Source organism: Columba livia, chromosome 2, assembly GCF_036013475.1.
Source record: "Columba livia isolate bColLiv1 breed racing homer chromosome 2, bColLiv1.pat.W.v2, whole genome shotgun sequence".
NCBI lineage: Eukaryota > Metazoa > Chordata > Aves > Columbiformes > Columbidae > Columba > Columba livia.
This window is the reverse complement of record NC_088603.1, coordinates 30,673,316-31,217,091: the sequence shown is the minus strand read 5'-3', so window position 1 is coordinate 31,217,091 and position 543,776 is coordinate 30,673,316. Positions and strand designations below refer to the sequence as shown.

Below are 543,776 nucleotides of genomic sequence, written 5' to 3'. Positions count from 1 at the left end.
CTATCAAAGGTCATATCACCTTTGGTTTTATTTTATATATGACTTATTTTCCCTGAAATACAGCTGTAAGAGAGAAGTAATGTATTCATTCCTTCATGGCCCAAAATAAGATATATACCTGAATGATTTTTTTCTTTGCCAGCAATATTCCTATTATTCATGGCAAAATCTAAGAGTGCCTCATGCCTATGGCTAATTATGCCTGGTAATTGGACTCTATTATGTATGTAAATGGCCTTATTAATGAAGAATAGTGAAAAATTATTTGTGCTACATAAGCAGAATTATTGTTCAGAATTTTTTTCCCTGGGACTTCTCCTTGCAAGAAAACCCTGTGGTAGTGTTGGAATTTAGTTAGCATAGTCCTGGGTGTTGCAGGACCATGAAAACTTGTTGTACACCACTAATGGATTCCTCTTTGCACCTCTTTATGGAAGCCTGTAATATTTTCCCTGAGGAATCAGCAAGCTCTTAAGATGTTTCATGAAAATTATCTAATCTCCAAGTGTGACTGAGACATCTGAGCATTGGAAGAGGTGGGAATGGCACCATATCAAGCAACCTAAGCAGGATAAGGCAATCAGTCTCCCTTCCTCAGCGTTTCCAGGTTGGGAAGCAGAGATGGCCTTCCATAGCAAAAGCTGCAGAGTGAGAGGAGCACAGTTTACAGTGGACCCCATTGGGGCAGGAGGAGGGATGCCCTGGTGGGAGGTTGGCACAGAAGTGAATAGCACAAAATCCCTCTAATTCAAAACAGATAAGGCAGTCCACGAACAGTGCCTGTGGCCTATTTGGCGGGTGATGGTGGTAGTTGCTATTCTTTCTTTCGGTTTCTTCTGTCAAGGAACTTCTCCATCACACAACGCCTTGGGCAAGTGCAAAGCACATGGGTCTTCTAATACATAGCAGAGATTTTTCTACCAATACTTTAATCAAAAAGATGAAATAGTATGCTGGTGGGTTTGAGCATTTGACATGTATTCACAATGCGTGTTTTATTGTCTTGTCAAATTCTATTGTGCTTAAAGCAAGATTATGAAAATAGGCAAGATGTAGCTCTGGCCATTGAAGCTGGTATAAATATGTCCACTAAAGTGCATAGTTCAGTACTTCTGTAATTCTCTTGTTTAGTGAGATGGGTATACAGGAATGTATACAATTCTTATGGATCACCAGCACAAACCACTTCTGGCTAGTAGATGCAGAGGTACAGTATTTTAAAAAATGTATTTATTTTGAATTTTCTGAATGAACAAAGGTTCAAATAATATTTCTTCTAGACAGCATTTCACAAACAACATAGTTGTAGGCAATGTAATGCAGAGTAGCAGCGATGAAGTTACGTTTTGTCAGTATATTAAAAAAATTATCAGAGATGTCTTCTTGTCAGATTTCAGTGGGAAATAGAAGTAATGACCAATATTACTGTTAAAAAGAGTTAGAAAATATTGGTCACTGTGTTATTAATATTAGTAAAAGGAACTCAGCATTTCAAGTTCAGTTACACAGTTTGAGCTCAGTCAAATTTGCCAAAAATGTGCACTGGGATGTTTTTGTTTTTTCTGGAAGATTTTCTGGAACTTATGGAAAATGTAGTTATATAGTCTAAATATATTCTGTGGAAAATACTCAACTGTAAAGCCCATTTTCCTGTTAAGGAAGAACTCAGAGCAACAGAGTTAATAGTGCCCAAGTACTTAAGCATGTCTGGTTAGATGATATGCATTTGTTTTCTTAGATGTGGAGATTTATGCCTAATTCTCACAGAATATGACATATAGATATACTTTTGTGTTCTTCAGAAGGTGTAGTCATATTTCTCTAGCCACTGTCTAGTATTTCTGGGTAACTGAATTTATAATCTCTCTGTTTATACTGATTACATATGTAGCAGACGCTAAGGTTTAAAAGGTGCAAAATAATAACACTACATGGCTTTGTACTTACATTTGGTTCCTCTGCGGAATAAAATCTGATTAGGGAGAAGTGGGCTAAAATGTATATAGAAATATATTTTTCCTTCATGCTTTCTGCATCTTGTTTGCTTGTCTGGAGAAATTACATTAATTTTTTCACTATGCATTTGGCAGTCCTACCAACCTTTTTGTTTTCAGCTTTTCATAGTTGTGGTCATTGCTTACTTCACATGTTATTTTCTTTATTCCTATAGCAAATGTGGAATTATAGGCTAAATAAAATCCTGTATTTTAAATGTTTGAGAAAATTTGATTAATACAATCCCATTAATGACTTCACTGTGCTGTGGCAATTGCTTTTGGAGGCTACTGATTTTGACTTCTTCTCACTGTATTCTTTAAAGGTCTTACTGCCTTTCTCACACCTTCTACAGGGAAACTACACAAATGGGGAGAGCCAGCTGGGCTGAGGACCCTGGCTTCAGCTCCTGTGTATCCTAGCATTATCCCCTGTGTATGTATTACCTATACAAGATGAGTGATGCTGTGCTGTTTCAGTCTGCTTTCAGGGTGCCCAGTTTACAAAATCTCTGGATATGACCACCCAAGGAAACTGCTTAGACACCGTGTATGAGGACCTGGGGTCTACTTTTCTCTCATGAGCTGATTCCAAGATGGAGAGAGTCTAGCAGATAAGGTTCCTGCTGTCAGTAGCACATCAGAGAAGATTAGTGAGAAATAAAAGACTAAGCCCTCCTTTAACAAGAAACAGCAGGTAAAAGGCAAACGAAAAAGCCCCTTCACTAAGATCTAATTCTAGATTATATGTGCACATGTGCTGCATTTCTCATGGAAAGAAACACTGTGATCAGTAGTATGTGCTCATAGTGCTCTACAACATGCACTCATGCTTTTACCTTTGGGAGGTTCCCATCAGCCCAAAGCAAAGCTGATCTTGAAAAAAATACTTTTAGGCAGATGAGAAAGAAGTAGGAGCTCAGTTCTGTTCCTACGATGTTTTGTTAAGAGCCTGATCCTTGGCTAACATAAACTGGGTAGCTGTGCTGACCTTTGTGTTTGGTTGTTTGTTCTTTTTGGCTTGTCGAATTGCCTCACATCCTAAGCTCATTAGCCTGTGGCTCAGCCAAATTCCCTTTAAGAAATGGTTTAAAAGGTAAGTGCAGTAGCATATTGTAAATTCTGTAGCTTAGTGCAGAATCTTTTTAGAAAAATATTTGCATTAAAACACAAAGGTTCTCTAGAGTGGGAGCCACAGACTTGTCATTGGCAGAACTATCCAAGTGTTTGGGTCTTTGAATTCATGCACAGGTCCAGGATCCTAGAGAAAGTGAGAAGTCGTCCTACATGAACAGTCAGGGTCCAGGCTGGACAGGTCATTTGCAACAAATTGTTCAGATAACTACTCTTGTCTGGTCTTTTAGCTAGTTGCTTGTAAATAGACTAATAACCTTTTGGACATATTTGTTACTCAGAATAACTCCAAACTGGAACAAGGTTCACAAGCAGATCACAGGAAGCTATGAACATGGGAACTGTTTGCATTGGATACTGACATCTTGTGGCACAATTTAATTTGGGGATGGATCCTGATGCAGTTTTTGCAAAACTTGCACCAATGCAAATGCGTTACTATAATATTTGATCAAAATGACATTCCACATATGGGGTCATAGAGATTTGTAGAAAAAGTCACTAGGTTTCTAAAAGTAGGTGGCCTCCCATCCCAGATACATTCCCAATAATTAGGGGCTAAAAACTTCTTAAAATTATTTTTTAAAGTAACTTCTTTTTTCCAAGGCAGTAGAGCTGGTACAGTCATCTCAACATCATGTAGTAGAGCTGACTCATCAACTACGTAGGGTTTTGCTACTCCATTCCAAGCAGTATAAAAAAAGAGATTCAGAACAATGAATGATTTCACTATTCATGCAGAAAATATACTTTTTTTCCAGAGATCTAGGGGTTAGAAAAAAAGAACAAAATATCTGCTTGGTAAGTAGAAGAGCTGAAAGCTTTCCATAATATGGGCAAATAGTTCTGAAATCATTTTACTCATAAGATTCACTTATCCATTTCAAGCTACACTGTCATGTTTTGACAGGTCATTCGAAAAGGAGTAGTAAAGCTTCATAGCAGACTTACTCCCGACATGATCCAAAACAACAGGAAAAATGAACATTTCCAAAACACAGCACGGTGATGTGCGAAGGGGGATAAAGAAAGAACAGGCCATTTTTTGCAGTTGAATCAGGAAAGCGCAAAAAGATAACAGGAAAGTACTTATTAGTTCAGATAATCAGTAGGTTCAGTCTTACTTTCATATTCAGTGAAACCATTAGATATTTTTGATCTAATAATAAGGACTTAAAGAATGAAAATATGTGCGTGGTTTGGCTGGCAGCTGCTCACTTCAATGTCTAGCTTAATTAATTGTGCTGTCATGCTGGGATTTGAAGCAGTCCAGTGAGTAAGGCTTCCCTGCTGCCTGTCTCTTGGACTACATTACACAATGAGCTCTCTTTTATATTTTGATAGTGACATCTATTGGAGCTTTGAAGAATAATCTTTTGAAAATAAATCCAAATGTATATTAGTAAAAGAAAAAATATTTGACAAATCAAAGTTTCAGTTCAACCAAAACCAGATGCATACCTGTCATGAAAACATAAATAAGAATGAAAATACCAATGTGGGGAAAAAAAAAAAAAAAAAGTAAAAAGGTGTCAAGAGTTCAAATCGTATTCAAGAAAAAATCATGCCTTTCTCTCTTTTGATGATGAGTGAGCTTAGAAACTTACCCAGATGTCTGAAGTTTGTTTAGAATAAACTTATCATCAAAAGTTGCAACCTCAAAGTGAAACAAATACAGGATTTGATTGAATCTTCTGCAGATACATGCACGACTGACAAGTTTTGACAAGATCAAGTCTAACAGAGTGGGTACAGTAGCAGTTAGCCAGTCAGCAAAGGCTTGACCAGCCTTCCTCATAAGCAAGTGAAGTCTATGTGTCAAAGGCACAGAACCATCCAGATTATTTAGAATGAAATCAGGTCTGGTTTTTCTAAGCAACTCATGTTCACACATCTGGATTATATTGTGACTATGGCTTGTGCCTGTTTACACCTTATGGCAAGGGTCCTAGACTTGTCCATAAATGAAAGACGGATACATAATGAAGAAGTGTTTCCAATGGATTTACTTTACAATAAATTAGCCAATGTACTTGTATTTTTTTAAATGTGCATGTACTATGAGAATGCTTTGGCATGCAGTCCCTGGTGTCAGCAGTAGGCAGTACTGAGTAATTCTACCTCACAAAATCTCCAGGGGAAATCAGGAGGTTCAAAATGTTCAAGAAGAAATTGCTGTGTCAAGCACAGTCCCCAGGACAGACCCCTTTCCTCCTGTTCCTCACAGAATCACAGAATCCTCATTGTCCTGAGGACTCTCAGAGTCCCTTTATGCACACCAGGAAAATAGGCCTTATTTTCCTGAACCCATGTCTCTCCGTAACTTCTGGCTCATTATGTTGAGAAGATCCTCATATGAAATTTTGTGTTATTTTCTAGAGGCTGTGACTTTGAAGTTTTTTCCTGGCTTCTTCTTTTCTACAGGGATAAGACAAAGAATTCCCCAATATTTCAAGAGTAAAGAAGCAGGAGAATTCTTTGTTGCCTCAGATTATAAATGTTGGTAAGGTTTTGGTTTGGGTCTCATTTTGGTTTGGTTTGTTTGGGATTTTGTGTTCATTTGATGTTTTTTCTGTCTTTGATTTTAGTTAATTCTGATTTTTAAAGGAAATTTATTTTCTCAACCAACTGCAGGTTTTAATTACATTACATTTCATTACATTTTACTTGCACAAGTCCTAATATCTGGATTTGCTTTTATTGTTCTGGTGTCTCTTCATGAGTAGCAACATGGCTTAGACCCTATTGACTCCATTATGATAATAAAAACAAAACTCAGTCAGGGAACTAGTCAGGCAGGGATCTTTCTATGAAATGAAGAGGTGAAAGATGATCTTACAACAGGAAACATAATTGATAGAAACCATTTGAGTGCAAGAGTACTTGATAAAGCCTCAAATATTTTGACCATTTTCTAAACTGTATGTTTTGCAAATCCCTATGCATAAACCCCTCAATTTTTGGCAGACAATAGTTGATAGTGTCTTCAGTTATTGTTCTCATATAAAGAATGTATCAATTTCTCCTGCTGCTAGGTGAGAAATGTTCAATTTTTACAGCCAGCATTATGCTCTTCGTTCTTATTCAACATTTAGAGAGCCTGAGGGAGAAATAAAATGTTAATGATGTCATAAAGACACTTTTTATCATAAAAATATATCCAAATTCATATCACCTTGCATTTATTTAATAGGAATTCTATCATATTATTTAGTGCTTTAAGAGTGTTTGTAAAAGGATAAAATAGGAAGGAATCAAGAGTTTAGTCAGTGTATTGTGACTTTTCTGTGCCATTATTGCTACGTAAGCATGATTGTGTTTTGATACTGTATCCATTTGGCTTGTATAAGCAGTTTCAGTGACATCAGTTCAAGAAGGCAAACACTGTGGAGTCTCTTTTCTCCATCTAACTGCGCTTTCTAGATCATTGATTGCTCAAATGGATATGAGAGAATAGTAGAAGCAGCAAATGAAAGTTCTTTGTCTAGGCTTGAAGACAGATATTAAGGAAGAGATTTATTTAACTGAAATGACTAAAAGACTCTAAAATCTGTGCTGGGTACCTAGTGAATAAACTCGCTAGAAACAGAGAGTCATGACATTGCAAAGGCCTTTATTAAAAGTATGGTATGGCCAGAAACTTCTAATATGCCTGACCATCCTCAAGCAGCTCTGAAAAGATTTTTAGGCCTCTCTGTACTTCTACCATGCAATTTGATGCATTAAGTTCAGAAAGGCCCATATTTGCACGATGCTGTGCTAATAACCTTCTTGGAACATTGTGTCCTGAGAGCACAGAACAGAGATATCCTGCCTGAGCCTGTCCTGTCTTATTAAAATCCACTTTCACCTCAGCTGTGATGGACCACCGCTCTGTGCAGAGCCACCTGGATGCCTGCTACATGGCTTTCCCCAGTATTCGGACTGCAGGGATAGCATGATGGTACAGGCACATCACCAGCTCCACTCTTATGCAAGGTAGCAGAAAGGCACTGCATTGAAGTAACGCTCCCTCCCAATGACACCTAAAGAGATCATACAACCAGAGCTGCAAAGATGAATTATTTGTGGACTGCAGGAAGAACATAAATATGTAGGAAAAGTTCTAAGCCTAACTAGATGAATAATCCTGTTAAAAATATTCTAAGAGTAAATCTAAAAGGAACGGGAAAAAATACCTCATCAGCAAAGAAAACTTTATCTAGTAAGGATCAGTTGAGAGTTGCAAAACATTAAGCCCAGAAGTTGTAAAAGGAATGTAAAAGTATGTCTACAAATCCAAATGAATGCTTTGTTTCAGTTTCAAATTAAGAGGAAGATACAGAACATGAAAGCAAAATGAGGATGGTCCATGAGTTTGACTATATAAAAAAGGAAATAGCTACTGGAAACAAAACTAAGTAAGCTGAATGAGTTCAATTTTGGGCAACCATTATTTGCTGTTCCAAAATAATGGACTAAGGATGCTTTCATTACTGGAGAACAACAAATGCTACAGTTCTGTTAGACAAAAGGATAAAAGTATTGAAGTAATTTCGTGCTCAGTAGTCTGAAGTCAATAGAATTCAAAAGTGTTTAAATAACAAAAGAAAAAATTTAAGATGTGCAGGTAAATAGGAAACAGAATTAAATGAATCATGCGTTAACCACAGTGAGGTCATGCCAGACTAAATTGCTGCCATTTTTACATGGGGTAACTGATTTTTTTGAAAAGTATAATAAGTTATCTGTTAATCCAAATAATTTTATTAGATGCAACATAGGAAATTACTAGCAAAGCTAAGAGAGGTTTTGATAAATGCAGGAATTATAAGGTATGTAAGGAAACAGACAAAATAGATGACTAAATACACTGGGTCTTTTCAGCCTCAAGAAAAGTCTGCTGAAAGGGAATATGATTGTGGTCTGTAGAATCACAAGTAGAAAGAACATAAGTAGGGGATGATTATTAACTTTCTTTGACACTGGAAAACCTAGGTAACTTCAAATGAAGTTATAGGCTGTTAGGTTCAAAAGACAATGGAGTACTTCTTCACCTGCCAATGGAGTACCTACTTCACCTGCCACATAATTAAGCTGTGACGATTAGTGTTATAAAATGTTGTAATATAAAAATTGTTTATGAAGTTAAAAAATACTTAGATGGATTCATGAAATAAAATAGATCTATTGTGGGCTATGTGTCACAAAAATCATATACTTTCCCTAAGCATCTAGGTAGGAGGGAAATTTTGGTCTCACACTGTTCACATGTTCTAATTTTTCTTAGGAGGATCTGATAAAGAAAACCCGGGGAATTAATTCTAGAATGGTTTAAGACTCAATCTTGGGGATAATATTATTTAACTTTTCTCTAGCTACCTCAGCACAGAATGTTTGAGTGCAGAAATGAAAATTAGCTGATAAAGCTGAAAGACATCAGGACAGACAGATCTGGATATAGTATAATCTTAAGGAAGAGAATAACAGAAATTCAATGAACTTTAATAATATGTACTGCAGTGTCATTCACTGAAGGAATAATGACAAAAACCTGCTGTTAACTCAAAACACAATAGAACAAGAGTAATCAAGAAGGAAGAACTGGGTTTGAGGGGGTCTCCAAAGGGCTGTGGTTGAAAAAAGAGGAGGTCAGTAAGAAATTCCTTATAAAGATAGAAAAGCCCTAATACTGACTTTACAAGATGCTGATGAGATCCTGTCCATAGTAGCATAATATTAGAGTTCTGGTCACCTACATGCAGAAGGCAGCAATGAGGCTATTTAGAGACTTCAAAAAGACTCATCTGTTGAAGAAATAAAACAAAAGCTAAGAAACAGTCTACTTTTCCCAAACTGTCTGGAGATTGCATGGTAGATGGCATTAACAGGGAATTCCTCTTGTCTGGATTGAGAGTACATTGTGGTCAATATCTGTAGTACAGGGTTGGAAGAAGAGTGGAAAGCTTTGTCATGTGCCAGCAGGTAGTCAGAAAACACAGGGGTGCACGCCAGAACCTGGGAGAATGAAAGAGCAGTTTGCATGTAACCTTTAAGTCATCTGGAAATAAGGATAAAAAATCAGGAGTTGGTTAAGTAATGGGCAAAGAAGGCTTAAAATGCAAATGTAATAGTCAATAAATTTAGAACAAAAATTTGGAAGTAGATGTTTTGGAATTGCTTGCTCATATGACTGACTGCCTGTAGTATCAGAGTTCCTTGCCCTTTCTGTCCTAAGCAGGGTAACATGTGCCTTTTTACAAAAAAAAAAAAAGTGACAGAAAGAAATGAAAGAAGTGCTTCATTTCTTACCATCTCTTGAAAACAGAAATGCAGAAGTATTCAACTGAATAAAAGCTCACTCAGACTGGGTGTTATTAAGTGCAGAAACCTTGAAGGACTCATTCCATATTGGAAGCAAACCAAACTGAGAGACAGCAGTGAACTTTTTTTTAGTCCAGTTGTGGTTGTGGGTGGCTGGACGAGGCAACCACCAGTGGAGACACTAAAGCTAAAAGTAGTGGGAAATTAAGAAATCAGATTTTGAGTTTCTTCCAACTTCTATAGTAGTTGCTGTTAAGAAGTAACCATTTGCCTACATTTATTATTGTATCTGAGGAATTACACAGATTTACAAAGGAAATAGTTTTGCTAAATTAGACTTTTAAATGCTGTTGCCTGTATATATTAACAAGCAAGCAAACCTTGATATTTAATAGCAAATGTGATCAAGCTACAGTCTTTTGCAGATGTAATTAGGTGTTTACAGCAATGAGATACTACTGAAGGATAATTCGTATTTACTGAGAGCAATTGATTCTGTCATTCTAACACCTAGCATGCTCTTCATTCACAAGGGTTTTATTCTCTGGTAAGCTTATATTTAAATGAGGTTTTATCTTACACTTACTGTAATGTATTCTTTCTACAAATATGTCAAACTGTGTTTTCTAAACTGAAATTAGAGGACTTGCTTATCAGTATGAATCACTGTTTTTCTTTATTTTTTTTTTCTGCAGTATAGGCTTCATTATATCCTGTAGCTGTTCTATTTTTTTGCTTAAATATTGTAAGATAACATTATTTATAAACATCAGAGTTCTTGTCATTTGTTTAAGAAAGACACTAACAAAACTGTTTAATTAAAGAAGTAACATAAATTTATTTCAAGTCTTATTAAATGAGGTAAAGCTTTAGTAGGATTTTCTTTCCCTCCTCTCTATTTATATTGCTCCAAGATGTATGGGTCCTTTGCAATTCATTCACTATTTCATGCTCTTAGGAAACTGAATACACTATTCTCATTCTTGTCACTGCATTTTGTTTTATTTACTACTTTGATCTCCTTCAAGATGTTGCTTGATGCTGTGTTAATCCATTGGCTTATTGCTATTACAGTATTTCACAGCTCTCCTTTGTTGCTAAGCTCCTAGATAAATGAATCATATGACCTTGGCAGTTTCTGTCTGTTAACACTGCTGCTGTTTTTCCTTGAAAATTTGTTCTTTGAATTGTGACAAAGAGTAGGTCTAGCTAAGGCTCTGCAGCTGGACACTTGTAGTTAATTGGTTAATAGGCTAGGTGAAGAAATTTGGCTAAGACAAGAACATCTGCGGAACATGGTCCTCTCAATGTAAATGGTTGCATTGGTTCAAGGGTGAATTGTGAGAGATTTCTTTTCAGTCTTCCTCAGACTTTCACAGGTACAATGAAAAGAGGCATTCTACTCTGGAGGTAGGTGTTATGACATGCAATTACGGTAATATTAATAGACAACAACTTTGGTTTTTGTAGTCTTTTTGCTATATAAGCATAATTATTTTGGTGTTTCTAATGGGGTTTTGAGGTTGGCTTCTTTTTTTGTGAACTATAACTAAGGACCTTTGCCTTTAGCTTTTTTGTAGATTTGGTTTGTTCTTGATTTGGTTGTTGTTGTTTATTTTTTTCCTTTCTCTGCATTTTACTGGCTTTCTTGATGCTTTATTCTCAAATTTTTTTTTTTCTTATGCAACCTTAGGAGAGGGTTGAAGGCCTGCTTTTAGAGGTTGGATTTTTTGTTTGCTTACTCAGGTGTTTTTTCCTCTTCTTAGAAATCAGCATTTAATTTTGTTGAGTATTGTTTGGTTGGCAAGACAACATTGGTCTTTTCATACATGAGGACTTATGTTCTTAAAAATTATCTGTGTAATTTTGAAGTAGCCTCTATTCAGACATAAATTTGTAGAGAAGAAAATAGTAGAAAGTCACACATGGTGGTGGCCATGGTTCATTCTTCTGAGTTACTGACTGACTGGTCCAGAGGGCTGTAGTTCTCTTTTCTGGAGTGTTCTGGCACACACCTTGTTTTGCTGTGTTAACTGATACTGTGTTATTTCGTCTGTACTAATATGTTATCTCTTTAGGACAGGGACCATGTCTTTTTCCTATCATTTAAAACTATAAATGTGGATGGCAATGCAAGTAAAATTTGTAGCTTTGTCTTTGCATATTAATTAGCTTAGTTTAATTTAGGTTGTAAGTGTCTCAGTATGTGTCCTGGGCATTATTTTTACCGAAGTGTGTCACTTTTCATTACAGTAAATGAATACTCATTTAATTTCCTATCTCACCTCTGAGCCCATTTTGTTAATGTCAGGATTATTCTTACATCCCTCTGAGTCTTAAGTACTCCCCTTATTTTAGTATCATTTGCAAATTTAATGATCTGACTTATTACAGATTTATCTAGACCACTGAATAAAATATGAAAATCTGCTGGTGTTAATCTATAGCTCTGTGGGACTTCACTTCCCAGAGACTGCATTTCTGTTTTCCCTCCAATCCCCTGTTTTTCTGGGTACGGATTGGTACCTCGGTACTGCTGGTCCCTGAAGGCAAGTAACTGCATAAGATCTGGAGTCAATTGAAGTTATTACAGATTTACAGGAAAAGCAAGTGTCCCAAAAAGCCCAAACTAAAGGTGAAGGATGGGAAAGTGTCAGCTTTCGGGATACTGACCTTCAGATATGAATGGTGGGTCACAAGTGTTTACTATTGGAGAAATGTTTAAAGCCCATTTTTAATATTTAGTCCATCCACAACAAAAGTTTCTCAATGATAACAATGATCCATCATTTTGAACTTCCTCTGAACCTTTTTAAAAACCCAGCTATGTCAAGTCTCTTGGTTTATCTAGGCTAATAACATTTTTCTTGTTTTAAAAGTAACCAGATTTCTTTAACATGATTTATTCTTTCCATATCCACAATGACTCATAATGATTAAATTGTGCTTATATAATTATATCCTTTAAAGTTATCTATAAATGTAACATCTCTTTCTTAAAGATCAGCCTCTGAGGCATAAAACTTCCTTGGTTTGTCCCTACAGATAGAAAAATGCTGAAGATGTTCATTACAGGATTAGGCAAGAGACTGATGGCTCTGGAAAACAGGTTTGAAATTTGATACTGGGAGGGATTTTCGTTATTTTTACTGGAGTTGAGGGGAGAATGATACTTGCTGACTTAAGAACAGAAGAGCTGAGGGTGAGCTTGATTTAAGAGTACGCAAATTAACTTGAGAGAAGGAATTCTGTGATGATTAGAGACTTGTGAACATGGGCAAATAAAAAATAAAAGAAAAAAGACACCAGGCCTTGGAGCTGGAGGCTGTGGAGCCTGGACTGGACTCCAGCTTGGTGAGCAGAAAGAGGACAAAGCAGGGGAAGCCTGGATGTTTATGTAAATAAATTCTAGCATTATGTCAAGAAAGAAAAAAGCTGAAAGTTTGAATGCTTTTTGTGAGTAAATTGATTTATTTAGGTGTGGAGATTTTATTGTGGTTTGTTTTTTGTTGTTTGTTTTTGTTTTTTTTTCCTTCCTGAAATATTCAGTAGCTACAGTTGAGGCATATAGCATACTTCCATTTTTGAGATGAAATAATAATAATTGAATATTGTAGAATATGAACACTGTGACTCCAATTTTAAATCTGGCTATTAGGTGTAATAAATCATATTTTTCCCCAAGAGTTAGCAGAGTAATGCACAAAGGATGTGTAATTTCTAAAATTATCATGTGCTCTAGTCTGGATGTGGTGGGGCTTTTGGGAATGTTTTTTTTGTTTGGGGATTTCTTGATATCATCCTTTTGCCTTTGGAATATATGTGTCTGAGTTACAATTTTCTGTTACAAATAGAAAAAATGTAGAGAGCTGAAGTTCTCAACCAAGAGACTGAAGGAAAGAAAAAAACTGAGGGGAGACTTGACAGTAGTAGCACAGGGAGTGTGAGCAGAAAATTGCTGCCTTTCTTCTCTGACATGATCTGCAAGATGTGCTATTAAGACCCTGCAGCTGAATATTTTATAGTGATGGTGTTGGAGATATTGCCAATATTAGATGGTGTTTACTAGCTTAGTCTTCTAACTTCTGCTGCAGTGAGGCTGGTAAGTGGAAACTTTCTAAAGGGGAAAGGAACCTGGACTGCTTATATCAAAAACCATTGCAGCTACTGTCATTGTCTTCCCTGTGGGCCTTTCACAAATACAGCTTGGTAGAACAGACATATTGTGCACCATGAAGATGAAATACAGGTAATGTTGAGGCTGGTGTTAACAGTGGGATTCAGGTGCTTTTCAGACTTGTTAGGGAGGCCATGCCTACAGTATTTACTTAGCAGGTGCCTATGGAACCACTGCCATACCACCCATATACCCCTTCTCTTACATCCCCCATCTTGCCAGATGATGGTGGGTGGGAAAGTGGGTGTTACATCTTTAGGTTTATATCTTTCAGCTTATGAACCTACAGTTCTGTCTGTATTTTCGCCTGTTTGTATTTTTGTGTGTGAACTCTAAGGAGAAGGTGGGGGAGGAAGCAATTTTACAAGGCTGGAAAACTACTGTTCATTAGCTTTTAGTCATCTGCAGGACATTTTGCCAGCTGATACACCTTATTAACAGCACAAGCTAGGCATTTATAGAGCCACCGCACCCAGAGTGTCTTTCATAGACAAGCTGTTCATACTCTGCAGGACCACAGCACTTGGTGAAGGAGGAGGCTGAGCAATCTTTATTGAGACAGCAGTGTCACCTCATATCCCGCTGCTAACGGAGGCATAACAGCAATGGAAGATTAATTTTCTATTTCTTTCCCCAGAGTATGAAAGTGTATCTCTTTTAGTTTCAGCCTCAAATCAAGGAATGAGATGGAAAATTGAGTTCTGCTTTCACTGTTCCCCATTTATTAGGTTCAGAAACAGTTCCTCTGTTAAGTCAGATGATACAGAGTTACATTCAGTCTTACATTTTTATCAATTTACTGATATTTTCAAGTCACAATGGAGAAAAGAAAGTCCAAGAATCCTAAAGAAGAGGAGAAAAATAAGTTCTGAGGCTTCATATCTTTATATATTTGTACTTCGTATTAATACCTCCTGGCTAGAAAATGCACCACACTGTTTTCATAATTCCCTTTTCTAGACTTGGGAAAGATTATCAAGATAAAACTATGAGATCTGGATGAAAGGGCTGTGTAGTACACTTCTTCCACTTATTTTAACCTACACTCTAGTTGATAGACCGGACAATTTCTCTGTATTCCTATAGGCTACTTGTCCTTGCTTCCACTCTCTGTAGATTTCCTTTTTTTTTTTGTTTGTGTTTGACCAGGAGCTCCATCTCCATCCATTAAGACCTCCTGGCATTTTTGCCTGACTTCCTCTTTGCTGGGATACATCGCTCCTGAGCTTGGAGGAGATGATCCTTGAATATTAACCAGATGTATTGGGCCCCTCTCCCCTCCAGGGCTTCATCCCATGGTACCCTACGACACAGATCCTTGAAGAGGCCAAAGTCTGCTCTCCTAAGTCCAGGGCAGTGAGCTTGCTGTAAGGCCTCCTTGCTGCCCTAAGAATCTTGAACTCCACTGTTTCATAGTCACTGTAGCCAAGGCTGCCCTCGAGCTTCACATGCCCCACCAGCCCCTCCTTGTCAGTGAGAATGAAGTCCAGCATAACACCACTCCAAATTCCTCAACTCCTTACTCTAGTTGGAGGCCTCTATCTAGTGGAGTGCCTCAAGGGTCAGTACTGGGGCTGGTATTATTCAATATGTTCATCAATGATTTGGATGAGGGAATAGAGTGCACTATCAGCAAGTTTGCTGATGACACCAAACTGGGAGGAACAGCTGATATACCAGAAGGCTGTGCTGCCATCCAGCGAGACCTGGACAGGCTAGAAAGTTGGGCGAGGAAAAATTTAATGAAATATAACAAGGGAAAGTGTAGAATATTGCATCTGGGTAGGAACAACCCCAGGTTCCAGTATAAATTGGGGAATGACCTATTAGAGAGGAGCGTAGGGGAAAGAGACCTTTATATATACAAATATATAAAGGGTGAGTGTCATGAGGATAGAGCCAGGCTCTTCTCAGTGGCAACCAACGGTAGGACAAGGGGTAATGGGTTCAAACTGGAACACAAGAGGTTCCACTTAAATTTGAGAAGAAACTTCTTCTCAGTAAGGGTAACAGAACACTGGAACAGGCTGCCCAGGGGGATTGTGGAGTCTCCTACTCGGGAGACAATCAAAACCCACCTGGACACATTCCTGTGTAGCTTCATCTAAGTGTTCGTGCTCCAGCAGGGGGACTGGACTAGATCATCTTTTGAGGTCCCTTCTAATCCCTAACATTCTGTTATTCTGTGATTTTTCTGTCGCTTGGAGAAGAAAGTTACCAGGACAGCCCAGGAACCTCCTGGCTTGCTTATCCCCTGGTGTGTTGTCCCTCCAACAGATATCCAGGTGGGTGAAGTCCCCCATGAGGACCAGGGCTTGTGAATATGAGGCTGCTCCTGTCTGTCTATAGAAGGCCACATTCACCTGGTCTTCCTGGTCAGGTGGCCTGTAGCAGTTCCTCACTGTAATGGGAATTGCACCCTTTATTGTCATTGCATCAGCAATGTATGTCATTAAGGTGATGCGTTGTGTGCTGCTGCTGATGAGGTGACTTTGGTTTGGTTGGTGAGAGCATCATCTTTACAAATATTTGTTTCCCTAATGGCTATACTTACCAGTGAGCAATTAACATCAAACCATTGTGTCTAACTTGAAGTTACATCTGTAACATGATTCCTATGATCAACTCTTTATATAGCTGGTGCTAAACCTTGATATTTTGGAAGAATAAGATGTTAAAAAAAAAAAAAAAGTATAACATAGTTAGCTTACTTTATGCCTTTAACACAAAATGTAATTCCAGACCTATTCATGCTGACATTCGCTTTCTCCTATCAAACACAATGGAAGAACAATGCCTGCAAACAGAATATTTCCTTCAATCTGGGCAAACATGTCTCTTCAGAAAACAAAAATTATGACCAGTCTTCAGCTTGAACCAACACATTTTCAAAGAGAATTTTTTTTGTAGTCAGTGTTTATTGGTTAGATCCTTCTTGAAATCCTGGTGACAGGTAGAAAGTAAATTTCAGTGCTGCAGAAATTTGCAAAAAGAATTTCATTTAGTTTGGTTGAGGGTTTTAAGTGCACTAGTTTGTGCAGGCATTGTACTTATTATGCAAGGGGTACTTTAGTTTCACATGCTACAAATAATACTATTGTTATACTACTTTTTGGTTTATTTTCCTTTTCCTGTTTGGTCATCTTAAAGTATGTTGTATTTCCTTTAGTTAGAAAAAGCTACTCAAGTAGTTAGAATGAGTTATTTTAGAAAGGGTAGATTAAAATACTGTAGTTTGAGAAAGAGTTGTCCTAACTGCTGTAATTGTGCAACTGAAGTCATGCTTTAGAGTGAAACTGATAAGAAGCTGGAAAATAGGCCAGCAAGCAGGATGTCTGTACTCCATCAAGGACTAAATGAGATCTATATAAAGCACTAGTGTAATTGTAAAATCAAGACACATAGACTGGAAAAGATCCAAAAATAACATTTGAAGATATGTCATAAACAGACCATGTGGTTCTGATAAAAGACTAGAATGACACCGTGTATTTAGCATATAGGTAAAGCAGATAAACCAGTTCAAAAGTCTTAATAGTTGTCTGGTGATATCCAGAAAAAACGTGAGTCAAGATGTAAGGAACTGGTTCTATGCATATGAAATAAAGCTTTGTCTTTGATACTTCATATTCAAGCTGTAGGAGAGGTAGATCCTTGTAGTGTTTGGACCTGGTGTGCAGGGCTATGCATGTTGTCTGAAGAAGGAACACACCTGATAAAGTCCAGAAGTTAAGGATAGCTAACAGATAACAGATATGGTCCCTGGTGGGTGCAGAAACAGTTTCTCCCCTAATTAAATCACTGGAGGGGCTCAGTAATGCTTGGATCATTGACATGTTGGTTCCAGACATTGGAAGAGGCAGAGCCAAGCAGTAAGTAGTAATCAAAATGGAACACCCTTTCTGGGAAACACTGCAGGTTCCAGGACACTGTAGATTCATCAACAGTTTTCACAGACTAAATAATCTGTACTTAGGTATCAAACTCTGCCCCAGGAAGGATGATTAATCCCTGTTTGAGCTCCAGTGTTTCTGGTTCACAGAATTGTCTGTCTCACTATGCTGAGAGGTATTTCTCCAGACCACAGTAGTTCCTCAGCAGATAGTTGTCTTCTGATGCTTTGAATCTATCATCTCAGTCTTACAATTAGAAGGCTAGAAGGCAATGCTAGGCAGTGCTACAGGCTCCGGGAAGAGTGGCTGGAAAGCTGCCTGGCAGAAAAGCATCTGGGGGTATTGATTGACAGCTGATTGAAAATGAGCCAGCAGTGTGCCCAGGTGGCCAAGGTCAGAAGCATCCTGGCTTGTATCAGGAATATTGTGGCCAGCAGGACTAGAGAAGTGATCGTGCTGCTGTACTCATCACTGGTGAGCCCACAGCTGAACTGTGTTCAGTTGTGGGCCCCTCATCATAAGAAAGACATTTTGATGCCGGAGAGAGTGCAGAGGAGGGTGACGAAACTGGTGAGGGGCCTGAAGCACAAGTCTTATGAGGAGCGGTTGAGGGAACTGGGGCTGTTTAGCCTAGAGAAAAGGAGGCTGTCTACAACTACCTGAAAGGAGGTTGTATCATGGAGGGGTTTGGTCTCTTCTCCCAAGTAACAAGTGATAGGACAAGGGGAAATGGCCTCAAGTTGCACCAGGGGAGGTTTAGATTGGATGTTAGGAAAAAATTCTTCACAGAAAGGGTTGTCAGGCATTGGAACAGGCTGCCCAGGAAAATGGTGGAGTCAGCATCCCTGGAGGTTTATATAAAAGGCATTTAGATGAGGTTCTTAGGGACATGTTTAGTGCTAGAGTTAGGTCATGGTTAGACTCGATGATCCTGAGGGTCTCTTCCAACTGAAATGATTCTATATGTCAGAAATGGAGGAAAAAAAATTAAAAGAAAAAGTAAAAACCAAAACCAACCAAACAAACAAAAACCAGAAACCACAAAACCCAAACTTATACCAGTTTCAAAAGCATGGAGTTGGCCAGTCATCCAGGATGCCTTTTAGACAGTCAGAAAAGAAGTACCTGGAAGCCTTGCAACACCATGTCCTTTGCTCTTGGCAACATGAGTAATGTCTACTCCTCAGAGAAATTGTGGCCATCTAACCATCTCGGCTCCTGTCAGAAGATGCAAAGAGAAGAATAGATTCTGTATGTACTGATCTGTGTTAGCTGAAATCAAGGTAATTACCCATGCAGTTAAAATTTTGTCTTTATAGTAGCTAGCATGGGGTTTTGTTCTGGATTTAGTATGAGAATAATGTGATAATGACCAATCTTCCCATGTTTTTCTTTCGGTAGATAGGCTATGTTTTAGAGTCTGTATGAAAAGAATATAAGAACTCACTAATATTTTGGTTGTTGCCAAGGAGATCAAGGACTTTTTCAACTGTCCAGCTGCAGGTGCAAAATAGCAGCTGGCAGGGAGAATAAGGAGGCAGCACCAAGACTGACATCCAGGCTGGTTAAGGAAATATTTCCTATCATTAACGTCATGCTCTTATATAGCTAGAACTGGCTTTCCAGTCTAGTTAGTTCAGGTTTTCCAATTTGTTGATTAGTTCTGTTCAGGATTTCCTTTTTGAGTTTAGTGTTAGTTTGGCCTTTTGCCATTCTGCCATTTTTTTGCAGTTAGCCTTTGGCCTTTCTGCCTTTGCCTTTTTGCTCCCCTGCTTGGACCAGCTGTTCAGGACCGGAACACTCTCCTTCTCAAGACTGTTTCCTGCTACCAGAGTTCATGAGCAATTGCGTTGAGTATAATTTCTTTTATCTATACATACATTAGTAGTAGTTTATTATTATTATGATTTTGTTGTCTTTTTAAACTGTTCTTATATCAGCTACCGTGGTCCTAGCTGCAGGCTGGGGTTAAACCACAATATGTACAAACAAAACAAACAGAGAAAATAGAATGGGAAATATATAGGTCTAGTTGAGAATTGTGTGCTCCTCAAAGACTTTTGACTGAAGAATTAGTCTGTCCTTCTTTTAGTTAACCTTAGTAGTAACTACTGTTCTGAACTATTTGTTCTTCAATTAAAAAAAAATCTAGCAAATGCTGTGTGAAAGTTACAATCATTTTTGTAATGTGTGGGGAACACAGTTTATGCCTTATGCTAAGCATTCAGACTCTTAAGTAAAGGCAAGACATTTTGAGAGGAGGAAGGAGAACATTTACAGAAGTCTTAATTCAAGCCTCAGTTCTGTCTTTAAACCATGAGAAATAGCTATATCCAGTTCATTAAATACAGCAAATAATTGCAAGATTATAATTCTATCCAGGTATAAGCTTTCTTGGGTTAGCTTCACTGCTTATCTTCTCTCCAAGGAGAGGAGAGGCCTCTTGCATGCTAACTGCCTTGGGAAAGAGATTAAAATTCAGAAGTATCCTTTGAATTACTATTTTTAGGGTGTGTAATCTGTATTATAACTGCTTTAGCAAAGAGAATTTCAGAAAGTCAAGATCTATTCAGGAAGCATCAGGGTATCAGCACTACAGTCCTCATGGGACAAAACACAGCAGTTCTTCCAAAAATAAACCCAGCTACAAGAAAGCACTTTTTTATTTAGAGCTTTTTAAAGACCATCTATTAAATAAAAATCTTACATTCTCTACCTTCCAAAAGTTCTAAAAATTGTAATGGAATGCATATTCTTTTTAACTGGTTATTTATATTTCTTTGCCTTTGTGAAGTCTCTGAATTACAATGACTTACCATTAACTTTAGAATGCGGATATGCAATTTAAATCAAAGGCCAAGTATTGTGTGATCCAGTCTCCCAAAATCCCACTTAGGCACTAAGTAGAACTGTAAGCATGAAATATAAATCCCAGGCAGAATTCCAGATAGTTAACCCTTCATATATAAAGTCATTAGGCACTGTTTGGTATGAAAATTTCCAAGGTATGTAACTTTACTTGTTATTGGGGTGTTTGAATGGTTGATTGTTTGGTTGTTTGGGGTTTTTTTATTGTTGTTGTTGGTTTTAGGGTTTGTTTGTTTGGGGATTTTTGGTTTTTAGTGCCTGCTTAGACATACAGATATGTACAACCTGTTCTGATCCAGATTTAGACAGATACAGTTAAAATGTTTAAATTTCTTGGAAAACATAGACTTTTTTAGAGTTTCAGTCAGTCATTAGGAAAAAGATGGTGATCTTCTTCCTGCTAATCTAATTCATTTTACTCTAATGGGATTGTAAAACTAGATTAAAGGCCATTGCTGGAAGTTGGAAACACTCATCTTTTCTCTATCTCATGTAAATGTTTGAGGCAAGCAATTCCATCTGTTCTACCCCTTCCTTAGACCAACCAAGATGTTGCTGCCTTTTGGGGGAGCCTGAGGAAGTGGTTATTTTGCATTTGAAGTGAGACACATAGATATAGACAAGGTCCAGAGTGATTTACGGCAAACTGCCTTGGAGAGGTTGAATTCTGTGGTTTTCAAGGGAGGAAGGACATGCCTTATGTCAGATACAACTTTCTTTCAAAGGCCTTCAAAGACACTTTACTGTCTCATTGGCTGCATATAAAACATTAGGCATACCAGAGAGGATTGTTTACTTGATCCCAGAAGGAGCTTTTGCATTTATTTTCCCTGGAATGTTCAGTTTCCAGGATTCCTGGGGCTGCTGAGCACTGTGAAAGTGTCACCCATTTGCTTTTGGTAACATAGCAGATGTGGAATATTTTTTTAATATAATAAAAGATTGAATGTCAATGGAGAAGTGTTTATTCCATTTATGTCAAAAGCTGCTTCACTGATAAAGGAGCACTATAGAATTTAGAAGCTTATGCAGTAGTGTCCAAAATGTATAAATGTGTTATTATTTAAATCTAGTATTAAAAATACTTGACGTGCCATAAGTTAAACTTTAGGATCTGTAGTCAGTGTTGCTAAATTGAATGTCATTGGCTTAAGATTGGTCAAATAATACAAAATAAAATAACTTAAACTAATTTCTGCATCCTGTATTAATTGTAATGTAACATGATGGAAAAAATATTTCAAATCTTTTTCAAAACATTGGCAGTCAGTATACTCTGGATGCAGAAAGTTATTAATAGGTGCACACAGGGAGTAGTTCTAGAACCCTTCTTATTTATTCCTCAAGACTTGCTTTTTATGGAAAAAAAAAAAAAAAGCACAAAAATAATCTATAGAAAGCGCTTCCCCCCCCAGTAATTCACAGATGGATAATTCATCAACCAGTTATTAAAATAAGGATAAAGGTTTTCTTCCTTTTAATAATAACATATAATATTTCTCACAGTAGCTCCTATTTAGGACTAATTTAAAACTTGAAAAGGTGCAAGAACAAAACTTCCTTTCTTCTTCCCCTTTCCTCTTGTAATCACAGTGAAAATGTTTTCTGGAGGAGCTTCTGTTAATAGAAACTATTCCAAGACAAGCAATTGCCACAGGAATGTTAGATGTTTGGAGGAGTTTTGAAACGACGTGTGGGTGAACACTCTAAACTTTGCTTTGAGGACAAATGTGACTGACAAATGTGACTGTATCAGAGTCTCCTTATGTAACTTAGTACACGAGCTTGTCATATAAAGCAATTACTCATCAGGCCACCCCAAAAAAAAAGCGTTTTAGAATCTGTGCTATGTTAGAGCTTTTCCAGGCAAAACAGTTGTAGTGAATGACTATTTGGTGATTTCAAGCAGAAACATTTCACAATCCTAGTGGGTCTTAATGTTGAAATATTAATGTCTTATTCCTTTCCACTTTCTCTTATTTCATGATGCTTTTAGAGTTGTATGATATATTTGATATAAATGGCTTTCACATTTGCAAAAGATCCAGTTGACACCTGCCTAAATAAAGACATTATTGAATTTTTTTGTGTGGTTCACTTCTACCAATGTGAGTTAATTCACCTGTGTTTTATTTTAGCTCATCTGTTCTCATTCAACTCTTGACCTAGTCATGTACTCACAACCAACTTTGTATTCAAACATAGGCATTGAGCTGACTTCATAACCCTGCTGAAAGTACAACAGCCAAATGTGCCTACATCAAACATGACAGTGACAGAGTCTTGTAATGGCTTGTGCACAAAACCAACTAGGCCAGGTGAGAAACTGTCCAGTATTTTCCCTAGATTTTGAGGAGGAAGAGGGAGGAAGGAAAGATCAGAGCCATGTGAAACTGGCCCAGCTGCCAGGGCCTGCAGCTGTGTCAACACCACGTCGTAACTGCTAAATATCTGTGACTGTGGAGAGCAGGCCCTATTTCTGCTGGGAATAAAGAGCTATTTTTCACAAAACATTGCCTTCCGTTTAATAGATGAAATACGTTAGGATCTGTTTTAATAGTCTAATGGATTCAGAATTTCTCTTTACAACTAAATTATGATCCTGTTTTGTAGTCTGCTGGGGCCAGTGCAGACATATTGCACATGTAAATGGAATGACACTTTTGAGCAACAAAGCATCTGGAGAAGACACCACTATCACTGCACTCACACTGGATTCGATTTGTCTTATCTATTTATTGTTCCATGCCTTCTCCACATATCTCACAGGTGTACATTTTTAACTAAACAACATGTAGTAAAGAAATTTCTATTAAACCTGTTACCAGATCATGTACTAACTGAATTAATCATAGAATAGCTCGGATTGGAAAGGACCTTGAAAGATCATCTGATCCAACCTTTCATAGGAAAAGGACTCTAAATGAGATCATCCAACACCCTGTCCAATCGCATCTTGAAAACCTCCAGTGACAGGGATACCACCACATAACTGGGGAGTTTGTTTGAGTGATTGATTGTTCTCACTGTAAAAAAATTTCTTTCTTGTATCAAGATGAATCAGGTTGACATCTTCAGCCAAATTCATGGAGCAGTTCTAACCAATAAATCAGAAGGGAATTAGGCTAAGTGCTCACTGTTATTCTTGAGTCAGTAGAATCAAGAATGACCTAGTCATCTAGATCTGTCCCTATAACTTCCACTCCCACAATGCTTAGCAAGGGTTGTCAGATAATTAGGGATACCAGGCAGTGAGAGAATTCAAGCATAATTTCAGAGAAGTCTTTATTGTGATCACTTTATTTTCTCAGAAAGGGTAAAAGCTTTCTTTAAAACAACTTTCACATCAGAAAGAGCCCAAGTATCATGTATATCTGTCTTGAGCTGTCAATTACACTTGTGTTTGGGAGCATTCACATGCCCTGAGTAAAAGATCAGTCTGTTTTGTTGTCAATCCAATATTTAGACAACTGTCTTTTGACAATTGCAAATAGAAAACTTCAACTACTGGTCATTTTTAATGAAATCTAAAGTTGGAGAATACCTCCTATTCCTAATAGTTGATTGCTAACCATCTTTAAGGATAGCAGAACATGTGATATACAGTCTTGGATTAAAGTTTGTGGGTTTGCTGTTTGTTTGTCTTTTAAATGATGACTTTTCTGGCTATAGATATAAAAGAAAAACAATAAATAGCAGCCTCATTTATTTATAAGGCAATGGGAGATTTGTATCTTAAAGTTTAGAGAGACCTGTAATGTAGTCTCTGTTTCTGCACAGATTTGTGGCATTTTATGGACACTCTATAGCCTATACTCATTTGCCAGATAAAGCTAGCGCATATAAATTTTTGTGTTTTCCCACAAAAATTAACAGACAACAATTGAAAGGACTTTTCTTGGATTTAGTGAGAACTTAGTTTGGTTTTTCATTTGAATTAATTCGGTTGTCAGTTTCTCAAAGAGAGATGTGTATAATACTGCAGTGGGATCAATACAAGAAAATTCTATCTTTCCATCTACCATGTGCATGCAAGGAAGGAGGTACGCTCCAGCCCCATGTCCCTTTTTTATTTGGATGCAGTGACTGCTAAAAAAGGAATCCATTTGCTGCCACCCTCCCTTTAGAAAAAAAAAAAAATGACAGGATAGATAGTAGCACTTTGACATAACTTTCATACCCCTGGTATCCAGTGTTGGAGAGCCTCACTATAGACCATATTTCAAGGCTTTTTAGTGAGTTACATTGGCAGCAATGAAAGGAGTCTCATGACAAGCTGCATGTGGAGCACTGGACTTCAGAGTGAGAGGAAAGGGTTTGAGCATTGTTCTGTACCACAAGGGCAGTTCATCTCCTAGTGCCTTAGAAGTTCTCTGTTTTCAAAGAATCACACATTGAGAACCACTGGTGTAGACCATGGAACTGCTTGCATATATTTCGATGTGAAAGCTTTTAAAATAATCTTTTAAGAAAAGTAATACATTGAAGTTTGGTGTTTTGTTTAGTTTTTAAATGGGCATTTGATACCATACCAAAATGGATAGAGTATCTAGATGGGTAGACTACATATTTTTCATTTGATTAAAACTTGTTCTTTGAGTTGGAGGGGAATGGTTTTGGAGGAATGCTAAAAATGGCTGCATCCTAAAGACTGAAATGGAAATAATTTTTAAAGTGATAAATGTGTTTTCAAGGGTAGAACAACTAGATAAATTCAACTAAAGTTCAAGTTTTTCTGTCTTAAGAAAAAACAGCAAAAGAGGTACTGTCTTTCCTGAGCTTCTTATTGCAAGTATACAGCTATTGACACTGAATTTTTTTAAAAAAGGCTCACATTTTAGCTTCAAAACAATGCTTGTTTTAATTTAGAAAGCATGCAGCTATATTGGCTCAAAATACCTAATAACAGGGAATCAGCTTTGCACAAAAATAACTTCAAAAAAACGCCTGGAATGTTATTCATTTAATCTTTCACTTGTAGTATTCTGAAGTCAATTTATAGTAATACATTACTAAATATTAAAACACCTAAATCAGCAAGTCAGAAATTTATCTTTAATGATGGACTAAATTTCCTCTTTTACATCCAGCAAATAATTGGTAATGAAGCTCAGAGTGTTTCACAAATACATACCTCATAGGATTGTATGTCAGTGCATGTGGAGAGATATAAGTGTTCTGGAAGAAGTTCTAAGGAAATAACCTAGTGACTATGGAAATAAAAGCCCTCCTGCCCTATTTTGAGAAGAAAAAATATTAAGTTAGACTAAATGAACATCTTCCTTTTAGTACCAGTTTGGCTAAGACTTATTTGTCCTCCAGAGCTGACGAGGCTTTGAAAGAGATCATGATGAGATATCTCCATAAAACTCTAAATGCTTTTCTTATGACCTGCAGACAGACTTGAAACAATCACCTTACAGCATCATTCACTCACATATGATTGAAATCAAGCTCAATTTCAGAAAAGCTCTTCCTTACATTTGGCTGGAGTTCCAGTTTTTGTGCCAAAATATGGGAATTGGCCGTTTCAGATTTAGTGTGGCTCAGAGTCTGGGCGTTTTAATAATAAATAAATTTCATAAGTCCAATATTGCAGAAGTTTCAACTTTGAGTCAAATGAGAAACATGAGCTTCTATATTTCAGTCCTTAAACAAACCTTTGGATAACATTTTGTTATAGTAAACAGAACCTACTTGTAGTTACGTAAAGGCGACGATGTCAGAAAATGTTACAAAAGGACTGGAGTCATGCAGGGTGAAAATTATATAAGAATTTTGGTCCATCTAATATTCTTCAATCATTTTACCACTGTGATATGCAAAAGTGTAGAGGTAGAAGTTACATAGTACCTTATCTATCCCGTGCAACTCTGAAACATATTTTTTTTTTCTTTGTTAAATAAAAAATATGGAGTTTAGCTTTCCTTTTGTCTCACTTATTCTAGACTAATCCCTGTTCTTCTATTAGTCTATTTTTCTTTTGTTCTGAAAAAGTGTGTGTGTGGGGGTGGAACCTTGTCCACTTTTGCTTGAGCTACACCAATGTCAGGGTTTAGTAACTGGGAAACAGTACTTGTCCAATTTTTGAATTTTGTTAATTGTCTGAAGGCAGTTCTTGAAATGCATCTGTTCTGCATGGCTTCTGTCATTTCCTCAAAGTCTTATTTGCCCAGCCGTGAATCTTTTTCCTTCAACTTAGCCTTTCATTATTTTGTGTTTTCATTGTTATCTCATGAAGTTATATATAATATTATAATATTCAAGTCGATTCCAACGTCATATTATAATCAATAAGGTGGCTTACTTTTGCATCTACAGAATGCAAACGATTTGAATTACTGAGTAGTACTTTTACTCTATTAATACTTTTACGTAAAAAGTATACTGGACTTAATGTGAATTGGAGAATACTTCTGTAGACTCATTTATGCTGTATTTTAAAAGGACAATAACTGTTTTTTTTTTTAAAGCTTGAACAATTTACTCCAAATATTTATCATTTTCTTGCCACATTAATGAGCCACCAGGTATTAAAATAAGTGCTCTACAGGTAAAATTTCACATGCAAGTTTTAGAGAGATTTTTGCCTTTCCGCCGTCACTTCAGGATTCTTACAAGGTCCATGAAGCCTTAAAGCTTTATAAGGATTAGAATGACTGCAGAAAGTGATGTTACCCATTCCAATGGCTTTAACTCTAAGGCAGTTTAGAACACGGTTTTATGAGAGAGGTCTAAAGCCACACATTTTTTTTTTTTTTATTCTGCATTATGAGTTTATAACAGACCAGCTGTAGTCTTGCTCAGAATGAATGGAGTTTACTGTAGGAAATATATAACAGGGGGATTTACTTAATCAGAAAGGCTTTTGATTTAGCTAATAATAACAATAATAATAATAATGCCTTGCCAGGAGAAGTACCTTGAAGTGCTTGTCTCAGATTTCAGGAAATAACTAATGAGACTTGGTTACCAACATCTTCTCAGTGTGTAAAGGCTAGAACTTAAGATAATAATGAATTGGTTAAAATAGTTAGAGTGCTATGCTCAAAAGTGGAATCAAAGGTATTATTGTAGTCTGTTTTCTTCGTATGTAGTTAATCATGTGAATGCTTAGCCTGTGCCCACAAAATGAAGAAGAAAAAAAAGACAACAAACCAGTCACACACAAATGCACACACACAAATATAAACAAACAAAAAACCCCCACAAAACCAAAACCAAACAAATGACCAAACACCACCACCACCACAACAACAATATCCTTTTCTGGTCTTATTCTCTGTACTTAGCTTTCCCTATCTGAAATGAGAATTATTATGATTACCAGCATTCTGCGGAAGAATTGGCAACTGATAACTCAGCGAACATAATGAGTATCTTTTTTCCAATTTGGGTCTGTGGCCCTAGGCAGAGATAAAGCTCTAAGATCATCCTATTCTGCTTTTCTACTACATAATTATTTCTGCTACAGCAGCACCTTGGAGCCATAAGCAAACCTGAGATTCCTTGATGCCACAAAGCATACAATTACAGAACAAAAAGAGGTCTCTGCCTCACTGCACTGATGCACAGAGTAGTAAAAGGAGAGACATGAGATGGGTAGACCCTGATGCAGGAACACAATGAAAAGAGAAGTAATATTAGCTGACTTGTGACAATCAGAGGTCTCTCTGCCTACATGACTGGGTTTTTGCACTTCAGGGGTTAAGTTTTGCAGTCTGACTCGCAGAAGAAGGAAGAAGTAACTTTGCAGACCTTAATGGCGAGCTTCTCTCCAGTGGCTGCAGGTGCTGAGGCTGTGATTGCACTCGCTGCTCTCTGGCAGAGCAAAGCACTTGTAGCTGTTCTAAAATCCTCAGCCATGCTGCTTTGATGGTTGGTCTCCTTAGCAAAGCATGCTTGAAAAATTGAGCTATTTGTAGTGTATTTCCTGCATTGCAAGGCCTGAATAAAGAAATCTCTCCATTTACAATTTTCTTCACATTTCAAAAGTGAATCTACTACACTTTTAAACTGTCCTTAAGCAGTTTAGTATCGTAACACAAACAGGGTGCTGACTGTTACAAACAAGATGGTATCTAAAAACACAAGCAATGTATTTCAAACTCACTCAAAACTAATTACCAATGTCAAATTCTGCTTTCTCACCTATACTTTTCTTGTGAGTATATGTCATGGTTTAACCCCATCCAGCAGATAAGCCCCACACAGCCGCTTGCTCGCTCCCAGTGGTGGAATGGGGAAGAAAATCAGAAAAGTGAGAAAACTTGTGGGTTGAGATAAAGGCAGTTTAATAACTAGATCAAAAGCCACACATGCAAGCAAAGCAAAACAGGGGATTCATTGACTACTTGCCATTGGCAGGCAGGTGTTCAGCCATATCCAGGAAAGCTGGACTCCATCACACATAACAGGTACTTGGAACGACAAACACCATTGCACCAGAAGTTCTCCCTTCCTTCTTCTTCCACCAGCTTTATATATTGAGCATGATGTTATACAGTGTGGAATATCCCTTTGGTTGGTTGAGGTCAACTGTTGCAGCTGTGTCCCCTTCCAACTTCTTATGCACCCCCAGCCTACTTACTGATGGAGTGGTGTTAGAAGCAGAAAATGCCTTTAGTCTGTGGAAGCACTGGTCAGCAAGAACAAAAAGATCTCCATATTATCAACACTGTTTTCAGTACAAATCCAAAACATAGTCCCATACTAGCTACTATGAAGAAAATTAACTCTATCCCAGTCAAAACCAGGACAGTTTCTCTCTGCATTCATAAACCTCGAGAGCTTGTGAATATTATAGTGTTTATAATTATTCTTCTTTGCAATTTCCTAATTACAGTAGATGAACTTCTTAAAACTTAATTAAATTTTTAAATTGGCAAAAGAGTCCCTCTGACAAAGACATATCCTTTGAATATGTAACAGGATCACAGTACATCTTGTTAAGTTTTAAAGGCAAGTAGACTGAGAAGGATAAGGAGTGTTTGATATTGCTACCATGCTTTCAGAAAACCTACTGGGTGTCTCAATCCATACTGTGCCATGAATCTCTAGTTTGAGTAATCTCAGTTATCCAAGAGCAATGCACTGGGACAGGCAGTGAACCAGTCTTCAATATTAAAACAGAGGACAAAAATAATCCATTCTTTCTCCAGCACTATTTCACCCCCTTTACTTCAGCTGACTGCTTCTATTTTCACTTACAGCGTTAGTGTCAGCAGTGTTATTTCTATGTGAAGGACTAGCCATGGAAAACTAGACTCGATCTTTCAGGTGCTTTTTTTTTTCCTCCTGATCTAATAGATTTATTCTATTATATTATTATTATTATATTATTATATTCTTCTGAGTAAGCCTTAGTACATAAAAATTCTACTTACACTACCTGGTGACCTAGCTGTAAGTTTGAGTGCTTTTCTGCACCATGTTCTGTCACTAATGTATTTTCTTTCTGTTCTTCTGGAATCTATTATGATGATAATATCTGGATGTTAATGAGGTTATGTTTCTACCCCCTTTCAAATCAGTATCAAGTTAGAAAAAGATCTTATGGTCTTTCAACTTTGCCAACTAGCGATGTGCACTATGCTGTTTCAAATTATGCTGATTTTTATATCCCAATGAGGGTGTTAATACTGATTATGAAGTTAAACATACACAGCAAGATGTCATCATAATGAAGAAGTTATATCACGCTGCTTCTTTTGTAAGCCCTCTTGCTGTCTAGGAGGTTTCCAAGTAAGTTGGGGAATCAAATACTCTAAAGTGTGTGCAAAGCTGACATGCTAACTGTACTAAGACAGCTGGAATAAATTGCCAGCTGTTCCACTGGAAGGATGTGTTCATTAAAGGTTTTCATTGATCTTCTCTGATTGTTGTACTGTTCTGTATCTCAGCATGACCCAATAGAATAAATAGTATGTTCACTCAACTGTCCAGTGGTTGCAAGAGAAGAGTGGTTACCGCTCTTCTGGAATATGGGCTTGTATTTCAAAGTATCTTAGTAAACTGGAGAAATTACTGTTATTATTCTTTATTATTGTTATTGAAATTTCTGGTTTGGTTTGGTTTTGTTGTTGTTGTTGTGGGGTTTTTTGTTTATTAGTTTGTTTTTAATATGTGGAAAGTTTTGTCCTTGTTAGAAATCATCAAAGGAGGAAAGACGTGTTAGGGATTTCCTGAGAAAAGGATCTTGTTTACTGTGAATTGCAAACTGAATGTGAACCAAAAATATGAGACTTCTATTAAAACAAAATTTTAGAAACTAGATAAAAGAATGTCATTTGTCATGCATTCAGTATAGAATCTTTATTTTACCTGGTACTACTAGTATTAGTAGCCGCTGGAGTATTTTATCCCCTTTTGAATATCACCATAAAGAAATGGCCCTGGGAATTGTACAGAAGAGAGCAGTGAAACGTATTGCAAACTTTGAAAACTTGACCTGTGAGGAAAAGCTAAAAGAAGTGGTTGTTCAGTTTAGAGAATAAAAAACTACGAGGTGGCAGAAGGTTTCCAACATCTCACTGTCATTTACAAATACATAAGGAGCACAATGTTTTCTCTCCATTGTGGTTATGATGAGGAATAAATAGTAGGCAGAACAATACTACACTAAAGCAGAATTAAATAATTTATTTAAGCATCAAGTATAACAGTAAAGAGAGTGAAGAATGGGAACAAACCAATAGTTTAATCAATGGTTTAAACCAATTGGATAAATGTACTGGGGATGATTTAGAAAAAAATAATTCTGCCGTGGAACAGGAGGCTGGACTAGATAAGCTTATAGGGTCTTTTGTCCTTAATTTTTGTATGCTATTAAAAATTAATTTGACTCTAGTATAATTTCTGAAGTTACTTAGGTAAGACTAGCCAAAAGAGAGTAAAAGGTAAAGTTAGGAGAAAGTAACCCTCTCTTCTCCCCCCCCTTTTAAACAGCAAGTGTAGTTTGAGGAAAATCTGTTTAATTGAATGATAATTAGGAAAACTGATATAATTGAGAAATTCCATTGTCACAGAACAAATAAATATATATCTCCAACTGTTGTAGTGCAGATAGCATGTGTTTGCGCTGTGTGAAAAAGCTAATTGTAATTTTTGCCTTTGGCAAAGATACAAAGTGATTTTTTTTTTTCAGTTTGATATTTCTAATCACTTCATAATTGCAACTAAATCAAACATATTGTATCACCACCTGCCAAAGTCTCATGTTTGCTGTAACACACTTTGTAGCAGTTCTGTTCCAGTCTATTTCAGCTCAAACACGTAACCTCTAAAGCAATTGGAATATGTGGTACATACACAAGAAATAAAACTGAAGATTTTAAGAAATTGAGTTAACTGACAATAGTATTCTACAAAAAGTTAAGGAATGGGGAATATACAGTAGTAACTTTGGAACTCGGTACAGAATAGCTGCTGCATATTAAATGTAGGATATCTTTCTCCACTTTTAAAATGTATTGGGAATATCTCTGTGCTATATAGGTATAATGCAAAGCTTGGTCTAAAAAACATTTCTGCACAATCCTTTCAGTATAAAGACAAGAAAAAAAGCTTAAAATTGGCAACTAACTAGCAGAAGGGAGAAGAACTCAGAATTGTATCAATTATGCCAGTTAAAAAATAATAGAAAATGTTTTGAAAATAATTATATTGCAATGTGTGTCCTAAAAATTTATGGTATTAATGCGCTGAAAAAAAACAGGCTGTGCATACTTAGAACCAGAAGTAAAATCTGTTCTCAGATGCACGGCTTGCTCATAAGTTGCCATCTTTCATCTGTTTTTACTGATGATATAGAGGTGTGTCAGTGAGCTAATGATGTTTTGTTAAAGGAGGGAGAAGTTTTTCTCTTTTAATGAAATAATATATATGAAACATATTCAATTGCAAAGAATGTGCCAACTTGAAAATTATTACAAAATCAAATAAAAGCCATAAACAAATTATTGTCTTCAGTTATTCTTTTGACCACACTGTAAAATATTTGTACAAAGTGAGCAATTGTTCTCCAAAGCCCAGATGGAGATAGGCAAGCCTGTATGCACGTGGGCAGAACCCATCCTTGTAAATCCTCCAGCTGGGGTTTGTGAACATTAGGGAGGAAACCATACATCACTTCAGCAATACTCAGAGTGAGGAAAAAAGGGAGAAAATAGACTAGCTTTAAACGAATTTATACAAATGATCCTCTGGTTTCTCTGGAGGCCCAAAATTAGAGAGGGCCTTTTTCAATTTATTTCTTGACAGTAGCTTGCCACCAACCCATTGCAAGCTCGCTCCTTCTATAGAAACTTCACACAAGTGTCTGCCTCAGATGGTGGCTTTGGAAAAGGGGGGTAAGAAGGGAAGAAAAATAAATTCTTGTGGCATAGTGGGCTGCTGTCCAATTTTGTTTCTAAATAGGGTCCTACTGTTTTTTTTTTAATGCCTTTCTAGTTCCTTTACTGTAGGAATAGATAAAATGTCTTGACACAGGTTTGCTGATGCTCAACTAAGTAAAATTAGAAGTCTTAAGGTTTTGTTGGTTTTCTTGTTTGTTTGTTTTAATTTTGCGTGACATATTTTATTTCCTAAAGAGTTGCAGATGAAAACTAGCAGTTCCATTGGTTGTCCCAAGCAGGGAAAAAAAGAAAAGCAAACCAAAATATTTCTAGTAAGATCAGTGAGTCAGACAATTTTACTCTAATGGAACAAATTGTACTCAAATAAGATACACCTGTGCTCTTAAAGAAGGGGGTGTGTTTTGTGTTTTGAAGTGCTGAGTAAAACATATGCAGGCAATATACAGATAAGGGGAAAAGGTTAACAGGGAAAGGGATTTTGACTTTTATTTTCTTCAAAACCTGCCTAGTATCAGATTTTCTTGGACAGGTGGATTTGATTTCAGGATAACATAGGCAATCCTGGAGGGTGAAAAAATTCTACTCAAATACTTCTTCTCCATAAAGGGACTTGGTACCAATCTCATCTCTAATTCAGGAAATCAGGTCCACATGTTTTTAGCTGAATCTGCTCCCTTTCTTTAGTAAGGTTGCCAAAGCAATGTCTGTCCAAAATACTACATCTTCACATTCATGACCAAAGGAATTGGAAGGCAAGTCATTAGTTGTGGTGATGTTTCAGGAATGGCAACATCACTTTATCAGGAAGACCAGAGTAGAATCAAAAAATGAGGGGATTATAGCACGTTAGATATGACTTCCTTGTTTGTTCTTGTCATTAATCCAAAAGAAGAAACTGCATATCTTGGTTTTTAGATTTAAAAATTTGATTGAGTTTAGAAATGTACTTATTACAATTACAAGTTGATAAGATATCCAATGAGAGAAAATACAGGAATGTTTCAAAGAAAGAATTGTGATTACCTGATCTGTTCTTCATTATGAAACACAAGAAAAATTAAATAGAAAAAGAAGAACCAACCAAACAAAAACCTGTATTTTCAACCATTTATGTGAAAGCACTTTTAACTGCTTAATTTCAATGTATCCTCAATATTCAATAATAGATCTATTTTTTCCCCCTTGCTTGTGCTTGAGAACCTATTTACGTAAATGTTCCTAGGCTTCTGGAATATTATGCAAATATATAAAGCTAAGCACACAAGCATGTTGACTTTGTGATAGCTGGACTCTGTGTAGAACACAAAGATTTTCAGAGAGCATATTGGTGGCAGTTGGACACTTAATCATGAATTATCCGATTTGTGCACTTCAAAAACTATTTAATTGTAAGAATTAAAAACAATGCTATGAACTATTATTTTCAGATACAGTACAGCTGAACGTTGTCAGGCAAAACTTGACATGACAAACAAATTATCTCTAATTTGTTTTGCTTTGCTGATTTCTGTTTCAATTTTCAATTAATTAAAACATGACCACTAGTCATAAAATGGTATGGCAATAAGGCACTAGAGAAATGACTCATAAAAAATTAAGGTAAATTAAGCAATGAAAACCACTACAATGGTTTAGGGCTCAGAGAGAAGGAACCAGAATAGGATGGAATTGCATTAATAATTACATTATTAATTGCTTTTGTATAATATGTGAAATTAGTATAAAACAAGTAATACCACCACAGTAGTAAGGTATGTGTTGTAAGTCTCTTACTTGCTAGAAACAAAGGATCTTTTCTCCTGTGTGGGCATTTATACTCTTATTAAGCTAGAATGGTAGCACAAAAGTAGAGACAGAAATTCCAGAGCTGTCTAAAATGATGCCAAGAAGTGCAATAATAAACCCCTGAAAGCCATGCTCTCCTGCTCAGAGTTGTGTGTACCAGGCACAGCAGTGCATGAAGTCACTGGGAAGGAATCCCTGCCTATGTGCAGTCAAACCTACAGTAGGTGTGAGGCTGCTGCTCAGAACTTTATGGCCATAAGATGGAGTGAGGTTGGTGGCATGAGAAAAAAATCCTTTAGCATAGTGTAGCAATTCTGCCACCCTCTGCAATTGTCTGCTTTGCACCAGGACCCCATCTGTTTTTTTCAGGTCAATATGAAGGAACAGACCAAAGAACACCTATTCTTCTTCTTAGTGACCATGCCTTGGTCAGCTTTCTGGACCACAGGCAATGTTCTCTACAGGGCAATGAATCCTACAATTCAGGGCAATGTATACATTGTCCTGATTATTGCTCTGACTGAGAAAGCCACCAAATCACACCTGTACTACAGTTGTGATATGATGTATAAAAACAATTAACACATGGTTCAAAGGAAATACTGTAATTATTCAGCATGAAATAAAAGTACATTAGAGATAATAAAAGAATCCTGATAATTAACTATGGTTTCTTTAAGTGTTGTTCGCTAACACATAAGTGAACAAACAGAAAACTAGTGCAGAGGAAAGATGAATTCATAGCATTGGCATCATGGTAACGGAATTTCTTTCCATTAAATAAGTATGCTCTATAGGATCAAAGAAGCTGCTGTTTTCCACACATACACACAAGACTGCGTTATAAATCATCTGGAGTGGAATATATCCTCAGTATTTATTCAAAAAATGTCTCAAGAAATCCAGTCTAGTTTCAGCTAAAGTCATATGAGGATGGTGGGGAGGAGAGTTAAGAAGTGAACATAGTGCTGTAACAATATTATTTTTTTTCAGCTTCATTTCCAAAAGAGTTTCATGTTTCAAGCCATATAACTGAGAAATTGTAATATTGGAGTAGGAACTTCTGAGGAAACAGTGATTTGTTTACAGTATCTATTATAGTAGAGATTTGTACCTATGTTTGTAGAATGATTAGTTGATTTATGAGTAGATGTTTTACCAGCAGGCTGAGTAGTTTAACTGTTTCAAGCCCTGCCTACTCTAGAAATGAAAATCAATTATGGAGAACATGGTAATTTCGGACCCTATTCCACTTCAAGGCATGCAAGAACTAGGAAGCCCTAAGGCACTATGCAGTTATTAGTATTTTGAATAACAATCTGAAAACAAACTCTGTCTATGTTTTTGAAATTAAATGGACCCAGTTTAATATTTTCTGAAAGTAAAAGACTGATCCCTTAAATGTACTCTCTGGTTGCTTTCTTGAACAGCAGAAAACATCTGGACTTTGCTTGTCTGGAATATTAGAAGAAGAAATGCTGGATGAAAGAGAAAAATCAGAGAGCAGAAGTTCTAGGCATGTAGCCAATTCTGTATTATAGTTAAAGATTGTGTAGCTGATTCAATGATTGGTGTGCCTCCAGGATATTTTTTTTTAAACAGAGACACTGGGGAAATTGTGAGAAATTAGCTGAAGGTGTGAAGTTAGACTACACTGCATTACATCTGCATGGATATTCTCTTTCAGAAGAGTGGCCTTGAGTTAGTTTAGTCAAGTCAACTTTTGTGTGAAATAACCAGAAGTGCAAGAGTTTGATGATGCAGCTCAGTTCACACCTTCAGTTAGTTTATTTGAACTTCACTAAGTGTTCTTTTGCAGATGGGTCCAAATTCTTGGTCAGTGATATCATAATGTCATACAGAACAGCAAAGAAGAAAAGGCAACAAATCCATTGAAGTGTTCAAGTTTAAGTAAGGAACAACCTGAAGTTTCTGAAGGTGTTGAAGGTTTGACAGTATACGTGGGTTTCCCCACTCTATGAAAAAAAAAAAATCCCACATAATTACTAAGTGTATAAGAATTTATTGGTTCTCAGGGTTTTAGTGTCCTTTGCTAAAGAAACTAAAATACAGTACCGCAAAAAATATCCTAAGACATTGACTGAGGTGTGGCATACTGCTATTGTTTCTTCTCCTGGGATACTGGACTCGCGTCCTCATGTCTCTTAATAACCACTCCCATTTCATATATTTGCAAGTGTCAGATTATGTCATCTATAGCAGTCGGTTCACAGAGCTCGGTTAGTTTAATTCCAAAGAACTGACTACAATCACTCTTTCATTGTACATCAATATATGAGAATGATATAAGATTTTTTTCTATTTCAAGCAAATATATGTTTTATACAGCCTCATGGCCTTCAGCTCTTTTACAAGTCAACACTAAACTGCTTTTTTAAATATAGTTAGTATGATTCTAGTTATTCTAAGCTATCATTTTTAACCAGAAAAGAAAAAGCATTTGCAACAATAGGCTTATTAACAGTGTGTGCTTTTGCCTCTTCAAGAACGTGCTATGCCATACTGAAGAAGCCATAAGACAATTAGGCAATGTCCATCAGGCTTGTTTTCGTCATTTGTTGGCCATTGATTTGCTGTTAGCTAACCTTAACTATTGGGTTAAGATCAGCTTAAACATCCAGGATTTATCATGATTTCAGGTATTAAGTCATTACAGAATTCAAGAACACTGTCAGATGGATGTATGGGAAATGTCTTTAAATGAGAGTGAATGGCTTTGGAATAGCTTCATAAATAGCTTTTTTGTAACTCGTTTTTAAGGCAATGTAAAGCGGCTAAACAGAGGTTTTGCTCTGAAAATGAGACCATTAGAAAAAAAAAAAAAAAAAGCTGTAATCACTCTTGTCTCCAGCAAAAATATACTCAAGACATCTAAAAGTAATTAACTAGCAAAATAAATACATATAAATAACCTGGCATCTTGGTCCTAAGAAACTTTTAAGTTAGCTTTCAGGAGATCCTATTTTAATTTCCTTTTTTTTAACAATGGAGAATAAAATTGTATTAAAAAAAGGAACAAGAAAGAAGGCAAAGTTTCTAAGTAAAATTACAAGACCCATGTTTGTAAAAGCTTATTAATTACTCTCATTTCTCTAAATTTGCACTCTAACTACAGAATACATGATGTTTCTCAAACATCTAACCAGTGCTTTCATACAGACAGGGTCAGTAGCCAAAAGCTAGACAACTGATTGAACATGTGCCACTTCACCAGTTTTGTTGTTCAGGCAGGAGATTAACAGGATCCTTACAAATCCTGCCTCAGTTTATTGAATAGATATTGTTGCTTAGAAATATTATGCTTCAGTTTCTATTTTGGGAGATTGTTCATCCTTTTTCAGGTTTCCTGTTTCTTGCCAGGGACAGAACACCATCAAGGGGGCCACAATCGAGCCTACAGAGACCAGAAAAATAAAGTGAACTTGTTTAAGTCTTCATTTTGAATCTATTTTATTATTCTGTCTCTTCCTTTTTTGTTATCCTTTTCTTAAGGAGCTTAAAATCATATTGTTTATGTATTGATGCATTTTCTTTACTATAAACTTTACACTGTTGTATTTTCTCCTGGAAGAAAGAAAATTTTATTTAGTGACTCACTTGTTATACAGGTAAATAGCAGTCCATGGGATTAATTCAACATTTAAAAAAAAATTAACTTATTTCAAAATAGTTAAATAGAAAATTATTTTCTAAATAGCACTAAGCTATCAGTGCAGTCATTACCATGGAAAACTTATTGTTTGGGACCTCAGGAACGGACTTTAACAACTGTTTCTAAAATCCCTTCCTGTCTCTACTCTATATTCCAGATTTTGTATTTCTAAGTTTCCCTAAATGTATGAATATATTCAAGCTCTTGTAAAGTCACATATACAGGTATTCCAGCAGCTTTTAGTTATTTGCCTGAATATCAGACAATGAGAGGGCACCCTTAATTCCTAATAACCAGACTTCTAGACGTTCTGCATATTGATGGGATTTGTTTATTATTACTATATTTATTTTGCTTGTGGTGTTTGTTCTTTTATTTTATTCTTCCATCATATCTAAAAAGCATTGCAACTTTCCCATTACAAAATCAATTTCCTGCACTTTTTAAGTGTAAGGAGGAAACAGTGAGAGTGAGAAGGATGAGAACAAGACAGTGAACATGCTCTCCATATCTTCATTTGTGCTGTTATAAACTATTCAGGAAAACATCCAGATATTTTTCTTGATATGTGGACAGTCCTTTGGTATTTGGTCATAGAATGTCCTGAGTTGGAAGGAACCCATAAGGATCATTGAGTCCAACTCATGTTCCTGCATGTGACAACCCCACAGTTCACACCATGTGTCTGAGGGCATTGTCTACTCTTTTCTTGAATACTGCCAGGCTTGGGGCTCTGACACCTCCCTAGGGAGCCTGACTCCCTCTGTAGGAAGCTGAAAGTGTCTGTGACCACCACAGGCTTTTCAGTTTGCCTTCCCAGACCAAGCCAAGCTGTGATATAAGAGCTTTGGTCCTCCCTGTCTCCCGTGGAAGGCCAGAAATGGTGTTATCACCATCAACCTCCTGTGGGATATAAAGAAAACTTGTCAGGCAGCAATTGCCTTCTGCTGCATAGGCTTTGAACTGCCCTGTTGAAAAGGCTGAGCAGCAGATTGTGGTACAGAAGAAAAAGCTCCCAGAAGACATGTGAGAGAACTTGACTGACTGTGACCTCACCTATGCAAAAGAGGAAATCAGATGGAAAACAGGTGAAAACAGCAAAGTTGCAACAAAATAGTCCAAACTTAGCTAAGAAATATCCATTAAGTGTGCTTGCACAGAGGATTCACATGAACAAATACTCAAAAGTGAATGGCAACAGAAGACCTCATGGCCAATCCAACAGGTTGTTTAGACTGCAAAATGAATATGTGAGTAGCCTTAAGATTGCATACAAGGAATTAGGAATTGCAGCCAAGCCAAGAGGCGCCTTCATGGCCAGCAATAAAGAGGGGGTTTAGCTTATGTGTACATCTGCTGTTTTCTTTCCTGTACTCACACATGAACTAGAAGAGAAGTGCAAGCAAATCCATTTCAGTAGAAGTTTAGGTCAACACTTAAACAGTCAAAACTCTGACATATCCCACCAGTCACTACCCTGATATTTCAGTTTAGTTTAGATAGTGGGGGCATGATCATTCCACTTCCAGAGAATGGGAACAATCCTTAGAGAAACAGAAAGGAAGACCTATGCAAATAATAGATACTTTGGTTCAGTAGCTGAGCCAGAAATGTTGCAAGTTGAAGAAGGAAAACATTGCAGTTATATTTGAGTTTCTGTTTCAGATTGAGTGGGAATATTTGCTTGTATGGGGAGAATGTTCCAATAACTAACTTCAGGAGTTAAAAGCAGTTTAGAAGCAAGAACATACTTAAGTTGAAATATTGCCTTTTGAAAATGTTAAAGGAAAAAATCTGACTGTTCTGACTGCTCATCCACTTGTCATTCTTCACATTTATTTATTTATTTTAGCAATAAAATTGCTGAAACTATGCCCAAATTCACACAGATATCTCCTTAACTCTTTACTTCTTGGGAAATGTATTAATTCCAACTGTCTTTGCTCAGGTCTACCTAAAATTGCTTCTGGAGTCAGAAGTTAGTTGGGTGAGTCATCCACAGACTGAAAGATCAGAGTGACTCTATTTCCTTCCATTATGTTGTCATAGTAGCTGAATTCAGTGACAGAGCACGTAATGTCACATATTACTGAAATGGGTGTATAGAGATATGTTCCTAAATATTTGTAACATTATCCCATTTTGCAACATGTACTTTTTTCTACATTTGCACTGTAATTCTCTGTAGTCAATAAGTCAAACTATTTTTCTCAAGTTCCCACTGTGATTTTTATAATCTACTGTCTCTTGCAGCCCTGAAATGCCTATGAGTAAGTGCTAAATGTTCAACATTTCAGAAGGAAAATATTTTCATTGAAGCTAATGCTTCTCAGATTCTTTAGGAGCCTAAAACACTGCCTGAAATGTTGCTACTCCCTATAGTGTAAATAAAAGCTTTACAAACCAACCATTTCCTTGAAATGAATATGACCAACAGTATTACTTTCTGTGCAACACAGGAAAATAAAATTACCTTTTATATGAAATGAGTAATCGGTGTTCAGAGGAGATTTATTCCTTCAAATTAAATGTTCTGTTGCAATCATAAAAATGGCTCCAATGTTCATTAGCTTGTTTATGTGAACGCCTGAGTAATTGCTTCCATCACATCAACCTTCCTACTATGGCTTTGATATTTATTTAATGAGTTAAGTTTTTTTTTTATTTCATCAGTGTCTGAGGACATACTAGAATATGAGACCCTATCAGTAATATTTAGAAAATTTCAATAAGATTAAACCCATGAACTAATCATTCACTGCAATGACATTAATTATACGTCACATTCTTGTGACATACAACTGTGATTCATCTCTGCTATGAATACTAGCTGCTTATGAGTGGCAATCCATTAAAACAATGCATCTCTCACACAAAGCTATAATATTTAATTAACTGAAAAATGAGTCTGCGTTTTTGTTTTTTTTTTTACAGAAATAAGCATAAATGACGCAAAACATAACAAAAAAATTATGAAGTAGAGAGCCAAAACACCTTATTGTTTAGAAAGAAAAAGGCTTAGAGTATGAAGGCAATAATGAAATAGGATAATAAGTTTTGTCACTGTTTATGTTGTTAGTCCTACTGACACTGTTGACCACAATATTAGCTAGTGATCCTCTGTCAGACACACTAAATTAATAACCTGTGTCAACCCCTTAAAATGTACTTGTAATAAACATATTAAAACACCAGAAACAGCTCTGTTTTATAAACTGAAATGTTTACTTCAGTGTCATCACTGTAACTCACTTATCAGATTCAGACTCATGTCTTTGTAGACACCTTACTCACCTTACTCAGTTTAAATGAGAAAGCTTTCAGACCCTTATAGGCAACAATCTTGAACTGTGAAGGAAAATGATGTTTGTACCTACTGACACTGCATTGCTGAATGTTATAATTTTGTTACTATATTACAGATCAGCAAATAAGATCCTATGCAGAGGTTTGAGTATAAATTTCTGTTTTACTCTAGGAAACCTGTAGGTGACTTTCTCTTTTTTTCCCCTCTTTTTTTATCTTACTTTTAATTCGTGTTTTCTCAAAGTTACCAGTAAAAGATGCTAAAATCAATTGTAAAAGCAACAGAGGAATTTCCTGCCTGGACTGTTCTAGGGTCAGTATAGATGCACATTAATTGTAAGTTAACAACCCTAGTCCTTAGAAGTCTGGGGCCTGATCCAAAGCTCACTGACGTCAATGGGAACCTTTCCACTGCCTCCATTTTGGCTCAGGTCCTAAATTTCCGTGGCGAAATATAATGCTGTGAACTAAGCTGTCACAGAAAAATGTACTGCCGCTCTTCAAATCTCGAAATAGCAAAGTGTGTATTGTATTGCTGTTGTTCTCAGATGCTAAAGCAGAAAGAATACTGCAGCTTTTGCCTACAAATTAGTGGTCTTCCTCTATAGAATAAGTCTATCTTGGTCATGTAAATTCCATATAGGAAGGACAAATTTGCTTTAAAACTGTGCCATGACAGTGCTTCTCAGGCAATTCTAATGAGATTAAAAACACTGAAAAAGTGGTGAAATAACTCTTGTGCTTCTCAATGGTAAATTAAATACAAGAATTAAAGCCAAATGTTTCTCTTTTCAGTTGCTATAGAGTTATTTCTCAAAAATACAGTGAAATTTTTCCCTCACTGTTTCTGAGTAAAATGATTCATGAGGTCAGAGAATTGAAGGATAGCATGGATTATTAGGAGATTAGCTTTCTCAATACTACACAGTTTTATATAGAAATACCTGATTGATGCTATTTTGTTAATTGGAACTTTTTAATGACTCATCTGAATCTGTGTTCAAAGTAATAAGGCTCAGTGCATTAGCTTGCCACATGAAGTCTAACATGTCTTTGCTGTTGCATAAGTAAGCATTAATTAATAGGAACTGTTCTATATTAAAAGATGAAACAGGAATACACTGAAAAGGTCATTAAAGACAATTACACCTCCGATAATATACATAATGATAACTTGTTAGTATTTTAACATGGAGCTTACAAAAAATGTAACCAACTCATCTGACTCCATGACTATGCGTGTATGTTGTATATATCTGGCTTTCAGGTTAGAATGGTTAGTAAAACTTGGAAATGAAGTGTTGTGGGATCAAAAAAATTTTGGTGAGACATTCTCATCTGACATAATGGTAGTTTCAACAGACCTGTACTAAAACTAGATCTGCCAATGGGTATGAGTTTTGTCACGTTTCTTTCACCTTTGGAATTGCTGCCTTTTAGAGTCAGTGAGTAACTAAAATATGATACCACCATAGTTAATAAACTTGCTATTCTCTGGGCTGGTAAAAAATGATTTCAAGAACTTCAAGCATTGTTTTATTGATGGGAATGTTACCTAATATAATTTAGCAAAATGGGGAAGCTAACACTGAAAATGAACAAAGTTACAGAATGGTTTGGGGAAACAAAAGGCTGTTTTTACTTAAAAAAAAATAAAAAAAAAATCTGGTCTCTCAGAGATTTCTGTGTGATTTTAGGAATCTGACATAAAGTTCAATTTTTCTGCAAGTAGAGACAAGTGGAGTGCAAGGGCAAAACATGACACATTTTAAGCTGACATCATTCTATGCACAGGCTGTGAATCATGAGGTACTATATGAACAAATTTAATTAAAGTTAATTATTGTCCTCTCATCCTACTATGTAAGAAACTGTACTGTTTCAGAGCATGATTCACTCACTTTCTGCAAGAAGATAAACCAAAAACAGAGGGTTTAGTAAAAAGATCGATAGTAACAAATAAGGAGACACAGTGCCCCCAAGAAAAGACAAAATTATTTCTCATCTATTTCTTGTGAATATTCCTTTTTTTTTTTTAATTCTGTTCTATAGAGCCAGGTTTTTTGCAAGACTGCTCATTCACAAGCTGTGCAAGCTATATATAGCAGTGTTTACTGCTACAGTAACACCTCAGCAAGCACTTTTTTCTTTGCACATCTAAGCCTGTCTAGCCCATTTTACACTAGAAATAGCTCTGCTGCAGCTGCTGAACGTGACCAATTCATCTCCCACGCACTCTCTGCTCAGAAGTGCAAGCTCTTTCTGGAGAATTTCCCTGAAATTGCAAGCATCAGTGCATATGAAATAGGACCACAATGTCTCAGAGAGGGATGTCATGGATAAAGCAGAAAGGGGATTTTGGATATGAAATATCTAAATGGTATGAAGCTTTGCTTCTATCAAATACCACAAAACAATAACTAGTGTATCTAGTTGCTAACGGGAACAATGTAAATACAGGATTATGTCTTTCAGACAAGGTCCAGAAACACTTCAGCATCTGTGGTTTTAGTGCAGATTGACAGAAGTCTATTTTCAGAATGAGTATCTTTCAGTGACTGTTTTTCATTTTGTCAGTAAGAGAAATTTTAGGGGTCCGGGGTGTTGTAGTAAAAAGGGAAAAAAAAAAAAAATCCCTACAGTAGTGTTTCTTTACATAAGAAAGTTAAGCCTTATGTAAAGCAAAGAAAATGTCCTCCCCCAAAAAAAAAACTTAGAGGAGTAATCAGTTTACAAGTCAGGCATTTGGTTAAGTTGATTTACTCAAAAGACTACACAATTAACGTTTTTTTTCACTTGTTCTCAATTTATGTGAGAACAGTAAGCTCTAAAACTAAGGATTAAAACTAAGTTTTGAAAAAACTTGAAAAAGTGCTTTCTAAATGATGGGGTAAGGTTACTGGCAAACCCATATAAGCATTAAGGATTCCCTTTTCCCCTGAGAGAAGATGATAAACTCAACCTCACGCTAAGTTCACTCTGTTCCTCACTAGTACAAGTACATTGGCTTCTGTTTGTTTAATCCCGATTTAGGTGAATATCTGCAAGATTATGTTTTTGTTCCTAACAAATAGAACTGCAGGTAAATCTAAAGCTTTAATTTTGAAAAGTAAACACTAAACTGAAAGCATGGATATAACAATTATGGATTCTGTAGATGTGGAATTATGGTCTGTGACTAGATAATCAAATATGACAATCCTCAACTTTTAAATTAAAATGTGCACCATTGAAGATACAGTATATTGATTCACATTTTCAGGGCTCTGTAACTGAAACTACAGGAAAATCATAGCTGATTGTTTGAGGGCATTTTGCTTTCAATCTAGCTGCCAGCACACAAAATCAACTCTTGATTACTCGGCTTGATGTTCCACTTGTTTTTAATCTTTCAATGCACAGCAGTATATATGCAAAGTAATGTGGGAAAAGTGCTTCAGTTATTTATTCTGTGTTCTGAAATGTGAGGTTAAAAACAATTACAGGAAACATTTGCCTATTTTATGGAATGATGGAATAATTTTGAAATATATATTTTTTTTTAGAAGATATCATTATTGTATACATCAGTGTTGCTTTAATTCCCAAAGACCTAAATATAAGAATATTATTTTCCTTATAATGACTTTTATTCTTAATATGAACTCCATCTATAAACACTAATATAAGTACTTGCTGGGCATTCTTGATGGATGAGATTGGCAGTACATTGAAAATTTCTTATGTATGATATGGGATGAACTAATACAAAAAAATTCATTTTATAATGGGGGGTACTAAAATTTCAGGTCTGTAATTTTTTATTTGCAGACTGCCTAGTAGTCTTATTGAATACCAGAGTCAATCCATTGGAAAGGGACTTTTGCATTTGCACCCAAAACTAATAACCCAGATATGATGGTAGTTTAGATATGTGACTGGAATGTCTTGATGTCATTTTGAGCATTACACACAAAATTCTGTCCATGCATTTTAAACAAATTTCGTTCATGTGCTTAACTTTCTTTAAAAACAGATTCTCAAGCCTTGTTTCACAATTGAGTTCTGGTCAAGGTCTGAAAGGATAGTGTTTTAAGAAACCATTTTTTATCTAATTGAAAACTATTAGGGAAGCTCAGGTTTCTGTAAAGCAACGTAATTCTCATGTAGGAATATTTTCTTTGCTTAACAGTGTGATTTTTCCTAATGAAATCTGAGATTGACCAGATGATAGAACCGTAATATGAGCTGAAGATAACTGGATAGATTTTTAAAAAGAAATTCAAGAGTTAGCATGAGAAGGAAAAAAAGTACTAAAATACTGAATCTTTACAAGCAGAAGGTAAACCTGAACCAAGCATAAATTTCAAACACTTCTATGATGCAAGTCAAATGTTTCACACAGCGTTTTAAACATTAGGAGATAGACTATGATAGAAGTGAAAGGCTTGGTATGTCCTGAGTCATCCTGTCTTCTATCAAGAGCTTGAAGTGATGAAACGTGGTAAGATCTGAATCTCGACGCCCGGCAGTGCAGCTTTTCAGGAGCTCGTTTGTTACTGTCCATGGTACTGTTTGACAGCTGCTGAAAATATTATAAGCCAGGAGGCCTGTAATTGTCAGTGTCATGAACAGTCCTTCTTGTTTTCATTAATATATTATGGCATTGATTTTCAAATACATAATATGTTCCCATCACAATATGTCAGTCCCTTGCTCTTAGTATTTTTTTTCATGTCAAGCACAACATTAATTTCTGTATATTAAAAACACTGATTATTTATGAAAATGTCTACAGTATTATTTAATGCAGCGTTTTCAACTTGAATGCTTTTAAGTGGAACTATTAAAACCAAACATATGATTCAAAGTAAATGTTCTGATCTTTAGAAAATAGTACATCACTCCTCAACAATAATCAGATGCCTTTGAAGAAGGCTAGAGGAGAGGCAACATGGGTGTTTGCAAGGGAGTTAAGTAAATGGAGACTGAAAATTAAGATGGAGATAAGCATAGGAGAAAGCATAAGTAAGAGGGGGAAAAGCAACAAAAAATAAAACATGAAGTTGACAACAGAATAATAAAGTGCAAGTATAATAAAACAAAGATAACAAGAAATGGCTCTCCTTGGCCTAAGAACTGACAGATTCTGCTAGTTCTAATTAATTTTTTTCTGTAGCATCAATCTCATTATCTCTTCACCCATATCACCTGCTGATACTACATCTCAGCACCAAGTTTTACTTGATACTTCTGTTTCTCTTAGTTGTCTTCCTAGTCCTTTCTACCAGCTATTTCCCTCTGACAGGTTAGCTCTTCATTAGGACTTCTCACCATGTGACAAACACGGAGACAAATATACTTACGTAAACACTGGACTTTAACTGAATGTGAGAATGTTAGTTGTATACACCAGTCACATTCTCACTCTCTCTCACGATGAGAGCTCATGTTCAGAAACCTCTAAAGTGAAATAGGTATGTTGTACAGAGGGGCTGATATGTAGTCCTTTTGAGAATGCTTTCTTGCTGCCTATCTGCATTGTTGCCAGCATGGAAATTGTAGTAAGTTTCTTCTGAATTCTGTCAAACACTGTCAGTAAGAGAGGAAACCTTACACCTGAAGGACTTTCCCAAACCACGTCAGATAATGAGACTTCAGGACAAACTTGTGCCGATTTGTCCAGCCCACAGGCAGTTTGGTTGTGTTCATGAATGTTGAAGATTACTCATGTATACATTTTTCTTTCTAAAATATGTCATTATTTCACTTTGAACTGGCTTCTTAAAACATATATTGATTTCATGGCTGACAGACAGTTTTACACTCTTTGCGGTCCTCACCTTCTGCCTTATCTTCCTTATTTTACTATATCAGCAACAGCTTATTTCTTTTTCACACTAGCCTAATTTTATGGTTTGTGTCTTGTGGATTCAAATCTTGCTGGCATTATATTTTCTTTTAGTTTCTTACAAGCAAGCAATTCAGAATATGAAACATTTAGAGTCTTAAGGTTAGCTACATGACACATTTGTAAGATCTATTTTTCCTTTGAAACAGCTCAATTTTTATTAGATTTCATGAAGCACTTGAAGCCATTTGTGCCCTACATAATACAGCTGCATAGGACCTATAAAATCAGAAGATAAATGGAACTGGTTCAAAATATTGCAAATTACATTCTGATATAAAATCAATCTCTCTAAAATTCAATTATTCAAATCTTGTAACCTTTCAAATGTCTACAAGGACATGTAGAACAATAAGCTGTTTGAAAGCATTAAATTCTTTAAAAATATATTTCTATCATTCCTTACTAGAAACCAGAGCTAAAGTCATACCTGAAAATAACACTAGTAATAGATTTAGGGTTCTTTTTAAATATTTCTGTGTATGACTGATTTGAACATCTGTAAAATGCAAGGAACATTGACTTTTTTTATCATGTGAGAGCAGAATATTTCAGAATTTTTGGATACTTTATGCTGCATTGGACTATATTGCTTTGTATGCTATCTAACTGTGATATGAATCAAACTGTGAAGTATGGTGTTAATAAAAGTGAGTTACTGTATTGTCCATTTTGTATTCCAGTGTTCAGTCTCAGAGGTCCTCATTACAGAAACTGTGCAAAGGCTCTGCTATTTAGTCTTCCAAAGCTCTTTATTTTACAAAAAGCTGCTAAACAAAAGTGAGAGGGTCCTTGGACTTTATTTTGAGGCTAAGGTAGCCCAGATGGAGAGTTCTGACTTACCATGGCTTCCAAAGTATCAAGGTCAAGGCCAGAAGCACAAAAAGAAAGCTGTTCACTAAGCATCTTACCCACACAGAGGTTATCTTTAACTGTTTACCAAACTTTTACCAGAGGAGGAGATAAGTGCACTACTGTGTGGTGATTCTTTCTCTGACAGTGAGAAGGATGCGTTAAGAGGTGGCAAATAAAACTGCATAGAACAACAGAATGTAAAAGAATAAATTAAAATGCCATTTGAATCTTCACAATCTAGCCCACAGCAAGGTTGAAATAAGCAGATTCTTAGTTACCTTGTCTGATGAAGCTGTCATTGCCAACAGATATAAAGTTGCTTGTGGACTAGCCTGGCATTTCAGGTAAGGCTGGGTACTATCACATAAGACAATAAAAGAAAATGTGGGAAGAAAAGTAAGAGGATAAATTGTTGGAAGAAACAATAATAATAGGGACTAGACATTTGGCTGGGCTATAATTTATGGCTATTCCAGTGGAACATTAGTTTTAATAATAACTGTCAGAAACCTTTAGTCTACCACTATAGTTCAAATCCTAAAATATAACTGAAGTTGAAGTAAAACAATGTGGCTTGAATACATGCTTCAAGAGGAATGTTTTCTCTGGTTATTATTATAGTTAATTACTATCTGATTTGCACCAAGTTAGCTCTAGCTCCTTCATGTGGAACGCACGCGTTATTTTTACTATCAGGCACCTGACAGCACTTCTGTGAAACAGGAAAAAAAGAAGAAAATACATTTTTAAGTCAAACTCCTTCATGCTGAAGTCAGGAGTAGTTTTACATTCAATTCAGTGGGTCCAGTTGTGAATTGATCCCTTTTCCCAGTTTATGCAAAGGAGAGGCAAACACAAGGTTTTTGTGCATGAAAATAAAAATAAAAATAAAAATCAGTAGCACCTGGAACTTACATGAAGAATTCCAGATGCTTTTTTGGTGACAAGGAGATTGAAAATCTTAAGTCTTTAATGTAAAGATTGATAGCGTCATACAGAGCATGCTTGCGTGTGAACTAGTGGTTGCTGACCATCAAAAACTGCTATAATTTTATATTATCTAATCTTTTAACTGACATTTTTTTTGTTTTCTTTCCAATATATTAGCCTGTTCAACATTTTATCCAGAGTGAGGTTGTGCTCTGCAGTGATTTAACATTGGCTCCCATAACAGCGTATGTGCACATACAAGATTTCCATCAGTCCTCCCTTGCATGTCAATCATAATTTAACATAAAGTTCTGCTTTAAATGTGAATTAATAGATGTTCCATACTGAAAGATACTCAAATATCTCAAATACTCAAATATCAAGTATTACAAAAGAATTATAAAAATGTCTAGTGCAGAATGCCCCTGTTTAATGGAAGCATGATCAATGTCCTTTATGATTTATTGATGGTTTTCTGTTGGTTTGAGCTTTTCTGGGAAGCAAGGAGAGTTTCACATGCCTTTTAAGGTCAAAAAGGCATTATAATATCTCACCCAAACTCTAAATGTAGTGTATGTTAACCATATATTTTATTCACCATATTCATATTGCAGGCCCATGTATCTGTGTTTGACAAGAAAAAAGTATTTCTGCTTGACAGTAAAACACTCTATACTAATTTGGATACTTTGTGGTATATTTTTTAACCTTTTGAAACCATGCAGTCTGTTTTCTAGCTGAGCAGATGTCCTGTACATATAGTATGAAACAAACAAGACAAATATACTTTGTCTTGTTTCACTTAATCATTGTTTCTGTTGTGGGGCTTAAGTTTGATTCATGCACAAAACCAAAGATGACATAATCATCCTTCATGTATTTTTCAATACACTACAAAATCATTAGACTTTCAGTTTCTAGTAAAGCAAAGTTTCACAAATATAATTCGAAATAAGTGAACATCTAAAGACCTACAAATGTATTTCAGTCAGGAGTTAATTTCAACCTCCTGCTAATAATGCAATATTGGCAGGGAGGCAGAAAGTTACTTATGAAATAATTACACATGGATATTAAACTCATATTTTTTTATTATCTCTTGCTCCCTTGTTAGGAAGCACAATCCTCTGAGTGTTATCAAACTGAAGATTCCTCGTTGGCAAAACAGAGTAGTAGCAAAAGCTTTAAACACACTCTCTGCCTTATCTCCCCACTGTGAAAGGGCTCAAGAAGTTGGGTAATTTCCAAGAGATACTTAACCAAAATATGCATGAATAAGCAATTACTGAGTAAGCTGCTACTCATGGACTGTGCTATTTTGTGTGGCAGCAGTGCCCTTGTTATGGCAGGAGAGAGAAGAGGGCTGTAACACAGAAGTTCTATAAAATCTCTGTAGCATCGTATTCATGGCAAACTTTACTGTGCGTGGGTAAATGATCAGCCTAATTACATTTATATCCATCACAGAAGTCTCATTATTTCCTTCTGTTCCCCCATCTGTCTCTGCCCATCTGTTTTCTCTTTTTGTTGGTCTGTAAGATCTTTGGGGCAGGGGCTGTTTTTTATTTCTACATACAGTATCTAATTAAAGGGATCTTGGTTTACAACTAGGAATTGTAAGCAGAATAAAACAAATAGTTCATAATGGAACTTGCATATGTAAGAAACTGAGCTATCAGTGAGTTATGAATATTTAAAGACCTCAAGATTTCAGATTTCAAGCAAATTAAGGCTTCCTCTTGAACATAAACATAACATCTGATTTCCGGTTAACTTGTGTATTAATTCCATATGTGTTTTTCCCTATGTCAAAAGTGAACAATTCACCATATATCTGTTCTATCTGTAAGTCTGTCACAGATTGTCACATAATTGTATGCTTATTGGTGTTAAAGCATTGCTCCAGAAAACATGGAATACAAATGCCCCTTTGAGATTTCTCTGCCTAGTCTTCTGGTCTTGTCTATTCACAGCATGCTGGGCAGGATAATTTTCCAAACGGTTTCTGGTGACTCACAGCCTCCTTGTTTTGTGCAGACATATAGATTCTACTCCTTGCTTCAGCAGGACAGGATTCTGGAAGAATTTCTCTCTCACCTGCTTTGACATTATTAAGGTTTAGCCATCCCGCAAAAATGTTAAAACTGTCCAAGAAATAATCTCCTGTTCCCCCTAAACAGTCTTATTTAAAGGAACAGCGATGTGGAATTTTTAGAGTAGTGAAGGTCTTAATTAAATACCTATGGAATAAAAATATGAAAATTGATAAAAATATCAGGTTGCAACTCTGTTGATGAAGACAATAGAAAACAAGCATATTTTTTACACATATATCTATTTTTCATTAAATCAAATTCTTGCTGTAATATGTGTAAACTGAGTAATTAGGAATGAACTATGCTCTCTGCTAGTTCAGCCTCTGTTTATTTTGTGTATATGTGATTTCATAAGGTCAAAAAATTTATCTAGGTGACACACATAATTCTTAATTTTAGGATTTGCATCATCTGTGGCACCTATTTCTTTGTAAATTTGCTAATTGTACACCCTATAGCAAAACTCCATTACTTGTCTAGTTAGAAACTCGCATTTCCCTGTGCATGAGTTTCACATACATTTTCTTTAAAATTTCACTAATCATAAAAGATGCCAGAGGAAAAGTTTAAAGCTAAAAGGTTTCATAATGGAAGGGAGAACAGTTGGAGTTTAGAGTATATGACAGCGGCATGTAGGTATCTTCAAAGCCTGACTAACAGAAAACCAGGTGCTGGGGCAGTAAATAAGAAAGCTTAGTCCATGGCAAAGTAATTTTGATTAGATTACTCTTTAGTGAAAGGTATTTATAACAAGTCAAATTTCCTCACTTTTGCTTTAGGCTGGGTATGTCTATAGGAACATTTACCATGGCTGCTTCAAAAATCAAAACATGTTGCATAACTAAGTCCCTGCTATCTTGGGCTATTGGCATTTAGGTAGTCCTCTGGTTGTAGTGATCTTGCAAGCATTTATATAACTTTGTCAATTATTTCTGTTTATTATTTCTATATTACATAGCAATTTTTACATCTGCTTCTACTTTCAATTTTTGTGAAAACTCAATGTGTTTTATCCAATCTCTGGAAAGTTCTAATATATATTTCTAATCTGGAAAATATAAGAGTTGTTCCTATAAGAAACACAGTAGTAGTTGTGTCTCCACAGCAGAGTGATGCCTTCCATGATGCACGCTGGAGTCCTGATTCCCTGATATTGCAGTGTATAGGACATACCCTCTTGTGTTTTTTCATGCATTCTGGCTTTCCTTCCAATGGAAACCAGCATGCACCCAGTGGTGGTTCACATCCAGCTTTTCTTCAATAAGCAGCCAAGATGAGGCACTGATTCAGACAGCAGGTTTGCAGCTCATATGGATTTATTGGCACTTTGTACAGTGGCATGACCTGCCTTTCCCATTTCTGCTTTGGAAGCCTTAGAGTGCCTTAGGTTTTACAAAACTAAGTAACTTCCCCAATCAAGGAACAATCCTTTACATGTGGAATATCCAAGAGCATCCAAGTAGTGCCCAGAAAAGATGGTGGTAGCTCTTGCAGGAGACAGAAGAAAATATTTTGTGTCTTTTAAGATTACAAGGAAAACAGTATTACAACTTGAATCAAATCACATAGTACAGTTAGAAAAAACAACAACAAAAACCAAAAACCTTTGTCCATCAAAAATAATGATTTCTAGAAAACTTTAATCTGAATATATATCAAGTCATGAAACAGGTTTTTAGGCAGCTCCAGTTCAGTATTCATGAATATGGTAAATCAGTGTAAATAGGGGTACAGCAAAAAGAGACATGTGAAAGCGACATATAATTGTATTGGAGATAACATTATTAATAATAGGAAACAGGTGATATAGATTTACAATTTATGGTGTATATCTTTCACCCCTGTTCACAAGGTCTTATCAGAAAATACGGTTGTTTTATATTTGAAACAAAGGAAGCGGCCTAAAAACCTAAGGGTTTGTTTTTTTTTTTTTTTCCTCAGGTCACACTGTTTCTTCTGTGTATTTATAGTGTATATATATAAGATTCTACTTCCTTTTTAATCCACCTGCTTTTCCATGAGTATGTAGGGAGTAAACTCTAACTGACACAGTTTAGAAATAAATAAATAAATAGAGAAGGTAGAATAGCTGAGTTTTAAAGTTACCAGAAAATACTTTATATTCCATGTAAACACAACACATTCCCTGGTGAGATGTAGTTTCCATAAAGGAAAATACAGCTATTTTTAGACATCTGTGTTTTGTACTCAGATATTTGAAAAAAAAAAACAAACCAAACCAACATGTTAACCCTCCTTTAAGAAAGAGGAAGGCAGAAATAAAAACTATAGTTGCCTACAATATTTTTATATTTTTCATCTATTTCTATTTAACAATGTAAAATGGTTTATAACGTTTGCATATAGCTGAATTCTCAGTTTATAACTAATGAAATGTTAAGAATTAAAGATAAAGTAAACAACTGAAAATTATTCTTTCCACTTTTCACTCTCCAGAGCTTGGTGATTTGTCTAACAGTGCATTCTAGCCATGTTAATCATGATGGCTGCTATCCAGACTGACTCAAATGGAATCAAACCTGGAAGAATTATTTCAAGATACTGAAGCTATAAACTAACAGTGAATAATTCATTTCACTTTAGAGTATGATTTGTTGATGAATAATCATGAACTATCTGGAATTCATTAGCTTATAAATATTCATGAACAACTATTTTCTCTATATGTTTCATGATTCCATGCCTGTTTAGACTCAGAGGAATTAAAAAAGACATGTATGTGCAAAGAGGGAAGCTGAAGAAAGGTGGATCGCAAAGATTTCTAATTACTTCTGGAATGTTATTTCAGAAGTAACAAAAGCTTAGCAGTGTATCAGTTCATTTCTCTGAGGTGATTATGTGAAAAGAAATATAAATATCAGGCCATAGGAAAGCAACCGACTTACAGAAAAACCTGGCTTGGTACTCTGATTGTTCATTTATTCGTACCTTTGCAAATTCACTCTCCGAAAATCAAGAGTGAAAGTTTAAAAGATGTGAAACTGAATTTCTAGAAGCCAGTTTGGTTTTGATGTAAAGTGTGTCTATGTGTCACTTCATGTTCTAGTGTGTTGTCATTGATAATCAGGGCAAGTTTGTTGGTTTTTTGTACTACACAACTTACATCTTTTCATGTTGTGTCCTTGCAAATTATTTTAAATGCATCATTAAAAAAATATTGTGTTTTTCCCCATCAGATATTCTGTTTAACTACATATGAATACCTAAATCCCTTTAGCAGCAGTTAAGAGTGTAAAATCTGTTTACATTTCATATGCTATCTACTATATCTCCTCTAAGAAAATGGAAACAAAGTTTAATCCTTAAGCAATTGCAAGAATTAGTCTGTAGGTTCACAAAATGTTTAGCCAGGAAAATGAAATTAACCAGTACTATTTACTTTCACTTTGGTTAAACATTAAATTACTGGTGAAATAGTGAATTAACTTTTTTTCTTATGCTTAGTAGCACATATGAACACATAAAACATCAAGTTTGATACTGCAAGATTTACAGAGTTTCATATTGTACTCCTAAGCCGTTTGACTCATTCTTTAAGAAGACGGGTAGGATAGCAGCAACCTGTCTGGGGTTAATGAAGAGCTTAATAATCTCCTGCTGTGATGAAGAGCCCCCTGGAAGCAGCTGCTGTAAAATGAAAGGAAGAGTGAGGAATGGTTGTCAGATGTCTTATTCAGATTTAGTCTTCTGTGGAGGAGAAGGTGCCTGGACTTACTCTGTTTACTTTTGAAGGGCAAACAGTGGCAAAGGTGCCAGGAGTTAAGGCATACTAGAGTACTGAATACCCTAATGAGGGTGTTATTTGCAATGTTCTGCCTCTATGGGAAATGAGAGATACTAAATGCAGTATGCTAGCTGTGGCCTAGGGTCTTCTGTGGCTGCTTCAGGTACTGGTATTTCCAGATGCTCCTCAAACCAGGGTACAACTTCTCCTGCTGATGGAATTATGGACATTTACCTGTTATTGCACACATTTGATGCTTCTGGGTGTGATCGCTGGCTGCAGATTTGAAGAAAATAGGTGCTCTCTCTTCTGGAAAGATCAGGTACTATTGCTGTAGTTCAACCATGATAAAAGCAAAGATCTGTGGATACAAGCCAGGTAGTGCAGAAGTGTTGTGGGTGTTGACTGTCTTTTTCTTCCAGCATGCCTGAGCTGGAAGAGCTTGTCCACAGCTCTGCAAGGTATGGGTGCAGGGAGCCCTAAACAGCTGTGGGTGAGTGATGAAGTGCCTCCTGGAAACAAAGAGCTCTCTAAACATGTTGTGCAATTTCTGATGACATTAGTAGCCCCTGTTTGTGCTTGCCCAAAATCATGCTGGTGTAGTCCTTGTGAATGTGAAGGACAGAGAAGCTATGGTATGTTGGCTATGAAATTTCTTTGGGTTTGTGGTTTTTGTTTGTTTTACTTCTTCAGTCACACTGTATAATTATTTTAATGAGTGAATTCACCAAATCCAAGGTAGCAAGTTCATTTAACTCTGTACAGCTACTCAGTTTCACGCATTACTGCCTGGACACATTGCTGTCCCAGCCTCTGGACTAGCTACTTCCACCTAGTAATGTGGAACTTGTTTCAGACTTGTGGAGCTTTTAGACAGAGTCAGAGGCTATGGATGGTAAGGTGAACACAGCAAAGCCCAGTAGCCACAGTCATGGCTGAAAGCCACCTGTGTTATACTGTTTAAACTGTGATGCAGGGGTACTCCCTCAAAGTGGCAGGATACACTGACATTTGGTGGTGATAGCTGGATACAAAGTCGTTGTCAGACTCAAACTAAACTGATGTACCCAAAGGGCAGAAAATTGAACTGGGCCTTTACCTGCAGTTTAGGATATTTGCTATACATTGCATCACATATAGCCTGTGCGGTTTAAGTTATTTAACTAATAAAAGGAACCATTTGGTGTGTTAAAAATGCAAGGTAGTTCATTTGATCTGAACCCTGAATCTGCAGATCAGGTAGGGGGAAAAAAAAAGCCTTTTCTGTTTAAGAAGTATGGTGGCGGTGAAAGTGGAGGGGGCAGGTTGCCATTTGTCCCTGCTTAAATTGTTGAACTGTTGTTGTTTTAAAAAATAAATTCAGAGAAAAATCTATTATGTTATTTATTTATTTACAGTTCTGTAGACTAACCTCCTCCAATGTCTCCCATTATTCTTTTCCACTAAATTAGTTTGTCAAATAGGGCTCTTATCAATGTCTATATTTTTCTTCCTACGGTGAGCAAACAATATTTTTTTCCCTGTGTTTCTCAAAGGACTCTTAACTGTCCTTTCTTGTCTCAAATAACTGTGTGTAAAAGGTGATTCTGGTCTTTGTAATATCTTCAGCACTTTCCCTGTCTTAGGATCAGTTTGTCTCTAATGCTCTGCTACCTGGTCTCTCTGCCAGGTGCCTTTAATACTTAACAATGTAAACTCTGAATGGATGGATTTTTTTTCCCCTCCCCCTCTCTCTAGTACTCATTTTTCTCTTTGTTGTTAGTTGCCATTAATGCTAGGAATGGAAATAAGACTTCAGTAACATATTTAGAACTTTCAGAATGAAGAAGATGAATTCACTTCAAACTTTTCCACCTGAACTTTTTTTTTTTTTTTTTAAGGAGGAAAGAGAATGTGATTATTTCTAGTTAAAGATCAGTTCCTGAATGTTTATAACTATCTTGTTAAGACAAATATCTGTGCCAAAGGATGTTACTGTCAAATATGTGGTTAAAATGATATGTTACTGCTAAAGGACTCTTCACACATGGATGCTTGATGAAATTAATGAGATGTACCTGTAAAGATAAATGAAAACTTTTGTCTTGGATAACAAAAGCTAATTTGTTAGATTTTTATGGGTTTTTAAAATACCTTTCAAATATCCCGAGTGAGTAAACTACTATGCTTAAATTTAAAGATTGTTTGAGCCATGTATACCTTTTTTGAAGCTCTTGCATGCTAGGCCAATAGGGATACTTACAGAATTAGTGTGCAACTATAGATGTACCCTTAAGGATTTCTGTAATTTGATTGCAACAAGAGTTGAAGATAAGATACCCTACTACTTCCTTACTACTTCTAGAGAGCCAGGATAAAAGAAGTTTGAGAGGCAGAGAAGGAGTAAGTGTTGTTATGAGTCTATTTTTAGAAGGGGGAAGATATTTCTGGTGGATCTCAGGAGACCTGCAATTTTTTAAGAAAATTTTGCTTCTTCCTGTTTAACATTAAACACTTTGGTTTTTGCAGTGCATGTATGACACACACACCTTTATGCGATACCTTTCTGAGGAGACAAACCAAAAAACAAACTGCACTTGTGATGAAAAGCAAAAGGAAACGAGAAAAAAAAAACAACAAACCTAAGATTTCTGTACTGGTTTTGACTGGGCTGATGTTAATTTTCTTCGTAGACCCTTGTATGGTGCTATGTTTTGGATTTGTAATCAAAATAGCGTTGCTAATTCAGGGATGTTTTAGCTGTTGTGAAGCAGTACTTACACAGTCAAGGGCTTTTCTGCTTCTCACACTGCCCTACCAGTGAGCAGGCTGGGGCTGCACAGGGAATTGGGAAGAGACACTGTTGGAACAGTTGACACCAACTGATCAATGGGATGCTCCATACTGTATAATGTCATGCTCACCAATAAAAGCTGGCTTATTATGAGTCAGTAGTGTGCCCAGATGGCCAAGAAGGCCAACAGCATCTCAGCTTGTATCAGAAATAGAGTGGCCAGCAGGACTAGGGAAGAGATTGTCCCCTTATACTCAGCACTAGTAAGGCTGTGCCTCAAATATCGTGTTCAGTTTTGAGCTCCTCACTACAAGACATTGAGGTGCTGGAGCGTGTCCAAAGAGAAATGAAACTGGTGAAAGGTCTAGAGAACAAGACTTATGAGGGGGAACTGGGGTTATTTAGTCTGGAGAAAAGGGGACACCTTGTCGCTACTTGAAAAGAGGTTGTAGCAAGGTGGGTGTTAGTATCTTTTTCTCAAGTAATAAATGATAGGATGACAGAAAAATACCTTGAATTGCACCTGATGAGATCTAGATCGGATATTAGGAAAAAATTATCCATGGAAAGGGTTGTCAAGCATTGAAACAGGCTGCCCAGGGAAGTGATTGAGCCACCATCCCTTGAGGTGTCCAAAAGATGTGTAGATGTGGTGCTTAGGGACATGGTTTAGTGATGGATTTGGCAGTGTTATGTTGACAGTTGGATTTTATGGTCTTAAAGGCCTCTTCCAACCTAAATGATTCTATGATTATGTGACATAATTTAAATTAAACTCCTGTTTGTATTTCCCTAATAAATATTTCAGTGGTGTATCCTGAGCATTTTTAAACTTTTTTGCTGATGTCATAAGTTAGTCTTAAAGCTGTCTTCAAGGCAGTTGAAGTTCATAGTATTGACATATATGGCCCACAAATATACTGTTGTAGGGTTGTTTTTCACAGGTGAAAATAATTCTCATCTTACAGGTAGATTTAACAGAGGTAACAAAAAGTCAAGACAAATTTTGAGCTAAGAAAATGAGGACAGTAAAATCTGTGGGTGAATATTTCTGTTGAAAAACCATCCAGTCATTTGACATGCTAAATATCACTTCAGGTAACTTTGTCCAACTCAAGTTTAAGGACCTCTGATCCTGGGCCAGAGTTTAAAGGACTTGGACACTTGAGGCTGCAGTTAGAGGCTTAGCAGCTCTTCAGAACCCTGCTAGGCTCTTGTTTGCAGTTACCTGAAATCTGTTAAAATTCCAGCGGTCAGAATAAACTGTACCAAAGTGTTTGCATTGTTTAGCCAAATGCCTTGAGGAAAACCCCTTTGAAGAGAAAGGAAAGCTTGCAGTAGGACTAAAGAAGGTTTGGGAGGAGAGCTTCAAAGGACTCTTTCTTTTATATTCCACTTTAAATGTACCTTTGAAGTTATTATGTTGTGCACCAGCAGAAAAGCAGACATACGCTGTGAAAATTGCTTATTGCCCTGTGTTTTGCCCACCTTTCTTCTGTCTTTGACACCTTTCTTCTAGCTTAGCTTTGCTGAATGTGTTCACATATCCTGGGGTTGCAAACTCTGTGCCTCAGAACCACCTCTTTGTGGTTGTATCCTCCAAATTTATTATTATTTGAGTCATACTCTAGAGGCCACTGGAGTTTAAACACATTTTAGAGAAAAGCTGTCAGCTTGAGCACACAAAGTTGTTTTGTTCTTTTCCTAAAACTCAACTTTCTAGAAAATTAATTTCAATGTAGTTGTTCATAGGTACAATTTGTGACAGTAGAACTTGTTTGTTTTGTTTTATTTTTTCTTGATTCATAGCTTCTAGGAATTGTGACATGTATAACTGATGGGTCATCTATCATGACTTTCCACTGTGTTTTTTTTGCCAGCTGATAACTTGAAGCTGAGATCCAGTGGATGTATGTCCTGTGTGAGACTGGGACCATTGAGACCCTATTTCCATGCTGTCTCCTGTCTGTATTATAGGCCATAGCACACTCATCATCCCAGTGCTACAAACACTGACATAGAGGGGAAATACCTGAATAAGAAATATTTGGCAAAGACTTTCTTCAGGCTTTCATTGTCCTCAGTCCCTCTTCATAGGAGCAGCCTGTTTGGTTTCTCTCACTGTTTGGCTGGGACTATGAAATAAAGTCAGGATAAAATATATTTGAGATATGTGAAATTCTGAGCATCAGGATGACTTCAGTCATGCCAGCCATAGCAGGAGGTGGGAAAGAGGATTTGGGTATGTCAGAATGTGTGCCTCAATGTCTTCAAGAAGCTAATGTATATACACAATAAGTAATGCACTAAACAGAGTCTTTACTGAGGTACTGTCACAACAGTGTGTTGAGGACATGAGTGCTGTATTGAGCAACGTTTGGCTCAATTATTTCAGACCAGGGGTCTGGGATCTGTGAATGTCACACACACACATGCACACACACACATACAGAGGAAGATCTGGTGTAGGTTTGGATTGTAGAAACTTCCAGGTAGGACTTCAACAAAAGGCTTTTTAATGAGATAAGCATGCAAAATGCAGGAAGAGACATATGAAGAGCATATGTGCGGAGGATAGCAGAAAATTTTTCTTATATGTCATAAATATGGTTCTCACAGAATATCACATCATTCTATCTTGGTATTTTGCCTTTTTAAAGTGTTTAGGACTATCAAGAGGTACCAGTCTGTGTTCCTTGTGCAAGGAATGCACGCTAGTCATTTCCTTATGAGTTGGGACAACCCCCTTATGCCCCCAAGGATCAAAAACACTGTGTCTAGCAGAGCAAGTATGTATTAGCTGGCTGGGACTCACCCTTATCTCGTTTAGATAAATTAATAGCATGCCTCATATTTCTTTCTGTGTCTGCAGAATGCAATTGCAACTTGACACAAACTATCAGAGTTCTGCTTGGTTTCTGCAGGTTGCTTATGTTTCCAGCCTGTAGTAAGAAACAGCCTGCAGTGAGGGGAAGTAAGTGGGAAAGGCACTGTCTTAATTAGAGTAACATTTTATCTCTGTCACCTTGGCTGTCAGCAGCTGAACTTTCTTGTGAAACAGGGAAGTGCATCCTCCTGTTATTTTAAACTGGTACATGTGTCTGCCAGCTTGTTAAAAGGAATTTCATGCTGAGAGTACATAATGCAAATGCTCATAAAATTAACTGGCTTACTGGATAGGGTGAAGATATTAACTTTAACCTACCTGAAATCTTCAGTGCTTTGGAAGTCTAAAATCCTAGCAGAGGTAAATGTGACTTTAAGCAGTGTTAGGAGAACTCATATTTTAAGTTGTCTAGCTTCATTATACATCTGTATAACTTTAACTTAGCAATACTTCCCATGAAAATTGTGGATAGTTCCTCAGGAAAAAACCTAAAGGAGCTTTTAAGCTGCCAGTTATCTTCAACATCATGCATGCAGCTGGTCAGAAAGACATAATGCTCATTTAAAATATTTTTTTTTTTCTTCAATGTATCTGCCTCTGAAATGTCTAATTTTTGTAGCGTTTAGCAGCCTGATTTGTGACTGTCAGGGTGGGAGGTAGGCAGGCTTTGGTGCAAGACTAATGAAATCAAATGTGTCCTTCGAAAATGTACTAAAAGTCAGCAAATTTATAATCTAACAATTTGTGACTCTATTAAAGGCTCATCAAGACTCCTAACCATTTTCTAGAATTCTAAGTGGATGAATATCTGTTTAAATTCTATAGAATGGTTAAAAAGCAAAGCTGTAAACATAGAGGTCACTGTTTTCTTCAGGGATTTCTCAAAGGAGGGTAAAAATCCGATCTATTCTATTCCTTTTTTTACAGGATAGTTGGTTACCTGCTAGTAAATGAAATTTCACCTACTTTGAGCAGCCCGGGAGAAATTATTTATTTTAACTGTGGTCCTGGTTTGGCTTTTATTAAGTTGGCAGGTTTTTTTTTTTGTTTATTTGTTCGTTTGTTTCCATTATTGGCAATTCTTTTCCCTTTAAGTGCTTCAGAAAAATGGCTAAAAGAGAAAAAAGCAAAAGCATAAAGACAAAGGAAAAGATGATGAAACATAGGGCAAAGCAATGAGTATTTTCCAACACTCAAGGACTGTAAACTATGAAATATGTTTTTTGTTTTTTATTTCATGCACCAAGTACTACAAACAGTGGATTTTTAAGTATTTAATAAGGGGTGCTAACAACGTAAAAGAAAATATTCTTATGTTCACTAGGTATATATGATGAAGAAATTGAAAAAAAAAAAAAAAGGTATAAAAGTTTAGCTTATCAGGGAGCATAAAATGTTAAGGAAGTATAAAAGTGAAATTTTACAAAATAGTGATTGCTTACTGTTTTTGTTACAGATCCTCATTATTAACATCTCAGTAATTATGCATGCTCTACAGACACAGAGTTAATAAACACACAAGATATTGTACCAGAGAGGATTCACTGCAGCTATGGAGTTAGTTGCATGGGTCACACTTGCCCAATCAAAAGAGAATTTTGAGGTTTTGTTTGTTCATTTAAATGGATATTTGGATAAAGGGGGAGGGAGGGTAGAGCTTTTCCTCCCTAATGCTTCTCTATGAGAAAACATGTGACACCAACAACAGCAGAATCAGTGATGAACGTGATTGGAAAGGAGTGAGATATGTGGCAATAAAGTCTTAAAGGAAACCTGATGATTGTTTTATTACTTTTTAAATGGGAGTGGCCCCATGGGAATAATGTATTTACTAGCAGGATTGGTTTTCATATATACTGTCTGGAGTCTGGAGATCTTCTTTCCCATATAGTCATTGCCCCTGTAAAAAGCTCCAAGTTAGTATAATTAGGCTGCCAGCAAGAGTTTGTTTATTTATGTTCTTTTTTTTTTCTGTGAAACACCTATATACAGAGGTTCATAAAAGGTAATCCTTTAAAATTACCCAGGTAAAGTACGAATCCTAACAAGCAATTTTTTCATGCCTTCATACCCCTTACTAAAATATGCTTGTTCCTAAAACGATTAAGTTTGTAATTTTTGTTGTTTGGAAAAGCAGTGGTGTCTTTCCCCTCTGCCTATATTTTGAGGTTAATGTCAAGTCAAATTTTAGTTGGAAAGTGGGGTCAACTTATTGTCAAAAGCAAACTGGTTTCTTATTCTTTGCTTCCAAAGTCTTTCATTAGAAATGTTTCTCTGTTTTCTAAAGTTATAGTTGTGCCATGTCTACATACTCCTACTCCCTAGCCCTCACTCCTGGAGTCTGATGACATTAATTTCTGTTAAAATATAAAGTATTGGAAAGTTCAGCAAAATGACAGAAGTCTTGATGATGAAAAATCATGTGGTGTGCACAGACAGTGTTTAGCTTGGTTGAAAATTACGCAATAATCCCCTTGTCCTCTATTTTAAAAGTTGCTGGTTTGATGTCAGTGTAGTGTTTGCTTTCTGGAAAGCAGAAAGCAGAGTTGTTTTTACTAATGTTTGGCTTTACTGAGGTTGCTGTTAGGGGCTATCATTCTGCAGAATGTAAATTGTATGTGTGGCTACAGAATGACAAAATTACTTTCATTCATTAGATTACAAATCTCTCAGAAGAAATAGCTCTATTTTCCAGCAACTACAATTCAAATGATTCTTAGTTTTCACTGGTCCGATAGTACAACTTTAGACTTAGGCTTGATTTCTGCTGGGAGTGGTTCTCTAAGGTGATTGCACTAAATAGGAGAAGTAGGAATTTGTTATCCTTTGATATACATGACCAATAATTCTCCTGAAAGGAGGCATATTGGGGAAAATTCTATTTAGCAGAAATTACAGGGGCAAAAGGTATAAAAAATAAATACCACTTATGTTAAATTTGATTTACTGAAGTACTTGGTGTACAAAACTGTGTAAAACATTCAAAGCATTTTGGGTATCAGGGAGTCCACGAAGATAAACCTTAAAATTCTGGTTCAGCAGACTGCAGGCAAGAACAGCATCTACTTTATTGGATTAACCTGGAAATGTTTATATACTGTTAGATAGGTCATAACCACAGTTAACAAGAGATGAAGCAGACATTGTTTTTATATTCTAGAGATTTCAATGACACTTCTGGTCTAAATATACATTAAATTACCTAAAAGGTGAAGAAGAGGCTGTGTAGTCATCTGTGTTCTATTTTTCTTTTTTTTCTTTTCTCTGCACAGAGCAGCAGAGTTATACCTGTATTTCCATTAATTCCTTGAACTGCATGATACAGCTGGTCTCTTGACTACAGTAGATGTTTAAAATTTCATTAATTCAAAAAAGCAATTAAACAAATTCATAGAAGACAAATTTTGTGTTAACTGTTTTATTAAGGGTTGCTAAAGATGAATGTCTCTACCTCACAGTGTTCCTGAGTGTCAAATAACTGTAGACTGGAAGAGTTATTTAGATATTGTTGCCATATAAGCAATACGCTGATGTAACTTACTATAATAAAGGCCAAATCTCTTACTGCACTGATGCAGAATGTTAAAACAATGCTGAAAACAGTTTACTTCATCCTAGAAAGAAGGTATGAAGCAATTGTGATTCACAAAGTGACAACTCTTGATTCTCTTTTACAAATACAACAGCTCGTAGGTTTCAGACAATTCAGTGTACAGTTATTGCAGAGTTCAAATCAAACTGCAACTGGGTTAAATTCAAGAACAATATATAGAATTCCCCTTCACTGTAAAACTCTGTGGCATAGTGTGAAGATAACTAATTGTCTTTACGTTCATTAACATCCTTGATTATTTTCACAAATTGTTTACATGAAGCTCACCAGAAAAGGTGTCGGTTCATTGAAGGTGAGTCTGGAGAATTTATCAAAAGTAACTTGCTACAGACAAGGTTATTTCGAAAACTCCATGGGATCATAAAAGACCAGAATAAAATTCTGGTGTGATGTGGGTGTAGGAAACTTGGCATTTTTCATTTAATGGACAACAAAGCCATGGGGAATTCTGGGCTGCAGCATGTAGCAGCTAGCTTGGCTTCTGCTCAGACCAAAAGACATGCCTATGACTTTAACCATGGTGTGTGCATGTGTGGGAATGACACCTGCTTTGTACTGTCAAAATAAGAGGATGAACCTTTATAAACAAGCTCCTACCTTCAGTGAAAATATACATGGCAGAATCTGAGAAACAACAAACCATGGAGTTAACATGACAAAGCTATATAAGTTCTCTTTGGATAGTCGTCTATCTCAGGTTTGCTGATCCTTCTTGCCAAGTATGTGAAGACACTATCTAGTGGAAACATACTTGAATTCCATGGACATCTATGATTTGAAATGCCTGTTCAGTAATGAGAGCATGACCATTTGTTGTGTTGCATTGCTACTTACAGATCTACTGCACACTTCTTGTATTTTTGTGCTTAAGTTTGGGGGTTTAAGGCAGAAACATGCATAGTAATTTGTTGTATAAGCTATCCGTAGTTGCTGTGGAATCCTAATGAAGAGAAACATTGTTGATTCTTGTTCTCTTCATCTGCCTGTTTCTTTGTGTAATTCAAGTGCAATTCTTTCCATATCCTGAGATGGAGAGGAATAAGTGACCATTAGAAAATAATTCTCCTTGTGGTGTTACTATCCAGCTTAGTGTGCAGCATGGTAGATAAAATTATGACCTGAAATAGGAAAAAAGAAATGTAAAATAAGTAAAATATTTTTTAGTTTCCCCCCATTATTATCAGTTTCCCCCCTCTTCCTTGACATTAATAGAGGCTAAATATAAGTCTGTCTTCACTATTGATATCGTTATGGATAAAAGAAATGAAAAGCAACTGGCATCCATTTTTGTGAAAAAGGAATGGTATTCACTGGGGAAAAATGTTACTCAAATGTAATGATTTATTGCTTCATCTTTGGGTTTACTAATAGTTCTGCTTATACAGAGTGGAGAATCCAATTATTTGAGCCCTGCGAGATACATAATTTTATAAGCAGCTTTCACTGGGTGTTGTAGGAACTCTGCTTTTTTTACTGCTGTGCTAGTATTTGTGTTAGCCAGCAACAGTGGGTACTACTGCATATATTAAACATTATACTAGGCCACAGCTTTTTTGTGAATTATAACCTTCAAAGGAAGCATTTATTCATATGTGCACATAAGTCGTGTTCTTTAAAATTATTTGGAGTTTTAAAATAATCGTGTCTCATACATCGAAACAATAAAGAATAAAATGACAAGGATGTTTTTCCATGGTATATCTGTAAGGAAGTCTTGGCTTCCATAAAAAAAGCAAACTCTAAGTTTTGTTTTGTTTTGGGGGTTTTTTGTTTGTTTTCTGCTATTCCTTGGCCTGCCAAAGGGTTTGGGCAAATCCTTACTAAAACATCTCTGTCATCAAAATGAGATTCTGTCACTTGACTGGAGATTAATAATGTGAAGTCCGAATGCAAGAGCAGCCAGATAAATACCTTCTCTTTTTGATCTTTGGTATCTTGTAAATCCAACTTACTGTCTTGCTTGTGATGCAACCAAAATAGAACACATTTCATGTATTAAGTTAAAGTTGCTAGAACAGCAGATAAATAGTTCTTTACTCACAAGGAAGGAGGCAAGAATGATATTTTTAGTCTTTAGTCATAAGAGAAAGGAATTGTCTTTGGGTTTTTTTACTTTTAAACTGACTTGCTTTATTGGCAATAAAACTCATTTTTCTTTTAAAGTGGTTATAAGACTGCTCTTCCAAAGGCTTTCATCTCTTAATTCAATTTCCACATTTTCTTAATAGGCTCTAAACCATCAACTAAAACAAATTGTTGCTGCCTGCAGTATTCAGTCTATCTTCACTGTCATTCAATTATACATTTTTCAGCAGTATTACTTTCTAAATATTTATCTAATTCTGTTTCCTTGAGGAGAGACTCATCTGATTACTTTATTTATGCTGCAGGGGATTTGGTCCCATGCACTTGCCATTTATTGTTCTGTTAGTATATAGGTGATGTTTTTTCCAGAGGCAAGAGAACTTTCTCTGTCATAAGAACTTGAATCAAATTCACATTACTCAGTAGTTGTTTTTTAGAAGTGAAGAGCAGGAGTCCAGGTATTAAAAACCTTGACACATTTTGACTTATTTTTCCAGTTTATCAAAAGTTTGGCTTATCTGTTGCCTAATGTTAATAGGTTAACACATTAACAAGTATTTAACTGCTTTCTGAAATATATTTAGTCATTTCTGGCTGTATATTTTGTTCTTCATTGGAACTTCTGTTTAATTTCAGGATCTACCTACCTGTTTATCAGAGATCATTTATTCAGAGCTTAGGTACACAAGATGGAAGTTTACAGATCCATTATTAATAATTAACACATTTATTGCTTCTCATCCCAACTTGCATAAAGAACGTTCTCCCATTTTTTATTTATTTATTTTTTTCCCCTCATTCTTTCCCCCATAGCTCAGGCATGAGTAACATATAGACCAGACTTTTAAATAAAGAATCACTCATCTACTTCTTCATGAATGTTGGCAGAAGTACCACCATAAGTGGGCCTTTGTCTATTTTGGGCTTTAGGAGGGGGATCCAAATGAGAACAAGTACAGATCTTTATTCCTGTTATAAATTCATGCTTTCTTACATTTTATCTGTAGTCTTCACTGATCTCTCAGTCTGCCTGTGTGACGTTCTGCAGCTCTCACGTCTTGCATTGACTGGGACACCTATGGTCTGCAGTACCAGATGCTTCTGGGGATTTCAGCACAAAGATATTAGTGAAGCAAACCCACAGTTTCTCAGCTTTCCAAAGCTTATTAGATGGTTGAGTACAGAATTTTCTCTGAAAATACTGAATATTGTGAAAACATTCAGGCAGCTGCATACTGACTATGCTTTCAAATATAGACAAATAATATTATTTCTAGTTAGGATAGATTTACATTGTGGAATCTGATTTGTGTATTGTTGCTTTAGTAGTTCTTTTTGATTCATAGGCAGCTAATTGTATCGTAGTCTTATGTGGGGCCATTTTCAAGGCACGAGCAAAACGTAAATACTGTCAATTTTTGTTTGGATCCTTAAGTCTGCCCTCTGCACTGCAGTGGTCTGGTTTTCTGATTTGGAGCTACACTTATACAAAAAGTACCTGCCCTAGATAGAGCTGCTTCACCATTTAAAACAAATTTATTCAGGATTTATTCCATAACCTTCACAGAAATGTCATTTTTAAAAGGCAAAATTAATCTTTGCATGGTAAAGCTGTAGCCTTCAACGTTAACTTTTGATTTAATATTGAATTTAAAGGCCAGAGGACTACATTCTGAGAAGAGTTACATGGTTTGTTTTCATTTACTTTAGAGAGAGATCAATGATGCAGGATGACACACTGTGGATTAATCCCAGTTTGTTGAGAACTATGAATATTCAGAGTAAGCCTAATAAGGAGAAAATAAAGCATGTGGCTCAGCACCTCTAATATGTTTTGGCACTGAAGCCTCAAATTAAAATGCGTGAAATGAGAGAAAAATATTCTTTGGCAAATTCTCTATTTTTTTTTGTTACTGTATCTTCAGTAATTGTTTTAGCTATTAATTTTTTAATCTCAACTGACTACTGATGCAATTAAGATCATAAAATAGACACACCCGATAAACACTTATTTTGTACTCTTTAATCAAGGTGAGCAAGCATGCATTTTAAAATACCTCAATGTAGTCCATTGCTTTCCTTCAGGATTCAGATATAGATTGTAATACCGGGCACACAGTTGCAGGTGGGAAGCTGATTGTGTGGGGGGCTGGAACATAAAATTCACAGGGCTTGATTTCTCTGAGTGAAGGAGCTAAGTGAACATCTCTTCAGAATGTGGAGAAAGTAAAATATGGAATAATATGGGAACTAAAATATGTCAATAAACAATCCATTAACAGTAGAAATGAAAGATGCCATCCACACAACTGTGTGGTTACTAACCTGACTTAACGGAAAGAAAATTCGGGTAATAAACTTTGAAAGAAGAATAATCAAATAAATAAATGGAGTTTAGAAGCTTATGGATACATACTTCATTTCAGCCAAAGCAAGGTATGTCCAATGTATCTTATAGGCTTCCCTGATCATTTGGGCAAAAGAAATATTTGCAAATTTAACAGCAAAGATTAAGCTGAATGAATTGCCTAGTAGACTGTGAACCTAAATTAGGAAAATAGATTCATCATGAGGTAAGGGAGAGAGGCTTTCAGATGGCAACAATAGGTTGCCATGTCTTTTTGCTGCTTAAAACAAGCAACAACAACAACGAAAAACAAACAAACAAATAAACAAAACCCCACAGAAACAACCTCTGGAAAATGACTTGATGTGTCCAGAAGGGATGCATACTCAATCTGTCTAGTAGAGAACAGCAGTTATAAAAGGTTGCCTCACTAGATACATCTCAGGGCTTCTCTTTCCAGGATTCTGGTTTAGTCTAAAAACTGAGTTTTCTTCTAAGAATGCAACAGAGGAGGAAACAATTTATGCTTTTTATGCAGTAATCTTAGATTATGTCATTCACAAAGCAAAGGCTCCTGTTTTAGATGTCTCTAACTTCATGGAGTTTGAACCTAGAGATCCTATAGCCGAAGAATTTCCTTAACCAAAAGGCAAGATTAGGTGAAGGTTTTGCTTTGTTCTCATGGAAGTTAGGACACAGTCCAGCAAGCCATCCAAATTTATTTGGCTTATTGGGAAAGCAAGCATTTTCTTCTCTAACCCAGTCCTCCTAACTGCACTACAGTTTCAGGCCAAGGGCTCTTGTGGTTTGTGATATTTGTGTGGGTTTTATTGACCGAATTTTTTTAATTTTTATTTTCTCCCTCCCCCATCCTCACTCTAAAGTAAAATGCAAATACATTTTGCACTGCAGCATGACCAGAAATCAAAACTGCATTGGAAACAAACTTGCTTTGCCTTTCATATTCTTTGTATACAGAGGTTCAGCTTCAACTGGAGGGAAAAAAAAAAAAAAGTTGCTCTCATTCAGAATATTTCAGAGGCTGGACAATAAGAACCTGTGGGATGTGGAAAACATGGGTTTATAATGTGCAAGTACATCTTAAAATTCGAGACTATTTCTTGTGACAATCTTTAACCTCTGTCCCTGTTGTGGTCTAACCCCAGGTGGAAACTAAGCCCCACACAGCTGCTCACTCATCCTCTCCTGCAATTTTTTGCCCATTGGAATGTGGGAGAGAATCAGAAGGCTAAAAGTGAGAAAATTCATGGATTGGGATAAAGGCAGTTTAATAAGTGAAGCAAAAGCCATGTGCTGAAGCAAAACACAAGGAGTTCATTCATTACTTCCTGTGGGCTGGCACATGTTCAGCCATCTCCAGGACAGCAGGACTACATCACATGTAATGGTTAATTGGGAAGACAAACACTGTCACTCTAAATGTCCTCCCCTTCCTTCTTCACTCAGTTTTATATATTGAGTGTGACACCATATGTTATGGAATACCCCTTTGATCGGTTGGGATCAGCTGTCCGAGCTGTTTCTCCTCCTAACTTTTTGTGCACCCCTAGCCTAGTCACTGGTGAGGTGGTGTGAGAACCCAAAAAGACCCTGACTCTGTGTAAGCACTGCTCAGCAGTAACTAAAACATCCTTGAATTATCAACGCTGTTTCCAGCACAGATCCAAAACAGCCCCAAAGTAGCTACTATGAAGAAAATTATCCCAGTCAAAACCAGTGCACCTGTGTTTATTCAAAAATATGTATTGAAACTCTGTTTTATATAGTTTTCATGATGGAGGTCAGGATTTGTTCTCTTACAAATGCCAAGGAAAGGAAAAAGTATATATGTTGCCATCATCAAGCATTTACCACCAAATATATTCTATATCTCAGAGAGTGAGTTGTGTTTGAGTCATCTGAATGAAAAATTAGGGGAATAAGACTGGTTCTCCATTAGTCTCAGTTAGTGATGATGTATAACAGAATTCCATGCCTCAACTTCCTTTATTATTTTCTCTTCCTAACATGACACAAGGCTACTGTTTTTTGTGAATGGACTTGATAGTTAAAGAATAGTTTGTCATTTATGAAATTAATAAGAGGGTTTTAAAATATATTTGGATGTTAAATAATCCTGCTTGTATTGTTTCTAATTGCACTTCATTTTACTTCTGTCCTTCTAATTGCTTGCATATACAAATATTGCATGCCAAATAAGCTGAGAAATTTAACACGAAGATGAAGTCAGACAAGTGGCTTCTCAGGTTCATGTTTATTTTGTCCAAGCTGTATGTGAATGATGCTGGAGAAATAGGTTTCATGGTTCTTTTTGCAGTTGCATATTTAATTAATTACTTAATACATTAAGTCCTGTGCATATTAGTTCATGTTCCCTTTTGGAGTCAGTTGCCATAGTGTTGCAGTGGAACTTACTGGTGGTACGTTCCTGGATGCTGGTACACTGATAGAAAAATGGTAGGGAGAGTATATTTTACCTTTTGCCAGTTGAGATGCCCGTGGCTGTTCCCTCTCTCTGTCAGGCAATGTAAATCATTAAAAGTAATGTGCCTCACTGTCACAGCTTCCACTTCACCCTTACTTTCTGCACAAATAACTTGGCAGTAGCTAGTATACATCAAATACTCATGTCTTAAAATGGCAATAATGGTATTTATGCTCATCCTTTAAGTAGTCTTACTGTCTATATGTGCTTTAGAAGAAAAGTAGATATTGTTTGATTGCTACAATACATAGTTTCTGGGGAAAAAAAAAAAAAACACAATAAAGTATAGATTACAAAAATGTTTTTCTATGGAATTGTGGTGCTGAGTTTTTTACAAAGCAGATGGTCTTAAACCTTTGTTTTCTTAGGTACTACATTCAGTACTTCAGAAATATTTTAAGCACATCACTATCTGATCATACTTTTAATGCTGTGAACGGGTATCTTCTCAAACAAATAATGTTCAACATGTCTTACTAAAGGGAAGATTCTTGGGTAGGTGCCTACTGTGTTGAAAAGTCTACAAGGTTTCAGATTGCTATAGATGACAAACAATTCCCTCTGAAACTTATGCTGTTACCTAAGCATATCACATCTCCCTTGGTGTGTTCCTTTTAACAAAATATTAATTTATCACAGACAGTTTTCCCAAAAAGAAATTTAGCTTTTCATAGGGCATTAGATATTTATTGAAGAGAAAAGATGGAGTGATCTAGGAGATGATTTATATAGAAAATTCCTGTTAGAAAGCCTTCTAACCCTAGTAGGCAAAGGTATTAAAAAAGGCAATTGAACTAAGATGGACTCTCAGTAGTAGTAAGGCTCTTCTGTTTTTTAAACTTCAATGAGTATAATTGTGTATTTAAAATAATTTGCAAGGGATATAATAGACTCTATTACATAAGGCCTTTAAATTGTGATTAAATATGATAAACGGTATTGCAGCTCACAAGTTTTTTCTCATAATACTAGGTAGGCTGAAGAAGTGAAATAGTGGAGTCTGCTATATAAATTGTAAATAAACCGAAAACATCACAGTGTCAGAACTGATGTCTGGAAAGCAGAGAGAAAGCACATTAAAATGCACGTAATCTGAAGAGTTCTGAAAATCAAGCAACTTATCTCCCTTGGTCAGGATTTAAGGTTTTGCATGGCTCTGTATCTTTATAGAGTTTGTTTCATCTACCTTATATCCCTATAACAAGTGAGAATGCTGACGTCACATACAATGTTTTCTATACAGAAAATCCCTTTGCAGCAAGGAATGAGATAGGAATTGAATTCTATAAAGGCAGATAGTGAAAGATGAGTATGGAATTTGGAGGAACTGGAGACCTGTCCTAGGTTGGGCATGACATCAGGTAATCCCATGATCAGTAAATTTGTTTTGCTCTTAAAAGTCAATCATTGTCTTCTTTCTGTGATCCTAGTATTTTTGTTTTTCCTTTTATTTCTTTTCTTTTTTTTGTTCCTCAGAATATGTCCTTTAGTTATCTAAAATTTATGTTCAGTGACTTCTTGCTAGCAGTTATTGTTTTCTATGACAGATTTCCTGTATCGTCACAAAAGTTTCATCTTGCTGTTTTCTAAGCTTTTCCCTTATTTTCCCCCTTTCTCTATAAGGGAGTCCTTAGAAGGAAGAGCAAAGCATACCCTGCTGTAAGCATTTTCCAAGGTGTGCAGTCAAAATGCCTGGTGATTCCTGTACCTGCTTTTTGTAGTAAGATGGTGAAGCTGTGTGTAGCATGCTAGGTGGCTTTGACTTTCCCTGGGTCACTTCAGTCTCTCACTGGTATCATAGAATCACAGAATGGTCAGGGTTGTGTCACGGGGGAGTGATTTTAGGGTTCTGCTTGCTGCAGAACAATGTTTAGATTTCTTAAAGAGAAGAGTGACTTAAAAGAGTTCAGTGGCAGGTTCACTCTATTATTTACTGCATGGGGGAAATATGCCAAGCTGAATGCTGCTTACCTTCTCTCCAGGTGCCTGTACCCATTCACGAAGCAAATTTTCAGGTACCTTCCCTCCCTGATAACCATTCACTCCAGGGGGCTGTGTCTTGGAGATCTGGAGACAAACTTTCAGGCGAGGCCTTATGTGTCGTGGTGCAAACTGTCAAGATTGTTCTTTCCCTGATAACCATTTGCTCCAGAGTCTGTATTATAGAACTCCAGAGGCAAACTTTCAGGTGAGGTTTTATGACCATATGCAAAGCAGACTTGCAGGAAACAGGATTCTCAGAAAATAAAAAAATTAATGGAGTAGAATAGCAGAAGGGCTGGCTCAAGATGGGTACCTGCGCAAAGATCCGCCCAAGCATAGAAAACTACAAACTTTTATATCTTTACAGACCATTCACACCAGGATCCAGTCCAATAGCAAAATTTCACCACCAGGTCCTTTGCTCCCCATTGGACCCCTTTTCTCTGACTCCACGTGGGTCCTTTGTGTTGTTTGGTTGTAGACATTGTTTTTGGTCCACATCCTTGAAGGTGCTGTTTTGTCTGGATAAGTCCATTCTTCTCAGTGGAGTGCAAAATAGACACCACAATGCAGATATTTATAATGTCTCTGTGTTAGCCTTGGATCGTTGTTTTGCCTGCCAGCTCCATTTTTTCCAGCAAAATGCAAGCTAGACTATCTTGCAGGCGTTTAGTGTAGTCTGCTGTTGCTTTGGTAAACACGAGCTTAAAATTTTAGCAGATCTAGTCTACCAAGTAACATGATTCATACAACCTTATATCTCTAAATAATCCATTACATTTGGTGTGCTTCTACTTAAGCTTAAATGGCTAATATTGAACTTGAATTGGGCTCATGCATTGACATCTGAGTAGTAAAACTATTGCCATACAGCTCATTTATTTAGCAGGGAGAGCTCAAAGTGGGCTCATCCAGGCTGTCCTATTTATAGAATGAAGTGGTTGACTCATAGATAAATTGCATACAGTAGGAAAAGTATGCACGAGACTCCCTGCACCCACAAACCACCGGCATTCAGTGTGCCATTCTGGTTCCCTGTGGGTCTCCTGGAAGGAATTCTTGGCCTGGCTAAGTCTCAGACCCTTATCTTCTCTGGAGCCTGGACCAAACTGCTACCGGTTTGTCTGGCGAAGGGTCGAGTGCATCCATCACAGGTTGGAAGGGACCTCTGAAGATCATCTAGTCCAACCCACCTGCTGAAGCAGGTTCACCTAGAGTAGATTACATGGAAATGCGCCCAGGTGGGTCTTGAATGTCACCAGAGAAGGATACTCCAAGACTTCTCTGAGCAGCCTGTTCCAGTGCTCTGTCACCTTCAAAGTAAAGATGTTTTTCCTCATATTCAGATTAAATGTTCTATGCTTCAGCCTGTGCCTCTTGCCCCTCATCCTATTGTTGGGCACCACTGAAAGGAGTCTGGTCCCATCCTCTTGACACCCACCCTTGAAATATTTATAAACATTAATGAGGTCCCCTCCCAGCCTTCTCTTCTCCTGGCTGAACAGACCCAGCTCTCGCAGTCTCTCCTTGTAAGAAAGATGCTCCAGCCCCCTAATCATCTTCATAGCTCACCACTGGACTCTCTCCAGTAATTCCTTGTCCTTCTAGCTCCTTGTATCTCTAGCTCCAGTCTGACATGCTTTTTTTTTTTTTTATTTCGGTCTGCCAAGTGAGGCAACACTTGAGGCCATTCTACCTAGTTCTTCAAATACTGCCTGGACATACCAGGTAGGACTATTAATATGTTTGGTATGCTCTTTCTAGAGATGCATGGTTGTAGGTACTCTGTCTATGGTTGCTCCTCCATTGATACTGGATAAATATTTATATAGGATAAATACAGTTCACAAAGAACAAATGCTATAGAGATTTGTCCATTTGGGGTAAAATAAGAGGAATAGTGTCCACATGCACGTGAAAAACTGAAGCTGAGGTTAACATGGCAAGCACTAGCCTAATATTACTAGTCCATTATATGTCAGTCAACAAATATACACTTCAAATTGATGATGTATTGGTCAACTTCTGCACCCTTTGAAAGTTGTCAGACCAAAACGTACTCAGACAAACTTGTGAATTTCTAAAGTCTTCTTTCAAATGCCAGATACTTTAGGGGTTTGCTAATAAATTTGTTTATGTATGTATAGAATTCACAGAATCAGAATGTCCTGAGCTGGAAGGGATCCACAAGGATCATCAAGTCCAACCCCTGTCCCTGCATATGACAACTCTAAAATTCACATCATGTGTTTGAGGGCATTGCCCAGTCATTGTCCAATCCCAGGCTTGGGGCTGTGACTGCCTCCCTTGGAAGGCTCCACTACCCTCTGGATGAAGAACCTTTCCCTAATGTCCAACCTAAACCTCCTGTGATACATCTTCCTGCCATTCCCTTGGGTTCTATTATTGGTCACCAGAGATAAGAAATCAGTGCCTACCATTCCTCCTCCTCTTGTGAGGAAGCTGTAAGCCACAATGAGGTCTCCCCTTAGTCTCCTCCAGGCTTAACAAACCAAGTGACTTTAGCTGCTCCTCACACGGCTTGCCCTCTAAACCCTTCACCAACTTCATAGCCTTCTTCTGGGTGCTCTCCAGTAGCTTTGTATCCTTTTTATAATGTGGTGCCCAGAGCTTTACACAGTGTTCCAGGTGAGGCCACACCAGTGCAGAGCAGAGCAGGACAATCACCTCCTTCAAGCAGCTGGCAATACTGTGCTTGATGCACCCAGGATACAGTTGGCCCCCTTGGCTGCCAGTGCACCCTGTCGGCTCATGTTCAACTTGCTATTGACCAGAAACCCCAGATCTTTCTCCAAGGAGCTGCTCTTCAGCATTTCATTCCCCAGTCTGTAGGTACAGCCAGGGTTGCTGTGTCCCAAGTGCAAAATCTGGCACTTGCCCTTGTTAAACTTCATGCAGTTGGTGATTTCCCAGTTCTCTGATTTGTCTAGATCCCTCTGCAGGGTCTCTGTGCCCTTGAGAGCGTCAACAGCTCCTCCCAATTTTGTTTGGCGAACTTACCTAATGTTCCATCAGGTCCTGTGTCCAAGTCATTTATTAAGACATTGGAGAGTGCTGGCCCTAAGATGGATCCCTGCGGAACCCCTCTAGTAACTGATCACCAGCCTTACATAACCCCATTTACTAGAACCCTTTGAGCCCGACCCAATTGTTCACCCGCTGCATAATGTGTTTATCCAGCTGTATGCTGGACATCTTGTCTAGGAGGATACTGTGAGAGACAGTAACATAGTCTTTACTGAAATCCAAAAATATCAAATTGTCAGACTTCCCTTGGTCAACTAGGTGGGTAATCTTGTTATAGGAAAAAGTTAAGTTGGTCAAGCAAGACTTTCCCCTCATGAACTTGTGCTGGCTGGGACCAATGACTGTGTTGTCATTCAAGTGTTTTTCAATAACTCCCAGAATGCTACTTATAGTGCACCCATAGATTTATTTTGTATTTCAGCACTGAGTATAAATAAATTATATTAGTTATATAATACCCTAAACAGAAAACTATTAATTTAAAAATTATTCTCTGAAGAACCCAGTACCATATTGTTAAAAGTCTGAAACTTATATTGGGTTTGTGCAGCAATATGTTCAGACATCTGCACAGGCAAATGCTTCATAAACACTAAAGTACTAAACAAAAATATAATACCATGAGTCACACTTAGATAAATAAGAGGCTGATCATGAAAACATGAGGAAAACAAAACATATACAGAAATAGAATTTCAGGGTGAAAGTTACAGTACACATTTGAATCACTTATATAGCAAATTTAATGAGAAAAAAAATTAATCCATATTCAACTTGGACATGGAGCATAGTGATACACATGAAGACTAAGTCAGTTAAAAGAGATGTCTTGAAGAAATCACTAAAGAAATCTTGGTGTTAGAGAATTAGGAATTAGCCTAAATGAAACAGTATTGAGATATTTTCTAGTTCTCTTTTAAATTCCTTTTGAAACAACACTTTTAGGAATTTGGAATCTGACCAAACCATAGTAAAGGTGCATTGAATGTGTCGGAACGCATTAGAGGCAACTAGTCCAGACACAATTTTTTTGATTATTGAAGTAGTTAGAACTACATTCAAATCTTCAAATGAAAACTGTTAGAAAAGTAGAATGCTGCTCTGTGGCTTAACTGAATTTCTGAATATTCCTGTGCTGATCATTGTCTTACATATTTTGGTTTAGATTATAAGGTCAGATTCAACAAGTCTACAAGAAAGAAGAAGAACTCAGCAAGAAATAGCAACACTCAGGCTGGTATGACTGAAAGGAGCACTCCATTAGTAAAACAAAAAAGGGTCACTTAATTTTATTTTCTTTTTAATAGCCCCAAGAGAGTATCAAACTTTTTTCTTCCTCTTAAGTTTTCTAAACTGAAGAAAATAGTAATTCTGAATTGCAGTTTAGTGGCTAGTGGTTTGCTTTGCTTAAATCTTATCTTCCAGTTTCCATTCACCGAAGTTCTTGCATTCAGCTTTCTCTTTCCTCTGGAGTGATTCTTACTCTGAAATTTGATTCCAAAGAGCTGAATAAGAAAGGATGAAGTATTTGCATTGTGAGAGCAATGTTTGTCAGAAAGCCCAAGACACGCTGAAGTGTCGTTCACTGTGACAGAAGCATTTTTTCAGTGCTGGATGACGCAGCACAGAGACATCAACATGAATTCTGTTGGCAGCAAAATGAATAAACATGGTTTCATAAAAACCTGTCTCCTAGTTGAATTCTCTCACACTTAATGTAGTGCAAAAGGTTTCTGTCATTAAAGGTTTCTATGTCTCTTCCTCTCTCTGCCCCACGGTTGGAGTTTTCATACACTTTCTGTTTTCTAATGGGAATTGAGCTCCATGGGAGGCATTACTGAGTTTTTCCTCTAAACAACCATGTATTTCACAAACCTTTTAAATATATAATACTGTTAGAATTTGTAATTATTTCAAAAATTGGTGGAAATCAAACCAAATATTCAGTTGGAGATGAAGGAAAAATCTATGTATATTTATGCATTACAGTACAAACCTCACTTTCTTAGGAAACCAAGCTAAAAAGTGTTTCTGTTAGCATGTTAGGATGCTAAAATTCACACATTATAGAGGTCAGGCAACAATACACTGCTAACAGCAAGCTGTGGACTGATATGTAGGCAAAGGGAATGTAGCGAATGAGGGGAACAGCTTTAATAAAAGATCCTCAGCTACATTATTCTGCCTGCAGGCAGCTATAGCCATTCGTCATCTATTGACAAATTGTCTGACACTTCTAGGACATACACTGATTCTGCTTTGAGGCTAGTGTCATGCTCCTTGGGTCTGGTACGGACTCCAGCCGAGGGATGTTTTCAGTTCTGTAATACCCCTCTCTATTTTATCAGTGCTTTTTTTAGAATTAACTTTCTGAAAATAAAGCTATTTCATTGCTATTGACAGCACTGGGGGGACAGGGAGTGAAAGAAAAGCATTCAGCATGCAAGCAGCATTACACTGATAGAACACAAAAGAAGGCTTCAATCCCCACAGCTTTGTCTCTGTAGCTGCTCACAAGCTTTTAACACTTCAACCAGATTAACAATGCGCAGCCTTGCTGAGCGTATACATAGAAGCTGCTCCTTGACTAAGCTCCTTGGAGGCAGAAAGATGGCAGGAACTCTGCCCTAATTTCTCTTAAGGCTTTGGAGTTGGAGTGTTGCAGTTAAGGAACGACTTCATATCCTTTTCAAATAAAGCAGGAATCACCTTCAACTTCTTACTACCAGACACAGAGTATTGATGATTTTAGATAGGAAGACAAGAAAGTGCCTGGTGAATGTTCTGTGGGTGATCTGGGCTTCAAACACCTGCACTGCCACTGGTTCAGAAGGGCAGGCAAACAAACATAATAAGTATTTTGGACACGTCTTTGATAGGATGTTGAAGCTGGAGAAATCTAGTTACTCCAGTCAGAGAAGGGCAGAGATACTGATGAAAACAAAGTGCACGATGACAGTAGAGAACAGCCACGAAAGGAAAAAGCTGACAGAAAACATTTGTAAATTGTGCTGACGTTGAAGAAAAGAGGATAGGAAAGGGGCCTAAACCAGGCCTGGTTTGTTTCCTGTGTCATTTTAATAAGCTCTCAGATCCTAGATCTTGTGAATAAAAGGGCTGAAAATGAGGTTTGTTATACAAAGGTTTTCAGAATTGCCATACCTGGCTTGAATAATGCAGTTATCTGTTGGGTTGTTTATTATTATTAGTAGTAGTAGTAGTATTGTAGACGAACAACAAAATTTGAACTGAAAGGAATAATTTCTGTAGCATGAGTTTTAATACCTCTGTGCTTCATTTGTTGATGAAAAACCAAGGTGATCTGGTGGTAGAACACAATCCAGTCCGTAAGAAGCAAAAGCTTTGTGTTTTATTGTCTATGGAACTGTAGGTAAGTCATTAACAGGTCCGCAAAGCAACATAGGTGTTTAAAGCCTACAGAAATAATAAATAATTTGGCTCCAAGGGTCTTTATCTAGACTGAGATACTACTGAATTGATTATTCCAATTAAATACCATGTATAACACATATAGGTGCATCACAACTGAAGCAAAAAAAAATCAGTAGTCATTAAAAGCTGCAGATTTTTGTGTACCCAAAGTAGAACTTCATACTCTATGACTTTAAAGTCTTGTTTAGGTGAATTTCTATGAGGGTGTTAAGATTCTACAAATTTTCTTTTAGCTATTTGGGTAGGTACTAGAACTTCGTATTTCAATTTGAAGCTATGAGTAAACCTTCAGTATGTTTAGGTTTTTATGCACTGTTTCTTGCTTTGATTTTTGAGTGATGTATAAAATATTATTACTTAAGTCTTGTGAGCTTTCTTTTTCCATTCACTTGCTTTATATTTCTGCTTTTTACACTTCTAAGACATCTTTATTTTTAACACAATTATACTGCTTTGAATGTAATATTTGTTCAACAGAACGTACAGAAGGTATTGTTTTTAAAAAATCTGGTGTATATTTTTAAACATTCTCAGAATCATGCTAATTTCTTTTAACTTCAGCTTTATATTCCAATATGCCAACAAAAATAAGCAAGGACTCATACCTGTTTTCAGCCTCCAGGTGATTTAGTTCCCATAATGGAAAGATTGAGCTGGCATTGCTTTTTTTTTTTTCCTTTCTTCCCTTACCTGGGAACTCCAGTATAAGAAAACTTAGTAGGAACTCAACTGAATCAAGTGCCTCATCCAGTTAGTGGATCTCAGCTAAAAGTACAGGTAGTAAAACTGGTTATCTAAAATTGGGATTTTTTGGTAGTGTGCTTAAGGTAGCAAATCCCCCATTATATTATCCAGATTAGCTAGTAGCCATTTCTGTTTCCATGCTAATATGCTAAGCATACTATTTCAACAGCACAGAAAATCCCTGAGCTGTGTGTGGGTAAGCTGGAGCTACCTCGATGGCTCCAAGGGGAAAGCAAGGGTAAGTATTTCCTTTTGGGAGTTCACCAGTTCACATGTACTTTATGCTTTTGCTGAAAATATAGATGTTGTTAATTTTAATTAATATATTAGAACAAATTCTTCTTCCAGTTCAGTTTCTCTCAAGGGCTGTGACAGAACACAGCTATTACTAAAACTCCAAGAATGTTTTCTACATTTGTTTTTATGAATTCCTCTAATATTAATAGCTTTGCATTGTTCTTTAAATACAACTATGAGTTTATTATTGTAATTTAAGCTTGTAAGAAGTGGACTCCTTTTAACTGAACATGCCAGCATGTATAATTCCTAGATGGAAAAATGGATTTGCCTAGAGGATCTTGTCAGAAGGAGGGTGGAAACAGCTAACAGTAGCTGAACAAGCCTAGAATGAGTTTCTGGAACAGAAGAATAACAGGATTCAGCCTGTACTGGACATCTACTAGAAACTCATGTGTGATAGAAACAGAGAAGACAACCAAAAGAGTATTTTGCCTTCCAGGGATGAAGATAGACATTTCTGTTTAAATGGAAGACAAAAAAACTGTTACACCACCTTTTTCTAGCTGGTCTTGAAACTAAAGATTTTTATATTTCCATTTCCACTAAGTGTGCAATCCTAGAGTGTTCTACAGTGTTGCAATATCATGATACCAGAAAGACACAGGTCTTTCGTAGACAATGCTCATAGACATGCCATTTGTGTGTCATTTATGTTTTGAATAGGTCAGAAGTAGTCTTAACATCATAGGGATTGTAATTTACATATTTCCTGAGTAGCTTCAAGTTTAAGCTTATAGCTCGGTGTGAGTGGATGGTCCAGAAGTCTTGCAAGAAACGAGAAAATTAAGCTCATCCAATATTATTGTCTCCAAGCTCTGCCACATAGGGATTTGCCACACTAAACTTGCTTATTCTATGAGTTTTGACAAGACCACAGACTACTGCAGTTTGGTTACAAGCTGTGACTTTGCATCACAAGACACACAAAGAAACATGGCAAGAAGCAGCAAATTCAGGTAGTACTGATGTATTACCACTCTTTCAGCAGGCAAAATATAGCAAAGGCATCACCTTTCCAACTGCCGTTGGTAAAGCACATACAGCCTGAGCAACTTCTGCAAGTCATAAATTAAGAAATCCTCAGGGGGGGAAAAATGTCCTTCCCAATCTCTAAGGCAATTGATATTCTGTAGTAGACCAGAGCAATAATTGTCATATAAGCTACTTCATTAGAAAGAGTTTTGGTTAAATGCTTTCTCATTTACAATTAGAGTTGTTAATTCAATGGCTAAAGGTCAAGAATTACTCATTGCTAGAACTGTGTCTCAGAAGCACATTCAGGAAGTGGTCATCAGCACCAATCAGAGGTGTTAATATGCAATTAAAGGTCACAGTAGCTTTTGCAGAGTGAAATTAGCTGTGTCCCAGAACAACTCTTTCTGAGAGGGATGGCTGCTTAGTTGAACTGAATATGCCTTCACAGGAACATCCCAGTTAAGCATCCGTGTTTTAGAGGACTCAAAGCCTGTGGTGAGACACAGTTTTCATACCAGCTTGGCATGTTTTTAAGTGTTTCTCCCACTTCTGGATAAAGAGGAATTGAAAAAGGAGAAAAGTAAGTGAATTCACTTTCATGGTTCTTAATGCTGAATAGTTGAAAGAAGGTAAACTTTATACAGATCAGAATTAAAAGTAAACAAAACAAAGCATGTTTACCTTAATCTGTGGCTTGTATGTCTCCTTCCAGTGCATTTCATACTGACGTTCTGTTAATTAATTTTCTGTTAGTTCAAAACTTCTGTTTGACTTAGTGAATACCACAGCTGTTGAAAATCTGCAGAATTACCTTATCAGTTGTTTTCTATACTGTGTCTGGGCAGAAATGTAAGTGTTCAGAGTTTTCTTAAGCTGATTATGTTATTTCAGACAGCTTCTACAATTTTTTTTACTCTTTTTGAAGTCTGCAGCGGGTCTTAGGCATTTCTTAGCACGGTGTTGTCTGCAAATTCAAGAAAACTAATTTTTCCATTCTGTCAACCAAGCCATTGGGTGATGCTGAAATTCTTGTCACCACTAAATATCGTCAGTAAAAATACTGAGCAGAATGAAAGCTAGGACATTTCAACAAGAAATGTGATTCAATGAAGCTTTCCAGCTTAACAATGAACCTGGTAACTACCAAGATCAGTTTCACAACCAGTTCTGAAGTATTATCTATTAATTTCATCCAGACTAGACTGTGTGTTGCTAAATACATAGATACATCTTCACAACTGATTGCAACCAATTCAAATACACCAATGAGGAGGAAAGGTATCAAGAATCTCAATGACTAAGCATGGCTCAGTAAGTAGCCATGCTGCATGCTTCAAACAAACAAAAACTGAGCTGCAGTAATCTGCTGTGTGTCTGTCACCTTATTCTGTAATACTTTGGGTTTGGTGAAGGCAGGGTAGCACATGTAACCGGTCAGAAATTACATTTCTGAACCTTCAGATCTACTATGAATTTTGTTGAATACTACTAGGTGCAGCTCTATTTAACTTTGCTCTTATCTTCTAATTATCAAAGATGGTTAAAAACCACCTTTAAGTTCACTGACTTTAAAGGTCACCTGTATGACTGAAACCTCTGTGTTACTGTTGCAGCTGCTCACAAACCATACGTTTGACTTGCATACACACTGTGAAGACAACATTTTTACTCCTCATTACTTAGGTGTACTAGCATCACAATCTCTGCATGAAAAAGCGTGTTCTCATCAGAAATACTACTTTGGTACCAAGAACAGTCTTCAGGGCAGAACTCATCTGCATTTTTCCTCCTCAACATACTCTTCCTTCCATGTTATACTTCTGCATCTAAAAGTGTCACAAGTTATTATACATTGTTGCACACTTAACAAAGCATACAAAGATGCTAGAAGTTATTGATTGTTATTAAACTTTCCAAGACCTGAGGGTAGTAACCTCCCAGCAGAACAGTCAGACTGTTCTGGCCATCTGCTGTTCCCCACTAGCACCCCTCAGCACTCACTAGATGGCCGTGTATGCTTGTGTTTCCTTGCATGTGAAGTCTAGCAGACTGGCAGTAGCCTCCGCATCTTTTGAGGATTTTTCTAGGTAGTGTAAATTCCAATATATGGCTTGTTTACCTCTCTATCTAGGTGATCTTTCTTTTACTTTGGCTAAAGTGACCGAAGTTAACCTGGATTTTTCTGCTATGAAAACATGACAGTCTCTCTGCACCAAGCTTTGTGATGCTTCCTCTACCAACCTCAAACATCCTTTATCAACACAATTGAGTGTGATGGTTTCCCAGTAAGAGTATTTTGTTCACACATGCATTGTTTGGTAGAGTAAAATAGATAATTATAGCTTTTGTTCTCTAATATATCTGTTGTGGTTGTTTTATCAGTGCAGTCATGAGGAAGAATACAAAATGAGGCATTCTTCAAACAAAAACTTCTTGAAAGCAAACTGATAATGAGTTCATAAGTTGTGTACCGAAAGAGTCCTTAGGTAACCACATAAGTCTCAATCATGCTGTGGTTGAGTTAGGCAGTGCAACCTAAGGCAGTTTGGAACCATGCTTGTCAACTGAGCAGCTACATTAGCTGAAAGCAGTTAATACTTGATCAGACACAAGATAAATGCATTTCACTATTGACAGTACCAGCTACTTAAAAAGAAACTGCAAGATATCCAAAATAGAAAATTACTTCAAGTAATTAACAGTTGAAACAGGACATTTAATTTTCCTTCTCAATTCTTACTTTAGTTAGTGAAATATGTTTGCTCTTATTGTATATATCAGTCTTTTTTTGTTGTTGTTTTTATTTTTCCTTCTCATAAGGTCATATATTGCAGTATGTATTGAATTTAGGTGGGAGGAATAAGCATTTCTCCTTCTTGTTTCTTTTAAGCACCTACATCTGTTATATGCAACAGTAAGAGACAACTTTCAATCTTTTTATACAATTTATTTTGTCTTTCTTCCATCCTGTTATGTCTTACCTTTCTAAAGCAAACAGTCCAAATATATTTAGTCCACTCCTAATGTAAAAGGATTTTTTTCTACTTCTGTTAATAATTGTAGTCTATCTGAAATAATTTTTTAGAATTATATTTGTTGAAAGTTAAGTCATACAAACATATTATACAGGGTGACTGAGTAGTATAGCTTTGACTAACATCGTATTAATCTCAGTTTTATTTAATATTCCTCATTTTATATCTTAATATCTTAATATTTTAATATCTTAATCTTGGTTTTGTGCTTACAATAGGATATTATGTTGAGTTTTGGGTCTAAATATCTCCATCATTCACAGCTGTGAGGTTGTTTAAGATACTCAGCCTCAGTCCAGCACACCTGACTTTGAATATACTGCCCCAAATACTATCTGCCATCATTGTCTAGTTACCTAGGTAGGCTGAGGCTCTCTACAGATCCTTGATTATTTTTTTTAATTGACTTAGGTGGATTTCCAAATGTTCATATTTTTCTGCAGAAATGCAAGTTTCATTTTAAAATAAAGTTGATATGGGGAATAAAGACTAATTATCTTGTGAAATAAATTGGGAAGAAGAGAAAAATCACAACCTAAATTTCTTTTCATATGCATGTGAAAAAAATCAACACTGAGAATGGAAGCCTCAAAGTTGTAAAAACAATGAAAATCCAAATGTGAGGTTTGAATTTATTGAAAACAAATAAATGAATAAAATTCTACACAAGCAGAAAAGAAAATATGTCCTGGGATAGCTGAAGTCAGAAGGAGTCATCAGAATATTAAAAAGAGGTCCACTTTTTAAATTTAGTTCCACTTGTGTTAGTGCGTGCGTTGCAGTGAGTACAATTAAGGCTGGAATTGGAGGCAAAGCTGTCCTGGGTGACAAGCTGGAGTATAATCGAAAGGATGGAGTGATATGTTAGAAACAGTGCTTACAGCAGGAAAAGCAACCACCAGTGTGATTTGTACATGTGTTAATACTTTAAGTTTTAACAAAACAGCAGGGAAACACTGCAGACTTTCTCGAGCACTCTGCATACAAGTTTTCAGTAGGAAATATATGCTTCACTATCAGTCTGAATGATGGCAAGTCAAACGAAACAAAAGGATCCTGGCTTTCAGTCCTCTGTGTAGAAGATGGTGCTTCAGGATGATGTCTTACGCTGTCTGTCAGTCATGTCTCTTTCCAGTTTCTGAAGTTCCCTCCACACAGCATGTTTTGTCTGCACGAACTGTTGTCAGAATGATCTTTACAGTCTGAGATATATGTCCTGAACTCTCACATTGCCTTATACACAAAGTACTTGGCAGTGTATTCATCAATCCGTGAAGGAAGGCAACCAAGCTGAGAGCATCATCAAGGGTAAAGAACTAGTGCTGGACTCTGAAGCAGTATTAGTTACTCAGATCTTTCATTTGATCTAGAAATGGCAGACATAGTGAGCACTAAAGACAGTATAGCACAAAAAAACAATTCAAAAGTACTAGGACTGCAAGGAATCCAAGTGTTTGTCGATTATATTTTATTGCAACTCAGCAACAAAAACCTGAAAATCTTAGTCTTGTAATGTCCAGATTATCATTCAACATGAATCACAAGTAAAAAAAATGGTAGTTTAGAATAAATTACTCATTTCAGATATAGGCACTGAATTAAAGATAAACACTTGAAAAAATCTGTTAATCCTGTTACTAAGCAGCAACATCAGTAGTGAAAATACTTAAGTAGATACCTAAGACCATTTAGTCATTTTAAGAGACCTTGAATAGTCTGCTTTAAACCTATAGTTACTAGAAGCAGCTGGGGATATCTTGGTGTAGGAATCCCATGGGCTCATCCCCTCCCCTATAAGTTTTTCTATCTACTATTTACATTCTTTATGCTTATAATTCCAGTTAAACATCTGATTAGAGAATTCCCTATTATCTTCTATGAAACCAAATATATCACAGTATCACAATATGTTTGGGATTGGAAGGGACCTCAAAAGATCATCTAGTCCAATCCCCCTGCCAGAGCAGGAACGCCTAGGTGAGGTCGCACAGGAACATGTCCAGGCGGGTTTTGAATGTCTCCAGAGAAGGAGACTCCACAACCTCCCTGGGCAGCCTGTTCCAGGGCTCTGTCACCCTCACTGAGAAGAAGTTTTTTCTCAAATTTAAGTGGAACCTCTTGTGTTCCAGCTTGATCCCATTACCCCTTGTCCTATAATTGTTTGCCACCGAGAAGAGCCTGGCTCCATCCTCGTGGCACTCACCCTTTATATATTTATAAACATTAATGAGGTCACCCCTCAGTCTCCTCTTCTCCAAACTAAAGAGATCCAGCTCCCTCAGCCTTTCTTCATAAGGGAGGTGCTCCACTCCCTTAATCATCTTCGTTTCACCATCCTTCCCAAGACCTTGAAATCGTTCTTCATTCCCCTCAGACTATGGGAAGCAGCTTCCTCCCCATCTGTCTGGAAGACCAGCAGCAGGTAGTAGTCTGTCGGGTGCACCAGTTTGGGGAGCTCTCTAGCAATATCCTTGATCCGAGCTCCAGGTAGACTGCAAACTTCCCTAAGATGAGGGTCAACTCTGCATATTGGGCCCTCTGTTCCTTTCAGAAGGGAATTTCCTATTACAATCACCCTTCTTTCTTTCTTATCAGAGGCAGTCTTAAATTGTGAAGTCAACCGCGTCTTCCTGTGTGATCTTGTAGGCAGGGAGCTTCCAGAAAGGTAGGTTAGGGATTTGAAGACACCTGTGTATCTTTGTGATAACTTTTCATTGAGTTTGAGAAAGCATCAGTGTGTGTGGTGGGGGAAAGACAATTAAAAATAAATTTTAAACTACATGTAAGTCAGACATATTTATCACAGTGTCGTGGGTAGAAATTCACTGCAAGGAACAGTCTAAAACAGCTTATGCACCTAGCATATAAAAGCAGTAGTGCATTAAGAAGCTATATGCACCCTGTAAGTATTGTTTGTTATGGCATGGCATGGCATCTGGAGCAACTGCTGAGAGACGCTGTTCAGCACCCTTTTCAACAGTATCTATGCAGCCTGCCATGTGTGAACTGTTTTACACAGAATCACAGAATTGACTGGGTTGGAAAAGACCTCAGAGATCATCGAGTCCAACCCTTGGTCCAACTCTAGTCCATTTACTAGATCATGGCACTAAGTGCCATGTCCAATCTCAGTTTAAAAACCTCCAGGGACGGTGAGTCCACCACCTCCCTGGGCAGGCCATTCCAATGCCTGACCACTCTCCCTGTAAAGAATTTCTTTCTAATATCCAGCCTAAATTTCCCCTGGCAGAGTTTAAGCCCATGCCCCCTTGTCCTATTGCTGACTGCCTGGGAGAAGAGACCAATCGCCACCTGGCTATAACTTCCCTTCAGGTAGTTATAGAGAGTTATGAGGTCACCTCTAAGCCTCCTCTTCTCTAGACTAAACAATCCCAGCTCCCTCAGCCTCTCCCTATAAGTCTTATGTTCAAGTTCCTTCACCAGTCGTGTTGCTCTTCTCTAGACCCGCTCCAGCACTTCAATATCTTTGCTGAACTGAGGGGCCCAAAACTGAACACAATACTTCCAGGTGTGGCCTCACCAATGCAGAGTACAGGGGAAGGATCACTTCCCTTGTCCTGCTGACCACGCTGTTTTTGATACAGGACAGGATACCGTTGGCCTTCTTGGTCACCTGGGCACACTGTTGGCTCATGTTGAGCTTCCTGTCAATTAGTACCCCCAGGTCCCTTTCTGTCTGACTGCTCTCCAGCCACTCTGCGCCCAGCCTGTAGCGCTGCAGGGGGTTGTTGTGACCAAAGTGCAGCACCCAGCACTTGGCCTTATTGAACTTCCTCCCACTGGAAGCAGCCCATTTTTCCAGTCTATCCAGATCCCTCTGCAGAGCCCTCCTGCCTTCCAGCAGGTCGACACTCCCTCCCAACTTGGTGTCATCAGCAAATTTGCTGATGATGGTCTCAATCCCCTCATCTAAATCGTCAATAAAGATGTTAAACAGGACTGGACCCAACACTGACCCCTGGAGAACACCACTAGTGACGCCAGCTGGATGCAGCCCCATTCACCAGCACTCTCTGGGCCCGGCCCTCCAGCCAGTTCTTAACCCAGCATAGAGTACACTTGTCCAAGCCATGGGCTACCAGCTTTTGCAAGAGTATATTATGGGAGACAGTGTCAAAGGCCTTGCTGAAGTCCAGATAGACCACATCCACGGCTTTTCCCTCATCCGCCAGGTGAGTCACCTGATCATAAAAGGAGATCAGGTTGGTCAGACAGGACCTGCCCCTCCTAAGCCCATGCTGGCTGGGTCTGATCCCTTGTCCATCCTGAAGGTGCTGTGTGATTCCATTTGCCATGGGTTAATAAGGTGTTTCTCTAAAATAAATTTTATCTGGCTGTTCTGTATATGCCCTGACTGTTGAATTAAACCACGGTACAGTAAGCAATTTCTTTCTGTATGGAAATGTTTTGCAGTGGGCAAAAAAAAACAAGAGCATTTTCACCACTTTAAAAATAAAAGACTGACCTCTGATAGCTATTATAAACTCCAAGCAGATAGCTTCTCCAGTACACTATCCCCAGTGCTGCATGTTTGGTTTATAATTGTAGTGCAAAATAATTTAAAAAAAAAAATAAAAGGTGTTATTCAGGATCTATGGATTCAGATTGATGCACAGTATCAGCTTCCAGTATTAGATGGCTATAAATTCACAGAAATTCTTAGGGACCAGTGATGTTCAGTGATACTTTATCAGATTGGTGGGGAAATTTTGATGAAACAGAAATGACTTCTACAGTGGTTTGTTCATTTGTTTTCTTTTTCCACTTCTTTCTGCCCTCTGAGATTTCTTAACTGGAACTGTTTTGGTTAATTTATTTCAGGCCTAACATTTTCAATAATATTAGTTCTTTGTAAGAAGTTTGAATATGAAGTTTTATTATTAATATTGCATAAGACTTACGAGGCCATGAATTGAAGGGTTATTGCCACAGTAAAAGGCCATGGTCATAAAGCTCCATATTCTCTATCTGTTCTTTAATTACAAAGATTGTGAGGATCTAGAAGAGCAGGTACGTCCTCTTACCCTGATCCATGATTCCATATTACAGAAATCTGATGTTTAATTTCAGTTTTATATATATATAAAAAAAACCAAACAAACTTACCAATTTTATTATTTGCAAATATGCAGTCACTTTTATATAACCAAAATACATACTCATTCACAAATCTCAGCTTGCAAAACTGTGAATTTAAACCACAGTTCAATTAACAACACAAAATAAGTATGAATGCACTTTTTAATGTGAAGATCTATTTTGTTTTATTCTTAACTCTAGTAATCTAAAATTACATATATTATCACATATTTATTTGTTGCAAAACTACTCTGAATTAGTGATCCTCGGGGGATTTTTTTTTTTTTTTTTTTCCAGAGATTAAAATTTTGGTGGTTTAGAATTAAAGCTCATAAACCTTGGATAAATATTTTCTACTTTATCAAAAAAAATAATTAGCAGTAATGCCAAACAGGACTAGTAGGAGGACTGCTTTATGATTTGAGAATAAAAGCTCTGTTCCATCATTCTTACTTTTATATTAAAACTTGACCATGATCTTCATTTACCATAGTGATGCCCAAACTAATCATATGGACAGAAAGAGCTGAAATATCCCCTATGATGAAAACCTGGGCATTTGTGGGTTTAGAGCAATGAAAGATACAACATATATTTCTGCAATGATGGATTCTGTTGTTTTAACACCTCTTTAACTAATCTGGATGTTGGGCTGAATTGTAACAATGCTTTATAAAGTGTTTTTTTTCTGCATTGTTCTAGCTAGAAGGCACAGTGACTGCTATTTCTGTCTACTCTTGAAATTAAATTTTCTTGTGCACTCACTAATATGATTTATTCTGAACAAATCCATTTAGATGTGCTTGTTGCATAGAAAGTAAGTGGTTTCAGTGAGGAAGACATGCTAAAGATTTAAATATTAAGGTATCATTGAAAAATCAAGTTTTCTTGTATTTTTTAAGCTTGCTTTTGTTTTGACAATTGTTCATATTACACCATGGTGTTTAAAATAAACTCATCTGACTTTTAAAGCAGTCAATCAGAATTATTTCAGGTCAGTGCTGAACCTCTGTCTTGTATTCTGCGAAGGAACAACATCTTATACAGGGATATCAAGGAAGAATTCAGTGTCAGATGATTAAGCAGAGCAGCTGGTAGATGTTGTCTCTCTGGCCTTTTGGATGAGTAATCCACTAATAAAGATATCAGCTATGAAGAACAACTTTAAAAAATAACTACTAAAATATTCCATTATTTATAATACTGTTTACAATACTTTGCAACTTGGGAATTTTAAACCTGTTAAGTAATTTCTTTTTCCTTTAAGTTTACTTTACAAGGAAATAAATCATGCTTTCTTTGTTTTGAGTTGTTAATGTACTGTAGACTAGAGTACTGATTCCCAATTTGCAAGGTTCAATCAGTAAGGTTGCTGTTCTACTTAGTCTATGCGTACTATGATATAAGTGCACCTGACTTTGTGCCAAGTATCAACTCACAGGACAAATGACTCTCTCATCTGTTGCTCATCCTTTTAAATATAGTTCTGTTCAAACTTTTCAAAGCCTATAATATAATCATTTAGAGATAGTTATAAAATGCCTGAGGCAGTCAGGCTTCCCATTAACTGTTGCTGACAGTGAAAAGTCGAAGTCCTGTTTTTCACATAGTCCAGTAATTGCATTTCAAAATAAAAGGTGGTTGTTCTGGTGAGTATAATCTTAAAATAAAATGTGGCAACCTAAGCACTGCAACTGAAATCGTTCTGTGAATTTTTTATTTAGGGACTTAATGAGAAAGAGGCTGTGATTTTACCACTTAAGAGTAACCATCGATGAACCTCATTCCTTTGTGAACTATCTTATATTCAAAGTTTCAAACCCCCCCCCCCTTTTTTTATTATTATGAAGTGTTTTGTTATAAGTATTTGGCTAATTATGGATAGTAACAGTTTTGTTTGTTTTTTTTTTTTTCCTAAACCTACTACCTGATCATTTCTTTGGATGTAACATATATGAATCCATACTTTTATAGGCCAGGATTCAATAGCCTTTTAAGACACCCAGGCTAAGCAATGAGTCTATTCTGAAATAACTGTACATTACAGTAGACATGAGAAATGTAGACAGTAGTAAATGGGGAGAGAGAAGCACCTTTGGAGGATGAGTGATCCCAGTTAACAATGTTGAAGTGTCTGAGTGAATTGCTTTGGCAGGTTGCGTGCAGCATAGGTGACTAGTTTCAACTGCAGACCTAATGTGGTTAATCTTAAGTGATAAGAAACTTAGCTTATTTCTAAATGTTATCCCATTTATCTGTATTTCTCTTTATTAAACTACACCTTTTATTTCAAATATTTGGGAGTACAAATACAGTGAATGTTCAAGATGGGGGAACATATTGGATTTATTTGTTGGTACAATGATATTTTCTTTTTATTTAGAAACTGTATTTCATTAATTGTCACTTAATGCACTGAATAAACAGGAACAAAGAGGTAGTCTGGTTCAGGATTGAAGCTATTGTCAGTATGTGAGTGTTAACATCAGAAAACATTTTAAGTGATACTGTTTGAAAGAAACATTTGAAATCAACACTGAAGATTGTCACCTGTAGTCTGAAAATTAGTTCTGTTATCAATAGAGAACACCACAACTAGCACTAATTTGTTGCCTTGGCAGATTTCATGTAGCACAAAGATCAGATGGGTAAGAGGGAAACTGCAGCCTTCACCAACTTTTAGGAACAGAGTTCCCAGACAAAAAACAAGGAATATACATTTTCTGTTTCAGGAACTTCATGTGATCGTATGTCAGGTAGAAATCACCAAGTGAAAATGTGAATAGTTTCAGGAAGGTGACAAGTTGTAGGTTGAAGGCAGGTGCTATAACGATGTGAAGAATGACTATGAAACTGTGTGATTTTAACAGACATACAGTATTGCCTAGCAAAATATACCTGAGATTGAGAATATATCACCTACTTCTAGGGCGCCGTTTTCTACTCCTTTTATTGTGTGTATCTGCGTATTCTACTTTATATTGTAAGCAACTCTGCATCCTATTTTAAAAAAGGATTATGAGTGCAGAGTCACAGAATTAGACCTAGGAGGTGTCTTTTGTGCTAACAAATAATCAAGATCTTAATTCATATAAATAAACTTTATAGCCAAACTTTTTTTGCTTCTTATTATTCCAGTTTTGTTTTGGTGTATTTTTGGCTTGGGGTTGTTTTTGTTTAGTTTCGTTTGGCTGCTTACAACCAGAAGAATTAGCACAATCGCATTTGAATTAAGGAACAGTGCAAAAATTACATAATCTGATGAGACTTGAGAAGGAAATCAATACAAAATACACTCAGGAATCAACGTTGATGTTTTCTCCAGATAAATTGCTGGACTGATTGTCATGAAGTATATTGATGTCACTGTCACTATGACAACATTGTGACAAGAACTAGTCACTCTAGGCTACCTTGTAAAAGGATCTGTCATCTATATATTTTTTTTTTTTTGTATAAAAAGTAATAGAAATGAAAGCCTCTCCCCCAGCACAAGGTTTCATTTAAGGTTAGATGATTTGATATAGACATCGGATCAAGGTATTCTTGAACAAATGACAAGCTAGCTTTTCAAGGCAGGTAAGAACAATATATTATCCTATATGCTTTTACTTTTCAAATAGTAAAAACAAGAAGAAAAAAATTCCATTCTCTGAAACACAAGTATTTGTATGCAGAAAACTAATGTTTTGGTATATTTCTTAAAAGTATGGCAAGATTTTGTATCTGAGGAAGTAAGAAATGTTTGGAAGTGGAATGTGTGTAATTTAACTTATAAGAGGATGGGGGGGTTCTGTATGCAATTGTTTCTGCCCTTTTAATTTAAAATAATCTCTCCACCTTTATATATTTCTGGTTCTGTGCTATTTCAGATAAGCCACAAAATTGACGATGTACTGCACTTTTTTTGAGCCATATTTTACCATCCCTAGACCTAGTTAATTTTCTCTTTGTGTATCTACCTGATTTCTACTGTCTCATAGATTTTAATGTTTGTATTTTCCCACAACAGAAACACCGCACTGTTGTTGATAAAACAGCTTGTGAAAACTGTAGTCTCTAGAAATATCATAATGTTAACAAAAGCCATGCTTTCTGTGTTGTGCTTATTTTTTTACATTAGCTGTTTAGCAACACAGAGTACCAACATGATATCAGCATGGAAATACACCTAAATAAAATTTTCCCAGAGGTATTTGTATTCCAAATAAACCTTAACCAGATCTAAAACTCCTATGGGGAATCCTCTGCATGTTTCCTTTGCTACCTTGTAACTATGGAAGTCAAAGTGAGCAGATTTATTAAGCGTCAGCTCTGTTGATATTAATTTCAGTTAAAACAAATTTAACTGGAGTTGATTTCTAAACATGTCCAAACATTTTTTTTTAAAGTGACTATTACTTCAAAAGAGGATTTTAGTAATTTATCAAATACAATATTCAAGCAATAATCAGAGCAATGATGACTTTGTAAGACTTTATAAGTTCTGTTCTTCAATTGTTCACCAAGTGAGACCAATTCAATGGGAAAGCTGGATAATCCAAAAGGTTATCATTCAGTTAATTTTTTTGTTGAGACATAATTAAAAAACCACAATGTTGAGGCAGAATTTTGACATATAGAGTTTAGGACAGGGAGAAGTGTTTAGGAGTTAAAAAGAAATCCTGTCTGAGGGGGAAAAACTTCACGGTAACCGCGGTACTCATTACACCATCAGTACTCAGTATACAGAGATCAAAAAATAAGAGCAAGCTCTTTTTCCTCTAAAGACAAGCTTGAGAACTTCCTCTCATGCTATGGAGCTCAATGTACATTATATTAATAAATATATGAATAAACAAACACAACCAAAACAAAAAAACCCACTTCCTTCCTGCACAGCCATCAAAAAGCTAATAGGATATCTGTTTTTAAAATAAATGTCCTGAGGTCCTGACTGTGTTATAATAGTTGCTTTCCTCCAAGTCAGCTGTATTTAAGTTTTCTCCATCGTAATGTGTTAGAATACTTATTTTAAAAGTATTTTAAGCTTGAATTAAAATTCTCTTTCATATGAATGTTGAAGAACTTTAAATCATCATACTGGAATCTCTCTTAACAGACAGAAATGAAGTCACCTGAACATAAAACCTTTGTATAAAGGGTAGTAGTAGCAACAACCAAGGGAGATGGTATGGGTCTTTGGCTCTCTTTCACTCTGTACCATGTGAGATCATTCTAAGGGTGCCTTGCCTCTGTCTCGATGTGAATTATAAGAAAACTACTCCTTCTCTTCCCAAATGGACTCAATGCTTGTCTTTAGCTGAAAGACCTTACTCTGGTGCACTAATGGCACAAGATGGGCAGTCGCTCTGTGGGTGAATTCTAAGCACAGGTGAGGTAGGAAGACACCAGGACATTAGACTGGAGGAGGTGGCTTTTCCCATGGAGGAAGCTGAGGAAAAACCAAGCTGTGTGGTGGAGGTGAAAAGTAGAGTAGGAAGGGCAGAGAGGCTGCTCCCTCTGGTAGCACAAGTTGCCATTGTTTCCGTGCATTCCTGTTGGCTTCAGAAAGGTGCAAGTCCAGCTCCTCTGGGCTCCAGCCCAGCTCCAGGCTTTTCCTTTCCAGATCTCTTCAGTATCAGGCTTATGTCCTTTAGACAGGAAAATTTAGTTTTGACCACATTATTGAGAAACCCAGAGCTGGTTCTATCACTCCATTGTTTTACTTCTGATAGAGTTTAATTTAACTCTTGCTTTATGGTATAAGGTTTGACAAATCATCTTTGGCAGTGAGGCCTCATTTAGTTTTAAATGCTGTTTTTAAAACTGCTTAGATAGTTGACCACTAAAAAGATAAATCATTAGCTTTGTTGTAATTAGTAAAAATGAGTAAATCATGTATACCTGTGTGCAAGCAAAACTTCTGATTTTGAAATATTTTCGAGAAATAACAACATTAATTAAATGACTATATATTATACAAATGTGCTATCTTGGATTCTTTGCATGTTTTGCCTTCTAATAATGTATGTAAATATGGAACATAAAGTTTATAGCATTTTCATGGGCTTAATACTAGAATTTTCAGTTTCTTATTAAAGCATAAATAATTGCAAATGAGGATATGCAAAGTAAAAAATTATCATTTTCAGATCCAGGTTTAACTAATTAAACTTGCCAATTTAAAGTGGTATAGGCAATATTCTGTTTCAGAATGTAGAAAAACAAGTAGCAGTTAGTGCTCATGCTGATATATTTTTATGGTTCCATTGTATGTTCTATTAATGAAATATATTTCTTAAGTAACAGAAAAAGGATTCATAATCAGACTAATTAATATTAGCTGTTATGTACTTTTACAACGTAGTGCAAATATGTGAAGCTAAATCTCTCATTAGTGTTTCAAATTAAGCTGATTTTGTGTTGTTTAGAATGAACTTTCTGCATTTCCTCAGTTCCTCCAGGGGTATCATTTTGTAGTGTTCTCAAGATATAAAAATACAATTTTTATATTTATTTATTATTTACTTACTTACTTAAAGATATAAACTGAGAGCTGAGGGTTCGCATTTGCTCTAATAAAATATTAGAAAGCTTTAGAAATACTGCCATTTTCATTCCAGTGAAGTCTTGCCGTTTGTCAATTTTTTAAAATTTACCATGGTTCTAATATGGTAATATCTAGTTGGAATAAGAAATCTATGATCGCCTCACTCTCTTCAGAAAGATCCAGACAAATTGAAGTACATAGCAGAGCAAGAAGAATTATACACTTCAAAAGTTTGACTGGTCGTGAAAAACCGAATAAAGTGTTTAACACCCTTCTATGAAAGAAAAATTATTAATTAAACAGGATAGTAATGAAATGTTTCCTACATTATGAGACAAAAGAGTATATTTTACAACAAAGGAAGGTATTAGAGAAAAATTGTTACCTCTAAGAACAAAAAACTGGACACGTGAAATCTCTCATGGGAAACTTTTGCTCAACAAGCAGCTGTTATGGAAGTCAGAGTTTTAAAAATATTTAGAACAGATTGAAGTTTATATTGCATATTTCCTAAATCATGTTAAGAGGTGTTAATCTTTAAAACAGCATAATTCTGAAATAGTTGTCACAGCAGTGCCTTTTTAATAAGCATTTTTACCTGCTGAGTGTATTCTAAGTTCCTCTCAGAACAGATGATTTACTATTTTTAATCATGCAAGTGAACACACATGAGGGAATGGAATTGATTTTGTTCTTTCTTTGACTCTTCAGGAGAACTACTGAAGCCCTGTATATGTGTAAAATCAATAAACAGCAATGTTTTAAGCAAGGGCATCATACAGATTCTGTAGTTCTATTGTGAATGGTGATACACAGGTTATAAAGAAAGAGCCTCAGTTTCCTATAGCTATACATTTAACATAATAATATTTAAAGAAAAATAAAAGGAGGGAGAATCTCAATACATGAACTACAAAGTAAAAGCATTGGTTTCAAAATCATAAAACTGTGATAAGAATGGACATGTTTTAACTTCAGTCATTTTCCTGCATTTCTAATTGTGTGACTATACAGGCAAGCCACATTATTTACATGAATGGGAAGTGAAGCTGCTTTTATTTTTTTGTCACACAGAAATAATCATTTCACCTATGGGGGAAAAAAAAAATAAAAAGGAGGGGGCTGGAATATTTAAAGTTTCATATAATTAAAATTGTCCACAAAATACGTTAAATATTTTTATATGCATTTTTCCTTAAGTGGCTATTTTTATACTTTTTCATGCCTAGAGATTATTTAGAATTACAGTTTTATTTGGAGTTTGCTTTTTAACGGTAGCAACTTCACGTTAAAAATAATTGCATCTTGGCATTAGTTCAAATCAATTCTCGTGTAAGAATAATCCACAAAGGAGAAATTGCAAGTCCCTTTCAAATTGCATTTAATACTCTTCCATGATTGTTTCTTCACAAATTAATGGTAAAGTGATTGTCTATTTTGATTCCCCACTCAACTCAAGAGTAATCTTTTTACATGCTCAATATTTCATATAAATCTGCCTTTAGTTTTTCAGAGAACTAGTTGAGAAATAAATCTGACCACATTTCTTTTACAGATTTCAGATTTTCTCCAGTGTTCTTCCGAAAAATATGAATGACTAAAAAAGAAAGTATTTTATTTCCTTGTTTTAATTAAGTCTTTGACTTGATATTTTTTCCATGATGAGATGGAGGCAAGTAAAAATGACTATTTTTATTATGAATACTAGGTTTCTATAAAACATGCAACATGTAATGGAAAAACTGCAAAAACACAAATAATGGATAAATTATCTGTTATTCTGGTTACCAACGAAGGTCTTTGTGACACAAATGCCCTATACTTTGTGTTGTTGCAGGAATATTGAGTCTGCTGCTGAATGCTGGTAAGTACATACAGTTGGGATTAAACAGAAGATTGCAATGAACTTTACACTTAATACAGAATCTGGATACTTAATACAGAATCTGGATACTTAATACAGAATCTGGATACTTATTATTGTTAAGCAATATTTCCTCATAAGGAAAGAATAATTATTCCAGGTGTTGATGCATTAGTAATTATCAGAAAGTCTGAGAACAAGTGGGTATTAGTAGTAATGAAAAACAGCAATGAACAATGTATTTTATATCAGGCTGTGTTTTGAAAATCTCTGATAACTTCAAATTAATACAGTGCCATGTATGTTTATAGTACTGTATAAGCACTGATTAGTTTTCACTCCTAGTTTGCGGCTAAGCATTACCCCAATGTTAAGACCTGGAAAAGTGGGAGAAGAATTAACAATGTAGTGAAAGGCTTAAAGTAGATGTGTAACATTCTAGATAAGATGTATTCCCAAACTCTTAATTAGTTAGATTACAGTTTTGACTATAGTCTTGCTATAAAGCAAATAAATAGAAACAGGTAAATAATGTTTAGCATTCATGCTAGAAAATGCTGGTTGCAAGGGAACATTTGTAATGTTTTCTATATTGCCTGTGATTTTTATTTTTTTTTGGTAGGTTTCTGTTTGTTTTTGTGATTATTAAACTGCTATAATTTCACTAGTTTCATCAATGGCATCTTTTGATCTTGCATAAAAAATAAGAGATACCAGGATTGCTTTCCAAGTACATACAATGGCCTTTAGATGTTCTAAATGCTATAAATGCGAGTTAATGATTTAATTAATTTTATGAATAAACTTTTAAAGGATCCTATTTAAAGCTAAGCTTGCTAGCAAGGTAGGCTGATAGAACTTGTCCCATGTTCAGTCAACTTTATGCTTATCAATTTCTGGCAACAGTTAAGGAGAATATTTTATAACTTAAGCTACAAGTAGTTTTTTAATCTGTGAAAACCTTCTCACAAGGCTGTTGCAGAAATAAGCCATAATTTAACTGCGGAAAGCCATTTCAGCTATAATTTCCATGTTGTTCTTTTTCTTAATATTTATTTATTTGATTTGTTTTCCTCCAAAGATACAGTTCTTTTGCACTATATTTCAGTCTGGTTATCTAAAAGCAACAACCTGGTAATTACTGAATAGTAAATATCAGGTAAATTATTAAATTATCTAATTGCTAATAGCAGACTCATTATGTATACAGTTTATTTTCCTTCTGCATTAAACAAACTATATCAGGAACTAGAGTTTTCCAAACTGGTCAGTGATGGATGTCCCAATTAGTAATCCAAAGCTTGGAACAGACCCAGCCTTTGGCCCTTTCTTTCCCTCTCACAGGAGCATGTTGCCATGGTCTTTCCCACTCTGTACTGAAGCTGCATAGTGGGAGCTGTTGTCTGCTAGATACTTATTTTCTATACTTCATTATATTTATATATTCATGTGTAAATGATGTTGTAATACAGTCAATTATCTTACGTATTTAAGTATATTAATTTAATATTAGCATAAGTGCCATGCTAAATAAACACCTGAAATCTTAATGAAAGTCTCAGGGAATTCCATGCTCAATGTTTCCAGTTTTTCCTACATTTCATTACAATTGATGTATGAAATTACCGAAAAGAGTTAATATTTTCCATTTTCCTGTAATACTTGCATTATCACAGAATACCAGGTTGGAAGGTACCACGAGGACCACCAGTCCAACCTTTCTGTTGTGGTCCAGTCTCTTTTCATTGTAATAAAGTAGTTTATCTCAGCAACTTGTATGACAAAATGGTGTCATTTTATCCTATATGTAACCTGTAGGTGAAGAAATAATAAAATGTAATGAAATACAGTAAAGTCTGTATTCAAAACAAGTAAATACTGGTAACAACTGGTCTGGTTCTGCATCCCTCCTGCTTGCTACAGGGATTACTGCTGGAGGGTTTCCTGATCCTTTAGGCTGGTACCACACAGAGTAGAGTCTCCTTGGAGAACTGTACTGTGCTAAGGGAATATCCGGTTACTTCAGATTTTAGTTGTGTTGCCCAAGTGTGCTGTCTGGCTGAAAAAATGGGCTGTTGTAGCTCCAACAGCATGCTGCATTGGAGTGGCTTTGTCGTACTTAATGGGAGCACATACAGAGCTTGTTTCAAGCAGACGTCTGCAAAAGCAGGGATCTAGGAAAGATTGTGAGATTGCAATGCTCTCTGTATCTTGATGTCTTTGACAATGCTATTTCATGAAATTTTAGTGAAGACCAAAAATAAATTTGTAGGAAAGCCTGTTTTGAGACGGGAGTTTCGACTGGAGTGTAACTTTTATCTGAACTGTCAGGTGTCTTTCAGAAGGGGGAACTCTGAGCATTCCTCTTCTGCTAGAAAAGTGGAGAGAATATTAGTGGGTTGACTGTGTATCAGTGTGGCATGTAATACATTCTTTGGGACAGAAGAATGTAAATGTTTAGAGATGAAAGTAAAATATCAAAAATTGGGTGAAGGGATGCAGCTGGATTAAGTAAACTGATTAAGAAAAGAGCTTGGGTAGGTAAATAAAATATTTGTCACATATGAAAAAGAAAAATGCACTGCTAAAGCATCAGATAAATAATTTTGACTTTAAAGTGAAAGGTTTTTAAAGTATCTCAAAAATATGGAATGGTCATTAAAAATTTTATGGGGGTTTCAAAGTAGAAATTATTCTTGTATATGCATGAGTAAATATCTTTTCAGTTAGAAAATGGAAAAGTAAACCTTATAAAGATTAGGGCTAGCTCATGACATGGTCAATATATCTTGTCTAAAACTATTATGAGAGCTTTGCACTGACAGACAAAAATCCCAGCAACAAAATGAAAATTCAAGTGGAAGATTTGAGCCACAGCTCATGTAGAAATAAAACTAAGTTTGCCATTGCAGATTACAAGAACCCACAAAGATAAAGTACAGAATGAGATATGGCACACATGATAACTTCAGTATCACTTTCAATTCTGCTTCATAAAAGGAAAAACTAGGACTTACCTGGTACTCTGAGAAAATTTTTTTTAAAAAAAGCTCTGATATTAAATAAATACTTTATGGCATTTCATTATCAAGGCTCAAAAATCAAGGTTAAAGGAAATTGAGACATTAATTTGTGCAAAATTGTGCAAAAATTTCTTGTGCGCAGGTTTCTTCTGCACAAGAATTTGCAAAACTTCAAAACGTGTTTGTAAGAAGAAAAAAAGGTAGTAGTAGTATCAGATAGAAGAACATAAAAATCTCATTTAGAAATATACTTGCTTAGACATTTCAGGATAAGGCAAATCATCAATTGCACCGATTCTGATATAAAAAAAATAATTTTTAGGGGCTGACACTCAAATAACACAAATTCTAAATGCCACTATAAGAATACCAAATTTTAACTGGGTAAGAATGCACCCCAGGTAGTATTGTACATTTTTATTTCTACCTTTTCCTTGAGAATTGTTAAAATCTTAGGAATATCAATATAAACTTTATATTTACGTTCATTTCCTTGAGGGTAATGATCACTGAAGGAACATTCAAGTTATGTTATATTTCTTAGAAGTAATAAATTGCTGTTATTTATGTAATCTTTACTTGTCTATAGATACAATAGTGGAGAAAGACTGTTGGAGTAATCTCTGAAATGTAAGCAAATACAAAAATATAATTTAAATATGGAGTATAAAATTAATGAAAACATAAAACATTCAATTTGAATTCAGACTCTAATGCTTGCACAAAAAATACAAGACCTTGATATAATATATGGGCTCTTCAATAAATACAGGATCTTAAGGGCAATAATAAAACCACCATATTGTCAAAATGTCAACTGTCTCCCAGGGAAAGTAAAATAAATCTGATTGACTTATGTAAGATTATATTTTAGTGATCACTAAAATTTGAGGGGGTTTTGTTTTATAAAATTAATAAAAGTAAGATCATGCTTGCTTTATTTTTATTTAGGAGGTTATATTGATCAAATAGTCACATGAGATGAAAAATAGTATCTCGATGATGATAGATGAAAAACAGATCTCGAAAAAACCCTTCAATTCACAGAGAAAGGAAAGCACGCAACATCCTCCTTCATAGTTAGCTTTGGAATATCTTCAGGTGTTGCTGTCTGTGAACATGAATAGTTAACATCTTGACAGCTTAAATCATGAAGCGTGAAAAAATTAAAGTAAGCAAAACTTGAGTGAACTTGAGAAAACAGTGTTCATCATAGGCACTGCTGTCAGATCCAGTCAGTTGTTTTCCCTCATACATTTTGCATTGCTATTCATTTCATTATGAGAAAATATGTGGATTGATGTAAACAACCTGGATTCTGCAATTAGTAAATTTTGCTGATGCTCTAGGCTTGCTAGCTAGAAGTTCAACCAGTATGCAAAGTAAAGATAATATTACATGTCCAGCAATACAAAAGGTGAAAAAGGAAACCTCAGAAAAACAGTGGTTTTCTCAGCTGATCATTGTAAAGTTTGAAGTAACTTCATCAAGGCCAAATCATGCTCAGTACACCTCTAAGGGACTTAATTACAGTTTTTAGATCCTAAACAGCTTTAGGATATAACCTTCCTAACTTCTTTTAAGTGAAGGTGTAATGGACATGACTGAAATACCAGAAATTCTATTTAAACATAAGAAACTTCTTTATTGTGAGGATGGTCAAACACTCGAAGGACTTGCCCAGGGAGTTTGTGGAGTCTCCATCTTTGCAGGTAGTCAAAACACAATTGGCAACAGCCCTGAGAAACCTGCTGTAACATACACAGATTTGAGCAACATTTTGGACTAGGCCATCTCCAGAGCTGCCTTTCTATCTCAGCCACCTTGTGATTCTGTGTTTTGGGTTTCCTTGGGCTCTTAGAATACGCACAAGTTGCAAATTTAACTGTTTATAAAGGAAAAGTAAGAAACACGTCTAACAAGAACTTTAGATCTGCCATGGTGTCTGTGAAAGGTGGTATTAAGGTGAATCAATCACGTATTTGAGAAATTTTAGTCAATGTATTTGTTCAGAGAAAAATTCTGTAAATCAGAAGAAAAGAAAAAAATGCTACAGGAAGAAAGACAGTAGAACCTTAGTCATATTTAGAGACAAGTTTAAATGTTTTATTCTTCTTCAAAGGCATAGAGTTAATGTTTTCTTATAGGAGGTAGTCCAAAATGATATCTATTGAATTTTCTTCAAGTATTTAAACTAAAAAACTCCAGAAACTTGGACTGAAAAATTATTCTTAAAAACTAGAGGGTTTGCAAGAAGATTATGTTAGAAGTGTATTAATTTCTAGAAATGGTATTGTTGAATATTTAGAAAAAGTTCAACATTTTTATAGCACACAGGGACTCATAGCTAAAGCAGGTAAATGATACAAGACCTCATTCATCAATATTCCCTTAGGTTTTAAGGTTTCTTTACAAACCTGGGGATGGGGGGCTAAGTATGCAATATTATTGGTCCACCACTAGCTTTACAAAGTGAATTGTTTAATTAAGCACAAAGAGCTGTCAAAGACAGCCTGAAATGAGATTCATTAGTAATTGTTGTATAGCACTGTGTCCCACTTTTCTCCAGGTATCAATGAGAGAAAATTTAAGGGCTCTAAATCTAAATACTGTGTATTAGCCACAGTAACTTGCAGCCCTTTCGTCTTGCACTGAGGCTCCAGCTGAGGGATAAACTGGCACAATAAATCAAGAGGCTTTCCTGTCCCAAGTTCTGCTAATGTGAGTTTAAGCTACTGTGAGTCAGCAATTAATAATTTGCTTTGAATGTGCCTGTGAGTTTTTAAACCTATACATTTATCTGTATATATACATACCCCAAATAGATATGACTTCACTAGTTCTGGCATACAATGGAGCCTGGATGTACCCAGCATTAAATAGGAATTGTAAAGGAAAAGGTATTGTTCTTCTTTTAGCTTTAACCATGCTATTGAACAGGAAAATGAAGACCTGAGTACTGTCATGTAAGTACATGGAATTAAAATGTCTGACTTCAGTGTAGTAAAAACAGCTATTCTTTCAGTTGTAAATTTTGGCATGGTGCATAATCTTCTGAATCAAAAGAAGTACTCTCTGGCAAAACATGTGAAGTATTCCTCAAAAGTACCCATTGATACTTACCTAAGTAAATCTTGCAATAGAGAAAATCTGTACGTGAAAATTTTTTGTTGTTGAAACTAAGTTGGTAGTCACAATAATCTGGCTGCTTATAGCAGCTACATGTCACTGTAAGCATGAGCAGAGTCAAACAAAGGGATTTCCTTGAAAGTTCTGAGTCAAAACCCAACATATTTGGCCTGCTTTTTGTGCTGCTCAGATGTTTGAGATCTAGGGGACAGAGCTGCTGCTCCTCAAGACATGGCTGCTTGTTTTGCAAGATTATTGTGTTTCCCCACAAAAGATGACCTCTGTGTACAGGGCTCCATTTCAAAAAAGGACCCGTAACAGACAGCATCTGGTACTGAGAACAGGAAGAAAAAACTTGACTCTTTCAGGGCCTTTGGTAGCAGCGCAGAGAGGAGCTCAGTGAGCACAGGCTGTTTGGTTGCACTCTGTGGTGTCAGAACCACTGGCAGTAGAGAATTAGACTCCTGAACACCTAGTGGAAGAGGGAAAGAGGGAAACACTATTCAAGGGGAACAGAGGAATAAAAGCTTTTTTTTTTTTTTTTATTGTTCTATGCAGGGACAGGAGTTGGACTCAATGATCCTTGTGGGTCCCTTCCAACTCAGGACATTATATGATTCTATGGTTTTATGAAGAGGAAGAAATATTCAAAACTTGCATAGCATTAAGTTTTCTTCAATCTACCTGTTCCCTTCAGCTGGCTTTTGTCTCTGGGTCTCAGAACATATAGGAACTTAAGCTCCCTGTAACATCTTACTTTATACTTAAGAACTTTAATCTTACTGCTGGTGTTTAATATTTTATACTTGATGATAAATTAAGTATTTGAGAAAAAGTCAGGTTTAAATTATGAGGGGCAAAAGAGATTAGGAAGATGGAGAGACAACAGAGAGAAAGACAAAGCAGTGGTGAACACCTCAAAGTCCATGAGGACAACATCATGGCACCTTGGTTTTAATGTCAGCAAGTTCTGTGTCTTAGGCTATGTTCTCCCAGCAAGAAATATTTATCATTTGAGAGGTACATCTTGCTGAAGAAAAAGTTGAATCGTATGTTCTAAACAGCACAAAAAGCAAGGTACATAGTGAGCTCTGTTTAAAATTATCCAGGTATCGAACCATTTCAGTCAAAGTAAGAAAATAAGGCCCTCATATAATAGAAAAGTCAATTTATGATGATTCCTGTCACTGGAGTTTCTTTTCAGGGTTGACAGGTCTGAGAGATATTACATTCTGTCTGAAACCTTGTCAGACAAAACCAATGAAATGAAGGAAAACACTACCAATGGAATACTAATGTTTTCTTTGCTTAAATTAACTTTATGCTTCCTTAAAATTTCTGAAGATGCATGGCAGTTAGTTCTTCAGTTTCCAGAAGCCTTCATACCTTCGGCTAAATATTTCTCTCTTCTTTATCAAACTGATATACTCCTTCAAGAAGGCAGACTTTATTTTTTTTTTAAAGCTATTTAAATTTGTGGTTGATATAGACCACATTAAGTTTGTGGCTGATAGCATCAAAAACATCTCCACAGAAGCTTATGAAAGCTTCCAAGGCTGTTTCTGCTTTTGTATCCCAAAGTTATTTTGAAGAGCATATCTTGGGAGCTGTGTTTTCTTGTTTTATTAAAATTAATTAAATTACTCTGCTAATAATGCTGATGAGAACTCTTTTGATATTACAGAGGGAGTAGTATCTCCTAGTTAAAAACTATTTTGACACTCTCAACTGTCTTTTGTAGACAAAAAAATGGTTGAATGTTACGTAACTGGTTAAAAACCAAACCAATGATTGGTAAGCAAAAGAAACAAAATGTTCTCAATCCTGAAGAACTTTGATTGTGGTACTTAATTGTTTCATCTTTCAAAAGCTGAAATTTTGAGAACTACAAATCCTTGACACATTTATTTATTTACCCTCATTTTTTGAGATTTTTTTTTTTTTCCAGTATTATGCAAGCTATTCTCCCCTGTGCTGTTTAACACTATGCAAAATATTTTTCCCTCAGCACTCTAACTACAGCGTATGTAGTGAAACACAAGAGGAAGGAAGGAAAGAAAGAAAGAAAGAAAGAAATGTGTCAATACTACACTAACTTTAAAACACATTAGAATGAGCTTGGTTGTTGAGTGTAATTATAGATATCCCTTTCTTTCTACATTACTATCTTGATCAGGTTTCTTTCTGTCAAATTATAGAACTTCTAACAGACATTTGACTGAGGGGCTTGTGTAAAATGTGGATGAACTATGTCAAATGAACAGAGGTAAAAGGAATTCTCATTTCCATTTCTAGATTTAAAATGCTTGAGCTAACAAAGAATTGTCATGTTATGTCATTACGTGGTATAGCTCTAATATGTAAATTCTTTTTCAAGTAGAGAACAGTGGAGAAGACTCCAGTGAGTTGTCTTTCATGTAGAAATTTTGGATTAATTGATTTTATGATCTTTATTTTGACAGTTAGTCTTACCCAGCATTACAGCAGTGCTTGCAAAAAAAAATAAATTACTGTGGGTTTTATACTTGCTGGAATATATCTATAATCATTCACTCTCACTAAGTGTATTTTTAGGTTAAACTAAAGGATATATTCATATTCTAATTTGGTTATATTTTTAATTAATGATAATGGATAATAGAAAGGGGTTTGAGCACATTTATTCTCTATGGCATCTCTTAAAATTTCAAAAAGACACATAAGTGCCTTTAAAATAATTGCATAGTATCTGAGTCATCAGATTAATCTTGACACATAGGTATTTGTCACTACTGTAAAGAAATTGCTTGATTACAGGTAGTCGGCTGAAATTCAGAAAAAAATAAGCTGATATCCTTGTTCCTCACGTTACGTTAATAATTACTTAAGGTTCCAAGACACAGACTTAAATAACATCTTCTATCATACCGTATGTCTTGTGTTCAAACCTGAAATGCTTACAAACAGAATAAAAATATTATTTATTTACTGTTTAGAAACAAAGCAATGTGAACTGATTTTGAACATTTTTTTTCTGAAAAAGAGAAACTATTTTTAGACATATTTAGTCATATTTTTCTTGTAATGTTACTTAATTGCAGCATCAGACTTATAGACTAAGCATCAGACTTAAACTCTTTAGTTCCTGACTTCTGTAAGCATTTGCAGGATATAACGTTGTTACAAGATCATACCTCCAGATGAAATCTTGTAATAAATGTTTGTGAAGGGTTCTTTTATGAGCATTTGATACTGTGCCCCACATTTTTACACAGAATCACAGAATGTAAGGGATTGGAAGAGACCTCAAGAGATCATCTAGTCCAATCCCCCTGCTGGAGCAGAAACACTTAGATGAGGCTACACAGGAAGGTGTCCAGGTGGGTCTTGAATGTGTCCAGAGTAGGAGAGTCCACAATGCCCCTGGGCAGCCTGTTCCAGTGTTCTGTTACCCTCACTGAGAAGAAGTTTCTTCTCAAATTTAAGTGGAACCCCTTGTGTTCCGATTTGAACCCATTACCCCTTGTATTTCTTTTCCTTTTTTCTCAAGGTGTAGTCATATTCTCGTGGTCTAATTAGCATGTTGGAAAGATAGGTATTTCAGTACATTGTACATTACTCAAGGAAGATAAAAATACAACCAGTGAGGACAGCTCATACCATCCTGAGAAAGGTCAGATGATTCACTCTCTGTCATTATTCGTAACTTGCCAATAATTGCGAAAGAAGTTCAGCAGACAGCTTTTTAAAATGCTTATCAAAATATAAACTTACACATGGTAGTGTAGTTTGTTTCAGGAGCATTAAACACGATCTCAATGTAAAGAAGTCTAAACGACTGAACAAGCAGGTTAAATAAGCCGTTTGGACTGTGAGGAAAATGACAAGCAAATGGACTTCAGGTCAAGCAGGCAAGCAATGAAAAGAATTTCTAACAGTCAGAATTATATAATACTTTTTTATTTAAACTGGCTGTTTAAATAATGCCTAAAAATGTGATAAACCTGTTGTTGCAAGGTTCTCTCTTAGCAAATCAAAGCTTTTTTAGTTGATTTGCAATAACAGTTTGAATGGTTGTGAAATTGCCAAGGGCTACATTGCACAAAACTTATTTACGCTGAGGAGAATTTTCTTACGTGAGCTGCCTGACTGATGTCAGTGGGATTCCTCATACAAACACGTTTTACCATGTGAAAATCTGTATAGTCCAGCATTTGAGTTCAAATGTAGATTGACTCAGAGAAATGAACTGATTTTATAAATTCTTGACAACTTGGTGATGCCACTATAAATTCCTGAAGATAGTGATTTAGTTTCTTGTAATTACCTGATACCTAGAATATTGTGAAGGTCAGAACTAATATATTTTTCCTTTTACAAAGACCACTTGAAGATTACAAGTTTCTTGAAAGATATTTTGCATTTGTAATGTTGCTGTTTTTCTTAAGAAACCAGGTGTAGAAATCTTGTCAGCTTTCCCATGTAATAACACCTACATTACATGATATTATATCTCATGTATGTTATCATTCCTGCCAGGCAGGCCAGTATTAGAAATCATAATGCTGTCCTGGTAGCAGATTGGGAAGAACTCTCCTCAGAAAACCACTGATTGTCCTCTGTATTTTGTGCTAATATCACTGAATTAAAACAAAGGAAGGCTAAATTGCTAATATATATACACACACACAAATATATGTATAACATATGCACACATTTAGTTCTGAACTGAGAACAGATGCATGTATTCCTTGTCACATCACATCTCAATGAGTCTATTGGAAATACACTTATGCCATAAATTGATAATTTCATACAGCTAACACCTTTCCACCTAAAGTTTAGGGATGGCTGAGATTATCAAAGAGCAATTTGATTCAGTGTATGGGGTTACTCTTGAGCAGTCATTTAAATATACTTATATTCAGCATAAAAGGGCTGTAGCTGTTAGCCCACTGAAAATGGTGACAGTTTCAATAACATGGTGGAATGTAGGAGTGACTGAATTTCAAAACCAGTTCTCAGTGTTTGAAACAGTGGTGAGATATCTGCAATAGCAGATGTGGCAATCTGCACTCAGTTTGGGGATGGGAGGGCAACTTTAGATCTTCCTTTTTTTTTATTTTAGGACAGATATAATGCTAATTTAAAGAACTATGATGAAGATCATGTTGAAGATTAAGAATATAATGGAATTGAAGTATTAAATTTTATTTTTTCACTTAGAGGAGATCATTGTTCTGAAGTACAGGGTACCTCATTCCATACTTTGCCAGAGCAATTTGAAAAACAATCCTGTAGTGTAATTTAGCTTTGTGAAGCCTTGGAAAGAATCCAGAACAAAAATCACTTTACTTCCATCTCAGCTGATGCTGAGACCTATCAATGCTAGGCCCAAGAATGCAAATGTTTTGCAGAGTTTTGTCTGTCCATTGCAATTACCTTACCTAGATAATGTTGCAAAAGCTCTTGCCTTCCAGAGCTTTTTATTCTGCTGTAGAACCTGGTCCTAATTTCTCCCATGTGAAGTTGAGATTTATCATGTTCCTGGACCTATAATTATTTATCTCACACTTCATGTCTTATCTATGAGTTTTTTTCCTAGATAAGATGTAAATTAGCACCTGAATTTAATATTGCACTTGGTTGACTTTGGAATTGCAGAATTTACCTCTTTTCCTTCCTAGTTATTACCCAAAGTGTAGCTTGTTATTAAAAATATATGTTGTTGGTATACTGACAAAAAGATAAAAGATTGCACACAAGGCAAAGGGCTTTGCAGATTTGTGTTGTTTTTTTGAGAGTTTTTTGGTGTTTCGTTTTGTTGGAGTTTTTGTTTTTTTATGAATATTTAAGTATGGTAGTTTTATTCACTGTGACAATGAAATGTTACTCATACTAAGGGTGACTCACTTAGTGTTTTGCTGAGTCTCTGTGATTAACAAAATACAATAATGGTACAAAATTGCTATAATTTGGGGCTTGGATCTATGACACGACTCCGCTTTTCTGTTTGCTTTTCTTTGGGGCTGAAAAGGTTAGATGTCTATAAATAGGACATGATCCAATAATCTGTAGAATTGTCTGTCCTTTGCTGTTGAGAGTCTGTGACATTTTCTGTTGATGATACTGGGTTCAATAGCTTTAGAGAAGTACAATTGTGCTGGAAGGAAATGGTACCAAGACTGATTTCAACTCCATTACCCCTTTTCTGTTAATACTTGCAATTATTTTTATATTATCATTTCCAGGAGCCAGTTTCCAGTTGGCATATAGTTTGCTAGGGAGTAGGGGGAAATATTAAGTCTAATGGCACAATCACAGTCCTCTTCTACATGCAATATATTGTAACACTACCCTAATAATAACTGAAGAACTTTCTTATGGTTCTGAAAATGGGGTTCATAACATTTATCTAATTATCTCAATGAGGGGATTTTTCTTTGATCTATTTTTTTTTTAACCTGGCAACTTCCACTAAAATCAAGACAAAGTTTAAAATGCTGATCATTACGTAGTGTTAATTTTCTTAGCGGCCATCACTTTAACTACAATAACTGATTTTCTACACTGTCTACAGAAGATTAGTTACTTTTAGTGCATTGCTTCTTTTTTTCAGATTGAAGTGTGGTATTTTGTATCTCAAAGTTAAAGGATAACTTATATATTAGACATCTCCATAGTTTGCCCTTGGTTTTATAGTGTTCAGTGTACAACATAGAAAAGTACATATTCCATTGTGAAGACTATCTGTATTGCAAACCATAGGCCTTAAAGATGTCAATAAATGTCTGATACTCTAAAATGTGCTTCCAGCTCCTATGTGTACAAGCATATTGGATATCAATCCATTTTGGCTGAACCGAAGTGCTCACACTTGTCTGTCTACAGGCAAATGTCTAATTTCATGTTTAGGCATAGAAGTTTCAGTGAAATAATTTTGAGTGGTTTTGAGCATTGGCAGGTGCTTTAGGCTTGTGGCGAATCTTTGGTTATTTGCTATTTCCAGAATTATTAATGATGGTAAATGGCAGTGAGTGCACTATATCAATTGTAACTTTTTAAAAGAAAAAAAAATAAAAGAGGAAATATAGGGATTTAATCATAGAATCATTTTGGTTGGAAGATACGTGAAGATCATAGAGTCCAACCATTAACCTAATTCTGGCACTAAAACGTGTCCCTAACAACCTCATCTATTTGCCTTTAAATACATGGTGACTCAACAACTTCCCTGGGCAGCCTGTTCCAATGCTGTTTCAGTCACAACTTGTAACAACTGGAATCTCATTTGTGTATTCTACAAATAACTGTTGCCACGAATAGATCATACTCTTTACCATATTAACATCTGGGCAGAAAGTCAGGAGGTGCATTTACTTCAGTTCATTTACATACAGAAGAATAACTTGCATTGTAGGCACTGTGGTGATTAAGGGATGTTTAAAGCATTGATAGGTTGTCAGCTATCAGAGTATGCTAATCCCTGTATTAGATACATATTGTGTTCCAGGTACTCCACTATCTTATATCTCAGGAAAAAGCAGCTGTAAAAACTTTTAAAATACTGGAATGGTTTGAGGGCAAAACATTACAGAAAAAGAACGAGGCCAAAGTTAAGTTATTTCAAAAAGAGTGTATTTTTTAGGTAGAACTCCCAAGAAAAATGTCAGCTTTTTACCTCTTCACCCCTTTTGACTTGACTTTGTCCATCTTTTATGCAGAAAGACCTCTATAATCAGTGCCATTCAGAAAGTGACAGAAGGAAAGAATGTCTTTTCATCCTACATCTGAGTTCCTTTACAGGAGTTGTATACTTAGGGGTTTGTTTTGTTTTGTTTTGTTTGTTTGTTTTGTGTTTTTTTTTTTTAAAGAAAAAGGTGTCCTTTGTTATGCATATTTTGAATACAATACTCACAAACACATCAAATGCAAATAGAAAATAGTAAATTCTAAAAAAAAAAAAAAAAATCATTAACATCAATTTTTGGTTTTAGAAAGCACGTTCTTCCTCTCTGGTGCGTTACTTCTGAGATATGTGCTGCCTTATGATGACTTCTCTGTATTTAACTACTTCCAGGATAAGTTTGCATTACTCTTATTTGCATCTCATGTATCAATAGCAATTTAAAAATACAAGTGCCTAAAGTCTGATGTGAAGGCAGAAGAGAAATTCCCTACTACCTTTATGAGTAACTGTGTCAAAAAGACCTGGTTGTCTCATGACTTCTCTATTAAGTCTGAATCAGTCTGGATCTCAAGAGAACAGCAGAAATGAAACTGTTTCTCACTAGTTAAACAGAGTCTGGAGACCTTTACTGTCTGTCTTAGAATATGTAAAATTAGTTCTAAGATCACCATGCCTTATTCACTAGCAGGCATCAACAAACCTCATCCTGACAACAAGTTTAGAAGATTAAAGCAGTACTTCATAGAATGTACAACTAAATTTCTCTAATTCATTTGATTAAGTGACCATGAATAATACAATTTGCAACAGTGCCTCACTGTAGCAAGTGATATATGTTTATTTTTATGAAAATGCAAATATACTGAATGGATTATATTTTAACCAGTGTTTTTAAATAAAGTCATTTAAATAATGAAATTATATTTTCCTAATTAAGAAATTACAACAATTTAAGTGTTTTGGCAAGACTTCTATCTCTCACTGCATTTTCTATTAGACAAGCAGCTCTTGTTTCTGAATTACTTTCTCTTTCGGGAAGCATCAGAAAGACATAAGATTTTTAATTTACTATTATTGGTGAAATCAAGAGAAGCTTTTTAAAATTTAAGTCACTTCCTTGACTTTCTTTTTTATTATTATGATTACCATTAAAATTAAATTCAGATGTTTCTATACTGAGTCATGCTTTACTCCTAGACTAATTCTGTTAAAATCACCACATTTGCCTGAAAGAAAACTAGTGCTATTTATCTAGTACTATGTATGTTTTGCTGTTTTCTGTTTCTAATATCACCATAATGACAAGATCGACACCTGTTTATGGCATTCTGACTTAGGTCCACACCTTACAGGTAGCAAGAATTAAGGGATAGACTTCACACCCATATAAGCATAGATGGTGTAATTAATTTGGAATGATGATTATAATGGCTCCAAAATCAGCTGGATTAAATATGTGCCTTCACCCAGTGTCACTACTTATAACTGCTTATCGAAATATGTCTTCCATTACTCACTACAAATGATAATACACTTAATGTTGCAGAGATGAAATACAAGTCATATGAATGATAGCTCACAAAAAATTGAATTCATGCACTATTTCAGGAGACTGCTCTTGATGGCATTAAAATAATCAGTGGTGGTCAAAGGTAAGACAATATCCAGTTTTAAAGTCTACAAAGTAATTATGCGGAGTATAAATCATGAAGGTCTAACTGAAATGGAAACTAAATTCTGTTAAAAAGACTTATAAAGTCAGTCCTATCTGAATTCTGCAAAGATGCACTAGGCATGTGCCATTATGAACTAAAGGAGCAAGCTTGTTTCAGGATAACAGAGTAGTATTAAACCTTCCATTTTTGTTCCTTTAGTTAAAACAATTATAGAATAGTATGCTAATTAAACTGATGGAAAGAACTATATGCTTTCTTACATTCCACAGCACTGCCTGTACATCACAAATCACTGATCAAGAAGCGTGCATTTATTTTGTCTGATTTCATTCCCCAAGCAGGATGAAATGGCGATAAATAAATAAATAAATAAGTAGTTTAGATAGTGAAGGGTAAAGTCTGTTTTAACAAACCTAAAGATAAGGATGCCAGGAGCTTCATTTGTTCTAACATCTCTTTAGATGATGTATAAAAATAACCAAAGTTTTAGTAATTTTCTGAAAATTTGTTAACTTTTTTGTAATAGTCGAATTATTTGTCCTGTGAAGATAATTTCTGATCTGATCAATCAGATCCTTTGTGAACATGTTCCATGTACACATGGAAGTAGGAACAGTAATGGTTGTGAAGAGTGTCGTTGAATATTGCATGGAATAATTACTCCATGTTTCCTACATAAATTCTGCTTATGTATGTTGCAACGTATCACATTTTTCATTAATGAGCTCTTAAGAGGAAAGGCATTACCCTCTCTGAATCTCCGAAGTAGCAGATTGTTCCCCATCTTGTATTTTCCCCATTGAAAAACACATGCTGAACCTATATTATGTGAAGGATAATAGTAAAGGAAGATGATTGCTGCTATGAATCCATAAATATTAACAATGTATGTCAGTAGTGTGAATGATAAGTATAATACACATTAAAAATAAATATCATGGATGCAGAATACAAAAAAACCCAAACCAAAACAACCGCAACAAAAACCCTTCCTAACTAAATCGGAATGTAACTTCCATTATTCGAACACGTCTACTGTTTATAGCTTTTTCAGTACAGAATTCCCCACTGTGGTTCATGCTTAATGAAAAACTGTCACCTTTGTGGTCAACTGTTTTTTCTGTTGTTCAACATTCACAACTGAGTTTGTACCATACTTCTCCTACCTGAAAATATAGCAGTTCCATAAATTTTAAGCCAACAGGGACAGAAAATCGTTGCAGCAGAAAAGGCTGTGGTTTAAAATTCTGCATATTATGAAGCAAATACTAGTTCTCATTTTTAAGCAGTCCAAAATACACCTTTCTTGTTACCCCCATTAAATATTTCTGATGTAGCTAAAATTCATGCAGCACCCTATCTGAAGAGGCTGCTTTGACCATGGCAAGTGTTGAGACTGAACTGCACTAGTATCAAATAAGATTAGTTCACATTTCCTGTATAACATGGTCTTGCATATATAGTATTATAAAATGTTTTTGACTCTTAGTGTCTCTGTGGTGCATTACCCCCTGTAAAACTGAAGCGTAGTCAGTTGTTTCTCCTCTTGTATTTTTCCAGCCAGAGATTATTCCTATGTGTGATACTTTGTACTTTTCTTTATTGAATTTCTTCTCTTTTTTTTTTTTGGATCACTTTTTCAATTTGTCAAGGTTACTTTCAATTCAAATCCTATTCACTAAAGTGCTTGCAGACGCTTTCAGCTTGGTATTGTCTGCAAATTTAATAAGTGTACTCTCTATTCCATCATCCAGGTCATTAATGAAAATATTGAATAATACTGGGTCCAGGACAGGACCTATGAAACCCCACTCGGTATTTCCTTCTAGCTTGACAGCTGGTAACTGCCCTCAGTGTAGCTTCACATTTGTTGTGCATGCCGTTACAATACTGTCATCTGGATTACTTAATTCTTTATTTATGAGAATGGTGCATAAGACTGGCAAATGCTTTGAAACAATATGCACGTGACGTATCTACTGCTTCCACCTATCAGTAGGGCCCATTACTAGTCACAAGGAGAAAGTAGCTGGGATTGGTGGTTTCTCTTGATAAGTGGATGTTTGCCCTAGTTTGTCTACAGTCTTTAACCAGACAGATACTCCAGCATTTTTGTGAGAAATGAAATCAGATGGACTAATTTATTTATTCTCTGAATCCTCCCATTCAATCTTTTCAAGGTTAAGTACAGCTGTTTTCCTCTTTTGATCCTGCTGTCCTCCATATTCTCGGAGGAAAGAGAAATGCTGAGATTATTTCAGTTTCATTCCTGTATTGGATCCAGTAGCCTGTAGCTTGCTAATTGCTCGGTTTAGCCATTCCTTTTGAATAAAAGCTGAACTTAAAATCTCCAGTAATAAGTTGGTAGTTTCCCTTTTCTTTTTTCCTAATCAGATTTTGACACTTTCTTATTATATTCATATGCTTTGTACAAAGAAGTTCTTATTCATGTACACATCTTTATTCTTAAGTGTGTAAAGATTTTATTTTTTTTCTGGTTTGTTCAGTTTTTACAGGTACTTCTGCAATTCCTTGTAATCAGCTTTTCACTTTACAGCCAGGACTAATTTATTAACACCAGCAATTTTGTCATTTTACTGTCAAGCCTTTTCTGCTGGCAAAACCTCTCCCTGCCTTTTTGTCTGAAATAGTGTGCTCCCCACTTTTAGTTATATGAATTAGTTTCCACTCTTTGTAAAATTCCTTCTCGAATTTTTGAACAAGTGTTATTTACCCAACCATACCCCACTTCATAATTTTGGGGTATTTTAGAAATATAGTTCTCGTTGCTCTTTCATATTTTTAAGAAACTAAGTCTCCTGTTCTCTTTTATTAAAATGAAAATTAACGACCTGCCCACAAGTACAGAGTAGGCCAGTAGCTGAGGTACAAATAAAAGACTTCAGGTTGCTAAGATGCATTATTTGTTTAGTTTTAGCTGACTGTGGAGTATTTGAGACATTCCTGCCACAGTCCCAGTAAGGCCATGGAATATGGCTCCATGGCACCCTGTAAAACACAGGGGGAGATTTACAGTAAAAAAATGATCTAAATCTGTTCATGTTCAAGGAGAATGCAATAAGTGCATGAAGTTTAGTGAGAACAAAATTAAATAATTATGACTGCCGAAGTATGTATTAACAAATGCATTTGCAAATTATATTTTATTTTCATCATCCAGAGAACAGCAAATACAATTTAATTTAAGAGCTCTTATCTTCAGCCACTAAATGACAGTTCTTGATTAAAACAACTTGCAATGAATGAGAAAATTCTACTGTCTCTAAAAAATATAGCAAGGAGTTGGAAAAAAAATACTCAAAATCTCAGACTGAGTTTAGCTCGTCAACATACATGGGATCTTCATTTTCTTAAACATTAGATACTGTACTGCAGGCTAAAGAGCAAAACAGTCCAAGAAAATGTCAACAGAAATTTTCTTGATAAACATTCTTAAAAAAATGTATTTCATTGGCATACGATACAGCAACTCCTGATGGAATGAAAAATTCATGTTGAAAGAGTATATGATGTAAATAAGTAGACTCTTAACATCTGATTTCAGTAGGTATAATCAATCACAAAAGTACTTGTCAGACTAAATAATTCCAAAGATGCATGAAAAAAAATCATCTTTGATATTCTCAAAAGAAATTTTGGAAAACATGTTTGCTACCCAAGCTGTTTTCAGCTAAATAATGAATCACCCATGAAAATAAAACTCCGATTCCTTTGGCAGATTCCCCATTAACAAATGCCTTACGCTAATGCCAAAATCTGTTCCACTGCTCTCAAGTTCTATTTTAGTTATGGGAATGATGTAAAATGATACCTACCAAAATTCTGTTAAGCAGAACATACACTCTGAGTAGTAATGCATACACACCATCTAATTATTTTTTAATAAATAATCTAAAGTTACAAAAATTGTACTTCTCTGCATGAAGCTGTCTTAAATAAGGATGGTATTTTGCCATTAATTTCTATGGATTCAAGTTTTTAAAATATTCTTAAGTCTCAAAATTAGTCCAAAAAAGTGCTGTGTAGAACAATGTCACGTAGGCTACCATAAGGGAAAGGCAAATATCTCAGTCTTACCCTTATTCCATGGTAGCAAAATTCTTCTAGCAACGTAAGGGGTTTGTATGTGTATTATGTTTCTTTTTTTTATCTTTCTCTGGGATCTAAAGATTGAACTTAAGGGGTTGATTGAACTTTTCTTTGGCTATGTATTTCCTGTTTACATTTTAAAAGCTTTCTTGGTTATGGTAAGATCAGCTGGGAAAGCCTGGGAAAGAAAGCAAATCTTCACTGGCAAGACCCTCATCTGAAATTTTATTACAGTAAGACTGTGCTAGTGAAACCTTGCTTAACAAGTCTATCAAAACTCATTTCTGATTCTCATTTATATAGGTTATTTCCAGGATAGTATTTGATTATATTAATGAAAAATATGCAAGTACACAGATTCCATCTTTACACAGAAGTAAAATCAAGGTTCTCAGCATATCTCAGAATCTATTTGTAAAAATTTGTGCATCCTACCTATCCATATGTGAATATGACTAGCGCAAAACCACTTCTCTCTTCACTTGGGAATACACCAAATCTCTTCCATAACCCTTGACTCTGATGTTCACACCCCAAAAGTGAGCCAGACAGAGGCTATCTTCTCATACCTCTGGAACTGTTTGCTCTGATTGCCATGCATTCTGCTTTTATAGACTTTGAGCATGAAGCTTTTGTGCATGTGGCTTTGCCTGTCTACAATGGGAAACTGGAAACCCTTGATTTTTTCTTTTGGAGAAAACTCAGTCTTTTACTTTTATTTCAGCACTGTATAGCCATTTGACATTAGCAATGATACTAAATCTATTGCTATACAACATTAATAAATATGTTATTTTTATCAGACCTGCAATGCATTTTTGTTTGCTAAAGAGCAGCTGTCATAGTCATATTAATTCTGGGCCATAAAAAATGAAACATACCTTCTGAAGCCAATATTTATGCATGGAAAACTGGTATTGTTGCCAGTATTGTGGCATTTCTCCTCCAAACAGCAAGCAGATAGCACCGTCAAAAAGCCTACTTACAAACAAGTGTATATTTTAAGTGTTCATTTCTTATTTTATACTTCCAATTTCATTCTCTTTCTGAAGCTGCAAACTACAGTCCCAGAAGGCTTTTAACATCTAGAAGGTCTGTCCTTAAACATGTTATGCTGAGCTTAACTGGATTGCACTAAGGAGGGATTTCTACAGCAACTATGAATCAAGATTGAAAAGACTGATGAGCTAAACATAGCCCCTGCTCCTTTATGCATGTGAAATATTAGTAACTGGATTTTGGATACATTATTCACACTTAATCCAGAAATGAGGTGGTTGTCAATTAGGTACGTGCAGGTTTTTTCAGTTGTGGGTTTATTGTGTTATGTGCGTGTAGACATTCAAACAGACTCTGCAGATACTGACCAAGATCAACAGTACTGTTCTTCCAGTTGAAACACAGGGGAGTTGATTCCTAGGTAAAGAATATCAACAGGCATCATGGGAGAGGATGTGCAGGGAAGATAAGAAATAAATGAACGGGTAGAGGATAAATCCTGAACAGACACTGCTCTTGGATTACCCTGAGGCTCATTTATTCATAGAATCATTTTGATTGGAAGAGGCCCTCAGGATCATTGAGTCCAACCATAACCTAACTCTAGCACTAAACCATGTCCCTAAGAGCCTTGTCTAAACACCTTTTAAACACCTGGTGACTCCACCACTTACCTGGACAGCCTGTTCCAATGCCTGACAACCTTTTCCATAAAGAGTCTTTACCTAATATACAAATTTTTCCTAATGTCCAATTTAAACCTCCCCTAGTGCAACGTGAGACCATTTCCTCTTGTCCTATCACTTTCTACTCTAAAGATTACGTCCTAGAAATATTTTTCAAACTGAATTTCCACAGAAGCTTATTTTGATTAAGTAACAAAAGTAAAGTGCTAACTTTTTTATTGTGTGCCTAAGTCTACTTAGCAAAAATGTTGAAAATTTCTTATTTTTAATTCAAATTTGCCATCAAACTTATTACGTATACTAATTTCATTTAAAAAAAAAAAAAAAAAAAAAGCTCCTTTATACCTCTGTGAAAATAGATAAAACAAGTTATGTTGAATACTGTGTTTAGTTTTGGGCCCCTCATAATAAGAAAGACATTGAGGTGCTGGAGAAAGTGCAGAGGGGTGGTGAAGGGCCTGAAGCACAAGTCTGATGAGGAGCAGCTGAGGGAACTGGGGCTGTTTAGTTTGGAGAAAAGGAGGCTGAGGGGAGACCTTATTGCTGTCTGTAACTATCTGAAAGGAGGTTTTAGCGTGGAGGGTGTTGGTCTCCTCTCCCAAGTGACAAGTGATAAGTTGAGAGGAAATGGCCTGAAGTTGCACCAGGTTTAGATTGGATAGTAGGAAAAAATTCTTCACAGAAAGGGTTGTCAGGCATTAGAACAGGCTGCCCAGGGAAGTGATGGAGTCCCCATCCCTGGAGATGTTTAAAAGGTGTTTAGACGAGGTTCTTAGGGACATGATTTAGTGCTAGAGATAGGTTATGGTTGGACTTGATGATTCTGTGATATTCTGGAAGAACAATGTAGCAGAAAGGGTTTTCAACCATTATGCAAAGCTTAACTTAAAAATAAATCCCTTTCTCATCATGCATACTTATGCTCAAGAAATTTATCCTGCCACCTACTTCACCATATGGAATTTTAATATGTGTCTGTAAGCATCTGTGACAGCACTGAATGTGTGCCTAAGTCAGTGAAGAGGTTGAACCTGTAGCTTCATAGCATAGCTGGTTTGATTGCTACTTTATTTTTGAGTCTATTTGCTCTTTGCACATATTAGATGCTCTCTAACACAGTGTCCTGATGTAATTATTCTTGTGAGGTTCAGACTATCCTTCCTACAGTGCAAGGTTTGATTTTCCTGTTGTTGTTCCAAAACATATTAATGTAACGTTACCATTTTTAAGTATCCTGGAAGAAAACATTTTGTGCATATGTTTGAGATGCTGTTATCTGTCAGCTGATTGATCCTCTAAATTTACACATGGGGGATAAGCATAGTTGTAATGATATAAAGTGATACTATTTCACTCTAGTAAAATCATTCCCGTTTTTCAAAAACTATTTTTTAAAAACCCTGCAAACAACAAAAAAAAGCAATAATTATTTATAACTGCTGTAATTCATGTTTGGAACCTCTAATGACCGACTGCATTATTTTCTGCCCTATAAGTAAATATTCCTCTTTGTTCAAAGTATTAGGAGAAGACAACAAACAAAAAATGACATTCCATGCTACATCAGTTTTCATTCTTTTTATCAAATACAGTTTGATCTTTTACCTGCAGAAAGCATTATTTGTTACTGACCATTTCAACAGCCATTGTCAAAAGTTTATCTGCAGAGTCCTAATTTTAGCTGGGCATGCTGGCTGTAATCTGCTCTTTTGCTATGAAAGACGTGAAATAGTTTGCTAATAAAAAGTTTTTACTTGCACAAGCCTGGATTTTCTCAGTTCCAAAGAATATGGTTATTTTTAGTCAAAATATAAGCTTTTTGCTCTTGCTCTTTTCCCTTTTACTGTCAAGCTGTATTTCTTAGGTACACATCAATAACATAATCCTAAAGATGCTCAAGATGGTACTATTATAATGTCCATGCTGATTTCAACAGTATTTATTTTTATGTCAGTATTTTTCATTTCATGTATGGAAATTCAGTAATTTCCCATTCCACTGATATCCTCAAACATTTAATAGAATAAATAAATCTGTTAAATACTTACTAGTAGCAAGTGAAATGATGAAGCGTTACACATTATTCTTATAGAAGTTAATCAATATTAGTTTCTTCTTTAACAAAACCCTTTCATTTGTGTTCTTAGTCTTTAGTTCAACTGGATACATTTAAAAATCTATCGATGACCAAAGAATTATAAAGTGAAAAGGAATTAATTATATGTGAATCAATAGGACATATGTTTTGATAACATCAGTAAAGTAGATTTATTATTACAGATATATAACCTCTGTCTGATCTTTCTGTGCTTTTTATGCTTCAGTTAGCAATATAAACAAAGGTTTTCACTCTTGCAGCAAGTTCACCTTCATAGAATAAACTTTCTTAATGAAAAGCAAAAATGTGTGCATTTAGTTAAAATGAATTTTCCAGAAGCGTTCGAATGAACAGGGAGATTCTGAGTCAGCTTCTAGCAAAAGGCTTTTCTAATGCCCCATGTGAATGCTCAGTGTATTGTTTTGATTAAAGCCTGAATGGAAAACTGCTGATCTGAGGTAGTACATGTTATCCAAGATGCAGACAAAGCCATTTTCAGCTGTGTAAACTACAAAAGTGTTAGTGGCAGAATAACATAAATTGTGTGCCATTCAGTGGGTGTACAATATGGGTTTGGATTGCTATTCTATGGTCATTAGATATAACACTAAGTACATATAAATAACGTTACTACTAAATTTATTTGCAAATATGTCGTATTTGTGAAGATTGAGTTTAGCAGGAATATCAAGGGATATGTGGGATAAGGAAAATCATTATAAAAAAACCTGTCATCTCTGACTTTTCTGCTGTATCCTCTTTTCACTTTTACACTCTTTCACCATATACCAACTAGTTTAGTTTACTGTGACTTCACAGTGATTGTTTCCTGTAGTTTACACACCTCCGTCTCTTTTATAACCAGCCTAGAGTACTAATTCCAGCAATCTTGGTTATTACAATGCACAGCTGGGTTTTGGGCTTTGTTTTGTTTGGGGTTTTTTTTTGGCTTAGAACATCCCCCCAAAATGCAGACTTAATAAAAAGGAAAAAAAACTTTGTTGAGGAAAGCATGCTGTTTCAGTGATGGAAATACCTTGATTTCAAAGGAACTACATTACAGGTAAAAGTAACTAGTTTTTTTAACAATGGTACAATTGCTCTAACTGTCATATATCGTTATACTCCATATGTAAATGCATCTCAAATATTTTAACTTGCAGATTAAAGGAGACTGAGTCCAGAAACAAAGACAGTTTTTGAAACCATGCACTGCCCAGCTCAAGTCTGTCAGGTAATTAAATTGTTCTGTTCTCCTCCTGATGTTCCACAGTTATAAATAAATGGAAGATATGCAGAGCCATGAGTGATAAGCACATTTGGAATAAACAATAGCCTATGGTAGTTATTCTTGCTGCTGAGTGCTCTTGTTCAAATGGTCATTTTAAATCAGAACACACTAGTAAATCAAGTATTTGATAAAACAACAGAATTGAGTTTCCTTTTTAGCTACCTGGTTTACATTTTTATGGTAATACACTTTCTTCTTCCTTTTTTTTTTTTTTTTTCCAAATAACAAATGTTACATTTAATTACTTTTTTTTTCTAAAAGTGTTTCAAACAATTTATTCCCTAACTGGTGAAACTCCAGGAGTATGCATGCTGTTGTCTCTATACTGCTGTGGAGAAGCAACCACGTGATAAGGCTACAATGGTACATTTTCTGCCTACTGAAAATATTTATCTTCTGAAAAATTCTTTGCAGTATCTCTGAGACACTAGAGTGGGTATTTCTAATGGCTTTATGAAAGTCTCATGGTTCAGATCATGTCACAGAAAATTCACACTCATCACATCTGGCTGTGACACTTCATCTATGCCTGCTGCTCTTGAGGTTCACCAAAGGGCAAAAGCAACCAGAGATGATCTCATAAGGGCCCTGTTGTCTGTGCCAAAGGTGGGTGGCCTCAACAGGCGTTCTGAAGTCAAACCAAACTGCCTGCCTGTAAGAAAAATGTGAATATGAAATACCAAGTCCCTGAGATACCTATGCCTCGGGGCCCTACTGAGATCTCTCAGAGAATTGCAGGTGTATGCATGACATCTGCAAAAAAGGCATATTGTTCACAAAAACTGGACTGGAAAAAGTACTTTTGTACTGGCAGAGGTTTTTAAACTAGAAGTTTTGCAGTATCAGAGATACCACGGCGATAGAACAACCCCATTGATTGCAACTGATTTGCAAAAAAAAGTTAATTACAGGGAGGTCAAGGCTGCATACTCCATTTTAATTAAATACACTCTGAACATTATTTAAAAACGGCAGTCAAATAGTTCTGTAACATACAAAAAAAACCCACAACTCTCTCTTACTTTCCTCTATTTTAAACACAATTTGAAAGAAGTGTTCAGTGACAGCAAGCAGCAAAATTCAGTTTGCAGAGTGAGACACCGGAATTTTTATGCCCATATATAAGCACAAAAAACCTTACCCATTATAGCTGGTAAGGATCTGGTTGATACAGCCAAGGCAGATGTCTAGCTTACTGCAAAGTGGGCACGTAAACTGGGGCTGATGAACATGTCTAGGTTCTGTATCCTGCACTGGTTTTATTTTCACTGACTATAAAGGAAAACCAGTAATCTTAAACTGTAAACTAAATCCCACTTAAAGAATCCTTAAGGTCTATGTTATAAGCTTGTTGTGAGTTTTCAGACCCACTTTCTATGATATTGTGGGGCATGGACAAACCTTTCTTTTCAACTTCAGTGCAAGATCCGGAATTTACTATAAATACGCAAAAATTTTGGATAAATCAGTATTGGAAAAAATGAGATCTGTTTCAATAAATTCTAGTCTAGTGGGCTAATGATGCATTTTCTCTATTTAAATTATCTTTAAAGAGGAGCATATCTATCTCGAGGCAAGTTTCTCAGCAAATTCATTAATAGTTTTAGTTCTGCTTTTGTTCCTGACTTACTTTTTTTTTTCAAAACTTGAGTCTTCTTTCTTTAATTCTATACAGCTATAAACTATTTTGACTGAATAACTTCAATGTTATTGTGTATTCATGAGCTTTCACTTCAACTTGGTGTGCAAACCTCATGTTTTGTATTTTATTTCAATTTTTGGATAAACAGTATGCTTTAAAAAAGAGAAGGACATTTGCTCAGACTTTTAGAGGTAAATAGGTATGTAATTCATAAAATTTTGAACTTAGGGTAGTTCTTGAACAGTGTGCAATTATCTTAATGCCGCTAAGTAATGTAACTTCACAAATTACGGCAGTTTAATTGGGTGCCTTTATATATACATAAAATACAAAATATGTACTGTCAGTCAAGGTCTACTGAAAATATACAGAAGTGGAATGAAACCCATACAAGATATATATACAAATACTAGAAGAATCCTTCAGTAAGAATCTCCCTGTTTAGAAACAAATTTAAAATAAGAAAATATATACTGACTGGTACCCAGAAGGATGTTAACTACTAGCAATGCACGAAGTGTTTCTTTAAGATTAGGCTGTACATGTAGCCAAGTAGGAGAACTTTATATCCGTATCTCATGGGTGCTTGCATGTTTCTGTTCAGACTGTGTGTAGCATTTCTGATGTATGAATTAGCTGGCATAAGAGAGAATTTTGATAATGACATGCACATTTAAAATGGAATGTATGAAATTACTTTTTAGTTAAGGTGGACATTGTTTCTCCTAGTTACAAACAATTTTTATTGTTAGTTCATGAATAATAAAACTAGACATTTACTTTTGTATCAAGGCTGAGGATTCATTTTGCAAGACAAATTATTTTGGTATAGCTATCAACAGATAATGAAGCAGCAGTGAAGCTGATTATGGAACATACTGTGGTATAATCATCTAATATAAAATACATGTTACTTTATGTTCACTTCCTCAAAGCAACTTTATTGCTTGAATACTCAGCAGCCTAGCAGTCTATTGCAAATCTTGCACTAGAAGTCTGTAGTTAAACCTATGTACTGTGTTAAGTATTTTTCTGTGTTGCTTATAGCTAAAACTTCAACACAATGAGGACAACTTAAGAGAGCATTCCATATACTGTCCAAGGAAGAAGAGGGCTATTACTCTATTTAACTGTGCTTCATGTTTTCTCTCTCCTCAGTTATATGTGGCAATTGGCCTAATGCAGAAAATCTACTCATTGCTCATAAGCTATACTGAAATAGATCTGATTTCTAATTATAAGCATTAGGGCAAAATGTAAATATTAAAGGCAGCGTGTGATGAAACAAAATGAAAAAAAAACTACAAAGACAAAAATCTTCTTACTGTATTTCTGAGTAGTTTGCTCAGCCAACTCTTTGTAATGGTTCTGTGGAAGGAAATTTCAGTATAATCCAATAGAAATGTAGTTAATGGGTTTAAGTATGTGGTTTCATACTTGCCATTTTCAGTGTTTCTACTTTTGTAAAGAGAAAACCAGGAAGAACTTAGAGACCATCCTCTCTGGCTTATGTGGCAGCATGCACTTCCAAAAGCTAGATTTTTGGTTATTTAAGTGCTGTTAGCAGGGTGTCTCTCAGTTGTCTCACCAGATTTTTCATAAGCCTACAGTGAATTGTACTGCATGTATGCTAGGTGCTACACAGAAAGAAGCAGTTCCACCTAATTCGCATTTATACCAGACAAATGAGTGGAAAAGCAGAACTCAGGTAACAGAAACAGGAATCTCAGAGTTATCCTGCAAACCAGCATCAGGACCAGGATGTGAAAAGATCTTGTGATTCTCACTGTAATATCCTGGGTTTTAGATCACAAAATCTTTGTGATTCTTAATAAAAATTAATAACTAATTTAATTAAACAAGCACCTTGAAAGCTTCCAATTGTTTTGCAACCCACCTATTTTTTATTTTTAAAGCAGCAGCTGATTCTTCCACAGGAACTAAGTATCTACACCCGTTTGGTCAACATGAGTGTCTGGGAAAAGGCAAAATATTCCATGACTGTGCAGTGTTTTTCATTGTTAATCAGTGTCCAGTGTGCTTTTCCCAGGATACGTTTTCTCAACAGGAATCACTTGAATATTTGCAGTGGAGCCCAGCTTTGCTAGTTGCACAAAAACATAAAGAATCTTTCAGCTGTTGTTACACAGCACCAAATTTGCACATGGAGATAGACCTGTAAAATCTGCTATAAATTCAGGAAACTCTTTGCCCAGACATTATCTCTGTTAGGAACTGTAAATTTCAGGAAGGGCTTACTATTACATGAATAAAAATTTCAACATTTCAATAAGACCATTAAACTTGCTTTCATCTGCTTTTCTCTTAGCTGGCTTAGTAGAATATACTTGCCCTTAGCTATCTGATCTAACTACTGCAAGAGAAAGCTGCTGCTCTTCCTTTTCTTTGTTTTCTTTGCTTTTGAAAATGTATCAATTTAAGGAGAACATAATTATAATTAAACAATGAAATAATTTTCTTTCTGCATTACGATTATTAAATTCTTGGTTCTACTTCTTTTCTGCAACATATTGAGTCCTATTCTTTCGTATATATTATTTTGCCAGGGCCACAGCTTTGGTTCTGATGTTATGGGCCCATTCCAAATATCAGTTGAAGTGATTGAGATGCTACTTTTTCTCCAGTTGGTACTGGATTATATTTTAATAGCCCAGTGGGGAATTAGGAAAGTAATTACTTTTATTAAGAAGCTTAATTCAATGAAAAGACCCCTTCAAAGAACTTAATCTCAATTGACAGCTCATTGTGCCATTAAAGAGCAATACAGGACTAAGGCATCAGCAAACCAAAGTGTTGCTTCCTTGCAAGTGATTTTAGAGTCAGTGCTAGTGAGTTAGTTCTTTTCTGAATTATGCAAGTTTTTTGAATTTTTCATCTATTATATCAGTTCAGCTGGGAAAATTGTAATGCTTCAAACTGCAGCATCACTTGCTACTACAGATCCACAGCCTTGACAATTATTCTGAATGCCTTTTAGCAAGAAGGTGATTTTCAAAGTTGTTTTTCTTAATAACTAACATCAAACACTTCTTATTGAGCTGCATATTTTTTATGCAGATGCAATATCTACAATTTTGTCCCATTACTATAGTTTACAGCTTCTCAGCACTGTTCACCTCAGGATAAGTAACATTTCATTGCCTGCTTCCTAAAGACTGTGTATCTTCACTTCTTCAGTTGTTTTGCTGCACTAGTTTCTAATGTCAACTATTACTATTACTAAAATTGCATAACCTCCTATTGGGCCTTATATATATTAAAAAAAAAATACATACCAAACCCACTGTTTTGTTTGAGTTGTTATTTTTTGTTTGTTAGTTGGTTTTTATTTGTTTTTGATTTTGGTTTTGGGTTTTTTTTTAGCTGAAACATGACTATTAAGAAAAGGGATTGCAGACTGATAGAGCATTCTAACTTGGGGAATTTCTTCACATCCTTATCTTCCTTTCTATTTCACAATTCTCCTTAATTTACAACTCATAAAACAAGCTTTCCATTCCTCTGGTGTCTTCAGGCTATTTTTCTGTTTCCTCTCATTATTTAGTTTCTTAAAAATATGGAAAGTTAATACAAGTCATTTCATTTGGTTGCATCCCTCAGCTTTTCCTCTGACCTCTTTATTAAGGTCATCTTTCATTACTCTTTGCATATAGTTTATTGGATTAATTTTTTTCTAAAAATGAGATTAAAGTACATTTCTATAATACTAGCTAACAATGATCTCTCCATTTTCATATATCTAGGATCTCATCTGTAGCCTCTAATGATGAAAAAAGAACCCCAAAACACACCACCCTTCTTCATGAGTATTCATGAAAATGGATTAATTTCTCCCAATGTATCAGGAATAGTATAATTTAATAACTTCTACTTGATTAGTGACATCTAATTAAAAAGTTTAAAACAGTATAAAGTGAGGGATTTTTAAACTATAACTATTTGCTGTTGTTTTCAGTCTAATCAAAGCTCAGCATTACTTCTAAATATAGGGTGCTTTCTCTTTAAGAAGGGGAGAATCAACTCTTAAGTGCTTTCTCTTCTGATAAAATTTGCAAATTTGGCTATTGTGGGAATAGTTTGGTCCCTCAGGCTGAGAAAGTAGCTCAGTTCTTTAAGTAGCAGCTTTAAGCAATTAATGGTTGTCTTTGCATATTGAAATTGTTTTGCTGTAACATTTCTATTTAAAATGGAAATGTGTCATTGCATGGCCAGCTTTGCTACAAGTCCTTAGTGGTATCATGAAAAAACTGCGAAGATTTGTGAGTCTCTGGAAAGCCTGTGCTGTAACTGTACAATACCATGATAAGCCCTTACAGGAGTGCTTGTACAGCATCAGTCTCACAAATTCTCCTCTCCATTTCCAAATGGTTCATGCCAGGCATTACCTCTCTAGCACTTCCAGTCTCAAACACACCTTGCACTGGGTCTGTGAATATTAGAATCCTTATTCTTATACAGAAAAAACCCAAATTCTCCCTGCTTCCCACTGTGTGCATGTGGGTCAGCTGACAGTCTGAACAGAATAGATAACTGCTTCGCTCATGCTGAAACCTTTTTCCCATTCAATGTGCTAAACTGAGTATCTCTTACTTGCTTGGATATTGACTTTTGTAAAATTTATAAGATTTTATCATCCCTGAGATTTCTGCTCTTCTGTTCTTCCCAACTGTTTATGAAATTTAGTTAAAACTGACCACTGTATTAAAACGTTATTCAAAGACAGATCCAACATGAAGCAGGACCACATAAACACACACCGCCCCCCGCTCCCCGCCCCCTTTTTCTTTTTTTTTTTTTTTTTTGAGAATCCTGAACCTGGCTAAAGACAAGCTGAGCCAAAACCCTCCCTAGTCATGATGGTATTTGATCATATGTTTTGAAGAGTTTTATATACGAGGAACACATTTCTCTAATTGATATTTTTAGAGAAGACTTCCAGCTTCAGTTAGTCCTCTTGGCAATGTATACCACACTACACTACTTAATGCTATACAAAAGTACTGTTGTTCCAGAAGTGCTCTTGAACATATTTAAAAATTGTAATATATCAAGACCATCATAGCCTACTTCCTGGTCTTTCCAAGTGTACTACTTCATTTATTTCCCTGTACCTAACTAAAGTACTTTCCTTGTTATTCCTGCTTTCTAATTTCTATACTTGCTACTTGTATCACTGCTGAATTCTATGTTGTGTGAGAATGTTTTCACTGCAACATATTATGATTCTGGTAACTTAAAATAACTTAATAGCAAGCAGATATGAGTAGTATCTACATTTCCCTGCTAATCCATTCCTGAGGACTACTAGGGTTCTCTGTATGAAGTGCCACTGCTCTCATCGATGTTTAAATTCCTTAGTCTCCAGATCGCCCTTGCTGTGCTGAGCTTGCATCACAGACAGAATCTAGAGGGTACAACAGCAAGACCATACAGCAGGCCTACAAAACTGCATTTTCCATCTGATTTTCCTCCTTTGCCTTTTTTTCTGCATTCTGCACTTCTCATAGGATGAAGTCCCTGGTGAGGAACCCATCTGAGTCTTTTCATCTCTGCCAGTGGCTTCTAGTAGGTGGAACAGGAAGGATAGCATGGAGTGGCCAAATGTTGCCCTTCTTGTGCGCAAAGTTCAGTACTACATTAAGTCCGAAAAAAGTGAGTTCTAAAGAGGAACCATAACAGAGAGACATACACAAATACAAATCAACAACTGTTTCATTGTCATCAAGGAAAATGGTACAAAGGAGCATGGATGCGTTTGTAACAATACTTCGGTTATTTTAAGTTCAGCATTTCCACTAAATCAAATGGGGACTAGTTAATAAGATGCTGTTACACGTCTTAGTCTTTCTAACTTTAAAAACAGCTTTGAGAATAATGAATTTTTCATGAAATATTCTATCACTTTTGTTAAAAGCAAACTGAAAGCTATTTCTAAAAGCACAGTACCATTTGAATAAAACCTGAGTTTACACTCATCTCTTAAAAAGTTGTGTTGTACCTTTAAAATGACCATCACAGAATTACAAAGAAAAAAAAAACAGAAGGAGGAAGTTGGACTTTGGTAATTGCAAGCCGCGTTTACATTTTCTGAAGGTAATGCAGGTGAGGAGCTGGAGGAGTTCCCGTCTATACCTTACCCCAAAGCCACATACATCACAGCAGCTCTGCTGGCTGCAGCACTATATGGAATTGTCAAGCAGGATGACACCTCTCTTTCCTTTCCACCAGGCCTACTTTCCTCAGTATCTATGTCAGGTGAAGCCTCCTACAGAAGGATTAGGGACCAATCAATAGAGGAAAAAAAGTGGTGGATAAGGTCTGAAATTCCTACTCACAAGAGCTAAAACACTGCACCAAGAATAACTGTATGCAGGTGGATGACTATTCATACATATGCAAATGTACAATATCAAGGAGTTAGTTTCCAGATAAAAAGCCGGAATATATAACTGGTAGAAATAAGCAAATTTTTCAGCATCAGGACTGGGTTTTTTGTGTTCTGAGATGGGCTGTGCATGTTTATTCATATTAGCAGACAGGCAGCAATAATTTCATTCAAGACAGAGAAACTAGTCTTGAAAATAAGGGCTCATCAAAGTGTTTGTTATACATTGAAACAGACTCAGCATTGCAAAGATATTAAAACTAAAATATAATAAAAACTGCTAAAGCAATTACAGAAAATGGAGGAAGCATTAAATTAGTTGATATAGTCAAAGTCTGAGTATACAATAATTACCCTAAAGGGTGTAATTACGATTTGCATTCAGGCAGTAGCAAATGCATGTATTGTATTTATTGTTTGGTTACCTGATTTTGGTCTCATTTAGCTTTTAGAAGCAAACATTTCCTTTGCCACATAGCTATAAGGTTGGAATTTATATAAGCTGGATGAATATACACAGTGCCATGGACTCAGTTTATACTAGAGACCAAACCAGATTTGATACTCCACTGTGATGGCTACCATGTTAGTATTCACATCACAGAAACTCTCTGCTACATATAATTTCAGTCTAGAGAAGTAAAACACATATAAGGAGAAAAAAAAAAAGGCTTGCTCTAAAAATAGTACAAATGATGGATTAGATGATGTAGGCAAACATTTAGAATCTAATTCCAAGAATGTGGTTCTTGCATCTTGCTGCTTAATGCTGAATTCAATGCCTCTTGCTCTTTAAAACTTTTTAGAAACATAGAGTTGCACATATTCACATATCCATAATGGTGCTAGTCTTCATACTTGAGAGAGTTCATACAAAAGTTGAACTAGAGCTAAAACCAGATTCATACATAGTCCTTCAAACCTCTTTGATAGACCTTTCAGAGCATATCCAACAGGTATTCACATCTTCAAAAGTGTCACCATTTCTTTTTCAAAATTGTCAAGAGAATGAGAAAGTGACAAAATAAAAATCAGAATAATTTGTTTCAAACCTTTTCTGAAGGGGTTCAAAGCCTCCACCTCCCCCTAAACCAGAATTTTACCATTCAGTCTGGTCTTGATGGCATCTGTTTCTGTCGCTTCTTTTGAGTTAAAGAACAGAAAATTTATTGTATCAAAATTCAGTTCAAAACATGGTTTTAGAGACCCCCTAGGTGGAAAACCATCCTGTGCCTCAGAAGAATAAAGAAAATACAATCAAGTTCTTGGCCCTTCTGGGGGAATAGTGGTACAGTATCATTGCTGGGGGTTTGGTCAAATTAATCTTTTTTTGTTGGTTGGTGTTCACAGGCAGTGAAGGTGATTCATTATCTTCTTGTGAGGTAAGATTTGCAAGTTTGTGTTGCTTTAGGATGAGAAGTCTGAACAGGGGCACTCAGATTGTATACTTGAACTGCCAGGCAACCTTGGGCAACCTGCTCTTAGTGACACTGTTTGAGCCAGGAGGGGTTTTTTTTCAGACTGAATACTTTGGTTTTGTAGTATTAAGGGAGGATTTTAAAATTTGCAGTCTTAAATCACAATGCTAGTTTTATGTGCATAGATCCTAGATGTCAAAGTCAAGTAATGGGGCAACATCAGAACTAAGTATACAACACAAGTATCTGAGCATGCCACTGACTGCTCTGCTCACAGGATCCTGCTCCTCTCAAAAACTGCTCCCTTTATTTTCATACTATTTGTATGGTGTAAATCTAGAATAAACTATGTTGGTAGCTGTGACAGTGCAAGTAGAACAGAACTTAGCTTTTAAATAGCATGTACTCTAAAACAAAATACAGGGACAAAAAATGTATTGATAAATTGCTAAATTTTTCCCTGGAATTTGTATGTGAATCTATTCCCAGAGAAGTGAGTGCAATATGATTTTTGTTACATACTTTCAACTGCCTATTGAAAACATATTAAAAATGTGAGCATAGAAGAAATCATTAAAAAATAAAAAGTTTATTAACTTTTAACCAAACACGTATATAAAAAATTAGTTACTTGAAGTATCTGCAATGTAACACTGATGTGTGTATTTCATATAAGTACTTCTAACAAAGATATCAGTGGGGAAAACAAGCAGTACAAGGTACATTAAAGTAAAAAGTATATTTCTTTAGGGACCTAATCTATTTTAGATATAGCAAAATATCCATTATTACGTTATAATAAAATGTGTTGTGTGACTGATTTAAATAGATCCCCAACCTCTCAACAAAACACAACTTCAGAAAAAGAAAAAAATATTCATAAATTCCACAAAAAATTATAAAAGAATCTGAAATTTAAGGGCCACAAATAGAGCAGGTGCTACCTAGCCACTATTTGCTACTATTGATTTATCTTCTTTCTTTAATTGCCTTGAATATACAAAAAGTTTCTTTTTGAAGATGGCTGGTGGCTTCCTTGTTACTAACTTCAGGAAAAAAAAAATCTTTTTTTTTTTTTTTTATAATTGTTAAGCCCACCTTTTCTGCTTTTCCTACTTATTTTTCACTGATATAAACCATCTTTGGAGACGTTCTTTGACTTCATTCTGTCAGCCCTCTGAAAAACCTTTCTTAAAGTAATTAAATGTAATTAGTTCTTTCTTCTTCTCTGCTATTTATTTTATTTCAATTTCCTTTTACAGATAAGTCGTCTTAACTTTTTCTAATTTATTTCAGCTTTCTAAGTTTGAACCCTCTATCTTGCTTTTAAGTTCTGTTCACTTTCAGTTATAATCATATATGTATTCCTTGAATATGTACCCCAAACCTTAAGTCTTGATGCTGATGGTGTTGCTATTAATTGTTTTCTGCAGTCAGGTATACTGAAGTTAGTACTGATATATGTGCCTGGCATACTAACATAGTATATTTCCTTCTCTGTATTGCTTTTTTAAAAAAATTATCTCTTAAACACATTTAATGAAAATCACACAGGCCTAATTAGTTAGATCTAATTAGTTAAGAGATACAGGTTTTGAATTCTTGTAGTTCACTTGATTGTTTTATGACAAGTTATGCTCAAATATAGTGAGTGACAGGCATATGTGTGGGTTTTAGTTTCAACTATACTTTAAAATAATTTCTTACTGGTTTTGGGTTTTTTTCTGATCCTCTTTTTATGGGGTATTTTTTTTAAGCTGAGGAAAACTAATACCATTAGCTCTCTATGTATTTATTTTCTTCTCTGTTCTTTACCTTGTGCTGCACCAACCAAGAAAATGTTTCTGTTTTATTTTATGTTTCACACAGTGCATATTTTAATGGAAATTCTTAGATTAAATTCACGCCATGAATCCTTCCTCCCTTTTGTTATTTATTATTGACTCCTTTGTTGTGTAGTCAACTGTTGTCTTTCTCTCTCGTCTTTGCAAGCCTGCATCTTTGTTCTCTGTCATAAACCACTTTGTATTATTCCACGTTTAATAAAAATCTGTAAAAGTTCTATACCACTGCTGTAGTAGGTACACATTCTGTTCCAAGCTACCTCTGTCAACTCATAAATCAATGCAAATGTAGCTGTTCCCAGTTCCATTTTGTTTTGTTCCTCTCATCAGAAATAGTGTTGGGAGATGATTCTTACAAATTTCTTCTAAGTATTTACGTTTTAAGACATGACATTTACTGCTGGCCCTTCATTGATCTACCAGCAAGAAGCACATATGCAGGCATGATATTAAATATAAGCAACATAAGCAAAGGAAAATTTAAAGAACATTTACAAAACAGAGGAAGACAACAAAACCAATAATTCCTCAGTATGCCTTTCATTTTAATTGTGGTTTAACCCAGCAAGCAGCTAAGCATCACACCCAGCAGTTCACTAGCCATGTCACTCTCCTCAGTGCAATGGGGGAGAGAACTGGAAAACAGGTAAATCTTCTGGGTTAAGATAAAAACGGTTTAATAGAAAGGAATAATAATAACAATGATAATAATAGTAGTATCAATAATAATATATGAAACAAGTGATGCACAATGCAATTGCTCATCATCTGTCGGCCAGGTAGTTCCTGAGCACCAGTTCCCCTGGCCAGCATCCCCCAAGATAAACACTGAGCACGACATTCTATGGTATGGAATATCCCTTTCACCAGTGTGGGTCAGCTGTCCTGGCTGTGCCTCCTTGCAGCTTCTTGTGCACCTGGCACATCATAAGAAGCTGAAAATTTCCTTGACTACTTAACAACAACTAAAACATCAGTGCGTTATCAACAGTCTTCTCAAACGAAATCCAAAACACAGCACTATACCAGCTATTAGGAAGAAAATTAACTCTATCCCAGACAAAACCAGGGTAATTTTGTATTTTAGTAACAGGAATGATCTTTCCACAAGATGCATCCAATGAACTAAAAGCATCTAAATTTAATACTTTAGGCAATCAGGTTTTTTTCATTATTACCATTCAACAGATAATGTATTACACTTGGATTCCTGTTAAATTAAGTTTAAAAGAAAAAGCCTTCTTATAACAAATTACATTGGTTGTTGAAAAAGTGATTCTGTAATATGTGATAAGATTCAGCAAATGTTTAAGGACATGCCATATCTCTTCACACACTTGAGACAGTTCAGTAAACATACAGATGGTAATTAATGTATTAAAAACATTTTAAAATATAAATCCATATTTGAGATACTTCATATAAATATATCTTTTTTAAACATCTGCTACTCATATGCTTCTTTTTATATGCTGCATATATATATGTAGTGAAATGTAGTGAAAAAATATGCATGTCACTGCTATAATACTACATCAAGAAATATGTAGTAAATGGATTTTGCCTCTAACCTCCTGCCCAGTACAATACTAAAGAATTTGTATATTGCCTAATAGTCTTAGTTTCAGAATGAGTGAAATATCAGACATCTGTTTCTTAGATAATCTTTAAGTAAATAGCATATTTTCAGACCGAACAAACATTTCTCATTTAGTACGACTAAAGGCTCATTCCTGCATCCAGTTGAGATCAATGGTACCTTTCATGTCAATTTTATCAGCTTGCCAACCCATTGACCTCTGATACATCTGAAAATCTTCCCACTGAGTAAGGTAAAGGTGAGAGTAAGTTGTAAAGAAAAGAATATTATAAATTCACTGAAAGATATTTCACTGTAACACATTTGTCTTTGCTTCTTTATACTTGCCATTATTTCCTTTAAAGTACTAGAGATAATAGTATAAAACCAGAGTACAGACAAATCCATTATTAATTCAAGCATTGTTACACTCATACAACAACCTATATAATCACTGGCTCATCTAGGCTTGTCCAGCCTGGCAAAAGGAAAGCTGTGGGGACACCTAACAGTAGCCTCCCAATACCCATGAGGAGTCTGTCAGGAAGGCAGAGACATGCTCTTCATAGTTATGTATGGTGGGAAGATGAGAGGTAACAGAAGTGAGCTGAAATGGATATAGGACAATCTTCTTCCCTATGAGGACAGTACAGCACTGAATCAGGCTGCCCACAGAGGTCATGCTATTCTGTCCTTTGAGGGTTTCAAGATCCAACTGAATAAAGCCCATTGGTCTGATCTCACGTTTGATCCTTGCTAGAGGTGTCCTAGGAGCCTTTTCAGTCATAATTATGCTATGAACAAGTATTCAAGGTATGATCTCTAACATACTGATTGTAGGGAGATAATAACAGCCCTTGAGCTATTTCCTGGCTGTGCTCCTGTTCACATACCCCAGGATGGTGTTGGCTTGCTCTGCTGCCAGGGCTCACTGCAGGCTCATGCTCACCTTGCTGTCTGCCAAAGCCCCCATGGCTTTTTTGACAGAGTTGCTCCCCAGACAGCCAGTACCCATCACCGCAGGTTGGGGTTGTTTTTTTTTTTCCCTGTGCAGGGATTTGCATTTGTTTTTGTCAAAATTCATAACATTCCCATCAGTCCATTCCTCTAGCATGTCTCAGTCTCTCTCGACAGCAGTTCTGTCCTTGAGCATGTAAATTAGTCCTCCCTATTTGTGTGTCTCACCTGCAGACTTGAAGAATGTGTACTCCTTTGTGTCCTCCAGGTCACTGATAAAGATGTGATCTTTTATACGTACAGATGTAAGGATAGATTTCTGGAAAATGCCACTTGCTGTCAGGAACTAGTACAGACCAGTAACCACCACCCTCTGAGCTCAAGTGTCCAACTAGCTACTTACTCATCTAGTTTCCATCCATTCAGTCTGTAACATCCCGACTTGGACAGAAGAATGTTGTGGGAGAAAGTGTAGAAGGCCTAGCAAAAGCCAAAACAATTATCATCCCCTCTTCTCCCCTCATCCATATGTTCAATCAGTTCATCAGAGAGGACAGTCAGACTGATCAGGTTGGATTTACCCTTGGTAAATTCATGCTGAGTGTTCTTACTCACCCTGTTCTCCTTCATGTGCCTCAGAAAGTGTTACAAGAAGACTCACCCTCATCAAGACTCATCAAGAAGATTCTCCCAGGGCCACAAGTGAGACTAAATGATGTGTAGCAGTTAGGGAATCAAGGAAATGTGTATCAGTGCTAATCCAATGATGTAGTGATATCCTTATCACTACAATAATTTATATAAAGTAATGTAAGCATGATTTATGAAAGATATTATTTCTGACAAAAAGTTTGATTCCTGTTTAGATCCTTATTGCCGATTGCCTGTGAATTTGGTATTTCTGTGAGGGAGTAGTACAGTTCCACTGTATATTGAAATTTCCTGACGAAAATACATGAAGTATAGATATACTGTGTGAATGAGGTTTATCACTATATTCCATTTCTTTCACAAAACCCCTCATAAAGTGCAAGAATTGCCTAAGTTCGATGAATTAAGTTTTGAGAGGATTCTTTTTTCTTTAACAAATTTGGTGCACTGTATTTGCTTCTGATATCCATATATTCTGAATCAGAATTTCTTTATATATAGCTTGCTGTTATCTCAGCTGAATTCACATGGACTTAGACTACTTTTCAACAGTTTGTACCTGTGACTTTGTACAGTCATGTAGCCACTGAAGTCAGATTTGGAAGACTGAACCCTGTTTCTCCCAAAAGTACTAATACACAATGACTGCAGATGATTTATATTGTTGCAACTTCTCATTAACAAGTAAAAGCTCAACATGAGCCAACAGTGTGCCCAGGTGGCCAAGAAGGCCAACGGTATCCTGTCCTGTATCAAAAACAGCGTGGTCAGCAGGACAAGGGAAGTGATCCTTCCCCTGTACTCTGCATTGATGAGGCCACACCTGGAGTATTGTGTTCAGTTCTGGGCCCCTCAGTTCAGGAAAGACATTGAAGTGCTGGAGCGGGTCCAGAGAAGAGCAACACGACTGGTGAAGGGACTTGAACATAAGACCTATGGGGAGAGGCTGAGGGAGCTGGGGTTGTTTAGTCTGGAGAAGAGGAGGCTTAGAGGTGACCTCATCACTCTCTATAACTACCTGAAGGGAAGTTATGGCCAGGTGGGGATTGGTCTCTTCTCCCAGGCAGTTAGCAATAGGACAAGGGGGCATGGGCTTAAACTCTACCAGGAGAAATTTAGGCTGGATATTAGAAAGAAATTCTTTACAGAGAGAGTGGTCAGGCATTGGAATGGCCTGCCCAGGGAGGTAGTGGACTCGCCGTCCCTAGAGGTTTTTAAACTGAGATTGGACATGGCACTTAGTGCCATGATCTAGTAAACGGACTAGAGTTGGACCAAGGGTTGGACTCGATGATCTCTGAGGTCTTTTCCAACCCAGTCGATTCTGTGATTCTGTGATTCTGTGAAAAAATCTTGGAGACTGTGAATTGGTTTTGCTGTCAAGGTTCTTGAGTTTGGTGCTTTTTTCCTTCGTAAATTATATAAAAATTTAGGGCCCTGAGTTCATAATAAAGTCTTGTTAAATGAGCAACCTAAAGTTGTGCTTAGCAACACAACTTATTTAAATATCCAAACACAGATCTAAGAATATAGTATAATAAATGTAATATTTAAAATTCTGGCTGTGGATTCTAGACATCTGTTATTTTCTTTGCTGTGAGGGAGTGAGCTGTTAAGAGACAAACTTTCTGCATATTTTAATCTGCTTATAGTAGGAGCTTGATTAAAGAAGGAGAGGACAGGAGTATATTCCGTTTGGGCAGCATCCTGCTTCTAGAACAGGACACAGCTTTGCATTGAAACCAGAACAAAGCTGCTTATGTGAATGTGTGACTCTCAAACACTGTCACCGAGCTCTGTGCTGAGGAAGCAGCTTTTAGCCATCACCCATATTTTATCTATCCCCCACCCTTGACCTATGCTCATGCATGTTCCACATCCATGTTTCTGAGGCTAGACATGTGGATAGTGGTCTACCTAAGTATATTCCAGTGCAAACAAACAAACAAACAAATCTTAATTGTAATGTCCCTTTAGTGTAACATATTTTAAATTGATTTTTCAGAGAGCAGCTGTAGCAAGCTGGCTTTGGCCTGTGTGAGGGTTGCTGCTTTTCCAAAGCAAATCAAATGTTTAATGAAAAGGTTAATGTTCCTACTCATGTCGCAAGACCTCAAATTTAACTTCTGAGTTTTAAAGCTATAAATGTCAGTGGAATTGTCATTCCACAGTGCACATAAACTTGCTAGACCTCTTCCATTTCAGTAGGAACTGAAGTTGGACACTTCAATATTGCACCAGAAAAGAACAATAAAGGCCCAACTTACATGAGTATATGAAAGCTATGTACAATATTAAAAAATATTTTAATTGTGAACATAATTTCACCTAGCGATTTTTACTTTATTATGACCTTGTCTAACTGAGAATGCTTGAAACCAAGTTTTAAGGCAATATGGTCATTTAAAACCAGGTCCCTCTCCCCCGAACCACTAGATCAACCATATTATTGGAAAGCCTATAAAATGTTTGTGTTCTACTGGAATGATTTATCACAACGAAGTAACTACTTACTGTACTTCAGTATTTTGATCCATATTTAGTAACTTGAGGCTCAAATATACTGAGACTGAATTATTTTCCTGGGAGAAAAAGAATCTCCTGAAATCAGTGTTCTAAAGTGAAACAGTGTATTAAACATGGGAGAGTAAAGCCAAGTACTCATCATGTGCTACTATGAAGCAGCCATTTGGAAAAATATGGATAAGGTTGACTACTGGATAGGAATTCAAAGGCTAATATGTTTTATACTACACCTAATAGACCACATTTTTCCAAATATATATATATATATTTATTTATTTTTAAATTTTGGTTTTGTGTGCATATAAAGAGAGATAAACAGATTTTGTTTTTATAGGTAGTGAGGTTATTACAGATAACCAAAGCTATATCACACTGAAATTTTAGTTGTGAATGCCTTTATATCACATAGTGTATGGCATAAATATGTATTTATTGCATTATATAATATAAAAATACATTTTACTTTTACACTTGAAGCTAATCTCTATATCCAAATTGCTTGTTAAAGAAAAAGCTGGAGTGTTAATGAGTTTTGGAAATGTGCTAATTTAAACGGTTACATTTCTTTTACTGTGTTATGTAGAAGCTAATTCATGGACAGTAGGTACTATGTAGTCTGAGGAAGCCACTTACAGTATCCTAAGTGAATTAAGAAATTCTCCTTAAAGAACCCCAAAAAAACTTTATAAACAAAATCCAGCTGGTAAGGCTTTACATAGTTACTCAAATAAAAAAGGATTCAAAAAATTTCTAGCACTTCTGTGATAAACAAACACTTTAAATACAGATTTCAGAAAGGAAAAATGGATGTAGTTACAAAATAAACAAAAAATCTTGGTAACTTTTTTTTTTTTTGTATTTTCATACTTCTATGGTCTTATCATTATTATATAAAAATCTTAGCTGTGTGCTAAATTTCATCTAGGTTGCCTTAAACACTCTTCAAAGCTGAAGTCATTCTAATGTCATACATTAACAAAGTCAATTTAGATAGGAATTAGTAGTCATTATAGTTAACCAAACCAGCAGCATCCCAGCTGATCTTCTGAGGCTGATCTGAGGGTCCTGAAACCCCATGAAAATGGAAGTTTGGCAACGCTTGTACTGCTTAGAAGTCTGACAGTGTTTCGAGGCAATTTCTTTTGGTCAAGACAAATCGCCATCAAACACACTGAGAACCTGTCAGCGAAAGTTTGATCTGCTCCTTTGTTCTGTGTCTTGCTAAGTGGAAGGCACGGGTATAAATACGTTGATTTTCATGCCATTGTTGCTCAGTTTCCTCTTTTTTTCTTTTCCGAGTAAATCTGCAAATTGGTTACGGGCCCTAGCTGTGTTGTTGAGATTCCCAAACACGTGCTGGCGGAAAGCGGGGGAACAGGGCAGCGTTTCGAGCAGCGAGATTCGTGAAGGTCCCTCTGCAGGGACGGCCAAATGGAGGCTCCCGAGCCGGGCACGGCTGGCAGCCGCTGAAGCGGCTCCTGGACGCGGAGCCGGTCACCGGGCCGGCCTCGCCCGGGGACAACGGCTGTCGCGGACCGGCCGGAGTCGCGGCGGTGCGGGAGCAGCCTGCCCCGGCGCCCTTGAGCCGCGGACCCCGGCGGCGCAGTGCCCGCTCAGTGCCCGCGCACCTGCGTGGGAGCCACTCCGCGGCCGCCTCCCCCTCCCGCCGCAGCGCGCTCAGCCGCGGGCGGCAGGTACGCGAGGGCGGGCGTAGCGCAGGTGCGCAGGGCGGGCCGCGCACAGCCTTTCAGCGCCGCGGCGGCTGCGCGGGCGCGGCCGTTGTGTTACAGCCTCGCTGCCTCGTAGCGGGCGGGAGGGCGGCTGGCATCCCTGCGCGGCCACCGTCGGCGGGGAGACTGGGTAAACTTTGGGTAAGTGTTGCGCGGGTGCGGGGACAACGTCTCTCGGCGCTGGGGTGGGGGTAGGGGGTGCGGAGCTGTACGCGCGTCTTGCCGCACCACTGCCCGAGCGGGTGCGGGGCCGCGGGGTCGGCGGGCGGCGCCCGGGGGATGCAGGCGCCGGACAACAGGTATCACAGCTGCGCGGGGGGCGGGAGGGGCTGCGTGCGGGAGTGTGTGTGTATGTGTGTGTATCGCCTGTCCCCTCCCCCCTGCCGCCCGGCCAGAAAGGGGGTGGGAGATGAGCTGGCGAACAGCCGCTTAAAACCGGGCGGCCCGGCGGTGGCTGCCTGTTCGCGGGAGAAGAACGGCTACCGGGCTCCGCGCTGCGCCGCGGACGGCGGCGGGGAGTGGGGCGGAGGGCGGCAGTGGCCCCGCGGGGCCGGGCGCGCTGGGCTGCGGCAGTCGGCGCGGGGGTGGGGGGGACTGGCGGCGGTGCCGCCGTCGCTGGCGGTCGCCCGGCTGGATGGCCGGTTCCCGTGGCTGCCCAGGGCGCCGGGCTCGCTCGCATCCTAGGGCCGTGCGTTTTCTCCGCCTGCATCGCACTGCAGTAAGTTGCGAGTCGCTGGGCGGCTGAACTGATTGCATTCGCGGAGCTGGGGGGGGGGCCGTGTATCTATGTGCGTGTGTGTGTGTGGACGTCGTGGAGAGGCTGGGCAGAAAGTTGTCGCTAACCGCACTGTATCGAATTTGTCACGACTCGTGGCTTTGGTTTCCAGTTAATGCCAATTTGCCTCGTTGACCGACATCACTTTGCTCAACCCCAGTCGGTGTCCTGATGCTGCTCGGATTTTCATTGATAGTCGGGTCCGAATCGGTGAATTGCTGAAGCATGCAGTGGGGGTGAGAACAGCGGCGTGCAGGAAACAAAAGATGCGGCCGCAAACTTACACTTAAAAGGCTGGTCTGCTGAAACTTTGGGTGTCGATGTGACAGACTGACTGTCCAAGGGTCTTTTCAAGGGGGAATTAAAAATCCTGTAGTAATTGACAAAACTTTTGCATGTCTGAAGTCAATTCAGATAGAGCTTATTCTTGTTTTGTGTGGTCCAGTGTTGTTGTGATTCATTTTGTTGGAAAGAGTTTTATTTGCCGGGAGTGCATGTAATTACATTTTTCATTCTGAGTATCCTGTTTTTGAAATGGATGAAAGGCTTTCTCAGAAGATTACTTGATCAGTATTTTTTTTTTCTCTACCTAAAGAAGCAGATTAAATTAATTTTTCTTTCTGTCTGCTTTTCTACAAATTTAGTGAGAACTCTATTAATTTTCAAAATCAGTTTTATCTGGTTGGTGTAACTTTAAAAAGCAGATGATATGAGCTTATAAAATCTATATTATAAAATTAAAAAAAAGGCAAAACAACAGAATGGGGAAAACTAATATTTCTTGCAGGAGAACTAGGCTTTTAAGTTTCTTTTTAAAGCCACTATATGTTTCTTCTACACCCCTTTAGGTCCAATGGCCTAATGTGGCAAGGTAATAGTTTTTATTATTTGCATTTGAATGGTATAATACTTCCAAATATATTAAAAAGCCCTTATACGTCCAAAAAAACCACCCAAATCAAAAACATACCGAGAACCTGTGCTATGCTTTATGAATAAAATGACAGGAAATAAGTTCGTTTCTCCCCTAAGTGATAATCCAGTGTTGCTCAGAGTTAGAAGTGCGTGTCTGGTACAGAATGAAAACAAGTATCAAGAAACATGGTGCATCACGAAGCAGTGCTTTCCTCCTGGGGCTTGTGTCATCCCTTGTTCATTTGTGAAAGCAAAAGTACTTTGTTATTTGTCATGGCAGGGAAGTCCCAAAACAGTTATTCAACAGTCTGAAACGTATGTGAAGTGAGATATTTTATGCCATGGATTAGAAATATTTGGGCTCAAATCTGTTAATCTACTTAAGGTGTCTACAAACTACTGAAGCTGCTGCTCTTAAGCAGGTTTAGGAAAATATACGTTTTTATATTTGTTTAAGAAGAAGAAATATGTACGAACTCTAACTTACAAATGGAAATAATCTTTTGTAAACACCTATAGGTGTCTCAAACATTCAAAGAACAGTGTTTAGTAGCAATGCATAAATGAACAGATAAGATCAAAACAGATAAGAGTTTACAAAGGTTGAAAGTAAAAAGTTAAAATCTGTTTTGAAGAGTACTAGACATAAGTTTTTTATTTTTTCTGCACTGTTTCTGCTCTGGAACTAAGTGTTATTCAGGTGATAGTTTATTGGGACAGGTCTAGGTACCTCTTGCCAATGGAATGAGATCACTGGAACAGGAATGAAGAGAATGGGAAAAGAGTTGTAGGAAACCTGTTAGAGCAACATTGTGATAAAGCACAGTGTAAACAGAGCACATTTGGGAGTAAGGTCAGTACTAGGTCAGCATTAGAAAACTTAGAAGTCAGTTGGCTGGCTAGCTGGACTGGACTTTTGCTTGTATGACAGTAGCACCGAGCTCTTGAGAACAGCACCTATAGAATGAAAGATAATGGATTTAAGTCATGCCTTGTAATTAATCTAACAAATATTAGCACCATATATCATACAATCGTAGAATATCTCAAGTTGGAAGGGACCCATAAGGATAGGGTCCAACTCCCTGCTCCTTGTAAGACTACCTGAAACTAAACCATATGACTGAGAGCATTGTCCAGACTCTTGTGTAATGCTCCTTGAATATAGATAATACATGATGTTTCATTCTCTTTGAATTGTTATGACCTTTATTAGATCATTGATAAGTTTTCCGCACACATATTTAACAAGACCTTTTAAAGTCTTGATTATTTCTGATGTTGCCTTTGTTAAAGTCAGCTTTGCCACAAAGGGCACTTCACAGGATGATATCTCTATTCTTAGTGTCTTTTCTCATCTCTTGTCATGGTGAGGGTTGTGGACTGTTATGAAAAGTGTGTGATGAAATGTCCCCATCTGTATCTAGAATTATTGAAGAGTGACAACAATCAGGAGGGAGAGCGATACCAGAAGATCTTGTTTTGTGGTTTGGTGTGGACAAGCAAAAGAATTTCAGCCAGACTTTTACCTGTGGAAAGGAGAAGGTACTTGGGAAAGATATCTATGTTTATTTTAAAGTTAAGTTGTGAAATCTGGGAGACATGAACAGAGTGCAGTGCTATTGAAGAACAGGATGCTGTCCTCCTGCAAGCATTATTTTGGATTCCAGCTTTCTACTTCTTGTTGCTATGGAGTAAAGTTTGCAACCTGCTTCAGGAGTTGCCAGTTCAGCTTTGCATTATTGTCTCAAGCAAAAAATAAATCAATAAAATGTACCAGGCCTTGTTCTGGATATCATTCACATTTTTTTTTTTCTTATACCAGCACAGAATGAGTTTTAAGCTTTATTCCGTAGGAATTATAGCATTTCACAGCCAGTTTAATCAACAGGAGATGGTATAAAAAGGAAAAAAAAAAATCTGTGACAAGAATTCCACATAAAGAATGTGTTGACCTTCAGTTTTGAGTTTCTTCAGTCAGAGAGCTCTTGTCCATTGTTTCCTGTTGCACTTACAAAATAATTAGTAACAGTAGTAGTAGACTTGGGACAATTACTTGTCCATAACTGTAGTTTTTCATGACAGTATTTTATTAATAATTTTCTCTTTGGGGACTAGCTATAGCTGAACCAGCAATTTATAGTACTGGAGGAAAGCTTAAGAAAAGACATGTAGGGGCTCACTGAAAAGAGTTAAATGTTTGTAGTTATTTTTAATACCTTGTCTACAAGAGTGGAAAAAGTTATACATTTGGGCTTTGAAGCTGGTATCATCAGTTTGTCAACCTGACCTAATTTTCATTCCACTATTGATGCTCTTACTATGGATAGAAATGATACGATGTAGGTATTTAGGCCATTTTAGGAAGTCAAGAAGTAAATTTTTATTTATTTATTGTAATCAAGATGACTAACTGTTCACCAGCAAAACAGCTTTATGCAATGTAGAACACATTTTCCTTTTTTAATTGTTTCTGAACAAAATAGAACTTTTCTCTGAATAATGTTTAGCCCTGAGGGGATATAGTCTTGTTTAGTTAGTTTGCCACAAGTTTAAAAGCTTAACAAATGTAAGTATTTGGAGGCTAGTTATTTCTTGTCCAACCTCTTAATACCAGTTTGGAATGTAAATGTACAACTCTGGCGCTATTGTGTTGCCCTAAAGTATTTAAAAAAAAATAAATAAAGAAAAGCAAACTTGCAGCACATTTGTCAGTTCAGTGTTATCAATTGAAGTTCTAATTGCTGGGACAGATGAACTTTTTATTTTTAGATTATGTATGTTATTTACTATAATAAAGCATGAATAAAATGACCTCTAGATACTTCTTTCCTGTCTGTTAATGATTTTAGTTTTCAGGAATGGACCTTTTATAAATGCTGGTAGAAATATTTAATGCAAATGCTGTTATTTTTTTTAGTTGGTTTTCAGCCACCGTTTGATTATTTGGTTTGAAATTGTTGTGATTTTTTTTTTTCATTGTATGTTCAATGGTGTGTCTAGTGCTCAGTAGTAGTAATTAGTAGTTGACTCTCTAGTCCTTACAGTAGGAGGAATCCCAACAGATACATAATGCATTTTTCACGGAAGTCCATGTTGTGCTTTGTGCATCAAACTCTGCAAGTCTTCTGCTGTGAAATGGTGCTTTGCTTCTCTTTTGGATTGTCATGTGGGATATTACAAAGGATTCTGATGTAGTGGTGCTTTATTCAGGGAGAACTTGCAAGAATAATGGAAACTTGATTATTTTTTCCTTTGTCTTCTAAAACATGTTGCATAAAGGAAAAATGACTAGTCAAATTTATTCTGTTTGGTCTAAGTGTGTCTCCAGGTGGGCACTTCTGATGCTTACACTGGTTCAAGTTTGGAAATTGCCTGAAATCATTCCTGAACACTGTTGAAGTGTTCATGTGGCTTTTTCATGCAGTTACATATTTGCATGTTTGTGTTCCTAGATGTTTGGCAAACTAAACATAAGCAACAGATAGAGTTGGCAAATAGTAAGGGAGCTGTGTCAGCCCAGGAAAGAACTGTGGATGATGTGAAGTCAGCAGACTTTCCTGTCTTGCCTTGTGAAAGGAAAATAAGTGTTGTCTTGTAAATCTGGTGTCTAGAGGGTATGGCCTAGACATAAGCGGTATGAACCACTGCATTCCAAGAATCAAGAGTCTGCTGCTTTTTTCTTCTGGCATCTTTTGCCTCTTTATTTGTGGATTTTCTCATATTTCCTGCATGAATGGTTGCACTTATCAGCTGAATGGGAGACAATATTAGGATAAGGCCAGAAAGATGTTTTTAAGAAGGGAGGTAACACTAAATACCTAAAAAATTGGTGGTGAAGTAGGTAAAAACAGACAAATATATGATTACAGGAAGGAATAAATATACAAAAGAAGATTTAATAGCTACTGATATTATTTTTTTGTTCTTTTTCTAGTTAAGTCCTCAAAAAACTTTTTCTGAATTTTAAAAGAACCAAAGCCTGAGAATTCCATGAAAAGATTTTAGGATTAGAAATGTAAATCTTGGATTAATCCCTTTTATAAAGCCAGGATACTGCTTCCTTCTACTTCTAGAATTTTTTTACTCAAGATTTTTACTTTAGCTATTTCTTCAAATTTTGATAATTTAATCATCATTTAGAGTTAAAAGTTTTGATAAAGTTAAAAATATACATAAATTTGCCTAATCTGAACTATATACGGTATGTAAACACCATCTGGTTACCTTATGTGTCTCTTGTGATTGCTAATGGAAAGACAAAAGCACCTGCTGAGGGAAATTTTAATTTTAAAATGAGCAACCTATATAGGTCAGTTGAAGTACATTCTGGATGTATCCAGGTCGCTCAGTTCATTATAAAGGGTGCTGGGCTGGGATGACTTTTTCACAGTTTAAGGTCTAATTTTAAGGCATCTGTCTTTGGGTGAGATAAATTGTACCCTTGGGTATTTTCTCAACCAGAAGGAAAAGTGTAAGGGAGAACTGAAACCCTAAGAATGTATCAAATCATTGTGCATTACTGAAAGTAAACACAAAGTAGAATAGCCTTAAAAAAAGTAGTTGCTTAGAATGGGCTACATACCAGAAGTTAAATATCCAAGGACCTATTTTTAAATATATCTAAATAAACAAGTACTTTGGAATGTTTCCATTCTTTTTTATGTCCTAAAAAAATGGCCATGATGTGCTTCTATTAAAAAAAGCCTCGGTCTTAATTCATTATTGATAGAAAATATTCCAATAACACTTTTTCATGGAATATTATGGGATTTTCTGAAAATTCTGGGTTTACAATGAAAATGCGAAGCCTTGCTCAAACATTTAGTTTTACTTTGTTCTACATGTCACACACACTGAAAAACTACTGTGTCTATTCCCAGGTTTATCTTCATATGCTGTTGTAAATTTAAAATTTTATAGTAGTACAATGACTTGTGCTAAGGTGGCGCAGTGGGTCATTTTGTCTTTGTTTTTACTTTAAAAGCACTCATGAAAAGGTTTGTGTTTAAACAGCCTTGCAACTTCTGTGTCAAATAATTCAAACCTAAACAATGTAATTTTTTGTATAACACAGAGATAAAACTTTGTACTGCCATTTGTTAGGCTTAGCACTGTTGACACAACGGTTTCTTCATGAAAGTGGAATGGCTGGAGGGATTCTGGGGAAACCTCCCATCTTTGAAGATTGGGTGTTGTTTATTGCAGTAGATTACGCTGATAAAAATATTAATTTTCTTCCTCTTTGAATTTAAAATGCCAAGTGGTTATTTTATGTTCCTTACGTAGTAAAATACCATATTCAGTTACAAAATTTTTTTTGCCTTTGTGAATTCAAAATAATGACTCATAGAAAAGCTTTATATTCTGTCAAAGGCTGTTTTCTATAAATAATTTAGGCATCCAGAAACTGGTGATGTTACTTTTATGAGTGATCCGGGTATTTTTCTACACTGTATTACACAGCCCTTTTTTACATGTCTCTGTTGGTGTTGAGAAGAATAATCTTGCTGGATGCTCTGATACTTATATCTAGTTGTATCTCTAATGAACAAGAGGAAATTCAAGTCTCTATGAAGGATTTCTGAGTGTTCTTATTCAGGAGTGATGAGCTGGAGGTCAGGGTTGTTCATTTGGCAATGACAGAAGAATTTCTAGAATCATACAAATACTTTTTTCCCAATAACAGTGACATATTAAATCGTATTTCAGTGGAGTTTAAGAAACAGATAGCTCTAGAGGAATCTAATAAGAGTATATGAGCTATATAAAAGATCTTACACTTTCAAAGAACACTCCTTTAGGGTTTGGTCCATATTCCCTCTGATCTTTTTTCAGTTTAGGTCACATTCCTGATCAACTCTGGTCACTCATTGAAGCCTTTTCATTTCAGGTCCTGTATTAGTGACACTCAAAATGCTGTCCAGCTGAAGGAAGAGAGGACCCATTATCCTTTCAGTGTCCTCACACCATGATGTGTTGAGACAGTGAATTCTGCATGATTAGTCCAGGACCCAAACTAAAAGGCTAACCAGTGCTGTGGGGTTGGAGTAATGAGTTCATAATCTAGAAACCTTGAAAACTCCTGTAATTCGTCCTTAGTTCATCTACCATCTTAAGGTAAAATTAAATACAAGCATTATTTGCAAAATCCAAAATAAACTACTGTGAAACATGGATTTATAATGACCGTAATTACAGAACTGAAAGATATTCTTGATTTGTTTACTTGTACTAAAATCAAATCTAAATCTTCTGTGTATCCTGGCAAGGTGTACAACTCCTTAGATTTGCTGTGAGGTCAAGGTCTGGTTTGCCTTGCATTATTTATGTTCTTGGCCAGCTTTCACTGGAGAGCATTACAAACAGGAAAAGTTTGCCAATTCTTGTACGTATTTCTTGGCGTGTTCTACAGTTTTCATTCAGATTCAAATGCTTCATCCCTTCCCCTTAGAGATTATTAATCTTTAATTTATTCAGGAAAAGTTTCAGCACTCCTCTCCTTGTCTTGTTTACTGCTCTCCTTCTTTGAAAATGCAAATGTGTGTTAGGCAGAGCAGATGCCGTCTCTTTCAAACGACGAGCAAATTATTAACCCATGAAAGAATAAAATGCCATTTCTTTACAGGGAAGTTGATACAAGTGTCCCAGTATGAAGATCATCTGTATTGCTGAACCTTGTGTTTCCATATCGACATATTCATTGATAACCATGCTTGATACAGACACATGAATATGAATCGTGTGTAGCTCATTATTGCATGTTGATATAAAAACTGATTTTCATCCTGCTTAGGCTGAGTCCCAGCTCTATGTTTGAGGGATGTGTGGACACTTAAAAAGTATATAGAACATCTGTAAATACAACCTGTATGTCTACTTCCTTTATAGAACCTAAGTGTCTCAAACTCTTAAAACCGGTATCTACTACATCAATCTAAATGTTTTAGGAATAATGCAAAAATGGTAATGCTGTTTAAAGAGTGATTCCTTGTGCAAAGCACAGCATTTGGAGAGATTTTAAACTGTTCAAAAAGCAAGCACCTGATGGCAGAATAACTGTGGTGATGATTTTCAACCTGTGGGTGTTCTAAAAGGGAAGATAATACTTAGTCTTACCTTGTCTTCAACAATGTTCCCATTGTTTCTGCAAATTTAGCACAAATCTCACTGAATACTTATTTTTTGGATAACCTAATGGAACAGGGAAGGGAAAGAAAGGCAGTTCATGACAACATATCCTTTCTGTCTTAATATTTTAAATGCCCCATAATACACTTAAATATCTTAAAATGCATGTAAACAGCATGATGTGAAGACCTTATATATTGTTGTTAAGTTTTTCAGGGAAAAAAAAATGGATGTATAGTAGATGGATTCTTCTGAAGAGTTGATAATGCAGATTACATTCCTCAGTGTGGTTGCAGTGGAACTCCATAAATGCCTGCAAGCACAGTTAGAACTTAAAGGGTTAGTTATTATCTAGTTATTAGTTATTATCTAGTTATTTTTGAAAACTATACGTGTTGCCAGTAAAACCTTTTGTTTGTATGCCCCAATGTTTGTGGCAAGTAAGTGCCATTTATGTGGAAAGTGAACATGTGCATTAGAGAGTGTGGTAAATGTTGTAGCATTTACTTTTTTTTTTTTTTTTCCTTCCGGAGAAAAATAATTACTATTAATCAGTTTGTCTGGACTCTTAGTTTTTGTGGAGTCACATTCTAAACATTGTCCTTAAACTTCTCTGTGACTCATTCATATTCATGTCAAGGCAAGGCATTATTGCTGGGGCAGGTGAATGGGATCATTCTTCATCCCTCTCCCTAGAAGCATAAGGCTGGCTTTACTGGATCAGACTACAAGTCTGTCTGGACTAGCATGCTGTCTCCTAACAGTGATTAACAAGGGAAGAATATAAGAGTAGGATAAGCATCTCCAGAGCCTTCCTCCAGGTGCCAACTCTCTATACACATTTATTATTTTACAGATCTCTGCCATAGCCCATTGCATCTTCTTTGAAGCTGGAAGAATTCTAGTTTAGGCCCTTGTTTCTTATGAACAGGTTGCTCGATCTTTTTCTTTTTGTCTTTCCCTTTTTGCAGTTTTGCTCTAATCAGTTTGAAAATCCAAAAGCTCTATGTGTTATTCAAAATGCAGGGATCTATACAATGGAATAAATTGTTTTATTCTCTGTTCCTTTCTGAAGAATTTTTTTTTTTGAACTCTGCTGAGCCCTGATCTGATGTTTTCTGATTATAATTCAAAAATTTCATTTGAGTGATAACTCATCACTGATGAGATCACTGCTCATCGCTTTAAGTGTGCTGCTAGGACTTTTTTTCTATGTGCATTAGTTTATATTCATCAATGCTGAGGCATATGAGACTATTCCAGTGGGAAGTGAAGAGTAACATTAGCAAGAAAGAGAGAGTCGGGCTATTGGGGGAGTTAGTGCCTATATGAAACCTAAATTCTGTTTCAACTCTCTAAATATTTTCCTGTATCTCTCTTTAAAAATATTGTGATATCTACGTTAAATGTTTCATTGGTATGGGTATAATAGCAAGTGGAAGAATGGCTTGATCATTCATTGGAAATGGATTGTTTTTCTTTGTGAATAAAATATATAGTGAACTTTAAACGATTTAAAAGATAATAACAGTCTAATGGATCATACCTCCTGTGTAAACTTACTCATTTAAAGAATTATTAGAAATAAAAATATATTTTTTTTTAATTATTCTGAAATATTTCTTTTGGTTTTCTGTGTTTGCAAGTCTTCTGACTATAACTTAATACAAAATATTCTGCAGCATAATAAATAATTTGTCAGTTTAGAACATGGATGTGTGTGTACAAGTATGCATACATTCTCTATAAATGTATATTGACTACATGACAGCAAATATTTTATGTTATGAACACAATTACATTTATAGCTGTCAGAAGGTGTGTATTACAGTTTAGTTACTTATAGGAACTGAAGTTTTGAGGTAGTATTTAGAGAAGCAGTTCCCAAGCATGTGACTAACCATAACTGGGATCACATTATCTCTGGATTAAGTCCAAAACCTGACAGAAATGTTGTTTTTCTCTAGATCCATAGATACAACAGAAATGGAGTTTGTGAGTAACCAGTGCTATGTGAGTGTATGTATTAGTACGAAATAATTGTATTTTACAATATTATTAATATTAAAAAAATCAGCATCACTATATTAATCCTCTTTTAATTGACTAATGTAACAATGGGAACATGGAGCTGGAATGGATCACAAGCACTGTTGTCTAGTCATTTAAAGCCTCAGGAAAAAATGTCAGAGATGCTTCGTTCAGACGGGTTTCACTGAACATCAGTTTTGTACACCTTCACCACAAGCCACAGAATGTCTCCATTTAAGATTTGTAATACAAGGTAAAGTGATTAAAACAATAATGCTATAAGAAGAGGGCAAAATGTTTAGAATAAAATTTAATACTTTGGTTATGCTTGTGTGCCTCTTGTGCTTATCTGTAAAGATGCAAAGCAGTTACTGTCACAATTTTTTCCAGTCTGCCATTTTAAATTTAAATATTGAAGAGGTGGGGCAATATTGTCTTAATTTTTATATGTGACTGTTCTCACTGGGAGTCTGTTTCCAAGAATTGTACTTCTGTGAAACTGCTGGTCACGCCTAATTGAAAAAAAATACATATCCCATAAATTATTCTGTATGAACTACTCATCATTATAAATAATGCTTGTAAATAATAGTACTTATAAATAATAAAGTATATAGCCTTGCAGTACATAATTTGTTTAATCCTTTTAGTAGGAGTTGCAGTTTTGTGACATGTTATATGAATCTAAGAGAAATATTGTCTGGTATTTCATAGGTAGTCTTAGCTAATGATAGAGACTGGTGTCACTCTGGTAGGTGTACAGTAAAAGAATTTACATTATGAAGAAATCCAAGCAATTTTAGCTCAGTAAGATATGTTTAATAATAACCACTGAAATGTTCTGGGCTAGTAAAACTAGTGAATACTGAACACTGGTAAATGATAGCGTGTTATTCGGTGGATCTGAACTTGCGAAGGTGAATATGATAAAGCAAGGGAATAGTCAATGAGGAAGGCTGATGCTGTCAGACTCTAGTTACTACTCCTTTTAAAGCTGACTTACTCTGAGAATATTGAGGTAGACTGAGCAATGTGTCCTATACTTGGAAGTTTTGAAGAAAAAATGATGTATAGTATTAAATCAATGCATCATAATGCCAACTATTGAGATGTGACCTCTGGTATTGTGGGTATCTTGGCAAAATTTATCGAGTTTATTTTCTGTGTATTTCCCCTGAGCTATATTTGTGTTATGGCTTTCATAGCAGATGCACAGAAAGCACATGCAGGCAGCTTCTAACCTACTGATGCTCTGAAGGAGTTCCTTTAGGATTTAGACCACAATAAATTCATGCCTCTGGAATGGTCCATGTCCTTCCTTCCATGTGTGGAGCGGCTGCTGATGTACATGGGAATTTCACTTTGCAGAGCAGTTGTGGTACGGAGTCCCTGAGAGGCTTCAGTGAACTGGTTTGCGGTCAGTAACGTGGGAGTTGGTAGTGAGCCATGTTTGAAATGCCCTCCTGCAATCATTACTTCACTTGCTTTGGAGAACTGAAACCAGAAGATGTGTTGATCTGATAGTTAAGTAGTTTTATAAACTTCAGATCTTTAGGTGATTTTTTTTTCCTCATAATGGACTTGTGCATTTAAAAGAAAGTGCATGTGGAAATGTGAAAACAATGTGATTAAAAAAAAAAAAATAATAGAAGAAAAATATTATTGAACTATTTTTTCTATTTTTTAGATTATTCTTTTTCTTTTCATCTGGATCTTGCTATATTGGAACAGTGCTTGCAATTCTGCTTTCTAGGAATATGTAAAATATATACATTAATGCTTAAAAATCAATATTTCAGTTATCAGTCTCCAGATATGGCCCTTTGTTCTAGATCACTGTTGTTCATCTACTGTATATTATTTATCAACTATGCTTTATACAATAGGCTTTTCTGTTGCATTGGTGCCATGATGGTAAGAATCTTAGAAATATGGAAACACACAAACATAATCTAGGGAATTCTTTAGAAAGAGTTATGTGTTTTGTGGGCTACATGGAAATATATATTCAGTTATATATAGAAGTAAGTCTTGTAAAAGAAAGATGTTAATCTATGTGTGTAAGCCTCTTCCTGCACCATTACTGTAGCGTCAGTGAAATGTGTGACAGAAGGTGAGCTCACCTAAGAGTTACACCCCTTGTTGCCCACCTTTTTTAAGAGCATTTTGGAAAAAAAAATCCTGTTATATTTCCTAAAACAAACCACAGAACAGCAGCTGAGGAAAATTCCAACTGTGTCTTTCTCATACTGCCTGACTTAAATCCTCTGACTGCTGGTGTAGCGCTGTTTTTAAATCTCTGCTGCTGCCTCCTCACTTCCCATGTCCTTGAGCTGTTCCTGCTTTTTCTTTTCCAGTGGATGTTGATAGGGATATAGGGATTAGGAAACACATGTTGGTTTTCTTTTTTTTTTTTTTTTTTTTTTTTACTCCTCTTTTCCTAAAGAACATGGAGAAAATTTACAAAATTTACAAAATTAAGGGAAAAAAAAGGAGGGAGAATTATAAAATGCATTTCTTTCTTTTCAAATACTTACTTTCTTGAATAGATGGTGAGAGCATCCCTCCACTTCTGAAGTGGAATTCCAGTAAAAATTCAGGATGCCTCCATGTGGCATAAGCTCCAGGCTTGTCTTAAATCTGCATCTTTTCCTTCAGTTTCTGTAAATGTCAGGTTTGGCTCATACAGGCACAGTAGAGTGGAAAGTGATTTGCTAGTGTCCGATTACCGGTGAGCAGGCACTGACAGGGTTGTTATATGCACAGTCACGCTTCGTTTGTGTTTTGTTTCAGAGTGTTTTGGGTGTATTTCCATTTCAAAATATTTACTTTTCTACTTGGGATTATTACAGCAGTTAGTGATATGCAAAGAGTCAATCTGTGCTCCTATTTACCAAGTGCTGGGGCTAAAATTTCAGCATTGTGTAAAAGCAAGCAGGTCTTAGGCCAAGATGCTCAGGTTTGAGTGAGTCTTTGCTTTTTAAATGAAGGAATGGACTCTATTATTTTGTGGAAATTGCACTCTGTGAGGATTGCTTCTTCAGAGAGCCAAAGTGCTACTGTTAAAGATAGTTTACAAAAGCAGACAACAGACTGCATTGCAGAGCAAAGTGACAGGAAAAGTTGGTAGGAACAACCACATGCAATCAAATAAAATCTGTCACTGGCTTCTCTCCTTTGCTTGTCCTCTGCTCTTCTCCTTTTTTTCTTTTCTCTTTTCTTCTTTTTAATTTTGGAGGGAGATGCTAAGAATCATAGTGGGAAATTGTTGTGTGGGTTTGAGAGTCACTGTAGAAATGCTGTCTTGTTTTTTGGAAAAACCTGTTGCTCTGAGTGGAAGCTTTGTGACCGTGTCCTGCACAGGTAGAGCAGGGAAACTGCAGCTGCTGCTGGGTCCTCTTGTGCTGTGGAGGGAGGCAGAAGGATGGGAGAACAGGAGGTGAAAGATTCCAGATGAGCACATTCCTCCTCAAGGGTGAGAGGAGCCAAGACAGCTCTCAGTCTGGAAGTGAGGCGATGTGATGTGGCTTTGGAATGGGTAGAGCAAGGAATTTTTTGTTTGAGGGCATAAACTAAGCCCTCAGTGAATTCCAGAGTGCAAGAGGAGCAAACAAAATGTTGTGGTGAGGCTTTGAGCAGCATCCAATTACAGAGATGTGAAATGGTGCTCAGAAGAAAGTAGCGCACTGGGATCAAGATTAAGTTGGAGGCTGGGATGGCTGGGAGGTATGAAGGGGGAAAGGTTCTTTGACAAGGGAAAGAAAGATGTGTCTTCATAGTGATGTTACAATTGCTGTGATTTCATATCATGTTACTAGAAATTCGTTATGATGTTTTGCCTGTCACATTTTTTTTTTTCTGACTAATATTCCAGTTTGGACCGATTTTGACAGGGGTATCATCTGCATGGCTAAAGTAATTCTGTATATGAAATAAAAATACTGCCTACTTCATTGATATTCAGACAAACCCAAACCAATTCAAACCCAGAACACACATATGAAGTGTGTATTGCAAGCCCAGTTATATCTGTGTGTGATGTGTGGAGGGTGTGGGTTAGATTAAATATTTCTCTTATATGTTTTAGAACTGTTACCTATATTTATAAAATTGAAGCAGCTTGTGGGACTAGTAAAATGAATATCGAAGTTCTGTGATAATGCTTGTATTGTCATCTGGCTATGTTACTGCTGCCTGGACAATTGCATAAAAGGATACAGTATCTTTTGAACAAGACCATTTGACCCAAAAATATTACTAATCTAAGGGCATTGGTTATGCTATGAAAACATTGGAATTCTTAGATAACAGCTGTTTAATGAAGTTAATGGAAGCTTTTGTCCTAATTGTAAGTCAGATGTGAGTTAATACGAAGCTATACTGATGCAGAAGGTTATTGTTCTTTTCAAAGGAGTTTCAGGTGATTTCACCAGGGTATTTCTGTGGATGTTTCCCTGTGTATCTGTTGTAAAATAACAGCTCTGGTGCTATATAAATAAGGATAGTATGCCTCTTAATATAAATTATTTGTTTTGGACTTAAATCAGAACTTTGTGATTACTTCAGTATTTTACAGAGATCTCATTTTCAAAAGCAAGTAAACAAGGGAATTCATGGTGTGTTTGCAGAATTAAAATTTGTAGTTACATTTTGTGTCAGAGAAATAGTCTTGAAAGAGAGTAGACAATAACAAGACATGACGGTATTTTCTTCCTTTCTTGATGTTCTGTAGAGCAGGTGAAGTGCATCTAACGTATTTGGCATAATAAAATTTGTTTACTGTGTTGACGCAGAGTAAAGAGAAGGTTCACCTGGCTCCTCCACCATGGTCCTTTCTGTGGCTGTGGCATCTGCAGTCTTTGGCCTGTATCCTGCGAAAGGATTGAGGTGACACCGGTCAAACATGAGGGTGTCACGTCCTGCCCAGACCTATGACTGGGGGGAGAAGTGACTCAGGTTAGTGGGTCTCCTTGGTTGGAAGACAGTAGACACGGTACTTAAAGTCCATAAACAAAAGGCTTTTATTTTGCAGCTTGGCCAAAATGGTATATGATTTGATGGCAGAAAGATTTACATTGTTGTAGATTCAATTGGTAAACATAGAAAGTTTGTGGTATATGCAGGGCTGTAGATCTTATGTTACTTATGAAAAGGAAAGCAGAAAAGGTAGAAGTATGAGAAAGAAAGGAGAAAGATTTCACCATCCTTATTGCTCCTCTTTATGTGTGATGGAGTTCAGTCTCGGATCCAGTGATGTGCGGCATCCTCCGATGTCTTGTTCATGTGGTCAGACTGGAGAGTGGTCCTCAGGATGGTGGGTGGGCACCACCAGTGCTTGCACAAGGTGGGCCTTTATAGCCCTCTGGGTTGCCTGCTTGCATAACTTCTGGTCTTTCATGGAGGTGTTATTGTGAAAGAGAGAAAAGTCTAGGGGAAAGGGGTGATTGCGAAAGATTGACAAGTCTCCGGCCATGTTGAAGGGTCTTAGCTTTTCCCTTTGTGCCATGCTGTGCGTATCAGAAGGTGGAGCTATGTGCCCTCTGGCATGCCCCCCACCTCCTGTTTGGGCCAGCCGGCCTGGTCTGTGGCTTGTTAGCTTGTCGTTGATATGTAAATCACAATTCACCCTATACTGAATGTATCATCTCCTGTGGCTAGATGAACTGGTTTTGCCACAATATTTCAGCTATTATCCTTATCAGACTCTGACAGAGGATGATGTTAGACTGTCACATCTCCAGCATTTTTACTCATGGCCATCTGGCCTCTCTAGGTCCATGTCCCTATGCCTGCTTATTTTGCTGGTATGGATGATGCCATTGGCTGTTCTGCTGCTGCTGCAGCGTTTGTGGGTACCTGTGGCACAGGATGTTCCTGCTGGAGGTGTGAGTGGAAGGGGAGCCAGCAGGACTCGCCTTCAGGGAGGTCTGGGGCTCCCCATGCAACCCCTGTGTTGTGGGAATCCTCACCTGCCTCTGCAGCTGTGGAACTGCCCCACACATCACCGTCAGTCCACGTACATGTTCACCCATTTGGGAACAGATGAAGATTAAGGGGATAACTTAGTGGTGATGCTACAGCGCTCTGAATTTTTCAGAATCTTTTTCATCAAAAGCATTTAAGCTAGGTAACAACAACAACAACAACAAAGCACTTTGGGACATCTTGTTTCATTTATTTTTGAAGACTGTGCTCCATAGAAATCACTGGAGAGTTCTTAAAACAGATGACACAATGTGGGCCATTGTAATGCAATTTTCTTTGTAAAATGCTGTGTCCCAGGGCAAATTCACCACAAATGGAGAAATCGTGATGTCCCATAAAAGAGAAGACATGTGTTTTTGCAACTTTTGATATATCTAAAAAATATGCGTAACTTTGCTGACTCTGCCAAGCAAGCAAAACTTGCTATTTTCAGTAAAGCATTTTTGGACTTTTGGAGTATTTTGAAGATGCTAGAACAGTAACTACTTTGACCGTTCAGGAAAACCTTGTGCATCCAAAATTTTAAACATCAATAAGTACAGTATTATCTGTAATTATGATTAGCAAGAATGCAAGTTAGGTCTCTCTCCCATTGAACTTTTTGGCAGAAAAATAATGCACATTTATTTGTTAATATTATTTACTGGAACTTTTTCAGTTAATATATACAGGTTTTAAAGCCATGAAAGAATAGTGTATAGGTATCAAAATAGAAATACTTGAGTGTCATAGTTCTGGTTCACAACTAATCAGTGTAAGTATCTAATCTATTATCTGTGCCAACTTGGACTTAGTAATTAATTAAGCAATACTGTTGTGAGCGGTCTGCCACCATTATTGGTGAACCTCTTATTAAAAAGGCTAGATAAATTTCATGATTAAGTAAAACGGGGAGAAATGTGCAAAACAATATGAAAGGTTATTTATTGTCACCAGAATATTCTGATGTACCTATACAGAAGTATATATGTTCATAATTTCACTTTTATCAAAGGTAGGTTTCTAAAATACTAAGAAGATATAATAGCGGTGATGTTCAATATATTTATCCTGAAGAAAAATGAAAGTAGGAAACAAAATTATGTTTCACATATATTTACATCATGATATTTTTACTGTGGATTTTGTAGGTATGCTAAATTTATGTTTTTCATTCTTCTAAGATGCCAAAAGAAATAACTTGCTTATTTTAGTTGTGCCAATTTAGGAAATGTAAGCTAAATCTAGTGATGCAATGGGTGCCTGGGAACTTTGAGAACTGGAAACTACTAGCAAATGTTAGAGAGCTATAATAATCTCTTGAATAATCTTTTGGTTTGTGTATCTGAGAAGTCCAGAGTCTGAAAAAGCCTAATGCACTGAATCCTCACTTCTGAAAGCAGAGTTTTCGGCACTTTACAGTTTTAAATTCCAAGTAGCACCAGCTTTTTCTTTATTCTTCTTTGCTTAAGGTCTCTACCTTTGCCCCCCTCGAGAGGGGCAGTGCAGCAGTTAAGATTGGAGGCTGGGTGATCTTCATTAGGTTTATACCCTAAGGCACCTTGCTCAGAATCTCCACCTTCCTTTTATTTGGGGTGCTTTTACTGGGACAAAGAAGTGGATACATTAGGAGTGGTTTCTGGCCTTTGGAGTGCAGGCCAGGCCCTGCCAGCATCGTTTTGGATGGGGCTTGGGCTGTCCTACCTCTGTGCAAGAGGAGTGGAGCTGCTGGAACTGGATGGGAGCCATGACATTTTCCAACCAGGTCCCCAGTGGGGGTGACTGGAAAACCAGGACCCTGGGGCAAACCACAGCACACGTGCTCAAGTAATTTAAAAACAGCCACAGTTTTCTGAAATGATGACATTACTGGATACATATAGTTAAATCTGTAAGTGATAATGTTACCTCAGCAGTATCTACTTCCTTTGAACTACTTCTTGTTTTAATTAATGGTGTATTAACTAAAGCTAGGGAATTTTAATTAAAATTCTGTGGTTTGGATAATTAGATATCAATGAGAATTTTTATAATATACAGCTTTCTTTAAGTTAAATACTTTTTTAGGCATTTAGACTTAAATTTACCAATTCAAACTTGATAGGATAGACAAAAATAAAGCTGTTAAGAAGGAGGACCATTTTACTGACTTACATAAATTAGCACTGTTCATGTGTTTAAATAAATTCAATTATAGAACTCAATTCAGTTCCTGACTTTTCCACAAACTTCCTGTGTGATAGTGAGCGAATTATTTGAGAACAAATGTTTCGGTGTGTCTAGTGAATTTAAAATACGGTAATTAAAGCCAGCTGAGATCTAGCTGCTTTTTAAAATTGAGCACTAGGTCTGTATTAATTTTTAGGAATTTCAGTTCTTTACTTAGTTTCTGAAAAATGGGATATTCTTCTTTCTTTTATTTTCTAGTCGTTAAAGTAAGCAGATCTGTCCCTTGTGTATGTTGTACTGTCAGTGATGTAGTCAATCATATCCCAATTTCTGCTATTATAGTACAAGCACATAATTATTATGTAATTAGTAGTTACTTGACGTTTTTCATCTGCTCCATGGACCAAACCAGCTTGTAAAGAATGAGCAGAAAAATGAAGTGTACATAGGCGCTGTTGGGCATTAAAGTGCAGATGCTCCTCTTAGGTCAGAAAAGCAACACTGTGCCCAGGCTACGTAGTCCCAGTTGCGCAGTTCAGCTCAGCTCTGTGATTTCTGCCTGTGTAGTCTAACCAGCTAAGTCTAAACAATAGTATCTTGAATTCTGAATTGCAGACTTGTGTGGATGCACGTGACCTGATATGGATGACCTTTCTCTGTGGTGTGTGTTGGCTTTTTCTTCTTATGACTAACTGTCATCGTTTGGTCTTGGGTAAAACAACACACGTTACTTGGCATGCCTCAAATGATAAAACAGAGGTGCTAACTTTTTTGATTAGTGCAAATACGAGCAAAAAGAAATTAATTAATTCTAAAAGTTATTGGAGTACAGCAAAACCACTTTTGTGAATTTCCATTCGAACTTACAAACATGTTACTTTTAAATGCATTTTATGTTTTTGAGGATGGAGGGTTTATGATATCTTATCTGGTCTTTGGTGAATTTTCTCAGAAGATAAGCTTCTGTTTCATTAGAAAGTATAACTTTATAAATAAAAATATAAGATCGGTATAAAGAATTCCTCATGGAACAGTTTTAAGTAACAAATATTTTTTTATCTCTTTTTATTTTAAAATGTCATGAGCTATACCAAAATAGAATGAACTTAGTAAACTGAGTGACTTACAGGTCACATAGCTGTGATATTCTTGTGATATAAAGAGGATGCAAGTGGAGCAAACCTTTTTATGATTATTTCATATGTAGAAGAATTCAGTTGTGCATGTTTTAATACAGAACAGGTGAAAGGAATGACTCATTTAGTAAAGTTAAACACTATTATTTCTATTAACCTAACTGTTTTTAAAATTCACAAGTTCTCTAGTTGATGAAAGTGAGCTTTACATGGGTGTCTTCTGGGTAGAGTGTTACATGTGTAGATCCAATGCCTGTTGGTAAGGGTAGACCACACAAAGGACTTGGGAAAATGTCTTTGCCTGAAACTTTCATGGATCAGTTCAGGATGGAACAATATAGAATAGTTCTTAACCCTGATTTGTTTTTTTTTTTTTTTTTTTTTTTTTTAGTTTGCATTTATATTCCGTCTTGCAAGATTTAAATGGAATCCAAGCCTGTAATATACGTGTTTCATATACAGTCTTCTCATAAAACATTGAGACTTTAGTGATGACTTTGTACAGGTAGATGGAAAAAGAATTACTACAGTGGTTACTAACTACAGACTGAGCTATGTAAAACAATTATGGGATAAAAATATTGAAAAACAATGAAACATGAAATGTGACTTAATAAATTTGTGCCTATTCGTAAGTAATCAGGTTTTCTTCGCAGTTTCTCGTAATGAATAGCTGAGCATAAGCCTTGTAGGTAATTTTGACATTTGCATGATCATGGGGAAGTTCTGTGGGGCCAATTTTTTTAAATTTTTTTTTGGTAATTATCAGTATAAATGAAATTTTAAGCATTTCTGAGACACCTTTGTTTCAGTGAGTAGGCCTTTAGTTGCCTCCAGATAGTTATACATCAAGTTCTAAATGTTAAGTTGTGGGATCATGAAGCGTGAAGTAAAGGAAACAATTTAAGAAGACTTGAGGTCATCACATACAACATGTCACGTGCAGTGTGTGCATCCCAGTGCTTCATCTGAGAAACTAACAAAACCAGCAAAACAGATTGCAGCTTGAAAGCAGAAGGACTTTTGTGGATATGAAATAAAGTAATAGATACAGGTTTGCAGTCATTTGTGGTTAGTGCTGCTGCTATAAAATATATACTCATGGAGGCAGTACATGTGTAATTAGTATTGCCAGCAGTGGTAGCACTCTTATCTGATACCTCTGTTCTGTGTAGGAGTGGAGTTCAGAAGACTGAATTATGTAATTATTCCACTTACAGAAGAATAAATGAAGACTTAAAATATTGTCAGAATGGACTAAGCTTTTTTCTTTCTTTCCTCACTAGATATGTGTGTGTGTGTGTGTAGATACATATATATATACACACACATATACATATTTACTTTTTTTTTAAAGGGAAACAAATGGGAGTGCATCAAACATTGTGTATCTTTTGCCTGGTAAAAATGCATTGCACAGAAGATGTTTGTTTAAGTGACAGTGTTTATGAATTAGAAGTATACATATCGTTAACTTCTAGTTCATGACAAATATAATAATAGCAAAAGCAGGATGACCTACACTAGAAGATGTTCAGTGCTGTGAAAGGTGTTCCAATATGGAGATGGAGATTATTTAATACTAGTTTAGCTCTTGGCTACAGTTTGTGGATAACATTAAAATTTTCTTGGGCAAAATCCTATGGGTCCCCAGTGGAATTGCAGAGGATGAAGAAAAACAAGCATCAACATTCAGCAAAGTCAGGGGAAATAGTTTTGAATTTTAAGCTACAGTCTTGTAAACTGAGTTGATTTTTGTAGGCAACAGTGCATATGCAAGGTAAAATTGCTCACTGTAGTATCATAAGGACTTCACATGCATTTATCATGTTTCTCTTTTCGGGTAATTCAGAGCATGTTTTATTACTGTATCCTAAGCAGGCTGTTCCCAAGTTTGGCAGTAGTATAGGCAAAAAGGTGGTGAAACCAGACATTTGTCTTCACAGGCTGGTGAGGACAGTTGATGCTGTCACCCTCAAGTCAGGAGGTGCACATTGCCACCAGTGGCCCCTCCAGCAGTATATTCAACGGTTTATAGACAAAGCAAGCAAAACCAAATACTGCAGGATGTGTGTATGTGTGGTCTAGACTCACAATAGGAAATCAACTACCCTTTCTCTTAAAATATAAAAAAAGTAAGTTAATCTCAGAGTAATTTATTGTAACCTGTGCTTAGCTTGAAGTTTCTTTCATCTGTTCCCAGACTTGGGGAAAAGCTTGTGTGTCTGAAAGCTTCATGTGTTGGAAAATATTTTACTTCTTTCTACCAGTCCCACACTTCTTCTATCTTTAGATAATTGTACTTGCAATAGCAATAAAGTTTAGTGCCAAGGACTACTGTGTAAAAACATAAGCGGAGTCTGAGGAGAATTAATTGCAACATTTAAAGAGCGAAAATAATTAGGTAGAACTCCAAAGAAAAACATACTAGAAAAACATAACAGAAATGCAAAGCATTTCCTCAGAGGAAAAATATTGTAAAAATGCAAGCATAATATAAGCTAGCTCAGCCAAAAAAATACCCAAGGGAAAGAGGAGACAGGATCAACCATTTTTTCATCTTCCCTTTAAGATGAGAAGAGCACAGGGAAACACAAATTAAGAAAAGTAAGACTTCATATTGAAAACTGAGCACCATGGAAAAAGAACACAAACTTAAGTTGCATGAAAATGCAATTTTGTCAATTAAAAGCTCAACTAAATACTGATTTTTTTGTTGTTTAAAACATCCATGGGAAAAAAATAGCTTTTTTTAGCTACAACGTATTCTGGAGAGAGCTTAACATGTTTAAAATGATGGGGTTTAGGATGAAGTCTTTGGATCAGAGCCTGAACATTTACAACATAACAACTTAGTATGTTATAATCAGTAGGTGGAGGCCAGAAATTTCATTATCATTTTCTCATAATCCTCTGAAAAAATTGGCACAGTTAGCCACGAGGATGAGGTGGTGTCCCATCTGAAAGATGGGTCAGTGTGTTAAAATTGTGTCTTCATGACTGTAAGTCTCTCTGAGGGGGACAGACAGACAAAGGACCTTCAGTCAGAAAATGCACGTCCATCCATGACTAGATATCTTGTGTGATGTTCACAAATGCCAGTTCTCTGTCTCAGTCAATAGCAGTATATATCACATGGGAAAACTGATAAGTATATAACATGAGATGAGAGACTTGGGTATGTTCATGCTGTTGAAAGAGATGAGGCCAAGCTGCCCCTAGTCAGTAGTTGCAGATACTGAGAGCAGTGAAACTGTGGCAGTGTGGACTTCAGCATTGCTTGGACTCGTGCACAGGAGGCTGGGCAGAGGTGCAGTGCTCACCCTGGTGCTCCTGGTACTTGGCCGGCTTGGCCATTCCCTGCCAGCTTTGCTTCAGCAAAACTGCAACGCTCATACTCCACTTGCGCATCCACACCTATGGGGGCAGTGTGGATGTGCCATCAGAGCAAGTGCTAGGAACACACAAGTGGTTATGTTCACAGAGCCTTCACAAACCTACAAGTTATTGTCTTCCTGGAGGTGAATTGGAACAGGTCAGGAATTGCGTGGGTGAACAGGGAATAGTAGTTTGAGATGCAGCTGCCATCACAGTCGCCTTTGGCTGCAGATATGTGTTCCTATAGGCAAGGGTCCAGCCTAATTTACGATATTCCTTTTAGTAGCTCATTGTCACTGAACTCTTATAGTGGCACTAATGAATACACATGAAACTGTTTGTAGTTGTCTAGAGGACTCCACGCTGTCCCAGTGGACAGTGACATAGTGACGTCTGTTTGTATCCTAGGACTCCAATAGTTGCATCAACTTCTGCATGTAGCTCTCTCCCTAGGGCAAGAAGAAAAAAAATTCTACCTAGTAGAAAACAACATAGCATGAACTTCTGCTATGAAATCTTTTAACCTGCCTGCTAACCTGATCTCTGTTCTCCGTACAGATTTCCTATTGAAGATTAAGCTAGGTTCATATTTTCTCAAGTTATTTAAAAGAAACTCCAGTGCCTTGTTCCCACTTGTTTTAAAAGTGCATGAAGCTTTGGAATGAGGACAGCGGTTAACAAATCTTTTCCTCGAGCACAGTGGAACATTTTTGTCACAAGACTAAAGCACATCTCTTCAAAGGCTTATTTCTGAGCATGAAGTAGGCATTTCTGCCCCAGGAAATTAAGGATCATCAGAAATCTTCCCCACTTGTAAATTACAGTGTTCAGCTTTGCCTTCCTCTAATGTAATCACCCCTAGAGCACCTAAATAGGGAGAGATTAATTAAACCCAACTATTAAACAAAAAAAACCAAAACAAAACAAAAAAAATCCCCAAACAAACAAAAACAAACAAACAAACAAAACAACAAAAAAAAACCCAAAAACCAAACCAAATCAAATCCGTGTAGCTTATTACCAACAAAAGTTAATTGTTATGCAGAATTTACAGTTCATCCCATGAGAAGGAATGGAAAGAAAGAGGCAGAACACATAATATTCGATGAGCTTAACAACCTGCTGGTATGTGCTCAGGTATTTCTGGTGCCAGTTGTAGGGAGTTCTGTGTAGAGTTCACACCGAGGGGGGGACTTCTGGAGCTGGCTTTCTTGGGGAAGTGACAGATGCACAGTGTGGAAGGCAGAGGTTGCCCCTAAGATGTTTATTCTGTGTTGGTTCTCGTTTTGGAGGAGTTCTTGGTGAACATATAGAAATTGTAGTGGTCAATGTGGAAGGATTTGTGATTAATCCCCTCTGCAGACTGATTTATCCAGTGGACAGCCAAACATGCTGCATTGCAAAGAACTTATAAGAATCACAGAATCATTTTGGTGGGAAAAGACCTTCAAGATCATAGGGTCCAACTGTTAACCTAGCACTGCCAAGTCCACCTCTAAACCGTGTCCCTAAGCATGACATCTACATGTCTTTCAAATACCTCCAGATATGATGAGTCAACCACTTCCTTGGGCAGCCTGTTCCAATGCCTGACAACCCTTTCCATGAAGAATTTTTTTCTAATATCCAATTTAAACCTTCCCTGGTGCAACTTGAGACCATTTCCCCTTGTCCTATCACTTGTTACTTGAGAGAAAAGACCAACACCCTCCTTGCTACAACCTCCTTTCAGGTAGCTGTAGACAGCTATAAGGTCTCCCCTCAGCCTCCTTTTCTCCAGGCTAAACAGCCCCAGTTCTCTCAGCTGCTCCTCATCAGACTTGTGCTCCAGGCCCCTCACCAGCTTTGTTGCCCTTGTCTGAACTCTCTCCAGCACCTCCATGCCTTGCTTATAGTGAGGGCCCCAAAACTGAACACAGGATTTGAGGTGCAGCTAGTTATCAAATCCTCTGCTTTCTTGTCCAGATTGCTTTGTTTCATTTATTGAAGAACAGCAGTCGTACAACTTAATGATTCAGCCTTCTTTTAGGGCTTTTAATCTTCAAATAATATGTTTTTGATATTCATCAATTTCAAAATACTAACAACCGCATAGAAATGTTTCTGTCTGAACAGTTTATTGTCTATTTTCTGGGTGTGGTGATATTTTTTTTTGACCTTGCTGTTTCAGTATGTTTATAATCAATTACTTATGTATTCAAAATATCATACAGTGTGATCATTTAGTCATAAAAGACACGGTACCAAATTTTAATGGCCCTATTGATGAGTTTGCTAGTTTAGTCATTCATGTAAAATGATAAGAAGGATGACTAACTCCTCCTTTTTAAGCTTTCACTTTTAAAAAGCTGTTTTCCTAAAATTGTTTTTGAAAAGCTTTTAATGTTGGTAGCAGCTCCATGATCTCACTTCGAGAAGATTTTTTTAATTATGTACTGTTTCTCTCATAACTGTAAAATAAAATCCAGTCTTAAAAGTTGTTGGTTTAGTTTATTCAGTTATATTATTTAAAGCAAGAAGAAAGCCTTTATAAGCCCATGATGCATCAGCGCATATATATTCTGGCATTTCCTTGTCCCAGGTTCTCCTTAGGTTTCTTTTATTTTGATATTTATTTTAGTGAAGAAAACACTGAGAAATTTGAATGTAGTTCTTCTGACTTGTTAGGTAATTAGTGTAGCAACTTGGAAATAGCTAGCCCAGGAGCTGGAAAAATTTAAGGTCTCTCTGAAGTTGCTTTTAAAGTAGTCATGTGTTGAAGTTAAGGTACATTTAGAGCAAAGCAAAAAATATAATTAAAAATTTATGCCTACATTTTAAATGTACGTTATTGCATTCAGTGAAGTTGCTGTCTTCCATTCTGATCAGTTTTTATCGGTGCTCTGTTTTTGTTGCTATCATGTCTCACTATCATAAACTGTGGTATTGGTGAGATGTTCTCTCAAAGATTCAATTATTCTGCTTATCCTGTCACAATGGTTTTCGTGCTGCTTGTATTCCCAGCGTTTACTGATATATTCCCTGTAAATAATTTGAGGAAGTGAATTTGAATAATTGCTTCCCTGAGGAATGCAGTGCATAGCTTTGTATTAAAATTTAAATTGATGTTTTTACATGCCCCAGACTAGTACACCTGAGGATAAAGAAGTCATGAAAACATGCATGCTTTTGAGTTGTGTTGAAGTCACTCCTTTAAAGGAGTGACTGATTTTCAGGTTGCTAAGCAAATTTTCACTGATTTCAGTGTATCAGTGTTTAGAGTTTGTATTTTGGAGTTATGTTAATTTATATCAGTAAACATCCTTTGCTAACTTGTACTACTAAAATGACTTCATTTATGCTAAATAATGCAAAAAAAACAAGAGGATGTTGTTATGCAAAATATGGAATTTATGTAGGAAAAAGCTGTTGTTTTGTTATGGGGACTCTTTTTTTTTCCCATCCATGCTGTTAATCCAACAGCAATTCTAAACACAATATTTCTGTATTTGAGAGTAAAGAAGTCGGAATGCCAGAATACCTACACAAATTGTCTTGTATATCTGTAGATAATGCCCACATTTCCAAGAAACCAGAGATTGTTAGCTTTTTGTTTTGTTTTGTTTTTTTGAGGTTCAGATGTTTTGACAATAGCAACCTTAGTGGAGAGAATGTCCTGTGGGTTCAATAGCAAGTGTGGTCCTCCAGTGCCCAGGAAATATTAGGTATTTTGATCCTAACAGCTTAATGAATAGAGAATAAATAGTGCATCATAATACCTTACATATTAATGTTACATAGATTTTAAAATATGATAACAAAATAATATATTTTACACATGAAGGCTGAGTTGGTCTTCTACAAGTGTTGATGAAATGTTCACTTTTTTGTTGTTTGTTAAACCCACAAATGACACAGAGTTTTTCAGAGGAAAGATGCTTTGGTCTTGTCAGTAAAAAGAATGTACTTGCTTTCTGAACTGGTTTCAGTGAAAAAACTCATGTGTATGTATCAGGATGTGGTATTGATGTAAAAATTATCCTTTGGAAAATCCATGTCACCTACACTGAAATCATAGGATCCAGCTAACTGTGGTGAAGGTGTGGCATTCAACTGAAGGAAATACCAAGCACACGCTGTACAGAAAAGCTTCTGAAAAGCATAATTGCTTCAGCCTCCATAGCAATTAAGGTATAAAATATTCTGTGTTATTTATTCCTACTATTCAGGCAAAAATTACTAATCACTCATATTGTGGAGAACTGTAGTTTCCCTGGAAGAAAACTTGTTTCCTTAGGGTTTATAGTCATTCTTTCTCTCCTTTTTTTTTTTTTTTTTTTTTTTTATTAAGCATACTAAACCAGGGAAATGAGAGAAAAGGACTTGAAGGTCTCAGTCTTGTATAGCATGGAAGATGCTTAGTTAAGATCTTTTTGTCACCTGCACCCCATCTTGCCATCGGCCTTACCCTCTGGCATGTTTATTGAGCAAGTGGTAATTAATGGTGAAATTGTGAGATGCATATTATGAAAGGGCTGGTAGAAAGCAGAAAATGGTTGAGTAATTCCAAAAGCTGGTACTGCATCCAGTTCTGGGCTTCCCAGTTTAAGAAGGATAAGGAATTACTGGAGGGAGTCCAGCAGCAGGCTACGAAGGTGATCAGGGGCCTAGAGCACCTTTCTTATGAAGAGAGACTGAGAGAGCTGGGTCTGTTCAGCCTGGAGGAGAGAAAGCTGAGAGGGGATCTCATCAATGTTTATAAATATCTCAAGGATGGGTGTCAAGAGGATGGGACCAGACTCCTTTCAGTGGTGCTGAACAATAGGATGAGGGGCAATGGACACAGACTGAAACACAGGAGGTTCCATCTGAATATGAGGAAAAACTGCTTTGAGGGTGCCAGAGCACTGGAACCTGGAGAGGCTGTGAAGTCTCCTTCTCTAAAGACATTAAAAACCCAGCTAGATGCATTCCTGTGTGATCTACTCTAGGTGAACCTGCTTTAGCATGTGGGTTGGACTAGATGATCTCCAGAAATGCCTTCCAACCCCAACCATTCTGTGATTCTGTGATGAGGTTTCCCTGTTGTGGTGAACAGAAGGTACGTGTTGAGAAGAGCGTCATGCTTTCAGTCGCGACGGTGAGGATGGACCCCAGAAGCAGCCCGCCCTCCTGTCTTTCAGGAGGAAGCAGAGGGAGCTGGCTTGGTTAAGAATCTGGATGTGTTTCCACAGTCCTCCTCTGGAATTGGAGTTTGAAGCTGAACCCAGTATTGTTAGGACGACTGAATGTATTTTAACCCCCCTACTTTCCAAAACCTCCTCTTTTCTTGCAGTGTGGGCTTTATGAGGTGTAATTAGATGATTTGAATGTTGAGGTTGGCCTGTAGAGGATATGCCTTTATATTTGTTTTTTTCCTTCATTGTATATTCCTTTCTCTGCTCCTCAGTCTGGTTTATGCAGAGCAACTGAGGGTTTCAGTGGCATGGGAAATTCCTGGAAATCTAAGTTTGTTAACATTGTTGGCTGAATGCTGAGTAATTTGATTTGCAGAGTTTTTAACAAAGTTTTGCTTCCTAGTTTGGATATGTGGCCTGGTAGGAATCCTGACAGAAAACTTAATAAACTCTCAAATCCAGAAAGAAAATCATATTATAGAGCAGAGACTGGCATTTTAAGGCTTGTTATAGTCAGTGGATAGAGGAGGAAGAATTAAGATATTTCTTTTTTCTAATTATTTTTGTGATAAAAGGGCTTATTATAGTAGTGTTTCCAGTGTCTCTCACTTGTGAAGCCTGCTTTGTGACTCATTGAGAGGGCCATGAATCTTGCCTAAGCAACAAAATGTGTGCACAGATCTGAGTTTCCTGCAATAGGTCAGACTCTTAGAGGCCTGGAGGAAGAGTTCCCTACCTGACATCCTGCGTGTTTTAACTGTATGCTGTAGTGTGTTCTTCAAAGTAACTAACACCTGAATGGAGAGGTAAAATCTTTGTCTGTTTAGTGCTGCTGATCATTATTTTGCTTGCTAGAAAGCACATTTGATTATTGTTTTAGTTCAAGATTGTCTTTTTTTTTTTTTTTTTCCCCTGCATGATAGTATTGCATTGTCCCTGTTACTGCTTTTCTCTTCATGTACTTATGCATAGGTTTCTCACTGCATGACTTTCCTGAAGTATATAGAGAAAGAGCACTAAAATAAATTGCAAATGAATGCATTTGAGCCAGCAGTATGCCCAGGTGCCCAAGAAGGCAAATAATATCCTGGTTTGTAACAGAAATAGTGGGGCCAGCAAGAATAGGCAAGTGGTTGTCCTCCTGCTCTTGAATAGTGTGTTCAGTTTTGGGCCCCTCAGTACAAGAAAGACATTGAGGTGCTGGAGTGTGTCCAAAAAAGAGCAATCAAGCTGGTGAGGGGTCTGGAGCACAAGTCTGATGAGGAGCAGCTGAGAGAACTGGGGCTGTTTGGCCTGAAAAAGAGAAGGCTGAGGGGAGGAGACCTTATCACTGTCTGCAACTACCTGAAAGGAGGTTGTAGCATGGAGGGTGTTGGTCTCTTCTCCCAAGTAACAAGTGATAGAACACAAGGAAATGGTCTCAAGTTGTACCAGGAAAGGTTTAGATTGGATATTAGAAAAAAATTCTCCATGGAAAGGGTTGTCAGGCATTGGAACGGGCTGCCCAGGGAAGTGATAGAGTCATCATTACTGGAGGTGTTTAAAAGATGGGGCACTTAAGGACATGGTTTAGAGGTGGACTTGGCAGTGTTAGGGTAACAGTTGGACTCGATGATCTTGAAGGGCTTTTCCAACCAAAATTATTCTATTATTAAAATTTAAATGCTACTGAAAAAGATAATGTAAATTAATATTTTCTTTTATACAAAGGAAGATATTTTTATAAGATATAGGTAATCTTGAAATGTTTACCTTAACAAACGGCACACATCATATAACACAAATATGCTTTGGTGGCTTTTCTCCTCAGCATCTCTGTAATGTGCTTGATTTTTTGATTTATTTTTTTTTTTTTAAGCCACGTTACTATCCAGATAAAATGGGGAAATACCACTGCTAAAGGTTTAACTATGAAAACTAAAGGATGCAGGGAGCAGTGACCTATTCTTTATTTAGGACTCCGCTGCAGGAGAACTTAATAGGAAACTAGAAAAAGGAATCCCTGTAAGGTCCCTTTTGCCGAGATTTTTGCTGTTTTTTCTGCATATTCCCACATCACACGCACTGAGATGGTGTGCAGGACCTGGCTGCAGTTCAGACACCAGCTGGGCATCGTCAGGGGAGTGCCTGCCTCCCTGTTACTGTGCCTGAATTAAACTTGGCAAACTAGTTCTACTAGAGCCCCACCAGTCTTCGCTTTCAAAGGACGGAATTTGTATTTGGAGAGTTTTCCAAGATAACAACGCAGCCTTAAACTGTGTTGTATCTTTCATGATAACTCTACTGACTTACACACAGACTACATATTCTTTCCTGTGTGCTGTCATGCCCATACTAAACTTTTCCATTGCTGTCATTCAGGTTATGTACTTTTTCTTGCATCCCTGTCTGCAGCCAGCAGAGCCTGGGTGTCTGGTAAAGAGGAAAGGATATCAGAGGTGGTAATTTAGATTTGAAGCTGGAGAATGGCAAATCAATGGGAAAATATCAGTTTTCACTGCCCATGTACTCTGTGTACATCAAATCCTATAGATGGTGGCCAGCTGAAAGTATTGCATGTGAACAGATTGAGTTTAGAGTGCACAGTAGTTATTACCTTGCTAGAGATAGCAATTCTAATGGTAAGATGCTTATCACAAATATTCATATTGAATAATTGAGGTAATCTCTAACTGCACAGCATTCAGCAGTGTTTGCTTTTGCAGCTAATGAAGCTAATATAGTTAAGATTTTAAAAGAAGTTATACTGGGTGAAATGGTGGTAGAAAATTTTGGTTGTATTAAATCAGTTATGTAAATAAAAAAACGTTTTCAATAAAACCTAATCAGCTTTCAAGCATATGAGAAAAAATATATATCGTTGAGGAAATAAAACTGTCTTCAATACAATCTAATCAACTGCCAGAAATGAAACATCTCTAATTTGATTGAAGTGTCCCAACTGACCATAGTTATTTTCTCTTGTCATAAATAAGAGGACTGAGTTCTCAAGACAGAATTATAGCTTTTCTTACTGAATATCACTTCTAGCTTTTGAAGTTAGTGCTCTTTCTGTGACGATGACGTTGATTCACTGATGTTTGAGGGCTGATGTGCCTTGCACTTGGCCAACATTATCCACATTGATCTTGCATTTTCCATCCCAGTCTCCATGTTACCATTTGTTTTTGTTATTTGTTCAGTCAGTGTTATGGATCTTGCCTCTTCCACCTTTTCGCTGTTTTATTCTGACTTGAGAAGATGAAGAGCATAGGAATTTCAGTTCAAATTTTTAAAAAAACAAGGCAGATGCCAAGTAATCTGTTGTTGCATTTAGATAGCCTTACTTGCTCATAATATGGGTACATATGCTTCAGTCATTCACTAAGAAGAGCCTGAGAGCCATTGCTCTGGGACTAATGTATCTTTTTCATATGCTTCTGTTCCTAGCTACTCTATTTCTTTTTATTTTCTTCTGCCTCATGACATCTCAATCCTTTTTCTCTGCTCTCCCTGCTGCCAACATCTTCCTCAATAGCACTCTTTCCATTACTGTGTCAGTCCCTTTTCTCCTGAACTTTTCCTTTGCTCTTTCTGTAATTTGACCCTTGTAAATGATGCATTGCTAGGCATATAAAGAGATTCCACTTGTGGTCTAAAATTAGCTTTCTAGTCTAAACTTGTCATCTAGGCAACCTCTGTAATCACCAGCGAAAGATAAATACCGCAAGAAGGCAATTAATCATATTTTAAGATTACGTTTAAACTGGAGGGATTAATTGTTGTCTAGGCCACCTGTCTCTTTGTGCTGATTAAAGAGAGAGCCCCAGATGACGATCTCGACTGAGCTACCTGACTTTTAGATGGCTAAAATTAGACAAAAAATGCTTTACCTGTTGTGCAAGGAGTGGTGCTGGTAATGCATTGCCTTTTTAAGATCTGTCCTAATGAGGTAAAAACTGCATAAAATTGGAATGAGATGGCACCCACAGTTTTTTCTTTTTTTTTTTTTTCTTTTTTTTTTTTTTTCCCCTGAACTGATTTGCAGTGGTGCCAACAGTTATGTTTGATTTTCAGTAGTGACTTCAGCAATGCTGTGGCATTTTTAAAATCAAACCCCTACTATTTTGTTAGAATAGTTAATATTTATGTAGCTCTTGTGTGAATTTCTCACCAAACTGTATAATCTGTTTTTGTTTTGGCATGGGGAGTTAAAAGCTTAGAGCATTTCTGACAAGGCCACACAGCACTGTGCAATGATGTAACTGGGTACAAACCCAGTTACTCAGATCCCATTTTAAAATCATAGGGAACTAAGTTTACTAATAGATAGTATCAAGTATTGCACTGGTTTTTACTAAAACAGAAAAAATCCCACACAAGGTGTCCAGGTAGAATTTGATTGTAAACAGTTGATATTTTTTTATTATCAGTGCTGCATATGAGCATTTGCAAGGATAAAGTTTGGAAATACATATAAAACTCTTTATGGACAAATATTTTATGGAAAGATTTTGAGCAAAACTGTGTATAAGAAAATATTTAGAAGTTACATTTATTTCAGTAATAAAACTGATAATTATGCTTCCGATGTTTGATCTTCTTTTAACAGGGCTGTAACTCACCACTGAACCAACATCTTGGGAACAGTTCATAGCATCAAAAACATCATCCACGTTGACTGATGCCATCCCTCCAGTCTCCAAGCACTGTGAACTGAAGATAAGAATCCTTAGGGAGACTGTGTCACTTGGGTCAAAGGGAATGTTTTTCTGATATTTAACAAGGACCCTTGCTGCCAGGATGACGAGCCAAGAGAAGTGGGTTAACCTTAGTCCAGGAGAGTTTTCTCAGCTTCAGAAATATGCAGAATGTAAGTAATTTTTTTAAATATGTGATTTTATGGATTATTAAGAATACTTTGAGTGCAGAATATAACATGATTGTTATTGATACTATTCATTGTCAAATAAGAGGTTAAACTATGGTTTATGTTTATTTTTTTTAATCCAAAAGATAAACTCTTTGGAAGGGAAGAAAAATCTGTTAGTTTTTGTAAGTTCTTTTATTTTTATTGTTATCCAGTATAGTACCACATAGTGTGACTGTGGGTATTTGGAGAGTATATTTTTATGGCCTTGCTGCCTTAAATTCACCATAAGAATTTGTAGGCCACTGGAGTGGGGTTTTTAGTTAAAAAGACGACTTCCTCAGTCATGGAGGAAACATGGAGATTCCAGGAGAAACACAGCTCAAGATGTTTCTACTACTGTAAGCAACGTGAAGGAGGAGTTGTCCTGTGAAAGAGCAGGAAACAAAAATCCTGAGCTGAAGATCCTTTTCATTTTAGTTAATTTAATTTAAGTGGCTCAGAGTTATGTGTTTAGAGAACAGATACTGAACATGAGAAGTTAGATTTAAGAGACAGTTTATGAAGCCTGGTAAGAACTGAGCTGGAAAGGATCAAGAACATTTAGGAAGTTTTCCTATGTAATAAGTAAACTAAATTTGTATGTTTTAAAATGGAGAAAATCTCATGATTTATTACTGTTGTTGATTTATTACTAGAGGAAGCATTTGCATATAAGGTAAAATGAAGACTGGTAATTGTGTTTTTTGTGCCTATGACATCACAGCATATACTTAATTGTATTTCAGTGTAGTCATCTAATGGAATAATCATAAAATGATTATTAGAGTTAACTTTAATTGTACATTCCACTGGAATGTGATTGAGATTCTTAATATTTTCATGCTATCACATTAAATAATGAATGATACTTTATATAATGCTATGTCATTGAACCAAAAAAAAATTGTCCAGAAATATTTACATGATGCTTTCTGGAATAGGTCTATTTGTGTCTCACAGTTTTCTACAATTGCTCTATAAAGGATTCTAATTATTAACAAAGTATGTTTCCTCCCCACGCCACTTTCTTGTTTTGAAGGATTAGCTATAGAGATGAAGGAAACTTGCTCTATATACTGCTTTAAATCCTTAATGATTTTACCAAGCAAGGAGCTATTTTGTTTCTCATTTCATAGTGGAATATAAGACATTGGTACCCACCTGGTATTTAATCCTTAAAAGAAGGCATTAAAGATGTGGTAGGAGTCTGAGAAATGAAAGTATCCATGCTTTTTAGTAGTTCTTTTATTCATATGTAACACACAGAAACATTAAATAAAGGGAAACAAGGTGCAGTTACATGGAGCTTAGAAAGAGCATTGCAGACAAAATTTTGTTTTTCATATTTGGTGTGAACAAGCTTGTTTCTTTCGAATTACATCACCAAATGGATAGTAAACATAGTGTAGCAGTTTAAAGAAAATATTTATGTCTGAAAACATTTACTTCTTCCTGGGAAAATATTTTAAAATGATTCTTCATTAATTTTTTCAATACCAGAAATTGAAGACTTCTAATAGAGAGAGAGAGAGAGCAGTTATGTGTGGTTTTTTCTATGCATTCTGTCAATTTAAGCCTTCAGTGCAGCATTTACCAAAATATTTGTCATCTTCATTACGGGAAAAAAAGTAACTTAATATATTCCTTTTCTTTCTACTTCCCTTTACTCTTCCAGCACTTCTTGCATGCACCCTAGTTCAGAGCCATTGCTTTAATAGAACTGTTGGTGTCAGGATAAAGTATTGGGTGAAACTGGTTGTATTGGTTTATGTTTTGTGTGTGTACATAAAATAAAGACATGGTATATTTCAAGCTTACTCTGCTTTACTGGAATAGAAGGATGTTAGTTGTTCAAAAAGGTGAAATGCGATGCATCTTTGTATAAATAGTACAATTTCTGATGCAATTAGAAAAAAAAAAATTGTTAGTGGTATACAGACTTTAACGTGTACTACCAAGGGAATATAACCTAGATATAGGTCTTATTTTGAATTTCTGAGCTACCCAAGCTAATTTTGCTAAATGACTCAATAGCAGTGTCTTTTGATTGTGTGATTTAAGACTTTAAAATGCAATTAAAAAAAAAAAATTACTTGGAGCCAACATTTTTGTATTTGATACATTTTTATCTAACGTGTAGAGATATGAAATGTTGTGACAGTAGCTGCCTTTATCCATTGCTATATAGTAATTAAATTATGTGGAATTTTATGAAGTTTCAGTATATAATTGCTTTGGTATTTCATTGTTTTTATTGAACATGGCAAAGTAGTGAACTGAAAATTCACCAAATTTCCAGTAGAGTTTGGCTGGCTTAGTAGCATTTGATTTATTTAAAAAAAAAAAAGGCATTGCACACTTCTCTCCAGCATGTGACTTGAGGTACTAGTGGGGCTCTTGAAGGAAGGAGTGATGATCTGGGTGTCAGAAGACAACACTGTAAGGAGGTTTGACTTTGTGGCAGTTGCCCACCAACAAGTGCTGGTGATGAGCCCCCAGCCTTGCCTTGTGCTGAGGAGTGGGTTTCACTGAAGGATTCTGGAATACAGTAGGGAGTTCATAGCAAAGTGATTTGGTTTTCACTCACCTGCTCATATGTGGGGCTGTCATTTGCTCTGCCTTTCATTCAGTTTGGTGTATAGACTTCATAAATCTTGATTAATTACAACGTTATTTTGACTATGGAAATTTTTAAGAGATACACTTTCTTAAACATACAAAGTATAGTATTTGTAATACCTATTTTAGTTTGAATCTGGCATAAAATCAGTACTGGAACAAAAAGTATAGTCTCCCAAAAACCTGTCTACCTTGGATGTCAGTGACTTTGGATCATACTCTTAATGGCTGATAGCCACATCTACTTAATGAGCTCACTGGAATCAGAATTACTTTTGTAGAATTATGCTGGCTTGACCTTGGCTGGATGCCAGCTGCCTGTCAAGCTACTCTGTCACTTTTTACTCTCTTCCACTGCTCCAGTGTGGGGTACCACCCACAAGAGACAGTCCTCTATGAACTGCTCCAGTGTGGGTCTTTTCCGCAGGGTGCAGTCCTTCAGGAACAGACTGTTCCAGCCTGGGTCCCCTGTGGGATCACAAGTCCTGCCAGTAGCCTGCTCCAGTGTGGGCTGCCCATGGGGTCACAGTCTTCCTCAGGTGTATCCACCTGCTCCAGCCTGGGGTCCTCCCTGGGCTGCAGGTGAATCTCTGCTCCACCATGGACCTCCATGGCTGCAGGGGAACAGCTCAGCAGGCCTCATCATGGCCTGCACCACAGGCTGCAGGGGAATCTCCTCTCTGGCACCTGGAGCATCTGCTCTCCTTCGCTGACCATGGAGTCTGTAGAGCTGTTTCTCTCACATATTCTTGCTCTCCACTCTTGGCTGTTGCTGCGCAGAAGTTTTTTTCCCCCGCCTCTTCTTAACTGTGTTATCCCAGAGGTATTACCACCATCACTGTTGGGCTCAGCCTTTGTCAGCAGTGGGTCTGTCTTGGAGCTGACTGACATTGGCTCTGTCAGACATGGTGGAAACTTATGGCATCTTCTCACAGAAGCCACCGCTGTAGCGCACTTGCTACCAAAACGTTACGATGCAAACCCAATGCAACAGTAAGCTGAAATGTGAAAATAACTGTTCTTTTAAGCTCATTATGCAAACCTACATTGGTTTATTTTTAATTCTAAATCAATTTATGAAGGTATTTGATAACAAGCTGTGCATAAGCCTGAAAGTAGTAAAGCACTTCAAACAATAAGACCTACGGAAAGAGTGTTTTTCTGATGTATTAGTGTACACAGATTTTGGTGTGCAAATACAAAGTAATTATACAGAATGGTAAAGACTTAATTGAAAGAGAACATAAAGTCTTAAACTTTTAGGGAAGCAGTGTACTTGACTCAGAGTTCACGCTTATATGTCTATATCATATTGCCATGCTCAAATACACAACAAATATGCAACAACAGATACCTTTAGGAGGTGAGCCCAAAGAGGAGGTATGCTGAGTTGCTTTGTGCTACCCAGTAGGAAGCTTTAAGCACAGGATATATTTCAGTTTCTGCTTCTCTTTGGAGCATAAGTAAATTTGGTTAAGAAAGCTTCCTCATTTATTTTCAGGAGAGGAGTTGATGTTCCGCATTTTGTGTGTCTGTCCACCCAGAAAATATTATTTTTAAAATGCGTTTGCTGGTGTTTTGCATATTTGCTTGATGGTCAGGCAAAACCCTCATAGTTTCCTTCTCAGTCTGAATTCCCTCAACTTAAGCTGGCCACAGAGTGAGACAGTGTTTTGCTTGTGACACCCCCAGCCGCTTCCCTCCACACAAGCACACAGCACCTTTCTGCTCTGATAGCCTTAGTTTTGATCCAGTATTGGAAGGGGTGGTAACTCTGACTATTCAGCTGTGTAGCAGACAAGGCATACCTGTAGCAGTTGAAGTATTTCAGTTTGAGTCTTTTGAGGTCGAACCTCAGTTTGAACCCATATTCCTGTCTTTCTGCTAACTAGAAGTCAAGCCTGTCTCACTTCTATTTTATGAAGATGTCTCTTGCTGTCAGACTTTGCTGAAATCAGTCATGTCTGCAACTATATGATAGCAAATGAACTGATCCATCCAGGTTCTAAAAGAGAAATTAAGTGTCTCTTGTTATCTTTAGACTTCAGCAGGACTTAGCAGGAACCTAGATGAGTTGCTATGCTTCTGCATCAACTGACTTTAGTAATGTAAAGGAATTTTCAAACTGTATTGAAAGACAGGCTGCAGAAATAATAAGCTTGAAGTACTTCCAGAGTTAGGTTTTACATGCAGAATTGCATCTTATTGAGTGTGGATGTCATAGAGGCGCCCCAGAAGTCAATTGTAGGCGGACAACAAATTCCAAAACAGGCTTCATTCTAGCTGGAAAAGTGTAGCAAATAAACTGACTAGAAACAGGGTTTATACAATTATTTAGCACTCCAACAACATAGAATATGGATTGGAGATTGTTGGGGTACGACAACATAAGAATGGTGAGGTTCTGCAACATGCACGCATTCACAACTGAAAAACAGAGGCCTCTCACTCAAGGCTACCCAGAAGAAACTCGCCTGGGTTAGGCGAGGGCTCATGCTTGCCTGGGCTAGAACTCAATCAAAGATATATCCAGCAGATAAAAAAACAACCACTCAACAGACGAGGAGGTGAGGCACACTCAATCCTGGGAAGTCTCTTTAGATGGCATCCCCGTCTAAGGGGATGCCATCCAGTTCACAGACCTGCTGCTCTGAGAAAACCACTCAAAGGGGGTCTTCGGTGGGGACCCCATTTTATAGCCTGCTCAGATCTGTCTGTGATTGTTACAATATGGTCCAGAAGCTTCTGAGCTTCTCTGGGCACCTGCTTTGTTGAGGACCCTGTCAAATGACTGAGGGTCCCACCCTCATGCCCCCAGACTAGGGGGGACATGACTGCCAGCATCGTCCTAGGTGTGTACAAGTGGACAGGCACACAAATGGTGCTAAAGAACCATCAACTTCCCTATTGAAAGCTCTGGATCTCATCAGGGAGATGTGCAGCTGCCACAGTGGACATCACAGATCTGGCTGTTCTGTGCTTAGAGGTCTGAATTCAGCCTAAGTCCCCTTTTCAGTCACCATGGTAGGTGTATGAATCTTTCACTATAAAGCCTGTTAAACTCTTCCCACGATTTTTGGTGCTTGGACTGGAACATGTGCTTTCCACTTTCTGACTGAAAAACACTGCTTCGGTTTGGTGTAGTTCCACTTTTAATTTATTATCTACCAGCTTGACGATAGCCTGTCTGCTCTTGCAAGTGTAGTTAAACACGCATGGCCTGCTCCTAGCACTGTGTGCAAGATACTGGCCTGGGTATCCCATTGAGAAGTTGCTACAGAATCTTGTTTGCCGCTCTTCTTCATCGCATATTTATTGTGTGATTCTTAGCTTGATCTGAATGTATTGTGTGGTGAACATAAACCCTGACTGTAAAATATCTTTCCTGAATACACACCAGCTTTTCTCCATTTCCACAAATGTAACTGAACAACAAAGGAGAACAAGTTCTCCACTTGTTCCTAACCATGAAACATTTCCCTCCAAGTGACACTCAGAACTTAACAGTGAGTGAATACCTTGCATTAAATTAATCCAAGGAATACCCATAATTTTGTGTTGCTGAATTGTTTTCAAGGTCAATTCAAGGCAACTTTATACTTACAATTTAAGACCTTTCTTCATCTGCTTGCCATACTTAAATAATTTGGGGCTTCAAATGAATTTTTTGAACACTTTAAATATTACTTTAAAAAGAAGAAAAGTGTATTTCTACAATTCAAAGAGCATATTGCCTAATACTTGGCTTTTTGTAGTTAATGTGCATATGTGTGGTTTTTGGAATAATAATTATTTCCAGAGACAGTTCCTCTGTGTCCTACTTGCTGGTCAAGTTAAAAATCTCCTCTCTCCTCTTGTTCTGAAGAGAGAATAGTAGAAAATATTTTGCATTAGATCTTTGCCTGGTTTTAAACTGCTTCAGAAGAACACATGAAAATAAAGATAAATAAGTGGTGTCCTCATTATATAATAGTATTATTAAAAACAAGAGCAGCAACACTTTTATAACCTATTTCTAGGGAAATGTGCCGAAGAGAAGAAAATTAGTAGGTTTTTTTTTTTCTTTTAGTTTTCAGGATCAATAGTGGCTGCAGGAAAGAAAGACAAAAAGATGCAGGGGGGTTTCTGCATAGAAATGTCACTTCAGTGCATGGAGTAATGTACATACAGGACTTTTCAGGCAGAGACTGTTTCTTCTAAACCGTATAGTAGCAGGTATATTCATAGTTCTGTACTACTCCTAACAGCAGCCTGAATTCTAAGGACATTAGAGAGAAACAATATAAATAAATTAATTGTGATTATTATTGGTATGATAAATTTGATTAGTTTGGACAGGGGTTTTTGTATCCTTTTTACTAGATGAATTGTGTGTGTCCTTTTTATTTGATGAAGTTTTATGGCTGTTATAGTCCAAATGATTCGTTAAGGGAAGTTCAGAGGATCCTTCTCTGAAAGCAAATGTGAAAATACTGAAGGGATTTGAAACAGTTAAAGCAAGACTGTTTCATGATTCAGCTAGGCTTTAAAAGAAAGAGAGGAGGTCTGCCCTTCATTTAGCAGGCAGAGAGAGGTGGAGGCCTCTGAGCTCTGGCAGCTCTGGGGAAACAGATTGGTTTTGTGTTGTCCTTTTGAGTTTGTCAACAAAATGTGCCCTGAGGAAAAAGCCTGAAAAAGACTTTTTGCAAAGCTTTTGGAAGTGATTTTTATTTTTTTTTTTTTCCCAGACTGGTGGAGGAGAACTTGGGCAGACTGTTACAGCCTGAAGATAGAAATAGATGTTGGAGTGATACTGAAACGGCTTTGAGAACAGGGACAGCATCAGCAGCTGTAGCATCTTTTGCTGTAGCATCGATAGCTACTGGAAGAGCTAGACAGAATTATATAGGGGAACAGGAAGGAGGAACTTGTGAAAAAGATCTCTGAAGAGAAACGGGAAGATCAGCACAAGTTTCAGTCCAGAGTTAAATTGCCAGAGACTTTTGGGTGGGTTTGATTCTGTGGCCCTCACACATGGAAAAGAATTTTTCTTTTACAATGGGTATAAATGATAACCTGTGGGGAACTTCATTCAAGTGGCAGCTGGTGACCAGCAGCTATGGGCCATTATGCAATCCCTCATAGGGTCCCAGGCTTCCAGTGCCACATGGAGTTGTGCTAATTCTAAAGAGGGAATGGGCCTCATCAAAGAATAGAGAGTGCTAAAACCAGCTATTTTTGGCTGTTTGGAAGGGGGAGAGAGAAAATTGCTTGTGATTACTGACAACAGTTTTACCCCAAGTATTGGATTTTAGGAACATGCTATCTCTGCTGCTGTTAGTGAAGATGGAGGAAAGTTCTCATAAAGTCTGTCTAGGGTAAAGTGTGTCATATTGACTCACAACTGTGAGTAAGGAGTAACCTCCTTACGGCAGTCAGGTGGGGTACTCAGGTGTATGCAGAACTTGTTGCCTGCTCCCATGCCCACACTGAAGAAGGGTATACCACTTGTTTAAGGTACAATAGGCTGTTTAGGGAAAGGGACAATGCAGAAGGGATCACTGACCTTACTTTGAGTAAAGCACCTATCAAATTATTCAAGCCTTACTTTGTTTCATGACAAAGGCAAATGTTTTTGAGTCCTTTCAGTCCCTCTCAGGCTACTATGTAGTCTAATTTAAAACAATATTTTAGGAACTAATGGCTTTGCTAGAACTTTATTTCAATTGTACACAGTGAATGGCACAAAGTAAAATCACATTGAATGTCTTTTTGAGTATACTAAAAGTGATCTTATTACAGTACTATGTTCATGTCTTAGCTAATTTTAGGGATCCTCCCCTCTCTTCTGACTGCAATAAACTTTGTACACCAGCTGCAGGGACACAAGTTTTAAGAAAGGAAAACAGTGAATTTACATGTGTTTGTGACTATCAGATGGCAAAACTGGGGAATACTCTGCTGTTTATAAGATGCTCTATTCCTCTGAAAAACAGAGGATGCTCCCAGAAATCTGACTTATTCAGGTGTTCTCTGAGCATAGAGAGTCACTGGCCGTGCTTGGTGTTTGATGAATAGGACACTGTCTAATCATCAAGAGCACTTGGTGGCCTCACTGTAAGGTGGTAATTTACTTGCAACCATCTTGTGTATCTGCTTCATCTGGAAGAATGAGGGAGAGAAGGTGATCACAACACTTTGAGAAGATTGTAACAATCCCTCAGTCTCACTGAGCAGTGAAACACAATAGTTCAATACAACACAGATATAGAATTAGTTGTGCTAAGACCAGATAGTGTTTGACCTTTATTTTTAGGGTAATTGTATTGTTTTCTAGATTAGGCTACCAAGTTTCCAGTGTTTTACTGAGGACATACTGTTTAGGTATCTGGGAAAGATTAAGTTAGTCAGAGCTCTAGCACTGTGTTGAGGTTTTGATTGCGGGGTGACAATAAAACTGTGGCATATGTATTGTTAACCCCCTCTCCCCCCTGCTTCCTCCTTCAGCCCCTCCCTCTCCCCTCTTCCCACTAAGGACAGGTGATCGGGAGGGAAAGAGGGACAGAAGAGAGTTGGAAAAATTAAAAATGTTTTACTAATGCTACTAATAGGAATAGAGAAAACAATACAAAATATAAAAAAACAATCTTGAAAGTCCAAGCAACTGCAGAGCGGGCACCCAAAGTCCTGGATTGGACTCTGCAGCCAGCTGGAGCTGGATTCAGTCTGTCACTAGGCCTCAGTTTGCAGGGACGACTAGCAAGATCCTCTCCTAATGTCAGCCATAAGGAAAAGGGACGAGATCCTTGTGATCTCCCACTTTTATATTCACGTGAATGGGATGTTATACTCAGTTGGTCAGTTTCTTGGTCACGTGTTTCTTGTTGCCCCTCTCACCAGAGGTGCATCCATGCTTATCAATAACTTCACATTCCATTGCTATGTTTACCAAAACATGTATCTGGTTTTCCATGAACATGCAGCTAATATGAAGGCTTTAGCTGACAGGCAAATTCACTAAAAGAGAAACTTGTTTTTAACAAAACCAGGACACACTGCCAATAGTATCAAGGCTTGTGTTAACTCTTAGACATGCAGTTAGATCCACAGTTCTTCAATATTAATAATATAGTCAGGCTCCCAAATGGTGGGCCTTTGTTGCAACAGAAAAGAACTATGAGTAAGTCTTTAGGGGAAAAGTCAATGACTATGCATTTCCATTTTCAAGGATATCACTGCAAGAAGCAAATCTGAAGAGTTCCTAAGAAGTCCAAAATAGAAACCATAGCTCCCAAGTTTCTGTAGCTGTAGGATCCGTAGTGTGCAGTGACTGGCAGCAATAACTCCTGTCTTAGAATTCTGAAAGGCAAATGATGTTATCTCATCTTGATTTCTGTTTCCTCTGTCAAAAATAATGATTGCTTTCTAGAAGTGAAGCCGCATTAATATACGCTGCCAGTCATTATATACTCGTGTTGCAGCATCACCTGTTACTGGCATTGAACACATATTGTGGTTATTACAAACCTGATGTACAGTCATAAAATTACTGAATGTGTATTTATACACTGTAAAATGTATAAACATTGATTGTGCCTTTGAAACATTTCCTATGTTTCTATGTATCTTCCATATATTTTGTTTTCCTTTGTTGTTTGGTTGTTTCTATGGACTTTTACATGTAAACAGTGAGAAGCTTTTGTTTCTTAAGAGTTCATCTGTTCCTGTTGCTTATTCCCTATTATAAAGGTTTGGGGGATAATTCAATTGGTTGCCATGGAAATGAGCCTGATGTCACAAACAGAGAATTACAGTTCACCAAGCCTTGAAGAAACAAAATGAAGGGAGAGTGGACTAATTGGGGAGCCACGTGACTGTGGCAGAATCTCAGCTCTCATTAAAAGCATGTATTTTTAGTCCTTATGTTTCTATAGAAGAGCTTGAAAGTGTAATTCAAATGATGACAATCCATGACTCATCAGACAAACTGAAAAAAAATAGCTTTGAGAGACAGGATGATCTCTCTTTGCTTTTATGCGATTTGAACCCAAAGAACCAGTAGCTCACAGTGGGCCCTCTCAGCCCAGCAAAGCTTCATATGCCTGAAGTGAGAAGGGGAAAGCCACTTGTCCAACTCATCCACTGAATAAATATACTTTGCTATTAGAGTTACTTCTTATGCTGTTCTGCCTCTCTTAGATTTCTGAAGAAAGGAGAGCCAAAGCTACATTCTTTGTTGCTATTGAGAATAGGAGATAGGTTGCTCTTGATGGTTGAAATCTAGAATTGAAGGCCTTTGTTTTAAAAAAAAAAGTGGGCTTAGGGCTGCCTGGTGGTGTTAGAAGGCCTCTCTCCCTCTGCCATTTGTCGGGCTTGAAGGACCCTGCATTGCCTTCCTCTCCATTGTTTTCTGTCAATTAGAAGAAGCAAAAAATTTAAATGTGCTTGTAATTATGTATGTTTTCATTGTTTTTTCAAGCACTAAAAATATATTGCTTTTTCTGTGGCTTTGGAAGGTTTTTAGCGGGTGTTATGGAGTGTTACTGCATAGTTTTGTTGGCTGCATTGCAAAATGTAATGGGTTTTTGAGGACACTACTGATTGCTAAATTTTTTTTTAGAACTGTCAGATTTTATGTGGTTTATAATTTTATTAAAACCATTATGAAATACTGAGGAAAGAACCTGTGATTAAATTCCCATATATTATTTTCTTGCATAGTTTCTAAAAATAGAAATTCTTTATTTTAAAAATAAAACCTTATAAATAATTTTCATTATTGTGACACTCAATTACGGCAGTAATTTTAGTTATTGATAATGAATTTGTTATGAATAATGTATTTCCCAGAATTACCTGACCTAGGAATAGATATTTTCATTCCCAAAGGCATACAAAATAGCTTGAAAATGCTGGGTTAACTGTTTGTTTGTTTGTTGCTTGTTTTGGTTTTGTGGGTTTTTTAGTTTGTTCTTGCTTTTGTTGTTGTTGTTGTCGTCATCGTCATTGTTGTTTTTTAATCGAGGGCCCTCCATTTCTACTTTTAATAAGTTATTTATGATTGAAATTCACTACAGAGATGGGACAGAGTCTAGCATCCTTATTCGTAACAGAATAGATTAATTAAAGACTTCGGCAGTCATTATGGACATCATTGCTTTGGAAAAAAGCATAGGCTGCATATTGTATAAGAACCTATGTGTTGTAGAGGTTGAAATGAATAGAAGGAAACAGTGAAACAGTTATGAAATGAGGATGGGAAGATAGTTTATATATTAAGCATGGGTCTGAGTGCTTTATTGAACAGAGACACTTCAGTACTGGGTACGCTCTAAGAGCTTGAGAAATTATTGAAATGATACTAGAGATGATGAAAGCAGATTGAAGAGATGCAACAAAAAAGAGTGAGTGGCAAGATAAGTACATTACTTTTGAACTAAGGTTACAAATAGATGGTAACTGTATTATTTTAGCAGCATGAATATAGGTGATTCAGAGTTCCTGGGATGAAGAGGATGAAAGTTCTGAAGGGGAAAAAATTTATAAAAATAATTCAAAATTCTGCCATGAGAAAAAAAAAACCAACAAATGGCTCCAAATAAAGTTGGAGTCTACCAGCTTTTGGTAGACCAAAATTCATGGATCTGTCCTATTTTTATAACTTATAGGTAGTGTATTGAGTGATTTAAAGAAACCGAGAGAAGAACAGATCTCGGAAAGAGATGATTAGGACAAAGTCAAAGTAGACTTTTAAAGGGTCAGAACAGCAGGCAGGAGCCGAAACAGAGCTCAGTACCTAAAGGTTGATTTTTGGAAATTCTTATTGGATTCTAAAGCTTGACTACTTATTTAGCTAATTTTGGCAGAGGGTAAATCTAAACATGTACTCAAACTGGAATTTGAAATAAGCCAGTTGCATTCCTTTTGGAGGTGCTCTTATTCTAGAATAAATCAGAAATGATTATTCGTTCAGAATTAATTTAGTGGACCAGATGGCAATTAATTAGGAATTAGTTTATAGTTAAAGGAATACTGACCCATTTCATATTCCTTTGTGTTGTTTTAAGTATAGAACCATATTTTTATATTTTGCTTCAGACACAATGAATCTTGTCATGTTGTTCATCATGTGATAGCGCCAAAAAGGACCATGGTATCTCCAAACAGTGTATGACACTATCATGTAATTTTAAATTATCAGTCATTTAAGAGGACACCGGGAGCTTAAGGGAACCACAGAAAGAAAGACAAAATATAATTAAGTTGCCCCAAATGGTACAAAAGCATGTTCTGAAGTATTTCCTGGTGTAACTCTGCATTTCGGTTAAAGCATGCGTTGAAATTTTTCTGGATTAGGTTTCCAGGAGCAAATGTTAGAGTAGTGCTTCCTTCTAATGTTGTTCTAGAGGTTTAATGACTGATCATGTAGAAGGACTACTAAGCTGCTCTTCCAATTGCAAACTCTCCAAGACTGGCTCTACTCTTAAGAAAATACTTTGTAGCTCAGTGTATGCATTGGAACTTAAAGTTATCAAATTTCATATTTTTAAAAATAACCTGAGTAAGTTTACTCTAAATTCTCTGGTTTTCCTACCATTAACAGCCTTCATAAGAAAGAGAGTATCTTATTTTTCCCTTTCTTTTTTCCATTCCCATTTTGTTATCTAGCCATAGAACCTGTGTAGCACCTGTGGTTAACAACACCCTATTCCCTCCCACCCCCTAAACAAAACAAACCAAATATCCCTAAACAAATCCAGTCATTTTTGTGGCTTAGCATCCTGTCCCTGTGAGGCATGCATCTGAAATATTTTGTAAGGGTTCCAGGCACAAGTATGTTAAACTTTATTTGGGGTCTTGACACAAAAAGCAATATCAAATTTGGCATAATTATTCACAACGGGTTATAATCACGTCTCCATTTAATTATTTTAGTGGAAACTGGCAATATGGTCTACAACTACAGAAATTCTTTGGCTTGAAACTGAGTCAGACCTCATTGAGTGTTGTGTCACTGTCAAGGTTTAAGGCAAGGCGGCAATAAACCGTGGCAGATGCTCCCTGTTATCCCTTCATTTCCCGCCACCCCTTTCCTTTAGATCAGAAAGATGACTGGAAAGATAAGGGAAAAGGAAGAGAGACTTAGACTTCAAGTTGGAAAGTTTTAAAGGGGTTTTACTAATGCTACTAATAAATAGAGAATATATACAAAATATACAAAACCAATCTCGAATGCTTGATGTGGAGTTGGCGTCACTCCAGCAGCAGGACCTGGGTGTGCGGAGCTGGCGGCTCCAGCAGGTGCAGTTCAGCCCCCCAGAAGTCATAGGGAGGAAGGACTTCACAGCAAACCGGAACCTGGTTGCAGGGATGCAGGGCCTGAGGCCTGTAGATCACAGGCAGACAGGCAGAGTCCTCTCTAGATGCCGGCCATGGTTGAAGAGAGCTTGACCCTCATGATCACCCTCTTATATAGGGAGTATGGCGATTATGGGATGGAATACTCAGTTGATCTTCAGTTGGTCAGTTCTAGCCACCTGTTCCATCCACCCCTCCTCAAACACGCCCCTCTCACAACAGAAGGTGGGAAAACTTATCAGTCTTTCTTGGCTACCATAGTAATAAATCTAAACATGAGCTTCTTCAGTATTCTGTTGGTCTTCTTATCAGCACCGAGTACAGCATCCTAAGAAAAAAAATATGCAGGCTAAAACTCAGAAAAGTACAGCCACCTAGAAGAACTTATCTAAAGGAAAAATCACTAAAAGAGAACTGGTCTTGTTTTTAACAAAACCAGGACAGTCACTTCTAGTGAATAAAGCTGCATAAACTGCTCTTAATAGTTTAGATTAATGATTCGGGAACATATCATGTTGCTGCATTTTTGTTTATTAAACTTGCTAGTTGATGTGTACTTCAGTGTTTATTCTGAAAGATGTTATTTAATGCAAGGAATTACATACATTTATTGGATAGGAATGCCCAGCTGAGATACTGTATGTACAGAAAGTTGTTCTGTCCCATGTAGAGAGAATTTGTCATGTCCTGTTTGTCCCCTGCAGGACTTGCGTGGTAGCAACCAGGGATACACAAGAGCTCTGGTCCTGTGGGTTCACTGTTCCAGCTGCCAGTGGCACAGAAGTTGTGTTCGCTTGCTGCTGGCTGCTGGACAAATTATAGTGTAGTGTTCTGAGGTGGTGATTAAGGCAAACTCTGTTCGGGTTTTTAATTGTGATTAGTCTTGTTCATAACAGCAGATGAGTTTTTATAAGTGCTTCTCTTATTCAGACTGCTAATGTATCACTATGAGCTCTAATAGATTTCTAGTTGTTTTAGACCAAGCTTCTTACAGACCACATCAAACTAATAGAGAGGTAATAAGAAAAAACATACACCCACAGCTCTCAATTAGTTTTAGCTCAGAAGAGTTGATCATCTGCTTTGTTTTAAAGATTGCGAAGTGTCTCTAAGGATTTGATTTCTGCATTGTTTTACTAGAGGCACGTTTAGCTGCTCAGTCTTTTCTGTAAGTGTTGCTCAGTGACCTATTTTGTTTTAACGAGTGGATTCTACTGCATTTTCTTTCTCCTGCTGTGACATTAAAATGCTTCCCATTTCTCCAACCTGTTTAATTATTACAAACCAATAATTGTTGTTGTGTAAAAATGAAGAAGATGGGAGAAATGGGAAACATTGTTCTCCTTCTCCTTTTGTGAGAGGGATGAAAAAGTCCTTTATAATAGCAGGTTTTTATTATTCTCATTATGCATTTTTTTTCTTAATCAGTTTTTAGTGTTAATATTTATGCAGAATGATCAGTCTTTTCCTAATCTTTTGTGAAAAAACACTTCACTAGGAGATTCCCACTTTTACTGATACTGGCTTTCAGTTTAGTGTAAGTAATAGTCTTCCATATAATTCTGAAAAAAAAAATATTTTCTTTACATACATTTTCTAGAGTGGTTTTCTTGTTTTGTTTTGTTTTGTTTTTGTTTTTATTCTCCCCCACTGCACACATTTAGTCTTAGATAAAAGTCTGGTAGCTTATGTTGCATAACTTCAGTGATCAATGGAGCTTTGTAAAAGTGGGTATTCCCAGCCCTTGCCAAGTGACCCTCAGTAGATAGCTTTGAAGGTTGCTATCAGAGCTGAGATTTTTCAAACTGATATTTTGGTTGCTATGCAGTTGCATTTTGAAATGTTATCCAGTAATGCAGTTGAACTAGTCATTCTAATAAGTCATATTAGGGGAATGTAGAATGTTCTGCTCTGTTCCCATTTGCAGGTCTGGAAATTCAAATAGCGTCTTAAAATTTTGAAGGGTTTTTTAGCAATCTACTTTTGGAGTTTTGAAAAAATTGAGAAAACAAATTAAACTTCAGTAACTGGTCTTTTACAGGGTATGCATCATTTTTCTCTTTCAAATTAACTCCTTATCAGTATTTCTTTTGAAAAGACCATTCAATTTCATTTTATCATGCTTTCTCTATTTTTAATCATTATCAGAGCATCATAGATTTTTGAAATTACATTAATCCTTTGCCTTAAGAAATTTTACAGGTGAAGTACAAACATGGAGTGAACAAGGGGGAAGATAAGCTCTGATTTTCATCAGGTAGTTATTTTGATTAAAAGTAATTGCAAGTATGTAGCCATCAAGGATAAAACATGAATAGTTAAGCACAGTTGAAGAAAGCTGTTGCAATTAAGCTTGGAGAAATTTTGGATTAAATAAAATAAAAATAAAGACAAAGAGAATAGAAAGCTTAATGGGAAGCAAGGTAGTATACGAGAAATGATCAAGGGTTCATGTGAAGCTTGGAATAAAGAGAGAAGCTACACACATGAGAAGAAGCTAAGATGAGAATTAAAATACAACATTCCTCTTGAGGAATTCTTTCATTGTGTTTTCAGAAAAGTAAGAAGTAATACTTTATAAAAATGTATTTGTTTTTCTGTATTTAAATTATCTACTTGATCATATGCAAACTTTTAAACAACTTGAATTGTAGCTGTTCTGTTTAAAATTGGACAGAAGTCAATTCTTGATCTTTGTGAAGTGTTCAATGTCTTCCCAGGACACACAGCAGGCTCAGTAGGAAGCTTTCATTCTGATTTTCCTGCTTTTATGTGGTTGCAATTAACTCCATATGGTCCGGCACCAGCAGCCATGTTGCTTTGTTGAGCTTTTGAGACGCTCCAACTGCCCACGGGCTCTCCTCATCCTCCTCCTCCTCCTTCCTCATACTCTCAGCAGCGGTTAGCAACTGTCCCCATACCCTTCTCAGATGGGTTTCCTCATTTCCACCATTTCCCTGCTGGGATTCACATCCTCTCTGCTTCATCTCTTCTCTGTCCTCTTGCAACAGTGCCGTGCCCAGTGCCCACACAAGCAGCTCTCCATTGCTGCTTCAGTACGTCCTTATGACCCAGTTTGCACAGGAGGGGTTCATGGGTGAAACTTGGAGCCTGTGGGGAACCAAAAGAGGGTCTGCCTGCGTACCTGTGTCATCATAGAATAGTTTGGGTTGAAAGGGACCTTCAAAGGTCATCTAGTCCAACCCTCTGCATTGAGCAGGGACACCTTCAACTAGATCAGGTTGCTCAGAGCCCTGTCCAGTCCCGCCTTGAACGTCTCCAGGGGTGGGGCATCTACCACCTCTCTGGGCAACATTCAGTGTTTTACCACCCTCATTGTAAAAAGTTTCTTAGATCTTACAGGAATAAAAGGCTGTGATGCTTGGGAATTTCTCAAAGAAGCAGCACGTTTGTGCTGTACTTTTCAGTGCAGTGGAAAGATTCCTAAGCTAGAAACGAGCAGTAAACTGGTGCAGCAGCACAGCTGGAGTCTATTTTCAGTTTATTTCAGGAGCTCTAAAATTCCTCCAGTCCCTGATTCAAGCTAATCAGCGTGTCTTTACATAATAGTGCCATTTGTAGGCACACAGAACAACAAATTCTTTTGATGAAACAAAACATTGTGGTGTTCCTTTTGAAACATTTGGATGCTTGCAGAATTAAATATTTCAATATTTTACTTGAAGAGAAAAAAAAGAGTAAAGTGAAAGCTGTCAAAGAATAGGAATATTGATCTTATTGGAATATGTTATCTACTGAAGCATTCGGTTTTCTTTTTAACGAGAAATTTCTACTAAAAATTCTGTCAGGTTGTTTTAGTGGAACAAAAATAAATAGTTTGCTCAGACTTAAGTTAAATGTAACATTTATCTATAAGTAAAATAATTGAAGAGAGATTTCTGTATTGTCTTCGCATGTTGATTTGGGTGATCTGATTTCTGAAGGCAGCTTCAAAAATTTAAATCTTTAATTTTTGTCTAAAATGAGTTATCCTCCTGTCTAGTCATTTTATTTATATTCATATCCATACCTTATATTGGGTGATGGGTTTCTTTCTGGATTTAGAGTTTGGTAGAAGATGCAGAAAAAGGGTGTAAATCATAGATTCTTTATTTTACTGTGACTTATATGAATATATTCTCTGGTTTGCAATCTGTGAGTGACACTAAGCCTGAGATATTCTGACAAGGGTCTGGCATATTTCTTAATGGTGCAGAGGATTGTGCGTCAGTGCTTTCAGGAGACTGGATCTTTATTATATGACTTATCTTGAAGCCATGATCTCATACATATTGAAAGCTAGTAAGTCATTTGTTCACTGTCATTTTTTTTAACGCACAGTCTGGGATAAGCTGTCTTTTACTCAGCACACAGGACGTTAGAAAAAGATTAGAACCAAGCTAAGTCATTGCTCTGTGAGAAACTTGAGTGTAAATGTGGCTACAGTTTTCTTATGTGCCTAATCAGAGGCACATTCATGCTTAAGAAGTTACCTTTGAAGAGTGTTTACCTTGTGAGAGAATGAAAAAGAGCATATGGGGCTGAGGCTGCAAGAGGAGTGGAGCAGCCAGGTTGGATCATTCTAATTGCCAAGTAAAAATGACATATCTTTGTTTTTAATTGTATTTCTTAGGGAAGCAGGTTACCTGCTAAATAGTATTCAGTAAATTCTGCTTTTACGGTTGTTTTATGTTTGTCTATATAGTAGTATTTAGAACATATGACAGGCTGGTACCATTGCTTAAGGAAAACCATGCTGCCCAGTTTATCCCCGTAGACAGTAGAGTTTATCTTTCCTTGAGATGAAATGTCTTAGATCTTTTCGTAAGATACTGTGTACAGTATTTACTTCATGCCTGGCAGGCTGCAGGACTGCCAACGTCTTTTTCAAGAGCAGATTCCTTGTGTTAAAATGTTCTAGAGCAGTGTTTTTATAACAGAAGTATTCAAATGTTTTGCTTTTTCTAATTGTGAAACAGGTTATAACGTAAGAAAGGAAGAGCCCAGCTTGAAAAGGAAGGACTAAGTCTAAAATGTTGCCTTTACCATTATTTGACAAATCTCTGGTCTAGTTTACTTTTTATTTGCAATTTCTAATGTTTTGCAGTGAATAAACCACTTTTCCTCTTCCTCAGCTTTTCCTGAACCAAGGCAGTTTATACCTAGTAAGTCTGATCTCCAATAGCAGTTGACTCAAAAAGTTCACAGATGGTTTGCTTTTCCATTTGCTTGGAATGTAGCTCCATTGAAATTGGAATGTAGCTCCTTCTCAGCTAGTCTGTTCCCCAGGTTAAGTGATTGTGTTTCAAGTCATCCTCTCACCTCTTCTTTGCTTAAAATCAAACTATTTTATTAATGTTTTATTACATTCAAATACTTTTAATAATCGGACTTCTGGAACATTTGGAATATTTGGCTACAAGTTGATGATGAATAGAAAAATTTTGGAAGAGTTGAGGTTCTGTTTATTACTATAATTTCCTATTTCTGAATGCTCTAATAGTAACTTGTAGTATGTGTGTTATGGTGTTTTTTTGTTTGTTATTGTGTTTTGTTTTGTTTTTTCCCTTATGTAAAGTGCATTTGATGGAGAATCTTTGTTCTGAAAAGGAAGTCATCCTTTTAGGTCGTCACAAAATTAAGGTCTCTGTAAACTTGGAAAATTATGGGATCATACTTTTAGATTCTTTAAGGTCTTTGTAAGTGATAAAGCATTTCTGACAGGTTTTTCTCTTTAGAACAATTTAGTTACAACTTGGGAAATAAAAGTACGGAGAAGCAAAAGAAGAGAAGGGTGAAAGAAGGGATGAAGATCACACGAATCAACTCTTCTGTTTTGTCTTGCTGTTTTTGAAGTCTCATCTGCCTCTTCCTATCTTTCCTTCTCCCCATCTTTGTCATCTCATGTTCCTTTTGTCCTTTTTGGTGATTAACTCTTTATCCTTCTTTCCTTTTCATGTCTTTTCTGCTTGCTTTTGCTCTGTCAGGTCAACTTTGCAGAAATTATCCTGATCTTAGAGGCTCTGGTCAGTATCATTGTTAATCTTCCTGACTGAACCATATAAAATTAAATAAACAAACTTGTCCTGTGTGAGCATACTGAGGTAGAAGTGGATGAATTAAGAAGGGATATAAATATGAATCCTGGGACCTGGGGGTGTTTTTAGTTCAATTACTGTTACATTGCCTTTTGTCTGTGGCAATATTAGGTTGATGAATGCTGGTGTCTTGTTACTGGTGCTTTGCCACTATGTTAGGTAACTTAATGTGGTTATAATACCTGTATTTTAGAGCTACATGTGCATAAGACAATTTAATAAGCTTATGTAAATTATTAAGCTTACAGTAAGTAGACGTTTTTCTTTTCCTTCTAATTATATGTTGAGTTTAGCTTAGGGACATATCTTTGTAGTTTGATATGAAGGTGACAGAAGAGATGTTTTAGTTAATTCTTTATTTCCTTCCTAATTTTTTCTCCTAACCTGTAGTATTATGGATTGGCAAGGTCAATGATTCTTCCTGCAAAGGTTATTGATTGTTGACAGGGGTTTTGTCAGGGATGATTTAAGGAAAGGCCAAACCAAAGGTGGGGAACTCATTTGTGATTTGGAAACTGATTTTGGTGAGGAAATTCTTGTTGAACTTGCCAGAAATTGCTAAAATATTTTCTGACCATAACAACAGGTAAATGGCAGAATTACATTGTTAAAATTAATGATTTAGTCAATAGTGTACTTAGAGTAACTGTCCATATTGGGTGCTCACCTGTAATAGACCTTTACATGGAATTAATTAGTGCCATGTATGCTCTTTAAGATCTTTCTATATGCATTGTGCCATTTCATAATAGACCTGTCATAGGGCTGTATGAAACAAAATGCATAAAACAAGTGATGCACAATGCAATTGCTCACAACCTATTGACTGATACCCATACAGTTGCTGAGTGGCAGTTCTCCTGGCCAGCTTCCCCAAAAATATATATGCTGAGCATGACATCATATGGTATGGAATATGCCTTTGGCCAATGTGGTTCAGCTGTCCTGGCTGTGCCCCCTCTCAGCTTCTTGTACACCTGGTGTGGTGTGAAAAGCTGAAAAGTCCTGAGTGCTTAACAACTAAAATATCAATGTGTTACCAACAGTCTTCTCAGCCTAAATCCAAAACACAACACTATACCAGCTACTAGGAAGAAAATTAACTATCCCAGCCACAATGAGGACAGTAATGAAAGAAGATGGTGGTACTGGTGTATTGGGTATCCCTCTAGTAAAGTCTCTAAGGTAACTGTTTCAAGGATGTTTATAGCAATAGTTACTGCTTGAATGGAATCTGCTGTGCCCTGTTGTTAAAGAGAGACATTGCCATGTTTTATTGTAAAGATTCACATCCTACTAGGCCATGGAAAAGGTCCTAAAGTCTTGTGTTCGTCATTATAGCAACTTCCGTAGCTTTGTATTTTCAGTGGATTTTTATAAATGTGAGCATGTTGTGCAATAATATTCAGAACAAAGATAATAGAAATATTTTGAATAAATTATTTTTTATAATGTAATTTGATTCTCTTGAATCAGGGACTAGTTCCTCTCTTGGTCCAAACTGTTGGTTAAATACCAATATAAATTGCATAGATCACTAATTGATGGCTAAAAAGCCCATTGTGAATGTTAGAAATGCATTTAAGATGTTTTACTGTTTTGGAAATATCAAGAATAAACCCCAAGTTAATACAGTTTAACTCTTCACATTTTATACTTATTTTAAAAGATGTTTAACTTATTTAGCATAGTTCTTGCTATTCTTGTAGGTAAGAAGCACTCTTAGTACGTACGTAATCACAGTTTGTAGAACTTTGTTTAGCCCTTCACTCACTTTGTTATATGCATTTTTAGTATAAGGTGCATTTTTCCAGTTTATTTGATGGAGTCTTTGGTTTGTTGGGTGGTAGGTTATTTTATGATGTCATCGTGTATACGTTTTTTCTATACACTCAATGAATAAACTTGTTTAGTAAGTAACAGTCACTTGGCTTCCATCCTTTTCACGTGATGCCTTCATAATTACATCTCCATTCATTCATTCTAGTACATTTATCCAACAGTCCATCATCCGTGTTTTAAGGCAAAAATTGGTCTAGATCTGTAGTACTTCTCATTCCTTTCTCAAGACAATTCCCTTTGAATAACGGTCTGTCTTCCCTATGACTCAGATTTGCTGAAAGCAATCCATTTTGCATTCCCTGTAGTAAAACATGGTGATACTTTGAAAGACAAGGAGTTAAGTTCATAGGGCTGGACAGGCAAGTTTTAAAACACAGATACCTGTGTACTACTATATCCATCACATAAAAACTATTAACTGGTGGTAGCACACAAAAGAGCAAACGTCTATCCTGGGAAACAAGATTGGCAAAAAATGGGAAAATCTGAAGAAAGAACAGATTGATGGGATTAAACCATGGAAAACTGACTATAGGATAATTTTAGGACTAAAGATGTATCTGAGAGACTAGAACAAAGATGGCTGAGAATGTATACATTCTTTTTTACTTGTTTTATTATCTAAAAAGAGAATTCCAGAAAGTGATAACAGAGAAAGAAATAAAGCTTCAGAGAGCAAATGAGTTTTGGCTTCTAAGCCTGTAGAGGGCAACTTACCCAAGTGTATTAAACTCTTTATATTATCTAGCACATATTGTTTAGGATGATTAGAGAGCTCTATAAACTTGCTTGATGGAGCTTCTTATCTGAACAATGTTATTATCTTGCCAGGTAAATTTCGATGAAAATGCTGTATTCCTTGGACTGTCCCTCTCTGAGGACTATGTTTGACGTTAAAATGTCATTGGATAAAGTCACAAATAGTCCTGGTAATGGGGTTTAATCCTGCTTTTATCAGTGGACTATATTACAATGTTTATTCTTGCTTACTGTTTCCTTAGAGCCCTGGAATGAGCAAAGAATTATCCTATTCCAGCTTTGATATTAAACTGAATATTGGATGATTAAATCCCTTTGAACTAAGGCAGAGAATTCAGTTCTAATGCATTTGTAGTGAAATGGAAATGATTTTAGATGCATCAAGCAAGTATCAGTAGAACTTGGCTCTGCAGGAGCATGACCTGATTTTACGGGCTTTCCTTTCCTTGATGTCCATGCGTAGTACCTCTCTCTGTTTCTCAAGTATTGTCTGTTATGGTCAATATTGTCTGTAAAGTCTTTTAAGAAATTAATGAGATAAATAAGTTAATTGATAGGAGAAAGTATTTAATGCTAACAAAATTAAGGACTTGATATACCAATGCTGTAAAAGACCTATGTAACTTGTAATTTGAACACAGAGCTGGCTTAGGTTGGAAACAGAATTTTTTTAAATCTTGAACTCTACAGCTGGAATATTTATGGAAGTAGTACTTGAAACATATTTGTTTCTCAGAGCAGTGAACATAAACAGACTTCCCAGAATAGGTCTGCAATCATTAAGATAAATAAATATATATTAACCTTAGCTAATGTGTGAAGGTATAATATAAATACTGCTTTGTTTTGCAGTAGTAATGGAAATAGGAAAACTCCTATTCTTCCTGATATGCTATTAAGACAAACTTTTAGCCTCTTACCAGTCCTTTATTTAATTAAACTTCCTGGGCATTGGGAGAAAATTATTATCCCAAAAGTTAGATCCTGACCTGGAATTTAGACTTACTGATTTTAACCACTCAGTCTGTAGCTTTTTTACTTTATGTTTTATTTTTTAATTCTATCTATATAGCAGTACACTTTTTCAGCGGCTTTATAAGGTAGCTTAATGTGTAAATACCACAGCGGAAACAGTCTCTGCGTCAGACTGTGCCTTTGTAATTATGCAGTGGTTGGGAGGCTGTGACTTCTAGGCAGATGTGTACTTAGCAGCTCATACGTATGGACAACACAGCTCTTATTTTTTCAGTGACTGTCTCTAAACTTTCTACGGTATTAATATTTCCACGGGCTTGACATCTGTAATACTACAAGTCCTCATATATTATATCCAAAATGGAATTATGGCAAGATTCTCAGCAGAAACAGTGGAAAATTAGAAATGCTGTTGCGGTATCAACACTTTCAGCACACAAACGTAAAAACCCTCTACACAGGAAATACAAATTGGAGAGACTTTATATAAGCAATATGACTGATATATACGTATTTTATCAGGAGTATTGAGTCATGAAATTTCAGGCAATTTCTTATTATGTAACTGTAACATAATTTTAACAAATATGAAATATTGTGTAATGCCTCTAGTGGCCAAATCTGCTTAGGCTGTCTGAAGATCTATAGAATGTAGAGGAGACTTTTTGCTCTTTCTCTTCCTCAGATCATATATGGCAACCTTAAGCTAATTTTTAAGGAGAATTGATAGAGATTAGATCAGGTAATATTATACTGAATGCAAAAGCTGATCCGGATTCACCAAATTGAACATATATGTATATGTGCATGTATACATAAACTAAAATGCAAGTGCTTGGCAACATTCTTGGCAGCATTGTATGTATACAGTGTATATATATCATGTGGAGGCTCCACATCCAGCTCTAGTCAGGCTACAGAATTTTGGGCATGTCAAAATAACAGTATACTATAATAGTAATACACTGCTTGATAGAGTTTTTGATAGTTTTGATTGCCAACAATGTTGAAAAATATTTCATATGGGTTGTGCAGGCTTGTTTCTCTGAGGTCTGGGGAGAACAGGTTGTAGTGAACACTTTTTCAGCTGCTCTTCACTACTATACCAAGCATGTGATCACAAAGAACAAAAATTTAGGGATTGTATTTAGAACAGACAAAGGGTAAAACAGCTTATTAGTAGTACATATCCTCAGCAAGTGCAGGAACCTTCATCATTTGTAGTTCCAGATCCAGAGCAATGTGTACTTGTGTTGATAATTTTTTTCGGTTTATGGTCTATGTAATTATTTGACTTTAAAGCCTTTGCTCCCAAGATAAACTATAATAGAGACTCGTGTTTGCAAGTGCAAATTTCGTTTTTAAATAACATTTCCTTGTAATAGGAAGTACATCCTGAAATGGAAGACAGGTGTATCTTGATGGATCAGAAACCCATAGAACAAATAAAACCAAATTGAGTTGGATTTTTAGTTTTAAAAATAACCCTTGATTCAACGTTTATATACCCTTATTCATAAGAATAAAATTATTCTGTGTTAAGAAAATTGTCTGGTAAAAGCCAAAAGCATTGCCTCCAATGTCAAGAGAGCTAAAATTTCGTCCCTGAAATACAATTTCGATACATAGGTTGTCAAGAACTGTCACTGTATGAACCTTTAAAACTTTCTAAGAGGAAGAGTAAAAAGAATATGATACTTTGGACGAAAGAATTATGATAAAGCAAAATGGAAAAAAAAAAATCTTCCTGCTTCAAGATTACAAAAGCATTTCAATAATTGTCCATAGCACATGGAAGAATGGAAGAACAAGATTTTCAGTTATGTCTTGTAATGAAACAGGGGCTTTAAGATAGCCTGCTCATAGAATAAATGGGGAAAGAGGGAAGACAAAGAAATAGAACAAAACAAACCCCCAACTGCACAGGGCAGCTGATACTACCTGAGGAGCTTCCCCCAAGCTCTTTAAAATAAAGATAGGCAATCAAAAGAAGCCAGGGTATCTTGATAAAATGTGTTGCCAGTTTTGATTCACCCTCATGGTGAACAGGTGAAATGTGTTAGCTTGAACTCCTTCGCAGTTTTCCTTTGCACAGTTATTGTGTTTCATATAATGTGTGATCATTTAAGTGGTTTTGTAAATTGAAATCCACAAGTTTTTAACATTTTTATATGCGTTGGTATTGCATGATCCCTTTGGCAATTTCATATTTGGGATATATGTGGAAATGTGAAAAACTTGGGTACCACTTTTTAGTAAATACATGTTGAAGCAATGCACAGGAGAGCTGAAGTTTGACGACAGGAAAAGATCAGGCATAAGAATAACGTGTTCAGTAGAAATGAAGTATCTTAGGCCTAGCTGTAGTCTTGGGAAGGTGACATTGTAATGCTTTCACAGTTCCACTCCTAGCTTTTTATTTTTGTTGGGTTTTTTTTTTGTGGAATTGTATAAAATAGGTATCTAATTCCATGTTTGAATGTTTCAAAGTATTTCTAATTTCTGATGCAGAGTATGCAAAATATTCAATTGTAGTCATGTGAGCAATTCTGTGCCGTTTTTACTACTTTGAGCTACTTGTTTTTGTAATAACTGCAGAAATTTACTTTTTTATATAGACTTGTGTTTAAGAACATAAATAAGAGTATACTGTATATCTTGTTCAGTAATTTTTGAAGCCACAGTTAAAGTTAAATAGGTAATGAGTTCAAAGTATACGTATTAAAAACTATGAAGAATAATATTGGGGAAAATAGAAACAAGCAACTACTCTATTTTTTTAAATGTAGATTTCAAAACCAGTACCAATATCCTCAGACTTAAAAGCCCTTTCCCTGTTTCCACTTCAAATCAGAAATAATACATCCGTAATTTCAAACCAAACTGATTTGATTCTTTGCATTGGAAAGTTAGTGCTTAATGTTTGAGGTGGAATGTGTTGTCAATAGCATTACTTAATTTAACAGAGAGTGGTTTCATCATCGTTCCAACTGGAAAGATTATGAGCTGGCAGCCTGTATCAGATATTGTGACCCGCTATAAATAAGCAGGAAATGAGAAAAGGGAATGAAGGAGCCACAAAGTTACTTGCTAGAAGTTTGTATTAGTTTTCAGGCTGAAGCTGGCTGATGATCTCTGAGGGCTGGAGAGGTCTTCTGAGGTGTCTCTACCTTCGTGGACTCAGGGCAAGCTGTTTCTGAAGTATTGCCTGCCGGGGACAGCCATGACCTGGCAGCACCTCAGTAGGGCTGGTGTCCAGCTCTCCAGAGTCAGGCCCACCCGTGGGCTGACAGCCTTGGCCTTGCCCCACCCCTGGGGAGGTGCCTGGGGCTGCCCCCAGGGCTCCCTGTGGGGATATGGCAGGTCTGCAGGAACCCTTGCAGCACCCTGAACCTTGCTCTCAGAGATGTGTGCTGAGGATCTTTCAAACTGTTTCAGCCTTGATTTTCTGAAAGTCAGGAGCCAGAAGAGTCCAAAAGAAGCTAAGTTAGCTGTAGTCACTTTAAAATGTAAAAGATGAATATTTTTTTCTTCTCAAAATGTTTTTAAGTACACGCAGGAATTACCTGCAGTTCCTCTCGAGTCCTGGAGTACATTTTTGTCCTTTACTTATTTCTTCCTTTCAAAGCTCATCACACTAGCAGACAAAAATTAAGCTTCTATCTGCTCCTTCACAAATCCCTGTTGTTTGTTGTGCACTTTCAGTTGAACATCTGCTGCAGGGAAGTGGGATTTGGTGAGCATTTTTTATTAATGTGGACTAATGATGTGTTGGCACATGCCATCAATATTGCTTTTTTTTTTTCATAAAAAGTCCTGGATTATCTGTACACATAGCAATGGGTAAATGGGTCAGTCTTTCTCCTGTGGTGATGGGCCCCAGCAGGGAGGACAGGTGGAAGAGGCGTCTCCTGCATGGGCTGTCAGGAGGGAGAAGTTGTCCTGTGCAGCAGGAGTTGCAGAAGCCACTCGTCACCATGTTTGTTTAGGCAGCTTCATCCAATTCTGCTTGTGGTTCTAAGAAGCTTATTCCTAATTAATTGTCACAGAATCACAGAATGTTAGGGATTGGAAGGAACCTCGAAAGATCATCTAGTCCAGTCCCCCTGCCGGAGCAGGAACACCTGGATGAGGTTACACAGGAATGTGTCTGGGCAGGTTTGAATGTCTCCAGAGAAGGAGACTCCACAATCTCCCTGGGCAGCCTGTTCCAGGCTCTGTCATCCGCACTGTGAAGAAGTTTCTTCTCATATTTAGGTGGAATCTCCTGTGTTTCAGTTTGTACCCATTGTCCTATCATTGGTTGTCACAGAGAAGAGCCTGGCTCCATCTTTGTGACACTCACCCTTTACATATTTAGAAGCATTAATGAGGTCACCGCTCAGTCTCCTCCAAGCTAAAGAGCCCCAGCTCCCTCAGCCTTTCCTCATAAGGGAGATGCTGCACTCCCTTAATCATCTTTGTGGCTCTGCGTTGGACTCTCACAAGCAGTTACGTATTCAGTGGGAATGTGATTTGGTGGAGGGTGTAGTCGCTCAAATTCTGCAGTCTATGGAGTGTTACCTAAACCATTGGTAGCAACTAGTTGAGGAGAGGTGTCCTTCAGACCACTGGGAAATAATCGGCTTCCCAGCCTGGCCGCTCTTTTCAAGGCTACAATAGGTTTTAAATTCTAAATGTAAGAGAACCAAAATTGAGTGTTTATCCCACTTAAGGTTTAATATTTTTTTTTTCTTTTGTGAAATTTGCGTCAAAACGCCTCTTATAAGTCACAAATCAAAACCAAGGTGTGACCTTGCCATTGAGACTGCAGCCATAAGTATGGAAAGCATAGGACTTGTAAGCTACTGCCTTCTGCTGGGTCAATGTTAACCATCAGACATCCTTTACCAACACAGATATGCTGCAAGACTCAGCCATGCTGGGTAAACCATATTTTTATTGGAACAACCTGTTTTGTTGGAAGTCGAACAGTTTTTACTCTTTTGTGCTGTGTACAGGTTTGTTGGCAGGCTTGACCTTTTTAACACACAGGTATTGCTAAACCAGTAAAGCTTTAGATTAAGCAGAGCTAGAGTCTGAGCAAAAGCATTTTCCGGTTCTCTGCTTAAAATAAATATGCAAAAGGAAAAAAAGAAAAAAGAAGCTATGTGTATAGATTTATATACATACACACAGTTTTTCGTTTAGTTATATCCACAAAAGAAAAAAGAGTCCATAGAAGAATAAGAAGCCATACAAACATTGTGATGTCAACTGAGTACTGGGTTTTTTCCCCATGCTTCTCATCAAGCAGGGTTTTCAGGTTTGAGCTGGGCTTTGGCGGCATGCAGAAAATCGTGTACTGAAGCTTGCACTTTTTTTTTCTCAATCATAATGAAATGCATAGAAAATCTCCCTGGAACTTCTATATATAAATTCTGACCTTCACCATGGTAGGTCTTGGAATGCCCGTAATATTTCACAAATTGTATAGAGTTTACAAAAGTGAAATTGAGATAGAAAGTAGTTATTGCTATACTTTCTGTGTGGGTGTTAAAGTTAGTTATGGTCTGATAATATGCAGATAATAATGAATTTCTGTTGAAAATGAAAAGCATATCTGGGTTTGTAAGGGAATTACTCATAATCCAGTCATTGTTTTCTAGTGCATATTTTCCCTTTAAATTGTAAGTCAGTTTTGTGTATATAGCATGTGATTTATGCTGAGTTTTAGGTAAGTTGTCTTGTGTGTCTTCTTATTTCTTTCCTTTTTTTGTTCAGAAAAAAATAATTTTCAAAGATTTTTCTGGTACAATGGGGAGAAAATATAGACAAAGTGTGTGATCTGGGCAAGCTTTCCTTCTGTCTTGTGTTTTCTGATTATGGGAGAAATGCTGCACGAAATTCTGGTTTCAATTGAGTGCTCGATCTTCTTGATCTAAAGTTGAGTCATTTTTTAAAAAAAATAATAATTTTTAATGTGGACTTAAGTTGTTTTGAACTTAGTATGTAAATTTGTCTTCAGTGATAAAAAGTATCTTTTTTAGGACTGAAGGACAGTGAAGAAAAAATCAGAAACTTTGACACTTTTACTGTTACATATGCAGGTTTCTTTTTTCTAATGTCATTATTTTAATTGTTTTGCCTTTATTCTGAAAGAGTACAACATTAGCCCAAGTCTCATCTGTATAACTGTTGTTTTGCCCAAGTCTCATCTGTATAACTGTTGTTTTGGAGTCTTCATTTTAAAATAGAATTTCTGCAGCACTGTGGGATCTGGCTGCTCTTCTCCCATGTTTTAGTAAGAGCTTTTCAGTTAGCAGTCTTCCACACCATGCCTAACCTGTTTGTTCTGCCCCAAACTCACTGGGGCATGAGGTGGGAAACCATGTCTCACCTCATCCAAGGAAAGCTCTGGCTCTTGCACCACAGTTTTCCTTTTTCTCCTTCTACCCCCTTGGCTAAATGAACACTGTTGCATTCTATCCAAATTGCAACAGGAGATGGGTTGGATGATAAGAGTTTAAATCCACTCAGGCAGAGGAGAGAATTGAAAGTCTTCCTTGCCCGAAACATTGTGCAAGTGGGTAATGAAAATGATAAAATTGTCAGAACAAAAAAAAGAGAAATGTTTCATGAAACAAGCTTTATATTCAAAGCTGTGTGAAATTCGTACTATGTCAGCTATAGCTTTGCAGATAAGATGGGATTTAATCGCTGAAGTTGACAGGCTCTGGGCCATATCTACACCAGTTTAGAAACTCTCTCTTAAGAAGAGCTTGGAATACAGAGACTTGGACAAGAAGGAATCTGTCCTTGATTTGGAGTGGTGCTTATGAATTTACTGTGTCTGCTCACAAAGGAGTAAGTGGCTTAGTTATGTAGAACATCTGTACTTGTAGGTAACACTGAGAACACAGGTTCTGGTTTGACACTTGTGTTTGCACCACCATGTTCCAGTGGGCATGCAGATTATTTGGATCAGACTAAATAACTGAAATGGAATCCATAGTATTATTGCTATTTCCTAGTTAGGAAACTTAGCAAAAAAGTTACTTCTGTGTATGTCTTCTGGATTTTTTTTTCTATTTCTCACAGAGATCATGTACTTGACTTTTTAAATTAGAATTGAGAACATTTTATTGGAGTTTCTAATTTATTTCTTTTTAATGTGATCCTCAAAAGGAGTGAAACTTGAAAATTATCCTATTTTTTATATCCTTTTAGGTCAACTTATTAAAAAAATGGAACATATGCCTAATAACAGTTTGCCTACTATAGGCTGAGGAAGGAAAATTAATTTTTCTGAGGCACATCAGCACTGTTGAAGAGCACACATGCAGAAGATTGTCACTTGGTGTTTGACTTAAGATATCGATATGTCATTTTGAGCATTTTAAAAGATCTCTATTCATGTTGTTGTGGATACTGTCACATGAACTGATAAAATGATTGAATGACTTTGAATAAAATGGTTTGTGAAAAATGGGTCTGCCTTGGCTGTGAAATGTATGTCATGGTGCTCGTAATAAATACAACTCCTGTCTAGAATGTGGACGTCTCTTGAAGAGTTTTGCTGGGACAACCAGAGCAGAATTTACATCCACAGACCCTTTTGCGTGGCAGTTATTTCAAGCATGAAATTAGCTATGCTTTTTGGATGTCACTGCTTTAAGCTCATGCATGAAAAAGGTGAATAGTTGTATTGTTGCTGGAATAGAGAATGTTTTATTCTTAATTCTACTTGACTAAGAAGAGTATGAACAAAATTAAAAGCAAAGATTTGATTTATTTTTAATAAGTAACATAACACAGGTTTGGGTTTTAATTACAGTTGCATAGGCATAATACTCATTTAAAGATGAATAGGCTTTATCTGGCAAAATATAAATGAAAGAAACATGGTCATTGCTGGGAGAAAACCTCAAGACACTGTTTTAGACTGCTAGAAAATGAGCCATTTCTATTTTATTTATGATTTTTTTTGGCTAGTAAAAGGTGTGTAAGGAGACCTTGCTGTCATTCTGTTTTGATGTGTATTTAACCTCCTTCTTCCAAAGTTCAGAAAAATCCTTTCTTAGGATAAAGTTGAGTCACTTCTGTCATATATTGACTGATCTCATGCTGCTGCTTTCATAGTTATTGACTTCATTATCACAAAATGCAATGATTTTTATATACAACCATATATGACAACTGAAAAACATATTGAAATAATAGAGACAAAGTAAAAAAAGAAATTTTTGTCAGTCATCAATTTGTGTACTTGTGCTGATAAATAAATATCTAATTCATCAGCTTCTAATTGCAGTTAGAAAATCATTTCTTAATGTATCGATCCATTCTTTTTTATAGTTTTTGTCTTTTTTTTTTATACAAAGCTATAATTATTTAGTGTATTTCAAATGACACAGCAAGAAGACTATAGATGACTTTATCAATTAAATATTTGCTGTGACTGCTCATGAGATCAGCTAAACTCCACTGCTTGCAGTTGACAGTAACATAGAAATGCATCCAGTTAATGAAATTAAGCTGCTTTATTGAGGCCACACATTGTTTAGGGTGTTTTCATTAAAAAAAAAAAAAAAAAATGGCAAACATTGGGAAAAGCCATTCTTACTACAATCTAAACTGTGTATGAGGATCTGGGGAAAACAACTTCTTCAGCACCTCTTAAAATGGAGTTTTACTGGTGTGTCTTGTTTATAGCTGTTATGAACTGATACAAAGCTATTTTTCAAATCCTTTACCACTGCATTTTCTCCTTCCTTGTCATATAATTTATTAAATGTATTTTTTAGAGACAGGTTTAAGTGCTGAATTTCTTTAACTTTTAAGAACTACTATGATGCTGTATTTTGTTGGTATAACTAATAAATCCTTAAGACTAGGTCCTAATGTTTGTAATTGTGTCTAACTAAATGCTCATGTGATAGTCCTGTTCTTGATGCACCCTTTGCTTCTCTCCATTCCTTCCAGATTTGTTGTAGAAATAAATGTGCAGTCATTAAGTTTACCTGTTTTCTTCTTTAATACATGTGCTACTCTTCACTGCTTGATGGTTTACTCCAGTGTTGTGGCCATTATACACATTGACCATTATGGACTCAACTACTGCATTTTAAAGAAAAAATTGAGTTACAATTATTTTTACAGTATTGCTAATGTAGTTAAGGTAGAAAAGATAGTTTTATGCGTGATGTATTCTAAGAGAATCTGAGTTTAAAGCTTTTACATAGTGGCCGCTTATTGAAATAACTAGTTTTGTTATTCTGCATGTAGACAAAAAGCAATTTAAAATGTTAAACCTATGTGCTTCTGAACTTCAGGGATTTTCCACATTTCTGTAAGACAAAAGTTGTTCTTAAGTTACTGTAGCTGGCAGTGGTTAGAACATCTGAGGTCTGCAAAAACTGAGGTTTCAATAGCAACATTTGTTTTCTGTGACATGACCACAGGAAAAGATTTTTTTTCTTCAAGTTTCCACTTCATCTTGATATTGTCTGGCTCCTCTGACAGTTCCTCTACTCGCTGGCAGCTGTGCCAGAGGAGATTTAGTAGCGCTGTTGGGAATGACCATGTTCCGTACATGACTCAGGTTTCAAGGACGAGAAAAGTGACTTAAAATAGTCCTTGCAAACAACTCCTTCAGAAATATGCTACTCAACAGTAGTTAAGGGCTGGGTCAAAGAATGTTTGTTTGTGAGCTGATTTTTACAGTACTTGGTAGAGAGGGTATAGTATGTTCTCATTTTCTTTCTGCCCACAGCTCTCATACAGCTACAGAATATTACTAACGTGAATTGAGAAAAGCTATTAGCAGTTTGGTTGTTTTTTCTTTAATTACAGTTTATATTATGTAAATAAGTTTTCTGTATTTTCATTTTCTCTCTCTTTATTCTTCATCCAGATTCCACCAAGAAAATTAAGGATGTCTTAGAAGAATTCCATGGCAGTGGTGTGTTAGCAAAATACAATCCTGAAGGGGTAATTCTTTTTCTTTCTTCAATGGTCAGAAATGATGGGGAGAAATATTTACGAATGTTGTAGCAAATCTAAACATCTGAAATAGAAGATTATTTATAAATCTGCTGTTTGGGGTATTTGAAACTGTTTGGAAAACAAAAATATGAGTATTTTGAAAAGCTAAAAGTTTATAAACATTATATTAGACAGGCCTGCCTAATAGTTTACTTAAAACCAGATTTTCTTTTCTAAGATTTAAACAAACAGACACACAAAAGTAAAGCAAACCACCCTTATGGTAAGGTTAACATGCTTCCCAGTTTTTTTTAAGGATTGGAAATATTAAGTATGATTTCAAAATTTGGAAAAGTAAAATCTGTTCAGGTACGATTTCTCTCTAAGTTCTGTTTCTCTTGTGTTGTTTCTGGTAGTGGGATCCCCATTTTGTTTTAAGACAATTCAGCTGAAAAAAAAGTGTGTGTGTGTGTGCATTGTCACTACAGATTCACTACAAGACAAAATATTCTGTTTTGGCTGGTAGAAAAAGACAGATTATTTTCTTTTGCTACCCTGAACTGCACTTTGTATCTGCTTAGTGTATCCCAATAGCATGATTCAAAAATGTAGCTAAACAAAAATGTGTTTCAGCAATGTTTCTAATAGTAATGTCTTTAACTGTGCCTGCCTTATGTGGAATTCAGGACAGAAAAACGCTCAAACAGTTGTGAATATGACTTGATCTTACATATCAGGATATAAAAAGCAAGAATGATTGTGAATTAAAGTCACTATAACTCATTAAGTATTGAAAAATCATTGGACACTTCGAACTTTGCAAAGCATAATGTTGATCATTTTTGTCAGTTTCTGAAGAAAATATTTAATAATTCAGTAAAATAGTATAAGTTGATCTTGTAAATGATCATCTTAAATTTCTATTATTTTAGTTAATTAGAATCTTAGATTATAAAGGGAAGGATGGGAATGCTATGATCATCTAATTTATTCTCCAGTGTAACATTGGCTGTAGGACCTCCCTTAACTGAGTTTTGTTAGATGTAGACATGTGTGTTATTTATTTATTGTTTTTTTTTTCACTTTTAATTTTTGCAGGGTTGTTTTGTGTTCCTAGTGTATGTGATACAATGGTCTTAATTTATTATCCATAATTTTTCTTGAAATACTTCACTTTCAGTCATCATACAAGATTTCAGTTTTGTGAAATGTAACCTTTTAAAGTAAAAATAATTGTGTGTTTTACGCATATTTAAATAACATACTGCCATGTAGGTAACGCATTATCAAGTTGTCAGTGTTTGTGTGTGACGTTGTGAAATTAGTCTCTTTTAACAAAGTCATTTCTCCAGTTTGGGGGTGTGTAGAGGTTGAGTCATGGCAAAAAGTGATGGGACGACTGCTCTGACTGAAGCCAGGTGAACTGGCAGAATTTGTGCAAAGCTGTAATTAATAAACACAGTTGGTCCTGAGCTGAGTCTGTGATTTTGTATAGCATTTCCCAGACTTCTTAATTGCACAGTTATTTGTTGCAGAATCCTACCAGTGTACTGAAGCATGCAGGGCTTACAGAGCTGCAGAGCTCCCAAGCCAGTGAGCAGGATGGGAGGGGAGGAAGGAATGCAAGTCAGACACACTGTGGTGGCTTCAGTGTCTTCAGCAGGGATAGTTCTTCACTACAACTGGGTCAATGTTGGACCTAGGCTGACTAACCCTGACAGCTTTTGTACTTAGACTTCGGGAAGTGCAACATAAAGAAAACACAGCTAGAAGTGAAGCTACTTTGGATCTAGTAGCTCAAGTTTCATGCCTTACACTGCTGAACTGGAGGCAAAGGCACTGAGTTGGACTTCCGTTGAGTGAATATACCAAGTCAGACAGAACTCCCTTTGCACATGCATGCCTATATTTTTGGCATGCATTCAACCACCTCTGTGGATAAACTCTTTACAGAATGATTTGCAAGTTGATTATATCTGGTCAGATGAGGACTCCTGGAGTTGGATGTACTATTTAAGTAATTAATTGTTGTCTGTAAATAAGATGACAAAAACTGACTGATCCAGCTGAAATCAGTCATAGTGCAGTTTTTTAGTTCCACATATTACAGATGGCTCTTCTATTTTGTTGCTGTATTTTGTAGGGGATACCATCATGTTTCCATTTTAGTTCTGTATTTATTTCCCAGATCATTGTCTCATAAGCCCTCCAGGTATTTTTCAAATCGTGCCAATATTCTACCAAAAGGTGGTGCCAGTTTTTTACTACAAACATGAGGCGTAGAGCTATGGCAGACTTAGCCATGTGATGTATTTATGTACTTAAGAAAAAGCCTAAAGAACTTCCTGTTTCAAGTTTCTCCCTGCTTAAAGGGTTCAGGAATTCATTCTGCTCCATTGCTTCTATATTGCAGTTTTTTCATCACAAGCCAATTTAATGAGACAGAAATAGCAAAAGAAAAGCTATTGGTATTCGAAGCTTGTTACCTGAAGTCATCTGGTTTGTTTTTCCATTATCTTATATCTTGTCTAGTGAGTGGGTTTTGGGCTTAGTGGAAATGATGTATCTGATTATCAGAAGGTCATCCAGTATAGGGAGTTTATTTATGGAGCTTTTACTCTCTGTTTTCAATGTAAGGGAGATGACTAAAACTTATACAAATGCTACTGAACCTCTGCCCTTCCACCTTCTTCTCTAAGTCAGTGTCAAATATGTAATTAAGAAGAGATTTTATACCTGATGTAAGACACACAGGTAGATTAAGGTCAGCCTCCTGGAAAGCTGTGATTTATAAATTTTCTTTTTATCAGTTGAGATTTATTTTAGTTAATTAATTTCAGCCATTTGTCTTTGAGGGGAGCACTGATTAGGCCAGCAAGAGTTAGGAAAGCAGGTAGAGCTAAAGGCTGTATCTAAATGGGTACTAAGTACACATCATTGTCTGCTTGTGGTCCTAGTGTCATCATCACTTTTGAGGGATCTGTTTGAGTGCACCATAATATCTTGTTTACCTGCTTACCTACTTACTGTCTAGAACTCTTAGAGTTTATCAGTGCATGAAGAGTGAGAGTGGAAGGTGCGTGGAGGTGTCTCAGCCAGACAAGCAGTCAGAGTGCAGCTGGGGTCTGCAAGTGGAGCAGGGCAGTGCTCCAGAATTCCACAGTTTGGTTGTGAATAAAAAGAATAAATGTGTATATGCAGAAACACCAGGAAAGTTATGACAATGAGTGCATGACACAAGGCACATTCAATGGTCTCATCTGCCCAGAGGGGTGAAGCCCTAAATTTTGCAGAATATTTGTAGTCAGGTTGCAATCATCTACCTTGTACAAAGGATTTTTGCATTTTTTGAAGTAGTGCTGATACTTCTAAGAAGCTTTCTCTAGGGTCCTTCTGATTTCCAGGGGTCTCCAAGATTTTCTAATTTAACTCTGTCAACGTATCAAAAGATAAGTCTGGTGACTCTAGTTTAGCAAAAGTCCAGCACAATCAGTGTAATTTAAGTAGAGAATACACCTGTATTTGTAATTTAAAGGTAGTACCTCTTACTGGGAAATCATGATAGGAGTTTTGATTAAAGTAGAAAATTAATACGGCACCCACCTTTATTCAAAGGAATAAAAATTATTAGAAACTAAAGCAGCATATAATGATAACTTTTGCAACAGTGCTTGTTAGTGTTTATAGAACCATAGAGTCATTTAGGTTGGAAAAGACCCTTAAGTTCATTAAGTTCAACTGTTAACCTAACAGTGTAAAGTCCACCACTAAACCAAGTCTGTGAGCACCACAGATTTTAAACACCTACAGGGACGGAGACTCAACCACTTCTCTGGGCAGCCTGTTCCAATGCCTGACAATGCTTTCCATGAAGAAGTTTTTCCTAATATCCAGTCTAAACCTTCCCCGGTGCAACTTGAGACCATTTCCTCTTGTCCTATCATTTGTTACGTGGGAGAAGAGACCAACACCCTCCATGCTACAACCTCCTGTCAGGTAGTTTTAGGGAGCCATAAGGTCTCCCATCAGCCTCCTTTTCTCCAGGCTAAACAGCCTCGGTCCTTATCAGACTTGTGCTGCAGACCCTTCACCGGCTTCATTGCTCTTCTTTGGACACACTTCAGCACCTCAATGTCTCTCTTGAAGTGAGGGGCCCAAAACTGAACACAGGATTTGAGGTACAGCCTCAGCATACTCGTGTTGAGTACAGGGGCATGTTCGCTTGCTTAGTCCTGCTGGCCACACTATTTCTGTTACAAGCCAGGATGCTGTTGGTCTTTTTGGCCACCTGAGCACACTGCTAGCTCATGTTCAGCTGGTTGTTGACCAGCACCCCCAGGTCTCTTTCCACCAGGCAGCTTTCCATCCACTTTTCCCCAAGCCTGGGGTTGTTGTGAACCAAGTGCAGGACCTGGCACTTGGCCTTGTTGAACCTCATACAGTTGGCCTCAGCCCATCGATCCAGCTGGTCCAGATCCCTCTGTATGGCCATCTTACCCTCCAGTAGATAAATATATCCACTCAACTTGGTGTTGTCTGCATACTTACTGAGGGTGCACTCAATCCCCTCATCCAGATCATTGATAAAGAGATTAAACAGAACTGGGCCCAGTACTGATCCCTGGAGAACACAACTCATGACCAGCCACCAGCTGAGTTTGACTCCATTCACCACTAATCTTTGGGCCCGGCCATCCAGCCAGTTTATTAACCTGTGAAGACTACACCTGTCCAAGCCATGAGCAGCCAGTTTCTCTGGGAGAATGCTGTGGGAAACAGTGTCAAAGGCTTTACAAAAGTCCAGGTAAACAAAATCCACAGCCTTTCCCTTGTCCACTAAGTGGGTCACCTTGTCATAGAAGGAGATCAGGTTAGTCAAGAACCTCTGCCAGCTCCCTCAGTATCCTTGGGTGGATCCTGTGTGGTCCCATAGACTTATGTGTGTCCAAGTGGTGTAGCAGGTTACCAACCGTTTCCCCTTGAATTATGGGGTTTTCGTTCTGCTCCCCATCCCTGTTTCCAGCTCAGTGGCCTGAGTACCCAGACAACAAATAGTCTTACTATTAAAGGCTGAGGCAAAGAGGCATTAAGTACCTCAGCCTTGTCCTCATTTTTTGTCACTGTGTTTCCACTTGCATCCAGTAAAGGATTGAGATTCTCCTTAGCTCTCCCTTAGTTGTTAATGTATTTGTGGAATTTATCATTGTATTCACTTTTGCTAAGTTGTTTCATTAACAGCTATTCTTGGCAACAAGTAATTAGTTATGTGGGTTTTTTTTGTTTGTTTTTTTGTTTTTTTGGTTTTTTTTTAAGTAAACAGAGATGAAAGGCATTGTATTGACTTTTTTCCTTGGTTATCTGTCATTGCATGGTTAAAAATAAATTGCTTGCGCTTTCTAATCAAGACTAGAATGCTGACTTAGAACCATTTTCTTGTCATATGTGCTAATGGAAGAAAATGGGATATTCTGTCTAATGTCTTAAACCTGTTCATCTACATCACTAACCTTCCATCAAAAATAGTTCTATTATGAAAACAGAGCCTGAGTGTTACGACACTGCACTAATGTACGTGTGTTCTTTCTTTCCTTGCATGCATTACAGAAACAAGATATACTTAATCAAGTAAGTAATCTCAATTTTATTTTTAATTTTTGTTATGCATAGGAATAGTGTCTTTTATAGGCTTCCTTTGAGATGTCACTTCTACTAATAAATGCTGCATGTGTCTATTCTGTCAGATAATAAACAAATATTTAAAGCAGAGAGCAAAGTGCACTCTTTTTCTGCTGGCAGACTTTTTCACTAGGTCAATTTCATTTTTGTCATTCACAGTACGTGGTTTTGCTAACATTAATTCAGAGAAACATGAAAATAATTTAAGAGCAAACATTTAACTGGTTTCATACTTATCACAGAAATTTCAGCTTACTAAGGAGATATAAAATACTGTTTCTATAGTTATATAGCGCCATTTATAGGTAGCAGGCTTAAAAATGCAGATTTAATCATTTGAATAAGGTTTATGGTGTGCTTTAAGTGAGTGCGACTTTACAGCAATTGTGAGAGAAGTGGTTAAAGAGCTGAGCATCAACCCAAGACTTCCTGAGAAGCTTCAGGAGCCTGAAAGCAGGTATAAAAATACAATGATCAAAAAGAAGAAGAAAAAAAAAAAAGAGCTAGGGAAGAAGGACTAATCAAATGAACTAGTTTTTTTAAATGACCTAGTTATTCTTCCTTTGTAGCACAGAGGTATTAAAAAGCCTCTGCTTTGCTGTTCTGGGAAGAGGCAGATGGAACTTGAGAAGAAGGAAAAAGTCAAGAGACTGAAAGGATTATTTTTGTAGGAACCCCTCAGTTTCTGGAGTCAAAGGCCAGTTGAGCTTTTAGAGGTGTGTTACGGAGAGCAGTCCTGCCTGTTTGCAGAAGGGCTCAGTTTTCTTCAGATGACCAACATTACTTTTTTAGTAAGCTAACAGACTGATTGCGATGGGTCCTGAAAGAGAAGGTATTCAGGTTAAAGCAGTGTGTCTAGGACTGGTCTTGAGACTAATCTCAGTATTTTGCTAATAACCTTGTCAAAAATATATGGATACTAATAGAATGAACTTGCTAAACCAAATTCGGGAATTATTGCTAAAATGAAGAAAAATCTGAATATTATGCTGGAAAAGCTTGATGACATTATGGACTATAGTAAATGGAAACAGAACAAAATGCAGTAGTGCAGATTACAGTGTGGTTTACCCTGGGACTAGTGGCATTGTTAGATAAATTGTTGTGTATGGTAGTAGATCACAAGATAATTGCAAAGCATTGTTTTCGTTTGATCATGAAGAGGAGAAATATATTGCTGGGCCATTGTGGTGATATTCCTGTGACCATGGTGGTCTGAGAACAAGACAAGAAAAGGTACTGTCTTAAGCCCATTGGCATAAGTGGAAAACTATTTAAAATTTCAAGCACACATAAGTGTGGGTTGAAAGAAGGGTTCTTGTGCTGTTTCCCTCTGCTACAGTCTTTGGTCTGACAGAAGACAGTAATTTGCTGTAAAGACTTTGCCTTATTATAATATATAAAGTGAAGTATTTCTACTACAGGTAGGAAGATTTAATTTTCTATAAAAAGCTACTGCAGAAACCACATTTTTCTGCTTTCAACCAAATGATGAGACAAAATTAACTGAAATTGTAACTAATTTGCAGAAGGGTTAGTAGGATGTGGAGAATTATAGTGTATTTATTATGAAGGAGAAGCCTGTCCCTCACATGTTGATAACTGATGACCAAGAAAGGATGTTGAATCTTTGTAGCTACATAAGTGAAAAAAATAGCAACTTGTGAGTGTCACCAGCCAAAAACTCTGCCCTTCAGACACTGGGCACTCTGTTTTTCCAGGTCTCCGGGCAGAATTTCTAGGGAAAGAGCTTCCTGGATAGCTGTAGATTTGGGAAGCCTGCCAGGCAGAGATGCTGGCAGTCTGGCTGTGAGCCTGCTTTCTGTGGGAAGTGTTGAGGGCACTGAGACGTAAGATGTTCCAGATAGTCAACTTCTGCTGCAAAACCATTCAGTTTTGAGCATTTTTAATGATCTTTAGTGGTCTCTCTGTCTCCTCGAGTCAGTGCTAACATCTTTCCATCCTTGTTTTCTTCCTTCACTTGTGATACTTCCTCTCTCTGCCTTAAGATCTCATTTTTGTCCTTTTTTTTCCTCTACATTTTTTGCATTGCTCAGGACCTTATGTTTAAGCTCTGTGAGCCTCATACTGCTTTTATTTACCTGTTACCTATTCTTATAATGTGTTAAATGCCTAACTTAAGGACTATTTTCCTGCTCTGATGTACACTGGATACTGTTTCAAAGTATTTTAAAAGGAAAGGAGATTATTTTTTTATTTTGTTAGGGTACCACTATCAGTATTTAGATAGAAGTTTTTAGAGAATTTTAAGCTGTCTTGACATTAAGGCCGGAGGAGTATGCTGCTTAAAGCTACACCATTTATAAAAGAGAAAAATAAAGAGTTGAGGGTCACACTAATGCCTTTTATTGAAGACTAAAAGACTACTCTGACAATATTTCAGCTCCTCTATCAGTATGGAAACAGTGTAAATATGGTACCAATTATGATACTGACTTAGAAAGTATGAAAATACTATATTCATATTTTCATATTAATTTATCAGCTAAGTTGTTCTTTTCTTAAAGTGAAATAAACATAGGAATAAATTCCTTCAGAAAGGGTACCTTTAGTGTATTTCTTGATTTTTATATTGCCATCAATGAATATTTAAAATTGATGCATTTCAGATCAAGTATACATACAAGTATATTATTTATTCTGCTAGTCATTGGTGATAGATTTTTTTAATGTGCAACTACTAAGGTGTGTTCAACATCAACGGAAAAGTATCTGTCCGTAGTTTTAAATAATTGTAATTTTAATTGTATTATGCTGTGCCATCATTTGATCACTATGTGTCTGAACTAATGCTGTGAAAGAAATCACAGGCGAGGGGTATTTGGCTAATGAGCATTTGGAATCTGTGAAACAAAACCAAATGAAGACATTTTCTTAAGAGAACCGCATTCGATGTTGAAATCTTGTTGAATTTCTAACAGTGGGAACTCTGAAGCCATGAAATCAGTGCTGTGTTGATGTTACAGTGTTCTTTGGTTTACATCCTTTTTGTAACAGTTTGGTAATTAAGGACTATGTGGTGCTTGTAAACAGTTCTGCAGGTGTTTATGTTGCCTGGTCAGAGACAGGACAGGGATATTTTATTTACCTACAGGGGATATTATCTAGAAATTGCAGGCAGTGACAAAGCTCTAGAACAGCCTGATTTTTGTTAGTTTTGTTAGTTTCTGGTTTACATTTTTAAACATGTTTAACTTACTGTAGGTTTACTCAGGTTGAATCAGGAAAGACAGGTTAAAGTGCCTCACCCAGAGTATTTAATTATGACTGGATGTGGTTTGGTGGTGGTTTTATATATAGATTTTTTTTTATTATTTTTTTTTTTTTCTGAAGAACAATATATCCTTACACATCTATATAATCATGTAGTAAAGAAAATTTGCCGTTAGTAAATTTTTACTTTTTCTTGCCCAGAAACAAGACTGGGATGAGACTGTGGTGGTTGGTGAATCCATTCCAGATTTATTTTTGTAATTAGCATCAATTTATTACAATAACATGAGAAGATAGTACAAAATTATGCTAAAAAATCTAATTATTGCATAAAAATTGAGTCTTCCCATTTCCATTTTGGATGCTTTGCTGAGTTTACCTCTTTGAAGATACATGCTAGCTGAGGAAAAATTTTGGCAGTTCTATATGTCTGTATTATTGATAATATCCAAATATTATTTGGCCGTATGGAATATTTGGTAGGAGCAGCCTGTGAGAGCATGTGATTTTTATTTTTTTTTCCCCTTGTAAACTTTCATCTCAGTTGATGAGAATTTAGATGCTGCTTTATCTAAGAAATAGTTGTACTTGGTTACTAGAACTTTCAAAATGAATTATGTACAAATTTGATTAAATCAAATTTTAGATCAGAAAATGCTAAAGACTTTCAATTTTAACCAAACTTCACCCTGATATACAATGACAATCTCCATGAGGAATTCAAAATTTAATTTGAATTTTTGCCATATAAATATGAGAAATACATTTTGAAGACCAAAAACCTATGCATTCTCATGTAATTCATGTTTTTCGAGTTAATTAACACTCAGTATGGTCTCTGCTTATTTTTCCACGTATTTTCGAAAAAGTCAGCTTTTGCAACGTTGTCAGAATCAATGAATCTTCAAAACTTGGACTTTTACTGGGGGTGCTTTAACATTGCTTTTCAGAGCTAGTCATGTAATTGTCACTAATGCACTAGCATTGATGTGTGTGATTGTTGTCGTAGCACTATGTGTGAATAAAGGCCCTCTAACATCATTTCCTTCTCAACAGCTCATTTTTCAGATATTCGGTCAATATAAATTGTTTAAAAGAAAATAATCAATTAAGTGGACCTACCCACAAACAAAAATAACCCAGAGCTATTACTGTCAGTAGATTAAAGCTGATTATACTCCCCATTTTTGGCACCATTTGGAGATCAGCAACGTAATTTAAAAAGTGATTAACTGACAATTATATTTCAACATGATTCTCTTTCCATTATCTCTGAACTGTTCTTTTTAATAAGTGAAAACCATATTTCATGGAAGTCTGCTGGAATGAACAATTTATTTTATTTTCCCCTCTCTTATATTATTTTTTTCAGGATGACAAAAACAGTGGCTTCTGTTGAAATACTCTGTACCAATTTAAAAAGAAAAAGACCAAAGAGAATGTGGGATTTTAAAAGAATTTATGGACGGAGATTAATTCCAAACACTGGATCATGTCTTGTTCCCATTTAATGTGACCAATGTGGTGGGGAGGAATAAGAGGAGTTGTTATTCTACCCCTCCCTGCCCTGACCCACCCACAATGACAAATCTTTTGTCAAGAGACTATTAATAAGTTGCTTTTTTGCATCTTGTGAGGAAAAAGAAAGTGGAATGATACAGCTTCTTTTCCTTCCTTCTTCATGTCATCCAGCAGAACTGGTTTTTGCTCTTAAATCAGCTTGGAAAATAGAGGAGGCAGTTAGACCTCTTCTGTAGTTTTTTGTTAGGGTACATGTTGAATCAAAAGCTGTCAATTTTTTTCTGTCTAAATGTTTGTTCTCTTCAAACATCTTAATATGGTAGGAGTTAAAATATTACATAGCATAGTTAAAACCTCTGAATAGTTTTCTTTATAATATAATAAGCATAATTAAAGCTTTTGAACAGTCTTCTTCACAATACAGTAAAGGATGCAGAATTTGCATTACTGATATACATCCTATTTTTAAATGAGAAACTATGTTTTGTGTATTCTCAGTATCAGGATATACTGAGTTGTGATGTCTATACCATGTAGAGTTCTGTGTATGTTGGCACAGAACACACACATAAATGCATACATCCTCACAGTATGCATACTTGGATTTTTCTTGATCTTACATTCCTGTGTGCCGTCAGTGAAGCAGAAGAACAGGTTATAAAATGGCACAGCTTAACTGCAGTAGGAGAAAGGAAGAAGTCAAATACTCACAGTGTGGTATTTCCTTTTTTCAGTCACTTCTTCACCCACCCAATGTGTCAGTTCTGCTCTGTGAGATGGAGGAACAAGGGATGAGTTCCTGCAGCTGGCTTATTTTACCTATAATCACACTCCTAGTCAGGGATACCACAACCTGAAACGCATAATTTAAGGAATATTAATTAACTTCTGCTTAGCACAGAGAGGGGGAAAGCTTAATTGGTTTGGGGAATCCAATAGCTGTATGAATGCTTCATATCTTGCAAGAAGAGTCCAGTGAAAGTTGCCAAGATTGTCTCAAATTGTTGGTTTATAGCTTCTTGTGTGTTCTTTTTTATGATTCCTGTGGGTCTCATGCACATGATTCATCAGCTCTCGCCAATGCAGATTTTCACTACAAAAGAGATAAAGTGTGGGAAATTTTATGACATCACCCATTTGAAGAAAGTAGAAAGCAACATTGTTGTATATGACCAGTCACCTGAGATTGGTCCTATTCAATATGTGGTGGAGGATGAGTAGTACATTTGCTCTGGTTTCTGTTCTCTGCAAAGACATGGGAAATTGTAGAGGTGATCCTGTGCTTTCAGTTAGCCATGACAGATCTTTTAAGGCAGATTTTATAACCTACAAACCTGTTAACACATGTGGAGTTCAGCATCTTTCTCCCTGGCATACAAGGTGTTAGAAGCTTTCTGGACAGAATCAGGTATTTTAAGGCACTTCGATAGCCTGTTGTAGCCTTAATCAGAAGATCAGAGACCTGAGCAGACCCTGTATTTTTAGTTGAGTATTGGTCTATATATAGAATCATTTAAGTTGGAAGAGACCCTCAGGATCATCAAGTCCAACCATAACCTAACTCTAGCACTAAACCAGGTCCATAAGAACCTCATCTAAGTGCCTTTTAAACACCTCCAAGGATGGTGACTCAACCACTTCCCTGGGCAGCCTGTTCCAATGCCTGACAACCCTTTCTGTGAAGAATTTTTTCCTAATATCCAATCTTAGCCTCTGCTGGCGCAACTTGAGGCCATTTCCTCTTGTCCTATTACTTGCTACTTGGGAGAAGAGACCAACACCTTCCATGCTACAACCTCCTTTCAGGTAGCTGTAGACAGCAATAAGGTCTTCCCTCGGCCTTCTTTTCTCCCGGATAAACAGCCCTTGTTCCCTCAGCTGCTGGTACAAAATTAGAAGACACCTGAAGTTGTCGGTTATTTTGCCAAGCATAGTCACAGCTGCTACTTGGAAACCAGTCTTTCAATTCCTGTCTTTTCCGAGGCTGGGAGACTCAGCTTCTATGGACTAGCACTAAATTAGTGTAATGCACTTATTGGTGACTGCCTGAGAAGAAACAGAACTCTTATCATAGCAACTGGAGATTTTTTTCAAGCATATTAAGCATAGACTGACCTCCATTTCTTTTCCTTGGAGTCTTATATATTCTGGGAATCTGAGATTCAAAAGAAACTGGTGAGTGGGAAGTAAGAGCTCTGCTGGTATAGAGGAGAAAGAGAAGTAAGATATATGTATTTTTTAGTGGTATTAGTAGGTTAAAAGCTTCCTGTCATAATTCTATGAGATACTTGGGTAAGTGCAAAAAAATGTGCATACGGTCATGATAGTGGTATCAAAAGTAGTAGTTGCTTTATTGTCAGCTTTGTAGTATTCTGTGCAGTAACAGTAGAATAAAATTCCACACTACTTTGTTAACTGTGAATAAAGTGAGATTTTTTTAATACCTATAAAAATCCCAAGCTACTTTAAATATTTTTATTTCTTCAGAATTGAGAATTCTGTAGTCAGTGTGATAGGTGTCATCCTGGAAACTCTTGAAAAATGTAGCTTATCCTGAAAATTGTAATTTGTTTATCTTTTAAGCTGACAGGACTTCAATCTCTTGGTGACTTTCAACTCTTGTTATTAAGGAATCTTGACTGTCATTTTTTCCTAGTTCAGTGATTGTCATTTGTTTGTATCTTTTTATGTGTGCTTGTCATTTTGTCATAGGATTTCTTGTGGTACATTGAAAATAATACACTAGTGATCAGATTCCTGAGGCAGAGAAGAAAAATAAAAGCCCAGGCTAAAGAATTTTCTGCAGAATTGGCTTTTAAAATGTATTGTTATAAAAAAATAGGAAAGCATATAAGAATGCTTGCTTAAAGCCATTAAGGAGTTTCCCAAGAGCTTTTAGCAGCTGAGGAAGAGGGAAATATAGTGTTCCATGGAGTGACTTTCTTCTAGATCTTAAGTCAGTTCTTTGACTAGAGTGCAGATTATTTCTTAAAAACATTGCCTTCAGATGTGGTTGAAATCTCTCAAGAGTCCAAATCTGGGGTCTGTAGCTCATTTCTAGCCTTCCTCTCCACCCCATACACACTGACCCAGTGATGCCTCATTGGCTGCTTCTGGAATGGAGGAAAAGAATTCCGAACTAGAGATTATGAGTTTGGAAAAAGAATCAGTAGTTGCTGCTGTTTCCCCCTGTGCCTGCCTGGCTCAGTTTTTACCTCCCCACATACTCCCATCTGTGGATAAATGGCATTGTCTCTCTCCCTTCAGATTTTTAGTTTATACAGAAAAGGTGCTATATGGCATTACCTTGTACAGCTGCCACTTTGTATATCCATATAGCTAGTGTTCTTTTGGTTTATATTCTTATATTTTACAATATCTATAAGACATTGTAACTGAGTTCCTTGAGTACCTGGTTTTTATTATTTCAAGAATATTATTATGAGTATAATTCTTGGCCTAATTATTTCTGTTTTATCCTGCTTCTTAAAGGGCTCTTTGAGGGAATTTTCTTCAAAGTAATGGGAGTTGGCAGAGCAAATCATAATTGTTTGTGTTTGTAGCTTTCTTGTAAAGTGAAGGATGCCATAAGCTTCAGAAAAATTTCCACCACAGACAATGGTTGGGTATGGGGTTCTCTAACAAGACAAATTTGGCTGAAACTGAAGATCTGTGCAAATCTGTCTATATTTGCTTAGTCAGACATCACAACAGGAACGTTCTGGTAGTGTCTGGAAATAAGACAGATTAGTCTGTCTTGTTTCACTGTTATAAAAACTGCTTCTGCTATTCTTAAAGATAAGAAAGTAATAGTGAGTTATTTGCAGTGATGAAACTTTTTGTATGTAATATGTTCATGGCATTAACATTAAAAAAGCCTGTCAAGTGTTTTGGATTAATGGATATTTGCCAAAATTTAAGTGTAAAATAAATGGAGCACGTGAGATGACATGCTATAGTCTCAGAAGCACCGAATGACCTCTCTGAACAATTTATAATTGCTGTTTGCTGCTTCATTTAATAAATAACACTGTATATAGTAGGTTGTATACATTAATATTTGTTTATGTATATGCAGTACACAAATTTGACCTGTTTCTTTTAGCATATGCTTAGATCCAAAATGGGTTACTTCCACTCAGAGTGAAGTTAGCACCCAACTGTGGTATGGCAATTTAAAAAAGAAATTAAAAAGCTGCCTTAGCCATTTTCTAGAAGAGTTATCTAAGCACCTTAAATTCTTCGCTGTGTTCAGAAGTACTGCCTTAACAGGTGCAACGTTTTGGTATCCGTTTTGATACATTTCCCTGACTAGCCTGATTTCTTAAAGATGTTCAGATCACCTCTTTCAAAGGACTATTTCAGTAATTTGTTCAGCAACATCTTTACAAGTAAAAATTTGTTTTGTTGGCATAGGCATACAGAAACTTCTTTTTCCCTCAGTGAATCTTCAGCTCTTTTCTGATACTTGGATACTCCCTAGAGAAAAAGATACAGGTTTGAATTTCCTCAGGCAAACAAGGGAATTCAGCCAAGGTGTAACTCCCACTGGGGAGGTGTCTTTACAGGAGATTTTTTTTTCCAAAAGGTGGGAATATCTGTTGCTTTTTCTGTGCCTTTACAAGGCCATGGAGGACTTCATTGCACTTGTTGCACAGTGCCTTTTTTGTTTGTTTGTTTGTTTTTTTCCCGTGAACATGTATAGTGGAATCTGGTTATACAGATTTATTTACCCTAATTGCATTAGATGTGATGAAATCTTCAACCCACTGAAGACTGTAAAATTTTTCTTTATGTTCAGAAACAAGTCTGTGAACACCTTAGGAAGTAAAAGTAAAAAGCATAAAGGGTTTATAAAGTGCTTTATGGATTAATAGCACTTGAGAGAGTCCTTTAAAATCCCAGTATGAATAAGGCCATCAATACAATACCGATGTCCAGCTTTAGGCTGAAATCAAATAACAGGTTTCTTAGTCTGCACAGTGTTGTTAAGTGAAACTCATGCCTTATCACAGGGTATTCAGGAATGGATACACTTAGTAAAGGCGTACAAGACACCTTAGGATGCCTTTTTCTGTAAATCTTTTGTGTTATGTACAGTACTTGGATGCAGTGGGGCAAATCCGGAACCTTCTTTCTGTGCTCAGTTAATCATTTAGAAGTCATAAATTTTGGTGTGCTTCTTTTTCACTTTGTTGTATGGATTTGTTTGGGGTGAGCTTACAGAAAAAAAATAGTTATGGATTAAATTCTTGTTGGCAGTTTTGTACTGGGATTAATTTTGAAATTTGGGGGATGGTTAATTAAATGTTATGGATTTTCCCTGACAAATTGTCACCAAAACAAGGATGCATATTTTTTTTATTTTCCTCTGCATTGTGTCATAGCGAATCCAGTTTCATGTTTATTTTCAGAAAAGCTAAAATATATTTAATGGTTGTCACATTTTATTTGCTAAAAAAAAATTAAAAGCTAAACCTGTACAATTTTGCTTCTTGTTTCTGTCCTTTCTTCTTTGCTTTTCTCCAAGGTGGATATATATATATATATATATATATGCATTTTTTTTGAATTTTAGGTAATCAGAAACTGATACAATCTATAAACGGAAAACGATAAGAACGGCTTCTAAAAATAGTAGTAAAATTAGTGTTACATGGATGTTATGGTTTAAATTAGCTGAAATTCAATGGTGTTTTTGAATGTGCACTTCTCTGGGCTTATATCAAAATGTTTCATTATGAAACAAAGTTTTATTAATAATATAGATGATTTTAAAGATTTATGAAGTTTTATATTGTAAACTTTATATTTGTAAGACATAAGAAAATGAGCCTTAGTAAGCTTGGTGAATCAGTTGTTTGTCATATAAAAAGAGGAATCCAGTGGTATATGATTAATGTAAAAACACCTACCTTTTTGTGACCTACAGGCAAGGCTTTTTGGTACCTTTTTTGTTTGAATCAAAGCTCAAACTGCACAGATTTTTGTTCTTCCCTCCACTCCTCTCTCCTCAGAACATTTAGGCCAAATGATTTGAAATGTCTTTCATGTTCGTCTGAATAACTAGTGGCTGCTACAACTATGTCCCTTTATACCTCCCTGTAATGTTGAAAATTTTCCTGAGGTCCCTAACCTTGTGATCGTAATCTCCCTATGCCCTGGATAGTCTCTTGTGAAAGGGAATGAATTAATTCACGTGTCAGGTTAATTGTAGTCAGTGTGGTACATCCTCTCACGCTCTCATCCCCTCACTTGGGAAACGTCATGGAAAATGCCTTCTGAAATGCTAAATCCTTCTTTCTCAAGTTCATTTTAATTCAACTGGAGCTTCTGGAAACCAGGCAACTGTTGAAAATTAAGCACTTAGTCTGCATGCTGAAGAAAACAACATCAACCATTATAAATTATTCTAATGTTATTGATCTGAACGGTTAAATTAATGCTTGTGAATTCATTAACAGAAATAAATTATTTTCAGACCCTACCAAAAGTTATTGAACTTTTCATCTAGAAATTCTGATATGACAGTGAGATTTAAAGGGTTTACGTAGCAGAGTGAACATGATTCCTGTTAGTCTGTAAAATTAAAGTTCTCTGTCTTCCTCTTGTAGTCTTTTTGGTTACCAAAACATTGTGTGGTTCCTTTAAAAAGTAGCTGGAGCTGAGGGGAAATGCTACTAATAACAGGAAGGGTAGTTACTTACTGACAAATTTTCATATTTTAGAAGGGTAAAGTTCCATAAGGAAAAAATAAAAATACTGCATAATTGCAGAATGGAGAAACGCTCATAATACTGTATTTCTCTCTTCTGTGAAAGATATTTTGAATTAAGCTGAGCAAACGTTTTATGTATCTGAATGTTTTGTTTTAAATGTAACTCAGTACTAAAACCTCTACTTTGTGATAATGCTGTAACACCTATAAGTATTCTACAGTGGTCCTCACAGGATGTCTTTTAAGAAGTCACTCTATTTTTCTACAGTTGTGTAATGGCTTATGTATTTTACAATGAGAGGTGATAGATAAATCACTGAAAGTAAATTAAAGAGAGCTGTTCTTTTAAAACTCAACCCTTTTTCATTGAAAGCTAGACTGATAATCTAAACTGCTCCGAGATCTGCTATAGTCTAGCTCAGTTCTGTTGTTTAGTGTGTATACACTCAGAAGACTGAATTACTGCATTATTTTAGAGGTCAGTTCTAATCTACAGCAAGTATGGTAGGTCCCCTTGAAAATGTTTTTCAGCTATGAAGTATTAGAATCACAGATATTGTGGGGTTTTTCATATAGGCAAGAGCCTCATCACAGGGCTCTATGCATAGATCTCCTTTAGGCAGGACTGTTGCACGTCCTTTGACTACAGCATGTGGTTTTGCATCTGCATTTTGGGCTATTATAAACATTTTTGATGTGTATTCAAGTTACTTATCAGCCGCTAACCAACTTTCAGCATCATTTGAAAGCTTTTGGATGTGCAGCATCTGAACTCTGGTCGTATGAATGTTGCTGCTTTCCCAGGGGAATACAGGTCACGGAGCACGTTAGAGCAGAGGATGAAGCACTTTCAGCTGAAGAAATTCGACTGTAGAACAAGCTTATAGTACAGCCACCCACTTTCTTTTTTCCTTTGCTGAGCACGCTAATCAGTCGCAGTCAGGTTGTCAAATATAATAAATGGACATGGCAGCCAAGTCGTGTTACTTTCATATCTGTTCTCTTTCCTGGACAGAAAATACAAGGCAATTTGGAACAATTGCTTTGGAGGACACTGGGGTAAATTATAATCTGACCAACTTTAGGAAATATGGTAAAGTTCGAGCATCTTTGAGAAAGAGAAGCTTCTGAAAGAAACACATAATTGTGACCTTATTTATTAATCAAAACCTCTGCCCAGGCATAATTCTAAACCCATAAATGGAAAAGATATAGCCTGAAGAGTATAGTTATTGCTGGCAGTTTGGTGGACCAGTCTCACTCAGGCAGCAGTTTAAAAGTTTAAGCTGTAAACTCAAGGAATATTTTTAGCAGTATATACATAAAATCCACAGGCAAGGTAAATTAAAAAAAAAAAAAAAAACACAAATGTTTTATGTAATAGAAGTATTTTACGTGTCTTTACATGTTTCTTTCTTCTGTTTCTCTTTTTCACTTGATAATTCCTCTTTGTGTGTAATTTAGCGAAATAGCTAAAACACTTTTTATGCCCAGCTTGAGCCTTGTGGAGGCAATTTTTTTCAGTCTGCTATTTTTGTGTTCAGTAGGTGAGAGCTTTATTGGTTTCACTGAACTTGTTTCTCAAATGAGGTGTTCTGGATTAGAAGCTCAGCATAGATACCCTCTTGTCAAGTCTGTATTCCAAATAATGACTTGCACAAGATCACCCAAATTTTGCAATCTGTGGTGTTGGTCACTTGTAGGGATAGTGATACACATTTAAAACATCACCCCGGGACACTTAGGTCTCAGCCTTAGTGGGCAACAGCTTATTTCATGTGGACACAAAATTTCTACATCTCATAAATATAAAAGAAAAAAGAAACAATACAGAGAAGGCAGGGGGAGATAAATCCCTGCTCCAAAGTGTTGAAATGATATTAAAGTTGTTGTGAAAATTATTTATACTGTGACTCAAATTCCAAAGTCACTGAGGCACTTTGAAAATCGAATTTCCATTTTCTTTTTTTGGCATGATTTCAAGCTGTTTTCTTGTTAGTCTGTTCCCTCCAAATGCTGCATTCACTGTGCTGAACTAAAGGAGTTGTATTAGAGTTTTCTATGGAGAAACGGAATCTTCCTGAAGCATGGGGTATTTTCTTCAGGTTGATTTTTGTGGTATAATGTGGCTTTATCCCTTAATTATTAATGGTGAAAAGTTGCTGTCCTGTTTCATCTAGAAACAAAGACAACAACAGTGTGTCTTGTACATCAGTGATTGATAATCTGTTTTAAAGTCCGGTACGTAACTGAGTAACATCATTACTAAGTATGCAGTTGTGTCACAGTTATTTCTGAGATAAAAATGAAATTGTCTTAAGCTCTCTTGATATGTTTCAGAACACCTTTCTGTTTAGTGGTTCTATATTAGCAGGATAAAATGGGATCTTAATGTTTTACATTGCTGCGACCTCATGGCAGCCCACACCTTCTGTAAGGGGGCAGCGCAGGGGAAGGTACAGATCTGGTAACCAGCAATAGGACACAAGGCAATGCAAAGAAGTTGGGTGAGGGGAAGTTGAGGAAAAGGTTCTCCACTGAAAGGGGAGTTGGTCATTGGAACAGGCTCCTCAGGGAAGTGGTCACGGCACCAAACCTGTCAGAGTTCAAGGAGCATCTGGACAACGCTCTTAGTCAATATGATTTAGTCCCGCGAGAAGCAAGGACTTGGACTCAATGTGGGTCCCTTCCAACTTGAGATATTCTATGATTCTATGGTCCATTTTATTACTTAAAAGTAGTAATTACTTAAAAGTAATTAAATTACTTCTCTCTTACCAGGAGAAATAATCAATGAAGTTTCATTAATCAGCTCTTGACTTGCTGGCAAAAGCAAAACCAAATTAACCTAAATGACAAGTGTTTCAAATCAACAATGTTTTCTCCCTGTAGGTAATGTTGTGCATCTCAGCCCTCTCATTTGACTATTAGAACCTATTTAAGCCAGGGCGATTTCTTTCTCTTTGACAAATACCAGCAAAACATCTTGCCACCTAGGAAAAGACAAGCAGCCTTCAATTCTATGAATTCCAAAAATCCCCTGCTTGTTGTCTGCCTGATTATGGGAAAACCTAAGATTTGTTAGGTGTGTCCCCGTGAGCTCCATAGGTGCCTTTGGTTGCAGTTTTGTATGTTCTTTTAAGCCATTATCTAATTTATAAACTAGAGAGCATGAAATTTCAGTTTGGGGTCCTGATACGTGTGCTCTGAATGTGCTCTGGGCTATTGTACCAATACTGTGAGTTTTCAAAGTAATACTTAATTCAATAATCAGTCACTTTCAATAATATGTATGCCAGCCTATATCTTCAAAAATCAATATTTTTAAAGACAGTCTGAAGTTTTTGTTAACAGAATATTATCTGATGGATTAGATTTTGTGAAACAAATAATTTCAAATACTTTTCTTTCTTTTTTTTCTTTTTTCTTTGCAGACAATCGATTTAGAAGGGTTCAAGCTGTTCATGAAGACTTTTCTAGAGGCAGAGCTACCAGATGATTTCGTTGAGCATCTTTTTACATCATTTAGCAACAAAATCTCTCACTGCAGCCCATTAATAAAAAACAAACCCCAGCACCTTTCTGGAGGTAAGTATTAAAATCACAGTAATGTAAGTCCTGAAGGTTCCATCCCCCTCCTATTTCAGTTGTAATAGCTGTCACTGTATGGAATTCTAAACTATATGTATTTCTTTTTTGCTCTGATATTTGTGAAACTGGAAAAGCAAATCATGAGCAAGAAATATTGTGAAAAGAAATGGAAATTAAAAGGTTTCCTTTATTTAATTCACAATAATGATGCAGCTGAGACACCAAGTGGACAACCTTTGTCATGTTAATGCTAATCAGATTGCTATGGTTACATGATCTTGCTGCCTACTCTACTGTATAAACACTTAGAAACCTTCAGAGCATCAGGCAGGTGGCTCCTGCTGGTGCTGTACAGTTTCTGTAACCAGTTACTGCTGCTTCTCTTAACTGTCTAGGTGTGATGCTGCTATTAGTAATCCTAAATACTTATCAGCTACTGATATTTTCAATGTCCTGGAAGTGTTAGCAGTATTTCTTTTCTCAGTGTAAGGATCTTCTTTAATGCAGTTTGAAATTTTCATGCTAAACTGAACATTTTGGTTAAAAGTGATTTTGAGTTCAGAGGATGCAACAGGTTAAAATATTCCAATGAAAAATGGTGTTAAAAGCTGTCAACTTACAACATTTTATAAAACTTTTAAAGAAAATTTGGAGAAGAAATTTAAGGTTACCTTCCTAACTTGATATATTTGGTTTGACACATTAGCAATTTGGAAACTCTATAAAACTCCAGTATCTAAAAGCAGATGCCAGACTAATTTAATGAAATAAATTGCATGTTTTGAACAGCTGGGATAATCAAGCACTTAGAGCGAGTTACCAAATGGTTTGATGGGTATTTAGTTGCTTGAATTCTTTATGTGAACATTAAGTGTCTTCAAATCGCAAGTCATCCAGAAATTGTGAATTTGGTACAAGTGCTACTTGCTGAAATGTTAGCTTCTCTTGCACATGCCAAGCACTAGAGTTCCATAGATGCCCCAGTGTACAATACAATACAATACAGGTTTTCGGATATCACTGAGTGTGACCTGTTTTTTGTTTTCAGTGGATGCCATTCTCCACTATGTTAAATAGATGGGTTTCAGTTATCTTTATTTAAGTTTACAATACATATTTTTTTTCTCCTTCTTAGTTTTTTATTTCCTGGCAAAAACCACCAAAGAAACGGAATAACCCAAACCACCACATTATACTATCATCTTCTATTATTTGCAAGGTGTATATACTGTAATGATCATTAAGGGTAGTTAGACTGAACTGAAAAAGCTTTTTTCAGCTTGCAGAGCTTGCTTACCACATTAATTATATGATTTTTTCATATACTTTTTTTTCCATTTGAATTAAATTCTTTAGCTATCACCTTTTATCCTTTCCAATCAGAACTGCCATGGATGCATCTCCTTCTGCACATATCTGCTCTGTAGACAGTACATTTTCAACTTCTTGGACTTTTGTTATTAGTTATCTAGACTAGTTCCACGTGCAGAGCAGTAAGCTTAGTAGACTGTAGTGTAATTGTTGTGTGGAGTATTCAAAACCTTCTGCTGCTAATTGCAGCTCTGATAGTGATTCACTTACAGGTTTGAGCAAGTCATTTAGACCATTCAGTCCCTTGCCCTTAAAGATGCTTGCCATGGAATCTCTAAGGGCATGTCTAAATGTATTCTTCATTGTATGCTGCAGTGTATAATTTGGATGTCATAAATGTTCAGCATTGATTTTTTTTCTGCTGTGAATATAGATTCTGTTGCCTATGAAGTCTTAGCAGCACAATTTCATTTCCACTTTCATTACCTTTAATTTTTCCTTGGTGTTTTCGTCATATTTTCATCAATGAGTAGCACCAGCAATAAACATGCACTGTACCAGCCACCAAAATTTGTAATCTTTTACCTCAGCACTTTTTACCTGAAACTCCAATAGCAGCTGCCATTTAGTCATGCATTTTTATTTATTATACTGTTGTTTTACATATCATATCTGAGTACTATTGGTTTAAAAAATCATATTTTATCATTCTGGTATTTTATTTCTATGGGTCTGACACTTCACATGTAGAAATAACAACTGTTTTTAGGTCATTGTCAGATCTATAGCTAAATTCTGCCCAATATAGTCCATGCTCAGCTTTCTTTGCTTTCACTATAATTCTCTCAGATTTTATTCTAATGTGTGGCAAAATATATTATTATTATTATTATTATTATTATTATTATTATTATTATTATTATTATTATTATTATTAATAATAATAATAATAATAATAATAATAATAATAATAGTTGTTATTTAAACTGTATGCTGAGTTTCTTACTCTAACTCCTACAGCTTTTTCTCCTTCACTCACTTTTCCAAGTTTGTAGTTAATGTTCATCTTTTTCTGTTAGTAAGGACTTCAGAAATAATGTAACGTGAGAGCAGTTTAGTAGTCTTCCATATGTATTTAGCCTAATACCAGAAGGACTGTTTGATAAATTGTTACATGCAAAGTATCTTCAGAGAGGTAATTCAGTTCACTTCATGCAAGGGTTCTTGGTTATTTCTGCCTGAAAATATGCTGTTTATTTTGTGTTTCAATTGCATGAGGTTTAAATAAGATGTAACATCTTTATAATTTGTAGCATTTAAAGGGAAAAAGAGTGCATTGGTAGATTTTAATGTACAAATGAAAATTATGGAAACCTTCACATTAGGATATTTAGTAATTTAAAAATGTTACTAATAGTGAAAAAGCTGACCATACCGGGAAATAAATTTGTCAGAAACATTTAACGTTCTTCTGGAACGTGGAAAGGTACACGAGAGCTAGAGAAAATCACGAGGAAAGTAGCAGGGTTCATAAATCTCTCTGCCATGTGACTGTTTTTTACTTAATGTCTCTTGGTCCACTCATGTCTGTTTATAAATTATATTTTCAGTTAAGGTGTCTGAAGAAAGGTGGAAACAGATGCCAGGTAAGCAGCAGCACTATCAGTCATCTGTAAGTCAGCACATTGCAGTCACCTCTCTCACACCTCTGATTAAGCTGTACTGCTTTAACCTTTAGCTTGTAGCTGGCGATGAGCTATAAGATACCTTAAACTTTATATGCCTTTTCATTTGGATTTCAGTGAAATCCAGGACTATACTTTTTTGAGATATGTTAGCTCAAGTTTTATAATACCTTTCATTATGTGCGTATGATTCACATAAGACTGGAATGTGAACTATTTGTGTCAATTGTATGACTGAAGCTGGCATCTTGATTGATTAACATTTTATACTGTCTTAATTTTAAGGACACTTACTGACACGCAAACTCATTTAGGAGAACATTGCCCTGTTAAATCTTTTTATTCATTTAAATGTTTACTTTCAGTGTTAATTATCTACCTGAAATCATGGGCATGAACCTGATTAAAAGATATGTTTTCTGCACACCAAATTGCTCTATTTACTGATTTTTTTTGTTTGTTTTTAATGTTTGTAACTCAGTAGACCTTTGAAAATGTCTTCGGTTCTAATGAAGTTTTTCAAGATAAAAAATGGCGTGGGGAGGAACCCACCAGAATTGTTTCCATTTGCTGCAGTAATTAACATGTCCAAGACAAATGGATGAGAGAAATTGCGTGCGCAGATTGTGTATGCAATGATGAATCTGTTCTGAATTAATTACAGAAATATTTAAAGATAGTAAATCCTTTTGTAAAGATTTATGTTTGCAGTGGGAACTGTAACAATCTTTTCCCATCTTTACAGTGGGAAATGTAACAAACTTGTAAAGAAGGTTTGAAGGTTTTATTACTGCTTTCTCTCTATATTCCTGTCCTTCCTTTTCTTTTTTTTTTTGTTCCTCTATTTATTTGTTCCTGTAGATTTCAGTAATATCATCAGGACTGCTCATTAATGTTCTCTTGAAACAAACTTTGGCAATGTTGAAACTTCTGTTCCAAGTGGCACACTGGAACTGCTCTTGATCACAATGTTTGAGCAATTATTATGACTATATTTAAATTATTTGTTTATTTGTCTATTTTTTGTTTATATTCTGTGGCTAAGGCTTCAATGTCTTAAATATGTGTCACTATGATACACATCTGGCTGTGTTTATGGGAAGACTAGACATTTGTGTATTATCATTGTTCTTTTACACTGAAACATCTTCAATTGGTGTAGCAAGTGTAAATCTTGAAGTTAGACAAAATTCCTATAAGCACAGAAAAGTGGATGCAGTATTGGGCAGGGATTGTTTAAATACTTAAATTAACATGGAATGCTGTAGAATAAAATTTTTCACCAAATTGTTTGTAATCAAATGACACCGGATCAACACAAGTGAAAAAATATTTGTGCCATTCCCACAACTGATTTCTTTTTACAATCATTTGCTATGTTGGTGTGATATTTTAAAACCTTACCATCCATTTTAGTTCTGCCTTTGCTGCATAAACTCTGAACATAAAATGTTTAAAACTTCTCATTTATATTTAAATTAAAAAGTCATCTGAGATTCAAATAAAACAAAGATGCATGTATCTAGGAGTTCTGCTTTTCATTTTCTGCTTATACCATATATTAAGATTAACAAAAGCTGTGTGTTATTTTCAGGTCTGAGACTTAACAAAAGTACCTCTACATCCCGACCTCCTACTCCCGCCAACTTAAATTCACCAGACATGATCCAGCTGAAAGATATTGTTTGCTATTTGTCACTGCTAGAAAGAGGAAGACCTGAAGACAAGCTAGAATGTATGTTCTTTTTTTTAAGTTCATTTTCTTTATTTTCAGGGAAATAAAAAAAAAAAAGTCATGAAAAATCTGTTTCTTAATTTTCTGAGTTTACAACTCAGATCATAGTAGTTACATTATAATATATGATCCTAGGTGATTGTTATTGCAGGAATGATCTTTTATTCTTTAGAATATATTAATTTGATGAAATTCTAACTGAATTCTTCCTATCTAGCATGTGCTAAGATGAAGAGTAAGTATCGTGCATTCTGCAGTGAAAATAATCCTTTATATACTATTGTCTGTTGACTAAAATAGGACCTGTGAAAAAGAAATTAAATATACCGAGAATGCTTAGAAATATATAGAAGTGGTGAATAATCTGCATATAACCAGCTAATGCAAACAAAAAATAGTTGTTAATATAGGTGTTATATAGTTGTTAATATTAGTGACAAAAAAGCCAAGAATGACCCAAGTCTCCACCACTGTTGGGAATGAATGTTTGATGCTAGAAGTTAGAAATTACTTGATTTTTTTCAGTTAGAGGCCTGATTCATTAAAGTCCAACAACTCTACCTGTTCAAAAAATAACTGAGTTTGATCTGCAAATTGGAGAAAAAAAGAAAGAAATTGTGTGTTTCCCCATTGTGGAATTTTAGAAGCCAGTTTTCCAGATAGATAAATAGTCAATCCAATTGTATAGTCCTTTACTGACACTAAGAGTGCTTCTATACACATAGCTGAGCTGTCTATTAAGTAACTATGGGATCAGGTTCTAATACTTTATGGAAAGTAAATAATACGATAGGAAGTGCAAACAGTAGGCTTCATCTGATGAAATGGAGAATTCATTACAAGGTTGCATGACTGCATGTTACTGAAGTATCTTGATGTTTCATGACCTGTAGTTAGCTTACTAACCAGCATCCTTCTGGACAAGTTGTCCAGCTGTGGGATGAGTGGGTTGATGGTGCACTGGGTGAAGAACTGGCTGAAGGGCAGAACTCAAAGGGTTGTAGTGAATGAGGCTACCTCTGGCTGGCGACTGGTCACCAGCGGTGTTCCTCAGGGCTCATCCTGGGGCCAGTCCTGTTCAGTATAGTTATCAATGATCTGCATGCAGGAGTTAGATGAACCATTAGCAAGTTTACTGATGATACCAAACTGGGAGGTGCTACTTGAGGGAGAAGATGCCTTGCAGAGAGGTCTAGATAGATTGAAGCCTTGGGCAGTGATTAATGGGATAAAGTTTAACAAGTCAAAATGCTGATTTCTGCACCTCGGATGGAGTTTATATCTGCACAGAAGTACACATCGGGAGAGGAGTGGCTGGAGAGCAACCCTGCAGAAAAGGGTCTGGGATTGCTGGGTGGCAGCAGTTCAATATGAGCCAGCAGTGTGTACCCTGGCAGCCAAGAGGGCAAACTGCATCCTGGTGTCTATCAAACACAGCATAAGCAGCTAACCAAAAGAAGTGATTGTCCCACTGTATTCACTGTTGGTGCAGCCTCACCTTGAGCAGTGTGTGCAGTTCTGGACCCCACAATTTAAGAAGGATTTGAAAACTCTTGAATGCATCCAGAGAAGGGCAACAAAGCTGGTGAAAGGTCTGGAAGGAATGTCCTGTGGGGAGTGGCTGAGGACCTTGGACTTGTCTAGTTTGGAGAAAAGGAGGCTGAGGAGCAACCTCATTCTCTATACAGCCTCCTAAGGAGGGGAGGTTGAGAGGGAGATGCTGAGTTCTTCTCCCTAGTATGCAGAGACAGTTAAAATAGTTGAAATAGTTAAATAATTTATCAGCACAATAGTTATATAATTAAAAGCAGCACCAGTGGAAGTTTAGACTGGACATTAGGAAGCATTTCTTTACTGAGTGGGTGGTCAAACACTGGAAGAAGCTTGGTGGTTGGTATCCCAAGCCTGTCAGTGTTTAAGAGGTGTTTGGACAGTCTCCTTAATAATTTGCTCTAACTTTTGATCAACCCTGAAGTGGTCCGGCAGTTGGACTAGATGATTGTTGCAGGTCCATTCCAATCCTATTCTATTCTTAGAATGAAAAAAATTGTGCTGTAAGATCACTGATACCTTTATCTCAGCAAATATTATAAGGATCCATCCCCAAATTTGGTAATACCAGATTGGTATCATATGATTAGAATACAAGGATGTATGGGTGACTGTGCATTCCGAACACAAGCGAATGACAACTAAGATCCTAGGATTGAAATCAACTTACAATATCATAACTATTTCATTGTAGCAAACTATGAAAGCCTCATCAGAGCTCTAAAGCACTCTGTGCACAAAACAGCATGAAATGGGGATCAGTTCCCTCCCCTGGTGCCAGGAATTGGTAACAACGAAAAAGGGGAGAGAAGCAGATGATTTTAGTGCAGGGGATGTTCAATGAACTTCCCGCAACAGGAGCTGCATAGGCTAAACACTGTAAATGATCTGCATGATTTAGGAGCAAGAGCCTAATCTAATAAATGTATGTCACTTACATGTTTTCTATATTAAAGACCATTTGAATTTACTACATGTAATTAAGGCTATGGTTCTTATATAGGTTTATTTTCTACTTTGTCATACAGGGTTGATATTTCCCCATATTGTCACTTTTTAGTGTCTAAATTTTGGACTATACTGTACCGTTAGTAGGCAGAATTCCCTATTGATTTTAGTTGAAACTTCCTTACAAATTCATGATATAATTTAACCCTTTGTCTGAAAGGTGGGTCCTGTGGCTTTAAGGTAAAATACAAATGAGTAGCAGTGGTGTGAAAAAGGAAAAGATGGCTTATTCTGGAGTTGCCAACATTAATGTTAATCTCAAATCATAACACTGTGAATCACACCTGAGTCTTTAGATTCAGGACAAGCAGAATATGGAAGCAGTGCTTTCAAATAAAATCTGATATAAGCTAGATGATTTTTTAGGATAAAATACACCTAAAGGAAATAATATTTAGGTATTTGTTCTATGTGATCTATGAGTTTTCATAGATTTACAAATATTCCAGCAGATTAATGGGTTCTCTAACCTATTAGCAGTGTATTCCTGGAGGTTTTAAACACTATGAATGTCACCTGTTTGACACGCTCAGCCTATCTATTATTCATAAACTATACATGGCCTCAGTAGAAAGAATATCCCAAACTTTCTTAGCAGAGATACATTGGCAGAATGTTAGTTCTCTTTAGTCATATTTCAAATAGTTCAAGGTACATTTATTGTAAGTACCTTCATACTCTGTCTCAACCTGTAGACTTGATCCATAGAAAGCATTTTCTGCTCGTCATTTTGTTTTCACATGTACCAAGCTTTGCTTGCTGCTGTCCACACGAGGATTCTTGAATGTGTAAGAAAGACCCCTTGTCAATGTGCAGGGTACTCCCTAAGAACTGAACAATGATGCTCAACTTTTCCTCTTTTAATGTCCCCAACAGCAGAAATTATTTTAGCTCATATTTACATGAGGCTTTATCAGCAGAGCCCATTCCTCAATGCGTATGTGATTTTTATTAGTATAACCATGGACATCAGGCATGTGTTTCTTTTGAAACTGTTTAGAGAAATGTCAGGTGGCAGTATGGAGGAGACATAAATGGTGTGGAGGAAGCACACACAACCTCCATGGGTACCATAAGTTTGCAAACATACTGTGCTTAAAAGTGCTCAAACTTCTCTCCACTATTATGAACAGAAACTTCAAGAATTATGAGCTGTGGGCTTTTTGCTGGTTTCTCTTATCAAGGTTGTCTCCAGGTTATTCTGTTTCTGTTCTTCCATACCAATAGAAGATTCAAGAATGCCTCAATGTCCTTTTGTATTTTTACAGCCATATGATTAGTTACAGTCTTTATTTTTCCTGTGCTACGCAGTTCTTGGACATTCAGGCTTCCATGGAGCGTGACAAGCCTCACAGTTTTCAGAGTACATGCACTGGTGAAAATAGAAAGTACATTCAGCACTTGTGTGTGTATATGTTTTTGAGAATGAATTCCCTGACTTCTTCTCAAAAGGCCATAATTTTTAACTTTTGGAATTTCTGAGATACCACCTGTTGTCGTATGCAAGATGAGAAGTCCAGAGGTTGCAGGTGAAAGTATAGCAGTGCAGTGACTGATCTCATCTTGGTATTTTTTTTTAATACATTTTTAATTATTTACAAAAGGTAAGCAGTCTGGTAATAAAAATCAAGTAGCCAGTTGGTGCTATCAGGTAGAGAGATGAGAAAATAAATATAAAAGATTGACTTGGGCTCTGTAGTTTGCATCTGAACTTTTGTTCAGATGTTTTTATCATTCTGTTGTTGTTTTTTTTCTCCTAGAGTACGTACATCAGCAACAGCATGAATATTTAGCAGGGTATGAATAGAAAAGAGATTGCATGCCACGCCAGTAATGTTTTTTAGAGTCTAGCCAAGAGCACAGATTGGGTCTTTTCACTACCCAATACATATGTAATTGGAAAGACTTGCTACAGAGGTGAAACAGTTATAATTATGCTAATATCTGTTTTCAAATGACTGATTAGAATTACTAATTCATAATAAAGGAAAAAAAGTTGTAAGCACTACTTCCCTGGAGTGGGTAAGGGTCAAGGAGTTGCTAACCTTGCTTTCGTGATAACTGTAGGACATTGTTTCAACCAGTGCATTACAATCACAGAGGGGGAGGAAGGAGAACCAAATGATTTGAACTTTATCACTGGCTGATTCAGTGATTCGTCCCTATGGAAACTGTGAATGCTTCATAGTATCTTTTCCAGATATTATAACATTAGCTGTCGTGCTCTGAGCAGCTTTGGTAGAAGGCATACTAGCAGGGACAATACCATTCTCTGGTGGCTTTTAGCATTAGCTGTTGTTTTACACTTAAACATTTCTGTTGTATAATTCTGAGGCAAATAAAGGTATTTTTATAGGTTTTTCTTAGCCTGTAACTAATGAGTAATGGACCTTTGTAGCTTTAAACAATGTGCTATAGGAAAGATATTCAGTCTCATATTGCAGCTCTTAAGAGCAGTGCCAATACAGTGGCAAAAATTGCTGAAGTGGTGGAGAGGTATGGTACTTACTTTTTTTTTCTACAGTTAGGTGACCAGAATAAGATAGGGGAGATATAATGAAAGCAAACCAATCCATATTGTTAAATATGTTTTGCTGCAAGCCAAAACCAATCAATTTCTTTCTGAATTTTACTTTCTAATTGCTAAGAATTTCTTCTCACTTCTCATATTGTTTCCTGAAAACTGTGATAAACTTTGCTTGCAGAATTTACTTGACTGTAACAGCATTTGCTGTGGGTCCAATGTGGTTGGATTGCTCACTGTTGACAAGGTCATATGCTGTGTGTCCAAAGACACCTGATAAGACAGTTTGTAAGCAGATTGCTTTGCTTTTGCTGTCACTCAAGACATTACAGTGTCTGGGACCCACCTGTACATGGGCTCTCTTCTTACTCATTCGAAAATAGATCTGAGGGGAAAAAAAAAAAAGCGTTTTTGAAGGGATCATCTTTAGATTTCAGAGCTCTGACAAACTGTCCCGGATCTATTGAGTCGTGATAGCTGCAACCAAGCAGTAGGATAACATTGTAATTTAAGTAGGCTTAGCAATATTTGCCTGACCAACTGTGTGTGATCCTATGTTTGGTGAAATGACAAAAGGGCCTTTTGGTGGTACTCACCATGAATACAGACCATCTCTAGGAGGAACCAGAATTAAGTTCACAGACCAAATTAGCTGTTGGAGTGATTATGTGGAAATGTGCAATTGCACTGTCCTGCTAATATGTCTCATTGGAGGCGCTGTGGGCAGGGTAGTCACTAGAGTGAACCACTCACACAACATGAAGTGTGTGGTGAGCCTACAGTTAGTGTGAAAATGTTCATATTTGTCCTTTCTTTAGAACTCAGGCCTTGCTGTTTTGTGTTTCAGTTTAGGTTTTGTTTTTTTATGAAACAATGTTGTTACTATGGTTTCTAACTGAGTTTTCTTCTCTTTTTGTTTCATTTTTAGTTATGTTTCGCTTATATGATACAGATGGGAATGGATACCTGGATAGTTCGGTAATGTTATTTATGTATTTTAATGCATTGTAAGAGTATGTCATAATGACATACCTATACAAAACTCCGTTAATTCAAATCAAGCTTATATTTATCCTGAATTAATAGAAGCAGTATAAACTACAGTCAATAAAAAGTCACCTATTTTTAGAGTCACTCTTGAGTTTTCTAAAACTGTATACATTTTCAAATGTTGACATTGCTAAAGTGGAGTCCTATTCTATAGTCTTTTGATTTTTAATCATATTACAGTAGGGGACACATTCATATGATTCCTGAAATTGTAGTATGCTGCTGGTAGATGTGTATGAAAGCACCATTTCTGAAGAATTCATTAAAAGGGGAAAATATGAGAGTCACACAGTGGATATAAATGGAGAGATGTCAGAACTCCCAGGTTGTTATTCAGAATGAAGGAACAGTATTAAAGACAAAGTTTTGAAGAGTAGCCCAACCAAACCTTTGAAGCAAAATCAGAGATGTAGCAGTCACTTAAAAATGTAACTATTTTTTCTGTTACCTAACAGAAAGAGGTGTTTTATTGGCAGCTTTCTTTCTCCTTTTTTTTCCCCCTTTTTGTATCTTCCTGAAGTAAGACAGCATAGAAAGGAATGGTAAAGAATAGCAGATTCCCATAAGTTACAGAGGAATAGAGAAGCTAAGTTATATAGAGCTATAAAGTAAATACTGTATAACTGTTTTAGACAATAAAAATATTAATTAGATAACTAGTGCATAATAAATACACATGAGAATTCAGAAGGGTTCCAGATAAGAATTTGATCATGTTTACAAACCAAATTGTATAAAGGAATATGGAGAAGCACTAGTGGTGTGTGATCCAGGGAAGTTACAACACTGTAATGGTAAGAAAATATCTTTGCATTAGTTTATACCATCATCTTTATGCCAAATTGGGAATTGTACAGTGACTGTCAAAAAACAAGTTTGTTAGATTTATGGAATTTAAAGGACCTTACATCATCAGATCACAGGTTGGGCTTCAGAACATGAAACCAATGCTCAAATGATCAACTAGGAAGGAAGAATCTGTTACTACTTTCAAGCCAGAGGCTGTCCTTCAGTTGTGGAGCTGTATTTCACCTCCCTGCATGCTTTGTGGTCTGTGCCTGATGTTTTGCTAGTGAAACGGATTCACGTAGGAGTGGACAGGTTCCAGCGTAAAGGACATTGTATTAGGAACATTGATGAAAAAGTGTCATTGAATGCAATATGGTTGAATTATAAGTTGCTTGCAATAGACTTTGTCATTATAATATTGTATTAAGTATTATAATTCTTCTTCTTTCATCTGTAGGAGCTGGAAAATATAATTGCTCAAATGATGCATGTTGCAGAGTACCTTGAATGGGATGTTACTGAACTGAATCCAGTAAGAACCCATTTTATCACAAGTTTTTCATGTTGCTAGAGATGGTGTTTAATCATTTTGTGGTACTTCATGTCAACATGTGATTCTATATGCTAGTAACATAAAAGTAATAATAGAATGCGCTCCACTATGACACTGTCAATTAGTACTTTTATGAGTCTTATTCTGATTAAATCTGATCTCTGAAACATTCTTACTAGAATGTAAGGTTTTCTTTAGTACACGTAGTAATTAACATTTATAACGCAACTAATTTGTCTCTGAATATTTCCTAAAAGTAACTATGCCTTACTTGTATTGTATATAGTAAGTAAACAAGGGGACACAACTTAGTTTGGGAACTTTAGATGATAATAAAATGTAAATAGGAATATGACACTTTTCTAAACTGTGAGTACTCATTTTACTACAGGTGCCATACAGATAATATTTTCCTTACTTTTTGCATGCAGCTGAGGGAATTTGAAATCTGGACATGTTCTAACTAGAAGCTCTTATATTAGAAGAGAATTTATGAGATTTTTCATTAAACTTTGTAGATCCTTCATGAAATGATGGAAGAAATTGACTACGATCATGATGGCACTGTCTCTCTAGAGGAATGGATCCAAGGAGGTATGACTACAATCCCGCTCTTGGTCCTCCTTGGATTAGAGAATGTAAGTATTAACATATGAACCATACTGAAGGACAGAACAATATAGGTTGGAAGGAACTTCTGGAGATCATCTGGTCCAACCTTTTATTAAAGGCAGGACCACAGATTGAATAACCTAGGGCCCTGTCAAGCCCAATCCTGAATAATTCCAGTGGGGTGGATTCCACCAGTTCTGTAGGCTAGTGTTAATTGTTCTCAAGTGACAGAGCTTTTTTTCTTAGGCACAGATGGAATTCTGTGCAATTACTGCTTGTTGGCTCTTGTCCTGTCATGATGCATCCCTGTGACTGTAGTTTTTCCTGTCTCTGTAACTACCTTAATAAACTACACTAAGTAATAATATCTAAGAGAACACTTACACCAAAGGATAGAGTGTTTTGAAAGAAGAGCTTATGTTCTGTGCATTTACAACTTCACATTAAAGATAAGACAGATGTAATATGATCAGTTTTATACCAGTTTAACACAGCTATTTTAACACTGGCATGTTGCCAGTGCCACCTGCTGTCCTGTATTTGAGCTAATTTTTAGCACAAGTATTTTAGCATATGTTTCAAATGCTTTTCTGTTATTTGAGAGAAAACATTTTTATTCATTTTTTTTTTCTGAAGTCTTTTTCAGATATTGAGGTGAAATAATAAATATTACTTTCCCTGTATACTGCTATGACCTGAATTAAGCCTAGATTGCTGTAGTTGCTTGATGGTATTTTAGTTGCACAAAAAATGGTAAGACTTAGACTTTCCATAGGGAAATATGCAACAAAACGACACATTTAGCAGAAGATACACAATTCATGCCAAATCCTATTAATCAAATCACCAGCTAAATATCTGAATTGAGGATAACTTTCAGTACATTTGGATTACTGGAAGTACAAATTCTAATTCTATATGTGTGACTGAATAACAAAACTGTTGAATTTCTTCCTTGTCATCGAACAACAGATCTTTGTCAGGCTGAATTCCATTATTTCCACAGAATTACTATAAACAAAGGGCAGCAAATGCTGTCAAGCAATCAGTATATAGCGGATAACGTAGTCAATCTCAGTACAGATTTTTCTTTAGTGACAGGTAGTGTAGATGTTCTGGAGCATTTTTCAGTGTCTACACCTCATTCTTTCTAAATTTAGAACTCTATAAATTCCGTTATAAATCAGTGCAGATCCTTCCGTAAAGGTTTATTTTCATATTAAAGCAAAAGCTATTGAAAAGAAGCTCTGTAAATGTGTGTTATCAGACCTTTTATCCTTTTAAGTGTTTTTCCTAGTTACTAGATAATTTATCTTTCTGTGTTTAGCTTTAATATGGAAATAATAAAAACACATCAACAGTGATCAAAATTCTATGGCCTGCAATCAACATGGGTCAGTGTTTTGGTCATCAAGAGTATTCCCTGTACGTTATGTGTTGAAGAGACATAAATGTACAGTTGTGAAAAAATACTATAATGGTATGCAAAATATATTTTTGATCAATAAGCATAGTTTTATTAGTTGAAAATTGGAGTAAAATGGATGGGGTGGCTTTTAATACTTTTTAATATTTTACTTTATTGTGAATGAAGTCCATTATCTACAGAACTGTACAAGCTGAATTGCTAATAATTTGCTAATGATTTACTAGGAAATTATGTCATCCTCTAAAAGGTCTCCCATTTTTCTTTCATATTTGAAACTGCTCTTTATTTCTCAAACTATTTGCATAGAGTGTAGAGGAAAGCCAGATTTTTAAATTTTCCATCAAACCTGCAAAAAACTCACTACATCTGTTTGTACACAGTCCTAAATGATCAAATCTAAATGTACTTTAGGACATTGAAAAGTTAAATCAAGAAAGTTAAAACTGTAATGCTTGTCCATCGTTATTTTGTGTAAACCAATAGCATGGTTTTGTTGGTTTTACAGCATCTAATGTATTGCCAAAGCAGTGCATCATTCCCATTAGTGGAATGTTTTTATTCCTTTTTATGTGCTGCTGTTAGATTTTGCCAACCTAGCTTCCCAGGACTCTGCTTTTTGGCTGGCTTTCTGTCTCCTTTTAGTTATGGTAAAGAAAAGTAACATACCTCTTTTGGACTCAGTAAACCAGTAATAAAGTTCTGATATGTTAAAGTTTTCTACAGGCTGATTGGGCTGTGAAAATAAAGGGCATAACCTACTTATGGCTTAGACCTGTCCAGGTAGTCTTCACATGTTGAAAATAAGCAAAAAACCCTCCAAACCGACCAAACAGTTCTCTCACATTCTTTTAACGTGACCCAACTATGCTTTGGCTCTTATGCTGAACTGAGGCAATGATGACATTTTAAATCCAATACATCAATTTCAGAGCTTATCCAGGATGATAGTGACAGAGTTTATTTAAAAACAAAACCAACAAAAAACCAGTGAGGTCTGTAATTTGTGTTGGGTTGGAATTCATTAACTTACTGTGATATACTTAACTCTTGCATAGAAATTGTACAACCAATACAAGAATCTCAGCTGGTGTAATTTTTATGCTAATATCAGTGAAACTATGATAATTTATAGTATTTGTCATAGTACCTTCAGAATTGAGCTACATTGTTTATAGCGAATCTTTAGTTTCCTTTAAGAGCCATATCAAAAGATCAGATATCATGTAAAAGTTCTATATTACATTTTAAGCCTTTCAATCAGTTTTTATAACATACTATATTAGATGCTTTAGTTACAATAACTGAAAAAAATCAGAGAAGCATTTGAGTGAAATATTTGACTATATTATTCAAAAATAAAAGAATAAACAAGTTACTATTTACAAACAATGAGGTTGAGATAGCCTAATCTCTCACAGATTTGTGGTGTTTGCCCTCCGACCTCATCAGTAATCCCCTTCTGAGTAACAGGAGTATTAGGTTGTTATTACAAATATTAGTCAGCCAGCTGTTGCCAAGTTAAAAGAAGCAACTGGGAAATCTGCCTGACTTGTCTTCTGATCTCTCTCTCCTTCTCTCTCTCTCTCTCCCTCTGCTCCCTCCTCCCCCCCTTTTTCTAGACTTCCATGAAACTTCTAGTGCCCTCTCAAATCTAGTTGAGATTACTAAATTAATTTAAAAATTGCTGGAGCAGTTTAGAGTCATGGAGATAAAGGGACAAAGAGCATAAATAAGTCTAATTTCTCTAGGAAATCAGCCTAAATATCCAGTTTATTTATCTTACTGGGTTTTATGCTGCTTCTTCCTGAAACTTTAGCTTAGAGTTACTGTGAAAGTAGAACTTAGAAATACAGAGAGATTTAGCTCTGCGACTGTTCCAGGATAGAAACAAGATATTCTTAGTTTGGTGCTTTTCAACGCAATTGATGTGATAATTGTAGTACAAGATAAGGAACTTGAATAAGAACTTAATTGGTTCTTATTCTATAGGGGTGCTGTGATACACATACTGTTTGGAAATTTGTCTTGCAAGAAAAGACCTTGTAATTGTATTATGTGTATAAAACATTTGTACTTGCGTGACTACAATTTTCCACTTAGCAGAAGCTGAATGTATACGGCATCTACTGAAACCTTTAAGACCCAGAATTCTTACTCTGAGGTTTAGTTGTGCTAATTTAATGTAAAATGTTCCAAGAAATAATATCTTGAAAAGTGAGAATTTCATGTAGGAAAAAAAAAAAAAAAATCAGGTAACTATAGAGGAATTTTAATTTTGTGGTACAATTTTTAATAATAAGTGTATGAGGTAGAGTTTTTTGCTGAGTGTCACACTTCAGCCTGCAATTTTCACAGTCCTCATCAACTTTCCAAATTTATTTTTACTTCTTAAAGCAATAGTTTGTCTCCAATCCAAACACAGACTGGACAGAGATGTCCCTGCATTACTTCTTCTGGTTGATAGTTACAGTTTTGAGAAGTAGCCTATTGCATACTAGTGACCACTAGACTATTTTACTCCTCCACAGTAGAAACATCATAGTTTCTGAACTTTTTATTTCATTCTGCATTAATTTAAGTAGATCAACATTGTCAGTGTAGTTTGTAATATACCCCATTGAGTCTTGTAGCATTGCTTAAAATGTCTGCTGTAATCTGGGCACGAAATGCCTCTTAATGTTGGTTCACTCCTAAGGTTTGTTGTTGTCCACAAACATAATACTTTGCTCTTCCCTAGGAGTTCCTCACTCGTACAGTATTATTCCACACTGTTCTGATAAAAGTACTTGATTTATCTTCTGTAGTAATTCCATGCTAGATATTTTGGTCTCACATCTCTTGTAATGGGTCATTACTACCACTTCTGTCATAGATTGTGCAAAAAGTAGGTATGAACTGCAAGTTCAGAAGTGCTAGAGTTTAAAAAAAAATCCCTTGGTTTAGGAGTGGAAGGTATTTTATTATTTTTTCAGTGGCCACTAGATGTCAGAGCTGCACCGTGTCTGGTGCTGTATGGTTGCTGAAAAGCTGCCCTAAGGTGAGAGAGAACTTGAAAATGTGTAAATGCTTCATAAAGTCATCAGTAATCCGAAAGCAGGCCACTATGCCTTTCTCTTAAGTCACCAATTTTAACTATCAACCCATTTCACCTTTTAAATCAAGGTAAATCTCAATGGGATAAACACATTTGCGTTGAAGCGTGACTATGCTTCAATTAAATCAGAACCGAATACTCTTACAATTTTATTTTTGAATCTTCAAGCAGCAAATGTATAATAATATAATATATAGAGCTGTTGTGCTATTTGTTATGCTGTTACACTCACTCCTTTTTAACCTTTTTTTATTAAATATGGTGTGGAATACTCAAGTGTGATTCCATACTTGGGAAATACTACTTCTTACATTGTATATTACATTATTGTTGGCTTTTTGAGCTCTGAGTATGTGAAAGTGGAACCAAACTGGGAAACTGCAAACATTTGCAAGTCTGGTGTGGGATCTTTTGCACCATGGGAAGTCCCTCTCGGGCCGAAGTCTGAAATGACTGTTTGATACCTGGGCAGCTTTGTAGAGTTGTATTTCTTTCATTCAGCGAGGAATGAGGGCGATCTGGCCTTTTGTTGTCCCCAGCGATATTTTTATAAGTCCTGTCTGAAGTCTGACAGCTGAGTTTTGTAAAAGACTCAAGTGCCAATGGGTCATATGCTATTTCCATATGTACAGGGGCAAAACCAAGCCCCTGCCAGGGGCAGCAGGGGCTCAACCTCTTTGGGCCAGCTCCTTGCCAGCTGGGAAGCAGATTGACCCGAAGTGGTAACAGGAACTTTTTTACCTGTATCATTTCATGGCATTGCCAGCAGAGGGGGGAATGTTAATGCTTTGTGAGACTTCGTAGAATGAGCCACTGAAAAAGTGCTTTTTTCTTGACAACGCTGTCTGCTTTTATGCTATCCTGGCTCCCACTTCTTTGCAGGGAGTTTATAAATGCCTTTCCTTTCCACAGTCCTTCTCCTGTTGCCTGGAGGTTGGTAAAAGCCCAGCAGATGTCAGGAGTAACCAGAACCTTTTCTGTGTCTAAGGTGTAAAATAAATGCTATTTCATGCAAGTATACAAATTTGTCATTATTTAAAATGGAATTTCTGCAGCATTTCAGTCTCTGTGGATGACAGGTGACTAGCAATTTAGGGACAGGGAAACTTTGGAGTGTGGCTAATATTGAAGCTTGTTTAAACAAATTCGTTTCCCCTCCTGTGCTCACTTTTCTATGCTGTTGTTTTCTCATGTTCACATTAATACTTAAGCATTTCTGGATGATCAGGATTGTACACTGGTGAGTGCATGGATAAAGGCTGGGGAAGGGATTTTTTTTTTTTCACTTTTCTCCAGCACACACACAGACACAAAATATCTTGGAAGGCAGAAGTGAGAAGCCCTCCCTAATGCATGTCTCTTGAATGATGGTTCTCCCCCTCCAGTTGAACCAGAACAGCGTTAGAACCCGCTCTCCCCAAACCAAATGAAACAAAACCTGACATGAATTCTTTGCTGAGAACCACCAAAGGAATATGGAACTTAACTGCATTTGTATTAAAAGGAGGTGCTGCATGGTTTAATGGACACTCTTCTCACCTTCCCACTGACTGAATGTTACACAAAGATTGGTTGTAAAAGTGTCAAGTCATATAAATATTTTTAAAATAAATGAAAATAAAAGTAGGCAGTGAAAGAATGATTTAACAGACTCACTAACATCCTTTTCCGTCAGTTGCTTGTTACTGGCTCTTCTTAGAAAAGACTGAGCATGCTGGTATTTCAGATGCTCTGTAGCTATTCTAAGAGCTGATACTTGCTAGGATGAAAATTTATCAGTGATTTCATTACCCTTTTTAAAGTCTCAGAATAATGAATTTTGTGCTTGAAACCTTCAGATCTCTTTGCTTACTTTTATTTACAAATATGTAAAAAGCTGAACTAAGTTAATATTACACCAGGCTAGGGATGTCTAGCTAAATTCTGTGACTGCGTAAAATTTTTCACCAATTCTGAGGCTGGCTCTTTCATGGTTGACTTGCTTATTAAGGTCAGGTCCTTTTGGCAATCAAAGCTGTGGTACAAGGGTCAGGACCATAAGTTAAGAGAACCGTTGTTGTTAACAAAATAAATGTTACTATTGTCATTATATGCTGAAGTCTGCATATGGCATATAGAGACTTCATTTTCAGTGATATATAATGAAGTGAGGAAGATATTTTTACTGTACCTGCCTTGCTTTGAAATCTTCTTAATGACTCTTTGTTTTTAAACTGTTTTTCAGGATATGGAAGCAAAATGAGTGAATGTCAGTAAAATGCACTGATGTGTCAGAATTGTGGATTTTATTCATACTTAAAGACTTGCATTGAGGGGGCTTTCTTTCATATTATGTCTTTTTTTTTTTCTTGGCAGTGTTTTAAAAAGTTATGTGCATGCATAATCATATGCAGCACTTTATTGCTTATTTTTGGCAGTGCACAAGAGCAAAAATTTAATTTGCTATTTTCCAAAAGTGCATTGTGTTTATGTAATGGATTTGCATCAGTTGCAGCCTGTAACACAGTTAAGTGTTTTAATTGGCAGAACACCCACATCAAGACTTGTTTGTTTTTCTGATAAGGAAAATGCCAGCTAAGTTAGTCCATATGTTCTCTTCAAATAAGAAGGCACATATTCACACGTAATGGCCATTCTTTAAAAATAAATTAAAATGAAAAAGTAACATAGAACTAATGTGGAAGAGGGGCAAGTTTATGAATAATTATGAATTTTTGTTGATTTTCAGAAATAGCAAATATTGTAAGGAAAGCTGGTCAGCATGCATTTTAATTGCTTTTGATTCATGGCTCTGTTGATGACCTGAATAATGTTAAAATTAAAGAGTACGTTGTTTACTGGTTTTTTTTCTCAGATGGGTTTACATGGTCTTTATTGTCTAGTGAATAATTGTCTGCTTTCAGAAGGCTTGAAATTCACACACTATATTGCAGTTTAACAATACTTTTAAAATGTGTGGAATGTGGTAGTAAGATGGAAAGAAAAATAGAAGTTGCAGAGCTCCATTTAATGAAATACATCCTCTTCAGATGCCGGTCATGAAGGAACTTGACAGACTTCTAGTGCTCCACAGCTGCAGAATCTATTTCTGCTTCTTCAGAGAAAATTGGAAAACTTCCACACTTTTTGCCAGGCTGAGAATCCCACATTAGGCATCTGCTCTGCTCTTTCTGCAGCAAGGGGACCCTGACATTGCCCAGCTGTCAGAAATGGCATTTGAACTCCTGCTGATAATATCGGGGGAACTCCACTTAGGCTCTGATCCTGATATCTCAATAGAGGGGGAAAAAAAAATCCAACTGACTTCAGTTCCTTTTGTTTCTAGGTAATTTGTAGGAATTACTCGAAGTTGTCTTCTGGCTAGGGCCTGGCTTTGAACCAAACATTTTTAATTTCTTGAAGTGATGGTTTTCCTTCAGGACTTTTTTCCTCCCCACGAGGATGAAGAAGTCTTCATCTTTGACTTGTTAACAGCTGATTCTTAGAATAGAGCAATACTGATATTTAAGGGCATGAGTTATGCAGTATATGCTAATATAGGACAAAACTGTATTTGTATTCAAATTTATGTTCACTGATTTACATTGTCCTTATAATTGAAAATTGTCATATTATTGAAGATGTAGCCAGGAATATTGTATATATGTGATGACAAGTAGTAGTAGTAGCTTGAAGTGAGAAATCAGAAACTGATTGAGAAATAACTGTTGATGAGAACCAGAGGCTGATGTAGCTTTCCTCTAGCCATGTCACAATTTGTTTTTGGTAAAAATGACCAAGAAGACTATAGTGTTTTAGCAATACACAATGAAGAATCAAACCACTGCAGCCCATTTTCAGCTGAGAGATATTAACTGCCTTTGTTCCTTTGGATGTTATGTTTGGTAAAAAATAAAATATGTTTTAAAAAAATCAAATTATATTATATTACATTAGGTTAATCTATTTTTTTAAAATCAAAACATGTAATGATTGCAAAAAGGAAAAAGTCTGACAGCCAGACTTGCCAAGAAACCTGGAATTTATAGAATTAATTTAACACTGCACCAAGTTCACTTCATTGTAAAAACCTCCTAATAACAGTGAGGTCTCAGAATGATTCTGTTAAGAAGGAGGAAGATAATCCTGCAACTAAAAAGCTTACTTTTGTGAATGCAAATGATTTGATAATATTTTAGTTGTACACGTAAGTTACAGTAGGCCCCTGAGTTGTAAATGCTGATGAGTTAATCAGTCTGTTCACACAACATTTGAGTGAAGTGCTACAGCTACCTGAAATTGGGAGCTTAAATACAAGGAATTCAGTTTTTGGAGAAAAGGTCTAGGATGTAAGTCTCACCCTTAAATACTTGATTTTTGGATAGGCTGTCGGCAGTAGATTAACATAAATTAAAGTTGGCCATAGGTATTATTGGGGTGGGGGGGGTGATTTCCCACTGCACATATGTTGGTACATGGTCCTTATTCTAAGGATCATTAGGAATGTCTCTGTAGTTTTGAAAAAATCCTTTCTGTTGTTTGTTGTGGGTGGTTTTACCTTCTAACCTGCAGCACCTTTATTTTTAGAATTAGCCTAGAATAAATGTTAGTTTTAATACTAGTTGTAATTTTATATCAGCCTAGTTTTATTGCTAGCATTGTGTTGCAGTGGTGACAGCAGCCTAGTGTCTTTTCTGAGTCATTTTTGAAACACATGGATGTCCATGAGCTTCTGAAGAATTTTTTATTTTATCACTGCCTGTGTATTTAGGATGATTATACTGTGATCTGGTGCAGAGTATTAAACGAAGAAACAGCTTGTCTTTTATGTTCTTGAGTCAATCTTCAATTTTTATTGGTACTTATATATTTTATTGTTTATTTTATTAAGTCAAATCTGTTTCTTTTATGTCCTGTGCAGAATGTGAAAGATGATGGGCAGCATGTATGGAGACTCAAACACTTTAACAAGCCTGCCTACTGTAATCTTTGTTTGAACATGCTAATCGGAGTAGGCAAGCAAGGTCTCTGCTGTTCTTGTGAGTATCAGCATTTCAGTGTCCATTTGCATTACATGTCTATTCCTAGAAACGTTGTGCTCACTAAATAACAAAGAACTAGTAGCTTCCCATTACAAAACCTTTGCCAGCACAATGGTGTCTCCCCCTTTGTCTTCTATGCTTGAGTGCTCAAGTTTCCATTTTTAGTTTTTCAGGATATTGGGCTTTCAAAGCTGTTGTTTGAGGGAGTTTTCTGTATTAGAATAGCTCTCAGTGTTAGTTTCCTTTGGAGTCTGCCTTTTTTTTTTTCTTTTTTTCTTATAATGCTTAAGTTTTAACTTTATATTTTTGTTACTCCTCTTTTGTATTTATTCATAATTATTCATATGCTTTGATAGGTACCACAGAATTATTGTTTTGTTAATTGTAAAGGTAAAAATTCTAGCTTCCCAGAAATCAGGTTTCTATAACACTTCTGAAGTTTTGTAGGTTTATTTGGTTTGTAATCATAAATCTCAGTTTTGGCAGCCTTTCACATATAAACTGATTATGATGCGAAGGAACACAGAAAAACGACTGCATTTAATTTGACCTTCATTAGACTATTAGATGCAGTTACTACAGTTCAATTCCTTCAGTTGTATCTATGTATCTCCTAATAATCTGTGTTTGACCAGCTCACAGCCTGTATCTTGAGAAACCAAATCTTCCTGAAAGATACCTCGTCTCTGTTTGAATGTTTGAAGAGATGGATGATCCATATCTTTCTTTTGTGGTGTGTTCCAATGATTAATCATCTTTTTTTAAGACATATTTTCTGATTTCAATATGTCTGGTAGATGGTTCCAATGATTGGTTCGTGTTATGCTGTGCTCCTTTAGATTAATGAGATCTTTAGTACCCACTGTAGTCTTCTCACGATGGTATCAAGTCACCTTTCATTGTTCTTTTTGATAAATTAATCAGTTTCTTAGTGTAACTTACTTTCTCTGTTTTTGGTATGAAAGATAGCCCATCACAGCTGATCAGAACCTTTCTGCGTGCATACTTTTATTGATTTAATTTGAGATTAGTCTGAATAAATGATGGTTTTGGAATCGACCATTTCTCTCTCCTCACTGGGCACAGTTCTCTTGAAAACATAATTCAGATGTAAATCTTCCATGTATGCATTTTCACATAATGTAATTTAATTCACAATACTATGGAGTGAGAGAGATACATTTATTAAAATTCAAACAAATAGAAATCGCATAACTTCAGATTAATAAATGCTAATGACAGTACCTGGTATATATATTTATATATATAAAATGCTGAATTGACTATTAGATCTTGAAATGTTACATTATTTAATATTCTTTTATGTCAGACTGATGTAAACTTTCCTTGTGAGGAAATATAAGAGTCATATATGTTTGAAAGATAAAATTCTACTGAGCCAATAACATAGATCATCATCCTCAGCAGTTATCAGAAATGTGTAGATGAGTTACATAGAGTAAACTGCCCCAGAAAAGCCAACCTTACAAGAGCTGTAATTTTCTCTGCTGCAAGGTACCTCTTCAAAATTTATTTGTTGTTGTCCTTGGCATTTATTTGGTGAGAACAATTGTCCCAGAGTATCTGAAGAACATCCACATGCTCCTTTTAGTTACTTCATGCAGCAAGGGGCATGAGTCTACTTACAAAACTGTTAACACTATTTTCTTATCTCACTAAGCGTCTTCTCCAATATATTTTCAGAGCATTGCTATAGATTTTGTTATTTGCATTTTAGATTGTGTGGGAGGAAAAAAAAGGAAAGAGAAGACTGCAGGGGGCCTCACCATCCCTCCATGGTCCAATCAACAATGTTACTCCCTGCAGTTTGTCTGATTAATGGCTGCGCCTCCCACTGGGTTTGTGTAATAGGTGCAAGCAAGGTGTTTAGAAGTACTTTGTGCTTAATTGCTCTCGAGGTCAAAAGCATGAGACATAGGCCATACAGGGAGAAATTCATTCTCAGTTTTTAATAGTTGACTATTGAATGCAGGTATAAGCTGTAGCATAATTTCCTTGCCTAAGCACAGTTGTGTAGTTGAAGTCAGGAGAGCTTTGCATTGTACCCTGACATTTGTATGCTTTCTAAATGCAGCTAGTGCCATCTCTACAGACCTGATCAGCAACAGTAGTTACCTAAAATTGGTGCGGAAGGGTTTGGTGGAAAAAAAGCTTCTCAGGAGTTAGTATTTGGGAGAGTTAAAGTTGGGATGATTACATGGAATGCATGGAAACAATTGCTATCTGAAAATGGACTAATCAGCCATTTAAGATTTATATGTCAATAGAAGGAACGATATAAATTCATTGGCTTTTATTTTTGTGCTTGCCAGCTGCTCTCATTCCTATAGTTTGTAAAATATAGATTTCTTTCTATAAGCAAATGACACCAAACCCTTTGGCAGTCATCAATTTTTGTTTAATATTTTTGTCATTTGGAAATTATTGTGAAAAAGTTTATTGAGCTATGATTTAATTAAGCATTTCCTGTTATACAATAATAGTGCATTCTTGGATTTCTCACTTGCATAATATTTCCTGTTCTAATTGGCCTTTTATATTCCATGGAAAAAGCAGTCTAGTTTGAGTTTTCATTGACTGATGGGATTGATTATATAGAGATGGCATGCTGGTAACATTATTTGTTTCATAAAAATGTAGTCAGAAACACCATTGCCTCAACATCTATTTATGTGTTTCTTCTTTCAGTTTGCAAGTATACAGTCCATGAACGCTGTGTCGCAAGAGCTCCCGCATCTTGCATCAAAACATATGTGAAGTCCAAAAAGAATACTGATGTAAGTTTGGGGTAGCATTAACTTTGCCATGTATCTGTTAATTTAGTAACTCTATGTATATCCACACTTTTTTTTTTTTGCAGGTAATGCACCATTTCTGGGTAGAAGGAAATTGTCCAACAAAATGTGATAAGTGTCACAAAACTATAAAATGTTACCAAGGCTTGACTGGACTTCACTGTGTTTGGTGTCAGATCACAGTGAGTATACTATTGTAAAACCTTTAGCACAGGTTAGAGAGACGAGAATCTGCATATCTTTTTCATAGCCTCATAATTCATCAAAAGGCCTCGTTCAGTTTTGTCATCAGAAATCGTGTTTGTTTATGAAACAGTATATGTAGAATATTGGCAGGAGTCCTGAATTGTCGCAAGCAGATATGCTTAAAGGTGTACTCTGCTTCTAGACTATATATGAATGAAAAGAATATATGTCACTCTAAAGAGCAGAATTCCAAATCTACGTTACTGAAAGATTATAAGTTTTCAATACTGGTGGAAGTCAAGGTCACTATGACATTAGGGCAAAATCCTAATTTGTGGTGTACTGACAGGCAAATGAAATTGAGGACATCTGGCAGGATACAGTGATTTCAAGTATCTGGGCATAATAGCAGAGACATCTTGATAATATACTAATCTGTGCACCAAGTCTAATATATACAACTTTTGTGTGCTCCTTATTCAGCAGAAACCAATAACTGGAACTAATGACATTCAAGGAACACTGCCTTTATAAGTGAGATCTTCATGCTAGAAGGAGCAATGCCAGTATTTCTGTTCCTAGCCAGAGCAGGATTTAAATCTAAATGGGGAGAGATTCAGCCTTCTAGTAGGGTTTTTGCTTTTTTGCTGATATCGTTATTATTATTGTTATTGCTGTGGAACACCAGTTGTTTGTTCAGTGTTTTAAATAATGAGACTGAGGCATTAGTGAATGTTTGTTTTCAACACACAAGTTTGGATGTTTTATGACATATTTTCTTAACAGAAGAATGCAAAATATGAAACACCATAAAAGAAAATAGATCCAGGATACTTTCACTGATAAGCTGTTATGATTACTTATAAACCAGTATTTTAGAAGAAAACAAATATGTAGTCCAGATTGCTGTCAAAATTTGGATAATTTATGTAGAGAGTGAAACACCCAATCCAAAATTTCACATGCAGATAATTAAATTTAGGCAATGGCTATCTGTGTTTAGACAGATAAACAAGAGTGTTCCACTTTAAATATGAAAGTGTTTACATCTGTATAATATGTGTATATCATTCAAGAAATATATTTTATGTAAGGCTTCTTCCTGAAGTCAAAGAAAGTTGCAAATTCTGTAGCTCCTCAGAAAAAATATTTTCCCAATATTTCATGCAAATCTGGACCAGATTTGTAAAGGCCTTTTATTTCTTGATACATGTAAAGGTTTAGAGGACTTCCAGAAGAACTGGTATTCACTGAGGAAATACTGAGGAATGGTTTGTCTTGGGAATTACTGTGAAAGAACTGGTTACATTTTTTTTGAGATATCCTAGGTGATTGTGTGCGTATTTAAATGCTTAAATACTATAAAAATTCCAATGGAAAAAGGGTCTAATTTTTGTTACAGCCAAAATTGAAAATGTTGGCACTGAGGTTTAGAATTTTGCAATTCTTTTTGCATCAGTAATTTAAAGATTTTTGTTTTCTGTTAAATTAATATCGTATTTTCAAGATATCTTTAGTCATATTTTTATTTAATTTTTATGGCTTCACGTAAGTGAAAAATGGATGTTTTAAAAGTTCTAAAAATACTGCAAATTACTTGTTTTTCCATGTCCTATTCACTTTTCTTGCAATTCCATGTATTCTGTATATCCTATTGCAATAACTTCCTTTGCTAATAGTAGTAACTTTATTACTGAAAAAAGAGTGGCTTACATTTCTAACAGATGCATGGTTTTTGAATGGATATTCTGAAGTCACATAATTGTCATCACATTCGTCATACGTTTTCAATTCCTTGTAAAACACCACATTTAGGGCTTGTTGCTGACATATTTTTATAATATAAGAGGGTGTGTTGTGTAAGAGTTCTCGCACAACTAATTCTGATCCTCTTTTGTGCATTTTAATATGTCTCTTTTTACAACTTAATCGAGTCACTTCTAATGTCAAATAAGTGAATCAAATCCCCAAATTTAGAGGTGTTTTTCACTAAGGAGGCTTGTTACACTGAGTTCTCAGCCAGGCCTGTGACTCCCTCTTCCATATACTCTGTAATTCACTACTACAGTCTTGTAAATGTTTGTTTTGTTTTGTTTTGTTTTTTGTTTTTTTTTTTTTTTTTCTTTTTTTCTCTCCAGTAAATATGGTTTTTCATACTTTACCTCCCTCACAACCAGATGCTTGCAATATTCTAAAGGAGCTAGGTTTGGGGTAAGAGAATTTTGGGGAACTGTATTTAAAATCTGCTAAAATATTTCTTTTGAGAAGAGATGCGTATTAATTTATTTCATTGTGTCAAAGTGTTATTTTCATTAAAGCTATATATCTTCTACCATTTCTCTTGCTTGGTATGCACCATTTCTGTTGTCAAAGATCAGCAGAGACTAATAAGAAGATTAAGCTTTTTTTTTCATAGATAAGTTTGCATGCCACGAAGTAGCAAAGCTGCTAATTACCACCGAATGTGTGAAGATACTTTTATTTGATGTAACATGGCCTGGTGTGCATTAATTATGGTACAAGTAGCTTTACTACTGAGGCAGAGAATTAGCATGACAAATGATTTAGATTACAGGGCTACCAAAATACCCTCACAATACAGCTTTAATACTCAGAGTAAATCGAAACTCGTTAGACTTTTATTTTCTGTTGCTAAGTAACTGCCTGAAAAGGTAACTTTGCAGGATAAATGAATATGGACAAGGCTAATATTAGGTGCCATTCAGTTCAAAATTCAGAAATGTTATGTCAACATTAACTGTACCAGATAACTTTATGAAAACCAAATTGCCAGTAAAACCTGTGTACATCAGCAACTGGTACAATTTTAGTGTAATTTTAATAGAGTTCATACTGACATAGTTAAATCGTCTGAGGGAAAATGAGTCAGTTATTGGAAAAATATGATTTACAGACACAGACATTGAACTACGGATTTTATAACGGCTATTGAACCTGTTGAACTAATGCTGTATGCTACTGATTATATTAGTTAAATCACTTGTTAAATAAGATTTGTACTTCAAAACTTCTGATACTTATTATCTCGATTATTTTTCTTTAATGCAAATATGCGTATCTTCTCAAAAAAATAAAATATTAATCTCAATGGGAAATGCACAGTTGATTGAATCAATGCACATACAAAATCACAGAATCTCTTAGTTCAGAAAAGACCTTTAAGATCATTGAGTCCAAATAATAAACTTTCACCAAATTTCACAATATGAATTTTTATTTTTTTGTGGCTATCTCTAATAACATTGTGAAACATACTAGTTTACTAATTAAATGTGAATTATCCAGACACACAAATTTGCCTTTGTACTGTTTGGCTGGATATATATGTTGAAACATTATATTTAGAGAGATTTGAATTAAATATTAAAATGTCAACAAGAACTCTTGATTATTAACATCAAATATTTCAATAAATATATCATTATTTGTTGACATTTTATGTTGATGTTATACACACATTTTCCCTTCCACCTTTTTAACAATACAGAAGTAAGACAATGCTCTTTCAGTCAGCAGACCTGAGGATATTTTTTCCATGTTTTCAGAGTAGAACTCTTCTCATTGCTTTCAGGAAAACTGCATGAATGCTAAGAATGAAGGAGGAAAAGGAGAATAATTCAGGTTCCTCAGCAGTCAATGGAAGCCTGTACACTGATTCAATCAAGCCCAAAATTTCCCCAGTATAGCTTAAAGCTCTTAGATATTCCTACATTATTCTCTTCTATTTCAGATATATTTTCACAGATATTGCAGCATCACAATTGAATTGGTGTTGACTTTATCAGCTTCAGCTAGGAAGCAGAGCTATAGCAATAATGCCAAAGGCTTCCTTGAATTACCCCAGATTACCAACTAGTAGTCGGACAGAAGTTTCTGGCTCAGTGCAAGAAATGAAGGTTTTGATGACACATAACACTATGCTGGTGTTATTGTACTGCCATGCGGTGTTCTCATTTTGAGTGCTGGACCGACCACATGTGCAATTTCCAAACTAGAAAATATTTTGATCCACTGTTCTTTTCCTCAATAAAAATTAATTGGTTTGGTCAATCCTAAAAGGCTTTCCACTGCAGTGTGTTTCTTTTTTCTTGTAGTAACTCTAGTAACAATTAAATTAATTACTCACCCCATTCTAGGATGTCCTTATTCTTAGGCTGAAGTAGAAAAATGTCTAAGTTGAATTTTCATTTTTTGTCTTTCTGTAGCTGCATAATAAATGTGCTTCACATCTAAAACCTGAATGTGACTGTGGACCTTTGAAGGACCATATTTTACCACCCACATCAATCTGCCCAGTAGTATTGGTGAGTTGTCCATATCTTTATTTCAGCTGTAATCCTCTGTCATAGGTAACGACTAAAACGATGCTGGGCTTGACTGCCAGAGTATTTGTTACATTCGTGGAACTGTGTGAACCTTAAACATGATGGGTAATTCTGGCTGATGAGTTTATAGGCACAAGCGTGTTGCATTTTCCTTCATGTGAGAATGAACTTTCTGCAGGGCATATTGTAGCTGAAGCTGACTCAGGTTTTATCATTTACTCAGACTGTACTTACCAGAAACGGTATAGGCAGAACACTTGTACGTTTTACATCTTTTATAGATCCAGCTTCCCAGAATAATGAAGTTATTCTTATGGACAGTTTTTGCTTGGGATGCATATTGTATATCTGCAATGCTGAGGTCTCTGATCTAAACCGGAGGTTACCTAGAATGATGACACTGGTCTTGCAGTAAGCTATGCATCAACATTATGGTATATTTTATTCTGCAGTCATGAACGGTAAATTTCTCTGTCCACAAAAACAATAACTCAATTCAAGGAAAATAAAAATGCATGCTATGTGTAGGTTATATAGAAAAGAGCTGACCGGCTTATCATGAAAAAAGAGCTTCGAAATTAACTTATGCATTCACATATTAAATTGGATGGTTTATGCTGATGAAAGTCATAGCCTCATCATTTTCATAACAGAGCAGACATGTGGTCCTCTTTAAATATATTTCATAGTAAGAAATGCTTGAACTTGGGAAAGAATGTTTGATTGCAGGGGAAGACAAACAAGAGAAGTATACCTTCTAATCTTAAATCTGTTTCTGATCATTAAAAATAATATTCATGCCTAGTGTAAATTACTTATTTTCTGATTAATCCTTTCGACTGTTTGTTTATAAATCTGCTAAGGGATGGATGTAGACTTTGGCCCTCTATTTGACTAAACTGGGACTATTCCATTGCTGTCAATAAAGGTAAAGCAATGGAAATCTGGCTTTAATAATTATGTAATATTTTTAAAATTTTATTTGAAAAGTCAGTAGTTTTGTAGTTTGTTTGTAATGTTATTTTGATATTATCTGGACAAGTTCTGAATAATAATTGTAAAATATTATTTTAAGTTTGGATGATTACATGCTGCATTGCATTATTTAATTTTTAGGATTTTAGGTCGTACTTTTAAAGTTAACATGGAGAAATTATGATTTTGTTATTGGAGTGCTTTTATTTTATTTTTATTTATTGTTTGCCATTCTTATAAACTGAATAAAGCCTAAGCATGAAATTTCATCTTCAATTATATTTGCATAACTCCATTTTCTTTTCAGAAGAGGAAGAGGGATGGAGGAATTAAGATTTTAATTCCACAGTTGGAGTTTAGTTAAGTTGTTTAGAGGATATATAAAACCACTCTAGAGTCAAATCACCCTTGAATAGGTTTGTTTTATCTGCAAATTTTGAAGGCATAAGCAGAAGTAAATATGTTTTCCTGTATCAGAATCATGTTTCAATAATACATACTAATAATGTAACACTAAACATGTATTTCAACACAATGTATGTTGTTAGGAATGGAAAATATATTTTACTGTGATTTAATGTGAACTTTATAATTTTGTAGTATATTTGTTCATCTAGTAGTTTCTTCCAAAATGCATTAAAATCCTGAGTATACTTACGTTACAGATAATACAGTGGTGACCTAGCTAATACAAATTCCTCATAGAAACTATTGATTACTATTGATTATTAATTAGTTTCTCCTATTTCCTGTTATGGGGAGTCCTCCTTTTGAGAAACATAATGCTTCCATGTATGTGAAATCTGCACTCTCAATAATGACAGTGGAAACAGTGAATATATCCATGTCAGAATTGTCTAAATATAGAATAGTAAGTGTTTGTTAATAAAAATGTTAATAAAAATGTTTCACCTGACAGTGAAAGGGTCTTTCACCTAGGACATGCATTTGGGGGGCTGATGCTGTCCATCTGTCAGAGAAGGGGAAGAGCATCTCTTTGGTCATAGACTTGCCAAGCTGGTGAAGAGGCCTTTAAACTAAAGTTGCCAGGGGTAGAGGAACCTCAATCCATCCCTGTCCTACTGGTTGGATGCCAGTGCCAGCAATAGATGCCCAGGGCCTGGAGAAGGATCACAGGTCAGCAGGAGAGCACCTGAATATGAACACAAAGGAATTCCAGCCACTCCAGCCAGTAAGTCAGCTTCTCGGGGGCCCAGCTGAAATGCCTCTATGCAAACACACATAGCATGGGAACAAGAGGAGCTGCGAAGCCACTATACATCTTATTTGAGAAGTCATAGAATCATAGAACCAAACTGGTCTCTCAGCTGCAATCTGTTGTTCAGGTCCATGTCCTCTCAGTTGCTCTGTTTTCTAGGTATCCGTTGATGCCCCAAATCAGTGCTTCCACTATGAAGAATAAATAAAAAAGTGTCCTTCCTGATTGTAGCATCACAAAGCATGACATTTCTCCCTGCACATAGCCATCTCAGCTCAGGCGACTATTCTAAATTACTTATTAAGGGTTTCTTTCGACTCAAAAGATATTCCTCTAAAATAAAATGATTGACATGATCCTCCCATACTGTCCCTTCTCTTAATGGCTAGAGAAAGAGCATAATTGCCTGGTCATAGGAAAGTTAGATGGCTGGTCTAAGTTAAATAAGAGGACTTCCATCTTCAAAATGGCACAAAATGGAACTTGCCAAATGTTTTTTCCTGGATACGACAAGCTATGTTCTAAGCTGAAAAAGAAATCAATTGATATGGTGTGTGTTATGAAAGAATCACATATCTGACTAGGTTCAATGCTATATGAAGATTTTTTTTATATATGTTTTAGTAAACTGTAGTCTGTCAACTTTAGTCCTTTTTACTTTTCTGTTTGCCACATATAAGGCTTGTTGCATGGGGAAGTTTTTTGTTCAAGTTAAATGAGTTTTGTTATAAACTGTGTGTGCAGATCTCAAGTGATAGTCTTTTAATAGATGTCAGATACACTTTAATGTTACTCTATTTTATTTCAGTAATGTTTTAATTAATTCATACTGATTGAATAAATGTACATTGAGACTTGTTTCCTAATGAGGGCACATTTAGAGGAAAGGTTTTGCATCATTCTGATATCCTGTGGGTAATTATATTCTAATTATATGGTGGGGGGAAAAAGTCTATAACTCAGTGCTGATATTGTTCATTGGACCCAATTAATTACATGCACATAATGAAAGTTCATGATAAGGTTGACTGGCAGTGAGTTTAAAAATCTTTAACTCAATTGCCTTGCCTACCAAGAGTACAGAATTAGATCATAACCAGGTTAAAAACTGGGTATTGGAATGAGATGAGTGAGTAGTGAAGAAAAGAGATTGGTCTCTCCTTATGATACAGCTTCTCTCCCCTACTCCTTTGTAAGACAAAAAGGGAAAAACGCAAACATACATTTTATTATAGCTTCTTCATTTCATGCCTTCCTTTACTTTGCTCCATTTATTGATGAACACATAGGATGTTCTAATTTGTATTTAAGTTTGTAGAAAAGTAATTAGTTTTCTGTTTCCCACCAAAATAGATATAGCCTTGGGTAATGACAAATCAACCAATAGAAGTCTACTATTTAATAAGTATATATGTAGTTCATAATGTGTGATGATTTTGAGTCTCCTGTTGTTTATGTGAGTTTTACAATGAATTATTTTGTACTTAATTATGGTTTTCAAAATAAATGTTAGAAATTAAAACTGTTAATCATGGAATAAAAAGAAAATTATGGAATAAATTGTAAAACATAAGGTACCCTGGTTATGGTGTGAGTGTTACTATATGGCAGTTATCACTCTCTCCATAGTAACCAGTTCATTTGAAAGGGGGAGGGTCTTCTGTAATACTGAAGACAAGAAATGAAAGAAAAAAAACAACTTATACATTTTGTTGTGTTTGATTTTCAGCTTCATTGTTCAGCATTCTGGGACAAATTGGTAATGATAAAAAGTTTGGAACAACTCGCTTTATGTTTCTTTTTTTCTTAGGAATCAATTTGACTTTCATCTAGTGAAGATTCTTCTAAGTTTTTAGGACAAAATCATTTAAGCATAAATTCTGTTCATAAAAATATAGAATATATATATAGAGAGAGAATTTGGTATATGTAAAATATATATAGAATTTTTATACATCATAGAGTAAATTTGTTTATGTACATCTAATATAAAATGCCATCATAAGTCAAATTTGCTTGAACTCTTATTTTAAAATGGTGGAGGAAACAGATGTATCTGATTCAGGCTGGGTTTGGGTTGGTTTGGCATTTTATTGTGCAAGAACATAATTGTTCAAAAATCTTTTATAACGAGTACTAGTTAGCCATGTAAAACAATATGCACAATAGATTATGAATGTTTTAGCTAAGTAATGTGTCCTGTGCAACTAAACAATTTACATTATGATCTGTAACTTCAAACTTCTGTGTAAATATTGCAAGTGCGTTGAGATGTTGACAAAAAGTAATGCAGAATTGGAGTTGGAAATAACGTACAAGAATTTTCTTTGGCTATCAGAATTTTGAGAGACTAGATAAAATAGCTGATGGCTGTGTTATGATTGCAACATAGTTCAATAGATATTTTTCCATGTCTGATAACATGTCTTACTAATACTGTTTTCCTGTGAGGTAGGTAAATGTTACATTGGAAAGCAGATGTAGAGAGAGAAAAAGGGAATTAGCGGATTCTGGTTGAAGAATGATCTTTCTTAATCCCTTTTCCAGTATTTAATCCTAAAATGATTCTTCTGGTTTTATTGTAGTAGAGATCAGTTTTAACTCAGTTGAATCCAAGCTCAACATAGAGTGCAGAAAGTCTGTGCAGTGTTTAAGCATCTTTATGAGCAACTCGATCCTTTGAAGATGAGTATTAGCCTTATTCTGAGTTTCTGAACAAAAATACTAGCTCCCCCTTCCTCCCCCTCCCCTCCATTATATGAATATATATTCTTCTATGGGGAGGGAAGTTTTAAAAAAACAAAACGAAACACTTTTTTCCTTTTCAATTGCATATCGTATTGCAGATTCAGTTCTCTGAGAATCTAAACTGGACTTGAAATATAATGGTGTGCTTATCTACACTAAGAGCTTTTTAATTTCTTTGAAGTCAGAAGGAAATTAATAATTGCCCTGGAGGAAAATGTATCTTCCTAACTAATTATCTGTTCGGCAAACACAGTTCAATGTTAAAATAATAAGATGCTGATAAACTGGAATGGCAGCCATTCAATCATTTTAAGTTATATCTAGTTGCCTGCCCACAACTTATCACTACTGTCTGTCCCTAAGTTTATTCCTTACATCCTCTCCTGTGGGAGTTTAATGTGTTTTGATTTTCAAAATTATTTTCCAACTCTTTTGTCTTTCTTGGACAATGTATATAGTTGCCTGCTAAAGCCCAAGTTCATTTTAGGTTGCAAATGAAAGTCTTGGCACTACAGCTGGTGCATGTTGATAAATATATTGAATGAATGCAAGATGTAAGGCCAACTAGATGAGCTAAGGCTTACATGCTTAATGAGAAATACTTTATTGTGGTTTTGATGTGTAATTCTTTACATCTTTATTAAGACATATTAAACAATCATCATGAAGTATTTTTGCTAGTGAATTGGTCGCTGATCTTGTCAACAGGATGACTTATGGCTTCAACTCATGGATGTAGAGCCTGGGTATTGTGCTACAACTCTATGAACTTTCAAGACAGCATTATATGTACATTAGTATCTACGTTAGTATGTACACAGGGTTATATCTGGAAAGGTGGAAAAAAAATCATGCAGTAAATTTTGAAAATATTTAAGCAAATGTAAATCATAGTTATTTGGATGCCATATCTAGTAGGTATTACAGATACATTGCTCCCCAGGGTTTTGAGGTAGTGGTGGTGGGTTGTTTTTCTTTTTTTTTTCAGTTTTGAGGATTTCTGAATCTTTGATTCTCTTTGTTTGTTGTGTAACTATGGACAGAAATTGCATAGAATGGAATTTTTGTAAGCAAGCTCTTGAATACCACATAGGTTTACAAAATGACAGTCTAAGAGTGCTTATTCTGTTATTTCATTGCGTATTAAAGCACAGTTTTTGCATCCCTTGTAGATTCCTGTGTCATTAAACAAAATAGCTTTAATGAATCATGGAGCAACCTTCCTCCATGATTCTCAAAAAACATAGGTTTGGTATTCAATTCACATATTTAAACTTCCATGGCCTTCATCCTGCAAACATTTGATGATACCTTTACACACTGTTCTGTGCATTCCATCTGATCTTCCATGACCAGGTTCCCCTTATCAGTGTCTTTCAAGTTTCAGAGTTCTACAGTAAGATATTTTTTTAATAAACATTTCAGTTTACGCATATTAATATAGAATTTGGTTCTTGCTTTATGCACTGCCATCCCAAGGTTATGCTTTAGGGTATGTGCCTCATCTGAAGGCATAGAGTATAAAAGAAGTAGTTATCATTCAGAAGGACTCTCAGGTTTTGAGTAGTTACTTGACAAACTGTGTAATGTTATTAACCATTCACTAATGGCTTTACAATCCTATTTAATGTATGAATAAATTCTTGTTTAATGTATAAAATAAACTTTTAAATAATATCTGTGCTGAGAGAAAATCCAGAAAAATATATTAGCATTTACTGATTAAGGACATGGTGAGAAAAAACATTTTGTGCTGCATTGGCACTGGATTCTATGTCAGCAGTTAAAATGTAAAGGGGTAACTAGTTAGTAAGCCATTAGTTACTTCATCTGTTTCCTTATGACAGCTGTGATAGAGTATGATATTTCTAAGTGTCAGTGTTTTGGTAAAATTAAAAGATTGTACTTCTATGTAAAGCAATACTTTTTGAGGATGCATGTTGTATAGCTTGTCAATTGTAGTAGAAGAAAGCTCTTTAAATAAGCTTCCTTGCTTTGGATGAGGATTCAAAGACTTGGAAGAAAAAATAAAAAGAATACTCCCCAGGTACCAAGTAACTCTTATTACTATTCAAAATAATATAGTCCTCAGGTTTTCTAATATTTTTAGCTGGTGATAAAATGATCCCAAACATACTTACTGGAGTATAAATTATATAATATGACAGCCAGAACACTGGGGGAGCACAGTTGTGCAAATGTGTGAAAAAACGCTGTGTATGTTTGTTAAGTACAAGAGCTGCAAGGTAACGTTCCCCGGGAGCGCACTCTGCGCCCCTTCCTGTCCCAGCTGTTGCTGCTGCAGCCTAACGTTCTCTTTTCCCAACAGACGCTCCCCGCTTTAGGAGGTTTGCTCCCCGAGGTGCGTAACAGGAGGCATCCATGTACGCACGAGTACTAATGGATCATGATATCATACGTTCTTCTTGCTATAAAAGTGCATTTTGGGGCTGAACTAAAAATGTAGGCATGGTAATCTGTGTTGTCATTTGAAAGGCCCAGTCTTATTTACCAATTCTTTTTTCTTATTTGGGTGAATAAAAGATAGATACAATTTAATAGTTCTTATCTGATGGCAATGTCTCTGGAGCAATACTACATGGTAGAAGCTCCAGTTAATGGATATTGGCTTCAAAGTGGAGAAAAGGCATCATGGGAAGTTCAAAAATAGGTGGGAAAAATTTTTGTTGTGTTGATTACTATTTTGAAACATATGTGCTCTGTCACATACCAAAAGAACAGAAAAGCTTCATTTTTTTTGAGCCATCAAAATGTACAATAGCTTTTAAAATGCTGTATTTAGTAGCTCTTTTAACCTCATGCATGTCCACTAAACCAGCTGGTTCACAGATATATTTATCATTTTGAATGCTTTGATTAACAAGATATTAAATACAGCACAACTGTTGTAGAAACATTTCTTAGCTTGAAAAATAAGTTTTTGCATTTTGTAAAGTGATTTATTCAGTGCATGTCAAATTTGTCTTAACATTGCTAGAATTTGTAGGTTATTATCCACAGGTGATTTTATTAAACTGTTATTCTCTCATAAAAAATGACACTGTTTAGTTCCTGACACTCTTGGATAGCTTAGTAATGTTGTAGTTCCTGAAAGAAAGTTATTTAAAGGGTCACGTACAACTATAGATTAGAAAGACAGCTTACTATTTCATATATAAAATAAAGTATCTCTTCAGGAATATTTAAAATATTCTTTTAATAAAGTGGTAAATCTTTTTTTGTGTTCCATTGATAGATTTATTCAGTGGAATTAGGATAGACGTTATTATATTATTTCATACAAAGTCATATCCTCACTAGTATGACACATATCTGAAAATTATAGTGTATATATAGCTCTAGAAAATCCAGAATCTCTTGTCAACATCTTCAGAAACTTTTCAGAGAGCACTGTTGGTATATGTCGTGGTATGTATTGTGATATATGCATAGAAGATGGACAATACAAAATAAATTTCTACTTTTTTCAAAAATCATTGCTGAAGGAAGCAGACCTTCAGTAATAATGAAGTCAAGTATTCATATTTAAGTTTTTTAATAACACTCCAGAAAATTCTGTATCATTATTACAGGTTTTCTTTTATATTGTGTGAGGTGTATGGCCTGATCTCGTGTAGTCATTGCTTAGGAGAAACTGTCTTTGTGAGTCCAGCAGTTGTTTTGCTTATGGAACAGGTAATATATATTGGAGCAGGAATGTTGCTGATGCAGCAGTCATAGGGCTGGGGTATTTCCTGCTACCTGCATCATGCTGGAACAAAAATAAACAATATCCAAAACTTTGCTTGAGGTAATTGTTACTGCATTTTGTTTGTGAATGATTGATAACAGCAGGCTTGGGCACTGTGGTAAGCATCCCTTATGTAAAGACAGTTCTCAGCAGTTTATAAATACTTTTCCTCTAAGTAATAGCATGATATACACAAGAAGATTTTTAGTGCCACGCTTTATAAGGAAACCTCTTTTGAACAGGGTTTTTTTTAACCTCTCTTAATGCACATACTCAGTGTGCTAGATCTGTTCCTTTCTGTTACCTTTTCTTCGAAGTATCACGAATATGTTGTTTGGCTTAGCATTTTGCTAGACTTCTTAAAATTTGCTCTCCATCTCTGATTTTTATTGGAAATCAGGGATTTTTTACTGGCTGTGTGTCTGCATTACTGGCGTATGATTTTTTTTAAGAAGTTGCAATATCCAAGATCCAGATTTGGTCGTAACACAAAATCCTGTTTAACATGGTATACTTACTTCATATGAAACGTAGTGGCTTTTAAGGGTAGTTATCCACAAAGTTTTTTAAAACCCCAAAGCTGCTGTAATGAAATATGAAGCTTCCTTGATACTGGTTTCTTACTCTCTGTCCTGGTCACTAACCAGTGCCATTGTGCATTAATGTTTTGTGTTAGTTACTCTGTTTGGATGCCTCATTCTAGTTTCTAAAAAAAATCATCAAATAAATAAGTGCAAAGTCAATAATTTCTTAGGCAATGATATGGACGGTGCTTTTCTGTGTTTTGAAGGTTAGGGCTGAGATTAATAGCTCTAATTGGTTTTACTGTATTCTGTTTGAAGCAATGATATTGTAGTCTAGACTCCTGGACCTCTTTTTGAACTGATCAAGTTACTCTAAGCATCCAGAAGCTCAGTTCACTAACCTCTTAGGAATCTCACTGCATGCGGGAAACAGGCCAGACTGCCCTGTGTTGTTTTTTTTTTTTAATATGGCATAGGTTTGTCAGATCTTTTATAGGAAATGTCACCAGACTGCCAGAGTTCCTGAAAGCACTTGGCTACTCAGAGGAGCCTGGAATGACTTGGACCATGATTTGCACCGGGACAAGACTGAGGCTGTGTCAGTTTGCAAATTTAAGGAAACCAAAGATGGTATAAAAACAGTGATAGTCCACATCTGTGTTACAGTAATACTAGGAAAGCACTGTATTAAACTGGGAGTTAGTCCTTTCCTGCCAGAGAATGTGTCAGTGTTTCTTACCAGTTTAAACTGCTCCAGGCTTTATCAGAGGTACCACAGAGATGGGTTTGGCCTGGTATGGAAAATAAATGGTAGCATTTAATGAATTTCTTCATGAGCGCAGTTGCAGCGGGGGGGTGCACCAATGTCCTTCACGCTCCTTTCTAGTGCAGCAGCTTCGTGCCAGCCAGTTCCTCTGGCCAGCTGAAAGTCTTCTTGAGCTTGTGAAGTGAGGAAAGTGGCTGGGGTGCAGTCAGGATTGGAGACACTGATTCTGTTTGATAAACATCTGCTGCCTGAATTTATGGTGCATTTTTGGACAACATATAAGGACATGCTGGGTGAAGCCTATAAATAGGATAAATGAGATATAAAGAGCAAGGACTTTTCTTCCCCTTCAGAGTTCTCTGAAATGACCTGACAACAGTTGAAAACCTGATTGCAGTAACATACTGTTGAGCTTTCCTCTTTGAAATAATCATCTGATTGTGCTGCATGTCAGCATCAAAAGTTGCCAGCAGCTTAGAATCTGATGTGGATTCTCTTTCTGATATAAAATACATACTTTAGAAAAAGCCACTCAGCCAATTGCTTATGATACATTCAGAACAGGTATATTTTGCCAGAGTGATACAGTCCTCTTGAAGCATCCAACCTTTGCTAGGAGTTAGGATGAAATTTTGATAAATTACTGATCTCTTATCAATGTGCTTATTAAATTATCAAGTATTTTGTACGATTGGCTTTCAAGTTTCAAAATGCTATCCTGGCAATGTCAGATTATCTTTTCGCATCATTGCATTAATTTGTGTTGTGACTGCACACTTTTCATCCATCTATTGCCTCGTCACTATGGAATGTCCAGGCACACAGATAGATGTTATGTGAAGTAGCCAGACATGGTGTAATAGTTTGACTGAGATCTCATTTCCATTAAAGCAGAATCTGACATATCTCTGTAGTCAAAAAAAATCTTTGTGGAGGCACAGTCTCAGTTACAATTGTATAGCATTATGTCTTGTGTTAAAATGTTCCGTTTTCTCCTTTTCTCTTCTTTTTTTCAAGGAAAGACAGGCAACAGTGAAAAAAGAAAAGACTTGTCCCCAGCAAATGAACAAACTGGGAGAACGAAACAAAATGCAAAGAGCAAATTCTGTCACTGTAGATGGACAAGGTCTTCAGGTGTGATTATTGTTATTTTAATTTTAAGGAGATGCGTGTAGATATGAAGGCAATGATAGAATGTGTAATCTTTACAGTGAAATATTTCCTATGCATTCATTTGTCTACATTTCACTTTTACATATTTAAAAACACAATAAGTAATTTTTTCCATCTGTACAGGAATCCTGTGGTGCAAATCTGCTTCTCATGTGTTTGGTAGGATTTCCTAAGACATTAAAGGGGAGGGAAGACTAGCTCTAAAACACTTATATTGTGGCTTGAAGCTGAATTCAATTGTTGTAGTATCTGTTATGCAGCATTGTGTGAATTTATGTCATAAATCTGAGTCTATGTCTTGATAAAAGTTTACTATTCTCATTTGGACCTGTTAATTAATAGCTGGATGGAGTAAGCTTCATGGATGTTATTTGTCCAGGTGTTTCCAAGTAGAGTATTTGGCACATCAAAATGAAAAGTTGAGAGAAGCAAGATGGTTTCAGTAATAGGGATGTTATACTGTGGTATTTTTTTTTCTCTGGTGCATAAATTGGTTTAGAGTAACAGGAATCTATCTTAGCACCGACTATAAAATTTTTGGTCAGTATCAATAATAATAACCTGATCATCGTGAAAGCTGAGTGGATCTCGAAGGATACCATCGTGAAAGTTTAGCGTCAGTGATATAGATAGGTTTTTTTTTTCAATCACATATGGTATAATTTTGGAACTATTTCCACGAAGATGTAAGATTCCATAAATATTGGTATTTAGCCTAAAGATGGTCTGGAGCAAAAAAAAAATAGCAGATCAAAATATACTACTCTAATTCTCCCATATGTGGTCAAAGCATGCTGCTCTGATTTTTATACTCTAATTTTGCTGGCATGGTCTCATTTTCATTTTGACATGAACTTTAGTGAACAAGAAAAGGATTTTTGTGACTTCTTTTTGAACCTTTTTAATTAAAAAAAGATGATTGTTATGTTAATTGCATTTGTTTATAAGTTTCCAAGGTAACATATCAAAGATACACAGCAAATCTTTATACTACTCCTTTTAGAACCCTATTTTCAATGTGGGAGAAGGTACATATAATTGGTCCACCACTTTTTTTTTTTTTTAATTTTATTTTAACTCACTTATCGAATAACCAAGTAGAGATTGCCTTTAATCACACTAGATTAAGGCTTGAAAATATTAACCAATTTAGTCAAAATCTTTATTTGCATCATTTGTTCTATGGAAATCATACGTTATCCAGAAAAGTAATTTGGAAAAGTCGTAAGAAATTAATTGAAAGAGAAGTTATTTTGGAATTGAGTGGAATACAAACTGATTATTAGATTTTTTTGATGGTCCTAAACCTTCTGCTTGTCATAATATGTTTAAGTTTTGAAATAAAAGATTTAAAATAGAAATAAGTTCATCAGATAGCTTTTATTGAGAAAAGCATCAAGACCAAACATTCCTTCCATCAGACAGCCGTGAGCAGATAACTTAGTGGCAGTGGAGATCTGCACGACTTAAAGACTATTAATCATAGTTAAGCACATTCATCTTACTTCTTTCTAGCTAACCAGCTTAATGATCAGGATTATTATTTCTAATTAGAGGAAGTAATAGATCATGTATAACCTTAAGATGAGTCTCATTAATTAACCTGCGTGCTAAGGGATTTCAGTAGGTAGTCCATCTCTGTCACAATGAGTACCATTGGTTTACACTTAGTTCACAGGAACAAACATCATGGGAATTGGCTAAATAACTAAAATTGATTAAAACAGTAGATAAAAATTAAATATATGACAAACTTCGCTATATCCTGCAATTTGATATATGTTTCAACATACAGCATTTTACTGTAACAACGTACTGTGCCAGCATGTGATGCTGGGTTGGTTTTATCTTAGGCTCAATGCAACAAAGTTTGCTGGAGTTTTTCATAATTTGTTGTATATATTGGAATGGATTTGGATCTGTTTGTGGAGTTAGGGCTAGAGCTGACACACTAGTGCTTAACACTTTCTACTGGAAGAAAAGTGCTTTTAGATGCTTAAAGGGTTATATGCCTATGTCTGTAGGATATCTGTAAGACTCTTTAGCTATCATGTTTCTTGGGTTCTGCCTTAAATTAAATTTTATGAAATCTGCAGCTGAAAAGATTTTGTTATTTCGGGTATTATGAATAAGCATTCAGAGCAAGAACTTTCAATGTATCATTTTGAAATGGAGACAGTCTAAGCTTCATCTCTGAAGTTGTTAGTGCATGACTTTGGAGGTCTAGACTTTGAACTCTTCATATGCTTTTAAACATTCTAGAATTGATATTATATGTGCCTAAAAGCGATAATTTGAAATATGAATAGTCTAACTTTTTGGTTTAAAACCAGACATTAGAGAAAAATAATCCGATGTAATTTTTTTTTATGTTGAAATCTTTAGAGCAAAGGCAGTGAGCACTCGCATCTTAAAGTATCTGAAAGTGCAAACTCTATTACTTTGAAAGGTGTTAGTTTGTAAAGCTGAACACTAATGCGAACATGTAAAACTTTCCATGCACAAAAGAATTAAAATATATAGCAGAATTTGTTGTTCCCTTCAGTATATCCTGCTTTCCATTCTTTTCCCCAGGCTTGTCCTTCTTCACATTTACTCCTCTACTTTTTACAGTTTTCCAGCTTTCTAAGGTGTTTAAAGGGACTGATTATTGTTATGTTTGTTGCATTTCAAGAGGTGTGTGATTTCATATCATATCAAATGTTCTAGGTTTCTGTCATTAAAAAACTGACAAATTAAAAATGTCATGTATCTATATTTGACCCTTCTAGTGTAGTGTTATTTCTCACTACAAAAATACAGTTTCTTCATAGATTTTTCCATGAGAAATTGCCATCAGAATTAGTTGTGCATTTCTACCATTTAAAATTTTCTGCTCTATTGATGAATGTAACCTATATATATATATAATTTTTTTCAATGGAATTATAGGTTAAAATGGCATCGCAGCTGTAAGATAGCTAGCATAAAAAAAAAAAGTCACCTTGCAATTTGTAGCAAATTAATGAAGTGAAGATTATTGCAAATTATGGTATTGCTTCCAGCTGGATTACATAGCATAACATAGAGTTTGCATTAAGCTTTTTGTTTTCTGTCTACTATAGGAAAAAAATGAATGCAACACACAGCATTAATGAGTGGCTGTGTTATTCCCTTCTTTTAGATCACTCCAGTTCCAGGCACTCATCCACTTTTAGTTTTTGTCAATCCTAAAAGTGGTGGGAAACAAGGAGAAAGGTAAGGTTTATTTTCCCTGTTTTTTCCTCTCTTTCTCTACTCTGATCTCCATGATATGTTTAAAAATGAACATTGAAAGTTTTTATTTGGAAAGAAACCTAATGTTTTATACTCTTATGCCTCACATTTGAACAACCCATTGCCCCCTTTAGAAGAAGTACACACTAGCATATAGTTAAAAAATCTGTGGTTAAAAACCAGAATGAGTTCTGTATGACAGTTTCATATCACATCAGAAAAAGTAGATATATTCAGTGTTTGGGTTTGTGATTTGCTTGAAGGTGTGAATTGCTGTATTTTGCATTGAAACTTTGAAGTTACAACAGTTTTCTTTTACTCTCTGTAATAATATACAGAGAGGCCAATTTTAATTGGAAACAGTATTCCATTTCTAATGTATGACTTGCCTTTCAAAGATTTAGGGAGTTAGACTCTCCAATCGCTCTGTAAGATTTCCTACAGTGAAGAAACCTTTTGATTTCTGTAGATAGGAAGCATTCTAGCAATCCAGTTAAGTATTAAAGTCCAATCACACAAACTTTAAAGACATACTTAATTTTATATACGTCATTAATTATATTGATTTAAATTCAAAGTGCCTAAGTTTATGTTTAAATGTCAGTTTATCAGAGCCAGGATAAAACAGAGGTAAGGAGCATTCTCTTTCTGATCTGTCCATCAAACTCTGGCAGAAATGCTGAATCAGTTACCTATGAGCAGACTTTTTCAGTATCTGTTTCAGAAATACAAGTGCTAAAAATGTGGCCCTTTTTGATCATCACATAAATCCCCAATTTTTTTGTAGCCTAGCTTACAATGTCAATGCTGTAATTTATGCTTCAAGTCTTGAAAAGAGTTACGGTCTTTTGACCAAGATCAGGCTGAAGATGACACCTGTGGGTACCCAAAAGCACACAAGGAGGGATCCAGTGGGATTCTAAATCTTGGAACCAAGCAAGTAAACTGCAAGTGGGTCAGCTTTCCCTACCTCACCACTGCCTCCGTTAGGTCCCTTCTTTAAAACAGTGTCCCTTAAACTTGACAAAAGGGAGAAATCCTGCAGAGTAGGTGTGAGGGAAATTCTCAGAGCTGAAGAACATTTAACCAAAACTGCGTTTTAAGACCTCTGGGAGAACAGGGTTATCATTTAAGAGCTGATAGTGTAATCCCTGGGCTGGTAGTACGTAGATGTCGGCAATGCCAACAATGCTGCTTTTGTCAGAGGCAGTTAATGATCAAAAAGGTTCATTCTAAGCAGTTTCACGAACATGCCTTTGCAATGACAGCAAAACGGCGTGAGCTGTCCTGAGCATTCATGTTTCACACACAGTAGTGTGAGGTAGCCCTGGTTGTCTGTGCCTCGGGGCATGTAAAACACAATGCACTGGCACTCATCTTGGCTTTTTGTAGTGCTGGAATGAAGTGAGTAGATCAGGGATCCAGTCTGGAATTCTGTAGGCGAGAGGCAGGTTAGAGACCTGCACTTATATAGTTAGTTATAACGCAGAAACAATTTAATGAGATGCTGTTTCACAGCTTTTAGTTCACAGCTGATAATTGGTCTCAAGTGTTACTATCTGAATGGGCTTAATGCATGAGGGATGTCATATAATGTTAGATATTCTCCAGGGTAAAAGCAAGTTTAAAACCTGATCCCTTTCTCAGGCACCTGTTCCCATTCACATATTGCAGTCTGACACTTCCCAGTGTATGTTAACACAACTGTTGCTGAGACCAAGCAGATTGCAGGAATTATTTGGATTTAAAAAATGAAATCCTTACACACACGTCATTCACTAACACCATTACCTACAAATCTCATTACACACTGAAGTGTATAGCATGGGGGCAGCCACCAGCAGCTAAGTATAGTGAAGTATGAGAAGCTCTTAAATGGGCTTTGCTACCACACAAAAGAGAATGTTAAATTGCATGCTAATGATTCAAGGTTGCACTCCATATTTCTGTGTTAGGAGGAGCACGTCAAAAGGTTGACTGCATGTAGACATATCTCAAGTCGTTCACCAGCAGGAGATAATATCTCGTGGTTAGATCTAAAACTAGATCCAAAAAGGTTTAAAAAAGTCGACATATGGACTGTTTGAGAAGGGATTTGCCCTCTGCCTTTTAGATGTTAATGTTTCATGTCAATACCAGTATCATAATAAAATTATAAAATTAGGGTGTTAAGAGTGCATATTAGCTTGAAGATTAAATCTAAGGGATGAAAATATTTTCAAGAAGCAATAATATTCAACTTTCTTACTTTTCCTGGTTTTAATCTGGCTGCTCTACAGTCAGTAACCAGAAAGAGAAGAACCCCGTGTTTCTGTCCACTTCCCAACTTCGTCCAATTTTGTGGCAGTTATATGTTGTGAAAAGTAAAATGACAGGACATTTGAAGATATAAATAGATTTGCAAAATGCACAGTTATGCTTAGGCTTTTTGATTATAATGATGTTATAATCTGGTCAGGTATTGGGAGGTTAGGAGTAGAGAACAGGCTATAACAGAAGTAAGATTTCCACAGCAGGGGAGGGGGTTGGGGGGTAGAACCAAAACCTACTAATTTTTGTAGATGAGAATTTAATTATCTTGACTCATTTAGATTTAGGTTCTCTTCTACTGAAAGCTGTTCTTCAGTCTTTACCTAGGATTTTCTGTACTTGAGAGATCACAATGAGTGAAGTTATTATTTCAAATTGACTTTCATTGAACACGGAAAGGTTATTGCAGATACTGTCAAGACTCCAGTGTTCCCACAGTTCCCCATATGAGATTTTATGCCTTGCCATATGGTGACCCCGCCCATTTCATTGCCCTCAGACTTGGAGAGAGGAGTGTATGCATCTATTTGACAACCAGTTGAATAAATGCACTCCCCCAGTGATACTCTGTTGTTTCCTTTTATATTTTGCATTTTTTTTCAAATCTCTCAAATGCAAAGGAAAAGAACTGAGGATCGCTTTAAGGTAGAAAATGTTACGTACTTTAGTTTTGGTTTTCGAATGTTGGAACAGAGCAGTGGTGGGAAACAAATGGATAATGTAGAAAAAGTGTATTCAGAACACAAAAATACTTTCTCTACAACTATATCCTTGTTGATACATTTTAGAAATTCAATTTTGTTAGAAAGCTCTAGCATTTTATAAAATGTATAGTGGAAAATATGGTCTTCTTGAATAGATTTATTTTTTAAAAAACAGTGCTATGACTTTCAGATATAATTGCAAAATGAAGTATGAAAACAACCCAGTTATATTTTTTTCTCTTTTTTTTTTTTTTTCTTAAGGCGAATGCTTATTGCCCATCACAAGTACATTTACAGCTGTTTGGACTTAAGTGATTTAGTCCAATGGGTAATACATAGGCTTAAAATAAAATAGAACAATATAATTTGATTTTTATTAAGCAGATATTAGCAAATTAGAATTGAAGTTCATGAGTTTAAGCCTTTCACCCACCAAGAAATAGATTTTAATTAAGCATGAGATCAGATAGGAGTTAAGTAAACCCACTCAGGTGAATTCCTTAGGCTGTATCACACTGTAACATGTTTTCAGTGATTATGTATGAATTGAACAGGTATCATTGACTTCATCAGAAAAAAGAATGGCAGTACATTCATTTCATCCTAGAGCTCACAGTTCTGTATATTGGCGTTTAATGTCTTCACTAATCAAGACAACAGCTTTCAGTAATCTCTGAATAGAATATTTAATACATCATTAACAAAATAATTTCTTTAAACATAATATAGAACAAGAATGTAATGCTTCTAAAGACTGTTATTATTAATGGTAATGCTAGTCACATGGGAGTCCTTCTAAATCATGCTGTTGTTTTGTCATACTCATTACTTTGTTTTCTACTTCCCCATTTTCCAATTTATTTGCCTGACCAGCAGGTGAGTTTAAACAATTGTTTCCTTGACAAATGTGCGGTTGGATGCACTGGAGATCAGCTTCCGTACACTGACGTTTCCTGCTGACTCCACGTTCAGTGTCTGTGCAGCACAGGCTGATGATATCTTTGACCTTTGTTGAGTTCAAATAACTTTGGTTCATAGTATCTCTTCCCTCCTACCCTTTTATTAATCTGGTTTTCTAAGCTTTCATTTAGCATTGAGACAAAATGTAGAAGCAATTTCAAATTATCTTTTTCTAATGTTTTATGTCTAGGAGAGAAGCTCACTAGCATTCTTTCACTTTTGGGAAGGAGTCCTTGGCTTCTTTCTTCTCTGCCATTAGGGTTAAATTAAACCTATACTGTTCACATCTTGAGTAGTCACCTCCTAAATGTCTGAAGATGCATCCCCCAGTTAGCACAAGGCACTGGTATGGCCAACTTCTTCCCCAGTGTAGTTAACTTTACTGCTAGTTTTTCTGTCTGTCTTTTCTCTTTCTAAACTAATGCTCTTATGAGTTCAGAAGATAGCTCAGTCTAATTCAGCTGAAGGTGTACTTCAGTATTTTCTTCAGCAGCAGAGCTGTTTAAAGGTGATCGCAGTCCTCTTGGACACTCCTGCTGTGATTTTTCTGCCTCCTCAGTTGTGCTAGTGCAGCAGTTTTGAGATTCATATGAGATCACAGGCATGATTTAAGTGAAGGGAAAAAATGACAATAGAGCAACTTTCTGAGGATTTGTATTTCGAATTGGATCTTCTTAGTTTTCCAGATCACAGAACAACCCTGAAAACAGGTACAGAAGCATGGAGAACTGTTTGTTGAAAAAATGTGTCATGGGATAGGAACCAGGTGGAGGTGGTGCTGACAGTTGGTAGTTTCATGAACTGGCTTTGTTCATAAAATTGCACTCCATCATAAAAAACGTTTTTTTGGGGCATTAATCATAGAATACCAGGTTGGAAGGGACCTCAAGGATCATACGATCCAACCCTTCTTGGTGAAACCATGGTCTAGACAAGATGGCCCAGCACCCTGTCCAGCTGTGCTGCCCCATGGCTTTGTCTGCACAAATTTCTAGTCACAAGGAAACCATGTCCAATTCCTTCCTTATATGCTGAAGCAAGACATTCAGAGGCACATCAGTGTTAGTAAGCTGCTGGTACTGTAGATATAAAACTGGAATACTATACTACTGTCCATTTCCTCCTCTTGCATGTGTCGTGCTCTTAGGTCTAGTTACAGTTCAGAGTGAAGGCAAGCATTTGTAGATAGCATCTTCCTCTTCTTTGGAGAATGTGTGAGTGGAAATGAACCATCAAGTTATGAAGTTTACACAGACTAGCATACATAAATATGTTATAATAACTTAAATCATGATGTGTCATTTGCAGTGAGTCATTACAGTGTGATTATCTGATATTGATGTTCGCCTAGTATCTATGAATGGCATGCACTGAATCAAGTAGGATTCAATGTAATCTCTTCATTATTGCAGGTGGACTTCTGGGTTTTAACTAGAGATACCTAGCTCCCTCTTAATTAAGAAGTCTTTTATAGCATTTCACTTATACCTGACAACAGTATCATGAGTGTAGGTAATGCCTAGGATGTTTTCTAGCACCAAACTTTTAGGCAAATAACTCTTAAGCCTTTGAGACTTTGTAACAATATATGACTTGCTTGTGGTCAGCTACACAAATTGAATTATCTGCACCTTTGACCAGGTTAAATCCTTTATGTTGCTGTGAAGCAACTTACACTTTACTAACTAGAAAATCAAAAATAAGATCCTTTTACCTTGGTAAGATGCTGCAAATCAAATGGAAATATCATGTGTTGTAAATCCACTGTCAAATATCTGATTTAGTCATCATTACAACCACTGACAGGGATGCGTGCATGCTTGCAAAGTGAAACCAATCATTTCACAATGACTTTTACTGTCAGGAATGGCATCATGAAGAGATTGTGTGAGTATGTTTGAACACAATGCTTTATGAGGAACCTGATAGCACTGAATAATGGAGAAGTTAAGAAAATGTTCAAATTTGGCAATTTTAGTGATTTTTTTTTTTTATTATTTTTCTATTCAGTATTCTTACACCTTTGTCTTCCACCTTGCCTGATAAATTATGCATTACAATTAAGGGAAAAAAAAAAAATCTCTCAGTGTGCTTATAAATTGTGTCTAGACATTTTTATTTATCTGAATTTGAAAACGTGGACATCTTAACTTAAAATTTAGCTATTATTGTGCTTCTATTTTATTTAAGGCAGTAAAAAGAAGTGAAGAGTTATGTCAATGGGAAAAAATAAGTGCTTTCTTAAAAACATTAACATATTGATTAGCTTGAGGAAATAAACATTAAAATTAAAAGCAAGAAACAGAGGTTTATAATTCAAACTATTTTCATAGATCTCAGGTGTATATTTATTCATTCTGAACTCCAACATCTTCATGTACTGACTTGTCTCTATATAAAAATGAAGCAGGTACCTCAGTGTAGTCAATGTAGAAAATTACATTTTTATTATTTGTAACGAAAAAAACAAAATGTTTGTCTTACTTTTAGGGGAAGGAAGCTCAAATATATAAAATTGCAGTTTTTGAAATATTCTGCCATTTGCAGAAGTATTTGCTGGGGGTGGGACAGAGAATGAGATCCTTTATGGAATAGCATGATCATTTTCATGCTGCATCAATAAATTGGGTCCTGTTATTCAGACAATTTAACAATATGTGTAATTTAAGTAAAACAATGGTTTTGAATCTTTTCTGGCTTCTTCACATTCAAGTATAATCCAAAGGAGATGTAGTTGACAACAGATTTGCTTTCCCAGAATGTTTTTCAGTCTATGGGGACATTTTTAGTGGGTGGCAAAGCTGATTTGCTGTTGCAATTAATTATACTTGTAATTTTGTATTAGCAATACATTTCAGGAATAAATCTTTGCTTTAACATGGGGTTACTTTAACAGGAACCAATGTGCTCTTCCAGATTATTTTTTTACCTTTTTTTGTGTCATTATTCCTCCTTACCCCACTTTTATATTCTGTTTATATGCAGCATTTGAATTATGTATAGCTTGTAGCACTTCTGTCTCAATTTTAGGCCCACAATGCTCTGTATGTATGAATTGTAAGTGCTGTGTTCAAATATTTGACTTTTCGTATAAATGATAGTATGTGTTAAACTCTTGAATTCTTTCATTGATAGCTTTAAAATAACAAACAAAACAAACAAAAAAAAACCCATGCAAGTAAATATTTTCTCCTTGTCTCTTCTACCCCTTCAGAATTTATAGAAAATTTCAGTACCTTTTAAATCCTCGTCAAGTTTATAGTCTTTCTGGAAATGGACCAATGCCAGGGTAAGTCTACAGTTAATATTATTACCAGGAACTCATTTAATAAAATGCTACATAATCACATGAACAGCCTCAGGCACATAGAGCATATTTTGAATGTATCAACACTACAGATCTCTGACTGGCTGCAGAAATTTACAGGTGTCATTTGTTTACATGTACTAGTACAACAACGTATCATATGTTTTACTTATAACCATGCAGTACTCTAAGAACTGTGTGATAAATTTCTTTCTGTTCACAGCTTTTTCTGCTATATCAGCCACCCAAGTTCATTCAGGGGTTACTTTCGTTACAAATAGCCTCAAAGACTGACCTGCAAGACAAACATTTCTTTTATGTAAACACACATATGTACATGCTTACTTGTCTGTCTAATATATATAGAGCGTACGTATATATTCTTATGCATGTCAGATATAGGGTGTTTCAAATTACAGTGGCTGTGTGCTTGTTATCAATTCTGTTATTGGGGGTGGACGGGTAGTGGGCAGAAAATGACTGGTCAGGCTTGATTATGCTGTCAGTGACTTTTTACGGGGTACTGAAGTGTTCTGTGAACCCGGCTGTGTTGTAGTCACTCCCCTAACATGCTGCTTCCATGCATTTTGTATTCATGTGAAGGCAGGAGAATTGCAGATTTTTCCAAATTCCAAATTTTTCCAACTGAAACTCTCTCCTTTTTAAGTAGTGAGTACTTTTGTAGAAGAAAACAGGCGGTAGGTGTATCATTTTGAATGTAGTGGATGTTATTTAGTTATGTCGCTGATAACATGAAATTTTACATCAGTGAGAAAAGTGGGAGAAAGAAAATAGGGGATATATATTCACTAACAGGAAGTTTACACTGTTGTTGAATACTTTTTTTTTCTTAATCTGGGGAGTTTTTATTAGTTGAGACCATTTTTTCTTATAAATTGGAGGAAAATAAGGTGAAGGTGCAAACATACATGGCTTATGCCTTGCGAAGTTATATTTCAGTTATCAGATATATTACTGGAAAGAGTGTGCTCTGAGAGTTTCTGCCAGTACTGCTGATTTTAAGGGCAAACACACAGGAGACTGCTCTCTATTACAACCATTATACAACTGTCCATTTATTTATTGTGTTACTTAGAGTGTGTATAGCATTGATGAAAGTGAAAAACTGAACGGGCCCAATCCTTCTTGAAGTTTAGATTCTCAGCATATATTGTATGACAGAGTAGCTAACATACCACCTGCAGAATAGTACAAAACCCCCTCAAAAAACTGAAATAATGACATACATGATTTCTTTCATGCCTGTAATTTTATCCTGTACCTGAACGTTAGTCCTGTTTTATTTCCCAAATTATATTTATTGTTTATGTTTTGTTATGCTAATATTGACACGTATGGAAAATTTAAGTAATCTTAGTCCAAAGAGTAAGTAGACTAGAAAAATTGCAGAAACTTAGCTCAGGAATTAATAAAGAAATTTACCTGAGACAAAACTAGTAAGCGATATTGGTTTATATATGTTAAAATAGAAATGCCATGCTGGAGATTGAGATGATGACTTAAAATAACTGAAATGTTTTTGTTCAAATACATTGTGTTTCATTGAACTTAAAACAAACAAAACAAAACAAAAAAAATAAGAAAAAGTAGGACCCCACTTACTGGCTGCATTTCTGTCTGTTACTGACTTCTAGTTTTCATGTATCTCTTCATGTAAAGGAAAATGTATTTTAAGGCAGAAGCACAAGAGGGCAGTGTTAAGTTCAAACTGAGACCCTGCACGGAAGTGATTTAAACTTTAGTCTTTTGAACCAGGACAGTGTTTTTTAGAAAATATTTTCAATTTCTTTTCCTATTAGGAATCAAAATAGTTTTACTTCAGAGTCACTTTGAAGAAATTTCTAATTAATTTTCAAACAGACACTATATTTTATTAAGCTTGTTTTGGAATATTTTTTATTCATTCCACAGAAATGAATAAACCTAAATTTCTAGTTTATCTCCTGCCATCACTTCTTGCCCCTGGGAAAACTGTGTAGACTGCATATAATTTGTCCCTGAAGCGAGCAGTTGAATAAACTATGTATTTCACTTACCAGTCCTTGTTTCCCCTTCTGCAAGGGCTGAATCGCCTCATAAAACCTGCCCATCCATCCGTCTGTCCACTCACTCATCCATCTCTATAATGCTAGTTATACTAGATTGTCAATCAAAGTGTTACATTTATGTAATATTGTCATGTGTGTCATTTGGATTGAAATGGAACAGAGTGGTGGATTGTACAGCACAGATAAAAACGAAAGTACGTTCTTTGTGCAAGTTACTGTTACTGAGTGGAAAGGGATAAAGATAGTGTATATTTCTTTTAAAGCATTTATGATTATTGTAATACATTTTAATTGAGTCTATTTTGTGATATTTTAAAATTTTATTTTGAATACTAATATCCATCATGTTTACTGAACCTATAGAATGTTCGTAGTATTAGGGGAGAATTTGCATATTTTTGGTAGGGCCAGACTGTCTGCTTTAACCCACATGTTAATGTTTTAAATTTATGATGGTATTTTTCTCCTGGGCTGCTGTCATCAAACAAGAAGATAATATTCACAAGTTTTCTATCTCGACATCCAAACATATGGGGCTAACATGAATTAATAGATCCAATTCATTTCTGTCGAAATAAGAGTCTCTTGTTAAGACAACAGGGAGAAAGACAAGAGAACTATGACACCAGTAAAATTTTAGGTCTTGGGAGGACTGTGGAACTTCTGTATAAATGAAGAAGTCAACAGCTCAATCACTTCTTCCTCTTCAGTGGAATAACCATGTTCTTTCACAGAAATGTGTTGGAATAAAGGGCCTGAGTTGGAATAGGGTTAAAATAATCTTTGTTCAGAGGAAGAAGGGCCACTACTCTAGTCTTATATTTTAATTTATTTGAAAACTAGGAATAAGACATTTCATTTTCCCTTTCAGTCCTCTCCTTTAAAAAAAAGAAGAAAAAACAGCAACAACAAAAAAGCACACAAACCTGTGCCCACATTTCCTAATATCAGTAATTATGCATTTTTTTCTAAACATGCTGGCTTGTAGCGGGTCAACAGAAAAATATTTTGAACAAGTTGAATTTTAGTATTGCTATCTATATGTGCAGTTACTCAAGAGGATGTCACCTACTTTCATAATAGATGGGATGGTCCTTGGAGAACTGCAGGGAAAGCAACAAAGACATTTCTTGTAGCTTCTTAGCATGCCTAAGCTAAGGTTTTCAGAGCTGTTTATGTCAAGACTTGTGTACATAATCTATATAAAAATATGTATGTGGTGCAAATAAATTGCATGGCAGTTACTCTTTGGCATTGATTCCATTCCAACAATGGAAAATGACCTGCTGGGAGGCCTGAAAATCAAGGAACTCTCAGCCAAAGGGCAACAGTATACTTGAAACATGGGTATGATAATTAATGGTTTAGACATTCTTTCTTTGGGAGTAGAGAGATACGGGTGAGCTGGAGAAACCGTGTAAGCTCTGCAGCTGAACACAGGCATAAAAGGTACTGTGCAGTTATAGACTGCCAGAGTTAACAAAGTGACGTGAAAATTGCCAGGCTTATACGTTGTGTAATTTGTGCCTAGCACCTGTGTTTTCAGCTTTGAAAAGAGTTTCCCTGTTTGGTTGTTACATCTCTATAGGAGTCTTCTACTTCTGACAACAACTGTTATTGTGGATTTAATGATCCTGAAGAATCTGAAATTCAGTTATTGTTCACTTCACAGAGAGGTAAATAATAGCTGGATGAATAGCAGTCGAGCCACAGACACACATGACTCTGTAGAGAGGTCACTGTTTCACAAAGGCTTTGTCCCTCTAAAAACGGTCTCGTTCTCTTAAGTCTATTATTTAAAATGTCTAATTTATGTTATTTTTATACTCTATAATAGAAATTATATCCACAAAAGTTGTATTTCTTTCTAACTCCCTTAAGCACTTAATTTAGAGACCATGTATTTTTAAAAATTCTATCCGCAAGTTTACATCAACAGGCCTGTAAAATTCTGTCCACTTTAAAGATGTCCAAGACAGCCAAACCGAATCCCTACAGCTTACTCTGTAATCTACAGCACCTGGGCCTTTATAACTTCACAAAGCAATAGGCCTTTTTTGAAAATTACACTATTTTTCCTTATTATTGGAATTGATTGCTAGAGCATTTCTTTACTGTGGGACATTTGGAATATACAGAGTATTCTGGGAAGACATATACACCAAGAATATTTTAGAAGATAATAACTGCATGGTTATTTTCACCTGAACAAAACCTTGAATCTCATCCTTTTTTCTTTAGAAGAATTACATTTTTGCCAAAGAAGGGCAAAGCAAGCCATGGTGAGTTGGTTTTACTCTAATGATTAAAATTACAGTTGTGCACGATAAAGCAGTAGTACTTAGAACACAATAAGTCTTCATATGTGAAACTTAAACCTTGGGTTTAAAGATATATTTTAAACAGCTATTTAACAGTATTTTTACTTGTATGACATCTGTGGTGTTTGCTGCATATGCATCACAATCTTTAAGTATTGTAAATATCAGTAATTTCCACTCTTATCTCAGTCAAGACTTCCAAAGTTGTGCGACAGATACATTCACCTCTCTCTTAATCATTGTAATTGTTCGGTGGAGAGTTTGCCACACACAGCCTTTGCACAGGAATAGGCTGTCCCCATGTACCAGAAGACGAGCCAACAGGGAAGAAGGGTGGCCTGGCTGCATAGAGAACGTCGATTGGATCTTGGGAATAAAAGGAGAATTTATAACCTTTGGAAGAAGGGGAAGGCTACTCAAGAGGACTACAAGGATGCCGTGAAGTTATGCAGGGAGAAAATTAGAAAAGTCAAAGCCCAACTAGATCTGAGCCTGGCTATTGCTGTAAAAGGGAAGAAAAATTGTTTCTATAAATACATCAACAACAAATGGAGGGCTAAGGAGAATCTCTGTCCTCTGATGGGTGTAGGGGGAAACATAATGACAAAAGGTGGAGGAAAGGCTGAGGTACTAAATGCTTCTTTGCCTCCGTCTTTATAAGACCAGTTGTGCTCCAGGTACCCAGCTCCTGAGCTGGTAGGCAGGGACAGGGAGGCAGAATGAAGCCACAATAATCCAAGGGGAAATGGCTGGCAACTTGCTACACAAGACACACTCAAGTCTATGGGACCGGATGGGATCCATCCAAGCGTAGTGATGGAGCTGGCAGAGGTCATCACCGAGCCACTTTCAATTATTTGTCAGCAGTCCTGGCTGACCAGGGAGGTCCCAGTTGACTGGAAGTTGGCAAATGTGACATCTGTCTACAAGAAGGGCCTAAGGAGGACCTGGGGAACTACAGACCTGTCAGTCTGACCTCAGTGCCTGGGAAGGTCATGGAACAGATCATCTTGAGTGCCATCATGTGGCACATATGAGACAACAAAGTGATCAGGCCCAGTCAGCATGGGTTTGTAAAGACAGGTCCTGTTTGACCAACCTGATCATCTTCTACGACAAGGTGACCTGCTTAGTGGGTGATGGAAAGGCTGTGGATATTGTGTACTTAGGTGTCAGTAAAGCTTTGATGCTGTTTCCCACAGCATTCTCCTGGAGAAATTAGCTGCATGTGGCTTGAATGGATGTACTCTTTGCAGGGTAATAAACTGCTGGATGGCCTGGCCCAAAGAGTTGTGGTGATCACAGTCAAATCCAGTTGGCGGCCAGTCATGGGGTCAGTTCTGTTTAATCCCTTTATCAATGATTTGGACAAGGGGACCGAGTGTACCCTCAGTAAGTTTGCAGACGACACCAGGCTGGGTGGGAGTGTTGATCTGCTGGAGGGTAGGAAGGCCATACAGAGGGATCTGGACCAGCTGGATCAATGTGCCAAGGCTGATTGTACGAGGTTTAACAAGGCCAAGTGCTGGGTCCTGCACTTGGGTCACAACAACCCCAGGCAGCGCTACAGGCTTGTGGAAGAGTGGCTGGAAAGCTGCTTGGCAGAAGAGGACTTGGCGGTGTTGGTCAGCCGCTGGCCGAACATGAGCCAGCAGCTTGCTCAAAAAAGCCACAAGCATCCTGGCGTGCTAGAAGAATAGTATGGCCAGCAGGACAAGTGAAGTGATCATCCCGCTGTACTTGACACTGGAGAGGCTGCACCTCAAATACTGTATTAAGTTTTGGGCCCCTCACTACAAGAAAGACATTGGAGTGCTGGAGCGTGTCCAAGGAATGCAAAGAAGCTGGTGGAGGATCTAGAGCACAGGTCTCATGAGGAGCAGCTGAGGAATCTGGAGCTGTTTAGCCTGGAGAAAGGGAAGCTGAGGAGAGACTTTATCACTCTCTACAACTACCTGAAAGGAGTTTGTAGCATGGAGGTTGTTGGTCTCTCTTCCCAAGTAGCAAGTGATAGGACAAGAGGAAATGCCATCAAGTTGCACCAGGGAAGGTTCAGATTGGATATTGGGAGGGTTTTTTTTTCACAGAAAGCGTTGTAAAGCAGAACAGAATGGTTGAGTTGCCATCCCTGGAGGTGTTTAAAAGACGTATAGATGAGGCTCTTAGGGAGATGGTTTAGTGTTAGAGCTCAGTTATGGTTGGATTTTATGATTTTGAGGGTGTCTTCCAACCAGAATGATTCTATGATTTGTCTGAAATCCATTTTAAAAGCCTCTGCCTCATCCTTTAGTTTGCTTACTAGTTTGGTCTTCTTGCATTCTTAAACTGGTTCTCTTTTTCAGTCGCCTCAAGATAAGCTTTTGACTGTCACAGTTAAGTTACTTCTGAATGTATGACATCCAGCATCTTTATCCACTACCCAGCATATACTGATTCACTCTTCCCACAAATGCTTCTGTATTTCTTCTTGTGACTGGCATACATCTCTCTCAAATCTGCAAGGCTGCTATCCATCTTGTGGCAATTATGCAGATAAAGCTAATTTCGTTTTTGTGGGGAACATAGGTTTGATGCTAATCTTTATTGTTTAATACCTGTATCAGAATGATTTGGGGCCATCTACTGACACTAGTGCTATATTGAAAAATAAGTTGGGTCACATCTTAAGCAGTAGTTAAGGAAAACTTAAGTTTTGGTTGGACAGGGCTCCAAGCAATAGGATCTAGTGAAAAATGTCCCTCCTCATGGCAGGTGAGTCAAACTAGATGGTCTTTAAAGGTCTCTTCCAACCTAAACCATTATATGATTCTATGATATTAATGTTATTTTTGAGTGTGAAGCATACCATATGGACCATTGTTTTCAGTGTTGCGTACCTGACAGTTGAATGTCCCCTATGTTCATGGGGTCCCTCAATATCCAATGTGATCACAGACTGAAGGACTGGGGTTTTTGTTTATTAAATGCATTGTCATGGGGTTTTTTTTGCAAGCTTTTGATTTTAAGTTGATAGCTGCCTTTATCTTTAGATAAACAATATTTGCAGCTGCCATATATGCATCTACCAATTAACTTTTTCACGTTAAAATGCTATTCCAGGAGGGGAATATATTGCCTCATGCAATGAGAAACTGAATTTATTGAAACCTTTTTTATTAGAATGATTTACTGAAATTACTGTTATGTTAATAGTGTCATTACACTGTACAGAAAAATGTAACTCAGAGTTTTAATGAGGTTGAATTGTATACATTGTCCAGTTACATGACCAGCTCAGCCTGGCAGTCTAGAAGAGGAAAAACGGTTTTTAGTTTTCATTCATAGGCTCAAGTAAATAACCATTTGTCAAGGAGTATATTTGCTTTGTTTAGTAAAATGGCTACAATGAGGTCATTACAATAAAGGCATAAACATTGCAACAGTGCAGTTGCGTTGTCTTTGAACTTGGTGCTTTCTTCTGGACAGTTAGTTTAAAAAGAATCAGCAGTGAGCTGGACCTCTAAATTAGTGAAATTACTAGATTAAACTCAGCATTGTGAATCCACTAGAGGACAGAGTTTCTAAATGATAGGGTTCACCTGGAAGTGTGAGGTAACTATCAGATCAGTCCTGTGTCAACATAAATCTGTTAATGAAGATTTAACAGGCTCTAATTTGCTTTGAGTTCATAATATTTAGGGTGAACGTTTATCTTTCATTCACTTCTGTTCATACACAGCATAAATTCTCTTCAGATATGCAAATGTCATACTAGTGAACTTGTAATTATCAAACTGATAAGTTACACATGCCATTCAAGAATTTTTTAATAATATGACTGTATTTTATTTCTACATTTTATGAATTAATGATTTTACATATTTTTTTCAGTATTATTGTCCAAATACCTTTAAGGCCAGTGTACTTTATTACTGCAAATATAGAAGTTTTAAAACAAGTAATAAGTAATATAAGTAAACAAGTAAATAAAACAAGTAAATAAGTAATATAAGTAAACAAGTAATAAGTAATAACAAATAACTTTTAATACAGTATCTCTGTAAATCATAATACAGAGCTTCTGAAGTCTTGCAGCTGATTACAATTAAATGCAAGTATAGTGACTGGCAAAGTTCATGTACTGTGTATAATAAATACTGTCTGAGAAGCTATGAGGCAAAAGTACTTGCAAATTTTACTAATCATCTATTTCTAAGTAATTCTCTTTTTCCAAAAAATGAATCCAAATTACTCAGAGGTAACTGTAAATGCCGCCGAGGAAAAACATGGGTTTAAGCCACAAGATCTGAATTAGCTTTAATGCTATGAAGTGTCTTCAAGAGAAAATTTCTCTAATGTAGACAGATACTGTGTTCCCTTTTTTTTTTTTTTTTCACTTTTGTCTTCTCTGCAGTGGAGAAATTTACCAAGTTAAATAGTATTTTTCAATCCACTGGTAATTTGCAATGCATCTCACATTTAGCCGATACCTATCCTGAGATACCAGTATATAGTGGCTTATTTTACGCTTGGGCACTTGACGGTTTTAATTTCTGCTTCCTCTGTAAGTGAAAACAACTGGCTGAACAAGGTCACACAGGGCTGTTGTTATTCCACCTTGTGTGGCTGAGCACCTGAGATCTCAATGTAGTGCACTGGTTCTGGGCATGAGGGAAAAAGTCATGTGCAGGCACCTGAATGGAAAGCATTCCAGCTTCTGTTTTAAAATAGTTTTAATGTAAGTGGGACTGGGTTTCCTAAAACTATACTACAATAGTAAGGGGTGGAGTGGAGTGTGTGTTATCTGTGCATAAATCAATTAAATGGATGATTTGACAACAAACAGTTAAGCCCTGTACTGTTGGTGGTTTTTTTCATAGTTTCCCTGCATTTGTATGGATTTGATGAGATGATTACAAGAAACTGAATTAGAGTAGTATAGGTAATTGAAAGAGTTGCCATGTTTCAAGTAGAAATCACTAATTTATCAGCAGAAACTCAGTAATTGCTTGTGTGTGTGATCCTTGTGTCTGACAAAATAAAATAAAAATAGGTTGGCATCAGACACCTTGAGTGGTTTATTTGTTTTACTTCTAGCAGATAGGAAACCATATTAATTAAGACTAAAACAGGTCAATGTACAAGGGAACTATCGAGATGAAGATCTCTATTGATAGATTTTCCAGCTCAGTCTTATGACTGAGCCCAATAACTGTATTCACAGTTGACCATGGACTAAGAACAATGTGCATGCTTATGAAATTTATTGGAAGTGGAAAGTTGGGAGACATCGTAAAAAAAAAAAAAAAAAAAAAAAAAAAAGGGAAGCTGCATTTTAATGATAGAAGAACTTGATCATCAGGAAAGAATTAGATGATCTTGATCATCAGGAAAGAATTAGATGATCTTGTCAATTTTGATGATAGAAATACAATCAAATCTAATAATCTCTTGTAATCCAAATTTAGGGATTAGTTGTGTTGACCTTTCTCAGTAGAAAGAAAAAATGGTTAACTTTCCAGAATCATCTAACAATTCACCTAGCAAATATCCTGCTCTTTTAAGGTCTTAGTGTGCAACCACGCATTTTTGTTCTCTTCTTGTGGATTATTACAGTTGTACCTTTTCATCTTTTATTCCCAAATGTATCAAGAGTTTTGTTTGTCTTGTGGTGGGAGGTGGTAATAGAAGTTCTGCTGATTTTTCTTGTTGCCTTTTTTGCCAGTGACTGAAGAATAGGTATAACTTGGATTGCAGACTGTACCAGCCTAATGTTCTTATGTACCATTCCAGCTATGGTGACTTCTGTGATGTAGGAAAGCTTTTTACTATAATGTATACAAATATCAAATCTATATAAAAGAATATCTACCTATTCTAATGTCCATAAATAAAAGGGGAATTTTTGTTAGTGGCAATATTTTTCTTAATTGAAAAAAGTCAAAATTATATGTTGTTTAAATGATTCTGTGTGAATTGTAGTACGAATTATTTGATACAAATAAAATACATGCTTTGAATTATCATTTACATGTTTCTCATAACCTATTTGATATCTCTTAAGGTCATTGACATAATTTTTTTAAAGATTATTGATATATTGAACACCTGTTCTTAATGTCATGCTTGTCATAAGATTCATATCTGCATTGTGCTGTGGAAAGATGAATTGTCTAAATGGTTTAATAATAATAGTAATACTTTGTTAAAAAGTAGACGTAAAACCTTAGAGGAATAAACCCATTGTACATACTGGTGTATATTTTTCTGTTATTTGATTATTATTATATATACTTCAAATACTTGTAAAATTTTATAAATCAGTTCAAGAAAATAAGACTGCATCTTCTATTGTGGTCCTTTGCCTTAGTCTGACAGTGCACAAAGCCTTTACAATTGCTTCAATTTTTTAAATTTCCTTTTCAAGCCACTTTCTAGTCCAACACTTTTTTTTCTTTTAAACCATATAAAATGTTCTGTGACTAAGAGGTAACAGGTGCTATTAAAACACTAATTGACTAAAGCTGTCTTCATAGGCAATACTTATGCTTTACCTTCAGTTCTATTAAGAAATCTGTCAAATTCTTTCTTTAGAATTGTAACACTTACTGAGTTTGAATGGAACCTTATACATAGAAAATCATGTTCCCTTACCAACTGCACATTCTAATTCAGTGAATGAGATTTATTTACATATATAATTATATAGCTATATTTAATTTTATAAATTAATTTGATTTTATAAATATTTATATTTGTTATAGTATATTTATATACACTATCTTTATATATGCAAATATACAATGTATGGTACATCATACTCTATTTTTATGCATTTTTGTATGATATATAATCTGTATATAATTTTAATATTTAAATTTTTAAAAAGAGAAAGTCATATGAACTTAATGATGTACTATGAAAATGTTTGGAAAATTCACTGTGTATTAACAGAAAATGCTCCCGGGGAAAGAGAAGACTGAGCGGTGACCTCATTAATGTTTACAGATATATAAAGGGTGAGTGTCACGAGGATGGAGCCAGGCTCTTCTCAGTGACAACCAATGATAGGACAAGGGGTAATGGGTTCAAACTGGAACACAAAATGTTCCACTTAAATTTGAGAAGAAACTTCTTCTCAGTAAGGGTGACAGACACTGGAACAGGCTGCCCAGGGAGGTTGTGGAGTCTCCTACTCTGGAGACATTCCTGTGGACACATTCCTGTGTAACCTCATCTAGGTGTTCCTGCTCTGGCAGGGGGATTGGACCAGATGATCTTTTGAGGTCCCTTCTAATCCCTGACATTCTGTGATTCTGTGAAATGTGAATGAAGCTTATTGAGAATTTTTTTGGCAATATGGTTTTGTCACATTCTTCAATCCCTGACTTTCTTGGAAAGTTACACTTTTTTTTTGGTGAAGATTAAATATACAGTCAAAACAAAATTAATTTTTGATATGGTGAGGATGCTTGCTTATAAAAAGGGAGATGGAGGTTTAGGTCTACGTTCTCGCTATCTGGGTTAATGCTAGCATCAACCCTGGACTTTTGGTGGTGTTTTTTGTTTGTTTGTTTTTTCCAGGCTTTATTTTGACATCCGTTACATGTGGTGGAAATGCTTAAATGTTTATAGAAGTTAGTACCTTGCATCACTTCTGGGCTATAATTTGATTTTAAATTAATCTGAAATACCCTCAGTATTGGAAGCAATATAATTAGATCTGCTTACATTCTACAGTCCCATCACATTGGGTAGAAGTGGGAATGCGAGTGATGGGAGGCACTTGTCTCTTTGCGGAGGGTGGTGAAGTGAGAGAGATGCACACCTGTGGGCCTGGACATATCTCGGTGGTAGGACGTGACTTCCAAGAGAGGGTCTTCCAGCACATGTGCGTATTAGAAGGTGCATTCCCCAAGTGTACCCAGTCAGATTTGCCATATGATGTTTTGGATCACAAGGGGTCCTATAGTGCTGTACTGCAGATGTGGAAAGTAAAAGATAAGAGATGAGAAGGGCAAAGAAGGGTTTAATATAGAATGCATCTTTCAAACATTGTATTTGACACTTGAAATTGTCTAAGAACTCTTCTGAGCAGAGAATATTAGCGGGAGTGGGACAACAATGTGATGGGCTAAATTCTGTGAAGCCTTGCTAACCCTGAAATTCTGGTCTAAAACTAATAAAACAAAAGGTTATCCTGTTGTCTTCTACATCTTAAATAACATTTTTTGACCCCTGTACTTTGCCTTCTTGTACGCTCTTTCTTTAACTCTCTGGTTTTGCATTTGTTCTTGCTTTTATCAAGAAGCCTAAAACAATTTTTAAAACTTTCTATGGACAGGAACACCATTCTCTGTGCAGCATTGAAGTTTCATATGGAAAACAGCTTGAATTAAACACTCGCTAGTTATTGCATATTCAAGAATTTGTGGACCTTTTTACAAGATTGCAAACTGAAAATCAGATCTGGTCACTATCATATAGAATATGCATTCAGATGTCCACAACAGTAATCACTAGAATATATATGATTTTGCATACACACACTGAAATGTTTTTGTCTAGTCACAATATATGTGTAAGGACTAATTTCAGTATGTGTCAAAAGCTATCCTGAAAAAATACTTTTAAGTTGGAACAATTCTAAGTTGAAATATTTTCAATATATCCTCACTTTTCAGCATTATGGAACATTGGTATTGAATGAAGTGGATAATGGTATGATAATACTGTGCAGCACTCAATGGAAATGGTAGCAGAAGTAGCCAGGCAAAGATTACCAAGATGTTTCACATTTAAAATACAGTTTGTAGGATGATGGAATGAGTGAATTCTATCTGACACTTATTCATTTTGTATTAAACCATGGTGCAAAACTGTTTTTATCAACCACAAGATGCTCAGCTTATTACGTATTAGTGTACAGTCAGAAACATGCTTTTTTCATATGCTTTTATAGCCAGCACCTCACAAGGAAATGTTGTGGCTAATACATTTATCCACCTTAGACTTATCTGTCTTGAGCGACTACATACCCATTTGCAACTATGTAAACAGGGAATGTTTTCTGGCAATAGTTTCTAACAGGATTGGGACTGCGACAAAAATTTGGGTTGACAATGAGGTCCAAGTTATTCTAGTATTAGCATACCATAATAACCCTTGAATTAACGATTTCATATTAAATTTTTCAGATAATACAATGTTGGACTGTTTTTGTCTAAAAATGAATGCCTGAGCAGAGCTGATGATTATTTCAAGTGTTTGCATGCCATTTACTATTAAATAAAATGCCTTAAGCCATAAAATATATGTATAACGCACAGTGCATTTATGTTAATTAAATAGATATCTTCATTTGCTGTTTTTAGGTTAAATTTTTTCCGAGATGTTCCTGAGTTCAGAGTACTAGCGTGTGGTGGAGACGGAACAGTAGGCTGGATTTTGGATTGCATAGGTAATCAATAGTGTTTACACAGTTTTTCTTGACTCATGTTTTTCATTTTACTGCTCCTCCCTATTTACCAGCTTATGGATACAGGTGTTTCAAACAAGATGTTGTTTATTTTTTTAAAATGTGTCAGTTTGGGACATGATTATTTTTAAGGTTATTCAAATTACAAGGGATATTCAAAATTTCTAGACAAGTCCAGTGTTCAGAGTCCTCCGGATTCCCAGAAATCAAGACTTTTGAATCAATCTGTTTTGATTTAAATTAAAAGTCTGTTGCCCAAACTGAATCAAATCTAAGTTGTTTCTCTTAAGACCATTTACTCATTTGCTCATTTGCTTTTACAATTTCCAAATTTTTGTTTATGCTCCATTATCTCATAATGGAGATAATGGGATACCAGTCATTTGAAAAGCAGTAGGGTATGTATGTCATTTCAGTTTTGGAGTTCTATTAGTCAGTCGGTTGTAAAGTCCTCTTTACAAATCATTAGAAAGGCCCAGAAGTCAAGATATTACAGACTTAAACTTCTTCAGGCTTATTAGGGAGAATATCTGCCACCCCATGTGATCATTTATTTGGCATAAGAAGGGCTGCAGAGAAAAAAAAAAAAGTGAACATATGAGAATGGAAATTAGGTAGAAGATGAAGAGAAGCTGAAAGAATCAATAGAAAGTTTGGATGAAGAATATTTAAAAGTGTGTGTTTTGTAGGAGTTGTGGACTAGGAAACCTTCTAAAGTTCAGTGAGAAGTAAAAATGGTGTCATGGAGGAATGGGTGACAACAAAGGCATATTTTTAGTCTTGGTTTGAAAGAAGAGAAAACAACAAACTTTTTGCAAACACAAACTATTGATTGTAACTCTCAAACAGCTTTCAAAATCGTAAATCCATGTACAAAATTAATAAGTGTGTTGCCTAAAAGTTTTGCAGCTGTTAATTGTGTCATCACTTTTTTCCTGAAGTTTAAGATGCTATGGAGTTATTTTCAATGGCCTTATTTGAACTAAAGACTGCATTTTGTCTTAATAAAATACTATCTTCTGCAACAAATTTTGTGGTACAGAACTAAGAAATAATCTATGGATCCAGGATCCATTTGTTTCTTAGGTGCAGGAATTAGATTTTTGAATGCTGTCTTTTAGCGAACAAACCATTTAGCACAAGTAGCACATACAAAGTGTAAGAAATCACCTGTTTTGAGAAATAAACACTTTCTAGCTGGTTCTTCCTTTTACTTTTTAAATTTTAATTCTACTAAATGTTATATTCTCTGTTGTAAATTCTAAGTCTTCCTAAAGAATTGACAGGAGAAACTGACAAATAACAAAATGTCCCTGCTACATCCATTGGGTATAAAAACTCCTTCTGAGAGTTGCTGATAATTGTGCTTAATTGTATGAACAAAATAGCTGATTGTTTAACTATTCAAGTGTAACTTTTAAGCTAAACATGCTACTAATTCCAATTAAATGGGGAATTTGACAAATTTTATATTGTAAATATTATAGCTGGGGGATATCTGCCCCACTTCCAGCTTTCAGAAAGGCTGTATTTCTTGACAAAGTTTTTCCCACTGGATTTTGAATAGAGATCCTTTGGCTTGAAATGCTAGAAGAGTACTGGTAAAGAGTCAAAAGTCACTGTAAGTTCATACACTTCAAAATATTACTTATTAAATAAAAAATATTGACTAAGAGGCTTGACCAGATAGACTAAGGCTCATTTTGAATAGCAGGTTTAATTCCTGATGGCCAAACTCCTGGTGTTAGTTCCAGTGACTTCTTGGTAATGGTGCGCCTGTGTAGACATGAATCCAAGTGAGTACACAGTTAGACATAAATTTGGTCAACCAGATGAAAAAGATTCTTCTAATTGTTCATGCCCTTAACTTCTTTGTGTTTGTAGCTGGGAATGGCAGAGCTGAAAGCACCAGAGAGCACAACATGTTCAGTTTTGGAAAGATCTTGAGTATTGTTGTTTATGAATGTTTATCACATCTATGGATTGCAAAAGTCCTTGTGATAACAGTCGAGTAAATTAGGATTAAGAACTGAATGTTGCCTGAGGAAGGGGCTGCATAGTAGAGTGGCTTGGTAAAATGCCCATTGCTGAGCAGACAGCATAATCTCATACGCAAAACATGTACAACTGTCTCGCATGGAAACAAAAACCTAACAGAGTTACTGCATCAGTACCATATTATTAGATCTGTTTGTTTCTTAGTGATGTTTTTCCTTCTTTATTCACAGAGAAAGCAAATTTAATTAAGCATCCTCCAGTTGCTATCCTGCCTCTTGGGACTGGCAACGACTTAGCAAGGTGTCTGAGATGGGGAGGAGGTAAGCACAAATTAAAATACAATGCATTATGTAATTAAAAATAAAAAAAATAAGTTTTGCAACAAAGTTTACTCTCAGTATTTGGATTTCTTTGTTATGATGTATGTAAAGAACTGTTATCACCTTACCTCTTTGTGGAATTAGCTGTTGTAAATGTTATATGAACAATTCTATAAATTTTAAAGGTGGCAATCACACTTCATACCTTATTTGTAGCTTCTGCTAACACCAAAAAGCCTCCAAGATGCAGTGCGTAGCAGCAGTATATAGCTTTTTGGTTGGCTTTACAATCTATATTGCCGTTATTTCGTTGATCAATACCTTATAAAGGGAGTATTTTTAAATGGATTTTAATTGGGGTGTTCTGAAAGGTTTACTGAAAACAGCTAATAATGGGTTTGGAGTGGTTTAATCTTTTTTAATATTCATAAATATTAAATGAAAAATTTGTCTCAGCCTCAGACTAGTTCCTTTGATGCACTTCCCTTCTGCTACAGAGAATTCCAGACAGTAAGTGCTATTTATCAGGAAATGAGGAGACAAAATAATGCTGGAAGGAGAATATATGAAAAGTCAAACTTTAATACCATTTGCATTCTTTCCTGGATGTATGGAGCCTTACTCTCAGCTCCTCCAATAACTGATTGCCATTCAGAATTTGCATTACAGGATAACTTGAAGGAGATGTGAAGCAAGTCTTAGTCAAGACTGTCTCTGGTGAAAGCACTTGAATTTATGGGCTCACAGTTCTAGTTTAGGTTTCAGTTGATCGTTCCAATTGAGATGATGTGTATTTGGACCTTGGTTGTTTATTGGAACTTCTCAGCCTTTGTAGATAGCTCTTCCTTCTGTCTCATCATAGCAAGTTTCCTTTCCAAATGTCTGCCCTTGTGACCAGATAGTCTTTAGCAAATTCTCAATATTTTCCATGCTATAGAACTTTTTGTTAACCATAATGTTCTGTCGGATCCTTTGAGGACCTCCTTTATTTTCTCTGTCGTGACTGGTGATTGTTTATTCACATAGTGTTAGGAAAGAAAATAAGAGAAACCAACCCAAAAGCCAATGAAATCAGCCTTGCTTCACTTTCTGAACAGTTCATGGAATAGAGTCATAGAGTAATTCAGGTTGGAAGAGGTTACATGAAGTCGCTAGTCCAATCTCCTGCTCTAATTAGGGTCGGCTGTGAGAGCATTTGATCACCTTAGTCAGGACCTGTCCTTCCATTCTGTTTATATACCTTCTGTTTAAAATGGTTCCACCTGGACTAAAGTAGAAAAAGACAATATTAAAATATTCTGGCTTGGATCGTTTCTTTGCCTAGTTGCTTTGTGGTAGATAATGCCATAACACAGATTGTCTGGAACTTCCATAGATGGGAGAGGAGACAGGGCTTCCAGAAACTAAGTTGCTGGCAAGTAATCTCAAGGATGCAGACAAATGGAATTGTGCAGGGTGCTGTTACATAACTAACAATAGCTAACAAAAACATACTATACGATCATAAAGAAATACATCAGCAATTACTTGCTAAAAGTGTTAGTGACCCAGGAAGTACATTTTGCTTGAATATGAAAATTAATTTCTAAATTGAAAAAGGAATGAGTCCACAGGTCTCAGTTATCTATTATAAAGTCATTTAGTCTGAATAGTATTCAGAGTTGATAATTTCCCTTAGCTAAATCCCCATACTTTTTATGCATGTACACATGCATACTGTATAGTATTTACACGCTTCTGAGTATACATAAGTTTTCTACTGAGTTTAGTGTACAGTGTAGTGAACTACTACAAGTGAATTACCTAAAGACATTTGGGTAGGAAAGATCTCTCTACAGGGTGAGATGAAGCTTATAAAGACATGGTTGAAAGATGGAAACCTGTTCTTGTAGTTCTTCTGATAAGTTAACAGTTATAGATTTCAAATTTTGGATTGGTTATGATTAACCACATTGAAACAATCAACAAAAAAATAATAGACAACATTTAACCTTGTCTGACTTGAATCAGAAAAATCTACTGTATGTCTTTTTTCCAGAAATTTTGAAATCAAAGGAATTTAAGCATTAAGATTAATTTCATAACAAGAACATTTAGCAAAGTTTAACTGTAGCTTCTTGGATAACTGCCATAATTGTTTGGAAAATTCAAGAGATTGGCAGATATTGAACATCAAATTATTTTCTCCAGTATAAATCTGATGCCCAGTGAAATCTGCAGAGTTAATCTAAGTTTACATTAATTTAGCTGAGCGCAGAAATCACTTTGCATTTGTACTCCTTTTAATGAGAGGTGCTGGAAAATTGTCAATACTTCAAACACAAACCTGGTTTTCAGGTCTTATATGCATATTTTTTTATTTTTCCAGTCATCTAGAAAAAAAAAATGAATGAAACTTTATTATATTTGATTAAATAAACATTTTCATGTTTTGCTAGGCTATGAAGGTGAGAATTTGATGAAGATCTTAAAAGACATTGAGAACAGCTCAGAGATTTTGCTGGACAGGTGGAAATTTGAAGTAATACCCAATGATAAAGATGAGAAAGGAGACCCAGTGCCTTACAACATCATCAATAACTACTTTTCTATTGGCGTGGTAAGACTTATGCTTATCCTTAAGTTATTTTCTTTTTCTGTTTTGAATAAATATTTTCATTGCATGTCTTCAAGTGAAGAATTGTTGGCTACAGACCATTTATAATGTTATTTTGCCAGTGAAATGAATACTTAGATGACTGACAGCAATTTACATAAATTTACTTTCACACATTCAAGCCAGAATTATTTTTCAGGACCTTCTACCTTCCCATCTATAAAGAAGATATTTGTGTTGTTCCTAATGGTTTATGAGCAGCCATAGCACTAAATTTAGGTTGTCATTATGAAGAACCTATAAAAATATAAAGAAAAACTAATCAGTTAGTAAGAACTCTAGGTAACCTTTTCCGTTAGGATTTACATAATCAGAACTGTTTAAAAGAACAGTGGCATTATTTATTTGTTCAGGGCAGTTTTAGATCATAAAATAAAATAATATAAAAATAATCCACAAGTATCTTCTTGGTTCTGTCTTATGGGAATATTTGCAGTTTGAATGAAGCTCTTGTGTCCTTTAAACTGCATCTCTTGTGCTTGTGCTTCACTTTGGTTTCCTGTTGTATCTGCTATCCACACTGCATATACGAGGGGAATTGGGCATGTCCAGTCTGACTCTTCAGCTTTTTGATATGGATGTGCTGTCAGACACAAGCAGAAGGGGGACCATGATGAGGTCTGGATTTCACAGATTTAATAGTTCATAAATAAGATTTTTAACACAGACACAAATGAAGTCTAATTAGCTTGGGAACATGCCCTGCAATAGCTACACTCGTTGTTCTGAAATCAGCTTGTTCCACATGAGTCTGTATATAATTTTTTTATAAAAATCAAAATCCACTTGTAGAGGATATCTAATTCTGCAATTCAGTGTTTCAAAAAGCTACAGAAAAGTGTTTTAGTGGGAAGTAGAACATACAGCATTGTTAAATCGAGGGAAATTAAGGATGTGTTCTTATTTTATTCGGTCACTGTGCTTCAGCATTAACAAGGTTCTGCCCCAGCTTTAAGTGGTTGATGAAATTTTTATGTTTTAATTGCAATTCTTAATTTTGATAATGCCTAGGAGCAACACACAGAGACAGTCTATTCCTTAAAAACTTTCCTTCGTTTCCTGTATTGTGTAGTCCTAAATGCTGGAAAAACAATTCATCAGGTCTCCCCAAGGTTTAAGATATTAAAGTAATAAGAAATTGTGGGTTTTTTTCCTGAATAGTTTGGATTTTAGCCTCTTGTTCAAGGTGAGTGCAGAGAACAACTAGATCCAACATAAATAACAGAAATTAGTATATAAAAGTACATAAATGCAGAATACATGCACCAAAACCAGTGCAAAATTAAATTTATAAATAGGAGAGAAGGTGCAAAGGAAAATCTTTGGTTACTGGAAAAAAATACCATGATAACAGAAAATGCCCAGCACAGGGGGAAATATTAATTGACTTTGTCAAAAGGAATTATTTATGATAAAGCTCACAGATGAAGAAAGAAAATAAATGTGTTATACTAAGAAATCAAACAAGAAGTGAGAGGGAGAAGTGATAAGATTTTACACGTATATATTAATACAGTGCAATTTAAATAGTTTCTAAAATGTAGAGTAATACTATGTGTAAAGACACAGCACAGAAATGGGAAATTGAATGCCAAGTAGATACTGGGACATCTGTGAACATTCTAGGCTTCAAAGAAGCCTTTAGCATTTTTAAAGGGAAGAACACAGAATTGAAAAGTTGAACTGAAATTATACAGTGGAAAGATCATAATACTGTTAAGGATACTATAAATTATTTGTAGAATGCTGCAGGAAAATTACAGGCTTCATGGACAACTGGAAGACTCAGGTTTTAGTTAAAAACGTTAAGTCCATGAATTTAATAACACAAAAATTCTGATTCTTCACATAATAGAAATGTGAGCACCAGAAAATTATACCAGGAATGGACAATGCAATATGTTGCATTGAGAAAAGCTTCTAAAATTGTGAAATCATATTTTTGAATGGGTAAGATCTGCCCAGTTTGTCATACATGGAACTAAATAAAAAGTCTGCCTCTTGATTTTGTTCAATAAGAGAAAGTGAATGGAGAACATCAGAAATTGGATTTTAGACTTGCTAAAATTGTGTAGTTCATATATTAGGTAGCATTCATAATAACTTTTGAAAAGCCAGGGAAAATGTTTATCTGTGTAAACAGGCTAAGTACTCAAACTTGGCTACAAATAAAGTCAATCTAATTCATGAAAGCAGAATTGTTTTCAATACTTGGAGCCTAATGTAAACTTTGGCAAGTACTGAATTGGGAAAGAAGCAATCTACCACCATGTTACACACCAGCCCATAGCTGCTGGTACCCAAGACCTTATCTGGAGTCAAGCCTATAGCAGAAAAATACTAATGCTGCCTACAATGTTATATTAAGAGAAACCAAAAGGATTGATATCATAGTTGATGTTGTTCATAGAACCATAGAAAGTCATTGACTCATTTATCCATTCCTCTCCATAAGGTAGTGTCAGTGGCCCTTGACTAGTTCCTGACAGATGTTTGTCCAGTTTGTTTCTAGAAATTCATAATAAAGCAGATTTACCTGTGATGACCTACTGTATTACTTTTTTGTCTGTACTCTGAAATATCTTTGTCATATTTAACCAGAATAGTCTTGGTGTAGTCTGGGCCCAGGTCTTTTTGTCTTGTACAGAGTGGACAAGGAAAACAAATTATTCCATTCTTCTTTTAAACTACTTATTACCTACGAGAAGGTCTATCAGATCATCCCCTAGTCTTGTGTTCTGTAAGCTTTCTATATCCAATTTCTTCAGCCTCACAGAAAGTGTTTTCTAGACATCTGATCATATGTGTCGCTTTTATCTGTGTTCAAATAAAACAGGAGAATTCAATCCAATTACTCCCTTTGGACCATATCTCTCTGGAACCATAGTGCTCCCAATTAAACACAATGCTGCAGTTGGTGTCTTATCAGCACTGAGTGGAAAAGAGGAATTAATTCATGTCTTGTAGAGGATACCTTTATTAAAAAAAAATAACCTTCTTAATATTAGCATGAATTTTGTTATTCATATTTGACTCGTGATTCATTGTTAATTTCAGATACTGTTCTGAAGAACCACTACTTCAAATCTCACTTGGCTTTTTCATAGGTGATTCTTCCTGCGTACATGCAGAAACTTACACTTAATTGAATTACACCATCTTCTCATTTTTACTGTTTCTCCAAGGCCCTGTGAAAATTAATGGTAACCTACAACGTATTGCACATTGTGTCATAGATTCATGCCAAATAATAAGCACAGCCTCTAATCTGATAAGAATAGAATCTGCTGTATGAATTTTGTAACAGTACAGCAGAAATTGTATTTGACAACAAACAATCCCAATATATATTTAGAAAGGCCAGGGGAGTAAAACTCAGTTAAATGGTTCTTACTGCTTTAGGACCATAATTCAGGTTGGAATGGACCACAGGAAGTCATCAGTCCAGTCTCCTGTTCTAAGCAAGGTCAGCTGTGAGAAAAGGTCACATTGCTCAGGACTTTATCCAGTTGGGTCTTAAAAGCCTCCAAGGATGGAGATGGCATAACCTCTGTAGGCAACCTGTTCTGGTGCTTGACTGTCCTTACGATGATGATTTTCCTCATATCCATTCTGAATTTCTGTTTCAACTTACGTTCTTTGTCTCCCATCCTCTTATTGTGTGCCACTGTGAAGAGCCTGGCTTTGTCATCCTGATAACTTCCTTACAGGTACTTGCAGGCTGCTGTGAGATCTCCCCAAAGCCTTTTATTCTGGCATGTCAGCCAAGTCACCCAGCCAGTCTTTGTGGTTTTTGGGGTTTTTTTTGTGTGTGTGTGTTTGTTTTGTTTTGTTTTGTTTTTTAACTTATTTTCCACCAATCAAGACTGTAATATCCCAACTTGGATACAAGAATGCTGGGTTGGACAGTGTTTGAAACCTTGCTGAAGTCGTGCGTGGCATACACTGTTCTCTCCTTGTCTGCAGTCTACTTTGTTTTATCATAAGCAGCAATCAGAAGGCAATTTATCTATTGGAAGGAGAATGGTGCACTGAGTTGAAAATGAATGTTTTACAGTAGTAAGTGTATGTGAAACTTTGATTAGTATGTTCAAGGCAAAAAAAAGCATATTGGTACAGCAGTCTCAGAGCTCTAATATGTATGTAAGTATATGTATATTTATATATACATATACTTATGTATATATACTATGCATAAGTACAGGGAAAAAAGTAAGAAACAAAGTGAGATATAGTAGCTGAATGAGTATATGCGATGTTCAACCTAATGAAAGCACAAAGCACAGAAGAACCATATAAAGCGTAAGCCAAGCCATGTGTCACTTTCAAAACAGGAGCTAGAAAACCTCTAAGAGCAATGTAGAATAAGATAAAGATTTTTCAAGTGCTCACATCCATCATTCTGTCAGGATGGCAAGATACCAGGAGAGAAGTTCCATCTGCTTCCCAATAATACTGGAGTCACTAAAACAAGCTAAATATCCAAGAAAAATGCTTATTAAAGCAGTCAAGTCATATTTGCTTTAAAGAAAAAATTCCCTCCTCAAGAATATAGTAGGACCAACTGAAGATGGAAGCTTGTCTTGGAAATTCTCAGATTCAGTGAGCTGGACAAACATAACTGGTAATATTAGAGGACAGATAAGCAGGTATACTAGAGACAGAAAACATTAGTCCAGCTGTCAAACAGTAGCAAGTAAAATTACTGATGTATTTTTGAGAAAATAAAAAATTATTTTCCCCATAATCTATACAACCTGCTTTAATAGTCATACTTTCATGCACGACACTGATATTATTGCAGTGATCATCGAAGACAGAGTTCAGTAATGTTAGTATTGGCGTGTTATCCCAGACTGTATTCTAGACAGTGGGCTTGCAGTGCATTTCTGCAAGTGCTGCAGTAATGGAATTTCAGTCATGTCACTTCATTTAGCTAACTTGCTGAGCTTATAAACAATTTACTTAGAGGGAGCGTGTGTGTAGATAGTCAACTTGTGCATAGTATTTGTCATGGTTGTCTTTTCCCTATGGATAAAACAACATAATTTATGCTACTTTCTTCAAGCATTCAGCTGCTCACCAATAGTGGGTCAACATGTATATGTGGATGGTGACTTCAGATAAGTTTATGTACTGTAATAGCACATCTGGTTTATTTTTTTTGTAGCTATTTTCCATATCTATTTCCCAGGGCTATATAAAACAAACAAACAAAAAACCACCACAACAACAAAACAAACAAACCACACTTCACTAATCAATTACATAGCATGCTATACTTAGCATAGAGAAATATGTTCACAAAATTCAGTCATAAGTAATAAATCGTCAGTTCAATGCCTGAACTTAAACAAACAAACCCCACCACCAACAAAAACAACCAACCAAAAATGCCTCCAAACTAAACCCCTATATGCTCATGACTGTATGCCAGCATTACTCTAAGTGGCAAAAATAAGAGAAAATAAGTGGATACAGATGCCCACAAAACTAAACTAGGTTTTCATAAACAGTTGCTCACAAGTCTAATCCCAGATCTTTCCAGGATGAAACCACTTTCACTGAACAGTCATGCAGTCACAGCAAAACATAGATACACATTGTTAATTACAAAATCTACTAGTAGATGGACATACATCCCATGAAATTCACAAAAAGTGCGCTCAATTCAAGTACATGCAAGACACATAAACATTGAAGATTGTGAAATAATCATATGTTGAGACCTGAACAGTAAGCCACGGAAAATGAAGGAGCAACAGTCAGAGAGGCAAACTCTCACATAAAGCCAAAAAACATAAAAAAAACTCGAGGACAGTCTTTGTTACCTTGAGAAGGACTTGCGTCTGCACCATCATCAAACCATGTAACAGCATGGTCAGATATTTTACATAATGCTAAGATGTGAAGAAACAATGCTTTTAAGCTTGGGGAAAAGTAGCTTAGTTTTCAAGCAATTTTACTTAGATAATAATCATCAATTAAATTTGAATGACTGTCGAGGCTACGCATCTTTTATGGGGAAGCTGTTGAAGAATGTTAAATATGGAGGGAAGTTACAATGCTTGTTTTTAGTGTTTTCAAGTGATTGTCTCAAATTGAGACAAAATGCCTATTTTGATAAAAGCTTTCTTGAAGAATGCCTCATTAAATGTTCAGTTGTGATTAAACATTAGAAACCTCAGTGTTCACTAAATGCCTAGTTGAAAAGAGCATGTGGAAGGGGGGAGAAGCTATCTTATATACTTAGGGGTAGGAAAAATGTAAGAGAGAACAAGAAACCTCTGCTACTTGGGCTTGCTGTGCTTCTTCAAGGTGGATACTCTGGAGAAATGAGTCAGTGTTTCTCTCTACTTGGGCTTGCTTCTAATTCCTGGGAGGAGCAGGAGAACCACAGGAGTTCTAGGAACAATCCATAGACATGCAAGATGCACAATGGAGGCAGAGTTGTACAGGCAAAATTACTGTGGAGGTGTTGGGTTTGAATTAGTTGATTAAAAGCTCAGAAGTAATATTGGCTAAGCAAAGTCCAGTCACTGATATGATTATAAAGAATAGGAAACTGCTGTTCTGTGCTAAATTATTTTTGTAAGGCACTTGCACTTGGATTAGTCAATAAAAGTTCCTGGAAAATTGGCCAAAATGTCCTAATTTCCTAAGTCTGGGAGTATTAGCAGTTCTGTAACTGCCACACATTCATTGAAGATAAAACAAAACCAGAAACAAACAAACAAACAAACAACAACAACAACAACAACAAAACAAACACAAAAAGGCCCTCAAAAACCAACCAACCAAACAAAAAAACCCAAACCAAACAAAAAATAAAACAAATAGCAAAACCAAAATAAACAAAAAAAACCCAAACAAACAAAACCACAAAAACCAGCAAAACCCAGAGAAATCAGGCAAAAATTATAATTGAGTCCTTTAAAATGATCTCATTGCTATTTGATATCTCACAATGAACAAGTTGTGCCAAAGGCACAAAAGTAGTCAGCTGAGTACCAAGCATTGTTCTGCAGCAGCCAATGTTGCTAGACCTTGATTTTTTTACATTTATTATTCAAACAACTTGAAAATATAAAAAAAAAAAAAAAAAAGTACCCAGGTAATGACTGACCTCAAAAAGGCTAAAATGGTTTAAACCAAAAACTCTGTCTCCCAGTTACTTCCTGTATGTTTACTTATAGCACTTTGTATTGTTTTTAATTTTGTGGGAAATAATGCTGAAAGAAATTGTGAATAGTAGGTGTGCATTGCTGTTAAGGTGACAGTCCTAAAGTGTGTTTTCCAGAAGGAAGCATAATTTTGAATTTACTGTTCTGCCACTGAATTAGAGTTTAGAATTTATGGAGCTAAAATTAGGTCAGCATTAATCAGTACTGAAAATCTTTTACCATAAACATTTTCTTCCTTTGTTTTCTTTCGTTTTTTTAATTTTGAAATAAATCATAAATTTGTCTGATGTTAATAGGAGATAAACTTAACTATACTGTTTAAGTTTCATTCAAATTTATGTATACTGCATAGGGTATTACAGAGCATATGCTACTAAGCCACTTCCAGCGCATTAGTTAGTGTTGGACCATAAGCAACTTAACTTGCAAACACCTTCCTTGTCTTTTAGTACAAGTTTGTATAGAAAGATATATTGCTGAGGTAGATTTCAAGGCAAATTATACTAGCTGAAGTGTGGCACAGTGCAACCTTCCCTATGTTAAAACAGTAGATACCACTCTGATATGAAAGCCGTTCTCATTGCTGTCAGTGCAGTGTTCAAGGTGCAAGAGTAAATCAAATGCTATAGTAATGATCGGTATTTGCAGAGAGCAGCTGTTAAGATTATACTAGCAACCATTGTATATCCTTGTGTTTATTTAAAAATGTTCTGTAATAATAACTGGTTAAGTAACACTGATTTTCATCTCAATTTTGTTCCTCTTGGGCCAGATTCCATTCAAATTTTGAACTAACTCATATTTTGGCTGAAATTATGTAGCTGTTATGTATATAAAGAACATATATACTATCTCGGTTCATACTTAGGTGGATTGCTTAATGGTCTGGCCAGAAGGACTTCAAGGGATGCTGTCTCTTAGGATAACAGCAGAGTCTCTTAGAGTAGAGATGTCAAACTCATTTTCACCTGGGGCCACATCAGCATCGTGATTGCCTTCAAGGGCCAAATGTAATTTTAGGACTGTAGAAATGGAGAAGTTACATTGAGAAATTTTGAATTGCTTCTCCCTGGTGTAGGCTGATCAGCTGAGCGCATGCTTAGGTTTGAGCCTACTTGGGATCTTTGCTATTGGTGCTCTTCTGCATGTATACTCTAAAGAGTCATTGTCAGCAGAATCAAGCTCCTTAGCAAACTTAAAGCTATAGCTAATATTACTCAAACTATTTCATTTGCACAAGATAATTGAGATGTGGAAAATGTCCTGTTTACTTACCAAGACAGGATTTAAATAAGAATCTTCCAACATCCTTTTAGCTGAAACTTTGAATACATGTGCAAACACATACTCAAGAACATATTGGAGGGAAAAAATTAGTGGAATGCTCTAGGACAATAATTAAGACAGTAACATGGAAAAGAACTGTGATATCCAGATTCCTGTTCCATCTGTTGTTTTTGTCCATTTGATTAACTTGTCCATGGCAGTTCAGAAACTTCCACTACTACAAATGACTGCGTTTCTAACATCAATAGATACAGAATTTTAATGCCAAAACAGAACTTAGGCAAGTAGAACACCTCAGTCTTTCATTCAGTCTTTACAGCATTTGATAATTGACTTCATAGCAGTACGGTGATATTCTCACTTGGATGATCTAAAACAACAATATTTTTTGCAATTGTATTTAGGAAAGGCAATAAGGGTATCTAAATGTGCCTGGAAATGTATATGCTGTTAAAAAAAATCAGTTATGAAGTAGAGGGAAAACTTCTTTAACACCAGTAAGTAATACTACAATCAGGATGTGTTCTCTGCAAAATTATTATTACTAAGTAGTAAAGGTCTATGACAAAGACAAGTGTACTTTTATGACACCTAATATGTTACTATCCAAATGCACTATCAAATAGATATTTGTATGGTCGTGATTTAATATCCTTCAGCCTTAACCAGTCACTAAGAGCCTCTTATTCTGCCAGTGGGGAAAAATATGACTGCTTAATTCTCATAATCATAAATTTGAACTTGTTACAGATCTTCTTCCTCATCACTATATTCTAAGTCATCAACCTCCACTTCCATTACATCTCCTTAATTATTTTTTTTCAAAAATGCAAAAAAAAAAAAAAAAAAAAGGTGTAAGAAAAATCTCACATATCTCACATAGAAACTATATTTTTAGCTTCTCTCATGCAAGAACATTTCATTAGCATCAATAGAAACTTTGTCTATCAGAAATTTTAGTCACAAATATCAGAGTGCAAGTAAGGTTGTTTCTCTAACCGACAGTGTGATCCCATCATCTTTTTTTTTTTAATCTATGTTATTTCAGGATGTATGTATTACTACAAAAAATGAATTTATTACGGTATATAGCATTTAGAAAAGGGAATGAATTTTAGTTTTGCTGTAGCCATGTGTTGTGAAATTTCAAAACCTCACAGCATTTTGCTGTTTGTGGTGGGTAGAGGGATTTTTTTTTCCATAGGACATTTGCTATTTAGACTCTGATTCAATGCAGAATTTAAGCACATTCACATCTTAATACTAATTCAATGTGACATTTGAGTAAGCGTTTAAATTTTGCTGGTCTAGCAAAGCAGTTAAATACTTGGTTAATTTTTTAACCATTTTCTGCAGTTACATTAAAATGACTAAAAAAAATGCACCTCTTGAATCCTGGAGTATATATATGGGTATAAGCACATGCTTAAGTGATTTCTGAATCACAATAATCACTTTGAATGTATTAATGGAATGCTGTGATATATTGGATTATTTCTGGGCCAGCGAGGAAAAGAACATTTCATAATAAACAATATTATTTCTTCGTAATCCACATGACCTTTTTTCTTCAAAAAGGGCTAAGAGAATGAGCAATTCATCTGTATGCGAATGTAAATATAATTATAAAAGAACCATATTGATATTGGCTATATCATAGCCTCAGTCTTGTAGCCAAATCTGTAGAAGTGATTGCTCTATCTGTGGAAAGAATTCTGCTGTCTTTCAGAAGAAGCATGTTCACAACAGCTTCAGTCCAAGATTTAAAATACTGTCTTATTCAGAAGTAATTGGTAGTACAATCTATAGCTAGCTTGTTTATTCTCCAAACACTACTAGTCTTTTACAACTTATTCTTATATGCTTTTGTCATTTGCACATTTGAACCATTTTTACTCTTTTCAGCTTTTGTTGCTATTGGAATTCTGCAGAAATTTTGAACATAATATCTAGCAATTAGAGGTGATGAGGGTTTTTTGATGCAGGTTTTGTTTTTTGTTTTTTTCCATGTGGCAGAAGGCCACAAGCACGTACCACATACCATGGAAACCTGGATCTGTAGAATAAGTCATAGATAAACAGCAATAGGAGCCACTCTGAAGGCTTCTCATTGCTGCTGTGCAGCAATATTTCTCTGGACATGCAGAAGGTGAATTTCATAGCTAAAAACACTAAGCCTTAGAGTTCGTAATATCTGTATTACAACAATACTGTTGTGTTTTCTGCTGGCTAGTTTCCTCCTACCACTGTAGATTAGGTTTACCTTGTAAATCCCTCTTGCCATTATAACCTCCTACCATTCATAAGGTGTATCAGGGTATCCTAATGAGAGATCTGCACTTTACTTCATGCAACGTGTAAGATACGTTCATGCAGAGCACCAGAGATTCAGAGCTTACTGTACTACTTAATGAATCCTACTAAAAATTATAGTTTTTATTATTTTTTATTTATTATAGACAAGAAAGACATTTCTTGTCTTTCATATAAGTATAAAGAAATTCAAATAATTTAGGTTATTCCTACTGTTTGGTTATTTATTTATTTTAATTCTAACACTAAAATGTGAATGTACACCAGTCTGTGCTGGAACTTCCTGAAAATATGTAGGTGTATCACATAGATAGATTGAGAGTTGTGTGTATGATTTCCCTTATAACGCAGCAAAAATACTGGGGAGTGTGCTGAATTCACTGAAGGTTTTTGTCAGGTTCAGTGAAAATACAGTTCTGTGGGCTATATTTACATTAGCAAGTAATTTGGCTCAGTAGGAGTTCAGCAAGTGATGCTGAGTCCCTTCTGTCTACAAAACATGCAGTTTGGGAGTCTTAATTCAAACTGGATATAGTCTGTTCCCCTGCGATGAACTCTTCTGGCACGTGCTTGTCCTAAACTGACCTAAAAAGACTTGGTCATCAGTTTGGCCCTTGTGTTCCCATAATATGGGAGGAGCACATCAGCAGCATGAAACGTGCTTCCATCCAAAAATATCTGGCTGAGGTACACCAGTCTTCACTTCAAACCAAATCACAGGAGGTGGGGATGATTAAGAGATTTGCTTTAAAATTTCATTGCTGCTCCAACAGTTTTTCAATAAACCTGAAAAAGTCATACAGGAGTGTAGTATATCTAAGTTTGACCTTCCTCCTTCCCCTCGTATTTTCCCACATAGATTTTTTTTGTTTTATTTTGGAATTTTAGGTATTTAAGACTCTCTTTAACGTTTCATGATGAGGTTAGAATAGTGCTGAATACCTTCAACAAAGAAAGACTCCCTTGTTTTAGATTTATGAGTAGCTCATGCACTTGGAATCACTTATTACCCATTCTTGTCATGTAAAATTATTCTTCTGATGTGAAACAAAGGCTAGAAAGTGACTTGTTTCCTATTGTTTCCTATAGTCAGTAAAAACTTTAAGAAGAATCGTTGGGAGAGTCTTCAACAGTTACCTAAATTCTTCTCGTTAATTTAAAAGGGATTTGGAAAATAGAACAATTTATAGAATTGAGAAGAAGTTAAATTTCAGTATTGAAAAAGCTAGTTAAATAAAATGCAATGAGGCACTATAGTTTTACTAAACAGATACTATAAAAGATGTTTTGTGAAGTAAAATGAAACATGCAGTCCTCCAATGTTTTGTCTTTGCTTACCTGAGACAGTAGAGCTTTTGAGTCTTGTGGGTTCCGGGCTTTTGCTGGGTGTTTTTGTTTGTTTTGTTGTTTTGGGGGTTCATTCATTTTAATAAAGGATCTACAAAGCAGCCTAGCCAACAGCTTCTACTGCAAGTGACAGTTATACATGAGAGTATATGCTTAAAGACATAATTAATCTGCATTGAGCTCAGAACAGCTCCTTAGCTAAATGCAACTAAATCAGCTACACAGTGTGTAATTAACTTACAACAGTATTAGTCCTAGTACAATATTATTCATTATATATGTAAGTTATTATTTTCTACATGGGAAATTTGTAATATACTAAGTAATGATTAAGAGCTCATTATAGTATTTCATTCATATTATCATAATATAATTGTGATGTATGTTCATCTTGTTAACGCTGTTATTCTTAGTTCTTAAAAGAAATGTCAAGGATATCAGGAAAATACGATGTGGCTTTTTTGCACACAGACTGAGAAGCATCTGTATTCAAATGAAATTGAAATTTTAGTCCTTGTCTTGATTTCTTATTTCTGCTTGTTAATGATTACGGTAATGTATGACAGCAGCCAACAATGCTTTCTATTGAAGTCAGGAGTAAGGTGAATAAACTTGAAGTTTGGTCATAAGACTCATGATGAGCTTGAAGTGAGAAGAAGCTTAGAGGGAGAAAATGACTTGAAGAAAAAAGGCCAGGATTTTGAAAACATATGAGGCTAGCAGTGTACATAAACTGCATCTGGCAAAGGAGTTTTTGAAATACAGGAGCTGTACAGAGCATAAGGTGGGCTGAGTGTACACTGATGCCTTCACCTGACTAAGCTACAAAACATGTGTCTCTGTGTACGCATGGAAACTATCAAAAAAATAGCTCAGATTGAAATTCTAATCATTTTGTTTTCAAGTGAAAGTTAATCCTGATATGTGTAAACCAGTTTATGTAAATGAGCTGCTTTACTAGCTTCTCCCTGACAACATCATTTACGTCTTTCGCATGCCATTAAAGATCCTGTCTCAGAACTTTACTTTCACAGATCTACCAGAGCTCTACTGGGTTTTTACAGGTTGTCGTTTGTAGCTGAGGGTGACCAAAGAAATCATGTTCGTGCTGACTCAGGTACTCACTGAGGACATCCAGTAGTTATTTCTGAGAACATAGTATGAAACCCAGTCTATTACAGGTAACAAAGAGGATGATCCATTTTATATGCATTTTATATCAAATTAAATTTAGAGATATTTAATTATATACATTTAAGAAATAAAATCTTAAATGAATGAATTGGTTAGAATTACTTAGTGGTTAGAAAATGAACAGTGTGATAGCCAATGGAAATTTTTTTCTCTGCCTTGGGCTTAGTTTAGAAGAACAGTCTACTTGCTGACTGCATTCAAAATTACTGTTAAAACTAGAAAATTCATATGAGAAATTGATCCTTTGAGTGCATTATGAGTATGATACTATTTTAGCATGTGTTATGTAGTCATAGCTGTTGTGTTCTTGATGTTATAAGGGAGAAAGACAAATAAAAAAAGAGTAAGAGAGGCATTCTGGCCACAGACACAAGGATGAGTAGGAGAAATAAAGACAGTTAGAATGCTGAGATTTAAAGTGGGCACCTCTGCAGATTTAAAAGAGAAATCTGATGTGTGAATTGGGTGTTAAACAGACACGGGAAATTTTTGTTTTGACATCTGCCATATGTACAGTACATGTCTGTGCTCCATCTTGAGCCCAGATAGCAGGGACATTATTCTTTTAAAAATCCAACAAACACTATTTAGGAAGAAGTTTTTTGTTCTGAGAGATTTGTATATATCTGAAAAGAGTTCACATTACAAAATGTATAAAAATAACAATGGTATATCAGCTATTTAAATTATGTGCATTATTAATTTTATGTTGTATGGTATATGGGGGGGAATATTATTGCGGAAATATCTAAAAATGTCAGCTGCCATTTAGAATTAGTTACTTATCTAGAGATTTGATAGCTTAATAGAGATTCCAGTGGTACAAAACTATTCTTTATATTTCCAGATCTGCATGTTTTCTACATTTTTATGGCAGAGTCCCAAAAGGAACATGATTTAACTAAACTGGAAGTGGGTGGATTTAGCCAAGAAACACTTAGTCTTATGTTACCATCCGAACCAGGTGGAACTAGAGGCAAATTACTGAACATAAGTTATTCCATGTCCTTACTGGAACAATTTGTACTAAAGAGCCTCTACAGACACATAGCCAAGGAACTCTCTATTCACTATTTGTGATTTTACAGTTTCTTCATTCAAACTGGAATTCTGAGAGTAAAACATAACATACTCTTTGTTTCGCTGACAATCCCAAGAGTACTTAGGCTTATAATATGCCAAAGAATGGATCAAAATTTTTGCCTTTATGCTGTCATTTTATATAACTGCTGGTGAGTCACCAAGGCTGAATAGGCTGATATGGCACATCAGAGTAAAAGTCATAGGACCACACATTTCAGTCAGTGCTTTCCAGTGCACCCTGCTCAGCCGTCTCATCGTAAAGGATGCTCCCATCAAGAACTGTGCAAGTACATCAACACATATTACACAGTAGTACTACACATGGTTGGCCATGCACCCGCTTGCACCTGCACCTTAGTTTAGCACCACCAAGTCGCATACACGCTCTTCAATAACTGTGTAGTGTAGACAGGGCACCTGTGGTGCTGCCATGATGGAAGGACTGGTCATGCAGCCATTTTGGTCCCTGTGGTAATGAAGAAGCTCATTATTTGCTGGATCGTCAAGGGTGTTCACATGTGCCTTCCATACTTTTCTGCTCAGGGTTTTCATGGTTTCATTTTCGCTATACTCTGTAACTCATAATGTTACGCTTCATAAATCATAATACCAGTAAATAAGCATCAGAATTGGCACTCGACACTTCAGAACTGATCATGGTATTAGCTTTTTACAGTTGCTGTGTAGAGCTGTTACCCTAAAAATTGTTTGCTACATTTGCCCTACATTTAAAAAGTAATTAATCCATATGTATTGGATGTTACTGCATTACTTTTTTCTTATTTATACCCTTGGTACTCAAACAAATCAGATAATCCAGAATGTTAGAGGAAATAAATAGCAGAAGTCCTGGTGTTGTCTGGAGAAGCAGGTGCAAATTGGGATTGTATGGAATTTTAAGCAACTAATACTCAGGAATAGCAAGATACAACAGATTATATAGATCTAGCCTTGCCAATCCTGGCCAAAGGGAAAAAAAAAAAAATCAGTGAAACACACAGCCTGGGAAGCCCATTCTAACCCCTACAGGGCTTGTCTAGATTGCTGCAGCATTTTGATCCCCTTAGAAACTAGCAGGGAAAAGGTCTGCTGCTTTCATCTATAAAATCCCATAGTTGGTGACTAAGAAAACTCCCTTTCCCATTATTCCATCTCCATGTCAAGGGGATGGTGTTAGATGTTCATTGCCATATTTCCCTGTTTGTAAAGGTTGTCTGTCACCTGACACATCCAACTGATATATCACCTACCTGAAATATCCAACCACATTCACTTCTGCTAGAGTTACAGAGAAGGAAGCATCCCCACTTCACCAACAGCAGTGGCTGAAGAATCTTCAGGGAAGTGAATATACCCAGACATAAGCATTGATGGCTGGGTAGAAGTTGAGTAATGCTAAAAATAATTCATCTTTGGACGATGGGTTTCTGTTTTCCTCTCTTGACTTCAATGAGACTTTCACTATGGTGATCCTATTTCTTTTGTTCTGTCACTTTTACATTGAGTATGAGACTGAGAGGAGGAAAGGCCCTGCTAATGTCTAGAAAAATTCCCGTGTTAAGCCAAAAAGAAACACAGTGACAGGAGGGTTCTTTGGTAATTCCTTAGTTCAGGAAAATAAGTATCACGTCAAATGATGACTATTTTCTGCTTTCATTGCAAAATATCTCTGAGAAAAGTTAAGCATTTTTTAAGGAAAAAACTAAACAATAGGGGTCTAATGAGAAAAAAAGTAATTTTCTATGATCATTTTTGAAGTTATTAGATTAATAAGCACAGCCTTAGTTAAATGACATTTCTCTTCTTAGTAGTGTTATTGACATTTTGATACGAGACAGAGAGACCTTTAATGAGATCTTAATCAAAGATAATGTTTATATAATGATACATGAATTCATAAATGCTAGTCAAATAAAAATGCTGTAGTCCATTTTGGCCTTCACCTTATGGAAATCTGTACAGGTCATAAGATGAAAAAGCTCAGTGAATGACGACTAATACTCTCTCACTTGACTGTTTAATTATGTCTGGCTAATTGTGTGAGTTAATGTTTGAAGCTGGATCTTGCAATGTAACTTAATCCATCACCCAGACAAAACGTGTGGAAAAAGATATTGAAATTTTCTCCTTTGTTAGACATATGATCTCCTTAATGTCTAAGTTTATGGTGATTTCCCTTTTCATGAAAATACAAGAGGTGTTATTCAAAAAAAAAAAAAGGCAAATTTTATGTAAACTGTATGTTAGCTACCAAAGAAATCTTCAGACAAGTGGACAATTCCTTAAAATTCCTGTTTCAGCCCTTTGTTTTTACAAACGTTTTTTCTTAGGAAATGCTTTGTTTTATTAGTTGAAATTAGGGTCTGTTACATTTTGTTGTGACTTCAGACAGCAAAAACATGTTAAAAAAATAAGCACAGTGCATTAATTTCTTCACTACTTGAAAAGGAGGAAAGACACGTGAGCTGCTGTTTCATCTCTGCTTCAACAGAGAATAAAGTTTGACTGTTAGAAACTCTCTCTGTTACTTCAGCTGTTTTCAGGAATAGAGCATAGACACCAAATTAACATCCTCAGTGATCTGAACCCATGACAATATTGAAGCCTGAGTCCAGTTGTAAGCATTGTGGCACCAGTGTGAGAGAGGGAAAACAAGGGGGTCACTTGCCTGTTTGCTTCTAGGTGCTACGGACAGTAGCACTTACTAGTACTTTACGCCCTCTGAGCACTTGCGAAAGAAGCAGGTTTCATTATCTCTGTTTTATTCATACTAAATTGACTTTTAAGAGGCCATTCAGGAAGCCGTGGGTAGAACTGGGAACAGAATCAGATCTGTGCAAATTTTCTCTAAAAGTGAACACTGTCTCCAGAGTACTTTCATCTCAGACTCTTAAGTCCACTCCTCATGTGTGGAATAAAATTATTTTTCTGCCATAACTTTCTTTGCATGGTTTGAATTTTCACTATTAAGTATAGATAAAATAGCAATGTTATTTTTGACCTTCTGATCATCTGCAAATTATCTGTGCTGTGGATTTTCCATTACAATGATAAAGATGTGCATCATGCTGTCTGAACATGAACCCAGAATCAGAGCAGCCCTCTTCATGTGATACTGTTCTATCTGTGCATAGCAGATCAGGTCAGAGATAGTTTAGGGATGCACAGTCATAGCATCATTGGCTTTTTTTCTTCATGACATCTTTTTTCTCTGTGTTTATAGTTTAACTGATATATGGTTTAATTCGGTTCTGTGTTAAGTGATCTGAAGTTCAGATCTTTGAAAAAAAAAGCCTTATAAATTTTGACCTAAAAATTTATTTACTTTGTTGTATAATATATAATCATGTAATCCTTCTATTCTCACAATGGCTTCAAAATCTAAAGAAAATAAATAGCTTAAAATATTTCTTGACAAGGCAACAAAGAATATTGTATTTGGAATTTTTCAGTTTATAGGCTAGACAGCTTCTAGAGATGAAATCAAGAGAGAGTAAATGGGTTGTGGTTGTATTTTTAAAACCCTTTTTTCAGATGATTTGTTACTCAGTCTAGCTTTTTCTGCTTGAATGAGAGGGACTACCTAGGTCTCAAGAGGAAATTTTCCTTTTCAGGACTTCTGAAAAGCTTTGGGCCACTTCGGTCTAGTCAGATTTCTCTGTCTAATTTTAGCATTTAATTCTGATAATTTCATGCTACCACAGCCGAATACTTTTTGTGATGTTCTGGGGTCTTTCCCCTTCCCCAGGATTTCAGAGGTGAAAAAATGTCCATGCTAGAAAATTATATGAACAGCAAATAAGAAGGAGAATCAATATTTCTGGATTGTCAGAGGAGATTTTAATATGAAGCTTACAATGCAAAGCAGCACTTAATCTTGTGTGCACAATATTAGATCTCAGTTTTTCCTATATGGCACCAACATGTGTGTATACAAGGAAAACTTAAAAAAAAAAAATCATGGAGCTAATGAATTTGGGTTCTTGTAACTTGTTGCCACAGTATACCTGCATTTCATAAGCAATTGTCAAAAATTAAAGTAACTGCCTTACCTCATTTGATTTTCTAACCCCAGAAGTACACTTGATGTCACTTGATTCACAACTACATTCATGTTACTGGTTATCCCTTAAAAATGGTTCTCATGAATAATGAAAATAAATCTCCTTTCTACTCCCATAGCAAGAGGTTTTAAGTGCTACCACCTGGCATCTTAGCAAAAGATCATAATAAGCATGTTTTCTTACAATAGTTCATTGAGATAGTACATGGCAAGAATGAACAAATTTCCACTCTTAGAGCCAAATTAGAGGCTCAGTCTCTACTCAGGCAAAAATCAATAGCAGCTTTGCCAGACTGAGGCATAGGTGCTTATTCTTAGAAGCATGATTTATAAAATCATTATTTTGTCTTCTGTTCTTGTTTGTTCTGCAAGAGGTTTAAAGTCAAACCCCTCTTCTTTCTCCACCATGTGTTTGACCTTCTTTTCTATTTTATCCATATATCTTATCTATTCTGTCTTCATTTGTATTCAGCCCTTCACTCTTTTCCCCTCTTCGTGGTTCATTCATTTATCCCATAATGCCCATTTATTATTACCTCATCTTCACCACTCTCTGTTTTTAACTCTGTCACTTTTGTGTGACAGGAATTGTTCCTGCTTAACAAAATCGGTTTCTAATTCCATTTAGCTAAGTAGGTTCAACTGCTTTGTGTGGACATTGAAGCAGTTTAAAAGTGGCTAAAACAGTTTTAGCTTAACCCAATTAAACTAAATCAATTTTGACCACTCTTTACCACTTTAAAAGCAACCACACAAATGACTCCATCAATTTTGTCTAAATTAATTTAGATAAATCAGCACATTTCACAACTGTAAGCCCTTAGAATCCCTTTTCCCATTCTTTCTCATCAGAACACAGTATGCCATACGTTTTGTTTCAGTACTTTAATCTCTGGACCATGCTGATTCTGGAATACCTCTGAAAATTATTTCAGATGAACAGACTGCAAAATACAAAATTTCAGAATAAAAAACATGGTTTCAGATGAACTCTGTCTTGCACAACACTGTGATTAACTCAATATTATGTCACAGAATGCATTCTTGGAGATTAAATTCACTGTCATTAATTAGCGTATACTTCAGCCTGTCAGAAAGGTTTGCAGGTCTTCTCAGATACCTAATATTGGAAATTACCAGGGCAAATCTCAAATAATAAATTAATTGGCAAGTATGTTATCTAGATCAGCCTCTGTTTTTCCCCTCTTCTCATTTCTTGGGTGGTAATAGCTATTCTGAACAGCCAAGATTAAGGGTTTTCTGTTGTAACACTGTCAGATATCTAGAAATGAAGCATGGAAATTACAGTTAGAAGGCTGCATACTCTGAAGGAGAAACTCTGAAGCATTAACTGGCCATGTTCAGTAATCACTTGAATATAAGTTGTTGCTAGAAAGGCAAATACTATCCTTGAATTTCTTCTGAGGGGAACACTGCGTAAACGTAGCATGCACTGGATACAGTCTTGGGAAATTTGTCCAGCTGTAGCATCCATATTTCAAAAAGGATGTTGAAAGATTCAAGGAGGTTCAGAAAAGTGTGACAAGAGCGATGTGGAAGGTTTAAGAGCTTTATTGCAAAAGAGCAGTGAAGAGACAACTTCATCAGTCTAAATGTACCTTAAATGGGAAGAAAATATGTGGTAGTCAGCAGTCTGTTAAGATAGCAAAGATCCTCAAGATATAAGCTGAACCTAGACAAATCAAGGTTGGGCATGAGTCACTGAAACGTAAAAATGAAGCAAATTAATCAGGGAGACAATCTGCTTACTTTCATCACTTCAGCTTTCAAGTCAAGACAGTACTGTTTCTAGAAAAAAAAATTGTATATAGCTCAGGAACAAATGGTATTTATTTATTTAGGAACAGCAGTATTGAATGTTTTTCCTATTTAGGCAGGAAATCGTAATGAACTCTGGTTGAGCAGTGAAGGTCAGTGAGACCTTTCCCACATACTTCAGTGATGCCAGGAATGCCTGTTCCAAAGGAAAGGAGGGGCAGTGGCAACACACAGGTGGGCTGTTGCTGGTCCTTCCCCTTCCAGCCTGCTGGAGCTCCACAGGCTTCTCAGGTCCTCTGCCTGTCTACAGTCATTTGGTGCTCCAGCACACATAGTGCTCTACTGCTGCATATGTACAGCAAAGGACATTTCAAATGGCAGGGTAGATACACAACGCAAAGGAGGCATAATCTTTTGAAAGCAACAGAATTGAAAAATATTGCAGTAAGTATAATAATAAGATTTAAGTGTGTAATAGTATAAAATAAGATATAATATTATGATGATAGGATCACAATGACTACAGTACTTATTAAGCAACCTTTTTTTTTAATACGTAATACTGTGAGCTTCTGTTTTATCTGCCAGTTATCATGAGAAGGAATTTTTTTATGTAAAGGAAAATGTGTGGAAAACCAGTAGGCAAATTTCCCATTTCTTGCAAAGCTAGGATATATAGTGGTTTGACGTTTAACAAGCTAGCTTACTTGATTTGAACCTTATTACACATTTTTTTTCATGGGATGGTTCGTAATGTTCCCATAGTACTGTCAAAGCAAATACTTTAATTAAAAACATTCCATTCTTTGAATGTCTTCCTTGATCACATCATCTCAGTCAATCTCTTCAGCCTTTACTCCCTTTTCTGTTTGAAATCTCAAAAAGTGATTGGAGTTGATACATGCCATTTGGGGCTTCACTGAAGCTATTTAAAGACTACAGTTTTAAAAGGTCCAGTTGATTCATATGACAATTTAGAAGTGGGGTTAATGGCAAGAATAATTTTTTAGTTCAGAGAAAAAGAATAATTGAAAATGCTGCAGGAAAAGAGCATGTATATATGTGAAATTCAGTTGAAATGTGGCATAGAATAATTATAAGTTCATCCTCACCCTTGGCTCATTGCTTAAACTGTGTGGAGCTGTGTCGTTTTGTGTACCATTTCTCTTTAACTATATTTGAAGTTAAACAGCATGTATGGTGTCTTTTTTCTGTCAAGAAGAGTGACAGCTTCTATAATTCCCTTGTTTCACAGAGTATAAATATTCCAATGACTGTTTTGATGGCTACAGTCATTGAGTTTTAACATGTATATTTATTGATTGCCTTGTTCTGATAATTTATGGTCAGCTGCCAAGAACAACTAAGCCTTGCAGTTGAAGATGTTTTTTTCAAGTTAGACTAAAAAAATAAGGGTTCTAAATGTAAAACATGTGTAAAATAACACAGATTGCTTATATTTGGGTGATAGAAGCAGACTGGGCAATTGATAATCCCCAAGAGGTGACTTTCTGGAAGCCCCTGCCTGCCATTAATTTGCATAAAATTTCAAATGCAGTCAGCAAACATTTATGAAAGTGCTGCTAAGGAGTCTGTAGCTCCAGGATGTATTGTATAGCTTGGCCGCTCAGGTCAAGCTGGAAGATTGCATACGGGGCCCTATGTTTTTGAAAATGTGTAGGCATTTACCCCTTGTGGGCAGAATATAAAATCCCTCTGGATGTATGGCTGTAAAATTCTGCGTTTTCTGCTAACTTGGTTACACACATATATACTGAGCAGCTAGCCAGTTAGAAATGCCAGGTAGATTTAGGATTCTTATCTTCGGGAAAGTTTTATTGCACTTCCATTCCTGATCTAGCTCATAGCAGCATAAGCAAAAATTGGTATTGTTAGTTGAAGTACTGTGACAACTACAGGACTCCAAGGTCAGACTGGTAGCTAGTGTCTCAAATGGATGCAAAATGCATGGTGATCACAATAAATAATAATAATAATTAAAAAATAGACTACAGTTTTACCTTTGTAACTCAGTCAGTATATAAAGATGTCTTGTGTCATGGCAAATTTAGTGAAATGGTTAATAGGTCTATAGCCCTTTTTTTTCCCAGTGCTGTGCCCAGAGCAATGCATATCTTAATCTTTCTGGTAGTCAGCAAATTCAATATCACAGAAATTTGAATATAAAATCTTGTGTGTAAAAGCTGGTGATGAAATTGTACATTAGTTTGTCCTGGTTTGAACTGGAATGAAAATTTGTCTTCTTCTAGATAAATACTTACCTTCATTACCACACTTGCCAAGGATAGCATTATTATGCAATATTATTTATGGTCATCTGTAGGCCAAAGAACTGGAGTATCCAGCTTATGGCCCCATCAGATAGAGGAGAGAGTCAAAATGTTCCTCTCCTGATTGCTTTTCGAGCCAGTTGGCTGAAACCTTATGCTCTGCTTTGTCCACTAAGTACCACCCTAGAAAGAGAGTGGCTCAAAAGTTTGATGGAAGGGAGAACCAGGGTTTGTTTTCTCAAGTGTGGGTCAAGCTGCAGCCTCTCTGGAAATAGGTACTTTTATGCCACAAAGGGTGAAATGGCTAATAATTTTGTCATGAAACTTGCTCATGGATTTGCACTGTTGTCTTGGGCTCTGTATAAGCTATTGCTTGCAAACATGTTACTGTGAGGATCATACAGAATTTGTTTGTTTTTTTTAAGGGTTTTCACAACAATTCTTTGTTTGAACCCAATTGTATATGTTTTGTTTGTTAAAAAGTAAAAGAAACCCCCAAAAGATATTAGCACAGTTCTGTTTTCTGTGGTGTGTGCCTATATTTAGCTCTCACAAAGTCAGCCAGATGAAGTCAATGTTCCCTAGAAAAGCCAGGGGAACCTTTTTCCACCCAGACTTTCTAATGAACTAAAGGCTTGTCCCTTTACCAGGCCAAAGTGCTTTTAACTGTGCTTTTAAATTTGCACTGACATAAGATATCTTTATATACTGACTGAATTACAAAGACCCTCACTGCAAGTAAAACTGTAGTCTAGATTTTTTTTTTCATTACCATTAGCAAAGTATCTGCCGATAGTAATTACAGCATTAGTTAATTAGTAGTCACTAACGAGTCATAAGTAGTTAGCCTTCAGTCAATGTTTTTTTCTGGATAAGGGATCTGATTGTGAAGTTTTGAGGCACATGATCGAGGTCTTCCTGGTTTCATAGGTCTGATGAAAACACATGGTCCCATGGAGTCCTTAATGAATCATGTGTTTAAATTCTAGCTACCTTGGTCATCAATCTGACTACTGGTTAAACTACTGAAGGTAATTCTACTGGTTGGTGGTATTTTAATATTAATTGTGAATGATGAATACCACATTACAAAAAAATCTGACATTTACTGTTTTCTTCTTGCACATGATCAAGTTTTAAATAACATCTTTGCAAGCATCTAAGTACAATACCACATTGAACCTGGATGGAGTACATCCAAGTATCAAAGGGTACCAAACAGCACTGCCAGTGTGCCATCTAGACATTAATTTCCCACATAAAGGGTTTACTAGCACTTTGCATGTGAGTTGTATAACTTGTGACCAGCTGCTTCCATGTGCGGTGCGTAACTGATGGGAACATATGGCTTTAATTAAGTAGCCTATTCTAGCTGATTTTTAGGCATCTATCCACATGGCATACAATATTTGTTGAATCCAAATCAAGTTTCACAGCTGTCTCTCGAGATAAACTGATTGACTGACATGAGCTGCTTTTAAACACTGTTAAGTTAGTTCCCACAACCTCAGGAGATTCAAACAATGGGAAAAAATGGCCCAGCCATAAGCATTAAAGCTCATATGACTAGGCCAAATAATATAGATGTATATATGTTTAACATTTCAGGCTAACCTTAATGTATTTCTGTAGCTACTGATGCTGGCAGGCAGCAACACAGAGCCCAAGTGATCAAGAAATCTCCCTATTTTTCTGATTTGACTGTATTATGTACAGTGGCTCGACACCAGTCTGAACTTTAACAGTAAGGACATGCACAGCAATTGCAAAGTGGAAAAGGATATTTATGGAAGTGCAGAACTGATGCTTTGCTGGTTCACATCAGTGCAGAACTGTCTGGTGTTAGCTATGAGGAAAAACAGTCAAAAAGCCACCCACCAGATACAACTTTTGTTGTTTTAAATGAGAGTTTGTTTATTTTTTGAGTGCATTGCACAGCAGCTGAGTGAATCTGCATATGATATACTCTGATTGTGGGATGTACTTGTAAAGGAAAGAGTATGAAAATCAAGGTTATGAAATATGAAGAAATATTTATAGAGCTTATGAAAGTGGAAGTGTATTTTCAGTAGTCTTTGGGAGTCATCCATGCTGAAAGGGGAAGACAGATAATCAGAGCTGATCTCATGTAATACAGTAACCATCAATTTTACTAAAGGTTTCAGGTGTAAAATCAGAAGTTTTGTATTCTGTTGGCATGGCTGGGGAATACCTTACGTATCTGAGAAACCTCTAGGTTTGTTTCAGAAGTTTGTGTTGTATTACACATGTAGAAAGTGAAATACAGGCTAAAAAGGATTATGAAAATTATTTTAGAGGCCATGAAATTCTTCTTGGGTAAATTAAGCACTTGGAAAACTGATTGAATCTTATAATGAATTCTGATTTACTGATTTTCTATAGTATAGTGGTGATGGCAAGAGCCCAAAACTGACAAGTGCTGTGAGGAAAGGGTGAGAGCACTCTAAATGCCAAGTTTGAAGCTCTGTAATTAATAAACTGTGTCTGGTCTCCATGAAGATATGAAGATGATAAACTAAAGACTGGAAATTCAAGAAGATGTAATAGTAGTGATAACTTGTTACAGTTTGTGATTTATACATCTATGCTAGACCTGTGTTCTGTGACTTGTAACACTCCTGAAAATATTGTGGTGACCTGGAATATTATTTAAGCCAGAAGAAATAAGCTTAGTCAAAGGATGAAAGTGGAAGATACCTTTCTTGACACATCTATACTGAATAGTAATATAAGCCAGACTGAGAGGAAAATAGGTATATGACCTTTAAACAAAAGAATAAAGAAAATGGATGTAACCTGTAAACCCCTCAAGGCTAGTCATTTGTGGGGATTAGGGGTGGAGTAGTTTCCTTATCTTTCCTAAACCAGACAACATCATATAGCAGTTAGAAAAGATCTTTAATTCTAAAAATAGTCTTGAAATGTGTTTTATTGTTATTTCTTGCTATATTCCATTCTTGTAATGACTTCTAAAATCAAGAACTTGCTCTTTTTTTTTTTTGCTAAAATAAATTTATTTTCACATTTAAGCTTATTTAGTATTTAGTGTGATCTGTGAAATAAATAAATTTCAAATGCCAGATTTAACCAGAACTATTAAATCCAAAGAAATGATGTTTCAGATAAAGCTTTTAATGGCTCTGAATGAGGACAGTCATGACAAGAACTGACCCTTTCATTATTCTTTGTTTGTATAGCTCTTCTTTGTGCTGGGAATCATTACAATCATTCCTAAATACTGTGTTGATACAAATAATAAATAACTGTGTCCTGGCACAGGGGAATGGGAAGAACTTTCATGGAGGCAGTCACAGTATTTTCAGCCACAGGAGGCAGTATTTTTGTAGGGCAGGTAATACTGCATTCTGTGTTCACACCAACATTTCTAACCAGAGATTAATTCTAAAAGAATAATTCTTTTTATGTAATTAGGTTTAGCAGCCTGGGGACTCAGAGGGTGTGTGTCAAACTGCTTTGCTCAGGGGTTTTCTATTTTAGAGATGTTTGGAATAACATATACCTGCAGACTTTATGTTTCTGTCATTAGAAGCTAAACCCTTGCCATCTGGAAATGGTGGCAGAGAGATGTGATGATGTCAATGAGAAAATGATGACATGTCAGGGTGACACTAATAATGGTTAATAAACCGAAGACAGTAATTTTTTAGAGAATTAACTAATATTGAAACCTCGTATTAGAAGTACTTTTGATCTGTGATCAGGGATTCTGAACTGCTGAATTCGACTTATGTAATTATGTGTAAGTAACTGGGTGCTGCCTATTTTCCAGTAGGAGTGTGTGATAGGAACTTCACAGCAGAAGATCAAATTAAAAAATCAGTATGATGACAGAAGAAAGATTTTTATAGTTCTTTAAAAATTGTTAGTTTTAATCTAAAATTGGGCTGAAAGTATTCTTTAAGCAATGACTTTTAGTGCTGATTTACCCCACAGAGCAAAGAGGAAAGCTGAGTGACAGCAAAAATGTGATTTTAAAACTTGCCTTTCCCTCAAAATCCCTTGTACACTGTGGGTTGCTGGGAAAAATCCCTGTATGGTCATGGACTAGAAATTTTGTTTTGCTGAGGAAAGCTGTATGTCACATGCCAGCATGAAATAGGAAGGTTTATTTGGAGGTTGGCTTTTTGTGTGGGTTGGTTTGTTTGTTGATTGTTTTTTTAGCGTTGTTTGTTTATTTTCTGGATTTTTGTGTGTGTGTGTTTTTTTGTGTGTGTTTGTTTGTTTTAATTGTTGTTTGGGTGTTTTTGTTTTGTTTTATGTTTTGGGGTGGGGGTGACGGGGACTGTTCTTTCCTGTACAGTCCACACTTGGCTGTGAGTTGAGTCCGAGGTACTTTTGCTTGTACTGATTTGGCTCTCAATAGGTGTGTCTGTCAGTAGCCCTGTCAGCGTGAGTGAGGGGTCTGCTTCCCTCCCCGCTGTCCCGTGCTATCTGCTTCACATGCCCCTCACATCAGCTTTGTCTATACCACTCATTGAATTTGCCATGTCTGTGATTCCCCTTGTTGGGTGTATTTATACCTTGCAGACCCCATTTTTGTGGTGGGATGACATCATTATCTGAGAATAAAATTAGGCATGGGCATGAGAGAATAAAATTGTGGGGGCAGCTGCCTGGTTACTGGTGATATTTTTTGTGGACTGGGACTGAACCAGCCTAAGCCAGTTTTGTGTCATGCTTATGGAGGAGGGGTGCAAATTCAAGCCAGGTCCTAGTATGCTTCCTGAATGTCAGTGCTGGTTTTCTTTGCCTTGGACCAGGAGAAGCCAAAGTAAGAACAAACAGACAGGCGGTTCAAGTGGAAAATAATCTGAGATCAAGGTAGCAGAATGATGTAGAAAAGCACTAGGCAACTTTAGGACACTGGTCAGTGTACCAAGTCCCCCTGCGAGACAAGGAGGCTAATACTTAATAAATATTGTCATACACTTTAGCCCTATTAGAGTCAAAGAGAGTGTTTCTGTAGACTTTAATAGAGTCCACAGAGAGACTTTGAGATTTTAGGTAAAAGTATTGGACAAGGAACCCATTAGTGTTGCCATTACCACTGTTATTGTTTTATTAAAGAATAAATGTTAAAAACAACCAGAAACAACAAACAGCACCATTTAGTCAACACATCTGAGGTAGTACTTTGACTGCTTACAGACTCATTTATATTTCTGGTGGTTTCCTCTGACAGTGAATTCCTGACAGAAGGGAAAAAAACAAATAGCAAATAGCCTTAAAGGAGTCACTTAAAAAAGAAACAGTAACTGCAATATTATTAAGAGTATAAGAGATTCTATATCTCTTTTTAGGGGTAATAGATATTTTACACTCCTGATTATTTGCTTATATATACACTCAATAGTGTACAAAATAACTTTTCTGAATTCTTAGAATCATTGAATTGTTTAGGTTGGAAAAGACCTTAAAGATCATCAAGTCCAACCATTAACCTAACACTGCCAAGTCCACCACAAAACCATGTCCCTAAGCAACATATCTACACTTCTTTTAAACACCTCCAGGGATGGTGACTCAACTACTTCCCTGGAGAGCCCATTCCAGTGTCTGGTGACCCTTTCACAGTGAAGAAATTTTTCCCAATATCCAATCTAAACCTCCCCTGGCTCAACTCGAGGCCATTTCCTCTTGTCCTGTCACTTGCTACTTGGGAGAAGAGACCAACACCCTCCACGCTACAACCTCCTTTCAGGTAGTTGTTGAGACCATTAAGGTCTCCCCTCAGCCTCCTTTTCTACAGGCCAAACAGCCCCAGTTCCCTCAGCCCTCTCCTCATCAGACTTGTGCTCCAAACCCTTCACCAGCTTCGTTGCTCTTCTCTGAACTCTCTCCAGCAGCCCCATGTCTGTCCTGTAGTGAGGGGCCCAAAACTGAACACAGTATTTGAAGTGTGGCCTCAGCAATGCCAGGTACAGGGGGCAATCCCTTCCCTAGTCCTCCTGGCCACGCTATTTCTGATACAAGCCAAGATGCTGTTGGCCTGTTGGAAGTAGTGTCAAAAGCTTCACTAAAGTTTAGGTAAACAACATCCACAGCCTTTCCCTCATCCACTAAGCAGATCACTTTGTCATAGAAGGAGATCAGGTTAGTCAAGTAGGACCATTACTACATTAAGTTTGAGCATGTTAATATGTGGCTATATGTTCCATGATGTGTTTGTTTATTCAGTGCATTCTCAGCAGGGAACCTCTGTTTTCTAATGATGGGATGAAAAATACATATTTCATACATGTTTAAGAAACAAGTAAGAATAAGTATCATTATAAGATAAAAAGGGATGTGTTGTATAACTAGTTCATGTCAAAAACAGAATTTCAGTGTGATGAAGAATTATTTTCATTACAATTGTAGCGATAAAATTAGTATTCGCTTGATGTGTAGGGATTTTCAATCATTAATTCCACCAGCATTGAATGTTGTGTATTTAAAAATCCAAATATAGAGAGAAGAGTAGGCTTCAGATGAATCACTCACACTTCAAACACTTGTGTAGTCTAAAAGACACAGAAAAATAATGAGAAAATACTTTTGTTGCTAAGGATTGAATGTGTGAGTTTTGGAGTAAAAGAATTGTTCCAGAAATACAGATGTATTTACATGTATGTAGGTGATGTACAAAAAGATGATTTTCACTACAGTAGCTTCACAATCATTTCATATTTACTGAAGTGTGCAGGTAGTTGTGTTCACAGTACTTTTACCACTATGAAAACTTTTACAGTCTGCTGTTTTGGGTTTTTTTTTCCACAAGTAAAGGCCTCTTCTCTTTGAAGTTGTTAAAATAAACTAAGCTGCTAAGTGTTTATGTCTTTTGTTACAATAATAATCTAGCATAATTGAAAATGGAAACCTGAGTGAAAGGAAATTTGTCTGTAAAGATCAGGAAAATTGATCAAGTCATCAATGGATATGAATATTTTCAGTAACAGTCTTCATTTCATTCTCAAGAGCACTTTCTGCCATATTACTGGTGATAACCTGAAGTAGAAAAGTGATCAGCTCTTCTCCAGGCAGGGTGAGGAAAGCATGGCAGCAAGTTAATTATTGAAAAGAACTTTGCTCTGAATTTGTTACTCAGATATTTTTAGGATGATCTTTAGTCTGAAAAGAATGCCCAAAAAAAGAGTTTTTATTTGTAACAATCAGAAATTTTCCTTTTATCAGTAGCACCAAAGCTATCTGAATCTAAGTGACACAGGTTGAAGTTCCAGCACTGGATGTTTCTTTTTAGGTAAATAAGACAGCCATCTATTTGTTGATAGCACTGAGGCCAAATCTGTAAAAGGCAGAACTAAAATTAATTTTATTCTTATCATTTCTTGTAGTATTTTTTCTGTGACACATAAGATACTTCCTCTATGTGTTGTCTCATTTTCTTCCTTTATAGTTGCTTGAAAGCACTCTACTGATCTAATCAAGGGTTTTTTAACAGTTCTGTATTAGTTATATTTTATAATACATTAGTTAGCAAATAAGAAAACAATTAAAATGCTGTACATGTGGTTGTCCTAAGTTGGATGTTATGAAGTCAGTATTACCCAGTCATTTTTTAGTATACCTGTATTCTCTGATGTATTAATTGGAAAAGAGACTATTACATTGACACATTTGTAACATCTGCTGACATTGGCTTTCGGAAACTCCGCTGAAGAGGCTTTCAGGAAAATACATGAATTCTGCACTCATTAGCACTATTGAGCTTTGGGAACATTCATATATCTGTGGTTTGTCTCTGTGAGCATAGCTGCAAGTAGCGATGGTTTGTCACTATTTATTTATTTTCAGATGTTTCAATGTGGAGTCCTCTTTTATACAACTGAGTATCAAGTGGTGATGGGAGTGAAGGAGGGAAATAAATGCAGAGAAATGCAATTTCCTAGGAACTGAGGTAAATTTTGAAACCTCAGTCTACTATGATTCAGTTGCTGAATTACTAGAGCAGGAAGTCTAAATTAATGTTTCTCTCTTTGCCTTGCTGGCTGGATTTTTTTAGCAGGTTAATCATCCTTTTTCAATCTACATTTTTCTGTTTTACTTGTATTATTTATCCTAGTGCTTTTAAAGATATATATATATTTAAATTGATTAAGAGTCTATATTGGCAGTACTAATCTGGTAGGTTAGAGTGCAAACACATATGCTGAGTGTAGAAAAGCCTTTAGTAGCTTTTAAGATTGATTAGTTAAAATAAATAACTATTCTGTATTCTCCAGTAGCCAGAGAAGGTTTTACTACACAGCATTTTACTGTGGATATCTCATATGATTTAATAAATTGAACTTTTAGTCATGTTTAAAAGAGAAGCAAGAGTAATTTGTATGCGTTGGCTACTGATTGTAAATTATAAATCTGTGGGATTGAGTTCAAATTTCTAATTGGTGGGGAAAAAAATCGGTAATTAACTGGGAGGACAGAAACGATTTTCTATCAAAGCTGTCTTCCACAGAGAATTCTACTAAAGCTGTTCACGATTATAAGGGTTATGATACATGGAAACACTATAATTTGTATATAAATGTCAGCATGGTATAATCTGATTATAGAATGCTTTTGGAAATTTGAATGTTCTGATTGGGTAAAATAGTTGAATGCACAACTATCTGCACAAAAGCAAAGAAAAAAATTTTTGCATTCGCTGTAGTTGTAATCTGAAGGGTGCCTACAGAACCATAAACACCAACCATCACATCACCCACTGTCCTTCTCTGTTCACAAACAACAGGTCCACCTTCCCTAGTTGGCTCACTGACCAGCAGTGTCAGGACTTTGCCTTCCATACACTCCAGGAACCCCCTGGACTGTTTATTCTCCTCTGTAATGTATTTCCAGCAGATGTCTGGTAAGTTGAAGTTCCCCACGAGAACGAAATTTCTCGCAGTTGCTTAAAGAATATTTCATCTGCCTCTTCATCATGGCTAAGTGGTATGTAACAGACTCTCACCAGGATATCTGCCTTATTGGCCTTGATTTTTACCCATAAACACTCAATTCTATTGTCAACATTGTCAAGCTCTATACACTGAAAACACTTCCTAACATACAGAGCTATGCCACCTCTTCTCCTTCCTCGCTGATCCCTTCTGAAGAGTTTATAGCCATCCATTGCAGCATTCCAGTCATGTGAGTCATGCCACCATGTTTCTGTGATGGCAACTGTATCATAGGTTTCCTGCTGCACAGTGGCTTCCAGCTCCTTCTGTTGCCCATGCTGCATGCATTTGTATAGATGCACTTCAGCCGGGCTACTGATCCCACCACCTTTTTGAGGGGAGAAGCTCTCATTCCTTTATGACCATTTTCAGATGCTTCCATGGTTTCTATCACATGTATAATCCTTGTGTCTTTGCTGTCACATGGCTCTTCAGCCCCTACCTCCACTGAGATGGCAGAATGAGGAGCCTTGCTAGCACCCCATGCCTCTCGCAGACTTACATTTAGTGAGCCTTGTTTTAACCTTTTCCCCCTTCAAATCTAGTTTAAAGCTCTTTCATTGAGTCCTGCTAACTCCTGCCCAAGGATCCTTTTCCCCCTTCAAGACAGGTATACCCTGTGTGTCTACAGCAGACCTGGTGTTGTGTAGACCAATTCATGATCAAAAAACCCCAAATTCTGCTGGTGACACCGGGCTTGGAGCCAGGTATTGTTCTGCTGTTCTGCTGGCTCTTCCTTGTTCTTTCCTCGTCATTCCCTGCAACTGGAAGGTTACAGGAGAACACTATAGTGTTGAAAGAAAAGTAATTTGTGCCCCTGGGGCTTATATGGGTCCTGCTTCTGTTTTTTTCATCTTCAGATTTTAAAGTAGGAAGGAAATATTATGGTAAAAACAAAACTTTTCTTCTAACATCAAATTGTTAAGAAAATATAACTACCTAGATTTCTTCTCCTCTTTAAACTGTATATTTCTGTGTTCAGTACCATGAATTTTATAAAAATATCTATACTGATGTGGACACATATAATTACTGAATATGTGGAAGTATTGGTTTGAATGAGGTCAGGGATCAGAATATGGTTGCTCTGGTGGACAAATGAAGAAACAACATTAACAAAATGATGACTTTAACATCTGGTTTCTCTATGAAAACAGTAGTGTAGGAGGATTCCATTTCTTTATAGTCCTGTGTTGTGCTGCATTAAAACTTCAATTGAGAATTAATTGCTAAGGGATCTGGAAAACAATAATCCACATATCTCAAACTATTGCATAAAGGTCTGTAAGAACTTCATTGTGCTTTTCATTGTGCTTGAAAAGTGTAATATATACTCCTGCAGAAACTCCATGAACAAAATCTATTGATATGAATGTAAATTTATTTTTAGAGAAAAGCAATAGTCCTAAGAATTAACAACTTAGTGAAAAAAACAAACAAACAAACAAACAAAAAAAACCAGTGCTAATAGGCAGAGCAAAGGTAGAAGGCAATTTAGAAACCCCCATATTCTTCTCTTGCCCCCTTCGAAAATGCTTTAGAGATGTAGGGATTTGGTCTGGTGTTAAAGTAAAATGCAAGCAGTTGTTGCTTTGAGCTTCCATGTTTATTTAAACAGCAAATGAACAACGGAATGGTTAATATATGTCAGTAGCAATTTCTTTTAGTTTTAGTAGCAGTACTCAGCTGGGCAAGGTGGGTTTCAACACAGATTCATAATCCCTGCTGGGCCACTTGGAGTTGGGCTTGGCACTAGAAACAGACCTACGAATGACAACAGGGTCATAAATGCTGGAAGGCAAACGTATCTTTCCTTACTTCTCTTGCTTTGTTGTTAATTCACTGGGTTTTTTCGCTCCTCTCTCTCTGCATGGTGTTCCTGAAGGCAGAACTGACTATCTTGTCCACCTCATCACTCTCAGGAATCTGGGTGCAGGGGGAGATCTTGAGGAGAGAGCAGGAGCAAGTGCATGGGTGGGAGCAGAGAGTATCATACCTCTTAAAAACAGGTATGAAAGCACAGACATAGCAAGAGACATCTTGCTAAAGCCTCAAGGGTGGCAGGAGGTAAATCACAGATAAATATCAGATGAAAGTTTTATCTGGCAAGAATTTATAGCTTGTTTTTTTCCTTCCCTGGATCTACCTGTGCTGTTATCACCTTCAGCTACATAGGCCAGGGGACTGTACATCAGCTGAATTAGTCCTTGTACCATTTTGAGTATCTTAAACTAATTTATTTCTGCACATTCAATACAGAAGATAAACATATGGGCTTTTATCCTTTGAGCTTCCAAACATTTTTTTGAAGCAGAGTTGCAGTCTAGTGTGGGCAAGTATTCACAGAATAAATGGGATTTACAGTGTAGTTTATTTATAGACTTTTATATGCCTCTCTTTGCAGTAGAAATGGTTGCAAATGAAGATAATTTCACAGTGCGTTTTGATACAAAAAAAAATAGTATTCCCATTTTACAGAACCCTAGGCCTGAGAACAAGAATTTAACTGCATCTAAATTTTCAGAAAATCATGTTCTGTGGTGAATTCATTTAAAGAAACACAGGAAAGATTAGATGATGCTCTAGAAAAACTTTCTTAATTCTAGCTGTTATGTTGTCATTCTGCAGAAGAACTTGCCATGTAAGGTTGTGTATCTAATTTTAATCTCTTTAGAAACTGCTGTGCTACCAGAGAGTTACGGAGATACAGAAAGCTGATGTGCTAGTCTGTGTCAGTCTGAGCTCAAAGAGTGACTTGAAGTATTGCTATTTTTAGCAAGACTATTGTTGTATGAATGTGATAGGTTCATTTTAGTGTGGGAGTTGATCTAAAATCTATTAAGAAAGTATCTTTAACAGCTTTTCTACTGACTATTTTTTTGGGTATGAAATTCTTAGACAAAATATTTACTTTCAGGAGGTTTTTTGTCTGAGTTTTTTTTGTGCTAAGTTTTTTGTTTGTTTTGTTGTTGTTGTTGTTGTTGTTTTAATTAAATGGATAAAATGCATCTGGTGAGGTTTTTCAAATAAGCTGAAAGCAAGGTTTCCAGGACGTAAGATCTTAAAGTCTTTTTAGAAGTCCCACATTCATTGGAAAATATATGAGTGATATGCTCTTAAATCACTTGGGAATTTTGTAAGTCCAGTTCTTTGTCTGAGCACCTCTGCTGGGGAAAAAAAAAAAAAAACAAACCACTTTATTTATATTAAACAATGTTCTGTCTATTGGTATGATATTAGTGTAATTTTCCTGAAACTATTGTACATTTTTGTAGAAAAAAAATCAAAGAAGTCAAAATAAAATTGTATTAATTCTGACTGTAAGCAATCAATTAAACAAAGAAAGTCATTGTAGGAAATCTAGAGTAATCATAAGTAATAACTCTTATACCTGATATGAATGAGAAAAATTAACTTTTGCTTTTAATTAAATATAATGCCAAAAGGTATTCAAGCCATTCTGACATATGTAGAAGATAGAATAATAAAGTACAGAACCAGTCTTAATCACTCTGCATTATTAAACATTAATATACTGTCATTAACAGTACCTGTTATAATCCATGTCATTTTGTGCCTTGCAAGAGCAGCACTCATCTCCTTTTAAATACTAATCACAAAAGCAGATGCTTAAGCTACTTAAATAACCCTTTTATTGCCATGCTTTGCACATGTGGTTCCAAACAGAGTCCAAGAAGTGATAGTGAAGTATATTTTATATATATATAAAAAAAAAAAAAGTTATGCTTTGGCTGTGGTTTGGAGGACTTCTTTAATTATATTGTAGGTTGATTCCAATAGTAGATTCCAATTTGGATCCATCTCAAAAACACAGTTTGTCCTACACTGTTGGTCAAGGTCCCTAGAAATTTGATGACTTGCAGTTCTGAAAGAGATCCGATATTTTTTTAATTGTTTTTTCTAGCTTTCTATTGTTTTTCACTTGAGAATTGAGGTTTCTGTGTACTGCCATATTTTCCATTAGTGAACTGAAGTTGATACACTGCTTTCTTGCTGTGAACGAAACTAGTAGATATTGTAAAATTGCCTAGTTGACTTAAGTAAAGTAAGTTACTATGCAATAGAACTGAGACAGTGTCCTGCTCTTCAAACTACATAAACCTTATTGTTTGTATGTAAGGATTGCAACAGAATAGTACTTTTTTCCCTACCTTTCCCTCTGTGATGTTAAATCATTTAACATTAAGCTTTATACATCTGTAAGTTGACCCCTTGTTGTGAATTGATAAAGTTAGCTTCAGAGTACAAAAAGTGTGCAATTAAATCCAAATCTAGGCTATTTGAAATACAGATATTCATGTGGTCTCAATCATTACACCTCTACTTATATCTCCTACAGTAATTCTTAAGGATTGTGGAAGGTAAGTGGTCTTCAGTTTATTGGATATTTATTCCTTTTACTGTCCTCCATTGCTGTCTTAACACACTCATACCCAAGGACAGAAATTACACATGTAAATACCAAAATACAGGAAAAGACTTCTGAAGTTCATGGTATTAGCAAAATGGAAAATGGAGAATGTTACTTTTCATATACATCTTAATGGTAGTAGATTCATGCATACTAATACCGGACGAATCATAATAACAGGAGCTAAGTCATTTTGAGGCAGAAGTGTAGGAATTTTTGGTTTTAGTTGACAGTTCCTCTGTAAGTGACTTGAGAAAGGACATAAAGACACGCCAGTACTTTCTAACTCCCAGAAGGTGCTAAATGACCATAAAACACCCTGCCCTTCACTGTAAGTGCATCTTGGATTTCAGCATAGAAATTTTATATCTGCTTCTGGTAGAAGCTGCTGCTTTGGTTTTAAGACTTAGTAGGAATGTGGTTTTGCCAAATGTCCAACTGAAACCCAAGGGTTACATAGGTTCCTTATTATGGGAAGACACGTAGTATTTGGATTTTTTTCCTGGGTTATCAGTTCCAATTCCTTATCATTTTTTTCCACATTTAGATTCACCACTGGAAAAGGAATAGTGCTCAACATTATTCTCTACCCTTGGATAAGCTCAAGAGATATTCCTCTGGAATGCAGCTCCATCACTCCATCCCTGTTTTCTGTCCTCAGCCATCTTTTCAGCTTCATTGATTTTAGATGTGTTCTCTAATGAAATAAAACGTACATGACCATATTCTGTATGTGCGTGAGCATCAGGCTGATTCCAGGAAAGTTAAAGATATGTGAAGATCTCAGTAATCTGTGGAAATCAGTAGCTGGTATAAGAGAGAGGCTGCCTTTGAAAGAAAAGCAGATAGAATTCAGCTCTCAATTTAATTCATGGTAGTAGTGCATTAACTACCATACATTTAGTTTTGAAAGAGCTACAATAGGCACACTTTATTGGCCAGCAGCATTGTCCTGAGAGTTAGAGATATGTAAGCATAACAACTGTGTAAACATAACAGACATACATCAGTAAGAAACCAGATTTTGTCAGCTCTGCTGCTTGAAAAACAGTTTCTTGAAGTTCATTCATCTGTACCATAGTTTAATGTGTTTTGTTGAATACATCATTGGCACAATCTCATATAAAGAGTGATTTTGATTTTTATCTTAATGTCTTCAACCTTATAGCTCTTGCCAGCTTTAGTGCAGCAATGGCTATTTAAGTTCCTTCTTGACATCTTCATAGTTGGTATTCTTCAACACTTGGTCTCCTAGTCTGTGTTTTTTTGAGTAGTACCAGCTTTTTTATCTTAAAGTTTTGGTCTCTTCCTCAGATATAATATTCTGTCATTGGAGGTTTCTCATGGGTCCTCATTCTGAATTTTTCTCTTTCTCATTTTAATCAGTGCTTTTGTTTGCAGGTCCTTAGTGAACCTGAAAAGATATGTTTTGTTCATGAATCTCTTTTTTCACTCTCCTCCTACATAGGACAAATCTTCCACTTTCACCTTATAATGTCAAATCCATTATGGCTTCCAGGATAAATAGGGCAATTTTAGGAGAAATGTGCTTTCTTTTGGATTCCTGAACCATATTATACAATCTGCTGTTGTTACAGCTGCCCTAGGCAAACACAAAATTTGAAAGGCTTTTACTTTCACAGCCATTGTAAGTATTATAGTGGACAGATGGATGCCATCACCAAATATTTATCCCTCTGCTCAACACGCAACATCCCTGTCATCTGCATAGACAGGTAATTTGTTCTCTCTTTTGTGCCTGATCATTTTAACAATCCAGGCAATAATCTATGCTTCTGCTGCCACTTCCTAAGCCAAACTTCTTTTTCAAGGTGTAGTTGGAAGAGAAGGTTTACCTGATTGTACACATATGGTTTACTAAAAACTATTTGAAACTTCTAGCTCTGCTTTTTTGCTTTTGTAAGCTTCATCTCTGCTAGCTTATTTTACATGTAATTGTACTGTTAAATCCTTTTAAGAATAGCAAGGTTCTCCCTGTAAGGTTAAAGGTAACCTATAATCACAGTTTTTTCTCCAAAAATATTCCTACAGTTCTTTGTGATTCCATATATATAAAACTTGATAATCTGGAATCTTTAATATGTTTGCAGGTCATTTCTTGACCCTGTTGAAATTATTAGGCTTTCTGTTGTTGTTCTTGTTTCAAGGGCACCAAATTTGTCTTCTTGTTTGCCAGATTCTTTGGCATATGCAAGAGGAATCCATCAAGAAATGTCTTGAGAGACTATAGTTGATGGTCTTTTGTGTATTCTATTGAACATTGGTAGGTACAATGATGAATCAGCCCAAGTTATCTGCACAGGGTCAACTTATTTACACTGATGAGTTTGTAAGGATGGATTGTTTAGTACAACTAAATAAATTGCAGCTGGTAACGTTTTCCCTAAAACGTTATAGTATTACATGTTGTATAGGCAAAAAGATCTTTGGATGGATGCTGATATAGAACACAGTATTGTTGCTTGAAAATAAAGTTTAGTAAGCATCAGGAGATTGGTTTGATAAAATAAGTGAAAGGCTGGTGCTTTTTTTCAGATAGTCAATTCTCTTTACAGAAGAATATCTTTTTTTTGCTATGTGGATTTTTGTCCCAGCGTTCAGAAAGATAAAAATGATAAGTAATAGTAATGTTTTTGTGGCATGGATGAACATTTACTAGCAGGAAACATTTTTAAGAAAAAAAAAAATAAAGTTTTTTGCAATTTTTCATTTGCAACTTTGAATTACAAAAGTTTGTGTCAAAACCTTAATTGTAAGAATTTCTGTTCATGCAAACAGGGCAAAACCATTTTCACTCTAAGTTTTGTGTACAGTCAACAAACCAATTCAGCTCCAACTTCTAAATACACATAATGAAAATCTGTGGAGATTTAAGGATAAGAACTAACCACTGAAGTAACTAATGAGCACAAAGACAACTTTGTCTGTCTTGGGAGAGTTTGTAAGCAGAAAAGAATTCATTCTGTTGAAAAAAATAGCTGGTTAGTAATTATTAGCTGTGCTCGAGTACTGAAGAATTTGAATGAAATTTGCCAAAGCAAAATCATTGCTTTGGACCTTCACATGTAGCTGAGACACGCTGTTTGTAGAGATGCCAGTGAAAGCTGGTATGTAGTTCCATGATTATGGGACAGATAAGGCTTGTAAAGCTCCAGGTACAGCTGATTGTACCCAGCCATGGGTGTGTTCATAGCCCTTTGAATAATTTATATGAAGCTTCAGAGCAGAAGAACATTTTGTTCTTTTATTTCATGGGAACAGTTGAATAATTTGGGAACAAGAAGAAAGAGGAGGATATTCGCACAATGTGCAGTTTTGCAGCACAGGCATTCCTTTACCCAAAGGCTAATTTTCTGCACTTCAAATCAAGCTCTTTGGCTGCAGAGTGTTACCACAGCAGCAGGCAACAAGTAGAATGAGTTTGGGAACCCAGGGCCTCTTTCCATAGCTGTACCTTTTTAAAAAAATATTTTTATTATTGTTATTACTATTATTTTAAATGAAGTAATAAATTAATACAAGAATTCTTTTGAAACTCAACTATCTGCCATTCTCAGCTCCAGGAACTTTTTTTATTTGAAAGATAATTTAGTACAAAGCTGTATTATTGATGACAATTCTCTATAAACATGAGCTTGTAAGATCAGGATGGACAACTGTAGACCTTCATGGCTGGGAATCATGCCATTACTACCCACAGCCGATGCACATACATGGCTATTTGGCTGTGTACCTCATGCCATCTGTTCAGATGGCATTTTGCCTGTTCACAAATTGGCTAAACCTGTGCCAAGAGCAATTGCTCTAGATGGTTACACTGCAAAACACTGCAAGTGGCTCCTATTTTGTACAAAGTCTCTCTTTTGGACACCACTTTAACGCTTTGTTATATCCTGTAGACATACCTGTATGCTGCAGTGATTTGAAACAGAAAAAGATCATGTGCTCATCCTCTCTTTTGCTGCTGAAGCTATTTTTTCTAAACCCGAAGAGAGGAAAACAAAGTAGCTGTAATTTGAGTTTAAACTATTTCTACTATTTTTCATATGAGAAGTACTTGTTCCTTTTAAGTTGGTAAAATCTAATCAAAAGTTCACAGAAGTTACTAGGAATATTTGACTGATAAGAGTTTTTAGCTGGAGTTGTAAATTATAGTAAATTGTGTGCTTAGTTAGTGGACAAAAACAGGTCAACTGACAGTTTCTAAATGTGGCTGATTGATTGTTTTCTGGGATAAGTTTCTGAGAGATCTGATGGGTTACAGAACTTTTCCTTTCTAGATCAGTTATTTAAATTCAGCTGAGGTATACAGTAACCAAAAGTTATCACCAAGTGACATTTATACAACCTATAGAATAATTTTGCTGAGTCTTCTCTATTGAGTAGATATCCATGTCATTCGGTTGGCACATTTGTTGACAGCCTCAACTGTGAACCATGGAAGTGAACTTATTGCTTGCCAGCAGAAGTAGCTCCCGTAGGTAAAAGCCAAAGGATATTGGCAAGGAAACATAAGCTCAGTGGATAAATATAGGATTTTATGTAGAAAATGCTGTCACCTTGCCAGTTTTCATAGCCATTAAAATTATTTCACAATCAAAACTCAAATAATATTTTTGTTACTAGCAAGAGCTACAATGTGGAATTCAGAGTATGTGCAAGTCTAAAGGAATTATTTTCCTGTTTCTCTTTGAGTGTAATTAACTGTAGGAGTATTGTTATTTTCCTTCTCTGAACTTCTCCCAGTGCATGAATGTCACTGCTCAGTTTGAGCATGCTTAGTTGAATCAGGATGATATAATTTATGTGGGTGAGTTTCCATATATTGGTTAGTGGGAGGTATGATATTTTGCTGATTATAATCTGGTGGTGTTGCCAAAGCCCTTCCTCCGAGTTTCACATAAGTAATACTGTCTAGCTTTTGATTCTTAGAGGAAACCCAATGGGAAAGAGCCTTAAAAAGGAGAGTAAAGAGATCAAAAGTCAGAACTTCTTGAGGGGCAAGATGTAGTTTGTTTGTAATTTGAGCAGATAAAGACAAGATGAAGTCCTTATATATAAGGACTATAAGGTCCTTTTAAGTCTGTTATAAATTGTGCATTGTTCAGCTTCTGTGTTGTGAGGTGACTCATAAAGCTGATGACCAAAATCCTGACAAACTGAATATCTGTAAAGAAAATTCTCCTTAATTTAAAAGAGGCTCAGTTGTATTACTGCTGTTGTTTCTCACTGAAATCTTCACTAGTAGAGCAGTTGCTGCTTATTTCCATGATTGAAACCATTTGGTTCCATTACTTGTAACAGCTGAAATTTTGTCTAAGGATTGTATCAGTTCTGAAGAATGTGGAGAATGCTTCATGAGGTCTGTCACTGCACATTCGTACTAGGCTGATACAACCTTTAATCACATTTGAGTATCCCAAGCAAGCACCATTGCATGTTCCATGTTCCAGTAAGATTTGATAATTCAATTTTTGTTCAGTAAAATAAATGTCAAAAACTATAGAGATGAAAAATATACTAGTTATGATTTTGTAAAAATGACACATTTTGTACGTTGCATTTATCTATAGGGAAGACAGTTAATACTGAGATCCGTTGTGTTTACACTGAAGCTTGCATAGTGCTGTTAGGCTAAAAAGGAATATTTTACATTTACTTGTATTTTCATGATAGAAAATTGTCTTCTTGTGGAAGTGGCAAAACCTCACCATTTTATGTGACATAAGCATACTAGCAATTAGATGGGCAAAGTAAACACTGGTAAATTCTCACAGGTCTAGTGTGCACTGCATTCTAAGCTGAAAATTGGACGTGGCTGAATACTTAGTGACCCTTTAGCTGAGGCATTCTGAAGTAATCTGAATAGCTGTATTCTTCAAAAATCCCTGAAACATTGGGAACTGATTTGTTTTACTTCCATGCAAATGAATGGGAATTTCCCTTTCACTTCACTGGGAGTATGATTGGACATTTCTTGAGTTGACCAGGACAAAGTAACATTTATAGACAGAAAAAAGGGAGATTTTTTTCAGCTCCAATAAGTTCATTTTTAAAAGACACTTTGCTGTAACCATGTAAACCTATGTAACCCCACAGTTTGTTAACACTGAACTTTAATGAGTCCTGATAAGAAGCCAGTCACTGGATATCCATTTAGCTGGTGATGATCTGAACTCCAGCTGATTGTCCTAGCAGCTGTGTGACTTCATTACCATTAGAAAGGCAGACAGCCAAGCCAGCTGGAATCCAAAGAGGCTACTCAATTCACATAGCATGTCAGTTTTTTGGTTTACATATCAAAATTACAAAGGACTCCTTTTTAAAAGAAAACTATAAGAAAGATTCTTAACAAAGATGTAGTTTAATGTCTAAGTTTAAAATCATTATTATACGAAATGGAAGCTACTTTGTCATATGGATGTTTTATTTTTTGTGCCATGTTATAGCTGTTTATCTCTCTTCATTTAATGAAAACTAGGCAGAACATTTGTACTGTTGCTTTACAAACACAGCCCTATCCTATAATTCCTAATTTCTTAGTTAAAAAACCAACATTTTATTGTGTTTTGTATTAATGTTTTGAGAATACATTAGTGTATTTTATTGTTTTCATGGAAAAGAACTATGAAAAAGAACAAGCTGTAACTGTTGTAACGAATAGTATTTGACTGCTAGAGACAATACCCCTGAGAAACGTTTCTACCTGTGCACATGGGTATTTTTAAAGTGTAGAATGGTACAGAGTGAATGCAGAGGCCTTAGCTCTGGCTTGTACATAATAGCATATGATAATCCCCTGTCCAAAAAACAAAACAAACAACAATAAAACCACAAACAAACAAACAAACCCAAACAAAACAACAAACAAACAAACAAACAAACAAAAATGCACACAAGGGAAGCAAATTCCGATTTACAGGAAGGGCATGAAGGAAGACCCAGGAAACTACAGAGCTGTTCTTAGTGTTGGTGCAGACTCAGGCACACCTTGAGTACTGTGTGCAGTTCTGAGCCCCATGATTTAAGAAGAATGTTAAGGTACTTGAAGACATCTAGAGAAGGGCAACAGAACTGGTGAAAGTCCTGGAAGGAATTTCCTAGGAGTGGTTAAGGACACTTGGTATGTTTAGTTTGGAGAAAAGGAGGCTGCGGATTGACCTCATTACTCTCTACAGCTTCCTGTGGAGGAAGATATGGGGAGGGAGGTGTTGAGCTCTTCTCCATGGTATCCGGTGACAGGATATGTGGTGATGGTTCAAAGCTGCACTGGGAGAGGTTTAGACTGGACATTAGGAAGCATTTCTTTAGCAAGAGGGTGGTCAAACACTGGAAGAGGCTTCCTAGAGTGTTGGTCAATTCCCCAAGCCTGTCAGTGTTTAAGAGGTGTTTGGACAGTGTCCATAATAGTATGCTTTAACTTTTGGTTAGCCCTGAAATGGTCAGGCAGTTGGACTAGATGATTGTTGTAGGTCCCTTCCAACTATTATTCTATCCTATCCCATGCTATCCTATCCCATGCTACTCTACTCTACTCTGCTCTACTCTACTCTACTCTACTCATCCCATTTTGTTGAAATTAAGGACGTTTCCATCAGTCCTGTTTCTGAGCCAAAAAATTTTTGGAGGCTGAGTATTCTGAGTGTCACTTTGTGCTTGCCTTTCTAATTTTTGCCTGAAGAATGCCCTTTTAACTCCAAAAGGAAACAAGAGACTAGACTAGATGGAGTTATTTTATAAACTCTGCTAAGCTCTTTTAAAGAATAGATATTAGTACCTCTTTGCAGGTCTCTGGATACTGAGTGAGTGGAGGAACTTTGCTGAAGGCTCCAGTGAAGAGGACACGGTGGTATGGCCAGATATATTTGACCTATAAAATGTACTGTATTTTGAGTCAACTTTTGAAGTACCTGATTAAATAGAGGTTTGGGTATAGTTCTGGGGATTGGGTTGTACTCTTGGGCTAAGCATCTGAAAGCTAGGTATTGTGGATGTTTTATGTAATCTGAGTTCCTCAAAGAAAACAATATTTCAGAGATCTTTAAAGCGGAAATCCTAATGAGGTCAAAATTTGCCCTGCATAGATATTTAAAAACTTGTGTCAGTTTGGCAACAGCTTCACTTTCGGCTCTGAGCTCTGTCTTCAGCTTGTCTTTCTCTAGTGTTTAGATAGTTTTATTGTTGGCTTTGGAATCAGACAAACTTGAATATTTTCAAATTTGTTACTGTGGTTTTTTTTGTTTGACTTGGTTTGGTTTTTAATATATTTTGCAGGAGTAGTTGTAAAGTAGAAGAAAAATAGTGCCTGTAAAAAAATGTATTCTTCTTTCCCCCAAAAATAAAACAACCCATGTATAAGCTATTCAATAGATTCTCTTAACAAAATGCTTCTGTAATGGTACAATGAAAAAATGTAAAATAATAAAAATAGTTCAGCTCTGCAGTTTAGTCTACGCCACATTAATGAGAAATTTGCTTCCTAAAAAGTTTTAATTAATGAGAAAATTTTAAACATAAGCATTCATAGTCCAAATTGTAAGTTGGGCCTTAGCTGTGAATATACTTGAATCATTAAAAGATTTCTTTATCAATATCAGTGTTTGTAAAATAACGAGAATGTTCTTCTTGAACAAAAGTTGAGAACCAAACTCTTGATCAAATGCAAGAAGCAAAGCACTTTTCAAGGTAACTTTGACATGCCAAAACCAAACAAATAAACAAACAAAAAGACCATGCACCAACAAACCCGATCAATTTTGCAGTAGTACATTGACCTTTGCAGGAACTAAATCATCTATGCCATTAAAAGGTTAACTTTAAGTTATATAACTGTGTCTAGAGTAGGAGGAAAATGGCACAGCCAGAAAAATTTGAAATCACACTTTTGCACAAAGCTGAAAGATTGCAGAGTTGTCAGACATTTGTAAGGTAGATATGCTTAAAGGCATCTAATATTTCATCCATGCCAAGAGTAATTAAAAAAAAAAAAACCTTTCATGTAAATATTCTGAATAGACATCATGAATTTTGTATTAGAAATTTTTCTTACTTGTGTATTATGCCTCCAAAGATGATTGATATCTGACATTACAAAAGTCTGGTTTATGTTGCAGTTGATAGTAGACCGTAGTTATTAAAGGTGAAATAAGAAAAATACTGTTTCAAAAGGAGGAAAAAAAAAAAGCAAAGCATTAGGTTAAATATTAATTTGAATGTCTACAATAATGGGTACATACGCTATTTAAGGAAGTCATTATTCCACAGTGTAGTCAACAAGAATATTGATTAGAATTAATTCACTACAAAAAGTCTCCAATCATTTTTAACATAAGTTTTTCCTCTTTAACAGTACCCTGAAGCTTGTCTTTTTCGTGGTCAATTTAGCAACAAATTTGCAATTAATCATTTGTTGATTGCAATGAATGGTCTGTCGATAATATGCAGCTTACATTGCTAAAAGGGTTATACAGAGCTTTATTGTTTTCCTTTTGTCTTGGGAACACTTTGTCTAGCTGTGTTTCCTAGAATGGATTTTGAATAGATGTTTTGAAGTAACGCATGCCAGTTTTAAAGAGACACCATGGACTGCTCTGAGAGTATTAATCAAGATATGCCCTAACTTTCTTCTGGCATTACAGTATTTGGACATCTGTTCTGACTCCTTATATGTGAAGTAGGACACATTGGCATAAATGAAGGGTTTCATTATCTTAAATGTCATAACATTTGTTTGAATTACTTTGTGTAGATTTTAAATGCTGAAATTGTAATCTCGGTTTTTTATAGATTTCATTGTCCTTTCAGAAGACTATAAAAATGGAAGCCTTTTAAAAATTCCATCCATAATTCAGAAAGCATAATTTACAATTTGTGCAATAACAGTGAAATTGCTGTAGATGTTACTTTAGTAATTTCAAACAATGTAAGTATTTTTACTGAAAGAAAACTAAGGGCAAAAAATGCTGCTTATCCCAGAAAGAGTGTTTTTGTCACAGATAATGTATAAATGAAGGGCATTATGAAATGCCTTTTTGGGGAATGTTGACATGGATTCATTTATTTGAAAAGTCATGGCAGCTCGACCTGCAACTTTGATTTTGTTAGAAAGAAATATCTTTTATGCTCTAAGTTGTCCTTAAAGGAGTGTCTCAATAGTATATTTTATGCATCTGGATAAGAAATGGCTTTGAATACAATGTACATGGCTGAAACTAAAAGAAAAATTAAATTCTGATGTTGAACTTTTCCAAAAGTTTGGAAGCATTTCATTTGCACTGATTTTTAAATTGCATTTGGTTTTGTAGTTTTTGATTGTTCATTAACAAAACTAAAACACTAGTAAGTGTAGGATTTAACTGATTTACATTGCCCTTTTTAATGCTAGTATTATACAAAAGTTATAACCATTAAAACGTTCTTACTCCTAGATAACTTCTGATGTTATATGGATGTGATATTTATGTTCAAGTAAAAGTTAATATTAGCCACATTTGTTTTCGCGGTAATTACAAGAATTACATATTACAAACATTGGGAAGACAAGTATCTTCTTACTGTGCAACAAATTTGGGAATACTAGTTTGTCATTTGTATTGGTTACATTATTTAAGTAGCTGATCAAAGCAGCATTTTACAAACAGGTGCTCTTTGATTTGCAGATTTTTAAAAAACTAGGAGCAGCTTTCAGCCTACTGGATGGTTGGCTTTTAAGTTGAAAGTTGAAGGGTGACTTGAGTATGCTTTCATATAGACCAAAGATTTATTTAGGACTTCTGTCTCATGAAGCAAATTGAGTTATTTTTATCAAAAATCAGTGTGGTTCTCTATCTGTAAAATATGCTTATATCTAACTGGTCTGGATTTCAGATAAACTGTCCCATTCAAGTTGTTTGCAGTGAAATTTTTTGGACCTGACTTTGACCATGCAAATAGAAAAGCATAGTTTGTCATTCCTGCATACTTACAATATGTCTTGTATATGTGTGGCTGCATATTTGTCCTGGTTTCAGCTGGGATAGAGTTAATTTTCTTCCTAGTAGCTGGTATAGTGCTGTGTTTTGGATTTAGTATGAAAATAATATTGATAACACACTGATGTTTTAGTGATTGTTAGGCAGTGTTTCTACTAAGCCAAGGACTTTTCAGCTTCCCATGCTCTGCCAGTGAAGAGGTGCACAAGAAGCTGGGAGGGGGCACAAGCCAGGACAGCTGACCTAAGCTGGCCAAAGTGATATTCCATACCACATGATGTCATGATCAGTATATAAACTAGGGAAAAGTTAGCCAAGGGACTGTGATCACTGCTCAGAGACAGGCTAGGCATCAGTCAGTGGATGGTGAGCAATTGCATTGTACACCACTTGTTTTCCATATTCTTTTAGCATTATTATTATCATTATTTTGTCTTCCTTTCCTGTCCTATTAAACTGTCTTTATCTTAACTCACTAGGGTTTTTTGGTTTGTTTTTTTTTTTTTGTTTGTTTGTTTGTTTGTTTGTTTGTTTTTCTCCATTCTCGTTCCACATCTCACTTTAGGGGGCAGTGTTTAAGCGGTCGGCTGTGTGGTGCTTAGTTGCTATCTGGGCTTAAACCAGAACAATATTCTATGGTTTATTTCAAACTAAGAGCATTATTTTAATGGATACTGGCTTCAGAGAAAAAAAAAAAAAAAAACAAACCCTAAAGAACTTATTTTCCTGTTCTGCTTGCTCCTGCCTCTGCACTACAGCTTACTGCACCCTAAGCTGATAGTTTGGGGAGTAACTCTGTAAACTAGTTAATTAATTTGGGTAATTGTACCCCAGTGCTTAGTGAAAACAACTTAGCCTGCTTGAAAACCTTGTCTGTGTTGGAAATCCTGAGTAAATGGGACTTATGCAAGGAGGTTTTATGCAGATATAGAATCCTCCCAAACAATTTGAGGCTGAGAATAGGATACTGGTATAATATATTCAAAGCTACCATGAAAGCCAGAAGTTGCTAAACAACGGTGACGCACTGAGCCTGTCCAGATGGTTAAGCAGAAAGCATTATGCAAGTGCACAATTGGGAGGGGAATTTCTGGGGGGGAGAAAATTTAAGGAATTTCTAAGTTCTACTCATCATGCATTTCTCTAGACTTTCTCACCAGTCTTCTGCAAACTTGGATCTATGTCATGTGAAAGGCAACCAAAACATTCCTTTAGCCCTCTCTGAAGGATCAGTTAGCACTTTGAAAATATTTTGGATATTTTGATTTCTTGGGTTCAAAATTCTGTGTGTGTGAAATCGTAATAATGGACTTTAGTGCATTTACCAGGATTTCTGACCACATCAAGAACCAAATTTGTTATTTTGCTGTGAGGTTGCTTAATTCTTGGAGTCTTCTCAGCTGTCCAGTTATTTTCAAGCTACCTGCTAGATAGATTTTTCTCCATTTAATGCAAAACTCTTCTGTCATTTTTCCTATGACCTCACGCTGCTGTAAGGCAATCTGGCTCTTTTACATTAGCAGCGAGCACTAAGGAGTACCAAGCCATGTGTAGGTACTTCCATTAGAGTCTTCTGCTACTTTGCCAGAACTTGGAAGCCCTCAAAGGCTGTACATATATTTAACATGCTTAGACAACTGAAAAGAGTAGGATACCTCTCACTCTTTCTTTACAAAGACATCATTACCCAGGGCCTACAAGCATGCTCTGCAGTTGCTGTTGTTACCTTCCCACAGCTGTGTCGTACTTCGACAGATCCTTAAGGTCTGAACTGGATCCTAAGTGCTTACAGGTGCAACAACATGGCCTAGATCAGTGGAGGAGAAAGGACTAAGTAAGCTTGAAGGAACCTCCATAGAAACCCGTGTGGGAATTAGGAAGCTTATACACTTTGCCAGGACAGCAAGCCAAGACTAACCACCAGATGATGGTAAAAATTGAAGGCCAAAGGACAAAAAGTCTTTGGAACCATCACCTACTCAAACTGTGGACAAAAGAGTTTGCCCTCATATATATGGCCCTGATATATAGTCACTTTGAAGTTTCATGAGGCATTTGGAGTAAGGACTTGATTTTCTTTCCAAATTGGAGTATTATGCAGCTGATCCTGTAACAGGAAGCTTATGGTATAGGTAAGATTAAGACTGCATGAAAGATTGGCAACATAAAATTGTTGAGACCCATAACTCAAGAAAAAAAAAATACTATGCTTGAGTTAACTGTGAGTATGTGAGCCTGATCAGTCTTGATTGAATTCTATGAGAGAAAACAGTGCTTGTTCTGCAGTTCCAGGTATTTTGCAACAAGTCTTTAAATAGCAGGCTACAGAAGTAAAATATATGAAGAAAAAACTAAGCAGGAAAAGGAAGAAGGAAAATGAATATAGTAATCATGCAAGCAATATCAAATGAACATATTTTTTGAGTGGAGGGGGAGTGAAATCCTCAGTAACAAAGGGCTGTAGGTCAGTACATTGTTGGTAGGTGGATATCACATGTGAATGTCTAGCTTTATGACTGAGGTAGATTTGGAGATGGTGGAAAGAGTAAGTCTGAGGAGGGTGTTTTCTTAGACATGACGCTTATGATGAATACAATAAATAAATATCTTAGTCATCCATAGACTCTCTGAACTCATCACTTAATCGCTTGAGATACTCTGTAGTAATATGTAGACCAATGGCATTTGCAGGGGCTCTTCTCCTGCAGGGCAGACAAGCTGTGGTGAATTTATCAGCTCAGGGAAAAAATGAGAGGTGGGAAAGAAGAAAAGGGTACTAACACTGCTCCTGGAATATGGTGTCAGAGAGGGAAGTTCTGGAACAAGATTCTGGAAGAAATTACTGAAAGGGAGAAAATTGGTGTTAGTGATAAAGAGCTGCTTGTCAAATAGTACAAGTTAACTATCATTTTTTAGGAAAAACCAAAACCAAACCAAACCAGAAGTTTGGCTCATTGACCACAAATAAAATGGAGAAAATTAAGAATGACAATGATAATGCAATTAGAACAGGTGAACAGGGCAGTCCTGAAATCTTTCCAAGTAATAAGTGTGACACAAATTAAAACTACTTTAAACTGAAAGTCTGACTCATGAGGAAACGAAGAAAACCTGTCTGATAGCTGTATATCTCCTTAGTTTGGAATAGCACAGGTGAAGATAAAAACAAGAAAACAAAGTAAAAGGATTTGGAAAACATTTTGATCACTGCAGCACAAGAACAAGTGCAGATATGGAGCGAAAGTCAAGAAAGTTGTTTTTAGACCTATAAGAAAGAGAAAAGAGGCTATATAAAAGATGTGAGGGAGGGGATCTTAAAAGTTGTCATGAGTCAACGGAGAGAGAACATCTGCAGCTAAATAATCTAACATCTACCCCTAACTTATGAGTATGTTGTTGTTTGGTTTTTTATAAATTAATGTTTGTGCAATAAGGAAGATAATAAATAATATTCTAATGCAAAAATTTAAATTTCAAATTGAAAACATAATGAATGAGGAAAACAGTGACCTTTTTCAATTAAGAGAAAAATATTCTTTCAGACTGTAAATCAATGGGAGATGTTTCAGTGGTTTGCATACTTCTTATAAAAATAAATATCTGCTATGAATACATAAATATGTATTACAATTATAAGGCTCTGTTGCCAAGGCTTTGACTAGCAAGTTATGGGAAGTTGCTAAGGAGAAGTCAGGTGAACATTTATTATTTGATCCCTATCAAGCAAATGAGCATATAAAATGAGTGGTGAGACAAGATTTGGCTTGAACCGCAGTGAAGGTTTCAAGAAGACGGCTCAGACTGTTCGTTCCATTTCAGGCATAGCTTCATAATGTTAAGAAGCTAGATGCACTCAGCTTCTTGTGTGATTACTAACAAAATATTTACAAACAATGATTCAGAACAGAAACTTGTCAATAGGCCTTTTGGAAAAATCTTTCCAAAGAGCTTTATTCTTGCTGTTGAGCATGCTGGGAGGAGAGAGAGTTCATTCTGCCAGTTTAGGCACCTGATGTAAGGGCCTAAATTTAGCCCCTGAGAATAGTACTGTAATGCCCAAAGTTCAAATTGAAAATACCCAGAGGTTTGTTCTTGTGGCTTTTTTTTTCGTGTTATTGTTCATTTTGGTTTGGTTTTGTGTGTGGGTTTATGTTGAGAAGCTTTGGGGTTTTAAAAGGACCATGTTTGAAAACCCTAAGTAAGTTGAGTTTAGTTTTTCAAGACTGTGCACAGGCAATTATTCCTTACCCCAAATACGACTTACTCTTTATGTTAGGTTTTTAGTGTGATGAAAATAATTATTTCACCAAAAAAAATGCTTAGAAATTGTTTTTGGGGGAGAATTACTCCTCTGTCCTCAGAACTGTATAAGTGCTGCGCGTGAAAGTCTAGGCGTTCATTTCAAGCGAGACAGGCTCTTAGTGTGAACTTTCTTCTGTGTTTTTTACTGAAGATATCTGTAACCCGTTGCTGTGGGTTTCTGAAGAACAGCTAACATAACAGCCAATTGTATTGTATTGCATTGCTTATATTGACTTTCAGTCTGAGCTGTGTCCTTGATTGTGTTATGCTCAAATTCATTCTGCAGAATAATTTGGACAGTTCCAACATAGTTTTTCATCAGCAGTTATCAGAAATGCGTTTAAAGGTTTACCACAGAGATCTTTTTAATATAGAAGATATTTAATACACCCTCTATATGGCTGTGTTGGCTAATTGCCATGTGATCACTTTTCTTCTTTTCTTTTTAGTGACCACATAAACACTCAGCATGGATCTGGAAGAACTCTTCTCTAGTTACAGTAAATTTAGGGTGACCAAATATAAAGAAAGGAGGACATGCTCAGTAACACAGTGTGTCCTCAGCAGAGCTCATCTTACAGGGTATGTGTCCTCTGCGTTGTATTGAGGCACGGGCACACAATATGTGTTTTAGTCATCTGATAATGACCAAACTGCCTTATCTCCCAGTCTTCTTTGATGGCCCTTTAATTTGATTAGTGACTTAAAATCTAAACACTAGAGATTTAGTGTCAGTTTCTGAAAACCAAAATAGCTTCTCAAAGAAGGTCCTTGAAATACTGGTATACAGGACTGGGCCCTGGACTGTGCCCTACACAGCTGGGACATGTGATCACCCTATATGAACTGAGTGATAGTAAATTCTGACAAGTCAATTTGTTGTATATGTCCGCTAGTTGTATGTTATAGAGTTATGCATAGGCAGAACATAGATGTTGTTTGGGTTTTTTTGTCCACAAACACATTTCCTGCAAAATAGATTCCACTTTGTGTGAAACATTTCTAGTACCAAATTATTTATATATAGTGTCAGAAGCTCAACAGAGATCTGACTTCAAATGAAAAGGGAGAGAGAATATGCTTACATTTGAAGGCCTCTTTCAAATATTTTATTACAATTTCCAGATATACCATCCTCTTGTCTTGCCTATCATTTGTAAATGCTGCGGTTACCGATGTGTCATCTTGGGTTTAGAGATATTACCTATTTGAATGAGTACTTAAAACATGAACTGTCACTTGACTTGGTATTACATGTACAGATGAAATGTATTTAAACATGACCAACAGGGGCTGACTGTCAAGAATATCACTGACAAAATGGATAGCATTATCTTGACAGTTTATCTGTTTTTCTCGGAAAGCCAGAAACACAGGTTTCTCAGATTTTTTCTCTTAGGAAAGTGAATTATCTTTTACTGGAACTGTATCAAAAAGGGCTTGAGATCTCTTCTTACGCTGACCTTCTCATACTCTCACCTTTCTCAGATGTACTGTCTCATAATATCAGTGAAAACTAAGACAATTACAGTAACCAGTGTTTCACCAAAAACTAATGTATTAATGAATTTTTTGGAAGATCTCTTTATATCTCAGGTTAACACATTTAATTTAATCAAAAGTACCTGGGAGTCAAATATGAAATGACAGCTTGATTCAAACAAGGCAGGACCTGAAGCTTCTTGGGTATCTTTTTCTAGACTTGGATAATTGAATGGTTCAGTACTAGCCAGGTCATTTGCTTTTCTGAGGCTGCTGATTATTATGGGGTGGGAAGTGTTGAAAACAAAGGATGGATCTATGGCTTTTGCTTTTTGTGTATGTGGGCAGAAACTGGAATACATAAGCAAAAGGAGGTTGGTTTATCAAAAAATAATTTTTAGTCTTAAGCCACTACTGCAAACTTTTCTTAATTTATTTTCAATTATATTTTTTGTACATCTGTACTATTGCACATTAATAACCAATGTGATCTAACTGGTGATTCTTGTTAGATTTGCAGTCTGATCCAAAGATTACAGGTTGCTGAATTATCCCTTAAGCCTCCTAGCCTTGTGGATCCATTAGGCCTTAATTAAAGAATCATCTTAGAAAAAAATAATCAGGCCATTTATATCCAAAGAAGATGCATATTGGTCATTTGTTTGTTCACCAGCAAAAAAATTATTATTTAATGGAAATTTTAATCACAGCAAGCTTATAGATAGACATTTATTAAATGCATTAATCTTTCTATAAGGTTATTCACAATGTATAAGGTTACTCCTCTGAAAAGACTGCTTCAGATTGCTTTCCGGTAATGCTAATACCCATTAAAAAGATGAATATATATGTGTGTAAGTCAATCATAAGGTATTAAAGAGGTGTAGCAACTTAAGCTTCTTTTCTTCTTGGCAGGTCACTTTGAGAAATGTCCTAGTTCAATTAAAATATTTTTTCCATTTCCTAGGAGTGGATTCAGATATGCTCTGTCTGTTCTCTATCTTATCTTCACTGTCAGGATTTAAAACAAACCTGAGTGAGATATAAGAAGGATAGTCCAGCTACTTCAGACTCTGAACAGGTTAAAATTAAGGGTGTATATTTGAGTATATGTCTTCATGTTCATTACACATATGTCCAGCTTGAATATTTGGGAGATATAGAGGTACATTTTTAAAGAGTCTGTTCACAATTTTGTAGAATTTAAATTGGGATAAACTGTGTCTTTTGTTCTTCAAATACCCAGTCTTTCAGTTCTACTTTCAAAATGCTACAGTAGTGAGTAGAAACCAACTGAACTAGAGAGGCATATGAAAGAGAACAAGGGGTGGTATTTTTTACCAGATTAGATTGGTGATATTATGAAATGGAAGTTCAGAGAAGTTATCATCATCTAGGATTTTGTTATCTATTGCATATGACATGTACATGACTGTAAAAATCTGTATATCTTAAAACAAGAAATGAAGTCTTTTAGAACAGTAGCACAGAACTCAAGTAGTCATATACTGAACACTAAATTGTCTAATTATAATAGTTACTTACTTCTGTTCTTAAATGCTCTGTATTCAGCATTACTTCATGCACTAGTGTTGATTCTGATGCAAAAGTGTTCCTGAAAAAAATCTCCATTCTTGGATTATTTGGTGAAAAATATTACAGTGCTTTAAGTATAAAATGGGCTTTGTGACTGAAGCACAGGTGTAGTGAAATGTGCTAGTTTCATATTACAGTGATCCTGTAAGATCTTCCTCCTCCTTTCACCTTTCAACAAGCCTGACAGCATAGTGTTTCCTCAGATTAATATTAATAATAAAGCTCCTGCGATTTTTAGGCATGTTTGTGTGAATTTATGCTGTGACTTTTAAAAATAGAAAATATTTAGATTCAGGTATAGTACTGCTGGAAAATTGTATTTCAGACTAGCCTACCTATCAATTTATTAATAAAGACGAATAAATAATGCCCACAGGTGATACTAATTATAGACCAGTATCTGACTTTCAAATGACCTTTCTAAAAAAAGCCTGCTCACTTTTTACCTTGCTGGGTAATACCATGAAGCATGTGAGCTTGCTTTACTGACTCCTGGGTTTTCTGTTTTACATCAGTTTTATTATCAATTACAAAAATAATTTCTCATATTTTACTGGCCATCCACAATATCAGGTACCAGGAAAGGTCGGCATATTAAAGCAACAATGTGCAAACAATATTCAACTTACCATGCATGTGGTTATTGCTCTGTTTCTCAGTCTAGTTAATTAGGTGATTTTAACATAGTTTGTGACACAGAAATTCATTCTCCGTTGGTCCAACAACAGTTGTATGCTCTAAATAGGTCAGGATACATGCCTCTTTTTGAAATATCTGAATGAAGTCTGCTAAAATGAATCCTATTTCAAACACAGCCGAAGCAGCTCACAATGAATGACCCTTTCTTCTCCTCATCCAGCAATCCAAAACTTTCCGTGGTTGTTCCTCAGGATTCAAGGTTGGCATGTGGTAATTCCTGTAGCTCTTAGGAGACAGAACTCAGCGTAGTCTTTATTTTTTTCCCCTAAAGCAAAAGATTATTTTGCTAACATGCAACTGGTATGGGCTGGTTATGGGGTGCTTTCAGATTTTCCTGTAGTGTGGAGTTATGGTTGCAAAGAGGTCCCTGTGCTAGAGGATCTAAGGACTCTGTGCATTGAATTCAATTAAAGGTTCAAAAGAGCAGCTGGGCATTATAAACTGAAGAAAACCTTTGCAGCTCCCCTACTTTCTAGTTTATCTGTGTGTAGTTTCTACTCTGTTTACAGTTTCCATTAATAAAAATAACCTTTCAACAGTTCTTGTATGAAATGGTCTGACATGTGCTTGTCTTGTGTTGTGGCTGTCAAAATTAGCTTTGTATATTACTTTTTTTTTTTTTTTTTTTACCTCTCAGCTCATTAAGTTAGTTGATCTGGTTTGGAGTCAGAAAATGTTCAGGCAGGGGAAAATTTTGATCAAATCAACCTTGCATGAAAACAACTGCCTGTTTGCCATCTGCAGCAGGCATTGATCCTTAGCTTGTTTGTGCCTTGCATTTGTTATGCATGTGTAAGCACATTAGCCTTTTCATTTCATTCATTAGACAGTTAGTCCTTGATTAGTGTTTCCTAGTTTCTGTCAAATACCCTACTACTCCTTTATTCATTTTCTTAGGTCTCTCTTTTGCTTCAGTGTGTAGAAAAAAAAAAAGTTATCCACAACAGTAGCTCTTTTATTTCTTTTTCATACAGAAATGGCTAACAAATATACTTTTCTAATGCTGGCACATCTAATGTTGGGATAAAGTATGAATGATGCATCTTTCTAAAGTTAACAGAGTTATTATTTTAGTTCAGCTGGTGGGCTTTGTTTAGAAGTGTGATGTCTCGGGGTTTACTGTCAGCTTTATTTCATCCCTCTCCAAGAACTGTGGGATCACCTGGATACTTGTGGGTATTTGCCTTATAAAATTGCATTGCACATAAAAATAGATTTAAAGTGATTATGAGTGCAGTTGGAGAATATGGCACTGATATTTTCAGGTGACAGTTTGAATGACAGGACAGAAGAACAGAGCATTTTATGACTAACACCAGTTCACTCAGTAAGGGGTTTTGCTGTCATTTCCTTGTAGAACAGTTAAATGTTAATGACAATTCCATTCTTAAATGTAGTAGGAAAATAAAGAAATAATGTTTTGATGTGTGTAAAGCAAAAAGCTATATACTTCTTTAGAACCTGCATAATGAGATCATTAGTGAAGTGAATATTTCAATTGAGTCAGTACATTTAGCAATACCATTAATATTTTATTTGATCAGTGTTCACAAGTTTTCCCTAAAAATTCTATACTCTGCTACATTGTTGTGTAGGTACAGTGTGTGTAAAATCTAGTGACTTATTTATTACTTTTTTATTTGTTGTCTTAAAAGTTTATTTAAATGTTATCAATCTATCTGAACAATTTAAACTTTGACATTACATTGAAGTTGATATATTTTTTTTTTCGAAGTACCCTTGAGTTGTAAAGCAAACCTGAAGGTTGGACCAACCTGTTCTTTAGAGCATGCCCTGTTTAAGAAACTAGTAGATAAAAACCTATTTTAGTCACAAAGAGTTGGAGCCATGTGTGATGTTATTTGGTACCTATACATCTGCAGTGAATACTCACTAGCTTATTTGAGATTTATATTAACAGTGATTGGTTTAAATAAAAACTATTTTAAACAAAGTATTTTAATGTTTGGAATCAACAAGAAGGTAAAATTTAAGTATTTTACCTAGGTTTTTCCCCAAATGTTAATCTCATTTTTTGAAAATCAGTTAAAACGTTGCTAGATATAGACTTTATACTGAATGTGATACTTCTGAAAATTCTTACTTTTTATATTTCCATAATCTTTTAGGTTGGTAAATAATGTTTTTTTTCTTATACATGATAGTTGATCACAGTGATAGTTTTTTGGGGGTTTTTTAAGTTTTGTCAATCTCTATTTAAATGGAAACTGGAATTCATTTCAGTTTCCAGCTAACTGAACTAATATTCTTATATGTATCTTTTTATATATGCAGCATTTTAAGACATAACTATAAAATATTATCCAAATGGATTTCTCTGTCTTTACTATCTTCTGCAAGACTGAAGAGCTGGTAGATTTCATACTTTCACATCTCATTTAATGCATACATTAAAAGATTAAAAAAAAAATTACTTTCCTAATTCCCAGTTTGTAAATTTTTAATTATTAGTGTGTGAAATAAATATTACGTGGTTTGGAATGAGGAAAACATTGTTTTCATACCTGCAAAGGAGATACAAATGTGCTGTAAAAACTGATTCTAGCAGCTCAGTTCCAAATATTCTATTTTCAGCAACTCCCACCATCACAATGGTTTCATTATTTTTGAAATGTTATACACATATAAGTGTTTCATACAACTGTTTCCTTTCACATACGTGTTATTTAAATGTGTTATTAGCATAGTTTGCTACATTTTAAAATATTTTGGTAAAATATATTTCATTCAATTAATAAGTATCTTTTTTGTGTTAAAAATCCATTTTTTCCTCCACATTTTCACACCCTGACAAATGCAAATGGGGCATCTCCTGGCATTGATTTCCATTTTCTACCAGATTTTAGAGAAAGCTATTGAATGGCCATATGCAAGTATTAAGGTATATAACACAACTGACTCTGTCACTCAGCTTTACTAAAGGAAGAGATTTCGCTTTATTTCATATTCCAACAAAAAAGAACCATATGGATGGTCTTATTGTAAACCTTCACTGGATCTGGATATTTGCTGAACAGAAATTGAAGACACTTTCAGTAAACATAACTATCATGTCTGATTTGTAAAAAGGAATAATGGTGACTGTAACAAGTGTAATAAATTATTAAGTTCAGATATATCCCATGCTTGGAACAGTGTACCTGTAAGCTTTCTAAGTGATGACTATTGTTCTTGTTGAAAATGACAGTTCACAAAGCACCTTATCAATGATACGCCTTGTTTACAATTTTGGTCTTCTGTTTTGCAATTTTCTTGTCATGATAGATTTGTGTTTTTCTTTTTCCTGTTAGGATGCTTCCATTGCCCACAGATTCCATATCATGAGAGAAAAACATCCAGAGAAGTTCAACAGTAGGTAAGAATCTAAAAATATTTGCATATGAAAGGATTCTTTCGATGCAATTAAGGTATGTTCTGTGAGGGGTTAAATTTTACATATCCTTTAAAATACTGATTCTTATAAAAGAGAGGAAATTGTTGCATTTTATATTAAGTATATGCTCCCAGACTCCTTGTAGTGTAACTGTTTTATATCTGGTATTCCAGCTAAAATGAATAGCATTATAAATAAACTGTTCTCACATGCGAAATGTTTGACTTATAAGACTAGCATGGACAAGATGATGCATTGTGGTATGTGAGGATCCCTGAATTGACACTTTGCCATTAGGCACTGAAGAACACTTATTAGACAGCTGCAGATGGTGATCCTTATGTTTCATTCCCACACGCACACTGGTACATTGACAGGGGGCTCTTCCATATATACTCTTAGTAAGGGCAAGTGAATGCCATTTTACACATAAATGCTTTTATCATTAAACAACTTTGAACATGTAAAAAATTCAGGAATGAGACTTTGCATCCGTTCCTTGTGTTGCTTTTTGAATTTGCAGTATTATCTTGGAGCTTTTCTGGAGATTAAAAATGTATTACAAGATGCACTGTAAATTCACTTTCTTTCAATATCTGGTTTGTTGAGTAGATAATATTCATAATGCAATGCTTATGTTTGTCTCTTCTTATTTTGGTAATTTAGCATTACAAGTTGTGATGGGGAAAAGCGACATTTCAGAAACTTTAATGAACATTTAAAGGCACATGGGGAGAGGAAAGTAAGATACGAAGTTACTGGGAATAAACAAGGAATATCTAGAAATAATTGTTAACACAAATGTTTTGTCATAGTGACCCTGTCCATACACTTTCTTGAGTTTTCCATGGGAGCAACCTGTGAAGTCTTGTGTAGATGTAAACCTTCGTAAACCTTAGGATGATAAAATATGCTGTTTGTGCTGTCATCTTAGAGCTGTACAGAATGATGTTTGAATATGTTTGAATGTTACCTAACTTATTACTGTTTTCATGTTGAAAGTATGAATTTTACATTTAACAGTCAGAGATGGGTGCTTTTTTCTTCAATACTCAATCTGTTTAGCATCTGTGCAATGACATATTATGAACCCAACTGTATTTCTTTTTAAGTTCCACAGTAAACATTTATTTTGTCTGACCTCCTGTTCCTATCTCCAGTGCTTCTCATTCTGAAATAATTATACTATGAAAAGATTTGAACTTAAGCCTGATATGCTCATCCTAATGTATTATACTCATTCAGCAGGACTAGAGATATTGGACATTTAGCAAATGCAGATATTCTAGGCCCTGAAGATGAAGCTAGTTTATCAGTGGTCTTTTTGCATATTTTCAGCAGTTGGCAATTATAATTTATAAAAAGCTCAGCTAATAACTTTAGTTTCAGATCAGATTTCATGTCACAATAAATCATATGCCATTAATAACATCTGATAGCAGACTCACCTTGAAAGTCATCTATATTTTAAGGAACCTGATGTTTCTAACATTATCTTAAGGAAATTAATTACAAAAATATATAGTTCCAGTCCCTACGTGCTTTGGTGCTCTGATATTGAAAGTACTTGAGTCTCTGGGTATTGAAAGACTATGCATTTGTAAAAAAGAATGTAAAGACTTAAGCAGAGTATTACAATAGAGGCTGATGTTTTAAAATGTTTCTTTAGGTGTAATGAGAAAAAAAATGTGGATTTCTATTTCTGTTGAATAGAATTTTCCAAATTATGTTAGTTCACAAATAGTTTGTTCCATTAACAGTTATTTGCATGTGGCAACACTCCATAATATGTTTCAGCAGCATTTTCCTGCAGTGTGTGAAAATAAAACCCTTTTTTAGGTGTCTGCTAAATCACAAGACTTAGTTCATCAGAATGGGAATTTTCTGTGCAATATCTAAATGATTTAGGATCAGCAAGTCCAACTTAAGTCAGATGCATAGTGGGCTCCATAGTTAGCAGTACTTACACATTTGAAAACCTGATCCTAAAAAATCCTAAATTGTCACATGAATATCTCTAGTGATTTTAAAAAAATAATTATTTTGTGAGTTTATGTTAGTTTTCTCTTACCTGATTTTCCAAGGTTTTGAGCTCCCACTTCTATAATTCAGTTTTGTAAAGCAGATCCTTGCACTGAGGCTCTACCCTGAAAACAAATATGTAAAAGTTTCTCTTCAGCAAGGAAACTTTTGAGTTTATACTGTATGGAGAGATGTTCTGAAACCCAAGGGTGTTGTATTTGTTTCAGTGAACTAAGTTAGGTTAAGTTTGGGGCTGGAGAATCTTTTGCTTTAAATCCTGGTAATGATCCTCAAATTCCTAAGGATATTCCTTGACGTGTTGATCTCAGGTTTTTTTTGTAAATAGAACATACCAACAGGGGAATTCCTGACACATGCTTATCTGTGGAAGCAGGATCTTGCTGTACTTGTTTACCTTCTCAAAATGAAGATGAGAACATACTACAAGGCTTAGAAGGACTTCTTAATGACTACTACCCAATATTGTAGAATCCTCTGGAAGCTGGTGACTTAATTTTTAGGAACTCTGGCACATTTTGAAACTGTGCAGTCTTCATATACTTTGGACACAAAGACTTAGTATTAATGACTTATTACAAATAGAAAGAAATACATTAAGGTGCGCATTTCTAAAGTGCCTAGAGACACTTCAACATTTAGGTCTTTGGAAAATCTAAGATTAAGTATGTGTAAATACTCGTGAATTAAAATCCACATTATCTATTCTTTCTTAAATCACCACATGACTTAGGAGCTACCTTGTGACATTTCTTTCCAGTGGAGCACCTGTTTGTTTTAATTTCTTGTGAAACTGAAATCAAGTCCCTTTGTTAAAAGGGTCTTCTGTGGACAGAAGCTTAAACTTCACTGAAAAATGCTTAGTACTTGCCTTAATCACTTGAAAATGTTATACTTGTAAGCTGCAATATGAAATGACTCCATATTGTTTTCCAAATAAGATTCAGCGTAAATGTCTAACAGTGTTTGAAAAAATATTCATTACTTGTTCCTAAAAATGGATCTGCAGGAGAAGAATTTTTCTTCTGATGACGGTCAAATAGAAAAGAATGGAAGTGAGAAGACAGTAGCATTGCCACCTCTGTCAAAAGAATGAATCCTAATATACCATTTTAAGTAATCATATCTTATGATCACTAGCACACATTATCAGAAAACAGTACTTACTTTGCATTAAGATCTAAATGTGTTCATAAAACCCAGAATTTCAGCTGTCACATTACCCACTCTACAGATCTGACATGCTGAGAACCCTGTGTTGAGAATGCAGAGTTCACTTCTTAGCATCTCCAGCTTAAGAGTAGGATCAGATTTTCTGATTTCAGTGTGGAAGGGCTCGTTAACCCCAGAGGGGAGAAAACTTGCAAAAGACAGAATTTCAAGTAACAGTATCATTGAACTAGGGCATACTGTTGAAATAACAATTCCGTTAGGCCAAAATGGCCTGCAGGGAGATCTGTGTAAACATCATAGACTTGATGCTGGGAATAACAGATGTAGAGTTATGTGACTGGAATATACACAGTGAAATTAAGAATACATTCAACAAAAAAATAATTCAAGTTGATATTAACTATTCTAAAATAATATACAGTTAAATTAGGCATGCTAATTTGACTCTCTGACACCCTGTAGTATAAAATACATATCTTAGTCTGAATAAACTAAAGTAGGACTTATGGATTGCATTCACACTCTTAGTACATCATCTTTGAGTTTTTCAATCATCAATCTATTTTCATCTTTTATGAAGAAGAAATTTTAAAGCAGAAAAAGTTCCTATTCATAATACCTCTATTTGTATCATGTTCTTGACCAAGTACTTTTGAGATTCCCTCTCAACTTGCACTTAATCTCCAAGGAAATATGTAAGTAACAGAAAGTACTGATATACTTCATGCAAGTAGTCTCCAGGAGAATAAGTATTCTTTTAATGAATATGAGGGAAGGAGGTTACGCTTTCATTTTGATCGCCATGCTATGTGACACTTGTTTAATCTGGAAAGGCCTCAGAAAGAAAAGGTGGGAGAAATGACAGACTAATCAATCTTTATCAAATTCAGTTTAAGTAATGGAGTCTCTTGGGTTGAATCACAACAGCATATTTGCAGGGAATGTAACAAACATCAGCACAAAATTCCAAACTTGAATTGCAGAATTTTCGGTTTCTTTTCTTCAACCTCTTCTTTCTTCCTGGTTGTGACTGAGCTGAAAACAATTAAAAAAAAAAAAAAAAGAAAAAGATACTGGCCCCACAGAGAGACCAGATTGCAGAGATCTGTTACCTGTCCCGTTGAACCCACAGGTTTCTTTTCATGAAAGGATAAGACTCCAGGGCATGATACCTCAGAACTCAGACAGTATTCCTGCAACTGTAGTTGTCAGAAGAACTAATGCAAAGTGAAAATGTTTATGATAGAGCATGCAGTATTTCCACACGAGCAAGAGATGGCTTGTAGTTAGACAGCCTTCTCTGCCCAACTCTTGGTTATAATGGGTATAGACAGAAAGAAAAAAAAAAAAAAAATCAGCATGTGCTTTTGTCAGACTTGAAACATGTAATAACTCATCTTTAGAAAAAATGCCTAAAGTATAATGTGTACGAGAGTTTACTGAGCCAGGACAAAATAAGATAGTTGGAGTATATAATGCTGAATCAGCCTATCTATGTCTGTTGCAGAGCAAAATGACAGCAGTCTCTGTCTGCAATATCTGCACCTCTCTCTGATTCGAGATTTTATATTTTTATCATTTCTCTAGAAAGTGTTAATGGGCTAAGGCTCTCTGATTGAGAGACTTCTTACTCTCTTAAACATTACTCTGGAGTGGCAATATGGGAGGCTGCTGTGCTTGGGGAACCTTATGTTCAGACTCATGAGGACCAGAGGCAGTGTGCTGTATAATTTACATTTTAAGTAGATGTCACTAAGTCCTGAGCATCCCCTGTGATTTCAAAATACATCTCTGAAAACTTTACATTGTATCAAACTCTCAGCAGAGCACTGAATACATGTTTATATTTTCAGGTTCCTCAGCTATCAAATTCACTACCGCAGAGCTGAAATAGCGTCAGTTTTTGTAGTGTTGTAATAATAAGGGCTGTCTGTTTATTGGGCACTACCATTGGAAGGTGGTTTTGTAAAACATCTGCCCTTCTGCACTTTTGAAAACAAACAAATAAATGAAATATGTACTATTAATATTGACAAGATATGTGAATATTATTTTCTTTAAGGAAAGTTAAGTGTTTTAAAGAGATGTAATGATAGCCAGTTGTTAAAGATAGAGTTGCTTAAGAAATTGTCAAGTAAAATATATAGCCATGTTAAAGGGTGAAAATCATTGCATTGTCTAGGAGAAAGGATTGTTTAACACGGTGCACAATCATATAGATGATTGGCCCAGTGTGCTTTCTACAAGTAACAAACCTTTGATTCACAGCAGGTCTATCCATATGCTATAGGCCAAATTTTCTTCAACTGATGACAGGCTGGTAAAGGAATTTATAGACAGTGATGTTTTGTTACTCAGAGTAGGTCATTGAATCTTTTGTATGGATTTAAGTGCTCATTGGATGTTCTACACATTAATTAATTAAAACTACTGCCTTTTTTGGCAATACTTTGAGGGCAAACTTAACTATGTATGAGTTAAATCTTGGTCTCTTCCACTGTTTAGTCAAACAATTTGAAAAAAACAATTAGTAACACAATGATAGAAAAGGGTTTCTGACTACTTTCATTTGTAGTAAATTCACATATGAGAAACACTGTAACAAAACTAGTAAACTGCAGCTTGCTATTTATTGCTTATTGATGGAGTATGGGCAGGTACTTATATACAAATGAATAAGATCATTATCTCTGATTTTCATGTGCGCACATTAAATAGAATGCATTGTGATACCATTTTTTAATGAAATGTTGCTTGCTTTTGCAAGGTACAACAGCTTTTTTTTTGTAGTTAGAATTAGTGAACACTAACAATGTAAATTTGCAGCTGATTTTGAAACTTCATTTTGGATTAATTAATCTTTAAATCACTGAAGTAAATGGCAAGTCTTCACATAAGTTTGATGCGGCTATACTTCACGTTTACAACAGATGCTTGGCTTAATAAACAGTTAAGCAGCAGCCATTTCTAATATATATCGCAAAACCAACAAAACCTTCTTTCAAAATCCAGTCAAGGTTGCTAAGTGGCCACAGCGCACTTGTGTATAATATTATTGACAATATCCAAGCCATTAAAAGCAATGAAATGAATTGTTAAGGAATAAATTTTACACTTCCTATTTAATAAACATAAACACATTATTCTTTAGTACAAAGAAATTAAAATTTAATCACAACGTGAAAACCTTTACTCTGAACTGTGGGTGCTTTATGGGACTTTTTTTTAATCCTTTAATTCCTGTAATTAAGCCCCTATTTTTAGAGGATGTTGTTATCCAGATGTGTACTACAGTACCCATAGATAATGAGGAGAGCCCAGATACTCCTTTAGTATAGCACAGAATTACATGATATACAGCATCTGCTTTTACTTGTCTTGGACCTTAAGTCATGAGAAATTGGGTCCTGGATTTGCTTCAGATCAAGAGTCTTACAACTAATATACCCCAGGCTTCCAACTCTACACTCTGAAATTACAAATAAGTTTGTGTCATATTACAGAGACTTAGGTAATTGGAAAAGAAAAAACAGCCATTCCTCCTAACCCTGTTTTAGTACTACTGTTCAAAATTCATTTTTTAATAGATTACCTGAAAAGTAATCCTTTCAACCAATATGCCAGCCCCTGATTAAATAACCTGTAGTTCTTACCTTTGCTAATTATATAACTGAAGTGATTTTAAGTACTCAAAATATCTAATAAAGAGCCTGTGTCACCATCTCCATCACTTCAGAAAATATTTTCCATTTTTCTCTTTATTATTTTTTGAATGTTGTTTGCCTGACTTATGTCTATGTATTTTCATGTAAATAATCATACTGCTTTCTGATCTGATTTCAAGTCTCTTATTTTTATTGCGACATTTTACGTAGCCCTTTCTAAGAAATGTGCAAAGCTAGAAGCATTTCCAAGCTTATAGTGTATCGTAAGTTTGTGTATCTTAGAAAATAAGATCAAGCTTGTGGATATTCCTCAAGTAAAGTGTTGAATCTCTTTAGTATTGATATACACAAATTATATTTTCTATTTTTATTTTTATTTTTAATTATATTTTCTTTATAATTTTATATTATATACATTAGCTCAAAATATGGATTCTTTTCTCAATATCTTGTATGTGTGTGAAATGGCTACACACTTTTAAATACATTATTGCAAAAAAGTACAAAAACAAAAAACACCACAAGGGAAATATATTGACCGACTTGGTGATTTAAATGGAATGGCTGTTCCTTACTCTGATATGTGACAGTACTACTACTATTGAAACCAAGTTTAGCTAAAAGATAACAGTAGTTTAAAATTATATTGCCTGTCTTTCCCTCATTGCACTTCATACTTTGCCTAACTGGAGATCTGATGTGTTTTGGGAATACTTCTTTGGTGATTTACATTTTTGAGACTAAATCATATAATTCTTATGTTCTTGCCTAAGACAGACCTGCTTATATTTGGATATTTGCATGTACTACCATAGCACTCCAAGTGTACATCTCTGGATTCTCTTGTAACTGTACTGCTGAATGATTGGTCACTATTGATCTGCATCCACTTCTGAAGCAGGAGATTAGTGGACATCCATTTGCTGTCTCACCAGTGCTCAGGGCACTTGTATCCCCCTTTCAACTTTTTCCTTTGTCAGACAGAGAAATTGTGGAAATTTAAAAAATTTTGCTAACCTGGTTCAACAAAATTGTTCATGCTTATTTAGGACTCGACTCTGCACTTCAGAAAATACACATTGTATGTATATTACCTGTCTCCGTTGAGTAATCTGTAATTTTCAGCTCTGGTTTGGGTAAAAGGGTTCAGATCAACAAGGAATGTGACAGATTGTTGGCTGAAGAATCAGAACACCCCCCTCTTCCAGCTCAAAAGGCTCAGGAAGACTCTCTGGATAAACTGTAAAGACAGGATACAAGGCAAAGAAACATGGGGAACAATATAAATTTGGTATTGTTTCTCAGAGTTTTAATGAACAGTAATTACAGAATTCTGAATTCATTTACCGATTACTGGTTGCGAGGATGAGTCGTATGCTTGTGGTATGTTGATATGTCATAGCATAAAATAGTTCACAATATAAAAGCAGAAAATCATTGGACATAACAACTGTTAGCAAGTAATTACTTGGAATTTATTAGGCTTGGAAAGTTTTCAAATTATATCCAGTTTCAATCCCTGAAAGTGTGCTTAGATATGCCAACAATTAATATTGTTCCTTTGGTTAAAAAATTAATATGGAATTTTAATATCATATTGAATTTACATTAAATTGTTTTCCCAATGTACCTAAAATTCAGGACAAGGGTATCATTTGAATCCACATGATGTAGGTAGATATGGTAAAAGCTGCCTAGGATTTTGATTTAGTAGTCAGAGGAAGAGGCCGTCTGTTAGATTTGCTTCTTTTCTTTTTTGTTCAATTTAAACTTAGGGAACAGCTACAAGTAATACGGTTTCCTGGTTCTCAAGAACCTTTCAGTTATGCTTTTTTAATAAAGATTTGTCCATATGAGGAACAGCAAGGTCTGTTAACCTTTCTTGCAGCATGCTATTTCTGAGCCAATTATGAAGATGTCTGAAGGCATTGAATGCTCTTTGGAACAGTAACTTGTGATTTGGGAGTATAATAGCTAACTGAAGAACTTTCTCTGTGGTTAGAATATTTGTGCTGACAATATAGTAAAAACAAGGCCAGCATTGATTTTTTTATGAGCTAAAATACTTCTTGGATTTTTTCTTTTACTTGTGTGATATATTAATAACTACAATAGCAGCAGAAGTAGCAGAAGATTCTTCAGTCATTTGGATTTTGATAGTAAAACCTTGAAGGCTGTTTTAAGCTATTAATCTAGTTCTTTATCAAGATTTTGTTGATGTTCAAAGAACGAAAAAAGTGTGTTAAAGAAATATGTTGTTCTTGCTGGTATGAGGCAGCTAATGGCTCACTCTGAATCAAATTTCAATATGTTTAGCTACTTGGATCTCCTAGAGAATTGCAGAGTAGATGTTCTGTGAAAGTGATCTGGATAGATGAATTTAATTGTGAAATTGTTGTAGACTTTTAAAAGTTAAACCTGAGTGGATTGACTTAACTTAGTAAGGCTTGTGCTTAAAAAACGTTGCAGTAGCAAAGCTGCACAGCAGCCATGGTACTGCAGCCAGGGGACTGTTTTTATATGGGCTTTATAGTGGGGGTGCTCAGCCAGGAAGAGGGAGACTGGGATTCAGTTCCCCCCTTCTGACAAGGAACAATCAGTTGCACTCGCTTGCTTACTTGCTTGGAAAGTGTTTTAATCATTAAACAACAAAATAGCAGCTGGACTATAATGCAGCTACAAATGCCATAGTTCGCAACTCTGGCAGAAACACAGCAAACAAGTTAGCAGGTGGGAATTTGACTCTGTCACCAGGTTCCCAGGGCACTAACCATGTGAAAAGGCATTTTTGTGTTGTTTAAGGTCTGGTAAAAGACTAAGTTACTGACAATATTTATCCACTGCTGTATTCACATAAACAAATAGCATGGAAACTGGATACACTTTCTACAAAGTTGATGGTTTATGTGTAGCATGCTAGTATCTACATGCCAGAATGAGAGACTCTCAACTGTTTTTGTTAAAGAGAGGATAAAAAAGCTAATTAACCTAAAGTATTTGCAATAAGTGCACACAGTAGTCTTCCTTCTGTCTGCTAAAGCTCATTTGACATCACCTACAATGCCTGAAGACACTAGAATTGTGGTATAAGGGTATATGGGCATGATGGAGAACAGTCCCTGTTGGAGAGATGTTAGTCAGACACAGTAAACACTGCCAAAGAGAGAATTGCCTAGAGTTACAGAAAGAAGATGCCTGTCTGGGCTACTCTGAACCTTCTCTGACTCTGCCAGTTTCTCAAAATCATGCATGGACAGTCACAGCTGACCTCCTGCATAACAAGCTGCAGGTCTGCTTCTAAGGTGGATGGTACCCCAGGGCCTTTGTGGAGCACACCAGCACGTGTTCTTCTGTGGTTTAGAGTAAGTTTAGACTACCTCAAGCACAAAGCAATACCCTGTGGCTGTCTCGTTTGTGTTTCCAGAGCCATCTCAGCACTAGCTCTGCAGTCCTGGCAGCGTGCTGCCTCACACTGGAGACACCGCTGAAGTGGAGGATGAAATGTGCAGTGCTTGAGGACACTGGAGCACAAGCTGGTAGCCACTAGTCTCCCATGTTATACCAGCTTCTGTATCTTACCGTATATGTTGAGCTGTCTCTAGTGAAGGAAGGCTTGGAGATGAAATTTTAGCAGATAAGTCTGTTCTTGCTAAAAGACACATTAATCTTTTTCCTGCTTTTCCTTCCTCTTACAACTTCTGTTGTTTCTCTTTCTGCTTTTGAGTCCTTTTTTCCTTGTCTTTCTTGACTTTACCTTGTTCCTTCACCTTATAAGATAATCAAGGATATAGATTTCAACAAAACTATACTCCTGGTTAAGAAGGATTTCAATTTTTATTATAAAGCTAAATTAAGAGCTGCTTAATGCTCATGGTTTAGTGTTTTAATAAAAAAGGAAACGTAGAAGCTGACAGAGCAAGAGGGATGTGCTTTTCAGCCATGTCTCTTACTTCAAGTCTTAAGTGTTGCTTTGTTTGGTCTGTTTTGATTTTTTTTTTTTCTTCCCTGAAGTCTTTAGTATATAATGTCTGTCTTTTTCTTAACACTTTCTTCTCTATGAACTTATAAGATGGTGTACAGCTGCATGTTGGATACACTTCTACTAGAATACTCTTTGTTTGACAATGTAAAGTTAAGTAATCATACCATTAAGTGTGCCGATTCAGTGCCCTGCACTGGTAGCACTCTAAAAACTGTTGCCTGGAAGAGGACGCAATCAGTTTCTGTGCCCTTCTAGAGATGCAATCTTTTTTAAAGCATAGAGTAATGAAAGCCTAATGCATCCTGTGAAGAATGAGAAAGTGACAATAAGGTTTCGAGAAGTGTTCCTTCCTCACTAAAGTCTGTTCACTTTTTATTACAAAGCATACTTTTGATCTTCAAATTTGTAAGTTAAAAAATGCAGAGGTAGAGTTTATGGTTTATTACTTTAACTCAAGTCTTGCATATTAAAATTAAGTAACCTTCAATATTTCAGACTGATTATCTTATTTTACAGACTACTGGTAATATCCCATGTATAATATCACAGAATATTGGATATTTTTTATGTCCTTACCTTACCCACAGGTCACAGGAGGTGAACATTTAGCTGTATCAGGTAATACTTAAGGAAAATCAGTATCTTTATAGCTGAGGCTTTTCTTCACAAAGAATATAAATGTTACTGATAACCAGAATGACAGTTTTATGAATGAAATAATTATTGACTCTCATGACCAGTTTGATCCATCTTTCTGATGACAAGACAAATAGACATGTAGGATTTTTTAAATTTTCTCTGTGGATAGATTGTCCAAACTTTTATGACAACTCAAAGCTTTATAATTTTATGACTTTTATACTGTCTGATAGGATAAAAGAATTATGTAACACTTGGAAAGAACAAAGACCTGAGTTCTTTACCTTGTGAAATTCTGGATTACCTATGAGAGCAAAGTATCCTGGAAGGAGGAAAAAATACATAGCTAGTAAGCCTCCTTCAGAAGATATTGCTGGGCAGGAAGTAGTTTCCCTGATGTGAAAGTATTTTTCCTATTTAAAAGAAAGCTAATGTAGATTTAAAAAAATCAGAACCTGCTGAAGCCTCAGGGACAGAAAGGGAGCTTTGCATCTCCCATGGTTACTGTTATCCTCAGAGCTGTGGTGTTTGTTGGAAACAAGAGTGTCCCAGCTTCCACATCCAGACAAAGACCCACCTTCTCCCTCTGTGCTGCTTAAATATAAGTTGCCTTGATATGAAGTTAGCCAATGAGAGCAGGTTTGGTTTGATTGTTTGTGTGTTTGTTTTACATCTGCAGTGGTGAACGTTTATTTGTACAAAGCAGAGCACCTGGACAGCTTGGAACTGGTGCATATAGTATAGGTTCATCCAAGGGCGTATTTGTTCTGCTGTCCTGCTGCCAGGGCGAAAATTCCAGCAGGTAACATTGAAAATCATGGCTAGAACTGCAAAAATAAAGGCACTTGCCTGAGATGTTGGAGGTTATGTTCAAGCCTTTAGTGCAAATATACACACAACTGTGTTGCCTAAATCCCAGGTGATGTACATTGACTCATCAGAGACAGTCAGTAAGGGGTAGCTAAGTATGTTTTCACATGTAGCTTTAAGCCGATATCCCATCTGTTAACTAGCACTTTCTAGATGAAAATTCCAATAAAATTGGCTTCATTTTATGTAGTTTTTGGTTTCACTGAATAATAAAGCCTAATCAAAGATAGCTAAAAATAATCCTGGTTAGCTCTGCATGGAAGTCATAATATGTATCCTGAGAGGGGAAAAAAGGCAACAACAGGGCATCCTTTGCAGTTCTTCAGATTGTTTAGGATTTTTTTGTCTTCTAGGTTGAAATATAGAACATGAATTTTTTTATTTTGCAGAAAAAGAGATAGACAGAGATGTCAGTTTTGTTCCCACAGTTTGTCTTTTTGATCTAAATCACAAAAAAAAACCAAACCAAAACATTATCTACTTTGTATTTAGGACAAACATTGGAAACTAGTGAAAATAGTTTAAATATTTGCTAAATTATAACTCACAGTAATAAAAAATGCACATAGAACATATTTGTTTCTTACAGTTTTAGAAACAGTTGATATCCTCATTTATACTTCATAATCCACCACAGTGAAGGCTTAATAGACCATTAAAGAAACGGTGGGAAGTTAATTTTAATATGTAATGGTGTGAGGGGTTTTATTTTTTCCTTAATACAATGAAGCTTCTAACAATTTTATTTGCAAAGAAGATGATTATTTAATAAAGTGACAAACTGTCCCACTGATAGGATACATTAATTTTCTTCTAAAGCTGTTCCTTGTACTCCATAAGAAGGTGATAATTAGGTTTGCAGATTAGAATAACATAATCAGACCACTTGTGTGGATGCTTGTTAAAATATATTTTCCTCTTCATATAAGCCTCATAATAATTAAAAACTGTTTAAAAGAGAACCATTCTTTTTTGGCATGGACTTTTTAAATGAATCCTAATAATATATCAAGTTATTCTTAAGCTAATTCAACTTTTTAAAAGGTTAATATTTGAAAAAGAATATGGGAAGTGATTAACTGATGAGTTTAAGTATTAGCATTAGGTTTTGCAGGAACACCTACAGTATAAAACAGCGCTCATTCATATCCTGATTTAATTTCTTCCACTGTCACTCCTGATTGTTTCATTTAATCTTTCTTAAGTCACATAAAATTATCTTGTATGTGTGAATTAACAATCATTTTCTAATTCCACTGCAAACTTGAAGCACTGTCAGAGAAAAAAATATATATTGACAGTGATTAGTTCTCTATTTTAAGCAAAACTAAATGCAGTTACTGTTGAGGTAGAGCACACATAGACTGGGGTTTTTGGTTATTCTGGACTCAAATAAAGGCAATAGAAAAATAACAATGAACGTGAAATGAGTGGTTCACATCTAAACAATCGGGTCTTGCGTCTGTCACATTGGATCAGTGCAATATCCACTGACCTTAGGTTTTAAAACACTGAAGCCAATTTCCTTTGCTTGGGATTCATGCAGTATTAAATGCTTCTTAATACTAACTTCCTGGCCTAAGCCCAAGGTGGGAAGTGTGCAGGCTAAGATCATTTGAAGTGCCTTTAAGTGTTCCAATTCCATCACTTTTAGTAAGATTGAGAATTTTTTTTTTTGGTATAGTTGAATGAAGTCTTATTCTAGGGAAGATGGGAAGGTGATTGTTATTTTGTTGTGGGTGTTGTTGTTTTTTTTTTACAACAGACGTGAAATTAGTCTTGTACTAAAGAAGGAAAACTCAAATATATCTTGATATTTCATCAATGTGTTGCAAGCTTTCAAGGTCTGAGATATTTTATTACAGAAGTTATGATCAGTGTGTTGATAGAGGAGACCTGATTTAAACACTGAGAACGGCATGTTCTGGCTAGAAATGATTTCAATTTCAAATAGCTGAATGCAGAAAAAAAGAGTGTTACATTAGCAAGGGTTCACAGAGTTATTAAATATTGCAATCATCTAATTTGTACATACGTTCTTGTAAGCCCTACATTGGGTGCATGGTTCCATATATATATTTGATATACCAGCTTAATCAAATTCAGGTTGCTGCGGGGACATTTTTTATGGACAAGTGAAAAATAATCAGTTTCTTTTTATTACCATTATGGAAGCAATGGAGGAATATTTTTTCTACTGTGCTAAATATACATACTGAAAAGGACAATTATTCAGTCATTTACAGAAGGGGATGCAATACTGACTGATTTAACAGCACTAGATTAATATTATATACTCAGTCATGAAGGGATTTATAAAATATATTTTTAATATCGTTAAGTCTTTTTTTTTTTTTTAATCATCCTTGGATAATAACCAAATTTTCTTATCATTTGAAGTAAATCATATGACAAAGATTACCTTGTGTTCTTGCCCAGAAATTGATCAATAATGGCTCTATAAGCCTATAGGTCAGCAATTTAGAAACAATTGACCACAGTTTTCCCTTTCTAAATAGACCATTCACAACAATCATGGTAAATAGCTACTTTGAATGGCATTTTGTGTAACATTTAGTTCTAGATATTTTTAGTTGGAAAAGTGTTTATAAGGCATCCAAAAAATTGCATTTTAAAGATATATCTGAACTCAAGGTACCAGTCATTAACTGAAAGTCCTTCTCTTGTGGTTTAACCCCAGCAAGCAACTAGGACCACGCAACCCCTCCCTTACCTTTCCCCCATCCAGAATGGATAGGGAAGAGAATTGAAAGGGAAGGGAGAAATTAGTGGATTGAAGTAAGATCAGTTTAATAAGATGAGGAAAAAATATAATAGTAATAATAACAACAACTGCATATATATATATATATATATATATATATATATATATATAAAATAAGTGATACACAAGGCAATAGCTCACAAACGCCAGCCCTGTGCAGCCAATCCTAGAAGAGTGGAAATCCGCATGGCACTCAAATACAACTGCACTGAACAGCCAGTCCTGGAAAGCAGAGCGCCCCAGTCCTGAGCAGCTGATACTGGAAAGAGAGAAAAAAGGGAAAAGGCCAAAACCAAAACTAGAACTAGCGAGCCAGAAAAGCCAATGCCAGCTATATATGGAGTATGATGCTAGTTGTAGGGAATACCTCATTGAACAGCGTGGATGTCAATCTGGGTGCTGTTGCTCTGTGTTCCCTCCCAGCTGCTATGTGCACCTGCAGCTGGAAAGCTGAAAAAGTCCTTGGTCTCCATGGCAGCAGGCAAAACATAGTGAGTTCTCACATTCTTTTCATACCAACTCCAAAACATAGTTTAGCTTCTGGAAAGGAAACATTAATTCTGTCCAGGCAAATCATGGGAAATTCAGTATGTTATCACATTATTGTCATACTAAATCCAAAACAAATGACCTGGATAAATACTAAAAAGAAAATATTGTAACTACTATGAAGAAAATTAGCTCAATCCCAGCAGAAGCAATGCACCTTCTTTGTTCATGTTGAGGGAAAAGGTGATACAGGCAGGGTGTTTTAGGGGCAAGTATTCATCCTTGGTGTCTGGAACCCAAATCCTGGTGAGGGTGTATGCCAAGCCTTCCTGTTAGAGCTTTTGACTTTTATGAGTTTGCAGACAGCATAGAGACAGCAGGAGTATCCCATCAAATCCTGTCTAATGGATTCTGAACACAAGACACCTGCAAAATGCCATAACTGAAATGTTACTGGAGAAGCGTGATGGTCACCCTTCGACTTGTGAGCTACAAGCCTTTCTATTTATAGTAAGCTCTCCTCAGTTTAAAAGGACCTGTAGGTGCAAGTAAGTAAAGAAATCCTGTCACAGCTCTGAGTAGGACTGCCTATACTAGCCCCTGCTTAGAAACATTGTCACGTTGCAAGTAGATGCTTTATAGAGACCCAGCTTCAACTCCAAAGCATTTCTTGGCAGTAGGAAATTGAAAGAGAAAATGCTTATGGATCCATGGTGTCCTACCCTGTCTCCAGTTTTCATGTTGCCTTTAGAGACTAGGCTTTGTCTTTCAGATAATAATCTGTGGTTAAATACCCTAGATATGCAAAAAAATAAAAAAATACTGAGGAAGAGAATTTAAATTTCAATTATATTTGCATCATTAGCTCTATGTGTATTTGTATTATTTTACAGCCCATGAATATATAAGACCTAAGATGATGTCTACACGATAGTGAACCAGATATATAAGATGTAAATGATTTTCCAGAGAGTCTAGGACTGAAATGATATCTTCTGAAATCCAGCCCAAGGCATGGCTATCAAAGGGTATTTAATCCTGTTTATATATGTTAAAAATACATGCACTAGTGAAAAATGTGGTGTAATTTTTTAAAAGAGTTGATGAAATAGAAATATATAATGATCATTCTCCCTTGTTCCCTTTTGCAACAAACTTACTAGTTACTGTGGTGTTTCTTCTATTGATTTCATTACTGTCCTGAGTCTTCATCTTGCCACAGAGAGCAAGCAGAGTGTGCTTTCCTAAATGGAAAAATATTAAGTATTAGGAAAATTATTGTGGGACTTTAAATGTTAAAAATGTCTTAGAGACTAATAAAGGTTAGAAAGTTTAGCAGGTCACCACATCTTTTTCTTATTACTCAGATTTTAAAGCATTCAAGTGTTAACCTTTTGAAAAGGGGAATAGAGGCTATATGATTGGGAGATACTTAATTATCTGTTTTTTTAAAGAAGATACAGTCAGGTCCAACCTCATTCAGCTGCCAACACTTGCATAAAGCTGCTGGAGAGAGCTCTTATGAATACGTGATTGCATGGCCCTAATTTGAGATAAAATAATGCATCTAACTATACTGTTATCTATAATTGATGGGCACTTATGAGTGTAATTCATTGAAGTCTCACCTCTGGCCCAACCTCTGCCACTCCAGGAAGCAAGATTCATAGCACTTTTCTTTCTGGTTTTATCCAAATCATTGTGTGGGCTTTATAGGGGTCTTAAGCAGTAAATTGTACACAATAAACATATAGAAGAAGCCTAGCATGAAGTTGAGCCTTTTAATAACAGAGCCTGCATATATTTGTTTTCTTTCTCCTTTTTTAAGAATATATACAGAAAAAATATCACTTTGTTTGGTCCCCTGCTAAGACTAAGCTTTTCTTCGAATGTCATCCATTTTCTAGAACTGTAAAAAATTGAAGAGCTTTGACCTTTTGACCTGCGAATACATCTCAGTCACAGTTCACTGAGAAGCTGTGACAACATACACACTGGTAACAAGGCAGACTGTTACATCCCCCTTTTTTTAATCTTGACTATATGAGCATTACTGTGATACAGCTCATCAGATTTGGAATAATGTAATTAATTTATGAGATTTCACATAATTAAACTAGACATCTGTGAATATATCAAAAGGGATTTTTTTATGTTCCTAATCTGACTTCTTTTATTCCAGTTTTGTATATAACAAATTATTTAGTCTGTGTATTATTGTTAAACATTCTGTTGAACAACCACGCTTGATCAGCTGTTGACTAGGACAGTTGATTTGTTTTTATCTCTAGACTGAGGGAAGGGATTCTACCCTTACCACATGCTATTGGTTCAAGTCTTTCATGTTCTTAAGAATTCCCTGAACAAGGAGTCATTCATTTTTATATCTATCCCACTGAAAATCCATTTTGTATTCCATTTTTTAATTGTATTAGGGTTGGAAGATTTGAGCTTTTTTTTCTTTTCCGCCAGTCAGTGTTAATATTGAAAGTAATTATTACAACTCTGTGTGTGAATTTCTTTTGATTTAGCAGGAATAGCCTTGATAAAATGCTTAGTTTTGCAAAGGTGCCCTTTCAAGATGCAAATTAACACAATTACCTTAGTTGAAAACATATTTTGGAGGTATGCAATCAAAATAATAAACTAGTTAAATAAAGCTTGACTGTGCAATCACATTTGGTAAATAAAAAATATTTTCTAATGAAAAACTTGATACAATTTGTTTTGTGCAGTTTTTAATTCAGGCTGTTTCATGCCGTTGCAAAAGTAGGTGCTTCTGTGCATGACAAAGTAGGGATAAAAAGACAGCAGTTCCAGAAATGGCTTAAATAAAATGTCTGGAGAAGAAAAACAGCAAAGCACAATATCCAGGTCTTCCTTTTCACCCACACTCTGCAAAATAATTATGTGGGACAGCAGGATGGGGGGGATTAAGTCAGCACTCGGCAAACAGCAGATGCACAGGCTCAACTTCGTTCTTCACAATCCCTGATCTGAGATGCAGAGCAAATAATGCTTCTTAGAGAGGGAGAAAGTACATAATTATTGTGATTAACCCCACAGCAGTTCATCTTCAGATGAAGGTAAAGCAGGCGAAGAGTCTTGCTGGTGTCTCCCAGACAGCCGCAGGCAGAGGAACATTCCTACAGATTTGCACACTGTGCGGCACTGATGCCCTGACTCTCTGCTTTTTGTGTGGGTGCCAGTCTCTCCCTTCATGCTGCTGGTGTGAATTTCCCAGCAAATATTTTAACTACCAGAAAAGCTGTGTGAATATAGTGAATATTCTGTTGTAGGACATGCTTTGATAGTATTTTACTCTTTCTTTTTTGTTGTTGTTTTGGTTTGTTCTGCTTTTTCTAAATATGGTACTTTTCAACTTGAGTTTTTAAAAAAATATTCTTCCTGACCATCTCATCCCATTTACTTTAAATGGCAATTTAGAACATGCACTATTTTGGTGTCACAGACAGATCTGTAATCTGTGTTGCCCTGCTTTCCTAATAGCATTATCAACACAGTTTATTACTGGTTTGGCTACAGAAAGCTAATTCCTTGTAAACATAGAACCGGAATCCTAATGAAGCTGCTGAGCTGCAGTGCAAGCTTTGATATTGGAAGTGATGGGGAGAGAGTTGATCACATTGAGTCAGAAGGAATTCACATCTTGTAATATCTGATAGAGAACGTGAGTTGACTAGATTATAGGGCAACAAAAAACTCTTTTTATGGAAACTGTGTCTGAGTAAGAAATGTAGGATTTCCTCTCTCACTAACCTGTACTGATTAGGGGTTCAGCTTTGTTTGATTATCCCAGGTATACACATTTTCATTAAGTAGCTGTCCAAAGGTTTATTATGGATAGAAGAGTCAAATCTATTAGTTTTCAATTTCTTTCTATTATAATAATGAAAACATATTTTTAATAAAATAGGCAGAAAGAATAACCTGAGGGAGTAGTTCAAACCATTCTGACTTAGAATTGCCAATCCACAGAATGACATAGCTTTTAACACTCAAAACTAAAGGCAATGGACAACCTTTCTTGATAAGAGAAGAGAAAGGTAGCATGTTCTTATTAAATCCTATTAAACAAAACTGTAACTGAATTCCAGTCTGTTTAATTTCTTAAAGTATTTTGTCAGCTTCAGGATTTTAGAATCCAGACCAGACTAATGGTAGATCAAGTGTATTGCCTGCGCTTTCTGAATTTGTAGAAATCAGCTTTAACTAACACTGCCATGTGTTTGAAGTCATATTATTAACTTCCCTCAAACAGATGTCCTTTTACATCTGACCACATGTTCTTAAACTTAGCTGACCATCATCATCAGGTTTTATCATACTGTTTAAATATCCAAGTAGCCTTTCCAATCCTCTGGTGCTGCTTACAGCCATGTACCTACCAAAACTGAAGAACTGAATGTTTGTATTTTGGCCCCTCTTTTGGCTATATTTGAATGAACCCTTACTTATATGTAAGTTTATTAAATTCCAGATTTACTCATTGGAGACATACAGAGCTCTTAGTGAAGAGTGGTTGGGTATGTAGGCTATTACAAAACAAACAAAAAAACACACTACCACCAAGAAAACAGAACAAACAAAAAGACTTTTCCTTCCAGTTGTTATATGGAAATTTTGATGTATATTTCTGACACTTTTGCTGTTACAGTCAATCAACAGTATTGATTTTGATGGAGTAATGCTCACTCGCAGCCAGTGAAGATCTTATTTTCCAATAATGAAGTCACAACTACTTTGACCATCAGAGGGAACATAGCTTCTTTTCTAGTGGTATAGGGATAAATACCTGTATTGTCCACTGAAATTTATCAGCCATAGCCTTTACAAGCAGGCAAATGTCAGGATGCTGCAAAATGTAACATTTGTAAATAATACATCTGATATGCATTTCTAGTTGATTCCTCAGTTCCTTAGGCAGACTATATATAGATTGTGTTCCATTTCTGTAAAGTAACTTATAGCTTGTACGTCCATGGATGAACATAATACTTACAAACTGTTCCATCAGCAGCCGAACTAATGAAGACTGATTTCCTACAGATGTATGTCCTGTGACCCTTAGTGTCCTTGCTGTGACAGTCCCGTTTTCACATATGGTCTAATTCCACATGCTGATATGTGCTGTGTGTTTCTGATTAACCAATCTGTATTTGCTGCTTTCTGGGCTTTGCTACAAATGGAAAAAATGCCAGACACTTTATTTAAACTGTAATTATCTTGTTTGTGTACAGGCCATGTATCCATGAAAAAAGTAGTTAATTCTTTAAGGGCTCATCAACTATTTGGTGTTTTGTAATTTTGACAGTTCTTCCTCCTCCCCACTCCCCAATATAAATCATTTACAGCCTTATACAGTCAGATTCAGATAAAATTTGGAATTTGATTGATCCGCAGTATGGCATCCAATTTAGACATATTGTATGTGATAAAACTGTAAGGCCTTAGAGTAATTGACTCTTGAAGATAATGGGTTATAATGCTGTCATTAAATGACTGATTGGTTGTTCTATGCTATTGCAAAGAAATCCTGTGGAAGGCAACGTCTGGAAAGTGCAGATGTTCATCTATCGCAACTGGGGGTAGATTTGTTTCTTTTGATGTGTAATTGCAACTGATAATTGTATAGGAAAAAAAAAAATCAGGATGTTAATGTTTCAGATCTCTTTCTCTTAACGTGCATGACATCTCTATCCTAATGTTTTCTTATCTCTGACTCCTGAGACTATCTCTCTCACTAAGCTACGTTCTATGTGCATACCCACACAGGAGTGCCATTTTCAATAAGTCTTAATTCTTTTGTCCATGCTCCCCCTAACCCCACCTACTGAAGTTCTGCTTGCTCTCCTTTCCTCTCAGCCCAGCCCAGGACTCCGGACGTATCTTACTGATCATGTTCCTTCCAGGAAGCTGGTACTTAGAAAAGCCCCCAGGAAAACCTTAGGATGGAGAGGGCACAATGCAGGTTATTTCCCAAGCGCCTACATGAAATTATTGGTGTTATACAACTTAAATCCGTTTGATGAATCTGTATTAATTTCTTTGTTTTTTTCAATGAATCATTTGAAGAAATACACTTCATCAATGAACTATTCACCTAAATTGGGTCATAACTGATTAATAACAAAATGAGCAAGGATCATCTCCTACTTCAAATTTTATTCATAGTCTTGTTAAGCCCTGATTTGTATCTATACCTATAGATCTACGTGTCTGTGTCAATGCACATCTGCTTGTGAACTGTGTGTTCCGTGTAATATGTGCCTTCCTTGTACCAAACATAGCCATTGCATCTTGCATGTGAACACACCTTAGGACATCTCTATAGTGTGCATTTAACTTTACGTACTTTCCTGAACATCGGGGCTCTTATAATTTCTATAAGACTTAATCAGTACATTCATGGGTACATTAAATAGGAAATAACATTGCTTGGAAAAGGAGGAAGAACTAATCTTAACATCCTATGATATAAAATAGGATTTCTGTCAATTTGATTGTTTTTAATCCTAATTTCATTTACTAACCATTTTATAAGACACTGTCTTATGACATGCCTCTTTTCCTCCTAAGTATATTTAATGTCCTAACTGAAAGATTTCTGTGATTTGCTAAGTTATTTCTTGTTTCCTTTGACATCTGTCATGATAAATAATTTGAACCCTTTTATCCTGCGATCAAAAGAGGGTGCCCCAGCTTTAGTTGGCCGAAGTAAGGTAAAAAACAAAAGAAGCCAAGGTAATTTGTAATCTCTATGACTCTAGGGCACTATAAACTGCTTTACGTTTACTTAGGTTATGAACTCCAGTTCACATCACTCCGGTTTTAATTGCTAAGTCCTTTTAATGCCACCATTGCAGCTCTTCTCTCTATAACTGTCTATGAAAATATTCTGTGACAGTTTTGCTGGTTCTGATACTACTGTATATCTTATAGATCCATATTTTCCATTTGTTTTGTTTGCGAAGTATTAGATACTAAGGTGAGGACAAGTATCAGAGATCATATGAAGTGAGCAGTCATAAATCAGCTTTACTGAACCTTCATTGTGACTGAAACAGCCTTCCTCATTCTTTGATCTTTTTATATTCTGCTATGGAAAAACATTATTCAGGAATTAAAACTCAGTAACATAAAATCACTTAATAAGTTAAATTTAATATGAGCCCTGTACTATTTGTTCAGATTCAACATTTTTTTTAGTATGTTCCTGTGAAGGAGCACCTGTAAATTCACTCTTTCCAGACAACAAATGATTGAACACTTGGTGTTCTGTGGGCAGCTACCTGAGTAAACTGTATCATCATTTCTCTTTGGTTGGACCTGTTATTGTGGAGTTACGACCTCATCATTAACTAGTTGAGTAAAACCTAACTGAATAAATTGTGTAGCTGCCCTGAAAGATTTCCATTTCAGTGGTATTATTTAATGCTGTTTCTGTAATATATAGAAATATATAGACATGCGTATGAATCACAGATATATGTAAGAGTATGACTGCATGCACTAGTTCAATGGGAAAACTTAAAATTCTATTCCATACTTTGAAAATTCAAATATACACTGCAGCCACGGAAATTCTGGTAGAGAATGGTAGCAATCATCAAAAGGTTTTGTTTCAGTTGTATTTGATATAATTTAATTTGTAATATTTGTTTTCTCATTATATGTACACTCCCATATATAAGGTTTTATTTTAATACAGTTGAGTAACTGGGTGTGTATATTATTTGTTTATCAAAATAAGAATGCTGTGTAGTTTTGCAATATCCTCTGTTCTCTTGCTTTCCTGCAACAGTGTATATTTTGTGTTGCCTTTCTAATTTTCAAGAGAGTATCACCAAAACTGGGTAGGCTCCATTCTGAGAAAGCTTATACAAGGGAACCCAAACTCTGAATAACACTAATTTAGCTAGAATTGAACACATCAGATATTGTACATCAGGGTTGTACGATAGTAAAACTATGATTGTTGTCTGTGTGAAGTTTCATAATTGTGATTAGACCTAATCATTCTGTTTTGAGCAGCCATAATAATTTCAGATTCTTGTTATAGAGCCATTTTACAGTGTATCCAAAAAACTTATAGAAAAAAGGCTTTTGCAAAATTGTGAGAAGCTTTTGCATTTGTACAGAATGAATTAGGCCCATTTTCTTTGCTGTTGACAAAGTACATTCCTTTTAATCTAGTCATTATAGGGAAAGTCAGCAAAAGCGGGGAGGAAATGCAGAGAGATTATAGGAAATGACTGTTTAAAATACATCTGCAAATGAGTAATGCTGGGCTTGTGTTGCAATACCCCGTCATTTTTTCTAGTATTGTATGCTACAGATATGTTGCACTATGCATTTCTGTGTCATTTTTCTAAATCTTAAAGGTGCTTCTCTGTTACCAAACATCACAGCATTATATAACCAGAATTCAAGGCATGCGTTATGAACTTGATTTAATAGGAAAAGCACTGACTTTATAGGTTCATATACATTGTTTCACTTATGATTGCTTAGAGCCCAAGTTCATTGTCTACATTGGGGAAAATACATCTTGGAAAGTACTAGAAATTCAAACAAATGAAGAATTTAGCTCAGAATTAATAATGATCTAATATATAGAATTGGTTCCTTAGTTTTTGTTATGTTAGATAGCAATGGTGTTGTCCACTTTCACAGTAAAATGATCTTTCAGTTTTTGTTTCTACAGGTACTAGCTTATTAATGCAACAGAGGCACTAACTATTCCTACCAATTATCTTATGAACTTGTCATTGAAAACACTCTGACCTGTTTTTAAGTAGTGACATGTTTGGATTTTTCTTCCAAAATAACGAATCAATTAGTACTATTTACAAATTATTTGCCTCCAAAAACCCATTTAAAAATCAATTTTTTTTTAAGCTTTAGGTCATTCATTCCTGTGTTTTATTGAAAACTCAAAAATAGATACATATTATTCATTATTAAGTTTTGTAAACAAATTCTTCCCTAGCCCAACTTTTAGTGGCAAGTTTAAATGAAGAACATATTTTTAAGAGCTAAGAGTGAGAATTTATTGGTAAGAAAAGGGCAGACTGCAGTGTATCTTTCACTGTAGTGTATCTGGACAAATCGTACGGTTGTAAGAGTGATAGATCTAGCTGAAGAAACCGTAGGAAACAGAATATAGAGTTCCAGAACAAAATGCCAAATAGCTGTGAAGACTGACTATTTTTAAATAAAAGCAATGTTCACTCTGGAGTCCAAAGCTCTCTCTTTTAAAGCTAGAAATAAACATCTGTTAGTTTTTCCATTGTAAACCTTCATTTTTACGGTTTATAATAGGGTCATAAAAAGTCATTCCTTGCTGAAACTTGACATCATAAAAGGCTAGGAAAGTCCTTTGGGTAAGTAATAAATAGATTAAAGGATGATGGAAAGGTATGTTTGCAGTACAAGGACACCAAAACACACAGAAAATCTCACCCCATTGTCCATTTGACTTGTACCCTTTAATCATAGTTCAAAGCTAAGCAGAATTTCTTTCTGAAAAGTGTACTTATGGATTCAGGAGGTACTTTACCAATTCCATCCCAAAGTTAAGGAAGAAAACTCAGGGGGAGTGAACTTCTACGAGGATCTGGCTCCCTCAGCAGAGGATGCCTGGAGGTCATAAGACCTCTCCCAGAACTTCATCAATTCTTGACCAAATTCTTGGCTCAATATATCTTCAAACCTTGCATGTCACTTTCTTGCTTCCCTCCTCATTCTAGCTCATTAAGTTGTACTCATATGAATCCCATGAAAATCTAGATATCTGCCTTACTAGTAAAATGTAGATTTGCAAAAGTAAACAAAACAAAAATACATGTTCAAAACACAAAAGCCTTGTAACCCAGCTGAGAAAATTAATCATGGTGAGTTTTGTTATGTACAAAATGACAGCATAGGCCAAGCTCCCTGGAATGTCCAGATCAAAAATTTGTCCTTTTTTAGTTCTTTTAGGTCAGGATGCAAAAGTGGAAAATACGTGCTATTTTCAAGCATTTATGTATCCTTTCAAGAAATCACGGGCTATCCTTACATGGACTGTTTTCCTTAGGTGTGATATAGCATTGACTGAAAATCAGTAAAAGAGAGGTGCAGAAGCACATCAATGGTGCTGCTTTTAACTCTTCAGACGTGATTTCTAGCAAGCAGCTACTAAATAACTCAATTAAGTTTAGCCATAAATAAGCCAAGCAAGCTGTGAAAAAAGTCCTTGAGGCATTGGTCTGGACAAATGTTTTAGATTCAGTTACCAGACTACTTAGAGCTTAAATGGAGACAAATCCCTTAGAACTGAATAATGACAAAGTTAAATTTGAAGTATCACTAATGTGATCAAATAGAGTAATATATGGAATAAGCTGAAGATAAGGTGCTTATCTGGCTCCTGCTTTGTATTATAAGTGGTTGACCTGAGTACTCTCAGTCTCAAAGCCCAGTGCCTGGAAACATGCATGTGGAGAAGGCAAGTAATTCTGTTAAAACTTCAACTTCATTGGGATGTCTCTCTTTCTTTTTTAAGATGTAATTACTTCGTATCTTCATTCACTATTTTTAAGTATAAAATTTTAAACTTTATTACTCTGCATTTGTATATGTTTTTTGCTTACTGTTTCTTAGTAACCTCCATGTATATTGCTAGTAGTCCATGACCATTTAAAGGATTTTATATGATTAAGACATATTAAAATCAGTTGCATGAAACAGACTCTGGTAATTTCAGACTTCTTTTTATGATCCTTTTCTTTATGATGGTTGATCTACTTGTGAATTACTATGTGGTAAGGATTGATCTGATATTCACAGTATATTTTCAAACAATGAGTCTTCTACAGCACTTAATACTAGAACTTCCTCTGATGCTGAGTTGTGCATCAGCATTAGGAAGGCAGGTATAAAGAAAACTCCTGGTTGATGCAAAGGACATTATTGTTTAAGCTCATAGGTAGTTTCACAAGCAATTCCATGATGGAAAGACTTCTTTCAGGCCAACTTTTTAGTGATGATAAACAAGACTATCAACTGTAGCTTCAGAGAGACTGAATTGGCATTATGCACATTTGAAATGCTAGTCCAAGAGATATGAAATATACATTTGGATGACTGATGACACTCTATGATTTAAAATTCATAGCTAAGCACTGTTATGATGAGATTCGTACCAGAATCAGAATGTGGCTTTTCCTTCCTATAACTGCGTCTCTGATTATGAATCTAGCAGAAGACAGATGCCACAAATGAGAAATAAAAGCAATCAGATTGGAAGAACATTTGCTAAAGAAGCAGTTGTTTGTTAAGTAGAGTTAGATGATGTTTTTCCCATAGTAATGCCTGTTCCCAGTTCATCATAACGTAATGTAACTATTTAATAACAAAGATAATCAAAATTGCCAGAAGAAAAACTGTTAGATAAATGTGAAAGATAATAAGATGAGGTATGGAAATAGCCCAGTGATTAGTACAATACCATTTACTGTAGCAGCATTTGTTTCATGTTGTTATTCACAACCTCAAATACTAATTGAATTAATTTTTACTAAAGGTATCAAGTTTCCCACTTTGAAAAATGGTGGGAGAAGAAGAAAGGAGGAGTAATAATTTTAGGTCTGTCTAGCTGGTGTCTGCCAAAGAGGGGAAGTGAAGCTAAAGATAGAAGTAGGTTCAGGCTATTGACTCTAGTACAGTTGTTTCAGTGCTTAAGAAGCATATAGTGCCCAGTAATTCATGGGAGCTTGTCTGAATCCTTCTAAAATTAGCATATATAAGATCTGCTTATATAGATTTTGGGTAAATATAAGAGATCTCAGTAATATCTGACACTTACAAATATATCCAGCAAAACTAATAGATTAGTCTTCTGTATTCATTTGGCTCTGGACCGTTTACCTTGCTAGAACATACTTTGTTTTGGAGTGACCATCCTTATTAGCACTGTCAGTTAAGGGAGGAAACCGGAAAAGAGGTCCAGAATATTTACATTAGCAATGCTGTGATCTATATCGAGTCTAAGGATTCAGTAATGCAACTGTATGTAAACATTATTTACGAAGAACAATTAAGCATTTGCTATCTTTCCCTTTTAGCGTCACCCTTTCTAGGGAATTTACTTTTAGTTAAACAACAGCAGTTCATTTTATATCTTTCATAAATGGCAGACTCAGAAAGAAAAGATTTATTAAGCAAGCTTCGACATGTCTGTTTGATGTTTTACTATTATACTGTGAATGTCTTCAGAAAAGATATAGATTAGCTTATCCTCACTTAGAGAAGAAACTGGTTAGTGCAATGCCAGATCAGGGTTATTCAATCAGTCATGTGAATCTTGAAAAAGCCAAAGGCAGGCAATAGTATTTACATGTGATGAAACAGTGATCTTTGTAATGTAGCTAACTAAGGGAAAGAAAGATCTTATGCCAATAAAAATTGCATCAGGTGATAGCTTTTACAGAGCATCTCAGTATCATTGTCACCCAGAGCTGTCGTAAACAAACTACTGATGAGACAATGATAATAATTAACATATTGTTATTGGAACGTACATGCTCACAGCTATTTTTCAGCTACAGTGAGCTGCATGAATGCCAGGCAGTGCATGTGGCAAAGCATCATAACACGTTTCTTTTGTTGTTTGCTGTGGTAGCTGTTGGATCTCTTTTTATTTTCAACCGCAGATCTGTGGTGTAATCTGATGGTGTTCATTTTTGCCCTCAAAGAAACTGTACATCAAATCATAATATTTAGAAATATCTAATGGAGCAGAATCTCATATATTGTTCTTTCAAAAGCTGGCTGGTTTTTGAAGCTGGTTTGCCAAGTCAAAATTCTCTCCATTCTGCAGTTATAATATAATAGATCATTGTTAGTGAAAATTAACCCTATCTACAAAATAATCTTTTTACCGATAAAACTGTTGTAAAAAAGAAACAAAAATAGTCTTGTGATGTTAGATATAGCAAAAAGCCTCAGATAATTTCCCTTTTCCCTTTTCAATTTTTCCTTTTCCCTTTCCCTTTCCTTTTATTTTCCTTCCTTTCCTTCCTCTGGGATGAGTGGAGCTTCTAACCTGGGTCGTAGTGGCCACAGATCATTTTTGGCTAAAATGATGGGATATTTGGCTGACAGCCCAGATGTGTTCCCTTTCTGGGACTTTTTACATCAATGGTAAGGTTGTTTTTCATGGGTAATTTACGCAAATAATGAAACACATTCCACTGTGTTCCTAGACATGAGGCAAAGAAAATTAATATTGCCTTTTGTCTTGACTTGCTATGTCACCACCTAATCTCTGATAGTAAAAAGAAATACCACCTCTTTGCCTTTTCTTTGTCAAGGTATTACCTGACTGGCATTTTGTACTTTGTACTTGTAAATGTGATTTGGATCTGCCCAGGTTCCTCTCATGCCTCCTTCACCTTGGTTTCCTACGTCTCTTTTCTAAACAACATGTTAAGTCAGACACATAAACTCCAACCATTTAAAAATAAACTGATGAATAAACGTGAAATGCATACAAATTGGATGAGAGAGTTACCCTTTAGGTAACACACAATAATATTGATCTCAGACTTAGACTTTAGTGTTCCTACCTTTCTTTGTATGAACCTTGGCCTGCTCCATACAAAAGCTCCCTGTGCAAATAGGAAGTCTCACCCAAGGACTTTGCAAGACTGTCCTTGAGTTACAAGTGACTCATGGAACACAGTCTTTTTGATTCTATTGTTGGCAAATAGTGTTGACTTTTTGATTAAAATTTGTGTGTTTGAATGTTTCTGGTCTCAGTTCTAAATACTTCATTATTAAAAAACCACATTGCCTTAAGTTGCAAATCTGTTTATTTGTCTTTGTTGTGGTAGAGAACTTTTTAAAGTTATGGTTTGAACACTCCCTTAGGCAAAGTAGCAAAGGACAGATATAAAGTACCCAATTTTTTTTTTTTCCAAATGACATGCTTTTTGAGGCCTGATGCATGATTTTTTAATATTAGAGTTGGCATTACTGCTGTTCCACATTGGAAAACACCATTATATAAGAAATAATAACATTGGCATTCTCTCAGAAATCATCTATCCTTCTAGAGAACGGAAGCCTCTTATCTGATCAATAATGTGGAAAAAAATCCATTAAATGTAAGGGGTTTCTGATTCATAGACCATCTCTTTGTCTTGTGTTTCTGACACAATTGTGTCCTGTTCCATGACTGAGGTTTCTTATTGTTGTAGGAATGCGAATGACATCAAAAATGTTCCCATATTTTTTTTTTCTCTGCTGTGACCATCTAGTCATTTGCACTTCAATTTTGGAAAATAAGGTCTCAAAAATATGCTCATAAATAACTTTAAATAAGCCTACTTGAAGGCTTAGAGTACCTGGAGTAACTGATTTCTGTAAGACACCTTTCTTCAAAGTCGGGGCATTTGCTTGGAAGGTGTATAGTTATGTAGTCAGGAAAATGTTTCCAGCATGTGCGATGCAGAGCACAGTTGAGCAAAGCTCCAGTCTGAATAAGACTTCAGACTTCTAGCATAATTTGAGGATATAGCAACAGACCAATAGATGTAGCAGACAATCCTACTGTGTGCACAGCTTTACCATCTAGTCCCAAGGAACTAATGTGCACTGACAGTGACAGCTTTGCCATCTTAGACTATATGTGTAATACATGTTCTACTTTGTAGAGCATGGATCCTGACGTAGGCTGGATCATACTGTGTCTTGCATGTGTGTAGCTACTGCCTTCCACTTCTGTAAGCTGTCTGAGTATACTTTTAGTCAAATCTCAACCCTTTTGAGAATGCATCTCAAAACCATTACTCAGCCCTTCTGAGAAAGCATCTAGGTGATTTATTTGGGAGTCCAGCAACATGAAGCAACCACAGCTTTCTCTTGAGCTCTCCCACAGATGTACAACAGTTTGGAAGCAAGGCATGTCTGGGCCCGAGTACAGGCTTCAGCTCATAGGCAAGAGATGCTATTGATGTAACCACGGACTATTGTGCACCTAGAAGTTACTTAAATCTTAAGAAACATATGGCAGTTTGATTGATGTAAGCTACATCAATTCTTTTTAAACAAGCTATGTTCTGTAATTTTGTATAATTAATTTAAATTTATTATTTTGCACTTAAGATGACATCAAAGAATGGTAGGTAACAGAGCTCTAGTTCACAAAGATTCAAATATAGATGTTGTGTCATCTTTCCGTTTTTAGGTTAGCTTAAAGTATCCTCTCTGCAGAGATTTAACACCAGAAAGAATGATGTATGAGTTTGAACCTTGATGTTATTTCTGGTATAAAGCCAAAAGATGTTACATATTTGCCAGAAAATAACTTCTCTTATTTATTTAGATAAATAATGCAAAATCATTATGTACTTTTAGATTTCTTGCTCATAATAGAATAATATTCAGGGGTGTCCTTGGTCCCTCTTGTGTACAGGCTGTAACAAGTGATTTTTGTTTATAGTTTTTTGTTCAGACTTTTTTTTTTTCCAACAATATTAAGACCTTGAGAGAGATTGAGAAAGTAATTTCCCTAAGGATAGACTTTATTTCAGGGTTACAACTTTATAAAGTTGAAAACAACCTATAGACATATTTTTGGGGACGTTCTCAGAAATTGTCTAATACTTGCATAATTGCTCCAGAGTGAAAAGAGATTGAATCTATGGGAAAATACAACTTTCTGTTAGACTTAAAAATGAGAGCTGATGAATAACATTCAGTAAGTCGTTTGTCATCTCTGTATCAACTTGCAGTGCTTAGACTTGTCAATATTTTACTCCGACTAGCCACTGTTCTTGCACAGGTACAATCAGGTTCTCCAGGAGAGCAGGCTGGTGGAGAATATGCCTTGTTGCCCCTTCCTGCCTTGAAAGATGGAGGCCTTTATAGATTGCTCACACTAGCACTACAGCACTATCAAATTGCATCTTGCAAACAAAGATATCTGATGTGTATGAATGCACAAGCAAGCATTAATGCTGATAGAAACCACTAGATCTATATCTCTCTTTGCTGACACGTGAGCTTGAAACACTATGACAGAGTTCTCCCTCATCCTAGACAGCTCACTGGGCTTGACAAGGACTCTAATAGAAGACGAGCAGTTCTGCATCATAAGGCTTTTGATGGAAAATATTAAAGTACTGCTCTGTCTGACCGCTCTCTGAACATGCTGGAAAAATGACAGATTGTCAAAATTAAGTGCAATGTTGTTCAAGGGAAAAACAAAGCAAACATGATGAAAGCTTTTAGTGATAGGTACAGGTTTGGTTTAGACTGTTTTGCCAGTGCCTTGCAACTATGCATTAATGATACTTTATTCAAACAACTGCTTGTGCATAAAGAAAGAAGATTATTTTGGTAGGCCGAAATTTGATAAGTTCTTTCAAAACCCGCTATTCTTTTCTCTGAGCCATGAAGGATAAGTAACTGTTTTTCTGTGTTGAGGAAATGGCTATAAAATCCAGACTGAATTAAGACACATATATTGAAAGCCCAAGCTTTGGATGTTGGATTTTGGAGCGCTTTGATTACATCAGTGATGGAAGCATTCTTTAAATCTTGTGGTTATGAAAAAAAGTTGGAAAACATGACCTGGTGTATCCAATACTATTTCTGCCTTGATCTAGCAGTAGATTGAAACAATAATTCTAAAAAGTGAGAATTACCCCATTTTCACTTTGCAAACTAAAAACAATGCAAAAGGAAAACTGCATACATTGTGATAGATGCATTTGATTTTTCCAGTTTCTTCATTTTTCTACTCTTTAATCTGAAATTGATTTTCTTCTGTAAATCAGTTTTGGCTTTCTGATATTTCTTTCTAGGCTTTTCATGTATAGTTATATTTCTGGTTTATGAGCCATTTACTTAATGTTAAATATTTTAAATTAAAATGCCTGATACATCATTTCTAATCTTTAACTTAAGGGTTTAATAATATTCCTTTGTTAGAAGGGAATTAGGCTTTTGAATATTTTAAAGTCCCACAAGATGTTTTTAGTAAAATCCAACATTTGCCTCAATTGTAAGAGAAGCTGCCAGGTTTTGTTGAAATACTAATAATCCCAAATGGGAAAATTTGTAATAAATACATCTTTTTAAATGAGTGTGGTGCACCCTTGAAATGTCTGGTTATGTAACTTAGATATTTAGGGATAGTAGTACAAAAGGAAACATCAGCAGCAAGACAGAAGTCTGGCTCTGGTATTGAAGAGTAGAGGTTTCTGTGTTCTACAATGGAAAAGAAACAATAGGTCACTTTATTCTTCTTGTACAGTGTTCTTAATCCAGATGTTTACCTTTACTGCTCTAAAGATTGTTTGTCTTCTAATGCTCTTTGTGTTGATGCTTGATTATATCATACCTGCATCTTTTGTTCCAGCTAACCCAAGTTAGATGATAGTGAGAACTGCAAATATTTTGCCATCATAATCATCATCATAAATCATAGGCCATAAGATCTGCCTTATGTTTAGAGGAATCAGCTTTTTATTGACTGTCTTCCATAATTAATAGCACTTTACTTTGTAAATCAAATTAGCCCACTTTTTCTATAAAGATTTAGTGTGAGATCATTTTTTAAAACACTAAATGACCTTGACAAAAATATGGGATCAATAACATGTTGATTAGCAGTTTGTTTTCTGTAATATTGGATGTTTCCCTTGTCGTTAGTTTTTCCTGTTGCGAGACTTGTAGAGGTTGAAGGTCATTGATACCTCCTGGTAATGCTGTTTTCCATAAATGGTTGATTCTACTCGTGTCTAACACTGATGGATTCGCTTAGGCATCTGTGTAGATTTTGCTAATGTGTATTTTAATCTACACTTACTAAATTACAAGGTTCTGGGGATACTTATCAGCTATTTGGGCAGAAATAAATACAGTTTGGGTTTTAATGGAAGATAACTTAGGCTCTGACTGTTCCCTGAGATTTACTTCAGTGTTGCCATGGCTAAAAACTGTGCCAGTTGCTAAAAAAACACGTGATGTGATGGTAAAAGCCACACAGTTTGGGGTGTAGATTCAGCCTTCTTAAGAAGAGACTTTCCAGGTAATTAATCCTTCTATGTCTCAATTCCTCATTTATAAAGCAGAGCAATACAATTGCCATACGTAAGGGAAGTCTAGGTACGTTCAGATTGTAAGAGCCTCAGTTAAAATGGCAATAGGATGCCATAGGATACTTAGATACTGAAGGTAGACTTAAGTATCTGTTGTAGTTAATGAGAGACTATTAGGAATGAAATGGCAATACTGACATTTGTTCCTGTCTCAAGCAGGCATTAAGTACCAATCCTTTTCATTGAATGAAGAGACTTAAAAAGCAAATCTGGAATATTCTTGAATATTCCAGCCTGATTCTTAGGCTTTTTGTTTCAATGTTAAATTCAACGAAATTTCCTCAGGCTGTGTTCTCCCACATCATTTTCAAAAGTTTTCAGTCTACGCCTGGAGAGGGAGCTCCAGGACATCAGAGGTGTTTGCAAGGCCAGTGACCCTACCCAAACAGAGAACAGTTCCTTTCCCTACTCCTACCTAAACATCATCAGCACTTGCTCAAGGATGAAACAAAAAGCCCAGTTGGGGTCCTCTCTGGCTGATTGGGTTTGATGGTTTTTTAGTGGAATATACACAGAACCTTACCCTCTTGATCCGCAGTCCTGCTCATATTCACAGAGCTGTGGCATATTGTCCTGGACTTGTCCAGGTCTCTCCCACATCCGTGCCCAAATCCTGGGGCCAGCTATGAGGCAACTTGCTTTGGGCTTTATGCAATCTGGCCTTGAAAATCTGAGAGAATGAAGACTGCACAACCTCTCTAGGCAAACTATTCTGGTGCCTTCAAGTGTTTTTGGTGAAAAAAATTTCACAGGTCCTATCAGATCCTCTCTTACTTCAGTTTATGCTCTCTGTTTCTTCCTGCCACCATACACCATTATGGGACCCCGGCTCAGTCCTGGAGGCACTAGAAGGCTGTTGTTTCTTCTCCCCAAAACTACCTCCCCTCCAGGCTGAGCCAAGCCTCTCCTCATCGGACAAATGCAACCACCCCAGCCTCCTTGGTCACCTCTATGGGACAAGCTGAACTTGTCTTCTTTGATGGTAGGATTGCCTGTGCTGTGTTCTTTACTGGTGAGGTTACTTGGTTCCTCTGCCTGTCATTACTCCTTCCCAGGTTTTTGTGTTTACTTTGATTAGCCTTCAGTCATATAACCTAAAACAGAACTCCCTGTGCCAGAAGCCCATGGTCGATCGAACTTGACATGTAGTGTCCCAGAGGGAATATGAGGCCAGGACACTGCATTACATTCAGAAGAGGCCTTAATACCAAGGAAAGTCATGCTAAGAGTCATATTCCCAGCTGTGAAAACTTCTTTAGTCACTTGAAAGCAAAAGGCTGCCACATGACCATGCATGAGCACCTTTTCCTCAGTTACATGACGTGATCTTAAGAAATTCTTTCAAAAGAGGAATGTTAGAAAATCAAGAAATTTCTCAAGTTCAGCAGCTGCCTGCCTGCTCCCAAGTGCTGAATATCTCAAGGGAGTTGTAATTTAGGTGCTTTTGTCCCATTTTACCCCATGGTTAAATCACCTATCCTGGCTACATCTCCCATGGTGCCTTAAGGCTGTCGGGATGCATTGTGTGAGTCCAGCTGGATGGGTGACCATCCTGCCAACACCTAGGGCGCCTGTCCTCAGAGCACAGTGCTTGTCACATGCTAATAGAATAAATGCCACTCTCTCACATTCTCTAAGCACAGCAAAGAAAAACACAAGTGTCTTGAAGCTGGGCTCCCTGTGAGGTCTTTGCACTAGGGAAGGTCTATTTACCTCAACCTATTTCCATCAAGAGGATTTGCTGCCACTGCTTCTGATAATTGTTAGCACTTGTGATGCTTCTGATTTGTTGATGACATGGTGTTTTATGTACATTGGTGAGACTGCTCATTTTCTCTTTTATCTGCAACATAAAACTACTGCTCCTATGTCAATAAACTGAGACGGGTGATCAGCTCTGAAAATTCAATCATTTACTTAAAATCTTAACTATAGGTAACCTTGGGTATCTTGTTACACCTCATCAGCAAAGCTCTGAAAAGAACTTGTTTTCATGAGTCCCTGCATTTGGGTAAAACATTCTGCTTTAGACTCAAAAGAAAACAGGAACAAATGAGTGAATAGGATCATGTTCATATAGAGCTCATTTTCTTAACATAATCATATTTAAAAATAACCAAATTGATTGTATTTTATTTGCCCTCTGGTTAAAACCAAAAGAAAAAGTTTACAAACATATGCATTGTACAAAGTAAAGAACTCTGCTAAAATCAGACTTTCAAGAGTGTGTTAGGTTAATGCCTTGAAAGATCAAAACGAAGATCCTGACCTCATTGAAATTGGTGTGAATTTTACTTTTGAATTATCAGGGTTAGATTTCATTCTAGATACAAGATATTAAGGTATAAGTTCCCTTATCAGCTACTAGTGCCTAAAATAATTATCAAATTCTGCAGTTTTTGAAGAGCATTTAGTTCCTGCACAAAATTGTTTTTGAATAAAAGTGAGAAAAATATACAAAACTGAACACAGAAGTTATAATTTCAAAGAAATATCAAAAGGTTTTAGTTTCTTTAATGTCATTTAGGTTTCAGCTTTTTTTAATGCAACAGGAGATTAAAAATATATTGATTGGAAGGAACCTATAATATGCTACATGAAAGCCAGAACTCATTTGATGTATATTATCTTTCTAGTACTTTCTTATAAGTGTGTTATAAAAACTAAAAGCGCATAGCCTACACAGGCTAATCCATAGTTATGATTACTATTATATATTTTTATGTCCAAAATATTTATGTAGAATTAAGTAGTTATTTCTTAAAGTATAACATAATGTCTTTGTCTGAGAGCTGTAAGAAAACATTGCTAGCAAAGGTTTCATCTTATAAAAATTGGAAGAGTGGTAAATAATAATTCAGAAAGGTCAGTAACAGTTGTCTGGATTAATTGGTCTATGTGTGTTCCTAAAATAGCTAAATGCAGGGTCAAACATCTAGAAATCACAAATGTAGATCAGATGTGGGGAATGAAGAAGTTTATTTTAGAGAACACTGACTCTGGAAAGGACTGGATGGTCATGCCTGGTAATGAACTGAACAAGAGCTTTTGAGGGTGATTCTGTGGCTTAGAGAGCAGATAATAGAGAGCCCTACCAGGGAGGCAATACTGGACCTGATGGTCACCAGTGCAAGTGAGCTAATTGCTGACGTCAAAACTGGAGACAGCCTAGGCTGTGGTGATCACCCGCTGGTGGAGTTTGCAGTCCTGAGGGATGTGGGACAGGCAAAGACTGAAGTCAGGACCCTGAATTTTAGGTAAGACAACTTTCCAGTTCTTTGAGGAGTTAGTCAACAGGACCCCCTGGGAAACTGCCCTCAGGGACAAGGGAGCAGAACAGAGCTGTCAGATCTTTAAGGATTCTTTCCATTGAGCACAAGACCTCTCTATCCCCTGGTGTAAGAAATTGGGTAAGGAGGGCAAGAGGCCAGCATGGCTGAGTTGAGACCTGCTGGTCAAACTAAAGGGCAAAAAGGGAATGCACAGGCAGTGGCAGCAGGGACAGGTATCCTGGGAAGAGTACAGGGACACTGCCCTGTTGTGTAGAGGGGGGGTCAGGAAGGCCAAGGTACACCTGGAGCTGAACTTGGCAAGGGACGCAAAGAATAACAAGAGCTTCTACAGGTATGTCAACCAGAAAAAGAAGGCCAAAGAAAATATACTCACCCCCCGCCCCGCCGATGAGCAAGACTGGTAAACTGGTAACAGCAGACAAGGAGGAGGCTCAGGTACTCAATGACTTCTTTGCCTTGGTCTTCAGTGGCAAGCTCTCTTCCTACACTCCCTGAGTGGATAAACTGCAAGATGGGGACTGGGGGAGCAAAGTTTCTCCCACTGTATGTGACGATCCGGTTTGTGACCACTTAAGGAACCTGAACATATGTAAGTCTGTGTGACCTGATGAGATGCATCCCAGAGTCCTTAGGGAACTGGCTGATGTAGTTGCCAAGCCACACTCCATGTTATTTGTGAAGTCATGGCAGTTGGGTGAAATCCCTGGTGACTGAAAAAAGAGAAACATTGCATCTATTTTTAAAAAGAGAAGAAGGGAGGACACTGAGAACTACCAGCCTGTCAGCCTCACCGCTGTGCCTGGGAAGATCATGGCATAGATCCTCCTAGAGTATATGCTAAGACACACGGAAGACAGGGAGGTGACTAGAGATAGCTGTCATGGCTTCACCAAAGGCAAGTCCTGCCTGACCGACCTACTGGCCTTCTGCGATGCAGTAACTACATCACTGGACAAAGGAAGGCCTATGGATGTCTCCTATCTGGACTTCTGTAAAGCCTTTGACATGATCTCCCACAACATCCTTCTGTTTAAATTGGAGAGACATGGCTTGGATGGGTGGACTGTTCAGTGGATGAGGAACTGGCTGGATGGTCATACACAGAGAGTAGTGGTCAATGGGATAATGTCTGGATGGATACTAGTAACAAGTGGTGTCCGTCAAGGGTCTGTACTGGGACCAGTACTGTTTAGTATCTTCATCGACAACACAGACAGTGGGATTGAGTGCACCACAGCAAGTTTGACACCTAGCTGCGTGGTGCAGTTGACACACCTGAGGGACAGGATGCCATCCAGAGGGATCTGGACAACGTCAAGAAGTTGGACCCATGCAAACCTCATGAGGTTCAGCAAGGCCAAGTGCGAGGTCCTGCACCTGGGTGGGGGCAACCCCTGGTATAAGTACAGCCTGGGGGATAAGGGGATTGAGAGCAGCCCTGCGGAGAAGAACCTGGGGTACTGGTGGATGAAAGACTGGACATGAGCCGGCAATGTGCACTTGCGGCCCAGAAGGCAAATTGTATCTTGGGCTGCATCAAAAATAGTGTGGCCAGCAGGTCGAGGGAGGTGATTCTGCTCGTCTGCTCTGGTGAGACTTCACCTGGAGTTCTGCGTCCAGCTCTGGAGCCCTCAGTATAGGAAATTTATGGACTTGTTGGAGAGGGTCCAGAGCAGGGTCACCAAGGTGATCAGAGGGATGGAACACCTCTTTTATGAGGACAGGCTGAGAGAGTTGGGGTTGTTCACTCTGGAGAAGAGGAGGCTCCGGGGAGACATTATTGCAGCCTTTCAGTACTTAAAAGGAGCCTATAAGAAAGATGGGGACAGACTTTTTAGCAGGGCCTGTTGTGACAGGACAAGGAATAATGGTTTTGAACAAAAAAAATATAGATTCAGACTAGATATAAGAAGAAATGTTTTTACAATGAGGGTGGTAAAATACTTGGAACATGTTACCCAGAGGGGTGGTAGACTCCCCAGCCCTAAAAACATTCTGGGCCAGGCTGGACAGGGCTCTGAGCAACCTGATCTGATTGAGAATGTCCCTAATCATTGCAGGGGGTTTAGACTACATGACCTTCGAAGGTCCCTTCCAACCCAAACTATTCTATGATTCTATGATATGGTCTTTGGCTCTATGAGTAGGGGAATAAGGTTTATTTGTAGGAAGGTGATTCTTTAAACTTTATGTGGTGTTTGTGAGACCATTGCTTGTGATGGTATATGCAATTCCAGTGTCCAGTCTTTAAAAAGAACATTGAAAATTGAGAAGTTTTCTAAAAAAGCTGCAAAAATTGTTAGAAGTTGGGAAAAATCCACCAAACAGTTGAACCTTAAGCATTCGTTATAAAATAGAGATTAAATTACCAAATGATGAGAGGAAGTATCTGCATGAGATGTCATTTAATTGTAGAAGGTTGGGGTTTTTGGTAGATGAAGATATTACAAGGCACAGAAGCTGCAAGTAGGTTGATTTGATATAGCAATGAAGAACAGAAATGCTCATCAGTAGGCACAGTGAGCTGGTGACAGAAATGTCTCACAAGTAGTAGCCACTACAGTTCCCTGGGAACAGACATAACAAGGGGAACAGGATCCCACAATTAGAATACCAAAATCAAACAAATACCCACTCCTAGATTATCAGTTGCATCACTGTTTACAGTGATGTGAACCCCCAAGTCTGATGCAAAAGTAGAGATTTATTTTTAAGTTACATCTCACATACCAAAAGAGAAATAACAAGAACCACTTTTGTGGAGTATTATGGAAGGACACCTTTTATGATGCTTTTTAGATTCTCCATTCTGTGGCTTTGATTTCTTTGACTTCTCTTTTAACCGGACCTCATTCTTGCCAAAGATTAGTGACATTCAGAAGACCTTAAGGCTCCATTTTTAAGGTGTATAAGCATTATTTCACACAACGTTAATAGATATTTTCAAAGTGACGTGTATGTAGGAACTTAAGTTCTATTGATTTTCATTACAGTGCTGTGTGGAGTGATCTAAAAAACTTCACCAAACCAAGTGAATTCCTTTAGGAGCAAAGCAAAGTTGTTCAAGAGAACACCAGAGGAAACTCTGGGTGCTCTCCAGCTGTCACCTAATGCTGACCCCAGTACCAACAGAAGCTCCCCAGAGACTAAAACTTCACTTTGGGAATTGCCACTGTCATTAAGTTCCATTTGTCCTTCCCTACAGCGTTGCTGTTTAGACTTGACATCTGAATTTAGATGAAGCATTTTAAGGATCAATTCCATATTCTTTATTTAGGACACTGTCAACTCTACTTTTGATTTGAAGATCGTCACTCACCTAAATGCGGTTGCAATGTGGATAGGCAATTCTGAAAGAAAAAAAAAAAATGGTTACTTATTATAGAAACTATTGCTTTTCAAACCACTTGCCTGAGTAAAGCCATAGCCCCCATGATTTTCCTCTTTCATTCTTCCTAATAATTCCTGAATTAGAAAAATAACCTATAGCAGTGTGGCAGTTGTGGCTGTGACTCTTATGTATATTTGTGTAGCCCCTCTGAGGGCCGAGTATGAGGCTGTAGAAAAAATGCAGCACATTGCCAGCAGACAGGAGTCTTCATGTTCATAATTTACAGTATGGATCTAATAACAATAACTAGTAAGTGGTGAGTTTTTTTAAATGCTCAGAGTATCTAGAGAATAGTTACTTTTTAAATGTTCAGTGGATGCTACAGTTGTAGAATTATTGTTTTGTTTGTCATTTTGTGATGGTCTAAATACCTTTATCAGAGAAGAGGTGTGTACACAATAAAACGGAGTGCTCAGCTCAGAGACTGCTCTGGCTGAGAGCACAGATTCTGTGATCCAAGAGTAAGCCTTTTAAAACTTCAGAGTTTAAAAATGAGACAGCTTCTTATGCAATCCTAGGTAGAGGGAGCAAAAATCATTTTAGCTCAGCAAACATCTGGTAGCTCAGGAATTAAAAAAATGTACTGATTGGTTCTGACAGCTGCCTGCTTGGCAACAGTATTTAACCAGAAATATTTGAAACATTGATATGAATAATGAAAGATGGCATGATGTATGACAGAAATAAGCTTCACCACAATTTAACTTATTAACAAAGAAACAATGTTACATATAAGAAAAATCCTTATTTACTGTTTACTTCATTTGTGATATTTTATTTTTAATAACCTGACAACAAATAAGACTTCTATAATAATTTTCTCCATCAGGTATTGTGAGTATTTCACTGTGAAATAGGTTGAATGGGATGTCATTGTCCTTTAACTTTAGCAAGTGCTCCTGATGGATGTGGTCCATTTAAATGTACAACAGAGAGCTGAACTAGGTAACGAACTTATTATTACTCTCGGAGGATTACAGGTTAGTCCCAAAGGAGTGCAGTAAGCTAGAGAAAATCCATATCTACTGGCTAAACAATAGCCAGAAGGCTGACTGGAGATATTGATTTACTTTCTAGGCCATTTAGACCTTAATGGTGGAGAAAAGCTGAAGTGCTGTTTACTTTTCTGCCAGAATCGACCAAACAACCAGTCCATTTTTTACAGACTTTTGATTGATTTCGCTTAGAGGAATTAGAGGTGATTTATTTTTAAGCTGAAAGCAACTCGTAAATATCTCCCACTACATGAGTTCCCTGAGAGTAAATGCTAAGTGGAAATATTTACTGAGAAATACTTTGCTGCAAATCAATGTGAGCAGGTAGTACTCCTTGGTAGAAACAGTCAGGTGTCGGACACCTTTCTCAAGAGTGGTCAAGCCTCCTGTTATCATGCATGAGATGCAACGCTTTTAATAGTCTCAACTTTTGCAAACAGGTATGAATCTGGTTGCTTGACTGAATTTGTGCCAGCTGTGCCCTGCTGACTTAGGAAAAGGACACGGCTGTGGGAGCGTAAGTGATGCTCAAGGTCAGTAGTGAGCAGCTTTAATATTTGATGGATGAAAACAGTAATTTATCATGTGACAATTGCCCATGATACTTCATACTCATTGCAAATATATAGCTGCAAGGAACAACTCAGAGAAGAAGCAGGCTTAGATTTTTGCAATTAAACATTTTCAAAATTAGATTAACTTTGAAAAATGCTCCTGAGCATACTGCTACATATAGAGACACAGCTAAAGAACATCTAATATGTTTATTATTTCCTAGAGGTAACCTGTCTGGAAAACTTAGGTTTATACAAAAGCCTGTCAGGTGTGTTAGGGCTGTGAATGTAAAAGATGGGTTACTGAAATCAAAGGAAAAATGATTTTTGCATGTTCTTGTTGAACTTAGTTGAACTTACAAAAGGGGAGCTGGTATGTTAATAATCCTACACAAAGGTAAAGCCATAATTTCATAATAATTACAAACACATAGATTATAATTACTACTTAAGAAAATTCTTCAGGAACATTTTTTTGAAGCCCACTTGCAAAGATACAACCTTTTTTCACATTAGTTCTGCCTTAACATAGTATAATAGCCTCTGTTGTCCACTGAAAACAGTGATATTTTCACTAAACAGGCTTGGCTTTTTCCTTCCTCTCCACCCCCTTCCCTGAAGGGAGTTTTACTTGGTTAATGTGCAGCTTATATCTTAACACAGAAACATGTACCTGTTGCCTGAAAATTCTAATTGCAGTCAGCTCTAGGGCTCGTACAAGGATGTATAAATGTGGGACCCTTCAATCTTAAAGTTGTGTTTCAAGTCCTACATGTGTTATGCCACCTCTCCTACCAGCTAAACCATTAACCCTAAATGGATACACTTGATTCAGCCTCATCACCATGCTACATAGCTGAGAACTGACAGGAAGAAGGAATATCCCAGTATCTTCCCTTTTTCTGGCCAAGCCCCTAAACAACAACAAAGTTGTGTTGCTGTGAGGTAAGAGTCATTAGGATATTGTTATATATGGTGCAATGATAGTCGTTTTTACTGCCCCTTTGTACTTGTAGACGGGTGCAGAGGAACTACAGAAAAGCTGAGAATTTCAGTGTATACTTCATCCTAGTTCTTCACTCAACATTAAAATTAAAAATGATTAATTACTGTGTGTTCTCAGTTGAAAAGCTGAAAAATTTTCTTACACCCTGTATTTTTTAAGCATATCTTTGTAGTCATCATGCTAAGCTTTTACTTTGGAATTTAGTATATGCTGGTTTGAAGTCCCACGCAGAAAATTTTACAGACTTTTTCTTACATGGTTTCTCTGAGCTTTTTTGTTTGGCAAGATTTGGAAAAGTTCACCTGCCCTTTCTTAGATGTAATATTGTAGAACTATATTTTATATTTTTTATTACTTTTTTTCACCCTAAAAAGTTTATGGCACAATACATTTGGAAAACCTGCTTTAGATGCTAGGCTTATATACTCTAATATATCTCAAGATTTGTTTTTTTTTGAAAGAAAGTCAAGCTAAATACAGCTTTATGCAAATACAAATGTCAGTGGAAGTATTAACTGTAGTTTTCATGTAACTACAGCAAGCCCAGTGAAGCAGCATTTCATGTGCTGATAATTTGTATTTCCTTAGTATTGTGTTCACAGTTCACAAAAACTATGAATGCATGTTAACAAAAGATGTGTAGTTGATGTTTTTGGTATGTCAAATAAGATGTCTAGATTTAAAAAAAAAAAAAAAAAAAAAAAAAAATTGTGCCAGTTTAATATGAGGCTTGTCTGTTTGTTTTGCCTTGTTCTTGTTACTTTTAAAATTTTCTTAATTGCACTGGAACAAATGATAGAAAAGATGTATCTTAACTATCATTTAGAGTGGCTTAGTTTGGCTTAGTTTAGATCAGTTAGAAAATTATTAGCCTAAAAATCATGAAGTTTTATATTGAAATAGAGTCCCAATTCTGCAATCATTGAAGTGCTTCATTTTATCTGTATATATGAGTAACTCCTTTGATTTCCATTTCTTAGTTTAATGGCATACACCAAATAATATGTACTTGCTTGTTTAAGTTTAGAAAACCAGATAAACTGATGCAATTTTCAAGCCAAACAGTCTTTGGAATCCTGCAAATCTGAAGAAATCAGATCAATGCCTCCAAATGACAGTATCCTCATTGACCATGTTTGATTTCCTTATCAAGTTTAAGTCCTAAAGTATTGCTGATTTTAAAGCAAAGAATGATTGCTTGCATTTGTCTCAAGAGCTGAAAAGCAATGTGTAAGGATGAGGTTCAAAGAAATCTAAAACTATGGAGTTTTTTGGTTGTTGTTTTTTTCTTTTTCCTTACAAGTGAAGTGTGTGAGGAAAGAAAACAACAGCTGGTAGCATGGAGCTGTGAGAGATTTTAAAAAGCCGGGGTGAGTAATCATTAGAAATGCAATATGGAGCTGTAGTATAAGAAGTAAAACCGAAGGCACAGAACAAGACAAATATAATTTAGGCACAGGTCTAATTACTAGGCTTACTTGATAGGTCGGAGTTATCACCCATAAAGGTTGATTCCTCAGCAATTCCTGTAGCATATAATTATCCAAAAATTAGAAGGAAGATTTCTTGTGATCTTTGGGTATAACCCTGTGAAAAGGGTCTATATCTATAGACTTCCCCTAACTAAAATGTATATAATCACCGTCACATTCCGTAGAAGGCATATAGAGAACCATTTTATAGATTTATTTTAAGTATTCTTTTGAAAATGTATCAATTTATTTATTGATTGCATGTACTTTAAATTGTAATGGGCCATAGGGATTAAAAAATAAGTGTTCTTACTACAGCATTCTAACAAATGAAACAAATGACGTGCAGGGTACACAGTAGTTATTTGCTGATAATCCAACAAGATTTTTGGCAGAATGAGTCTTGGTCACATAGATTTGTACAGGGGAGCAAAACCAGTTCTCAGTTGTACCCTCTGTCTCCAGCCTGCCTCATCCTTTTAGGTGCTGTTCAGGGTAGAAAGCTTTCTGGATTTGTATTTTGAAGGGTAAGGTGGTAAGTAGTTATAGTAGAAGAATTTATTATTTATACAGCTACCATGTGCGTTTTCAATGCTAAGTCCTGATTTCTACTAAGTAAAGACCTTCTGCTACACTAAAAATGCATTTTGAAGTCTCTGCACATTTGCAGAACAGCATTTTTAACCACAGCTGATGACTCTGTTCGGTTTTCAGGGGAAAAAAACATTGTCTAAAAATATAGACTCACAAATATAGCATTAATTGTAAGATTTTTCAGGTTTCTAAAAAATTGGTGGCCTTTTAAGAACAAAACTCATCCCATCCTACCCTACAAAATAGAAATGAATGTACTGTTATTTTATAACTATGAACTTTTGTTTCACAAGCTTGACCCACGTGTTTCACCGGCCTGTTCTCTCCTGAATGTTGTGCTGGGCTGGAACCCTGCTGTAGAAAAGGAGGTAGCACAATGTCCGTGCATTTCCTGGAGAGAAAGATAGGTTATATGCCTATTTAAAAAATTCCTGGAAGACTAAAGAGGAGGGACGGGTTATGTTGCCTTTTGTATTTAAGGTGCTACAGGGAACACAGGTGGACTGGGTTCCATTGCTGGGTTCTTCTGTGGTAAATCACTAAAAGCCTTAGGTGTAACAATGCTTGGAGACCTTGTCCCACCTAAGTATTTTTAACGGTATGGATTGACATTATCTTTTAGCAAGTAAAATGAGGAATAATGAGACTTCATTTATCTTGTAAGGGTTAAGGGGATGTGTTTTGAAACAAGACAGGTTTTCAGTTTGAGATTAGACACCTCAATGTAGGCTTCTGAAGGCAAAGAGCCAGTAACTTCTGTCCATGAAGCCTAGAGAGCAGTTCTGCTTACTGAAGTCTGGTGAATCACACCTTCAGTTCCATTGAGTAGATGTTAGTACCTGTCTAGTTCACAGGTGGACAAAGGCACTGACATGGCTAAATACGGAGTTAAGCTGAATCTCAGGCAGGCCATCTCATTATAAATGAAATCTGCTCTTTCAGTAACAAATAAAATAAAATAAAATAAAATAAAATAAAATAAAATAAAATAAAATAAAATAAAATATTAAAAGTCCAGTGAATCCCAGTCAGGGAGAGATGTTTAATCCTGCCCCAGTCCTGACAGGATTAAATATTTCTGGAGGGATCCTAAGGAGAAAAGATTTTGTCAAAGATTTTCTCCTACACAGAGTTTGATGTTTCTCCTGTGTGTTCTCAAAAGAGGAGCTGCTCATTGTTTCCCTTGCAGCATTTGATTGCTTATTTTTTCTCTCCTTAGCTTCCTCATTGTGTCCTACTTGGGAATGATATAAAGCATAGTGTTTCAAGTATTTTAAGGGAATGGAAGGATCTTTTGGCAAGAATTGAATAGCAGTATTGAGATACTTCAGTTTTTCAGTGGGAGTTAAAATATTGAGTAGAGAAAAGGTTATTTAATTACATATAATCACCTGCATTACAGGGAAACAAAACAGGTTTATTTTTGTTTGTTTGTTTGTTTCCTAAAACAGAGCTACAGTTGTGCATATGAAGCAGCCAATGAGGAGTTGCTCCTTGCAAACTTGTCCCTGAACCTCTGAACGGCCTTAACAATGGTCTCATTAATATAAGTACTACTCAGTGTCATATGTGCTTTTACATATCCGTATTAGTGGGCAAGGGAAAGGAAAATTGTTTTATTCATCTGACATAATTTAAAGATGAAATGTGAAGGTCCATGACCTTGCTCTGAGATAGTAGGGGTGTTTTTTTTAACAAAGCTTTCTTGGTTCTCTAGTACGACCAAGGCTGGTAAATGTGGAACCGTTTATAGACTTTATTTTTGTTCATGATAAAAAACCTCTTCAGATTAATGAGTCATTGGTGCCTCAGCATCTGCTCCCAAGACTGGGGAATTTGGGAAAGAAACTGAGTGAAAATATGAAGATAAAAATAAGTGAAATGTTAAGATCAGAAATCTTCATGATGGGGAATGGACATTTAAGAAGTGTTACAGAAATGTTCGTTTAGTGGAGAAAAATGACAGATAAAATCACAGATATAATGAAGACACTTTTTAAGTAAAGGCTTTGAGAAACTAAAATGTGTGGGTTTTTGGTCCTACTAATAACAGTTGTTGTAATATATTGAAAAGCAAGTGTCAGAATTCCTTATTTAAAGCAGTTATTTCTATCACTGATGAGAAACAGTAACTTCTTACATGGAGGAATATCTTGTAAACTGTGTCAGTCAGGTATCACACTGCTTTACAGTAGCTGGTTTTTATACCAGGTGCAACAGGTTAAACTCCTGTAATTTGTCTCAGTGGAGTGTACCACTTTTCTATAACTCTGGGAAAAATAGATTATCTTTTTTTCTCATGAACATCCTGTTGCCTGTTGGCACACAACAGATGCAGCCTGAGGCACATCTTAAAAGTCGAGTTCCTCCTGCATTTTAGCACCTAGTGTGTACCCTGAGGCTCTTAAAATTATTAGAGTTTGGTATTCATATTTCAGTATGGGCATTTTTATTTGTATTTTAGGATAAGATTCTCCTCTGCATAGATGTTAGTAGTAGGCTTCTCTCTGCCAGACTCTGTAGTGTGAGGAGGCTATATGAGAAAGGCATCATAGTTAATCCAATGAGAACAGGTTTCATAGCTAATTAGTGAAGGATATGGGTTATGGATATAACTATCATCCTGGTTTTGCTCATGTTTTTTTTCTGGTAGCTCTAGCAGAGGGAATCCAATCTGGCTACTATTTCTCTCAAAAATTACTTTCTGATGAGTAGCCAAACAAAACCAAGAAACAGTGCACAGACCTCCAGTGAATTTGTTGCACCTCTTGTCTTCAAATATACAGATACTGGATGATTTTCAGGAACATCAGTACCTGTCTGCAGTGCATGAACTGACTGGTACTCATACCTGGACTCTCTGTACAAATATTTCAGTCCAAATATACAGTTGGATCCTGTCATACAAAGTGGTAAGGAGTGGTGAGACATTGATTGAGGAGAAATAGGTTATTCTGTAAAGACAGTAAGAAAAAGCAGGAAATGCAGTTGGGACCACAAACATAAGAAGACAAAAATACTCATCTGATGTCAGCCATAAGGTCAGTCTAGCCAGCTGCTCTTTCTCCAGTGCCAATGAGTGAGAAGAACAGTAAACATGTAATATATTTCCACATTTGTGGTGCTTTTGTTATGTGGGCTTCAGTGGCTATTTCTTCCATTAATCCTTCCAACCATGTTTGAACCAAAGAAAACTAGAGCATCCTGTTGCGAAGAATTGAACATCTTAATTGCATGCTGTGCAAAGAAACATTTTGTTTGTTGTATCCACTGCATTCTTGGTCCTTCTCATCTGTCATAGCTTTTTCTTGGGAGAGATGGTGACCATATTCATCCTCCCCATGGCATACCTGATTTTAGAGAACTGTTATACCTCTCTCATTTGTCACCTTTCAAGGCTGAAGAATTAAAGAAGTGTTCAATATCTTGATTGTCCCTGTTTTCTTTCTCCATACTTTTTCCAGTTCTATTATACTCTGTCTTTTTTTCTCTCTCTTTTTTTCCCCCTTATTTCTTCCCCCTACTTGCCTTTGGGGAAGTTGAAATAGTATTCAGCGCATCACAACACAATTCATGCAAATGCTATTGAGCACCAATCCAACACTGCTATTTATTGTAAGCCAAAGACCTTGTCCCTGAGAAGGTCCCTGTGAAATTAGGATTATTTTTCTTTTTCCTTTGTGCATCACCTTAGATGATGTTTGACGTGGATAAATGTAAATTTTTGCACCCCAGTCACTCAGTACTGCGAGGCCCTTTTGCAACTCTTTGTGGTTTGCGTTTATTACTGAAAGTGGTCAGAGTGAACAAGGTGCCCGGGAGTGGGTTCTAGGATGGATGTGAGAGCACAGCTGAAGGCAGTAGAACCGAACAGGCAAGGAGGGAGAATGGTAGTTACAGCTGGAATGAACTGCAGAAGGTTTGGAGAAAGTTGGGCAGAGGGCTGGAGAAGTAGCATGGACAGGTGGACAGCAGAAGCTGCAGACAGCTGCCCACAGAAGTGCAAGCTGCAAAACTGGGCTGTAAAGCAGGAGAGAAAATGGAGTCAAATGCAGCTTTGCAGCAGGAGAATTATTGTCAGGAAGAGACAATCTCACAGTATTGCTTAATGGTATAAGTTTTTATGGCATAGCTTTCTAACTATGGGTGCTATCATTATATGATAAGGTGAAAATTTTATTTATTGTGTAAAACTAGAACTGTTCTTTCAGGATTCTAACTTTTCTGCCCTTATCTGTGCAATCTTTGCTTATGCTATGTGCCATAAGAGATTAACACTTGGACTTGACATAAGTACAGTTGGTAATGGGAAAAGAAAAAATTGACAAAGATGTCTCTATTAAAATCATGCCAGTCACACATAAATCTCTTATGGATGTGCATCTCCACTGCCTATTTCCTTACCTTTACGTATGATTCATTATAAAGCAGAAAAGGAATTATATGATTGTTAAGACAGAAGTGGAAAGAAAAGAAGAACATTAGAAAAAGTCATACATTCTTATTAATATATATTATGTGCTGCAATGAAATCATTTTTACCTAAGTATAAAATTACCTAGATAATAGATTTATGAACAGTGAGAAAAGATGGAAAATATGTTTTCTCTTGAAAACTTCTATGACAGGGATAGGACTTGATAAGGATATTCTTTATATTGAATTGTACAAAGCATTAAAATATTTTTCAGTTTTATTTAATGCATCAGATATTTAGTATTTAATTAATTAAAATCCAATGTATCAGCACACTTTATTACCAGAAATAAGATATACGATCACAATGACATACAGTCTGTTGTAAACTTTACTTCACTTGCTCCTGTGTATATGCCTCACTGACTGGGACTCAATAAACCAAAAGCAGCAAGTTCAGACACACCTTGAAAACTTTTCCATGACCTGAGGAAAATCAGATGGTAGAGGTTCCGGGTGCCATTATTCCCAATTGCAGGAACAGACTGCCATAGCTGCTTCTGCTTCAGTTGTTCCTCAGTGAAGACTTTTTATTTTCCCATACATTGATAATGAGCACTGGGGCTTCTATATTGGTGTTTTTTTAAATGCAATATGAAATTCCAAACTCAAATAAAGCAGGACACAGCCATGGATTAACATAAACAAGTTTTGGGGGTTTTGTTTGTTTTGTTTTTTCTCTTTAAAAGGAGTAATTTATTCCCATGAATTTGGCTAGTCTTTATTTTATGTTTCATATTGCTTCATACTATAAACTGTCAAACTATCTAAAATAAAATCATAGCATCGTAAAATGGTTTGAGTTGGAAGGGACCTGTAAAGATCATCTGGTCCAACCCCCCTGCCTTGTGCCGAGACATCTTTTACTAGACCGTGTTGCTCAAAGCCCCATCCAACCCAGCTCTGAACACTTCCAATGATGGGGCATCCACAGCTTCTCTGGGCAGCCTGTTCCAGTGTCTCATCACACCCATCGTAAAAACATTCTTCCTTATGTCTATTCTAAGCATACCCTCTTTCTATTTGATGAAATCATAAATAATAATAAACCTTCGCTAAGGCTAGATTATTCCCAGCTGTATACTACATGGAATTTTACAGTGTTCTCCAAAGTCTCTGCTACTAACGCTGTTAGTGACTGAATATTGGAACAGATGTTCAGCTTTTTGCCCAGTATGGTGTTTCCTCTACTCCCAGTTTCATTTTTAGACCTTATTATCTGTATTTTCAGACTTCAGAAATAGGTGTTTTTACTTGAGTCTCCTTTTGGATTATTTTCTTTTTCTTCCCTTCTGTGTTTTATCATCATTCATCTTTCAGCATTGCAGAACTTCAATGCATTTTGAAATTAGATTCCTATCTTTTTCTCATTCTTCTTTTTCTTGATTCATCTATTTTCCCTTACAATGATACCCTCATTTTTTTCACATATGTTTGTCTGCCCTTGCACTCTTTACAGTTTCTCCTCTGTGGACATACAGCTCTGTCTCACGCCTCCATTTCTGCACACTTCTCTGGTTATTTTTTATTCCACATGCTTTTCCAGATTTCCATGGAACTGATGGCAGAAGAATAAACAAGGGGGAAAAGAGGGCCAGTGAGACCTGTTGCATTTAAATACTTACACTGGATCTGTGGCTCTGAGCACCTCCTGGAACGGTGGTGAATGAGATAATGAGCATCCACTCTATGTGGCTTCTTTCCTACTCTTTTTTGGTTTTTTACCCATGTCTTTGTGGGTTTTTAAACTTCATTACATTCTATACGCTGTTATTTATAAATTATGCTCTTAGAATGAGAGCTTCATGCTGCAAACCATATGAGTTTAAGATATAGACTGAGACCAACTCTTGACGCTCACTGACAAACAGTATTTCTACAGCAATATTGGAATAGCTTTAAAAGAAATGTTTTCAGAAAGCAGTGCTTAAGAATTGTGTTTGGGGGAACAGTATAGTTTATGGAGGAAGCCAAGTGCTGCTTGTCCATGAGCAGACATTCTTGCATAGATTTCTTGTAGAATTTAGCATTCTAGTAGTTTCATGGGTAAAAATCCTTATACTTTGTATGGGTTAAAGGATGACAGATGACAGAACTAGAGACAAAAATTTGTTCTTTTTCTGCCATATGAGAATATTGAAAATAAAGCTTTTCCAGAATGTATTGCCAAATGGTTATAATATGGTTAAATTCTGTATGTATTTTCATGCAGATGGCCAGAAGCATATTCTTGATGCAAGGCCATCCTTGTGCTAAATTTAAAATTTCTACTCTGAAAGTGTAGCTGCATTAAAACAGTTCAAAGTGTATGTTATCAAACACACTTGATACAAGCCAATATACTTTTTTTTTAATCCAGTCATTTTCAAAAATCGTCAAAGTATTTCAGCTGAAATTTTATAAAAATTACAGTCAGAAATTTCATGATGTAGAAATTTTTAGCTCAAGTCATTGCAGCTTGACACTGCATAATTAAAGTGGAAATAAATATAATAAATAGAAATAGTAAATATACAAAGTGTAAATAGAATGTAACAGAAAGTGTGACAAACTTTAAAATGTAGCATAAGCTTTTATCTCAACTGTATAGCCTTAACACCAGGATAAATTTGTTTCTTATGTTTAAAGATGCTCCTGTTTTATTGTTGTGACCTTTTATTAGCAACCTATAGCTAGTCTATTGTTATGCACGTTATGACAGAGTTTTCATACTGCAATGAAGTATAGATGCTCTTCAGGTGTAGAATAAAGTATTTTCTATTTCCATATTTAGATACAGAACAATTTTTCAATGACATGCCTTGTAATTGCTTAATCAGAAAGGTTATATAAAATAGTTTTAGCAGTAGGGGGGTTTCTGATTAACTGATAATGGAGCAAACCCATATCACAGAGTATTTTGATCATTTTGCCTTGATTACCAAATATTAGCCTGAACTTTTCTAAGAAGCATATCCAAGTTTCTAGGTCTGATATTTTATGCATGGTATAGAGATGCTGTCAGCAATAGCAGTATTAACCTTCCCATACTGTCCTGACAATTTGCTTCATCCCTGTTTAGGTCAGGCTTTAATCATGATTGATGTTTTATTTATATTGTATTTTCAAGCACAAAGTTGCGTAAGAGTTTAGCTATGCGCTTTGAAGCATATGCAAAAATGATTCCCTGCAAAATAAGCTATTCCCTTTCCTATACCAACAAAACCAGTGCTGTAAAGAAAAATGCTACTGTATAGCGCTCTTTTACTGAAACGGACTTCATCTTTATTTTGGTCATCTCTTATTAAAAATTAGAACAAGTCTGAATCATCAGCTCCTCTAGGAGAGAGAAAAAAAATAGACATGATAGCAGCCCGTGATTCAGTTTCTTACAGTTTCAATACCACAAAATTTTCATTAAGTACATATTTGTTTACTGGTCTAAAATTTACTTAAAGCATTGTGAAAGGAATCAGAATGGTCATGAGAGTAGTTCATTCATCTTCTAAACAGACTCTTCTACTACTGCTGCTGTCTTCATAAGCAGATAAGCATCACCTGTTTGAGGAATGCAAGTGGAAGATATGAATTTTGATATTTTTTTATTATTAGAAAAATTAGAATATCTATTATAATGGCAAGACAGATCTTGCTTATGGAAAGTTTAGTATAATTAATCTTTATTTCTTTACATTTTGCTCTGGTTTGTACATGTAAGAAAAGATATAATGCTATTTTCTGTTCAATAAAAATATATTCCATTTGAATAAAAAACATAGAACCTAATCTATCTCATGGCTGATAAAGGGAGTTGGTAAATCCTTTTGAAAAATAAGAATTAAATTATTTATATCTACATCTATCTTTGTACTGGAAAAGCTGTCAAGTAGTTGGTCTTTCGACTCTTAAAAACAGATATATAGTCTACTAGGGAAAGGAGGACACATTCACAAGACTACTGGTTTTGGGCTGATAGAATCTTATAGGGTTTTTCGCAATGACTAGAAATATACCTACCATCAAAACCTCACCTGATAAATGTACTTAATCTTCTACTGTGTAATGCTACAAGGTTTTGATTCATGGATCTAAATTTTCTAGTAAAACTTGAGTGCACTGACAATGCTGGGTTTTGTTTTACTGAACTCAAAATACGTGAATTTAACACAATATACTGAATTACTCTAAAATATATCTGTCTCTTTTATCTTTTTGCAAGTCAAAGATTTTATTATATACAATGCTAAGAAGTCAATTTAAAGCAGGCTTTTCAATAAAGAAAAAGAAAAGATGCTTCATTTGAGGTAAAAATAACAGCAGCAAGAGGAAAGGCCATTAAAGGAGAAGACACAAAGGCTTGTTGATCTTAATAATAAGATCAAAAGAAATGATGAACCATTTTTCTGCATATGTACATCAGGTTTTTTAATTGTTTCGTTATTCGGCATCTCTGTGTAGAAAGTAGCAGGAGTATAGTTGCACCCAGATTTTGTAAAGGGACCCAACAGTAATTCAGTATTTTGTTCACACTTGTTTGGAAAATACTACGCATTTCTTCGTATATGTTTGCATAAATAGAGCAGTCGATCCCAGGCCAGCACGTCAGTGTGCTGACTAATCTGCAGGTGTGGAAGGAACGTAGGTCAGATCACTTTCAGTCAAAGACTCACTGAGTCTGGAAACTGAATCTGGTCTGAACCCTTGGGTTGTTGGAGCTCTTTGAGAATATGCCATTTATCCCTAAGGAGGTTCTCAAAACCAGGTTCCAAACATTTTCAGATTTTCTGTGCAAAGCCCTTTGGAAATGCCTGTACCTTTTTCTACAGAAATGTGTCAGTTTCTCTCTTCTTGTTCCCCCCTATTGTTGTTATTATTATTCTATTCTCCACTCTGTGCGAGCTGCATCCATGTGTAGCTCTGGTACTGCACTAGGAATTGTTGGCTTGGGCCAGCAGGTTTCTGGGAATGGCCAGTACTGTAATACCCCTTCTCCCTTTGTGACTTCAAGAGCTGTTAAGTGGACTTTAAGAGCCACTAAGTACACTTCTATGTGTAGTTTGAAATAAGTATGGAGAGTAGGATTTGTACTTTTGCTGGCATTTTTGACAGTCATCTACATCTGCATTTCACTCGTCAATTCTAGCTCATAAAACTCAGTTATTTTCAAGTTCCAAGCACATCGTGCTGTGTCTGTGTCAGAGAACATTTTATCCAAGTGGATGAACTGTGTTCATATCTGATTCCTAAGTGCGAATAATGAATTCTAATTCAGTGTCTTTTTTTTTTTTTTCTAGTTTAGCTTCTTGTTTTGTTACAGAATAATAATTACTCATGAGAGTTAAACAAAACTGCATATACTTACTTGAAATGGTACTGCTGGTGTCCTGATTGTATTTAACAGTATGCAATAAATCTGGTGAAACAGAACTACAGTCTTTATGTATTTAAGAAGAAAAAACTGTAATCTTTGCCTGCTGTCATTATAAACTAAGCAATTTGCTAGCATTTATATCCAGTTTTATTTTTCTGTAGAATCTGTTAATGAACTTCAGAATGCAGGTTCCATCAGTCATTTAAAATGCGTCTACAAGTTAATTACTGGGTAACACAGCTCTCCTACTGCAAAATATCTAAAGATTGTTTGATCTAGAATTTTTATTTTCTTTGAATATCTCTTCTGTCATCATAAACAATAAGTATTTACCTTTACAGAACTTAAGGCAAGCTATACTTTTGTCTTGCCTCTTCATGATGGGAGTGCCCTGCACATTCTAGTACTCTGCAGGATAGAGATTTTTAACCATGAATCAGAAATCATATAGTAGGTGTAAGACATGAAATAAAATCGATACATTTTTCTGAGGCATGTCACTGGTTAAGTGACAAAAAATATTCTGATAGTCACTGAAAAAGAAAAGTCAAAGGTACATTTGAACCTGTCATTTCAACACATTCCTGTTATCCCTTCAGGGGATATCATACAACTTGACACCAACATTTAAGCTTTGAAAATTATGAGCTCATCTATTTCAAATGGGATGTCACATGTTCCCAAGCCTTTACCATTACTTATAATGGAAGACAGGATGATCACTTTTGTCACATATTGATAGTGAATAAGATCTTTCTTTCTTCTTTTCCTTTTTTCTTGTTTCAGAATGAAGAACAAATTTTGGTATTTTGAATTTGGCACTTCGGAAACTTTCTCAGCCACCTGTAAGAAGCTGCATGAATCTGTAGAAATAGAAGTAAGAAACTAATTGTTGCCTTTACTTGTGAAATGTCACTAGTTTGACTGAGATGCAGGGAGCAAGGGTGCAGAGTGCCTGAATCCAACAAGGCAAAGCAGTGCACATCCTTTCGACCCTATATTCCAAAATATTATTTTTATCGTGTCTATTTGTAGTGTGGCCCTGCACACTGGAACAAAGTTCAGTTTGATGATTAGTGAAGTCTTAATACAGTAGACGAGGTCAAGAGGTGAAATATAACATTAGAAATCAATAGGGAGTGTGGCTAGGTCAGATGGAAAAATGAAAGACTGTCGGAGGGAGTGAGAGCTGCTGCAGGATTAAAATAAAAAAAAAAAAAAATCTTATTATTTCTAGGTCCCAAGTTTTTATAACCTTTAAAACTCAATTCCCTAAAATTGTACTTACTTTCCTGAATAAAGGTTAAAGAATATCTACTTTTTGGAATCATTCCCCTTCATTAAATAGCTTTTCTCTCTGCACAAGGGTTCATCTTTCCATTATACATTGAACACTAACTGAAAAGACACAAGATAGTTACAGACAAAATAGGAATTTAAAATAATGTGTCACCGCTGCTTGGGTGGCTGATGATAGAATAAGTGGCTACATTACATAAACTGTTTGCAAGGCTGATATTTATAAGTAAGTAAATGAAAGATGTGAAATGAGTGAAGATACAACCCTGAGAATTTAATTTAAATAATGAAACCATTTATGGAATATGGTGTATTTCCTTTCCAATAGTAATGAGAAACCGCACACGTCAATGGAGTATTTTTGTAGTAGCATGAAGCACTTGGAGAGGTATGGTGAGAGCAATGAAAGATTGGCCAAAGCCCCCTGAAAGGCAAAGTCTGAAATGATCTGACAGGATCATGGATCTGGTAGTAGAACAGTAACAAAGAATGTCGAGACTGGAACTTTAAGACCTGTTGTGCCAGACTTGCCTGTTTTGCATGTTTATCTTTAAAGTAGAAACATGCTCCATACATGTTAGATTAAAAAATGGGGAAAAAAAAAACAAAAGCACAACAAGGCACAAGGCAACACCAGTCAACCAACCAAAAACCCTGCGAAAAGCAAACCAGCCAAAGTCTTGCTTCCCAAGACAGTGCTTCATGCATTTGGGTTTAAGTACATGTAACCTGAAAAATATTTGATTAGTTATTGGAAGAAATGCTTGCCTGATTTGTTCTGAGTATACTGCAACTTAAATGCACCTTTTGATTGAATGAAAATTGAAGAGCAGGCTTTCCCAAGAAAATACTTCTATCGAGCAAAAATCTTACAGAGCCTGTAAGATGTAAAGATCTTAAACCATCTAATTGTAACCATTGAAAGGATGATGAAATGTTAACATCCTAAAGAAAACAAGTATACATACAAGTTTGTGATGCTGCTGATGCCACTTGTATAATTATTACCAATTCACATCAATAACACTGTTATTACCAATGAAGTACGTTGCCAGTATATGAGACATGTTTGTTAATATTCTCTTCATCTGTCCTGGTCATTATCATTAGTCTTATAATTAGGAATAAAGATAATAGGGGAAATAGTTTCCAAAATGTTAACTCAAGAAGTGCTAGGAGGTATTTACAGATTTATTCATGAGTAAAGTACTTTTAAATGAACAATGCTTGACAATCTGCTTGTGTCTAACGTTTCTTGTTTGTATGTTCTAAACACTTGGGAGTAGCACTGTTTTCATCTGATTTTTAACCTGCTGCCCCTTGCTTGGGGCTGTAAATGAGAGAGCTTGGTGTATGATACCATATTTCACTCTGAATAAAATGCGCAAAGAATGCATTTACTCTACAGCCAAATTTTGAATGAACAAAGCCCATGAAGATTAAAGATCAGTATCTCTCAGCTGGGAGACAGCAATCAAACATTCTGTGGGCAAACCCTATATTTGATTTCTAACCTTATTAAGTTGGTTTTCCTGATATACATTAATGTGTCTTGTGTTCTGTATATTTTCTTCTGTGTGAGATGCAGAATAAGATATGTTTTTATTTCCAAATTGGCATCCAAGAAGGAGAGGAATGTAAGTTCTAAAGGGGGCAAAAAAGGATAAAATTAAGGATTTATTTTTAATAATAATAATGTTTCTGTAAATGAGGCTTAAGACTACAGTTCAGAGCACTTAGACGTCATTTCCACTTCAGAAAAAAAGAAAGATGTGTGAAGGGTATTTAATGAGAGTAGGCATGGATGCGGTGTAAGTGGAGATGGCACAGTCCGTACCTGCAGCACTGTACATGCATTGTGGGACCAGAAACATCCTCCTGTACCATTTGGTATTAATGGGTGAGGGAAAGGACTTTAAATTATCACATGGTGTTGCATGATATTGAACTTGGTTACAGAGCAAAGCCTTAGTCTTAGCTGTTTTCAGGCATGGATATGTTCTCAACTTCGAGCTGATCGGAAAAATTTTCATCTAATGCATGAAGTATAAAAGATAATGCCTGAAAAGGGACTGAGGCCAGGGAAAAAGGCAAAAAGAAATAGAAGTGCTAGTGTTTATTTCTAATCTAGATAGGCTTGCTCCATATTTTAAAAGCATGCTTTTATTTTTAGCAGCATCATTGCATTATTTGAAATGAAAAAAGAAGAAGGAGCAGAACACATCTGTGTTTTGTTGTAGTGTATGAATGTGTTAGGAGAACGCAGAGCTACCTGTAGTGCAAACTTCTTGTCTGTGTATGAACAAAAGAAATCCTCCTTTACTAATTCAGAAAGTTCGCTGTCACTGTGGGATTCTGAGGCCTCGTCAAATAATTGTCTTAGTGTACTACCTGCTGTGTTCAATATTGAGTGAAAATGGAAGCCAGACCCTGCGCCATTCTATTTCACAATTCTTCTTTTATTTAAATAATTCCAGTCAGTTTGGGGGACGCCAGACCTTTATAAATTAACAGCAGGGAAATACCAAAGGTGTCAGATTGCATATTTATCATCTTTCTCGTGTAATACTTAAATATGTATTAAGAAGTGACTGACATAAATTAGGCAAATTTCAGAAGCCACAGGCCGTGGCTTGTAGAGGACCCCCTTCTGCTTGACATTTCATCCTTGTCAAAGATCAAATTATTTTAATTTAGGCTGCAAATTATAAGGAATGAAGACTTCTTTGTGGGAATTCCCTGTGGTAATCTGACTTTTGTTGTTACTGCTGCTTGTCAGTGTGCAAAAGATATAATATGCATGCAAATAAGGTTAAAAAATATGTACTATCTAATTATCCAGCCAGTACATTCCACTTGATGACAGTGGGAGGCCTGACACACAGTATGTGTTTGATTCATTGAGGCCTGCAGGGTATTTACACAAGATTACTTTTAATTATGAAATTAATATCTGTTTATCTAGAATGTATAGCAGTAAGTGAGCATACACATGAGCAGAATTTTTAGTAAAATAAATCGTCTTGATATTTAATACACATGAAATATAGGGGGGAAATCACAAATTTGCTTGCAAAATAACATTGAAGACCCATGCCTTTTTCGTGTAAGAAAAGTGTGGTTAAAAAGTCACACTTTTGATTACAGTAGTTGCCACAACTGCCTACTCTCTTCCAGATATGTCTTTTGACTTTAAACCTTTCCTTATATGAATATAATCCACAGGTTTAAAATTTAATTCTTGAAGAGCAAATATGAAATGGAAACCTTCATGTTGAAATTCTTCTCTCTCCAGATTTAGCCTTCTTAGGAGAATTAAAAACGTGCAGAGTATGCATTATCATACAGTTCTGTTTTGTGATCTTAGAAAGTTTAAGGATAAACAAATATTTATGCACAGTTATTTTTGAGTTGTACTTTCTTTTTCTTCTTCAAAGCTGTGATAAATGTTTAGGCAGAGAGGAAAAAGTGCCAGTGACCCACAGAGCAGCAAGCTGCAAGATGTCAGTGGACTGTTAGTGAAGCATGGTTAATTATTTTTCCAGTTTTCTTCCTGATTATTGTATATTGCAATTACAAAATAAGACCCTTAATCAGTTTTAAATGCATGAATGGACCCCCTACTGGCTTGCAGAACATTGCAGGAGAAGAATCTAATGCTTTAAAAATATGCTGTTACACACTATAAGGTGCATGTGACTTGCCTGGATATCTATATACTCTAGCTGTGTTGTGAGGCATGAAGCTAATCTACTTCTAGCCAAGGCATAAGTATATAAATCCTGGGAACTTTGGCTGGTTCATTGAATTAATGAGTAGAACTGGATGCTTTGCCTTCCGCCTGCAGGTTCAACTGTGTTTGTTTGAAGTTGGGTCTGTTTTTTCTTCCGTGGAGGTTCTTCAGTGTTTTGCTATTAATGTGTTTTATTTGAGTTAGGAGCTTCCCCTGATCCCAAAACGATGTGGGTGAGGAAGAGGACTAGGGCTGAGTAAACGGTAGTCAATGAAAGCTAGGTCTCGCCTATCAGCCTCTCATCCAATGTGTGTCAGGTGAACTTTGATTGCAAATGTTATAGGCTTTTGCCACCTGAGAAGATCCTGCAGTTTGCCACTGAACAGGCTAATAAGCTAAGGTCTCTGAACCATTCTGCTGAAGGTGAAAATTATGGTCCCTTTATAAGATATAATTTGAAGCCAAATACAGCAAAGAAATGTTCACCTATAAAATAGCTCAATGTCCAGCATTGCTGTAGGAAGCAGGATAGATACACACTAGTGACACAAGGTGCCCTACAGTAATGATTCCATCACTGAAAGGACTATCTCACATAGTAAGACTTATTGCTGTTTGTCCAGTAAGTCTGGGAAGGCTTTTAGAGCACTGATATGTCTTCTTTAGCTCCATATTCTGTGTTTTCCCTTGACAATGCTGAAAACTTTGGCAATTCAGAGAACTGCCTGACGAAAGTTCTGGGATAAGCTTTTTGCTGTACCCAGCTTTGCTAGTCCTGCCTCTCAGTAGGAGTTATTAGTCAGGCTTAGTCCTATGCTGACACACCAGTTGTGCCTTTGGATTGAAACTAATGTCAGTGTGGTGGTCTGTGCTCCCACTTAGACTCTTTTATGAAGCTGTGTATGCTTTGTATGCAGGGACTTTCATGTTTCATGTGGAAGGGACTCAGGTGTTATAACAAGTATCATTGCAAAATCATAAGACAGACAATTTTGCTGGAACAAGCGACAAAGATACTCCAGTTATTGCTATAGAAATTTGTGTAGTATAAACATTTTTCTGCTAATAGCTGTAGTGAAGCTACAAATACATTTCACTTGGGTCAATTAATAGGTATCAGATAACATGGCTCTGCCAAATGGTCCCACACTTAAGCAATCATGAGCTGAATAGGAATCATGTTTTGCCTTCTGAATGAAGATCTATTCCTATCTCATACTTCCTTTCCAGATACAAGTATATATCTTGGGTGTAAACATTGAATGAACCATTAACAGTGTTAAGAATGATGAAGTGCTGACGAAAAATACCTGATAGGTAGAACATTCTGACTTTTCTTTCTCTTTTACTGCTTCCTCTCTCCTTTTTTTTTTTTCTCCTTTACTTTTTTTTCTTTCCTCCTTTATTTTTTTTTTTCCTCCTTGCTAATCAGTGTGATGGAATTCAGCTAGACTTAATCAATATTTCTCTGGAAGGAATTGCCATTCTGAACATCCCAAGCATGCATGGTGGATCGAATCTTTGGGGAGAGACAAAGAAAAGACGCAGCCACCGTCGGACAGAAAAGAAGAGGTCAGATAAAAGAACCACTGTCACAGATGCTAAGGAATTGAAGTTTGTATGCCAAGGTAAGCTTACAGATTAATATAGGCTATCTGGTTTCAGACAGTCAACTCAGTTGTACAATTGCCTTTGTGTTACCTCTTGTCAAGAAAAAGGATTGACAGTTCTTAGCTATTTGTTTTCTTGTGTATTTAGCTTTTCTGATGGGAAGCACTGGGGCAAAGGTATAAGCAAATACGTACTGATGATTACAGTCTATATACTTGCAAGCCTGCCTTGGATTTTACCTGTTAAGCAGACTAAGCACACCATGTGGCACTGTTTGCTACTATGATGTTCAATCTGGAAGTACCTGGAGGTTTTGGAGTCAGAAAACGCTTACTGAGCACTTATAATGCTTCTTAATGTCAGTATGCATAAAACTTGGGGATAATAGTGCCCTGTTTCTAGCAAACTTTTGCCAGAGGCTGTGGAAGATTACTTCAGAGTGACAAGAGCAAGCTGTCTATACATTTTAAGTTACTATACTGTGATGCTGTATGCAAGCCTTAAGTGTGTGTGCTATAGCTTGCTTGCATGGGCGTGATCCATCCTTTTAGGGCTCGTGTACTTTCTTGGTGATTAGATGCATTTGCTCTGTACATTTTATTATTAATCATAACTTTTGACACAACCTACAGTAAATAGTACTCTCTGCTCTACTTTGTGGAATCTGAATGCTATCCATTGTATGGATTCTGATGCTCAAGAGATGGAGGCAGGCTATTGGGTAATGTACTCACAAAAAGTTCTGCTTTTGTCTTGCTTCTGAACATATGGAGACAGAACATACCAGCCTATTGATAGTAGTGAACCAAAATGTTGTAGTCTCTTTAACTAATGAAGTTATGCATGTATTTCATACATACCTAACAGGAATTTCATACTACTGACTATTTTTGGTGTATTAGAAGGGCATTGCTACACTCCATTTCCATTTTCCTGGACAGGAAAAAATAAAACAATAATAAAAATATTAAATACTGAACAGAAGATCCTACATTATCTGTTGAAGTGTTCATAATGCAGACATTAAACACCTTGCTTGAGAAAAACTAGTCGTATGACTTAGCTTCTGATCACTTTATATGCACTGTGGATGGCAGTAGCTTCAATCAATGTCAAAGCAGAGACTGACTTCTCAATATCATGAGCTAGAGCACCTCTATCTCATCACTGAGCGCATGGATAGTATTACTGTTAGCACCTACAGTAGCGTTTTAGTGCTTACAAGGAGTACGCTTTTTGGATTTCCCAGTTGTCCGTGTCTGTTGCATTTCAGTTTGCGACACTGAGCTGTCTTGAGTTTGCAAACTGAATTCCCTTTAAATGGAGAGGGGACACATGCTCTGATCACAAATGGGTGTTCAGTCCAGTCCATGTAGCCAGGTTAAAACTGAGTAAACCTCAAAAATGAACGTGGTGTCAACATTCGAGAAGCAACTGATTTGCTGTATAGATCCACTCCTGTGCTAGCTAAGATAGGTTCCCAGGTCAGAGTATGCTGCTTCATCTCAGTATTTGAGATTATTCCTGGATAATGGAATTAAATAAATGTTATGTCTAGGCTTCTCAAATAGTTTTGAGGAATCTAAATCTACCCACTGCAAAAACAACTGCCTGCCTGTCATTTCTAAAGCACAATGATTCCTTCACAGCTTTATACAAGCATATATGAGAGCCCTATATTCTCTAGTTGTTTGTTTTCTTAAGTCCATTTGGATTGTACTTTTTAGTTTGAAGAAAACATTTTACAAAATGTTAATGCCCAGTGCAGAAATAGATATTGCTGTTTGAGAACTATGGTAAATACATACCTCTTTGTCAACTTCTGCTTATTTATTTACTTATTCTGAATAAGTATCTTTACAGTTTGTTTTATGTCCAAGTAAAACATCTACTCACTTGAAAACTGAACACCAAACTTTCTAGGAGACAGAAGTCAAACATCCTCATGTTTTCATGTGGATATATATATATAGATATATGTCAGGTGTTTGTTGGGTGGGGATTTTTGTTGTGTAGTGTTTTGTTTGTTTGTTTGTTGTTTTTGTTTGGTTTGTGTTTTGTTTTTTCAATCTACTACTGCTGAGAGACATGCATGTATACAGTGCAACTCTGGGTTTTTTTTAATGGTATATCAGTCTGTATTCATGTTGTCTCTCTGCTTTTACGGTTTTATGACTTGACCATAAATACATGGATTGCATTTTAGTATTCATAGTCTGAGCCCTTAAATGGGATGCTTGCATGGGCTTGAGAGAGCTGTCTCCTCACTCTGGGTAGTTTGTTGCCCCTGAGCATGTTGTGTTGCTCCTCTTGGAACAGCCCTAGCAGGACTTGGAGAACTTCCAAAGAAGAAGAAACCTCTGTGAGGTCCTGCTGCTGTCCTGCCCCACTCTTGTGTTTATCACTTAACACAAGGCATGTACATGCAGCATGGTTATCGCTGCAGGAAAAAGGGTCAAAATTCTGCTGATTCTTTTTTCTTTCTTACATATCTGTACAATTCAGGGAAGGTATATTCCTCTGAGCCTACTCCCTTCTTTTTTCACCTGCTTACTGTTGTCAGCTGTTGATGCAAAAAGGCTTTTATTTTCTTTACCTTTCCCATTATGCACCTCTGCATACTCAGTAGCCAGACCACAATTTGGACATTAAGTAATCAAAATGGACACCTGCTTGGAAAACAATCTGATTATATGCACATAGTATGAAAAACAGTATATTGAAATGTAGCAATTTAAAATGTGCACTATTTAAATACATTCACTGATTATCTCATTAAGAGTTGTGCACGTATGCTAAAGAGCAAAATTTGTCACTGATAGCATATAGATATGTGTGTCTGTGTGTGTATCATATATTTCTGCCTAAGTAGTAACTGGCTTTGATATTCTCATGTAAAACATATATGAAAATATATTTGTCTGATTAACTTATAACTCATGGGAAAGAAAACCTTATTTAGCTGTAATGTACTAAATATTATCCTGTTATCCTCTTAATGGAAAAAGATATTATAATACAGTTTTAGTTTCAGGTCCTGTGCAGAAGTATAGGGGGTCTTTCAACAAATGTTGTTAGGGTAAAAATCAAATTACTTTTTCTTTTAATTTAATTTCATTTTAATTTCTAATGTGTCACTATCATTTTTATTGTACAAAATCAATGCACTAGGAAAATATAACTGAAGATATATCTGACAATTAATTAAAGTAGTTAATTAGTATTTTGAATTTATGAATCTGACACTTGCAATGTCTCTATTTGTTATGTTTCAAAATCTTGCAGTATGTACATATATATGTAGGCACAATCAATTTTTTTCTAAGTACAGATTTTAGATGTAACTGTGAACTATCCTTGAACATTATTTGGGCAGGATTTTTATTTGGATATACACAGATATTGATAAATGCCAAAAATCAGTGCTTTAAAAAGATGAACATACTGCATAGAAAATACAGTATGAGTTGAGAAACATAAATGTAAATAGCTGAGCTGCTTGTTGTTTGGAAATTACATCCAAAACATAAGTTGAATCATCACAACATATCTTACACGAAATACATACCACTTATGTTAAGTGTTAAACAGAAAAATTTTCTTCCTCGCTGAGATACTAATTAAAATTTTCAAACCTTTTGTGGCAAAAAAAAGAAATTATTCTTTTGAAAATCTCTCTAGTAAAACTTTTTGCTGACTGGAGAAGGATTCCTTTGGGGTGGATGCTGTTATGCTTTGATTTGCTTTCATTGCTGAAGTTCAATTAGAGACTTGTCCTGAAATGGAATCTTTTTTAAAGTTTAAAGCGTCTTAAGACTTTGTTGCAAACATATCCGTAACTTGGTTTTGCATGAGTAGTTCCATTCACCTCAATAGATTAGTTCTTGAAGACAGTATCTATGAACTATTAATGGATGAAGCCTTTAGACTATAAATATTTCAGTGCAATATTTTCTTCCCATTTGATTTTTTGGTACACCACCAGGTTCAATGATACTTAACCAAGTATTTATCAAGTTGATCTGTGCATCTTGTTAAGAGACCTGCAGTGCTATTACTTAACAACATGCCAGACTACTGAACCAATTCAAGACAATGTGCATTTGCATTGCAGCACCTAGGCCTAATCCAAGCTTACCAATATGATTCAACAACTCCATGTGAAAATCTGGTATAATAACTGTATTATGACTTTCTGAATGGAAATGCAGAAGTCTTGGGAATAGAATGATGTGTAATACAGACAGTTGGCTATAGTTAGAAGCAGAGGACATGCAGAGACTGTGAAGGCCTTAAAACACTTCAAAATATCTGTACATAGTAAGAAAGGAAAAGATACTTTTCTTACTTGATATCAAATTCCACTTCACAGGAGAGAGGGAGAATCTTTCCCCAAGCTTCCCTATAATCAGGGAATTCCTGCCAAGAGTTCTCTAAACAACTTATAAACTTTGTGGGCCAGCAGATTAATTTAATTGATGGAGGTCTTTATAAACTACACTCTGGCTCTCCTTGCTATTTATAATTCTCTAACTTTAAAAATTTGACACATTATGAATTTTGAGGTATCTAAATATGAATTAATTTCATAAGTTGAAAACGTTAGAAACTGCACTCTGGTATCAGGAAAAATTTGTCAAGCATTGGAACAGGCTGATTAGGGTTGTGGTGGAGACACCATCCCTGGAGATATTTAAAAGATGTGTAGATATGGTGCTTAGGGACATGGATTAGAGTTAGGCTTGGCAGTGTTAGGTTAATGGTTGGACTCAATGATCTTAAGGGTCTTTTCCAATCTAAATAATTCTATGATTCTTTATGCAGTGAATGCACACAGTGAATACACACAGACTTCAGGTTACTTATGACATGGTACAAGGCATGTATAATGAACTCTGTATAATAACATTTTTTGCTAAATGCTGTGGATAATGTGATGGCTAGCTAAGTTAATTAACCTTATTTTGTATCTTTTTTTAGATAGTTTTGGGCAATATAGCCATTAACATATTACTACAGAGAAAAATTACTAATTATAGCTGTTTCATAGCAGGTCTGTGTTAGGACACTCAACTTATAGAAACAATGTTCTTTAGACAGAGTATCTAAGAATAACCATTTAATTGCTCCCTCTACAATCCTAACTATGTATTTTTAGTTTGATGAAAACAAATAGTAGTGATATAACCAAGTTCTACCAATTTTAGTAATCAATGTTGTAGGTTATATGTGTTACTGTAAAGAAAGAAAGAGGTAAATTAACTTAAGTTGATCACAGTATCTGTTTAAGAACTTGAGGTAATACATTTGTTATTCAGAATTCAAGGAAGCAGAAATATGCTTAATGAAAACCAGTTACTAAATCAGTTAAACACTGAAGGAAATAATAATTGCACACTGTTCTAAGCTAGACTTACTCTCACTAGAATAGGTAACAGGGATGTATAAACACCTTCTTTCATTTGAGATAGCTTGCGAACCATTTATGGTTCTTTTTCAAGAAGTCTCCACACAGACTAATATATATGTCTCTATCCAAAACAAAGATACAGGCAAGGCATATATGTTGGCAATACCTTGTTGGTAATAGACATAAAGGTTTATATTTCTGTGAAAAATAACAGAAGAAGAACAGTGAACCTGGGAAAAAAGCAAGCACCAGAGAAGTTGAAAATCTGTTGAAGCGTGTCTTAGAAAAAGTGAAGAGAAAGACAGCTTTCTCAGCCAAATTCTAATGATAAAACTGTTAGATAAGCAAAGAGACTGCCTTCTGTTCGAGTCTTCCTACATTTAAGGAAAAAGATCTTTTGTCTGTAATGGTAAGGAAGTAGTATAAAGAATGTGAATCTAATGTTGGTGTTCTTTTCCTAATGAAAACAACACAAGAAGACCTACAACTGATCTAACACACAGATCCAAAAAAAAGACAAAAAAAGTTTCCCTAATAAATGGTAAAATAAGTTAAATTTAACAGGGGTATAGCAGATAGTGTGTCTCAGTTCCCAAAAACATTAAAAAGGAAAGAAGATCTATATGCATCCCTATCTGACTGTTTAAACGGGACTAAACACTGATGATGTATGTATAGGCTCAAACCATTAAGTGTATGAAGTTCAGGAGAAGACTCCGGTATTATTTCAGTGTGAACTACTATAAAAGCCATGTGGAGCTTATTTCTAGAGTGTAAATTTAGGAAACATACACATGATGAGTTGTAGTGTTACATTAATCTAAAATGCCTTGAATATTTGGCTCACAAAATCTACTTCATTTAGTTATATACCTGAATTTCTTTAGTTGGAAAATAACACAAAATTAGCCTTGTATGAGATTTTCATTTCTTTCCTAAATTTTATGTAATTGCTCTGAAAATAGCAGTATTTTTCATGGATTTTGGCACTTTACTTTCTGTCCTTGGTTGGAAATAGGAATAAAAAAATTGCAAAATTAACCTTTCTTCAAAGTCTAAACTTTAGAAAAAAAATCCTAAATGTATTCAGGCAGGGTTTTTTCCTGTAAGCGTGCACCATATTCTGAACATTTTACGGCACAAATTGAAGCTTCAACCTAAACTTCGCATATTTCTGTGTAGCATTTCACGCTGCAGTTATATGACTGTGTGTTGTTCACAGTAAATCAAATTCTCGTGAGGACTGTCCAAGTTAGGGTGCCATTACGTTTAGTGTCTAAAAATCAACCCTATAGTCAATAGATACATTCACCTCAAGAAAAGTGTTTGTTCCTTGCTCAAATAAGGGTGTAAGCTAGGCAGAATAAAATGCCAAAATAAAATAGAGGTGACTCTGTCTCCATTTGTTGTAAGTAGAGCTGAAGTAACAGGCCAGGTTAGACACCTCCCTTCCAGCTGTATAGCTGGTGAGATGAATTTCTGCATGTGCTGCATGAAGAAACAGCCCATTAGATGCCTGAATAGTCCTTGGAGCTGGAATGGGAACCAGGTCCCTCTCTGCCAGATAAGCCTGATGAAGCTGAGCTGTGCTTGCTTCTATGGATCTGGTGCTGATGTGTCCCATGTCTTCCATGAGCAGTGTAATCACTAATCTGCTGAGCAGAAAAGACCATGTCAGTATGTGCATTCTGTCTTTAGTTCAGACTGCGTTGTCACCTTTTAAAAATCTTCATGGTATGCTGAATGTCTCGTTTCCTTTGTGTGCATTGGTGTCGTGGCCCTCGGCCATCGTGCATTGCCTCTTCTCTTGAACAGCAGTAGCTGGCCACCGTGCCAGACATTTTGCTCCACTTCTCAAGCAAGAACTGTGGTGGGACCTGCTGTCCCACCACAGGCAGCTGCATGGTGGAGCTCATTAGTGTGTGAGCTGTTGATCTCTCGCTTTGGTAAGGTTGAAAATTCAACAACAGCAAAGAACCCTTGCTGGTTTGCCCCTGTTCCTGCTAATCCAGGACCTGCCTAAGGCAGGATGCAACCGAGAAGTTCCTTCTACTGATATAGTAGTTCCCAGATTTTTTGTGTTCCTCTAGAAGTTGTGGAACAGTGTGCTTCGTACTGTGCTGTGTTACCACTAAGCAGTATTTTACCTCTGTGAAAGCAGTGGTTTCAGTGGGGGGAAAGGGAGGAAGAAATGAATGTCACAGTTCTTCCGCATTAGCAAATCCCCATATCTTTTACTTTAAGCAATGGGTTGTGAGTTTAGACATGCTGTAGAGGTGAGACAGGTGCTGAGGTACTCAACATGATAAAATGATGGCACTGGTAGTTTTCCTAACTCAGAACCTAGATTTTGGTTGAATTTATGAGGGATGGGTTGCTATTCAAATACTTTTGTCCCTTATTAGCAACTGAAGATTGTGTGGCTTTGGCTCCTTATTTTTACTGCATGTGCACATTCACTGGGATGACAGGTAAATGGTACTTTGTCCTAGCTGCTTAGTTAAACTGTGCATTCCACCCATTAGTTTGTAAGATCTGAAAGGCAAACATTCATTTTAGTGAGCTGTTAAAGATAGCTCTTTTCCTAGTAAGAGAATGTGGGCTGGACAGTCATGATTTGATTATGCTATTAAAAAGAGCCTTTTCCCCTCTTTTACACCCCCTCCTCCCCCCAGCAACAAATCTTTATGGTTCAGCTCTTTTCTTCTAGATACCTTTCTTACTGAAGAGGTGTCGTGTTCAGCAGGAGCCGTATTCAAATGAGTAGGCCCATCAGTCTGGGGGATGGAGTCTATAATTCATAACACAGTTTGAATCTTTTAGACGTATAAATACAATTCATCGTTGCTGTGAAATACTGATTTTTATTGTTATTAGGAAGTAGTAGGACCTTGAAAAATGGCTTGATAGTCTGATTTGGTTTTATATTTATAAAGCATGTATATATGTTTCTGTGCAATATAGATCATCGCAGAAAAACAATTTCCTTTTATTTACAAGGCAGTTGAGATTGTCATTGTATTATACCTTTTGGTGCACAGAACGTTCATTTTCTTTCAAACGTTATTCATCGAAAGAGGATAATTATAGTGTATTTCACAGACTGCCAGGAGGAAAATGTGTCTTTGCAAAGTTTCATTTCCCTTAAGTTGCTCATTTTCTATAGGAAGACAGAGCTATTAAGTAACATACCCATGACAAAGATTGATTAAAATGGCATAAAGGACTATCTTATTTCTAAGTACAGGGATTTACACGTATAACTCCTATGACATTAAATGCAGTAGGTGAAATTAACTCTAGCTATTGTATAAAAAAAAAGCCCCAGTAAATTGGTTTGCACAGAGAACAAGGTGAGGGTAGGAGGGATGGCACGTTAAGAAGCACGTGGTAAGTATAGTTTTAGGGTACACCTACAGTATAGCATGCAAATAATCACACCAACTTCTGTGATAGCAGCATTAATGCAATTTTCTTCTAGGACTCACTTTGGCTGCCAGAAAGTGGGAAAATCACCTTGCTGGTGCAGCTAAGCTTCTTGTATTCAGCCAGCTCCTTAGAGCAGCTCAGGCTCCTCTCCAGTGTTCAAATTTTAGCCTGGGTCTGGCTGACCTTGAAGGAGGGACATGCCCTGATGCACAGCTTGTGCAGGTCCTGTGGCTCACCTGAGCACAGGTGTCTGCAACAGGCTCGTAGGACCTGTTCCACAGAGCTCCCAGGGTTTGACTCCGCTGTGCTGGGAGCCCTTCGTGACTCCTGCACCCTATTAACCAGGTAAACGAGTATTCGCCTGTATGACAGCCGTTAGTTAAGGTGTGGTAAATGACAAGGGATGTGAGTGGAATATAAAAGATTTGGATTTTTTTTTTTTTTTCCTTACTGCAGAATTAGTAGCAAGTGCCATTTTTCACTGTAGCAAAACTGACCTGCTTTCCCCTCCCCCCATTGCTAGTACTGAACACAGCAGCTTTGCTGGTGTTTGTCTGTGTAATGACTTGAAAACACACTTTAAAGGATGTAAAGCTCTTTAATAATTAGCTTCTTTATACATGACAGGAGAAGCTAAAGGTTGACTTTCCTCAGCTCTTTTGGCATTTTTCCTCCGTGTTGGTCTTTGACTATAACTTTTGCTACCATGTTTCAGCAGCTCATCTGTAGTGGCAACAGCAACGTGTGGTCAGTCTGGAACTCAAAAGTTTGCTCATATAGTAGCTGAGTAGTTGTTATTTAAAATTTATCATGCCATGCATCAAATCTGGATATTTGTATGAGAGCATTAGCACAGGATGTAACTTCTTTTGGGGGCAATTGCACTAAAATTGTCAGATTTATACCATAGCTCAGGGCAGAATTTCATGTTTTCTATATATTGAAATATGAATGAGAAAAATTAACAAGTTTCAGATCAAGAAATGTGAGAGTGTGTGTGTATTTAATACCAAACATGTTTAATTGACGTTTTGTAATCACATGAAGTATGTGCCTTTTCCTCTACTTCAGCGAGAATTCCATAACAAACAAGTGAATAAACTTTAAAAATTATTTGTTGGATAAAACTTCTACATTGTGTGTTGATTAATGTACACATTCTTACATATATATATATATATATATTTTACAGCAGCATACCTTCTCATATTTTTGTAGGGTTTAATTTTTATTTTGTACCACTATATGGCACGTGTAACAATTATTGCAGAACTGTTAAACCCATCTGAGAAAAGAAAGTAGCCCTGTCTTAGTTTTAAAATAACCATATGATATAAATGTACTTTGATACAGAGTTTTTCTTTAATTAACAAAATAAAAACATCTGTTACTGTCTCAACATAGTTTTTGTTTTTCATACCAGTTTTATAATTCATGTGTTTCTCTCATTCTGAGGTTTTTCAGATATAAATTATTTGTAAATGTTACTTTTCTTCCAAAAGCTTACAAAAAGTCAGCAATTAACTAACTACAACAGGTGTTTCCTTTCTTGGGGAAAGGAATGCATATGATTATTGTAATTTAGATTCCTGTGTGAGTTAAGGAATTGGGCTGTTATTAGGAAACATTGCAAGCACATGTAAAGTGATAAAAATTAAGTAGAAAGGTTGGATGAATTTAAGACTGTGACAGTTTTAACCCCTTCAGGCTCTTCACATGTGAATGTTGTGGGTGCCGCTGCTCTCCCCTGGCTCCCTCCCTAAATCCTAACTGTGACTTGATATGTGCCTATATGGTTTAGATTTACAGTAATATTTTCTGATGCCAAACATATGTTTTTATATTGTGACCTCTGTACAAAAGCTGCAATAACCATTCTACGATATTCAATTTGTTTAATGGCAGACAAATATTCCCTAGGAATGTCTGATAGCGTATTACTCAGACTGTTTGTTCATTTAACCCTGCCCCAGGTGCCTGAATCTTTAGCTTAAAGATACAAAAATAAAAATAGAATAGCCTAGCAGATCATTTTTTGCTGCTGTAACACATAATCGTATCCTCTGATCCATTCTAGTTTTCTATGACTTGTTAATAGAAAATTTCAAGTTCCTTGAGTGTTTGCAAGAGGTGTCAGATTGACAGCAGTTTAATTTTTAGTAACAACAGGAGAGATGGCTTCAGTTAATGTACACAAAGTATTACTGATTAAAAAGATAAGTAAAATATTCTAAAAATTTTGGTGATAGGAAGAACCCTGTAAGACCACAGGTTGGGTGTATATACACTTGCATTACTCACTGGAGGTAGAAGTGGAATTTACAGGAGAACATTAGTGTTTGTGTATGAGACAGAGAGATGCAAAAAAAGCAGCATGTATTAAAGCAAAAATGTCAGCTTCAATCTGCTGTATTAAAAAAGCTGAATTTTTTGTTTTGTCTTTTTCCCTCACTCTGCAAAGACTTGTGTTAACCAAAGCATTCAAATATGTGTAGCTATAAATATATATTGGAATCATGCAAGAATTTTACTAGTGCCTACTTACTCTGTAAGGAGAGAGGCTGGTTTATTATTATTATTATTATTATCATTATCATTATCATTATCATTATTATTGATACGATCAATTTAAAGACTTTTTTTTTCCTCTTTCTCCATTTTTCTTCATATAAGCACCTGTGATCCACTGGCAAATATACTACTAGCAGAATACTGTGTAGGAAAAGCCTGTGTCCAACCATACTAACAAAAAGCACTGTTTGGTAGTAGTGTTGTTTCAGTCACATATTTACGGAGACCAAATATAAGTCTGGCGATTTTGTGCACTTGTGCTGATGATAAGTCAAATTAAAGGAGAGGGGGTCCAGTCGGACCGCGTCATCTCCGTGACCTGCTCCATTTTTACCTGCTGCCTTTAAATCGCAGCCTCCCTCCTGACAGTGTTAAGCATTGCCAGTAAACCACCAGGTTGTTTATAAGAGCACATTGTAAAGTAGGTTGTCGTGGAAAGTCTGAGCTGCCCAACAAATTAATGGCATTGTGAGGTGCTGCCTGCTGGGGTGAAAATAAATTGTAAGAAAATATAGGGAGACAGGTAATGGGCACTAGCTATGCTGCACAACACTTTTCAAACTGCTGCTGACTGTGTGCCAATAGATATGGCAATAACTGTCAACAAGATTTACAATACTTTCGCATTTACACAGTGAGAGTAGAAAGGTTGAAAGAGGTCTATAATTTTATTTAAAGTTTAGCGCCAACTATTTCTGGACCTACTATTTCCAGGCAACAGGGTTACAAACACACTGCTTATCTTTCATATGTGTCAGTGGGAGGGTTTTTTATTATCATCGGAAGTCCTTGAAATTGGACATAAGAAAAATAGCAGTAAAGCAGAGGTATATACTTAATTGTAAAATCCAAGTAGGTACAGATTTTGCCATTTATTGTATATGTTGTGATTTCTGATAGCACTAAATCGTGCTACCTATGTGTAGCTCCAGTGGGTGGTTCCCACAGGCAATACATTTTCTGGCTGTGCTGCTTTCGCTGATGTTGAGAAGGCACAGCTTAAAGCTGCTGCGTTGGCTTTGTCGTCCCCTTGGCAATGGATTCCATGCTGCAGAAACCTGCAAGAGGCTAACTGAAAAATTTTAAAGGTCCATTGTGCAGGGCTCAGGAGTTGTCCCATCATCCTCCTTATCAGTATTCAGACACGTCTTTACACTTACAGTAACTTTTAAAAGTTGTTCACACTGCAGAGATGGTAAAATTATGGGTTTGAGCTGAATTTTCTTTTTCTGGTTTGCACATCCTCAATGTAACTCATAAAGACCTTCTATGTGTGTTTTTTTATAATGAAGACTCTCATTACTAGTTAAATAACTTCTTTTCAACTTATCAGAAAGGCTTGCTTGTGTTTTTTCAGTGACTCCAGCTGCCAACCAGTAAGAAAACTTCTTTAAAATATGGACTAGAGCAGCCATGGGTTTGTAGTAAATCACAGATGTTATCTGTGAAGCTCTTTTTTTGTGGGGGGGTCTAAAATACTATTGAGTACAGGAAAAGCGATATGTTTAAGAAAAAATAGCCTTTTTAGAGCCCATGGATAATCTGAGGCTGACCAAACCATTCCATGCGTTACTTCATCTGAACTGTATGAACAAATTGGCAGTTAGTGATTATTATTTATTTGTTCTGTGGTAAAATCTGAAGGTGTCAGACACTAGGCTATTTATAAACACAGATCAAATGGACATTTCCTGCTTGAAGAATCACAGAACCAAAAGATAATTTCATTTGGAAGAGACTTCTGAAGGTCATCTAGACCAACCCTCTCTGCTCAGAGCAGGTCTAATTAGATCAGGTTGCTCAGAGGCTTGCCTAGAACTTACACTCTAAAGAGTCTAAGGATTTGTGATCTAAAGTTCATTTGCTAAAATCTAAGGGTTTGGTTCTTGAATGCAAGCATGTGACCTTAATTCAGGCTGTCAGTATGTCACTTGTTTTAATTTCATCTCTCTTATTCACTGGATCATAAGATTAGCTGACCCAACCATCCAAACCCAAAGTTTCCTACTGTTCTCTTACAAGTAAGAGTCCTCTGCTGGGAACTTGCTTCTGCAAAGGGCCTCAGTATACCCACACATAGTATCTTCTAGAAGGCTTCTCCTCCATTTCTCCGGATTCTAGATATACTTGAGAATATAATTTTCCTTCTAAAGTCTTTCAGTTTCTCCTATTTACCTACTTCTTGGTGTTTTTTTTTTGAATTTCAATTTTGTTTTGTTCTGAGAAAGCAGCTGAAAGTTGAGGATATCTGCAATCCCAAAAGGCTTACAGACCTATAAAAATAATGGCAATAAGCTTCCTGGAGTGCAAGGGGCCCCAAAAAGTCAAAAGTTTCTCATAGGTGGCCATCTTCTCTAGTCTGTACGGAAAAAACTATTCATGACTCATGGTTTTAAATTTGTTCAGTTAAAAATATTCTTTGCCAGTTTGAGGATGTTTAGAACCATTACCTGAGAACTGATAAAATGGATGATTAAGTCTTTAGAGCATGAAAAAGTTATGTTAGTAAGAAACAATCAGCAATTTTTGTTATAACATCGGAAATCATATTAAGATGTAGACACTTTGAGAATTACTGAGTAAGACCTAATCAGAAGACATTTAGAACATCAGAAAATAATTGCTGTATAATTAATTTGGGGGTGATGGAGTTGATTAATGTAGCTCTGTCTGAAGCAATTTCTGAAACTTGTTTCTACAGGTGAAAATCTCAATGGTTAGTCTCATATATACTGAGAATGCTTTTCAGCTATAAAATTGCCACTCAATTATCAAAATCTACAGGGCTAGTTGTTTAGGTATCAATTCTTGATGTTATATATAAAGACTATTTTAAAATATTCTCAGCCCACAGGCCCTTTTTCTAGAGAGGAACAAAGACTCAGTTTGACTGTCACTGTGATCACAGTATCACAGTATGTTTGGGATTGGAAGGGACCTCAAAAGATCATCTAGTCCAATCCCTCTGCTGGAACAGGAACGCCTAAGTGAGGTTGCACAGGAACATGTCCAGGCGGGTTTTGAATGTCTCCAGAGAAGGAGACTCCACAGCCTCCCTAGGCAGCCTGTTCCAGTGCTCTGTCACCCTTACTGAGTGATGTCCTCACTCTATTTGTTTATATATGTCCAGGTTTGTAAAACTTTGATGAGAACCTAAGCTCTGTCTGGGTGTAAATACTAATAAGGTAAGACAGCATACTACTATATTACTTCGCAGTAACTTGTATCTTAAAATGTAACTTGTATTTTAAAATGAGGGTCCACTAGTATTAACATAAAAAGAAAAGGAAAAAAAAATCTAGATTACAGAAGCCTGCTGGAGAGGATGGAAATCATTATATGTACCTGCAATGTATATTTTAAAAAAGTAAAATTACTGTGTTCATTTGGGGTTTTCAAGTGTATGAATTTTCTGCTTACGTTCTTTGAATATAAAGAATGATGAGGTCACTTTGATCAGACCTGTATGAAATAATTTCTTCCTTCTTGAAGTAAAGAAGGGAGGGCATCAAATCTAATGATGTTTGCTGTCAATCATTTTAAAAGATCTGTGTTTATAGTGTTTCAAATGAAGACAATCTGCTGATTACTGGTTGGATGGTGACCCCTACTAAAGCATTTAATTATGTTGCTGCAGGATTGTTTCTGAGCTGTGATTCTCGTATATATGAAAAAGTCAGTTTAGTAAAAGTGAACAAAAAAGGTTGCGGTGCAGCGTATGAAAATCCCGAATATTTTATCCCAACTAGAAAGAACTGCAGTCATATTTCTTGCACTTTATTCTTCTCATACTTTCAACTATCTTTATGGAGAAGCGAGAATGTGGATGTATGGCTGACAGGGCTTTATCACCTGGGGATCTCTCTTTGGTCCCACTAAAACTCCTTAGGAAAGGAGTCTTAAACAGCTTCTGTTGACCCTGTGTTCTGAGCTGCTGAGACCGGTTGCCAAGGTCTGTGCGATACACAGAACGTTGCTTGTTTGTCTTTTTTTGGACCTGTTCTTACTACATGAGACATATTCTAAGCATGAAAATTTGACATCACATAGATAACCTCATTCATTGGTCCAGTGACGATTTTTAAATAACTCCCTATTCATGTGAGTGTACCTTTACAAAATACTGTCTGCTCTGCTAAATTGTTTTATCATTTTGTGCCTTATTTTCTATGTTGAATTATGAAGTAGTGATATGTCAGAAAATTCATGGCAATTTTTTGGCAGTACCAGAAATGACACAGATCAAAAGGGCTTTGTCCGTGTTAATCTGGATAGGGTTTCATTTGGTTTTCTGGAGCAGAGGTTTTGTTGGGTGGGTTTGCAATTCCTTCTTTGAATGATTAGAGGTTCCAGGTCTTGATCAAGTTCACTTTTACATGAATTTGACTCAGCCAGAGTCAAAGGACATTGCTGGTATAAAACTAGTACTATATTTTTGAATTCTTGTCTTTGTCTTTTTCTGTATGTCACATTTCTGAGTTTGACTCTTATTTTTGTTGTTTTAAAAAAAAAGGAGAAGAATTTATATTAAACTAAAGTATGTTTAATGACATATTATCTGCTTAAAACATGCTCCAAAGACTGCCTAGACCAATTTGGTATTATGTCTGTTCAGAACATTGGTGTTCCAACATTATTTCTTTACTGGCTAACTAGAAAATTTTATAAAATATATTTTGAATAACTTTAAAAATGTGTTGAATAGTATGTCTTGTCAAAATCTGAAAAAAATTCCCACATTGTCAGATGTTTCTTGACAGTAGTATCAAGGCTTTGGGTAGATTTGAGAGACAGGTAGTTAAAGAAAATTTCACTTGGCAGTTGGCTCATGGAAAAAGATTTTTTTCTGCTGGGGAAATAAAAGGCCTGTGTTAAAACAAAAGCTAATAGGAGAGAAGATGGCCTTTTAGCTTTAAAAGCAGAGGAACTACTTGCAACATCTTGAAAGAGAGAGTGACATTGTGACCAGTGAATTCAAAAAATCACTAGATTCCTTTCATTGTACATGCATTAAGTATCTTTTGGTCTAGGCCACATGTTTGATTTTTTTTTTTCCTTTTTTTAAGGGATTTGGGGGTCTTCTTAACATACGTTCCATCATTATAGGAATCCGACAGATCTATGAAGTTTATGACAAGTCTTGCCAATGCGAGCTGCTAGATAATTGACAAAATGTTGCTAGATAATTGAAAAAGAAAAATCCATTTAACTAACATATATTACTTGTACAGCATGGTAGATGACACTGTTACATATCTAGCAACAAAAAAAAGTGTCAGAGCATGTGAAGTAGCATAAATAGGTTATCTTGGCAGGAATACGAAGTCAGATTAGTGTGTGTTTCAGCCGCTCATTAGAAAATGTTTCACGCTGTGTGTTATGACCCCAAAGAAGGCATTGCATACAGCTTGGACATTGCTGTTGTGATGGCTTTGCATAAGGATAGTGGTCCTGCAAGATTTATGCTGTAAAGTATGTGTGTTTACAGTTGCTGTGTTTTGAATGTAATCTTGAAGGCCACCCTAATCTGAAAAGTTAATTAAACCAGTAAACAAAGTAAATCTCTTAATTCAGTGTTATGAAACATATTTGTGCTTTTTGTGCATCAGCTGAAAACCTCCCAACAAGTAATTCATAAACACCTGTGCAATCACAGCATCCTTCCAAATGAGTGTAGTAGCCTGTCCTTAGTTGTGTAACAACTTTTGTATGTAAACGTTGGCTCCCAGTAGTCTTTACTAATGCAGTCTTCTTAGTAATGTATATTATGTGCATTAAACCAACTGCATCTTGAGATCACCCATCTTCTCATGTCAGTGACTACTTTGCCTCCTCTTTGACTTCCTCGACCTCCCACAGCAGCTGTTCGTACAGTGATTATCATCCAGTGGAGTGTACTGCTGTAAAAAAAGCTTGCATTTTAAAAATAGACCTGTTAATTTAGTGCACACTTTCATTTTAAAAGAACAAATGTAACATTTGAAGAGGAGGTTAAGAAAAAAAAAGGTTATTTTAAAGCAGTTGTTTATTTTCCTAGAGTATTTATGTATCCCCTTTTCACCCACCCATAACAAAATACTTTCTAGTTGGCATGAGTTCAGCCCACTCAGAATGGGTACATGAATACAGACCTGCATAGCTAATAGTTTCATTTAGAGGACCACACACAGTTGCTGCACATGTGAGGGAGGCAAGCTGACAGATGTCCACATCCCCTGGCTATAAGAATAATAATAACCCTCCAACCTAGCAGGCTGCAGGCAGGAAAGGCTCTCAGAGCACTGTCACCTTTTCCACCCACTGAGAATCAAGTACAGTCCTGCAACTTTTAATGTTCTTTATCCCCAGTCCAGGAGTTGAAGTTGCATATCTGAGTGGCATGTAATAAACTCCCTTTATAAGAGGAGATTAATTTGTGACCCTTTATAATACAGAAATATTGTCACTTTTCTCTGCAATAATAAAACTGTGAAAGCCATCTCTTGGTCTCCTGGAAGCAAGAATAAAAGGTGAGCACACTTTCATACCAAGAGGAAGACTGATGTAATGGTTTAGCAGTCACCTGGAATTAGTAAGTAAAGTATGTTCTGTCTCTCCCCTTCACAGAAGCACAGGCATCTCCTAGTTTATTTTGCCCCACATTTAGTCTGCACCGAGATCTTCAGGTCTCCTGAAAAATTTGGATTTCAGTAAGGAAGCTGTTTTTTGGCTCTTCTGGCTCTTCAAAAACTACAAGGAAAATAATAAAGAAGTTTATGTCAGGGGGGATCAGAGGGGAATCTCATGGTTTTGAAATACTACTCATGTTCTAAGTACCTGAAACCAGTGGCACTATCAATCTTTGTAGCCCATTATAAGGAAGAATAGCAGAAGTAGAATTTCAGTATTTGTGTGGGTTTTGGAAGAGAGGCAGCACATCATTTACTAGTAAAAATTCCCAGACCCAAAAGTTAGAAATACTGTTATAAATTGAAAGTTCAGAACATCTAAAAACTGTGTGCTTTCACCTGAGGTGTTCTTTCAATTCTTCCCTGACATACCAAGATTTTGAAAGCTGCATCACTGCATGAGATACTCAGGAAGAAATGTTTGTATAGGAAGAGCCATGGTCTTTTAATTACAGACTGAGTTTATACTAATATCACAGCCATCAGCAACTGCATCCATGCAGTGTCAGCAGTAATTAGCACCGAATATATAGGCCTCTACTCAGGAAGAATTGCTGAATGTATGATTTAACAGCACTGGATGTGCTCCTTCACTATGCCACACAACAGGATTTTTAGTACGAACTACAAGTGTGTAAAAAGGAGTTGCTGTTTAAGTACAGATCCCAGCTTACTTTGCAGGGAGTGCAAGACTGAAGGTAAAAGACGTATAAGCAGCATGAGAAGGGGCACAGCTCATTTGACATGAAAATTTCAGTCTCTGTCCCATTGACTTTCATACAGTTATGGCCATGGTTATGCTTGTTAGGGAGATAGCCCAGTGTTAAGGCGCTGATGTAAGAGTGCTTCAGTGGACTTATTTCTGACATGCAATGCAACCTGAGTTACTGTAATGGAGGCTTAAATCCTCTGCATTCCAGTACATTGCAAGTTTAGTATCACAAGTTACTTCGACTAATTTGGTTACCCAGATTTACACGAGCCTCTTCTTCAAAAGTGTGGGTTTTTTTCTCCTTCAGTACTAAACATATCTCTGCAACATTTGTTTACTCAGTCATTGGTATTCAAATCTGAGTTGTTTTCTTAAACCAAAATCCTGCGTCTTCTTAGTAGCATACAGAACATAGTCCCAAAACCACAGGGACTGTAAATTCATTTTTATTTTATTTTTAAATAATGGAGCCTTTATACATTCTGAAATGAAAGTCTGCCTTCAGCTGGAGGTTTTTCTCCTTCCCTCAGTCATGGGGTTTTGGGTGCAGAAAGCTCACTGAAAGATGGGTGAAAATTGTAAATAATTAAAAAAAAATACCATACATTCTAAAATCTCCTGCTCCTTGCTGAATTTGTTTTGGCATGCAGAGACAGTAATGCACCTGTGGAGAGAATGCTCTCTGTAATGGATGACATCTGGTTTGAAGACAAAAGTGGGATGTCAGTAGGCATAGTTAAGGGAATGACAGTGGTAAGAGCCAATCTTGCTGGTAACTGCAAAGAGGTCTCTGAACAACTGTTTGAAAACACACGCAGCTTCCTCAGAAAACTCTGAATATACATCTGAAATATCTGCAACATGCTTAGAGACAATGCTTAAAAAAAAATAAAAATAACCAACTTTTTTTGTTAGAAAGAAAGATCTGCCTTAAATTTCTAAGATGTTTCAGAATCAGACTTGCAACAGGCTTTCACTTCCAATGGTGTATAGAGCAGTGCATCTGTTCATACAGGCAAAATCCTGCTGCCTTTCTTATTTCTTATTTAGCCAAAAGTAAGGATTAACTTGTTAGAGATTTCTATTAAGTTTTGAAATTATTTTTCCTATTCTTTCTTTGTTTAACCATAATAAGGCCAAAGATTTGTTCAGCCTAATGTAACCTCCTTAATTTCTGTTTGATTACTGACTGCATGTATGACTAAATACACGCATGATCCACTTAAAATTAGTTTGTTAATGAGATTCTAAAGACTTGGTCAAAACTCATTTGATAGTTTGACCCAAAATTAAGATACAATGTCAGGTTAATTCTTATCTCTTATGAAAATCCTTGAATTCGTTAGCTAGGAATCTCTCAGAAATCATCCCCTTTTTGGATAGAAATAGATACTGTTGTTTGAAGACAGAACATTCTCTGTATTTTTGTACTTAAATGTGTATAAATCAAAATATTATACAAATGAGTGAGAAAATGGAAATAAAATTATCTCTACTTCTAAAGTTCCTTCATAAAAAGAACAGCTCATAATTCACACTGGTGGCACTCCTTATTACTGCACATCTTATTATTAGAAATAAATCAAAAATAAACGTTTATTCCCATTTATTTTTATAGTGAATGCCGTGTACTTCTTTTAGAAAGCAAGCAGTAAATACTAGACTATTTTGTTATATGTGACTGACAGTTCTTTCTTGCCACACTGCAAAGATACCTGCCAAGAACCAGCAAAGATCTCTTCCTATTTACAATTCATATTCTGGGTGAGACCTAGGTACAGAAAGACCCCCCAGAAAAGTAGCAGTGGAAAATAAAGAAGACAAATAGACTTTCTTAGTTGTACAGTCCAGGTCTTGCAAAGCCTGGCATAGAAATCAGCTCTGTTGTTCATCACACCTGCCTTTTGACAGCTGTCCACCAAACCAGGGCATGGTTCCTCTTGCCCTCCTGATGTAGATCTTTGAAGTGAGATGAATTATTGACAGGAATATTGCCTTCAGAAATATTTACAAAGGCATAGTCGATGAAACAAAAGGTGTCCCTATAGCCTGCCCAGCAATACAGCTGTGACAGGACAGTCTAAAAGGGGAATAAGATAAGTCTGAAAGACTTTCCGGTAGTCATCCTTCTTCCTACTGTCTAACAGGTTCCTTAATGTGTCAATATTTCATTTACATTTGTGTGACGGTTCTCTGAAAGGAATGCTAATAAAGCCTCTAGATGCTAAAATCGTTCTGAGTTAATTCTGCGTGTGAGAGTCAATATGATGCAAACCAGGTAAGAGACTCTGTTGAATCAGGCCATGCCAGATGCATGGTTTTCCAACAGCAGTCCCAGAAATTTCTGTTTGTACCCACCCCTACATTGAAGACAGGCCACAAGGAGCAAGTGGGGGCCAAAGCAACCCTAGCTGAGGTAGCCAGTCTGAGATGGAACATCTGCTCACGCCTTCACTGTACAGTGGATCAATATGCTGCCGAGCTCCTCAGTAATGACCAAGAGTTTTTGATGGCTGTTGTTCAAGATATCTGTTTCTCCTGCAGAAAGATCAAGAGATTCTCTTCTGTTTCCAAAAGCAGCAAGTTCTCTGTGATCCTTTTTAAAAAAAATTTTCTTCTTTTTTAATAGAAATTGGCAAGTAAGACCAAGGAATATCCAGTCAAAGTCACTGTGATTATTGTCCCAACAGGTATGGCTATATAGATGTAGCAATACTAATCTGCTTTAGGAAAACAAATATGCTTTAGGACTGATTGTGGTAATAACAGCTTTATGTGAAGGCGGAAGTGGGCATGAGTTTCTTCCTCTCTTCTCTACAGCAGTGTCAATATGTAATTTCTGCAAAGTAGCATGGAATATTTTAAAACATATAATAAGATCCAAAATATATGTGAAGCTTTCACCATTCAAAAATAAATTCAGAGTAGAAATAAGGCTAAGTACTTGACTTTTTTGTTTTGTTTTTTTTTTTTTAATTTCAGTGGAGATATGTTTGTGAGTATCATTACTGCTAGGCAAATAAAATATTTGCAAGTTTATTTGTCTGCATCTAGAAAGTCATGCTCACTCATTCAAGCAGGCCAAGAGCCCGCAAGTGTTTGGACTAGGGGAGACAAAGAGGTTGCGTCTGAGTGATGGCAAATTGAATCATTCAACAGCATTCCTTATTTTGTCCCCTTATTAAGTGATAAAGTATAAAACATGCAAGCACCTGAAATTATTTATGCTATTCAGAACCTTTTTAGTAACAGGAAGATTTCCAACACAGTCATTTGCAGGTGTTGTTCAGAAAACCTAATCAATATATTATATCTTGTTTTGAACAAGCCTCTGTACAAGCAAACAATGAATAGGCTGTTTTGTTTAATTTACTTAATTTTCCTTGAGTTCCGGAAAACTTAGATCCCAGATATATGGATATATGTCTTGATTTTTTATGGGGAAAAAAAAAAAATATTTCAAGGATCAGAAACTTCCAGTTCTCTAACAACCAATATGTGATATTAATGGTCAAATTTCAGAGTATTAATGAGGCTCCTAATATCAGTCAGGAAATTAGATATTAATAATGGACCTGAAACTAACCCAGGGAAATACTCCAGAGCTTTGGAAGCATTTGTATTCTGACCTCAACAGGAGAGAAACAGCTTATGTCTCCATTCAAACAGTCCAACTAAGTCACTTCTGTATAGGACAGCCTGCACATAGCAGCCTGATCTCACAAGTATCCCACAAAATAAACTGTTTCCACGTTGGAGTCCTATTGTCAAGGCAGGGCAGTTAACTTTCCAGATGTTTTCAGACCAGTATGTCTCACTGTCTAAGGAAGGACAAATGGGAAGGACTCTGCAAAACATATTCCTGAAAACCACCTAAACTGAGAAGGTAACTGAAACAGTACAATATATACTGTTGGTTTTGTATATGTTGTTGGTCATGAAAGATATTTTTAGACTAAAAACAAAATTACACTGTCCTGAGGGCCTGGCGAATGAGCTTCTGTATCAAACTATTTGAACTGGGAGATCCTCCTTATTTTCCATCAAGGGCTACAGCCCATTCTCATTTTCATGATAGCATCTCATTTTTATTAGTTTACAAAGACTCGAGTTCATAAAAACCCCAAGAGAGTAATAGCAGGCTTGAAGTCAGTAGCAGTTATAAAATATATTGGAAATAAGTATTTTCTCTAATTGAATACATTGCCTTTGGCTTTGGTTACCAAAACACAGTCTTAAGATAACTGTTTTCCTCCAGGCTACATTTTGCTTTCACCAGATTCTAAGCTGGTCATCTAAAGTATCTTTCTTCCATATCTTAGCAATTTACAGTAAAAGCAATGTTAATTTTTGTCTTTTGTTGTTTTTTAAATTATAGACCCGCTAATTCTCACGTATATAAATGTGGTGTTCCTTTTCCAGAAAAAGACTAAGCCTTTTGGGGAAAATGTATCTGCTTGAATAGTGCATGGGAGGATAGAGAGTAGAGGACTCAATCCAGATCTGAGTGTAATACATAGTGTTCTCCTGGGGCTTGTTACTGAAGGGAAATACAACATGGCTATAAGAATTAGCAAAATTCAGATTGCACTTTGACATAATAAGTTGTATTTCATACTCTCAGGTGTAAAGTCATTCTGTCACAAAGCATTGATCACCCTTCATATTCAAATTGAATCATAAGACACTGATTATCTATTTACCTCTTTATCCTATATTACACACTGTACCTCCATACCACTCTGATTTTAACCAGATCAAGTCCTGTAGTAACCAGAATGGTTTCCTGTATATCCAAATGATCTGAATAATTCACAAAACTGTGACCTTGAGTCCTTGTGTGATATCTCTCATATACATAACATTCGGTGATCTAGAGCTGGTGACCATTCCCTGTTACTGTTGAGGTGCTGCTTGCAAACCTGTCTTCCTTTTCCTCTCCCAACTACATTTTCCACCTGATTTAATACACTGTCTGACTTGCAGAATTCAGAGAAGGAAAATATCAGGAAATCTAGAAGACAAGCCCCCTCAGTAAGACTTGATTCTGTTATCCATTCTTCATCAGTTTAGACAGACTCTTTTGTATTTTTTGCATCCCTAATAGTCTTCCATATTGGTATTTAGAGTAAATGAGATGTTTTAAGAATGTGTCTTCATTGGATATAAGGAAGAAACTTGCTGTAGTAGCAATTAGATACCTGGGACTGTATTTGGTTTTTTTTGTGCATTACACCATACTGATGGCTTGTCGTTATGAAAAGTTAGTTAAGAAGATCAAGAATTTTCATTTTACGCATTGACTGATGAGAAATGCTTTCATTAGGCTGGCAAGGCCAGGATCACCAGTGAGAAAGACTATGAAAAACACTGTCTGCCCCTTAGAATTTTCGTTAGAAGCAAGGTTCACATTCACGAAACACAAAAACCCAACTTGACCACATGAAAAAGTGGCAAGAATAAGCATTTATTCCTTGTTTGTATAGTGCCCATCATAGCCCCTGCCCAGGTCCTGAGTAACATTGTGTGGCTGTGGTAATGCAGATGAAAAATAACAAAAATCAATCTTTGTAAATTCTGGTGTGAGAAATATTAAACTTTGTTCACCTGAGTGTAGAAGCAAGAGGTGCCTAGGTGCTATGCAAACCTGATAGATTGCAGATGTCTTTGGAGGTCAACTCTGGGAAGAAGGGCATTTCCACTGCCTAACATAGCTACTGATGTTAGGTTGTCCTGCACTGCTTATTGCCTCCTGCGTGTAATTAGTTTTTGGAAAAGATGATCCTAGGGATACATATCTCATCATTTAGATACTTCATTGAGGTTCCTAACTGTGGGAAGCCTGTTCATATCTGTTGATTTCAACTGGTGCATCACGACGGAGTGATATATAATGCTACCAAATGTGTAAATGAATTTGATCTGTGGGCTAAATATGCAGACAGTCTTTCCTTAATGGTTCTTACTTTGTCAAATTCCTTTTGACAGAACTCATTTATTTTGAAATTCAACAGCCTTCTGCTGAAAAAGAGGATTCCTATGTTTTATGCCTGACCCTGCGACAGCAAACTCTTCTCCTATCTACTGGGATTCTTCCATACACATTAGTATTACCCTGCTATATCAAAAAAATAGATATTAAACAGTAAATCTGCTGTGGAGCAACAGAAAAGAAGTATGACAAGACTTAATGAAAGCTAATCACCGTATATTTTATAAGTGTAAAGTAAGTCTTAATCATAACCCTGGTAGGTGCTAACATTTAGTCTAGCTGAAAAATGAAGTGTTGCAATAATACCAGGCTATTATATTGGCCATGCTTACACTAGGGAGTTACTAAAATTAGCTGAGGAGAACTACATGCCCACTTTTACATGAGCTGCAATCTCATTGCTTATTATGTTGGTTACACTGTTCAGTGCAAGCAAAGATATTATAAACTACAGTCACAGTTTATGAACCTCTGACACAATGACTGACAGTACAATGTCCTTCACTTGAGGAATGAGAAAATTCTGAAATTGATTTGAAATTTGTAGTAGCTGGAAGCATCAGCCTAGTCCACTTTCCATGTTTCTCAGTTTGTCCTTTGACTGATCATTAGATTAGTGTAACTTTAAATCTACAAACATAAAACAGTAGTTAAAAAGTAACATGTTGCACTTTTTCCTTAGTAAAATTATTATTAAAGACTGTTCACCTGGGAAAATCCAAACCCTCATCATAAACATAATAGTGCTTCAAAGGAAAATTAATTATATAGTTTATGAATTTTAATGTCTGTTTCAAAGTCAGCAAGTGCACATTCTATAAATGTAAACCATCTGTTGGCACCTTCTAAAAGACTAGAATTCGGTTCATCCAAGTATGAATTATTTATTTAGGATTTTTTTTCCTAAGTAAACTCTAGGTTTTCTTTTTTTCTCTCTTCCATAATAAACCATGTTTCTGTGAGATGTGAAATTTCAAAATCAACACATTTGTAACAGTAACTTGGGTACAACGTGAGACATTTTCAATCATGATTACATCATAAATATAGAGGAGAGTAGTTTCAGTTTTCTCTGTGGAAGCATATTGTGTAACCTGTCAAATTATGCTGTTTTATATGGGCATTTTTGGCTTCAAGTATCATCAATTTCGGGAAAAAAGGCAATGACAGAGTTGCTATTGTAGATCTATCACAATGCCTTGGAGAAGTGTGTTTCTTATATCCATGTCCAGTGGCCTAATGAGAGCATATATCTGTGTATACCAGTTTCATATTCATTACCTATAGATTCTTTCATTCATTTAACAACAGCAGGATTAAATCTGTAGTAATACACTTCCAATACGCGCGTATGTTGAAACTTTGATGCAGAGGTATGTTCGTGACACTTTCTTTGATAGGAATTCATTGCAAAGTGCAGCTCCAGATTCTACAGAAGCTGCGGTTGGTGCTTGCTAGTTTTCATTACACTTTTCTCTAATGTGGTTTATTTATTTATTTATTTCCTGGCAGCTGTTCTTGATGAGATATATTTGGACACTTGGGAGAGGAAGCAGAAACAGATGATCTATCTTGTTGCACTTTGCTAATTAGAACAATTCCCAGTGACCTCCATCTGCATAGGTTCAATTTTGCCTTCGAAGCAGGAATCAACACACTTTTTTTCTATTTGGCAGTCCATCATTCCTTGATCCTATGATAGAATAGTATGTTCGCCTTGTCTATCTTTTCTGTGGGCCCCCAAAAAATTCCTTCCTTTGCTAGCAATGGGCATTTATCGCAATAGGACCTGCAGAGGCTAGTTTGGTAGCAACAATGACTACTTCATCAAATATAAACCAATTTTATCACAGCACAATTGGCACTAACGTGCAATGTTATAACTACTTTTAAAAATCATCCTTGTTACAGACCTTATTTCTGTTAGAGCTTTGCACCTGTCATTCAGTGGCCTTTCACATTCAATCTCCAACCATTTGTTGTCTCTACTGAAAGTAGTCTTTCAATTGCCAATATTTCACTATTCCTTTGCTAGATTAATGTAAAATGTTTACTCTCCTGTAGGTATTACTACTACTTCCAGTGCAGTTAATTGCAGCAGTGAATGGATTATGCTGGAAACATAGATCAGTAAAAATTCCTTTCAGATCAGAAATATGTGCTTAACTCCAGCTCCCCAAATCTGTATGTCCCTCAGCAGTGGTTTCTTCATAAAACTTTAAATTAACATCAGGCGTACTTTTTCTTCTAATGTCTTCCTGGTTTGTAGGAGTGTCAGAGTTGAACTGAGGTGTGATGAGCAGTGTCTTTTACTGACTCTGTATGTCCTCGTACGGTGTGATGAGTTTCCTATGTGTCTGCAGACACCTTGTGTTTTCCAGTTGATTAGAGGAAGGCTCGGGAAGGCAGAACTCACAAGTATTTAATCACTTTGAGGCTCATACAGGGTCACCATCTGGAACTGCCTAATTCTCTCCATTTGTTGTAGAGAGGACCTGGAGTGATAAACAAACTGACTTCAGGTGTTAAGTGCCTAAAATCAACTGTAATAAAGGCACCCTTTCTCCTCCCCACCTGCCCCCTCTCCACCCTCCATACTTTAGCAAGTTTAATTTCCTGAAATAATGTATATATGTTGTATTATGTAATTCCTGAAAGCTGTTGTCCTTTAGGTTCTTAAATTACTTTCAAAATTACATTCTCCAAAATAATATATTTTTACATAAAAGCCTTTGTGATCTCATTTAAATTTCAAACCAAATTCAATCCTGTGTAAATCTTATTTTGGTAAATAGTTTTGTGTGTCCTCAGCTTTAAGAACACACTCCTGTCATGTTATTTTCAATTTGTGTTCACTGGATTTACACAGATACCTGATTGTTCTCATAAATAAACATTTATACAAAACATGCATCCTTAGAAGTCCTTAAATATATGACTCAATGGTTGATCCCTCTTTGTCACAGTAAGAAGTAGGAGGGAAACTATTAATATCAACTGAATCATTTGACAGTACACTGTATCTGAAACACAAGCAATTACTTATTGATCTGTCTCTTTACAAAAACTGGGCTCACAAGGAAAAACACAAAGCTGTAGTAGGGGATTTCTCACTTACTTGTAGTTTTTCCAGGAGTTTCAGACGAGAACTGACCCACTTGACTGCCTGCCCGTGGCTCTATGAAATATAAACACCAGAGGCAGACCAACTTCACACAAAAAAAATGGCAAAAAGACATTTTATGTGAGAGAATACGTACTTTGATAGGTAAGCCCATTGTTATCCTCATTTGAGTAAGAACATAAAAGTATCTCACTAGTTTTAGGAGTCCACTAAATGCACGGACAAATCTCAGTACATGAATTAAAACAAGAAAAGCTCAAGAGTATCAACAAGAAAGTAATAAGCATTTGCTGCTTCTTTCCTGCATCACTAGGAAATCTACTATATCTGTTAGTTAAAACAATGAATTAATAGTACAGGGAAATAGTAGCAGAGTTCTATTTTAAAACATCTCTGCAGCATCTTTTTGACCTGAAACTTCATTTAAAATACATGTTAGGAAATTTACTGAAATAAGAGTTTCAATGAAAAAAATAAATGTGATCATTTTGACTCTCTTACCATTACCGTGTTTTGGTAATGTTGAAAATCATTTGTGGTATTTATACTGCAATAATTTTTAAAATATAACATGAATTGAATTTATTGCTTACATAATACAACAGGTTTGTCAGTATCAAAATAAGATGTTTCAATGTTATGAAAGCAAAATATTTCTATTTTTGGAACTAATTTTGTTAAGAATTTTAAGAAAAATTCAAAATTTTGAATTTTTATTCCAAAAGTGATGGAAACATTCTTTCCTACAAAATGGAATTATTAGCTGGCTACTATTGTAGCTTTTCAATCTCAGTTTAGATTTGGACTCAACATAGGTAAAATTTGCATTTCTTTCAGCTAACAGCTATGTGGGTTTTTATCTTTGCTAGCATGCTTTGACACCACATTTTCACAGCAAAGCAATCTTCTAGATAGAAGTAAATGAACGACCCAAATTCTATCCTCTTAATTGGCATGAGTGGTTTTACTTTTTCAGTACAATTGTTCAATGAGTAGCAAAGACAAGCCAGCAAGCACAAGAATTAAGTAGCTTTTATTTAAGTAATTTTGGGTTTTTTTGTTTTTCCATTCTCCTGCCCATTCCTCTGAAAGTAAAAAGTCAGTGAGGGAAAAGAATGGCAATTTGAATTTTAAGGAATGATTCCACGTCATATATGTAAAGCAACCACTGAAACAAAATTGAGCGCAGCATGCAGCACGGTTGTACCAATTCGGTATGATCCATCATTTAGATGGGAACAGAGCTGCTCTGCCCCAGCCAGATTGAAGTGGGCTCTGCTGAGACAGTCACAGCACTCAGTGTGCCTGGGATGCTGCGCATTGGTGAGGATGACACACTCCTTCTGCCTTCACCTCTCTGCTTGGCCAGATAGGCTTTTGGTTGAGGCAGAGGGCTGAGGGCCAGCAGAACCAAAGCTCTGCTGTGTCCTCTTTTGGGGGAAATGTAAAGCATGTTTTCACATGAGCTCTGTATATTGTGGCATCTGCTGTTATCCTGATCGAGTTTCTACATAAACATTTGAAGTCAGAGGCAGCTTTCTTGTGCTATAGACATGTAACTTAAACATTTATCATTATGCTATAGCAACTGTACGAGGCCAACATCTCTCAGTCTAGTTGGCTTAGGGGCTTGTTTTGTAACACTCTCTGAGCTGCCAGCTCTCAAGACATTTGGTGTTTTTCTTCAGTCCCCAGATCATGGAATCACATGACGCAGTAAAAATATCTTTCATTTTATATATATAAAAAAAAAAAAAAAGCCCTATAAGATAAAATAACATTTTTAGCCTCTGTGAACACAAAGGAACACTTGAAAATACTTCTTTCATCAACACCTATACCTGAATAACTCTTCCTCCAAGCTGTATGTTTGTGTTTTGAAGTCTCATTCTGAGGGAGCAGACGGATGATTTCTCAAACAACTGAGAATGCCTGTTTTGCACTTGAGACACATTAGGTGTTCTTGGGACAGAGCCAGAAGACTTTTTCTTTTTCTCTGTTTATTGAAGAGCTTTCATGTCTTTGAGTATGAGATCTCCTTAAAATTTACTGTCAGTGACATTTCTATTGAATTTAGAAGGTCTAACTTCATATTCAAACATTATTATTATTGATTTGGGAAGTCATAAGAGGGGTAGTTGTATTTTAGATATTAGCACTTCTGAGGTCACCAAATACATTTTATGGAGAATAGTTTTCCTCTGTTGTGTTACTGATGTAAGTTATGAATTAAGTTATTAAGTTATTAAGTAAGTTATGATGTAAGTTATTTCTCAAAGGTTTATTTCACATTTTTAAGAGCTTGATGAGTCTGGGGTTCTGGTAAAAGCCTGACTTGGATTGCCTAGGATCTAAGCTTGATAGGTCTCTGCCTTATTTCAAATAGCAACCCACACCTAAACAGAAAACCTGGTCACTGTGGATTTTACCATTGGTTCTGCAAGGGCAGCATCTGAGACTGCAAATGCAGCCAGACATTGTGGCCAATAATCTGTACTGTGGAAGGATGAACATACTGAGTGTGTAGCCTGAATTCTCGCTGCTCTAACATAGTTGGTCTGGAGCTCACTGCTACGGCGGTGTAAGGAATGCTTCTTACAATTGTTTTGGCTTGGATGATTTATTTGGCCTAATGTCCAAATCTGGATTGCTCAGTAATTTACAGAAACATAATTTTGTAGAAGATGAAGTAGAAATTGGTATCCACCAGAGACTAGTAATAGTGAAGGAAAATTATATCAGCCTGCAGGCAGGTCATTCACTGAGTTAAATGAAATCTATTTAGTTACTTGCATGCTTTGAACTGAAGAATGTAGATTTGCCTCACACTTGGGCTTTTATGTAAATGTGTGTGAAAATGTACAAATTACAGCTGCAACTTGGTACACTTTGCTAGTTATAGACTAGCTGCTGCTAGTAAAATGCTGCACAGTATTTTATTTTTGGTTCCTTTTTTTTTCTTACATTTTGTAGTCATCTTGAAGAAGGGCATTTGACACTCTCTTTCTCAAATATATGTTTTAGGCTTCTTATCCTTTTTAAGTTTTGTATGTGTGATGCCATGTAGTCATAATAGTTTTCTCAGACACTTAGTGGGTGTATTTTTCCTTTAACATTTTCTGAGACTAGAGAATTGTTTTATGCAATAGCGTCTCCAATTCAATAAATAAATATATCCACATACAGCTGAAAAATATTTTTTTCTAAGAGCTTTTCAGCACAAAAGTGGTGAATTATTTTTATATGGAAGGCACAAGAAACTTAGAAGAGTCTATGTCACGCACTCATGGACCCAGCTCATCTTTCTCTGAATACCTACACTGGTTGCTTAACAGAGATGGAAAGAATTCCCAGAACAGCTAAGTATGAATACCTGAATGCAGAATCTACTTCCGTACCTCAAGTAAATTATGTTTGCTTTATGTCTTGAGGGATAAAGTCTCTATTCCCCCCAAATTGTACTCATAGCTCAGTTAATATTTCTATTCAGTTTATTTATTTAAATTCATTAAAGAATCCCCCTTTACTCATTCCTCCAGTAGTGTTTTCTGCTGTGGGTTCAATAGTTTATTTCATAAGAAAGATGTTGCTTTTTATTTTTTTTTTAATTTTGCTTCCTTTTAGTTGTCTTTGAGTGTTTCCCTTTTCTTGCATTACAAAACAGTATGTAGGCCTAATTAGGAAGCGATGAAGTCTTGTATTTAGAGGAAGAGCTAAGATCAGGACTAATTATGACAGAGAAAACATGACAAAATGATGCTGATGTTCATATGAAAAAAATTTACAGTAGAGAGGCTGAGGGATCTCTTTTGGGCTTAGTGATACTTACATAAACTTCTCTTAATAATCATTCTCCCGAGAAAAACTGTAGGTAAAGAGGGATAGTGTCTGTAAGGTTATGCTCAAAGAGTTTGTTCTCCTGTTTGGAGGAGCTCTGTTTTGTTGCCTTTACAGAGCACAGCTGGAGAGCCTGTAACATATCTCATATTCCTTGGCATCAGAAATCTGTTATGATTCCTACATCTTCAGTCCCTAGCATTTCTCATTTATCATGCCTTGAGCCTTAAACTTTCTAGCAGACAATTCTTAATGCTAGTCTTCTCTGGCATCAGCAAGTTGTAAAAGCTTGATGTTCAAACTACACTTTGTTTTTTATGTGTTCATAGTCCTTCTTGGCTTGATTACTTATATAAGTTTTAAAAAACAGCAAGTTGGAAACAAAAGCTGCAAAAATGATGTGAAAAGGATGCAGTGGCTGCTCCACCATTACACTGTAGATGAATAATAGACTAGTATGTAAACAGATGCAAGCCAAAGATGAATGCAAAATGAATGAGAGGAAGCAAACAGAAAGAGAAGTTAGGAAAATAGAACTTGGGAATATTTAATCCTTTTCCTGGGAAAGTACTGTCCCAGTGGCATGACAGATCTGTCTCTTCACTATGGTTTAATCAGAATTTCGCAAGTACCTGTCTGCTTTGGTCATGGTTTTGTTGAAAAACAGGCGAAAATCTACATGTGTACTTGCTGAACATTTTTTTGCAGGGGTTCAAAGTGAGCTATTGATCAGGTAAGTAGGTCTAAGTTATTACTAGACCAAACAAGGTTCTGTTTTGTGAACTCAGACAAAAATATTTTGCAAGAATCATGTCTGTAGCAAAACTGAAAACCATTATCTTAAGATTTTATAACTAAAACATGGTTTAACTCAAATTTAGTATCACCACCAAAACATGAAGGAAAAGAGAGGGAAGGTATGGAAAGGGAAGGCAGTCAAAGGGAAAACACAGAGAAAATACGCAAAAAAGTAACATTCCAGTATTGAAGAACTGACATGTGTGTTATTTCAATCACGTTAGTTCTGTTGATGTTGACTATAAACAAACTGATAGGGCTCTAATTTTGAGTCAGATATGATTCAGGTGAGATTAAGTTATTTACCTGCATGTCATTTTGTGACTATCTCAGGCAGAGGGCATTGAAAATCATACTAACCCCTAACACAAGGGTAAGATGGAGCAAGAAGAAATATCTTGCTTGAAGTAATTTCAGTGTAAAGAAGAAGTGGTTTGACTTGCATGAACTTTTAAGCCTTATATTTTTTTCTTTCAGCTGAGGACATCCAGGCTGGGAAAGTTTATCTAAGTAGGTACTGAGCATAATTCTGCAGAAGTGTTCCCTCAACAAAAGATACACTATTCTGTATTTGTTCTTCATAATCTTAATCTTCTCTCCACAATCATTATAGAAACCTGCGCTGTGTTAATTCTGGAATGGTCTGTAGCTCTCTGCTTTTGTATCTGGTAAGGTCTAGCAGCCAGAATATCCTCTGACCTCAGTAGTATAATATTCAGCTATTTTTATATTATAGTAAGCTATATTATTAAATAACTATATATTTCTCTTTTGCCTTCACTGCAGATTTTTCAAAATGTTAAGAAATCTTTTTTGTTTGTTTTGAAAGGCATCGTGCTCTGATGGTCATGTTGACATTTGAACAATTAAAATCCCATTTTAATGATCTCTTGCTGTCATCACTGGTCCCTCTGACAATTGCAGGAGTTGGATAAGCATAGCAGCATTTTCTGTAGAGTTTTCACATACATACATTTCAGACCAAAAAGTACTATATGCAGTCATTCAGAGGGCATAGCTAAAATTAATTGACTCAGCATATTTTTCACCTTAATAACTTTGACACAAAGTTTTTGTAAAATTAGCACCAATGTAAATTTAATGAGACTGACACTATAAAAGAAAAATAAAACAGGCAGTCTTGAAACATTTCTGTGCAATTTATGCACATCTCTCATGTTTACTGTCATAAAATTTTATGGCTGCATAGAGCAGCCAAATTATCTACAGGAAGCTAAACATTAATAAATACCTCTTTAAGTATGCAAGAATAGATTAGGTCTTTTCAGGAGAGGTGAAAGCAGCATTAGACAAAGGAATCTACATTCACACATGCACATGTTCATCCCCTCCAGCTCCCAGTTTAACCAGTGGAGAGTTTGCCGTTATCCAAAATAGGTGCTGAATCAGAACTGAGATCTATGTAACTCTCTCTAGTCATCCAGTTTTATGTTGTTATGGACCTTCTTACTTAGAACAAGAGTACAAACAGCTAGGATGTCAGTGAAGACTGAGGATACATGTCAGTGCTGGGCTGGACCATTCCAGTGCATCCAGAGGGAGCAGCAGGAGAACATGTGCAGTCAGCTGGGCATGATAAATCTATAGCTCTTTTGGCCTTTCCTTTAGTCTCTGTATGAGCTGGAAGATCATCCTCTGTGGTCTCTGACAGCGCATCACCCTCATGTGCTTTTAAAGGGATTATACACACACGTGAGAATTGATTGAGTAAATAGGACTTGTGTGCCTTTTAATTTAGACTGTGGTAGCAGTTTCATACAGGCTGGTGTAAGCCATACAGAGTTTTCTAGTGTTTTCAGACACCATTGTTTCATAGCATTTCTACTCATCAAATAACCAAAAGTCATTTTTAAGCTGGGATTGCTTCCTGTGTTTCAGGGGTTGATTCTGACGGTATGCAACTTTGCATGAACACAGTATGTACTTTTGAAAATAGAAGCACAAAGACACCATTACTGTTACTGTTGCTTAGTGCAACATTAGGATTTATCAGAATCTTTCTTCCCTTTGGATATGGAACTTGCTTATCTGGAAAAATCTGGGCACTGGGTTCTGCAATAACCAGGTTGTCAATTGCTGCTGGATGCCATTTGGGGCATCTTTGGATCTCTCCATCTGGTTGCATCTCTGCAACTGTCTCTCACCATTTTTCCTCCATTTGCATGGCCATGGTGGGCTAGTATAGCATGTCCCTTGCCATGTTCATGGCACAGCACTCACAAATGTTCAGAAATTTTCTCTAGGATTTTGAGTTACATTGGCTTTGGAATCACTGTTTTCTCCTCAATATAAAATAATGGAATTTGCCTTGCTAGCTGACCTAGCTTAGCCTAGCTGTGTGATTCCTATGTGGTCACATGCAACCTCAGACTATTGGAGCACAGGGAGGCTCAGCCTTGTGCTGTCTTCAGTTTTGACATTGCAGCAGTCAAGATTCACAGAACTAAGATAAACTAAGCAGGCTAAACCTAAATGTTTTCAGGCACACTCTGATTTTTAGCATCTTGGCTCTGCCCATGAATAGAATGACAGAGGTGCAATACCTTTCAGTAATTTTCTTCAGCTTTCTTAATGGGACAGTGAACAAGTTATTAACACGTTTATGAGAATACATCCTGCTTCCCATTCCAGCTTAGCATACTGCTAAGAGATACACCATTCAGAAGAGTTAGAAGGGAGCACTGGAGCTTCAGCTACCTGGAAGCTCTCCCAACATGCCAGTGTTTTGTTACAGAGGGGATTTTAGTGCCTTTTTTCCTTTCCTCATAACTGACAAGCAGTTACTTGTTCTCTTCCAGACAGTGGTTTTCCTTTAGTTATTTTTCTCAAACAAAAAAAAAAAAAATCCCTTGAGATTACAAACAAAATGTGAACTTCAAATCAAAAATTCTCCAGCTGTCTTAAACTTCCTCAGTATTTTCTTGTAATTATAACAATGCGACTTATTATGGATAATCGTACAGTTCTTTTACAATGGCATAAAACTTCTGAAATGTTGTGGCATGAGACAGAAAAGTAAGGTACTTTTATAACATGAACTCTGCAGAGGCAGACAAGAGATACTCTTCTCAGAATATGGCTTTGTGATATGACTTTCTGAGAATTTTTCAACTTGAAAGATACAAAGATTTGTATTCTCAGCTTTTTCATATATTTTTCAAAATGTTCCCCCAGTGTGAGCAAAGAATGTCAAATGGGTCGATTCATAGCAGCTAAATAATTGAGTGTTTTCTGGACTCACAGTTTGGCAGTATGAATTTGTCTTATGCGTTGGGGAGATTTGCACAAATTTGGGCGAAGACATATATCCAGTCTCTGAAAACAGCTTGGCACCATCCTCTTTGCACCCTCCCATTAGGTATTTATGTGCATTAAGAGCCACCTCAGCCTTCTCCAGGCTCAACAGTCACTGCTCCCAGCCTTTCCTCATAGGGAGAGATGATCCAGTTCCTTAATCATCTTCATGGTCTTTCACTGGAATCTTTCCACGTCCATGGCTGCATGTCCATGCACTGAGGAGCCCAGAACCCAGGACCAGGTGTGGCCTCCATGTGTGGCCTCACCAGTGCTAAGCAGAGGGGAAGGATCACCTTTCTCCACCTGCTGGCAGCATTTGGTCCAGTGCAGCCCAGGATACCATTGGCATTCTTTGCAGCAAGGGCACATTGCTGGCTCATGTTCAACTTGGTGTCCTCCAGTACCCACAGGTCCTTTTCTGCTGAGCTGCTTTCCAGATGGGCATCCCCCATCTGGTGCACACGGTTGTGCCTATTGTACCTATTGTATTTACAAGTGACGGCTGAGTTTCCCATCTTGTACAGAGTTATCTGTTGCACACATTCAATCATATTCTTTTCCTTTAATGTGCCTCATTTGTGCTCAAATCATTTCAGTGATCCCAAATCCCCATATGTTCAGTTATCTTTATCCACTCACCAAAACCACTTCTGTACAAATTTCAGAATGAATTCATTAGAACATTGTGATCAAATACTCAATTAGTGGATACACACACTGAAGAAACGTGTCCTTGCGGGCTTAAATACCAAATTCAGTGCATAGTGCATTCAGCAATCAGTATGGTTGCACAAGTTTAACTGAAAACTGAATTAACTTCCTGATATTACAAAAAAGTACTATCAAAATTACCTGGAGTATGGTAAACTCTGATCAAATATGATATTAAATCTTATTTTAGAATACTTGAAACATAATAATAATATAATAAAACATCAAGGTAACAGTATGGAATGGATTATCTGAGAAAAAGATGAATAGGCCTTTTGAGTCTGAAAAAGAGAAGGTCTAAGGATTATGACAGAAGCCTGTAGGATCATTGGATTCTTGCAGAGGATGAATGGGAATTGCCTGTTCCTTCTCTCTCCTCGTATAGAAACAAGGAGCTATCAGACAAAGCTGGTGGAAGTCAGGTGCTCACTTTAAAATAGAAGAGTCTCATTTGTTCAAAACAAGCCAAAGCACATTTTTTACACAACACTTAGCAAAGTTATGGAACTCCTTACGAGAGTAAGATCATACTTGAACCTGATGGAGACAATGTTAAGAAAGTAAGTTTAAGCCAAGGTGGCAGACCAATTAGCTTTTAATCCAAATAGAGTGAAAGTGAAATGCTCAAGATGAGAACTAGTCAAGAGTTGAATTTCTGTTAATAGGTAATAAATATTAGCATAAGAAATCAAAGCAGTGGGAATAGCCGCAAGTACAAGACAGTGTAAACAATTAGAGCTCAGCTGGCTGAGGAAATCTTTAAGACAAAGGTCTTACTAAACTGTATACAATTGTATCACGTGGAAGTGGTAGGCTGGATAGAGGAGGTGACTTGCCCTCAATGCTGACAGTAGTTTCTAGAGTCAAGAGGTGACCACAAGTTACAGCTTCCTCAGTATCTGGAGCTGTTCAACTCCTGCATGTCCAGTGTTTACAGCCTATTTTTTGCATAACATCAACTTCCACAACAGCTTCAGTACATTTAGGAAATATGCTTTTTTACTTCTTAGGAACTGGGAGAGGACACAAAATTCAAAGCACTTCTGATGTAGTTAGAAAATCCTGATCCAGTTAGAAGATTCACATCAGCAGAGCCTACCTTAACTCTCATGGTGTGTCTGACAAGGGGATTTTGCATGGATGTACACCCATCTAGAGCCTGATGCTTAGGCTAGCCTAAAAATGATACCTAGGAAGCGAAGAGAAGTAAATAGCCTGGTGGTGTCCAGCAGTCTGGAAGTGGCATAAGTGCTTTTTCTGAAGGTTTTTTCTAAGGTGGTTGCTAACTTCAGGAACTGAACACCGTACGCCAAAGAGTTAGTGGCCATAAGCTTCTAGCATGGTAGGGTCAACATCCTTGGCTACATTTATGGATGTACATTAAATGGGAAAAAGCCTCAAGCCCTGGCACATGCTCATTAGCAAGAATACTCCCTGGTGGAAACAAAGTTTCCTAGATAATGCCTGGGTACAGGCCAAGGACTGCTCCCAATAGGCAGTACTGACAAAGCTATACTGTTGGCTGGGATGAGGGAGCTGAACTGTATGGAAGGAAGCCATTCTGTGCCAGTTAGCCTCAGGATCAGAGAACCTGACCTTGTTTAGTTTGGTATTGCAGACAGAGTACTTTTATTGGAAGGTAAGAGGAAGGTAAGACAAAATGCAGGTGGAGAACACAGGCGATCAGATCCATGGGTGTAGAAGGCATCACACTGCGTGCTCTGAACAGAAATTTTGAGATCTGCTTGTGCAGATAATATTTATTGTCAGATGATCCAGTATTGCACAGATCCAGTCTTAGCGATCACCTAAGTATGGTTCCAGATCCTAGAGGGCATTTCTTTAAAAGATCCTTGCACTGTTTGGAAAACCTGAGAGCAAACATGAGTCGGGCTTCCAACTCCTTAAAGCAGAAGGAGATCATCTGTTCTGTATGTACATGGAGAACAGGACAACGAGGAATGGGTTTAGATTCTGTGAAGAGATTCAGCTAGACTAGAAAAACTTTGTAATGGTAATGAGAGCAAGGAACTGGAATAGGTTGCCTGGGGAGATTGGGAGAGTTTTATCACAGCAAGGCTGTGAGAATGGCTGAGTGGCATAGATAAGGGGCTTCCGCAAGTCCCTGCTTTTTTTGTCTGTGGATCTTTACAAATGCCTGTATTAGTAATTCTTAAGATTTATTGTAAAAGTGTTGGTTGCAAGGGGACGTCTAATTCTTCCTGCTGTTGTTGCTCAAAAACTGCATCTTCAAACAGTGCAACACCCACTGCCTAAGTTAAATGGGTGCATTTCTGTAGCCTGAGAGGCCACCATCCAGTAGCTCCCCAGAGGAAGCTGTGTGAGTACAAACCTAATTTTACACCAAGGGGGTACATCCATGCTGCACATCTACGTTAACATACATTTCTTTAATGGAGAGAAGCTTTATTCAATTTTTCTGCTTTACTTCCTTCAAATTGAAGCCCCACATAAGAAAAGAGTGGCTAATGTCAAGGCAATACATTGAAGGGGGTAGAGAGGGGATAAACAAATAACATTTGTATCATTTTTTTTCTAAATTTACACATTTCCTGCTTTGATTTAATTTTTCTTCCACACCCCCATTGTGTTTCATTAATATGTCTTCTGGTTTTCAACAGCTATCTTCTGTTTTCTCTAGGAAGACACAATTCTCATTCAGAGAACAGGGCCTCTTAGGGTAGACATCAACTACCATAAGCTCAGTGTATTGATAGGAAGTTACTCATGATACTGATAACAGACTCAAAGCAGTTTCCAGAGTGTTTATATTGGATTTAGTGTCTTTCCATATTAGAGATTTCAGATTTTACTAAAACAATAATGAGATTAAAAACTCACCATCATAACAGGCAGGTCCTTATGACTTCTACAGCAATCTCTGGTATTAAAATGATAATAGCTACATGCTATGAATTAATTCAGAGCATGCTGCAGTGGACAGTGACTGGCTTTGCCAGAAACATAGAACAACAACTTAGCCTTTGTCCCTCAATATTGTTAGCCTCCTGCTTTACTTCCTTTAAATTGAGGAAATAATCAATAATACCAGCTGCAGCTGTTTCTGTCTCTTTGTCTGCCAGCCAATCAGTTTCAATTGCAAAATCAAAATCACAAAGAAGCCTGCAGTCATGGAATTAGTGAAGCCCAGAGACTTATGACATAATACAGTCTCTAGGCTTTTAAAACTAGAAATTCTGCAATGAGACCTAGGTAAGTCCTTATACCTCTGCCTTATTTCTACCTTCGTGCAAATGAACGTATACCCGCATATGGATACACATTTTACATGTTTTTACTCTATCAAAGTAATGAAATGAATATTTGAAAGTTTCAGTGGGATTTTTTGTTTTCTTTTGCCTTTTTTTTTTGTTGTTGTTATTATTTCTTACAACTTTAAAAGAATGTCTACAGCTGTAGGTGATGTATAAAGGGGAAATATTTGGATATTGGACTTTCATATATGGTCTTCCAGATATGGATTTTCCTAAGCAGAGTTGCATGGTAAGATATGTGTGCTGGACCATTATAGAACTAAGTCACTGTAACTTAGACAATATATGAATACAGATACTCATCTACCTGTTCTCATCGGACACAAATAGTTCTAAGCATTTTGAAATGCCAGTTCTATAACTTCAGTATTAATGATGCTAACCTAGGACCATTTACCTTCTTTTGAGACATTCAACTTAATTTTTGAGACTTTTTAACGTTGTGCTGCTCACCTGGAAAATGAAATGTTATGTTCACAAAGATGGTCATAAAAAGGACTTCTTGATTATAATACATAAGGGTAATACTGAAATAGGTTTTTATGGAGAACTTGCAGTGGGAGCAAAGAGGTAACCAAGATCCACTAGCTGTTAAGTTATGGTGAAGTTCAGCAGACTGAAGGAGAGGTAAATTGGTAGCTTATCTCTGCTCCTTAAAGTAGTTTAATGAAAGGGAACAGGCTTTTTCACTGTGTGTTCAATATAAATTTTCTTATATTTCATTTGTTTTCTAAAGACATTCTGAGATAGATTGCCTTCTAAAATTAAAAATTTGGTCCTTAATAGTATAGTATTTTAAAACATACAGCAATAGCATTCCCAAATCCAAAAAAATACACATTGCATGCTTTGTTATTCCTCTGCTAGATCTCACAGAACAGCTTTCATGGTCATTTGTGCCACTCTTGTCTGACAGAGAACAGAGAAATCTATGCTATAATAGCTGCTCTGAATGCTCTTCCCTTCTTCTAGCAATACTCTGTAATGGTACTCAGGAAACTCAGATCTGTACCAGGTGGGGAGCCATGAGTCCTGCCTGTTCCTGTCCAAAGTGAAACCACGTGAACTCTGGTGTTTTCTGGTTTTTTTTTAATAAGTAAATAGCAGTTTATTCATAAATAATGACATAAACAGATGAAATAGCAATATTCAGCTCTTTTTGAAAATTATTTTCAGTGATCAGAAAGTGAAAATCCATTTTTTTTAATTTTTTTTTTTTCTGGTAGATCTAACAGGATTCTCTATTGCTATTGCAAATGACAGTTGCAGTACATTTCTAAACTGTGAGTTTATTTTTGACTGATATGGATCATACTGTGTTTTAACGGCTCGTTCTTTGCTAAAAGCTTTGATTGAAAAATGGGATAGAAAAACATACGTAAGTAGCTGTTGTTAAAATACTTACAAATTTTTTAAATTTCAAATTGTGTTCCCTTAAAATTAATGTCTTGTAGAAAAAAATATTTTTCTTTTTTGGGAGGAAGTAAGAATATCATTGCAAATCAATAATTGTCAAATAATCTATTGCAATTTTTATAGAAATTACAATACTATATTGTGAAAACTAGAGAATTGAGGGAAATTGCTTCAAAGATCATGTTTTAATAAATTTGAAGAAAACTTATTATCATAATGTTTTCAGAAAAGTACTAACTATCAAAAAGTCCTGTTGTGTAGGAAAGTTATAAATACAAGCAGTGTGAATGCTGTGAAACAGAAAAACTACATAATACAGAAATTTGGGGGTTACCATCACTTGTGTGTTATCAGTATTTAAGCCCTTTTAGCCTTTTTTGTGTTATTCCTTGAGAGACATCATTACATTACCTTATTAATTTATTGTAGATAGTATTTAATGTAGCATACAATGATAATATCGGTACTTTATTCCTGATGCGTCTATGGACCTTGGGTCTGTTCAGCACAGTGCCGTACTTTGTGTGGGCGAAGTCATGTAGAGTATCAGTGAACGCTCTTGTCATTATCAGTGTGCTCTGCTATGGCTGTGACTGCTATTCCTGTATCTTCTTTCGTTGCAGCACACACTGAAAAGCAGGTTCTTTTCCCATTTGTAAAAACGTAATCTGCTCTGTCTGGCTGGAAATGTGTCTTTTACCGTGAATATAACCTTTGGTTACGTCTCAGACCCTTAACACTTTATCACGCTTAAAGAAATGTTCAACCAGGATCGGGGATTTATGTTTCAAAGTGGTAAAGATAATATCATGCTGTATTTCATTTTCCTAGCTAGGTTAGTTATTTTCAATTTTTAAAAATTTTGAGGTTTTTTGTTATATGCGCTAAGTTTAATGCAGACATTTCAAAAGATGATGCAATAAAATATATGTTTCAACTTTTATGTTTGGGTAGAGTAGAAACTAATCAGAAATACAGGTTCTGTGGAGCAAAACAGAGTTCCTGACCAAAACCACATGTGACCCAACTGAAGTTTGCTTAGCCAAGCTAGCAAAGAGGTGGCTGAGTTAAATCTGAGCCAGATTTGTCCTTTAATGCATACAAATCCTGTAGTTAATGCCACCAAAATTCTGGGAACCTGAGGTCCTTTAATCCCTCATGACATTTGCTAAATGACCTCTTGTAAGTTTGAGTTTTCCCTGGAGCAGAAGAGGTGGAGGGAAGCATTCGCATATATATACACAATCTAATTCTACAATTGCAAATGCAAACTTACTTAAGCAAATCAGGAAGGGAGATCTGGCATGTTGATTATTTTAATTGAATTGTTTCCCGGATCAGTCAAGAGATCAGAGCTTGTTCATTTATTTTTCTCAAATGCTTTTCTATGTGGAACTGTAATACGAGGATTTATCCATTTTGCTTCTTCTCCGTCCCTCTTTTACATCATTACTTCTCTTTGGGGCAAAATGTCTCCAGTTCTTTCTTATGTGAAACTATACACTCTACTGCAAAAGCTTCCTTTGACCAGGTTTCCATCACTATAAAAGGTCTGCTCTTTAAAAATTGAGGTCTATACACTTTGGTTCAGAACATGTTACTTTGTGTCTTATTAGTTGCATTTATTTTTTATAGGCATTCTGTGTGTGGATTTACACATGTTCTTTTCTTCTGAACACATGATGTAGATCAATTTGGGGAGAGAAAAATTTGATACTCTGTGTAACAGACTAACAAAGCATATACTGAGGTAGAACTTCTTTAGTCCTTACTGGACCCCAAGCATGGTATTAGCAAACAGTATGTATTTTACAGGGGAGCAGCATAAACCGTGTCATTTTTATGTAACTACTTTGAAATTTCATAAAAACTGAATTGCTGCCCGCTACCGTGGGATAAGGTTTTCCAGCATGATTCTCTGTGTCCCTTGAATCAGTATCGTTTATTGTTTTCATTCAGTATTTGCTGAAGGAGGGGTTTTGTTTTCACCATAAGGTGCAGTGTTCTTTCAGATCAGTAGAGTATTGTACTGTCACTGTCTATTGCACAATAATTCAGTGTTTTCATCACTCTACCAAGAGTTTATAATCCAGCTACCGAAATCCCCCAGGCCAAAACATGACATTCAGGGAGTTTCAAGGACAAACAACGTATTTTAAATCTCATCCTAGTGTTCAAATTATAAAAGTGTAATAAGCACATATCAAACTTTGATACGTTGATTGTATTTAATTTAGCAACTGTTTCATTTTCAATATAACCTTTCACTTTCCAGAAGTTAAAGGCATAATTCTTGGGCATGGGTCATTCAAATTAATTAGTATGTAGCATAATGCTTCACTAGGGCTCACAGCATTCGGTAAGATCTACAAGAGGAACTCACGCAGTCAGTTCTGTGAAATAAACTTTACTATCAAAATATTAGTATTAACAAGTATGTGGGATCCCATTAATCTAATTACAACTTAACTTGTGATTGAGGTGCATAGAAACTATCTAAACCACAGACAAACATCCAATACTTTTCGTTTATCCCACTGTCTAGACCCTTCAGGCACTGAAATGCTTTAGGCACTGCTCATTGCCTGAAACTATCTGCTTTGTTGGCTGCTGATACAGCCATGACTTCTAGCATTAATCTGGGGAGACAGGAGAGTGTTTCCTCCCTCAGGCTCTGTTGTGACTCAGTTCAGACAAGGGAGATAGCTGAGTGCCATACTGAGCACTTACACGTATGGAACAGAGATAACGCTTTCTGGTCCTTTACCTTTACCACTAAGGACTGCAAGTTTGGGTCCTCATCCAGGAAAGATGTCTGGGTTCTGCACTCTCAGCTTGCCTGTAGCTGACTCCACGTTTCCTGATTTCAGGAATACTTTTTCTTGCTTTCCTCCTAATCCTATGACCATTATCTTTCTGCTTAGACAATAACAGTCCCCCAACATGCTCTGGAAACTGGTGGGCACTCTTTTGTAAGGCTTAAACTCTGATGGTATTGCCTAGTAGCAGGAATTAATCAGTAAGTACTGCTGCTGTGGCTATGATGCTCTTTCCTAATAAAAGACAACCTTGATCCATGAATGCCCACCTTGTAATGTGGCTGGAAAGATCAGATGCTAAGTGGAAGGGTCTGTGTGACACTTGGTACTTCACTATGAAGCCAATGAAGAGAGGGACCAACCTAACCTGGGAATCTTCTTGAGAATTAATTGAGGTAGACCTGTCTCTGTTGAGATGGGGAACTTAGGTGTGTGTTTATAAAAGAGCTGGATATTCTCTTCATCTCATCTTCCTCCTCCAGTGCCCCCTGACCAAGGTTCTGGAATTTAGATGCAGTGGATCACAATCTGCCACAATAATGAATAAACCAGTGAAGTTTAAACAAAATTAAAATATGCTGCGTTTTAAAAGGAGATACTGTGACATTAAAAGAATCAGTGTGCCAGGATCCTGTAAGCAGTGTTAGTAAGAGGTGACAGGACATGGAAGACAGCAGAGAATGGATGATACAATAATAAAGGCACAGCAGATGGCAGTTCTGGTACTAGGAGTACCAGCATGGTTCTCTGTAAGCTGAGAGAATGAAGGAATTAACATGAAATAAGAAAAAAAGGAGAAGGACAGTAAGTATATATTATTAATTTTGCTAACAGAAAATACTAGGCCAGAAAGTACTGGCACTTTCCAAAGGAAGCAAAAGACAGTGGTATAAGAAATCTGACATAAATAGTAGACTATAAAAAAGTTAATGTGTGTTTTACCATAAGACATAGTCATTGTTATTAAGGGTTTGGATTGAGACAAGTTGGTTGGTCATTTTGAATCTTCTTACCCTGTTTTTTGCCGTTTAAATTATGGCTACAGTTGCATGTCTGGTACTTAAGAAACTATCAGTACTATTTCTGGATTATTCCCCTTGAGAGTAATTTGTGGGCGCGGAAGGAGAAGGGAATGGAATAGTGAGTGTTCCAAGTTCCCTCGTTTGTTTGCAAGTGAGGCTGTACCTGCTAAACAAGAATAGTCACTATTCTCTGTTAGGTGGCATATCCACGCACCTGCGTCCATTTAGCATGTTTTGGTGCTAAGTAAGAAGAAGTGGGGAACTTATTATTTTTTGGAAATATTCATCCAGAATTGATTTGAGGGTTTTGCAGGGTTGGCTGTTTTTGTTGTTTTTTTTTTTTTTTCTTCTTCTCCCTCCTCACCCTGTGTTCAGGTTTGTTTTCTTTTTCAATATGAAAACACAGAACGTGTAGTTAAGGTTTAATGAGGATCATTTGAAATGAGTGATAAGGAAGTCAAAGAATACCTAGAAAAACTAAATATATACATAAATCAGCAGGGCCAGATGATGTTCAGTCAAGGGTTCTTAAAGAACTGTCACAATGAATTGTGTATCTACTCGCCATAATTCTGACAAGTCATTAAGAACAGGTGATGTACCAGGGGTCTGAAGAAGAGCAAATGGTTTGCCAATTAGTTGTAAACTGGCAGATTGGACCACCTGGTCCAGCTGTATCTGAAATGCATTTCCCTTAAAGTTTTCCTCCCAGGTCTTTATTCCCAGGCTACTGGGTTCACAGTTTGTAACAAAGAGAAATAACTGAAGATTTTTATATAACACAGAAAAGGGAAAGAATACACAAACAAAAACAAGCCCGATTTGGTCTTTAAACCTGGTTGTATATTTGCTACTTGTGAAGCTTGCTCTCTTCAGGTGTTTTTCTTTTTCATTTTCAAAGGATCTTTTTATACCTTTTCTAACTTATTTCTGAACCTCAGCTGTGCTTTCAGCACAGAATGAAGTTGGAGAGATGTAAAAATATAAACGGTCAAAAAGATACTAATGTCAATGATTGGTTTTGGCCATGACCTAAAAGTAAAATGCTAAATAAAATGTCTTCAGGTTTTAAATAAGAGGGCAATAAGTATGGGAAAGTATTATTATTGTTGTTCATTTTCAAACACAAGATTTAATTTATTTCTAAAAGTGAGCATTAACAGACATAATTTCAGGTGTTAAGTTGGGGTGTCTTAGACCTAATGTGATTTTTAGATTGTAACAGTCACAATTTGGTTGAAACTGAGGAGGATAGTTAGATAGGGAAATATTATGAGATACTCCATTTTAAAATTTTATAAATATTATAGTTAAGTGTCTTTCTAGTAATTCTTTGGGTTTTTTCAATGGTTGAGATTGGTTTACATACTTTTAAATGGTGTATTTAATTTGCTATGGACAAAAATTGTGTTGGGATAAAAATAAAATATATCAAGCCAAACATAATCTGTAGCTGTATCAGCTTTTGTTGTATTGTATGAAACTAAAAATTCAGTGTTGATCCAACTTGCTTCTGTACCCATTCAAGTATATGCTTTAGAATGACCAGATAGAGGTTTCTGTTTGTCTGTGAAAGATGCAAAATATCATGCCAAACAGCTAATTGGACTTTAATTTTTTATCATCATCCATACAGGAAACTATATGGAGGAGTGTATAAACATTAGTTTATATACATGCTAATGGGAGATAGGATTTTTTTTTTTCAAATTACGAAAGTTGACATCATGCTTTGTGTATGGCAAAAAGCCATTAAAAAAAAGAAAGCCTGGATGTCTGAGCAGCTGATGTTTGTAGCAAGAGGAAGAGCAAGGACAGGCTTAATTCTGCAACCAGTATTCACATTGAGTAACATCTGTTCATGTGAATAGTCCTATTGAGCTGCGGGCACACTCACAAGCTCAGAGAAAAGCCATGCCACTGTATACAAGTGGCTTTATGATGGTCAGCCTAGAAAGAGATCATTGGCATTGTCCAAATGAGCAAGGACTAGTCAGCTTGAAAAAGATGTGAAGCCTGGATGCCCAATTAATAACTGAATTTCAGGGTTTTCCTTTACACTGTGGATTTCTTTCATAACTGTCCTCGTTCACTCATTCATGCCTATTAAAATCCCCATGGATGAAAAAAATAGTTGTGAACAATAAGCTGGCATTTGCAATAAGGCTGAGTGACTGAGCTGAAGTGAGGAACACTTCACAAGTCAGCCAAGGAAAATACAAAGTAAATCATCAGTCTGCACTGAGATAGAATTTCTGCTGGACTGGGGAGGGAGCACTGTTCAGTGACATGGCCTTATATGCACATGCGTGTATGTTCTCTTTGACAAACCACCCTTGGGAGTCAGCAGTGTAATACAAAGTGTGTAGTTTACATCTTAATCTCTTATATTAATAGTAGCAATTATTATTTTTTTTAATTGTCTCCTCTTGCTTATTATTTATGTATATTCCAGTACCTCCTAAGGAGTCTAATCAGATAGCAGAGTTATAGGGAACAGAGTACTGCACAAAAAAAAAAAAAAAAAAGCAATCTGTGCCTGGAGAGCTCACAGTCAGCTCAGTGCTTCATTGATGATCATGGCTGATCATTGATTTCACATGCAAAAGCAGAGCTATTGGAAAATTTTGAGGGAATGTATGTGAATTAAGGTTTCCCCGTTCCCATGAGATCCAGAAGAATCCAGGCCTATAGCAACTTTAAACAGTTCTAGTGATTCAGGAGGTACAATGGGATGAGGGTACAAAATGGTATATGGTGGCTTTCCTGAAGTTACACAGTAGTTATATGGTTGAGCTGAATGGAATTCAAAACCTCTGCCTTTTCCCTCTGTGTCTTTGTCTGCAATTAATATTTCGTTAAAACTAAAATGAAAATGTTTTAAGTGATAATATATTACAGAACTTATCTGACGTTACATCCATTTAGGAGTTAAGATACCAAACACATGGTGGTTATTTTATTCCTGCAGAACTGGCAGGCTTTGGAGCAGATCCCAAATAAAGGTCTATACTTCATATTATTAGCAGTAGTCATGATTCCTATGATACTGCCTCAAAATATTGTCCTATTTTGTGAAACAGGAAAAGCAATAGGCAGTCTTTGTCTTAGCCTTCACAGCTAAAGTGTCGCAGCAAGAAAATCTCCATGTGATGGGGACTAAGCAAAAAAGTACTTTTGGTTGGATAAAGCTTAATTAAATTTTTAACCAACAGCTTTGGCCAATTAAAATATTAAAAATGTAATTGAAAAGAAGTGACAAGTAGTAGGATTAGATAAACAGATAATTTGTATAAATGCTTATCGTATATCCATGTGGAAAATTCTGTAAATTTACAAAAGTAAAAGGTAAGTTAAAAAAGTTATAAAAGTTAAAAGTTATAAAAGGTAAGTTAAAAGAACAATCTTAAGGCTACAGAGTTAGAACTCAATGTGATAGAAAGTGCCAGTATTCAGACAGTGTGATCTTAATTCAGTCCTCTTGTGAAGAGCACAGTTTTCTGGACTCCATATAGTGTTGTACATTGTATTTTCCATGCTAAGTGCCATGAACTTCAGTGTGTATACTGTGCTTTGATGATATAAAGAACTCTTTAAGCACTGTGAATTAGCATTGGCAATGTCATATTCCAGGATATTTTGGAAGAAAACATATGATGGAAAAAAATATCTCAAAACTTAGCAATTAACTCTGTTTTCCCTCACTGTTCTCCTTCTATCTTCCTCTTTGTTTTTGTTTGATTGTTTTTCATTCTGTAACCAAAATAGCATTGATTAATTTTATTCTGAGAGGATACTTTTCCATTTATTCAAAAGATTTAGGACTGGGTCCAGTTCTCATTATATTTGAATACGAGTTGAGTCAAACTTTTGTTGAACTTTCTCTATGCTTGCTATTGAGAGAACACTGGTTCTTAGACTTTGATTTTGTTTGATTTTCCTTGCATAAGTCAGCATGGGGAAACTTAGTTGTTTTTTTCAAATATTAACTGGATAGGGATGTTTCTACTCTTGCTCGTTTATGATTTTGTATATCTGTTGAATTTGACAATATGTGTTTCTGTTTTAATTGAAATAAAATACCTTGAATGTATGGTTTGGTTTAGGTTTTGCAGAAGCTTGGGGGTTTGTTTCTGTTTTTTTACAAATTCAAAAAAAAAAAAACAACAAACCACAAACCCCTGAATTTTAAGCTCAGGTTGACTTGGAACTTCCCTTTATTTTAATTGTATACAAAACAATTTCTTACAAGTAGTCAAAACACTAATGTTTTTACTTGCACTTTTTATAGCCTTTTTGACAGAACATTGCCAGAAATTATAAGAAGCTGATAACTGCCATACACTGTTACAGATGTTTCAGCTTCTGCAGTAGGACTCAAATAAGATTTTCAAGAACACTGGTATTTTTAGCATTTTGTAACTCTAGTGACCATTATTGAGTAAAGGCCCTGAGAAATGAGATATTTTAAAAGTAGCAAATGGCAGCTTTTACAGTTATTAAATAAAGCTTTGATTCATATGGGTTGATGACACAATTACAGCATGTTCAACCCAACTCTTGAAATATGATTAACATAAGCTGATATTGTAGTTAAATATTTAGGTGATGCACAAGACATTTTTTCTCATTGATTCCTGATATTGTTTTTCTTTTCTGGAAATATCACAAGCTGTGTCACACATACCTATAAACCCGGATGAACTCCCCTTTCCTTTAATTTCTCCTATTCATATAGGGGAGGATCAAAATTATACTAAATTTTTCATAAGTCTAATATCAATAAATGAATATTTAATGAAATACAAAAACAGGCATACAGAATAAACTGGTTTCAGCAGCTGTGAACAGGTTTCATTTGGTGCATGGCACACTTACCTAGGACTCTTGGCTCAAAGAAATTAGGTATGTTATAAATGGATGAAAAGAAGACTATGAGTATTCATGCTTTATAAGGAAGTCTTTTTTTTTCTGTATAATCCATCAGTTGTGAGATCTTCTTTCACAATCCCTGAAGCATTGTTCCTTTTCATTCTAGTCAGCCAAAGCAGCTGGGTCTTTATAGCTGCAAAATGTTTGCTCACGACCAACTGCTGTTTTATATACTGCTTTTCATCTCTAGCAAATATTTTGTTTTCCCTATTATTCCACGTTTGTCATAACTTGTCAAGGGGCAATGTTATAACATGTATCCAATTAATCAATGACTTCTTTGTCTCTTTTGGCTTGATTCCTCCCATGATGTATGCCTAGGGAGGTGTGCACACTCCAGAAGATCCCCCAGACCAGCAAATGATACTGTGTGGACACAAAGGTCCATCCATAGCACTCTGGCAACAAGATGATCTCCTCAGACCCTGACAGCTTTGTAGTGGTAGATTGAAAGTAATTGCCTGGCCAAAATTATTCTAAAGGCATTTTGAAGTGTGATGGAGATATCTCATGACTGGGACACCTGATCCACTTTTGAAATGGCTCTTAAATAACCATAGCCATTTCGTCTACTATAAAATAACCACATCAGCCGTATGGTTTGTAATCTGTTGCTGCAGATCCATCAGGACCCTTAGGCTGTGATCTCTTCCTACAAGGTAGTGATTCTGATGAGTCTGTGGTGCTACCCTTGTCTAACAGTAGTAGCAATAATAATGCATACAGTAAATACAAATGAGACATATGGAAATGTGCATCTGATACTGTATGACTGTGGAAGCTCATCAGCCTGGCGACTGCCAAGCACTAGATGCAAGACTGTCTGGGAATCCCAGGTCCTCTAGGCACACAAAAAGTCATAGCTCAGAAATTGAATGAAGTGAGTTTTGCTGATGTATAATAATACTTATTTACGAAATATATTTTAAAGCAACCATCCAATTATTTCATTTATGTAGAATTGCAACATTCTTTTGCCAGATGGTGTTTCATATCAGGTCAAAAAATAATGAAGGAATTTGGCATTAGAACTGAAGTAACAAGAAAAGATGAGTAACTAGGGATTGCAAATTTGTTATAACTTTTTTTTTCTAAAATCAAGCTTTCATAATGTTTTTGAGTCTCTTCCCTGGGGATTTATTTGTATTTATTGCATTTTTGTCACACCTTATTAGAAGTTAGCAAAGGTAATTTACAATGTGGTGAAACAAACTCTCAGTTCTCAGGGAAGTGTAGACTTAAAATAATTTGTCCTTTCCTTTTTTAGATAATTTTATAGACATATTCAAGTGTCTGTGGATGGAAGGAGGTGATTTAAAATTGCCAAAAGAAAAAAAGTTTTCCACAAAGGTTTCTGAAAAAATTTCTTTGGAGCGCAATATGTCCAGTTGTATTATTGACAACATTTTATTCCTGTCTTGAATAGAACTGTAGGTCTTGTTAATTATGCCAGACAAATAAAACATGGAGAGCTGTGGTTCGGACACATTAACAGTGCACCAACAAATCTACTCATACTAGAATACAAACATTATATTTCCTTTCCCCCTCCCTCCTTTTCCTGATCCTTTCTTGAGAACAGCTTCAGCTTTCATTGATGACTACACCATTGACTTCCACTTTAACATAATCATTGGTAGTTTTTTATTTGTGAAATCTTTGCCTAATTAAAAAATAAAAGATTGAGTCTGAGACACTTAATACAGAAGCATGTCATGGTCTCAATGGACTCTGTAAGAATTTCAGAGACTATTAGGATTGGGCTTCAATAAGTACATCACAAATTACTGGGTTTGCATCTCCTAGCAAGCATTTCAGCCAGCTGTCTCATTCTTTCAAGTATCTTAAGTCTTCTACTAAATATCATCAATATTTCTATGAGTCAGGTATGTCACTTGAACTTGAAATGAAAATTTGCATGTTATTTTGAAGGTTGATTTTTTTTTTTTTGAGTTTACATTAAAATCTGGAATTTCTCAGAACAGTGGACATTCTCAGAGAAATGTCAAGTTTTAGTCCCACTTCAGTATCTTTGAGAGGAAAAACTTTCTCTACAAGCATTTTGATCAGCTCTTAATATATCAAAGGTACTATTCTTCCTTTAAGGTTTCTTTCCCAGGGAGCTCATTTTCCTTAACCATAGGTTTGGAAAATACTGGTAACTATGAAAACCAAGACGCAAATTTAAAAAAAAAAAAAAAGAGGCAAAGAGCCAGGAATTGAAAGATTACAACCTGTCTTTTGCTGTGCTAGAATTAAAAGCCAGATGTATAATACAAATACTCTAGTGGAATATGAAGGGAAGAGGAGAGATAATCTGACGTATACAGATGCTAGCAGTCAAAATTACTCAAGCTGTAGTGAAATTTCCTTTGCACCTGGCACTGGAGGTGTTAGCAATGCCAGTTCAGTCCCCCAACACAGATGTTCTTGTTGTACCACTTCTTACGTGTAACATTTAGGTTTATGTTTAGCTCGGCATAGCACACATAAATACTGTAATCCAAAGACCACATATTTATTAGTGCACCTGCATCTTCTACTTTCTTTAATTCCCCTAGTATATTGCAGTCCCTTTGTGCTGCTGATCCTAGGGCAAACTAGTGTTATGGAAAAGAATATTCAGCTACTATTACTATACATGAGTTACAATAATGAAAAATATTTTTCTATTTCAATCACACATTATATTATACAAGTAAAGCTGAACTTTCAGATGCTTCAAATATGTAAATGCAAAACTGTTTGTTATATACAACCTTATAATTGCTTTATAATTAGTGTTCTGAAATCATGTACCATGAAGTAGTTACCATAGAGACAGGCCTGAATAAACAGAGCACTTAACAGTCATGCTTGAAACATGTATGTAGTTCATTTGATATCACTGAATATCCATGCTTAAGTGATTTGTTGACAAAGGCCAAAATTAACGTCCTTTAAAAATTTGTCTCAGTCGTTTGTTGAAATTAACCTGGAAGGTGAAAATTCCAAAATATTCATGAAAATCTTTTGGCCTTCCAGATTAATTTCCATATATAATCAAAAAGCAACCCTCCTATCCTTACTTTGCAGTGTGTAGTTGATCAGTAAAATGGAAACAAACCCAGAATGGACTGTTTTGGACTGGAGGCAGGACTTGTCAGTCTGAAAGGTGTCTTTTCCTTCTGCATCAGTTGGCATGATGAGGGATATTAACTCTCCCTACAAGTATTGCCAAACAATATATGGCATACATTGTGCAAATGGCACATGAAATAGAAGTAACAACATAAACAACATAACAGCATGTCCCATCGTGGCCCACCTAGGATCCCATGCACTAAATTAACCCCAGGAATCACAGCAGAACTTCTTTCAGGATTTCCACATGTGATGACTACTCTTCAGAGCAGGATTGCTACATTCAGGTTTAGCATAGTCCAGTCTGAAAACAACCAAGATGCACGTGTATTCATGCAACTCTGATTACCTTATCTGTTTCTCATGCACTTTCTTTTACTCTCCATTCTTCAGAACAAAATGAGACTGAAAAATGAGAATGAAAATAAGACGAGAATCTTTCCCTTAGTTCTTGAGGTTTCCTATTTGCGTTAAACTCCAGGGGGATATTTTTCTTACCATGTCAAATCTCTCTGAAGAAAAATTCAGTAAGGCTCCACACTTCAGTATAGCTTTTCAGCTCAGCATCTCAGGATGAGTTAACTTTGGGCAAGGACTTTGCTTGCGTATTTCTGAGATACCTGAAACATGATGAGTGGTGTTACAGCCAAATAGTGTGCATTCGGATCTTTTTTTTTTTTGTTTGTTTTTTTAAAGATTACGGCTTTCATTTTATGGCAGAACATCATAAGCATTGTAAGTCATCTTTTCTTGTTTGGAATTAAATAAAGTTTGTATTTTTCTTTTTGATATTTTTCAGGACCAGAGTAGTAGAAATAACTTGAGTCTCATTACTGTGATACTTGTAGCTGACTATGGTCTTTTTGTCCTTGAGAAGAAATGTGGAACCGTTCTGTAGTTGTCTTGATTATCATTATGGAAATATCTTTTCTTCTTTGTTTATGTGTGTGTTGTAAATAACTGTTGAGGAAAAACTATTGAAAAGCAGCTTGATGTCACTCATTAATACTTAAAATATTGAAAGCTACAATAACAAATTTATTTTTGATTTCTTTGTGATTCTTTGAAATGTCCTTCCATGTAAAGCACATCCAAGCAGACAATTATTTTTTTCTTGCGGCACTACTAGAGGTAACTTTCCCCTTTCGCTTCTCCAATAACAAAGGTTTCCTTGTATCCTGGAACAGTCGTCTTGTAAACCAATAACAGTACAAAATATACTGAATTTTTAGCAATGTGTGTAGTTCAGATAGGAAGAAAAATATCTGCAGTCACTTCTACATAACTAGATTAGATAACAGAGACCAAAACCCATAATGACAAGTTATGAGAACGGAACAAATTCAAGGAAAGTAAGCATTGGGAAAATCTGCTCGCATACTTGGAGCTCAGTCCTGGAGGTAGCAAGCACACTTGTGTCCAACCAAACAATGCATAAATAGAGGATGTATCACTTCTGCAGGCCTTAGGCTCCGCAGATAAGCCAGCATGGGTGAATATTGGAGTAGTAGCTTAAGCAGAAAGTAAGCTTTAGACATACTGCTAAGTTGACCAAGCATGCTAGCCTGTCTCCCAAGATTCCTCCTGGCAACAACAGAGAAAAACATGCTCACCCAGAAAACCAGACCTCTTAGATTTCCTCTGAATCACTGTCTGGAGAAATCTCTGAGCTTGCTTCAGTTCTGCATATCCACATTCCTATCACCATTAGAGTTCCTCTCAATACACCATCCTTTCATCTGCTGCTTCTGTTGCCCCTGTGTCAGGCTTGTCAGCCCTTTGTGAATGTCCTGGAAATCCTGGGCCACCTCAGACAACACTAAATGCATTTAGTTTAGTGGGAAACTAAATCAAAAGTTTTTTCACTGACTACAGGAGGTTTGGGAAGATTGTCTGGTTTACTTAGATGATATGAGTTTACTGGATTTTACTTCATTCAGTTGCCTGGTGTTCCTTCTGTACAAAGAGAAGGCGTACGATGTTGTAATTGAAACTGCAATCCGAAGTGTGATTGTAGCAGTTATTTAATTAAATTAACCCAAGTACTAAGAGAGTGAGGGCACAGAAATTTAGGAGGCCAACCAGCCACTAAGCACTTGGAGTCTCAGCAAGATCATATACACTATACTGATGCCAGCACTGCTGTGTTTTCTTTCCTTTTGGTACCTATCAAAATTACGACCTTGCTGAAGACTCCTCCCCCAGCTGCAGTAGAAACACATAACCTTAAATACTTTAATGCAGGTATTCTAGACCATCAGAAATGGCTGAAAGTGATTCGTGATACATCACATTGATTTTCAGAGTACTTGCTTGGGTTTAGGCTCTTGGTTAATAACTAAAAATTGCTGTTCAAACCAGTATCCATTCTGCATACTGGGATCTCCAAACAGCATGGCATACTTGTGTGGTAGAGGAAGCAAATGGAATTGGTTCTCATTAAGAGAAAGAGGAATAAAGATCATCTTTGAGGGGTTTCTGAGGTCCTGGACTGAAATTGTTATGACTTTAATCAAAAGGAGATTTAATACTCATGTAAATGGAATGAAGATTTCTTTCTGGCTGATAACTGTAAAACCCTTTGGTGGATAAATATAGGGATAATGCCACTATTAGAGTTTGGTAACCTGCAGAAAGGGAACCTTTATCCCCTGTTAGTACTATTCCTCCTAGAAATGAACAAATCAAAGCTGGTTTTCATTGATCAAATTTCTCCATTTCCATCAATATTACTGTATTTTTGTTTTCTAGGCTGTGGCATTTTTATAGGCTAATCAAATATCCAATATTACTGGGAGCCATTTAAAGTGAATGCCAGAACTACTAAGGAGTAATTTGAGAATTAGATCTATTTTTGTTAGTTGAAATGATCTTGACTTGCTCATATTGTATTGTACCTGATGCTTGGTAATATGATAGTACCAATACAAATAGAAAGATATCTGCTTTGAAGTTCTTAAATATCTGTTAAAAGTGGTGAGCAGTCCAAGTGCATTAAAATTCCATTTTCCCCCGTACAAGTGTTTGCTGCAGATGACCCCCACTGATCTTAAATATATTTCTGTATCTGTAACTGAATAGAGGTTTTCCGTACAGCATGTTCTAATGGTACTCTGGCCTTTAGCCAACAAGGCACTGAATAAGGCTATTTTTAAAATACAGAAACTGGGAACAGCTGCAGCAATCAAATTTGATAAAAACAGAGAGGAACTTTGCTTTTTTTTTTTTTACGGTTTGTCCAAGTTTAGACTCCTTTCATAGAATGGCTTTTGTTCTGTTGGATGAAGGGGGTCTAAGAGTAACACAGTGAAATCCTTTTGAACAAATAACCTTTAAAAGAATACAGATTAAAATAATAGGGGCTTTTTGGTGCAGCAGCATGTTCAATGAAATTGTACCTCAAACTACTAAAAGAATAAATCTATAAAAAAAGAATACATTTTGTCTGCCAAGCTTTACCATAAAAGACTTACCCATAATGATCTCCTGAACTAGAATATGAAACCTCTTGTTTCGAATGTTGAACATCTGAACGTTGGTATTTGGGAGTCGTTTAGGGGTAGAAGTGATTTAATTTGAATGATCAGGCTTGGGTTGTTGTTCTTTCTTATTATTTTTCTTCTTTTACTACTAATCAAAAAAGTTTATGTCTCCTTCCCCCAGTAAGCTTAAAAAAAAAAAAAAAGAAGCAAAACCAAAACAACAACGAAACAAAAAGTTCATGTAAGGATGTAAGGAAACGTTTTCCAAAGGCCTTCTATGCACATTAAAATGTTTCATAAAATATTTAATTATAAGGACTGATTCTTCCTTGTTTGTCCTCCTATTTTTTATAGGAAACTTGTCGTTTGAGAGTCAGGAGATTTTTATATACACAAAAAAAATCCATTGCACAGTAGTAGGCTGAGCTGTATCTGTTAAATGAGTCCATCTGAGGATGGAGTCTCTGTGCTAGATGGATGTGAGACACAAGATACTGGGTGAAATCTGGGCCTTACTGAAATCAGTAAAGGTTTTGGCACTGAATTCAGCAGAGACGGGATTTTATTGATTGCATTCATTTTAAGTGTAAGAAATAACATTCTTGCATTCTTACCCCATTAAAGCTATTCAGTGACTCATCAGTTTAGATGATGGAGCAGAATGCACTGAATTTCTCACATATGCATAAATATGGATATATATCCGTGTATATCCATATAGGTATAAAATGTGTGTGCATCTTTATGTGTGTTTATATACATAAAATATCTGCTTATTTTATTATCAGCATATCTGAGTATCTCACCAGGGTGAAAATTACAGCAGTACTGTATCTTACCTTCTTCACACCAAGACGCAGGCTTAGCTGGTTTGGTTTGGTTTTGTTTTAGAAACAGGAAAAAATAGGAAGACAAGTAAAGACTTGAGATTCAATACTGGCATGAAATACATGTATGGAGCCACCTGAGATTTTTATTGTTTGCAAGCAAACTCAGCAATGCAAAATACTCAAAACTGGGCCAAATACTATAGATGTAGGACTTGATAAATATTGTTGAATTCAATATTGAGAGAGAGAATAGACTTTTAAAAGCAGAGGGTTGATCTTGGCCAGGTCAATTCTGCAACCTCATGTGCTTAACTTTACATGGTAGAAATAACATTGTGACTCTTATGGGTCTACACACAATATACCAAACTGAGTGTGAGAACAAACCTTTTGCAGGGCTTAAACTTGTCTGTGTATAATTTTCACTTTGTAAAATGAACATAATAACATTACTTGTCCTCAAAGTTTTGTCTGCTTTGTTTGCCTATAATATTATAAATTCTTGGAGACAAGAGCTGTCTTTTGTTGCATGTCTGGGAATCAGTGAAAAAAATGGAGCATTGATATCATTGGGACCTCCAGGTACAACTTGGATATAAATGATTATAAATGTTGAGGCTTAAGTTACTTCAGGTAGCTTCCCTAAAACAAAGCATAACAAAAAACAGAATGGACAAATCACTCTTGATTTACTGCTTTTGTGTAACCAGGAATCTAGAAAAAACTCATTAATTTGAAATTAAGGGAAATACTGTGACATTGAACAGTTTTGTAGCATTTTATACAACAGCAGTCCCTGTCCCTGCATATGGAAATGACCCCACATTCCTGCATAATGGGTAACTAGAGATTCAATACATGCCATGTTCTAGGAAGATACCGAAGCCTTATAGCCGTGCAGAGCATTGAGCTCAGGAGTCTCTGGCATCATACCAGTTTTCAAATTCTTATCCAGTATTTTAACTGGAACCAAAAAAATTTCCAGCATGATGATTACCAGGGTGTGATTACATTTTGTAAGCCCCTTCTCTTCAAAGACAAACTGCTGCCAGAGACAGATTTACCACTGACCAACAGTGTTTTTATGCAAATGTGCCTGAGTGAGTGCAGTAACCCCAAGTTATAATAGAGTCATTCAATCTCTTGCCAGGACAGCAATATTTATATATTGCAAAGATAAATTGGATATCAAAACCGGTTCCATTACAGAGGGAAAGTTCTCTATGTAAATCAGTATTTCTAATCACACCATGCTTCTTCCCACCCCCTACCCCATTTTACTTTCCTTGCTTTATCTTCATAGATGAATTCCAAATGTGTTTTTCTCTTGTGTGTTCACTTTGAATATTGAAGCATTCACCTAATGCCAAGCTAATGGAAAACATAAACTCCCCACTACGAAACTTTAAAGTCTCTAAGTGTGCTTCTTCATGCCTTGGGGAAGTGCTGTAAAGGGCTTATATTTATGTAGAGTGTTTTGTCTGCCGCCTGTGCAACTTTTTGTTTGGACTTCTCTTTCTCCTGCTGCCTGATGGGACGAAATGTGCAGTCATCTCCCCAGTGACTTTATCTCCCCATCAGGAATGAGTGCAAGGGGTCAGATGCCCCTCTGCATGCTCGTCACCATCTGCTGACAGCAGTGCTCCCCCGGGAGAGCCGCCTTTGTTTATTGACAGGGCTAATATGAGGAGACACGTGAAGTACTTTGGTTTGTGGAAGAGGGCAGGAGAGGCATGGTGCTGTGAAAACATTCCCACACACTCTAATGGCTCATTCACATAGAAAACAAGCGAGAGCCTTCAGCTCTTTCACAGAGCTCCAAGTAGAACAAACGGACTCAAGAACCCCAAGGCACCAGTCAAAAAACACTTTCCTAATGCGCTAATACCGAGATGCTCTCCATAATAGCTTACCTGTGAGACTTCAGCTCTCCTTTAGGCAACTAAATGACCTGGCTAGATTGGAAAGCTGCTTAGTATCTGACAGTTGCTGTTGTTCGCTGCTAGCTCCTAAATTATTTTTGGAAAACTAACATTCCATTTCCTAAACCCAAACCTCTTGAAACTGGTTGTAATAGGTGAAGCATGCATTGGGAATTTTTATCATTGTGGTTATCAATTTATTATTTTCTCTTTAGAATAAAATGTGTAGAATGCAGATGAAATACAACATGCCTAAAAAGATAAGTTTTTTGCTCTGTAGTTAGTAGAGACACACACAGATGCATGCATGAATGTGTAACTTTAGAATATATTACAATTTGAGGATTGAAAAAAAGTGACTTTCTGAATGAGGTTTCAAACACAGTTGGGATACGTGTCATGGAAAAGTCCACATTATAGCTGTTTTAAGCAATGAATGGTGTGCAGTGAATGGCAGCATTCATTATTTTGGTCTACAATTTATAAGATGTACAAGAAGACAATACAAATGGTGATACTAGGTCAATTCACAAGTTCATGTAGCTCAGTATTTGTCCTCTAACACCATACTTTATGGTATGATTAAAAATAAAGCATAAGAGAGCAAACTTACAGTGATTCTTGCAGTAAGATACCATGCCAGTTTGTGATTTAGGGAATTTTGAAGTCTAGTATGGCATCATGGTTTAACAAAGTATTACATAAAAAGGATTTTCTGCTTGTTCTAGGAGTGCTATGTAACTCCTTAAGTCTTGCATTTTGAGAAATACTTAATTACAGGACTATCTTTACCTGCTCCACGACACTCGTTGTCTTCTCATCTTTCCTCCATTCATCTGTTTACTTCCTCAAGGGTCCTAGTCTGATTTATTTGCATTTAGAAGCTCTTCCGTATTTTTACTATGTTTGTTGTTCTTTCATTTCCAGTTATTTTATATCTTCCTGTGCATTGCTGAGTGGACCAGAACTACAAACTCCATACTATATAGATATACCAATCATAACATTTTATTGTATTTGATTGGTTATGAGCATTCAGCTGATATGTTCATTGAAGTAACCGCACAAACTCCATAATCTTAATTCCTGCATGACAATATTAATTGTAGCCCAGCAAAATAAATATGCATGTATATATGGATGTATACACACAAATACATGCACCCCATGTTTAATTTTCAAATGTAAAATATAAGCATATAACAGTTTACATATCTGTAGTTAGCTGTATTGTATGTAGTTAGCTCTGCTTCCCCTCACAGGCATTAAGTTACATGTATTGAATTTTCTGCCTTCATATAGCCCCATTACTCAATACTGTAAAATTCGTAAACTTTTTTTATAATTGGCTTTTGTCTTTACTTTGTTGAATCCTCAGTAACTCACTATGTACTTCTATTTCCAGCTTATTTAGGGGCATGTGTTGAGACAGCACCGATATTTCTGAGAAATCAGTGATAACCTTCCACCAGAATGAAGAATGACTTTTCTTTTTCTATCTTTTAATTTAATGGAAGACCTGATCTCTTTTAATAGAGCTTAGTCTCTTTCAGAGTCTTTGGTGGGGACCTTTTAAGAACAAATGTAATCCATTCATTGATGTCTTGACCCTTTATATTCAGCCAGTGTACCTATAGCCATGTGACATCTTTGAAAAATGGGACTAAAATATACACGCTCCCTTTTCCACTTTTGCTCACTCTGAGTTCTTGTCAAAGTCAATACAGCTCAAGGATTTGTTGAAACGGATATAACTATGTAAAATCATCACGTCAAATATATTAGCAAGGGCAGGAGCGCAAACTAGCCCTAAGTTGATAATTGCATGTTACATTTGCTTTAGTTTTTACTGCTTCTGAAGGAAGGTTATGTCTAATTTAAGCTTGATTCTAAAAATATTTATATTCGGCCTAAAATAACCCCACTTTGGGAATGTGCCACTGCAAATACGAAGTTTTGGAAAGGCTTCACTTTTTCGGTAGATAGGAGTATTGTTCAGTTTCGTCTTCCAGTCTTTCATATATGACATTTTTTGAGATGTGTGGTATAGATCAAAGGGCAGGATTTGGCCCTTAAGTTACCTGCTGTTACTGGCACTAATTTCACAGCTATTGAAAAATGATGCATCAAATTTATATCACTGCAAATGTCACTATTCTGAATCTTGCATATGTTGCCTGAGCTGTCAGTAATAAAAATCTGTTCTTAATTATTCTCCCTTTAAAAAAAATAATAATTTTCTAATAACCCAGTGAATAAGAATTTGATGTTTTCTTTGGCTGGAAACATTTTAATGATTTAGTACATCTATAAAGTTCTGTGTGCTTTTAGCTTTTGCAAATGAGTAGGACTTTCCCATTTAAATACCTGTGGCTATCAAGAAAAGCAGAATTTGTTTAAATCCAAGTTTAAAAGTGAGAAACTTAAGGAAAACATTTCAAGATAAAAACTATTCAGCAGAAAGCCAGACCTTCAAAATTGGGTTCACATGTGTTACAAGGATGCAAACTATAAAAATGTACACTTAAAATTAATCATATTGTATCATTTAATCTTTTGTCCATTTTATTGTTTTTCCTAAAGAGGAAAGAACAGAGTTTAGTTTTTGCTTCATTGATATTATAAGGAACTGGTCTCACTATGATGAGAAAGTGAAAATAGCAAAGAATATTGAGAAAGTATAAGAAGAAAAACTAAGGCCTTGGACACTATCAGATTTTCTGATTGGAAGGAGAATAATCCAGACCATAAATCCTGTTTGCTTTTAATACTTGCCCCCCCCAATCACAATACTTCTTTCAGTTAATTACCTTCATTCAAAGCCCAAAGAAGTGAACAGAAAAGACTGCCTTTATACTTTGGACTAGTCTCATAGATATGATAATGAGCTTGAAATTCTACCTTCATTAAATGTTGAAGGGTTTAAAATATACAAAGAGTAATGTGCTCTCCTTTCTTTGTTTTTCCAATGTGATGATAGACTCTAGCATGTTAGCTCAGCTTCACTGAACAACGTACCTTTTGGAAATGTGGATATTAACAGCCAATCTATAAAGTACACATGCAGCTAAAAAAAATGGTTTCTTTGCTTGTCCATCTGGTCTTGGCAACATGTATTTAAACAGGAGCATGTAAAATGTTTTATACAAAACACCCAAGTTGATTCTGAACAATATTTCATTACCTTGCTTGTTCCTTCTCAAACCAGACTACTATATTACTGTTTAGGTTTCTGGTTGTATCTGTGTTTGTATCTGATATTCTAGACAGAATTTGTCCTTGCTTCTTGAAGTCAAGCAAACTAATATTTATTTTGCCACATACATTATTTACTTAAATATTTTTTGAAGTTTAATGCCAAAATACTATGTAATCAAAAACCAGTGTGAAACAGAAATATAACTGGGTGCAAACAAGTACCACAAAGTTCAGGAAAGCTAGATGAACAGTTGCTGATACGAGTTTTTTTCTGCCCTTTTTGCATTGAATCTGTGCACTAGTTGAGACAAAGATTCAATGCAAAAAAATATGTGGTCTCATAATTAAGGACTGTAATAATGCATGCTCACAAAGGCTGAATTAGAGTTGTACACATCATCTTGAAAGAATTGTATAGAAGAAAATTCAATACGGTCTGGAGCACTAACTTTTCCTTTGCTAGATTTTACAGATCTGTTGAAACAATTGTCAGCATAAATTTCTAAACTGCAAACATCTCATTCTATGAGTATCAGATAACCTAAGTGAAGGAGTCTCTCCTTTTATCTCATATAATAAGATTATTTGTTCAGTGTTTGTGTATTAAAATAGACCATGGATATTATTAGTGTATTTTAGAATCATTTTGATCAGGACATTTTAGAATTATGTTACAACAGGCCCAGATTTGTCCAGCCCTGAAGGTGCAATCACTTCTTAGGAATCATCATTTTTGCCAGTTCTCTTCCCCACGTCTTTTATTATCAGATGGTCTTCTGACAATTCTTGCTGTTCAGGATGACTATTATCAAAATGCTATCTACAGAAAACATAATTTTTCAACTTTTGCAGATCTAAGTGACCAGCTTATGGAAGTGGTTGGTCTAGAAGGAGCCATGGAGATGGGACAGATATACACAGGTCTGAAAAGTGCTGGAAGACGGCTTGCCCAGTGTTCATCTGTTGTCATCAGGTATAGGCAGCTTTAATTTGCACTGCATTGTCATAGTGAAGCAGCAAAGGTTTTTATTTTATCAGTTCACTTTCTTTGGTAGTTTAATAGTCATAATTATTTCTTGTGAAAGTCTCATGTTTGTATATGAAATATATCTATTCTATCCATATCCTTTGCCCATACATCTTCCTTTCTTTAAATCTGTCAAAAAACTAGAAAAAAGATACTTACATTCAGTCTTCACATGTTGTATTCAATTGTCATTTCATCCTATGAAGAAATATTGTCAAACAGTTGGAGCAGAACGAGTAACGCATTAACATCTTGGGTTTTATTAGTGACATACACTCCACGCAATTTTGAGCAAAAGTCATTTAACATTACTTTGACACATTTTAACCCATTTATAATGCATATCTCACCAGGGAGTAGTAGCATGTAATTAGTATTTGTAAAGCATTTTTTTGATCTGTAGAAGTCAAAGTGCTCTGTTTTTAATTTATTTGTTATTTACTGAGCACTGGCAAGTCACTATTAATAAATGCATTGGTATGTGTAAGCCACTAATGGTGGAGCATGCTAATATTGTTGTGTTGTATTGTTTACTATGCTAAAAGTGACCAGAATATTCACAATAGAGGAATCCTGGATTAGGACTCAAAGAGAAAATAATTATTCTAACTTCAAATTAGATAAGGACTGGAAAAGAGAGAGATGCTCAACTCTCCTCCAGTGAAGAATCTCACAGGAAGAATTTTCCAAAATCTCAATAAAATCATAAGATATACAGTTATGAGCTCCAAAAGCCTAAAATGAGCATAAAACAGAAGAATAGCAATAAAAACTTTAAGAAAATAAGTAGGATTTGCCAAAGCACCTGGCATATTTTTGAGACTCTCTTCAAGGACTGGGCGACGTTGAGTTCAAAAGTACTCTTTCTTCTAGATAAGGAAGAGAAATAAGATCACAAAGGCATTCAAATCTTCTCTGGATACCGAGACATAATTTTTATTATCCCACATCAGGAGAACCACAACTACAAAAGATTCAGAACCCTGCCAAACCTATAGAGTGCGAGCTTATTGAATGTTCGTCCATTCCTCCACTTGTGGCCATAGATGACATTGGCTAATCCAATAGATTGTTAGTCATTTCCAAATAATGTTTAAGCCAGAATTTCTATTGACCAACATGAGTGTTCAGTTGACTCATTTTTCCATTATTAGATTTACCTACTCCATGTTATTTCTAATAGTCATGTGTGCAAACTATTATAATGCATAAATACAGGCTTGGAAAAGACCTCAAAATACTTTTTTTTTTCTCATTTGTCTATACTTTTCTTAGTGTGGTATCCAAAACTGGACAGGGAACACTGACTGAAGCTTGATCAGTGTAACTTTACTAACAATTTAAATTTAGGACATGGTATGTTAAAGTCTCTGGATATAGTACAACTGTCGCATTATGTGAGTGCTCTTTCTAACCCAGAGTTAAACATAAGGGTAAATACATCTTTTATGGCTCTAATAAATGGCGATGATAGAGCTAAAGTTTCTTATTTCCTTTATAGAAGGCAGTCTAAAATATAAAAAGTACCAGAGTTTCCTTTGTCTTTTCATTTAATTAGGTTTATTCCTGAAGTTCTTGAATATTTCACTCTTTATTTCACGAATTACAGACTATTCTCCCATGAGAGAGCTGTGTATTATTAGCAAAATGTGTGAATGTTTGCAATGTTTTTGCTTTGTGTGTTGAAAATTGAACTAAGCCTACTAAGTAACTAGGTTACTTTTGTGAGCATGTTGGATCATACTGGAGATTACACAGAAATTTAGGGATTATATGTGTTTACTATAACATGTATCTCTCCTTAATAAATACATTTATCATTTTTTGTTGCTTTTACTTATACTGTGAAATATATCACTTTAGGACCAGCAAGTCTCTGCCTATGCAGATAGATGGGGAACCTTGGATGCAAACCCCTTGCACGGTAAGGATACTGGAATACGAGGATACTGGGATACTCTGGGAAGAGAGCTGAACAAAAAATTTAGGAACTTTTAAAATGAGTAACAAAAATTACAATAATCAGAAATATTAACTGATTTATTTACTTTCACTTTTTCAGTGATGGAATCTTTCAGTATAAAAGACAACCATTGCCATCAGCATTAACTCATTTACTTAAGTAACATTTTCATGCATGGTTATTATACAGTTCAACACCCACTGCCTTTTCAATTTATTATACTGGGTATTTTTTCCCAAAGGTTAGGATGGAATAAAAATATTTTTATTTCAAAAGTTTCAAAAATACTCAAAGGATGTAGTCTCAGCATCCCGTTACCCAATGTGATCATTTATTTATTATGGTGTATCAGATTTTTAGTCTCTATTGCTGAGGAAGAGTCAATGTCAGTTGTGATGCTAAAGTGTATTAAGTAACAAATTTAGGAAGCTTTTCCATTATGTTTTTGAGAGTTTATATCAAGGATTTTTTTATAGAAAGCTGAATTCTTGACTGTGCTGATTGAATTACACAATAGAACTAATATTAAAAAAAAAATTTAAAACCTTATAATTTGAAGAAAATTATTTAGTCTCTTGTTTCAGCACCCACACATACGAAGTGAGGGCAGGTAAACATTGATTAGGCTAGGAGGGAGCTTTTTCAGAGGAGGGTCTTTGAGTATCTGTTTACAGACAATACAAGAAAGGTGTAGCTCTAAGAACTCTCCATTTTCCTCTCTCTCCAATAAATTAGAGGCTGTCCAAGCATTTGGGAAGATGTTGAAGAAATTTAAGCTCTTTATTGCTTAATATAGTCTTAGTAATCCATTTTAATGTATAATTTTACTGATTTTGTTTCCCTAAAGAAGACCCATGTTTTTAAGTAGATGAATTGCTGTAGCCCTGCAGTTTGTAAGTATGACAAAACAGTAACATGCCAAGGAAGAAATCCCACTACAGATGGGAGAAATTCTCCAGACTGGGGTACTGGATCACTTTCATGAACTGTAGTAAAATGAAAGACTACACAAAAAAGTAGAAGGGAGTACCTTCAGTAAGGAACTAACAAGTGTGGCAGCTGATAATGTATCGGTTAGAATGAAATAAAAGGGTTGTGATAGTTCATGTTTGCTAGATACACCACAGTGTACAGCTGAACAGCAGGGCCAGTGTCTGAACTCTAACTCTTAATGATAAGTGCTCAGATGCTGCAATGAGAGGAGAACCATGTGAACACACACTGTATGAAGGCAGAACAGTGGGGATTTTATGAGATTTATTCCAGAAAGCCTTTTGGAGTTTAGAGATATTATCTTCCCCTCTTCTATAGCTATGGGTCAGTGCAGAGCAACAGTACTGAACCCAGCAGTTACTTGTTCAAGAAAAAGACATGTAATTTTTCAGTTGCCAGATTACAGAAGAGAACTTATGGAAGGATTCTGGCAATAACATGTGCTTTTTTGTCTTGATTGCTTGCTCTGTGCAAAATCCCTGCTATCTGATTGATAACACTAGCAGAAGCTGCCTGCACGATTGAGGACAAACCTGGAAAAAGAGACAGTTCTTATATTTCAATTACTGCCTTGAGGAAACAGTAAATTATTACTGATAATTACTGCTGTCCAGTTGAAGTACCGTTTTAAAGGGGGTAGAAATGGCATATACTTTTCTGTGGAACCCATCCTTTTTGCTATACCATTGTTAAGAGAATAGAGTTTGTCTTTTATATAAGAAAACCATACTGTTGCATGGTTTTATTTCCTCTGAGAAGAAAATATATGAACTATTTGTCTAGACTACTGCACCTCTATGAATTTATATATAGAATTATTTTTTTTATGTTATATTATTCATTTTTCAGGAAATGTTTTTTTTCTCTGACGAGGAGCTTAATGAGTTTATTGTGATTGCTTCTTTCATTATTGTACATCTACTCCACTCTGTTTCCTGTGTCTTACAAAGGAAAAAACGTGTATGGTCCAACCTCTCCCCTGCCCACTAATTCTAGCTACACTACAGTTTTTCTTGAAGTTCTCTGCAACATACCTAGGAATTCCTCTTGGGACAATGACAAAGGTGGATGTTAGCTTTCTCTCAACTGAAGTTTAAGATTTGATTTCTAAGTGTGTGCTTCAGAGGGGTCTTTGTTTGGAAACCAAAACGTATTTGATTACATTATCAGGATGACACCTCAATTATGTGTACTCAAAGCCAGAGTCTGAAAGAAAACATAATGTCAAAATAAATTCTTATGTGTAGCCAGCTATGTAGCCAATTATTTGAACCTGCAGGAGCTCAAATTTCAGAAAAAACATGGGGAGACCAATGTCAGAATCACAAGCTTTTTTCTTCTCTAGAGTCAAACCCGCAGTTTTCCCCTAAAATTATCTGAAAATAATGATTGACTGGTTTTTGAATGGAAGAAAATTCTGATGATCAGAAAAAAAGAAAGTCTAGTTCCTTTTGAAACATAGGAGAGTTTGGTTTTCCTTTTGTTTCCCCTGTTAGGATATTTCTTCCCCCATTTCTTACAAGGAACTGAGACTCCTATACAAAGGATGCTGGCACTCCTACATGGAGACATGGGGAACATTCCCCTTCTACCTTCTGTTTCACATTAGTTTGCTGAGGGAAGGCACTTACTAGTTTACTAGCTGTATGACTTTAAGGAGAGAAACTACTGTCTCCACCCAGTACTGGTCTGCTCGAATAGACCATCTCACTGGTTTTGGGGAGAGACCCCTGCACCTTGTTCTATTGCATAGATCATGTACATGGGTTAGATACAGCAGCTGAGCCTCGGGTGTTTGATTCTCTGGTGCTCCAGCCAGAAAGCTGATGTTAAAAAAAAAAATAAATTAAAATTGGACTGCAATCACGTTTTATTTTGGTGTGGTCATCTCAGGAACTTCAGTGTCATCCAAGTTCAGTAGTTTTATGGACTGACCTATAAAAATTATAGAGTTTAAGTGAGAAAGAAATTTATACACTCAGCACGTATTGAATCAACCCTGGCCCAAGATGCAAGTGATTAAGCTCAGAAGTCCTCCTCTATTTCTGCTTCAAATTTTGGCACAAATGAGAGTATTTGGCAATGATTTTTCAAGAAATTGAATTCAACCTGATCAAAATTCTCTTGCTATTCCATTATGCAGATTAAAGAAAACAAGTTCTGCATCAAATCCCTGTTACGTATGGAATGTAGGCTGCACATACAGCCTTGGAAATTGATTTCCTGTTGAAGAAATCAACAAGTTTATCTTTGCCATTTCTCCTTTCTGACTGTAAAAGTTTTATACAAGTAGCATGACTTGCTCAGAGCTGTCCCTTCTACTGCATATAAGAGATCACATTCCCTGCAAATTTTCTGAGAAAATACTGTGGATTGCAAAAGACAATGTAGCAGTTACCCAGAAGCTGTGATCTGTGATTTTTTTTCATTCCTGCTCTCAATTTTAGTACTGAAGAAATTGTAATGTGCTTCTTTTAGCATCCTGTATGATCTTCCATTAGCATCCCTAGACAGGAGCAGGAATGTGTTCCTGTAGGTCCTGTGCATACTTAAACATATGAGTGGCCTGGTCTAAAGATCTGTCATCCAGAATTATTCAGTATGTTGAACACATGCAGACTGCAGCGTCTGGCAAAGTAACTCTGCTCTGGTATAATAAAATGCAGAATCTGAGCATAAAATTGTATTGTTTTCACTGTTTTTTATAGAGCAGTCTTTGGGAGAAGGAAAGATGATAATAATGTTATGTTAAACGTCTCGTCTGATTAGCTGAAGAGGAAATTCTATCAGAGCTCTCCTAGACAAATATAGCAACATGAAAGATATCTATGGTTTCACCTGATCTCCAAACAGGTCATTAATAGTAATGAAACTTCAAAGACTCTCAAGTTAATTCAATAAACTTCTAGCTTTAGCCATTGTGTTTTTTTTTTGGTTTTTTTGGGTTTTTTTTGTTTGTTTGTTTGTTTTTTTAAGAAAAATAATCTTTCAATTTAGCTACATAACTTATTAGCATTGTTTTTTTAAAAAAAATCCATAATATTCCATCTTAATTAGAAATAACTGCAGTTTCAGTTCTTTCATCTATTCTTTACTTGTTTGGCACCATATCCGAAAAAAATATCAAGCTTCTAGCAACATTAGATTAAAAGTAGAAGATAAAAATGTCTGTAGAAGATGCAAGGATATTGCCTAAATGAAGGAATGAAATTGAGAATCCATAGTCAGAGCCCACCTAATGGACTGCCAGAAATATAGTTTCATAGACATAGTATTTTTAGGATTATTTTCTGATAGGAATACTTGTAGTAAGCTATTTAATAATAAAACTCATAAATAATGTTTCAAAATATTATCATTTGAATGCTCCTTAAAAATAAGTTGTGAGTGAACAAATGAATGGTTCCTCTCTAGCCTTTTGTTTAGTCTCCAGTGATGTGATGAGCCTGAGCTCAGAGACCCTGGGAAGTCCTACCTTTGTAGTTAAATCCAGAGAAAAACAAGAACTGAAAACAAACCAAAAAAGCTTTTGCTAATAATCACTACACATCAGGGCTGGGTGAGAAAACTAAAAGACAGTCACAGGTTTGCTTTCATGAAGATGCATTGGCTCCAACACCCCATAGACTGCATGGAGAAGTTGCAAATGTATTCTAGACTCTGTCTGTAAAGTAGCTTCTTTCCATGTCACTAAATGAGTAATATTTTCTTATCAGCTTTTTATAATGGGACAATTTAAACCTTTGTGTCCATTTCTTTAGAGCAAAGAGGAACTGGGTCCTAGATATGGTGTTTTATTTTAATAGATTAGTCAATTATTACATAGTTAACCCATAAATGGAAGTCAGTCGCTAGAAAATGTTTTTGGGGTTATACTAAAAAGCTGCATTTTTGCCCTTTTTGAGCAACAATGTGCATACATTTCTGTTTCAAGGCCAGAGTGATTTATTGATTTTCTAACACTTTCATTGCAGCTGAGCATTATTTTTTTGTGCTCACAGGTACATTGCACATTAATTAGTTTTGTTTACCTATGCATATTTTTTTCTTAATTTCAAAACAGTAGTTTTTGTAATTGACAAAGCAATTTACTGCATGTGTGCTTTCTGCACCCCAGACAAATACTCTAACATACAATGCACCTTTCTTTCCACTTCAGATTGTTAAGAAAAGAATTAGTTGTGACTAATTGCCAATTAATTTGCAGTGGTTTGGGGCAGGGGGAGGGGGAACAATTGCACCTACTAATTAAAATTTAAAATATTCCAAGTGTCATCTTTAGGTGTCTGTGGAACACATAATTTCCATTTTAGTTCTGCACTGGATCTGTAACAACCATGAGCTTGACAGCTCTATTAATTTAAAACCTCAGTGATACCTATTAGTACAAAACATGAAAAAAATGCCATTAATCATTTATTTTAATTTTGCAGCTCTGTCATTTTCTCGGTATGTTTAAAAATTATGATGACACCGTAATGTTTTCCAATCTACCTGTGTGAAGGGGAAACGGATCACACTACTTAGGAGAGAGACTAGAGTATATTATTAGAGCTTAATTAATGCCAAACTGATTAGATTTGATTGCACTTTGCACAATAATATTGTTAAGAAATCCATTTAAAAGATGTGTTACATAATGCTGTATTTAAAACAACTGATCTAGATCTGAAGAGATTTTGACCAAAATGCCACATAATGCAAGTCACAGGTTAATTTTGTTTAGCACTGCCTACATTCCATAGGTCCTATTCGTATCATGATACCCAGTACAGCTCTTGATCACCTACGAGAAGATACTCCTGTGATATAGAGGCGTCGCATCCATCAGGTTCCTGTAAGGGGAGCAGCATATGGGCATCTAGACTGTGGAAAAACCTCATACCCTCAAAGCTACCAACATCCAAACCCTGCTGGTAGTATGAAACAAAGTGACTGTAAACTAATATATCCAACTTTATAAGTTTTTTCTGTCCTTAAAATACAGGATTTCTTTCTTTCACATTAATTGAAATAGTATAAGCAGAGGTGATTACCTGTGTTTCCAGTTTTCTGTTGTCATTTAACATTGTAGTCAGTACCTGTTATTAGTAGCATCATGTTCTGTGGTATTAGAAAACATTTAGACATTCTGTGAAGTCAGGAACGTTTAGGTAACTGGCACATATTGCAGAAGAAGGAACAGGAAAATAAAACCGATGGACCTAAAAGATACAGTTATCATACTAAAATTACTGATGCTCACTTCATTTCATTTAAAGGGTGCATTGTATTAATGTGGATTCAAGGCATATTTTGAAACTTTGACTTGCTCCTGAAACAAATAAGTGTCTGTTTTATGCATTTATAAATCTGTTTAGTATCACAAATTCAGGCTTCTCCTTTATCGGAAAATTTGCTGTTGACAAATAAGGAGCAATTACCATCTCTTCTTTTAATAATTATGCTATTTTTAATTATATCTGGTCTTCCTTCCCTCAAATATATCATTGGAGACACTTTCTCATACTGGAAAGGTGATTTAGAAATTGCAAATGCAGTATTTTCCTGCTAAACCTATTTACTAGATACACTGGTCCTTTAAATTTCATAGAATCATTGAATGTCCTTAGTTGGAAGGGACCCACAAGGATCATCGAGTCCAACTCCTGTTCCTGCATAGGCCAACCCCAAAATTCACACCATGTGTCTGAGGGGGTTGTCCAGTCTCTTCTTGAACACTGTCAAACTGGGAGACTTAGTGCTGCTTCCCATCTCAAAGTGTGTGCTGCCACTTGTCACCCAAACTCACAGCACCAGCTCTGGCAGCGCTGCCAGTATGAAAACAGAAGCAGAAGAGAGAGTCCAGGGCAGAAATGCAGTGCCTGATAGTCTTGAAAAAGACAAAATTCAGCCTATTTCAGGCAAGGTAGTGCAGTGGTCCAGCATGTATTATAAACATACTGATCTCTTTTTACCACCAAACCATAAGTTTGTTTGTTTTAAAGCAGGAAAATAAGGAATCGATTGTTATCATTATTAACCAATACACTGTTACCATACACTAGCATGCATAAGTAAAATATATACTTTAGGTTTACACTTTAATTTTTGTATTTTCAGAACGTGATGTATATTTTACACCACTGGAATTGTGCCAATTTATAACAGTTGAAAATATGCCTTGGAGAAATGCTTAGAGGACTCCATCCTCATGCACATGAGTGGTTAATCATGTTCAGGCATCTTAGCTGATCTCAACTGATAGGATACAACATACTGAAGAGGTCATGGTCTCTGAAACAGATGGCTCAAGCCAAAAAAGCACATTACAAATGATAAACATTTTCTCAATATGTGATTGCATTCACCCTCAGCAGCATTGAACAGCCCCAATCCAACAAGCAGTCTGTATGGGGTCTCAGGATTACCTCACCTCTTCATATTAAAGCCTTCTTTTGAGCTTTGCTCTTTTATTCATTTTAAGATGGAATTACTATGATTTATGTCTGAAAGGAACCTCTGAAGCTATTCCTACTGCTGCATCATGGCCAAATCCTGCAATAAGCTGAACCCTTATGTCTTGAAGAATTCACAGCAGCTGCAGATTACTTCATGTATTGATCCTCAGGATCAGGTTAATGTCATCACTGTTCCTGAGCCCCAAAATATGTCTTTTAAAGTATGTGAAAGCTCCAAAACTCCTAGAAGCCATTTTTCCAGGACCAGATCATCATCTGGTATAAAGTGACATCAACGGAATGATGCCAATTTACACTAACTACAGGCAAAGTGGTGCCTGAAGCAGAATTTCTTGTGGAAAAATGTGCTGATGCCAGTCTTTGAAAGCAGGAGTTATTTTCTGTGTGAAATTAATCTAGGTTGCCAAAAAACCTCATATACTAAATTTGATACTAATGAACAATGTTGACAAAAAGAGGTCACATATGAAATTTGAGACTAATGAACTAGAGGTGGCATGGAAATAAGCATTTGGAGAATGAAGTAAAGGCTCTAATAGAGTTAAACAACCCCACTCATTCTGTTGAGATTTTTATGTTTCTGCCTCCTTATATTGTGAAGTAAATTTCCACCCCAAGAAGTGTCCTGATCTATATTTTAATGAGCCGCTCCACATCACGTACGTTTTTTGTTTCATTACTATTAGTGAATGACAAGTGAAGGATATTCATTTTAACTTGAAAATGTCAGGTATGCACTTTAAGAGATATATTTTTCCTAGTTTTTAATGAGGTGGTGTTTCTTTTTGAAAGAAATACCCATCTCTGATGTGGGTACTATGCAGGTGACAACTGATATTTAATAAGTGATGGTTCTTGTATTAGTCGTAGTTCGCTAAAGAAAATGTCTCAGATTGCTTTTGAAAAACTCTTAGCGTCACTAGCCCAAAGGCAAGATGTGACCTTTTTATTACATAATGAGAATCATTTATTATCTTACAATGTATCTTAAAGTCACAGACAAAATGCCACTTTGATAATTGCTTTCAATTAGCTTTGAGCATAGCATACATTCATAAAATGTCTTCTCTAATTTAGACTTGAATTAGAGAAAATTGCAGACATAATCTACTTTAAGGTTGTCTCATTTAAGGTGATTCGTAGTTTTATATCAAAGAAATCAAAACGGGTGGCTTTAGAGCAGTCTTACAAAGTGTTTTAGATAGGCTTTTCAATATTTGAGTCTGTTCTATTAACAATTAATTAACAAATTAGAAAGCTAGTTCATCTTTTTGCCCTTTTTTGTGTATTAACTTTTGACTTTCGTTCATAATGGTTATTTTGGAATTCAGCAGTGTCCTGCATTAAAAGAGAAGTACAGCTTGATTAGATGTATAAATAAAGCATACAAAGAAATAACTTATATCTTAATAATAGGCAACAGCTTGGTCTGTCAGCACGTATGTCCTTTCCAACTTTCAAATTCTTATTCGTCTTGTAGATATGTAAAACACTCAAAAGCAAGCAATAATTCCCACGCTCAAAATGTAAGGTCACATATAGGCATGTATAACTTTTTATTGCATATGATTTTTAATATTGATCATGCTCATAATTTAATGTATTTATGGAAACAATGATTATACATGGATTGGTTTACTGCCTATGTAACATTATTCATAAAGAAGGTATTTTGCTTTCATCTTTGGTTAAATGAAGAAGGTTTGGAAGTCACATACAAAGTAAATTCATGTATGTCAGGTACTTGGAATTGAACTAGCTCAAGGGATAACTCTGTTTTTCCTCTTTCTTCCCCCAGATAAAAATTACCCACAAGAATCAAGCCCCCATGTTGATGGGACCTCCTCCAAAAACTGGTCTTTTCTCTTCTATCATCAAAAGAACAAGGAACCACAGCAAGGAATAAGCCTATGTAGTTTAGTTTTTAGCAAACCAATTAGCTTTGTTGGGCTTTGGAATATTTATGCTGGAAATCTTTCAAGAATTTTAGAATATCTTCTACTTGCAAAATCATGGATTTTGGTTTAACCGTTTCCATAACTGAGCTAATGTAAAACTATGCTATTAGAAAAAAATATTGTCACAGTTTTGTAGGCATTTTGCATGATGAAAGCAGATGTTTACATAAAGTGATACAGCATATTTTTTGTTGCATGCGTTACCATTTACTAAATTATGGGATAATTCTGGCGTGGATTATGGGAAGAGAATGCCATGGGTAATTTGATTTTCTCTCATTTTCATTTCAAGATTTTCTACTACAAAAATCATGTGCCGTAGGTTCAGTAGTATACCTTGAATCACACATCTTCACCTCAATGGCCAATTACACCTGTTTCAGAGTAAAATTAATAACAGTTCTCATTAACCTGTACTTTTACTTTATCATGTCTTTCTACCCTGAGAATATTTTTGTTCAGCTAAGCATTAAAATCTTTTATCTTATTCTGACAACTCCTATGTATGTGAGTAACTGTACCTGCTGAAAACGTCTAACAATGTGTGTAGTATTCAAATGATCATGATTACTTTTGTGTAAATTTTTGTAAGACTGGAAGTCAAAGCAAGTTGGAGAAGAACTATTAGGCTAAGGAGATCATGCTAAGAGTGAAGATAATAATACTTGCAAAACTATCCATCGGTGTTTGTTGAAACACTAGAATTATTTTAATGAGCAATACATCTCTGTAACATGGCAAACTTTAAATCATTCTGCATATAGACTGATAGTATAGTGCATATGCACACACATAACCAAAGCTCATGCCTAATAAAGTGCATTTCCCACCAAAGATTTAGTGAAGGATGCTTCAGATAAATGGGTTAATGCATAGTTAACAAGCTCACTGGAGCAGACTCACTTCTGAAAATTTACAGTTATTTTGATTACATTGGCAATGTCCACACAAATGTTGGGGTAGGAAAAGACATTAAATTAATTACAAGTAAATACTCACTTTTCATTTGTTTCATAAGTTGATAAACATAGGCACACACTCCAAATACTGAGACATAGACACATACTCTATTGGAAAACTCAACTTATATCTAATTTTATTGTCATTATTATTTATAAATGTATGCCATCTGTAATTTACTCATGCCCCAAATTAATGTCTTAGGGAAAGGATAAACTGGTATCTATTCTGCTTTTGTAGTCTGCTGTCTGGAAACAAAACATTTCTTGTCATAAATTTTAGGGAGCCAGTTGCTCAGGTTTTTACTTTCATAGCCCTCTGAGAGACTTCCTAACAGCTTAGAAATCATAATACAGGGATTTGTCTGAGGTTTGCACAGCACTGTCTAATGTTGAAGGGAAGTCCAAGAATGGCAATTTTTTTCAGTCTTGCATATGAAGAGTCTGAATCAAAACTTTTTGTGCAGTCTTAACATGGTTCTTTGTTCATAGTGAGCTGCTTCTCAGCTCTGCATGTCTTAAGTTCTCAGAGATTTCATCAAAAAACAAACAAAGAAAAAATAAAACTTTGCTTGAAATGCATGATTACCCATTTTTATCTAGACTTTAAAATGTTAAGGATTTATTAAATCTATTTTTCTATTGATTCATTCATCCATTAAAAATAGTATTTCATCATTCTGTAGTGCACGGTACTGTGCATGTATTTAAATAAAGTTGCTGTCATTTCTTCCTCACTATAAGAATTCAGCAGAGTCCTAATTTATATAATAGACATTGAAAATAAAGTCAGTATATAGTTGGTAAGGATTATCTCTCTGAAATATACAGTCTGTGTTCTGTAAACATTAGAAGGTAAATACCAATTAATGTTATGTTCAGCACTAGGTAGAAAAATACGAGGGCAATTATTTGCTAAAATTAAGATCTTGTAATTCCCCGTTCTTTGGTCCAGTGATGTTGACCATTACAGTTACCATAGGAATAAACTACTATTTTTCCTGTGCTTTGCAAACACACACACAGAAGCATTTGATGCACTTCTTAACTGCAAACATACCTAAGTATAGAACAAAAGATATTTGCAAAAAAAAGAAGGAACTTGCTGACATAATATTACATAAAGTGTACATTGGTTTTATGAAATTATGGTTACAGGTGATAAATATTTTCACATAACTTGACATAGAATTTTCTAATGATGCTCTCGACTTTTTGTGGCAAAAATGTGTTTAACAATAATATATAATGTGCTCTCTATGATTATCTCATGAACATTGTAACTCTGAAAACAAATAAAATTATACATAAGCTATTATTTGATAATGTATGCAGTTTTAAATGTGCCAGTCTGTGATGGTAAATTGTTCATAACACGCAAGAGGGATAGATAGGTTCATGCAATCACAATTACATACAATTCTGACTAGACGTATCAAAGGTAGCTCAGATCTGTTTGTCAGTATGTATCAAAATCTCACTGTAGCAAAACATAATGGAGCAGCCATTTCGCTATATTGGCACTTATCGCAGCAGTGGCAGTCTGACTTTTTATTAATGTTGGTTGGTTGTTTTAGCATAGCCTCTAATAATTTAAAACCATGCTCAGGTTATCAGTACTGATGATGAAGAGAAAATGCGAGAGTCCATAAAACAGAGTAAGAAAGGAAAGTGCTTGATTTAATCAAAGAACTTCAGGGGGGGTTCCTTTGTTTTTTCACTTCGGTATGTGCAGAATTAGCATCATGAAATTATACATTGATGTATGAAGTGAAACAAAGAATATATGCATGTATCTTCATATAGCTGAAATAGATACGGTGTTCTTACATTGACTGAAGAGTGGTAGCTATAAACCTACCACTGTTTACAATGAAGCATTCTTTAAGGCCTCATTAATGATATTTGCAATATAAATGGAAATTACAAATATGTAGAAATTATATCTGACACTGGATTTGCAAATTTTTCATCTCCCTGCTGGAGAGTTGCAGCTGGGCAATGTGCTGAGGAAAATAACATGATAACTCAGGAAGAAACCTTAAATTCTGAAATTGGTTAGCATTGCTCTCACTTCGCATGAGTTCCTGTTAAAAGGAGGTGAAAGCAGAATTTGTTGCAGACACAGATACAGAATTACGGTTTCCAGTACTTGCAAGATATTTGTATGCATATCATCACAATTATTTAAACCTAGGGGGTTAGACCTTGTGATTTAGGCTTATTGGTATGTATACGTGGATGTGCATGCTAGATCAGGTGATGTGCTGATAGTCTTAGGACTTTGATGAGCTAGGAAACACTTGAGTATTAGTTTCTGAAGCACAAATAAATCTTCTGTAACATTTCCTCACTCTTATCAACTCAACTTATTGCACATATATCACAACAATGATTAGCTAATATCCAAAATTATTTAAGGCCAATGAAGTCACAGACTTTAACATGTTTCAGAATATCAGTGTAAGAAGTAATATAGTCAAAGACCGTGTGGGTTTGGTATAATTATTGTAGAAAAAGGAGAAAAATACTTTTTTTTTTTTCTCCAATCTCTAGGTTAATATTTGTTTGCTGAGATTCTAGCTATTCCATGATTATTAGTAATTTAGGGTATTTGCATTATTCTGTAACTTACGGCATTCAATCCCAGCTGGCTTCTGGGGTTTGTAATTCAGAGGTGGATCATAGCAAGGCCATTACTTTGGGGAGCAGTTAGACAAGTGTTGTCCCTCACCTCTCTGGAAGAGTGACTAGAGAGGATGTCTAAAAAACTGTAAAGACAAAAAAAAAAAAAAAATCTAGACAAAGAAGCAAGAGAAGATCAGAGAACTTGCTCAGGAATGACAAAACAGATGCTTAAAGTGATGTGTGAGGCAGCCCACAGAAATTGCAGTGTGGGGCCTAGGAGGCCAGATGAAGATACTTCTGGCTAACGAGCAGTGGTGTTCCAAGGAAGTAAATTAACTAGATTAATCTAGAGATCTTTTCTTTTCAGGGCTGGAGGACTTAGGTAGTGTCTCTTTCCTTTGTGGGGACAAAGTTTGGCTGATCAGAGTTAGGCCCAAGAAAATGAGGAACAACTGGAAGCCTTTGTGAAGGAGTGAACCAAAGTAAGTAAAAAGATTTGCCAGGATTTTGTTCATTTCTGAATACTTTCGTACCCTGAAAAAGTGAAAACATTTGCACTTGCAGTTAAATAGCAGTTTTGTCAAACTGCTCAGCAGTTAGCAGGAAAATAAATAAATAAATAAATTTAGAAAGCTGAGGTGGGCCTGAGAAGCACTGCTCAATGTTTTATGCAAGAGCGGTGAAGAACATGTCAGCCTCTTGTCAGATAATTGCTGCTTCTCTTTAGCTCCGTCAGGTCTGAAAGCATTTTGTTTTCCCTCCCCTGTCCATAAGGAAGGAAACTTCTTGTGGTCCTGCTGAGGTGAATAAAAGCCTTACTGTAGCCCTGGCTGGAAAATAAATAAAACATAGGTGAGATCTGGATGCTGAATCTGTTAATGAGCTATAAAAAAATAGGTTAAAATCCACAGCGTGCAGGAATGGCTGATGGTACAAACTCTGTTCAGGTCTGTCAAGGTTTGCTGGTGTCTGCCCAACCCAGGCGTGTGCTATAGGGAGCCCCCCTGGCTCTTATATCCCATTTACACTCAGACTGTGGATTTTCAGTTGTTTTTGAAATAAGGAAGTTTGACCTTTCCTGATCTGATCTGTGTGTCTGTGGCATAGGTATGGATGAGCTTTCCCATTATCAGGTTCTCTTAATTTTACAATTATAGGTGAAGCAGAGAAACTTCTGACTTTCATTATGTGAAGCTGCCCGACAGCTTGAGACTAAAAATAGGTGACGATACATTCTAGGCATCTAGAATCTGGGCATGGCGATATTTCAGAGGCTGCCTTTTTTCCTTTCTGATTCATGATTCAAAGAGACTACCTGAGAAGCACGTCAGGGTTCTCTTCAGGTATGACTCATACGAAGAGTAAGTGATAATCATCAGGCTTTGTTATTTATAGAAAGGTGATAGCTGTGTTGATGGTAAAGCAGCAGTTTCATAGTGAGATGCCCATTTCTAATAAAACTGGAAAATTATTGTCTGAGTAACTGAGTGAGAAGCAAAGATTTTGAATTTTTGTGTCAATTTTTTGGTCTACAGTTGATAATGAGCGAAAATACCAAGCTGCCAGCTAGCCTGTGTGAAATAAACCTTTGTGTTTGGTTTGGTTTTTTGTTGGTTGGTTGAGTTTTTTTTTTACCTAGGGTCCAACTCACACGCTGTGAAGGAACATAGCAATTTACATTAATAAGTAGCTTTTCTTGACAGGGAAGTGAACACTTCTTCCTCTTTTGGTGAAACTTGTACTTATGGGCCATGTTCCCCCTGACAAGAAGAAAATACAAGTTGTCAATCTTCGGGCCTGCCAGTCTGTTTACATTAAGTACAAAAAAAAGAACACATAATTAACAATTCTTCTTTATCTGGATCTGCAGAAAGATAGTGGTGATTTGTATATGCCTGAGTGAGCCAATTTGACTTAGCAAAATTCTCATCAGAACTGTGCTTTCTACCCAACCATGAGGTTGGCTGTTGTGAAGTGTGTGGTGTGTGTGAGGTTTTTGAGTGTGATGGTTTACTGCTGGTTTTTTCAGTAAATGTGAGTTCCAAACCTCTCTTTTTACCCCAGAATTATAAGGACTATAACTTTAATTTGGACACATATTTTATATGTTTATGAAGTACATATGAGTAAGCAAGCAAATTCAGGAAGATCTGTTCTGTTTGATCTGACCTTTACTTTCATGTATTTAAATTCAGTACTATCACTGAAGGAATAGCCAAAAACTCATTTATTTTAGGTAGCTTGGGAGGATTTGGGGGAAAAATTAGTGTGTTTTTTTTTTCTCCTAAATAGTAGATTGTTACAACAGTATGTACATGCAGATTAAGGCATTTTCACCTCATTTACGTCAATCACTGCTTTCTGTGGCTATATTCTGAACAGTGTTTGTTTTTTAAAATCAGCTTAATCTACCTGTTAATGGTTCAATATAATTAGTTTACAAGAAGAAGTTTGGAAAGATTTGGTCCAACTGTCTATTCTACCAAGTCAAGCCTCGCACTGAAATTCAAATTTAGGCCATTGTACTTTTTCACTAGTTCTTGTCAAAAAATCCTTAGCACCTTTTTCATCAAAATACACAAAATTGTAGGGAGGAACTCACGTTCCCTGATCAATCTACTTTTTCACTGGATTCCTATTTCAGAGCAAAATCAGATTTACCTTTTTAAATGTCAAAATATTTTGTGCTTGAATGTGAAAAGGAAACGTAAGCTCTTCATTTGTTTCATTAATTCTGTTTTGGTAATGTAGTGGATAACTAATATTGTAGTATAACTGATTCTTCACTTTAAAAAACAAAATGATGCTCTTATTTTATTCCAATATGAACGTAATTATCTTATTTCCTTTAGGAGACTTTTAAAATTCTTAGTATTTGTTCAAGATTGTGAAATGAAATCTTCGATCTCTAAAAGACTAAAAGGCCTCACATCAAATTCTAGTCTTCATGTTAACTTGTCTGCATTTTTATGATTCCAATAGCTGCACAGCTCCTGAGAGTTATCTCCAATGAGCTGATTTTTGATCCATAGTTCTTCCTGTTTCAGGTTAGTTTGTCAGTACAGGTCTATCTTGTCACTGAAGAAAAACAGAGATGACAGAATAATGTTAAATACCAAATTATTTCACGTAGCCTAAAAGTTTACCAAACATCTTTATAATTCTCTCAGAAACAACAGTGAATTCTGGTTTTCAAAGAAAATAGAGTGGACAGACAGTTAAAGAAGGGGAAATCACCTTATTAAATTATCCTCATTAGCATAAAATAAGTGAATAACAGAAGAATATTTTAGACTAGGTATTGTAAAATAAATTACTGACAAGGTAGCTATAATGCTTTTAAGTGTTTCTTCTAAGTTACTGAATACACTGTGACTCAATTGACAATAATCATTCAAACACATTGATAAGGCATTTGTTGCCTCCCTGTAATTCTCAAAATCCCACAGCCCTTAGTGTGTCTCTCAATCTTTGGGGTGAATTAGCAGCTAAATCAAGTATGCTGTCTGAAGTTTTGCTATTCCTCTTTTGGTTGCTAAGTAATGTTAGAATGTCTAACCCAATTGAGAGCATGTTAAAATCCTGGCTGTGACAATCACCAGTCTTATTTTTGTGGTCTTGACACAATAGGTGAGAGGACTCGAATGAGGTTAATGGGGCTTTGAGAAAATGTTGTGTTCCTTCAGCACAAGATAAGGTTCTCTTCTGAGGGGAATCCTCTAACTTTATCAGATATAACAGCTTTCTCTGCCTAAGAGTTGAGATATTAGTCTGTGTGAAATGAACTATAGTTTTTGCTTGGCTTGCCTGCTGAATCTCGGACCAAAAAAAAAAATCAATCTTATGGTAGATGTCAATTGTTCCTTGTTGGTCTGTGTGTAGAAATACATACTACCAGTAGACTTGGTCAAAGTATTCAAATACAACCAGAACAGTTGTGTAGACATCTGAGAGAACACCTGGGGTCAGACCCACGGAGGCAGAAGTCCAAATAAACTGTTAGTTCAGAAAAGTGTTAAACTTCCTTTACTCATTTTTAGAGTGACATTTATCTAAAAATGTGAGTGTACAATTAGGCAATAAATACATCTGTAACTTACCACTGATAACACTCATTCTCTGCACAATATTTGTGCTATTTCTTATCTCAAATATAGTACAAATGGTAATTTTAAACTATTACTGCTGGGTGCTTCCTCTTCAAAACACATTTCAATAGCATAACATATAAAAGCAGATTTTAACAAGTGCAATAAAATAATATTTTAAGGAACCCAGGATACCTTCTGATCCAACGCCACAGGATAGCAGACGGATTTGCAGGAAAAAAAAAATCACATAATCGTATTTTCACATCTGCTCAGTAAAATCTGCGGAAGAGGAGAGATCTGGACAAACTGCAACCTCCTTTATTCTTTCATTCTAACAAGTTTATAAATTAATTTGAGCTGTCGCTATGATATGAACCTCATCAAAATATGTAACCACAACTTTGTAAGGAGGATTGAGAATATTTTGCCAGATCTGGTTCCCCTTACATGCAGAACATTTTATCAAAATTGTCCTCTATGAGAAGCAGCCTACTTTCCAGGTACATAACCACAGAGATAGACACTATTTTTTCAAAACTGGTTCCTCTAAGGTGTTAAAAACACTTTTTTTTTTTTTTTTCAATGCAGCTATTTGGCTACTGTGAATATTTTTTTGCAAGAATAATCAACATTGAAGAATGACTTGTATAGGAGATGGCAGCAGTCAATACAGATAAATTTGTGTGTCATGTTATTTCTGCCACACCAATGTGGTTCCACTGAAAAGCATTTGAAGTCCTGATGTAGAATGTGACACTACGTCATAGCATTGGAGATCATGACTGAAATACTGTAGCCTTCTTTGAGATAATGTTCAAATGAAGTAGGGATGCAGAAATGAAATCCCAGCACTACTGAAATCATTGGTTTGCCACTGCAGCAAATTGAAATTTCTCAGATCAAGGAAGAAATCAAAGATTTCAACTTTTCAGCAAACACTGTAACTGCTGTAACCAGGGTTATGAGTCCTGTTCAGTTAAGGACCTAACCTACACCCTTGAATCTCAAAGGCATCAGGATGTTGAAGCTCCAACTAGGTGGAGTTCACACAGAGTGTTTTATTTTTGCATGTGACAATTCACATGCAAATTTTATGTAAATGTCCCTTTCCTCTCACTATTCAGATCCTTAAAAAAAATCTACCCTTAGTGCTTTGAATCACCCTGCTGGATTAATGTAACACCAAACTAGACTACAAATAAATAGCTTCTTTGAACCTCGCTCTTGAGACTTGTGTGTTCAACAGAATATTGTCTTGGTATCAAATTCTGTACTGTTGCCTTAAGAAGCCCCAACAAAGTGCTGCAAAATCTCAGCTATGTACAGCATAACACAACCCACTCCTAATTATTTCTGCCTGGAGTAGCTGCTGCTGTTGGATTTCTTGTCTTTTATGCTTAAAACAGCAGTGACGCAGTAGTGAGTCAGGCCTTTGCTGGTACTTAAATATCCAGTGCTAGGTGCTATATAAAAACATTAAAAAGAAAAATAACAAAATGAAAAAAAAAAAACAAGAATGCATGCAAAATTTGACCAGCACATGATATGTCAGAGGTATGCAAATTGTGTACAAAGTGTGCATATTCAATCTCTTGTATTTACATACAGCTTTTTTTTGTTTGTTTCAGTATTGACTAATGTCTGTGTACTTTGAGTGCTGTTTTGTCATTTCTGGCAGCCGTTGTGCCCCTTCAAGCTTGTGCTGTCCTAAGGTGTAAAGCCAATCTCATACTTTTTTCGTTTCAGTGTTACTAGATTGTTAACTAACAGTTAGTATAAAGCGACATAGTAAAACATAACAACAAAACATATTTTGTGGCATTTTTTTTCCTCCATGACAATAATCTGAGGAAGAACGGTGTTTTCTTGCCATGAGACAGACAGAAAAAAACAAACATGTCATTAGGCTAGACTCCTACTTAGTATTTCTTTGACTTCTGGCTCATCACTGTTGTCTCTTTACCTTCAGTCATGAAATAACTGATTGTCTGCATTCTACTCAATCTATGAAGTTTCTGTCAGCTTTTCCACCACTTTGTTTTCCCTCTGCTAGTGTGCTTCCTTTGCTTTGTTCATGCACTTCTAATTAAAGTACTTGTTATTTTGATCTCAGGCACAGCCCTTGTAAATTTTCTTTCCTGTTCAGATCCATTCAGAGTTCACCTCTAAAAGATTCCTGGTCTGTCAGTTCACAATCTTATCTTCTCTCAAGAACGGTCCTCAGACCCTTTTTCTTTTTGTTGTTGTTGTGTTTGGTTTTGTTTTTTCTTCCCCCTTCCCTTCTGGTTACATTAGGCACAGGCTATTTGTCTTCACTTATGAGACCTTTAAAAGCTTATGCCTACCTTAACAAAAGATATTTTTGTGTCTATACCTAAAATAATTCTATGTTTAGAGCTCCCATTGTATCTCATCTGTTCAATACAAAGGCAAGTACCTATTTGTATGATTTATATCTAATCAAGAGATTATGACATTCTGTAATGTGTAGTCTTAGATTTTAAAGCAAAGGTTTGGGGGCTTTTGGCATATAGTCATCTTATATTTTCTTAAAATTCCTTTGAAAATGTCTACAAAGCTACTCCATTACCTTCTTTCAAATCCTTCCTTCAACAATCTAGAAAAAGACCACGTTGCAGATATTACCATGGAAGTCAGAACCTGTTTTCTTTCATATCCCCACACAGCTGTACTTTAGTATTTTTAAATTAGAAGCTTTCTTTTAGGGCTGGGCGGGAAGGAAGTTCCATGTTCTGTGGTGTTAGAACATCTAGCACAATGTGAGTTCTGATCCACAGCTACATCACTTACACATTAGAACAATGAGATATATCCATGTAATTTTATGTTGTCAGATGCATTCATAGCCTGCTGATGATTATGTTGTGTGTCCCATCTGCACGTGACCTGCAAGGAACATGAACCCAGCTAGAGGATTTACTTTGTCACTATTTCAGCTTTTTGTTCTGAAACTTTTTCATTCATTTCCTCTTCTGATGGCCCAAACAATGACTGTGACATTACAGTGGTATTTCACTTCTTCCTGCTGTGTTCTCCCCACTAGTAGAAGGAACTGTGAAACCTTTGTCCCACTAGGGCCCGGTGGATGTGCTTCTTTAAAATCTGTCCCTGCCTCCCCACTATCCAAAAAGCATGGGGGGAGGGGAGTAGAGTGCAAGGGTGCAAAAAAACTCAAGCACAGATCCAGCAGCCTTGGAGGTTTTTTAGAGAAATGCTGAATAGACCAAGAACACACCCTTCCTTTCTTTACTGTGTATCACAGGGAAACTGGCCTTGCAAAATCTTTTGACATGATTGTTTTGCCAGTGACTTGACCCAGGGTCAGAAAGAAAGATGCAAAAAATCTCACAATCTCTATTTTGACTTGAGTTTTTATGTAAAAATGCAAGGCCCTTTACCCTAACTATGACAAGCAAGACTAGAGCTTGGAGGCCAAATACAGTTATTACCTGAAGTCAAAAAGAGAGATTCATGGCTTAAAGTGCCTCTCTATAGCCTACAGGGTGGCACAGTAGTGGTGGAATGGAGCATATACTCCTCTCTTTTGATATGCTTTATCTTCTGTTTTCCCTTCAGTGAACGTTTTATTTTCATTCTCCCAGTGAGAAGCTGCATTGTTAAAGCTTATTCCATAACTTCAGCGGGGAAGGTCTGCAAGAATGAAGAAGTGTATATATTAAAAATAAAGAGAAATAACAAAAAGCAGAGTTTGTCGTAACTTCCATTAAGCTACCTCAGTTTTGTTGCCCCCACCTGTTATTTCCCATTGGTGTTCACCCAGGCAAGATGCATAGAGGGATAAAAGAGAGAAAGTAAGATTACTTGGAGTCAGGGGAAATTAATATGTTATTTGCAACAGAGCTGAAGTGCAGTGCATTGTATAGAAGGTAGCTTTAATTAAAACCTTTATTTCAGGAATAAAAGATGTAGGTTGAAGTCCATATGAGAGAAAAAAGGGGAAAAAAGTTGTGTTGTCTTGCATTTTTCTATCTGAGAGACTGCTTACAAGCTGAAGGCACTGTCTGTGCCAGGCTGTGCCTGGTACGTGTCAGGGTCCACAGCTGGGTGAAGGGAACTCAGACTGACTGTGGCCTGCTGAATTGGTGGCCTGGGTTTCTGCAACTCTCTCAGTCTGCTTTAGTAAGGAAGTACTATCTTAAATCTGCATAGTACTGATTAATCCACCCCCTCTCTACTGTGCTCTCCTGCCCTGACACATTTTATTAAAACTTTGGAAATGTATTTAAGTATAGTCTAAGGGTTGCTTTTGGTAGTTTGTTCTTTCTTGGATGCAGACTTTAGGGTGTTTTACATCACTGTATGTAGCTGCAGTCCTTGCTTCTTTAAGTTTTCCTGTATAGCTAATTCTTCTCCTAGACCTCAATGTAGGAACTGAAAATTCAGAAAATAACTTCTTGTACAATATTTCTTTAGTATATGATTTTGGCCAGGGAAATGGACATGTTTCCCCTTCCACTCATTTGCTGGCCAAGTAGTATGTACAGAGCAAGCTAAATACTAAAACGGTTAAAGATTTCACTTCTCCCAAGATTCCCAAGAAATTTTTTTATTTGTTAAAATCTAATCCCTGAATAAAAATATAGAGGAAATGTCACTATTGCTGCCTTATGCATTTCCTTTACAAAAATTACAACATTTGGACTGGAATCTCATTCATTTTAATGTAAGTCCATGGCAATCAGCTAAATTGTTCTAGATCTTACACGAGATTGGAATCCGACCTGAAATGTTAGTTAAGTAAGAGTAGGATAAAGGGTTGTTCTGAAAAATATTTCAGACTGCATCTAGCCATCTGGATTGAGTCTACTGCCATCAATGTGTTCTGCAGATGTGAGAAGAACTTCCAGATTTTGATAGCTGTGCTGGCAATGGTGTTCTTACTGCCTTGAGTGGTCCTTCCTTTCAGCAGTAGTATGAGTTGCAAAGTCTGGCTCCCATCCACAAGGTGACCTACCTATTTTAGAAGAGATCTTTTGTTCAGTCAACCCTCTTCCTTGAGAAGCAATGCTTGTTCAACTCCATAGAGGATTATTTATCAGTTATGTCACAAACACTTTAGTAAAGTGAAACAGTGTTAAATACACAGCTTGTGGTTTTCATCCTTTTTGTTGGGGAAGAGGAAAGCCAAGTCAAACTTCTGGTATCAGTGTCTTCAAAACAAATTTAAGTAACTTTTTTTCTTTTTAAGAAATTACATTAGAAGTATAAAATTGTTTGCCTTTGACTCTAGAAAATGAATTTTTAGGAGACCCTTCAAATTTCCATTGAGAAATTGCTTAACTCTTATTCGGGCAAAATTCCTATTGGGTGATGTGATCTCACCCCTACTACACTTGTAGTATTCAGTTTGTTTCAAAGAGAGATTTCTTGTTGATGTCCACAAGTTGCAAGCTTACTGAAGGATTGCTTGAGAAAGAGATACAAAACCTTGACTGAAGATTTTGCAATTTGACATAGTTTTACAGAAAGGGCATTAGCAAGAGAACTCTAAAATGAACAGAACAACAAGCTGTAGCCTACAAAACCCACAACACAAGACTGATTTTGCCAATTAAACACCTACTTCACCACAGGCAGCCAGGACTCAGGACCTAACCTGAGATGTGTGGCTTTGCTTGTTCTTTAACTCCCTGTGAGCATTTTTCATTTACTGCCATGCAGATAATGCATTGCATTTCACAGCACAGCAAGTTTAATCAGGACATGTCATCATTAATTTGTACGGATATGCACTGATGGACAGGGTTTTCCAGGAGCATGACTAGCTGTTTATCAAACGATCGTCAATTCTAGAGAAGAAATGGCACAATCCCCCTGTTGTTTTACAGCATCTGCTTTATCACCTGCTCATAGGAGCACTTTCGTGTTTTGGGTTTTTTTTCTTTCTTTTTTTTTTTTTTTTTCCTCCTGCTTCTCTGAGTTTCCCTTTGTAGCTGTCACTTGTAGACAGCTTCATTTATTTCTGCTGATTTCCAGCTCCTTTAAGAGAGAGGTCTAAAAGACAAGCTTGATTTATTGAACCATGTTATGGAACTGAAAGGGTTAATGATGCCAAGACAAGACTAAATACCACAATCTGCATTTGATTTCTGATGTTTTCCTGTTATTTACAAAGTGTGTGAGTATCATAAATAATTTGCAGTTCAAAGTGAATACTTCTAAGTACTAGCAAGTCAAATTCACATTTATTTCATTTACTAATGTCTCCACAATATAACACAAAGCATAAAAAACCCTCTTATTGCTCTATAGTTTAACAAAAGAGCGATTAGATCAGCACAGAAACTCTAAAGGACTCATAACAGCAGGTTAAGCAGAGATGTGAGTTGTTCGGTCTTGCAGTGCCTACTATAGTAAAATTCTAGATCCAAGCACAGGGGATTTTACCTGACTAAAGACAACAGGGTTAACCTCTTAGCATGCAAAAGTCATTATCTCACAAGTGTGTTGTTTTATTGCTTTGGGGAGTTACACAGTGGGAATAGCTCTGAAAGCTAATCCTAGAGAATAATGATTTCATTTCAATTGGACGTACTGTGAATGGCTTGTAACAAGTAGAAGTAATACACAACTTCTAAAATGAAATCACAATCACAAATATTTGAAGAAAAAAAAATGTCACATAAACCAAAAGTTTTGTCACTGATACACAGTTAGGCACATCCATTTTAAATCCTTTCTGTTCTTGTTACTATCACATAGTCTATGCCAAGTTAAGGGATCTGCTAGCAGCAGTGACTGGTTGAACGATTTCACTACTTTATCTATAAAGACTTACATGTTTTAACGCCTAGTTCTTTTTGAAGCTAAACATCCCAAATGTTATTGGCACAGAGGAAGGCAGAAAGGAAACAAAATAAAACAGGCCATTAATCCCAGGGTCAAACACATAAACTAAAAAAGGACACAGAAAGCTTACTCTTAAAAAGATGGAACTTAATAACTGTAGAGTAATTATCTTATCTGAAGATAAGTGATTTCATTGAAAGATTTGCTAAAGGAGATCAAACCCCACCCCTCTTTTTTGGTAGAAAGATAAATATAAATTCTGTTCCATAAACACAGACCAAAAAACATCATCCTAAGGGACATCACACTTCAGCTGAAATAAGATACAGGCTATATCTGTAAGTGATATCTAATATTTGAAATTATATATAATTTTGATAATATAGTATAAAATATTGACAAAAATAATCAAATTTTTGTAAAGAGAGGGAAGATGTTAAGGATCTCTCTATATTCAGTTTATTCCAACTAAATAGTCTTAGGACTACTCACACTGACTTATGAAAATCTTGATCTTTCAGATGTACTGATTGTCATTTTTTATATGCTATTTCTTTTAATCCTGAATGATCAAAGTTAACTTTGCCCACCAAAGTTGATACAAAGGATCTCTACATTCAACTGTTAAAATAGTCTCCATTGTCTAACATTAACTAACAACTTCACACAGTTGTGTTAAGGGGGAAGGGGAAAATAATCAGTCTCCAGCAGGAATTTTAGGGAAATGGATACTAACTTGTCAGATCAATGTTTCAGCACTGGGGACAGGTTCTTAGCTGAGGTAAATAGGAGTAGTTGCCTCAGAGTCAGTGGAGTTGATTTATTACCAGCTGAAAGACTAATGCTGGACTGACAATGTCCCAGCCCCTGTGGAAGGATATGTGCTATTCTCAGTGAATACAAATGGGGTGGGCCTTTTAAATGGGCCTGAGTGGAGGTTTTGTATGTCTATGTGATTTGGCAAGTGGTCTGTTTTCTGAAGCCTGAAACGATTTGCAAATTTGGAGAAAGAATTCAAGGAGGAAGGGAGGGGGAAAGAAAAAGACAAAATTTTTGGTAAATGAAACTGTAAAGACAGGATGCCTGTGAAACCCTTCTATCAAGTGGGTTGGAGCTAAAGGCACTTTTGTGGTGAGAGTCAGCCTCCAAGCCCGTCTGCCTGAAGGGACTTCTGCCCTCATTCTCCAGGTTCTACCAGAACTCTCCATCATGAATCTTGATATACTGGGGCGGAGGGCATACTTTCCTCTCAAAGTTACACTTTAAAAATACTTTGGAGCAAGCCTAGAGTGTGTTTTTGTGGGCAGGAATTAGTAAATAGAAAGTCTGTTTCATGGAGGATAAATGCCTCAGGGCAAGGACTTGGATTGCTCTCTGAATTGGTGGGTTTCACAGAAGTTGTAATTGATAGCTGAAGAAATTAGGAACTAATTAATTTGTGCTTAATACCAAGCTTCCAGCTTCATCTCTCAGGGCTTCTATTCCCTCCAGGATGGTCAGGCAAGAGTGCACAGGGGTGCAGGAGAGGAGCAAAATGTCTGTGGCACATTTGACACTTAGGTTGCAAGCGCTCAGCTGTAGTTAAAGTACCCTCGTGCATAGAATGAGATTCTAAAGTAGTATATTTGATGTAGATGTCACAAATTCTAAGTTTTCTCAGGTGTATTTGATGCCATTGTCCTTCATAATACCTTAGTTAAATAACAGAAGTCACAGTGTGTGAAGTGGGGAAGTATTGGTTGTGAAATATTTAGTTTCTTCAACTTTTTAAATGAGTAATTCATCAGCATTCCACAGGAGACTTACAGATTATTGAATCTGGTCCTTATTTCAGCTGACAACATTTAGCAAAAGTATAATATTTATGAAGTATAAATATATAGCCACATACATGCATACTTATGCAAACTAAGTGCAGTGGTTATAAGTTTAAATGTAACAACTAATTAAGAGATGGAATTTCAATGAATAGAACTATGGGATTAGTCTTCAAATCCCAGTTTTCCTCCCTTTAAAATAATCTTTACTGTATTTATATTGTCTTCATAACAAAGGATGCAAAACATCCTTCTTAAAAAAAAAAAAGGTGGGAGAGCAAGGGTGTAAAATGCCAGAAAACCTTGAGCTGTATATTCATAATCTGAAGTGCGGTTGGAACTGCAGGCAGCGTTAATGATAATGTTAATTCCCTGACCCCATCCCTGCTAACATTCAAATCCACTATTTCTTCTGGATTTGGTTTGGCAGTCACATCCCACTCAATATGAAGGCGTGTGAGAGAGAAAAATCAGTCTGCTAGCATACTATATTGGACCCAATTTCTTACTCATCTCATGGCACTAAGACTTCTTTTATCTGCAGGAATGCCAGCTGATAGAGCAAATGACAGATGAAGGAGTCACTAGCAACAGTTTGGCTATAGAATTCAGGATACTTTTTCCCCATTGTGAAATGGCCTTTGGTACTAAGTGGGGGAGGGGGAAAACCACCACCAACAACAAAAAGGGAAAAAAAAACCACCACACACCACCACCAAAACATTAACCCCAAAACAACCAAAAAAGGCAACTTGAAAATACAGTCACATTTTTGAAGGCACCCAAATGAGTGGGCATCAGAATCTCAAATTCCTTTGTACCATGACATGAGAACTCAATTTTTTTTTTTTTCTAGATGCACAAATTGTTGGGATGAAAGCCACTGGTAGCTGACTTGTTAAAGGAAAAGAGCAAAGCGTTCTCAGTTTCTGAGAGGCTTACTCTTATTAACTAATAGGCTTTTTGTCTAGTTCACCAACATGTTGAACACCATGCAGCAGACTGCACCATAGGGAATACACCCAGAATCACAAAATAATTTAGATATATGACCCTTCAGATCATTTGGTCTTAGCCTTCTGCTTAAAACAGGCCTGTAGGCTTAAAATCTCTGAGTTCAGACCAAGGCCTCGTCCGGTTGAGTTTTGAATATCTCCAAGGATAGAAATTCTGCTATGTCTCTAATGCAGTGCTTGACTGCCAACTTTAGGAAGAACTCTTCCTAGTGTCTAACTGGAAACTCCCTTTGTGCAAATTAAGTCCAATGCCTCTTCTCTGCTCCATGGGTTAAACTGATCAGCCCGTAGTTCTCTAGATCTGCCCTTTCTGAAAAGCGGTGTGACATCTGCCAGTCTCTAGTCCTCAGAGAGCTCCCACAGAGACTGCAGAAGAGTGTGTCTCAACGAAACTTGCTGGTTCCCTTAACGGCCTCTGAGATAATTCAGTCTGGTCCCATGGATTTGTATGTCCAATATGTTTTGCGTATTTCACTGTTCATTTTAACACAAATACTACATTTCTCAATGTTGCTTCCCAGGACTCAGGAGGCAGACCTGGAAGTAATCTTTACAAGTTAAAGCAGAGTAAAGAAGATACCATGTACCTCATTCTTTTCTTGTCTTCTGCCATTGACTTCTCTGCCCCATTCAGCAATGGGCCCACACTTTGTATTTCTTTTTCTTCCAAGATAACAACAGGTTCTTGTTGCCTTTTGCATCTCCTGCCATCTGACCTTCGCTCTCCTAATTTTGCTACTGAATGCACAGGAAATGTTTCTATAACATTATTGGGTAGCCCAATATTGCTTCTACTTTCTCTACACTTCCTTTTTGCATTTGAGCTCAGTCAAGAATTACCCATTCAGCCAAGCTGGCTATGCTTGGCTTTTTGCACATTGGAATGGACAATTCTTGTACTCTGAGGAGACTGAAGGTCAACCAGCTCTCCTGGATGCCTTTGTCCTTCAAGGCAGTTTCCCATGCGACTATGCCTACAAATTTTATTTGACTATTTGACTTCCTTATGTCTTCCAGGATCTTAAACTCTACTGTCTCTTGTTCAGTTCTGCCAAGGTTACCCTTGACTACCACATTCTCAATCAGTTCTTTCTTATTTGAGAGTAGCTGCTGTGCCAGGAAGGCATACCCTCCCTGCATCTTCACTGCCTGTGTCAAAAAATTGTCCCTGATAGAGTCCATAAATCTTGTGGATTCCTTGCATACTGAGACATCCCCATTCCAGCAGATATCAGTGTGGTTAGAGTTATCCTTGATGAACAGGCTGTGCAGGTCTAAGCCTTCTTTCAGGTTTTTCAAAAAGCGTTTTTCCCTTTCCTATTCTTCGTCAAATGGTCTGTCCTTCATCCATTGCGGTCTTCTAGTCACGGTGTTGCCATCTGTTGTTTCAAAGTGTAATCTTTGACTATCTCTATAATTTCTGGGTTGTTTGTATGTTTGTTTGTTGTTTTTTTTGGCCACTGCAATGTAGAGCAGGTCCACTCCACACAATTTATTTTTTTACCTATTTGCTTGTCTGTTTACCTTCCTCATCCTCTCTGAGACACATCTTACTCAGATTGAGACTTGCTTCAAACATCGAAATCTATGCATTTCAATGGTCACAATTTTGCTGTATGGAATGCAGATTAAACCAGTTTTTCTATGATCTGAATGCCCTGAGTTTGTATTTGGATGAAGTCTAAATCTTCTGAATGTTGAGAGTTCTTCAGTGACTCTCTAGCTCTCCCGAAAGGACCTATACATAACTGATGAGACAATGAGGAAGGACATCTTGTCTCTAAAAACCACAGGATACACCACATTCAGGAGTGTGCACGGGGACAATAACAATATAGAAATCAGGATATAGTATTGCAGTTAGACTTTTGCACAGAGCTAGCTTGTGTTATCTCAGGTGCCAGTCATCAAATTATATTATGCAGGTAAAGCTGTTGTGTTTTATAAGGTATGACTATATTATGTCTTGAAAAATAATTCCCTATCTTATGTCATGAAAATTTAAAATGTACAGACAACCTTTTGATTGACTGGAATTTCTTCTGCACCTTTATGGTGAAACAAAAAAACCCCAATACTCCAGGTTATGTTTCACAAAATGAGAACAAAATGTTAGTTCTGTCTTGAAGGAACCAAAATATATTCATACATGAGTTCACAGCAGAGTAACTGAATTTTGAAGAAACAAAAAGTTGGTCATTTCACAGTCCTGTGTTTATGTTCCTCTTACCTATTCTGTTTCTCAAAGCTTTCACCTAGCAGTGCTTAATATCTAGAAAAACTTGAGTGATCTCTTGGAGTAGCAAAAAGGTAGAGATCTTTAATTGCAAAGACCAGTAGCAGTCTAAGGGCAAGAGCTGACTCTGCAAATCTTAATGAAAGTAAGACTCACTTATGAGCTTCTAAATATACAGACCTCATAGATGATATTTCCACTGAATTCTTGAACTCTGGCAACAGTCCTGACATGAGTGTCCATGTCACTTTCTTGCACTGAGTGGAAAACTCTGCTTCTCTTTGGGCAAAGTCCCTTTTGTTGGGGTTGTTTTTTCACTTAAATACTTCACATAAAACGTTCAATATTTCCTTACCTTGCTTAAATTAGTGCAAGCTGTTTGCTGGCTATAGAGATGGTAGTTTGGTAGATGATTTAAGAAAAGCATTTAAGTATTTGAATGCTTTCATTGAAGACAAGGGGTTTATCAGCCTTCTTCAGGTTCAATTTATTTTTAAGTATTTTAATGTAATGTGATTCTTCTTTTCAGATAAATTTCATAACCCATATTTTTGCAAGTAATCAGAAGGTACTCAGCTACTACAGATAAAAATAGCAATAATTCTTTCTTCCCCTTCTGTAGAGGAAACAGCTCAATTAGCTATTTTTATTTGCTTGCTTGTATGCATGAGAGAGTAGTTACCATCCATGCGGAAGTTGGATCCATCCAAGACAGTGGGTCTAGTGAACTTCATCATCATCAAATTATACCCTCTATCAACATCTCAAGACAGATTTTGATGTCTAGGAACTTATGGATTGGTGATTGCCTTTCAGGTTAAATTTGTTTCTGGTTTTACAGATTTAAAGGTCTCTCTGAGGGCTGCGTTTGGAAATAAATTGCCTTGCATTTCAATCCAGACAAAAACTTTCTCTTTTTTTTTGTTAATCCTTCTAGCCTCATCTCCATGGGTTAGGTGCACAGCATGAATTGGAATACTTGTTTACCATCTAAGATCTGAGCAGAGGAGGAAGTTTCCATTAAGACAGATCAAATGCGGTTATTAGATATAGATAGGAAAGTAAGGTTAAATTCATCTAGCATCAGTCAAATGAAGCTTGGGACCCTAGATGTTTGTATGTTGATAAATAACTGCTGGGGAAGGTGGAAAGTTGACAATTTGGCTAATTTAATGTTCTAACCTCAATGCTGTGTTTTTGACCTAGGTCTCCCATTTACTAGCTCTTTGATGGCCATGATTACTTATTCCAGCTTATTTCTGATTTTGAACTGGAATGCATGTTGGATGCAGAAAACATCCTGCAAATTTCATGACATCCTACAAAATGAAGGGGTATTTTAGTTTTCTGAAACCGAAAGCAAAACTGAACAGTGAGAAACTGGAAGAGAAGCCTTTCAGAAGGTGTACAGGAGAGCTCAAGGAGAATTTCCAGGTTGTTTGGAAGCCCATATCATTAAAAAAATTAAACAAGAAAATTACCAAAACAATAAGGCAAAGATAAGAGAGAAAAGCGAGGCTTAGACTTAGTAAGCATAGGAATAAACTACTCTACTATTCCTGTTCTCATTTCTGTAGCTGCTTGTCTGCCATACTGTCTGGAACCCTTTAATTCACAAACATCTGGCAATAAAACTTGGATATTACCTTTCATGTTTTCATCACTTTCAGTCTGTGAGTTTTTGAGTTCTCTGCTGCCTTGTCTTTCCAAGAAGAAATCTAAGGCTTTTTGAAAAAATTTGCAAAAGTTCATGGAGTTGCATTTCACTTTTATGTAACAACACAGATATTTAATCACTGCAAATGAGTTCCAGGTGTTGCAATCTTCACTGCTCAGGCTCAGAATATCTTTCTGGAATAACTGTACCTCAGCAATTTTGTTAGTGTATTGTAATTCTTCCTATGTAAAAAAAAAAAAAAAAAAAAAGTTCATTTTATCTCTAGCTCTCCAATCAATTGGTGGTAACATTCAACTATCCTGGTATTTTTTTTATCAAAGCTGTCTCTTTTCTTCATACAAAACTGCATTAGCTGTTTATGGCTCCAGCAGTATGAGTTATGCTTTGTGTTTCTTTAGAATATTGTTTAATTTTGTCAATTAACATATGAAGCTTTACAGTTTCAAAGAAGTGGAAATTATTTGAGAATATAAATCTACAAGATATGCAACAAGAACAAACAGCTATAAATTTTCTAATAAGAAAAAAAAATCTTTCTGGAGAATTTTAGGTAGTCTTTGACCCAATGTCTGTATTTTTAAAAGTGTAGCACTCCTTTAAAACAATAGTATTGTAATTTTGGAAAGTGTTTGGGGGTTGTATGTTCTTTTTTAAATTGAGCCCTAGCACTACTGAATAGGGACATTCATCCTTAGAATTATCTGTTACTTATTTGATCCCTTTTGTTTCAGAATCAGCTGCAGATTATTTTTTTCTCAAGCAAATTTTTAAGAACTGTGTTGATTAGCTTGTTTATTATATGACTCAGTATTGTTTCTGCTCTGAATTTTAGCAGTTTTCTTTGGTCAATGGAAGAGAGCTAAGCCCTGTAGTGCAGTCCAGCTGCTGTCTCGCCATTTTGTTCACTACGTACTCCACAAGCGGGAGGGAAATCATAAAAGGAAGCAGTGCTCTGAGGGAACTGATGGACTTCTGGCATAGAATAGATTGAGGATCTGTGGAGTTTGATCCCTTCAGTATAAGGTTGTTTTTTTTGTTGACAGCAAGTTGAACATGAGCCATCAATGTGCCCTGGCAGCCAAGAGGGCCGACTATGTGCAGAGGTGCATCAAGCACAGCATTGCCAGCCGCTCAAAGGAGGTGACTGTCCCACTCTACTCTGCACTGGTGCAGCCTCACCTGGAGCACTGTGTGCAGTTCTGGGTGCCACAGGATAAAAAAAGACATTAAGCTACTAGAGAGTGTCCAGAAGAGAGCTATGAAGGTGGTGAAGGGTTTGGAGAGGAAGCCGTATGAGGAGTGGCTGAAGTCACTTGGTTTGTTCAGCCTGAAGAGTAGACCTCATCATGGTCTCCAGCTTCCTAACAAGGGCAGAAGGAAGGACAGGCGCTGAACTCTTTTCCTTTGTGACCAATGACAGAACCCAAGGGAATCACAGGAAGATGTGCAAGGGGAAATTTAGGCTAGACATTAGGAAGAAAGTCTTCACCCAGAGGGTGGTGGAGCACTGGAACAGGCTCCCCAGGGAGGTGACATGGCCCCAAACCTGACAGTGTTCCAGAAGAGATTGGACAACACCCTCAGACACATGGTGTGAACTGTGGAGTTGTCACAGGACAGGAGTTGGACTCAATGATCCTTGTGGGTCTCTTCCGACTCAGGACATTCTATTATTTTTATTGTTTGCTTGTTTGTTTTTTAAATCTCTTTTCTAGATGCAAATCACAGTTTGATGAACATAAGGATCATCTTAGCTCACAGCAAATTAGACAACAAACTGCAGCCCATCATTTTTCTTCCTAGTCTCTCACCCAATAAGGAAAACATTACCTCGCTTCCATGTGCAAACAGGTTTCTCTCTGATGTACTTGGCCCACTACTCAAAGCCTTTCCTTTACTTCATTTGGTCCTTTCCTAGCTTTTTGTCACTGGAGTCACAAATCAAATGCTGCTGAGGGAGGGGAGCACTGTTTCCCTGATAATAAAAGCAGTGACAATCTCCCTCTCTTTTATCAAGAGAATTGTCCTCCCTTGCATTTGTAATTAGTCAACAAGAATCTGGGAAGGATGGGAAAACAACCTGCGAAAACAAAGAACTTGGGTTTTGACCTGAGTTTCTGTCAGGTCAGGAGCATAAATAGGAGTACTTTGCTAGGGAGCACAATAAAACCAGTACTCTCTTCACTATTTGTTCCTTGAGAATACCCCAATACTCAAGTTACTACCTTTGAAATGTGTGTGACATGTGTGAGGGGTCTTTTGAGGGGACCAGGAATCACAAAGGCAGCTTTTCTCTCTGTGAATCGTTAGAAGTTTGGCCATATCATGGTCCTGGGGAGAGGACAGATGCTGTGGCTGTGGTACAGATAACAGATAACTCTCAAGCAGGTAGCATTTACAAATCATTTTCTGGCATTCCAACAGGATGGCATTATCTCTTCACGTTACATTATGTTAAGAGTAACAAATAAATTCGTGTTAGATTTCTCAGTTTTTTGGTCTGGGTTATTGGGTTGTTTTTGTTTTGTTGTTTGTTTTTTTTTTTGGGGGGGGGGAGGGTTGGGGTTTTTTTGAGTGGGGCCAGGGAGAGATGCTTTTTCTTTTTTTTGTTTTTAAACATTGATGTATTAAGATGCTTTTGTTACTCAATCTAATCTAACATCTATTATTGAATTTTCGGTTTCCAAATCTGATCTCCATTCTTTCCTCAAACTTTTCTTTCAGTGCATTTACGACACAAGAAAAACACATTTTCACTCATCTCTGTCTTAATTTAGAACACAGTGTACTTTTGATCTTGGTTTGTTCCTTTTCTTGACTTAGAAATAAGAGCATTTTGTTCTTTTTTTTATTTCTGTTCTGTTTTTCTTTTTTTTTTTTACATCTGCCTGTAAGTGGAATTTTTTGTTCTCATGACTTAAAACACATCATATTGTGACACTGTTTGTTTTTTGACATCTTCTCTGTATGCACTGTGAAAAGTGACAACTAGACCAAGCCTGTGAAAGTGAAGGTTTCTGACAATACATAAAGCAGGTGATCATAAGCAACAATGGGAACTCTCATTCTATTGCATATCATTTCAGAGTTAGCTGTTGGGATATTTGTAAGGTTTTCCCTTGATATCTTGAGTGTAGATATCAGATATACAAATGATGGCTAATTTGACTGAGGCAAACTAACATACTTGTCTTATATTTATAACAAAGATTTGCCTGTCAAAAGCAATTTGCATTTTTTTCAAGCCAGCCAGCTGATTTAAATTAATCTGGTTTAATTTGACTCAGCAGTTCAGGAAAATAAATAATTGATTATTGATTCTTTAAAAATTCCCGGTTGTGCTACTTGTAGTAGACAGTTTCCACCTTGACATTTTTTTGTGTTCAAGAAGCTATTTCTAGTTCTAATCCAAATACTATATGCTGGATGCTTGAGTTTTTTTTTTTTTTGTTTTTTTTTTTTTTTTTTTTTGTTTGTTTGTTTTTGTTTTTTTTTTAATATTATTTCTCTCTGGCTTTTACTAGAGAAAGAAAAATATCTAAATATGTGCATTTATTGAGCTCTGATTTATGCACCCAGAGAACCATTATAGTAGTGCAACCTACTGTATAAGACTAGGAAGTGGTAAAAAATGGTAAGAGAAGGCAGCCAGCAGCTTGATAGAGAAGAACTGGAGTTAATGGTGGATGATAAGCTGATGACAACACTGATAAAAGGATCCAAGTATTTTGCCTTTAAATAAAGTTAGAATGCAATACCAAGTAGCCGGGGCTTAGACACCCTATTTCTTTGCAATCTAACCAAACCTAACATTCCTAAATTCTACAATACATTGCAGTATCCACCTAAATTATTTGTCTACAAATAGGAAATAAAATGGTGTTTATCAGCAGCTGACTAGAACTACGCCTAAAGTGTTTCAATCTTTCAAACAGTTTAATGATCACTATTTAACTTTTAGTTTGATAGCATATACTCTTGGTTAAAATAAGCATGTGGAAATTCTGCAGTGTTATGTCTTTTTTTAATTGAATTATTCCAAAAGGTTATATTTTTGTTGACCATTTCCAATACTCATTTTCAGATTTTTGTAGTAGATTCTACTATATTAATGTTTCTCTTTTTAGAGCATTTATAACTATACATTGCATACTTAAGCTTCTAAAGCGGTTTTGCATCATGTGTGAATGCTCTTTTGCAATTCAACAGGTGTACTGTACATTTTTTATTTACTAGAATGTACCTATTCATTTCATCATTAGGGACTGCTTTATTTATTGCTTTGTAGTGGCATCAACTGGCTTCCTTCCTGCTCTCTACATCAACAGAACCATGAGCCAAAGATAATTTTTACTTCCCTTTTTTGGTGATGATGATAATCAAGGAAGACATAGTTTGACTTTTGGATTTCTGGCTGACTCTGTTACATGTATTTTTCTTTGAGTCAAGCACACTAGATGTGCAAAGTACTACATGGAAAAGAACTTCTTACTGAGAACTTCAGAATCCCTACATTTCAGATTTCAAATTTAGATTCCCTCAGTTTAGAGTGAGATTTGTCATCCCGCTGAGAACAATCTCCATACTAATTATGTAGCTGCTACTTAGTAGGTCAGAAGGAAGAAATATCACCCCACCTACAGCTTTTGTATTTAAGGTGATTGAATCCTAAGTATCCTGAGTACACTGAGTTAAACATTTCCTGAAGGCCCTGGAAAGATAAACATTATCTTTACTTGGAGATGAGTTCATTCTAGGAGTTCCTTGTTTTGAAACAGACACAAGGAAGACTACTTTCTCAGTCTGTAGGCTAAACATTTTTCACTGGACATCTAGATTTCCTGCACAATTACATTAGGAAACTCCATGATACAGTTCACATACTCCTTGGTGTACATACGCTACACAATAGCCTTGTGGGATCTGTCGTAGTCTTCTTTAATTCAGGAATTTTACCATCCAGACTAATTTTTTTGAGACTAGAAGACTACCACGTGAGTGTATCTTTTATCAGCTCTCTTGAAAGAAGGTAAAAATATGCCCTTGGTCAGCACAGTTGACTCTAGTGTCTGCTATAGTGGGTCCCTAACAGTAAGGAAAAGATAACAGCACTAGTGAAACTGAGGATGCAAGTTCCCTGGATACACAAAAGACTGTATATGTCTCAGCATAGTAAGCACCATTTTCGCACAGTTCAGTTCCACTTCTTACGCCACTGAATCTGCCACTCGTGTTGGTTAAATACAATACATAAACCAGCTGAAGAAACTGCTCAGTAAAGCAGAATATCACTTATGTTGTTTGTCTGTGGAGAATTTTGGAGAAGAGCTTGTGTTTCCAGAAACACAGAGAAAGGAAGATTTCTTTTTGGAAAGGGAAATACGCTTGCCTGAGATGTCTCTTGCAATGTGCTGAACTATAGATAGACTTAAATAAAAATTTCAGCCATAAGATTTCTAGCTGAACTATGGCATTGCCAAGAAAGTTAATCATGTTATAAAAATGTACCTATTAAAAATAAGTGATGGTGTTGTTCTCATCATAAAACTACCACATATACGTGTCATTTCTACTCATAGAGCACAAGAACACAATGGACACAGAAACTTCATGAATGTAACAGTGAGTGCCTTAAGGTTTTTGACAGCATTTGCAAAATTTATAGTCCCAGAGCAGGCACAATAGGTATTGGTACTATTTCATTTCAAGTTGTTGATTTGGGGTTCAGACTAGCCACAAACAATTGAATACCAAGCATGTCAAGTCCCATGTTAATATTGCCAAAGAAGACATAAAGATGTACGAAAAATTGAACTTCTAAAGTAATGAAGGAAATAGCCCAAACCCTTGGAGAAAATTTAAATTACGCTATCTTACTAGACGAGGAGGAAAAGAAAAAAAATTACCCTTAGATATTCTTCTAAGTACTTGTTCTTGGTGACTGGGAACTGTCTCAGATCTTGCTTCTCTATAATAAGCTAAGAAAATTTGTTTGAAAGTGAATGAGTAAAGAACAATTGGGTACTTATGTAATGTGATATGTATAACTCTGTTGCTACAGGCAATTGCTGACCTAAAACTAAATACCTCTACAAGTATACCAGTTTAGAAATACAATTTCACCTAACATTTCAAATGTCTAACAATGCATCCAAATATTTAAAGATCTAACTGAAATTTAAATTTGAACACTTAAAAGAGAATACATAACAACATCACAGTGTGTCTGCCTACAGCATTTTGTCATGTTGTCAGTGCTTTTGTGGAGTTGAGCACTATTCAGCAGTGGGATGCCTGTACAGAACTGGGAAATGTGGTCAACAGAGTCTATGTAGTAGCACTGAAAAGGCATGCCTTAAAAGCAAAAGTTTAATTTACTTGCCATTGGACCCATACTTCAACTCTGGTTTTGTGAATTTCCTGTATGTTTTGATTGCTGTCACCTAATGGTTCACATTTGGTACCCCAAAACAGAGATAAAAAGTGATCAAACCTCAGAATATATGCACTACAATGAAACTTCAGTTTCAAAAAGGCGTATTCTTTTTTGCTTCCTTATCTTTTAAACCTTACCACTTATGCCTGTACAGCTTATTTTACTACTTGTGCAACATTTATTTTATTGAGTTAAAAACTTAACAACAAGCTAGCATGGTATTTTTCTTTTTATTTCTTTTAATGCTTTTCTTTCAAAAAGAAACATTTTCTACTTTATTTTTTTTTCTTTAGTCCACTGTGGTACAGAAGGTGGATTCAGGTGCCTTTTTGTTCTTATGGGTTTTGTGACTTATAAAGCAGAAGAGTCATTGCTTGTACTGTTATTTAGTCTATGTTTCATGATCTTTGATCTTTCAACCTTCACTCTGTTGCAAATTGAGTTTCCTCTAGTACAAGCAGCTCCTGAAGCATCCACTTTGGCCATATTCAACCTGGACAGGTTTCTTAAGGATGTTCACCCTGTGGTTTCACTGATTCTGAAACAGGAAACAATTTAGCGAACTCTATTCACTGGAAGGGTCAAATGCCCTCTGCTTAGAAAAAGACAGGTGACCTAAAACACATTACAATCCGAGTGGAAATCACTACTTGGGCCTGCCGCTCAATAACTTTTATTGTCTTTATTATAGTATTAAACATGTTTTCTTATTTTCTACTGGTCCTTTACATTCTTCACAACACTACTCCTTTCAATGCATTTTTTTATGTGAGCAAAGTTGAAATTTTGTTTCACGTCTATACACAGTTCATATTTAAATATGGGCAGATATACATAATGCAGTACTTGTTCTCTCATTCTCTGTGTGTTGGGGAAAGGAGTTAGAGAAATTTAGGAAATTAACAAGCTCAGGAGTCGTCATTCTGAAGTTACCATTTAAGCTATGTGAATGATGGCAATATAACCAACTTTGAAAAGTAGTTGCTTTCAAAGCAGTTTATTTTCTTATCACTGAAGTGGGAAAGAATAAAGCTTGAGGCTTTTTCCAGAAAGGCATATGTACATTTTCACTCTGCTAGAGGCAGGAACAGAACATGCAGAGGTTCGTAGCTATTGCTTCATCACCATGCTTTTCAGTGAATAAATACTGCTCATCAATAAAACCTCAGGCAGACAATCAATAATGGTTGAATATTAGGTGAGGCTACAATGAGAGGATTGATAAATGTATAGGTTGGTGGTAAAGACAACAGAAAACTCTGAAAGCTAAAGAGAAATTTTTTTAAGCATCCTGTGGAGATTAGAGTCAAGCCATTCACTGGACATCAGGTAGTTGCTTACCCCACTGTGAAACTTAATACTAAAATACCATGGAACTCTTAGAAATGTTAAAGAACAGTTATGTCAACAGCATTATCTTGTCCTAAAGATTCTTCCTTAGTTCTATATAAAATTTTATTTTTACTTGTTAGTCCCACTGAAAAACAAGATAGATATTTGTTTGCTAGACACTTAAAATGAGTTACACCTTGCACCAGAGGAAGCTTCTTTTAAAAGTTTCAATTGTTATGTGTGGTACCTTACAGCTATATACACATACACCAAGCAGTGCTTTAACAGATTGTATACCTAGTAGATGAGGAAGTAGGGTAACAGCAGAAGTCACTTTCTGAGGTGGGTTTATACCATGTTAGAACCCTTGTTTCTAATTCTGTGCTTAAAACTTCAAATCTTTCTTTCCTCTATTTATAGTAGTGGACATAGAGTAAAGCTAATTTTTTTCTTTGTGGCACCTAACAGGGAAATTATCCATTTCTTTGTAGAGCTGAGTCCAAGTTAGACACACACACACACACAAGTAGTCTAAACTTATATGTTTGAAAATCTAGGCAAGAAAGATAATTTCTTATTTGTCCTCCTGGACTATAGGTTCACACTTGAGAGATCTGTTATCATATGGTTTGGTTTTTGTTTGCTTGGTTTTTGGTTGTGTTTAGGTTTGAGGGGGTTTTGGTATGTGTGCTTGTTTGGTTTCTTTTTCCTCCTCCATTGGGGTTTGGAGCCATTTGATCCAACTGCCAAGAGTATTAGAGAATCCTCACTTATCTTCTGTCTGCAATGGGTACCAAATGTAACATTGTATAGAGCTCATCTATGTTTGTCCTGGAAAGACAGCACCACCACAAATAATCTACTGCAGAGAAGCCTTTATGCCCATCTCCGAAATGTTTTCAGAAACTTCTCATTGCTCACCTGTTTTGATTTCCTTCTCAGCAAGTTGTAGACAGCAGAATATGAATTAGTGTTGTTTGTGCCTGAGCAGCCTTCTTGACTGTGCCCTTTACAGTTCCGTCAGGAAGCTCTGAATGACTTGTGTAAAATAATATTTTCAAGTGTAGAGAAGTCCTGAAACCTGCTTGTACACCAGCACCAAGATAAAACTGTAACTGAGGTTCTATAAAATGTAGAACTGAAACCCATGTTGTAGATTTCTTTATAATTACCTCATCCTTTAAAAATTATCCTGACCCTTGACTGATAGGCACGAGGATCCCTAAGATATAAAATATAGTTCCTAGGAAGGGAGAAAATAAAAAGGCAGCATACACTCACTTTTCTAGTAGGAAAGGAATGTGTCATAAATCGGAACATTCCCTGAACCTACCTAATTAGAATATCCAAATATCATTTTGTCATTAATTACTGATGTCTTCATTATGTCTTCATGAAGACATTTATTACCATTTTCAGTTTGCATGATCTTCAAGGGACATAAAGGGTCTCTTCAGGGGACCGTGGGGAACCCCAGAAAGGAAGGCAATTTACAAAGAACTGTTGTGTTAGAAGACAAGTATTTCTACAATTTGTAATGAGCCATTTAAAAATATGATGAGGTGGCTTAATCTGTTTTGCACATCCTTATCTACCACCATCAAACAGTTGTTCCTGTATTTCTTCTTCACTTTGGCTTGGAGACTGCTCAATGAAATATATTTTCTTCAATATGCAGGATTGCTTTACAAAGGAATGAGTAGAGTTATCTACATAAAAGGGTAGTGTTGAAAACATAGGAATGCCCACATTCCAGCACATAAAAATTATGAACCTGCTAGAGGTATCATTTTGGAGTTTGTGTACAGGAAGATGATATCTGCTTGATAAAGAGAAGTTTATGGCTATTGGCAGTTGCAGATGCATTCTCTGTGGGCTACATAAGACTTTCTCTTTCTCTCCTTTTCTCCCTCTTTTTTTTTTTTTCCTTTTGTTGTTGAAAGGTAGCAATATATTACAGAATTTTCTGGTATGATGATGCTACTCTGAATCAATAAATGAAACCTCATGTTACACAAAGGATGCTGAGCAATTTTATTTTATAACAGGCTGAAGAAAGTGACCACACTTTGCATTTCCTGCCCTTACAGTGGTTTTTGGCTTTCAAAGTCTCCATCAATACAAAGTAAGAGTCAAGCGAGATACAGCATGCAGTGAAGAGACATGAAAACTACCAATAAGGTAGGAAGCAGACAGATCTATACCAAGGTTCAGGTTACAATTGTACCTCTGTCTCCATGTGTGTTGTCACACCACCCCAAATGCTGGAGGCTGCTGCATACTGAAGAAGCTATTAGCATCTGAGAGACAGGTGCTCCATCTGAAGAACAGCACTCACAAAAGATCTCCATTGGGCTCTGCATTACCACGCTGCCTTTAATTAACTAGCAAAACACCCTGAAGTAAAGTTAAATTAAAGGTCTCAAACCAAGGAAGGTGAAGGGTTTCAGAGTTAATTTGCTGCATGGCATTTCACTGTTTCAAAGGTAACCCACAGCTCTTACGTCGGATCAGTTATGGCTAGCTTGGTCTTTGACATTGTAAAAGCCTTGAATGGGTCTGTGCCTTAAACAGAATTTTCTCTAAGTTTACATAATTTCCAAAGAGTTTGTACACCAACTCCATATTGGTTGAGATGCCTTATGTATGGCATCCTGTGAGCAGCAGACTCACTGTTTCTCTCTCTTTATTTGGATGGGTGATATAACAGTTGTGAAGTTCTCTTTCCCCCTTTACTTTTGAGAAATCCTTACAAAGACAGGACAAGCTAATTTGGAGTTCAGAAGGAAGTTTTTACTTACTTTTTTCTTCATGCAATTTGTGTGTGTGTGTGTAATCCAAATCACAATCTATTGCTCAGCATTTCTACTACAGAAGAAAAAAAAAGAAAAAAAAGCCCTCTTCCGGAAAAGAAATCAGCACCAGCTCTCCGTTCACAACCAACAGAATACATTGGAAATATGAAGTGAGTTTTCATACTGACCTTCTCCATTTTTGTTGTTTAGATAGGCTAGTAATATAGCCTATCTAAATATGCTGAATATTTACATTTTAAATATGAAAGAAGATTGTAAAAATGTCATTTTACTTTTTCCTTTCAGTGGACAAAGGATGTATAGAGTTTTCCCATTGTCAACGTAACAGTTGAGAAGGAAGGTCAAAGGAAGTGTAGGAGACAGTGGTCTATTAAAATATCAATGGAAGTATACGAACTTGGCAATTGGCATCCTCAGTGGAAGTTTAAAAGTCACTTGTCAGAAGTGTAGGATACATTCATTGACATGTATGGAATACATCTGTGGTTAGAGTTGGTCCAGTGTCATCCTGAATTATTACTGCATGTCTTTCACAATTATCTCATGTAATGTATAAAAGGTCATAAAAAGATCTACAGTGCACACACATTAGCTTTGTTTAAAATACTCACTTTTTACAACATATATATTTTGTATCTGTTATAGAACTTAATAAGTTCAGTTGCATGAAGTGTGGATGAGTTGCATGTGAAGACGGAAAAGTTGAGATTGTGTAGTATAAAAAGCATAAGATTCCAGACAAACGCTAGGGCTTCAATGCATAAAAAAGTTGATGCTAAAAGGGAAAGAATAAGCTCTTTGTGGATAGGGCTAGAAGTGATGTGATTAGTCTGACCATTAAAAAAAACAGTCTTATGGTAAAGGACAGTTAAGCACAGGAGCAGTTTGTTTAGGGAGATTGTGGAGCCTGTTTTGCTGGAGTATTTAGGAACTGGGGAAATGGTTCAACAAACATGTTACCAGTGGGTTTTGTGCCATGTGTGGTCTGGGAATGGACTAGATGGCCTCCTGTGGTGTATTCTATTTCTTCTATAAAGCTTCCAGGACAGATTGCATGAAAACCTGTACTAAAATCTATTAAACCAATTACAATCACTTTACCCAGCAAACCATCTCTTTTAATTTTTTTCAGAGATGGCTTGTGTTTATTGTGGCCTGATAGGTTTTATTAAATTGATTCTTGTCGTTTGTCATTCACCATCTATTTCTCTCCTAAGTGTTTATGTATTGATTCCTTTGTTACTTAAATTTGATCGGGTAAGAAGAAAAAGTAGTCATCATCTTCAGTCCAAAGAGCAACAAAAACGTAAGCAACACCTGTAACATGCACTTCCATTCCTGTCATGTTTTTGTGTTGATGAATCCATTCAGCATTTTCAGTGGGTCTCATCAGTGGTGCCTTCTTGGCCTGAGTAACCCCTCAGATCTCACAGTAAGGAGGACTTAAGTCATGCAGTTGACATTAGATACCCTTGACAGGATTTACATAACTTTCATCACCCCTGAGAGGAAGAGCTTTGATTTAGCTACACTTGAGGCTTTCACAATATCAGAAGTTTTAGTCCTTTTAATCACACAGTGATTTGCTATTTATAATGTAATATGAACTTCTTAAAAACAGAAATATTATATTGTACAGTACTCATATGAAAACTGGAAAGAGAGAAAAAGCCAAGAACAATTTTGTCTCAGCTAGCTACAAAAACTTGAAAATAGAAGAAAAATCTCAATTGAAATCTGCTTTAGATTTTATAAATCAATGATTTGAAGCACATTTCTTAAGGATCCCTCAACTGTTATAAGCATTTTACAGTAAAAAAGATGGAAGCAAATACTCCTCTGAAAGAAGAACCATTCATTTAAAAGACAAGTGAACAGAAACTTATCATAATTTAATGATATTACTTTATTTTAGCATTCCTTGTCCTTGTTTCTTACAGTTCGAGTGTCTGTTCTCTAAGATTGGCAGCTTCAGTCCTGAACTTAAAACCAAGCACAAAGAGTTATGTGTTCTTCCCACTACAAAGTCAGATGTGTTTTAGGTTTTTGCCTGAACTAGGCACAACTTGCATCACATGTTTACAATAGCATTATGTAATTACACTAGTAATATTTGCATTAGCAATAAAGTTTCAGTGGTTAAGATTTTATTTTTGTAAGGTGTGGAGACTGTAAAAGCCTGACATTACCATCAGCCAGCCATGCACCTGAAAACTGAGTGTACCCTTTTACAGATCCTGTATTAAGAAATTCTTGTGGATTTATTTACTATTAGCAAGTCCTATTAACCCAAATAAGTATTTTACAGGCATTTGATTGTTCTAATACAGCACAGCTTTCCAGGAAAATTTGTTATTCTGAATTGAATTACTGAAGGTTCAAACGTTAAGTAATGAAGCAGCTTTACTTGAAAAATTACTGTGGCACATTTCTATAGAGCCATTCAAGAGTGTGCATTATAGCTATACAAAAATCAACTCTATTTTGTTTACCTCTGTGCCACTATATTGCATATTTCCTGAACTTCTCTAACACTTTAATTTGGAATAACTGATGCAAAGCAGGAAAATGGAACATTGAGAGTAGAGGAATTAAAATTTGCATTGAAGTGTATTGACATGGTATCTGTAGTGGTTATGAGTTTGCAACATGATGAAACACTATGAGATAGGGATAAATTAACCTAATACGTTGCCTTTTTCATGACACAACCTTATTTTTACAATGGAATCCAATTCACTTCCCTCTGCATGTCCTCAGTAACCTACTAGGGATGTGTCCAGGGAAACAGGGTGCTAAAGGGCTTTGAAGCCAGTCTGAGGAGAACATCTTCAGAGCAAAAACTTCACAAAATTCCCTGGCATCCCTTCATTTTAGCTCTGTCCTCCAGAGTAACAAGTACTAAACTGGATTACTGGTGTGAAATACCTCTCTGTCACAGTGTGCATCCTCAGCGAAACAGTAACAAGCTTCTTATTGTGATTAGTTTATACTAAGTTATAAAAATTACTGCAAGCACGTTTATGATACAACAAAAGCTGAGATACTTGAATGTTCGAAGCTAATGCTCATGCTTTCCCCTTTGGCACTTTTTTTTGGGGGGGAAGGCTGGGGCGGGAAGGGGGAGATATAGGGGCAGAGCACAAATTAAGCACAGTGTGAAAAATTGAATGGATGATCCTTTGTGCCAAACTGCTAATCTACAATCAGACCTATGTATTCCCAGGGAATAGATCTTCCATTCCAAATAGGTTTAAAATAAGTAACTCACTACCTTCACCTACAAAGTGCTACAAATTTAAAATTCACTTACAGAGGCAATTCTTACTCACAATTCCTCACGAAAGTAAAGGTAGTAGTAAAGCATGTGACGTATATATAAACACTTTATATGTGACATTAAGGCAAATATTCCTTAGAAAAGATGTACTAGAAGGGTGAAAATACCTGAATGTATAAAGATTTATTTTCATTGTACTCAGACTCTTCTGAAGTTAGCAGAAATATTTCCACCAACTTAATATGGCTTTACATGAAGATCTAAGGGACAGATCAAACAAACTTGGTAACTTAAAGTGAGTATAGGAACATTTGTTGCCGAAGTGGAAAATTGTGAATTCCTACTTCTCTGCTCTGTTTCTCTGGAGGATGTCAATAGAATAGGCCTCTTCATTTCTTCTTATTTTGAAGTTACCCAGAATTAGGTTTCAATGAATGTGAAGAATTGAACAGACAAAGCAGCTGAAGAGTCACTGTGCAGCCAAGCTTATCTGGTGTCCAGAAACTATGTTTTTCTGCCAAAGTAGCAGCACACAATCAGTCCAATAAACATTCCTAAAGCCTTCTCCAGAGAGGTAGGAGTTGTGTCCACACCACTGCTTGTTACAGCTGCTAATGTCCCATGTGTCGGTACAAACAACCCCATCATGTGACTTCACCTGCATGTGTTTAAAAACTATGGCACTAAAATTAAACAAGTTATAATGGTCTGAATTGGACCAGTTGCCATGTATTTAGAGGCCATATGTTGACTACAGTGTAGTGAATTACACTAATTTTTGAGAACCCTAGTCTTTTATAGAATTAGGCTTGAAATACATGGGGATGACATTGTTTCCAAAACAATATATCAAAATTTTCCGTGTGTCTGTGTATCTAGTGGCTACAGTGAAATTCAGTCATTCTACAAGGAATGCTATTTTGGTATGCAATATCTATACATGGAAGTAAACTATTTGCTTCATAAGCAATTATTATGCAATTATTTTTAAGATGAAGAAGTGTTTTAATGCTGAAGATGAGAAGAGTTACACTTTCTCAAGTATTACACAATGACCTTTTTTTAAAGTCCTCTTAAGCCATCACTAGAGAGTTGATGATGCTCATACAAAACACTCAATTATTGATTTTTAAGGACTTTCAAGATTCTCAAGATGTAGTTTATATGCTTGTATATTTTAGAAGATGCACCACAGCTCATGCTTTGGAAAAGATGCCAGATATTTATGGTTATATGTCACACATGACCTCCCAAGGAAGTACTCCTATAGCTGAAGTGCAGTCAAATCAAAAGAATGGAAAAGAGTGAAATGCATTAGCAATAATTAAAAGTATCTAAAAACATCAGTCTCTAAAATGCAATAGACGTAACAATGAGAATCACAAATGGCACTTTTCTTTCCATCTAATTTCTTTCGTAAATGTTTCTCAAAATCCTTAGAAATTTTGGCAGACACTTCCCTTCTCGTTCTTCCGTGTAGACAGATGTCAAACCAGAAAAAGGTGTTTAGCCTGTAGCATACTGTGAAGGGTTTCTGTTGTTATTTGGGGTATTTTAGGGCATTTTTTTCCTCATGTTAAGGAACTTTATAAAGAGCACATTTTCAAGTAGGCAGTAGTGCTGCAGTATGTGCTGAAGTTTGTATGTGGTCTGTTGGAAAATCCATGAGGAGTGCCTTTTTTACTTGCTTAAGCAGATGTGGATTAAATTTCCCAAACAGGCAACACAATCGCATTCACATACATTGGTAATAACCTTTTCTTCCAAATTGTTGACATTTAAGACTAGATTTATATTTGTCTTTAGGCTTCTGAATATGTTGGTAACACATAGCCCCTACTGATTTCAGTACGGGTTAGGAGCTACATATCCATCTGTCTTTAGACACTTTAATATCTGTTAAAAACATAGTTTTAATGCTCTGAACACAAAGTGTTTCCTTTCAATAACATAGGCATTAAATCAAATTTTTAATGAGCTATAGGAATGAATGCTCTAAACCAAAAATCTATTTTTCACAAGTAAGCATAGACCTAAATAATTTTCTCAAGTAATTGTAAAGTATTTCTCAGCTTCATTTTTAGACTGAAATTTAGAAAGCGAAGAAAGATAACCTTTTATTAACTTACAGATGTGACAAAATTTTAAAAACCTATCATTTATATGCAAATACAAGGTGTACTTATGCTATTTCCAATTTCTGCTTGTAGTATGCTATCAGAAATACTTTAATAGTTTTCTATTTCTTGGTTAGCAATGTAGTCTCTAATAGAATCTTAAATAGAGTTAACTGTAATTTTTGATGTAAGAAACATATTTTCACAGACAGGACTGAAGTGAATTCTTTTACTCACTAATTTGATTTTTATGATCAATGAGAATTTTAAAATTATGCCAACAGTCAAAATTGTCAGTTCTAATCAATTAATTATACTAGTATTTTTTAAAAAATATTTCCACACATAATTATTTTTGCATTGCTTCTCTTTGGCAGAGAATGGGTTGCACAATACATCCAGGAGAATAAAGAGGGTAGCTTGAGAACAGATAATCTGACTTCACATGTACTGACAGAATGGTCAGTTTCAAGTCCATATATGTATAAAACAGAATGTTTCTTCAGAGATTTCAGGAGCACCAACCATACATGTGATTTCATGACTGAGAACTATCCCTCATAGGCTCTTTATCTGTCTTGTCTCTTTCCAGTCTCTGTGGTGCTTTCTGTTAAAAGCCATGTATTTTGGAAAAGGGATGCTTGTGTGCTTTGCCATGCTGCTGGATACTGGGTGGGGAAACCTTCCGTATGAAAGGGAAGATAAGACTTTTTCCAAGCACAAGTGATTGTGCGCAGTTGGTGGAACCTTCTGGGATGCAGCATGGAGTAGTCAAAGCGCTTAATTTAAAAATATATATATATATATTGCTTATTTAAAAAAAAATCCACCTTTAAAAACATGAAGCTTTTCATTTTCAAAGAGGATAAGTGAAAAGCACTTGTTTCAATCACACATTGCAGAAAGTTTCCCTGAAGATGTTGGCAAACTTGGGATGTCATTGTGCAGACAAATAACTGACCATTTTGTCAGATGCCATTTTACAGTTGACTGTGCTCTAAAAAAATGCTCTACTGCTTAAGGATAGTACTTTTAAAAGTAGATCTTACTGAAACCTTTTCCCAGGTTTTCCTATTGACTTAGAAAGACAAAAAGCAAACCAAACCACAGCAACAACCCTTTTGCAAGATCAGTTGCAAATAGCACAGATTAACTGTCTGTGTGATGCTACCAAGGGTTAATCTCTGCTTTTAGGGACCGATATGGCTGCAGTGTTGGAGGGCAGAGGGAGGTTTGCTATGCAGCACCCTAACTGTTGTCTTATTGTTTGACACGGAAAATGTACAATTCCGAAGAGCATATCAGGAATGGGTGACATCCTTGCCATCCTCCTACTTTTATGCAATCTGTGTCAAATAAATCCTTTTCTAATCTTTATTGGAGATCCAAGACTTACCGTTTTGTTGAATCTGTGTGGCACACTGGTTTATCACCTACAGAAATGAAGTACTGGCTCAAGTGGAGATTATAACTGAACGCAGTGGGTACTTGTTAAAATTATCTATTCTGCTCTATTGCAGTTTCATAGCAGAGAACGGATAGATTAAAATGTATGCTGATTACTATACAGCTGGGACTTTTTAACAAAACGGCTGCATACTTGTGGTACGCCAAAGAGCTAAGCTATGTTCTCAGAAGCACTTAAACTGTGAATCTATGAGAACTCTTACTTGTGGGAATGACATCCCAGCTTCAGTCCCTTGGCATGCTGGGCTGTATTCCTTCTGCAGATGATGTTTCTGAGAAGCACGGGAAAGTTCTGGGAGTCTCTTTGGTTTGATATGGTCAAGAGGAATCCAATGCATTCTGATGCTTTCTGTCTCCTTGCCTCTTCCCACACACTTGTTCTGTTCAAATACAGTAAAAGGAAAACACACCATATTGCATAAAAAACTCACAAACGTTTGAATTGCATTCTCTTTTCACTTTGAGGAATTCCTTTACTCCAAATACTAGGCAAATTAGGTGAACTGGAACATACAATAAACACAGCTTGTTAAGCCAAACTGACCTTAACTCTAAATATGTTCATTGCTACCACCTCCTCAGTAGTGTGTGGTGTGTGTGAACTGAGGATTAATATCAAAATTTGTTTTGACTTGAAATATAAAAATATTTTTTTTCGTGTCATCTCCATCAACATATTTCAAAACTTTACACTGGAATTCTGAAGTATATATCGAAGTCTTAAGAAAAAATTCTTACTGTAAAAATGCCAAATACATGTTCTTTTGGCTATACCTATTCCCTCTGACTGTCTAGTGTTGATGTGATGACATTTTTTACTGCATAAGCTCTTTGTTTTGTCCACCTCCCTGGGGAAAAAAATTATGCAATTCCTGTAATTCAGACTTCTCAAGGGGTATTCTCCATCCCCCACCACACACCTTTCAGGAGAATGTTCTTCCTCTTCCCAGTTTCAGTGAACAGGAAAGCTGCATAAAATGTAAAGATTTGCCTTCTATCCTTTGGTACGAAACTAAATAATTGCATATGACAAGTATATGCTTTCCTAGTCGCATCTCAAGGTCTCTAGACCCCACTAGTATTATACACTGGGCATTACCAAGGACAGCCCTCTAGTTGTCCTACTAGACAAAAATGTCCTGAGCTCTTTCTGCATAATTGCCATCTCTTCTATGGAAATTTTAGTAGGAACAAGAAAATTAATGAGTTAGGCTGGAAAATCAAACCAGTATCAATCATTAAAATTAAAATAAAACCTGTTGTATCAAATTTGTACCGCCAATGTAAATTTTGGTTTAGAATTCATGAAATGTGCTCTGCTCCAAGGGTGATTCACGAAATTTGACCAATGAAAGAAACAACATTCTTAGCCTTTATAAAAAAACAAAAGTTAAAAAAGGAAACTGAGACTTTCGTCTTTTCAGATCGTGCCAGAAGCCATGCAGCTGATTATTGTGGAGTGAAATGGTCAGCTCTTGCAGTTTTCCAAATCTCTTCTCTAGAAGTTGTGCTAGAGGTGGCTCATTTGATATATAAGAGTTTCGATAGCTCTTTCACTTTTAATCTAATGATTACTACACCAGCGCTAAACAAACAAACAAACAAACAAAAAACCAACAACAACAACAAAAAAACCCTGCTATTAATACACAGTATAGGACACTATCATCATCAGGCCAAGTAAGCAAGTGATGAATAGGATGAATGTGGCTTTGTATTCATGCTGAGGTGAGTTATGTTAGTGTTATGTTGGTGTTCCACTCTAAAGTTGCGTAGTATTTTTGTAATAGTTCATTCTGGAGATGTTTGTACAGATAAGAGAAGGCTTCTGAACATGTTTCTATACACTTATATTGCACCATTAAACATTTAGAACAGCAAATTATATTCATATGCAAAGCATGATGAACATTAGAAACTATATTATATTATATTATATTATATTATATTATATTATATTATATTATATTATATTATATTCAGACAGAAAAAATTAAATTGTGTTTAATGGTCTTGCAAAAGCAACACTACAGTTGGCAAGATTACCTTTCTTGTTGACAGTCTTTGCTCAGAGGCCTAAGCCTAAATGTTCATCAGGACTCAGCTGCACTCTTGCCTTAGACATGTTCCCCGTGGAAATGCTGAGGGGTGTTTGTCAGACAGTACTGGCAGCACAGATTTCTCTGCTATATTAAACCTAATATAAAGCTGCTACTTCTTAAATGCGCAATATGGATACTTCTTTCGGTTGCCATTCCAGCATTTTCCCAATGCACTACATTTCCTACAAGACGATGTGTTTTCATTTATGTGTGTGTATATATATATATACACATGCACATATATATAAAGTAAATGCCAGAAGTATTTGGTGTCTCTTAGCTCTGATCAGGGAGGTGCTTGTGCCTTCAGAAGAAAACCGTGAATTTAACCTCTGATAAGAACTTTCTGAGCGAGCTTGCAAAATTTCACAGGCTGTACAACCCTTTAAGCTACCTTTAGCTGACTGCCTCACATGCAGTAAAAGGCCTATTGTTCAAAAGAGACACAGAGTAAATTACAAATATTTAGAAGTTGTAATAAATTATGTCTAATAGTCTTGACTTACTATGCTGTTGCAGCAAAGCGGCATGGAAGGACTACTGAAGAGCCTAAGCTAGTTTATGTAGAAACTACTTCTGTATCATTGGGTACCTTCTGGAGAATCAAAAGCCACTAGGAAGCAACCATTAGTTGGAAAATGGTGAAATCACATCCCTTTTCTAAAGCTATTGAAGGAATTTTACAAACACTGGCTCAGTCTTTTGTGACCTGAGATCAAGTCCTTTCTTCAGCTCTGAAGAAACCAGTGCAGTCTACAGTTACTCTTTTTTAGTAAGGAGGAAAGCTAAAACAATTATGGAAGCACTAGTTCAATCATCCTTTGTTACTGTACCATATACTGGAATTTAGGCCAGTATCTCTCTTTGTAGTTGCTGGTCATTTTGAATCAAAACTATATGAAAAATTGACTTTTCTTGAGACAATTCCAAAAACTTGAAAAGTGAACTTGTTTCAGAACAACTAAAATATACTTTAAATTCAGTCATCAAAAATACCTACAAACTTCAAATCTACCATTTAAGGCAATTTGAAATATTTCTACCTACTATTTTCAAACACTTTTTAAAAGCAACAAGGATGTTTCAAAAAGAAACCAAATAATATTTAAGTGTCAAAACAAAAATGTTTTGAGTTGTTCAGACTTGGGTGGCTTTTTTGTTTGGTCATTTTGTTGTGTTGTTGTTGTTGTTTGGTTTTGGGGGTGTTTGGTTTGGGTTTTTGTTTGTTTGTTTGTTGTTTGTTTGTTTTTTTAGTGGGAGGAAATCAGGAATACTTTTGAAAAACAAATCAGCAATACATTTTGATATACCTGAAAGTGGGCTTCTCAGCTAAAAAAAAATAAGTCTCATTTAATAAATTTAACTAAGAACGAGTGTAGCAAAATACTTCTGGTGAAACCAGAAAAACTTTATGTGGAAAACACCAGAATGTCTGCTACATTGAGTATCCAATCTACCACCTTTAAAAGTGATGTTGCAGCTCAACCATCCATCCAACATTTTCCATTGTTTTACTTATTATCAAATATGTGAAAGCACACAGGAAGTGTACAATTTTGTGAAGGATGATTTAAAACCAAGAACAAATATCTACTTAATGTCTGTGGAATGTTTTTAAAATCACAATGGTAACTATGAGAATTTCACCGATGACTTACTATTAGAGGAGAGGATCACATTTAGAGCCCAAGGAGCGAGTAGCTTTAATCCCTCCAATTCTCCACAGTACACAATATACAGTGATACAGAGAATGAACTGAATTAATAAAAAACTGGACTAAAGAAATAATAGAAGAAGTGATATGCATGAGCCAAGAACTCAAATCTATTTCAAGTTCATGCTGAGGAGCTGCCCCAGACCCAACAGGTAAGACAATTCAGGATTAGAGGTGGGGAAATGAGACTGTATGTGCATAATCCTAATGAAGGAATGGTGGAAGGAGAATGCCTTGGCAAACCTGTAAGTCTTTGGTTTCCGTGTGTTGGTACAAGAGAGAAAGAGGATGGGGAGGATTTCTAGTCCCATTTTTAAACTCAGGATGATCTTCTAGGGTCTTTTTTATAATAATTTTATTTATAAATGCCTTTTTTAAAATTCTATTTTAATTTTCTGATTTCTTTGGAAAAGCAAAATTTCAATTAAGTCTTAAAGCTGAGTCAGAAATCATAGTTCAGAAAGCAAATCTGGGCAAAATTCCCCACAAAAGAAGCTATATGCATAGAATGATTACCAACAGATTCTCGCATGATCCTTTTTAGACTACGTGAGGAAATTTGGTTTTAACCAGCTAGTGCAAAGGGCTTTAAGCATAGACAAAACTTTCTATATTCTTGTCAGTGAAAATGAGCACAAACACATGGAGATCTCAAGTGCTTAGGAGATATCAAGTAGGTGAATAGAAAACATTTGATTTGTGTATGTGTAAAAAGTTTGTGTGGTGAAAGTTTATTTAAAGAAGACAGAGTTGGTGCTTAGTTAGCAATATCTGGCTTGAGAATAATTACTCTTTGGATGATTAAGGCACCTTTGGTTTATTCAACTGCAGACTTTTGGCAGAGAGTGGATTCATCTTGTTTTTTATCAAGGTAAGAGAAGATGGCTTGATCAGAATAAGTGACATAAGTGGTAAATATGAAATTTGAATGACCTCATAATGAAACATGATGACTTACTAACATTTTGCTACAGATTTGTGAGATTGTGAAAAAAGAAAGGAGAGTCCTACAATTTATAGTTTTTATAAGCAAACCTTTGAAAGTTGGAAAACCACTTTTACAGAATCTAATAAAATAAATAAATCATAAGTAAGTATGTAAGTATATATCATAAGATTTCTGACTGATCTTTTCAAGGGAACAAAGTATTTTTACATCCAAAATGATAGGATCTATGGAGGATGTTTTCTTGAGCCTAAACAACAGATTGGTTTGTCTCCTTTTTTAAATCATTAATTTTTTTAGTTTTGTTTTGTTGTTTTTTTTTTTTTTTTTAATTTCCAATGGTACATTTGAAATAGAAATGTTCATAAATTGTTTGTCAGTTTTGAATATCCAGAATTTCCAAACATTTAATTCCTTGGGTTTTTTTACAGTTGATCTTTCTTCTTTTGCTTCTTTTATTTTATAAGGATATGCAGAGTATAAATCAGGAAACCTTAATTGTAGATATATTTATTCGAGTTCTTTATGGGAAAGTTTCAGCTCCATTTAATAATAAAAAAGGTGTTAATACATTCCTATATGATTAAATGTGGGAAGATGCTAAATCAGGGGTAGGAGGAAGGGCATTTTACCCTGCTTTTGTACAATCATTTATCTGACATTGGTTTTCTTTAAGAGGTGACACCTTCTATTTTAGAGAAATAACTTCTAATTTCACTTTCATTAATTTTTCAAGCTCTCAGCTTCAAGGCTTAGTTTACTTTCTGCTTTTGCTGGTCTGGATTCAATATTTAACTCTGGAATATGGATATGTACTTTATGGACATTTATATTTTTACTGTGTGATTCAGCAAAAATATTTAGATATTTTCTCATTTTACCACTACAATTAGTTGATGGCTTTTAGAAATAATTTGACTTTATGTATATAACCACGGCACCCTTGCTATCAATAGTTTGACCTGAGTTGCATTATGCATGGCTCTAACAATTAACTCATTGCTTAAGCTTTTGAATGTCCCAACAAACCGACCAGTATCTGTCAAGTACACAATTTTTCCTATCCTAAGAGTAGAATTGTGAATGGATATTTGGTTTTTGGATAATTTTAGGTGTGTCTGTGTGTACGGGTGCTTCTTTGTTTATATTACTGCTCCTTTGTATCTGTGTAATCTGTGTAAGGAACTTGTACCAAAGGTGGCACCTTCATGATGATGACATGAACTTCCTTAGAAGGCATCCTGTATCTATTAGCTTTTGAACTTAATATTTTGACACTCTGTGAAGAGAACTTGACAGTAAAGAATGGCATCCAGTCCAAAGAGTGAGGCAACAAAACCATTGTTTCAACTTAAAGGACTGAAAGTCCTTCTTGGAAGGTTTTTCTTTGACTTGTAGTCAGTGCTAGCCCTCAAACACTTGGTACCTCTTTATGCCATAAATTATGTTTTCAAAACATAATATGGTAATCAGAGTTGATAAAACAAATCAACATTAAGAGGAAGCAAGGAAAAAAGTTGCATAATTCAGGTATGTTTTCCTTTGTATGTTCCCTGTGCAGAAAAAAAAAAAATACAAACCACAATGACTCAGGGCACTGTGCTTAGTAAATCTGAGCTTTCCTTTGTAAGATGTGAATAAAAGCCAGCTTTCTTCCTTAGGCCAACATGGAAAGCATGGTGATGATAACAGAGTCAACAGAGTTTCTAATAGGAACATCCTGAATAAAGTACCAGATTTCAGAGATTGTAACCTTAGATATAAGAAGCCTTACATTCTTATGGCTTTCCTGAGGCAAATCTACAATCCAAGGAATTTTTATGTCATTCTGGGCTTCTGTTCTTATTTGCACTGTGCCTTGTTAACAATGGGATTCCAGCATTTCCTGTTAGAATATGATTTACCAGGAATTTAATTAATCTCCAGTTCAAACTGCACTACAGGCCCCTAAAATTAAAAAGAAAAATAAACATAGCAATTAACATTGAGAGCTAAACTTAGCACTTGAAACTTAAATGACAATAAATACAGATGAACCCAAACCAAAATTGAAAAAATGAATGCCAGTGAAACCTATTGTGTTCAAAAGCCAAATATGATTACTGTATTTTAAATCTTCGGTTAAGAAATAAAATGGATCATGATATGAATGGCATAATGTAATTACATAATCCGAGTTCTATCAAACATAAACTGTACCGTTTATATTGCTGTTTTTCTTAGAGATGTTTATTTCTTCTCCTTCCCTCTTTCTCAACCAAGATGTGATTTCGAAACACAAGCAAATGTCAAATCCTCCTGCCTTCGTTCTGCCATTCCATTTCTGAACTTCTGCCAAACTGAAAATTTCCATTCAGGCTGACTGGCATTTGTTGAACTGATATTTTTATTATTATTATTCTTACTTTTATTTTACCACTCTTCTTCAAAAGTAGTGGAAACTTTGTGCAACCCTTTCTCTGTCTATGCATGACATTTTAAGAGCAGCTGCTTCTGTGGATCTTTTTCACAATAGTACATTTTTTCCTGCAGATGCTCTGAAAAGACCTCACAAAAAACTTCGCTTGTAAGTCCTGGTCTATGGTATTTCCAAACTCATATGTAGAGCAGGTACCACCCAATTTAACACCATGCCAACCTAAGAAATACAGAGACCAAATAAAAAGCTACAATGAAGAGTAAAGAAGATCAGTGGAAAATTTGTTAAAATCTCCTCCCCCTTTAAAACAAAACAGATTGTACAGACTTTGGATTCAAAAGCTCTGCTCTACTACTCAGTTACGCTCTTTTATGATAAAAATGAGTAAGTAGAATAATATGCACAAGAAAATAGATGGAGCAGAATGGCTTATGAGGAATTCCTTATGTAAAAAGGGCTTTTCACATTTACTGTAGAGTAACTTCTCCAGCCTGTGATGTAAGAAATGTAAGACCATGAAATGTCGCTATGCTACAAGAATCCTTCTTGCTTTTTGTGGACAGTACACAGACTGTTTGCCCATTAAGGCAGCAGACAGTTCTCAAAAGATGCATTATTTTAGTTATAGAACCAATTTTTTAGAAATAAAATAATGAAAAGTCACCGATGAATTCTTCTATGGTTGTGCAGACCTGAATAAACTAAACTACTTCTCTGTGGACCCATAGCAAGATATTTCAGCAAGATGCTCCTTTTCTGGGCAGCATCCTTTAAGCTGCAGCCATCTCATCTTCTGTGCTTCCCTGTGGTGAACCTGGAGCTGAATAGCAGCAGTAGCAGGTGGAGCTAGACCATATTTGTCCTGTTTGCCCCTTGTCACATAAAAGAGGGCTTCAATTCCACCTCCTGGAGGACACTTTAAAACACGATTTATTCTTCAAAACAGACAAAAAATCTTTAGGGTAAACCAAAATCCAATATGAACTAGTAATTAAAGGAAAGAATGCCTTATTAAAACGCAATACTGAAAAAATTAAATTCCTAACATTCAAAGATTACATGCTCTTCCCTTCTCCCCTCTTTTTCAAATACTGAAAACTAATGAATTGCAAAGTTACAAATGATAGTAACCTTGTGCACTTTATGTGGAAGAGGCCTCTAAAATCAGAGCTCAGTTTGGTGACCCAATATAGCAGGTCAGAGGAGCAATGAAGTCCTTGAATATGACTGAAATCCTCCCAGCATGCACCATTTTTCCCTCTTATTGATCCTTGGTATGCTTGCAAGAGCCTAATTTTCCCTTTCCAAAAAACAGGGGTAATTATGCCTTCCTCTCTTGCTAACAGATTTTGTGAGGTGCAAATGAAAGTTTTTAAGCACATTAAATTCAGTGCATGAAAAGATCGCTTCCTGCTTCTAAATGTTCTGTGCCTGTTATGTTTTATAATTCTAAGGGTTCAAAAGTGATTGTGTTGGTATATCCCCTGTGACATTTATTATTTCAGTTAAGACTTGCACAATTCATTTGGAAGAACTCTGGCCTGTAACTCCTGTACATCCTATTCCACCTGTACATATAATTTTAGGCTCCATTTTTAGGTGATTTCTTCCCACTGAGGAAATCAGTTACCACATGGCTAAAGTAGTTGTTTAGTCCTCAATCTAAAACTTGCTGAACATTATCTTTTGTCAGTGACTGCTTGCCTTCAATTTTCCCATCTCTGAACTTCCCTGTTTTGGCACCTCTGCCTGCACACGCCAGGTAGTGCCAAAGCATGGGCTCCTTGTCTGTCTTGCCCTCCTCCTCTGGTTTCTATGCTGTCCTCAACCACCTTTCATTGAAGCACTCTGCCTTTGGCTCTCTGTAATGTATTTTATCCTAACTGTGATGTTTTCTGCTCCAGGTAGCTGTGTAATAGCTGTAGTAGCTGAATGATCAACAATGAAGGCCTGCAGTGCCCTGCATTTGCTACTTACTTTCTTCTTTGTATGGGAAAAGTTCCCACGGAAAGCTCAGGAACCTCATATGTTGTGTTCTTTCAAATGCTGCCTTAAAACCTCTGATTTAAAACACCTCCGTCTGGCACAGGTAGACACCATACCTAGCTGCTGCCTGTTTTGTTACTTCTGCCTCTCTAAGATACCGGTTTGGGTGGGAGGGAGTACATATTTTCATTTCTGTTTGAAAGAACAAAAATATTCTTTCAGGCAGAGACTGGCATCTTTATTCGGCACCTTCACAGGCACAACAGTGCCCTGCTGCAAGGCTCGCATTCTCAGCAACTAAAAAATTACAGAACGTATTTGATATGTCAAAACTGAGAACACAATATATATGATCTGATTATCCTCACAGGAGTTAACATAGTTCCTTTCTCCTACATTAGCTATTCCATAACAAATACATGTTCCATGCTGCTGATGGACACAAAAAATTAATGTTCACCTGAACACAAGACCTCTCACCTTCTTGCCCACAAAACAACTTCCTAATGCTGGAGACTGGGGCAGGCTTTGTCTCCGAAACAGAATTTACAACAAATACATAATTCAACTAAGGCCATGGTTTACCTAGGTCTTTATTATTAGCTTCTGCTACTAAGACAGGCCTTTACTATTTAGACAAGCATTAAGAAATACTGTTCACTGCCCTTTAATTTTTTCCTTCTATAAATAATCTATATCTGCTTTTCAGTGTCTTGTTATTTCATGTGCTTGGAGCTGAGCTCAGATTTTGTTCTCTCTCTTTGACTCTAGCACTCTTTCTCTCGGAATACTCAGATGCTGTATTCAGACATCTGGGTTTCAGGATGGTAGGCATGCAAAAATGAATGGTTATGTCTTGATGATTATAGGCATTTATGATTTCACATGTGTATATCTATTAATATTTCCAGATGGGAGGACTAGGACATAAAGAGAAGAGAGTCACAGATAGTAACGTATTGATAGTGCAGGTATGATAATGCCAATAATATGATGTAGTATCAATATAGCCATTGACTGCTAATAGTAATAGTTTTTGATCATCTCTGTAACTGCCAAAATGCATCAATTAACATTTGTAGAGAGGTCTTA

The 543,776-nt window shown here is 36.2% G+C and overlaps 1 protein-coding gene across 12 annotated transcripts; it reads left to right on the top strand.

Annotated features, from left to right (window-relative positions):
• The first annotated feature begins 98,228 nt into the window (after window positions 1-98,228).
• On the top strand, window positions 98,229-497,089 carry DGKB (diacylglycerol kinase beta). 12 transcript variants are annotated; one of them, XM_065051198.1, is made up of 28 exons: window positions 98,229-98,250; window positions 122,804-122,874; window positions 174,931-175,191; window positions 208,756-208,832; window positions 214,431-214,451; window positions 229,410-229,563; window positions 232,488-232,523; window positions 234,157-234,297; window positions 240,309-240,358; window positions 241,677-241,751; window positions 242,291-242,410; window positions 251,808-251,925; window positions 254,638-254,726; window positions 254,810-254,926; window positions 259,157-259,255; window positions 266,548-266,580; window positions 270,277-270,393; window positions 273,596-273,669; window positions 280,876-280,950; window positions 294,712-294,797; window positions 297,044-297,133; window positions 299,572-299,732; window positions 358,125-358,189; window positions 413,944-414,034; window positions 419,622-419,817; window positions 483,263-483,383; window positions 485,301-485,361; window positions 494,653-497,089. In XM_065051198.1, the coding sequence occupies exons 3-28, from the start codon at window positions 175,122-175,124 to the stop codon at window positions 494,758-494,760; spliced, it is 2,445 nt and encodes an 814-aa protein (XP_064907270.1). In that variant the 5' UTR covers window positions 98,229-98,250; window positions 122,804-122,874; window positions 174,931-175,121; the 3' UTR covers window positions 494,761-497,089. The 12 variants fall into 12 exon arrangements, with proteins under 12 accessions (XP_064907270.1, XP_064907267.1, XP_064907272.1 ...); XM_065051196.1 differs by lacking the exons at window positions 98,229-98,250; window positions 122,804-122,874 and adding exons at window positions 142,110-142,402; window positions 144,802-144,919; XM_065051195.1 differs by lacking the exons at window positions 98,229-98,250; window positions 122,804-122,874 and adding an exon at window positions 141,658-141,825.
• The last annotated feature ends 46,687 nt before the right edge of the window (window positions 497,090-543,776 follow it).

What these genes read in the sequence shown, in the direction of transcription:
- DGKB (XM_065051198.1), top strand. Translation starts at nt 175,122, where the DNA reads ATGACGAGCCAAGAGAAGTGGGTTAACCTTAGTCCAGGAGAGTTTTCT. An exon ending in AGTCCAAAAAGAATACTGAT is followed by an intron (nt 254,727 to 254,809) that starts GTAAGTTTGGGG and finishes TTTTTTTTGCAG; the next exon opens with GTAATGCACCATTTCTGGGT. An exon ending in ATGAATCTGTAGAAATAGAA is followed by an intron (nt 414,035 to 419,621) that starts GTAAGAAACTAA and finishes CTTGCTAATCAG; the next exon opens with TGTGATGGAATTCAGCTAGA.